Genomic DNA, 511987 nt, shown 5'->3' on the forward strand with positions numbered 1-511987 from the left:
TATAGTACGGTTAACAATTCAGACCATAATGAGACCTAATAATTAATATAATACCAACTATAATTGAGAAAGTGGCTAGAAAAGTGGGATATAAACTTAATCTAAATTAAGTTTATATCTTTTTCCATTCAGTTGGTTATGTGAGCCAACATTTTTTTTACATCTCCAAATTCTATTGTAATATTTCAACTTTTAAGGTGAGAAAATTTATATATGAAAATTTAGTTGTTTGAAAATTTGTCTAATGGTTGCAATAGTCAAACCATAATAACATTGATATACTAAATGGAAAAACATATTGAGATCTAAACATTTTTTGACAATATCCTTAACCCTTTCATGACAAAATTAATTTTTTCTCAAAATATTTAATATTTGTTCTGTATTTTGTTTAAGTAATAGCTGTGAAGTGAAATGTATAAAAGGTGTATCATTGTTGCATCGAGTGTTTTAAAAATATTAAGTGGAACTTATATATCCCATTGATTATTAGGTGGGAGTATTTCATTAACAATTTTGAAAAAAAAAACTGACAGCATAAGAGAGAACACTTAATTTCAGCTGCAACGTTACAAAAAATAATTAATTTTCATGACAAGTTTATTCAAATACAAGGGCTGTACTGCCAATGATGTTTTATGTTGATTTTACTGATGGCAATGGCAGTAACATTTACTTTCTATGAAATTTTTCTAAGCTAGTATGTGCACATAGAGGAAATTTTTATGAAAAGTTTAATTTTTTTGAAGTTTTATGAGAACTCTACCGAGACAGGTGATATAGTATCACAGACTGAAAAAAATAAAGCAAAAATGTCGAACCTAAAAAGAAATTATAAAAAATAAATGGGAAAAATATGTCCCACTGGTCATCTAATAGGTACTTTCTGCAATTAAAATATAAAAGTCCAAGAAACATAACAACTAAATATTAAGAAAGACAATAAATACGGTTATTATCCTTAGCTTGCTTATTTATGAAAAAAAAGTCGTTAAATACACAAAAATCTTCATATTTTCCTAACTCAAAAAACCTACTTTCATTGCGGTGCAGCAGAAACAAAATAACTTTTTATGAAAATAAAAAATTCATTTGTTTAAAGTAATTTTGATAGGTGTATCATTAAAAAAACATTAATATCTTTGAAGTAAAACCTAGTCAATATTTTACTCGTTTAATTGGTAAAACGATGTATATATTTTTGTAGACCATATAAAAACTATAACTGTTAACAAATTAAAAATAAATTCCATATTTTAAAAAAGGTGAAATTTAATAAGTATAAATCTAAATTTTTTTGTTAGTTTCAACAACATCAATTTATCTGATAATTTTACGAAATATAAAATTAATGACAACGATATTGTAGTTTTGCGTTACCATAATTTCTTTCTATGGTTCTAAATCGTAGAAATCTGACAACAATCACTTTAAATGTGTGTTAAAACATATTAATGGTTGTCACGGATGAGTTTATTAACAGTCTGTTAGAAGTAGTTTTTTCAAAAGGTATATGATATCTTTTTATCCACGCTGATTAACATAAATAACTAGATTTACATTCTATAAATATATTTCATTCATTAATACTAGGTTTTTAAATATTTCGTCTTGCATGTTGTGTTTTAGGTTATTTTAACAAATTTTTTTACCGGATTTTAGCAAAACAAAAAGTAACTTATAACTTTCTTATAAATACTCAAATATTAAATTACTATAAAATTATCTTTGTTTTTTTACATCGTTGAACATCGTAATATCTTAAGATTATAAAATGCAACTTATTTATGAATGATAATCATTTTCTGAAAAATTAATGGATAAACTATGAAATCTTACTAATACAATATGTGATTGCCGTTCCTTTTCAATTCAAACACCTGGTTCGCCAAATATTCATAAGGTAATTTTTATTTACTGCCCATAAATTTAAATAAATTGAACTGTCAAGATAAATTAATTATAAACTTTACTGATTAGTATAAATTTCTGTTTAGTTATCCATCCATAATAATTCTCCCTACATCCCTCCTTTCATGACTTTATTTCTCATGAGTATTTTGTCTTTCATATTACATGACCAAGATAAAAGCTTCCTGTTGTTAATTATTTTTTCTGTTTAGCCTCTGGAACCGCTGTAAGGTATTACTTCAAAGGATGGTATGTATGAATGTAAATGAAGTATAGTCTTACATGGTCCCAATCAACAAAGAACACCAATATTCACGATCTAGTATTTAAATTTGTATAAAGTAACTGCCTATAGTAGGATTTGAATGTTAGAACTCTTCAAAATCAGCTGGTTTTCTATGAAGAGTTCACCACTAGACCAACCTGGTTGGTTTCCTGATCTTAACTGTGTCTAAAAGCAAATTAATTGCTGCTCATTTGCCAGTTTTCCTGTAACCCCTACTCTTATCTCCTACTGCAAGGAATTATTCACCCATGCATAGAACTCGTATGGAATTTTATGCTCTGCATTCTGTAGACAAATAGAGTAAAGGTTTAGAATCTCACCAAATCAACTTGCTTCTCAAAAGAAATAACACAGAAAATTGAGAAAATTAATTTTACTATTAATAATGGCTTGTTTGTATTTAAATAAATTATCTAATTTCCACTTGCCAAAAATTTTTATTATATCTGAGCACTTTCGCATATTAATCCATCAAGAACATTTATGTATTATGAATTATAATTATTTTCTTCATAAATTAATATACTAAATGAATTTTTAACGTACAAATATTCTGGATGATTGAGCTAACATTTTTTTTAAAGTAAATGTTAGAATGTTTAAAATAAATATAATATACAAAAAATTAATTAAAAGATTCTGAAAAACACTGGAATCTTAATCAAAAATTCAGTAACAAAAAAAAAAAATGAAGTAACCTACTAGTAAACCTCTGCTAACTACTAGTAACTAATGAAGCTCAATTTTATCTAAAGTATGTTAATGAACAGTGGCATATGTGTTTTGTAGAATCCTTAACTTTACAAACTGACGTTTACGTAGTAAAAAGTGACAGTTCGGGCTTTAATAACACAAGAAAAAATTATTGGACCATTTCCGTTTTATTTTTGTATATAAGGTTATACAGATTCTTTTTGGAAATGCATTGTCATAGAATGATGTGGTCTGTTGATCAGTAAACCTTTTAAGTTTATAATTTTTTTTTTATGCAAGTTTTAATATTTGTACATTGTCCTTACAGTATTAATAAAGTAAAGGCTAAGTTTTATTAAAAGATAAAAGCAATCTATTACGATCTTAATAGATGAATATTAGGTTAGGGTAGGAAGATGTCAATTATGAATTTTTACATTTGCAAATGACAAATTGTAAATCAGCAAATGACATTTGTAAAATGCATTAAGAACAATGCAGTATTTAGATCTTAAATTAAATTACCTTAGTTTAAATTAGTTTAGATTTCATTTTAATGTTTAAAATCACCTATCTTGTATCTTTTTTTTTTTAATTTTAGTGAAATGTTACAACAAATTTAATTTGGTCAATACATTTGTAAGTTTCATTTCTACTTTGTGTTTGTAAAAACCTGACATTATTTGAATTGTAACTTTTTTTAATAAATTTTGTATCTACTGGTAAAACTGCACAGAGATTTGTACAGTAAAGGATAAAATATAAGGCTGTTATGTTTAAATATAGATATTTTATAATTTTAGAGATACAGTAGTTAATTTTTTACTCACTTTTTGAAATTATTTTGCTTTGTTTTTTTTTTTTTTTTTAGGGCACAAAATAATGATTTGAAAATTTGTTTTTAGTTATAAAATAAATCAAATCTGTTGGAAAATGTTTATTAGATTTTTTATCTAAGTTTATAAAATATGAAAATGATTTTCAGGTAAGTCCATATTATTATTATTATTATTATTATTATTGCTTTTACTCCACCAACTTCTGGTGAAGAATTTTTTATCAAATAGGTCCTAGGTTCAAATCTGTCAAGGATGTCACTTTTCATCTGCTAATAAAATTCAATACTCAACAGTGGCTATTCATTCAAAATTATCACACTGGCGGCGGTTGACCTTATCTCACACATTCACTAGGCTATATGTATGAAGTAAGTAAAAATTTATCCTTGCAGTGGTATTCAATAGTACAAAATAAAATATAGAGCAGACATAAAATCAATCTTTTTACAATTTATAATACTGTCAAATTTTTCTGGTAGTTTACTACCAGATGAGTAACTTAAAACCAAAGACTAAACACTGTTGCAATTTGTAATATTTTATGAATTAAATAAAAAAATTAAAATGTAAATTCTGTATTTACATTGGTTTACTTATTTACCATATTTTTATAAATGTTGTTTGAAGTCCTGCTCAGTGATGATCTTTTATGCTTGAGTGAATAGTGAAAGCTACCTGATATCAAATTTTTTTTAAATGTTCCCTTCAGTTTTCAATTGTATGGGTATTTGATTATAAAATGCATTCATCAAATAACTTCGAAGAAAAAGATCACAACCAGACAAATCTGGGGAATGCAGAGGCAACGTTTGTCGATAGTTTGTGGTTTGTTAGTAAAAACTGCATGAACACATGCTAGTAAATCTTTTTATACTGCCCTTTATTTTACAAAAACACTACTTACTAGGGATATTTTTTAAGTAAGGTCTGTTTTTTAATACAAACAAAACTTAGTAGTCAAAAATATTTTTCACTCTTTAACTTTACGCTACTTTTCTACATAGTTACCTTGAACATTTATTGTAGCGCTTTATTAAATTGCTTATACTCACATCATAGAAATCAGCTGCCTGTAAAGCAGTCTACAACCATTATTTTCACTTAATCCGCCAACCACAGAGAAAATCCTTGTTGTAATCCCTCAGCGGTCGGACTGTACAAGTGGTGAATTTGCTCCCTTCCAAAAGATCTGATTAACTCTAAGGCTTTGAGCAGCAGAATATCTATCCCAAAACAGTTGCCATAATCTTTGTATTGTCTATTTGACTTTCACTTGACTGGATATGTTGTCACCATTCCAGTCACATTGACTGCCACTTTGATGCTAGAGTAATATGCTAGATATATGGACGTGTCTCATCTCCTGTGACAGTGTGGTCCCAAAACTATCTCCTTCCATACTGTATCGGGCAAAAATGTTAAAACACTGGCCATTCTTCTTTTTTGATGTTCTTCAGAAAGCAGCCTGAGAACCTATTGCAAGCACAGTTTTTTGAACTGCAAGATTTCAGAAACTATTTTGTATAGCACTGACTTGAGACTTGTGGGAATATCAGTGATAAATGGAATTATCAGTGTGGAAATTTTGCCTCAAGTTTGCATACCAAATTCTATGATTACAGAAGGTCGTTTGATTGCAGTTCATAATGGACATTATCCCACCCATCCTTGAACAGTCATATCCATTTACTCGTTATGCTTTCATTATTTGAATTAGGCTCATAAACCTCACATATCTGGTGACTAATATCCATTCATAACTTGTTCCCTGTCGTCAAAAATCAAATTGGCAGACTGTAACAATCAGTGGGCCGCTCAATTATTAGAAATACTTCAATTTCACAGTGAACTATACAGTGATGCTACAATTGCTGATTGCATTTGCATTTGTGCAATCGTAGCAGGAGCCTGGGGTGCATGCATTTAACATCCACACAAAATTTACATAGCTACAGCCAATTGGACCTTGCTTAAAAAAATTTGCCTCATTTATAGAAACAACCTATATATGTAAGAGGCTGATATGAGGCACAAGAGGTATGGCTCACAAGAAGCACTTTCAAAAAGACATGGCATTCTTAAACATATAAGTATCCTTTGCCGGGATTAATAAAGTGAGGTAGTGAAGCGGGTTTATCACTTACTTCATTTCCTTCATCAAGCTAAATATACATTACGGATCAGTTTTCCACATTTAGAAATGTAACAGATATATTTTTTAATTCAGTGTGGCCATTATATTAAAAATATTGTTTTAGTATGAGGTGGGATGTATGTGTGTTTGTATTTGTTTCAATATGTACTTTCTACAGTTAAGTGATCCCTAGTGCTGTTTGTATATAAATAATATAATATAATATATTATATTGTTTGTATATAATATATTTATGTATAAATCACAAGATTTATATATAAGAATCATTGGAAGCGATTGAAACATACTGTTTGGTATGTGATTATACTAATTTAACCTTGTTTTATTCTCCTTGTTTTGTCCTAAATTGACTTATCCTAAGTTTTAATAGTTATTCACAATAGTTTTAAGACTATTACTACACTTTATCATTTCTGTAGACAAATTATACAGGCAGTGCTCTATAGGATATTTTCATTTCTATAGGCACACTATATACTTGTGGCCATATTATTTTTCCTTTTGTGTATTCTGTGTCTTTAAAACTACTTCTTTTTTCTGTCACCAATTTTACTGTTTCCCTACATTTAATCAGATTTATGATTCCTTTATATAATACAACCCTGCTAACACAGTTGAAAACACGTATTTGATTATAAAGCAGATAGAAGTATGTATTCCCAAAAAAGAGCTGTTATTGGTTATAAAAAAAATTATTCCAATGTTTAGTAGGTATACTCATTTTCATTGCTTATATGTATTTAGTAATAAATTGGAATAGTATATATATGCTAAGATATTTTATATATTATATATATATATATATATATATATAAAAACTAGAATTCTGTGAAGAAGAATTGAGAGAGGAGAGTGGAAGAAGTGTTAGAAGACCAATTGGTTTCAAAAAAAGTATAGGGACAAGGGAAACAATTTTAGGCCTCAGATTAATATTGTAAGGAAGATTAAAGTAAAATAAACCAACATACTTGGCATTTATAGACCTAGAAAAGGCATTTGATAACATAGACTGGAGTAAAATGTTCAGCATTTTATAAAAATTAAGGTTCAAGTACAGAGATAGGATTGCTAACATTTACAGGAACCAAACAGCAACAGTAATAATGGAAGATCATAAGAAAGAAGCCATAATAAGAAAGTGAGTCCAACAAGTTTGTTCCCTATCTCTAATTTTATCTAGTTAGCTAGTTAGTCTAGATCTATTAGATAACATATAACACCAGGTGATCTAAGAAGTCAACATAGTTATTTCTTTATTTAGTGAATGTGAAAGAGTAATGTGACTTCTTTTTTTACACTGAATAAAGAAAATGAATCTTAACAGCAGTCCTTTTTGTCCTTCAACCAGTAAAAATATTACTGATTATTATATCTCAACCCTCAACACATTAAATGAAAATGTAGTCTTAAAAATATGACACATAGTGATACAAAAAAAAAAAAAACCAGCCAGATTCTTAAATTTTATTTTTAAATTATAGCTCCCGGCTGATCCAGCAGTGAACTCATCGTCAAAATTCAGTTAATCATTTGATTTTCGAAGACAAAGGTTCAGAGTTTCAAATCCTATTAAATGGGTAGTTGCTTTTATATGGATTTGAATATTGGACAGTGAATAACGATGTACTTTGTAATGTCTCAAGAATGATCAGCCTGAATCTGTACAATACTACACCTCATTTACATGTCATATGTATGATTTCATCATCTGCATTAGGAAAATAAAAAATTATAACCTGAAAAAGAAAAAATTATTAAAAACCTTATAAAATGTCAGGAAAATAAATTGAATGAAAAACCATTTGGACAATTAAAAGAATTACATAATATATTATTATATAAAATAAATGGTTAAAATAATCATGTAAATTATTAAAAATTGATTAATTTGTAATCGTACTGTCAATATGTATTTATATACTTAAAAATTATGCCAGTAAATATTAATACGTTTAATTCACTGATACATCATGAGATATCAATCATTGTATGCCAATTTCTACTTTTATAAATGTTATACATCAGTTTCTAAATAATTCTATAATTATATGAAAAAAATGGAAGAATTTAAATGAAAATGTCAGCTGGAACTTTGTAAATTTAAAAAGTAGTTATTTAACTATGTTAAATAACTACTTTTACTAAATAGTTATTTAACTATTTTTATAAATATTGTGCCAACTGCTACAATTTCCTGTGTATTTGAGTGTATTTATTTGTGTTGTTGCAAATTTCTAAATTATTTTTGTAATCTGTGATAACTATGTTTACATTGTAGCCAGCCAGGAAAAGATCTGTTAGTTTTAACATTTTTATACTCATTACAATATAGATTACATTCATTACATTTAATTTTTATATTCTACTTAAAATTTATTTCTTCAATATTTTGTAATATAATTATTTGGATTGTAAGCTCTTTAAATTTTTGTCATGAACAAAAACAATTTTTTTGTATATTTGTATTGTAAGAAAAAAATTAAGTGTTGTAGTGCTGCTGCTATTCATTGTGGGTTTTCTATAAACAGTTGTTTCCATATTGTTGACATCTTTGATGTATAACACAGTTGTAATGAAAGCAGGGTGTTTCTAGATTGAGGTCAACTTGCAGGTCTGTAGCTCTGTTATGCAGGGCTGTCTTAACCTTTTCTCCTTTTTTGGGTCCAGTCACTCTTAAAGAAGACCCTCTTTATTGCCCCCTCCTGAGGCACAACACCTCCCCCACTTCTTCTTGGGTCACTGTGTCCCTAATGGTTTTGAGATCAGCGTATGATTTATCACTCGCCCTCACTGTGACAGTTCCAATATACTGGACAGCCAGAGTGGACCTCATGACTCCTGATACCTTTCCGTCTCTAGTTTTAATTTCCACTAGGGAATAAAGATACAAACCGCCTCTTCCTGCCAGGGTTCACTTTCTTGACTAGGGTTCCTAGCCTGCCACTGGGCATCATGATGAAGACCTGTGAAGGCAACTCCACACATACCACGATACCCACTAATAATGCTGCAACATGGAAAAAACTTCTAAGATGTCCACAATGAGATTGTACTCTACAGTGTATGTAGTTTTGATAATCCAGTATGTTTTAGAGGTGATTGTATAAATGTCATCTTAAATGGTAGTTTTAATTTATCATAATTATAAATATCTGTTAGTATTTAGAAATTCAATTACAATTCTTAAATTAGTTGCGTCTTTTATAATTTTAAAATCATTTGTCATTTATGTAAATTTCCATTAGTTCTTTGTATTTATAATTATGTTTTTATACATTTTTTTTTATATTGTGGCTAATTATATTTCTTATTTGACTTTAAGAAATCTAATTTTTCCATCTTATATTCTGTGTCAATTGTTATATTTGAAATTACAGAATTTTCATTGTTATTTATTTAACCCTTTGCACCTGGGTAGCCAGCACTGTTGGCCATTCCTAGTCAGATGTGCTCTTAAGTTGGATTGCCAGCAATGCTGGCCACAACTATTTGTTAGCTTTGCCGCCATGTTGCCATCACCGCTATGTTAAATCGGGTTTTAAAATTTAAAACAAAATATAGTTCCATATAATAAATACAAAATTGTCTTTTCTGTATGATTAGTCTCTTTTTATGTATATATTTCACAGAATATATATCTGCACATTGAATGTTTTGAAAAAAAACTTGCTCATTTTTCTTGCATCTCTATTCTTCTAACATGTCTGATGGTAGGTTTCTTTCAAATTTCTCACTTGCCCCATCAATTGCTTTAAAAGTTCTATTCTGTATTTTCTTTGTCTTACTGCATTAGATAATTTCTTGATAGTCAAATTCATACCTATAGCGCTCAACACTGCTGCACACCACATTTACCACACTAAGGAGTGGAACATAACTGTACATTGGATATTAAACACTGCAAACCTTACAAGCACAAACTTTATTTATATAGTTCAGTTTGCTTTGTTTCTGGAGGAATAAAGTTCCTCCACAAAGTTTCACCACTAAAGACTTTATTACTTCCTTGTATGAAGTAAAGGAAGTATTGTGTTCATGAAAAATTTTGATTTCCAGGTTTCAATGGAAATATCCATTTTGAGTATCCCTGAAAAAGACTAGTTTCGGTGTGACGTCTTTATATATTTATGTATATGTTTGCATCCACGTACATACATATGTATCTAGCACAACTCAAAAATAATTAGCCGTAGGACGTTGAAATTTTGGATTTAGGACTGTTGTAACATATTTTTGTTGTGCATCTCCCCTTTCAATTGCAGTCGACTGATCCAAAAGTATCCAAAAAAGCCCAAAATCCAAAAAACTTGCATTTTGGACTCTACAGTAATAACTCTGGTTCCAGAGTTATAGACAAATAAAATTTTATTGATAAAATATTTGAATCTTAGGGGAAGGCAAATCAGTTCAAATCAGACTTCATCCCCTTTTTTTAACTTTTAATAAGTTATTAACCTCTCATTGTAAAAAGATTTTTACAATGAATAATACATTTTGTAATGAAATAAAATGTTATGTACTTTCCATTGTAAAAAAAAAAATGTGTAAATTTAATAATTTACCATGAAGTCATGATGTTTTGTTCACATCTGATTTTTTAATTTCAAAATAAAGTAATGGTCAGCAGTGGTGTGCGCTGGCCATCTGACCTGAAAGGATTATGGCAGTAAAAATGATTAGCTGTAGATATGGTATTGGCTGCACTGCTGGCCACACAAACTGAGAACATGTAAATGACCCTTCTGATCGCAAAGGGTTAATCTTGTATTTGAAGTCTTGTGTGATTTCTATTATATAAATTTTGGGTTGCATTGTTCATGTTATTATAATTTTATTTATTTTTCCTTTTCATATTCAAATTTCTTTTTTTATAACATATAAGTATTTGTAAGTGTAAAAAGTTAGAATACAAATAAATTAAACAAGCTCATAAAGTTATATTCACTTTGAGTTTGTTTAATTTGTTTGTATAAAAACTTTTTTCATAATTCATCTTTTTGATATTTAGGTGTTATATTTTGTATTAACACTATGTAATTTAACACCATTTGGTAATATGATTTTAAGTTTATTTCAAACGTAATTTATACCATTTGAATACTGTTTTTGCCTGTTTAGCATTTATAATTATTTTCTGAAAATTGAAATATTTTATCATAGTTACCACTGTGTGTTAGTTGATCTTAGTAATATAAACATTTAATAGATCTTCCAAGAGTTAACTATCGCTATTATCCCACATCGTCAGTGTGGATGATGCAGGAGTATCAAGTAAATCGTTTTGAAAAATTAGTTGATTGATCATTTTATGTTTTTATTTGAATTTATAAATGTATTTTTTTACTTTACCTTTTTTATTGTTATTCCTAATCTTTAAAATTCCCAAATTATTTTTATAATCTGTAATATTGTGTTTATGTTGTAGCAGATGGCTGACCATCTGCTACAGATATGAACATAGATCATGGATATCTGTGTTCTTTGGCGGTAGGGTTTCAACTAATTGTCGTCCTGAGACTACAAGACTTATACAAAATATATGTTCATACATATCGTCCTCTGAAATAATACCTTACATTGTTTTTTTTTTTTTTGGAGGCTAAACAGAAAAAAGAGAGATGGTCAGCCATATTAGGCATGCCTTTTTTTCTTGTTTTTCTAGGCATTATGTTAATTTTTTTTGAAAAATAAGTTTATTTTATTAAATAATTTAAAATGTAATTAGGTTTGTTTTTGGCTATTTTATATATATTTTTTTTTAAACGATTAATTTTTTTCTGTTTGTATGAAGATTGTTATTGTGAATACTTTGTTATTGTTGTAATGTTGTGAAATTATTTCGATATTTAGATATATTATAAGAACATATAAGACTAAATATAATATTAAATATTTATAATGTAATGAAACTAGAGGACACCATTTTCATGGAAGAACAGAAAAATATATATTAAATATTATATTGTTATTAAATATTATTCTTCCATGAAAGTGGTGCCCTCCCATTTGATACAAATCAGACCCAGTGCGTTTGCTCTTTCACTAAGATGGAGACCTCTGATCGAAGTCACTTTGCCAGCTTATTAAGGAGACTTAATTAGCACACTCCTTCCTCTATTCCTGTTGACCTCCTCTGTGCTCGTATTGTGGAAGTGGTGGTAGCAGCTAAACATAACCAATCTGCTGAGGTCGACCCACACAGGCAGTGTCCACTGCCTGGTCCACCAACCATCGATCCCCTGCAGCCATTGCCACATTGGACTCAGCCATCAGTATAATTTCTGTTTTTCAAACATACAAATTATACTGATTGTCGCAGAACCTGATTGTCATAGTATAGACAGAACCTTGTACTCATCCTTCTCTCCCACAATGTGCACTATCTCCAGTTCAGTCATTTCATAGTCAGTGTCTTTAATGTGAACCATAATTTTGTTTGTAGTTCCTCTGCGTTTTGTGCTCCTTTTGCTCGAATGCATAATTCTTCCTTGTTACCTCCTCTGAGGGATAGAACTTCTGCCTCTTCCCTCATCAACTGTTTTCATAGTTTTCAACAGGTCAGCATATGTCTTGTCAGCAGCCCTAACCACAATTGTCCTGCTAGAATAGGTCTGCTCTTACTCCTTGTTTTTTTTCTTAGTTCTTCACTCTTCTCTAATTGAGAGCTAGCAGAATTTTCATCAGTAGATCTTCTCTTTCAGCCACTCTCTAGTAAACAGTGAATGTTCTGCTACTTATCCTAAGCGTCATTCCCCCTCATCACAGTATATTCTCTTTTGTCACATCGCCTGGTTTTAACACAAGTCTCAATATCAAATGTTATGTTTCTGCAGTCATATCAAATAATGTTTGTCGCCCTGATTTTTCACTGTTCTATTACTGTAATGCACTGGTTCTGTTATCTATTAAATACACTATTTACACTTTTTAAATATTAGTTTGTCTTATTAATCTTTTACATGTTTTATTTATGTTTAATGTTATTTACATTGTTGTCCATTATTTATAATTTATGAATGTAGATGAACATGACTGATACTGAACATACTACCAGTCAAAAATTCAAATAATATTAACTTCCTTAATATTATAATAAAAATATTGCAAGTAAATAACATTAACAACCTTTGATTTGTAATCTCAAAGTTTTAACAGTATAATTGTAAATATATATATTATTATACAGTGTAGACAGAGAGAAGAAAAAAAAATAGAAATCTACACAATACTGTAGGTTAATAAACAAATTACAAATTTCCGTATCAAATTAACAGTACAAATATAATAGGATCATGTAATTATACATAAATCAATTATATAACCGTAATGTTGTTCTTACAAGATAAAAGTTATAATGCACATATTTCTATAATACGATAATACAAATAAATGTTTAAATTTATGCTTAAATTAAATTGTAATCGCACAATAACAAAATTGTACAGTAATAATTGTATATTAATGAATAACAGTCATAATGCTAATATAAATTTAAGTTTGTTTACAAACCATTGTAAACATATTGTCTTTGCATTATTTATAAGTTGTTAGTAAAATAGGTAAATATGGAATAAGATATCCACAGTTCATTTAAGCTTGTAAGTATAAAGTATACAGTATAAAGTATGAAGGTTTAAGATTAAGTATAAGTTAGTTTAACGTAAAGTATAACACTGTTTACACAGCTGTGTGAAGCCTCTGTCGTTAGTCAATTGACACAACAATGAGAGAACTAAAATAACTAACCCATATTATTTACATTTTATTAATCACATGACATTCAAAACGTTAACATAAGTAAATGTGTACAACTTGATCAATCTATAATCTAATCATTTTAATCAGGTTCAGGATTATTTTATGTTTCATGAATCCAATATGAAGATGTATTCAATGCCTGGTATAATCTTGATGCTATTGATGATGTGTGTAAATACCTATAATATGTGTAATATATGTGTGGAACCTAGTTCACATGAATCTATCAATAAATCATCTTGGTGCTTCAATGCACCCTAATAAATAATCTTGCATCTGCCAAATTCGTACAACTGACAGCTGTGCAGTGCATGGAGCCTCTGTTTCGATTGTTGCCACTCCAGTTTCTATAGGCATATCCTGAAGATTTGACCTATTTGGACTGGTATTCTCAAGTATTTGAATCTTTGATTCAAAGAATTCGAAAAACTCTGCAAAAGTGGGAAACTGTATATTTAATATTCTCCTTTCACTTTTTTGAAGTGTTTAATTTTGAAGTTAAAAATTGAACCACAATAAATTCATAAGTATTAATTGAAATTTGCAATACCTGTAGAGCATTTACATTAGAAGAAAATCTTCATTGATAAATCTGGACACCATGTCCAAAGAATTCTCCCTTTAAAGGATTTAATTAAAAAATTGATTTGACATTATGAAAGGCAATTATATATACTTTAATAGTTGTAATTAAAGTATAATTACTACTACAACTACAATTACAATTACAACTTTTTAATAGTTGTTGCATTCCAACTATTAAAAAGAATTTCATAATTTTATTTTTTTATTAGCAAATTCTTATTAATGGTCGTCAGCACTTCATTCTTCAAAGAAGAATATAAGTAATGCAGTTTTTGTAAATTTGTCAAATCATTTCTGCTATGCACTTTGAATATGCACTTTCCATTGAAATATGTTATACTAACGCTACCAATTTAATAGATTGGCTTTAAATATTGGTATATTAATTGGTGTAACATTTGGTTAATTATTGTGTTTATCTGGTTACTTGATTGGGAGAGAGTTACTGGTTGGGAGAGAGTCCCCCCGTCACCTCCAGTTCTTCTTGGAGCCACTCAGCAACCAGCCGCTCATACAGTTTGCCCAAGACATTCAGCAAACAGATGGGGCGATACGTAGCAACCTCTCCAGGCTGCGCCTTAGGTTTCGGCAAGAGCACCAGCCTGGCGTCCTTCCAACAGCAGGGGAAGTCCCCCCTCTCCAACAGGGTGTTCATCAACTCCAGCACGGCTCCTGGGTGTCTGTCAACCAGGCATTTCACCAGGGCAGCAGCAATCTCACCCGGGCCCGGGCTCTTCTTGATGTTAATCCTGCCCGCGGCCCACCGGATCTCGTCCAGGGAGAATCTCTGCGCATGGCCTCCAGGCACGTCCTCCCAATCCTCCTCCCAGATCGTAAAAACTGCCGCGACCGCCCGTAGGGTCTGAGCCCTCGACAGCCTGGGGAGGCGCCTTCCAAATCTCTTCATGACGATCTGATACGCCCTCCCCCAGGGGTCCGTGTCCAGTTGTTTCAACAAATTCCTCCATCCCTCTCGTTTGGCCAACCTGATCGCTTCTCTGAGGCACTTTTTGGCCGATCGATAGTCTGACTCGAAGAACTCTAGCTCCTCCGGGCCGATCGTCGCCCTTCTCCTTGCCCTTGTCACTCCGCCTCTTCCTCGTGGCCTCCCTTCTAAGGGAAGCGATGTCAGCCGACCACCAGTAGGAGGATGCGGTGGCTCCCCTAGGCAGTCGCGAGGCCTTCTCGCACTCCCTCATCAGCGCAGATGTCACCACTTCAGGGGTAAGAGGATTGGTCACGCCTTCCCCCACCATAGCGCCATCGACTGCCCGCAGAAGTTGACCATCCGTGAGCTTCCACCTTCTGAAAGGGGGCGGGTGGCGGGTGGCGTGGCGTGGCGTGGCCTGTCGTCAGTGACCACAAAAGTGATCGCCATGTGATCACTGCCAAACTCTTCGTCACTGACGGCCCAACTCTCCACCCTGTCGGCAGCATCAGCTGTCACCATCGTGATATCTATCACAGACCCCCCTCCCCTGCCCACGAAGGTCCGGACCGCCGGCTCGTTCAGGACCACCAAATCCAGCGATGCTAGGAGCGCAGCCATTGCATACCCCCTGACCGTCGATCTTGTTCCTCCCAGCTCAGCGCACTCGGCGTTGAAGTCTCCCGCTGCCACCACGGGTTTCCTGGAATTCCGCACTAGCCGCTCCAGCTCTCCGAGCACGTCGTGGAACCTGTCCATCCCGCTATTCGGAGATATGTAGGCCGAGATGAGAAGCCAGTCTGTAAGGTCCACCGCCACCCATCCCGAGCCCACCAAGACGCTTCCTAACGCATATCGTCCCGACACAACGCCGATTGCCGCGTCTCCATCCCTGTCCACCAGCCACTTTCCCGACGCCGTTGTTCTGGCATGCGGTTCCGCGACAAAGGCGAAGTCTATGCCCTGAGCCAGTGAGGTTTGCCAGACAAGGTCCTGCACCGCCGCGCTCCTGTTGGCGTTAAGTTGGATGCACCGCATCACTTTGCGCATACATCGCTCCCCGTCCTGTGTCCAGCCTTCCCACAGTCGAGGCACTTCGCCGGCGCCGTGCAATCTAACCGCCTGTGCCCGACGGCGCCACAGTTAAAACAGTTCTGGGTGCGATCCGCACCCGTACAGTTGGCGGACACATGACCACTCGTCCAACATCTGTAGCAGTGAGCGTCCTGCCTACGCAGATCAACCCGGCAGGACTGCCAGCCCACCAGTAGCCGTCCTGCAGCAACCACCTTCTTAGCCTCGACGTGTGGCAGGATCACAGTTGCAATACGGGAGTTCCCATACGCCGTCCTGACCGACGAGACCCTAGCCGTCGAATCCGTCCCTAGGACCTGCTGGATGGCATAAAGGACCTCTTCTCCACACGCTGTGGCATCCAGGTCTTTGACAGTAACTGCCACCGGCCTGGTGGCCGCGTTCCTCTCCACCAACTTCACAAGAGGTGCCGCCGCTGCAACCTTTTGTGTCAGCACGGGCACAACCTTATCCGCCTCCTTGACACGCACCTGGACCTCTTGACCTCGGCCTTGCCTGACCGAGAGAATGCTCGGGGCGAACTCCCTCCCCACCGACGACTTCACCGTTTGCAGGAGATCTGCATACGAAGCCCCTTCCTGCCGCATGATCACCGTAACCGCCTTCGGACCCTGCGGGGGGCCGTCCTTCCTCGCTGCTCCGCTCCCGAACAAGTGAAGCGACGTTTTGGTGCCCCTTCTGATGGACCAGAACTCCGCCACCTTTCTAACCAAGGTCCCCATGCGATCGTTGGTAGACACCAAAATCACCGGCCGGGTTTCCGCCGTCGTCAGCCTGTCCATCCCCTCTATCAGGCCGTCCACCGCCATTCGCCCTTCGCCAGAGACCAAAAGCACATAGGCAGGTGCGTTACCTTGCACCTCCTCGTCCTCGCCAATGACGTCCACCGACGACACCTCTTTCAGCAAGAGACCAGCCCTCAGCTTCCCCTTTCGAAGCCTAGCGAAAGCTCCCGGAGCCTGGAAGCCAACGTGCTGGGCATACCGCCCCTGCATATCGCCGTCCACATTCACAACATAAACCCTCGGTGTTGCCTCCTCTCCTGCCGGAGGGCCGGCCTTGCCTTCCACCATCGTGAACAGCTCCTTCCCCCACCTCCTGTCGACCACACTTTTCAAACCTTCCACGGAACCCTCACGGAGGACCGCCCTGACGTCAAGGTCCCCTTCCTCGACCGTTTGAGTCCCGAGTGTCGCCGTAATCTTTGGGCGCGAGGCCTCATAGAGTGCCTGTACCACTGCCGCCAGATTCCCCGCCTTGTCTCTGATCCTATACACGCTGTCCTTTATCTCCTTTTTTGTGTTGACGTTGCGCCGTACCAATGCAACAAGATTATTCAGATCCGTCCCGTCAGATACATCGTCTTCACTACTACTAGCCGCCTCAAGCCTCCTCTTAGCCGGGCGCGCTCCCATCTCCTCATGCTCCACGGAGCTGACACCTCGAGCGCCCACCGGAGACTTAATCACCTTCTTGCTCCGTTCCGATGGCAAATCCTCCTCCATTACCCACTCTTGTGACGTGCCCGGACACATCACGAATCCGACCACGTCTACGTGGTAAAAACGCGATTACTAGCCAACTACCCAGCTAACTCCACCTCACGCCGCTAGAAGCGCTGTTGTCACCGTCTCCTGTACTCTGAATGGAGTCGAATTAATCGATATCCTCGAAAAGATTTAGTATAAACAAACTAAAAAAATAAAACTAAATATAAACAAACTAAAATATTCCTGTCTTCTGATTATTATGAGATTGAAATCTACATTCAATGGAACAGAAGTCAAATTCAACTATAATACAATCTGATAATACGTCTTCTAATTACGTCTTCTAAATTACGTTTCAACACAGATACTGAGACTTCCTCTCTCTCCCTCTACATCTCCCTCTCGCTCACCCTCACCATACGTCTACCTCTCCCTCTCCGCCAGTCTCCCTCTACTTCTCCCTCTCCGCCTGTCTCCCTCTCCTTCTCCCTCTCCGCCTGATTCCCTCTCCCTCTCCGCCTGACTCCCTCTCCCTCTCCCTCTCCCTCTCCGCCTGACTCCCTCTCCGCCTGACTCCCTCTCCGCCTGACTCCCTCTCCCTCTCCGCCTGACTCCCTCTCCCTCTCCGCCTGACTCCTCCTCCCTCTCCGCCTGACTCCTCCTCCCTCTCCGCCTGACTCCCTCTCCCTCTCCGCCTGACTCCCTCTCCCTCTCCGCCTGACTCCCTCTCCCTCTCCGCCTGACTCCCTCTCCCTCTCCGCCTGACTCCCTCTACCTCTCCCTCTCCGCCTGACTCCCTCTACCTCTCCCTCTCCGCCTGACTCCCTCTACCTCTCCCTCTCCGCCTGACTCCCTCTACCTCTCCCTCCGCCTGACTCCCTCTACCTCTCCCTCTACCTCTCCCTCTCCCTCTCCGCCTGACTCCCTCTACCTCTCCCTCTCCGCCTGACTCCCTCTACCTCTCCCTCTCCGCCTGACTCCCTCTACCTCTCCCTCTCCGCCTGACTCCCTCTACCTCTCCCTCTCCGCCTGACTCCCTCTACCTCTCCCTCTCCGCCTGACTCCCTCTACCTCTCCCTCTCCGCCTGACTCCCTCTACCCCTCCCTCTCCGCCTGACTCCCTCTACCCCTCCCTCTCCGCCTGACTCCCTCTACCCCTCCCTCTCCGCCTGACTCCCTCTACCTCTCCCTCTCCGCCTGACTCCCTCTACCTCTCCCTCTCCGCCTGACTCCCTCTACCTCTCCCTCTCCGCCTGACTCCCTCTCCCTCTCCGCCTGACTCCCTCTACCTCTCCCTCTCCGCCTGACTCCCTCTACCTCTCCCTCTCCCTCTCCGCCTGACTCCCTCTACCTCTCCCTCTCCCTCTCCGCCTGACTCCCTCTACCTCTCCGCCTGACTCCCTCTACCTCTCCCTCTCCCTCTCCGCCTGACTCCCTCTACCTCTCCCTCTCCCTCTCCGCCTGACTCCCTCTACCTCTCCCTCTCCCTCTCCGCCTGACTCCCTCTCCCTCTCCCTCTCCGCCTGACTCCCTCTCCCTCTCCCTCTCCGCCTGACTCCCTCTCCCTCTCCCTCTCCGCCTGACTCCCTCTCCCTCTCCCTCACCCTCTCCGCCTGACTCCCTCTCCCTCTCCCTCACCCTCTCCGCCTGACTCCCTCTCCCTCTCCCTCACCCTCTCCGCCTGACTCCCTCTCCCTCTCCCTCACCCTCTCCGCCTGACTCCCTCTACCTCTCCCTCACCCTCTCCGCCTGACTCCCTCTACCTCTCCCTCACCCTCTCCATTCAACAAATTGAGTAAAGGTCCGATCTCTCCACCTTTCCATTAGTTGGCTAGATCTGCAGCTAAAGGGTGCTGCAACATGCTCTTTCTCAATCCTGAAAATCCTAGGTTCCTCCAGTCAATCGTAGTGCAGAGCCTCTACGCTCTCTTCAGATGGAGAGGGAAGCGATATCTATATTTTCTAGTTCCTCGCTTGAACCGCTGTCAGTGAGCAACCTCTTGACGTAGCTTCCACTCAGGGAACCTCAGAGGTTTGCTAACAGGTTCCACCAGTTACAAACAAGGGCATATGTATTCCTGCGCACTACATGACTAAATCTCCACCCTTGGCTTCCCCCCCCTTCCTGGAACTGCCTGTAAAACCACTTCATCAAAAGGGGGAACCGCCCACACACAGTCATAACAATCCAACAATGTCGCACACCACACAACTACTGGAAGCAACATATACGCCGACAACACACAAGAACCTGCAGAAAACAGGACACGCTACTCACCCACGCGTTACATACTCGCACAGCCGCCAAGACAGAAAACTTAAGTCACGCCACCATCAGACGCACGAGCAGTGTCTCCGGCCTCATCGCACTCAGGCAACCCCCAAAAGTACGGGGGGAAACCCTCTCAGAGAACCTAGGGATATAAGGCCTTACTGACGCAGCTGAGCCGCTTCCTCCCGCAAAGCAGTTGCGAGGTGTTAACACAATCCGCTTCACCGTCTCCCTCGCGGAAATAGCATACAATAATCTTCGTTTCTTCTCGGCTCCAAACGCCCATCCTACGCATTTCGCGTTCACCCATTGAGCTACGTTTCTCCTCCCAACTAAACATCTGGATGCCTATGCGTTTTGTGCGTGGACTCGTTTTTGGGGGCCTCATGTTGCTGCTGTGTCATTACGCAAAGTTTGTGTGTCGCACCTGAGAGATCTATCGTTTGAATGCAATATCTGTCGTCGGAGTTTCGGCACACAGATGGGAGTCTCTACGCACAAAAGGCATAGGCATCCAGACGTTTATTTGGTGGAGAAACGTAGCTCGATGGCCCCCCAAAAACTCTAGCCACACGTCTGGCACTTGCTCTGCCATGAATTTGTCTGTGATACCGTATCAAGTCCGCAGGCCTTTTGAACCACCCGTTGTGCACATAACTGGCAGCTTCCAGGGAATGCATATTTCGCTTCATCATCCGGATATACGGGTTGATTGGAAGATTAGGCTTGTAATTTAAAAATGGTAGTATTTACCGGCTATTGTTATAGATCCCCTTCTGACAAACCCCAACCGAGTTTCCACTTGAAGCGAAATTTCCAGGAATTTATCTTAAAGCGGAAAATCCGTTGGGAGTCTGTGTTCACCTGGAATAAGAATCCTCTTATTTTCCTGGATGTCTTCGAATCAAATCGGTTCCGTTTCAGCGAAAATTTTAATTTAGGAATGTAAAAGTCGGCAGGGGCTAAATTATGGGGGTTGCGAAAGTACAGGAATTTGGCGAAAAATTAAACGATGACGTGGTGGAGGGAACATATTTTTGTCTCGACAGAAGGCAAGGCTTTTCTTTCGCGCAAACGCTGAAGGACACTTTTATATAGTATATCTGGCTGACTGCTTGCTCCCAAGCGGCAAATTCATGATATACTCGTAGAATCGAAGAAAACCTCTTAATTTGTTTATCATATCCAATTTGTCGCGTTTTTTTTTCAATCGTTGCGAACTTGGACCCTTTCACCCGTAAACCAGGGCTCAGTTTCGTCCCTTTTTTAATCACTTCTTAGGACACTAGTCTGACAACAATTTCAGAATTAACTTCGCAGACACTCGAGGCATTTTCAGATCAATTGACCGAACTTAAGAAACTTAAATTCACTACTTAAGTTATGTCCCCTAATTGTTCGTTTACGGTAAGAGATAACAGATGGTGAAATTTTGTTGATATTTGAAATCAACAAATCTTCCGGACTGACGTTGTGGTCATCTTCCACTGATTCGTGTCATATATTGTATTTGTCAATATATAGACGAGCAGAGGTTATTACGTTCAAAGTACGTTATAACTGCTCAAAGTACGAGTTCAACCTTGAAAATGTTGTGAATAGCGATCAGCTTTTTTATTGCATTATCTTTAAATTAGCTGGTAATTCTTTAAAGGTAAATTATTTAAGGTGAATATATATATATATATATATATATATATATATTACAATATATAATATATATATATATAACAATTTTGTAATGCAAATATTTTTCATATTTATTTAATACCTATTACTAGATTTTTAAATATTTTTTATCGATTTTACCAATCGATAAAACAGAAATTAATAAACGCTGTCTTAATTGCGATCTATATAACTTTACTGTGTAATAAGATTTTTATTTTTAATTATATGTTAAGATTTAAATTAAATTAAAAAAGTGGCCTTGTTTGTTAATATCGACAAGGATAAATTCAATTTTAATTTTTTATAAATTTGTTAACTCTGAAAATTATGGCAAAATTGTTAACCCTGATATCGGTTGGGGGATATTTTAAACTATTTTCATAAAAAAAAAAACGTAGTTTTAAACTCGCGACAAGTGTCGCGTCCGCCATGTCGGTTTTCCCTTTTCCCTGAGCGGAATGTTTGAAATTCTGCAGGGCTGCCAACGTTGGTAATATGTGTTCGCTTTAAATATTATTTTTAATTAATTCAAAGGTTGGTAGCGCTGTTGTGTACCGGTCGGTTTGAATTAAATAAATAAGTGAAAAAAAAAACCGTCTAGGGATCGAACCGAGTTACGGCGGGACGCGATTGACTGACGCCTTGTAAACAAAGGCATCGATTTATTACCGATATCAGTACTGCGGACCGGGAGCGAATTTAAAAAAACCATTAGAGGTGATCCCGGTGTAAACAAGTTGGACGCCGCTTGTAAAGAACACGATATCGCATACGCAACGTACATCATAACGAAAGAAGAGCGGCAGCAGATCGCAAATTAGCAGATAGCGCTTGGGAAAGAGTTAAAGCTAAGGATTCAAGTATCGCGGAAAAGGCTACTGCATTGGCGGTTACAAACGCGATGAAGTTAAAAGCAAAGTTCGGTGGCGGAAGAGTAAGAAGACGGTCAAAAAGGAATAATATAAAACCGTCTTGTTGAAATGATGAAACGAAAAGCGGGGTTTATACCTTAAGCCCTACTCTTTGACCGGATCGGGGATGGGCGGTAAAAAAAAACATCGTCACCGTCGTTGTCTCCAATAAAGGGAATACCAGTGCGACCGCTATCGAATATAGAACTCATGTGGTACGCGAGAAAACTAAATATAGCCGATTTTCGAGAAGTCTTCATGTTGGATGCATTACCCACACAGCCGAAGACCAACGAATCTGCGATAGTTAATCTTGACCGCAGTATCGGTCATGGAACACATTGGTTATGTTATAGAAAACGTGGACGGATGGTGGTTGACTATTTCGATAGTTTCGATAATTTGCGTCCACCTAACGAATTGATGCGTTATTTTCCACTCGATTCTATTATAAATTTCAATTATAACGCCACACAGAGTATAAACAGGTTATCTGTGGACATATGTCTTGAATTTCTCAGTCGTGGTCCGTCGGCCTACAGGTAAACATGTTCTGCATAAGTGGAAATAGGTCGTTATTACACGCTACATTCTTTCCACCATTGGATTTTTCCGATGGCGACTGGGAATTGGCGTTGATAAACCTAACCACATACAACTCGAATCCGAATGTCGAAGAGGGAATCAACAACACACTTACCGTTGTTCCAAAGAAACCTCAAAAACCGATTAAGTTGGCACTAGCGCCCGGATCGTACGAAGTGGATGATTTCGCCAAACGCTTGAGCGGTGAACTCAGACAAAAGCAAAATAGATTTACTTATGCGTCCGAATAACACTACGTTAAAATAATAACTTAAATGCAGTGCTGCGATCGATCTGATTTCAACAGATAGTTTGGCACCGCTGTTGGGGTTCGAGAAAACTAATCTGACGACGAATATATGGCACGAGTCATCAAAGCCGGTTGCCATTAACAACGTGAACACCGTACGGGTCGAATGCAACCTTATACGAGACTCCTATACGAACGGATCAGAAGGACACGAATTAACGCTAAGCGTACCACCTGGTTTCAAAATAATCGAATCGCCGAAGAATATAATTTATCTACCGGTGAATACGAAGAGCTTAGACGAGATAAAAGGTAAGTCAATAAATGGGGCTAATATACAATAGCGGTGGTACTAGTAGCGAAACGACTAAAATTGAGAGGGGAGTGGAAAAAGTGTTAAGACCAATTTGGTTTCAGAAAAAGTATAGGGACAAGGGAAGCAATTTTAGCATTCAGATTAATAGTAGAAGCAAGATAGAGAAAAATAAACTGACATACATGGCATTTATAAGACTCTGAAAAGGTTTTGATAATGTAATAATCAGAGCATAAGAAAAAAGCAGTAATAAAAAAGGGAGTGAGGCAAGGTTGATGTTCCCTTTAAATACAACTAGCAGTTAATTATGTTAACGAACAGTTTAGATCTGGAGTAACACTGCTAAGTGAAAAGATAAGATTCGGTGAAGTGACAAATGAAGAGGTGCTGTAGCAAAGTGATGAAGAAAAAAAGCATAAGAAAGTAAGCGAAAGAAATTTATAGGCCACATCTTAACACATCCTGTAATAGTTATTGGAGGGACAGGTGTATGGGAAAATTTTGCAGGCAGGCAATGTTTGGAAAACAAAACAATATGTAGGGAGTATACTAAAATGAAACGACTGGCACAATGTAGGGAATCTTGGGAGAGCTGCATCAAACCAGTCAAATGATGAACCCAAAAAAAATATGTATATTTGGATGATTGTTTTTCACAAAAGAATTTTCATCAAGTTTATTTCTATTAATAAAAAAATAAACTTATTTCCAAAAAGGATAATTATAACTGTTAAGATTAGTTGGACTAATTTTAAAGCTAAATGAAGTTATTTAAAATTAATTTAGAAACCTAAAATTAAGACTCCTGATGAGATTACCTGTATAGGAGATGCCAACAATATATTTGTTACATCAAAATCTATATAATAATAATTATTATTATTCTGTTTTAGTTGTTTTGTTTTTGAATATGGAACAGATGAAATTTCATCAATCAGTTGTTTTCTGGTTTATGCCAATCAACTAGAAGAAAGAGTAGTATCATCATCATCAAATGTACAGGTACACCAGTTTGAGCAGTCACAGCAATAACTTGTTTTTTAGTACTCCCAGAGAATGATAAACTCAGAATTTGATGTTATACTGTTTTCAGAACAAATGTTTTCCAGCTTCTAGCGCTACCACTAATTATAAATAGAGGTGAACAGTTGTCAATTAATTTCTTTAAAACCTTGAAGAATTATTTTTGTTTTATGTTCATCCACTGTAGCTGCCATTTATTATGGCAGCTACATTTATGACTAAATGAGTTGAAACTTCTTAAAAGGAAGATGAATTAGTAATAATTTAGTAGTAACGCAGTTTGTGTGAAGTACCTTGTGTATAAAATTGGTGGGCTATTTTCTAAGTTTCATTTTAGTCTGATGTTTCATCATCCTTATCATTACAAGCATCTCCCTCTTCATCTTTTTGTAATATACTTTATATTTGCTTCAAGAAATTGTATTGCAAATTCTGCATGATCTAAGTATATTCGTAACATCCTCTGTTATGTTATACACGCCTACCATCACATTAACAAAAATAAATTTATATGAACTATCTCTCATTTGAGCTGGCACACCAGAGAGCAATACCCCTTGTCTATGTGTACGAATAACAACTGAAAGAATTTGGTTTGCAAAATTCTGCCATATGCAGATTTCAATATATATTTTTCTATATAATAAGCCACACCTATAGCAGACCCACAAAACTGTGTACCTATATTGGCCTGCCACATTAAAAACATTTCTTTTTTATAATTATCGTAATTTCAACGCGCTCATATACCTACCACCATTTCTCTTTGCTTGCTTGCTATCTAGAAAGATATCTCGTTCAGAAGAACAATGCTTTAAGAATATCTTCGCCAGTTCATCATTACAGGTCAAAGTGATGCATCGATGCAGTAGACCAAGATTTTTTATCATTGCCATTAAATCTGTGGAATACCTTGTATGGCAGTAGATCTGTGTGCCTTGAATATTTTTCCTGTTACTTATTACTTATATATCTATTACTTATATTATATTTCTCATTGACCATGCCCAACTTTTATTCATCAGCCTTTTTTTAAGCTGTTTCATTTTACCCATTACTGTGTGATGGGAATTTTCATTTTTTCTCTTAAAAACCATTTTTCCCATCTGGAAAAAGGTTCATGTAACTGAGCTCTTCAACATGTGGTTCTAACATAATGCTGATTAGGAGATGTTTTCCACTATAGAATTTAATAGGTATGGAGGTGATCAGTGTGGATGCGATATTGTCATAACTGGGAAGAGTTATACCTAATTGCATTGTTTATCATTATTTGTTGTTGTTCTTTGAAAAGATTGTTGAAAAATTCAGTATTGTTTGGTGTGTTATCGACAGGAAGCTGAGCTAAGTTTATATTCTGTAGTATCTGAACACCTGTTATAAGAATACTGAAAATTTATGATTTTTTAACATGTATCACAATTAATATACATTGCATCAGTTTTTCAACGCATAAAATTTCATCACCATCAATGTATCTCTTTTCTCCAGCTACACCTCTTTTTGGTCCTCGTAAATGAGAATCATAAAGATTGACCAGTTTTCTTCTTAAAAATTGCAATTTAACACAAATGATTGATATTGTCTTCTAAATTTGAAAAGAGATGTTAGAATACATCGTGTTCATCCGGACACGATGTATTTGTTAAACAGACAATGATGTCTGTCTCAATGCTGCGTAACAGTGTAACACTAATGATGTAGCAAATTGAGTTCTACATGATGTATGAAATATTTACAAACTATTTAAATGCTAATAACAAATTTTTGTTTGATTTTTAATATTTCCAGTTGCTGTTTACCTTTGGATATGAATTCAGTGAAATATATGTATGACTTTCTTAACAGTTGAGAACTCATCTTACAAGTTGGCCATGAAAGTAATTAGTTTATGCCCAAAGGAGTAATCAATTACCTTTTCTAAATGGTTCATGTCAATATCCAGCTGGCCGCTCTTCCACCCTGCTCACTCAACGTAATTTAAATCAATGAAGACACCAGCAAACTCAGGCTGCCACATCATTGACATTGTGAAGGAAGATCATCCAAATTTGTTAAATGAAGTAAAGGCAAGAAATGAGTTTATATTTTCAAGCAATTTAATATTTATTATATGGTGCAAAGCAGCATACAATAATTAATTCTTTTGCTTTGCATATTAGAATGTGTGTTTTCGGTTCATTTCACAATGAACTAAAAGCACTCCTCCCATTACTGGGACACTCCTCTCAGTAATGGGAGGAATGTCATAGGCTGTAAAAAAAATATATATATTTATGTTAATATTATTTTTAAGAAATGCCTTCATAATGTTTTTCTCCAAAATTTAACTATTTTATTTTTGTGTTTTGTTTTTTGTGCCACTGTTTTTTTAATTTTCATTTGTTTCTTTTACTTCTTTTACCAATACATAGCATGTTTTTTGTCTTGAAAAATAAAATTTTTATTAATCTCTTTCTCATCTATTCACTTACTCATTTCTGTTTTGCTCGTCTTTTTGATTGTTTATTTTTCTTCTGGGTAACATTTATGCAATAAAATTTAAAAAATGTTATTCATAAAAATTTATTTGGTTTTCACGAGCAGAAGTTGGGCATTACAATTTTTTTAGCTGATAATAGCTTTGGTTTTTTGGCTAAAATAAAACTAATTAAAAACATACTCTAAAATTTACATACTTTAAAAATCTATTAATATGCAAGTATTAAGCAATAATAATGCAAGTATTATTAATATGCAATAATTTAACATTATTCTAGAAAAAATGAATGAAATTCAAAGAAGTGCAGTTTGAGAGAGTTAGTCAGGGATAGTATCACCCCACCGGGTTGGTCTAGTGGTGAACGCGTCTTCCCAAATCAGCTGATTTGGAAGCCGAGAGTTCCAGCGTTCAAGTCCTTGTTAAAACCAGTTATTTTTACACGGATTTGAATACTAGATCATGGATACCGGTGTTCTTTGGTGGTTGGGTTTCAATTAACCACACATCTCAGGAATGGTCGAACTGAGAATGTACAAGACTTACACTTCATTTACACTCATACATATCATCCTCATTCATCCTCTGAAGTATTATCTAAACGGTAGTTACCGGAGGTTAAACAGGAAAAGAGAGAGAGTCAGGGATAGTATCATGGCATATATCATAAATTAGTTTAAATTTAAATTTGACATAAATGGCAAATTTAGATTTGACATAAACAGTTTGCTGAATATGAAGGTTAAAAGAATTTTCTCTAGGTTCATGTTGAATTCTACAAATAATAGTGAAATGAATTAGGACTAAATTGGTTAATTATGTCTGGGTCGAAAATTTAAAATTTTTAATTGGGAAAAGGCAAGATTTTTTGAGTAGCCTGTTCTTTGATTTGAGTTTTGAGAAAATATGTTATATCTGTATTCCTATTTCCTTACATTCTTGCCAGTCTGAAGGTAAAGTAGTAGTATTACAAATCTTGTACATTAATTTTGTATGTCAATTAGCAAATAATTATTAAATTTCATTTACAGGAAAATACGCTCAGCTGGAAAATTATTGAAAAGATCTCTTAAATTCATCTTCATCAAAATTAATTGATTAATTTTGAGCTGTTGAGGTGCAGACATATGTAAAATCATTTGGCTGTTTATGTGTACCTGTCTGAAAATGACTTAACAAGACAAGTAGATATTAGACACTATATTTTTTAATTAATTTAAACTACATATATATAATTTTAATTTAATAAAAATAAAAAGTAACTAAAAAACAGATTTATAATCAAAAATCAATAAACAAAAAAATATAATAAAAAAAAAACAATTTTTCACTACAAAATGAAAAATTAAAATTATAAAATTTTGAGAATCCTGCAGCAGCACTGAATGTGCATTTGGAATACTTAACCTTACAATCCAGACAATTTGGGGTTGTAGATAAGAGAGTAAGTATAACTTGTTCAAATGCTACTAGACAAAATGGTACCCGTTCAGAGGTGGTGAAAATGGTTTTTCAGTTTTCTAGGCCAAGGTAAACTTTCTATGGGAAAAGGTTCTGAATAACACTTGTTTGTATTCTAAGCCATTTGCTTCTAAGCCTTCTAAGCTTCTAAGCAATTTGGGCTATTTTACCAGAAGTGATATATAGACTTGGAAACTATTTTAAATAGTTTTTGCTATTGTATATCGTTAAATATTTAGGGTTAAATAACCCTAGAGTTATAGATATTTATTTGGCAGTTGGAAACTGCCTTAGCAACGGTAGCCATTCTGTTGTTGTTTCTGATTGGTCATTTCTCAGCTTGTTTACGATAAGGTTTGTTTTTGATAGGTTGTTAGATTTGTTTATTTTAGTTCTGTGATTGGTTGTTCAGTTCAGTTTTCTGTTGTTTATATTTTGTGTTTTTGTTAGTTAGGTTATTGTTATTTTTTGTGAGACGAGTAGTTGTGAACCTTGATAAAAATAGCTACTTTGGATATTGAAGGGAATAGTGATGGCTATAAAATTGAAAATCCAATGGATACTATTTTGTCCAGTCAGCAAAAATGTTGTCTAGTCGCAAATAAAAATTTATACTTACCCTAATCTACAACCCCATGCAAAACAGACAACAGCCAACACAATCCAAAGATGTTACGTTCTCTACATATGTACACCTAAACAGCCACCTCCTTCAGATATCCAGCCAAGAGTCAACAGTCGACAGTCAAGTCAACAGTCAAACCTCCTGCAGATATTTCAAAATATATTAATTCAATTTAATAAAAATGCAGCACCATGATCTTAGTCAACAGCCTCGTAATTAAACAGTGTTAAATAAAAAAAATCAAACTATGTGAATTATTAAATGATGTTAAATAAAAAAATGTTTAATTTTGTTAATTTTTTGAACTGTACTAATCATTTGTTTCATGTAATAGTTTTTTTGTTATTGAAGTTAATATGGAATAGATGCAAACATATACTACAAACTTCGGTATGTACATATTAACGCCACTGCAGCTACAGCTTTATTTAAAACCAAAGTAGTCAATCTGATTTTGGTGAAAAATTAACAGTCTCTTTATTAATTTTAATAAATGGTTATTTATATTTATTTATTTTATAAATATAATTTAACCAAACTTAACCTATGCTCGCTAACCTTGACTAATGAACACTGTAATTTTTTGAGTATTTATTTAATAAATTCAGTAATTATTGCAATTATTTATTATTTAAATAATCAAAACACTCCTGTTAATTAGTCAAGGTTAACGAGCGTAGGTTAAGTTTGGTTAAATTATATTTATAAAATAAATATAAATAACCGTAACCATTTATTAAAATTAATAAAGAGACTGTTTTGAATCTACATAAACTCTATATCAGCCCATTTTCCACCGAAATCCGATTGACTACTTGTGAAGTACCCAAACTTCATTACAGTATACATACACACGTGCACATTATATATATATATTTTCCTTTGCAAATAAGAGACACAAATTAATTTTTGTACACTATAAAATTATATCAATAAGTTAACATTGTTAAAATCATAACAATCGATCGTCATAAGCTAACTTGTGAATTTTATATATTTTTATTTTAAATTCTTGTAAGATCAATCCTCCTGAAGGTGGCAGAATAGCCAAAAATGTTTGAGGGAATTCTATTGGTAAGCCAATAATTTTATTTTGTGAATTTTATAAATGTTTATATTTTAATTCTAAATTAAAACATAAACATTTATAAATTATAAATAGCTGAAACATTTGAAGGAATTAACTACCACAAAAAAAGATTCGATTGCCAATAGGCAATGTTAAGTCTACTTGAGAAGTACAATGCATTTTTGTTTTATCCATTTTTTGTTACTGACAATCGATCCAGTGAATTTTTTTTAAAGCAGCAAATATACAATCTTTAGGTCTGTGAAAAGTGTAACAATGAATTGCTCAAAATTTTGAGACAAATCATTAAGAAATTTCCTTAAGGTATGAGTGGGTCGTGAAATGAAGGATATGTGAAATGCATCTGGAACTGTTAGAGTAGGGACAAGATGGGTAGCTCCTTAGCGGAAGGGCATATCAGCTATACAGAAGAGGAAGTGTGTGTTCTACTGAAGTTGAGACCCTTGTAGAAAGCCCCAGAAGTGGGCTAGCTAGAGTGGGCAGAGACTGCTGCCACAACACTCCGAGGTGACTGTATTTTACTTAATGGCAATGACTGGTTGCCTGATTGCCTTAGGGTGTAAAGCAATATCTTGGTAGTGAGACCTAAATTTACATGTGTATTCTTATAAAACAATGAAATTCAACTACTTATTTATGGCTTGTAACCTATGATTTAAAAACAAATTTTTAAATAAGTAGCTCAATATAAATATATGTTAATATTTTAACTTTTTTTTTAAAACTATGTTGGAAATTTGTTAATATGTGCTTTTTGACAAGGGTATTTTTCATGTGTAAACACTTTTAAAAAACAACAAAATTTGTCAATAATTCATCTTATGGATAGTACACCTACTGTCATATGAGTTTTACTGTATTTTTTTTATAATTTACCTAATTATTGACCAATTTTGTTATTCTCTAAAACTGTTAGTGTACTTATCAGTACACTACTGCAAAATAATATAACTAATAACTATACAACAATACAGTAATAACTACTGCAAAATAAATATAGCCATAAATGAATACACATACTTATATGTGTAATTACACACGTCATATTTTAAGTATGTTTAAGTACTATGTTCAAATACACATCTTAGAATTGCATTCTATCCTCTTTGAATACTACTTATTCAGTATATGAAAAATAGAAAAAATCCATTAGACTATCCATCTGATAGTCTATTTCTCAATAGTAATTTTGTTGTCTTAATATTTTTGAAATATACTTGTTATACATTCTCTGTATACTACTAGATCTCCCAACAAATATACATTCATTTTGTAGTAAATTTAACAATTTCAACTCTACTAAAAGAAATAGAGAAAATTAAAGTAAAAGTATAAAATAAAATTGTAACTGGTTGTGATAGCATTGTAGTTAATACATCGCCACTTCTAATCTTCTATTTGTACACAAGATATTTGAAGGTAAAATGAACACTGCCAACAATTTAATGATACTATAACAGAATTATCTCTGAGACAAACATTAGGCTTAAAAGTGTAATAAAACTATTTTATGTTGCTGGGAATAGAATGGAACTGACTGTTTGATTGTAAGTTGCGTCATGAGTAGCTGGAAGATGAGATTGGTTTTTTTAGAAGCTATTGCTTGATAACAAACTTTACGACTGCTGTACCTCTCCTGGAATTACATTTACAATTGCCCAAAAAAACCGTACAAAAGGTTGAATTTAAAACAGTATCTTTCTTTACTAGTTTACACGCTAATTTTATACTGTGATGACTTTGTCATGTTATGACAAAATTACATATCAATTTGTTAAAATATAATTTAAAACTACATTAAGGCAGAAGTTAGTTTCAATTAAAAAATCAAGCCTGAAAGTGATTGACCATCATGAATCCATTTTGACTAGTTTTGATGTTATGTATCAAACATAACTCAAAAACAATTTGCCATAGAATGTTGAATGTTACTGTTGTAACATCTAGTTGTGCACCCGTTTTGATCGCAATTTACTAGACCAAAAGTCTCAAAGAAGCCCAAAATTCAAAAACTTGCATGTACAATGGTTTGTTAATAAGAATAATAAATACTAATATAAACAACATACTGCTTATAGTAGACTATACAATTTATTTTGCAGTTGTTCTGTTTTCTTTCACTAGATGGTAGCAACATATAAAACAACAAACAGACACACCATGTGCTTTTATTGGGAAGATTGTGTTTTTTCTGTATTATGCCATTAAGTCTGCTGCTCCATTTCAGCATTACTAGAATTTATAGTATTGAATTTTCTAAATGGTGGCCAATAATTATGAAAGAAGAGAGAGACAGGAAATGAAACATGCAATAATAAAAATACATTGCAATGTTCAACAGAATTGTGAATAGTAAAATGAGGTCAGAAATATGCTTACAACAAGTATACCAATTGATCTGAGAAAGCGATAATAGTGCAGAAACATTGATTATAAAGAAAAGAAAAAATTGATATCTTGAAATGTGGCTGTTTAGGAAAATGACATCAGCAAGAGGTAAACTACTGACCAGGTCTTTATAATACAAATATAAATGAGAGTATGATTGACAAAACAAAAAAGAAGAGCTAATTAGGGTAGGCCATATCCTAGGACATGACTATTAAAAAAGTAGTAATTGGAGGAAAGATTGTGAATGTGAGAGGAAAAGGAAGAGGAGTGTTGGATGATTTGAAAGGGAGACAAGGATAAATTCAGAACAATCATCGAGAATGCTGTTTCTTGATACCTGTCAAGAAAAAGATATACAGTATGTATAAAAAAAAAATACTGTAAATTTAAATACAATTCAGATACCACTATTGAAAATGAATTAGAACACCAAATTTATGAACATGTTGAATGTGATGCTAGTAAATTGTGTTTTATTTTGTTTTTAATTATTGTAATATTACCTAAAAATTCATCAACAGAATATTATTATTTCTGTTAAAGAAAATATTTTAATTTTATTTTAAATAATTTGGAGAAAGATTTTTCAAATGGTTTGGCAATTTATTAAAAATGGCAATAGCATAATAAAGGTCCTCCTAAGTCAAAATATTCATAGAGCTATATAAAAACAATTCTGTTATGTTTGGTAAAGATGAATTATTTTTTAAGAATTGGTTTCTATTTATTTTAGTAAAGATTAAATTAATGAATATAAACAGAAGTGTAAGTTTACATATTTAATTTTCTAAACGTAGATATACGAGGTGCGACAATAAAATAATGAGATTGATGTGAAAAAAAATGTTGCTTACCGTTTTAGTCATATTTAGTGTTGTCTCCTTCAAATTAGTTGCCCTCTGATTGCACACACTTATTCCAGCGCTTCTGCCATTGATGGTAACATTTCTAGAACTCATCCTCTGTAATATCCTCCAAGACCCTCGTCACAGCTTTTTGGACATCTTGTGTTGTTTGAAAATGGTGTCTCTTGACCGCCATTTTGACTCTTGGAAATAGAAAAAAGTCGCACGGAGCGATATCTGGTGAATAAGGTGGTTGTTGTGGTAGTACTGAAATTTGTTTTGAGGTTAAAAATTGCTGTACTGACAGAGCAGTATGGGATGGTGCATTATCGTGATGCAGAATCCAATTATCAGCGATGTTGGCACGGACACGAAGAACTCGTTTAGATCTCTTTTAGAACTCTTTTTTTGATCTGGGTGATCCCTTTGAGCACCATTCTGAACTTTGGCGTTTTGTCTCTGGATCGTATTGAAAAAACCAACCTTCATCACCAGTGATAACATGACTCAACAAATCTGGATTGATTTCCGTTGACATTTTTCCGTGTTTCTCGCTGTTGTGTGAGATTTTTTTGGACCATTTTTGCACAAATCTTTCTCGTACCAAGATCTTCAGTTAATATTAGACGAACCGTTTCTCGATCGATGTTGAATTCTTCTGCAATCATTTTCACGGATAATCTTCGATCAGATCGTACGATTACACGCACCCTGGTCAAGTTGACATCTGTCCGTGAGGTTGATGGTCGTCCACTGTGGTCTTCATCTTCATCTTCAACATTCGTTATGCCTTCACTAATTTTTCAAAATCCTGCATGTAAATCAACTCAGTAGTTTTATAAAGTTGTGAACCCCATGGTGGTGAGGCCCTCCTCCCTTCTGGAATTAGCCACTAAAACCCCTCCACATCTACAACATAGGAGGCTGGACTTGACTCACCTTTTTTTTTTTTTTTGGCTCACCTTTTACTACAGCACCCCATGTGTTTTGTGTTCATCCTTACCCTCCCATTGTTGACCCGATGCCACCAATCCATTGGAGACCTTTTTCTTTCTTCTGTTTGGCCTCCGGGAATCACCGTCGAGTATTACTTCAGAGGATGGTATAAGTACAAATGAACTGTAGTCTTGTACAGTATCAGGTCGGCCATTCCTGAGATGTGTGGTTAATTGAAACTAACCACCAAAGAGCCGGCCTCCATGGTGTGAGTGGTAGTGTCTTGGCCTTTCATCCAGAGGTCCCAGGTTTGAATCCCGGTCAGGCATGGCACTTTCACACATGCTTCTAATCATTCAGTGGTCCCATAGGTTAAAAAAAAAGTCACCAAAGAACACCGGTATCCGCAACCTAGTATTAATCAAATGCATATAAAAGTAACTAACTGCCTTTACTAGGATTTGAACATTGGAACTTTCAACTTCAAAATCAGCTGATTTGTGAAGATGTGTTCAACACTAAACCAACCTGGTAGGTGCCATTTTTTTAATCTTGACCTTGGGGACGGGGATCAACCCCAAAGGAGATTCAGAGGGAATTATTTACCTCTGGATTTCTTCCACTAAATTTGTTTGGACGATCTTAACCAGCATTGTGATCACTGCATCCCACAATTTTTCGGTCTGCAGCTTAGTTCCAATGATGTTTCCTGGGGTAAGCACGACAAATTCTCTCCTGCATTATTCCCTATGCCGCAAGAACCAATCTCACATGGACACTAGATGTTCCACAACAGTACCTTCCTCCTCGTAAAAATCATATTCTACAGAATGTCTCAGCATCTGTGCACATAGGTATACCTTAAAACACTTTTGATCGGTAAGTAACTGGGTCAACTTGTATTGGAACTCCTGTGTTTTTTGGCACAGCCATCTCTGAAAAATCCAAGATCTGTTTGCAAGTCCATTTTCTTTCCATTGACTGATCCATCTCTCGGCTACCTGTGTGGACAAGCTATGCCTCTGCATTCATCTTGCTCCCTCCCCTCTTCTGAACCAAAAATCCCAGGGTGCAAGTCCAAGCAGTATACTGTGCCTTCATCTGTTATTGTCCTGTACCTGTAGCTACCCGAAGAGAGACAGACCTGTATACCCAGCTAAGAATTCGAAGAACCAATAATTGGGAACATGGGATAAGGAAACGAAGTTGGTCATAATAAAGAATGTTCTAACAATCACAGTAGGTTGACATAACAATCAAGTAGGTTTCATAAATTAGTGGTTACTTCCTATCTGAATTAAAAAAAATATACAGTTTATGTCACTATAGTATTTTCATATGTTTTTTATACTCAATAGTTGTTTTATAAATAGTTAAAAAATAAAAATGAACCAGTTCTTGTTAATAGTATATATTATTGTATTTTTTGTTTTTTAAAATTAATACAAAACAATGCATCTGTCAATAATGAACCAGTCGGTCCACAACTTTGATCTTTAGTTGGTTTACAATTAAATATATTATAACCAATATTACACTGTACTATTTTATTATTTTTATTTATCCATTCATCTGGTGCACTAGCAAATATAAATTCAGATCTATCAAAATCATAATTAACTTGTGTTTGTACATTATCGGTTAACTTTTTTTTAAATGTCTTCATCGAACAAACTTTTCTTATTTCTTTAACTTTTCCAAAGTGTTCTACTTTAATTTTTGGTGTTATTTTTAATGCAGAAACTATTGATGGTGTACATCCAGGATCTAATTCGTCATCACTTTTTCTACCGTCAGCAAAATGTTCACTACATATTCTTGAACTATCTGTTGGCTGCCATAATGAACCATCAGGACTGAAACAGATTAAAGAAAATATTAAGAGCTATTAAAATAATTTTTTTTCATTCTATAGAATGATGTAAAAAGAAAACACTTTAAAATAATAATTTTAAACGTTTTAGCAATGAGGAACTCTAAACAAATCATATTTTTATACTTTACAAGGTTAAATCCAAGAAAAATTAATGCAAAATTGTTTATTATTACTTTAATTTTAATTTACTTCATTATTTCATTGAAATATTAGTATTTTTAACCCATTTATACGCCTTTTAGTTTTTATTTAAAAATGTACAGTTTAAACTGATTAAAGAATGTTTGTTTGCAGTACTTAATATAACAATTTTTTTTTATAAATAACTGTGAAGTCCATGTTAAAGCTCGATTTTCACTAATTTACTTTAGTACATGAGCTTTGATATACTTTAAACATATTTTCATGTATGTACAAATAAATTAAATAAATGTATGTATAAATAAATTAAATGAGTAAAAATCTATATCCTTGCTAGAGATTGATCCTGAAATAAGCTAATCTAGTAATCAGAATGCTAATCACTATACCAACTGAATTCGAAACCTTTTTTTGCAACAAAACTCAAAAATAATCAACTTCTGTAACTATTTCTACTCACTTTTTTGAAACTATTTTCTTTTGGAACTATTTTGCTCACTCTTGGATAATATTTTACAAAGTGATGCAATTTTATATTTAATCTTACACAGTTCAGAGAAACATTGTAAAAACTTATTGGTTTAAATAATTTTAAAAGAAAACATGCTTCTAATTAATGTATACCTGGATAAATTAAACATCGTGACAAATTATAATAGCACTTTTAAAATGATAAATTAATTAGTTTCAAATTGAACAGAAATTTCTTCCAGAAAACATTTTGGAAATAATTATACAGCTTCTTTTTAATGAAATATTCATTAACAATATTTTTTATATTCCCGCTAGGATTATCACAATTGAATTGAGTGTTATTTTCTGCCCTTTCTAGCAGTGTTAGAGTGGCAAAGCTAGGAATAGCAGAAAATAACACCCAAATCAGTAAGTTGTTAACGATACTCATCTTAAAATGGTTAAGAAACCTTTAATATGTATTTAAATAATACATTCAATTTATATTGCGTTTGCTCATTCAATAAGCTATTTTTATCAAATTTGTTTGTTTTTGTGTACTACATGTACAATTTTTGCTTGAAGAAAATGAAAATGAAAAAGCTGATTCTGCTGTGTTTACATTCAATGCAGTTAACAACAGTGCCTTCAACGACTGAAGAAGGAACTACAGAATTAGCTCCAAATGGTCATTTGGAAGAACCATTCATTCTCATGTAACTGAAAATGATGTGTTTAATATTTTTAAATAACAAATTTTTCATTTATAACACATCAAATGAAAAACACTAAGAACTGCATCAAAGACTTAAAATTTTTTTTGGCACATTTCCTTATATTCTGATTACAAGAAATTTTAAAATGTATTATTACTTCTGTTAATTAAAATTCTTATGTCAATCATTATATGTATTTACTAAAAATATTGCATTACAATTTTGTGTTTAAAATATCCAACAAATGTAAAAAAAAATTAAAAGTGTATTAACTAAAATGGTTATTAAAATCAGAATTTTTAAAATAATTATTAACACAATAATTTTAAGTACAGATTAATGAATTTATATAAATAAATTTAAAAAATACTGCCTAAAAATGAGTATAAAATTGAAATTTGGGTGCTTTTAAACTTCGCAGTACAATATAAAGATATATAACCTTAAAAAAAGCATTACTAAGTAAGTAATAAATTCACTGATCCCTACATAACTGGTAGGAGGATCCTTATGGTATAGAATATAACTAAGTGTTCAATATTGAAGAATACTCCAGCACCCCGGAATGAGTGGCTGGGAACTAAATAAAACCATTGTAAGCTTGCGCTACTATAATTGTGATGTTAGGGATGTAATTTGATATAATTTTTTAATTTTTAACATTTATTTTTTTAAAATTTTAAATGTATAATATATAAAAGATAGAGGGGAATTACGTCGGGTGCACAGGATTTAAAAGCCTAGTCTCCCACGGACGGACCCATAAATGGGTTTGAGAACTGCTGGTCCAAAACGGATATGGAACGCTAATCACAAATCCGTCCATAAAATATAATAAAACTTAAAACTTATAACCGACATTAAAATAAACCCTTAAAACACGCCCGATTTCAGAATCATACAGCAGCAAGGGACACTGTCCAGGCTCTGCGATTCGAAGGGAGAATTTGTGATACTCCCACCACATTTGCGTTCCGTTCCGATAAAAGAAAGTGTTTACTTTAAATTTATATAATTCATATTTAAAAAATATAATAATGAAATTTAAACAAAGCTTTATTCTTTATAAGAAATAAAAATTAATTTGTTATTTTATAATATTTACGTATAATATGTAATTTTATGTGATCAATTTGAAAAAAAAAGTGTAATGTAACTGATGTGGGAAATTCGTGAAAGCGTTTTTGCTTATGCAGTAGAATCAGTTAAGTATCATCCTTCTTTATTAATTGTTTTGTACTTAGGTTGATCAAATTAATGTAATTTTTATTAAAAGATTTGACTTCAGAAAAATAATATACATATATATGAACATTAAAAATTTTATAATTATAAATTTAAAAATCACAATAATTTTTCTCAAAAATCAAATCTTCTGTAAACATTCGTGCAAGCTATAGTTACATTTTAACAATAACTAAGAAACATTATATTAGATGACATATTTTTATATTGCTATTGCTTGATTTGAGTATACATATAGATTAAATGAATACAATTGAAAGTTTGATAAAACATTAACAAAATCAACACTACGGAACTTCACAAAATTGAACCTTTCCCTTTCCGAATTTTACTTTTCCCATTTTCAGATTGGCCACATCCCCTTTCCCATTTACCCCTTCTTCCCTATTTTCCTTTTCTGATTTTTCCCTTTCCCCCGCACATAAATTGGTCTATAGCGGACACACATACTGGAAACACTGAAATGGAATCATAAAATAATTAGTATAGCATGTGTTGCTTTACATCCAACATAGTGCTGTATTTTTTTAAAAACATGTTTTTACCTGTCACAGGTGTGACATCTTATAAATAGTAGGTATATAAATATACACGCGGATAGTCGAACGCAACGTTGTTACAAAATTTCAAAGCAATTAGTGAAGAACTTTCGGAGATTTAAGATTTTGAACAAACAAACATTTACGTTTTTATTTATATAGATGAAAAAAAAATTGTCTAACACTGATAATAATGAAAACTAACAATAATAATTGTAAATTTAACAATGATTAAACATTTTTCTTACTCTGAACATTCTCTTATCTTCTTACTGCAAACATTCTTTCTAGTCAAAATGTGATTTTTGGCAGTTAATCTATGAATTTTTTCCTCTGCAATCATCAAATCATTCTTAAATTTTTGGGGAGTTAGTCTATAAGAATGGTCATGATTGGCAACGTGAATACCATCTACAGTATCTGTGAAAAAAAAAATAGTTTAATTATGATCACTCTCTGGATAATTAATTATAAACTTTAAAACAATACATTAGAATAATGACATTTTTTTACAGCAATTGCTTTTTAGTACAACATCTTCAATTATATTTCAATGACACACGGAGAGAATATGCAACTTTACACAAAACAAAACTTTCTGAATTAAACAATAAAATCTTTTAACAGATATTAATTTTAAAATAAGAAATCTTTATTGGTTTATCTTGAACTTAAATTAATTTACTTTGATTATGCAAGTCTTTTAATTTTTAAATGATTAATATAAAAATATATTTAATTAGTTATTTATTTTCTCAGTGTGTGTATATATATATATTTATCACAAATAACAGTTAATAAAAATTCATAAAAATGTATATATGAAATAAAAATACATGGATATATCTATTCAAAATTTTGATGTGTTGAATTGTTGTTACTGATTAAACTAATCATCTGATGACTAAGATTATAAGCTTGGTACTCACAATATATTTGGAATGCTTTCAATAGATTTCAAATTTTAACTTCAAAATGATACAAATAATTGAATTAAAAGAATTACCTATTTGTTTCATGTTCAAAGACTATAGATTATGATATCAAAACGGCCAAAGGTGTAATGGCAAGTCGATATCTATATTTAAGAACTTGTCTGTTGATTTTTCTGATATTCTCAATTGCTGCCAATAACGTTTCTACGTGAGTAAATTATAAACAAATTTAATCATAATATGTTAAAGAAAATAATAAATTAAAACTTTGGATCAACTTACGTTTTACTTCTCTATCAGAAGTTCCTTTAAGATTTTCACTGTTCTTATCTAGTATTTTTCGATAATTTGTATCGGTATCAACAATTTGATTATTCCCGTTAAATATCGTCGGTATGCTGCCTTTCCGGAGACGAAAAAGTTGGTCTCTAAAATCCATACACTCGTCCGAAAAATGTTTTGAGCACAGATGATGATTGGTTAATGGTTTCCAGTTTGAGTCGTAGCCCATATTTCTGACCCAAAGTTGGAGGACTCTCTCATCTGATGGAAATCTATTTCACACAAAGTTTAAATTTGTTAATTATAAATTTAAATATAATATATGACCAAATAAATATATATATATATATCTATATATATATATAAATAATAAAATTAATATGACTAACAATATAAAATTATTACTGGATAAAAATGAAAAAAATATATATATAAAAAATGAATACACTCCATTAAGTCTAGAAATTGAAAATTTATGTAAAAGAATTAACATAACAACTAATCAAATATATTAATAATTACATGATATCATATATAATAATGATGCTAATATTGATAAACAAGGGGTATATAATTTAGGTTGTGAAGAGTGTAACATGATATATTTGTTGGTTGGTATGACCAATCGTAAATTCTCTGCACGCGCAAAAGAACACATGGGTAGTATAAAACAATAAACCAGAAAATTCTAACATTGCTAAACATGTATTAGAAAATGGTCTTGCATACAACACAAATATTTTTGTGAAAATTTTAGACATATCTTATAATACATCTAATTTTAAAAAATATCACATTTAGAGTAATCATAAAAATCTAATTAATGGGCAAACATTTTTTGAAGATGTTAATTTGTTTAAACTCACCCTAAATATAGATATACGGGGATAATAATTCAAATAAAATATCAATCTACAATATGGTTCCCATTAATTTAATTTTATTCCACCAGATTACACTGTAGATATCAATCAGTATACTGATAACCTGTAATCAGTAATGACTGCTTAATATTTTAATTTTCTAACTTTATTTTATATAACACTTTAATCCCTGACAATGGTCTAGGACTGAAAGAACTCGAAAAGTCAAAATTAATTTGCTGGTAAGGTGGATTTACAATTTTTAATTTAATTAATGTATCAGCGGTAACCATGATTGAAAAATTATATATATATATAATTTTTCTTCATAAAGCTCATTAATAACTGAAATTTTTTTTTAAATTGTTTAACCACGTTTTTTTTGGCAACCGATTAATAACAATAAAGTTGATATCAATTTTAACCGAATTGGACAAAAGTTTTAGGACTACTGTATTTATGTAATCAATATTATTTATGAAACACAACCATATGAATTCACAATAATTACCTAAGTATTGAAATACTTGCATTGTTATAACCTCAAATCTTACGTTGTACTTACTTAAAGAAAGATATATTATCCAATTTCGTATCTTTTATTTTACAAAACACACACTTCCGCATGATTTTTAATCACAAATTTATTTTCAATTTACATAAGTATTCACAATCACAACTGAATGTTTTTAATGCAATAATAGATCACTAGATTCAAAATACACAATCTCAACAGTTCAATGGATTGCTTAAAAACAACTGTTAAGGCCACAAAAAATCATATATACGATTCTAAATTGATAGTATTTCAGTATCGATTTATTTGTATCGACAATAGTTGTTTTAAGTTCTGCTACGATATCGAATGAATAAATTGCGGTAGTAAAATTTATTAATTTATTTTATAATTGTTAAATTAATATCAGTGTTACATTTTGTCATGATGTTAAGAACATTTATTCAAATTAATGCTTCTACATCTGTTAAATTTTTGTTTAAAGTATAAATTATTAAAAATATCTGATAATTAACTAGTAATGCATCTAAGATAGAAAATGTAAGTTTTATGTTACTTTAATGTATCTATGTTTTTATACTAGCATTAAAAAATACGGTGAATGTATTAAAGTATTACTTACGTGTTTGTTATTTTTTATGTAATAGATTAGTTTATAAATATTTATTTCTAAATTTTTGCTATAAGTTTTTCTGAATAATTTTAACCAACAACTGAATTTTTAACTATACAGATAACAAAAACAGTAGCAACTGTTATACAAGTTTTTTTAATGTATTTCTTTCCCCCATTCTATTCTGCATTTGTATCAATAATAATTTATTTGTAATTACTTTGAAATCATGATTTAATGTGTTATCTTTAAATTTATTATTAATAAGAAATGTAGCAGATTAATCACTGAAGTTTTGTTAGTTTTTTAAATTACCAATACTTAATTTTTTACTTTAAAAAAAAGTGATTAGTTATTTTTAACAGTTGATGATTAACATTATTCATAGTATGAACCATACAAATAAACTAAATTTTAATTAATCTAAAAGTTTAATTATACAGTTTATAAATTTTTGTGATAAAGTTTTCTGAATGTTAAGTAACAATTGGATTTTTAAGTGATAAAGATGAAAAAAAAGTACAGAGCTCTTTTATATAAAATTTCTGGCAATCTCTTTAATTAATTAATTAATGGGTAAGACAAATTTTAATGATAATGATGATTATGATTAATAGACTAGACTACTTCTTCTTATTCTACGGCACAGGCATCTGTGCCTGTTTTGGTCCTTATAGGCTCAATTAATCCTATGATTATTACTTAATCGCTTCCTCGGTCGATCGATGCACTTCTCTTCCCAATAGGATTATATTTCATAACTTCAGCAGGGATTTTCCCTGATGGCATCCTGCTCACATGATTTCCACTTTTTTTGTAATTTTTAATTCTTCAATTCAAAGATTCTATTCATAGATCTTTCCTAATTTTATAATTTCTTATCCTGTCTAATCTTGTATAAACTTTCACAGCCTTTAAAAGGATGCATCTCTACTGCTTTGATTCTAGTCTCTTTCTTTTTAACCAGAATCCAGGATTCACTTTCATACATTGATACCAGTATTGTCATCGTCTTATAAAATTTTAGTTTTGTCTCTCTCTTACTTTATTTTTTAGGCATCTATATACTATACAGAGTGTTTGTTTTAAAACATAACCCAAGTAAAATACTTTTTAGAAAAGTTAATGCAATAATTTTGGATGAAATGGTTGGTGGTACTACCTATTGTTTTTGTTTTATAATCATCTGATATAATTTTATATTTCTTTTTTGTGAACAGTTAATTATTTTCGGTTATCAGTGTTGGTTTTTTTTTTTTAAGAAATGGTTTTGAACACAGGAAAAAGGATTTTTATTGTGGAATTTGTTTAACAAACTAAATCTTTTGTTTTATACCATGAAGCTTTTCAATTTCCTGCGCAGTCAAAGAAGGAGGTGGAATCAATAACCAATAGTATGGTTTCAGAAAGGGCAGATCTGCAATAGACACGGTGTCTATGGTGCATGGAATGGCAGAAAATATTATGGCGGCTCACCGGAGATTACCCAAAGGCAAGATGTGTGTGCTTTTGACTTTGGATGTATGAAACATGTTTAATTGCGTCAGTGCACTGAGGACACTTGGTGTTCCTCAATGTCTTCTGTGGATTATCTGTACTTATTTAAAAGAAAGAAGGATAATATATGAGCTTCATGATGGAGTGTTGGAACGGAATAAGGGAGTTCCCCAGGGATCAGTTCTTGGGCCAATCCTCTGGAACATAACATATGATGGGGTGTTCCATATTCCCCTTCCTACTGGTGTGACAGTCATTGGTTATGCCAATGACATTGCATTAGTCGTGGAAGCAGCGTTATAATTAATCATAATTTGTGTCATAATTATTAGATCTATTATTGTGAGAAAATTATACTTAATTTGATACTAATTTATAATATTAGAATTAACAATAAATAAAAACAATTCATATTTCATCAAATTAAACGTAAAATGGAGGACATGAAAACAGACAAATAATTACAACAATTTTCTGCCATAACTCGGCTATTTTTTAACCGATTTCCAAAAATAAAATGTCATTTTCTTCAAAGTAAAAGGCCTATTATTGTAATAAGTAACATAAATTTTTATAAAACTAATATTTATGGAAATATAATGGATTGAAAAATAAATATGGCCGTCATTTTGTAATTTGCAAAGATAAAGTCCTTATTTTTTGATCATTTTAAAACTTTAAGACACTTACTAAATATTAATGTGATTCATCTATCCGAACTTGAGATATAAATTTTAATATAAAAGTAACAAAATGACAGACAGGGGGAGTGCAAAGGAGAAATTGCCATTTTTCCTAAGGATATTTTTTGTTTAGTTTTACAAGTAGAATCCAAAAAAGTATACCCACCCCACCATTTTAGAAACACTGTATATTTCATTTTTTGTAGAGGCTTTTCAAAAAAGGACATTTTTTGTGGTCCCGAATCCCATGGTGGTGTGGTTCTCCCTTCTGAACTTACCCACTGAAACCCCTTCCCACCTACAAAATAAGGTGCTGGACTCACCTTACGGTATCATTATAGCAATCCATATGTTTTGTGTCCATCCTTACCCTCCCATTGCTGACTTGATGCCTCAAAAACCATTGACACACACAAACCCTTGAGAGATCAGAGTGCTTGTACCAGGAATAGTAACCGAAAAATTATTGATAAACTATTTTGAATTAAGCACTTCAGATGTGGATAGTGACAGATTACTTTACTTCCAGATAATAATCAGATTAGAGGAGTAAAAACTTTTCCTGATCTTAGAGAGAAGAGATGATAAGAGTAAAACTATTCCTTACCCTTAGGAATGTGTGGCAGATGAATGTACCCGACTGAGCTGTAAAATATTCAACTAAGACCACAGCTGAAAGAGTAACAAAACTCGATACTTACTGGATATCAGTACACCACTTGATCCTCCCTTGATTATCATCTTCCATATTCTTAGATCATACTTTGATTTTTTGTAGTATAAACTGGTGTGTATATTTTCCTGGTATTTAAATAATTTACAATATTATATAGGGTTCCGATTGCTTTGCTTGCTCTGGTATTTAGAATTAATAAAATTTAGATTAAGAACAATTTAGATTCGGAGTAACAGTACAAGGTGAAAAGATAAAGATGCTACGATTTGCTGATGATATAGTAATTCTAGCCAACAATAAAAAGAATTTAGAAGAAACAATGAATGGCATAGATGAAGTCCTACGCAAGAACTATCGCATGCAAATAAACAAGTACAAAACAAAAGTAATGAAATGTATTAGAAATAACAAAGATGGACCAATGAATGTGAAAATAGGAGGAGAAAAGATTATAGAGGTAGAAGAATTTTGTTATTTGGGAAGTAGAATTACTAAAGATGGATGAAGCAGGAGCGATATAAAATGCCGAATAGCACAAGCGAAACAAGCCTTCAGTAAGAAATATAATTTGTTTACATCAAAAATTAATTTAAAAGTCAGGAAAAGATTTTTGAAAGTGTATGTTTGGAGTGTCGCTTTATATGGAAGTGAAACTTGGACGATCGGAGTATCTGAGAAGAAAAGGTTAGAAGCTTTTGAAATGCGGTGCTAAAGGAGAATGTTAAAAATCAGATGGGTGGATAAAGTGACAAATGAAGAGGTATTGCGGCAAATAGATGAAGAAAGAAGCGTTTGGAAAAATATAGTTAAAAGAAGAGACAGACTTATAGGCCACATACTAAGGCATCCTGGAATAGTCGCTTTAATATTGGAAGGACAGGTAGAAGGAAAACATTTTGTAGGCAGGCAACCTTTGGAATATGTAAACAAATTGTTAGGGATGTAGGATGTAGGGGGTATACTGAAATGAAACGAATAGCACTAGATAGGGAATCTTGGAGAGCTGCATCAAACCAGTCAAATGACTGAAGACAAAAAAAAAATTATATTTAGTATCTAATTTGTTAGTTTATTCTATTACAATTTTCGGCAAAGAGATGTGAGCATGATTTCATTATATTTTCAAAGTGATGTTGAGAGATTCATTAACTTTATTTCCATAGTAAGCACAGCTACAGAGGTCTAAAAAAATTTCAATTTAAACAAAAATAAAAATACAACTGTAATACTAATAAATTTGCATTTATTATATCTATTAACATGTTAAATGAAGATATTGTTTCATTTTATCTGTCAAAACCCATTCTCTATCAGTAAAAGTGGGCACATAAAACTAATTTTTACTATAATTAAAAGATTGGAGGTATCTAGTTGAAGAAACGCTGGCGTGCTAGTAATTTGATTATTTCATGAGATGAAGTCTCAAAGTTCAGTAGCTTTTCATGGATATTCTTTAAATTGTAAATAAATAATTATCTATTTACAATAATAACACTACCCAACAAAAATGTTTTTTTGAATGTTTCCTTGACTTCAAGCGTCAAATCTTACTAATTTTGGGTTGAGAAAAACAAATATGACAAAGAAAAATTTTTATTAGCTTTAGTTTCTGTGATATACAATGGATAGAAGTATTTCATTTTAACGGATTAAGAGAAAATGATACATTTGAATTACATAATCCAACAACATAGAAAGTTCATTTGACATTTTTTTAATGACAGTTACATTTTATGAGTTCTTAATTGATGGAAGAACACCTGGCAGTTGGTTGTGTCTGAAGAGAATCGTGTGGTGGCTTCATGAGATCATTGTCTTTTGGTTTCCTCTTGTGAGTTCTGAAGCATCCTTATACACAGACCAGCAGTAATTTGCAAGAATTGCTTCATTCCAACGCCCCTGATATCTTTGTTCCATTACAGAAATATCCTGATGGAATCTTTCTCTGTGTTCATCACTGACAACTCCACAACTAGGAGGGAAAAAGTCCATGTGTGAGTGGAGAAAATGGATTTTAAGGGACATGTTGCTTGCAAGTAGATGGTTTTGGCAGAAGTACTTTCACCAACTGACTGTAGTTTTCATTATTTTGTTGCCTAAAAATCCATGAATGACTCCCTTTAAGGCTTCCGAAGTTTCCGTATTTTTCCCCTTCAAAATTAGGTGAAACAGGATCGTTTACAAGTTTTCAAACTTGTGGCCCAACAAAAATACCTTCCTTAACTTGTGCATCACTTAATGTAGGACATTTTTCTCTTAAGTATTTAAAGGCCTGTCCTTCTCGGTTCATACTTTTGACAAAGGTTTTCATCAAATCTAGCTTTAAATGAAGGGGTGGAAGAAGAACATCTTTTGGGTCCAGGAGAGGCTCGGCAACAACATTTTTCTCGTTAGAGTAAAAATTTCTTGTAAGCCAGTCTGCTTGAATGTGATTTCCTATCCTTAATGTCCCACATACATAAAAAACAGCAGTATTTAGTTTACACCAGTTGCATTCCTAAGATACAGCGATGACTTTTAGATCGCCATAAATTTTCCACTTGTGTTCAGCATATTTAATTTAGTCTAGGAGGATTGCCATGTTTCCATGAGTCTCCTTCATGTGAACTGAATGACCAACAGGAATAGAAGGAAGATGGTTGCTGTTGTGAAGTAATACAGCTTCCAAATTAATGTTGGAGGAATCTATGAATAGCCTCCAGTCAGTTGGATCATGATTCAAATTCAAGCATTTCATCAAGCCATTAACATCGCAACAAACAACATTTTCTTCTTAAAAAAAGAAAGCAGATTCCTATGATGATGTCCGTATTGTGAGACCCTGACGTCACGTTGGAGAAGATTCCATTGCTGTAGTCTTGACCTTAGAAGCTCTGTCTTCTCCTTTAACAAATCAAGGTCTCAAATGAGATCACTCAATTCTGATTGACTCAGTCTGTGCAGTTTATCATCTCTTTCATCAAAATCAGAGTTATGGGATGTGGAAGGCCTTTTGGGTTCTTCTACCACACTGTCTTCATTTTCAACTTCAAGCTCATAATTTTGAGTAGTATATATATATATATATATATATATATATATATATATATATATATATATATATTAGTGTGTGTGTGTGTGTGTAATAGTAGTAGTAAAGTATTAATAGTACCTTAATTTTATGATGATTTAGCTACACAGCTTTACACTTATCACCATAAGTAATCCACTGTCAAGGACCAAAATATATTGACAAGAATAAAACTCTTAAGCACTCTTCATTCTACATTTTGAAGTGAGAATTTTACATCTACATTCTTATTAAAAGAGTAAATGTCAAGTACTTTTTTATAATTAGTAATAGTTATTTTGGCTACTAAATTTCTTCAACAGTTAAAAATCTGTAGCTTGTACTATTCATGTATATTAAAATGATTAAATTAATAAAAATATTCAGAAATTTGTAAAATCCTTTTTCCTTTTAAAAAATCATGTATGAAATTACAGTGGATCAAAAGATTCAACACACTTATTTTTATTTTTTTTAAATCACTTTATTTTCTAAATTATATTTCTCTATTTTGCCAAAGTACCTGAAATACATAGTAATATGGTAATATGTAATTCAGATGCAATTACAATAATGTTTTATTAATATATATAAATAATCCATTGAACCTGTGATAATATTAAAAAAGTCTTTGTAAGTTTCAAATTGATGTAAATTTGTTACGTGCTTATACATTGTAGTTTTTTTTTTTTTTTTTTTTTTATTTAATATTGCCTCATAACTAGATTATAAGCCCAGTAATTTTGGTCTTGTTCATCCGTAAACTAAAATTTCTAAATCCATATATTGTATCTAGGTCTAATAAAAGTTACAGTGAAAAACTATTATTCAATCTAGTGGTGAAGTAATTAAATTTACAAAGCTATACAAAGAAAATTTATTGAAATATATAGTTTCATTTTTGCCTTAGTTCTGTTAATGGTTATCTGGAATTATCACTTGTGCAACATCTGCTAAATGTAAGTTTAATTTTTCAAAATGTTCTGGCGGTACTCTTACTGTCAAAGAATCACTCTGCATAGGTGGTTCTGGTTCTACGCCAGCTTCAACTAATACTTCTGTTGCTTTTTTCTGTATTTCTTTCCAAACAGTACCTGCAATAAAAAAATAATTAATTTACCGAAGCATATATTAAACTCATTTATGTCAGCATCTTGATAATTTCATGCACCCTCCATTACAAAATGATAGTGTTTCAATCATTCATAAATAAATCATTCAGAAAATTTATAGATCCAGATTCCAGTAGGAATTGATATTATTTACATGTTCATAAATGCATCTCGCATCTGAAAAATATCAGGTTACTTAGTGTGCATTAACCTGTTCCCAATAAAAATAAATAAATGACTTTGACTACTGAATTTCATTGTATTTGTAAAATGGCAAGCCTGCTGGGATTCAATCCAGAACCTTCAAGATGAAAGATAGAGAAGCAACCATTCCAACATGGAGTGATAATAATTAAAAAAATAATTATTTTTTAAAATATGTATTTTTTTTATGAGGTTTTTAAGGGCATCGACTACTTTGGTAATTAGCCCCATCCCACTTCAAAAAAAAAAAAAAAGGTTCAAGATTCACAATCTCATGAATCAAAAATGTTCAAAACTTTTACATTTTCCATAACTTCTAATCCAACAAATTACTTCCTAGGCTTTCCTTTCGGCCATCCTTTCTTGCACCGTTTTTCCATCCTGCGAACGGCCTCAACTTCCGACGAAAGAGTGTCTGAGGCCTCAGACATGGCATCGTCTTCTCTTTCTGATGCCAATGACGTTCGCCGGCTTACATCAGGTGATGAAAGCTTCATTGGTGCTGTTAACATCGTTGCAATTGAATCTAAACTAGCAAGCGATGCACTTTCCGCGGCTGATGAGCTGGATTCTATCTCTACTGTAGTGCTGGGTCCAGCTGAAGTAGATGCTCTCACCGAAGCTGTTCTTTGAGCTTTCGGAGGCTCCATTGTTGCAGTTTTTATATCACCTGCGTCTGGTGCTTTTTCAATAATAACTTGCACCTCCATTTCGGTAGACTCGGATTTTCTTGTCGCAATTTCTTTAGGCTTGTGACTAGACGACGGAGTGATTTGTTTCTCTTTGTCAGATAAGTCATGATTTTTAATTTTTACGCTAGTTGGTGGCTTTATGATCGCAGATTTGGCTGGTTTTTTTTAACGGCGCTAGTGCGTCTCTCATGTCAACGGCGTCAGTCCGGGGATGAGCCGTCTCATCTTTACTTTGTTTTCTCTGATGAGTCGACTCAATCTTTGAATCATTGTCGCAAGACTTGGTGCCATCGTGTTAAGCAACTGCTCCACATTAATTTTAGATGTGGAAGGGGTAGCCGCTGCTTCTGCGTAAGAAGTCGATGGCCGTGGTGTACGTTGATTAACAATTTTCTTCGCTTCAGGATAACTGACCTTCTGAAGCGTTTTAACTTCCTGAATGGCTGTTTCTAACTTATATGTAGGGCAGTTCCTTGAACGACAGTTGTGATGCCCTTTACAGTTAACGCAGATTGGAGGGTCTTTACATGGTTCACCCTCATGTGTTTTCTCTCCACATATACATATTTCCTGCGCTTCACATCTAGCTGGTGTGTTTCCGAATCGTTGACACTTAAAACATCTCATCGGCTGCGGAATGAAAGCTCGTATATCAAGCCGATGGATGCCAGCTCGTACCTTTTCAGGAAGGTTCGGCCTGTTAAATGTTAAAACATGCGAGGCCGAAGGAACAACTTCACCATTTTTTCGCATGGTTAGTCTGCGACACTGAGTCACTCGCTGACTCGACATTTCTTGTACAGTTTCTTCTGTACAATTTAGAAGATCGCGCGCGACAAACAACTCCTCTGGATGAGTTAAGTGTGCTATGCGGTTGGACAGAAACCGCAAATTCACCGATCTTCTTCAACGCCTGAACTTTCTGGCTTTGCATGTCGTTGATGGTTTCGACATGCAATCCATTAAAAGTTTTACGAATTTCCTTGACAGGACCACCAGCACAATTAGTAATTTCTCTTGCGATTAAGAGTGGACTAACTTTTAGAAAGTTTCCATTCTCCTTTGTAATAATCTTGGTTTGGGAGCAATGTTTCCTAACGACTTTCTCAATTCCCTACTGATTTTGGCAGCATCACTCTTGATTTTATCTGACTCCTTGCTCTTTTTCCTCTTCGCTTGTGGCGAATCGGAGGTTTCTAAACGAGGGTGTTTACGTGCACCCTCTGCCACGTTAGTTTGTTCAATATTCATGAACGTTTATCCCTTCTGTAGCAAGGCTAGCCGCCGGGGTACACTCCCACTCCAGGAATACTAACCTTGGAGGTCCGATCTGGTACTCCGGTGGAACCGGCATATGTCCTGGCAGAGAGCGGATGCGCAATCTCTGCACTGACTCCAGGCTCCTACTCACCGAAGCTTTCAGAGCTCCCATGCACCGACATACATGGGCACCATTGCTACATGCTTGCCATCGCAGGGGGCATGTGGACAACGGTCTCCGTTACACCTGCAATAACATTGACCCTGGCCGCCACATCGCCAGCTCTAAGTTTGGTATATGTCCACTTCCTAATCAATTAATTGTTCATATCCTGCAGATAGCCGAAACATCCAATCCGTCTGTTGACCTGAAGATGGAGACAGGTCAATAAAGTAATACATCCGAGGAATTTACTCGGAGCCCCGTTAGCCAGCTATAAGTATTGTACATAAGTACAGCTGTTACCGCCCCGGACGTGGAACATAGGTGTTGTGTTCCGGACGTGGGGATTACCTACCTCAGGGCAATATGTATATTATACAAATCTATATCCAAATGTATATTTAAGAACTATCAAATTATAATTTACTAGAAAAAATACGGGCCTATGGCCCACCGCGAAAATGTTTTATTACATAGGATTTTGTTTAATAATTCTGCAAATTGTAACTAATTAACGTTCATGAATTTGGTGTACTAACAACAAAAACTTTTACAACGGAAAGCTTCAAACTCCTAAACATTTTTAGCCGTTTCTTGAGTTGTGATTTTTTAACACTGCTGTAACCACAATATTTTTTTATCCCCAAAACACAAATATAATTTCATCGTTCGTATGAAGAAGTTTTAAATGTTCGAACATATGAATCGTTCAAGTAGAAATTGTTCGAACGAATGAATCATTCGTGAAGTATGAATCGTTCGAACCTTTTATACTTTTTCTGTTATACACCCGGCGCACCACTATTGAACCGCTCTGGGTTGATAGCAGCTAAAATAAAATTGAGCACATACAGCAAATAAACAAACCCACGAACCATCGTTTTTTATGGGATGGGTTGGGAAAAAATAATAGAGAGGAGAATTTATTTAATTTGAAACAGCATTAAAAGAAATTTAAAACATTTATGTTGTAAAAGTTTCGGGTCTTTTTTGTTTTCTTCAAAAATGATTTTTTTACGTTACGTATTACATTTTTTCTTACAAATTAGTAGGGATTTTGTAGATATTATAAAAATATAATTTAACCAAACATAATCTACGCTTGCTTCGTTCACTAACCTATTCTTTTTTTATTTTTACTTGTCAATTTTATTCAAAAATGGTTCTTTCAAATGAGATAGGTCTAATATAAACATTATGCTTATAATTATCAATATAATCTAACCAAACTTAACCTACGGTCGCTTCGCTCTCTAACTTTGACTAGCGAGCGTAGTTTGGTTAGATTATTATTTAATTTTTAAAGTTAATATGTAGGTTAAGTTACTAAACAATAGTTATTATTTTCTTAATAAGTTTAAATATTTATTCTTAAAAAAACCAATGAGGGGGAGAAACAGAAAAGATCCAAATTTTCTCATTTTCGTTCAAATTCTTTCAATCTTTTGTCATTAAATCAAATTAAAAATTTTCACTTTTGGTGACAAAGATCTTTTTGAAGGATAAGCTGAGTACTTTTTTTTGGTGATCTGAAAACTTGATTACTTATTTAGAAGTGTTCTAATTTAGAAGTGAATTTTTTATTTATTTTATTAAATCGTAACCCGCCGGGTTAGTCTAGTGGTTACAACTCATCATCGCAAAATCACTTGATTTTCGAAGTCAAGGGTTCTAAGGTTTGAGTCCTTATAAAGGTAGCTACTTTTATTGTATGATTTGAATACTAGGCTTGGGGATAGCGGTATTCTTTGGTGGTTGGGTTTTAATTAACCGTATGTCTCAGGAGTGGTCAATCTGAGTATTTCAGATTACATGTATATTTGCCTGCACTAACAGTTCACTACATCTTAAACTACGTCAGGCCTGGCAAGCCAATAGTTGCGTTTCCATATACACGTACAACCTGAAAAAAAAATAATCGAGCAGTAGCCAGAAAAATGATCGAAGAAAACAAAACATTAAATAGTAATATTAAATTTTATATACATTCTAACCAGCCAAGAAAAGTTATAAACATTCTACACTCACATTTGTTTGTATATTTTGTACGTACTTACTTAAATCTAATATTGTTGTTTTTATAGAAGAAATACAAAATCTTATACAATATTTATTTTTAAACGTTGTTGGTGCCAAAAAGATATCATGAGTTACATTTAATTTAGTTAATAAATTTTGTGTCAGATTATCATCATTACCCAACTGAAAACAAATTATTCCACACTGAAAATTAAAACAAGAAAAAAATATAAATTTACATATATGTCATTAATTAAATCAAATTAAAATTACTTAAAAATATAAATTTTTGAAATAACAATCAATCAGATTTTATAAATACAACATTTACTATTAAAACATTTAATATATTAAATTAAAGATCAAGTTTTGCAATTTATACATGAAGTGAATTACTTACATAGATTTTTTTTTAATTTGAATATTATATCGTACAAATGTTTTCCATTACTCCTCACACACTCACTTAACCTCATTCTAAAATTTGACATTGCTCGCTCAATCATCATTTGTGGAACGGCTTCAATTTCTCGTTGAATGGCCTCCTTGAGTTCTGCAATCGACCGTGGTCGACTACTGAAGACTTTATGTTTGAGATACCCCCCCCCCCCCCAGAAAAAAATCACAAACAGCCGGATAAGGTGAATGCGCTGGTCAAGCAATGTCGCCAAATCGGGAAATCAAACGTCCAGGAAAGGTTTCTCGCAGAACATCCATTGCGATTTTCGCCGTACGGGCGGTGGCACCAAATTTCATGTCCTTGAAAGTCATTCGGTTTCGGTCGCAGAAATTCACTCAACATGTTTACGTATCGATGATATGTTTCTGTTACTTTGCGATTTAACTCCTCAAAAAAATACGGGCCAATTATGCCGAACTATGAAACCGCACACCACACTGTAACATATTGACTGTGAAAAGGCTTTTCAAGAATTTGCCATGAATTATGCGAAGCCCAATTTCATTTATTTACGAATCCTGACAGATGAAAATGCGCCTCATCACTTAAAAGAATAATGGCATCCTGGTGGACATTTTCGAGGATGACCTCGCAAGCTGCTTTGCGAGACGCCCGATCATTTGCATTAAGTTGCTGGACTAACATCATCTTATACGGATGGAATTTCAGGTCGGCATGAAGAATTAGTCGTAGACTTCGATCAGAAATGGCTAGCGCGTAACAGCTAACCTTACAGCGTTAATGTTTTCAGGCGTTCTCATAGTGCGTTTTCGTCCTGTCGGTTTAATTTTAAAGCAGACGATGTGTTCCTAAAATTCTTCAACCACAATAATATCGTATTCCTACTAGAAACAGACGCTTGTCGATTTAAACTGAAATGTCTGCGAAATAAACGCTGTTACAATAACCGAGTCATTTTTGAAATAGGCTTCAATCACAATCGCTTGTGTTCACCCGACCACGACATACTGGCTACTGAAATAGCATGAATAGATCTGTCGGTGTACAACACTCCCGCCTTTTCATTGACAGTGGTGCCAACATAACAATTACTACAAAATCGTCAAATTTATATGCCGGACCCTGTATTAACTCGCTCTTGGACTATGTATGTTAGATTCATGGTACGGAACCTTTCAGTCGAATCTTGAAGCACTTCTGCTAATCCATTTGCTCTGAAATTTTACATACAACTTTGCTCCTGATGACAACACATTTTACCAACATTTTCATGTCGCTAAGATCCCTTAAGTTGCTAAGTGAAAAAAATACCACCTGAACTTTTATGCAACCTCGTTTACATGCATATTTTTTAGTAAAAGATAACTAAGCATGTTTCATATCTAAAATTTGTGCTCGTAGCGAAATTCTGTATAGTAGCGACCGAAGTTTTTGGAAAATTTATTATTTTTTAACCGGATCCGAATTTTTAGACGAAAATCGAAAATTTCTCGAAAACGGTCGATCCTAGCGCTCTGAAAATTTTTATCAACCCTCCGGGGCCGTTCAGAAATTAGGGAGGGTGTGTCAACATAATATCTCGGCAACCACTCATCCGATTTTCACTATTCAAACGGCGTATCTATCAGCAGGTCGAGCACTAATTGTTTAACGCATCGAGTACACACTCTTGATCGACCGGATCTTGTTTATCCGGAAATTAAATCGTTTAGTTCTATGTTTTGATTGCACTCGCCCACCGTAAAACGTACCGATACGATCGTTTGACGTACCGTCAAATCCATTCTGAAATATCGTCTTAATATTATTATTTATCTTTTAGTGCGTTTAATTTAAGAGTGGTGTTCTAAATATTGTTTAACATATGTTTTTTTAAAAGTTTTTAATATTACATAATTTTTGTTACTGTCGGATATGCTTTTCCCAAATACGTAAATAAAAGTGCGCCTAAAATAATATTGAGGTTAGAAAATCTAATTTATGTATTATTAAGAATAAAATATATCTTCTGATAAATCTGTAAATTTTTCTATGTATTTGGTAGGATTTATATAAATTTAATATGTTTTTGTTCCTGTTACAAAAAATCAATATTATTCCAATAAAAATCAAGACATAAAGAAAGATCACTAAAAAGCTAAATACAGGGTTATCATAAAAGAACGGTGCGGTTTCAGTAATTCATAGGAAAATTGTAGGGAAATCTACTTGTTTTATTGGTATCCCTGAAAGCCTCCAACCCAAAAGTTTATCAGCAGTTGTAACCACAACGTCAGTTCTTGTATTGTTGTTGCGGTGACTTTAGTGAGTTACTATGTTCTCGGATAAAGACAAAGCTAAGTGTATTTTATTGATACCTGAATTAAAATCCGTAATTTTAGTTCAACGTGCGTTTCGACGCGAATTCGGAAGAGATCCACCACACAAAAATAACATTACACGTTGGTTCAAACGATTCGAAGAAACCGGATCGGTTAAGAAATAGAAATCAACCGGCAGACCAAGTGTACCAGACGAAACGGTTGAACTAATTAGACGATCGGCAATTAGAAGTCCTGGGAAGTCCATCCCCCGCCGAAGCGTCGAATTAGGTATTCCAAAATCAACAGTTCACAAAGTTTTACGTAAAAAACTGATATTACACGCTTCCTTTGTTCATAGCATTTACATTTTAGTCGTTGAGATGGAGCCGTGGACGCTAGACCAACGCCTGTACGCGTATGACAGTTTTGTGCGAAATGACGAATCCGTAACTGCTGTTCAGCGAGATTTCCGCCGTCAGTTTAATATCCATCGTAATGCAAGTGTCCCTTCTCGTAACACAATATTGTGACGGGTAAACAACCTTCGAACAAGCTGTTCAATATTGAAGAAAAAACCACCGGGTCCCCGACGAACTGCTAGCACTCCGGAGAACATTGAACGAGTAAGGGAAGCCGTTGTCAGAAGCCCACGCCGCTCTATTCAGAGTCAGCAGCGCTTCAAACGAGCACAAGTACGGTAAGACGAATTCTGCATACAGAACTGCATTTCCATCCTTACAAGATAGCCGTCGTGCAGCAGTTAAACGAGCAAGATTTCACGCAGCGATTACAATGTTGTCGAAAAATGCTTACCGTTTTTGAAGAAAATGAAAATTTGCTATTGTTAATGAGTGACAAAGCCCATTTTCATCTGAATGGCTTCAACAAACAGAATTGACGGTATTGGGCAGAAAGAAACCCATATCAGATTCACGAGAGACCACTTCATCGCCCAAAGGTGACTGTCTGGTGTGCAATAGGAAAGGTCGGTGTTATTGGACCGTATTTTTACGAAGAAAATGACGCTGCCGTAACTGTAACAACTGATCGTTACGTTGCGATGTTGAATACGTTTTTCATCCCTGAGTTACGAAACCGGGAATCAATTTTCAAAATGTGTTATTCCAGCAGGATGGAGTTACAGCGCACACAGCGAGGGCAACGATGGCTGTTCTCCGTAACTTGTTTCCGGGACGGATCGTTTCCAGATTCGGCGACATTCCTTGGCCCCCTAGGTCCCCCGACTTGTGTAGTTGTGATTTTTTTCTGTGGGGGTTTCTGAAATCGCGTGTGTACGGCAATAAACCGCGTACATTGGAGGACCTAAAGATCGCAATTCGTCATCACGTCACCCAGATTGATGTAGACATGCTGCAAAGAATTGAGGCCGGTTACCGTGAAAAGCTACAACAATGTACTGCCCAAAATGAACATCACTTGCCGGACATAATTTTTCGTTCATGGGTAAGTAACAAATGCTTTGATTTAACAAGTGTTTCAGTACCAATAAAAACTTTTTTAAACTAAATATTCAATTTTTTATGATTATTTTAAAAACATCCGGTTCCCGTGAATGACTCTGTATTATTAAAATAAATAAATAATTTAGTATTTTCATTACGCATATTACTGTCTTAAATAATTTTTACTTACCCGAACAATATTGTGTACTTGAAAACGTTTGTCTTCACGTACGAGATTTTCAAAGTGTCTAGCTTTCTCTATATCCTCTCTTATATATTTTTGTAATCCTGAAATGCCGTGCAATCTGAATAAAAACCATAATTTTAACGCTCTAAATCTTCTACTTAACGCGATCGTCCAATGTCTTCTATCAACAAATTTTGTATCCAGATAATGTATATATAATGGATCAACTATCATACCCTTTATTAACTTCATTTGATCGTCGACCCATAATAGCGATGCATCAAATACTGTTAAAAGCCATTTATTTGGGTTCACATTGATTGAATTAACATATTCAATACCTTCCATTAGAGGTCTCATTTCTGGACAAATAAAAGCGTTTCCAGCATACGCAGCATCACAGTGAAACCAAAAATAATCAGGTCGTTTTCTAATAACTGGTCCTAGTAGATTTAATCTATCAAATGCTCCTTGTTTTGTCGAACCAAGTATTGCAGAATAGAAAAATGGTTTTAATCCTTTTTGCTCATCTTCTTCCATCGCCTGAAAAAAAAATGTACATTGAATTTTTAATTTTTTTTAAAATCACAACAGTTAATCATATAATAAATTTTGCCAGAGGTGTTTTTTTTGACAGTAAAGATGATTTATATTTACTTCAAAGACAAAAAAATAACGAACAGTGATGGAGAATTCAGTTATCTCTTATATAAAAGAGAATTTCCTGACTGATTCACTGACTCATAATCAACGTACAACCAAAACTATTAAACTATTATAGGTAGAGACTTGAAATTTTCAGGGTATTTTCGTATCTTTAAATAGGCGTGCACAAAGAAACGATTTGGCGAAATTTAGATTTTGAGGTGTTCAAATCGATAAAAAACTTATTTTCGTGTTAACGGCGCTATCTGTTGGACGTAAAAGCAACATACGCTGTACTAAATATTTTACGATTCCATTGCAATGTTTCCGATATGTATGTCCGCTGTAGACTAAAAAACTACTGAACCTATTTACGCGCGGGAAAGAAGGGAGAAAGGGAAATAGGGAAAAATCGAAAAAGGGAAGAAGGGGAAAACGGGGAAAGGGAAAAGATAAAAAAGAAAAGAGGAAGGAGAAAAGAGAAATTAGGGGAGATAAAGCGGAAAGGGTAGTAAGGGAAAGAGAAACGGGAAGAGAGAACGAAAAGGGCCATGACCCTCTGATCGTGACGGGAAGCGCAAGAAACCATAGAGCACGGACGAAGCCGCGATAGGGATGCTAGATTTGGGATTGTAATAAATTTTTTGTTTATCTTTATTGGCCTTTTGTATTGAACTATTTTAATTCGTTCATAAAATTGATTGGTCTAACAAATATTGTTCAATTTTCTTATCTTCCTTTTTTTGTTTTCCTTTATTTAAGTTTTGGGCAACAATTTATTGTTTATATCGTATATTCCTTCAGCATTTTTCATAAAAAAATTGTATTTATCGTTTTATCAGATTTAATGAAAATCTGTATGGCGATTCAGAAAGTAAGGAACGTTTTGGAATTTTAAAAAAACCAAGTAGAAGAAAAACTTTTTATTATATACATGTGAAAGAGGGACTAAAGTACTACTTTTCAACATAAGCACCATACAAATTCAGGCACTTATCATAGCGGTGGACAAGCTTTGAAATTCCTGTGTTATAGAATTCTGCCGCCTGCGATCTCAACCACTCAGTGATGCATACTTGGAACATTTGTGGTAGCCTAGCTTCTGTGAAACAATTTCAAACAATAAAGTCCGTGAAACTTGTGGGAAACATAGAGAAAGCTTAGTTATTGTGAAACGGCGGTTTTCACGAATCTTTTCGTCAACTTTGGAGACCAGATCGTCAGTCACAATGCTCGGACGTCCACTCTTCTCTTTATCGTGAACGTTTGTTCGGCCATTTTTAAACTGAATGCACCACTTCCTGACAGAACTTTCACTCATTACGTTGTTCCCGTACACATCAAACAGTTCCCGATGAATTTCTATTGGTTTTAAGTTTTTTCCCGACAAAAAAAACGAATCGCAGACCGCACCTCAAAACTGGCGGGATTTTCGATTGCAGCACACATTTCAAATTTGTATATAAAAAACACGGGAAGTGCGGAGATGTTCCCGTTGTCACGGCTGGACGCTGACTGAGGTGCCGAGCACGAGCACAGCAATATATATGAGATTGGCGTGCGCCTGGCGGCGTCAGGTGGAAACGTTCCTTACGTTCTGAATAGCCCTCGTATTATTTATTTATAAAAAAATAAGGTTGCTATTAAAGCATTGCTAGTGAAGCTACATCTATATTGTGGGCGAACTCGCGACGGGGTACGCAAGTATATATATATAAGATTGGTTATTATAGTTAATAAGAATATCTGATTATAATTAAACTGTTATGTTACTAATAAATACATTGTTTTAAACATAGATTTAGGTCTTCGTTGATATTGCATTAAAATAAAGAAGATATTTAGATTTAGAGTTTTAGTATACGACTGATTTTAATTCCAACTTCATAAATAAAAATTTATTAAGAAAATCTGCTTATCAGATACAATAAAAAACAGTATTATAACGGTTTTTTTTTTTCAAAAAGGACGCAACCTAAGATTAAGAAGGTAGAATTCACACATAGGTAAATGTTATTTCTCTCTACATGTCAGTTGGCAATACTGTACTCAAGGTTAGCAGTTTGTAACAGTGAAATATCCTTCTTATGCATTAGTGCTATACCATTATAAATTCATCTCTATCGTGCTATGTCGTTTTCCAAGGACGAACGTGTGTTTATTATTGTGAATTATGGCGCTTATAAATCTTACGAACGAGTAAAAGACAAGTTTCGCATAAAATTTCCCAATTCTTTTGTTCCTAATAAATCGATAATATCGCGTTTGATTAATAAATTTTGTGAGATCGGGAGTATGTATAATCGGAAAAGCACATGTCGACCATCACTGTTGCAGTAAAAGTTTTCGAGGATGAAATTTAGAGTAAATTGAAATTTTGGATCGTGTTCAGCGACGAGGTATGGTTTCACTCGGTTGGCTATATTAACAGCCAAAACTGCTTAATATAAAACAGTGAAAATCCTCACGCGTTTCATGGACAACCATTACACAGACGTAACATTGATATTTGTTGTGCGATCTTCCGGCTTCGTGTAACAGGACTTTATTTTTTGACAGCTCTGTAGATGGTGTGGTTTATCGCAAACTTGATCGAACATTTATTACCGTGTTAGATTTACACGAATGTGAATTTTAGTTCCAGCAGGAAACGCAACGTTTCATTCTGCTAATAAAACGCTGAATATGTTACGGTAGGTGTTTGACCATCGTTTATATCAAAAGGGTTGTGACCTCCAAGATCCCCGGTTCATACACCAGCAGACGTTTTTCTTTACAGGTATTTACGGCAGGTTATCTCTAAAGTAAAGACCGTTTCATTGTAAAATATATATTCTGAAAACTTTAAAAAAATGTTTACTTCTCTTATACTACTTCTGTTTGTAATCGCCACATGAATTAAGACATTTATCGTAGCGATATACCAGTTTCAATATACCCTCGTTGTATTGTTCTCTCACTAGTCCATTTAGCCACTGATTAACAGCGCTTTTAAGTTCATCGTTACCCGTGAATTGCTTACCGCTCAAAACTTTCAATTTCCCTAAAAAATGGTAATCAGAAGAACCTAAGTCTGAACTGTATGGTGGGTAATCGTAAATTTCCCATCCAAATGTTTTCAGTAAATGACGTATCAGACCCGCAACATGGGACGTGCATTATCGTGCAGCAGGATGATTCTGTCGATCAGCCGCCCACATTGTCGATTTTGAATGGCGTGCCGTAAGTTATGTAGTATTTTATAGTAGGCTTCTGCATTTATAGTCGTTCCACGCGGCATGAAATCAATTAGCAGTATGCGAAACCGATCCCAAAAGACTGTGGCCATCAGTTTGCGTCCAAATGTCTGTGGCTTGACCTTTGTTGGTCTGGTTGGTGATTGAGGATAACAACGGTTTCTCTCTTGAGTGTAATACGAAATCCATGTTTTTATCGCCGGTAACAACTGAATTATAGAATTCTATCTATATATCTTCTTTTTCTTAGTAGCGCATCAAAAATTCCAAAGCAGATCTCATTCATATTTTTTTCTGACGTTCTGTTAAGACGTGCAACACCCAACGTGTACAAACCTTTCTGAAGCCTAAATGGTCGTGAACAATGCGACCGACAACTCTTGAAACATCAGGAATAAGAAGGGCCAAGTCGGAAATCGTTGAGCGACGATCTTTTCTGATTTCATCATTGACGGTTTTCAACAAGTCCTCGGTGATTATCGAGGGCCTCCCAGAACTTTCTTCATCGTGCCCATTAATTCTGTTATTTTTTAATCTTTCACACCGTTTTCGGACATTTCTTTTATTCATTACATTATCACCGTGCACAGCAATAGACTGCCTATGAATCAGGTACCTTATCATTTTGTGGTTTAAAAAGCGTATGACCACGTATTTTACAGCCGGCGGCAGCACCGATTTTCCTATTCATTTTACGACATAATAATTCGCACGTAATCAAAGATACTACAACCCGAAAACTTGCAGACAACAATACAGTGTGTACAGTATTACCGTGGCCATGAACGACACAGGTTCGCCAACCGTAAGTAGAGAAATTTCCCAGCAATCTTTACTTTAGAGATATTCCTCGTACAAAGTCTAGCTTTTAAAAAAAATCCTCATAAATTTGACGAATTGAAGGATAACATTGAAAATGAGATTTCAAATATTACTGAGAAAACATTACGAAAAGTAGCTGTAAATGTTATGAGATGTGTATGAACCAGCATCGGGATCACAGGAAATCATTTTGAACATCAATATTTTATTAAAACTAATATTTTCCTGATAATTCAGGTCCTCAAGCAAAGGGGTTGCGTTTTTTGAAACACCCATTATAAAATATAAATTTTGAAGCAGTTCCTATGTAAGCCATTTGAAGACAAACAGATTAAATAAATAAAATTTTATTTAAAATTAGCTGTACCCGCCACGCTTTGCTGTGGCACATTGTGGTTGCATGGATGAGAAATGAGAAATAAAACAAAGCATACGTTTCATAGAAGTTTAATTTTGCAATACTTGTGGATATGCAATATTTTTTGTTTTTCCACTGCCTGCGTAGATATAAAGGCTATCTGGTTTGCCGACTCGGGAACACGCACATACAGTTGTCCATGTGAGAAGCAATCCGCATCTAAATCTAAACCACACAATTCTAAAGATTGACCTTGAGCTTTATTGATTGTGATTGCAAATGCCAATCGAATTGGGAATTGCAAACTTTTAAATTGAAATGGTGTATCGGTCGGGAGCATGGGTATTCGAGGAATGAGAACATCTTCAACTTTAAAAGGCCCCGTTAAAATCGTTGCTAGAATCAATCTAATGAGGAATATTTTCCCAGTTCCTCCTGGCGCATCCAAGAAAAAGGTCCCCCCAACTCCGTCATTTATCATTTGCATTATGCGATCATAAATGCCTTTCTGTTCACGCGTTAATTTGGGAATGTTTGATTGGACATATGACTGAAGATCACCGATGTTGTAACTCTGTTCACGGCGTAAATCCACATCAAAAGCTCGGGTGGGTGCTGGCATTCCCAATTGACTAAGAACTTTATTTGCATTAGCTAAGCATTTGTCTTCAATATTTATCAATGCTTCGTTGTAAATGCCTTCTGTAAATTCAGACAAAAGTGAATATTTAACCTAACAAAGGATTTTTTTGGTCATTATGTTGGGATATTATTTTCTGTGTATTGTGTATTTAGTTACTTCGACTTTTTTTGTTTGCGTTAGTCTTAAGTCTATCTGGGCTATCAGAAAGTTGGGTGTTTTAATTTATTTACTGTAAGTCATCCTTCTTGGTGGCTTTTCTTTTTGGTGATTTTTTTTTTTTTTTTTTATAAAATACAGATGTTTTAGCTGTTAAATATAATTCAAAGAAATTTGTTACTTAATCAGTTGTGATTTTGTTTACATTGGCAATGGCCATACGGGCTCTTTGTGATTGGTCGTTGTGTTCGACAGCGGCCATCTTGCTTTGATCTGATTGGTTTTCCTTTGTGTACATTTCCAAATTAAAAATGTACAAATTAAAAATAGATAGATAGATTTATTAAAAATAGATGAAAACAATCTTTGATGCGGGTTATATATCGTGCAAAAATTTGAGCTCAATCAGTGCAGTACATTTTGAGTTTTTGAAGCATACACAAACGAACGTAACATTTTTATATATATATATAGATTTATAAAAGTAAAATATTTTTTATTGAAATACCTTATCTAACACTTCAGGTTCAAGATATCCCTCATTGTTTACTGGCAAGATTCTTAACTTAACCAAATTTAATTTTGCTGCTTTTTCAACGCAAGAATGAGATTCAGTACTGCAATACGCGACCAGTTTTGGTAATAATTTGACTTTGTCTTCATCTTTAAAATGGAATTCATCTTTTAAGGCTTCTAATGCATTATACCTTGCAGCCAACAATACCACCATAATGGCATCACTAGCTGAACCCTGTAATCATAAATAAATAAATTAAAAACATTGTACAATAAAACTTGTTAATTCGATATTTTATGTTTTGAATTCAAAAACAGGTTACAGCTTAATTCAGATGTCCTCTACTTATGATACATTGTTAAATAAAATTTTATATGATGAGATATCTGATTCTACGAGAAAGATAAATAAAAAGAAAGAAAATTCCTTCCAGCACGCCGGCAAGCGGAGGTAGATTTCACCAGGGCAAAATAGGGGTAAGCGAACTCGGATTGTAGAAGCTCATATCAAACATTACTTTCCTTGTTTTATGGACACAATGTTTTCTCATTAGACTATAAGCTATTGCTAAATTTATCAAGACTTTCTTATGTTTTTTCCTGAATTGCTTGATAACACCTACTAAAGGATTTGTGGGAGATTCTAGGTTTGTCTCTTTGTATTCATAAAAAAAGACAGTGTTTTCAGAAATTTTTATTTAAAAACATGTATAAGTGTAACAACAGTGATGTTGACAAGATGAACTTTCTGTTGGGAAGACTTTTCAAGCTCACATTGAATAGTGCACTTTGCCCGTGTCCTAAGGTATTTCTGCTGGTTTACCTTGACCTGCAGAAGACGAGCCCCCCTCTGACGACTGGGGCTGGAATTGTCTTTATCTTCATCCTCACGTACCCTTACCCCAAATATTGACTCATACGTTTGGAGTTTTTTCACTATTGGTAACTTTTCTTTTTATGTCTAGCTATATTTACACACTTTCACATTAAGCAAAGATAAGACACAGAAAAATCACACTTCTTGGCAATAAAATATGTCACTTGCAAAAATTAAAATATACACTGTACTAAGTCACAGCAGTTTAAATACGTTCACTTCAAATTCACTCAATACGACAATGGTTTCATATGTAAACAAGTTTCACATGTTTAGACTATGGGAAGCCTCTTCTTACAATTCCAACAATATATATATATATATATATATATATATATATATATATATATATGATATAACCGATGCTTGACTGTGCATGGCGCACAGTCACGCATCAGTTAGGTCCACAAAGATATGGCATCCTTGTGGATTGCATATGTTATGCAGCTTTGCGTCTAAATTTGAATTGCCAAGAAGTGGCGTTTTGTAGCTAAAATTAATAGGGGATACTGGTCCAGAAAATGTTTCTGGGCCTTTTCAAGGCCATGATTAAAGTTTTCTATGAAATAAAAGAGCCAAAAAAAAATGAATATAATAGAATAGTTGGAAGCAGGATAATAATCTAATTCTACACTTTGTCACATTCAAGAATATGGTACACGGTTTTTAATCACAACTACGCAGAATTAAAAAAAAACCTACCTTCCATCAGCATGCCGGGGTCAACACTGCGGGAACAACAGTGCTCTCTCTCTTCTTTGCAGTCTCGCGTGCAGCTTCCTATGTGCGCATGTGCACAACAGCCAAACACCACGCTGATAGAACTATGAAGCGCACAGTTCCATACAAAGATTTTTGTATTGTTTTCATAAACTGGGAGATGGCTACTGACATTAAGCTTAAATATTATATATTATACAAATATAAAGAAAGTATTAAAGAAAAAAGGACTCACGTTAAATGTTATTGATAATATCAATTGGAAATAAGGGGTGCTGCAGTTTTACAGTGCCTATACACGAGCCACCACTGTTGTCAAGAAACATTCGGGCAATGATAAAGAGATGTTATGATTGGAAGTTGTTACTTCTATGAAATATCAATATACTTCATTGTTTTACCACATGAAACCAACAATCATTTTTAATTCAATTTTTGTTTAATCGTTTATATATTTTTTTTCTGGTGCTGAGACAGTTTTTATCTTAATTCTTTAATCTTTTTATTATGCGAAAAGGACCTCTTTACACTCTTTCAGGACTTAACAAATTTTATTTGAGTTCATGTAAATTTTTTTGTTTGCTTTGTAATATTAATTTTAAGTGAGTTTCTAGTGACAGGTTAGGTGTTATATTGATTGTAAAATTTAATTTTTTAATATTTAGTTTTTGTCTAATTTAACTGTTTTTTTTTTGTTTTTTTTATTTATTAGAATTTTCTAACACGGAAGTGTTTTTCACTGTACAAAAAAAAAAAAAAATAGGCTTAAATACGATGATTCATGAGAGAAAAAAGCTAAGTAAGAAATTTATAATTTATTTATTTAGCATATGACACCAAAACACAACAGCAATTACAGTCAAAAATTACAAAGATTTAAAAAATTAATATAAGCTACTGATTCTGGAGTCGTCATCAGGAAATCTTCAGGATTCCCTTCATAAGCTGTCCTAGGGAAAACTTCTGTGATGTGTTTAACAGTTAGATTTTCACTACACTCACAAAGGGGCATCAGTGTTTTACCCCATTTATACAGGAAATAAGGCCACTACCATGGTGAGTTCGTATTCTGCTTAGCGTTGACCATGATGTACGTGGCAAGTCAAAACCTGGTGGCCTTTGAGTAATACATGGGATTGGGTTATTCTGCTTTGTGGTCCATTCTTGATGCCAGGCATCAAGAATTTATAACTTGATGAAAAAAACATTAAATTTTAATACCTTATTAAATCTTATTCTTCTCTCTTTTTCTGTTTAGCTTCCAGAACCACCATAAGGTACTACTTCAGAGGATGGGTATGTATGAATGTCTTGTACTGTCTCAGGTCAACCATTCCTGAGATGTGTGGTTAATTGAAACCCAACCACCAAAGAACATCGGTATCCATGATCTAGTATTCAGATCCGAGTAAAAGTAACTGCCTTTACTAGGATTTGAACTTTAGTACTTAACTTCAAAATCAGCTGATTTGCGATTATGAGTTCACTAGTAGATCAGCCTGTTGGGTTAAATTGTATATGTCTTAATTTATTTTTAATAACTATAGTAATTTTTTTATTGTAGAAAATTATATACATACAGAAATAGCTTCCCATATTTTTTCTTGTTTACTGTAATGTATATATTTAATAATTAATTTCATTGTTGAGTTTATTCAAATTATCCTCGTACTGACGAGATGGAATTTTGCTGTAGATACCATGGCACTCACAATATTTTTTAATGTATGCCCTTTTTTAATGTTTCTAGTTCTTCTTTTCAATATCGAGCCCATTTCCTCAAAGATTTATCTCATGTTTTTATTGCGTAGATAGAAAATAACAGATCATTATGAGAAATGTTTATTTCACATTTAACTGTTGTGGTTTTTTAACACACTTTAACAACATAAGCACAATCCATATTGTACCATTGTAACTGAATGGTAAAACAACAGCTATAATGATTTCTTCATTCTCTCCTATCAACAATGATAAACTATATGCAGTGTTGCCAAATTACCCAGTTTACTGTTACAAAATTTATTTGTTTAACAATTAAAATGTAATTTAGCTTTAGTTTGTTTTTTTCAGAATAGTTGTTGAGAGTTTCTCTTAAGTAATGAATACTAATTAAAAATATTTTAAAATGATAATTTAAAATAAAAATTTTAAGATATAACTCTACCTCTAAAGCACCACTGCCGTTTTTTGATGTACATAGAAACTTTTCTGGTAATCCAAAAGCTTTAGCTATAAAAAAAAAAGAAAAACTTACGTATAATATTGGAAAAATTAGGTACCACAATAGGTATCGCAATTTTATGGTAACTAAAAAAGAAAATAGGAAACGTAATAGTAACAGTCTGTTTTGGGCTTAGTATAGCTGGATATACTGTATTCAGCTTTCTATAACATGAAAGTAATCAAAAATGAGAAATTCACCATGAAAATATTTGTAGAAGCAAGGTATGTTTATCATGCCAATATATCTGTTCTTAGAATATTATCAAAATTTACAGCAAATAAAATGTATTTAAATATTTATAATGTTATACCATATCCCACATTTATGATAAGTATTTTTAAATACAAAAAAGAACACTTAATTCAGTTTTTATTTAGAAAAATGAGGAAAACATATAGATAAAAATGGTCTAAAGAACAAGTTTTTATATCACAGTTCAAATACTGGAAACAAAAATCTCAGATTTTCAAAATGTTACAAATTTAATTGAATATTCATTCATTTGGTAATACAGTAGATTAAGATATTTTGTTTTTAATTTACTTTAATTAAGATTGAGATAATGTGAATTGGGGTAATTAAGATTGGGATGTAAGATATGTGGTACATCTCAAAGAGCCTCTCTTGTACAAATGTCAACCTCACCTTCATGTGTGGTAACATGGATAACTGCAGGGCGCACACTGTTTTCACAGACATGTCTATAGCGACTGAGGAGTCACTGGTATAAGTGATCACCCTTTTACCAAGTGCCAACAACCTCTCAGGAAGGTGGATGAGCGGATCAAAGGCAGGGTACTCTATCATCCTGGGAGTGAGAAATTGTTCATGAAGATGAAAGAACCAAATGGTCAATGCCGTTAGTATCCAGAGGGCAACAGGACACTACTGCATTAAAATCTCATGGGGAATCCATAGTAGCTCATGGCCTTACAGAAAAAGTATTCGGAAGTAAAGTAAAAAGGATCCAAAGGTAAAAATTATCCCCCTTAGTCAGATCTCTGGGAGGGGATACAGTAGGGTTTGTAGAAATTAAAACAAGAATATCAAGAAGTAAGCAGGCATTTAATAAGAAGGTAACACTGCTTTGTGGAAAGTTAAATTTAGCGTTAAGGAAGTGATTAATGAAATGTTTTATTCAGAATGTGATGCTCTATGGAGCTGAAACATGGACAATTAGAAATGAAGACAGAAAACTAATTGGGGCTTTTGAGATGTGGGTGTGGTGCAGAATAATAAATGTCAGATGGCAAGACCATGTAACAAATGAAGAAGTATTAAAGAGAATTAGAGAGAATAGTAAACTGCTACATGTGATTGAATATAGGAAAAGGAACTGATTAGAATATTGTATGAGAAGAAGGTGTTTATTAGTGGATGCGATAAAAGACTTGGTGAATGGAAGAAAAGTAAAAGGACAAAAGAAATTTCAAATGATGAATGGGATTAAGGAAAAGGGAAAATATATTGAAAAAAAGAAGTTAGCAAAGGACAGAACAAGGTGGAATGACAGGACCTGCCCTACAGGCAGAGTACTATGAATGAATGAGGTAAAGTAATTAACCCATAATTCTCTTGAACATTTCAAGTCTTTCAGAAACAGCTTTTAAATTATAAATGGGTGGCAGTACTTTTGATTCACCTGTATAAGTTTCTTTATAATTTATATAACTATCTCTACATAAAATATTGACTTTTAAAATATTTTAATAATAAAATCTAAATGAATAAAGATTAAATTAATAAGTAAATGTAATTAAAAAACCTATACAGCAGAGCCGTTATAGCCGTTTCTGTGCTTATAGCCATACATCTACTCCCCAACCCAAGCACCTTGCTGTAACTGCTCGGTTATACTCGTATCTAAAATTCTAATTTTATTACTCCAAACTCATTTTTTTTTCTATCGTTTTATTTCATGCACCAAAAAAGATGATACATAGAAAGAAACTGCTCAAACTACTTTTAACAAAGCTATTTCTTGTTTTAGCATAATGGATATAGAAGTGGTAAAACTAATTCATTTCAGATTTAATACAATGATTAGAATTAACCCTGATTGATAAATTAAAATAATAAATCCACTGGGTGGCCTTTACTTTGAAACCAATTAAGAATTCATGCAAAGGACAAATAACTTACTTGGTACCATAGTGACGGATTTCTTCAGTAAGGATCTACAACATCTTGTCACGGTGTTTATAGTTATTGCATTTAAACAAATGTGTGTACCTTATAAATATAAGGTAAATAAATATTATTGTGATTAGGATTTTAATGATATTAAAATAATTATACAAATTAACTATACTTTAAATAAATTTATATAAATAAAAAACGCTTTCACATTATGGGATTTAAAATACCTGTAGACAATATCACAAGTCATAACAACAAAATTCTACATTAATTCTTTATTGTACTTACCTATCCAATCCATCATAATAACTTCTAATTCAGAACATGCAGGGCAAGATGCCCATGCAAATCCAACGCATGCAATTCCATCTGATAACATATCCCCAATTATACTCGAATATGAATCTCCGGATGACAAATATGAAAAAAAGTGTGGATGAAGCCAGTGAACCATCTGTGAAAAAAGTAAATACAAAATTAATGAATGGAGATGTTACATTAATACAAGTTGTTCTTGCAGAGTTTTGATTATCTGGTCTTAATAAACCAAAAAAGATGAATAATTCTTTAAAATATCAATTCTAATTTACAATAGAACCAAACAGTAAAAGTACATCAGGTTAATTACTTGAAATAAATAAAAATTGACAAATGGATGTTTATTTCAATTTATAATATTTTTTTTTTTTTTTTGTCTTCAGTCATTTGACTGGTTTGATGCAGCTCTCCAAGATTCCCTATCTAGTGCTAGTCGTTTCATTTCAGTATACCCTCTACATCCTACATCCCCAACAATTTGTTTTATATACTCCAAACATGGCCTGCCTACACAATTTTTCCCTTCTACCTGTCCTTCCAATATTAAAGCGACTATTCCAGGATGCCTTAGTATGTGGCCTATAAGTCTGTCTCTTCTTTTAACTATATTTTTCCAAATGCTTCTTTCTTCATCTATTTGCCGCAATACCTCTTCATTTGTCACTTTATCCACCCATCTGATTTTTAACATTCTCCTATAGCACCACATTTCAAAAGCTTCTAATCTTTTCTTCTCAGATACTCCGATCGTCCAAGTTTCACTTCCATATAAAGCGACACTCCAAACATACACTTTCAAAAATCTTTTCCTGACATTTAAATTAATTTTTGATGTAAACAAATTATATTTCTTACTGAAGGCTCGTTTAGCTTGTGCTATTCAGCATTTTATATCGCTCTTGCTTCGTCCATCTTTAGTAATTTTACTTCCCAAATAACAAAATTCTTCTACCTCCATAATCTTTTCTCCTCCTATTTTCACATTCAGCGGTCCATCTTTGTTATTTCTACTACATTTCATTACTTTTGTTTTGTTCTTGTTTATTTTCATGCGATAGTTCTTGCATAGGACTTCATCTATGCCGTTCATTGTTTCTTCTAAATCCTTTTTACTCTCGGCTAGAATTACTATATCATCAGCAAATCGTAGCATCTTTATCTTTTCACCTTGTACTGTTACTCCGAATCTAAATTGTTCTTTAACATCATTAACTGCTAGTTCCATGTAAAGATTAAAAAGTAACGGAGATAGGGAACATCCTTGTCGGACTCCCTTTCTTATTAGGGCTTCTTTCTTATGTTCTTCAATTGTTATTGTTGCTGTTTGGTTCCTGTACATGTTAGCAATTGTTCTTCTATCTCTGTATTTGAACCCTAATTTTTTTTAAAATGCTGAACATTTTATTCCAGTCTACGTTATCGAAAGCCTTTTCTAGGTCTATAAACGCCAAGTATGTTGGTTTGTTTTTCTTTAATCTTCCTTCTACTATTAATCTGAGGCCTAAAATTGCTTCCCTTGTCCCTATACTTTTCCTGAAACCAAATTGGTCTTCTCCTAACACTTCTTCCACTCTCCTCTCAATTCTTCTGTATAAAATTCTAGTTAAGATTTTTGATGCATGACTAGTTAAACTAATTGTTCTGTATTCTTCACATTTTTCTGCCCCTGCTTTCTTTGGTATCATAACTATAACACTTTTTTTGAAGTCTGATGGAAATTCCCCATTTTCATAATATTATAATATTATTCATTTTATAATATATTCATTTTATAATATTAAAAAAAAAGTAATTGAAAACAAAACATGAAAAAAACAAAAATTAATAAATTAAAATTTTTTAAAAATTTGATGTGGACACTACATGACTTCCTTGTATGCCTATTAAATTACATATACACATTTTTTGCTGCACTTTATTTAAATTTATTTCATTTGAAAGTGAAATACAATCCTCCAATTTTTTTAATAAAATGGACAGTTATACAATTACTAAAATATTAGTTTTTATTAACATCAAATATTTATACAATTATCAATTCAACAATTTACCTGAAATATTAGGTTAGGATAAAAGTCCCTTTATTACTCATATTACTAGATCAGTATTATTCATATCTTTGTGGGTTACTGATTAACAAAAGTTTTAAATTTCTGGTGTGTCATATAAACAAAAGTTAATAATAATTAAACTATTCCATTTAGTGAACTCGTGTGTACTGGTTACAAATGTTAATTTTGACATAACGTTGTAAAATATTTAATTTTTATTATCGAATTATTTGAAATAATCATACAGGTAAAAGAAAGATAATATGAAGAAATATATCTCAAAAAAACAACAAGAAGATGAATATGAAGTAGAAGAAATCGTTAATACCAAGGAATGAATAAAAAGAGAGGATGATGAATATAAAGATAGAGAAAATTTAAAAAATAGAGAACGTATACACAAATTAAGATCAGAAGAATTATATCAAACCATAGACTGATTAAATGACTGGCAACAAAAAACAAATAAATGAAATGGTCAGCTCCAACGTAAGGGTATTGTCTGACTATATCAGAGGAGTAATGAACTAAAAGATAATAATTTTTTACAAGTTATTAAAGATTGGGCATGTGTACCTCAGTGTATATATTGCTCTTGTGAGGGTCTATTTTTCAATCACTCTGTAATTAACTTTAGTGTAGATAAAATTAAACAGAAATTCCAGAATAATTAAATACAAATTAAACTAGGAAATCCAAAAATAATACTATCCTAAATCATAATTTTCAATTAATATTAAATAACAATCAGATGTTTCACCAACTCTATTAAATATTCACATGAACCATCTGTCAAAACTAATTGTGTAAAAAAAAACAATTGAATGACACAAAAATGAAAATTCCTTGTTTTTTCCATTTGATATCAAAGTCATGTCGTTATAATAAAATTCATTATAATTCACTATTATTTAAATTAAAAATTTAACTTTTTCATTCAAGTAACATTATTTGAGATCTCAAAAAAAAAAACGCAAAATCTGGTTTCTTTTTGATCATTAGTGAAGCTGTTATAGGTCCCATCTTGTTGTGCTTATGATTCTTTAATTTTTTATAAATAATAAGGTACACTATATCGATGCATTGTAATACAAATTTAGCAATTTTATTTTACTTTTATTTATCTGTATTCTTAAATAAGTCTGTGTATGATTTTTTAGCTTGAGTTGAAACCTAAGTTTGTTGTCTTTTATAATGGTTATCATAAATATTTATTTAGTTGCTTTTGAATAGTTTGATCCATTTGTAAAACTCTGTATGATTTATACAAATTTTACTGTATTTGTTATACATCCAGGAATATGTTTCAGATAGTTTGGATGGTCCACAGCTGAGTTTAATTTGTGTGTGTGTGTGTGTGTGTATGTGTATGTGTGTGGTTATGTTTTATTAGTTCAAGATAAATTAATATGAAATTGACAATTGAAATGCATATATTGTAATTAAAAATTTCATTTTTGTGTTATTCAATTGTATTTTTTTAAATTTCTTTTGCAATTTTTTAATTACTTTTTAAGTTTAGTTATATTATTTATTTATTTTACTGATCTCAAAATTCCTTAAAATAAATGTTTAAATGATCGTACCATTCACTTAATTGTATAATGTAATTTCTGTGCGATTCTAAATGTACATTGCAGGTTAAAGCCAACTTCCCCTCCAATTCTGTACATGTGAAAAATTTTGGTTTTGTGGTTTATATAATCAATTAATATAACTACAATATATTTGATATTTAATTTATTTCTATACTGATATTGAGAATAATATTGTTCAAAAACACAAGTTTTTTATCGTTTATTGTTTGTGGGAAAAGTAGGATACTGTTATCCTTCCAAATTCCATGTAAGATTTCCTAATTTTCACCTTCTGACCCATCAAAATTTACATAGTTGAACATAAAATTTTAAAATGGTGTGTATAGTGCAGGTAATCCATAATCAGATATCCCTTAAATTTAGTTAAACTTTATAAGATAAACAAATTGTTATAGAACATTAATAAAGAGCCATAAAAGTTCTACCAAAAAAAAAAAAAAACTTTAATTAGGCTATAAAAACACAGAATAAGTTTACAAAAGATTAATTATAAAGTATTCAAATTTAAGTTTAGACTAACCTTACGGGTTAGTCTAGTTGTTAAATTCATCATCACAATATCAGCTGATTTTCAAAGCCAATAATTCCAAGGTCTGAGTTCTAGTAAAGACAGTCGCTTTTATATGGATTTGAATGCTAGACTGTGGATATGGTGTTCTATGGTGATTGGGTTTCAATTAACCACACATCTCAGGAGTGGTTGGCCACAGTCTGTTCAAGACTACATATTTAACGGTTCATTTACACTTATACATCAAACTGTGCACAGATGTCCTGACATCTCTGCAGAGTACTATTGACATCATATCACTGTCCTGTTACTCTGTAACCTGATTGGTATACATAAACAAATAAAGTATTATCGGACAAGATTACTTCATACGCTTCAATAAAATGATTTTGGCAGAAAGGTAGAATTTAAGAATCAGTGCTAAACAAATCCTCTTTTGTTTAGCTCAGTGATATGGTCTGATGAATAATATTTAAAATTAAATAATCAAGTAAACTATTATGGATTTTGGTCTGAAAGAAATTCTCGTGTAATTATAGAGAAACTCTAGAAATTGTGCAATCAAAACAGTTTGAGTTAAATATTGTTTATTTAGTAGTTGTGGTTTTGTATGTATTATTTATTGAAGATTACATTGTATGCAAACCATAAATGAATACAAGATATATATATATATATATACGTATTTATTTTTTAAATACAAATAATAAATTAACATATTGATAATTGTGCTAATTAAATTTAATATAGAAATGGAAACCACCAAAACACAGTAAATAGATAAGTTAAACTTATCATATTATTTCTAAGACTCTATTTTTGCGGATCCCATATCTTCAGTTTGTATTTAATTCTATAATTGCATTAAAATATTTTTTATAGTTTGTGAATTTTGAAATTGTTACTGTTTTATCAATTTTGAAATTTATTATTGATGAATATTTGCAAATTCTGCTGTCCATTTCTGGAATGTATCTTGATTTTTATTTATTTCTCTTTTAACGAATCGGTGAGTGCTTTGTTATATCCATTTGTGTCTAGATGTTTTATAGTATTAAATTCTTATTTGATTTTTAGATGATATGTGTTTGTTGAATCTGTGGTGATTCAATAGATTTAAAAGCAGATAATTTACTTGAGGCTAAGTCAATTTTGTATTGAGAAATAGAGTTTCTTTCACTTGATTTTCTGTATATTTAGAAAGTGTGTGTGTTTCTTTTTGGTGATTGTGAGATCAAGAATAGTAGGAATGCTTTAGATATTGTCCATTTGCCATTATTTAATCCCCATTAATTTATATTTATTTAAAAATTTAAGATTTATATTAAAAAAAAAAAAAAAAATTAAAATGTACTTTTTTAGAGCAGAAAATGGAACGGAACGCAAGGGTAGCAGGAATTTTATTAACTCCTGACTAATCGCAGAGCCTGGACAGATGTCCCGTGCTGCTGTATCTTTCTTTTATCGGCTGGGTCATTATTTATTTAGTGGTGGTTATAGATTATAGCAGATTAAGAATTGACAATTCTGAAATTTGAAGTTACAGAAGTATACGAAAATTAGATACGATGATAAAAATTTATGAAATGCTTGAAGATAAATTAGAGCAGAAGTTATAAAAGTTTTATTAAAAAACAATACTTGGAACCCCGTTAGCCAGCTATATGTAATGTACGTGAGTACAGCTGTTGCCGCCCTGGACGTGGAACGTAGATGTTGTGTTCCGGACGTGGGGATTATCTACCTCAGGGCTTTACTGTTATTAATGGCCTTACTAATAGAGCCATTAACTACTCTACTACTATGAAAAACACAGTAATAAATTCTGAAGAGCCATTAGAAGAAAAAAATTCCATTATTTTGAAAATGAATAATGGAATTAACTTATATAAAACAGTTTTATTTTTATATTCTTGTTAAGATATCTTTAAAAATGTTTTATTCAACAATTTTGTGAACTAGTTACTTTGATAAAAAAAAAAAAATTATGATAAATTATATTGATACAATAAAGACTTATTTAGAGAAGAAAAGTAAAGAAGAACCACATAAAACCAGTAAAATAACACATAATAAAAAGATTTCTAATGAAAATTTAATTATAAAACTGTAATTAATTACCCCTTCCATCACTTTGGTATCAAAATCTTTCATAATATCCTCAAATTTTTCTGGATTCATAGGTGCTTCAGATGGTAATAATGGTCTGAGATAATGTGGCTTTATATCTGGTGGTGTCACTTTTTTATTAGAAACAGTATTTCTGTACTCCACCATGTAATCAATAATTTGTTTACCAAATCTCTTAAATTCTTCTTCGTCCATTCTGAAAAGCAATAAGCAAAATTAAATAATAATAAAAATATGATTGTTACTCTCTATTAAAATCTTTATTGTACATAACTGTGAAATAAAAAAAATAAAAATTTCAGTCAATAAGTATACAGTAATATTCTATTAAATTTCAAAACTGTTGTTCCATTTTGAATGATTTTTTTACTTTTGTACGAGGACATTCAATAATTGAAGAGACAAATTAATGTAGAAAAAAATTTGTATTTTTACAAAATGAGAATTTTACTACTCCCAATGATGAACTAGTTTTTTTATACCTGATGCAAAGAAGTTTTTGTCTTGTTCTTTGAGCCACTTTCCCAGAAATTCTTTGATCTCCTGGTTGTTCCTGAACGGTTTTCCATGTAATGCCTCCTTGAGTGGACCAGATAAATGAAAAACTGAAGGAACCAAATCTGGATTGTACAGAGGATGTCATAGTATCTCCCAACCCATTTTTCCAATTGTTTCTTGGATCAGTTGGTCAATATCTATCATTTTATTTAAATATAATCCTTTTTTGTTTATTTAATTCAATAATTCTAACTATAACGCATACACATACCGTATGGTGGTACTAACGGTGATGGTCAGCACTAACTAAACTAATGTATTTTCACAATTTACGTAGAACAAGTTTTGCTTTTACAGTTGGCAGACTGGTGTAGGTTAATGTACCAGGTGCTGAGCCAACCAGGCGATTGAGTTTGAGACCCAGTCAGACTAAGTTACTTTTTTACACTTTAATTCTACTGCTCACCTGTGATGTCACAACATAGCAGACAAATACAACAGGATTTTTTGGGTGGGGAGTGCGATTATGCAAACATTTTTATTGTAAATATTGTTAAAAAGTTTGCCTAAGGAAACTATGACCTTTATTAGGTGAAATCTCGAGACACTGAAGTTGTTCTTGCTCTACAGCCTCAACTTGTAAGTTGAAAATTTAATGGCATCAATGCCCCCATATATAGAAGTAATTGACCAAGTTTGGTCAAAATAGGTTCAGTAGTTCTGGAGATATAAAATGATTTAGATGCCAGCACTGAACACACACACGCATGCGTGTGTACAATAATAAATGGAAAATCTTCATCTCTTTTTTGGGTTCCTTCGGTATTAAAATTTCAAGATCCAGTGAAAGCTGCATATGCTCAAATTGGATCGATTACAATACTTTCCCTTCTAGAACTGTAGCTCTGCATTATTGCATTATTAACTGTAATTATAAAATCTATTAACAGTCTTTATTAGATCATTATTGTCATTATTTCATCTATTAACTGCAAAGCACAAAACATAATTAATTTTTTATAAGCGAAAAAAAAAAATGTATGTACAGCAATAAAAATGTTTTGAAGGCCAATCAGAAGCAAATGACATGGGAAACTGCTTCTGCATGACACTACTTGGTACCCCATTCTTCAGATCACACAAAGGCTTTAGTTAAGCAGTTCAAGCAAGAAGTTTTGAACACCAGCTGCACTTTGCACCTTCCATCTTTTATTAAGATTAAATCCATTTTAAAAATCTATTCTTAACATCTTTTAAGTAGTATTTTGTAAATTTACAGAATTAAATTTGATAAAAACAACATTCTAAATGAACAGATATGATGTTGATTGAATATACTTTTTGATTACATATTCAAAAGATTTTCAACACATGTCATTAACAATAATATTGTTGGAAACTTAGAACTTGAAGTTCTAATAACACTGGTCAACATGATTTTTGTCTCACGAGTACCAATAGGTGTACTTAATGCAGTTTTTTAAACTATTTTCAAATATGTATTTGGAATTTCTCCACCACCCACAGTTTTAAAAATTTTTTTTTTTAAATATTTTAAAACGTTTTTTCGTTCATTTGTCCATTGTCTAGCAAAACCTGCTAGAGCATTGTAAATATGACGGAACCATATGAGCTAACTCAAAGGGTAGCGTTGCTACTATTGTGCAGGTTCAGACATGTGTAGACATGTACAAATGTGATCTAGTGTAGCACACATTCATCAGAACGAGCCAGTTGTGAGATTGTAGCGAACCAGTAAACAAGTCATTGTGAGTGCTTTGTGTGTCTGAATTATTGTGTATTACATATTTACAACTTTATTTCTTTTAATTAGTCGTTAGTTACAAAAGGCCTAGAGAGTTGTTTTAATCATCCTAACAATTTTTGTTATGTGTGTGGTGAAGGGGCGCTCAAGTCCCAAAGGTGAAACCTTAATCCAATAGTAAAAAAGTGTTATGAACTTTATTTTTAGTGTAAAGTCGGGGGCCAAACAAGGGCCTGCGCCTCACATATCTGTTGTTTATCTTGTTCTAGGTTCTAGGATTTGGAGGGAATCCAAAGATCACTCTTCTGACTGTTATTTCTGCCTAACAAACATGAAAGGAATTACGTCACAATCAAAACGTACAGTGGTGTACTGTAACTTGCACTCTGCAATGAGACCAGTTCCACACTGAATAATTGCCCATACCAAAGCCTCCAGAACATGCGACATTAAATGAAGAGAGCTCAGAGTCTGATAGAAGTAAGAAAGTAAAAAAAAACAGATTCTGAAGATATAAATTTTTAACAAAGTAATTCATTTGAGTATCATTTACTAATTCAAGAAAATCTTAATGATCTCATATGAGACTTGAAGTTATCCAAAAAAACAGTCTGAAATGCTTGCTTCCCAGCTAAAAGGATGGAATCTTCTTCAAAAAAATACTAAGATATGACTTATTGTAATTGTCATTCTGAATTTAGGGACTATTTATCTGAAGAAAATGGCTTAGTGGTTTGTAATGACATTTTTTCTGTTATGGAGACACTTTGTAATGAACATAACCCAACAGAACGGCGATTGTTCATTGATTCCTCCAAAGTTAGTTTAAAAGTTGTGCTTCTGTATAATGGCAATAAATTCCTATCACCTGTAGCTCACTGTGCTAGCATGAAAGAAATATATGAAAACTTTAAATTCATGTTGGAAAAGCTTCAGTGTGCTGCAATGTATGAATGGAATATTTGTGGTGATTTGAAGATAATTGCACTTATTCTTGGTCTGCAGCTTGGTTACACAAAGTACTGTTGTTTTTTGTGTGAATGGGATAGTAGGGACAGAAAATACCGTTTCATTAGAAAAGAATGGTCAAAACACGAATCATTCATTTCTGAACAGAAAAATGTGAAACATGACCCATTTTGTAATCCTAAAATTGAGTATCTACCTTCGTAACATATCAAACCAGGATTAATGAAGAATTCTGTCAAGGCCATGGACAATACTCCTGGTTTGATGTACTTAAAACAGAAGTTTCCTAAAATTAGTGATGCAAAAATTAAAGAAGGAATATTTGTGGGTCTACAAATACGATCACTAATGCATGATGAAAAGTTTGAGGAACTATTGAATCCACTGGAGAAAGCAGCTTGGCAAACATTCAAAAATGTTACTCAGAGTTTTTTGGGAATTCAAAAGGCGGAAAATTACTGTGATGTTGTGTCAATGTTCTTATAAAAATTTGGGTTGTAATATGTCCTTAAAAGTACACTTCCTGCACTCGCACCTAGATTTCTACCCAGAAAATCTTTGTGCAGCAAGTGATGAGCATGGGGAATACTTTCATCAGGAGATTTCAGCTAGAAAAGAGGTATCAAGGTAAATGGAATCCTAATATGCTGGCCGATTATTGTTGGACCATCATGAGGGATGTTCTACAGGTGAAATATAGCAGAAAATAATCAATTCTTACTTTCTAGGCGAGTCAAATATTTGAATATTGTGTAGTTTAGAATGCAGAAAGTATAAAAGTGTTTGAAATTATAAATGCTTGTCTCTCAGAAACCTTGCACGATGAGGAAAAACCAATTTTTTTTTTGTCTTCAGTCATTTGACTAGTTTGATGCAGCTCTTCAAGATTCCCTATCTAGCGCTAGTCGTTTCATTTCGGTATAACCCCTACATCCTACATCCCTAACAATTTGTTTTACATAACGTGGCCTGCCTACACAATTTTTTCCTTCTACCTGCCCCTCCAATATTAAAGCGACTATTCTAGGATGCCTTAATATGTGGCCTATAAGTCTGTCTCTTCGTTTTGCTATATTTTTCCAAATGCTTCTTTCTTCATCAATTTGCCATAACACCTCTTCATTTGCCACTTTATCCACCCATCTGATTTTTAACATTCTCCTATAGCACCACATTTCAAAAGCTACTAATCTTTTCTTCTCAGATACTCCGACCGTCCAAGTTTCACTTCCATATAAAATGACACTCCAAACATATACTTTGAAAAGTCTTTTCCTGACATTTAAATTAATTTTTGATGTAAACAAATTATATTTCTGACTGAAGTCTTGTTTCGTCTGTGCTATTTGGCGTTTTATGTCGCTCCTGATTCGTCCATTAAAAAACAAAAATATGAAAAACCAATATCATATTTGAATTAAGGAAAAAAAATACTATCAGAATCACATATGTTTCTTCCTGAAACAAAAAAAAAATATTTTTTGTTCCCTAGTGTAACTATCCTGAAAAAAATGAATTAATTTGAAACTAAGCTATTTATAATTTATTATACTACTGCCCAAAAAGGTGTTTTTTGGGTATATATAAATTTGTTCCACCCTAGCAGCTCAACGGCCAAATCGATTTAGATGTATGACCCCACGTTGGAATCCTTATGTTACAGGGAGTGTCATATAATATATAAATATCTATATTTAATTGTATCTCAAAGGCCACAAAAAATCTTATGTATGATTCTAAATTGGTAGTCAATAGTATTTTCAGTTTCAATTTATTTGTATCGAAAATAGTTGTAAAATAGTCATGTTTTGAGTTCTGCTATGATATTAAATGAATGAATTACAATAGTAAAATTTATTTTATAATTATTACATTAATATCAGCGTTACATTTTGTCATAATGTTAAGAATATTTATGTAAATTAATTTGAATGCTTCTATACCTCGTAAATTTTTGTTTAAAGTATAAATTTATTAGTTATTAAAAATATATGATAGTAAATAAGTAATGCATTTAATTAAAGATAAAAAATGTAAGTTTTATGTTACCTTAATGTATGTATGTTTTTATATTAACATTAATAAATACAATGAATATATTAAAATATGACTTACGTGTTATTTATTATTTTTTTATCTAATTATTTAGTTTATAAATATATATTTATAAATTTTTGCTATCAGTTTTTCTGAATGTTAAGTAACCACTGAGTTTTTAAGTATACAGATGATAACAAATACAGCAGCACTCTTATATAATCTTTTTAAATTAATTAATAGGTAAGAATTTTTTTATTCCCCTCATTTATTCTGCATTTGTATCAATTATATAATCATTTATTTATAATTACTTTGAAAGCATGATTTAATGTTTTATTCTATCTTCAATAAGAAACGCAGTAGATTAATGAAGTTTTTTTAGTTTTTTAAATTACCAATATTTAATTAATTTTTTATTTAAAAAAAAAAAGTGATTACATATTTTTAACAGTTAATGATTCATAGGATGAATTATACAAATCAATTTTAATTAATGTAAAAGTTTAATTATACATTTTATAAAAACATTAATAAATTTTTGCAATAGATTTTTCCAAATGTTAAGGAACAATTGCAATTTTAAGTAATAGAGATGAAAAACAAATATAGAGCTCTTTTATATAAAAGTTCTAGCAATCTCTTTAATTAATTGATAGTAAGACAATTTTTAATGATAATGATAATTATGATTAACAGAACTAACAAAACTACTTTTTCTTCTTATTCCATGGCATAGGTGTCTGTATCTGTTCTGGCCCTTACAGGCTCAGTTCATCCTATGATTACTCAATCACTTCCTCGGTCGACCTACGTACTTCACTTCACAATAGGGTTATATATCATAACGTCAGCAGGGATTTTCCCTGATGGTATCCTCTCCATATGATCGTTCCACTTTTTCTTGTAATTTTTAATTCTCCAATTCAAAGATTCTACTTGCAGATCTTTAATTTTTTTTTTTTTTGTCTTCAGTCATTTGACTAGTTTGATGCAGCTCTCCAAGATTCCCTATCTAGTGTTAGTCATTTCATTTCAGTATACCCTCTACATCCTACATCCCTAACAATTTGTTTTACATATTCCAAACGTGGCCTGCCTACACAATTTTTTCCTTCTACCTGTCCTTCCAATATTAAAGCGACTATTCCAGGATGCCTTAGTATGTGGCCTATAAGTCTGTTTCTTCTTTTAACTGTATTTTTCCAAATGCTTCTTTCTTCATTTATTTGCCGCAATACCTCTTCATTCGACACTTTATCCACCCATCTGATTTTTAACATTCTCCTATAGCACCACATTTCAAAGCTTCTAATCTTTTCTTCTCAGATACTCCGATCATCCAAGTTTCACTTCCATATAAAGCAACGCTCCAAACATATACTTTCAAAAATCTTTTCCTGACATTTAAATTAATTTTTGATGTAAACAAATTATATTTCTTACTGAAGGCTCGTTTCGCTTGTGCTATTCGGCATTTTATATCGCTCCTGCTTCGTCCATCTTTAGTAATTCTACTTCCCAAATAACAAAATTCTTCTACCTCCATAATCTTTTCTCCTCCTATTTTCACATTCAGTGGTCCATCTTTGTTATTTCTACTACATTTCATTACTTTTGTTTTCTTCTTGTTTATTTTCATGCGATAGTTTTTGCGTAGGACTTCATCTATGCCGTTCATTGTTTCTTCTAAATCCTTTTTACTCTCGGCTAGAATTACTATATCATCAGCAAATCGTAGCATCTTTATCTTTTCACCTTGTACTGTTACTCCGAATCTAAATTGTTCTTTAGCATCATTAACTGCTAGTTCCATGTAAAGATTAAAAAGTAACGGAGATAGGGAACATCCTTTTCGGACTCCCTTTCTTATTAAGGCTTCTTTCTTATGTTCTTCAATTATTACTGTTTCTGTTTGGTTCCTGTACATGTTAGCAATTGTTCTTCTATCTCTGTATTTGAACCCTAATTTTTTTAAAATGCTGAACATTTTATTCCAGTCTACGTTATCGAATGCCTTTTCTAGGTCTATAAACGCCAAGTATGTCGGTTTGTTTTTCTTTAATCTTCCTTCTACTATTAATCTGAGGCCTAAAATTGCTTCCCTTGTCCCTATACTTTTCCTGAAACCAAATTGGTCTTCTCCTAACACTTCTTCCACTCTCCTCTCAATTCTTCTGTATAGAATTCTAGTTAAGATTTTTGATGCATGACTAGTTAAACTAATTGTTCTGTATTCTTCACATTTATCTGCCCCTGCTTTCTTTGGTATCATGACTATAACACTATTTTTGAAGTCTGACGGAAATTCCCCTTTTTCATAAATATTACACACCAGTTTGTATAATCTATCAATCGCTTCCTCACCTGCACTGCGCAGTAATTCTACAGGTATTCCATCTATTCCAACAGCCTTTCTGCCATTTAAATCTTTTAATGCTCCCTTAAATTCAGATCTCAGTATTGTTTCTCCCATTTCATCCTCCTCAACTTCCTCTTCTTCCTCTATAACACCATTTTCTAAATCATTTCCTCCGTGTAACTCTTCAATATATTCCACCCATCTATCGACTTTACCTTTCGTATTTTATATTGGTGTACCATCTTTGTTTAACACATTATTAGATTTTAATTTATGTACCCCAAAATTTTCCTTAACTTTCCTGTATGCTCCGTCTATTTTACCAATGTTCATTTCTCTTTCCACTTCTGAATACTTTTCTTTAATCCACTCTTCTTTCGCCAGTTTGCACTTCCTGTTTATAGCATTTCTTAATTGCCGATAGTTCCTTTTACTTTCTTCATCACTAGCATTCTTATATTTTCTATGTTCATCCATCAGCTGCAATATATCGTCTGAAACCCAAGGTTTTCTGCCAGTTCTCTTTATTTCGCCTAAGTTTACTTCTGCTGATTTAAGAATTTCTTTTTTAACATTCTCCCATTCTTCTTCTACATTTTCTACCTTATCTTTTTTACTCAGACCTCTTGCGATGTCCTCCTCAAAAATCTTCTTTACCTCCTCTTCCTCAAGATTCTCTAAATTCCACCGACTCATCTGACACCTTTTCTTCAGGTTTTTAAACCCCAATCTACATTTCATTATCACCAAATTATGGTCGCTATCAATGTCTGCTCCAGGGTAAGTTTTGCAGTCAACGAGTTGATTTCTAAATCTTTGCTTAACCATGATATAATCTATCTGATACCTTGCAGTATCGCCTGGTTTTTTCCAAGTGTATATTCTTCTATTATGATTTTTAAATTGGGTGTTGGCAATTACTAAATTATACTTCGTGCAAAACTCTATAAGTCGGTCCCCTCTTTCATTCCTTTTGCCCAGCCCGTATTCACCCACTATATTTCCTTCCTTGCCTTTTCCAATGCTTGCATTCCAATTTCCAACTATTATTAAATTTTCATCTCCTTTTACGTGTTTAATTGCTTCATCAATCTCTTCGTATGCACACTCTACCTCATCATCATCATGGGCGCTTGTAGGCATATAGACGTTAACAATCGTTGTCGGTTTTGGTTTTGATTATTCTTTAATAATCTTATAATTTCTTATCCTGTCTAATCTTGTATAATAAACTTTCACAGCTTTTAAAAAAGTGCATCTCTGTTGTTTGGATTCGAATTTTTCCTTTTTAACCAGAACCCAGGTTCGCTTTCATATATTGAGTGAAAGAAATAAAAACGGCCAAAAAATTATCAGATGCATTACGGTACGCAAGCGTACTGCCGGGTTAATTATCTGCAATAACTCGATTGTTTCTCAACGGATTTTTACAAATAAGGTATCATTTTGTTCAAAATAAAATACTTAATAAATAAAAATTTTATCAAACAAATTATATTGAAGATTAAATCATTAAGTTGGCCGCCATTTTGAAAATTTTCAAGGTGACGTTTTAACAATTTTTTATTTTGTAGAATAAGATGCTAATCTTAGATTGGTCATATCAAATTAAAGTATGTTTACTCTTAGAAATAATTTTTTGGTTGAAAATCACAAAATGGCGTTCCAGAAAGTAGACAAAACAAAATATAGCTTACGTCGATATGAACTTTTTTGATAATTTTGGTGTCCTGATTCGGGATCCCAATCCCGTAGAGGTAAGACGTTACCAGTTGCCACACCACCCCCTCCGTTCCAAGTCCTGAGAAGCTTTACCGGAGGTCGTCTTTAGACCCTCTGATTACATCTCACAATCAGCCATCTTAATGCCACCGGTGTAAATACCTCGGCAGACATTTACATCAGTAAAATACATATCAAATTTCCCCTTCACGTAGGCCTCAAATGGGCAGATCAAGACTTGATGTACTCGACATCGCAATCATGAAGGCGACAACAACTCCGGTCATAATTGAAACAATAGAAGACCACAGCTCGGATCACTCTCCTGTCTTATTGAAATTGGGCCAAGCAGGGGGCGGCCTAGACCCCTCGATTATCCCCCGAATGTCAGTGAATTGGAAAAGGTTGTATGAAACTCTCCAACAGGATTACAGACCAGCGCATCCTGAACTCCTGATCACACCGGAGGAAATCGACTATACGTTCGAAGCGTCACATCGTCAATGACCGAGGGTCTGTCAAACAGCTCTACGGAAAAGATGACGAGGCCTGTCCGTAATAATCTCTCACCTCACGTCTCTGATCCTATAGCAGAAAGGCGCCGACTGAGGAGGTGATACCGAATCACCCGATGATAAAAGGGCTTTTTATATTCAAAAGGACAGAGTGAAACAGCTGCTGGCACAACATCGAGAGGATTCATGGAATGAATACCTCGCCATGGTCTCAAACGACCACTCCTCGGTATTCAGGCTAAACAAAAAACTAAGAGAAGAAAGAAGCCCCACCACTTGGTTGTGGGGCGTTGCCCCACAACCAAGTGGTGGGGCTTCTCTAAGAGTAAACATACTTTAATTTGATATGACCAATCTAAGATTAGGATCTTATTCTACAAAATAGAAAATTGTTAAAACGTCACCTTGAAAATTTTCAAAATGGCGGCCAACTTAATGATTTAATCTTCAATATAATTTAATAATTTGTTTAATAAAATTTTTATTTATTAAAAAATTTATTAAGTATTTTATTTTGAACAAAATGATACCTTATTTTCAAATATCCGTTGAGAAACAATCAGATAATTAACCCGGCAGTACGCTTGCGTACCGTAATGCATCTGATAATTTTTTGCCCGTTTTTATTTCTTTCACTCAATATATGAAAGCGAACCTGGGTTCTGGTTAAATTCCGGTGATTTCACCGACACCCTGGAGAACCAATTTACTCCAAATCTCCGCCCCCCAGAATGACGACTACACAACCGAGGTGGAGTCCTTCCTCGTAGATAATTTAGCACAGGCAAAGGTGGTATGCCAACCCAAACCTGAGAAAAGTCTGCTGTTTCCCCAGAATTACAGTAAAAACCTCTCAAAGGACACCGTTTTGGAACAGTAGAAAACATTTTAAAAAATGTTCCATCTGAAGGACATTCTGGTTTCTGAGTTCCAACACTGCTATGAAGAATAGGAAAACCGTTTGATGCATTGCGTGGTTCCCGAGGAAACTATTTCGAAGGTGATAGAGTCTATGTATAATTGGATTGTAAATAAAATTTCTCTGAACCGGTCTCATTGCTTTATTTACAGACCTCGTATTCATACATGAAAGAACTACTTTAAAATGTTTGAACCGTAAATCATGATAAAAACGTTTTACAAAATATCGTATCGCTTATTAATTGACTATGTAACAAAATACACGACAGACGCCAAAAGAACCGGTACGGAGAGGCAGAACCACAGAACTGAACTTTACATATATGGAAAAGGAAAAGAGAAACAAAATAAAAATTTTGTTTTTCAGTCATGATACTGTAAACACAAAAATTTTCTGTTCTCAAAAATCGGATAGTGTTTGTTTGAATTTCATATTATTTTAATGTTAATTAAATAATCAAAACTCATAATTAAAATTGTTGTATTTATTTCATTTCATAAACTGAAGTAGTTTAAATAAATAAAAACATCAGTATTAACAAATATACAGTACTGTTCATAATGGGCTGCCTATGAGGTGACTTTCAATCCGTAGATCATCTTTGTTTCTTTTTTTTTTTATCTGTCTTCAGTCATTTGACTGGTTTGATGCAGCTCTCCAAGATTCCCTATCTAGTGCTAGTAGTTTCATTTCAGTATACCCTCTACATCCTACATCCCTAATAATTTGTTTTACATATTCCAAACGTGGCCTGCCTACACAATTTTTCCCTTCTACCTGTCCTTCCAATATTAAAGCGACTATTCCAGGATGCCTTAGTATGTGGCCTATAAGTCTGTCTCTTCTTTTAACTATATTTTTCCAAATGCTTCTTTCTTCATTTATTTGCCGCAATACCTCTTCATTTGTCACTTTATCCACCCATCTGATTTTTAACATTCTCCTATAGCACCGCATTTCAAAAGCTTATAATCTTTTCTTCTCAGATACTCCGATCATCCAAGTTTAACTTCCATATAAAGCAACGCTCCAAACATATACTTTCAAAAATCTTTTCCTGACATTTAAATTAATTTTTGATGTAAACAAATTATATTTCTTACTGAAGGCTCGTTTCGCTTGTGCTATTCGGCATTTTATATCGCTCCCGCTTCGTCCATCTTTTGTAATTCTAATTCCTAAATAACAAAATTCTTCTACCTCCATAATCTTTTCTCCTCCTATTTTCACATTCAGTGGTCCATCTTTGTTATTTCTACTACATTTCATTACTTTTGTTTTGTTCTTGTTTATTTTCATGCGATAGTTCTTGCGTAGAACTTCATCTATGCCGTTCATTGTTTCTTCTAAATCCTTTTTACTCTCGGCTAGAATTACTATATCATCAGCAAATCGTAGCATCTTTATATTTTCACCTTGTACTGTTACTCCGAATTTTATAATTTGGTTTTTATAACTTTGTTTCTAATTTTATAATTTATATTATGTAATCCTCTGATGGAATCAGTTGTTTTTTATTAGATGAATGATATTACTTTAAGAACAATTTCAAAGCGACTCTTTAACTTTAATATATTTATGAAGAAGAAAAAACAAGTTAGTTGTAAAAAAATTAATTAAATGTTCCTATTTGGTTAAAATGTTACAAACTCCTGCGTGATGCTTTTCATTATTTTTTATCTCTTTTTTATGATGAGCTAAACCTTCAAGTGTTGATTCGATCAACACTTAAGAGTGGTCTGTGATTCGGCCGATGTTAGGACTCTTTATTTCTTATTAGATAGGATCATAATCAGAAACCTACGACTGAAGAGCTTTTCAGGTTATACTTTTACTCATAATCTCTACTAAAGTACAACAATATTAATGCAGTAATATTATATTTTGAAATAGTCGATTGTGATAACATATATATTTTAACATCGTCAAAAAAGACAAAATAAATCATTTTAATAAAAAAAAATTAGTTTATTTTACAGAAATGAATTTTTTTTTAAATATTTGACGATGTTTGTTTTTTTTCTTTTTTCAGCACCGATATGGAGACAAACCACTGATTATGACCAAACTAAAAATAGAGAAGAACAAAATACGACAAGGCTTACTGAGGCTAAATCAATACAGGCAAGGACAAAAACCCAAACAAGACTAAGCGACGTAGTCGCAGGGGGTTTTCTATCGGTAATAGTAGTGACCATAAGACCCCAACTCCACCTATTTTGATAAATAGCATGTTAGGCAAGTACAGGTAAGGACCTGTCCCTTAAACCCACGATCAGGGATCTGTCGCTGTCACGATCAGGGAGATGTCACCTCTCTCTGATCGTGACTCCATCCCTGATCCTTAATCTACCTATTTTCAACCCCGAATTTTCAAAATAAAATCCTACCCCCTTAGGTTTGGATCTAATTCAGTGAAATAGTACAATCTGTATAAAAAGCTGAAAGGGTTTATGTTAGGATGTTATTCAGTGAGATAGTACAGAGTGATTCAAAGAAACGGAAAATTTTGAAAGTTGTGTTGGTAGCCGTGAGCGATTGGTACCTCTTGATAAGTGGCGCCAGCCTCTCTAACCTAACCTGCCAGTTGTCATGGATCCTTGGAGTGGTGCGCAACGTGCATTTGGTAACAAAGCGTTTTACAAAAACAATGACAGTGTGGAGGGAGCGCGTAGAGAATTTCGCCGTCATTTTAATCTGGGACGGCACGACCGTGTTCCATCAGCACGTGCAATTAAAACACGGATATCTAATTTTGAGGAAACCGGTTCGGCAATGAAAAAGAAACCTCCAGGCCGTGAGCGAACCGTCCGTACACCACAGAACGTTCAAGCTTTACAAGATGCTGTCACACGAAGTCCACATCGGTCAATTCGTCGTCTCTCAGCATCTTTACGATCGCATAGTTCAAGTGTTCGAAGAATGTTAGTGAAGAACCTGCAATTCCATCCGTACAAGTTGCAGATCGTCCAGGAACTGAAACCGAACGATGCAGTTGTGCGAGCACAATTCTGTAATGTAATGCTTCAGAAGATAAACGATAACGAAGAGTTTTTTCACGAACCGTGGATGTCAGACGAAGCGCATTTCCACCTCAGTGGATTTGTTAACAAGCAAAATTTCAGATACCGGGCACAAGAAAATCCTACGCGGCTACACCAGCGTCCGTTGCACAGCCAGAAAGTGACCGTGTGGTGCGCTATGTCATCTTACACTGTTATAGGCCCTTATTTTTTTGAGGATGACAACGGTCTTGCGATTACACTGACATCGGCTCGTTACGTAGCCGTGCTTGAAACTTTTGTTGTGGAACAACAAAAGAGATTTCCACCGATTCTTAACACAGCCTGGTTTCAACAAGACGGAGCAACGTCACATACTGCACGAATATCGATGGCAGCTGTACACCGATTGTTTGGATAACGTGTCATTTCACGAAACGGTGACATTAGATGGCCTCCCAGATCGCCTGATCTCTCAGCTTGCGATTACTTTTTGCGGGGTCACCTTAAAAGCAAAGTGTTCCACAGTAGACCTGCTGCAACGGAAGAACTGAAGGCAAAGATCCGAGAAGCAATTGCGGAAATTCCAGTTGAGATGTTACGTCAAACCACGAACAATTTAACGAAGAGACTTCGTGAGTATTTACGTAGAACAGGTCACCTGCAAGATGTCATCTTTAAAAAATAAAATAAAATGTACGTATCCTAAAATGGCAACATTTGTACAATTACACGAAATAAAATTCATTTTATAAAAAAAAATTTCTTTAACTTATTTAATTTCCCGTTTCTTTGAATCACTCTGTATAATCTATATAAAAATCCGATAGCTACAAGGGTTTAGGTCAAGTTCGTTAAAATATAATTTAAGTTTTGTTTACGGCTGAGAGGTTTTAATCTGTGAAAGCCCGAAACTGCCGACTTGTACAGGCAAGCGGCGGCTGGTAAAGGTTTCCCCTCGTCATACGCTAAACAAAAAAAAAAAATCTAGTTGTAAGAATGGGAGACAGGTTTTAATCAGTGAGAGCACTTACCTTATATATCTTTGACTTGGGCTGTTCAGAAAGTTCTCGACCCAACACAGATGTGGTGCAAGTATGACAAAATTACTATTTGTCAAGTATGATTCTTTAGATGGTATACTATGAAGTATCAGATGCATACGTTTAGTTACACTTTTGTAAAACTAGAGTAAAACAAAAAAATTTGACATTTTCCAGAAAATATATAATTGTATTAAATGATCACCGACTCAATGTACGTGACGGTGTCCACTACTGTTAGGCACATGAGCTTGTTGATATCGCAAACATTTCAACAGATGTGTCCACTACACTTACACACCTTTCTGCTCTACGGGTGCTGCATTTGTTAATAGCTGACAAAAAACATCTCAAAGCTATTATAAATGTATTTAAATGCAATTCCGCTGAGACAGTAGATGAAACATAGATTTACCATTACACGTCAGAGACCAAAAAGTGGTGGTGTGTGAAATTCTGCCAAAGAAAGCAAAAATGGTTCAATCTGCAAAAAAAAATCAAGGCTATCCTTTTTCTGTTATTTAAAATTCATTCTGATGGTATATAGTTGTTTCGGTATTTTCAAGCACAGCAGAATTTCAAAAATGCTAATTATTATTAATACGTGTATTTCAAGAATTTGTAAACATATTACTGGACCTTTTTTTCAGAAAATTTATCTTTAATTTTGTAAATTAAGTGCTGCTAAAGTTTCTTTTACAGAATAATAATAAGAGATTTTGAAGTTACTGATAAATATTCTATTAATGAAAGATTTATTGATTAAATTTGTTGTACAGTAATAGCATTTATGACTTAAGTATTGAGAAAGGAATTTCATCAGTAGTAACTGAATCTTTATTTTTATATTCAAAGTCCATGTTTTAATTACTTTTTTGAACAATTTACAATTTCATAACTCTTAAAAAATTAAAATAAAATGTCTTAATTCAAATTTGAAATATTTATACTAGTATATAAAAAGGAGTGGAGCATCAGGGGGTGGTACCGGAGGACCCATGACACGCTGAGTTTTGAGTTAACGCAATTCCTGGCGGGTCATGGGGGGATTCAGGTCTTATTTGTATAGATTCGGTATATATGTATAGTAGCTTGTCCTGTTTTCTACTGGTTCTTGTGTGTTGTTGTTGTCGGTATATATATTTGACGAGCTGTATATGTTGCTTCCAGTAGTATTGTTTGTGCGGTGTGTGACATTATTGGATTGTTATGACTGTGTGTATGTGTGTGTGGGCGATTCCCCCTTCTTCTGATGAAATGTTTTTATAAGCAGTCCCAGGAAGGGGGAAGCCATGGGTGTGGAGGTTTAGTCGGTAGTGCGCAGGTATACATATGCCCTTGGTTATAACTGGCGGAACATTTTAGCGAGCCCGACACTGCTTAGGCGTCCGTAAATGGGGTTCCTCCACATCTTCAGATGTTTTGGATATAAAACGTGTGACAGCAAATTTTGTTCCAAAATTTTTGAATTTCGAACAAAAACAGTGGCGAATAGAAGTTGCTCAGGAGTCGCTAAATAAAGTCAACAACGATGCAGAACTACTGAAACGTGTCATAACAGGTGATGAAACATGGGTTTACGGATATTATGTCGAAACTAAGGCTCAATCGTCCCAGTGGAGGCATTCTGGACCACCAAGTCGGAGAAAAGCTGGACAAGTACGGTCAAATGTATAGGTTATGCTCACCTGTTCTTCGATTTCAACGGCATAGTGCATCATGAGTTCTTGCCACAAGGTCAAACTATCAATAAGGAGTATTACTTACAAGTTGAACGCCGCTTGCGTGAAGCAACCCGAAAAAACGCCCGGATTTGTGGCGAAACAATTCATTGCTTTTTACCACGATAATGTGCCTGTTCATACTTCATTTCTTGTTCGTCAATTTTTAGCCCAAAACAACACTGTAATAATACCACAGCTGCCATATTCGCAAGAAATGGTCCCGTGTGACTTTTTTCTATTTCCAAAAATAAAGAGAACCTTAAAGGGCCGTCGTTTTACAAGCATAGATAAGATTAAAAGTGAATCACTTAACAAGCTAAATACTATTCCTAAGATCGAGTTCAAGAAGTGTTTAGGGGATCGGAAAAAGCGCTGGTATATGTGTATAATATCTAAAATCGCCGATCGTACCAGAACACGTGTTATCCTCTTGAGCTAAAAATATACAAATACTTTTCAGACATGTTTACCAATACAACAACGAAGAAATCCTGAAAATCGGACTATATGAGGGTTATCATTTTTCAAGGTCCGATCGGTCGCGAAATAAAAACCCGCGCAAAAATCGGATGGACCTTTGCGCATATGTGTTGCGCGGCGTCTCTAGTATGGCCTTCAATCACGCCGCGTCACTTCGTTTAGTTCTGAACACGCAGCTAGCACGTAAACATATCTACAACAATAGCATCTCCCGCCAAGTGTGAAGTGTGTGCGGTAATTCGATTTCTTCAGGCTGAGGGGTGTAATGCAGCTAAATTTCATCGACGAATAAGTAATGTGTGCGGTGAAACTTCAATGAGTTGACACCAAAGTGCGACAATGGTGCAGGAACTTTAAAGCAGGACGTACAGATGTTCATGATGCAGGCGGTCAGGGAAGGAAACGAGTGTCAACCGAGGTAATTCGAGAAAATCGTCGGTTCGCAATTTCTGTATTGAGTGATTCGTTTCCTGAAATTTCAAGGTCAGCTCTCTACACCATTGTGAGTGAGAGACTTCAGTACCGCAAACTGTGTGCGAGATGGGTTCCCAAGATGCTGTCCGACCATCACAAAACAATGAGAATGGACGCCTCCCTAACGTTTCTCGCAAGGTATGAGATACGGGTCCATTTCGAAACTGAAGAAACAAAAGAACAATCCAAACAGTGGATGCATTGTCATTCTCCCAGTAAGCCAAAGAAGTTCAACCGAACCTTCAACAGAAAGTGTATGGCTACTGGGTTCTGGAACCGGAATGGAGTTCTCTTGGTGGAATTCATAGAACTTGGCACGACCATCACTGCAGCCTCATACTGCGTGACTCTTCAACGTCTACGAAGGGCATTTCAATATAAGCGGAAGGGAATGTTGTCATCAGGCATTGTCTTTCTCCATGACAATGCTCGGCCGCACACTGCAGCTGTAACAAAGAAGCTCCTGCAGCGTTTTCGTCGGGAAGTGTTTGATCACCCACTATACAGCCCGGATTGGCTCCTTCCGATTTTCACCTCTTTGCTCACATGAAACGCTGGCTAGGAGGACAACATTATGGTACAGACATCGAGCTGCAGACCAGCGTAGAAACATGTCTGAAAACACTGGCGGCTCCGTTCTATGACGAGGGTATTGGAAAGTTGGTACCACGCTACGACAAATGTCTAAATCGGAGTGGCGACTATATAGAGAAATAGCGTAACTATATAAGTACTTGTTCAAATAAATTTTTTTTTATTTTCACTGTGGTCTTAATTTCGTGACCGATCAGACCTTGAAAAAAATAACCCTTGTACAATCCGCGAAATTTCAAAATTCTCGTTACTTTTTGAACACAACTCGTATACATGTAAAATCCTCACTTCAAAATGTAGAATTAGAATTCTTAAGAGTACTGTTCTTGAGTCTTTTTTATTGTGTATTTTGAAGAGGATAACATTAATGTAGAAGAATGAATAAAATTCTTTCCAAAAAACAAAAATTCTTTTTTTTGAACACACCTCGTATTCTTATTAAAAGATTAAATATCAAGTACTTTTTTATAATTAGTAATATTTTTTTGCTAGTCATTTTTGTTTCAACAGTTAAACATTTGTAGCTTGTTCTATTCATGTGTATTAAAATTATTAAAATATAAAATCATTCAAAATATCTAATTCAAATGCAAATTACAGTAATTTTTTGTCTCTCTCTCTCTCTCACTCTCTCTCTCTCTCTCTCTCTCTCTCTCTCTCTCTCTCTCTCTCTCTCTCTCTCTCTCTCTCTCTCTCTCTCTCTCTCTCTCTCTCTCTGTGTGTGTGTGTGTGCGTGTGTGCGCGTTTGTGTGTGTGTGTGTGTGTGTGTGTGTGTGTGTGTGTGTGTGTGTGTGTGTGTGTGTGTGTGTGTGTGTGTGTGTGTGTGTGTGTGTGTGTGTGTGTGTGTGTGTGTGTGTGTGTGTGTGTGTGTGTGTGTGTGTGTGTGTGTGTGTGTGTGTGTGAAATAGTAGTAGTAAAGTACCTTAATTTTATGATGATTTAGCTACACAGCTTTACACTTATCACCATAAGTAATCCACTGTCAAGGACCAAAATATATTGACAAGAATAAAACTCTTAAGCATTCTTCATTGTACATTTTGAAGTGAGGATTTTACATCTACATTCTTATTAAAAGAGTAAATGTCAAGTACTTTTTTATAATTAGTAATAGATATTTTGGCTACTAAATTTCTTCAACAGTTAAAAATCTGTAGCTTGTACTATTCATGTATATTAAAATGATTAAAATAATAAAAATATTCAGAAATTTGTGAAATCCTTTTTCCTTTTAAAAAATCATGTATGAAATTACAGTGGATCAAAAGATTCAACACACTTATTTTTATTTTTTTTAAATCACTTTATTTTCTAAATTATATTTTTCTCTTTTGCCAAAGTACCTAAAATACATAGTAATATGGTAATATGTAATTCAGATGCAATTACAATAATGTTTTATTAATATATATAAAAAATCCATTGAACCTGTGATAATATTAAAAAAGTCTTTGTAAGTTTCAAATTGATGTAAATTTGTTACGTGCTTATACATTGTAGTTTTTTTTTTTTTTTTTTTTTTTATTTAATATTGCCTCATAACTAGATTATAAGCCCAGTAATTTTGGTCTTGTTCATCCGTAAACTAAAATTTCTAAATCCATATATTGTATCTAGTTCTAATAAAAGTTACAGTGAAAAACTATTATTCAATCTAGTGGTGAAGTAATTAAATTTACAAAGCTATAGAAAGAAAATTTATTGAAATATATAGTTTCATTTTTGCCTTAGTTCTGTTAATGGTTATCTGGAATTATCACTTGTGCAACATCTGCTAAATGTAAATTTAATTTTTCAAAATGCTCTGGCGGTACTCTTACTGTCAAAGAATGACGATGCATACGTCGGTTTGGTGTTGAGGCATTTTCATTTACTATTTCTGTTGCTTTTTGCTGTATTTCTTGCCAAACAACATCTGCAATAAAAAAAATAATTAATTTACCCGTACACATAATAAACTCATTTATGTCAACATCTTGATAATTTACTGCCACCCACCATTGTAAAATGGTAGTGTTCCTATCTTTCATAAATAAATCGTTCATAAAATTTATAGATCCAGATTCCGTTCATAAATACAACTCGAATCAGAAAAATATAACATGATCTTGTGCATTAACCTGTTCTCAATAAAAAAAATAATAAATAAATAAATGACTTTGACTACTGACTATTGTAAAATGTCAAGTCTGACTGGGATTCAATCCAGAAACTTCTATATGAAAGGTAAAAAAGCAACCATTCCGCCATGGAGTAGTAATAATTAAAAAAATAGTAGATAAGAATTATTTTTAAAAATATGTATATTATACAAATCTATATCCAAATGAAAATGTAAGAACTATCAAATTATAATTTACTAGGAAAAATACGGGCCTATGGCCCACCGCGAAAATGTTTCATTACAATGATTTTGTTACTAAATAACGTTCATGAATTTAGTATACTAACAACAACAACAAAAAGCTTGAAAATCCTGAACATTTCTTGCTGTTTCTTGAGTTTTGATTTTTTAGCATAGTTGTAATCCCCAATATGTTTTTTATCCCCAAAATACAAATATAATTTTAGATAAATCGTTTGTGTGAAGAAGGATTAAATGTTCGAACATATGAATCGTTCAAATATAAATTGTTCGAACGAATGAATCATTCGTGAAGTATAAAACGATTATACTTCTTCTCTTCTCCACTCGGCGCACCACTATTGGTCCGCTCTGGGCTGATAGCAGCTAAAATAAAATTGTGAGCATATACAACAAATAAACAAACCTATGCTATCTTTTTTTTATGGAATGGGTTGGGAAAAAAGAATAAAGAGAATTAATTTAATTTGGAACAGTTAAAAAAAATTAAAAACATTTATATTGTAAAAGTTTCGGATCTTTTTTGTTTTCCACTAAAATGGTTTTTTACGTTAAGTATCATATTTTTTCTTCCAAATTAGTAAGGATTTTCTAGATATTTCTAAAGAAATTAAAAATATAACCTTAACCTTTGCTTGCTTCGCTCGCTAACCTATTTTTTTAATATTTTTAATCGTCAATTTTATTAAAACATCGGTGTACCAAATGAGAGAGGTTCAATATAAGCATTATGCTTATAATTATAAATATAATCTTAACCTAATATAATATAAACTTAACCTACGGTCGCTTCGCTCGCTAACCTTAACTAATGAGCGTAATTTGGATAGTTTATTATCTAATTTTTAATGTTAATATTTAGGTAGGTTACAAAAAAATAATTATTATTTTCTTAATGAGTTTAAATCGTTATTCATAAAAAACCATTTTGGGGGAGAGAAACAGAAAAGACCCAAATTTTCTCATTTTAATTCAAATTCTTTCATTCTTAAGTCATTAAATCAAATTTAAAATTTTCATTTTTGGTGTCAAAGATCTTTTTGAAGGATAAGCTGTGTATTTTTTTTGGGTGGTCTGAAAACTTAATTACTTATTTAGAAGTGTTCTAATTTAGAAGTGAATTTTTTATTTATTTTATTAAATCGTAACCCGCCGGGTTAGTCTAGTGGTTAAACTCATCATCGTAAAATCAGTTGATTTTCAAAGTCGAGAGTGCTAAGGTTTGAGTCCTTAAAAAGACGGTTACTTTTATATGGATTTGAATACTAGGCTTGAGGATACCGTTTTTCTTTGATGGTTGGGTTTCAATTAACCACATGTCTTAGGAGTGATCAATCTGAGTTCATTTCAGATTACATGTTAACCGGTGTACGTTTACACTAACAGTTCACTACATCTGCAATTACGTCAGGCCTGGCAAGCCGGTAGTTGCGTTTGCCTATACACACACACACACACGCGCGCGCGCGCGCGCACACACACACATACACCCAGATCCGGTAGTAGCTGGAAAACTGTTTATAGAAAACAAAACATTACATAGTAATATTACATTTTATATACATTGTTACCATCCAAGAAAAGTTATAAACACTCACATTTATTTATTTGTGTATTTGTACGTACTTACCCAACTCTAACTTTGTTAATTTTTTATAACAAATACAAAATCTTATTACAAATCTATTATTATTTAACGTTGCTGGTACCATAAACATATTATGAGTTTCATTTAATTTATGTAATAATTGTTCTGTTAGTTCTGTATTATTATAAAATCGAAAACAAATTAATCCACACTGAAAATTAAAATAAGAAAAAATATAAATTTACATACATGTCATTATTTAAATCAGATTAATTTATAATTATTTAAAAATATAATTTTTTGAAATAACAATCAATCAATTTTTATAAATAGAACATTCTTAATAATATTGTGTAAAACATTTTCGTCAACAAAAATAGTTAAAATTGAAAATAGTTTTTAAAAGTTTATAATCTATATATATATAAAAATGAATGTTTGTTTGTCCCGTATGCGTTCTTATATCATTCATTCGATTGCGATGAAACTTTAGTGAGTTGTGCGCACGCCCACAAAGTTACTAAATTAGTTTGAACCCATTAGATGGCGCTCGGATCGAGATATTTCGAAAAATATTATTTATGGTCCGATTTAGCTCATATTCAGAATATGTTACATGGAAAGAAATACCTCTGGAAAAAATGGATCTGCTAGATGGCGCTGGGGTTGAGATATTTAGTAAAATTCTATTTATGGTTGGATTTGGCTGATATTGAGAAACGTGAAAAGAAATATTTTTATGAAAAATAGACCCACTAGTGGCGATAGGGTTGAGATATTTAGTAAAATTCTATTTATGTACCGATTTGGCTCATATTCAAAATTTTATATTAGTTACGTGAAAAGAAATATTTTTGCAAAAACTATACCCGGTAGGTGGGGCCGGTGTCGAGATATTTACGAAACAAATATACAGACACAGGTTCTTCTTCTATATATATATATATATTTTTATATATATATATATATATATATTTTTTTTTTCTATATATATATATATATATAAGGCAGTTTTCGTATGTGTGTCCACTATAAACTAAAAAACTACTGGACCGATTTACGCACGGGTTTTTGCAAAACTGTCCGCGTTGTCCGGAGAAGGTTTAAAACTACCTAAATTTTCGATCTGACCAGTAAAAAGAAAGTTACAGGTATTTGAACCTACTACTGTTTTTAGAGAGTAGTTTGAATTAAATTTGATAGGTAGCGCTGTTTTTGACAATTATATTTATTTACATTCTGACTTTCATAAAGCAAAAGGTTTAAATTTTGTGAAGTTCCGTAATGTTCAGTTTTTTAATGTTCTATCAAACCATCAAGTTTGTTCATTTAATCTTGTCGCCAAATACCTTCGGCGGCACGTGGCACTTATTAAGCTTATGGTAGCCCTGAAAAGAACCGTGTTTTGTCGTCGATTGGCTTCGACATCTCATTGTAGTCATTAACCTTTTGGTAGTCCTGAGAAGGGTTGTCGTCCAATGGTTTTGACGGCTCGTAATTCATAACCTTGTGGTGGCCCTGAAAAACGCCGTTTTTTGCTTTAGCTTTGAGAAGAGCTGTTAGGTCCGAAAGCTGGTCTCCCGCGTAGTCGGGGAGTTGCGGCTCGTCCATTGAAGTCAGACCGGGCTTTCCCTCAGCGGCAGTTGGGTCCCCACTACAGCGTGGCAGTGATGGTTCCCAGAGCCCCGCAATGTCGGTCGTCCTTCGCCGGCGCGGCTAGGCGGTTCTCCCCGAGCGATCCCACGCTGGGCCGGCTCCTGCTGCTGAGTCCGCCGGCCAGGGCGATTGAAGCCCGACGAGCTGGAGCTTGAGCGGGAAGGTAGCGTCCGGGTCCAGCGGCTCTCTCGGCGGGTCGGCCAGACCTCCTGCTTCGTCGGGGATATTGGCATCCGCCGGGAGATCCTACGTTGAGGCGGCCAGCGAACTTCTGTCTTCTTTCATCTTCTTCTTGGTCTTCTCCAGGTGGTGGTCGACGATGAATTGAAAATTCAGGAATGGAATGGAATGCAAAGTTGGCAGGAGTCCATTACTCCCTACTTTATCGCAGAGCCTGGACAGAGTCCCTTGCTGCTGGATCTTTCTAATCGGGCTTGTTTTTTTTTTTTAAAGGTTATTTTTAATCTCGGATCTAATTTTCCAATTTTTGTCTATTATTATTTTAGTGAATTTAAGACGGATTTAATTGCATTCCAATCCGTTGTTGAACCAGCGTTATCAAACCCATTGCATGGGCCGACCGCGGAAGGCTAGGCTTATAAAGCCTGTCCTCCCGACGTAATTCCCCTTCAGACCGTCCACTGAAGTCCTTTCGGTGCTAACTCTTTAATAGGCTAGCAGGAATACGCCACAACGGGACACTAGCTAAAAAGGAGGGAGCAATGCGTCCCCTTTTCCGGAGGGGTCGCAATTGCTGGGTTATTTGGTCTGATTGTAAGTTTGAATTAGGAGAGGTTGTTAAGAAGCTCTTCATCCGCTTCTGGTATGGCTGCCCTTCAGGACGCATCTCTGCTGGGCTCTGTTCCGGACTCCAGTCCGTGATGTTGAGACGAGTGGCTGGTCTTCCTTCTTCTTCATCTTCTCCCTCTTCTTCTCCCGAAGACCTCTTCGTTCTTCTTTGGCCTGCACTTTCCAAGAATTGGTAGTAACCGAAGTTACATACCGTTAACCTTGTAATTCCCGAAGCCCCGAAGGGCTGAACGGGGGAAAGTGCAGGTTTCTTCGCTCTTCTGTGCTGTCAGTGGCTGCTGGGCAGGTGGCTGCTGGGCTTGAAAATTCACTCTCGTGCACGCTCTTTTATTGGAGTCTGAGAGTGGCGGGGCCGCAGCGCCGCTATGGTGGGAGAACTGCGCGGTGGTAATGATGCTTGTATCAGCGCATCCGTATACTGTGCGCCAGCTCACATTGAGTTGCTACAGTGTTCGTCCGCCGATATTAAAATAGACATATATGTGGTAACGATCTATATATATATATATATATATATATATATATATTTTCAAATCCAGCAACAGGGAAGCATTTCCGGATCCGCTAGTATTAAATAATTTTTGTTGCTGTCAATATTTTCCCCAAATACCTAAATAAAAGTGTACCTAAAATAATATTGGGACTAAAAAATTTAATTTCTATATTATTAAGAATAAAATATTTCTTCTGATAAATATGTAAAGTTTGCTATGTATTAGGTAGAATTTTTATATATGTTAATAAGTTTGTTCCTGCCGCAAAAAATTAATATTATACCAGTAATTCAAGACATAAACAAAGATCACTAAAAAGCTAAATATAAAGTAAATATAAAAAATACAATCAAATTTTATTATTGGTTATTGATCTCACTAACATAAATAAATCACTTCTACCAACATAAAATACCTTAATAATTATTAAGCTAAACAATTATTGCCAAAAGAGATGTTGGATCATTTCATGCGCCATTCAGTATAATGAAATCGTAATAAATATTTTCTTAATTTAAATAAAACAATTTTGATCTTCCATTTCCTTTAATTTCCACTATAATACTTATCTAAAATACTTTAATTTTACATTGATTTTTGAGATTGCTGGAGGGATGGAGATTAATTGAGGGTTAAACGCGATCACGTTTGCTATTTTTGATAAAAGTAATCCTCTATAAATCCATTGTTAATATAAAGGACAATGATGAGGCTGTATTATGGATTTATTGTTCAATTAAATTAGAACTTATCTCATTCATTATATTACAAATGGGTATTTCAAAAAGAATGCAACCCTAAGATTAAGAAGGTCACATACAGGTAAATCTAAATCTCCCTACAAGTGAGTTGGCAACACTGTACTCAAGGTTATCAGCTTGTAACAGTTAAAATAACCTTTCCTATGCACAAGTGCTACACCAGTATAAATTCTTCTCTATTGTGATAATTATGTCGTTTTCCATGTGTTTATTATTGAGACTTATTGCGCCTATAAATCTTACGAACGAATGAAAGACAAGTTTCGAATAAAATTTCTCAAATCTTCAGTTTCTAATAAGTCGACAATATCGAATTCGATTAATAAATTTCGTAAGACCGGGAGTTTATACGATCAGAAAAGCACACGTCACTATTAACAGTTGAAGTTCTGGAGGATGTGAAAGAAAATTTGTCTTGCTCAAATAGAAAATCACTCGGAAAGTGATTTTAACAAGCCGGAATTTCACTATTTATAGCTTTCAAGGCAATTCAAAAATTATAATCACACGTTTAACGTATCGGTATCGTTAAAGAACTGAAAGAAGTAGAACACGGAAAACGTTTACAGTATTGTCGTCGATTTCAATCTCTTGATGACAACGGTATTGACATTTTGGATCGTGTTTATTGAGTGACAAGGCACGAATTCACTCTATGGCTACATTAACAGCTAAAATTACTTAATATGAAGCAATGCAAATCCTTACGCATTTCATGAACGACCATTTCACGTTGTAAAATTGGTGTTTGGTATGCGATTTTCCGGCGTTATACAGAGTTATCATAAAAGAATGGTGCGGTTTTGAACATGGTTTAAATTAAAATAGAATTACTTACAGTTTATGTTTTTTATTTTTCAAATTTGTCGTCTCAAACATTTTTTTTACATAATTAATAAATTTCAATATGTGCGCCCTTAGTCGCTCGACAAATGTTCAAATGATACTCAACTTCTCTCCAAACATTAGTTAACATTTCCTCGTTAATATTGTCATTGCTTCATTATTGCTGTTTTTTAAGTCGCGAATTTTTTGTGTATAAACAACGCTTTTGATGTACCACCACAAGAAAAAATCGCAAGGTGTCAGGTCTGGACTCCTTGGAAGCCAAAGTACGGGTCCTTGCAGGCCTATCCATCAATCTCCAAATTTTTCGTTCAAAGCGTCCGTGACCGATGCATTGAAGTGCGGGGGAGCACCATCTTGTTGGAAATGAATTCGATGAATGTTTTCGAGTTCATCCGGCTGAGGAAAGCAATAATCGGTTAACATGTCAAGATACACAACTCCAGTAATTGTTTTTTCTTTTTCCTGTTTAGCCTCCGGTAACTACCGTTTAGATAATTCTTCAGAGGATGATATGTATGAGTGTAGATGAAGTGTAGTCTTGTACATTCTCAGTTCGACCGTACCTGAGATGTGTGGTTAATTGAAACCCAACCACCAAAGAACACCGGTACAGGCTAAACAGGAAAAAGAAGAAGTAATTGTTTTTTCAGCAAAGAAGGAAGGCCCTATTACACGATTTTTCATCACACCACACCAAACATTAACTTTAGGCGAATCACGTTGTTTCTCAATAATTGGGTGTGGGTTTTCAGAGCCTCATATTTGTGAATTGTGTCTGTTAACGCATCCATTCACATGGAATGTAGCTTCGTCTGTAAAAATTATATCGTCTAAAAATGATTCGTTTTCACTTATTCTGTCCGACATTTCAACAGCGAAATCGTAACGTTTTACACCATCATCGGGTTTCAATTCCTGCAGTATCTGGATTTTATAAACGTGTAATTTCAGTTTTTTACGTAAAACTTTGTGAACTGTTGATTTTGGAATACCTAATTCGATGCTTCAACGGGGGATGGACTTCCCAGGACTTCTAATTGCCGATGGTCTAATTAGTTCAATCGTTTCGTCTGGTACACTTGGTCTGCCGGTTGATTTCTGTTTCTTGTACATTTTATGTAAGAGATCCAGTTTCTTCGATTTGTTTGAACCGACTTGTTATGTTATTTTTGTGTAGCGGATCTCTTCCGAATTCACGTCGAAACGCACGTTGAACTAAAATTGCTGATTTTTTTAATTCAGGTATCAATAAAATACACTTAGCTTTGTCTTTATCCGAGAACATAGCAATTCACTAAACTCACCGCAACAACAATACAAGAACTGACGTTGTGGTTACAACTGCTGATAAACAAACTTTTGGGTTGGAGGCTTTCAGGGATACCAATATAACATTTAGAAATTTCCCTACAATCTTCCTATGAATTACTGAAATCGCACCGTTCTTTTATGATAATCCTGTACTATAGATTAACTAATCTGTAGACGGTATAGTTTATCGCAACTTAATCGAACAATTTATTGCTATGGTAGATTTACACGAACGTGAATGTCGGTTCTAATAAAATAAAGCAACGTGTCATACTGCTAATTTTTTCCCCTTACTCCTCTACGCCGGAGCCTAAATTTAGAATAGAATAGCGTAGGGGGTGTTCTTTGTACTCTAACAGCCCTTTTCACCTACCGGCATGGGAAGTCGGTCTGCCGGTCGGATCTTTATTTTATATTATATTAGTAAGCCATTAGCAACCCATTAAAGTACCCCATTTCCTGTTAAGTTCCTACATGAGACTATCCAGTTGTCATTTTAGAGCCGGCAGAATAACCAAATCCCATGTACTACACAATAAGCTGCCGGGTTTTGACTTGCCACGTAAGACATGGTCAACGCTAAACAGAATACGAACTCAGCACGGTAGGTGCGCCTATTTCCTGTATAAATGGGCTGCCATCGACGCCCCTTTGCGAGTGTGGTGAAAATCAAATTGTTAAACATATCACAGAAGTTTTCCCTAGGACAGCTTATGAAGGGAATCCTGAAGATTCCCTGATAGCAACTACAGAATCAGTAGCATATATTAATTTGTTAAATCTTTGTTTTGTAATTTTTTACTGTAATTGGTGTTGTGTTTTGGTGCCATACGCTAAATAAATAAATATACAGCCGGCCTCGGTGGCGCGAGTGATAGCATCTCGGCCTTTCATCCGGAGGTCCTGGGTTCGAACCAGTCAGGCATGGCATTTTTCACACACGCTAAAAAACACTCATCTCATCCTCTTCGAAAAGAATTGCTTAACTGCGGACCCGGAGGTTAAACAAAAAAAAAAATTGTCAATAAAAATAACTACCACAAGGGAGTCCCCGATCCATCATCATACTGCTAAATTTTTTTTTTTTTATTTCTTTCCCTACATCCCTGGGCCGGACATCCAATTAAGTATACTCGGCCCAGAGACGTGTCTTTTGACTCTAAGGCGGTCTTCCCGCCCACCGGTTTTACACCCGGCACGGCAGGTCAACCGCCCCGGTACTAGATCTTTTCTTGCCTGCCTCTAATTCCCGCCGACGAGGGCAAAGCCCGGCTATGCCGTTCCCCACCCCCGCCGACAGAAACCGGGTCTCGGTCTTTATACCATTTGCCTCAAACCAGCGTGACCAGCACAAGGAGCGCGCGAACCCCCAAAACCAGCCACGCCGGCCGGGTCTAGGTCTTTTAATTTTATCCCCGCGAAATCTCCCCGGAGTCCCCGTCCCCTCTCCGAAACCTGAACGCCAGGGCATACAGGCTCTCAGAGACGGGGCTGTCCACCTATCCCTATTAACGATTGAACCTAACGATTCCTTCGTCGCGCCTCCTCTTCCTTAGTGTGAAAAACCGTACCGGCGAAATTGTTAAAAACGTTCCAGTTCTGCTCCCTCCTTAGCGACCACTCTACTATGTTATTCGCGTTCAGGTTATTGACTGCTATGAATTGTCTGTATTGTGCCCATCTTTGGCATTCGAACATCGTATGCTCTGGGTTGTCCACCTCCTGGCAGTAGTCGCAGTTGGGTGTGTCTCTCTTGCCGAATCTTTTTAAATAGTAACCAAAACATCCATGACCCGACATCATCTGTGTTATGTAAAAGTTCACCTCGCCATGTTGGCGATCCAGCCATGCGTCCAAATCACTTATTAACCTTCTGCTCCAGGCCGCAGCGTTAGTCTGTGCCCATACTTCCTTCCACCACTGTCGGGTCATCGCCTCGGTCTCAGCTCTACTACATTCTTCCGCTCTCGCTTTCCTGCTCTTGATCTGAAGTTCTATCGGCGGGACCGACGCAAGCACACATATAGCTTCATATGACAGAGTACGATACCCTGCCACCACTCCCAACAATGCCGTTCTGTGCATTCTTCGCAGTTTATGCTTGTTTCTTTGTATCCTGATTGTATCAGCCCAAACCGGCGCCGCGTATAACGCCGCAGACACCGCCGCCGACGCAATCAGTTTCCGTTTGGAGGCCCTCGGTACTGTGTGTTCCACGAATAATCTCCTGATGGCTTTTATGGTGAGCCCTACTTTTTTGCACACATTTTCTGTATGCCCACCAAATTTGAGACTTTTATCTATTGTCACCCCTAGGTATTTTGTATCCTTGACCTCAGTTATAACCTCTCCACGGATCACGACCCGAACGCCGCGCAGTCTTCTCCTACCCGTGAAGAGGATACACTTGCTTTTTGCCGGGGACACCTCCATGTTGTTGTTTATTAGCCGGTTGTCTATGAGTTGGAGGGAGCGATTTGCTTTATCCTCTGCATCACCAATTTCCTTATCTTCCACCAATAGTGCAATGTCGTCAGCGTAAGTGACTACGCTGACTCCTTCCGGATAAGGCAACCGGAGCAACCGGTCGTAAAAGATGTTCCATGGCAAGGGGCCTAACACAGACCCCTGCGGAACTCCACCGAAGACCGGAAATCTCACCACCCCCTCCAAAGTGCGGACCTCCGTCCATCTATCAGACAGGTAGCAGCAGTCAACCTGATTTAGCAAGTGGTCACTAACATTCATTTCTCTGAGCGCCGCTATCATACTGCTAATTAAAGGCTGAATATGTTACGAGGGAATTTTGGACATCGTTTGATATCTAAAAGGGTTGTGATCCCTAGATCTTATACCAGCAGAACTTTAGGGATAATTAAAAAGTGTAGTTATTAAAAACATTCCTCATACACTTGACGAATTGAAGGTTAACATTAAAAGTGAGATTTCAAACATTACGAAAAGTGCCTGCAAATGTTATGAAACTTATACAAACCTGCATCAGAGTCACAGGAAATCATTTTGAACATCTACTGTAAAATTATTAAAGGTAATTTGAATATTTTTGTGTAAGTATTTTATTAACATTAATAATTTCGTAATAAATTCACCACGTCAAACAAAGGGGTTGCAACCTTTTTGAAACACTTGCTACTTTTAAATTATTAACAATTTTAAAATAACTAATTTTATTAAAACAGTGCCGCATTCTATTTTTTCCGTGTTTCTCAAGCAAAAATATTTCTTCTAGTTTTTCTGCTTTAATAAAAAAAAATTGTACTTACAGAAAGTGAATTATATTATTAAAATAAATAAATAATTTAATATTTTCATTATGCATATTACTGATTTAAATAATTTTTACTTACACGAACATTGTTGCATATTTGAAAACGGTCATCTGTACGTACGAGAGATTCAAAGTATTTAGCATTTTCTATATCCTCTCTTATATGTTGTTGTAGTCCTGAAATACCGTACATTCTTAATAAAAACCATAATTTTAACGCTCTAAATCTTCTACTTAACGCGATCGTCCAATGCCTTCTATCAACAAAATTTGTATCCTGAAAATGTATATATAATGGATCAACTATCATACCCTTTATTAACTTCATTTGATCGTCGACCCAAAGTAATGATGCATCAAATACTGTTAAAAGCCATTTATTTGGGTTCACATTGAATGAATTAACATATTCAATACCTTCCATTAGATATCTCATTTCTGGACAAATAAAAGCGTTTCCAGCATACGCAGCATCACAGTGAAACCAAAAATAATCAGGTCGTTTTCTAATAACTGGTGCTAGTAGATTTAATTTATCAAATGCTACTTGTTTTGTCGAACCAAGTATTGCAGAATAGAAAAATGGTTTTAATCCTTTTTGCTCATCTTCTTCCATCGCCTGAAAAAAAAATTTATATTGAATTTTTTTTTTTTTTTTTAAATCACAACAGTTAATTTTACGATAAATTTTACCATAGGTAAATTTTTATTTGATACCAACCGTGATTTATATTTATTTTTAAAGACAAAAAAATAACCAGATAGTAATGGAGAATTCAATTATTTCCTGTCATTTACTGAGCTTAAAATTTTACATAACCCGCTGGAGAAGATAGTTAATGCTAAATACAAAAGATAAACTGTGTACAATCTTTAGAAAAGATTAATTTTATATTTAGATGGGAATTTGAATTATTACACTTTTTATAAAAAAGGATGGTGCGTGGGTTTGTTTGTCGTTTATGCTCACTTTTTTATTTTAGCTGCTATTGGCGCAGAGCGTAACAATAGAGTGCCAGGCGCACCGGCCGTACGCCAGTGATAGGCCGAGTGACTGCGCACAGCGACTCTCTGTCAACTACCGCTAGAAGCAGTCCGTTGTCAAGTAATCTACAGATTATTTAATTTAATTTCTAAGCTTAGATTATTTTTATTTATATTTTACATTTGTATTTTCATTTACTTATTACTATTTATTAATTTTATTAATAAAAGAAAGGGATTATTAGTTAATATTTAGCAGCAAAAAAAAGATTCTTCATTATGCGGACACGCAACTGACCGGCGCATCACGTGATCATCTCTGCGCCAATAGCAACAGCTGAACCGGCAAGTAACAATTTCACACAAACACACACAAGACTATTTTTTTCCTGTTTAGCCTCGAGAATCACCGTATGGTATTACTTCAGGGGCTGAATAAGGGTGATATGTAAATGAAGTGTGTTTTCAGGTCGACCGTTCCCGAGATGTATGATTAATTGAAACCCAACCACCAAAGAACACCGGTATCCACGATCTAGTATTCAGATCCGTATAAAAATAACTGGGTTTACTAGGATTTGAACCTTAGAACTCTAGACTTCGAAATCAGCTGATTTGTGATGACGAGTTCATCACTAGACCAAGACATACAAGACAAATTTCCCGGTGGTTGACCTCTTTATATTTTCACAAATCTTTAGATGGTGTGGTTTGTTGCAAACTTGATCAAACATTTATTGCCATGTTAGATTTACACGAATTTGAATGTTTGTTCCAGCAGGAAACGCAACGTGTTATACTAGTAATGAAACTCAGGATATGTTACGGAAGACTTTGGCCATAGTATCATATGAAATGGTTGTGGACTCCGAGATCCCCGAATTTTAAACCGGCAGACGTTTTTCTTTAGAGGTATTTACAAAATGTAGTTTTAAAAAAAAAATTCCTCAAATACTTAACGAATTGAAAGTGAGATTTCGAACATTACGAAAAGTAGTTGCAAATGTTATGAAACGTGTACAAACCTGCTTCGGGATCACAGGAAATCTTTTTTAAGATCAGTATTTTATTAATATTAATTTTGTGATAATTCACGTCGTCAAACAAAGACGTCGCGTCATTTTTGAAATACCCGTTTTAAATTATTAATTTTGAAGCATTCTATATAAGTTATTTGAAGATAAACAGCTTAAATAAATAAAAAAGTTTACTTACAAAAAAATAAAAGTAAAATATTTTTTAATTTTTTAATTTAAATACCTTATCTAACACTTCAGGATCAAGGTATCCCTCATCGGTGACTGGCAAAATTCTTATAGGGACCAAGTTTAACATTGCTGCTTTTTCAACGCTAGAATGAGCTTCAGCACTGCAATACGCAACCAGTTTTGGTAATAATGTAGCCTTATCTTCTTCACTAACATTAAATTCTTTTTTTAAGGCTTCTAATGCATTATATCTTGCTGCCAACATCGCAACCATAATGCAATCACTAGCTGAACCCTGTAATCGTAAATAAATAAATTAAAAACATATTCTGCAATAAAACTTGTTAATTAAATTTTTACTTCTCTGTGCGAAGAAAAGGAAATATTGTGATCGCGAAAAATTTCGGTTTTTCAGATTTCAACGGAAATATCCATTTTTACCATCCCTGGATCCATTTTGACTAGTTTCGGAATGACGTCTGTACGTACGTATGTATGTGTCAAGGGGTTTGAACTAAAGTTGAGTTCAGTAAGGGAAACTAGGGCTAAATTTCGTTGTTGCGATCAACATATTTGATAGTATGTTGTGTTGATTTGCCCCGATTTTCACGAAATTGGCTCGTAATAAGTAGAACTAGGAACGGGATTCGTGCTTCCTTAAACTCGGTTAGCTAGTTCAGAGGGATACGATGTAGGACATTCAAGATGTCCAGACGAGACCTACAGCGAAGGCAGAAGCTGAGTTAATAAATCACCGATGTAAATGTCTACCGAGGCATTTACTTCGGTGGCATCCCAACGAGACCAGAGTTATTACCATAAGATGTAAAAAGCAGAGGGCGATAGACGGCTCCCGTTAAAGCCCAACAGGTCTAGGAACGGCGGGGGTGATGTGGCGTCCAGAACGTCACTAGGCGGGTGTCTTCCCCTACGAGGTTGGGATGTATGTACATTGCATAACTAAAAAACGATTAGCAGTAGGATGTTGTAATTTTGGATTTATCGCTATTATAACATCTAGTTGTGCATTTCCCTTTTTGATTGCAATCGACTGGACCAAAAGTGACCAAAAAAGTCCAACATCCAAAAAGATTTGGATTTTGAACTTTTCCTTAACTTCAGTAATACGCCCTCACTGAGAGCTTTTCAACGATATATCGTAAGTTGTACTTATTTTCATTGGTTCCAGAGTTATAGCCAAATGAAATTTTAATTAATGAAATATTTGGATCTTAGAAGGGGAAGGCACATTGATTCGGATCAGATTTCATCTCATTTTCTTTTTTTAACTTTTTTTTTTCTATCTTTTTTAGGTAGATTTCATAAGAAAGCTACCTATTGTAATGGGTACCATGATTCGAATTCCGGAAAATTTCCACATATCTTCACGTTTCATATCCCCCAGACCCCAAAACCACCGTCAGTTCATAAGTTTATATATATATTTCACTTTCTTGTGGACACGATAACTGCCGTAATTTTGCGTCAATCCGTTTTCATATAGATACATAAAATATAACTACCCAAAATCTCGGTTGAGTTCGTTAATGGGAAAAATTGAAACATGCTGGTGGAAATCGATGGATTTTTCGAAAAAAAAAATATCGCTATAATTTTCTTATTATGTAAATTATCGAATTTGCTTAAAGTTCCTACTATTCTTTAGATAAGAGCCTAAATCTTATCTAATTAAAGTTTTTGGATATCACCCACCATTGGCCCAGGGGATGGAAAGAATGGGGTTTTGAAGACAAAAAAATCATACCTCCCTTAATAGGCTTAATATTGAATAGGTTTAAAGTGGTTGTTAGTCCTCTAAACATTACAAAGTATAGTAAAATATCTAATACAAATAGTCTGAGAAAATATCACTCATTTCAAAGAAATTTGATTTACCTTCGAGTCTAGTGATTTTTAAATAATTATTTCATTAACCTTAAGAAATATCTAGTGATTCCTCGTACTGACGTGATAGAACTTTGCTGTAGTAACCTTAACTCTTACAATATTATTTGATGTATGCACGCTTTTAATATTTACAGTTCTTCTTCTCAACATTGAGTCCATTTCCTCAAAGATTTTTCACATATGTTTACTGCATATATATATAAAAGACACCAAATCATTATGAGAAATGTTTATTTCAGATTTAACTGTTGCTGGTTTCATTGTTTTTAAGCACAACATATGCGGAGTTATAAAAGAACTATCTTCCACCAGCATGCCAGGGTCAACACTGCGGGAACAACAATGCTCTCTCTTCTTCACAGTCTCACGTTGTGCACATGTGTGCATGTGCGCAACAGCCAAACGCCATGCTGATGGAACTATGAAGCGCACAGTTCCATACAAAGATTTTTGTATTGTTTTCATAAACTGGGAGATGGCTACTGACATTAAGCTTAAAAATGATATATTGTACAAGTATAAAGAAAGTATTAAAGAAAAAAGGACTCTTGTTAAATGTTATCGATAATATCAAGTGGAAATAAGGGGTGCTCCAGTTCCACAATGCCTATACACGAGCCACCCCTGTTGTCAAGAAACATTCGGGCAATGATAAGGAGATTTTATGATTGAGAGATGTTACTTCTATGAAATACTTCATTGTTTTACCACCTGAAACCAACAATCATTTTTAATTCAATTTTTGTTCAGTCGTTTATATATATTTTTTCTGGTGCTGAGACCATTTTTATCTTAATTCTTTAATCTTTTTGTTATGCGAAAAGGACCTCTTTACACTCCTTCAGGACTTAATAAATTTTATTTGAGTTTATGTAAAATTTTTTGTTTGCTTTTGTAATATTAATTTTGAGTGAGTTTCTAGTGACAGGTTAGGTGTGATATTGATTGTAAAATTTAGTTTTTTAATATTTAGTTTTGGTCCAATTTAGTTGCTTTTTTTTGTTTTTTTTTGTTTTTTTTTTATTAGAATTTTCTAACACGTAAGTGTTTTTCAGTGTCCAAAAAAAAATAAAATAGGTGTAAATACGATGATTCATGAGAGAAAAAAGCTGAGTAAGAAATTTATAATTTACCACTGATACTGAATGGTAAAACAACAGCTATAAGATAATGAATTCCCCATTCTTCTCTATCATCAATGATAGACTATATGCAGTGTTGCTAAATTACCCAGTTTACTGTTGCAAAAGTTATTTATTTAACAAATAAAATGGAATGTAGATTTAGTTTTTTTTTTTAAGTTGTTGAGAGTTTCTCTTAAGCAATCAATACTAAATAAAAAATATTTAAAAAAAATAATTTAAAATAAAAATTTGAAGATATAACTCTACCTGTAAAGCACCACTGCCCTTATTTGATGTAGATAGAAACTTTGCTGGTAATCCAAAAGCTTTAGCTATAAAAAAAGAGAAAAACTTACGTATAATATTGGAAAAATTAGACATCACAAAGCAATTTTATGGTAACTAAAAGAGGAAATAGGAAACCTTGTAGCAACTATCTGTTTTGGGCTTACTATAGCTGGATAAACTGTATTCAACTTAGTATAGCATGAACTAAGTATCTAAAATGAGGAATCCACCATGAAAACATTTGTAGAAGCAAGGTATGTTTATCCTGGACTACTCTTGATGACTGACTGGGGACCCTCTGAGTTCATGTATAATAAAAAAATGACCGAGACCCGGCTGGATCCCTCCCTAGGAAGGGGGTATGGTGAGAGGCAGGCATATAAAAGACCCAGTCCCAGCCTACTGGGTGAACAACCCCTGCGGGGAACAGCATAGCCAGGTCCCATGGAGTCTTGGTTAGATGCAAAGGGAACCTCTGAGGGTGTGCAATGCATTAGCTGGTCCACCCTCCTAGGTATGGGGAAAAAAGAAGAAAAGGTATGTTTATCTCGCCAATATATTTGTTCTTAGAAAATAATCAATATTTACAGCAAATAAAATTTATTTTATAACATTTATAATATTATACCATATGCCATATTTATCATAAGTATTCTTAAATAAAAAAAGAACAATTCACATGGTTTTTATTTAGAAAAATGAGAAAAACATGTAGATTAATATTTTGTGGTTATGAAGAGAAATGAAAATGTCTTAAGAATAAGTTTTTTATGATATCACAGTTCAAATACTGGAGATGTAAATTTCAAATTTTCAAAACATTAAAAATTCAGTTGAATATTCATTCACTTGGAGATACAGAGAATTGGGATACTTTGTTTTTAATTTACTTTAATTAAGGTTGGATAACGTGAAATGGGGTAATTAAGATTGGGGTATAGCCCCTCACATAAAAATTTCAACCTCACCTTCACGTATGGCAACATGGATGACTGCACAGCAAACGCTGTTTTCACAGATGAGGCTATAGCGACTGAGGAGTCACTGGTATAAGTGATCACCTTTCTACAAAGTGCCAACAATCTCTCAGGAAGGTGGATGAACGAGTCGAAGGCAGAGTACTCTATCATCCTGGGAGTGAGAAATTGCTCTTTAAGGCAAAAGAACCATGGTGAACGCCATTAGGATGCAGAAGGCAAAACGAAACCACTCCATTAAAATTTTGTGGAGAATCCTTACCAGTTTATGGCATGATATGGACCTTACTGAAAAAGTATCCGAAAGTAAAGTAAAAAGAATCCAAATTTAAAAAGTATCCCCTTAGTCAGATCTTGAAGAGCGATACAGTAGGGTTTGTAGAAATTAAAACAAGAATATCAAGAAGTAAGCAGGTATTTAATAAGAAGGCATGACTTTTTTTTTTTTTTTGTTCCCCTACTCTCCCCGACCGGATATCCATTTAAGTATACTCAGTCGGGGAGAGTGTCCTTTTAAGGACACTCAGGACACTAAGGACACTCTTTTTATCCTCTAAGGGAGTGTCCCCCGCCCACCAGTTGTACACCCGGCACGGCAGGTTAGCTCCCTCGGTCTCAGATCTTTAATTTTATTTTATTCGCCTGCCTCTAATCCCCCGCCTCGGAGACGGGGTATGGCTACGCCACCTCCCATCCCCTCAGCAGGGAACCGGGTCTCGGTCATTATGTATTTGCCTCTAATCAGCGGTACCACCCCCACTAAGCGCCGAGGCACCCCCAGGAGCGGCACCGCCAACCGAGACTCGGTCTTTTATTTGTCCCACACTCCCCGGAGTTCCCCCCCTTCTCAGGAACCTGCACACCACGGCGTACGGGCCCTCCACGGAGGGACTGTCCTCCCTACCCTAATTTCATAAACCCCTTCTTCTGTCCTCTTCTTCCTTGGTGCGTAAGATTTCCCCGGCAAACCTACAGAACCAATCCCAGTTATCGTCACTATAGACCATCCAATTTAAGAGGTTTTCAGGTGTAAGTCCGTTGTCTGAAATTTCTCTTCTATTTGGAGCCCATCTTGGGCATACAAACACAGTGTGTTCCGCATCATCAGTCTCTGGGCAGTACACACATTGTGGGGTAGGTCTTTTTCCAATTCTAAACAGATAATGGGCGAACGAGCCATGCCCCATCAACAGTTGTGTCGTATAAAAATCTACATTACCTATTCTATTACTAGTCCACATATTTATGTTGGGGATTAGTCGCCTGGTCCAATCCCCTACTCTAGAGTGTGTCCATGTATCCTGCCACTCTTGATCAATTAGCCGTTCAATCTCATCTTTGGACATACCCCTATATCTAAATGTTCTTTGTTTAATTTGTAAATCAATGGGTAGAACCTTCGTTAGTATACACAGCGCATCGTATGACACTGTTCTGTATCCCGTGGCTACACGCAGTAAAGCAAGCCTGTGTACTCTTTTTAATTTTGTTTTGTTTCTCTGAATATTCATTGTATCTCCCCATATCGGGGCCGCATATAAAATTGCTGACGTGGTAGCCGCAGTTATCAGTCTCCTTATTACCATTTTCGGTGTACCATGGTTCTGGAAAAGAGTCCTCAATGCCTTAATCAAAGGGGTGACCTTGTTACAAATCATCTCTACGTGTTTGCTAAATCTTAGGCTTTTATCCAAAAGAACCCCTAAATACTTTGCTTCTTTGACCTCCTTAATTCTCTCTCCTCTAATGTTTATATTGAGGTTTCTAATAGGTCTTCTACCTGAAAACACCAAACAACAGGATTTGTTAGGGGATATCTGTAGCATGCTTCCTACCAGCCATTCATCAATTATTCGTAATGCCTGATTTGCTTTATCCTCTAGGTTATTAACTTCTCTGTCTTCTACTAGGATAGCAATGTCATCAGCATATCCAACAACCAAAACCCCCTCGGGATAATCTAATCTAAAAATTTTGTCATAAAAAATATTCCACAGTATAGGCCCAAGGACTGATCCTTGTGGAACTCCTCCAAATATCTCAAATGTGGATTTTCCTTCTAACGTTTTAACCTCAATGAATCTATGGTAAAGGTATTGATTAATCTGGTTGACTAGATAATCACTTATATTCATGGCTTGTAATGCTGCGATAATGGCTCTCCAAGGAACAGATCCAAAAGCATTTTTTATATCCAACATTATAATAAGTGGGATTTTCCTAGTTCTCCACGTGCCGTTTCTACTATTTAATGCCCAGGTCTTAACTTTGTCGATCGCGTTTATCGTAGACCGGCCTTTTCTAAAACCATATTGCTCCGCATGTAAACAACCTTTTTCCTCGATTTCTTCTCTGAGTCGGGTTTCTAGTAATCTTTCGACTACCTTACCCATGTTATTTATTAGTGTGATTGGTCTGTATCCTACTTGTTCTTGATTTGGTCCTATTTTAGGAATGAAAACAGTTCTGGCTTCTTTCCAACAATTGGGGAAGTTACGGTTTTGTAAGCCATAACTTGCAACATCCACTAATTCCCAGGGTAAGATCCTGGCAAGGTCTTTAATGATGGCGGCAGGTATGCCATCCGGTCCTGGACTTTTTTTATTTTTTAATTTCATGATGGCTTCCAAAACCTCCTTTTGAGTGAACCTGCCAGCCTGACACTCAATTACCTCTCTATTGAGATCTTCTATTCTGGGAAATAGCAATTTAACCTGTCGTGCCGACATTTCAGCACTCAATGTCGGCACATATCTTCCCAGGCTTTTGGTCACTATCCTAAATGCCTTTCCCCAGGGGTCTTCGTTAAGCTCTTCACACAAGTCCAGCCATTTCTTTTTTTTAGCTTGTTTGATAAGGAAGTTAAGTATTTTCCTAGCTCCTAGAAGGCATGACTGCTTTGTGAAAAGTTAATCTTAGGGTTAAGGAAGTGATTAATGAAATTTTTTATTCGGAATGTGATGCTCTATGGAGCTGAAACATGGACGATTAGAAATGACTTTTGAGATGTGGGTGTGGTGCAGAAAGATAATTGTCAGATGGCAAGATCATGTAACAAATGAAGAAGTATTAAAGAGAATTAGAGAGAACAGTAAAATGCTAAATGTGATTTTGAATTAGGAAAAGGAACTGATTAGAATATTATATGAGAAGAAGGTGTTTATTAATTGATGCGATAAAAGACTTGGTGAATGGAAGAAAAGTAAAAGGACGAAAGAAATTTCAAATGATGGATGGGATTAAAAGGGAAAATATATTAAAAAAAGAAGTTAGCAAAGGACAGAACAAGGTGGAATGACAAAGTCGAGTGGAAGCTTGTGTTGCGGTCTGACGTATTGTTGTGCGCTCTGTCTTATACTGTTTTTTTTTTTCGGATTAACGGTTTTATATCTGATTTTTGGAATTGGGAATCGACGGTGGAAAATTTTCGGAAGTGTTTTAATATAATTTGGTGATTTTTGGTTGCGGACTGACCTTTTTATTGAATTTTTTTATCTGAGTAGCCTTATTGCTATTGGCAATAAGGTTCATAGTTGACTGCTGGTCGCAGTGGTTAGTGTGAGTTAGTAGTGGTGTACCTTGAGTTGTTTTCAATTCGGGTGTAGCTTATCTGTAGTGGATGGCATAGACAATTGTAACTGGCATCGACTGATAATATTGTTTATTATTATTCAAGTTATAAACTTTTGATATTGGAATTAATTTAATTAATTTCGGTTGTTATTATCTCTTGATAAGATAGACTGCTGTAGCTTAGTTTATCAAGCTGTCATTTATATATATATATATATATATTTTTTTTATTTTTTTTTTTTTTTGGGGGGTATCAACGGATGCGGAATTGTCCCCTAAGTACAATTTCGAGACATGCGACGTCATAGCTCCCTCCCATCTGAGGATACAGCCTCACAAGGGGCTGGACCCTCGAAGGGAGCAACTGGAAGGAGAGAGAGTGGCACAGTGGACACTGAAGGTATGGATACTACGGTGAGCAACCAGGAAAAGAATAAATGGAGGGAAACCGAGGGCAGAGTAACCAAAAGACCTAGAGCGGGTTCTTCGGAGGAGGAAGAAACCCCTCCTACTCTTGAGGAAATTACCTACAAATTAGGTAATGCAATCACACAACTGAGACACATGACTGGCAAGGGGAGTCAAACTGCAATCAAAGCCCATGAAAGGGAACTTAAAGAAATATATGAAGACTTACAAAGACTGTGTGAAGAGAAAGCGGAGACATGTAATCAGACCACTCAGACTGAAGGTCATTATAACAGCGAGATGTTGGATATTTTGGATGTTGATCTATCAGACGAGCAATTGATAGAGAGACTGCCCTCCAGATGGTCAAGGTGGGTGATGAACAGGATCACTCAGGTTAACGCAGCAAAACCTGGAGAGGGTAGTTGTCACTTTGTAGACTTGAATGGCATAAGACCAAACAGCATATATGCAGGAGCAACGCCTGGTGCAATGTTTCTTCAGGAATCAACGATACTCGAAGACAGTAAGGTCACAACTAATGGTACAAGATACACAGTCATCTATGACTCCAGTTGTGGGGATAAGGAAATGGCATCACACGTACTTAAGGCACTAAGAAGAGTAGTGGGTACCTCTGAGTCATCAGTTTTCGTGATACCAAATGGCCCTCCAGGCATTTTGATTAGGAAAATAGTAATATATATTTTAAGGAAGGGGAAGACCTTACCAAGGATGGTCCTCCCCAATCCAAGTGACAATGCGAGACCAAGATCCAGATCGGCGTCTGTAAGGCGAGGAACCCCACCGGTCGCCGAGAGTAAAACCATTGTTGTACAAGGACAAGGGAAAACATAGGCTGATCTATTAAAAACTATGAAAGAAAAAGTTAAAGTAGAGGAGGCTGGAGAAATTCTTTCTATAAGAAAGGGTAGAGATGAACAGCTAGAAGTTAGGGTAAGTGGAGTACAGAAGGCAGAGGAGTTTTCTGCAATGCTGAAGGATAGAGCAGGGGATCTTCAGGTCGATATACGTAACAAGTGAGACCGTAGAACAGTTGTACACATTAAGGACATGCTTGGAGATACTACGGAAGGTGAGCTAAAAGAGGCAATTGAGAAGGTCCTAGGAACGGGTGAGAGATTTCAAATAACATCTATGAGAGACGCATACGGTAGTACCAAAAATGCTATAGTAATTACTACTCAACGCAGCGCAACAAAGTTAATAACAGCAAGACTGAGAGTAGGCTGGGTTTGCTGTAGGGCATGTATCCGCATCGAAAACGAAAAATGTTACCGGTGCTGGAGCATGGGGCACGGTAGAAGAGAATGCAGGGGCCCCGACCGCACCAACTTATGTTTCAACTGTGGTAATACGGGGCATTTCATCAAAGACTGTAGGCAAGCAATGAAATGTCTCTATTGCAGAAGTACAGAACACAGAACCGGGAGTGTGAGCTGCAATAAACATAATGATTAAAATATTATTAAGTAATAATAATAGAAGCCTACTATCAGGAGACCTGACGCTGGAAATAGCCACAAGATACAATGTCGACTTTCTGGTGTCTACGGAGCCTAATGTGTATTCGGCTGCCAGAGGTCAATGGATACCCTACAGGAATGGGGCTGTGGCCATCAGAAGAATACTTGATAGAGTGGATTATAACTTGTACAGCAGAGAAGACGGAATAATAGCTATTGAATTAAGTGACACGATTATTGTGGGTACATACATCAGCCCCAATTGCACTAAAACCAGATATTTATCCTACAGCAGATCATGACCAGATCGCGGAAAAGAGTGGTAGTGCTTGGAGATTTTAATTGTAAAACTACTGTAGCGGGTGCCAATTCTACAAATGCTAGAGGTAGAATTCTCGAGGACGTGTTGGAGGTTACGGGTGCGTGCTGTATAAATGATGGGGCTCCTACATACAGTGCAAGAGGTCACCAATCAACAATAGACCTGGTAATTGTGGATAGTAGGTTTAGAGCAGATACCGTCGAGTTTGCTGTCCTTACCGAAGAAACTGGTAGTGATCACAAGGCCGTATTGGTTAACATCAGAGATTGTCCAAGGCGGGTAAGGCAGGATAATATTATCTCTAGATTAACGGATTTCCAGATACACCGGGTGTCAAATAATGCGGCAAATAGGATTAGTAACTGTGAAAACATAGAACCGGAGAAATTTCAAGAAATAATCAAAGAGGAAATTACTAACATACCGCAATCCAGTAATAGATATCATCCGGTGTACTGGTGGACCAGAGAAATCGAAGACCAAAGGAAAATCATGCAGCGTCACAAAAGAACTGCTCAGAGGTTGCGAGCAAGGAATAGTAACGATGAAGAAAGTCGACGTGCTGCCCAAGACTATAGACAGGCCAGGAAAAAGCTTAACTTTCGCATTAAGCAATCTAAGAGGAATAAATGGCAAGAGCTCTGTAACGAACTTGACACTGACCCTTGGGGGAAAGCTTTTAAGGTAATTACCAAAAAGCTAGGTAGACAGGTGCCAACGTTGAGTAAGGAGGAAGCGGAACGACAAGTTAGGTTCTTTTCCCTAGACCTGAAAATCTCGAAAAATATGCGCATTCTCTGGAAAAATATGCGCAGTGGCAGTCATCGCAGGGGTGCCTCCCATCGAGCTGCGGGCCACACAGCTGGTCTCCACATACGAAGGAACGCCGAAGGTGGAAGCCGGGAGGCAGCTGATGGTCAACTGGCAGGAGATGTGGAGAACGGCTACGGCTGGGGCATGGACCAGGAGACTGATCCCGGACTTGGGACCGTGGGTCAGGCGGAGGCATGGGGAGGTAGATTACTTCCTCACGCAGTTCCTGTCTGGACACGGGGAGTTCGGGGTCTACCTACATCGGTTCAAGAGAAGACGGACATCGAGGTGCTTCTATTGCGGTCAGGATGACACGCCGGAGCACACCTTTTACGAGTGCGAAAGGTGGGCTGTGGTCCGGCGTAGGCATGGCACAGATGGCCTCACTCCAGAAACAACTGTTTCTGAAAGGGAAGAGAGAATGGGATGCGGTACAGAGCATGGTGGCTAGCATCCTGAAGACGAAGGAGGTACATGGAAGAGAGTGGGGAGAAGACTTCTAGGCGCGGGTAAGCAGCAATGTCCCTAGCAAGTATACTGTGTGTTTCTTCTACTATATATATTATTTTTGTGTTGTATTGTATTGTGAATTCATTGTCTCCATTGTCACTGTGGTTGGTACTCTACGGCCGGCTCGAGATGACAAGCACGATCGCTTCGACCGTGTGCAGGAGGGCCACGGCTAGAGGTGACATCGCCGAAGAGACAACATGAAGTGGGTTTCATTTATTATGTATTTTCCTTGTATTGTATGATTGTGGTATTATTTTATTTTATTGATTGTGTTCCTTCTAACGGTTACGAGGGCACTCACAGCGAACGTGCCCGCGGATTGCGGAAGGAGGAATAAGTTCAGACGCCAACGTGATGGGCTGCAACTGAAGGTAGGGTTCTTCGCTATTGTCCTGATTGTGTTTTATTTATCTTATTTTATGTCATTATATTGAGTTGTTTTGTGTTATGCTGCCGGTTGAGGAGTGCAATCGCAGCCAACGTGATAGTGGTGGCTGACTGCGACGAGAGCTGACGCAGCAGCGGGAAGTTACTGTGTTTACTGAATTTTATTTTATTGTAGTGTGTATTTCATTTCTTTTGTTTATGTTTTTGTGTTTATATTGCTGGCGGGATGGCATACACGATCACTGCGACCGTGTGGACCATGGAAGGCCACGACCAGCGGTGACGAAGCCGAAGAATGAGACGGATGGGAAGAATAGACTTTTATTAATTATGTATTCTGTATGGGTGTGTTACTAGGCTTAACTGCGTTTTCCTGATGGCGGCTAAGTGGTGGTGTGAGTGTGTTTTATTACTTGTGTTGTGTCCTGCGGATGGGTGAAAAAAAAAATAAATAAATAAAATAAAATACAGGGGGCGAATCGTGGTCGCCGTGCAGGGCCAGGGAGGCAGCCTGGATGCAGAGGACGCTTTGGCTCCTTCATATGCAAGAATGAAGGTCAGTTGGGGTGCTCCGATGATGCATTTGGGACCCTCAGGTATGAGAGGGGGACGCGGCGGTTTGCCGGCTTCGCGCAATGCGTAGCCGGCAACCTAGTGTAGGGACGGGAAGGGTAGCCTCTAAGTGGAGGGATGTAGTGGTCGTCCAGAAGGGAGGGCTGCTGCATCTTGATGAAACTGAGAGGACCCCGATGGGACGCCAAAGAAAAGGCAATACAGGGGGGCAGTCGACTGCCACAACACTCCGACATTCCTGCGCATAGCCTAACGGCGGAGGCCGGGGATGTTGGGGGTGTTAAAGAAAAAAAAAAAAAAAAGACCTGAAAATCTGAATAGGGAAACAATTGTTTGTGAAGGTGGCAGATTCACAGAATAAGAGGTAATGGAGGCCATTAAAAAGTTGAAAAACCGGAAAAGTCCAGGGCCGGATTGCATACCTGCGGCCATCATCAAGACTATAGCAGGAATAATACCCTGGGAAATTGTGTATCTGGCTAGTTATGGTCTACAAAACTGTAATTTTCCTGGCTGCTTTACAGCAGCCAGGATGGTTTTTATACCCAAGGCGGGGGTAAATAATGGATATAGGCCGATTACTCTTATTAATAATATGGGAAAGGTGGTTGACAGGCTGATAGAAGGCAGGCTTAGGGCAGAGCTTGAGGAAAAGGGCTGTAAACATCCACAACAATATGGATTCAGAAAAGGCCGATCTACCATAAATGCCTTAGAGAAAGTTAAAAATTGGGCTTTAAATAGCGGGTGCGGTACCTGGAGGACCAGGAAAATCCCCCTAGTGATAATGCTGGACATTAGGAACGCGTTCGGATCAGTACCCTGGTCATCTATAATTGATGCATTGCATGAGATGCGAACAAGCGAATATCTAATAAATCAAGTTAATCACTATCTACATCAAAGGTTTCTTGAGATCAAAACTTTGGAAGGTAAGGCAGTTTTCCAGATGTTTGGTGGCGTTCCTCAAGGTTCTGTGCTGGGCCCAACCTTGTGGAACATTTTTTTTGACGCAGTCTTCAGACTGAATTATCCTGAAGGAGTTACTGCAATTGGCTATGCTGATGACATAGCAATCCTCGTTGAGGATAGGGATGTAGATAACTTAGAACGCAAAGCCAATCTGGCATTAGGAATTATAGATGAATGGTTACAAAGAAGCCAACTACAGATAGCCCCAGGGAAGTCCAGTTGTATTGCCCTTTCCGGCAGAAGACCTATTAGAGGTATAAATTTGAATATCAGAGGAGAGCCAATTATGCAAGTCAATGAGGCAAAATATCTGGGAGTCATACTCGATAAAAATTTGAGATTTAGCAGACACATCGATATGATATGTAGTAGGGTCACTCCAATGGTCAAAGCTCTGAGAGGACTCTTCCAGAACCATGGAACACCAAAAATAGAAACTAGGAAATTAATAACTGCTGCAACAACATCAATGATATTATACGCGGCCACGGTTTGGGGACATACAATTAGTATTAAACGGAATAAAGGAAAATTGAGAAGCGCACATAGACTTGCACTGTTGAGGGTGGCCGCTAGTTACAGAACGGTGTCCTATGACGCGCTTTGCGTAATAACAGAGGTTCTACCAATAGACCTGCAGATTAAAAGCAGGATGCTTAGATATGAGGGACTACCACAAGACGAGATAGCGGCTCAATTGGAGCAAGAATGGCAGTTGGAATGGTCACGCTCAAGAGTCGGGGATTGGACTAGATGACTAATCCCTGATATAGGTAGGTGGTATGGAAGTAGACGCGGAAACGTTGACTTCTATATGACACAGTTATTATTGGGGCATGGATCTTTCGGGCAGTACCTAGCCAGAATTGGAAAAAGGGACACACCACAATGTGTTTATTGTGAGGAAACAGATAATGTGGAGCACACTATATTTGTATGTCCTAGATGGGCTGAAAACAGGAGGGTAATTATAACAAATCGATTAACACCGGATAATCTAATTAATTGGATGGTACAAAATCAAGAGAACTGGGACTGGTTCAGAAGGTTTGCTGGAGAGATCCTGAGAACTAAGGAAGAAGAGGGCGGTAGACTGTGATTAAGTTAAGTAGGGAAGGGTGGACAGTCTCTCCGTGGAGGGCCCGTATGCCCTGGTATGCGGGTTCCTGCGAAGGGGGAGAACTCCAGGGCAGATGGGAATAAAAGAAAAGACCGAGTCCCGGCCGGCGGTGTGTCTCCCTGCGGGCGTCTAGGCTCTTTGTGGGTGGGTACCGTCGGTTAGAGGCATAGGCGTAAAGACCGAGACCCGGTTCCCTGCGGAGGGGCTGGGGGACGGCATCGCCGGACCTTGGACCTAACGCGGGGAATTAGAGGCAGGCAAAAAATAAAACAAAAGATCCAAGACCGGCGGGGCCAACCTGCCGTGCCGGATGTAAAGCCAGTGGGTGGGGGACGCCCCCTTTGAGTAGAAGGACACTCTCTCCGACTGAGTATACTTAAATGGATATCCGGTCAGGGATAGTAGGGAAAAAATAAATAAATAAATAAAAAAGGTGGAATGACAGGACCTGCTCTAAAGGCAGAACACTATGAATGAATGAATGTGGTAAATTAATTGAACCATAATTCTCTTGAACATTTCAAGTCTTTCAGAAATAGCTTTTAAATTATAAAGGGGTGGCAATACTTTTGATTCACCTGCATAAGTTTCTTTATAATTTATATAACTATTCTTCTATAAAATATTGACTGTTATGATAATATTTTAATATTAAAATCTAACTGAATACAGATTAAATTAACAAATAAAGGAAATTAAGAAAAGTTGTATCTATGAACAGCAGAGCCGTTCTAGTAAGGTATTTTTTCTTTTACTTCTAGCCATACATATACGCCCGAACATAAGCACCTTGCTGTAACTGCTCGGCTACACTCATATCTAAAATTCTTATTTTATTACTTTAAACTCGTATTTTTTTTTTTTTTTATTTCATTCACTAGTGAAGAAGGTCAATGTCTCAAAACAAAAACTGCTGAAATTACTTTTAACAAAACTATTTCTTTTTTTAGCATAATAAACATAGAAGTGGTAAAACTATATTCATTTCAGATTTAATAGAATGATTAGAATTAATTCATCTTAACCCTGATTGATAAATTAAAATAATAAATCCACTGGGAGGCCTTCACTTTGAAACCAATTAAGAATTCATGCATTGAACAAATAACTTACTCGGTACCATAGTGACAGACTTCTTCAGCAAGGATCTACAACATCTTGTCATGGCGCTTATAGTTATGGCATCTAAACAAATATGTCTACCTAAATATAAGGTAAACGTCTATAAATACGTCTATATATGGTCTATAAACATCTATATATAAGGTAATACATCTATAAATATAAGGTATATCACAAATTAATGTAGATTAGGATTTTTTAAAGTCATTAAAATAATTATACACATTAACTATTCTTTAAATAAATTTATATAAATAAAAAACACTTTCAGATTATGGAATTTAAAATACCTGTAGACAATATCACAAGTCATAACAACAAAATTCTACATTAATTCTTTATTGTACTTACCTATCCAATCCATCATAATAATTTCTAATTCAGAACATGCAGGGGCAGATGCCCAAGAAAATCCAATGCATGTAAGCATATCTGATAACATATTCCCAATTAAAGTCGGATATGAATCTCCGGCTGGAAAATATGAAAAAAAGCGTGGATGATCCCAGTGAACCATCTGTGAAAAAAGTAAATACAAAATTAATGAATGGAGATATTACATTAATACAAGTTATTGCAGAGTTTTGATTATCTGGTCTTAATAAACAAAAAAAAATAAATAATTCTTTAAAACACTGATTCTAATTTATAATAGAACAGGACAGGAAATGTACATCCTGTTAATTACTTTAAATAAATAAAAATTTACAAACAGATTTTTTTTTTCAATTCTTAATATTAAAAAATTAATTGAAAATAAATATAAAAACAAACATGAAGAAAACAAAAATAAATAAAATAAGATTTAAAAAAACACACAATGCATTACAAAAAACATCTTAACACTATCGATAAAATAAAATAAACTACAGCTAACTGTTTACTGTCCAAATTTTTTTTTTCTTGATGATATCACCACATAAGCTTGAAGCTTGTACATGGGATATGGAAATTGAATTTCATAGTGTATGAAAAATTCCATGCGTGACCGGTATTTGAACCTGGAACCACTGGATGAAAGGCTGATATGCTACCACTCCACCACGGAGGTCAACTACTTTATTACTTAAACTGTCCAGTTAATGATACCATATCTTGTTTCACTCTTCTTTTACAAATTTGAATAAGATAAAGTTAGTTATTTCATTTCTGAGGAGTCAAAGAGAAAAAAAAAAAAGTCTGTTGAGTTGTAGCACAAATCTCCATCCTTATTTTTCAACAATTTTATATGTTGATACTGCAGTATATAGATAAGCATTATCCTAAAGTAGAAGCATCCTTTTCTTTTAAAACTGTGATTTTTTTATCATTATTGTAGTCATTACTTTATTTTCAATTATACCTTTATAATACCTGCTAACAACAGTATATATCATACCAAAAAATCACAGAGAATTGGGCTTAAAAGTATCCAAAAAAGATAGCTAATATTAATTCACCACTTGTTGATTAATTAAATTTCTCCTGACTGAAAAAATTCTCGATTTTCCGTTAGATATTAGAGTCACATCGTTATAATAAAATTCATTATAATTCACTATTATTTAAATTAAAAATTAAACTTTTTCATTCAAGTAACAATATTTGAGTTCTCAAAAAAAAAACAACGTAAAATCTGGTTTCTTTTTGATCATTAGTGAACCTGTTATGGGGCCCATTTAGTTGTGTTCATGATTGTTCAACTTTTTATAAATAATAAGGTAAACTACATTGACGCAGTTTAATACAAATTTAGCAATTCTTTTGACTTTTGTTTATCAGTTTTTTTAAATAAGTCTATGTATGATTTTTTTGCTTGAGTTAAGACCTAAGTTTGTTGTCTTCCATATTAGTTATCAGAAATATTTATTTAGTTGCTTTTGAACTGTTTGATCCACTTGTAAAAATCTGTGTGATTTATAAAAATTTTACTGCTTTGGTTATACTGAGTTATTCAAAGAAACGGGAAATTTTGAAAGTTGTGTAGGTAGCCGTGGGTTATTGGTACCACTTGTTAAGTGGCGCCAGCCTCTCTAACCTAACCTGCCATTTAGTTGTCATGGATCCTTGGAGTGGTGCGCAACGTGCATTTGCTATCAAAGCGTTTTACAAAAACAATGACAGTGTGGAGGGAGCGCGTAAAGAATTTCGCCGTCATTTTAATCTGGGACGGCACGACCGTGTTCCATCAGCACATGCAATTAAAACATGGATATCTAATTTTGAGGAAACCGGTTCGGCGATGAAAAAGAAACCTCCAGGCCGTGAGCAAACCGTCCGTACACCACAGAACATTCAAGCTTTACAAGATGCTGTCACACGAAGTCCACATCTGTCAATCCGTCGTCTCTCAGCATCTTTACAATCGCATAGTTCAAGTGTTCGAAGAATGTTAGTGAAGAACTTGCAATTCCATCCGTACAAGTTGCAGATCGTCCAGGAACTGAAACCGAACGATGCAGTTGTGCGAGAACAATTCTGTAATGTAATGCTTCAGAAGATAAACGATAACGAAGAGTTTGTTCACGAACCATGGATGTCAGACGAAGCGCATTTCCACCTCAGTGGATTTGTTAACAAGCAAAATTTCAGATACCGGGCACAAGAAAATCCTACGCGGCTACACCAGCGTCCGTTGCACAGCCAGAAAGTGACCGTGTGATGTGCTATGTCATCTTACGCTGTTATAGGCCCTTATTTTTTTGGGTATGACAACGGTCTTGCGATTACAGTGACGTCGGCTCGTTACGTAGCCGTGCTTGAAACCTTTGTTGTGGAACAACAAAAGAAATTTCCACCGATTCTTAACACAGCCTGGTTTCAACAAGACGGAGCAACGTCACATATTGTACGAATATCGATGGCAGCTGTACACCGATTGTTTGGACGTGTCATTTCACGAAACGGTGATATTAGATGGCCTCCCAGATCGCCTGATCTCTCAGCTTGCGATTACTTTTTGCGGGGTCACCTTAAAAGCAAAGTGTTCCACAGTAGACCGCCTACAACGGAAGAACTGAAGGCAAAGATCCGAGAAGCAATTGCGGAAATTCCAGTCGAGATGTTACGTCAAACCGTGAACAATTTAACGAAGAGACTTCGTGAGTGTTTACGTAGAAGAGGAGGTCACCTGGAAGATGTCATCTTTAAAAAATATACTAAATTGTATGTATCCTAAAATGGCAACATTTGTACAATTACATGAAATAAAATTCATTTTCTAAAAAAAAATGTTCATTAACGTTATTTAATTTTTTAAATTTCCTGTTTCTTTGAATCACACTTTATATCCAAGAATATATTTCATGTAGTTTGGATGGTCCACAGTTGAATTTAATTTTTATATAGATTACATGGATTCTGTATAGTGATTACAAGTGTTTGGTTTTTGTTAATTAATTTAGATTTTTTATACTATTACTTGTGTGTGTGCGTACGCACACATGCATGTGTGTGTTTTAATTTTTATTCGTTCAAAATAAATTAATATATACTATGAAATTGACAATTGAAATGCATATATTGTAATTAAAATTTTCATTTTTGTGTTATTCAATTGTTTTTTTCTTTTACAATTTTTTAAGTACTTTTTAAGATTAGTTATATTATTTACTTTAATGACTTCAAAATTCGTTAAAAAAAATATTTAAGTAATCATACCATCCACTTAAACGTGTGATGTAATTTCTGTACAATTCTAAATGTACACGCCAGTTTAAAAGCCAACTTCCCCTCCAATTCTGTACATGTGAAAAATTTTGGTATTCCGGTTGATAATAATCATTAATATAAAACCACAATACATTTTCTATTTAATTTACTTCTTTACCGATAATGAGAATAATATTGTTCAAAAACACAAAACAAGAACAAGTTTTTATCTTTTATTGTTTATGGGAAAAACAGGATACTATTATTCTTCCATGAAAAATTCAATGCTTTTCTAATTTTCATCTTCTGACCCATCAAGATTTGCATAGTTGAACATAAAATTTTAAAATGGTGTTTATGTTGCAGATAATCCATAATCAGATATCCCATAATTTTAGTTAAACTTTAGAAAATAAACAAATGGTTACAGAACATTAATAAAGGGCTCTGAAAAGTTTACCAGAAAGACTTTGATTAAAATAAATAATAAGCTTACAAAAGATTGTAAAGAAATTTAAGTTTAGCCTAACCTGTCAGGTTAGTCTCGTGGTTAAACTCACCTTCACAAAATCAGCTGATTTTCAAATCCGAGAGTTCTAAGGTTCAAGACCTAGTAAGTACAATTGCTTTTATATGGATTTAAATGCTAGACTGTGGATACTAGTTTTCTTTGGTGATTTGGTTTCAATTAACTACACATCTCAGGAGTGGTCGGCCTGATTCTGTTAAAGACTACACATTTAGCGGTACATTTATACTTTCATGTCAGACTGTGCACAGATGCCTTGGCATCTGAATATTGTTCACATCATGTCATTGTCCTGTTATTCTATAACCTGGTATACGTAAATAAATAAATAAAGTGTTATTGGACAAGATTACTTCATACGCATCATTAAAATGATTTTGGCATAAAGATGGAATTTAATAATCAGTGTGAAGTAAATCCTCATTTGTTTAGCTCAGCGATATGGTCTGATGAATAATATTTAAAATTAAATAATCAAGTAAACTATTATGGATTTTGGTCTGAAAGAAATTCTCATGTATAGAGAAACTCTAGAAATTGTGCAATCAAAACAGTTTGAGTTAAATATTGTTTATTTAGTAGTTGTGGTTTTGTATGTATTATTTATTGAAGATTACATTGTATGCAAACCATAAATGAATACAAGATATATATATATATATATATATATATATATATATATATACACGTATTTATTTTTTAAATTCAAATAATAAATTAACATATTGATAATTGTGCTAATTAAATTTAATATAGAAATGAAAACCACCAAAACACAGTAAATAGATAAGTTAAACTTATATTATTTCTAAGACTCTATTTTTGCGGATCCCATATCTTCAGTTTGTATTTAATTCTATAATTAACCACACATCTCAGGAGTGGTTGGCCACAGTCTGTTCAAGACTACATATTTAACGGTACATTTACACTTATACATCAAACTGTGCACAGATGTCCTGACATCTCTGCAGAGTACTATTGACATCATATCACTGTCCTGTTACTCTGTAACCTGATTGGTATACATAAACAAATAAAGTATTATCGGACAAGATTACTTCATACGCTTCAATAAAATGATTTTGGCAGAAAGGTAGAATTTAATAATCAGTGTGAAGTAAATCCTCATTTGTTTAGCTCAGCGATATGGTCTGATGAATAATATTTAAAATTAAATAATCAAGTAAACTATTATGGATTTTGGTCTGAAAGAAATTCTCGTGTAATTATAGAGAAACTCTAGAAATTGTGCAATCAAAACAGTTTGAGTTAAATATTGTTTATTTAGTAGTTGTGGTTTTGTATGTATTATTTATTGAAGATTACATTGTATGCAAGCCATAAATGAATACAAGATATATATATATTTATTTTTTAAATTCAAATAATAAATTAACATATTGATAATTGTGCTAATTAAATTTAATATAGAAATGGAAACCACCAAAACACAGTAAATAGATAAGTTAAACTTATCATATTATTTCTAAGACTCTATTTTTGCGGATCCCATATCTTCAGTTTGTATTTAATTCTATAATTGCATTAAAATATTTTTTATAGTTTGTGAATTTTGAAATTGTTACTGTTTTATCAATTTTGAAATTTATTATTGATGAATATTTGCAAATTCTGCTGTCCATTTCTGGAATATATCTTGATTTTTATTTATTTCTCTTTTAACGAATCGGTGAGTGTGTTGTTATATCCATTTGTGTCTAGATATTTTATAGTATTAAATTCTTATTTGATTTTTAGATGATATGAGTTTGTTGAATCTGTGGTGGTTCAATAGATTTAAAAGCAGATAATTTACTTGAGGCTAAGTCAATTTTGTATTGAGAAATAGAGTTTCTTTCACTTGATTTTCTGTATATTTAGAAAGTGTGTGTGTTTCTTTTTGGTGATTGTGAGGTCAAGAATAGTAGGAATGCTTTAGGTATTGGCCATTTACCATAATTTAATCCCCATTAATTATATTTGTTTAAAAATTTAAGATTTATATTAAAAAAAAAAAATTGAAATGTATTTTTTGACAGCAGAAAATGGAATGGAAAGCAAGGATAGGAGGAGTTTTATTACCTCCCTACTAATCGCAGAGCCCGGACAGATGTCCCGTTTTGCTGTATCTTTCTTTTATTGGCTGGGTCATTATTTATTTAGCGGCGGTTATAGATTACAGTAGATTAAGAATTGACAATACTGAAATTTGACATTACAGAAGTATACAAATATTAGATATGATGATAAAAATTTATGAAATGCTTTAAGATAAATGAGAGCAGAAGTTATAAAAGTTTTATTAAAAAAAAAATACTAAATGTTTCATAAGTAAGTATTACTGTCAAAATACATATTTACTGTTATTAATGGCCTTACTAATAGGGCCATTAACAATTCTACTGCCCTGAGGTAGATAATCCCCACGTCCGGAACACAACATTTACGTTTCACGTCCAGGGCGGCAACAGCTGTACTCACGTACATTGCATATAGCTGGCTAACGGGGTTCCGAGTATTGTTTCTCGGATATACTTTTCTCGGCCGATTTTCATCCGCAGGCCGAATTAGAGGACTGGATTTCGCGGCCACCTGCAGATACGAAATTTTCACTGATTATGGAAATGGATTGATACTGCCTTTAGAGCTGGCGATGTGGCGGCCACGGTCGAAGTTATTTGCAGGTGTAACGGAGACCTTTCGTTGTCCACATGCCCCCCGCGATGGCAAGCATGTAGTTAAGGTGCCCATGTTGTTCGGGGCATGGGAGCCCTGAAAGCCTCGGTGTGTAAGGGCCTGGAGTCAGTGCAGAGACTGCGCATCCGCTCTCTGCCAGGACATATGCCGGTTCCACCGGAGTACCGGAACGGACCTCCAGGGTTGGTAGCCCTGGAGTGGGGGTGTACCCCGGCGGCTAGCCTTACTACAGAAGGGATTAATTGTTCATGGAAACTGAACAACTAAACGTGGCAGAGGGTTCACGTAAACACCCTCGTCTAGAACCGGCCGTTTCGCCTGAGGCGAAACGCCGAAAGAGTGCGGAAACTAGAAGGATTGAAATTGAGGCTAGAAAAAGCTTGCGGAAAGCTTTTTTCAAGAGCAGCATTCCAAAACCAAAGTATTTAGTTATCACTAAGGAAGAAGGTAATTTCTCGAAGGTCCTTTCCTCATCGCTCGAGAAATAAACAAATGTGCTGGAGGCCCTGTTAAGGAAATAAGAAAAACTTTCACGGGACTTCATGTAGAGACTGTAAATGATATACAGTCTTAGAAGATCCTAGGACTGAAGAAAATAGGAGATCTGGCTGTACGTGTTGATCCCCATGGCACACTCAACACCTCAAGAGGTGTTGTGGTCTGTCGGGATCTTTTAAATTGTTCGGAGCAAGAGATTGTAGAGGAACTGGCAGCACAAGGAGTAATAGAGTGCCGTCGATTGAACATGAGAAGGAACGGTGAGGTCTTACCCTCAGTTTCTCATGTCCTCACTTTCAACCGGCCTACTTTGCCGGAAATGATAAGAGCAGGGATTCATCGTTTGGATGTGCGGGCATTTGTCCCACAGCCAATGAGATGTTTTAAGTGCCAACGCTTTGGCCACACCGCTCTTAGATGTGAAAGACCGCAAATCTGTGTGTGCGGTGAAGAGGTGCATGAGGGAGAGCCGTGTAAAGAGCCTCCTACATGTATCAACTGCAAAAGAAGCATATTCTTGTAGATCAAGGAATTGTCCTGTCTACAAAGATGAAGTAGCTGTGCAGGAAGTAAAAACCCTGCAAAAAATCAGCTACTTCGATGCTAAGAAGATTGTTAATGCCCGCAGGCCTAGAGCAACGACAACCTATGCTCAGGCTGCAGCTGCTGTTCCTGTTCCTGCTCCAGTTGCTGTCGATGAAGGCCAACTCATCAGTAAACTTGCTCCGACCTTGGCTAATATGATTGAAAGAATTATTAACAATAAAATGAAACCTTTCAACAGTAAAGAGCCTATAAAGCCAAAGATATTAGTACAGCCTCCTGAAGATAAAACACAGAAAGTTGCTCTTGTTCTGAAGAAAACGGACGCCAAAGCAGAATGCCAAGTCCGTCGTCTCAGTGAGATTCTTGATGACAAGAAAAAGGTGATACCTACAGTGACTGTTATGGAGGCTCCAAAGCCTCCTGCAACTGAGTTGGCCTCTAAACCCCAGAGGCCACAAAAAATCACACAGGGGGGGCGAGTGTCCCCCCTCCCTCAGGCGGTGACCGGTGCTATCCCCGTGTCGGGGAGCGGCCAGGTTACAGCCTCTCAATCGGCGCCTGTAACCGGCGCCGATCCATGCCCGTCGTCGTCGGCGGCTTCGGTGGTCACCGATTAGGAGACCGGAAGCTACACCGGCGACGACGTTCTCCGCGAACATGATGCCGTTCGCAATATGGAGAAGAAGAGAAAAAAAGGATGGCCGAAAGGAAAACCTAGGTCATAATTTAATTTAAAATTAGCGAGTCGATAGTACAGTGGAACATCGATGGATGTTTTTCAAACATCCATGAGCTCCAACGCTTGGTACATGATGTAGACCCGATCTGTATATGTCTGCAAGAAACGCATTTCCGCCGAAATGAAAATTTTAAATTAAAAGGATTCGATATATTTCGGCGTGATCAACCGCCAAATGTAAGAGTTAGAGGTGGAGTAGCTATATTAACATCTACTAGAGCTACCACCGAAGCGGTTGTTCTAAACACAAACTTACAAGGGGTCGCCGTTAGAATGAAGCGTCCGCTTCAGATCACTGTCTTGCCCAATTTTGATTGGAACAAGGATGACATAGAAAGACTAATTTCTGAGCTTCCCCCACCTGTTTTACTAGTGGGTGACTTTAACGCTCATAATTCTCTTTGGGGATCGGATTGAGTAGATCCCCGTGGAAGAGAACTGGAAGGGTTCCTGATGAATTCAGAACTTATTATTTTAAACGACGGATCAGGAACCTTTTTCAATGCCAGAGACGGATCGACGTCCTGTATAGATCTTGCACTTATAAGCGAATCGATAGCACCGAGGTACAGCTTCCATGTCATAGACGATCTGCATGGAAGCGATCATTTCCCGGTGCAAATTGTAACTGATGTTACAAGATAAACATATCCCATCTCTAAAAGATGGTTATTTGATAAGGCAGACTGGACGAGCTTCACAGCTAGAACGATACTCCCAGAAACAACTGGAGTTATCGGAGAAAATGTCGACACCACAACAAATGCAATAATTGAGTCGCATCGAGATATATTCCCAAAACATCTGGGAAACTTACAAAGAAACCCGTTCCATGATGGAACGATGAAATAAGTGAAGCTATAAAAAGAAAGAAAAGGGCGTATAACGCCTTTAAGAAGCGTCCTAGCATAAAACATCTTGTTGCCTTTAAGAAATACAGGGCGTATGCAAAACGTCTTATGATAGAGTCGAAAAAACGATCCTGGCAGCATTACGTGTCATCCATCGACAAAACTACTACTGCATTAGATGTTTGGAGGAAAGTGAAGGCGATTTGTGGGCGTAATGATTTTGCTCCCATAACTAGCCTTCAAGATGAAGATGAAATAAAAGACACTCCATATGAAATTGCAGAGCTGTTATCCAATCACTTCGAAAAGGCCAGCAGAACGGCACACTACGAAGAAGATTTTCGTACTAAAAAAGAACAACTTGAAGGTCTACTAAACTTCAGAACTGAGTTTAATTACTCATATAATGTACCTTTTAAAATGGAAGAATTCGCGAAAGCGTTGGAAAAAGCAGGTAACACAGCTGCTGGTCCGGATGAAATCCATTATAATATGATCAGGCAGCTGAATACCATTGCAAAGCGTAGATTATTAGAACTTTATAATAAAATATGGCGGGACGGAACGTACCCGCAGCAGTGGAAAAAAGCTCATGTTGTCCCAGTACCAAAGAAAAAGAAAAATTTAACAGACCCCAATAGCTATCGTCCTATTTCTTTGACGTGTGCTATGGGAAAAATACTGGAAAAAATGATTAATAATCGACTCGTCTGGGTTTTGGAAAAAGAAGACCTGATATCACCGTATCAAGCAGGTTTTCGGCAATACCATTCTACCACTGATCAAATGATCAGCTTAGAGGACGTTATATATAACAGCTTCATTACAAGGAAACATTGTGTCGGAGTCTTGTTTGATCTTCAGAAGGCTTTCGATATGACTTGGCGTCATGGTATAATGCTCCAGATACATGAATGGGGCATTCGTGGCAACCTGCCAGTCTTACTGAGCAACTATATGAATGACCGTACTTTCCAAGTACGAGTCAGTAGCGAATATTCATCTGTAAGAAATTTGGAAAATGACATACCACAAGGTTCGCCGTTGAGCGGTACCTTGTTTACAATTGCCATTAATAAATTGATATTAGCCATTCCAGTAGAAATCAGCAAAAGCGTCTATGTTGATGATCTGGCAGTTATGTATGCCAGCAACAAGACTGCTATGGTGAGGTACAAATTGCAACGAGCGATGAATGCTCTAAATGAAGTTGCAAGGAATAACGGATTCCAATTCTCACCAGAAAAAACGTGCTGTGTACACTTTTGTAGGAAGAGAATTCCTCATCAAAGTCCTGCGTTGACAATTGATGATAATCCAATACAATATAAAGACAGCGTAAGATATTTAGGACTAGTATTGGATAAATCCCTTACATGGGGATTACATATACAGGACTTGAGTGATAGATGCAAAAGAGCCCTAAACATTATAAAATGTTTGTCGAACTTAAATTGGGGCTCAGACAAAGAGACATTATTGAGATTGTATAAAGCATTGGTTCAATCTAAACTAGACTACGGATGTATCGTATATTCATCCGCTAGAAAGTCGCATTTAAAAAAGTTAGACGTAGTTCATAATAGCGGAATAAGATATGCAACCGGTGCTTTCCGCACAAGTCCGGCGGCTAGTCTGATGTCTGAAGCCGGAATAATGCCACTACATTATAGAAGAGAGATCCTTTTGTTAAGATATGCAGCAAATGTATGGGCTTTTCTTGCTCATATAAATAATAAATTGTTTACGAATCATCCTATGGCTGCAGTATATGAACATCGTGCTACCTATAACAGACCAGCCGGAATTAGGTACCACGAATTAAGAAATAAATATGAAATTGCCATTCCAGATACATTGGCAATTTCTACTAGAGAAATACCGCCATGGCTCTTGCCTGCGGTAAATACAAGTTTGGATCTCTCTGAAGGAGAAATAAAAAAGAAACCAGCAGTGATTATCCAGCAGGAATTATTGGCAACCGTCAGTAGCTACGAAGAACATATTAGAATTTATACTGACGGTTCTAAAACCGAACATGGTGTTGGATGCTCAATATATGTAAATGAAGAAGCCCACTTTTGGAAACTGCCAGATGTGGCCAGTGTCTACACGGCAGAACTCACTGCAATTCAGCAAGCTCTTCGCTACACTGAACACTATTGCGAAGAGAGAGTGCTAATATGTTCCGATTCATTAAGTACACTTGTCGCAATTCGGAACAAGAACATTAAGGATGTCCTAATTGCAAACATCCTGTCCATTTTATACAGCGATGCGTATTTCTATGGACTCCGGGGCATGCTGGTATTACAGGTAATGAAATCACAGACGAAGCTGCCAGAAAGGCAACAGTCTGCGATGATTTAGATGCATTTCCTGTAAGAGTGGCAGATGTTAAAAACCGTCCAACAAACATAGTAAGAAACAAGTGGAACGCTGAATGGAGGAGTTTAAATACAAAATTAAACTCAGTAAATACTTCTCCTTATAAATGGAAAAGCTACTTTAAGTTGACTCGCCGGGAACAAGTAGCTGTGACCAGACTTAGAATCGGTTACATGCGATTGACAAATTTATATTTGTTAACCGGCGAAGTGAGACCAATGTGCGGTGTTTGTAATAAAACACTGACAATCAAGCATCTAATAGAAGAGTGTACCATATATGAGGACCTCAGAAAGAGGTTCTGTCTTACAAATAATATTAGTGCTGATCTGGATAATGGAAATGAAGAAAATATAGTTGCATTTCTACACACCAGTGGACTTCTTAAAAGTCTATAAAATGAAAGTTTAAAGCTGTGGTAAAAGATACTCTAAGCGGTAGTTTATATATATATATATATATATATATATATATATATATATATATATATATAAAGAAAGAAAGAAATGGTATTGATAAGTTTAATTTTAATTTCATGGTCTTTTGAGAACCTTATCTCAAATTTTAATATCGGGGACCTTTACACCCCGTAAGTGTTTGTGATTGTCCTTGTCTTTTATGTCTTAAATGTTTTGTGTAGTTTGTGCTTTTAAATAAAATGTAAGGGCCCTTTACACCCTTACATATGACGATCCAGATGGTGATAATAGTTTCTTTTAAAGATTGTGACGAGGGCTAATGACCTTAGCAGTCGATGCCCATAAAAATTCAGGAAAAAAAAACAATTCTACTACTATGAAAAACACAGTAATAAATTCTGAAGGGCCTTTAGAAGAAAAAAATTCCATTAATTTTTTCAAAATTAATAGTGGAATTAACTTATATAAAACAGAGTTTTATTTTTATATGCTTGTTAAGGTATCTTTAAAAATGTTTTATTCAACAATTTTGTGAACTAGTTACTTTGATAAAAAAAAAATTGTGATAAATTAATTATATTGATACAATAAAGACTTATTTAGAGAAGAAAAGTAAAGAAGAACCACATAAAACCAGTAAAATAACACATAATAAAAAAATGTCTAATTTAAATTTAAAAATGTAATTAATTACCCCTTTCATCACTTTGGTATCATAATCTTTCATAATATCCTCAAATGTTTCTGGATTCATAGGTGCTTCAGATGGCAATAATGGTCGAAGGTAATTTGGCTCAACATCTGGTGTCACTTTTCTAGTAGCAACAGTATTTCTGTAATTCACAATGTAATCAATAATTTCTTTACCACGTATCTTAAATTCTTCTCCCTCCATTCTGAAAAGCAAAAACAAAATTAAAAATTATAAAAAAACGAATGGTTGTTACTCTATAATCAAATCTTTACTGTACGTAATTGTGAAATAAAAGAAATGAAAAGTTCTGTCGATAAATTTACAGTAATGTTCAATTAAATTTCAAAACTGTTGTTCCAGTATGAATGATTTTTTTCAGTTTTGAAAACAGTTTTATGTTTAAATTTTTCAATATACTTCATAATTAAAAAAGCAATATAACTTTAATAAACATAATATTTTAAAGAATCACTTTTAAGTAGCAAAGTAAAGCATAGATCTTGCAAAAAGTATTTTAACGGTAAAGTTTATTTATTCATTTATGAATACAAGGCATCTAATTATGTATCACATTAGCTGTTAATAAATGCAAACAGCATTCAGTTAAATTCAACTTAATACTGTCTAACTTAAGTGATCTGAGCGCCTTTTCATTCAATCAAACTTTGGTATTAATATGCTCTGTTCTCTTTAAACCATTCAATGTGTAGAATGTTACTGCCTGTTTAATTATAGCTGTTGTGAGGCAAGGATATAATGTACATCTTAACAGTAAAATAACACTTAAACAATATAAATTTAAGACTTTAAAAAATAAATTAATGATCTAGTTTTAATTGTAATAAAATATAAATTCAAACTGTTATCTTTGTTGAATATGAATTTTTAAAGGTAAATATACTGTTCATTTTTTATGTTGAACAATGATTTATCAAAAAAGCTGACAACTCAGTTGTAGGACTATCCTGTTATGCATAATTGATGACAAAGATGTAAAATTTATTCATTCCAAATTAAAAGAATCTGACAAATCTGAACATCTTTTGTCTTTTATAATCAAAGAGCAGTATCGTGTTGTGCATTACACTATATCACGCTTTAATAACATTATCAATTCAATAAAGAATTATTTGAGGGCAACATGAAAAAAATTTCCCAAGTGGCAGAACATATCCACAATGTAGAAGACAAAATTAAACATGATTAATTATTTGAGGAACTTACAGCTGAATTACAATACTTAATTTTGAATCGAATACTATAGATTTATTAATTCTGTTTTTTTTTTTTGCAAAAAATGGTCTTTTACACCCAAGTATTATGTCCCCTACTCAATTAAACAATATTCTAAAATCGATAGTTTATAAAATACCCAAAGGATTACAATTGTCAGTTGTAGTTCGATGTTGCTATTGTTATTTCTGGCTTAGACATACAACTTAATTTAGAATATATATAATTTTATTTAAATATAATACTTTTGTTTATTTAATTCAATGATTCTAACTAAAAGATGAAATCCATTTTAAAAATATGTTCTTAACACCTTTTGAGCAGTATTAAATACGGAATTATTAAATTTGATAAAAACAACATTTTTTAATGAACAGATATGACGTTTAGTGGATATACTTTTTAATTAGATATTCAAAAGAATTCCTAAACATCTTTTTAAACATGTGTCATTAAAAAAGATATTAATGGAAATTCAAATGAAGTTCTAGTAATTAGTCCTGAAAAAAATGAATTAACTTGAAACTAAATTTATTATATGACTGCCCAAAAAGGAGTGTAATGTTTTGGATTTATGACCTTGCGTTGTAATCCTTATGTTACGGGGAGTGTTATAGTATATATAATATATGTCATAGATACGTTTAAGTATGTTTAATTGTATCTAAAAGGCCGCAAAAAATTATATATACAATTCTAAATCGATAATCGATAGTATTTTCAGTATAGATATTTGTATAAAAAAATAGTTGTGTTTTAAAATCTGTTGTGATACTGAATGAATGAATTACGGTAGTAAAATTTATTAATTTATTTTATAATTATTACAGTAGTATCAATGTTACATTTTGTCATGATGTTAAGAACATTTATTCAAATTAATTTAAATGCTTCTGTATCTCTTAAATTTCTGTTTAAAATATAAATTTATTAGTTATTAAATATACCCTGATAGTAAATTAGTAATGCATCTAATTAAAGATAGAAAATGTAAGTCTTATGTTACCTTACTGTATGTAAGTTTTTATATTAACATTAATAAATACAATGAATGTATTAAAATATGACTTACGTGTTATTTATTGTTTTTTATCTAACTATTTAGTTTATAAATATATATTTATAAATTTTTGCTATCAGTTTTTCTGAATGTTAAGTAACCACTGAATTTTTAAGTACACACATGATAACAAACACAGCAGCACTCTTATATAATTTTTTAAAAAATTTTTTTAATTAATTAATAGGTAAGAATTTTTTATTCCCTTCATCTATTCTGCATTTGTATCAATTATATAATCATTTATTTGTAATTACTTTGAAAGCATGATTTTATGTTTTATTGTTGTATTCTATCTTCAATAAGAAATGTAGCAGATTAATCAATGAAGTTTTTTAAACTACTGATACTTAATTAATTTTTTATTTACAAAAAAAAGTGATTACTTATTTTTAGCAGTTAATGATTAAAATTATCCATAGTATGAATCATACAAATGAACTATATTAATCTAAAATTTTAATTGTACAATTTATAATTTTTTTTGTATTTTAAGCAACAATTCCATTTTTAAGTGATTTAAAAATTTATAGCAATCTCTTTAATTAATTAATAGAAAAGACAATTTTTAGTAATAATGATGATAGAATAGATGATGATTAATAGAATAGACTAGACTACTTCTTCTTATTATTCTATCTATGCCTGTTCTGGTCATTATACCCTCAATTCATCCGATGGTCACTTAGTCGCTTCCTTGTATACTACAACCTATATACTTCTCTTCCCAGTAGGATTAGATTTCACAATTACAGCAGGAATTTTCCTTGATAGCATCCTATCCACATGATTTTTTCACTTTTTCTTGTAATTTTTAATTCTCCAGTTCAAAGATTCTATTCTCAGATCTTTCCTAATTTTATAATTTCATATCCTGCCTAATCTTGTATAAACTTTCACAGCCTTTAAAAAGGTGTGTCTGTGCTGATTGTATTCTAGTCTCTTCCTTTTTAACTAGTACCCAAGATTCACTTCCATACATTTACACCAGTACTGTCATCATCTTAGAAAATTTTAATTTTTCATTTCTTACCTTATTTTTTAGACTTCTATATATTGTACTGGGTGTTTGTTTTTAAACAGAACCCAAGCAAAATACTTTTTAAACAACCTCTTATGAAGAGGTTGTCGGCAACACCTATTGTTTTTGTTTTATAATCATCTGATATTTTTTTTATTTATTTTTTTGTGAACAGTTAATTATTTTTGGTTTCAGTACTTAATGATGAAACATTGTAGGATGTTAGGGTAAGCATTTTAAACTCATATAACAAATCATTACAAAAACTAGTGCAACAAAAAGGAATATCTCTGTATAGTGCCTTTAAACTACCTGGCTACTTAAAGCCATACTGAATTCTTGTATCACATAAATTACACGCAGTTGATAATGCTACTAGGCTGAACTACTGTTAATTGTTTAATCATTTTGTTCGGGTGAGCATTAAAGTGTTGAATAATAAATTTTTTGCAGATGAGGCTTGGTTTAATTTGGGTGATTACATTACCAGTCAGAATGATTGCTACCGGTGCTCTAACAATTCTCATATCATCTATTCATGACCTCTAGACCCACAAAGAATCAGTGTATAGTGTGCAGTTTTCAAGTGATGTATAATTGGCCCCATATTCTTTGAAAACACTCTTAATGCAGACCTCTACCTAGAAATTATAACACAGTTTATTGTAAATATAGAATTAAATGAAAGAGATTCGTGGTTTCAACAAGATGAGACCACATGTCTCACGCTAAGAGCAACAATGGATCTTTTGAAAAATTTCTTTGGTAAATAGTAATATCAAGTGGCTCCATGTCAATGTCACCATATCATTCTCCTACAGATTTTTTTCTCTGTGGATATCTAAAGGATTATGTGTTCAAAGGATTACTTATTCAAAAATAATCCGCATACCATTGAAGAACTGAAAGCCAACATAATTCAAAAATTAAATGAAGTGGAAGAGGTACATTTTAAAAGGTTGCAATGAATATGAAAAAGAGGGTATAAAGGCTTGCATTGATGAAAATGGCAGACAGTTTCAATATTTGTTATAAAATATTTGATCTCAATATCGTTTTACACAAATAATTATAATATTTAACTAATTGTTTATATATATCACATTATTTTTCTTTATATTAAATTGCTTTTATTTGGGTTGTGTTTTAAGACAAAACACAGTACAATACAATGCTTAAAACTTGCTTACTTTATGATATACATAAAGGTATACATACATCCTAAGTATTTGAAAGCAGTAACCTGTTCCAACATTGAATTTTCTATCAAAATTTTTGATCTCACCTGCCATTTCCCTCAAAATGCTACAATTTTTGATTTTGTAGTAGATATACATAGATTATATTTGCGACATATTTGTTTTCCAAATTAATGATGGAGGATTGCAGGTTATTTTATGTTTCCTCAACAAGGATTTGATCATCCGTGAATAGAGGTGTATTTATCAATGATTAATTTCTATCTCTTCTGAGTCTGCTTTTTTGAATTACTATTTTTGAAGCTTCATATAATAAACTTTTAATAACTTCTATTAAATGTTATGGCAGATTACTTGTAAATGTTAATATGATTTATAGTTTATAAGATATTTATTTCTTTTAAATTATTTATTTCATAATCTAATTTCAAAGAGCTTATGAAACCACCAAACCTAAATAATATATTCAGTCAATCACAATTTATTTTGTTTTTAATCAAATTAAAGTGTTTGTAATTTTCATAATATTAAGTGTTTTGTGGTCTTTATGAACAATATTAAATTTACACACTAAATTTGAAAAAAAATTTTTATCTTATACAAATGAGAAAGTTCATGCAGTCATGCATTAGTGATTCTCCACTTCCTAAATACCTTTCTTTTCTTTTTCCTGTTTAGCCTCCAGTAATTACCATTCAGATAATACTTCAGAGGATGAATGAGGATGATATGTATGAGTGTAAATGAAGTATAGTCTTGTACAGTCTCAATTTGACAATTCCTGAGATGACCCAACCACCAAAGAACATCGGTATTCACGATCTAGTATTCAAACCCGTGTAAAAATAACTGAATTTACTAGGACTCGAACGCTGGAACTCTCGACTTACAAATCAGCTGATTTGGGAAGACAAGTTCACCACTAGACCAACCTGGTCCTAGATAGCTGAAATTATCTAGACAGCTGAAATTCCAGCTGTATGAATGTAAATGAAGTGCAGTCTTGTACAGTCTCAGGTCGACCATTCCTGAGATGTATGGTTAATTGAAACCTAACCATAAAACAGCACTGGTATCCACAATCTAGTATTCAAATCTGTATAAAAGTAACTACTTTTACTCGAATTTGAACCTTAGAACACTCGACTTTGAAATCAACTGATTTGTGATGACGAGTTAACCACTAGACCAGACCTTTTGGTGGGCTTTTGAAAGCAACACCAAATTAAAAACAATTCCAATAATTATCTGTTGGATTGTTATTGGTTATAGATAAAATGATCAAGTTACTAATTAAAATTCATAGCCGTTTCAAGAATAACCAACAACCAACATCAAGCTTAAATAAAATACCTAGACAGCTGAAATTTAACAGTCATGGATTTATGACAACATTAATATGAAGACATAAACATAAATTATCTTTATTATTAAGTATTGTTTTAATTGTATAAAAAAAAAACAATGCAATAATAACATAGTTCTCAAGGTCAGTGAAGCATGCAAGCCCCACTGCCTTTTAAAGTGTAACCAATTCTAAGCCTAACCATGGAACATCATAATTTCTTCATATTGTAATCATCAACTACTTACTTTTCAATATATTCACTTTATACTACTGTTTATGGATCAGTAGTAAGAAATTAATAAATCTTCATGGATAACAGCTGCATTCTTTCTTTTTATATTTCTACTAAAGCCTAAACATAAAAAAATCGTTTTTGATTTATATATTTCAACATAATTATTCTAAATATACAAATAAAAATAAAATGAACCACAATATAAAAGTAATTAAATCACTTAATTATTTCATACTGCAAAATCAAAACTTACCATCTGAATTTAAATGTACGTGCAGGGAAAACTGACTTTTAACACATTAATAGAGAAGAAATAAAACTGTAGTTTTTAAAATTGGTTTACAATAAATCCATCTTTTGTTTTACCAATAATCCTGACTACTGTTTTCAGTATTTTAAATGTTTTTGCTATGCAACAATTTTAGATTATGCCCAATAAATAATTCATAATTTAGATGTGATAAAAATTGGCATAATTAACAGTAAGATCAGTTATCAATGAACTTATTTTGTCTATAGGATCAAAATGAATTAGTATGAGACTTAGATCCTACTTTTTTTTTATCATGCAGTTAGTTTCATGTCTTAGGCATTTTTTGAAAGATGTGTCATTTTTATGGGTTGCATATATTTTGATTAGTATATAAAAATAAAACTAAATAATTTTAAGTTAATAAACTTCAAAAAAATTAATTAATTAATAAAATTTTGAATAAAAGTAAGAAAAATTTTTCAAATTTTTATTATTTTGAATTTAATGTGAAATTAAAAATTAGTAATTGTTGGTATATCTGTGTTGCACATACCCACCTGAGATTCAAGAGTTACCAATCAACGTTGCTTTATATAGAAAATATATGTTTATACAATAAAGATTTCTATACATTAAAATATTTGTACAATGTATCCCATCATTCAGTACTTTATGAATGAAATAATATCTCCAGAAGGGCTAAATATTAACTGCATTTTGATGGGTTTTACACATTGATTTATTTCAACGTAATAAGAAAAATACTTCTCATTTTTCCCTAGAAAGCTTGACATTGGTTGTTGGGTATTCTTGAAAACGGCTAAGCATTTTAATTAGTAACTCGATCAGATTATCTACAACCAATAACAATCCAACAGATAATTATTGGAATTGTTTTTAATTTGGTGTTGCTTTCAAAAGCCCACCAAAGGGTCTGATCTAGTGGTTAACTCGTCATCACAAATCAGTTGATTTCAAAGTTGAGTGTTCTAAGGTTCAAATTCGAGTAAAAGTAGTTACTTTTATACAAATTTGAATACTATATTGTGGATACCAGTGCTGTTTCATGGTTGGGTTTCAATTAACTATACATCTCAGGAATGGTCGACCTGACACTGTACAAGACTACACTTCATTTACATTCATACATATATCATCCTCTGAAGTAATACCTTATGGTGGTTCCAGAGGCTTAAACAGAAAAAGAAGTAAGGTAATGTTGCTTTCAAAATATTAAAATTTTTAGAATTGGAAATTTATTATTGTTTACATAACCAAATTATTTTGTAATGTATGGTTTTTTTGTTATAATAAATTTTTGTTGTGAATAAAATCTCTAGTCTTAAAACAGGGAGTATTAAAACAATTATAATTCAATAAATACAAAGAATATTCGCACTGAATAACAACAACTTTAAAGTCAATTCAAAAAGGCATTTTTATGTGTTGTATTTTTTTGTAGAGACTTTTCAAAAAAGGAAATTTTTTAGTGGTTCTGCGGCTCTCCAATCTGGATCTACCTACTAAAACTCCTCTCCCCAACTGCAACATAGGGTGCTGGGCTCACCTTATGTTATTATTATAACACCCCATATGTTTTGTGTCCATCCTTACCCTCCCATTGCAGGGGTGATGCCTTGAATCCATTTGGACTGCCATTTTTTTTAATCTCGACCTTGGGGATGGGGACTGACCCCCAAGGAAGACTGATTGGGAATTATTCATCTCTGGATTGTGGACACTGCATCCCACAATTGTTCAGTCTGCAGCGTAGTCCTAATGATGTTTCCTGGGGTAAGCATGATGAATTCTCTCCTGCATTATACCCTAAGCTGTAGCAACCAATCTCACATGAAACTGTATGTTCTATAGTATTATCCTTCTCATAATAATCACTTTCTACAGAATGTCTCAGCATCTGTGTACATAAGTATGCCTTAAAACACCTTTGACTGATAAGGAACTGGGTCAACTTGTATTCAAATTTCTGAGTTATAATATTTCTGTCACTATAGTATTTTGATATGTTTTTTATACTTGTAATGTATATATAAATAGGTAAAGAAAAGAAATGAACCAGTATTTGTTAATGATATATATTATTGTATTTTCTGTTTTTTTAAATTAACACGAAACAATGCATCTGTCAATAATGAGCCAGTCGGTCCACAACTTTGATCTTTAGTTGGTTTACAATTAAATATATTATAACCGATATTACACTGTATTATTTTACTATTTTTATTTATCCATTCATCTGATGCACTGGCAAATATAAATTCAGATCTATCAAAATCAAAATTAACTTGTGTTTGTATATCATCAGTTAACTTTTTTTTAAATGTCTTTATCGAATAAACTTTTCTTATTTTTTTCATTTGTTTAACTTTTTCAAAGTCTTCTACTTTAATTTTTGGTGTTATTTTTAAGGCAGGAAATATTGATGGTATATATCCAGGATCTAATACTTTATCACTTTTTCTACCACCGGCAAAATGTTCACTACATATTCTTGAACTAGCCGTAGGCTGCCATAATGAACCATCAGGACTGAAACATATTAAAGCAAATATTAAGCTATTACAATAAACTTTATTCATTCTACAGAATGATGTAACAAGAAAACAATTTAAAATTATTAAATGATCAATTTCCATAATACTGTTATGTTTTAGCAATCAGAACAGATCATATTTTTATATTTTACAAGGCTACATCCAGGAAAAATTAATGTAAAATTGTTTATGATTACTTTAATCTTATTTTACTTCTTTATTTCATTGAAATATTAGAATCTTTAACCCATTTATGCCTTTTATTTTTCATTTAAAAATTTTCAGTTAAAATTGATTATAAAAAGTTTGTTTACAATGCTTAATGTAAAATTTTTTTTATAAATAACTGTGGATTCCATTTTAAAGCCCAGATTTTCGCTAATTTACTTTAGTATATGAGCTTTGATGTACTTTAAACATATTCTCATGTATATACAGATGAATTAAATGGTAGTTGAGTAAAAATCTATATCCTTGCTAGGGATTGATCCTGAAATAAACTAATCTAGTAATTAGAATGCTAATCACTATACCAACTGAAATCCAAACCTTTTTTTGCAACAAAACTCAAAAATAATCAACTCTTAAAAACTATTTCCACTCACAACTATTTTTGGTACTTATGTATTATAATGGCGCCACTATGGTTGGAAGGTTACATACTACACTTCTGTAGTTAGTTATTTCTTAGATGGCGCCACTTAAACACTAAATTGAAATAAATAAATATAATTATAAATATAATCTAACCAAACTCAACCTACACTTAAGCGAGCATAAGTTAAGTTTGGTTAGATTACATTTATAATTTTATTAACATCATGTTCTTTAGCACATTTTTATCCTCTTGGACAAATACCCTTTTGCTGCAAAAAGCTGACAGTTTCCTCTTCACATTGTGCAAGATCCCAAATTCTAAGTGCACACATTTTACTTATAAGATCACCATTAACTTTAACAAATAATTTTAATTTATAGTCTTGCACTGGTTATAACCCCAATGATGGTGGTGCCATTATAATACACACGTACCCTACTTTTCTTTTGTAATTATTTTACTCACCCTTGGATAGTATTTTACAAAGTGATGCAATTTTATACAGTTCAGAGAAAGACTGTAAAAAAATTAGTGGTTTAAATAAATTTAAAAGAAATCATGCTTCTAATTAATGTATACATGGATTAGCGAATCCATGAACATCGTGACAAATTATAATAGCACTTTTAAAATTATAAATTAATTAGTTTCAAATTAAACAGAAATTTCTTCCAGAAAAAATTTTGGAAATAGATATGCACTTCTTTTTCAATGGAATATTTACTGCTATTATTAATGGTTTTTACAATATTTTATATTCCCGCTAGGATTATCACAATTGATTGAATGTTATTTCCTGCCCTTTCTAGCAATGTTAGAGTGGCAAAGCTAGGAATGGCAGAAAATAACACACAAATCAGTTAGTTGTTAATGATACTCATCTTAAAAAGATTAAGAAACCTTTAATATGTATTTAAATAATACATTCAATTTATATTGCGTCTGCTCATTCAATAAGCTATTTTTATAAAATTTATGTTTGTTTTTGGGTACTACATGTACAATTTTTCTTGAAGAAAATGCCTTTGTATGAGTTGTCTTACAAAAGCTGATTCTGCTGTTGTGTTTACATTCAATGCAATTAACAACAGTACCATCAATAAGTTGACTAAAGAAGGAACTACCGAATTAGCTCCAAATGGTCATTTGGAAGAACTATTTTCATGTAACTGAAAATGATGTGTTTAATATTTTTCTTTTTTTTTTAAATGAGAAATTTTAATTTAAATAACACATCAAATTAAACATCTAATAAAAACACAATGAAAGTACTGCATCAAATACTTAGAACTCTTTTGAAAGCATATTTCCATATTCTGATAAAACAATTTAAAAGGTATTAGTTATTTCTGTCAATTAGCATTCTTATGTCAATAGTATGTAAGTGTCTACTAAAAATATTGTATTAAAATTTTGGTATTAAAATGTTCAAAAAGTGTGAAAAAAATTTAAAGTGTACTAAACTATAATGATTACCAAAATTAGAATTTTTAAAAGGATTTTAAAATAATTATTAACTACAACAATTTTAAATACGATAAAATACAGTTTAATTAATTTACAAAAATAAATTTAAAAAATACTGCCTAAAAATGAATATAAAATTGAAATTTGGGTGCTTTTAAACTTGGCGGTACATATAACGATACATAACCTTTAAAAAATGTTACCATGTAATAAATCGTACTGAACAGAAAAAATTCCCTTCTTGTCTTTAAATCATAATTATAAAAATGATTCAAATGATAAAACTTACTTTTTCCTATTTACAGCAATTATCCATTTTTGTTTTCTCTCTTCTTCGTAATACTTTCCAGGGAAAGAGTAAAATTTTATGTTCAAATTCCCAGCACATTTCTTTTCAGAGTTTGTACAATTTGATACACAACATCCACGATTGGATCTTCTTTTTTCCATTGTCAATAATACAAAAATATAATAAAATATTGTAGTATAACGTATATTTATCAATTAAAATTATACTTAAAAATAATTTTATCCACTGAGCTTACTTTATACCAACTTTCTTAAGACAACAATTCCTGTAGCGCTAGCAGTTACTACGATCACGTTTACTAACATAGAATGTAAACGTTAGGAATCGATATTTGTTTTCATATTTCAGAACTTTAATATTTGTAAATCATGTCTCAAAAACTTAAATAATTATAATTAAATTTATAATAAAATATTAGCCAGAATGTATCTTATGAATTACAAAAATTAACAAAATATTTGGGATAGGTATAATAATCGTTCCATTTTTCATGATATATATAAATATATACATATATTATACATATGTATATTTAGTAAATAATAAATCGTCGTTCGGCTACTCTATTTGATCGACCTTTTTGGTCGATAATGTCATTTTGAAGTTTAAAAACACGTTATTTGCTACGGTTCTCTAGGTTAAAAATTTTGCTTTAAAGATATTTTATGAAATATTGTGTTATTAGTTCGGTAATTTTAGTGGTTCCTGTTTTTTACTGATTATTTTTATTTATTGGTAAGTTTATTTATTATAACAAATTACTATTGAAATTTTCTAACCTAGATTTTTTAAAATTCTTTATTTTCGTTAATCTACATTTATCATTTACTTTATTATAATTAATTGATGTTCACAACATTAATTAATTAATGTTCACAAATTTATATTATTATTTTGTATAATTGATGTTAAATTTATTGATATTATATTTGGATTTTTAGGTTAGACCTTACCTGTTCAGAAATTATTCATAAGTTGGATTTCAGCAAACGTTTGTTAAGATATTAATAAAGTAATTTTTAATAAAATTTTGTACATTTTTGTGATTTTTCTTGTTGCAAATATTCATTTTAAAAAATACAATAAAATCAGCACAACTTTGTTAGTTTTATAATGCAGGGGAGTAAAAATTACTATTATTTTTTAAAGAAATTAAGAAAAAAATAAAGTTTTTAAAGACAATATGTTCTTATAGACAAAATATATACAAATATCAAAATAAAGATTTTGATATTTGTGTATCAAAATCGTCGTTTTGTTATTTTTATAATAAATAATAACAAATTTGTATAAATAAAAAAGTAACACAATACTTACGAATTTATTTTCAGCATAATTATGATAGACTTATCGATTACTCATATAAATATTTCTAAAATAAATAACCAGTTAATAGAATTCAAATTTAAAATAATTATGTTACATTGCAAACTTAATTAAAATCAAAATATAATATTGATAGCTGATATGAATATTCACTTAAATCAAAATGGTAATTTAACTTATGAATACTCCTCTTTGATGGAAATGTAAATGGTCTCAGGTTTTATGTAAATAAATCTGCTAGACCGAGTAATAATTCAAATATATGTATACATATATTTTCTTATAAAAATGTTTATCCAGATTCTGTAAGTATAGGTGTTCAATTTTTAAAATTAATGTAATTGGTCATTGCTCTGATTTACAAATTGGCCTTTCCAGGTCTAGTGTGTGAAAAAGTATTGTCTTATAAAAAAAAATATTTATTAACAACTTAAAAAATGAATATAATCTACATGTAATCAGGATTCAATTATAGAATAGTTAAGTACAACGGGAGATTATAGAAGTTAAGTATAAAGGGGCAAGAAAAACAAATTAATTGATGAATCATTTGATTTGACATTTAGCAGTATGCTGAACCATAACATGTATCATAATAAAAGTAAAAATTTATTTATAATTTGAATTTATGTTTTTTTCTAAAATATTTAATTCTTTTATTTTTTCAGTATTGAAAAATTTTGTTTTAATATCTACTTAAACTTTACTATATTTTTATACATTTTGATTTTAATTAAGTTAGAAATTTGTGTGTTTTGGACTTTATTCATATCGTTTTACTCAGAATAAAATTCTCTACAAGTTTTGTTTAAAACTTTTATGTGTTTTTATTATCCATTCAACAAAGCTATTTAATGAAATAATGTGAAATTCAGTTCTGGGACCTGTTTTTTTTCTCTTCAGGTTAGATTCAATATAAAACCATTTAATTGATCCCTTAATTTGGGTCCTAAGAATTACAATCTGACTTAATTTTACTGAAGGCATACAGAACAGGGAAAAATCTTTTGCCAACTGATAGTCGCTAACAGAGTTTCCAAATCTATATTTATATCAATTTTCTTTGTTATTTTCATCAGTAGAACATGTCCTAAGTGTTTGTTACATTCTTTATGAATCACTGTATAACTGATCATCGTACAATTTTGTAATTTTTGAATCTGTGATTTTTTTCAGTTATCATTTATTTTTTTCAGCTATTTTAGGAATTAATTTTTTATAAAAATTACTAATTTCAGTATTGTCCCTCTCCGCTGTACTTTTATCTGTCCCAACACTACATTTGATACCACAGATAGAATATTCCACATCTGCGTTACAATTTCTAAATTTTGATGAGGAATAGTTATTCTTTTCAGTATTTACTAATTTACATTGATTGGCTTTTGAAACATACAATTATCAGAATAAAATATATTTTAGAGATGTTTTAATTCTTTTTTTGATGAATCTTTTATAAATGGCAAAGTTAATTAAATTTAGTCAAAATTGTTATCTCTGAACTACATTAATATAAACATTTGAAATTTGATGGCTTCTATATGTGTGATATATTTATATTATAAAATGTTTTTTTTTTTTTAAATCTGCTGAGAGGGTGGGGATTTCTCAATAAAAATATCTTATTTATTCATTATTTTTGTAATACAAACAGCTAATACTTTTGAAAAAAATTCTTAAAAACCATCTTCTTCCTCAAATATTTCAACCATATGGATTTCAGGCTGAGCCGGATTTTTCTAATTGTAATTATACCGGTGTTCTTCAGTGGTTGGGTTTCAATTAACCACATATCTCAGGAATGGTTAACTTGAGACTATACAAGACTAGACCTCATTTAAATTCATACATTCATTCATCCTCTGAAGTAATACCTTACGGTGGTTCCAGAGGCTAAACAAAAAAATCTATTGTGGACATCACATGACTTCCTTGTACGCCTATTAAATTACATATACAGATTTTTTTTAAATGAAAAGTACATAAAATTTTATTTTATTAATAACTTCTGATATTTTTTCATATTTTTTTTTTATTCAATTATTTATCGTAAAAAAAATTTTTACTATCGGTGGTTAATAATTATTAATAAATCAATATATTTAAATTAAAGAAAAGGTAGATGGAGTCTGATTTGAACCGATGTGCCTTCTCCTGTAAGATCCAATTATTTTATTAATTAAAATTTTATTTGGCTATAATTCTGGAACCAATGAAAATAAGTACCACTTATGATATATCGTTGAAAAGTTCTCAATGAGAGCTTATTACTGAAGTTAAGAAAAAGTCAAAACTCAAATATTTTAGATTTTGGGTTTTTTTGGATACTTTTGGTCCAGTTGATTGTAATCAAAAGGGGAGATTCACAACTAGATGTTACAACAGTCCTAAATCCAAAATGTTAACATCCTACAGCTAATTGTTTTTGAATTATACGAGATACATATGTACATATATACATACATACGTACGTACGTATGTACGACGTCGCACTGAAACTAGTCAAAATGAATATTTCTCTTGAAATCTGAAAACCAAATTTTTTGTGATCACAATACTTATGTACAAGGAAGTAAAAAGAAAGAATGAATATTTTAAAGAGGAGAAGTTAATAATTAGAATAAATTTTAATTGTTATGCATATATATATATATATATATATACATTAATTTAACACCTTGAAATTTGATAACTTGGTTTCTGTATATTATTAGAGATTAACAGAAATACATTTTTTTATTAAAAATGATTTTTTTTATTTTTTTTATAAATTTGGGTTGATTACCTCCATTAAGTTGGAACACTAATATAACTCTTGTTTTTATTAATTTATTTAAGGAAATTGGAAACTATTAAAGATTAATAAAATTATTTAACTAACCAGCCAGGGGTTAGTTTTAGTGGTTAAACTTGTGTTCAGAAAATCAGCTGATTTTTGAAGTCGAGAATTCTAAGGTTCAAATTCTTGTAAAGACGGTTGCTTTTATATAGACGGTAGACTGTGTTGATCAGTGTTCTTTGGTGGTTGGGTTTCAATAAACCACTTGTCGTAGGTGTGGACGACCTTAGTCTGTTCCAGATTACATGTTTACCAGTATATATTTACTCATACATTGCACAACACTTACAGCTACATCAAGTGTGGCAAGCCGGTAACTGTAATTCCATTTGCCTACATACATGCACCCGGATTTGACAGTAGTTGGAAAACTGGTTGGAGAAATTTATGTGTATATAAAATTATTTAAACAAGTAATTTGACAACCTTTATTTTATTACTTTTTTTTTTACAAATTGATTTTTATAAAAGTTTTATATAAAATTACAAATGACTTAATAAATTTATAAATATTTAATTAAACATACGTATTACAATAAATAAATAAATATGCAAATAACATAAATAAATGAACTAATTATACATAAAACTTACTTGGATAATTAAAGGAACATTATTTTGCCTTTTTATATATTCATTAAAAAAATGATTATTTTTAAAAATATTCTGTTTGGCTATATCTATATGAATAACTATATTACTATGAAAGTAATTCATAGTTTTATTATTATTTTATTTTTTAATACCGATAATGTGAGCTATTGAATATAATTTCATATATTATTAATATTGTTTAAATGCATTATAATAGTGTCAGTTCATTCGTGTAACTGCAGCCAGACGAGAAAATCAGGGAATATCTTTCAGTCGCATCTTTGTCAGGAGTGAGAAAACCTATTCCTGTTTTAAGATAAAAAAAAAACCAATAGGTTTTTAAGTAGGTATAAATTCTATTTGAATAAATCGACAAATTTATGTACACATTTACATTTGTAGGGAGTGAAAAATATTTTAATTTTTATGAATCCATCCATTTTATTTATGTTACTGAAAATGAATCATCATTTTAACAAAATGCTTCAAGAGGAATCTAAAATATTATTGTATAAATAATAAATTATTGTAAAAATAAAAAAAAGAAATCTTTAACAGTTTTATAATAAATTTTTAACTTTAAAATTAACATTTTAATGTCGAGTTGGTATAGATTTGTTTAATAATATTTTCATGCAGTTTTTGTTTTGAAGAGATTAATATATTCAAGTTCTACCAGGGATATTTACAATCTTATATATAATACTGGAAAAATAAAAACAAAATTTATAATATTATATTAAAAAAATAAAATAAAAAACCTTGGTTTAATTTAACTTTAAAATACATTTCAGGATACCCTATTTTTAATAACAGTTTAAAAATAAGGAACAAAATAACACTATAAAAGATATTTTCGTTAAAAAATAACTATTCTGCCGATCTCCATGGCAGAGTGGTGACATCTCGGCCTTTCATTCAAGTGTCCCAGCTAGGGATGGCATTTTCCATATGCTATTAAATTTCATTTACATATTTCCTCATACAAAAGCTTCTCCATAATCTTCTGTGGTGAATTAATTCATCAAGCAAAAAAAAAATCGTTTTTATATTGAAAAGCTTCTGTTGGCATTGAGGTCTTTTACTTCTTTATTTTATTAAAAAGGAAAAATAAAATTTAATTATATGTTTTTCCTCTTGTATTATCTATTAATAGCAGTATTAGACAAGGAAGGTTTCTTTGAAGTATGATGGATTATAATGTGTGCAGAAAATGAAGTCGTCTGAACATCAATATTAATTAATATTTATAAATTACGTAAATAAAGATTAACAGTTTAGTTTTTCAGTACTTGCTTATAAAATATTCCTTGAACATATAGGTTTATACAAATCTTTCTCTCCAGTTGGAAAAATTTTTATATACATAAAAATTTATATGGAATTTTTTTCATTTTAACTTCTATTTCGAAACTGGTTAAACAATTTTAAGATTATTAATTTAATAATAACCTGTCTGTTCTTAAATTGGTGTTTGATTTCTGGCAGAAAAATGATTCTTTTTTCACATTATATAATTATGCCAGGCCTTTTTTGGGACCAGTATTTTATTGTTTGTAACTGATTGAAATGATTCACAATCTTACAACGTATTTGGGTGTGATAAGCACACCCCTTTGTCTGTTATTTAAAGAAAGGTATTTTTTTAAAAACTGAATATCCTATTCTTTTTATGAGAAATTAAAAAAAAAATCACATCGTAATTATATGACCTTGTAAATTATTTTTTTTTAATTTCTGATATTAAAATGGAATTCTGTTGTTATTTACAAATACTGTCATTTGAAAAGTTAAAATTGGTGTTTATTTATTCGTGTTACAGACAGTGAACTGTTTATTTATACTCACTTCATATGTAAAATTAGAAGAAGAATTATATGTATATTAATAAACTATGTAACTGAAACATATTACATTTAACTAGAAAAGATTTAAAAACGCTTTATATTCGGTTGTAATTTCAATAAATAAATTTGAAAAGCATATTATTAAACAAAAGAAATATAAAATAATTATTTAAAAGTACAAATATTAATGTATTATATTTCTTAGATGTAGTAAACTTATAAATGAATGTTTATAGAAATAAATTTTAATCAGCACTACTATTAACTGGATGTATTGTGTTTTTCTAAATCTGTCTGTATTTACTCTTTTAAGACTTATTCGTAATATTTGTTACTGTTAATAATATTACTATACAGTTACTTTAATTTATAATTTTAATTAAATCAGTTAATGTAACTTGAAGAAAATAATGGTCGTGAGTTATTAAAATTACAAAAAAGATTGAAGTTATTAAATTAACACATTATGAAGATCTTATAAAAAAAAATATTACAGGTGTTTATTAAAATGTCAGAACCTTTACTATTTCAGATTAAATGATATCTGAAGATAAAAAAAATCTGTTTTTTTTTTTTTTTAATTAATCCTTTGTAATGACAAATTGAAAAAAGTTTTATAACATAATGGATTTTTTTAAAACTTAATTAAAAATGTTTACAATCATTTTTTTTTTACTGGCATAGTGTGATCTTTTACTGCATGTATATAAGTACAATATGTATTGTTAATTTTAATAAAATTACAGTTTATATCTAGAAGTACGTTGGTTTGATGGGCTTTTTAAATTTTTTGTTGTCAAATTAGAAGATGCGATCTGAAGAAATTAATTTATAAATTACAAGGGCATTGTGTTTGGTGATTGTTAATTTTTTATTCGAAAAAACTTGTAATTAATTAAAATGTAATTTAAGTGAGAAACAATGTAATTGACTGATTATAAGTAAGGAGATTAAGTACTTCTCTTTTTTTATTTATGATTAATGTGCAGAATTAATCTATTGCATTTTGTTTTTTTTTTTTAATGTAACGTACACATTTGTATAATCATGTTTTTGTGTGTATTTTAATTAATTTACACATTCCTACTTATTTGAAAACAGATTAGCTCACTTTATTCTGGTTAAACAGGATTCTTCTGTCATGTTATAAATATTGCCTAAAGTAACATTTATATAATTAAAAGCAAAAAATTTCTGTTCTACTACACTAAGTTTCGAGACGCTACAACTATTGAGATTATTCTAACGTCAAATCACACAATAAAATTATATTTATAATTAATTACATTAACTTAATTCTCTAAATGTCAATAAATAAATAAATAATGTATATATAGTCAAAATAAAGGAAAAGATTAACCAGTTTTTATTTTATATTCATCCAGTATGAAAAATAAGTTAAGTTATCTACCATCATTTATGTTCTATAAACTATATACTAATTAATTTAAACAAAGATTCAGTTGTAGTGTACAAACATGATTTGTACACTACAATTGAGGTTTTGTTTTATTGTTTTAATTATATGATGTTAACAGTTTTTCGCTGATATACTTAAGAATATTTTCACTAGTAAGAATACTGATAAATATAGATTCAAGAACTTCAATCTATATAATTTAAACTGTAACATTAAACTTTGAAAACATAATTTTAATAAACGAATATAAATCTCAGTTAAAATTACATTCTCCATTCAGTTAGTTACATTTACTGTACACAATTCAACATTTGTAATGGTCTATAGTGATGACAGGCTTTCACTTTCACCGATAATCTAGTACAATTTTAAACTGGTTTAATTAAATACCTTATTCAAACTTTAAAATGTAAATTTATATTAAATCTAGTATGATAAAACTGTTGTATTTATATTGTAATGAAAATAATATCTTAAATTTATAAATTATTAACTGTAAATATATATATATATACTCTTATCACATAATAACATAACCTCTATATTTCATCAGGAAATTAAATTTAATAAATTCTAATATTACTTCATGTTTAAAAAATGTTTAATTTTTCAGTTGGTTCAGGATTTGTTAGCAGCAGTCTATCTTCCTAAAATGTATTTAATTTACTGCACTTTTTTACACCTGCAAAATTGACAGAAATGTTTTAAATAATATAAACATATATTTTTGACAATGTACTTCATTACTGTATTATAAATTTTTATGAATAAAATAGAAAACATTTCTTCTCAATTCGATGAAAATATTGCTTAAAAAAGTAACAAAATCAACAAAAGGAACAGAACGCAAGGGTATCTGGGAGATATTTTATCCCTCTATTAATCGCAGAGCCTGGATATCAGTCTCTTGCTAGTAGGTCTTTTTAGTTATCAGCCGGGTATTTAATTTTTAATGGCGATTATATTTTTGTTTTTATTTTAAGATGGGTGGAGTAAGGGATTGTGTTTCGGTTCTTTGTATATCAGATTTTGTAACTTCTTTTTACTTGTAGTATTCTGTGGGAGATTAGAAAGTTATTTCCATCTTTTCCTCTGATGCGATTCCTCTTCTAGTAGGAATGCACCTTATAGGGTTTTTGGAGGATGCAATGCACTTCCTTCACGGATGGAATCACATGTGTGTAAAGTGAAGTGTACTATTTTTCTTAAAATCTAATATAATTTAATGGATCATAATTCAACATAGCTGTACTGGTAATTAATTGGATGTGTCTGGAATGTCTTACGAATCAAAATTTTTTATTTCTTTTGAATAATATTACATTTTTTTAATAAGTTAAATATCAAATAAAACGGTTTCATAAAAAATCTTTTTTACATGTTTTTTATATTATTAAGGAGATTTCCCTTGCACTTTTTTTTTATTTTTATAAAAAAATATTTTATTTAATTTTGTTCAAAATTTATTAATGTAGTAAAATCACAACTGTAATATTGGATTTTACTGTTGTTTTGAGTTTACTTTAAATAAAATTTATTGATTTCTTTTATAGTTTAAAATTTTCTGTTTTATAGTTTCAAATTAGTACTGGTATATTAGGAGTTTTATTGATTTTATATTTTTTCTTTGAAATAGTGTTATTAGTTTACTTTTTGTTATCAAATGTTTATTAAAACAACTTTTGCTATTACAAATTGCAGTAATAAAGCCACTAATAGAGGTATACAGATTTGTAAAAACATTTTTCTTTTTTAATCCAGAAGATGACAATACTAATATAAATCAAACGATGAATTATTGAGGTTGTATTATTTTAAAAATAAATAAATAAATAAAAGTAATAATTAATTATAAACCCTTAACTTTTTCTTTTTAATAAATAAAATAAATTACTACAGTTAAATCTAAAATTACTTTAAAAATAGGAACATATATACACATGCATGTAAATAAATTACATATAAATTTTAAAAAAATTAACTTTAAAATAACTAATCGTAAAAAATAATTGTGTAAAAATGTTTTTGTTTTCTATATTTTAAACTTTTTTTTTTTGATAATAATTTTATTCTTCTTGTTTGCCATCAGTTTTCTGTTGACAATTTTCTACATTGGTACTTGCAAATACATCATCGAAAACATTGTGTTCTTCTTCTCCATCTTCTATTATAAGTATCGGTGTTGCACCATCATATAAACTTGATGAACGTTTTTCATACACTTCTTTCGATATACTTCTTGTAAAACTGAGACGACGATGTTGTAAACTTCTTCGTTTTTTGTTGTCTTCCATACTTATCTTTTCTGGTAGTAATGACAATAACTTAGAAGCATTATCTTGTATAACATCCCAGGCATAATCTATGCATAAAAAAAAATATATTAATTATAAAAAAAAGTATTTGTTTCAACTAATATATTAAATGAGAGATCATTTTATAAGCATGTGCTAATAAACAAAATATTTTTTCAGCTTTCTTTCTTGTAGAATAGGGGGTACTTTAGATAGAGTTCATTCAGGAAAATGTTTTAAATATGTACAAAAACCTGATAACTATTATATAAACAGAATACAAAAAGATAAACTGTCAAACAAAGGTATAATATATCTCTGTTGCTGTTTTTCGGTTCTTCCAAAAGAAACAAAAAGGAATTATGGAGGAAACATAAGGAAATAACAACGCGAGGAAAGGGAAAAATTATGTTTTGATAATATGCGATGGGAAAAAGAGCATTTGAGATGGTGAAAGGATTATTAACTGCAAAAAAATACTAGTAGCTTTAAAAAAGGGATTTGCTGAATACTGTGTGTAAAGCATTCTGGTGTATGGATGGGAGACACAGGTAGTAAAAAAGAAGAAAAATATTCTGAAATTTTTGAGATGCGGCTATGGAGGAGAGCAGAGAAAATAAGATGGAATGAGAAATGTGGATGTATTAAGAAGAATAGGAGTGGAAAGGAAGTTTTGAAAACAATAAGGAAGACGAAGGCATCATGGATAGGACACATTTTGAGAAGAGACTGTATACAGCTTAGGATACTTGAAGGGAAAATAGATGGTAAACGAGGAAAGGATAGAAGAACGACAGGAATGACAATAGAGATAAGAAAGAAAAGAAGTTATTGACAAATGAAAAGAGAAACTCAGAATCGAGAAAAGTGGAAAAAACTGTCCAGTTGAAACCTTTCCCAATATAGATCTACCAAAAAGAAAAAGAAGAGGCACGCAGATGAAAGGTAAAAATGAGTAATGAATTTGCAACAGTATTAATTTGATTATAATTCAAGAATTTTTCTTTTTCTCTTAAAAACATTAAAAGATAAAAACTGCATTTAGGATTTAGGCAAATGAAAAAATTTTGTATAAAGTAGATTTTATTATTTTTTATTCTCTCTGTTTAATAAATGTTATATGGCATCAACTGCTTTGATCATTAACAACTAATAAATGCATATGCATCCATTGGAAATGTATCAGTTATTGTTTAACTTAAATAATCTGTGAAAATTTGTTTCTGCCTTTAGTTACTGGATTTAATAATCCTTATTATGTATTGTTTCATCAAAAAACATGCAGCAGTTTGTGTAATGAGCCAGATCATAGTGGCCACTGTTTCACCTGTGGTGAGGCCGGTCATCTACAGAAGGACTGCCGGCAAGAGGAGAGGCTCAGTGTCCTTCCTGTCGGTTACATGGACATGAACCGTGGGTAGGGGATGCAAGGCTTCACCTGTGACATGAAGATGTGGTACCTGCTCAGTGGTGATAGGTGTCTGAGGGGCTCAGTGTCATCCAGGAGGGGTGGGAAGCTTCAGCGTCCCACCATCAATGATTGGATAGAGACTCCTTCACAGCGCCTCTGTGGGAGGGAATGTAAGACCGTATTGCCTGCCAGTGAGGGATCCTCTTGGGGGGTTCCCCATTAGTAGCAGGGCATTAAGACTGGAGACCCGGTGAGGGAACCCCTTTGGGGGGTCCTCTCATTAGAGGTGTGGCATGTACTGTAAGACTGAGTCCTGGCTACCTGGGCAGCCGATGTAGTGTTCTGCCGAGGTTGTTAGAGGCGAAGGCACTGCCTGAAGCTCAGTAATGCTTAAATGCTTGTTCGGACAACGGGGGGCGGGATAAATGAAGGCGAAAAAAAAAACATGCAGCCAAACTCTTATTATATACAAACAGTTTTTATATTAGATAATGCTATCATAGTCAATCTTTTTTTTTTGCATAATTTACAGTTAATTCAGTGATAAATCAAAATTTTTTTACTTACTCATATCATCTTCTGTTGCTTTTTCATGATTTACACAAAATCTTATTACATATTTATTATCCTTTATTTTTGCTGGTACCATATGTAGTTTACCACTTGCATTAATATTTGCTAATAAGTCTTGTGTTAATACATTTTCACCTTTCAATCGAAAGCAGACCAAACCACACTGAAAATTAAAAGAATGGAATTTATAATTAAAAAATATATTGTGTTACAGTTTGAAAATAAGTAAGTCAAAAAGAAAATTAATGATAGCGAAATGTTAGTAGGATAATTGGGAATTAATTATTCATAAATTCGTACAATAGTATGACAAAATTATGAAAGTTTTTGATTTAAGTCGGATGAAGTAATGCTATTATCAAAAGTAGATAAAAGGAAAACCTTATATTAAAAAAAGCAAAATTAGTTTGTTAGTAATATATATAAATAAAAAATTAAAGAAAAATATTTGTTTTAAGCTTTTCTGAAAAACAGAAAAGAGAATAATATAGGAAATGTAGCTTACAAGAAAATGTTGAAGATTAGTTAGGTTAATAATATTAAAAGTGTAGTCATAAAAAAAAGTAAGATAATGGAAAAAATGTATTTTCTTATTCATTTGTTATTTTATTTCTTATTTTTAATGTGTATGTTGCAATCTGTTCAACAATTGAACAGTCAGTAATCCCCTCCCACGGCCCAAGATGAAGATGATTTGTATGACATGTAAACGAAATATAGACTTGTACAAACTCAGGCTGACCATTCCTGAAATGTGTGGTTAATTGAACCCCAACCACCTAAGTACAGCTGCATCCACCGTGTAGTATTCATATCCGTATAAAAGTAACTAACTTTTACGAGGATTTGAACCTCAGAACTTTTGATTTCGAAATTTACCTGTTAAACAAGTGATTTGGGAAAGTTTACCACTAGATCAGCTCAATGGGCTAAAGAGAAAAATTTTGTCATACTATGTTAGTAAGTTATGTAATAAACAGTTAATTAAATTGATGATACAGTTGTGTGGAAAGTAAAAACTAGAGAAAGACAAAGAATGAGATATATGTTCTTTATATTTTAAGTAATAACAGGTTCTTCGCTCTGTTAAGTTACTGATGGCAACAATTATTTTTAATGCAAAGAAAAAATACCATGACTGATTAGGATGTGAAGTTTCTCATGAAAGTTAGATACACTTGCTTTCTGCCATTGAGGTTGGTGTTATATAAAATATATAATCAAGGATGTAGGATGTAGCAATATATTAAAGGTAAAAGATTTACCCACTAAGAAAGAATTATGATTCAAGGAAAGAAACCAAAAACTTAAAACAAGAATTGGAAAATATTTAAAAAAAATATGAATAGCATTTTATTTTTAAAATGTTATAACATTTCATAACATTTTCCAGGTATATCAGATTAATGATTTATTTATTAATTTTTGAAGTTATGTGGTTAACAGTTTTTAAAAAATCCAATCTGTGTGTTTAGATTTTTGTTTATTGTTTTTTTAAGTTTATATAATTGTAATTTCATCTATTTTACATTGGACAGACAGGATGTACATACATCCCCAGATGTAAGGAATGTATACAGTGATTACACATGACGGAATCAAATTTGAACAATTTTGAGCTGTGTAAAATTTATAAATATAGATAATTTGATAAAAACTATATATTAAGTAAATAAAGACAGCTTAGATCGAATATATCATTTCATTACAAAATTTATGAGCGCATTTAATAAGACTACATATGTCTTTGAAGATGCTGTTAATTACCTGTGTAAATTGCTATAGAAGAAAAAGTTACAATATTTTGTAAGTTAATTATTTAATATTTTGTAATTCTAAAGTATTGTCATTTTTTTTCATTCTATCCAACAAATAATTTAAAATATTTAAGTAACTAGTTTAAATGACTTAACAGTTTCTTTGCACAACAGGAATGGATGATTATTATTATTATTATTAGTTTTAGTTACTTTATTTATTTTAAATAAATTAAGTGCTATTTACGTGTTTTATCCCTTTGTACAAGTCGTGATAAATATTTTGTCATGTTTGTTTGTTAATTAGTACATATATGTTTTGTTTAAATAAGTCTTAAATGTTTATTTTCAGGACTTATTAAATTTTATTTTATGCAAATTAAACCATAAAAAATCTTGAGTAATATTCATGCTTATTATTTTCTTTATAGATAATTTCCAATGTACAGTTTATCCAAATATTTTTTTTTTTTTAATAGTAAAGATTATTCTGATGTTAAAACTAATAATTAAATTTTTTAATGGTATATTTGTATTATTCATTTTATTTCTTACAATTTTTTTAATTATATGTAAATTATTTTACCGTTATATAATCTATAGGTTGTGGTTGTACTGTTATCCTAAAATGCTAGTCATAATTTGAAATCAGAGTGATTTCAGATCTATATAAATTTGTTTTTTTATTAATTTCATCGGATCGGTGGAGTAAATTCAGAATTTATTTCTGCCGTTTGTATGTTAAATACGAATATGGTACTTTTTGACATTTCAAATTGATAAACAACTCCATTTTATAAGATAATGAACCTCTTCTTCAAAAAGCCTTTTGGTGATAATTGTTAGCAAGTTTTTCAATGGAATATCAAGTAATATTACTAACTATTTTTACAGAAACTACTATTAAAGTTTCTGCTTTAAAATGATTAGAAAACCTTTTAAGTAAATAATTAAATAGTTCATTTGATATAGATTGAGTTTATTGTATAATAAATTGGTTTTATCAAATTCTGTGTGCTTGTAAATCTCATTATTTTATTGTGTTGCGTTGTTAGTTCTTATGTTATATGAAATTACAGTATGACCCTGCTACAATATGGTCGTTCGGAGAAAACGTATAGAATATTACTTTACAAGTTATAAGTCGTTGTTAGTTTGAAGATAAGTGATAAACAAAAAACAAAAATCCCAATTGAGTTAATATTATAACTATTAAAATATTATCGAATGTTTCAGTTAAAATTGAGAATATTTAGTAATAAAATAAAATGTAGAAAAATAAAAATACTGAGTATAAAATAAAGTACCGAGTACATATTTACAGTACTTAAATTTTTGCATCTGGATTTCATTTTAAAATATTTTTTTCTGTATAATAAACTACTCTATTATACAGTCTTTTAAGCATTCTCCTCTATAAACTAATTAGAAAATACAGTACTGTAGTGACTGATTTGAATTCAAAATACTGTAAAATAATTTACAGTATTACTCTATTAGAACACATTACTACATTAACACAAGGCATATGATGTGTTGTGTTAATGTTGTAATGTAATGTACTAATGTGTGTTTACGTTAATGTACTGCTCCATTTACATCATCATATATCCGTGTGTTAGCCTAGTGTGCAATGTTCATTAAACAGAAGATAATAACCTCTCCTCTCGATGGTTATTTCTGCAAGGAACTCCGTAGTGATAAGAGTGTTTTATGTATATTGTATACACAATACTGTATTTGTATGTGCAATTTTATGAAAAAGTAAATATGATTTTCATAATAAAAAAAAATTAATTTATTAACTATTAATTAAAGTATTTAAATTAATAAAATAGTATTTACTTACTCGAACTATATTAAGTACTTCAAAACGATCATCTTCACGAACGAGAGATTCAAAATATTTTGCTTGTTTTATATGATTTCTTATATATTCTTGTAATCCACAGATACCATATAACCTGAACACAAACCATAATTTTAACGCACGAAATCTTCTACTTAATGGTATATGCCAATGTCTTCTATCAATAAAACCGCATTGTTCATATTCGTGTTTTAAATATAATGGGTCGACTATTAAACCGGACGTCAATTTTATTCGATCATCTACCCATAATGCTGCTGCATCGAAAACTGTTAATAACCATTTGTTTGGATTCGTATTAAATGAATTAGCATATTCGATACCGTTCATTAATGGTCTCATTTCAGGACAAATGAATGAACTACCAGCATATGCACCATCCACATGTAACCAAAAATAATCTGGTCGTTTTCTACAAACTGGGCCTAATTCTGTTAAATTATCAAATGCTGTTTGACTTGTTGATCCTAATATCGATGAATAAAAAAATGGTTTAAGTCCTTTCGCTTCGTCTTCTGCCATTGCCTGAAAAAGATTATTATTTTTTTATTAATCTTTGATTTATTTGTTAATATATTATTTGAAATGTCTATTCTTAAATAAAGATATTAGATCATTGTATATGTATGTATTAAATAGAAATAGAAATTTGTGGAAGAAAAGTAAACAGATTTTTTTTCTTTCTAAAACTCAGTTCTGTAATCAAAAGATTATAACTCTTTAATTTAATTTCTTTGAGAAGCTACACATTGTCAGAGATTGTGTTTTTACTTGCAGTGCTATAACTCCTTGAGTAGGGTCATTTTATCTAGTCTTTGTCATATGGTTTTGGATATTATGAAAAGTTTCAAAATGTTGATCTTCCTGGTGAATTTCCAGGATAAAAAAGAAATCAAAGATTCAGATCAAGAGATTAGGACATAGAACTTTGTGTTTCGTCTTTCTTTGTTAATAACCTCGTTGACTCATAATGCTGTGTGTTTAGGAGTTTTGCTATGGTGCAGCATCAGTTGCCTTCAAATGTTTTACGACATACAAAGAATTTTCTTTTCGTTTTGAAAAAAAAAATTATTAAATGGCATAATTTCTTCCATTTAAATCTTTAATCCCTAATTTAATTATTTTTTATTTTTGTTTTTGTGGGTGAAAAACGCTTTTGCGTTGTCATCGCTCAGACACAATATATGTGTTGTAATAAATAAAAATGTGCAATAACTTTGCATTCATACTGCAATTGGCATGAACAGCTGAAACTCACTACAGTAATTCAAATATTTGAATGTAAATGGATGGCCCTAAGAAATTGTAAAACATGAGGTAACAATATTTCATTATCCCCTAGAGTAGTTTGCATGTTAGCCCCTAGGTTAAACTTTTAATGTAATGCCGTATAACAATCTACAATCTACAAGAATGTGTTGCTCTGGTAGTTTGGCAGTCACAGCGAGCACAAAGGGTTGCATCCGTTTACGTCATTGCATATCAATGAGTGAGCCTAGTGTGCCCTATTCGTAAACGGCAGATAATAACTTCCTCTCGATGGTTATTTCTGCATGAGGAACTTTATGCTGATACACTGTTTTTAATCGGGCAAAGTTTATTGTTCATGGTAGGATCCCATTCATTTTGCCACTCATCGTGAATTACCCTCTTCAGGAAACAGACAAGATATTTTTAGTGAGATTTTAATATTTATAAAATAAAATACCTTTTCTAATGTTTCTGGTGAAACACTTCCATCATCAGTTACATCCAATGTTTGTAATTTAACAAGACATAACTTTGCTGCTTTTTCAACGCAAGAATGTGATTCTTTACTACAATATGCTACTAATAATGGTAGCAATTCTGCTTTTCTTTCGTCTTCAACGTTATATTCTTTTTTTAATGCTTCTAATGCATTGTGTCTTGCAGCTAATAATACAACCATTACAATATCGCTTGCTGATCCCTGGAAACATATAAAATAGTATATAAATTTATAATTGTTTAAAACAAAGGTGGTAAAAATGTGAAAAAAAATAAGGGTAATGAGGAATTAAGAGAACACAATGTTATCAGAAGTGGTCGAATTTTGTTATTATAAATAGCAAAATTATAAAATATGAAGTATTTTTACCTTTTTTCATCCCTTTATTGTGATTTTTTTTCATGCATATACAGTTTGTTATTATGAAATATTGATTGTAGAATTAGAAAGAGATTTTTGAAAAAATCCTTTTAAAGTAGAATGCTTCTTGATAGTGAAACATGTAATGTATGAAAAAGGAAAAAAATAGAGGCAGTTGAAATATAATATAAAAAAAAAATATATATATTATTAATGGGGAGGGATCGAAAAGGTTTACGTACTAGGTTTTTGGGCCAGTAGAAAGTTATTCAGGTTAGGTTAGAGTGATGATGAAGAAGATATAAAATAGTTCATTAGTGATGTAGAATATTGTAAATCAATCAGTTGAAGCTAAAAGATTTGTATAGATCAGAAAGAAATGAAGAAAATCATCAAATCATTCAACTGATATAATTCAAAATAAAAGAGAAATTAAATTTCAAATTTTGTCACGAATTGAATGTAGCTCTTTGAATGTTATATTAAAGAAATTAATGAATTCTGTGATCTAGGAAGTAAATTTCATAAAGAAGAATAAATTAGACTTAGAGAAAGGATGTAAAAGGTGTATTATTCCGTAAATATAATAATAATAATAATAATAGATTGAAAAAGTGAATAAAAATAAAAATGATTAGGAATTGTTAAAACAAGAAATTACTGGTTATAGTGATCTAAAGATTAATATTTATTTTTAATGTAAAGTATTGTTAAAAATGAAGAAATCTTAATAATGACTTTACCTGTATGACACCTCCTCCTTTATCTGTTGACAAAAATTTCTGTGGTAATCCCAGAGCTTTTGCTAAAACAAAAAAAAAAAAAAATTAAAATAATAATAATTGTAATTAATTTACTCACTTTTAATATTTAACTATATATTATTATGTTAATATTAGATAAAATTAGGTGCAGTTTTGATGTTAAAAGACAAGGATGCACTGGTATCCCATCAGGTTGGTCTAGTGGTGAACTCATTGCAAATCAACCGATTTTGAAGTTGAAGTTCTAAGGTTCAAATCCTAGTAAAGGCAGTTAATACAGATTTGAATTCTAGATTTTGGATACCGGTGTTCTTTGGTGGTTGAGTTTCAATTAACCACACATCTCAGGAATGGTCTACTTCAGACTGTACAAGACTACACTTAATTTACATTCAAACATATCATCCTCTGAAGTAATACCTTATGGTGGGTTCCAGAGGCTAAACAGAAAAAAAAGAGAGAGAGAGTGATTGAGGGTGCACTGGTGCTGAAATGCCATTCCGGTACTGCTTTTGAGAGAAATAAAAAATTATCCTGCCACATAAATGTTTCTTAAACTTAGTCTGACGTACGTTTTATTTTAACAAAGTATTCATTATTATCATATATCTTAATGAAAGATATTATCACTTCCTTAAATGGTGTGCTATAAAGGACAGTGTTGTAAATAATAAAAATTAGATCACATGAAAACGGTTCTTGTTTTTGGATATTCTAGGCAAGTGGTGGCAAAATAAAGTCACTAAAAATGTTGTTCATGAAAAAAGTTAAGCATATGATTTAAAAAATTAGGTTTTGCTTTGTGTTGTGTAAATTTCAAAATAAATTTGTATTTTTGGAAAATTTACAAGTGCATCCCTGATTAAAGGTAGATAACATAGTTAAGTATAAGTGGTTTAAAAGAGCGGAGAAAGTGAAAGTTGCTTTTTTTTAAAGCAATAATGATTCACAGCCATTTTGTGTGATAAACGTAGTAAACTTACTGGACTGAATATCAATTGTATGGTAATATAAAGCAGTATATTTGAGAATGGCAACAGAAAACTCTCTTCTTGTTTGACACATGATGCTTGTTCTTAAGAATGATCGTTCTGTTTGTAAGAAATGATTTTCGCCATTTCAGGATACCAATAGTAATCATCAGTTGAGAAAGGCAACAGAAAACTCTCTTCTTGTTTGACACATGATGCTTGTTCTTAAGAATGATCGTTCTGTTTGTAAGAAATGATTTTCGCCATTTGAGGATACCAATAGTAATCATCAGTGTGTCACTGGTATGAAGTTTTAAAAAAAAAGCAGTGTCAGTATTAAAAAAAAAAAAGTTATAAAAAAAGGTTTAAAATAATAAATAATATTTAAAAAAAGGTTATTGTAATGTCTTTAATATTAACAAGTAGTATTTGCGTTTTGAGTCGGTTAGTGGTAGAGCATTAAGAACGAGATACAACAAACTGGCTATCCAGTTTGAGTAATGGTTAACATGTTCTTCATCACAGATATTTTTATAAATTGAATTTCTAAATCTAAAAATAAATTTCGTTGTTTTGTTTTATTTTAATTTAATTACATATATTTAAATTTTATTTCTTTTATTTATTAATAATGAAAAATAATAGTTCTTAACAATAAATTTATTTAATTTTATAGGAATATTTAATTAATGATTTGTTTTTACATTATAGTTTCTATAATAGAATTAAAAATTATATTTATTTATTAATTTATTATTATTATTGATTTTTTTTTTGTTGAAGTTTTTATTTTTATAATTATTTTATATTAATTAATGTAGGTGTATTTCACTATCTGATGTTTAATTTAATGATGGTACTCTTTCTAGTAATTTATTAAACATGTTTCTTATTTTATGCAATGAAGATAATTATTTTAATAGATAATATAAATATATGTTGTATATAATAAGATATTATTAAATAAAATGTAATTATTATTTGTTGACTAGTAATTTAATTTATAAAGTAATGTTTAAATAATGTTGTATAATAATTTTAATTTGTTCTTTTAGTTCATGTGTTTGCCACTAGATGGAGTAAAGCCAGTTATCATTAATTATTATTTGGTAAAATGATGCAATATGAATGTAATTTAAAAATACTTTTATGTCTACAAAAACACACACACACACACACACACACACAAGCTTGGTATTTACTTTCTATTTAGTTTACTGTGAAATATATAATTCTTACTTTATTTTTTATCTAATTAAAATTACTTAATTTTTTTTTTGCTTTTTATCATATATTTTTAATTTTAAGTTTGTATTTTTTGGGTGGGATTGGCTGCTTTAGTGTTAACTATTAATAAATGCCAACAGTATATAGAGAATATACGTCAACCTTCCATTCATTTGGATGGTTCTGGGTTCAAATCTCAAGTTACACAAAGCATTTTTTAATGCTACATTTGTGCTGTTATCATATTCGTTTTATAAAGGTTTAAATGTGTATAGTAAATTTCATCCAATATTCTCTCGCTTTAAAGTAATCAATGGTAAATATTTTATTAAGTCTGATTTCACGCCTCACGTTCAATTTACAGGATGTTGTTACATGAAATGTTTCATGTGTTATTAAGAAATAACAAGGTGTAAGATAATTCAGTTTATCTTTTTATCCAAAATATGTTTCTTTTGTTTTTCCCCTATTCTTTATCCATTTATTTTATTATTTTTTTGTGATGTTATATTTGCAAAAAAAAAAAGTTATTTTTTTAATTCATCTACTTTTTTTATTGATTTATATTTTTTGTTTATATATACATGTATTTTGTAACAGTTTTTGATGATGATGTGTTTGACACAGGAAAGTGGTGTTTTCGGGTTGCGGTAAATGACCTTATACTGTAAACTAAAGGGGCTAAATAATAAGAATATTTTTTTTCTTTACTTACCATACCAGTCCATTACAATAATTTCTAATTCTGTACATGACGGTCCGGATGCCCATGAAAAACCAATACAGTTAATCATATCAGATAACATATCTCCTATAATACTTGGGTATGAATTTCCAGCTGGAAAATATGCATGGAACCTTGGATGATTCCATTGTACCATCTGTAAAAGTAAAATAATAATAATTATAAATAGAAAAAAAGTTTGTTATTAATCAGAAAAATAAAAATATTTTATATTAAATTTTGATTTAATATTTACTAACTGTGAAAAAACGTTTTCAGGTTTTTTATTATCTTCTTGTAGTCGAGTATTTATAGCTATAAAGGACATCTCCCACTTTCCAATCAGCAAATCTTCTATCCTGCCAACTTTCCTCCAAGTTCCTACTCTCCATTGCCTCCATCACTCCAGACATTCACTCCTTTGTAGGTCATCCACATTTCCTCCTCTCTCCTGGAGTCCATTCCAACATCCTCCTACGCCATCTATACTATTTTCTTATTTATTTCAGATAATATACATTATCTGAAAATGCCCATATCATTATAATCGTGTTCTCTCCAAAACAAAAATCACTGTACTGGTTACCCCCGATTTTTCTTCTTATCTCGTCATTGCTTATGTATGCATTGTAGAACCTCCACGACTCCTGTGCAGCACATGCATCTCTACAACAACCTGCCCCATCTCTTTATAATGCCCCAAGCTTGTCTGTACGATAAAATTCTCTCAATAACGTTCTTGTACAACCTATACTTAATTGCTTTTCATATCCCTTCAGAATACCGCAAAGAATTGCACGTCTGGATAGTCATCCGTATCAAAGCTATACAATGATTTATGTCTTTTCTGCTATTTTGATCCTGTGATAATATAGAGCCAAGGTACTTACAAGTTCTCACATGCCTCAATGATACTTCGTCTTACTAAAATAATAACTCTACTTTTATTATTATTATTAAACAAACCCTATCATAAATAATAAACCCTACTTTTATTATTATTATTTTTATTAAATTAAAATTTAAGAAAAAAGCGTTCATTGTCTCCATCCCAAAAATGAATCTTTTTCATTACAAGTGATCCTATACTTGTCTTTTCCATTAAATGTCATTGTAAGTAAAAGGAATTGTACGTAGTTTATCTTGATCCTTTAATTATTTTATTTATAAACATCTTTAAAAAAAAAAGAAGCTGTGATAGATGGTTGAAGACAATAAATTTTTGTAGGAAAAAACCTTTTTTTTTTTGTAGGAAAACTATGCATTATTCACGTATTTTTGCTCGCTAGAGAGGAAATATATATTTATATATTTTTTAACAGTTTATCAATCACTGTATTGACTAATATAATTTAAGTAATTATAATATTAAAACCACAGTATACATTGTATTAAGAACATTTACCAACTGAACGGTTTCGAAGTATTCACTTCATGATTAGCATTGTAAAATTATAAATCGCACATAAATTAAATCAGTATATCATGTTTTGTCAATTAAGATTAAAAAACTTCTTTATATACCATGGTATGTAGCTCTTTGAGCAATTCTTATTAAAATATTTGATAGATTATGATAACAGTTCTACCAATTTATATAATCAACTATCATATTCTGTTTGTTTATTCATTAAGTTTATATTTACTTTTATATCTACGATGTAATATCTTTCTACTACATTAATTTTTTCTATTATTTTTATGTATTTCCATTACCTTCTAATTATTATATGAATCTGTAATTGTATGCTTATTTTTTTTATAAGGTGGTCGGTTATATTGAAAATTTTTTATTTCCTCTTTTGTCATTATTAAAGTGTTCTGAAAACCTCGTAATGAAAAATCTGGTGGTTTTTCTTATACATATAATATGATATTATTAATTGCATTTAGTTTTATATATAATGCGAAGTTCAAATGTTATTTTGAAAAATATACTTTGTAGGTTTACCTTGTTTATAAGAAATATTTTATTTATTTCTTTGAAACATATTCATTGGTTAATAAATTTAATATTATAATTAATTAAATTGTGCGTGTGTATATATATATAATTCATATAAGTTAGCTGTTGATAATTATTAAAAAATACATTTTTTTTTTAGAATTTGTAGTACTTTACATTGAACATAGTAATTGGAAGGGATAAGGTAATTGAAACTTCTTTTTATTCCTGGTATCCTGACTTCCATGTAGGGGGTCTGATTTTCATCCACCCTAAAACTTTTGATTTTGAATCCCAGTTAGGTTTACAATTTTTAAAAAGGAGCTGCAAAAAATCACTCATTTAACTGTGGTTAGGTTTGTATAAATATCTTTAATATGTTTGAATTAATGACATATTGTTACTTTATAGTAAAACCATGTTTTTATTATAAATAGTTGTTTAAAAATTATCGATTGCTTTGATTTTAGTTTCGATTTCATTATTTATTAATTTTTTTTTTTTAATCTTTATTCTCTCTTCCTCTTTATCATCTCCCCCTTACACTCTACACTGTATGTCTGCACATGAAATAAAATAAATATTATATTTTACTTACCCCTTTTAATATTTTAGATTCAAAATCTTCCATAACATCTTCAAATTTTTCTGGTGTCATTGGCGCTTCAGTCGGTAATAACGGTTGAAGGTAACCTGGTTTAACATCTGGTGTTACTCTTCTTTTACCTATATTATTCTGGTAATCGACCATATAATCGATTAACTCTTTACCACGTATTCTAAATTCTTCTCCGTCCATTATTTTAGGCTGGAAAAAACAATTCATTGTAATTAATATCAGATTATTGTTGTTAAAAACTTTGTGTGTGTAAAAAAAAGGATTTATACAAAAAAAAAATTGAAAATTAATAATTTTGTATATTTGTTAGTAATAAAAATTTTTACTCTTTAATTTTATTCAGATTTTAAGGGTTTACAATGTGGTTAGTAAGTTGAAAACCCCCTTTTTTAATTTTTCTCGATTCATGAAGTTGAAATTTTTGTGCATATTATAATAAGAAAAAAATATATAATAGTACATTATGCATATTTCAACTGAGGGATAGGAGGTGTACAAATGAAGTATGGCTCTACATAGTTACAATTTTTTGATGTGTTTGAAATTTTTTTCCCCGTATTGAATCAATTTTTTTTTTATAAATTGAAGATGGACATGTTATATGTAATTTTAATGTAAAATTTTACGACAATAATTTCTCTCTTACTTAACAGTTTGCCAAAAATATTATATTAATTTTTAGAATTAACGTTTAAATTAAGATGAAATTTTAATTCAAGTTTTTCATATTATAAATATTGTTTTCAGTTTGTAATTTGAAAAAAGTGTTTAAAAATTAAAATATTTAAAAAACTGGGTAATTCGTAAATGTAATAAAGAATAAAAAAAAAATTAAAATACATAATTCTAAAACTACATGTGATTAACTAACTGGTAGGTGGCGCAGCGGTTGGCGAGTACTGGGTTTGGTTGGGTTGGGTTATCTTAGGTTAGATTGGCTCTTTCTTTTTTTTCCTGTTTAGCCAACGGTAACTACTGTTTAGATAATTTTTCAGAAGATGAATGAGGATGATATGTATGAGTGTAAATGAAGTGTAGTCTTTTACATTCTCAGTTCCACCATTCCTGAGATGTGTGGTTAATTGAAACCCAACCACCAAAGAACACCGGTATCCAGGATCTAGTATTCAAATCCGTGTAAAAATAACTGGCTTTACTAGGACTTGAACGCTGTAACTCTCGACTTCCAAGGTTAGATTGGCTCGGTCTTGTGGAACCTTGCTTTTGAAGGGCTGTTGCGTCTTAAATTTGATGGAGACGTCGAACCGGTTACCTATGCCGACGACTTGGCCCTACTGGTCGCCAGCTATATTGAAGCATAGGTTGAAGATACGGTGAATGCCGCTGTGCAAAAAGTGAGTAAGTGGCTACATTTGAGTGGTCTTAGTTTGGCTAAGACCTCTAAGAGGACTATGGGTTATATGCTTTCCGGTAGGCAGGCCTGGGGAAACGTGGAGAAACTAGAATACCGAAAACAAAATCCCGTGATTGGGACCTCGATCGTGTGTAACCGTGCGTGTGTTTAGTTAGGGAGGGCAGCCTCGATCGGGAGAGAACGGTTCCTCGAGGTGGCCCGTTCTTGATGAGAGATCGGGGATCCCTTGTGGTAGTTTTTTGTATAATGACAACTGGATAGCCTCATATAGGAACACTGCTAAAAAACTGTACAGGAAGTGGGGTACTCTAATGGGTTGCTTACTAATATAATATAAAATAAAGATCCGACCGGCAGCCCGACTTGCCATGCCGGTAGGTGGGAAGGGCTGTTAGAGTAGAAAGGACACCCTCTACGCTGTTGTATGCTTAAATGCGGGTCCGGCGCGTAGTGGAGTAAGGGGGGGTTAAAAAACAGTTAGATTTTTCGGCCTTTCATCCGGAGGGGCCGGGTTCGAATCCCAGTCAGGTATGGCATTTACACACACGCTACAAATCATTCATCTCATACTCTGAAGCAATACCTAATATTGGTTTCGGAGGTTAAAAAAAAGGTTGCCGGCCTCCGTGACGCGAATGGTAGCGTCTCGGCTTTTCGTCCGGAGGTCCCAGGTTGGAATCCCGGTCAGGTATGGCATTTACACACACGCTACAAATCATTCATCTCATCTTCTGAAGCAATACCTAACGGTTATCCCGAAGTTAAGTTAGATTAGGTTGGATTTGGATTGCGTCATCTGAATTTTATCGGTACATGTTGTTTAATAATAATATTTAAGCATACTCAATTATAAACAAGTTCTTATATTAATCTCTTATTCATTAAATATTATTATTCATATTCATTAAAATGAATTTTACCGGGAAAATGAAGAAAAATAATAAAATTAATTAAATAATAATTTTTTTAATTTATATCGCGTCTTATTAAAGTCTGATTAAAAAACACGATTTGGTTGTAAAGTCATCTGGGATTTTTTTATCCACATTTTAAAAAAGCCCTTGAATTTTTCATTTTTTACAAACTATAAACGTTTTTATACGCATTTTTTTTTTAAAGAAGCTTTGAAAAGTATTTTTTTTTTTTTAATTTCAACTTTTGAATTCGTTTTTCAGATTAAATGAGTAGTAAAGTTATTTGTGGTGGTATGGTAGCGTCTCAGTCTTTCATTTATAAGTCCCTGATTCGAATCCCGGTAAGGAATAACATTTTTCATTCGCTATATAATTTCCATTTTTATATTCTCACGTAAAAGTTTCGCAAGCTTCTGTGATGAATTACTTTATCACGAAAAAAAATTGGTACAAAAAGAAAGTCGAAATTTAAAGAAGAATGAAATTTTCTATTTTATTATTTTATTTTTTTTTTATAAAACAGCTTTATTATTATTTTTTTAATTTACTTAAAATTTGTTTCAATTTAAATATCATAGAAATTTTATTAAATAAACATATTTATGTAACACGCCGTTTGAAAATGATGATTACAACTTTTTGATCCCAATAAATCTTAATAAAGACTAAAGAAATAAATTTTTGGCAACTAAAAGGATATATATATATATATATATATATATATAAAACAGATAAAAGAAAACTTGTATATATATGTCTGTATATATATCTATATATATATATATATATATCTATATATATATATATATATATATATCTATATATATATATATATATATAAAACAGATAAAAGAAAACTTGTAATGATAAAGGAGGATGAATAATTGAATAGAACGAAATTTAAGAATGATAATTTATAACGCAAAGGTTTTTTGGAGGAAGTAAGAATATCAGAAGGAAGAAAGAACATCAGTGCAAAAAAATAAATAATCGTATAAAAAATATCTCCAAATTTCCAAGAACCAGAACTTTTGATTATGTATTATAGGAGACCGTAAGAATATAATCCATACCCATATTCGGCTGAATACATAACAATGTTATAAAAAAATCAACATTCATCTCAATGTTTTCATAGAAAAGAAGCAAAAATTTATCTTTTTCCTATAAAAACTATTCCCAAATAATTCTACTTATTTGGGAAGTAGAATTACTAAAGATGGACGAAGCAGGAGCGATATAAAATGCCGAATAGCACAAGCGAAACGAGCCTTTAGTAAGAAATATAATTTGTTTACATCAAAAATTAATTTAAATGTCAAGAAAAGATTTTTGAAAGTATTTGTTTGGAGTGTCGCTTTATATGGAAGTGAAACTTGGACGATCGGAGTATCTGAGAAGAAAAGATTAGAAGCTTTTGAAATGCGGTGCTATAGGAGAATGTTAAAAATCAGATGGGTGGATAAAGTGACAAATGAAGAGGTATTGCGGCAGATAGATGAAGAAAGAAGCATTTGGAAAAATATAGTTAAAAGAAGAGACAGACTTATAGGCCACATACTAAGGCATCCTGGAATAGTCGCTTTAATATTGGAAGGACAGGTAGAAGGAAAACATTCTGTAGGCAGACCACGTTTGGAATATGTAAAACAAATTGTTAGGGATGTAGGATGTGGAGGGTATACTGAAATGAAACGACTAGCACTAGATAGGGAATCTTGGAGAGCTGCATCAAACCAGTCAAATGACTGAAGACAAAAAAAAAATAAAAACTATTTCGTGAATTAAATTTTTAGCGATATATTTTGTCGTAATTTACCTATGGATATCCAAAATCAAGAACCATTTTCATGCGCTCTGATTTTTATAATTTATATTTTTTATCGGCTCATTGGTTAACATGTAAAAAAAAAAATTCCTTTCGACACCGGAAGATGGAGGTAGATTTCACCAGATCAGATGGAGGTGCTAAATAGGGGATAAAAAAGATTTCCACTTTAAAGTTAAGAAAAAACTTCAAATTTCGATAATGGTTGCATGTGAAAAAAAAGTTTCACATGTTTAGCATACGACAAACCCCATCTTCTTAAAATTCCAGCAATATTTGGGTCATCCCGTACTATAAGGGTTGGTCATATCAAAAATTGTTTCAGACGAAATTTTTAGGTAATGTTTAGAGGATATTTGATACTGTGGCTTTTAAGGGAGGTATGATTTTTTTTGTCTTCGAAACCCCATTTTTTTCATCTTCTGATATCAAAAAATGTTACTTAGTAAGTTTTAGACCCTTATCCAAAGAATATCCTTATCCAAAAAAATATTTAATAAGAAAGTCATAGCGATATTTTATTTTTTCGAAAAAATCTCCCCATTTCCACCTCCCCATAATCCGATTTTTCCTATTAACGAACTCGATCGAGATTTTGGGTCGTTATATTTTATGTATCAATTTGATTGTGATTGGCGCAAAATTACGGCAGTTATCGTGTCCACAAGAAAGTGAAATATATATTTTTAAACTCTTGAACTGACGGTGGTTTTGGGGGTCTAGAGAATTTGAAACTGAAGATATGTGGAAATTTTCCGGAAATCGAATCATGATATCCATTAAGTAATAGGTAGCTTTCTTTTGAAACCTAAAAGTGATTTGAAGGTTAGGAATCAAACCAAACAGTTTTAATATCCACAAAAACATTTAATTTGTGTTACACAAATTTTATTTTTCTGTTTAGCCTACGGAACCACCGTAGGGTATTGCTTCATAGGATGAATGAGGATGATATGTATGAATGCAAATTAAGTGTAACGCTTGTATTGTTTCAGGTCGATCATTCCTTAGATGTTTTGTTAATTGAACGCTAACCGTCAAAGTACACCGGTATCCACGATCTAGTATTCAAATCCGTATAAAAGTAACTGCTTTTACTAAGATTTGAATCTTAGTCCTATCGACTTGCAAATCAGCTTATTTGCGACGACCTGTTTACCATTTGAATAAACCGGCATGTCGTTACACGAATTCGTTACTGATAATTTATAGGAGGCTTGCGTGGCGCGAGCGGTAGTGTCTCGGTCTTTCATCCGGTGGCCCTGGGTTCGAATCCCGGGTCAGGCTAGGCATTTTCATACACGCTACAAATCATTCATCTTATCATCTGAAGCAATACCTAACGGTCGTCCCGGAGGTTAAATAAAAAGATCATTTTTGGACATGATAATATATTTTAATAAGAGATTTGATGATAGCAATGAATAGGAGAATGTTAAAAATCAGATGGGTGGATAAAGTGACAAATGAAGAGGTATTGCGGCAAATAGATGAAGAAAGAAGCATTTGGAAAAATATAGTTAAAAGAAGAGGCAGACTTATAGGCCACATACTAAGGCATCCTGGAATAGTCGCTTTAATATTGGAAGGACAGGTAGAAGGGGAAAATTGTGTAGGCAGGCCACGTTTGAAATATGTAAAACAAATTGTTAGGGATGTAGGATGTAGAGGGTATACTGAAATGAAACGACTAGCACTAGATAGGGAATCTTGGAGAGCTGCATCAAACCAGTCAAATGACTGAAGAAAAAAAAAAGGTAGCAATGATTATTTATTATCAAAATAAAATCTTGGCCAGATTTTTATATTAAAAAATAGATTCATTGTGAAAGGACAGTTTGTTATTTCATCCAAAAAGTAGTACATCCCTGAAGAATACCAGAGAAAATAAACTAAAAAAAAAAAAATGGATAAGAGGAAATAATGATGTTTGCGTTTGCCCCCTTCCCACCTTATTGGGGCTGCTTCAAAATTAAAAAAACGAAATAGTAAACTATAAAGAAGTATCTTAGAATAGATGCATTATTCATGCGAAGAATTTATCTAAGGATATAATATTTTATAATTTATAAATGATAATAATTTTTGTATGTTTGTATAAATTTAATAATTTAAGAAAATACTTACCGAAATAATTGTATTAGAAAAAAATTTCTTTTCATTTATTGTTGGTGTCGTCGGTTTGATTGTATAGCTAACCGTAATTATATTATCATTTTCACATGGATTTGTATTAACATAATTTTTAATTTTATTATTATTATTATTATTTTTGTTTGTAATATTACTGTTGTTATTATTATTATTATTATGTTTACTAATAAAAATATTTAATATTATCTTTTTAATGTTTATAAAAATATTAATTATTAAATATATTAACTTCATTTCGTTGCGTTTTATTATATATATATTTTTTAAATTTATTTATAAATTTAAAAAATAAAAAAATAAAATAAAATAAAAATATTTGTTATCATATATATATATATATATATAATTTTTCTTTAAATATAATTAATAAAAAAGACGTAATTAAAACACTACACTTCACTTATAATTTTTTTTATATAATTATAAATTATGTTTTTCATCTTAATATTTTATTGTAAAAAAAACGTTATGTCCGCGTATAATTAATATTAGAAAAATTATAACGCACTTTAATATGAATCTTGATTCACGGTAATAATAAAATGGGTTAAAGTATTATGTCGAAGTACTAAAGCACATCTGTTCTAATACTGCTTTTAAAATGTGTTAATTGAAATTGTATTGTTTTACGATCTATTGCGCATGCGTGTTATACATATCTATGTAATATCTACGTCATTATATATATATATATATATATTTATAAATGTGTGGGTGTGTGTACTTTTATATATATATATATAAAATGAATATAATTTCATACGTCTTTATTACGTGTTTTATTATAGATTTCATGGACTTAAAGTGGGAGGTAAATGATTTGTTTATATTTGTCTGCACTCTTTCTTTTTTTCAACCAAGTTCCGTTAATTACTTTCTTCGTCTTAATTTTATATACATAAATATATATAATTTTTTTTAACTTAAGTTTTAGCGAAAATTATAGTGTTTTCTGTAAAACTGAGTAATAAATCCGATGTAAAAAATAATTTTATATTCCCTGGTCCTCTCCCATAAATTTACAATAAAATTTTATTAACCTATTTGGTTTTATAAATAAAAATCTATATTTAAATAAGGTGAAATGATATTAAAAGTAATAAAAAAATTGTGTAAAGTAGAATAATTATAAGATTAAAAAAATTAAAATTTGTATAAAAAAATCAGGGAGGCAATGATTTGTATAACTTGATCAGGCGTAACGTAAACGGGAAAATATATATATATAAAAATGAATGTTTGTCTGTTCTGTATGTCTCTTTTGCCTACCTAAACCGTTCATCCGATAGCGATGAAATTTTAGGGAATGGTTGGACGCATATCAGGAAAGGGTTTTGAATTTGTTTGGATCCGCTAGGTGACGTTGGCGTCGAGATATTTCGAAAAATTGTATTTATGGTCCGATTTACCTCATATTCAGAGTACGTATTACTTACATGGAAAGAATTATCTCTGAAAAAAATGAACCCGCTAGATGGCGCTGGAGTTGAGATATTTAGAAAAATTATATTTATGGACCGATTTGGTTCATATTCAGAATATGAATATTAGTTACGTGAAAAGAAATATTTTTGCAAAACTATACCCGGTAGGTGGGGCCGGTGTCGAGATATTTACGAAACAAACAAACAAATATACAACAGACTTTTTTATTCTATATATATATATATATATATATATATAAAAGGCATGTTCGTATATATGTCCGCTAAAGACAAAAAAAAACTAATGAACCAATTTACGCGCGGGAAAAAGGGGAAAATGGAAAACGGGGAAAAGTTGAAAAGGGAAAAACAGGAAAGAGTTTTTATTAAAAACTGGGAGAGGGGTGAGGGAGAAGTTGGAAAGGGAAAAGGGGAAGGAGAATAAGTGAAAATTTGTGAAGTTCCGTAATGTTCAGTTTTTAATTTTTTTATCAATTTACACAATTTTCAATTGTGTTCATTTAAACTAGAGAGAGAGAGAGAGAGAGAGAGAGAGAGAGAGAGAGAGAGAGAGAGAGATAATATTGAAAACTAGCAGACCCGGCAATGCTTTGCTATTGTTAGATTTGAGTATATATATATATATATATATATAAATGAACACAATTGAAAGTTTAATAAAACATTAACATTACGGAATTTCACAAAATTTAACCTTTCCCTTTCCCTCTTTACCTTTTTCCCACTTTCTTCTTCCCATTTTCATTTTATCACATTCCCTTTTCCTCTTCCCCAGTTCATCATTATCTTTCTCCATTTTCCCCTTTTCATCACTTTTCCCTTTCCCCATTTCCCTAATTATTTCCTTCACCCCTTCATCTTTCCTCCTTTCCCGTTTTCTTTTTTATCGTTTCCCCTTTCCATTTCCTTTTCCAGTTTTTCCTTTTCCCCGTCTTTCTTTTTTCAATTTCCCTCTTCTTCCCTTTTTCCCTTTTACCTTTACGGATTTTTCCCTTTTTCCTATTTTTCCTTTCTCCCTTTTTCCCCGCGTGTGAATCGGTCCAGTAGTTTTTTAGTCTATAGCGGACACACATATCGGAAACATTGAAATGGAATCGTTAAAATATTAGTATAGCGTGTGTTGCTTTTACGTCCAACAGCGCTGTTAAAAAAAAAAAAAAAAAATGTTTTTTACCTGTCACAGGTGTTAAATCCTAAGTATTTAAATAGTAAGTATATAAAAACACGCGCGTATTCTAATGCAACGTTGTGTCAAAATTTCAAAGCAATCGATGAAGAACTTTGGGAGATTTAAGATTATGAATAAACGAGCATTTTTATTTGTGTAGATGTATTTGTTGGTAGATCTAAAGCTTTTTCAGTTTTAATATTTTATTTCCAATTACCGCTTCATTTATTTCTGTTCTTCTTATAATCTCTCTTAGATACGTAAAGTGGTCGGTGGTAAATAAAGAAATCTTTCCTTATTTAGTTGCATTTATTTATTTAAAAAAAATATATATATATATTTTACATATTAAATAATGATAAATAAGTGTAAACATTGAAAAAGGAAATTTTTTAAAATATACTTTTAATTTAAAAAAATTTTTTTTAAAAAATTGAGTGGATTTTAACTGAATTATTTTTTTGAATTTTTAGAAAAAAATCAACGCCCAGATTAACGTGATTTAGATAGTTCATTCAGGTATAATAATTTTATTTTATACTTAAAAGTTAAAGCGTTATTAATTTGAAAAAAAATGTTTTTTTTTTTGGAATTGCTTAAAGTTGCTTAATTTAATTTTATTCCTCTTAAATTTTCAATAAGTAAAATGTTAGATTTGTTACGAAATATTACATCATTTAGTGTTATTTTGTTTCCCCCTTATAAAGAAAATACTTTCATTTCATACGATTTGTGTTAACACTCTGGAAATAATTTATATTATTCAATTAATTTCACGTCAGAGCAGATTAAAATATACGTCAGTAAATTTTATATTTTTAAATTCATATATTCTTAGATTTCTCGCCTATTTTATTAACATTATCATCTCTTGCATTATAATGGGTGAGCAATATATTTTCAACTATTTTTAAATTAATTATACATTATATATACGTACTACTTAAATAGGATGATTCATAAAGAATGTAGCATACTTTCAGGATATTCTACTGATGAAAATAAAAGAGAAATTTCATTTTAACAAAGATTCAATAATGTTTTGTTAGTGTTTGTCGGCTGGCAAAAGATTTCGCCCTGATTTTTACCCCTTCGGTATAATTAAGCCAGACTAATTTTTGGGACTACAATTAAGGAATACATTTTTAATGGTTTAATTTTGTTTGTTTATTTTTTTTAAATATTTTATTATTCTGTTTTGTAATATTGAAAATTTTGTTTCGTTTAATACCTTAGTTAAAATCTTCCACATTTTGATAAGTTTTATTTTTAATAAAATGTTAGGGTAATGGAGTAATCTATAAATTCAGACCGGTGAATTTTCCATGACTTTAAATCCCTCTAGAGGGCCTCCCGATATTTCAATTGAAATTTCCTGAAAGACGTCCGTAATGTTTTATATGAAGAACCCGAATTAGGTCTCAAAATCCGGAAGACGAATATTTTGGATTCACGCGGACTGAATAAATTACTCTGTATAAACTTCGAAATTCTTAATATTTAATTCTATTTTTTACTTCAAAAAAAGTGTTATAGTCATGATACCAAAGAAAGCAGGGGCAGATAAATGTGAAGAATACAGAACAAGTAGTTTAACTAGTCATGCATCAAAAATCTGAACTAGAATTCTATACAGAAGAATTGAGAGGAGAGTGGAAGAAGTGTTAGGAGAAGATCAATTTGGTTTCAGGAAAAGTATAGGGACAAGGGAAGCAATTTTAGGCCTCAGATTAATAGTAGAAGGAAGATTGAAGAAAAACAAACCGACATACTTGGCGTTTATAGACCTAGAAAAGGCATTCGATAACGTAGACTGGAATAAAATGTTCAGCATTTTAAAAAAATTAGGGTTCAAATACAGAGAGATAGAAGAGCAATTGCTAACATGTACAGGAACCAAACAGCAACAGTAACAATTGAAGAACATAAGAAAGGGAGTCCGACAAGGGTGTTCCCTGTCTCCATTACTTTTTAATCTTTACATGGAACTAGCAGGTAATGATGTTAAAGAACAATTTAGATTCGGAGTAACAGTACAAGGTGAAAAGATAAAGATGCTACGATTTGCTGATGATATAGTAATTCTAGCCGAGAGTAAAAAGGATTAAGAAGAAACAATGAACGGCATAGATGAAGTCCTACGCAAGAACTATCGCATGAAAATAAACAAGAACAAAACAAAAGTAATGAAATGTAGTAGAAATAACAAAGATGGACCACTGAATGTGAAAATAGGAGGAGAAAAGATTATTGAGGTAGAAGAATTTTGTTATTTGGGAAGTAGAATTACTAAAGATGGACGAAGCTGGAGCGATATAAAATGCCGAATAGCACAAGCGAAACGAGCCTTCAGTAAGAAATATAATTTGTTTACATCAAAAATTAATTTAAATGTCAGGAAAAGATTTTTGAAAGTATATGTTTGGAGTGTCGCTTTATATGGAAGAGAAACTTGGACGATCGGAGTATCTGAGAAGAAAAGATTAGAAACTTTTGAAATGCGGTGCTATAGGAGAATGTTAAAAATCAGATGGGTGGATAAAGTGACAAATGAAGAGGTATTGCGGCAAATAGATGAAGAAAGAAGCATTTGGAAAAATATAGTTAAAAGAAGAGACAGACTTATAGGCCATATATCAAGGCATCCTGGAATAGTCGCTTTAATATTGGAAGGACAGGTAGAAGGTAAAAATTGTGTAGGCAGGCCACGTTTAGGAATATGTAAAACAAATTGTTAGGAATGTAGGATGTAGAGGGTATACTGAAATGAAACGACTAGCACTAGGTAGGGAATCTTGGAGAGCTGCATCAAACCAGTCAAATGACTGAAGACAAAAAAAAAAAAAAAAAATTTTTTTTGCTATTTTACTCATCAAATTCTCTACGAGTTAAAGTTATTTTACGACAAACGTAAAATATTAAGATTTTCGACCTTAATCTGCTGTCTTTTACCCAAAATATCTCCAAAAAGTTCAAAGACCTTTTTTTCTTCAATTTTTCACCTCAGGTTTCATATAAAACCACTAAATTTTACCCTTAATTTCGGTTCCAAGAACTGACTTAATTTTACCGATACTCGTTTTCAAACCTATGTTTATATATGAACTTTTTTTTATGAAATATATACAAATAATTTGATAATAAAATTGAATTGAAATAATCGAATTTTTATTCTCATTGAAAATGAGAAACCTGTATCTGTAAAAAAAAATTAAGAAAAGTAATGAATATAATTGATATTAAGAGATTATCTCTGAGCAGATATTAAAGGTTTTCTGAGATATAGAAATTTGTAAATTGCAATTTAACATAGAATAATAATTGACTTAATTAAATTCAAGAGCAGTCTATCAAATGATAATCAATTTAAGATTATTATCCGAGTTTATAAATCAATGTGCCAGTCGATTTGACTGGTTAAGAATTCACAGTTGTAAAACCAATATAGTTACAAATTGAAATAGGTGACTTATTGTTTAATTTTTTATTTTTTAGAAAAACAATGCTTTTATTTTATATTTTTTAGTTTCTTAATAACTGAATCGCCTGGGTGCGCTGAGGTTGTGGGCACTCCGTTGGTGACCCGTGAAGTAAGTATATTATACTGTTCGATTATCTTAACCCACCGGGTTGGTCTAGTGGTGAACGCGTCTTCCCAAATCAACTGATTTGGAAGTCGAGAGTTCCAGCGTTCAAGTCCTAGTAAAGCCAGTTATTTTTACACGGATTTGAATACTAGATCGTGGATACCGGTGTTCTTTGGGGGTTGGGTTTCAATTAACCACACATCTCAGTAATGGTCGAACTGAGAATGTACAAGACTACACTTCATTTACACTCATACATATCATCCTCATTCATCCTCTGAAGTATTGTCTGAACGGTAGTTACCGGAGGCTAAACAGGAAAAAAGAAAGAGTTTTCGATTATCTGTTAGATGTTTGTTTATGTGATTGACATTGATGTGATGTATGGAATGTGCGGCGTGAGGTATGTTTTCTCAGTGATGATTAGATATTGTGGAATCTGTGGTGAGATTTAAGTCTGATGTTTGGTATCTTGCGGGTATGAGGTCTGTGTATGTTAACTGTGATGTCTGAATGTGTGAGGGTGTATTCCTCCCTTCCTGAAGTAATGCACAGCAGCTGTATCAGGAAGGGTGGGTAGCGTGGGTTGGAGGTTTAGTCGGTAGTGCGCAGGAATACATACGCATTTAATAACATCTTGCGGAATCTGTTAGCGAGCCCGACACTGTCCAGGCGCCCGTAAATGGGGTTCCTCTACCTCTTTTAAAAAAAAAAAGTTTGTTAATAACTAATTATTTAGCCAGGAACGTTCCTGTGTTTTTTATCCTCATTCATGGCTGTGAAAATAATACTGATAAATAGCAATTAAAGCCTGAAAAGTTCTTTTTCCACCAACGTTTCCCTTTTTCTTAATATAGAAGCTCTGATACTCCCCTCATACCGACACCTCCAGGGGGGTAGGACCTCTCGATCTATGGCTACCTTTCCTGGATAACATGATTGTATCCTGAAAATTTGAAAGCAAATGGTCGGTTAGTTCTCGCGTGATACTCAGATACCATCTTCATACCACCCTCCTTTATTTCGAAAACTTTTCAAGTTCGGTGCAGAATGCTAATTGATGTCATCAAGTCATTTTTGGTCTTGTTTAAATGTAACATTTTTCTCTATTTCGTATTAGCGTTACGCGCGTTCACACACATAAACATACCCACACGATTTTTTTATAATATACTAGTAGCATAGATTATCAGAACTGTTAACATATTACAGATTTTAAAACTTTTTTTGCACGGTAAAGCAGTTAGTTACTTTTAAAAATAGACAATATTTTTTTATTGCAGGATGTTTAATCAGTTATAAAGGATCTATATATAATATTATTTATTCAGTTGTTTATATTGCTTGTATAATTATAATCGTATATATACAGCGTAAGAATAATGGATCTTTAATGACATAAAACATCCGGGTTTTTTGTGTTTTTCTTCTTCATGTGTTACATATATATTTCTATTTAAAACAGACTTGTAAATTTAATGGCTTATTTATTTATGAATAATAAAAATAATTAGATATTGTGTTTTTGATAAATTAATGCAATTGTTTTAATATGTATGTGTACTTTTTTTTTTATTTCGTACTTCTCCCCTTTTGGGTTAATTTTTTTAAATGATTCTTTTTCTTGATAATTGATTAGAGGAAAAAGAATTAATCAAAATTTAATTTAAATGTAAGTTTTTTCAGTAGTAAAACTGAGGGTTTTTTGGTATAAATTACTCGTTAGGGATTTATTTTAAACATCTTTCATTAGAAAAAAAGTAATTTTATATATATATATATTCTCATTACTCTTTAATCTTTACATAGAACTAGCAGTTAATGATGTTAAAGAACAATTTAGATCCGGAGTAACAGTACAAGGTGAAAAGCTAAAGATGCTACGATTTGCTGATGATATAGTAATTCTAACAAAGAGTAAAAAGGATTTAAAAGGAACAATGAATGGTATGGATGAAGTCCTACGTAAGAACTACCTCATGAAAATATAAAAGAACAAAACGAAAGTAATGAAATTTATTAGAAATAACGAAGATGTATTACTGAATGTGAAAATAGGAAGACAAAAGATTACGGAGGTAGAAGAATTTTGTATTTGGGAAGTAGAATTACTAAAGATGGACGAAGCAGGAGCGATATAAAATACCGAATAGCACAGGCAAAACGAGCCTTCAATTAGAAATATAATTTGTTTACAACAAAAATTAATTTAAATGTCAGGAAAAGATTTTTGAAAGTATATGTTTGGAGCATCGCTTTATATGGAAGTGAAACTTGGACAATCGGAGTATCTGAGAAGAAAAGATTAGAAGTTTTTGAAATGTGGTGCTATTGGAGAATGTTAAAAATCAGACGGGTGGGTAAAGTGACAAAGGAAAGAGGTGTTGCGGCGAATAGATGAAGAAAGAAGCATTTCGAAAAATATAGTTAGAAGAAGAGACAGATTTATAGGCTACATACTAAGGCATCCTGGAATAGTCGCTTTAATATTGGAGGGACAGATAGAAGGGAAAAATTGTACAGGCAGGCAACGTTTGGAATATGTAAAACAAATTGTTAGGGATGTAAGATGTAAGGGGTATACCGAAATGAAACGACTGGTACTAGATGGATAATCTTGAACAGCTGCATCAAACCAGTCAAATGACTGAAGACGAAAAAAAAAGTAAAAATACCAAGCGAAACTGAGATTTGTACCCAATACTCAAATTAAATATGGTGCTACCATTTTGTTACAGATTTACTTACAGAATGTAGTATTTATATTATTATATAACAAACGGGTTTACTTTCCCGACAAATTAAAGGGGAACGTATTATGATTTTGTCAAAAAAGTGGTATCAGGTTTTTTGCAAATCTTTACATTTTAGGGTCCAATCAGGTCATCCAGATAAAAAATAAAAATAAATAAAAAATATATATATCAGGATTGACGAATAGACTTTTTTCCTCAAATTTAGCCCAAATTTTTGGGGGGTATTGATCTTGTTAGTTTTTTAAAAAAATTCTTTAAGGGGATGGAATATCGTAAAAAAAATTCGATTTTCTGTAGAGGCATTTTAGAAAAAACTTTATTACAGTAAATTTGTTACCTATACAATACATAAATAAATAATTCGAACCTTTTTTTCTTTTCAAAAAATCAATCCCCAATTCTTAAAATTGACATTTTTTATGCTTTTTTCTCTTCGGTTTAAATATTTTTCAAAATTTTTTTTGAAATTTATACTTCTATGTAGGGCTATCAAGAAATAATTTTTTTTTTTTTTAGTCATAGACCCGGATTTCAAATTTAGAAATATTTTTTAAGATTTTTTTTTCTTAGCATTTATTAAATGGGATGTTAGATTTAGAAAAAAACCTTTATCTTAGCAAATTTGTTAAGCTTAATCGTTACATGAATATTTTTAGAAACTTTTGTTTTTAATTTATTCCCCACCTAATATATATATATATATATATTTTTTTTTTTTGGTTGGGGGGGTCTAATTGAAAGTCATGCAATATTTTACCAAATTTTTTAATGCTAGTAATTTGTAAAAAGAAGAAGAAAAAAATAAAATACTAATCTTTATACTAAATCACGCTGTGAAAATTATTTTTATATATTATTATTAATGATATATCTCTTTGAATTTTAAAATTCAAAAGGTCATAATTTGATGTAGTACAGGATGTTATTTTATATTATATTTAGTTTGATATAAAAAAAAGAAGAAATTAACTATTGTTTGAAATGTGATGTTGATTATCTTGCTATTAGATTTAATATTAAGAATATACATTTAATTGGCACGTATATTATTTACTTACTATAAGGAAAATATATCTTAATGTAATCATATATTTTTTTAATTTTATTTATAATAGGTAGAAAAAAGAATACATTTCCGATTCGCGTTATGCTTAAATTATGTTTAAATTATTTATGTTTAAATTATTTAATGGATAAAATAGTAGTTTTGTTCTTACGAAATATAAAAATTAAAACAAAATTTTATTTGTTAATCTTCTCTTTATAATTTAGTAAAATGTACTGTTTTTATTTATTTACTCCTGATAATTTTACCTTTTTAACATCCCTCAATAATAACAACCTACACTTTAATGATGGCATTAGTTATTTAATTTAAAAATTATAAATTTCACGAAATTAAAAATAAATTGTTTTACATTTCATTTCATCAACGTCATTTTATTTATAATATTGTTTTTTTACTATGTTCTTGCTTCGAACGGGTAGATTATATTATTATTAAAGATTGACATTAAGAAATATTATATATATATATATATATATAATAGGTAGTCTAAAAAATATTGAATCTTTTACGCACGAGATAACGTTAGCATATTCTGACAAAAATCGAGGAAGATCGGTGGGTACATCGCCAATGACCTAAACATCCAAACAGTGTTAAACCATTTACAGAAAATTGGCTACAAAAAGAAGCTCGACATTTGTATGTCACATGATGTGATTCAGAAAAATTTACTCGATCGAATTTCTATCTGCGAATCTCTACTGAAACGTAATGAAATCCAACAATTTCTGTAACGGTTGTTCACGAGTGATGAAAACTGGTTAACTTACGACAACAACGTGCGAAAAAGATAGTGGTCGAAGCAAGGAAAAGCCCACGTTAACGCTCAGGAAGGTTATGCTGCTGTGCGTTTGGTGGGACTGGAAGGGCATCACTAGCTGCTACCGCCAGGCAGAACTATAGACATATAGATAAATTTACGATACGAACGATAATTTAATAAATTTTATTTTATATCTTGACGACCTGAATGTGAAAATAGGAGGAGAAAAGATTATGGAGGTAGAAGAATTTTGTTATTTGGGAAGTAAAATGACTAAAGATGGACGAAGCAGGAGCGATATAAAATGCCGAATAGCACAAGCTAAACGAGCCTTCAGTAAGAAATATAATTTGTTTACATCAAAAATGAATTTAAATGTCAGGAAAAGATTTTTGAAAGTGTATGTTTGGAGTGTCGCTTTATATGGAAGTGAAACTTGGACGATCGGAGTATCTGAGAAGAAAAGATTAGAAGCTTTTGAAATGTGGTGCTATAGGAGAATGTTAAAAATCAGATGGGTGGATAAAGTGACAAATGAAGAGGTATTGTGGCAAATAGATGAAGAAAGTGGCATTTGGAAAAATATAGTTAAAAGAAGAGACAGACTTATAGGCCACATACTAAGGCATCCTGGAATAGTCGCTTTAATATTGGAAGGACAGGTAGAAGGGAAAAATTGTGTAGGCATGCCACGTTTGGAGTATGTAAAACAAATTGTTGGGGATGTAGGATGTAGAGGGTATACTGAAATGAAACGACTAGCACTATATAGGGAATCTTGGAGAGCTGCATCAAACCAGTCAAATGACTGAAGACAAAAAAAAAAAGAAAAAAATCTTGACGACCAACTATTATGAACGTAACAATTTTAATTTAAATACAATTATACATTTGAATTTGAATTAATATCTTTTGGGAAATCCCTGATGATGGAGTAACGGCTCCGAAACTATTCGGATATATACTTATATATATCCGAAGGTGCCAGATGCTTAGTAAATTAAATGTAGTAGATTATTTATCCGGAGGGGGGGGGAGGGGAATTAAAGAGAGATTTTTATTAGGGTCATGACAATTAACATCTTTACGGTTAATTTTTTGTAATTTTTTTATATACTTGTTAAAAAAGGGTTGAAAAGTAGAAAACTATAATATATCTATAAATATATTCTAATTATCACTTAGGAATTTATTTAAGATAATTTTTTTGTGTTTACTTTTTTGAAATATTTATGCAATTACGAATAGTATGTACAAGAATTCCGTTATGTCGTAAAGTAGGTTAGACTAAATACTAAATGAAGAACTGTGACTAATGATTTGTTGTTTAAAATAACTTTTGAAATCATTCAAATATAAATATTTATTGATGAATTTTGGTCTACTTTGGTTTATTAGCTTTCTATATTTAAATAAAAAATTTTGTTCTGTAAATAGATATATAATGTTTATTATTATTATCTTATTTATAAGCTTTTCTCATCCTAATTTATATATATATATTACAGTAAGTATCGTTTACAGTGACATCGGAAATAGTGACCAAAAACTTGTCTCTTAATTGGTTTGGTATGCTATTAATACATAAATACAGCATTTCAACATTTTTTTAAAAAAAATTAGGGTTCAAATATAGAGTTAGAAGAACGATTGCTAACATTTACAGGAACCAAACAGCAACAGTAATAATTAAAGAACATAAGAAAGAAGCCGTAATAAGAAAGAGAGTTCGACAATGATGTTCCCTATCCCCGTTACTTTTTAATCTTTACATAGAACTAGCAGTTAATGATGTTAAAAAACAATTTAGATTCGTAGTAACAGTACAAGGTGAAAAGATAAAGATGCTACGATTTGCTGATGATATAGTAATTCTAACTGAGAATAAAAAGGATTTAGAAGGAATAATGAACAGGATGGATGAAGTCCTACGCAAGAACTACCTCATGAAAATAAACAAGAACAAAACGAAAGTAATGAAATTTATTAGAAATAACAAAGATGGACCACTGTATGTAAAAATAGGAAGAGAAAAGATTATTGAGGTAGAAGAATTTTGTTATTTGGAAAGTAGAATTACTAATGATGGACGAAGCAGGAGCGATATAAAATGCCAAATAGCACAGGCGAAACGAGCCTTTTGTCAGAAATATTGTTTGTATACATCAAAAATTAATTTAAACGTCAGGAAAAGTATATGTTTGGAGCGTAGCTTTATCTGGAAGTGAAACTTGTACGATCGGAGTACCTGAGAAGAAAAAATTTAGAAGCTTTTGAAATGTGGTGCTATTGGAAAATGTTAAAAAATCAGATGGGTGGATAAAGTGACAAATGAAGAGGTGTTGCGACAAATAGATGAAGGAAGAGGCGTTTGGAAAAATATAGTTAGAAGAAGAGACAGACTTATAGGCTACATATTAAGGCATCCTGGAATAGTCGCTTTAATATTATTGAAGGGACACGTAGAAGAGAAAAATTGTGTGTAGGCAGGCTACGTTTGGAATATGTAAAACAAATTGTTAGGGATGTAGGATGTAGGGGGTATACCGAAATGAAACGACTAACACTAGATACGGAATCTTAGAGAGCTCCATAAAACCAGTCAAATGACTGAAGACATATATATATAAATATGTTGTATTTAAAATTATTATTATAAAAAAAAAAAAATTAATTTTAACTTACCTTTAACGTATTATATCACAGCAAATTTTATTTATTATTTTTTTACGTGTAATATTATTTTTTGAAAAACACTATTTTTTATTTAAAAAAATACACTTTCACTTTATTTATTTTATAAAAAAATAAATAAATAAACTTAGCGACACTATATTACAATAATTATTGTATAAAATATTTAAATAATTACTATATTTTAACTCCACGTGTCAGTAGACTAGACAGTATATGGCTGCTAATAAGATCTTAACTAACTACGACTCGCAAGCTTACTGATTCTTTCATACTCTGTCACTATGTTTATATATATACAGAGTATGTTGATAGTTGAGGTTGTGAATTAGTTGTAAGTAACATGCAAGTCGGAATCTTGTCATATTTCTTAGACTTCTAAAGTTTAAAGAACTATTAAGAAATTATTATTATTATTATTATATATAACAGGTACTACTATTCTTTTTGGTTTTCCCCGGGTTTTTATTATTACTATTATTATTTTTATTTTTATTTTTAATTCATTAAGTGTGTATATACTATAATGTTTACACCCATTTTACGTCAGTTATCCCCCACTACTGGGCTATTCCTTATTGACTAATATCGTTCGTTCCTCGTTGATTTCTTTAACCTCCTCTAATATTGTATTTATTCAATCTTTCTACGTATATAATAATAGTAATTTACCCGTCTTAAAAACAATTATCACAATTTTTTTTTCCCGTGGAAATCCTTTTATTTTATATTATAATACGAAATAAAAAAATATTATCTCTAGAATGATGTAACTAAATATATTTTTACTTTTACACCTACAACGATATATGTTGGGTATAACAGATATAGTTATAACGGGAAAGTACAGGTGATTCAAAAAGGACATCACAAATTTAAAAACGTTAAAACATTTATTTAGATAATTTACAGATACGGTTGAAGATTTCATTTCATAGAAAAAACATATCAAGTTTTTCATCCGACATTCATTTTGATTCGATTTATGTTTTCCATTTTTAATGTGATATAGATCCAATCTGAAGTCGATTTTTAATTCCAGAAAATCGGGCGTTATTATTGTAGTAGTTATTGTTTTAATTCGAAATCTTAGCTCAACAAGATCAGTAGACCTAGGTAGCTATACAATTGGATCACCACCAATCCACCGATCTGGGTATCAATAAAATTATGACCTTTTAAGTGTTAGTATGGTAATACCTCATCTTGGGTAATGATGTCCATCTTGTTCATCATCGTCTATCTGAGGAATTAGAGAATTTTGAAGCATATAATAATAATAAACGATACTATATACGGTTGGACCTCCCCGCAGACGCACAAAAAGTCTCTGCGTCTGCGGGGAATTCCAATCGAACACATGATGTTCGATTGCCCAGCTTTTGGGTGAGGGCAGAACTCAGGTTACCCTGGAACTTAGAGGTCAAGGAGAAAATTAGCTACTCACAAGCGGCGAGTCAACGTGGTAAGAGCCGCATTGTCGGACCGTTTGGGAGTTTCTTGATGCGGTTGTTTTGTTGAACCGATATCAGTCAAGGGAAAAGACTCCTACCGCGTTGCTGTAGGAAGATAACCTAGAGATATGGCTGCTACCAGCCAGATTAAGGCTCCAAGTGGTTTAATGGTGGATAGGTACTTGCTGGTATTCAGCGGCCTAGACGTGGCAGCGAATTGCTGTCTTTGACAATATAAATTAATTATTGGTAGTTATATATATGTTTTAGTTGTTGACGAGGCGCGCCTACAAATTTTAGTGATATATGACAAGTGGGCGGTGGGACACGCAAGCGAGTGATGTATGGTACCACGCTTTAAGTTATCTCTAGGAGCTAGTTAGGACACTGGTCGCTAAACAGTTTCGAGGCTTAGTTGCCGTTTGTGGCACAGGACATTCGGTCTTATGCTTTAGGGCGACCTAATGGGGTGGTGGCGAGAGAAATGCCAAGCAAAGCAAACCAAACCAAACCATTTACGGTTGACTCTTGGAAGAAGAACGGGCCGTAGAGTCTTTGTTCCCTTAGGGCATAAAAAACATTGACCTGAGGGTTATTATGAATGTACTCTCTCTTTTTTCTGTTTAGCCTCCGGAATCACGGTAAGGTATTACTTCAGATGATGATATGTATGAATGTAAATGAAATGTAGGATTGTACAGTACCAGGTCCAACATACCTGAGATATGTGGTTATTTGAAACCCAACCACCAAAGAACACCGGTATCCAAGATCTAGTATTCAAATCCGTATAAACGTAACTGCCTTTAATAGGATTTCAATATTACACCTCTCGACTTTGAAATCAGCTGATTTACGATGACGAGGTAACCACTAGACCCGGTGGTGTATTATTACGAATGTACTGCTAAGTTTTATAAGGGTTTTTGTTACCTTTTATTCAGTGGTGAACGCGTCTTCCCAAATCATCTGATATGGAAGTCGAGAGTTTCAGCGTTCAAGTCCTAGTAAAATCAGTTATTTTTACACGGATTTGAATACTAGATCGTGGATACCGGTGTTCTTCGGTGGTTGGGTTTCAATTAACCATACATCTCAGGAATGGTCGAACTGAGACTGTACAAGACTACACTTATACATATCGTCCTCATTCATCTTCTGAAGTATTATCTAAACTGTAATTACCGGAGGTTAAACAGGAAAAAGAAAGAGTACCCTATATTCAGTAGTAATGGGTGTTCATTTTGCCAATGATGTGAAACCTTGACTCATCACTAAAAATATCATCTAAAAATGTATCGTTATCTGCAGTTAAATTCATCATTTCTACACAAAACTGCAGCCGAGCAAATTTTTCGTCTATCTAGCGGTCGCGTGTGGAATTCCAGTCTTACGTGACGCACGTCGATTTGCTTTTTTCGGACTGCACGCAAAGCTTTCCCTTAGTTGTTCCACAGCAGCTTTAGGGACGCGTGGGCGTCCTGGTGATTTTTTATGTTTAACAGAACAACTTGTCTCAACGAAGATTTGGTCGCAAGAATAAAGTGTGTGTCTATTAGGACGCATCGTACTCTACGAAAGTTACGTTGAAGTTCTGACTGCATACCGTGAAATCAATACTCACGGCGAGCAGCAGTAAATGTATCCATTTTTAACAGTACTAGCGGCCGGATTCGGTACTAATGTACTACGTGAGTCATAATTTGATGTGTTTGATACGAAAAATGAGATCTCAACCGAATCTTTTATTTTGATAAAGAAAGTTATTTAAATAAATTTTTATGTGCTTTTAAAATTGTTAAGTCCTTTTTGAATCATCCTGAACATAGATGTCAAAAAAAAATTAAAGAAATTATTCTTATTTTTAAGTTTTGTGCTTTAAGAAAATATTGGAAAAAAATTTAACAAAAAAAAGTAGAATTAAATAAATTGTTTGCTAAAATAATTTTTTATTCCAATGTCCAGATAAAACCTATTTTTTGTCAGACGGAAGGAAAGTTTGTACTTATGTTGGCCAGTATTTAGTCTTATAACTCTAAACCCGCGTTGATTGATTTTCTTCAAGTCTGGTAGACTGGTATACTTTCGCGGGGAAAACATATTTAAAAGTTCTGAAAAAATGGAGTAATGGGTGGGGGTGTTTTAGCAGAAATCAAATTTTGAATCTTTACTGGGGCATTTTAAACAATTTTTTTTTTTTTTTATCAAGAGCACATATTAGCAAAGTTTTTATATAATATTCATCCGCTCTCCAAACAAAGATGTATATTTTTTTTAGATATATCTTTTTTCAAAAATAAAAAATTATGGAATCTTTTTGAATCAATATTTTTTTAAAATCATTACACCTTCACATCACTATAAAAATTGTTTGCTCATCTCATTCCAGTGATCTGTGTTTAACAAATATATTTTTTTAAGTAAAAAAAAAAAAGAAGAAAAAGCGTACAAGGAATTCATATGGTGTCCACATCACATTTCGTCTCGGTTTTTTTTTTTATACTCGACAATTTTTCACTCGACAAATTTAGGTGTTTCTAAAATTTTTTATACTTTATGATTCCCGCTTTAAAAAAAATAAATTGTAAGGCAAATAATATGAATGAGCTGTTTATTTATTAAATTCTACAGTCGTTACAAGGTGTTTGTAAAAAAATATCGATAATTATTTAAAATATTTATATTTTATAACGTTCAAAGTTTATTTTTAGTTTTTTTTGTCGATTGACTTAAGGAACAGTCTGTACACGCGATAGTTCTGGCGATTTATTTTATTAAGAAACGGGTTTAGGTAAGATGTCATTAACAAAGGTATTATAGTGTATGAGATCAGCCTGTGAAGTAGTACTGTAAATTACAATTTATTACTTGGTACGTGAATTAATGAAAGTAAAAAGTTTTTTAATATATTTTTTCCTCATTGTGATTGTTAAAAACAGGTTAAAGACCTTTTGGTCCAAATCACGTATTTAATTCTTACATTTTCGTATTATACTGATTTCAGGTAAATTTAGTTTAATATAATAACCTTATACATTTAATTTTATAGCCAACGGTACATTAGAGGGTGATGTAGATAACTTCTTTATTTTTCTGTTTAACCTCCGGAACCACCGTAAGGTATTACTTCAGAGGATGATATGTATGAATGTAAATGAAGTATAGTATTGTACAGTCTCAGGTCGATCATTCCTGAGATGTGTAATTAATTGAAACCCAACCACCAAAGAACACCGGTATCCACGATGTAGCATTCAAATCCGTATAAAATAACAGCCAGGAAAAGAGATGTAGCTAAACTATATATACTATACTGCTTATCGGAATAAATTACTAGGGTTATTTTTTTCAAGGTCCGATAGGTCGTGAAATAAAATCCCACACAAAAATCGGATGAACCTTTGCGCATATGTGTTGCGCAGCGTCTCTAGTATGGCATTCAATCACGCCGCGTCACCTCGTTTAGTTCTGAACACGCAGTTAGCACGTAAACATGTCTACAACAATAGCATCTCCCGCCAAGTGTGAAGTGCGTGCGGTAATTCGATTTCTTCAGGCTGAGGGGTGTAATGCGGCTGAAATTCAACGACGAATAAGTAATGTGTACGGTGAAACTTCAATAAGTGACAGCAAAGTGCGACAATGGTGCAGGAACTTTAAAGCAGGACGTACAGATGTTTATGATCCAAGCGGTCAGGGAAGGAAGCGAGTGTCAACCGATGATCTCGTTGAGCGAGTGGATGAGGCGATTCGAGAAAATCGTCGGTTCACAATTTCTGTATTGAGTGATTAGTTTCCTGAAATTTAAAGGTCAGCTCTCTACAACATTGAGTGAGAGACTTCAGTACCGCAAACTGTGTGCGAGATGGGTTCCCAAGATGCTGTCCGACCATCACAAAACAATGAGAATGGACGCCTCCCTAACGTTTCTCCAGCGCTACCACAATAAAGAAGAAGATTTTTTGAACAAAATTGTCACAGTGGATGAGACACGGGTCCATTTCGAAACTGAAGAAACAAAACAACAATCCAAACAGTGGATGGATTTTCATTCTCCCAGTAAACCAAAGATGTTCAAGCGAACCTTCTCCAACAGAAAGTGTATGGCTACTGTGTTCTGGGACCGGAATGGAGTTTTCTTGGTGGAATTGTTCTCCTACCGCTGGCTAGGAGGACAACAGTTTGGCACAGACATCGAGCTGTAGACCAGCGTAGCATGGCTGAAAACAAAGGCGGCTCCGTTCTATGACTAGGATATTGGAACGTTTGTACTACGCTACGACAAATGTTTAAATTGGAGTGGCGACCTCGTAAGGAAATAGCGTAACTATGTAAGTACTTGTACTTACAAATAAAAAATTTTTTATTTTCACTGTGGCTTTAATTTCGTGACCGATCCGGACCTTGAAAAAAAATAACCGTCGTATATAAATTTTTTTCAGATATAAAATCGAATTTTAAGTTACAATTTTTACTCGATTTCATCCATATGACGAGTGAAAATGTTTTTAACTGTTACATAATTTTGTTTTTTCTCTTCTGTAGCTTGACTGATCCAACCATTTACAACAAACTTTTGGTTAGTAACAAATCTTCGATCTGGAAGTAACATAGGCTATCTTAAATTTTCTTATCTAAAGAGGGGCGCTACAATGGGGGACACAAAATTTAAAAATTACCTATTTTCTAAGTTTAATTATTGTACTCCATAAATCAAGATGTCCCGGACGAGTCCTACAGCGAAGACAAAAGCTGAGTTTAAGAATCATCGATGTAAATGTCTAGTGAGGCATTTGCATCGGTGGCATCCCAACGAGGCCTGGATTATTACTGTGAAATGTAAAAACGTAGAGTACGGAAGACGTTTCCCGTTAAAACCCATCAGACTATGAACGAACGGGTGGGGGGGAGCGACCGGAAGTGCGTCATAAGGCGGGTGTGTTCCCCTACGGGGTTGGGATGTACTCCTTAAGATTAAAAAAGAAACGCTTTGCTTCTTGTGATTTTTTCGAAAAATTTATCGTTGTTGAGATATAACCAAAAATATACTCAGCAAATGTATATAGGAATGCATCGCGGTGTATCTTGCTAGTATACGTTGCATTTTATGGTTGTTATTAATGATAGAGTATCTAATCACCAGATAGGAGTATTTTAATAGATAAATCACGTCAGAACTTGTTCTGCGCGCGATATCTCTACTACCATTATATGACAAGTCATAATCTGTAACCCTACCCACCTCTCGTTAAAAAAAAATGGATTAATTTAAAGTAATAATTACACGCACGCATTATAATTCAAATTTTTATTTAAATATCACGTTTCTAAAAAAAAATCCCGGTATCGTATATAGATGACTACTATATTAAATAGTAAAGTTATGGAAAAAACCAAAAAGGCTCTAAATAAAATATTAAAAAATAAATAAAAAATACTAATAATTAGACATATCTACCTAGAATTTACCAAAAAAACGAACAAAAGTGTTTAGATTTTTCTTTCTGTTCTTAAAGGCATTTTTTTTTCAGGATCTGCAATATAAAATTTAATATTACTTCTATATTTTATGGTGTTGTCGGTTGGCTGTGTAAACTATATGAGGTGGTGACTTTAATGGTCACCACTTTGTTAAAATTAACAGGCACCCGAATAAAGTGTAGAAACAATATTAAATTTCACATCTCATACTAACTAACTGTATTAAGAATTTTTTCATTGATTTGCTTAGCATTTCTCCCGCCACCACAACCCCATTCGGTCGCCCTGAACCACAAAACAGTTTAACCACAAAACAGCTACTGAACCACAAAACAGTTTAGCGACCAGTATCCAATCAGCTTCTAGAGCTAACCTAAAAGCGTGAGCGGAATAAGCGTGGTACTATACACTACTCGCTTGCGTGTCCCACCGCCCACTTGTCATATATCACTAAAATGGGTAGGCGCACCCCGTCAACTACTAAGACATATATGACTATCAATAATTATATTATTTCGTCAAAGACAGCAATTCGCTGCTACGCCTAGGCCGCTAAATGCCAGCAAGAATAGGTCCGTTAAAGCGCTAGGAGCCTTAATATGGCTGATAGCCAGTTATATTTCTTGGTTATGTTCCTACAGTAACGCGGTAGTAGTCATTTCCCGTAGGTAAACTACTGAAGTCGGTTGAACAAAGCAACCGCTTCAAGGAGAACTCGGTCCGACAATGCGGCTATCGCCACTTGAGAGTGGCCAATTTTCCCCTTGACATAAGTTTCAGGGTGGCGTGAGTTCTGCCCCCCCCCCCCCCCCCAAGAGCTGGGCAATCGAATATCGTGTTTCGTTCGACTGGACCTCCCCGCAGACGCACAGCTCATCAGCTGTATTCAGACTTGTCCGGATGAGGCCTGCAGTAAACGCAAAAGCTGAGTTAATATAAATCCCTGATGTAAATGTCTACAGAGGCATTTACATTAGTGACATTCCAACGAGATCTCGTTTATTATTATGAGATGTAAAAAGTTATATTATATTAAAAGATGTAAAAAAGAGGGTGAAAAATGATTCCCGTTAAAGCCCGTCAGGGTTTGTAACGGGGGGAGGTGGCAACCGGAAGGGTTACAAGGCGAGTGTGTCTTCCCTTACAGGGTGGGATGTATTCACACTTGTGTCCGGAGTATAGGGCCATTGATGATGTGCGCCATGTGTTATATGTCTGCCCCAGGTTCGAAGCCTAACGTACCAAAGTAGCTAGAGATCTTGCGAGGATCAATTCTGGTTTCGGGTTAATTGAAAAACTGAAAAGAAATGGAAAATAGTTGCTGGCTTCCTTAGTTCTTAGCCCTTGGATAGATGACTGAGTGGTCTGATCCTGTTATAGATAGATTAACAATTCGGATGGCTACGGGCCCTTCTGGGTGCTTTCTTCGCCAAGATAATCCCGGTTAGCTGAGATATTCGCTATTTGTACAAGGAAGTATTGTAATCGAAAAAGATTTTGGTTTTCAGATTTCAAAGAAATATCCATTTTGATCATCCCTGAATCCATTTTGACTAGTTCCACGTGACATGTGTTCGTAGTATCTCGCATAAGTCAAAAATGATTAGCCGTACGATGTTCAAATTTTGGATTTAGGACTGTTGTTGTGCAACTCCCCTTTTGATTGCAATCGACTGAATAAAAAGTGTCCAAAAAAGGCCAAAATCAAAAAAAAAATGGATTTTGAACTTTTTTTTTCGTAAATGCAATATTAAGCCCTCATTGCGAGCTTTTCAATGATGTATCATAAGTGTTACTTATTTTCATTGGTTCCAGAGTTATAGCGAAATCAAATTTTAATTAATGAAATATTTGGATCCGACACGGGGAAGGCACATTGGATTGAATCCGACTTCATCTCTTTTTTTTTAATTTAAATATATTGATTTATTAATTATTATTAACCTCTGAATGTAAAAAAAAATTACGATAAATAATTTAATAATAACAATAAAAAAAGAAAATATGAAAAAATATCAGAAGTTATTAATGAAATAAAATTTTATGTACTTTTCATTTTAAAAATATGTGTATATGTAATTTAATAGGCGTACATGGAAGTTATGTGGTGTCCATATCAGATTTTTTTTTTAAGTCTTGTTTCATAACTTTTAATTTAACATTTCTGAATTGTGCCCCATTTGGAGTTGAGGTTAAGGCAGCTTTACATAAAAAGAATAAATCGTTTCGAGGTAGAAGCATGTACACAATACTCTAAACTTAATTTAAAAAAAAATTCACGCACAAAAAAATTTAAAATCTTAAGTTAAAATATTAAAAGAATTTTCTTGATTTTTTTTTTTTTTTTTTTTTTTAATACTCATTTCTATAATGTGAAATTCCTACCAATATTGAAAATAAATATTTATTCTTAAACGTTACATTGGCTTTTTGAAGTTGGATTTGTTAAAACATTTTTTGTACGTACGAATTACATGGGAACATGGAAAAAAAATCGCTGACTCGTAATCAAAATTTGTAACGTAACGCAAGACGCTAAGCATACATATATGAAAGAGAAAAAGGCGTGGAGTGAGAATATATATACGCATATATGAGTGTATAGTATATTATATAGTAGCAGAGGATGGGAGGTGGGAGAAAAACTGCCTGTGATTCACAATACTTTCCCCTCTCTATCGCTCATAATAAAAAAAAATTATTGTTTAAATTCAGTGTAAGTGTAACATATTAATATAATAATTTTTTATTGAATTTGGTTAACATATGTGAAGATTTTCAACACCTAATGTATATGCATTAAAAAATCATTAACCTAGAAAATATTATCGGTAAAGATTCCTATTTATTGTTAAAAAATTACTTTATATGAAATATTTTAGTCCTGCAATTCTGTGGAGGTGAATTTTGCTCGTGCCAGTATCTCGAGAACGGTGGCCACTAGACGCATGCGACTTTCGTTCCGGGGGATCACGAAGCACCCTTGAAATTAAGCCTTCAAAATCGCGTTAAAAATGCCCTAGGTCGCACTGTTTTTGAGATACGCCCTTTTTTTATTTAACGAAAGATATGTCTGAGAAATCCCGTTTCTTATGTAGAATATAAATAAAATAACATCAGTTGTCAATAATTAGTTACCACAACTATAAAAAATTGAAAATCCAGAACACCCGTTTTCTCTGTAAGTAATGATGACTGACTGATGCAGAACATCATTATAAATTTACAGCATTATCTGAGTTGCTGTTATATTATATAAACCTATATAATAACCTAATAATTTTAAAGTTTGAATCGTAAATATTGATCATTGCATATATTAAATAATAATCATTGATATACATACATATCGCTGAAAGTAATGATGACCTACATCATCATCATCATAAATTTAAAATTAATCCTGCTGTTTGGGGTTAAAACATATGTTTTACTATGAATTTTTCATTAAATCAACTATTTCAACACGAAAAGACACATTCATCATTGAAAGTAGCCGTTCTTTAATGTATTCGAATAAACCCGTGAAAAAAGACGTGGAGGTTCAACAGCCAATTTCTTTGTTGTAATTTTGGGGGTATCTCAAATCCGTGTTTTACTACGTATTTTGCAGTAAATCCACTGTTTCAGCGTGAAAATTTAACTACAAACATGGGATAATCGTGGAAAACACACGTTCATATTGTGCGTCAAATTTTTTCTAGGGGTCAAAGGTTAACCCACCGGGTTAGTCTAGTGGTTAACGCGTCTTCCCAAATCAGCTGATTTTGAAGTCGAGAGTTACACCGTTCAATTCCTAGTAAAGCCAGTTATTTTTACACGGATTTGAATACTAGATCGTGGATACCGGTGTTCTTTGGTGGTTGGGTTTCAATCAACCACACATGTCAGGAATGGTCGAACTGAGAATGTACAAGACTACTCATACATATCATCCTCTGAAGAATTATCTAACGGTAGTTACCGGAGGCTAAACAGGAAAAAGAAAGAAAGGGGTCAAAGGTTAAAGTGGCTATTGAATGTAAACATTATATGCTACTTATAATATATATTAATTTGAAATGATTGCGATCCCATACAAGTTTTCACTTCGGCCGTGTGGTCTTAAGCACACATATTTTTTTTTTTTAATAAAATTCTTACTTTCGTCACTGTTTCAAAATAAAAAATAAAAATATTTTGTAGCTCGTTCCCTTTCCTGCTAAACATATTTTTATTTATTTATTTATTTTTTGTAATTATATTTAATTGAATTAATTATCTAATTATTTTTTTCTATGAAATATATTTGTTCTATGAAGTGTTGTTGTATAAAATGCGGTAGTTAATGAATGATAATGTAGTTTAGACGGAAAGGTGGAAGTTTGACCTGAAGGGTGAAGGGTCTATCGATAATGTTAATGCTTTCTTGGTATTTTTATTGGTAAAAATAAAACTACCAATAGAATTCTTTTCATTATTCACACACGTATTCATGTTGGCATACGTATATAAGGGAGTGATTCACGAAAATTTTGTTCCATTTAATACCCGGTTAAAATCTACCATTATTTAGTTATTGTTTTTTAATAACTTCGAAACTTTTACATTTGTTTTTAATTTCTAAGGGCTGTATTCATATAAGTTTACTCAAAATCAAATCCTTTACAAGTTTTGTTTAAAACTTTTGTGTATATTATCCATTTAATAAAGTTATTTTACGCCAAAAATAAAATTCCATAAGTATAATATTACATTATATACAAGTCATGAATGGGTAAATGTGCTAATTAGTATATATATAAAAAAAAGATGCTAACATCAAAATAGATATATAATATAATATATATTATTGTCGAATGGCTACGACGGCACGTAATTCATACCCATACGGTGGTCCGGAAAAGGGCCGTTTTTGTTATTAGCTCTGAGAAGAGCTGTTGAGTCCGGTAGCTGGTCTCCGGCGAAGTCGGGGAGTTACTGCTAGTCCATTGAAGTCCGACCGGGCTTCCCCCCTTCGGCAGTTGGGTTCCCACTATAGCGTGGCAGTGGTGGCCCCCAGAGCCCCGCAGTGTCGGCTCGGCGTCGGTCGTCTTTCGCCGGCGCGGCTGAGGCGGTTCTTCCCGAGCGATCCCACGCTGGGCCGGCTACTACTGCTGAGCATTGCGAGCTCCCATACGTGTGTGTGTGTGTGTGTATGTGTGTGTGTGTGTGTGTGTATGTTTATATAATTATATATATATATATATATATATATATATATATATACACACATAGTGTCCCATATAAAACGCAACCCATCAATCACTCATCCATGAAATTTCAAAAGTCAAGCTTACTCCCCTACTCGTTATTGAAATGGACTCGTCCAACATCTGAACATCGCGGCGACGCAGTAGAACACTACCGATAGTAACAACAATGCAATCATAACGTTCAGTGTATTGTTAGAGACAAGATGGTGTTTTCGCTAGATGAACGTGTTTTCATTGTCGAGTCGTACTTTAGTAAGAAGTCAGCGGTTGCAGTGCAAGATTTATTTCGCCATAAGTACCCGGATAAACCAGCTCCTAACAAAACATCAGTATTAAGGTTAGTCGCAAAATTTAGAGACCGGTTCTGTTAATAACAAGGAACATAAAAGATCTGCGTCAGTGTTGAATACAGATACAATCGCTGAAATCAAAGACCGATTACTCGCCTTGCCAAATAAATCGATCAGACGTTTGTCTGCTGAAATTAATTTGTCTAAATCGACTGTTCACCGGGCGACCAAAAGATTACAATTACGACCTTATCGCGTTCAAACGGTTCATCGACTTCTTGAGCCCGACAAAGAAAAACGGCTACAATATTGTCAACGGTTCCGTCGATTTCTGCGTGAAAGAATTAATGTTATCGATTCGTTATTTTTCACAGATGAAGCACGGTGTTTCATTCGGATGGCTACGTAAACAGCCAAAACAGTAGAATTTGGAGCGCTGAAAATCCCCACGTTTATCACGAAAAACAATTACACCCGCAGAAGTTGGGCGTGAGGTGCGCGATATCGCGGAAGAAAATAACCGGTCCTATTTTTTTCGAGTACACCATTAATGCAGAACGATATCAGGATATTTTATTTCGGTTCATCGCACTCTTGGAAGAGGAAGACGGACACTGCCGGCTACAACATGACGGTGCGACATCGCACTACGCAGGTTCAACTTCTGATTTCGTCGAGGAATTCTTCGGTAATCGTGTTATCGGTCGAGGCTTGTGGCCACCAAGATCTCCAGATTTGACTGCGGCGGATTTTTTTTTACGGGGTTACCTCAAAGAAAAAGCCTACGGCAACAAACCACGAACACTTGAACCATTGAAAGTCAATATTAAACAAGCTGTATTAAATATCCAGCTACAAACTTTGAAAAAAGTTGCAAAAAACGCTGAAAAAAGAATTGAAGCTTGAATTCAAGAAGATGGCGGGCATTTCCAACATTTACTCTAAATGTAAGGTAATGGATGGTAATAATAAAAATTACATTTACATTTACACATGCCTTTTTATTAGTTCAATACCTACCAATATAAGGTTGGGTTGCGTTTTATATGGGACACCTTGTATATATATATATATATATATATGAACAGAATTGAAAGTTTGATAAAACATTAAAATGAAATTTACGGAACTTCAAAAAATTTACTTTTCCGTTTTACCCTTTCTTCCCTTTCCCCCTTTTAATTTCCCCCGTTTTACCCTATTTCCCCCCTTATTTGACTTTCCCCTTTCTTTTTTCTCCTTTCCATTTTTTACTTCTTCCCTTTTACCTTTTTCGATTTTTCCCTATTTCCCTTTTCCGATTTTTCCCTCTCTCTATTTATCCCCGCGCGTAAATCGGTCCGGTCATGTTTTAATCTATAGCGGACACACATATCGGAAACACTGAAATGGAAATCGTAAAATATTAAGTATAGCGTGTGTTGCTTTTATGTCCAACAGATAGCGCTGTTTTTCACAAAAGAGGCATGTTTTTACCTATCATAGGTGTAACATCTTAGGTATATAAATATTAGATATATAAAAACACGCGCGTATTTGAATTTAACATTGTTTCAAAATTTCAAAGCAGTCGGTGAAGAACTTTCGGAGATTTAAGATTTTGAACAAACGAATATTTACATTTTTATTTACATAGATAGGGGAAAAATAATTTTACATGAAAAAAGTTATCTAAACGTTTCTTTCGGAGGAGGTAATTTATGATGAAGATTTATTGTAAATATTATCATTATATATATTTAAATAAACTAAATTTTTTTAAAAATTCTAAAAATCGGTATATTTTAACACACTTTTGAAAAAGAAGGTTATGTATTCGACCCGTATATATTTTTTAAAATTAATTCGCGCATTACTTTTTTCCTATTAATCCGAATCAATTAAATCTTGTTGCAATCGACGCAGCTGCTTTTCGCGGTGGTAAAATGATGTTGTAAAAAGTTTTTAGACGCAAAAAAACAGTCAGAAAATTTACAAAAAAAATTTTTTGGCCTTCCATTGAGTAGGTAGGACATCCCAACCCCGTGTGGGAAGACGCTCGCCTAGTGACGTTCCGGTCGCCACACCCCCCCCCCCCAACCGTTCCTTGCCTTGATGGGCTTTAAGGGGAACTAGGTAGGGACAGTTGGAATTCTGATATTCTGTATGTATGCGTTACGTTAAATGATATTGTATGATCTTCTGGCCGGCTTCTGTGGTGCGAGTAGTAGCGTCTCGGCCTTTCATCCGAGGTCCCGGGTTTGAATCCCGGTCAGGCATGGCATTTTTACACGTTACTTGTCATTTATCTCATCCTCTGAAGCAATACCCGGAGGTTAAAAGAAAAAAAAAAACAAAAAACATATAGCCTTCTGTCGCGCAGGATAACGAAACCGTTAACAAAATCATAAAAAAAAAATCGGGATATCTCGTCTTAAACCTTTCAGACACTATATAATATGCAGCATCGGTAGGGACAGTAGAATTTTATACGTATTTCACTTTAAATGTTCTTGTTATCAGTTCAGTTTTTTCTTAAATAATTATTTTTTTTGCTTCCCCAACTCCAAGGATCACTTTCCAAGAATTTTTTTTTTTGGTGATTTCTCGACGTTTACTGTGTTAAATACAGGTTCAAAGAAACGGGAAATTTTGAAAGTTGAGTTGGTAGCCGTGCGCGATTGGTACCACTTGATAAGTGGCGCCAGCCTCTCTAACCTAACCTGCCATTTAATTGTCATGGATCCTTGGAGTGGTGCGCAACGTGCATTTGCTATCAAAGCGTTTTACAAAAACAATGACAGTGTGGAGGGAGCACAATTCTGTAATGTAATACTTCAAAAGAAAAATCATAACGAAGAGTTTGTTCACGAACTGTGGTCAGACGAAGCGCATTTCCACCTCAGTGGATTTGTTAACAAGCAAAATTTCAGATACCGGGCACAAGAAAATCCTACGCAACTACACCTGCGTCCGTTGCACAGCCCGAAAGTGACCGTGTGGTGTGCTATGTCATCTTACGGTTGCGATTACAGTGACGTCGGCTCGTTACGCAGTCGTGCTTGAAACCTTTGTTGTGGAACAACAAAAGAGATTTCCACCGATTCTTAACACAGCCTGGTTTCAACAAGACGGAGCAACGTCACATACTGCACGAATATCGATGGCAGCTGTACGCCGATTGTTTGTACAACGTGTCATTTCACGAAACGGTGACATTAGATGGCCTCCCAGATCGCCTGATCTCTCAGCTTGCGATTACTTTTTGCGGGGTCACCTTAAAAGCAAAGTGTTCCACAGTAGATCTGCTACAACGGAAGAACTGAAGGCAAAGATCCGAGAAGCAATTGCGGAAATTCCAGTCGAGATGTTACGTCAAACCATGAACAATTTAACGAAGAGACTTCGTGAGTGTTTACGTAGAATAGGAGGTCACCTGGAAGATGTCATCTTTAAAAAATAAACTAAAATGTACGTATCCTAAAATGGCAACGTTTGTACAATTACATGAAATAAAATTCATTAAAGAATGTCCAACCAATAAAACGTTTCCTGAGATTCCTTTTTTTTGGGGTGGGTGTTACGATGAAATTTTTTTTAATATTATTAAATGTTAAAAATTTAAATAAACCCAAAACGTTTTAACAAATTAAAAAAAAAATCGATATCTTTAAACTTTGATCGTTTCCTTCATCCTTAATATTGCCTTCAAAAAATTTTTTTGAGGTCGCTATTACTATACCTAGAAAGAAACCCAAAAATTTGCAGTAAATATAATCATAGATTTTTTTCGATGTTTCAGAAATTGGGAATTTTATGAAAAAATTTAAAAAAAATGTTAAGATAAGCATACATCTGAGCTTAATATAAAATAGGGTGGTTTTGTTTGCAAAATTTTGGAAAAATTAGTCGGTAAAATTATTTACTCCATCCCCTAAATTGTACCAACAAATTGCCTTATATACAGGAGTCTCTGTATAAAATTTCATCAAAATGGTTTTATCCAGTCAAAAATTATTAAGTTTTAAACACGCCAACGCGTATAAATATGTACGAACGATCATTATCCCTATTTTTGGGGATTCCTAGGTCATGAAACGTCGAAAAATGCAAAGAAAAATTCATCCATACCATACTTTCCTTCTTGCAACAAAGCTGTCGGAAGCTATCATGTCAGGAATGTAAAAGGATCGACGAAAATTCTGCCTTACGTATATTTATAAAAATATTAATACAAATAGCCGAGAAATTTGTAATTCTAATTGTCTCTCCCGTAATTTTAAAAAAAGCTCCAGTCAATGATTTCTTAACGTTTTTCCTTTACTAATTGTTTTCGTATTTACATCAGAATGAAAAATTCTTTTATTTTGCACGTGTTTCATTTTTTTATATGAATGACGTCTACAGTTCTTTTAAAATCTTTTTGCATATTGTTATGTTATTGTTCAAGTATTTAATGTAACGCAAACACATTGCTACAAATAAACGTGCAGCAAGACACGTTCAATTTATATATAGTTTTTTTTTTATGTATTAATTTGGGTCATGTTACATATTAGATTATGTTAAACTCTGCACGTCGCTTATTTTTTTACAATGTAACCTGAAGGATTTAATTATTAACTAATCTTACTAATGTTTTTAATTATAATTTCCGTTAATTATTAATTTAAAAAAAAAAAAATATTATTTGTATCTATAAAGCAACGTGTCCTCAATGAATGATTCATCAACGCCTTACAAAAGAACTACTGAAGATAAATTGATGTAAATTTATAAACATGTTCTTCTGACGGTGTAAATACACAGTAAGAAAGGATTTTTTAAAATTACAAATTTAAAAGATTAAAAAATGGAGTAACTATTTTTTAAAAAAAAACTTTTGTAACAAATAAATATATCAACGTAATTTTTGGTATGCTTAATTTTCATGTTAATATTTTTTTTTAAATTCAAGATTTTTCGAGATTCGATCGTGAAAATGAAAAAAAAGGCAAAAAAAATCTTCAACAATGATTGTAAATTATCCTTATTTCCGACTACATACGAAACAAGATATTCACTAGATTGGGGCTTGCAAAAAATACTCTTCAAATCTATATATTTATAAAAATGAATGTTTGTCTGTCTGTATGTCTTTTATGCCTTCCTAAACCGTTCATCCGATAGCGTTGAAACTTTAGGGAATGGTTAAACGCATACCAGGGAAGGTTTATGAATTAGTTTGGATCCGCTAGGTGGCGCTGGTGTCAAGATATTTCAAAAAATTGTATTTATGGTCCGATTTGCTTCATATTCAGAATACATGTTATGTTACTTACATGGAAAGAATTATATCTGCAAAAAATGAACCCGTTAGATGGCGCTGGGGTTGAGATATTTAGAAAAATTATATTTATGGACAGATTTGGTTCGTATTCAGAATATGAATATTAGTTACGTGAAAAGAAATATTTTTGCAAAAACTATACCCGATAGATGGGGCCGGTGTCGAAATATTTACGAAACAAACAAACAAATATACAAACAGACTTTTTTATTCTATATATATGTATATATATATATATATATATATATATATATATATAAGGCATTTTCGTATGTGTCCGCTAAGGACCAAAAAACTAATGAACCGATTTACGCGCTTGGAAAAGAGGGAAAGGGAAAAATCGAAAAAGGCAAAAGGGAATAAGCGGAAAATGGAAAAAGGGGGAAAAGTAAATGGAAAGAGAAAGGAGAACGGGAAATAATGGAAAGAGAAATGGAGGAATGAAAAGGAAAGGGGAGGAAATGGGAAAAGGGAAAGGGAATATGGTAAAAATGAAATAGGAAAAGGAAAGGGGGAAAAGAAAGGGGAAGGGGAAAAGGGAAAGGTTAAATTTTATGAAGTTCTGTAATGTTAATTTTGTTAATGTTTATCTAATTTTCAATTCTGTTCATTTAATCTGTATATATATATATACTCAAACCTAGCAATAGCGAAGCATATCTTGCTTCAGAGAAAAACGGGGAAAAGGTGGAAAGAGAAATGGGGAAAACGGGAAAGGGTAAAAAGGAAACTGGGAGAGGGGCGAGGGAGAAGTTGGAAAGGGAAAAGGGGAAGGAGAATAAGTGAAAGGTAAAAGTTGGGAAGTTCAGTTTTTTAATTTTTTTATCAAATTTTCAATATTGTTCATTTAATCTCTCTCTCTCTCTCTTACTCCCCCCTATTTCCCCTCCATATATATATATATATATATATATATATATATATATATATATATATATATATATATATAGAAGTAGCTAAGTAGCAAACCATTGCCGGGTCTGCTAGTAATATCTAAAAACTATTTTCGGATTTTTTTTCAATTTTTGTTTTTTAAGGAGTCTGATGATGTATGGCATGGAACTCAACCAAGAACACTATTACTGTACGTACGACGTGACTGGTTTCGGCGTACGTATTTATGAACAAATTATTTACAATTATTTTTCATAAATAAGTATAACTAAAAGTTATGAATAATTAATAATTATTTAAATGATAAAATTATAAACAAAAAGCCGTCAATTTAATTCACGTTCAAGTCGTCATTTTTTTATTAGAAGTTGAATTTTAAATACGCGCGTGGCTCGACTGTGTGAACTCGAGCAAGCGATCGGCTCATTTCGGTCGAGTTCGTGGATCCTCACCGTCCTATCTCTTGACACAAGTCAATAGTAGCAGCTCAGAAATCGGCTGAGTAGTTTCTTTACATTTAGCGTTTAAAAAAATCCGGTTTTGTTAAAAAATGAAAATTTCACCTGAAGTTTGTCGACGGATGATTTCTTACGATATTAGTAAGGGCCTTACTCAACAATAATACTTCGAATCCGTTAGTTCAACTTTTGGTAATGAATCACCATAAGAAAATCGTTTTGCAGAATTTTGTCGTGGTCGTGTTTCCGTCAACGATGAATTTCGTGATGGTCGATCAAAATCGTTTGTTCCAAAAAAACATCGATGGTGTTCACAATACGATCGAAGAGGATTAGCATATATTCTTAAGCATATGGTATTACATTCGATTCTGTATAAACATTTACCTGTGAAAAAGATGTGTTACCTAAGGATTTCACATAATTTGACTGAAATTCAAAAAGAGTCTCGTTTCAATCGGTGTAAAGACAGGCTCAAAAAATTGGACCGAGGAAATACAACATCGTAACAGAAGATAAAACTGGATATATTCGTACGAGCCGGAAATTAATCAACAATCAATTGTTTGGATGTTCAAAGATGAACCGAATCCATCAAAAGTAGTTCATTCGCCAAGCATTTTCGAGAAAATTATTGCTTGTTTCTTCGTATATACTGGACATATAGCAATCATCATTTCAGAGGATCGAAAAACAGTTAATGCTGAACGGTTTTATCAGCAATCATCAATTAAATCTGGAAAAAACCACCTAAAAACGTCGCGTTATTCTTCATCATGACAATGCCAAATATTACATAGCACATCAAGGAATTGATTATTTGCTGTAGAAAAACATTGAATTAATGTCTCATTACCCTTCTTTTTCCTGTTTAGCCTCCGGTAACTATCGTTTAGATAATTCTTCAGAGGATGATATGTATGAGTGTAAATGAAGTGTAGTCTTGTACATTCTCAGTTCGACCATTCCTGAGACGTGTGGTTAATTGAAACCCAACCATCAAAGAACACCGGCATCCACGATCTAGTATTCAAATCCGTATAAAAAGTAAGTGCCTTTACTAGGACTTGAACGCTGCAACTCTCGACTTTCCAAATCAGCTGATTTGGGAAGACGCGTTAACCACTAGACCAATCCGGTGGGTTAATGTCTCATTACCCGTATTCATCGGATCTAACCCTTATCGATTTCATTTTGTTCCCGAGTTTCAAACAAAATATACGGGACAACAATTTTCATCATCTCAAGAAACTGTTGAATCTTTCCAAAACTTTATTTTTGTGGTACAATTTCAGAGTGGAAAAAATGTTTCGAGAATTGGTTCGTACAATTGTAAAAGTGTATAAATCTTAACGGCGAATATTTTGAGAAACGATTTGTACCAAAAAACTTAATAGGCGGCCCTCGTATTATGAATTTAATTTATATTGTTTTTAAACCTGTTTATATTGTATGTACGCGTGCGCTGGTGCGTGAGTCGTAAACATTTATATTTGTTTGCGTGTTTTCTGTATGATATACTTTAATGTATTTTTAATTTTTATAGCAAGCTGAGAACGGGTTATTCCAACTCAGCGGGTAGTTATTATTACATTTGTTCATCCATTAATAATTTTGTTTATTTTCAAAATAAATAATAATAAAATATCTCATCTGGAACTTCCGTTGCATGTTTTTTTTCTTTTTCTTTCTGTTTTAATTCTTTATTTATAAAATAATACAAATTGTGGTCATTAGATTTTTTTAATGAGCTAATACCGGAGATTAAAATGTTCATTTTTTTCCAAAATATTTCTTATTTATTTTACGATTTTCATAATGTTTGTTATTTTTGCTATTCTTAGTGTAGAATAAGTGACGATGCTACGAAAAGCAGAAAAAAACACTTGTGCTATTTTGCTTTATTTCATTAAAAATAGACCATAAAAATCCGGCAATGAATTAAATAACTTTCTCGGTTATTCAGGTCAAGTTTAAAATATAAAATGTAAAAACTTTCTGTCGTAACCCCAGATATGTGTTCTTGAAAAATGAAAAAAAAAATTGTTTCATTTTGGGTGCTTCCATACTCAATCGAGTGAAATTAATTTTTTAGAAAATAATTCCTAAATAGTGATTTTTAAAAAAAATTATATACAACCATTATTCTAAATAAAATTATAATTTTCTAGGAAAGGGTGAAAATTTTGGATTAATTTTCATGAAATACTTTTAATCAAAAAATTAAAATTTTTACATTTTAAATATGATATAGGTTACTTAAGAGATTAGTTTAAATTTAAAAAAGTTTATTTAAAAACAATATATTTTTGGTTATCACAGACCGTTGGAATGGGATGCACAAAAAATGTAGACGAAAAAAACACCCATTAACTACTTCTCTAAAGCAAGATATGCTTCGCTATTGATAGATTTGAGTATATATATAGATTAAATGAACACAATTGAAAGTTTGATAAACATTAACAAAATGAACATTTCCCATTTCCCCTTCCCTTTTTCCCCCTTTTCCTTTTGCCTCTTTTCCTTGTCCCCATTTCCTTTTACCATTTTCATTGTACCATATTCCCTTTTCCCATTTCCTCCCCTTTCCTTTCCATTATTTCCATTTTCCCCTTCCTCTTTCCCCTTTTCTTTTTATCCTTTCTCTTTCCATTTCCATTTCCTTTTCCCTTTTTTCTTTTTTCCATTTCCCCCTTCTTCCCTTTTACCTTTTTCGATTTTTCCCTTTCTCCCTTTTTCCCCGCGCGTAAATCGGTCCAGTAGTTTTTTAGTGTATAGCGGACACACATATCTGAAGTGGAATCGTAAAATATTTACTATAGCGTGTGTTGCTTTTACGTCCGATAGATAGCGCTGTTTTTTAAAAAAAAAATCAAGTTTTTACCTGTCACAGGTGACATCTTCGGTATATAAATAGCAGGTATATAAAAACACGCGCGTATTCTAATGCAACGATGTGTCAAAATTTCAAAGCAATCATTGTAGAACTTTCGGAGATTTAAGATTTTGAACAAACGTACATGTACATTTTTATATATATATATATATATATATATATATATATACAGGGTCATTCACGGGAACCGGATGTTTTTGAAGTGGATTGTACTCCTCGGGCGTTCGTGGTCGGAGGGGCACGTGGCTGGTGTCTTTCCTTTGTTCATAGCATTTACATTTTAGTCGTTGAGATGGAGCCGTGGACGCTAGACCAAACCTGTACGCGTATGACAGTTTTGTGCGAAATGACGAATCCGTAACTGCTGTTCAGCCAGATTTCCGCAGTCAGTTTAATATCCATCGTAATGCAAGTGTCCCTTCTCGTAACACAATAATGCGACGGGTAAACAACCTTCGAACAAGCGGCTCAATATTGAAGAAAAAACCACCGGGTCCCCGACGAACTGCTAGCACTCCGGAGAACATTGAACGAGTAAGGGAAGCCGTTGTCAGAAGCCCACGCCGCTCTATTCAGAGGCATTCAGCAGCGGTTCAAATGAGCACAAGTACGGTAAGACGAATTCTGTATACAGACCTGCATTTCCATCCTTACAAGATAGCTCTCGTGCAGCAGTTAAACGAGCAAGATTTCACGCAGCGATTACAATTTTGTCGACAAATGCTTACCGTTTTTGAAGAAAATGAAAATTTGTTATTGTTAATGAGTGACGAAGCCCGTTTTCATCTGAATGGATTCGTCAACAAACAGAATTGCCGGTATCGGGCAGAAAGAAACCCACATCAACTTCACGAGAGACCATTCATAGCCCAAAGGTGACTGTCTGGTGTGCAATAGCAAAGGTCGGTGTTATTGGACCATATTTCTTTGAAGTTACGCTCCCGTAACTGTAACAGCTGATCGTTACGTTGCGATGTTGAATACGTTTTTCATCCCTGAGTTACGAAACCAGGGAATCGATTTTCAAAATGTGTTATTCCAGCAGGATGGAGCTACAGCGCACACAGCGAGGGCAACGACGGCTGTTCTCCGTAACTTGTTTTCGGGACGGATCGTTTCCAGATTCGGCGACATTCCTTGGCCCCCTCGGGCCCCCGACTTGAGTAGTTGTGATTTTTTTCTGTGGGGGTTTCTGAAATCGCGTGTGTACGGTAATAAACCGCGTACATTGGAGGACCTAAAGATCGCAATTCGTCATCACGTCACCCAGATTGATGTAGACATGCTGCAAAGAATTGAGGCCGGTTACCGTGAAAGGCTACAACAATGTATTGCCCAAAATGGACATCACTTGCCGGACATAATTTTTCGTTCATGAGTAAGTAAACAAATGCTTTGATTTAACAAGTGTTTCAGTACCAATAAAATTTTTTTAAAGTAAATATTCAATTTTTTATGATTATTTTAAAACATCCGGTTCCCGTGAATGACCCTGTATAAAGTCATTTTTTGGGGAAGGGGTGAATATTAAATAAAATATTTTTGTAATTCGTGATCTCACTAAAAAAAAAATCAAAAAAAAATATTTTGGCTAACGTGCCCCAGTAAATAAACGAAATCTTCGGCCAAAACGTCTCCACCCCATTTCCAATTTTTGCAAAAATTTTACACTTTCTTTCTCCACCACGAATATAGTACTAGTCTACCGAACGAAAATCGTTCTTCGAAGTCCAAAAGTTGTAAAGAGTAAATATAACCTAACATACATAACGTGTATACGCAGGAACTTCCATTTGACAAAAATATTTTTTTTGGACTTTGCAGCATTGGAATAAACATTTATTTTTCCGTAGATTATATAATTTATTTAGTTTTTTTTTTTTTTAATTTAATTTATGTGGATTAACGTAAATTAGTTCACTAAATTGCTGCTGGTTTTCAACTGATACTAAGCTTTGAGTAATTGTGGTGTAAAGGTTGGGTTAGATAAATACGTGTGTGTTGTATTACCAATAAATGTACTATTCATATTACAAACATTAGTCAGTTTTTTTTTGTTTTTTATTAAAAACCTTATGTATAACAAGACTAGTAGTTACAATTACAGGCAGCTTTAGTAAAAATTACTAATAAAAAGTTTTAGTAAAATTAGATTACTAATAGCAATGTACTTTCTTTTTTTAATAATAAAACATGGCATTTGTTCCAACAAGTATCTGACTTTTTCGGTTAATTTTTTTAAATTATTGTTTAATAATATTGGGCTTTTTGTTTCACTGAAAAACTTTTATGGCCTATATTAACATTTCTTTATATAACACTTTCCTCCATACTGTACCTAGCATTTTCCCATTTTGGAGTTCCATTCCATTTATTAATAAAAAAAAAAAAAAAAAAAAAAACATTTTTCTAAAAAAGAAATATAAATAACAATAATAATACGATAGAAAATTTTGAGAATAAAAAATAAAAGTCATAAATGAATGCGCATTTCGTTCATTAAATAATCATCATCATTCTTGGTAGAGAACTATGAAATTAAAAAAAAAAAACTTCTTTCTTACGTTTAATTCATAAGTTCAAAGATTATGTATAAGAATGTGTTTTTGTTGAACTTTTTTTTAGCGTGTAAAAAATGTTTTGAGAGTTAAACTGAAAACCTTGCACAATAATGGATAGTTTTATTTATGAAATAAAATTAAAAAAACTGACTTGAAAACGATTTAATTTCAAAATAAATAGAAGCTATTGTGCATGCTATACCAGTTGAAAAATAGCACCTGTTTACAGATATTATTTTGTATTTGCTATTTTATCTTAATTATTTTTTCGTTCATTTTCTTTGGATAATAAAATAATTGTAATAATAAAGATGTAGTGAAAAAAATAAAATTATTACCTTGTTTATTTTGTTATCTTCAACACCTTAAATTAGCACTGTTTATTTTCACTTATGTTTACGTACATTTTGTATTTTTTTTTTGTTTTTGTTTTGTTACGTCACTTTAGTAATTTTGAACAGCTGTGTATTTTTAACTTACAGCATTTTGTAAATAAAACACTATATTAAATGTGTATAAATAAACAGAAATAGATGCTGTTCGAATTGATCACCTGTTGAATTATCAGCTTGATTTATGTATTTTATGTCGTCTATTTATTACTCTTAATTATATATATTTTTTTTCCCATCGAATTAAGAGAATTTTTTTGTTTTATAATTTTTACCAATTATAATGTTTAAAAATAATTAAAATAAATATTTAATAAAATAAACAATATCTGATAGGTTTTGTTAAATAATGTTATCATTTTTGGTAGAGTTTATTTCAATTACAAATTAGAAGATTAATTTGATTTTTGCTACCATAATAGTACTTAATTAGTACCATCATCTCTGTTGTAAATCCACAGTATATAAAAAAAAAATCTAATATGTGAGCTAAAAAATAATAAGGCTAAAATTTCAGTTCCTTCTATTTTTAATAAACAATTTTGTGTAAAATATATATACATATATATATATATATAGACATTTGTTTTAAATATACCGGGTGATTCAAAAAGGATTTTACAACTTAAAAAACCATATAACAGTTTATTTAGATAACTTACAGATTTCGATCTCATTTCATTACAAAACATATCAAGTTTTGACTCAAGTAGTTCATTAGTACGGAATTCGGTCACCAGTGTTTTTTTTAACCTCCGGGACCACTGTTATTCATTGCAGCGTGGGTGAAATATGATGCCATTCCTGACCGGGATTCGAACTCGGGACTTTCGGATGAAAATAATGTTGTTAAAAATAGATATGTTTACTGGTGCGGAACGTGCTCGCTTTGTGTTTTGGTCTTAAGATTTGTAGGGAGTCAACGTAAGTTTCATAGAAAGTACGGTAGAGAGCGTCGTAGTTGTCATAAAATTTACTATTGGCCGCAAATCTTTGATGAGACATCACCAGGACGTCCATGCGTCCCTTAAACTACTGTGGAACAACTCACAGAAAGGTTTGCACGTAGTTCAAAGAAATCAATTCGATGTGCTTCACGTGAAACTGGCATTCCATAAACGACTGTTTGGAGCGTATTATGTAAAGGATTACACTTGAAGCCGTACAAACTAACCGTGGTTAGTTTGAACGCGTCTTCCCAAATCAGCTGATTTGGAAGTCGAGAGTTCCAGCGTTCAAGTCCTAGAAAAGTCAATTATTTTTACACGGATTTGAATACTAGATCGTGGATACCGGTGTTCATTGGTGGTTTAGTTTCAATTAACCATACATCTCAGTAATGATCGAATTGAGACTGTACAAGACTACATTTCATTTACACTCGTACATATCATCCTCTGAAGTATTATCTGAACGGTAATTACAGGCTAAACAGGAAAAAAATCAGTCAAAAAAATAAAATAAAATAAAAAAGATTATATCAGGCAACCTTTGAGACAACTAAATTTAATCCTTAATTACGGTCCAAGAATTACTGTTTTTCTTAATTTTACGAAAGGCGCAGAAATGAAGACAAAATCTTATTTCCTTAGCCTACACTCACTAACGAGGCGTTCTCGAACCAATGTTTATAAAATAATATTCTTCTTTATTTTCAACTTTTTCCTGTTTAGCCTCCGGTAATTACCGTTCAAATAATACTTCAGAGGATGATATGTTTGAGTGTAAATTAAGTGTAGTCTTGTACAGTCTCAGTTCGACCATTACTGAGATGTGTGGTTAATTGAAACCCAATCACCAAAGAACAACGGTATCCATGATCTAGTATTCAAATCCATGTAAAAATAACTGATTTTACTAAGACTTGAACGCTGGAACTCTCGACTTCCAAATCAGCTGATTTTAGAAGACGAGTTAACCACTAGACCAACCCCGATGGGTACCTTTAATGTACTATTGTGGCTATATTCACCAGGAAAGTAAAAATAATTTAGTTTTTATACTTAAACTAAATGAAATACTAACTTGTATTAATCTAAAGTACAACAAACAAATCAATGGCGTGAAAAAATGTTTGTGTATATATATATATATATATATATAAAAAACATCTTTTACTTTTGATAACGTCACAGGAAACGTGATTTCTATTTGATCAAACACTTAATTGATGCATATTCGCGTGTATTATACGTACGTACATTCATTCAGGTGTTAGTGTAACGTTGTTTGTGTATATATATATATATTAATAAGATACGCAATATATATTTCGCATAGTATATTTACTAAAGTTGAAATATTATTGCGTCATGTTTCTTTTATATACTGGCCTATGTATATTTGTTCTATGGTAATAATTTACATTGATCCTTTTATGAACTCTTTTATGTATAGTATACTATTCATTCTTTTCTCTTTTTTAATTTGACGTAAGATACTTTATCTATATAGGTATATAAATATAAATGACGTATATCTTCTCTTTTTTATTAGATTACAATGTGCTTCTTTATTTTTATATTTTATATATATATATATATAAAATCCGTGGCGCGAGTGGTAGCGTCTCGGTCTTTCATCCGGAGGTCCAGGGTTTCAATCCCGGTCAGGCATGGAATTTTTTGACACGCCACAAATCATTCATCTCATCCTCTGAATCAATACCTAACGGTGGTCCCGTAGGTTAAACAAGAAAGAGAAAAAAAAGATTATATATACAGGATGTACTTTAAAGGTGAGGCCAAATTCTAGGAAGTGATTCTACTTAACATACTGAAGAAAAAAAGTTCCAAAGAACATATAGGTCCGTAAACATATTTTTTTTATCTGTTCGCCATTTTGTTTTTTTTTTTAATTAATTTTTCAAGAACGGTTGGATGTAACACAATAAAATTTTGTACTCAATTTTAAAGTAACATTTATTAATAGAAAAATAAAATAACGATACCTTTCGTTGACAAATTTCAAAATGGCGGTCGTTTCAATTTTTCAATCTTAAATATCTTAGGAATTATTAGATTTATCTAATTCTGTTGTATTATAAAATCATAAAGCATTCTTTTTTTAACAAAATGATACCTTAGTCGTAAAAATCCGACGACAAATAACAGAGTTATCGCAAAACGTAGACCTAAACTGATTTGCTGGCCATCTTGTTTTGTTTTTCATTATCGTGACTCACTTGATAGCTAAATCAAATTTTCTGATTAAAACTGCTAAAATAAACAATTTTAATCAGAAATCAAGATAGATAATAAAAAACCAATATTAGTCTGGACAAGTTGCACGCGTTGTGTGTGTGTGTGTGTGTGTGTGTGTGTGTGTGTGTGTGTGTGTGTGTGTGTGTGTGTGTGTGTCTCTCTCACTCTCACACACACACATATTTGGCTCAAATATTTTTATATATAGGATCGTATTAATTATTTTCAAAATTCATTAAAGGGTGGGAATATCACGAAAAAACTAATTTCGATTTTTTCAGAGGGATTTTAGAGAAAGCTTAAAGCAAATTTGTTACCTACGATGAATATATAAATAACCAGATTTTTTTTTTTAAATAATCATCTCATAAAATTGAATATATTTCTTTTATTCTTTTGCTGTAACTTCCTTAGGTTTAAATATTTCTCAAACGTTTTTGGACAGGTTATTCTTTATATATATAGAGCCCAAGAAATGTCAAAAAATGTCTTCAGTGTTTATTCAGTGTTCAAGTATTTTGATCGCGAAAAATTTCGGTTTTTTAGATTTCAAGGGAAATATCCATTTTGATCATTCCTGAATCCATTTTGACTAATTTCGGTGTGACGTCTGTACGTATGTATGTTATCTAGGATAACTGAAAAACAATTAGCAATACAATGATAAAAGTTTGTATTTAGGACTGTTGTAATAGCTAGTTATGCACCTCCTCTTTTGAGCAATTGACTGGACCAAAAGTGTCCAAAAGAGCCCAAAATTTAAAATATTTGGATTTTGGACTTTTTCATAACTGCAGTAATAAGCCCTCATTGAGAGCTTTTCAACGATATATCATAAGTGGTACTTATTTTCATTGGTTCCAGAGTTATAGCCAAATAAAATTTTAATTAATGAAATATTTGGATCTTACAAGGGGAAGGTACATCGGTTTGAATCAGACTTCATATAAATATATTGTTCTTTTTTTAAATTTAAATATATTGATTTATTAATAATTATTAACCTTTAATTGTAAAAAAGTTTTACAATAAATAATAATTCAATAATAATTTTTAAAAAATTTTATGAACTTTTCATTTTAATTCAAAACTTTTTAGAGGTTAATAATTATTATTAATCATATATTAAAAAAAAAATATATAAATATGTATAAGTCGGATTTGAACAGATGTATGCATGCTTACGAATCCAACACCTTCTCATTTACCCCAGTAACTATTTGAGCGACTTGAAACAAAATTACTATATAAACTAATATAAAATTCTGATATGGACACCACAGAAAAATGTGATGCCATGTGGTATCCACCAAATGTAATTGTGTTTCTGTCTGCTTTATTAAAGAATTGGAGAATCGTATTTCACTTTCAAATGAAATAAGTTTAAATGAAGTGCAGCAAAAAATGTGTATATATAATTTAATAGGCGTACAAGGACGCGTTCACTACTAGACCAACCCGGTGGTTAATGGCTGGTCTTACGCGGGCAATTCTTCACGCAGTCTTTCAAGAATTTCTCAGTAAACATATTGATTTTACATTCTGTTCTGTAGGAAAAAACTCCTTATGGACTATACCATTGAATCCCAAAGTGGTCCAGGTGGACCCCTAGGGGTCCACGGGAGACTTGACGGGGGTCTACGTTGGCGTGACAAAATAATGGGGATTCACAATTCGTAAGCGGGGGTCCACGAAAATTCATCTTGTTTCGATAGTGAAGAACTAAAATGTTGGCTTGACTTTGTGTATCAATCTAGACAGAAAATGTTGTGAGAAACTCAGCGACTGTAACTTACAATTACAAGGGGACAGTCTCAATTTAATAAAAACAAAGGGTGTAATTTCAGCTTTTCTTGGAAAATTGAAATTTATGAAGCAAAATATTAGTCGGCGCGTATTTTCCCAGTTTTCAAACTTGTCACAGGTAGAATGCCTTGATGAGGATATTCATACATACGTTCAACATTTAATTGCCCTGCATGATGGCTTCAAAATCAGATTTGAAGATATTCTGACGATGGAAATACCACCACCATGGATCATAAATCCATTTGATGAACCGGAAGTGGAGAATGTGATATTACAAGAGGAGCTACTCGAGCTTAGCACTAATGAGGAGCTGAATGTGAAATTTAAAAGAGGGTATCAAACATTTTGGCTGCAGGCAGAAATACCAGAAAAATATCCTGGACTGTGGGGAATTGCGAAAAAAGTTTTAGTGTCGCTACAAACCTTTTATAAAAAAAAAAAAAGGAGCAGATTCAATATCACAGAACGGGGAGATTTTCGCTTATTCCTAACAAAACTAAAGCCTAATATTGATAATTTGCTGTCAATCCATCAAGTACATCCCTCCCATTAAAATTGTAACTATTTTGTGATTGTCATTGTAGAAGTTACATTACATTATTAATGTTTAATTTTAATTATATTACGACAATTTTATTATATTACATTGCAATATGATAATAATAATAATAATTAATAGCGTAATGATTACATATTTGAATAAATACAACACAAAAAAATATAATATTTTTCTTTTGCTTTTTACCACTCTGAATGGGAAGTTTTCTAAATAAAATTAGTGAGAATCGATTGCTTTCTTGTGCTGTGAGTAGATGTCAAAAATGTAAAGTCGGATGGAAGCATTTTTTTTGATCGGCCAACTTTACTTTCTTGACATCCATTCACAGCACAGTTAATAAAAAATTAACCGATCAATTCTCACTTTTTTTTCGGAAGCTGTTAGTTCGTGGAACTCAGCCGTAACGCAAATTTTCATAGTTAGATCTAATCTTCACATTTTCCGTCGACTGGAAATATGGTAAAAATGTAGCTGCAGGGGGTCCACCGGAACCAGCAAAATTTTGAAAGTGGTCTATGAGAAGAATAAGTTTGGGAACCTCTGGACTATACCATTAATATCGAAGAAACAAATTAGCATGGTTTTGATTTTTAATTTGCTTATTTTTGCTTTTCTGGGAGGTGGTAAGTTTGAAGTGTGTCATTCCTTGCTCTGACGTTTTGTTTCTGGGTCGTACATAAATATCCAAGATTTATCATCTTTTTATCACGTTTTTTTAGAAAATCATAATCAGTTTTAATTCACCCCCTAGAAGAACGTGGAACACGTCTACCCTGTTGTTTTTCTGTTCAAAAGTAAGGTTTTTGGGTTCAATTTTGCACAAACTTTTTTTTTTGTCCATTTCGGTTATCAAAATTTGATAGACTGTGGTATCGTACAAATTCAATTGTTCTGCAATCATTCTGACAATCGCCGGTCGTACCTTGTAAAATTTTTGATTCGTCCAACATTGTCGTCACCTTTTGACGTTAACGGTTTTCCAGAGCGTGAATCATCCACAACTGATTCCCGGTCATCTGAAAATGCTTTAAACCACCTAAAAACTTGGGCTTGTAATAGAGCATCATCTCCATACACCCTTTTCAATTTTTAAAAAATTTCAGTAGAATTCTCAACGAATTTAACACAAAAAACTTGATTGTACAACGGCTTATATTACTCATTTTTTTAACGGATAACAAAAATTCGTTTCACGAAAATTTTTTTTAAGTCTCACGTGGCAACAATAGACTAAAAATATTAATACCTAATTAAATCAGCTGTTCATGTAACTATTTACTAGAATCTTTACAGTGTTGCCACTTTGGCTGCCAAAAATCTAGTCTCATTAATTTATTTACAGACCTCGTAGACAGAAAATCTTATTATTCTTTCTGTACTTAATAAACATTATTCTTAAAATATGGTGTAGGCCAAAGAAGAACGAAGACATCATCTGAAGAAAAAAAAAAAGAAGAAATAAGACCCACTACGCGACCCGCCGTCACGGACTGGAGTCCGGAAAAATAGCCCAGCAGAGAAACAACGTGAAGGGCAGCCACCGAAGAAGTAGATGAAGATCTTTTTCTCTCTCCGTACCTTAAAAAATTTCAATACGTATAATTAATTAAAAATTAAATCAGCAATTGCGACTCTCTCCGGAGAAGGGGGCGCATTGCTCCCTCCAAGCAATTAAGCCCCCGTTGTGGCGTATTCCTGCTAGTCTATGAAGCGTTAGTACCGAAAGGACTTCAGTGGACGGTCTGAAGGGGAATTACGTCGGGAGTACAGGTTTTAAAAGCTTAGTTTCCCGCGGTCGGACCCAGAAATGGGTTTGAGAACGCTGGTCTAAACGGATATGGAATGCTATTCACAAATCCGTCCATAAAAAATAACAAAAACTTAAAACTTAGACCCGACATTAAAATAAACCCTTAAAACACGCCCGATTAACAGAATCATACTGCAGCAAGGGACACTGTCCAAACTCTGCGATTCGAAGGGAGAATTTATGAAACTCCCGCCACTTTTGCATTCCGTTTCGTTCCGTTAAAATAGGCGGTTAAACCGCCTTAATTGGACCGATTACAATACTTTCCCTTCTATTGCTACAGAGGTCCGTGGCAAAGTAATAGTATAAATTAATTATATTAGATGATACTATAATTTTATGAGTAATTTATATTTTAATCTTGTCTGAAGATACAAACAGAAGCGTTAAATAAAAAGAGAAGTTGTATAAAGTTTGTAAAGAGAGAATGAGCGGAGAAGGTAAAGCGTAGTAGAGAGAGGTTATAAATTATTAACAAAATAATAAATCTTTTCTTTTATTGAGTAATACTATCGGGAATTTCGTGCTGTTAATTAAAATAAGTTATTATTAATGACTTCTTATAATTAGTAGGATGGTTAAATAAATAATTGCTAACATCTGTTAAACACGTGGAAAATCTAGTAACAAAAAAAATAATTAAAAATAATAATATGGAAGAATTTGTCGTCACTTTAGTGATCTATGATGGGTTATAAAATGAAGAATTTCTTTTCATCAGTTGCGTGGTTAATATTATTGTTTATTAGTTACTTCTTAAATTAATATAAATTTACATAATTCGCCTACATTAACGATGACTAATTTTAATACTTTTAACTAGTGTGAATAAATAATATATATATCGTAACGTCATTTAGGTTAAATAGTTTGTAGTAGTTAACGAATAGTTTTTGCTTATTAAGTATTATCGATGACGTTTTGCCATTAAGAAATAACGAAGTTATATCTGGAACCCGCCTCTTCATAATCATTGGTATACTGTTTCTTTTAACTATTATTTCATTGCCGTTTCATTAATTGATTTGTATGTAATATTCGTCACGAAATAAAAATCTTTTGTATAATGATTTGTATCTTACGAACAACGTAATGGAAAATATTAAGTTTTTCATCATAAATGTTCCTTTTATTATAATAATTTATTTAAAGAAAACTTTTAGGAATTACGGGAAATTTTATATAAAAGGTAATACACATTTTCACCAATTTTTCTTAATAATCCATTTTTTACTTGGTATTAATTAATTAATTAACCAGCATCCTCGTCGCGTCATGGGATATTTGGCATTCTAGGAGCTTTGCACCGTTCATCCCCTGGGTTAATTAACGTCATGGATGTGAAAATAATAATGGTAAAAAAATTAAAGTTTGTTCAATTTTTAAAGAACTAACAGACCCGACAATGCTTCGCTATTTTTATATTTTTATTATATATATATATATATATATATATATATATATATATATATATATAGAGAGAGAGAGAGAGAGAGAGAAAGAGGTTATCTCTAAAATAAAGACCGTTTCATTGTAAAAAACTGTATACTGAAAACTTTATAAATATTTTTTATTTCTCTTTAAACTACATACCTTATACTACTTTTCTATATAAACACCACATAAATTAAGACATTTATCGTAACGATACACCGGCTTCAATATACCCTCTCTCTCTTTTTCCTGTTTAGCCTCCGGTAACTACCGTTTAGATAATACTTCAGAGGATGATATGTACGAGTGTAAATGAAGTGTAGTCTTGTACATTCTCAGTTCGACCATTCCTGATATGTGTGGTTAATTGAAACCCAACCACCAAAGAACACCAGTATCCACGATCTAGTATTCAAATCCATGTAAAAATAACTGGCTTTACTAGGACTTGAACGCTGGAACTCTCGGCTTCCAAATCAACTGATTTGGGAAGACGCGTTCACCACTAGACCAACCCGATGGGTAACTTCAATATACTCTGGTCGTATTCTTCTCCCGTTAGTCCATTTAGCCACTTTTTACAGCATTTATAAGTTCATCGTCACCCACTAATCGCTTACCACTCAAACATTCTTTCAATTTCCCAAACAAATGGTAATCAGGAGCTAAGTCCGGACAATATGGTGGGTGATCGTAAATTTCCCATCCAAATGTTCTAAGTAAATCACGTGTGGGACTCGCAACATGTGGATGTGCATTATCATGGAGCAGGACGACGCTGTTCGTCAGCTGTCCAAGTCGCCGATCTTGAATGGCGCGCCGTAACTTACGTAGAGTTTTGCAGTAGGCTTCTGTATTTATAGTCGTTCCGCGCGGTATGAAATCAATCAGCAGTATGCCAAACCGATCCCAAAAGACTTTGGCCATCAGTTTGCGTCCAAATAGGTACGGCTTGATCTTTGTCGGTCTGGTTTGTGAGTCAGGATGACGCCATTCATTTGACTGCCGTTTTCTCTTTGGCGAATAATACAAGATCCATGTTTCATCGTCTGTAACAATTGAATTAAGGAAATCATCACCTTTTTCTGTGTAGGGCATCGAAAATTCCAAAGCAGATTTTTTTGTGACGTTTCGTTAAGACGTGCGTCACCCATCGTGCACAAACCTTTCTGAAGCCTAAATGTTCTTGAACAATGCGACCGACACAGCTCTTGAAATATCAGGAAAAAGAAGGGCCAAGTCGGAAATCGTTGAGCGACGACCTTTTCTGATTTCATCATCGACGCGTTTCAACATGTCATCGGTGATCCTGTACATTAATTCTGTTATTTCTGAACCTTTCACACCATTTTCGGATGTTTCTTTCATTCATTACAGTATCAGCGTACACAGCAATCAACTTGCGTATGAATATCAGCCCGCTTAACGTTAAGATGGTTTAACAAACGTATGACTCCACGTATTTCACTTTCGGCGGCAACATCGATTGTGTTATTCATTTTATAACGTAATAATTCACACGTAATCAAAGATACTACAACGCGACAACTTACAGACAACAATGTAGTGTGTACATTACTAGCGTGACCATGAAGGATACAGGTTTGCCAACTTTAAGCAGAAATTTCCCAGCGGTCTTTACTTTTGAAATATCCATCGTAGATTAAATGAGCATAATTGAAAGTCTGATCAAACATTAATAAACTGAACATTACGGAACTTCACAAAATTTAACCTTTCACTTAATAAAAGTCAGAATTTAAATAAATCCAATCGGAAAAACAACAGCACTATCTATCGGAATTATTTCAAACCATTCTCTAAACACAGTTGTCGATGAAAAATAACTTTTTAACAAAAAGAGATATGGCTGCAAAATCATCACAATTAATACTGAACATTAAGAAATTTACAAAACATTACAGAACTTCACAAAATTTAAAATTTCACTTAATAAAAGTCAGAATATAAATAAATCCAATTGTCAAAACAACAGCACCATCTATCGGATTTAATTCAAACTGCTCTCTTAACACAATAGTCGATTCAAAATACCCATAATTTTCTTTTTGCTGGTCAGATCGAAGATTTCAATAGTTTTAAACCTTCTACGGACAACGTGAATCATTTTGGAAAAACCCCCGCGTTAATCGGTCCAGCAGTTTTTTAGAACATAGCAGACACACATACGAACATTGCCTTCTATATATATATATATATATAAAGACTGTTTGTATATTTGTTTGTTTCGTAAGTATCTCGACACCGGCGCCACCTAAGGGTTCAGTTTTTGCAAAAATTTTTCTTTTCACGTAACTAATATTCATATTCTGAATATGAGTCAAATCAGACCAAAAATACAATTCTTTTTAAATATCTCATCCCCAGCGCCATCTAGCGGGTTCATTTAGTATTTCTCGACATTTCTGACCCAATAAAAGCAAAAGAAAAAATTGGGGGAGTAATTTTCATACTTACAAATGAAATTTGGTACAGATACGCCGTGGATATGGGGAAATTTGTTACTAAACGTTTGGGGTTACTAACATCTTGAGGGTGAGATAGGTAGTTTTTTGGGGTCAATTTCCTCAACATTTTACAAACATAACCTCATTTTTTAAGCATAGTGGATGCGTACATTCTTATATTAACATTTTTTTTTTTTAAATGTTGATCCCCAAAATTTCTCCCTTCCCCAGAAATGTAAAAAACTATCTTGTTATTTATTAAATATTTTTACTGATTTTTTTTTTGTCTTCCTAAGCATAGTTGTAGTGGAAGTACCAAAAAAAAAAAAAAAAATAGTTTGAACCACTATATATTGGGTGTGGCCGAACAAAGTTTAAAAATACGGATTTTTTCTATTATTTAACTTTTTTTTTTTTTTGTTTAGTTAAACCTAATAAGATTTCATTATAATTCACTCCTCACCACTAAAAAAGAAATTTCCGATAACTTTTTATTGGTTGTACCTTTTTTTTAACATAGTAAACGTAGAAAAGCCAAAAAAACATTCTTGGAGGTGATTTTGGAGGTGGGGGACAGAAAAAATACTGATATCTTTAGTTAAACATTTTTTTTTCGTTTATTTAAACACTAGCAGACCCGACAATGCTTCGCTATTGCTAGATTATATGAATATATATATATATATATATGAACACAATTGAAAGTTTGATAAAACATTAACAAAATGAACATTACAGAACTTCAGAAAATTAAACTTTCCCTTATTCCCTTTACCCTTTCTTTTTCCCATTTTAATTTTTACTATATCCTCTTTCCCCATTTAATTTTATCCCATTTCCCCTTTTCCTCCCCGTTTCCCTTTCCTTCCCTCGTTTTTCTTTCCGTTATTTCCATTTCCCTTTTCCTCTTTTCCTTATTTCTATATTATATTTTCTTCTTTCCTCTTTCCATTTCTGTTTCCCCGTTTACCCCGTTTCTTCTTTTTTTCTATTTTCCACTTCTCCTTTTACCTTCTTCCCGTTTACCTTTTTCCCTTTTCCCCCGCGCGTAAACCGGTCAAGTAGTTTTTTAGTCTATAGCGGACACATCGGAAACATTGAAATGGAATCGTAAAATATTTAGTATAGCGTGTGTTGCTTTTACGTCCAACTTATACATTTTTTAAAAAAGCATGTTTTTGCCTGTCACAGTTGTGACATCTTAGGTATATAAAAACACGAGCGTATTTGAATGTAACGTTGTGTCAAAATTTCAAAGCAATAAGTGAAGAACTTTTGGAGATTTAAGATTTTGAACAAACGTACATTTACATTTTTATTTATATAGATATAATTTTTAAATTTAGCATGTACAGGAACCAAACAGCAACAGTAATAATTGAAGAACATAAGAAAGAAGCCGTAATAAGAAATGGAGTCCGACAAGGATGTTCCCTATCTCCGTTACTTTTTAATCTTTACATGGAACTAGCAGTTAATGATGTTAAAGAACAATTTAGATTCGGATTAACAGTACAAGGTGAAAAGATAAAGATGCTACGATTTGCTGATGATATAGTAATTCTAGCCGAGAGTAAAAAGGATTTAGAAGAAACAATGAACGGCATAGATGAAGTCCTACCCAAGAACTATCGCGTGAAATTAAACAATAACAAAACAAAAGTAATGAAATGTAGTAGAAATAACAAAGATGGACCACTGAATAGGAGGAGAAAAGATTATGGAGGTAGAAGAATTTTCTTATTTGGGAAGTAGAATCACTAAAGATGGACGAAGCAGGAACGATATAAAATGCCGAATAGCACAAGCGAAACGAACCTTCAGTAAGAAATATAATTTGTTTACATAAAAAATTAATTTAAATGTCAGGAAAAGATTTTTGAAAATATATGTTAGGAGTGTCGCTTTATATGGAAGTGAAACTTGGACGATCGGCGTATCTGAGAAGAAAAGATTAGAAGCTTTTGAAATGCGGTGCTATAGAAGAATGTTAAAAATCAGATGGGTGGATAAAGTGACAAATGAAGAGGTATTGCGGCAAATAGATGAAGAAAGAAGCATTTGGAAAAATATAGTAAAATAAGAGACAGACTTATAGGCCATATATTAAGGCATCCTGGAATAGTCGCTTTAATATTGGAAGGACAGGTAGAAGGAAAAAATTGTGTTGGCAGGCAACGTTTGGAATATGTAAAACAAATTGTTAGGGATGTAGGATGTAGAGGGTATACTGAAATGAAACGACTAGCACTAGATAGGAAATCTTGGAGAGCTGCATCAAACCAGTCAAATGACTGAAGACAAAAAAATAAATAAATAATTTTTCAATAAAATTTCATCAGAAATTATACCCCCACCACAAAAAAAAAACTTTGGTAAATTTTTTTTATACATCTATTTTGTCTTTCTTTAAGAATAAAATACAATGCCAGGACAGTATTAAAACTTTGACGTTTTTTATCAATAATATATACTAACATAATTAGTTAAAAACGTTTTTTTTTAAATAAAAAATAAAAAAACTAATGCTTTTGTTTTTAGTAAACTGAATTAGTGTATGTATAATGAAAGTGTATGCATAAAGGAAGTGTTATTTAAAAAGAAAAAAAATCTCTTTTAAAGATATTTGCTACATGGACTCCCGCACGTAATTACTTGTATAATACGTGTTTGAAAATATTAATTGCTGTTTCTTTATATAGAAAACTATATCTAAGCATTTTTTTTGCAAAATTTATCGTATATCAGTTCTAGTACTTCGAAACATTTAATTAGATTACATTTTTCTTTTACAAATATCTTATTTTTTTATGCAAAGTAATCTTTTTTTTATTTTTTTTTTTATTTTCTTGCTCAGCTTAACAAATATTCTAAATTTTTTTTTATTTTTTATTTTTTTTTAATAATTATTTTTATTATAATAGTTATTATTTGCAACAACTGGAAAATCTTTCTTTCAAGAATTTCTACATAAGGCGAAAACAGATTTTGAATTACTTTGTTATTATTTTATTTAATACTAGCTTTTACCCGCGGTTTCGCTAGCGCGGTGAACCTTTAAACAAAATATGCGAGCAACTATGCCATGTCGATCAGTGGCTTTTTGCCCGAGCATTAGCTCTTTAGTTACATCCTGCCTGCCGTGTTCGTACATAGCGAAAGCGTCTTGAGGTATTCATGCAGATAACGGGGACTGTTCACAAAAGTAGAAGGCAGAATAACCATCTTGCTTATGTCGTTAGGTCTAATATTACCATCTGCGCTAATCGCATCTTGTAGATGAATGTAGTTTTCAGCTCGTAATTTCGTCTGGTTTTTTTTTGTCTTCAGTCATTTGACTGGTTTGATGCAGTTCTCCAAGATTCCCTATCTAGTGCTAGTCGTTTCATTTCAGTATACCCTCTACATCCTACATCCCTAACAATTTGTTTTACATATTCCAAACGTGGCCTGCCTACAAAATTTTTCCCTTCTACCTGTCCTTCCAATATTAAAGCGACTATTCCAGGATGCCTTAGTATGTGGCCTATAAGTCTGTCTCTTCTTTTAACTATATTTTTCCAAATGCTTCTTTCTTCATCTATTTGCCGCAATACCTATTTAAATGTCACTTTATCCACCCATTTGATTTTTAACATTCTCCTATAGGACCAGATTTCAAAAGCTTCTAATCTTTTCTTCTCAGATACTCCGATCGTCCAAGTTTCACTTCCATATAAAGCGACACTCCAAACATACACTTTCAAAAATCTTTTCCTGACATATAAATTAATTTTTGATGTAAACAAATTATATTTCTTACTGAAGGCTTGTTTAGCTTGTGCTATTCGGCATTTTATATCGCTCCTGCTTCGTCCATCTTTAGTAATTCTACTTCCCAAATAACAAAATTCTTCTACCTCCATAATCTTTTCTCTTCCTATTCAGTGGTCCATCTTTGTTATTTCTACTACATTTCATTACTTTTGTTTTGTTATTGTTTAATTTCACGCGATAGTTCTTGGGTAGGACTTCATCTATGCCGTTCATTGTTTCTTCTAAATCCTTTTTACTCTCGGCTAGAATTACTATATCATCAGCAAATCGTAGCATCTTTATCTTTTCACCTTGTACTGTTAATCCGAATCTAAATTGTTCTTTAACATCATTAACTGCTAGTTCCATGTAAAGATTAAAAAGTAACGGAGATAGGGAACATCCTTGTCGGACTCTCATTCTTATTACGGCTTCTTTCTTATGTTCTTCAATTATTACTGTTGCTGTTTGGTTCCTGTACATGTTAGCAATTGTTCTTCTATCTCTGTATTTGAACCCTAATTTTTTTAAAATGCTGAACATTTTATTCCAGTCTACGTTATCGAATGCCTTTTCTAGGTCTATAAACGCCAAGTATGTTGGTTTGTTTTTCTTTAATCTTCCTTCTACTATTAATCTGAGGCCTAAAATTGCTTCCCTTGTCCCTATACTTTTCCTGAAACCAAATTGGTCTTCTCCTAACACTTCCTCCACTCGTCTGGTTTATAAAAATGTAACGAAGGCTTTCGCTCTCTGCTTTAATATACATATGTACCAAGAATTGATGAAAGAGTTGCCTTAACCGCGAAAGAAGATTGTCGTGCTATCGAAGCGTCATGTGATACGCATAAAAATCCATGCAGGAAACTTTTTTATTGGGAACTGGCTGTCTTGTTGTTGGATTAATGACTGGAATATTGAAATGATATCCTGGCTCACCTTTACTGAAAATTAACGGGTACTGCAAAGCATCATAAAATTTATGAGTTTCGGGTTCCCGTTTCAGCGTATTATCATGACCTATTTTATCCAATTTCCAAGCTCAAATTACATAAAAAACCAGAAACTTTATTCCGTAATTTCAGTCCCAAAAATTACAGTTGTGTTTCTTTTTATTAGAATAGCTGAAATCCGGACGAAATCTTTCACTAGCCGTTACTCGTAAACGAAGTGTTTCCAGTTCTATGTATATATGAAGTTTTTTTCATTATCCCTTGTCAAACACGTCCTAAATGTTACTCCGTTTCTTCGTGGACGTTCTGTATAAAGTATACGTAATGAGTATATCATAGGTACAATATGTTAAATAAAAAATCTGATGGCATCACATGATTTCCTTGTACGCCTATTAAATTACATATACATATTTTTATAAAATGAAAAGAATATAAATTTTTTTTCATTAATAACGACTGATTATTTTTTTTATTGTTATTTTTGAATTATTATTTATCGTAAAAGTTTTTTACAGTGAGAGGTTAATTATATTATTAACGTAAAATATATGTTAATAGTAATTAATAACAGTTCATGTAATCCATTTTACCATTACGAAACGGAATGGAACGCAAAAGTGGTGGGAGTTTCACAAATTCTCCCTTCGAATCGCAGAGTTTGGACAGTGTCCCTTGCTGCTGTATGATTCTGTTAATCGGGCGTGTTTCAAGGGTTTATTTTAATTTCGGATCTAAGTTTCAAGTTTTCATATGTTTTATGGACGAATTTCTGAATAGCATTCCATATCCGTTTAGACCAGCGTTCTCAAACCCATTTCTGGGTCCGACCGCGGGAAACTAAGCTTTTAAAACCTGTACTCCCGACGTAATTCCCCTTCAGACCGTCCACTGAAGTCCTTTCGGTACTAACGCTTCATAGACTAGCAGGAATACGCCACAACGGGGGCTTAATTGCTTGGAGGGAGCAATGCGCCCCCTTCTCCGGAGAGAGTCGCAATTTCTGATTTAATTTTTAATTAATTATACGTATTGAAATTTTTTAAGGTACGGAGAGAGAAAAAGATCTTCATCTACTTCTTACATGAAGAAGTAGATATATATGGTCGCGTAGTGGGTCTTCTTTCATCTTTTTCTTTTTCAGATGACCTCTTCGTTGTTCTTTGGCCTTCACTTTCCAAGGCTCGACAGTAATCGAAATTACCATCACGTTGATTCTATAGATATTTCGGCTTACTTGGAAGCCATCATCATCTTTAACTTGCAAGTCAAAGTTTAAAATTTAAAAGCAGTCATAACTATCCCGGTCCTACTAGTATACTAAAAGTAGTAATAGCATTATACTAATAGAACCGGGACAGTTATGACTGTTTTAAAATTTTAACTATGATTTTTAAACATTGACTTTAATGCATTAATTTTAACTCCTGATGATGACTTCCAAGTAAGCCGAAAGATCTAGAGAACGTATTAACGTGCTGGTAAGATGGATTACATTTATGTTAATCTATTTAAATAAATATATTTAAATTTAAAAAAATATATATATATAAAAAAAGGAGATGAAGTCCGATTCGAACCGATGTACTTCCCCTTCTAAGATACAAAAATATTTAATTAATAAAAATTTTATTTGGCTATAACTCTGGAACCAATGATGAAAATAAGTACCACTTATGATAGATATATTGTTGAAAAGCTATCAATTAGAACTTATTACTGCATTTAAGAAAAACTCCAAAATCCAATTTTTTTTTGTATTTTGAACTTTTTTTGTTCCAGTCGATATTGCATTCAAAAGAGAAGGTGCACAACTAGATCTAAATCTAACATTTCAACATCCTATGACTATGAGTTATGAGAGATACATACGTACGTACTGATGTCGCGCCGAAACTAGTCAAAATGGATTCAAGGATGGTCAAAATGAATATTAACGTTGAAATCTGAAAACCTAAATTTTTCGCGATCACAATACTTTAAACAAGGAAGTAAAAAATAACGGAAAGTCGGTCCTTTTGCGTAGGACTACACAAGATTTTTTTTTTTCGTAATTTGAAATACGGTTTTTTCCAACTTGTAATAGAAAATAACTAATAATTGGAAAAATTCCGGGTAATTAATATTTATCGATATAACAGTTTTTTTCTTTCAATTTTTTAATCGCTTCATGTAATACAAAGAACAATTAAAATGCATCTGATAACCGTTTATCGATGCATCATTAGTAATGATATGATTATTAAAATCCCCCACTTACATCCGTTATTAGTCAATCTAATCACGTTTAACCCTGCATAAACGATCTATAACTGTATATAAAAAAATTAAAATGGGCGTAACCAAAAATAAACTATTTAAAGAATTTCTAACAGGCTAAATACATTATAAAAAAAAAAAATTCGGTATAACCAATTAAGTATTATAACTTACAAGTTGGTTATAAATAGTAAGATTAAAAATGTTTGTCCTTGATACAATTAGCTTATGGTTTTGTTAAAATGTAACAATGTAAGGTTAGAAAATATTACGTTATACTAAACATACCTTTCTATATATATATATATATTATTAAATATAGGTCATTTAATATGGTAATATTATAATTATTATAACAATCAATTATAATTTATTTTTATTTTCATATTAAAAAATAATAAAATATGATTTATAATTCAGCCAATTTAATCGTGCAATGTCTTAACAGATAGATAGATTTATTTATGTATATGTTCGTGTTGTAATAAATTACTAAAGTGGGGAACTTCTATTGTTTTTCCAATTACGTATTAAATTCTTTTCGCTGTTAAAAACTAATGATTATTATTAATAATAATAATAATTTAACGATTACTTGGATATTAACTTTTTTTTTTTTTTTACTTCACACTTATTTAAAAATAAAACAAAAAGAAGGAAAATTTACAATAAAGAAATAAACCAGGCATCATTTTGTTCTTAATCTACGTGATAATATAAATAAAATATTTATTCAAGGATTATGTTACAATATAATATTAATATTTTACATTTAGTTTCACCCAGAAAAAAGAAAGTAAAATATATATATTTTAGATAATAAATAATTTAATTCATTTACGGATACAACTGGGGCAGCCCAATCACGAAAAAGATTATATATATATATATATATATATATTTATATATACAGTATACATACTCATAATAGCATCTTAAGTTCCAGGAATACATTTAAAATAATTGTAAGTATACATTTAGCTTACTGTGTATTAAATTTAGTAAAATCCGTTCTACAATTAAATTAATACAGCAAAAATTTAAATAAAATAAAAAATAAAATTATAAACTAATTTATTTTGGAACTTAGACAAAAAAAAATAGTTTTACTGTTTTGAACGTACAGTATAACTTTTCACGAAATAAACAAATTATGTTTAAAAACTGAATAAACCGTGAAAGAGATGTATCTAAAGCGTAGCCATTAACAGGCAAATTTAATATTGTATCTAATATATAGAGTTAATTGTATCAAAATTGGAAGGGGGAACCACATATTCACTTAATAAACAAACTTTAGCCGTAAAACAGGAAAATTAAAAATTTTATGTAAGATGTATCTAAAGCGTAGCCTTTATATGCTTATTTAAAATTGTATGTAACGTATGGAATTAATTGCAACAAGATTAGAAGGGAGAACGATATGTTCATTAAATAAATAAAGTGTAGTTGTAAACAGGCAAATTTGAAATTGTATGTGAGATGTATCTAAAGCGTAGCCGTTAATAGACTTATTTAAAATTAATGTAATGTAACGTATGAAGACAATTGTATCGAGATTGGATGGGGAAACCACATCCAATCTCGAGCTAAGCTTTATATAAAGCTTAGTTCGAAATAAATAAAGCTTAGCCGTAAACCAGGCAGATTTAAAATTTTATGTGATATGTATTAAAAGCGTAGCCTTTACGAGGCTTATTTAAAATTGAATGTAACGTATGGAATTAATTGCAACAAGATTAGAAGGGAGAACGATATGTTCATTAAATAAATAAAGTGTAGTTGTAAACAGGCAAATTTGAAATTGTATGTGAGATGTATCTAAAGCGTAGCCGTTAATAGACTTATTTAAAATTAATGTAATGTAACGTATGAAGACAATTGTATCGAGATTGGATGGGGAAACCACATCCAATCTCGAGCTAAGCTTTATATAAAGCTTAGCTCGAAATAAATAAAGCTTAGCCGTAAACCAGGCAGATTTAAAATTTTATGTGATATGTATTAAAAGCGTAGCCTTTACGAGGCTTATTTAAAATTGAATGTAACGTATGGAATTAATTGCAACAAGATTAGAAGGGAGAACGATATGTTCATTAAATAAATAAAGTGTAGTTGTAAACAGGCAAATTTGAAATTGTATGTGAGATGTATCTAAAGCGTAGCCGTTAATAGACTTATTTAAAATTAATGTAATGTAACGTATGAAGACAATTGTATCGAGATTGGATGGGGAAACCACATCCAATCTCGAGCTAAGCTTTATATAAAGCTTAGCTCGAAATAAATAAAGCTTAGCCGTAAACCAGGCAGATTTAAAATTTTATGTGATATGTATTAAAAGCGTAGCCTTTACGAGGCTTATTTAAAATTGTATGTAACGTATGGAATTAATTGCAACAAGATTAGAAGGGAGAACGATATGTTCATTAAATAAATAAAGTGTAGTTGTAAACAGGTAAATTTGAAATTGTATTTGAGATGTATCTAAAGCGTAGCCGTTAATAGACATATTTAACATTTTATATGATGTATGGTGTTAATTGTAAGATTGGAAGGGGAAACCATATGTTCACGTAATGAACAAAGTGTAGCCGTAAAACAGGTAAATTTAAAGTTGTATGTTAGATGTATTTAAAGTATAGCCTTTAATGAGCAAATTTAAAATTATATGTAACGTATGGAGTTAATTGTATTAAGTTTCCCCTTCCAAACTTATATATGAGATGTATCTAAAGCGTAGCCTTTAACAGGCATATTTATAATTGTATGCGACGTCAGGGTTAATCGTATCAAGATTGTAAGGAGAAACAATATGTTCACTTTGTGAACAAAGCTAACTGTAAAAAAGGCAATTTACAATACAGGGTTATCATAAAAGAATGGTGCGGTTTTGAACATGGTTTAAATTAAAACAGAATTGCTTACAGTTTATGTTTTTAATTTTTCAAATTTGTCGTCTCAAACATTTTTTTTACATAATTAATAAATTTCAATATGTGTGCCCTTAGTCGGTCAATAAATGTCCAAACGATACTCAACTTCTCTCCAAACATTAGTTAACATTTCTTCGTTAATGGTTGTCATTAATCCTGTTTTTTAAGTGGTTTAGATCGCGAATTTTTTTTTTATAAACAACGCTTTTGTTGTACCCCCACAAGAAAAAATCGCAAGGTGTCAGGTCTGCACTCCTTGGAGGCCAAAGTACGGGTCCTTGCCGGCCTATCCATCGATCTCCAAATTTTTCGTTCAAAGCGTCCGTGACCAACGCATTCAAGTGCGGGGAGCACCATCTTGTTTGAAATGAAGTCGATGAATGTTTTCGGGTTCATCCGGCTGAGGAATGCAATAATCGGTTAACATGTCAAGATACACGACTCCATTAATTGTTTTTTCAGCAAATAAGAAAGGCCCTATTACACGATTTAAACTTTAAAATCTAAACACAAACACACGAATCACGGCGCTATTACGTCTAAGTCGTGAGCTACATTGCATGGAAATGAACGAGAGCGCCAGTTTTGGCCGATCTGCTCTGTGCCCCCCTCTTTGTCAACCCGCTCACCAGTAAATCAAACTCAAAGTCGTATCGGAGAGCTGACCATGTAAGTTATAAAGTGGCATCGCATTTACGTTTCTGACACTAATATTTAAGGAGTTATTAAGGCAGAACGGTACAGACAGTTTCGTTACGCTACAAATTTCTATTCGGGTATCCATATGTTTCGGTATGATCTTAAAGACGTTTCACATGAAAACTATTTCCAATTTTTGAAGTTCTATATGCTTACAGCGTGGGTGGAGCAAAGACGGAGATCCCCGTGTAATACAGAAAATTCTATACCTAGTAAGATTAGTTTCCTATTAGATTTCCCAACTGTCTTATCTAAGGTAAAAAAATAATTTAAAAGATAAATACGTATATCTTATCCAATTTCAGATCGATATTAAGAAAAAAAATAGAAAAATAAATTTCTTATTATTGATCTCGTAATTTTTAATTAAATCCACCGACAAAGTAACAATACTAATAATAAAAATAATATTGTGTTAATTGATTTTTTTTGTCTTAAGTCATTTGACTGGTTTGGTGCAGCTCTCCAAGATTATCCATCTAGTACCAGTCGTTTCATTTCGGTATACCCCTTACATCTTACATCCTCAACAATTTGTTTTTCATGTCAACACAATTTTTTCCTTCTTCCTGTCTATTCAATATCAACTATTCCAGGATGCCTTAATATGTGGTCTATAAGTCTCTTCTGTTAACTATATTTTTCCAAGTGCTTCTTTCTTCATCGATTTTCCGCAACACCTCTTCATTTGTCACTTTATTCATCTATATGATTTTTAACATTCTCCTATAGTACCACATTTCAAAAGCTTCTAATCTTTTCTACTCAGATACTCCGATCGTCCAAGTTTCACTTCCATATAAAGCGACGCTCCAAACATACACTTTCAACAATCTTTTTCTGACATTTAAATTAATTTTTGATGTAAACAAATTATATTTCTGACTGAAGGCTCGTTTCGCTTGTGCTATTCGGCATTTTATATCGTTCCTGCTTCTTCCATCTTTAGTAATTCTACTTCCCAAATAACAAAATTCTTCTACTTTCATAATCTTTTCTCTTCTTATTTTTATATTTAGTTGTTCATCTTCATTATTTCTACTACATTTCATTATTTTCGTTTTGTTCTTGTTTATTTTCATGCGATAGTTCTTGCGTAGGACTTCATCTATGCCGTTCATTGTTTCTTGTAAATCCTTTTTACTCTCAGCTAGAATTACTATATTATCAGCAAATCGTAGCATCTTTAACTTTTCAGCTTGTACTGTTACTCCGGATCTAAATTGTTCATTTTTTAATATAAATGTGGAAAAAATATTAATTTTGGTTATGGTTATTCAATAAAAATTATTTATTTTATCATAAAGATACAAATAAAACTTAAATAATTGAATTGAATGATTTATGTGACTTAAAAAAGTTTTTTTCAAAAATTAGTTGCACAACTTAACCAGTAAAGCCGGTAAAGTTACGCAATTCATTACTAATTTTTTTTTTTACGTCCAGTTTCGTTCATTGAAAGTTAATTTTGTCAGTTGTATATTACAACTAATCATTCATTGGAAGCAGAAATCTAGTTCATTGAAAATTTGACATTAACTGTTTTTATTTAAAATATGTATTATGCAAATGAATGATTAACTATTGAAACAGGTTGGTCAATAACCTTCGGTCACAGTAATTTCTTCGTCCTTTTTACTCATATTTCTAATTGACAATTAATTATTTTTAACCTTCTCTCCTTCTTCTAGATTTTTAATGTCTTATCTTTCCCTCCTCGTTCTTATGTTTTTATTTTAAATATTAATTTCTTCCTATTGATTAGAACAGTTCCTTTATGTGTTATTAAATATTTAATTCAATCATGTCCTTTAAAAAATTAATGATTTATTAATAAACTATTGTAAATTTTTATTAATTTTTTCATGGAATTCTATTATTACTTTTACTATTATTTATATAGACCAGATTACAAACTAACAATAGTTATATTGTATATTTTACTGATCGAATATTTTCGTTTATGCATGTACATGTCAACTTTCAAGGCGTTTTGTCACGTATTTATTTAATATTTATACATAGACACACTCTCTTTCATTCAATATTTACTTAATATTTATATTTACATCCTTATTCGTGTACTTTCAGTGTAATTATTTAGATAATTTTATGACGTATTTTTACGTCATGTTTCATTACCGTTATCTTTTCATTTTTTTTTTTTTTTTTAGTTGAAGTATATTTTTAGAATCAGTTGAAGTGATTCATATATATGTATATATATATATATCTTAATTCTAGGAAAAATTAATTGACAATTTTTTTCTTCGACATTTTTACATATTACTTATTTTTTGGATAATTTTAAATTTGGTTTATTTTTATTTGTGTTTTAATGATGATGATTTTTTGTAATGATTTCTTTGAATTTATTTTGATAATATTTAAGAAACATAATTCTTGGTATCTCTCTGAAATTATCAAATTTAAAAAAAAAATATTTCTCTTTACTTTAGATTATCGTATTTGAAAAATGATATGGGAACGGTTTTCGTGGAACATATTATAATAAAATCCTTTAGGAATGATTTTTAGTATTTTTAAAACTTGAATTAACTTTTAAAAAAATATATTTGTGCTTAAGACCGTATGGCTGAAGTGAAAACTTGTATGGGATCGCAATAGTTTCTAATTAATATATATTACAAGTAGCAAATAATGTTTACATTCAATAGCCACTGTAAACTTTGACCTGGATCTACGAGTCAACTGGAGGACTCGTAGTGAGTGGAAAACAGTTGCTGACTTCCTTCGCTTCCTCGCCCTGAGCAGGACCGCCGAAGGAATTTAGTAGGTGTTAGGAACCTGGGTGGCTAGGTACCGCCTGGGCAGTTGACTGGCCGAAGGTAGGCGCTTAGGCAGCGTGCCTCGGTTAGATGTATTGGTGGTATGCATTGAATCAGGCTGTCGGCCGTTGTCGGCGGGCGGGATTATTCTTGCCCGGCGGGTGCGGTCGCGCTCCGACGAGGGCATTTTGAGCTAAAGTTACTGTCGGCGGGGCTTCTCTGGGTGCTGCTCAGGTGGTACGTAAGGGAGTCTCGGCGGCAATTGCGAAAGATGGTGAATGTCACGCGGGACTCCGCGATGGCGCTGTACGGGAGTAGGCGTTTATTCTCCTCTCCCGGGCAGACCGGAACGGAGTCAGATAGAAACTCATTAGAGTATTAAGCGGGGTTCTTAAGGGAACTAGGTCTAAATTTCGATGTTAAACTTTAGTGGGAAGTTTATTGTTGAGGTTGATAGTGCGGATCTGAGACATTCAGAAAGTGGCTCATTATAGTAGGATCAAGGCGCGGGGTCTTCTTTCCGCGGTTAGGTTTCTAGCTTAGTTCTTGAAGGTGACGTGGTAGCTGCAGGTGTCCGTTGTCTTCATTCTGAAGGCATAAACTTGTAAATCTATCTCGGGGTGAACTTTTACCGATGTAGATGTCCCTTGGGGCATCTGCATCGGTGGCATCTCTGCGGGGCCTAAACTGTAAGCTGTGGTGTGCATCAGTTTGAGGGCGAGAATAAGTCCTCCGTTAAAGCCACTGCTGGCTAGGAACGGAGGGGGTGGTGTAGCGACCGGACACGCTACGAGGTGGGTTCTTCTCCCCTCGAGGGGGAATCGAGATGTAAACTTTGACCCCTAGAACCAATTTGATGCACAATTTGAACGTATGTTTTCCACGATTATCCCCTTCTTTGTAGTTAAATTTTCACGCTGAAAGAGAGGATTTACTGCATAATACGTAGTAAAACACGGGTTTGAATGCCCCCTAAATTACAACAAAGAAATTTGCTATTGAACCTCCACGTCTCTTTTCACGGGTTTATTCTAATACATTAAAGAACGGCTAAACTTTCAATGATGAATGTGACTTCATATGTTGAAACAGATGATTTATTGAAAAATTCATAGTAAAACATATGTTTTAACTGCAAACAGCAGGAATAATTTTAAATTTATGATGACGATGTAAGTCATCATTACTTTCAGCGATGTGTGTGTATATCATTGATCATTATTTAATATATGCAATGATCATTATTTATGATTCAAACTTCAAAATTATTGTCGGTTTTTATAATCTAACAGCTACTCAGATGTCGCTGTAACTTTATAATGATGTTCTGCATCAGTCAATCATCATTAATTTCAGCGAAAGCGGGTGTTGTGGTTTTAACATTTTTTATAGTTGTGATAGGTAATTAATGATGACAGCTGATGTTATTTTATTTATATTTTACATAAGAAACGGGATTTCTCAGACATATCTTTCGTTAAATAAAAAAAAAGCGTATCTCAAAAACAGTGCGTCCTAGGGCATTTTTAACGCGATTTTGAAGGCTTAATTTCAAGGGTGCTTCGTGATCCCCCGGAACGATAGGTCCTAGTCCCATGCGTCTACCGGCCACCGTTCTCAAGACTCTTGCGCGAGCGTAATTCACCCCCACAGAATTGCAGGACCAAAATATCTCATATGAAGTAATTTTTTAACAATCAACTGCAATCTTTACCGACAATATTTCCTAGGTTAATGATTTTTTAATGCATATAGATAAGGTGTTGAAAATCTTCACATATGTTATCCAAACTCAATAAAAAATTATTATATTAATATGTTACACTTACACTGAATTTAAACAATTATTTATTTTTTATTATTATGAGCGATACAGAGGGAGAATTATTGTGAATCACCGGCAGTTTTTTCTTCCACCTCCCATCCGCTGCTACTACTTATTATACTATACACTCATATGTGCGTATATATATTCTCGCTCTATGCCTTTTTCTCTTATATATATATATATATATATTAAAACTTTTTCTCTTATATATATATATATATATATATATAAGAGAAAAAAAAAAAATATATATATATATATATACAAGGTGTCCCATATAAAACGCAACCCAACCTTATATTGGTAGGTATTGAAATAATAAAAAGGCATGTGTAAATGTAAGTGTAATTTTTATTATTACCATCCATTACCTTACATTTAGAGTAAATGTTCGAAGTGGCCGCCATCTTCTTGAATACAAGCTTCAATTCTTTTTACAGCGTTTCTTGCAACTTTATTCAAAGTTTGTGGCTGGATATTTAATACAGCTTGTTCAATATTGACTTTCAATCGTTCAAGTGTTCGTGGCTTGTTGCTGTAGGCTTTTTCTTTGAGGTAACCCCGTAGAAAAAAATCCGCCGCAGTCAAATATGGAGATCTTGGTGGCCACCAGCCTAGACCGATAACACGATTACCAAAGAATTCCTCGACGAAATCAGAAGTCGAACCTACGTAGTGCGATGTCGCACCGTCATGTTGTAACCGGCAGTGTCTGTCTTCCTCTTCCAAGAGTGCGATGAACTGAAATAAAATATCCTGATATCGTTCTGCATTGATGGTGTACTCGAAAAAAAATAGGACCGATTATTTTCTTCCACGATATCGCGCACTACACGCCCAACTTCTGCGGGTGTAATTGTTTTTCGTGATAAACGTGGGGATTTTTTCAGCGCTCCAAATTCTACTGTTTTGGCTGTTTACGTAGCCATCCAAATGAAACTGTGCTTCATCTGTGAAAAATAACGAATCCATAACATTAATTCCCTCACGGAGAAATCGACGGAACCGTTAACAATATTGTAGCCGTTTTTCTTTGTCGAGCTTAAGAAGTCGATGAACCGTTTGAATGCGATAAGGTCGTAATTGTAATCGTTTGGTCGCCCGATGAACAGTTGATTTAGACAAATTAATTTCAGCAGACAAACTTCTGATCGATTTATTTGGCGAGGCGAGTAATCGGTCTTTGATTTCAGCGACTGTATCCGTATTCAACACCGACGCAGATCTTTTGTGTTCCTTGTTATTAACAGAACCGGTCTCTTTAAATTTTGCGACTAACCTTAATACTGATGTTTTGTTAGGAGCCGGTTTATCCGGGTACCTATGGCGAAACAGATCTTGCACTGCGACCACTGATTTCGTACTGAAGTACGACTCGACAATGAAAACACGTTCATCTAGCGAAAACACCATCTTGTCTGTAGCAATACACTGAACGTTATGATTGCGTTGTTGTTACTATCGGTAGTGTTCTACTGTGTCGCCGCGATCTTCAGATGTTGGACGAGTCCATTTCAGTAACGAGTAGGGGAGTAAGCTTGACTTTTGAAATTTCATGGATGAGTGATTGATAGGTTGCGTTTTATATGGGACACTCTGTATATATATAAATTTATATATATATATATACATATATACAATATATACATATAGACAACTGTACTCGTACGTACAGTTGTCACGCTGAAACTAGTCAAAATGGATTCAGGGATGATCAAAATAGATATTTCCGTTGAAATTTTAAAACAAAGATTATTCGCGATCAGAATACTTTCTTTACTTCGTACAAGGAAGTAAAAATGCCACCTTTTTTTTATTTTTTTTACTGGATTTTCGAATTTAGTTTTATAAAAACTATTTACTATACAATAAATATAGAAACATATTTATTCTATATGTACTATTTCAGATACGTCGGCTGTAAAAAAAGTGATGTAATATTGTCGTTGTTTCCGTCATATATGAATTTTACCATTCATTATTTTTATATTTAGTCTTTACCGGATCTTGAAAAGCCACATGCAAATTTTAACCTTGCCGATAGCACCTTATAATTATCCAATAGTATTTGTTTTACTCTCTATTACTTCTCCAAATTAACATTTCGACCAAAACTGTTGTTGGAACAAACGTTTCAAATCAGTTATATTTTTACGTTTAGTTTATATTTTTTTGTTACAATTAATATTTAAAAAAAAAAAAATCTTGATTCCGGTGGCGGCAAAGTTTAAACAAAATTCGCAGTAACTTTTTTTTTATTTATATTCACAATAAATACTCGTAGTATGTAATATGAAAAACCTTCGCTTTAATAAATTCTCCGTATCAATTTATCATTTAAGAATAGGTTTGACCTTAGAAGAAAAATATAAAAAAATGTTTTTTTTTAGTTTTTTTAAAATTCCGACCGGTAATATGATTACTTTTCAAAATGTTACTGTAAAAAAAAAATAAGTGAAGTATTTCCTGTTAACAATGTCATTTTTTTTTTTTTTTTTACTTTTAAGGCCGCAAAGGACCACTTTAGTCAGAATAATTCAAGTTTTTTGTGGAGATTTTTTTGGCCTTTAATTTCTTAGCTTTTACTTTCTCCCAATATTTAGTCATTATTAATGATCTCCCGTTACGATCCTGTTTTCTGAATAAACCATTTTTGTATAATTAAAAGTTCTTACTTTAAAGCTGGTATTCGGATCTTTAATAGCAAATATTACTTTTTCGGATTTATTAAGTAAATCTTCGTAAATCAAATTTAATTCTTGCATGTCTTCTTTAATTTCTTTGATCCATAATGGCGGATTTTTTAAAGACCAAAATCGATCGGTAATCCTATCCTGCGGTAATCTTAACAAATGTGCCCAGAAAGAAATTCGCTTATTTTTCATAGTATCGATTAAGGAATCCAAGTTTTCGTACAGAAATTTTTATTAGGCAATAATCTGTACTGATTTTCGTGTTTATATTTTTTGTTTATGCAGGTTCTAAGAATCCTGCCTTCAACTTTAAGCAAAGGTTCAGTCCTATTTTTCTAAATAAAGTCTCGCTCGCGTAAGTAATTACCAGTTTAAACACAGTTTTGTAATATCTAATTTTAGTGTTAATCGATAGCGATTTTTTGTTGTAAGTATTTTTGGTTACTTGTAGCACTTTAAATGATTTATTAAGTCTTTCGATCCAATTTTGTTTTTCGTTACAATTACAAGTAATGATCTCTCCAAGATATTTAAATTTTTCTACAAGTTCTACTTTGTTTCCGTTAATATTCACAGAATTAATAACTAAAGGATCTATAGCCATCATTTTAGTCTTTTCGTAAGAAATTTTAAGTCCAATTTTATTCGCAAGTTCTTCTATACTTGTTATTTGTATTCGGGCTTCTGCGATACTATTAGCTAATAAAGCTAAGTCGTCGGCAAATCCAAGGGAATTTAAATTTAAGTTATCTCTTTTGTATCCTATGTGAATATTTTTTGGATTAATTTTAAACCGTTCGCGCATCAGAAATTCTAGCGCACAATTAAATAATAAATGCGAAAGTCCGTCGCCTTGCCTCAGTCCGGATTTTATTTCAAAATGTTCGGAAAATTCGCCACGAAACTTCACTTTAGATTTTGTATTTGTCGATGTTAAACCGATCATATTTACCAATTTAGGATTCGTTCCGAGATTTCTCAGAATTTTTAACATCGAAGGCCAATGTATGCAATCGTACGCTTTTTTGAAATCAATAAAAGAAATAATCATCTGTTTTTGCTTTCTATTATAAATATAAGTAATTTCAAAGTAATAATTTGATTTGGACAATGTTATGTATAATATATACTTTAAATTTTTTACATATTTTTTTATTTTTTCTAATTTCTAAATGTGAAAATTTTTTATAACAATTTTATCAAATAAAACATTATACAGAGTATTTCTCTAAAATGGCGGGTTAGCTATACTTTTTCGGATTCTGCTTGTAAAACTAAATAAAAAATATCCTTAGGAAAAATGGCAATTTCTCCTTCGTTCTCCCACTGTCCAGCATTTTTAATATTTTTATATTAAAATTTATATCTCAGGTTCGAATAAACGAATCACAATAATATTTGGTAAGTATTTGGTAAATATCTTCGCAAATTACAATATAACGGCCATGTTTATTTTTTTAATCTCTTATACCTTCATAAATATTATTTTTATCAAAATATATGTTTTTACTGAAATATTAAGCCTTTTATTTTGAACAAAATGACATTTTATTTTTTTTAAATCTATTAACAAATAGCCGAGTTGTGGGAGAAAATTGATATTGTTATATTCATGTCCTTCACTTTATGTGAAGGACATAAATATAATTGTTCGATTAAATATTAATTTTTTTTTATTTATTGTTAATTCTATCACTGTAATTTATTATCAAATTAAGTAATAATTTTTCCACGTTAATTGACCTAATAATTATAATACAAAATTATAACATCAATTTTCTCTCGTAAAATAAAAATATTTGCTGGTAATTCTAGCTGAGAGTAAAAAGGATTTAGAAGAAAGAATGAACGGTATGGATGAAGTCCTACGCAAGAACTATCGCATGAAAATAAACAAGAACTAAACAAAAGTAATGAAATGTAGTAGAAATAACAAAGATGGACTACTGAATGTGAAAGTAGGAGGACAAAAGGTTATGGAGTTAGAAGAATTTTGTTATTTGGGAAGTAGAATTACTAAAGATGGACATAGCATGAGCGATATAAAATGCCGAACAACACAGGCGAAACGAGGTTTGAGTCAGAAATATAATTTATATACATCAAAAATTATTTTAAACGTCAGGAAAAAATTTTTGAAATTGTATGTTTGGAGTGTCGCTTTATATGGAAGTGTATGTTTGGAGTGTCGCTTTATATGGAAGTGAAACTTGGACGAGCGGAGTATCTGAGAAGAAAAGGTTAGAAGCTTTTGAAATGCGGTGCTATAGGAGAATGTTAAAAATCAGAGAGGTGGATAAAGGAACAATTGAAGAGGTGTTGCAGCAAATTGATGAAGAAAGAAGCACTTGGAAAAATATAGTTAAAAGAAGAGACTTATAGACCACATATTAAGGCATCCTTAAATAGTCGCTTTAATATTGAAGAGACAGGTAGAAGAAAAAAATTGTGTTGACATGTAAAACAAATTGTTATTGATGTAAGATGTAAGAAGTATACCGAAATGAAACGACTGGTACTAGATGGATAATCTAGGAGAGCTGCACCAAACCAGTCAAATGACTTAAGACAAAAAAAATCAATTAACACAATATCATTTTTATTGTTAGTATTGTTACTTTGTAGGTGGATTTAATTAAAAATTACGAGATCAATAATAAGAAATTTATTTTTCTATTTTTTCTTAATATCGATCCGAAATTGAATAAGATATACATATTTATCTTTAAAATTATTTTTTTACCTTAGATAAGACAGTGGGGAAATCTAATAAGAAACTAAACTTACTAGGTATAGAATTTTTTTTTTTTTTACTAGGTATAGAAATTTTTAAGCATCTTAGGTGTGACCCAATTATTTTTAAAAATTGCTTTAGTTAGTTTTTACTTCTTGTCTTTATTACTTTTAGTTAATTAACTTGATGTTCATGTTTATGCAAGAAACTTATAAAATTTTGTTGTTTTTTTTTTTTTGTACTTTGCACTGCAATTTACTGAGACAATTTATCACAAAAAGTAGCCTAATTTTAAATGTAAATGTGAAGAATATAGTACAATTAGCGTAACTACTCATGCATCAAATATCTTAACTAGAATTCTGTACAGAAGAATTGAGAGGAGAGTGGAAGATGTGCTAGGAGAAGACCAGTTTGGTTTCAAAAGAAAAACTAACAAACATACTTGGCATTTATAGACCTAGAAAAATCATTCGATAATGTACACTGGAATAAAATTTTCAGCATTTTAAAACAATTAGGATTCAAATGCAGAGATAAGAGAACAATTGCTAACATTTACAGGAACTAAACCGCAACAGTAATAATTGAAGAAAATAAGAAAGAAGCCGTAATAAGAAAGGGAGTCTGACAAGGATGTTCCCTATCGCCGTTACTTTTTAATCTTTACGTAGAACTAGCAGTTAATGATGGTAGAGAACAATTTAGATCTGGAGTAACAACACAAGGTGAAAAGATAAAGATGCTACGATTTGCTGATGATATAGTAATTCTAGCCGAAAGTAAAAAGGATTTAGAAGAAACAATAAACGGCATGGATGAAGTCCTACGCAAGAACTACCTCATAAAAATAAACAAGAACAAAACGAAAATAATGAAATGTAGTAGAAATAATGAAGATGGTCTACTGAATGTGAAAATAGGAAGAGAAAAGATTTCGGAGGTAAAAGAATTTTGTTATTTGGGAAGAATTACTAGAAGAAATTTTAATTTTTAGTACAGATGATTTAGTACAGATTTTTAGTACAGTCTCAGGTCGACCAGAAATGGTCGACCTGACATTGTACAAGACTACACGACACTTAAAACTCATACATATCCTCATTCATCCATTGAAGTAATACCTGACGTTAATTCCCGGCAAAACAGGAAAAAGGAAAGGGAAAAGTCGACCATTCCTAGATCTGTGGTGGTTAATTGAAACCCTACCTCCCAAAGAACCCCGTTATCCACGGTCTAGTTTTCAAATCCGTATAAAAGTAACTGCCTTTACTAGGATTTGAACCTTAGAACTCTCGACGTCGAAATCAGCTGATTTGCGATTACAAGTTTCTGACTAGACCAACCCGGTGGGTTACAGTTCTGAAACCTGTTTTATCCTATCTCCTAACCAAAATTACATACGAAACCACCAACTTTACTCCTTAATTTGGGTTCAGAAAATTACAGTAGGGCTTCTTTTCTTAGAAGAGCTGAAATCGGGACGAAATCACTAGCCGTAACTGGAAAACAAAGCATTTCCAGATCTATATGTTTATATGAACTTTTTTGATTATTTTATCCAGTAGAACATGTCCTGAAAGTTTCTTCGTGGGACATTCTGTATATTTTTTACCTTTCTTTTTCCTGTTTTGTCTCCGGTAACTACCGTTTAGATAATACTTCAGAGGATGTATGAGGATGATATGTATGAGTATAAATGAAGTGTAGTCTTGTACATTCTCAGTTCGACCGTTCCTGAGATGTGTGGGTATGTTTGTTACCTACAATGCATTTAAAAATACGATGCTCAGCTGATAAATTTTCCACATATATGCGTAGTATGGGAATGAAATAAAAAAATGAATAAAAAGTACATCTTAGCTGCAAAATGCAGTATTTATTTATCAGTCCTTTAAACTGATAACTTTTCCCAATGTCTGACAAGTTTTTGCATTCCGTCACTGAAAAATTATGGCTGTCTTTCTCGGATCCAAGTGGCCACAACTTCCTTCACCTCATCGTCTGTGGTGTAATGATTACCTTTCAGATCCCTGTTATGATGAAGGAAGAAGTATAAGTCGCAAGGAGCGAAATCCGGCGAGTATGGCGGATGCGGAATAGACTCAAATTTCAGCTTGTGGAGAGCGATCAGAGAGTTTTCGCGGTACCCATCGTGACAGATTTTACGGTAACCAGTTGCTCGATAATATGGCCTACTCGTCCTTTAGATATGTCTAACTGAATAGCGATACGTTCCTAGATAATTTGCCGATCACTTTGAAGCAAATCATCCATCTGCTTTCGATGTTTCTCGTCAGTCACAGAAACTAGTTGTCCGCTGCGAGATGGGTCCTCATTTGTCGCTTTACCAGTTTCACATTCGCGAAATTTCAACGTTCATATATTCACACAATACTCCTGTCATCGGTTTTACTACTGTAAAACGCTGAAAAATAATCGTAGGATTCACATTTTCTGCTGTTGAAAATTCGATCACTGCGCGCTGTTTTATCCGTGTTGACTTATGGCCGTACTCGGCTCCATTTTACTTACTACTGAAAACAAACCGGTAACCGGATTTCAACGCATTATCGCAGATTTGTAGAGGGGGATTATAGCTGTCATGTGCTGCCACATCCAAGTCGATAGTACCTTTTGTATCCGTGTAGCACGCTAGTGTACAAATTTTGTCAGTCGAGCCCCGTAATCCAAAAATCTTTTCTTTTTTATCAAAAAACCAATCCCTACCTTAAAAAATGCAATATATAGAGCTATCAATAAATGTATATAATGTTTTTAAATTATAGACCCCTAACTTAAAATGCAGAAAAGTATATTGTATCACTTGACTGGCGTAACCGGGAATGTCATGCTGGGTTTTGTATTTTAACTGTTTGCATGTAGTTAATTACGCTATAATATTTCTATTTTTTTTTTTTTTTTTATAACTTCTCGTGTTTTTATTAATTATACTTTTTTTTACTCTTTTCTGTGGTTATAAGTTAATTTTTAATAATTATAATCTTATTTTTTATTATTTGTTTTACGTTATTGAAATATAGTGGATTTTTTTTACATCCGGTTAAGTTAGAACGTCGATGCAAATAGTAAATAGTTAACACCTGTACTAACAAGTTTTATATATATGAATTAATTTGTTCTTTTAGTAGTTTCTCTCTCTCTCTCTCTGTGTGTGTGTGTGTGTGTGTATGTGCGCACGCGCGTGCACGCGCACGCTTTTTCTAATAACCTCAACCATACTGAGTTAATTCTTTTTTTTATATCTTTTTTTTTCTTAATTTACTTAACATTAACGTTATAAGTTTTGTTTATTTTGGTTTATGATTTGTGCGCGAGTGTATGCTTTGCTTAAATATTAATACATTTCAGTCGTCTACTTAAATTCATTTCATTGTATAGAAAGTATATTTATTGTAAGGAAGAATTAAGTTATAATAAAAATATAAACGCGTATGATTTTTTTTTTCTGTGAGATATATATATATATACACAAGAGCTATTCAGAAAGTAAGGAACGTTTTGGAATTTTAAAAAAACCAAGTACAAGAAAAACTTTTTATTATATACACGTAAAAGAGGGATTAAAATACTACTTTTCAACATAATCACCATACAAATTCAAGCACTTAAAATTCCTGTGTCATAGAATTCTGCCGCCTGTGATCTCAACCACTCAGTGACGCACCCACCTTGCACAAAATTTGTGGTAGCCTAGCTTCTATGAAACAAATTCAAACAATAAAGTCTGTGAAACTTGTGGGAAACATAGAGAAAGCTCAGTTATTGTGAAACGGCGGTTTTCACCAATCTTTTTCGTGAAAACCGCCGTTTTGTTTTCATCCATTTTTTTGTAAATTTTCTTTCTTAGTTATCTCATTTTTTTCCTGTTCATCTGAGCATATTTATTTTTATTTTTTCTTTCGTTTCATCACCCTTTTGTTTATTATTTATTTGTTTTAGTTTGACCTTCATCTCTTTTCCGTTTTTTAAATTTCTTTTTTTTTTGTCTTCAGTCATTTGATTGGTGTGATGCAGCTGTTCAAGATTATCCATCTAGTACCAGTCGTTTCATTTCAGTATACCCCTTACATCTTACATCCCTAACAATTTGTTTTACATATTCCAAACGTTGCCTGCCAACACAATTTTTTCCTTCTACCTGTCCCTCCAATATTAAAGTGACTATTCTAGGATGCCTTAATATGTGGGCTATAAGTCTGTCTCTTCTTTTAACGATATTTTTCCAAACGCCTCTTTCTTCATCTATTTTTTGCAACACCTTTTTATTTGTCACTTTATCCACCCATCTGATTTTTAACATTCTGCTATAGCACCACATTTCAAAAGCTTCTAATCTTTTCTTCTCAGGTACTCCGATCGTCCAAGTTTCACTTCCATATAAAGCTATGCTCCAAACATATACTTTCAAAAATCTTTTCCTGATCTAAATTAATTTTTGATGTATACAAATAATATTTCTGACTCAAACCTCGTTTCGCCTGGGCTGTTCGGCATTTTATATCGCTCTTGCTTCATCCATCTTTATTAATTCTACTTCCCAAATAACAAAATTCTTCTACCTCCATAATATTTCTCCTCCTATTTTCACATTCAGTGGTCCATCTTTGTTATTTCTACTACATTGCATTACATTTCTTTTGTTCCTGTTTATTTTCATGCGGTAGATGTTGTGTAGGACTTCATCCATGCCGTTCATTGTTTCTTCTAAATCCTTTTTACTTTCGGCTAGAATTACTATATCATCAGCAAATCGTAGCATCTTTATCTTTTCGCCTTGTACTGTTACTCCTAATCTAAATTGTTCTTTAACATCCTTAACGGCTAGTTCCATGTAAAGATTAAAAAGTAATGGGGATAGGGAACATCCTTGTCGGACTCCCTTTCTTATTACGGCTTCTTTCTTATGTTCTTCAGTTATTACTGTTGCTATTTGGTTCCTGTAAATGTTAGCAATTGTTTTTCTATCTTTGTATTTGAACCCTAATTTTTTTAAAATGCTGAACATTTTATTCCAGTCTACGTTATCGAATGCCTTTTCTAGGTCTATAAATGTCAAGTATGTTGGTTTTTTCTTTAATATTCCTTCTACTATTATCTGAGGCCTAAAATTGCTTCCCTTGTCCCTGTACTTTTCCTGAAACCAAATTGGTCTTCTCCTAACACTTCTTCCACTCTTCTCTCAATTCTTCTGTATAAAATTCTTGTTAAGATTTTTGATGCATGACTAGTTAAACTAATTGTTCTGTATTCTTCATATTTATCTGCTCCTGCTTTCTTAATCGTCTTTTTCAATTCTTTTTCGTCCTTTTTTGTTTCTCCTGTTTATTTTTTTCTTTATTCTTTTTCATATATTTATTCTTATATCTTCACCTGTTACTTCTACTTAATAAAAACGTAAAATTAAAAAAAATATATAAATAAATATGATATATCCAGCTAAATTTTTAATTATCTTAATATGAGACTTCTCAATTTGGTATCAACTAATATGGAATTAGGATTTTTTAATCTTTTTTTTATGTGTTAATAATTTTTAAGTATATAAAAGGAACCGGATTTCGTTATTAGACTAACGTCATATTATATTAATGTATTCATTACTTACAGCTCATGAGGTTTCCTTAATTATATCATTAAAAAATGTATGAACTTCTTAATATAACAAAATTTATATACATCAATAAATTCTACGTAATGTAATATTCTTTTTTGCTGAATCATACTTTGAAGAATTTATTAGCATAAGGGAGTTAGTCTGAAATTCTCTGTTGAATAGATTAAAAAAAAAAAAAAAAAAAAAAAAAAACTAAAACAACGAGACAATGAATCGGGTTGTGACGTCATAGGTAAAATTATAAGAGCTGAAATATAAAGGTGGTCATTGTATTGTATATAATATAAAAGGATGGTTTTTGTGTATAGTTCTTTTCTGAATAACTTACTATGAGTTGCACTTATGAAATAATAGTTAAAAAGTCTTCGGTAATGTGATTTATACAAAAGGCATCGGAGTGCCGTGGTATTACGAATTGTGAATTATCCTATCATGTAGGTATTTTAAATTATGACAGTCGGACTGTACAACAGTATGGTAGAAGTATTTGTTGTTATTCCAAGAAAGAAAAAAAAAACGAAAATTTAATGACTGATCTCATTACTTATGTGCATATATATATATATATATATATATATATATATATATATATATATATATATATACACACACACACACACACAACCAGAGTGATTACACATAGATAGCTTTGTTTTTTTTTAATTGAGCATTAAATTAAAAAAAAAATGAAGAGATTCTTCATGAAATTAAATATAAAATTGCAGTAAAGTATTTTTCAGGTGGACGTTTCTGTTTTGTTTTTAATAAAAGTCGAAATTCTTAAACTTTTTTCATGGTTAGTTAACGTTAATAGATTTTTTTCAGAATGAAATTCTCAACAAATTTTGTTGTAAAATTTTATTTTCTATACTGCTAATTTAACAAAGTTATCATACATATATCAATTCCAAAAAAAAAAAATTATATTTTCCAACACCAATTTTTTATTTCATACAATCATTTTTTTGAAAAATTACTAGGAATACAGTTTTGTTACCTATTTTATTCAAATTTTCACTTTTGATACCATCGAATTTATTCCATAATTTATGTTCAAAAAATTTTTCTATAGTATGACATCTCATTCTTAGAGTATAAATAAACTCGAAAGTTTTCTAAACAGAGCATTTCTGGACCAATGTTTATACGATTATATTTATTTAATTTTTACTTATACAATATTTCTTGAATTTTTTTACATATCTTCGTGAAGCATTAGCTATATATGTACATATATATATTAGAGTGGTCCAAATAGGGCAAAATTTTTGTCGAAAAACGTGCACCCCCTGATTTAAAAGTACTCTTAAAAACAAAATTTTTGACGCGTTCATGAACCCTTTCCGTTCGAAAAAAGTCATTCATTCTCCACTCCACTTGAATTTTAAAGGGGATTTAACATGGGTTTTAGGTTATTTTCAAGTCGTTACGATATAGCGTTTGCATGTTTCATCACAAAACTTCAAAAATAACGTATATAAGGGTTTTTGGGGTCGGAGAACACGAATTTGAAGTAAAAAAACTCATTTTGGCACATTGTAACTGTCAAAATCGCTGTCAATCAATTGACAACTAGCGTTTTTATGTAGAAAAATCAATGTTAGACATTACAAACAACGTTAATTAGGGTTTTTGGGGTCGGAGAACACAAATTTGAAGTGAAAAAATTGTTTTGACACATTAAAACTGTTGAAGTCGTTGTCAATTAAAAAAAATCTGAAGGATAGATTCAAAAAGATCAACTCTCATTTTATTTAAAAAATTTTATATTCATGTATATAATTATTCAAATAATGTTGTTAAAATTTTATGATTTCCATTTCTATTATTATATTACATTACATATGTAATGTAATTATATACATTTGGATGTTTTTTGCGATGATCATTTACAATTTGTAGTATATATTGCAATTGACTTTCATCTCTAGTGAATTTACATCTAAATTCTTTCACCATCTTAACCGTTCTTTCTGAGCAGTCATTGACCACCTTTAGATTTTTAACACGATTCAAAGCAGCCAAATAATCTTCGTTTTCGCACCACTTACATGGATCAATTTCTAGAAAGCTAGTCGCAAGTTCGAATCGTTTAAAAAAATTCAAGGACTCCGTGTTGACAAAAAAGTCGATTTCTTTGTTTAACAATTCGTTAACATTTTTAGTTTCGTAGCGTTTCGTTAGTTTGTGAGCAGGTTCGTTATCATAATCACAATCATCATCTGTCGCAGATAATAAATTTTCGTAAGTTTCACCCGAAATTGCTAGTTTTTCAACCATTTTCAGTTTTAATTCGGTCGAGATGTCTTCATGAAAAAGAGCTAGCGTACCTAGCCAAAATGAGTTTTTTCACTTCAAATTCGTGTTCTCCGACCCCAAAAATCCTAATTAACGTTGTTTGTAATGTCAAACATTGATTTTCCTTCATAAGAACGCTAGTTGTCAATTGATTGACAGCAATTTTGACAGTTACAATGTGTCAAAATAAGTTTTTGACTTCAAATTCGTGTTCTCCGACCCCAAAAACACTTGTATACGTTATTTTTGAAGTTTTGTGATGAAACATGCAAGCGCTATATCGTAACAACTTGAAAATAACCTAAAACCCATGTTAAATCCCCTTTAAAATTCAAGTGGAGAGGGGGATGACTTTTTTCGAACGGAAAGGGTTCATCAACGCGTCAAACATTTTGTTTTTGAGAGTACTTTTAAAACAGGGGGTGCACGTTTTTCGACAAAAATTTTGCCCTATTTGGACCACTCTAATATATATAAGAAAATGTCGTGAGTGATTCATAATCAACGTCCAGCAATAACTACTGATGATAAATTGATGAAAATTTGAAGACCTGTTCTTTCTTATGTATAACTACACATCAAGAAAGGGGTTTTTGATATTCCGACTTTAAAGGGTTAAAATGAGTAACAATGAAATATACTATTTTTTGAAACTTTAGATAACAAATGAAGAAATAAACTTGATTTTTTGTTGTGTGTAATCCACATGTGATTATCTAAAAATCAATTTATTTTCTACTTTTTAGTGTTCATAAGTTTATAATTTACAGCTCCGCTCGCACACAGGTTTGAACATATTTAGCGAAAGATTGGATCAGTACGTTTTACATTGGGTGAGTGCAATCAAAACATAGGGTTAAACGGTTTAATTTCCAAATAACCGAGATCCGGTTGATCAAAAGTTTTCTCGATGCATTAACAATTAGCGCTCGACCTGCTGATATATACGCCTATTGAATTGTAAAAATCGGACTAGCAGTTGTCAAGATATTACGGTGGCACTCCATCACATCCCCTCCCCAATTTCCGAACGGCGCCCTGGGGGCACTTGAAAATATTATCAACCGACGAGTACCACTGGGTTCTGATCAGGTAACCCTGGAGAGGAGGTTGAAAAATATATTCAGAGCGCTAGGACCGACCCTTTTTGAGATTTTTGCGATTTTCACCCAAAAAATTTGGATCCGGTTAAAAAGTAATCAATTTTCCCAAAATTCTCTATATATATATTGATATACATCTATATACGTGATATCGATGTATAATATTACAGAGTTATCATAAAAGAATGGTGAGGTTTTGAACATGGTTTAAATTAAAAGAGAATTACTTACAGTTTATGTTTTTTATTTTTCGAATTTGTCATCTCATACATTTTTTTACATAATTAATAAATTTCAATATGTGCGCCCTTAGTCGCTCAACAAATGTCCAAACGAGACTCAACTTCTCTCCAAACATTAGTTAACATTTCTTCGTTAATGGTTGTCATTAATCCTGTTTTTTAAGTGGTTTTAGGTCGCGAATTTTTTTTGTATAAACAACGCTTTTGTTGTACCCCCACAAGAAAAAATCGCAAGGTGTCAGGTCTGGACTCCTTGGAGGCGAAAGTGTGGGTCCTTGCCGGCCTATCCATCGATCTCCAAATTTTTCGTTCAAAGCGTCCGTGACCAATGCATTGAAGTGCGGGGAAGCACCATCTTGCTGGAATGAAGTGGATGAATGTTTTCGAGTTCATCCGGCTGAGGAAAGCAATAATCCGTTAACAAGTCAAGATACACAACTCCATTAATTGTTTTTTCAGCAAAGAAGAAAGGCCCTATTACACGATTTTTCATCGCACCACACCAGACATTAACTTTAGGCGAATCGCGTTGTTTCTCAATAATTGCGTATGGGTTTTCAGAGCCCCGTATTCGTGAATTCTGTCTGTTAACACATCCATTCACGTGGAATGTAGCTTCGTCTGTACAAATTATATCATCTAAAAATGATTCGTTTTCACTTATTCTGTCCGACATTTCAACGGCGAAATTGTAACGTTTTACACCATCATCGGGTTTCAATTCCTGCAGTATCTGGATTGTATAAGCGTGTAATTTCAGTTTTTTACCTAAAACTTTGTGAACTGTTGATTTTGGAATACCTAATTCGACGCTTCGACGGGTGTGGACTTCCCAGGACTTCTAATTGCCGATGGTCTAATTAGTTCAACCGTTTCGTCCGGTACACTTGGTCTTCCGGTTGATTTCTGTTTCTTAACCGATCCGGTTTCTTCGAATCGTTTGAACCGACGTGTTATGTTATTTTTGTGTGGTGAATCTCTTCCGAATTCACGTCGAAACGCACGTTGAACTAAAATTACGGATTTTAATTCGGCCATCAATAAAACACACTTTGCTTTGTCTTTATCCGAGAAGATAGTAATTCGCTAAACTTGCCGCAACAGCAATACAAGAACTGACGTTGTGATTACAACTGCTGATAAACAAACTTTTGGGTTTGGCGGCTTTCAGGGATATCAATATAACATCTAGAAATTTCCCTACAATCTTCCTATGAATTACTGAAACCGCACCATTCTTGTATGATAACTCTGTATAACGCGTATATACCTGACCACCACGAGACATGTACTAGCAAATCGGGATTTTCCGCTAGTGATCGGTAGATTCCGGTGCTAAGCTACGGGGGATGCACACAAAAACATAAATACAAATGTCGTTTAGTAGGGTAGGATTATATTCAATTTTATTTTAAAGGGTTTCCGAATCGGAAATCTAATATATATTTATCACAATTATCAGTAATTTTTAATTATTTATTTATTTGTTTTATAGATTGAATTTGTTCTCTTAAGACGTCACTTTCTTTCGCTTAATATTTGGTAAGTATTTTATACAGTATTACAATTTTATTTATTACAGTTACACATAGTATAAATATAATGGAATATCTACATGTAATGTAGATAATACATTTTTATGTTATTATTGTATTACAGTGCAACAGATCGATCTGTAACAATACGACAAAGTCAAAAGTTTAAAGTTGTATTCTCTACACATTATAACAGTATACAAATATATATATATATATATATATATATATATAGGGTGTACCACAAAGAAATGAAGAAATACAAATATATATATATATATAGGGTGTACCACAAAGAAATGCAGAAACTTTCAAAACATGTTCTACCGGTGAAAACACAGAAACAAAATCCATATAGGTCTGGAAACTCTCTGTTTTCGAGTTACGGTTAGAGAAAGATTTTACCCAGATTTCAGCTCTTCTAATAAGAAGCCCTATTATAATTTTTGGTACCCAAATTAAGCGTAAAGTTGGTGGTTTCTTATGTAATTTGAGCTGGGAAATAAGATAAAATAGGTCTTAGAACCGTAACTCCAGTAGTTTTTAAGATATCCAATTTAAAACACAAAATTCTATGTCAAAAACATTTTTTTTTTTTTTAGATTTGCAGTACAATATGTTTGATAAATAAGTAATAAATGCGGAAGATTTAGTAATAAAATTTGTAGAGAGTTTAATTCGAAGAATATTTGTGTAAATCCAGCCAATAAAAACTTATAACAATCGTTTTTTTATTGAAGTAAAATAGGCAGAAAATTATATTATTCTTTCTGAACCTAATAGGCATTATTCTTATTATAGGAAAAAAAATAATAAAATACATGAAATGATAATTTGTAACAGAATAACAAACCTTAGTTACAGTACTCCTACTGGCCTCCGTTTCGCGAGTGGTACCGTCTTGGCCTTTCACCCTCAGGTCCCGTCGAATTCCAGTCAGGCATGACATTTTCACACACGCTAAAAATCATTCATTTCATCCATTAAAGCAATACTTAACTGTGATCCCGGAGGTTAAAAAAAAGTTACAGTACTCCTGTTTATTTAATTCAATGATTCTAACTAAAGCGGCCGCGCATGCCGTATTTAATTCGCGCGATCGTTGCGGTACTAGCGGCTACGGTCGGCACTAACTAAACTAACGTAATCTCACAACTTAAATAGAAACAGTTTACGTGTATAGTCGGCTGACTGGTGTAGCCGCGAGGCTTAACGCACCTCGTACCGAGTCAGCCGGGTCATCGAGTTCGAGACTCAGCCAGACCGAATTACTTTTTTACACTTTAAATGTAATTCTACCACTCGCTCACCTGCGACATCACAATGTAGCAGTAGTTTAGGGCATTTGTAGGGGTGGGAGTGCGATTTTATAAAAATTTTTTTACAAGTATTGTTATTTTTTAATCGTTAACAAATGTGTTTAAGAAAAATATGACCTTAATTAGGTGAACTCTTGGGTTACTTTACTGTACAGCCTCACCCCCTTGACCTTTTAAGTTGAAAATTTTATGACATCAATGCCCCATATATAGAAAGAAGTAATCTGATCAAGTTTGGTCAAAATAGGTTCAATAGTTTTGGAGATATAAGGTGATTAAGAGGCCAACTTTTAATCTTTTCTTCTCAGATACTCCGATCGTCCAAGTTTCACTTCCATATAAAGCGACACTCCAAACATACACTTTCAAAAATCTTTTCCTGACATTTAAATTAATTTTTGATGTAAACAAATTATATTTCTTACTGAAGGCTCGTTTAGCTTGTGCTATTCGGCATTTTATATCACTCCTGCTTCGTCCATCTTTAGTAATTTTACTTCCCAAATAACAAAATTCTTCTACCACCATAATCTTTTCTCCTCCTATTTTCACATTCAGCGGTCCATCTTTGTTATTTCTACTACATTTCATTACTTTTGTTTTGTTCTTGTTTATTTTCATGCGATAGTTCTTGCGTAGGACTTCATCTATGCCGTTGATTGTTTCTTCTAAATCCTTTTTACTCTCGGCTAGAATTACTATATCATCAGCAAATTGTAGCATCTTTATCTTTTCACCTTGTACTGTTACTCCGAATCTAAATTGTTCTTTAACATCATTAACTGCTAGTTCCATGTAAAGATTAAAAAGTAACGGAGATAGGGAACATCCTTGTCGGATTCCCTTTCTTATTAGGGCTTCTTTCTTATGTTCTTCAATTGTTATTGTTGCTGTTTGGTTCCTGTACATGTTAGCAATTGTTCTTCTATCTCTGTATTTGAACCCTAATTTTTTTAAAATGCTGAACATTTTATTCCAGTCTACGTTATCGAAAGCCTTTTCTAGGTCTATAAACGCCAAGTATGTTGGTTTGTTTTTCTTTAATCTTCCTTTTACTATTAATCTGAGGCCTAAAATTGCTTCCCTTGTCCCTATACTTTTCCTGAAACCAAATTGGTCTTCTCCTAACACTTCTTCCACTCTCCTCTCAATTCTTCTGTATAAAATTCTAGTTAAGATTTTTGATGCATGACTAGTTAAACTAATTGTTCTGTATTCTTCACATTTATCTGCCCCTGCTTTCTTTGGTATCATAACTATAACACTTTTTTTGAAGGCTGATGGAAATTCCCCATTTTCATAAATATTACACACCAGTTTGTATAATCTATCAATCGCTTCCTCACCTGCACTGCGCAGTAATTCTACAGGTAAATCATCATACCAATTTAAATCATACCAATAAATCATACCAATTTAAATCATCATACCAATAAAACACCTGTTGATCAGAAAAACGACAATTTTGTCCTACAATTCAATTTACTCAAAGTCCTCTTGATTTATTTAAAAATCAAGAAACGGATTCATAAATTTAATAATCCTCTATTGAAAACAACATACCCTATCACTCTCTGCTCTAGTTCGCTTTTGAGAAGGAAGTCAATGCCTACACCTTCCCACACCGCAATTCCATCACAGAGGTCTCCACACATCCTAACAGTGAATATCTCAGCTAGCCGGGACTCGATGCCAAAACGCCTATCATGGGCGAAGTAAGCACCCGGGCGGGCTTCTAGCCACCCGAGTTGTTATCCCGATATCGTGGTCCGGTGATCGTAACTGCATCATAATTTGGATCTTCGAAAAAAAATGTTCAATAATTCTTACTGAGGTCACGCTACACCAAAGGGTGCAGTTAACAGAATGTAAATTCATGTTGGTGTACAGTTTGTGGGTTTTTCGATGTACCAAATTCTATAAATTTGCCTGTTGGCAAACAAACCGTTTTCAATGAAGATACACATCATCAGATATGATGAGATTGTGAATAAATTCGTGTTCTTCCCTCACAAAGTTTTGAAATTGTATTGCATAGTCAAATGTTTTGCTGATAATCGACAGGTTTTATTGCTGAAGAAGTTGAATTTTATATGGTAAAAAAAAACAGACCGTGTAAAATGCCCGCATAACAAGGGCGTACTTGTTACGCTGGGTTGAACGGATCGTCTTCAAGTTGACGTTGTTGGTGCCTCCTTAATACTTTCTTGCACGCGTACATTGTTTGAATATGTCCTGGATGAACGCGGTTTACCAACTAGTGAAAGATCACGTATAGCACCCTACTGTCAAAAACGTCAAACAAGATGACGAATTATTGTTTCAGAAGGATCCAAATTTCTTACCCTGAAATGACAGTATTTTCGTTAAGGGTTAATTATTGAATGATCATTTTCAAAATAGAATTCAGTTTGTGGTTTGTTGCCCGGTTGTAAATTTCTCCATCAAAATTTCCCTACTAGCGACTATAATTTCTGATAAAAAAGATAAAGGAAAAAATGATAAAATATTAGATAATTAAACCACGTTGTAACTTACGAGTTAATATAATATTGATGATTATAACTATCACATCTGTTTTTACTTTCTTGTACGAAGTAAAGAAAATATTGTGATCGCGAAAAATTTCGGTTTTCAAATTTCAACGGAAACATCCATTTTGATTATCCCAGAATCCATTTTAACTACTTTCGGCGTGATATCTTTACGTACGAATGTACCTCGCATAACTCAAAAGCGATTAAGTGTAGAATGTTGAAATTTTGGATTTAGAACTGTTGTAATATCTTGTTGTTCACCTCTCCTTTTCATTGCAATCGAGTGAACCAAAAGTGTCCAAAAAAGCCCAAAATCCAAAAAAAACATGTGGATTTTAGACTTTTTCTTAAATGCAGTAAATAAGCTCTTTTCTTTCTTTTTCCTGTATAGCCTCCGGTAACTACCGTTTAGATAATTCTTCAGAGGATGATATGTATGAGTGTAAATGAAGTGTAGTCTTGTACATTCTCAGTTCGACCATTTCTGAGTTGTGTGGTTAATTGAAACCCAACCACCAAAGAACACCGGTATCCACGATCTAGTATTCAAATCCATGTTAAAATAACTGGCTTTACTAGGACTTGAACGCTGTAACTCTCGACTTCCAAATCAGCTGATTTGGGAAGACGCGTTAACCACTAGACCAACCCGGTGGGTAGTAATAAGCTCTAAAAGAGAACTTTTCAACGATATATCATAAGTGGTGTTTATTTTCATTGATTCAAGAGTTATAGCCAAATAAAATGTTAATTAAATATTTTGTTTTTACAAGGGGAAGGCACATCAATTCGAATTAGACTTTATTTCCTTTTTTTTAACTTTTTTTTTAAATTTAAATATATTGATTTATTAATAATTACTAACCTATGATAGTAGAAAAAAATTACAATAATAACAATAAAAAAAAGAAATATGAAAAAATCAGAAGTTATTAGTGAAATAAAAAATATATTTTTTTAACAACATTTTTCAGCATATCCTGATACCCGACTTGTAACGATATTGATCATTGATCACCACACCCCTCCCGTCATTACCACTGATGGGCTTTTCCGACGATCGTCTTTTAGATCCTCTAAGCTTGATAATACAACACAGTCATCAGTTTGGTCTCTCTTAAGATGCCACCAATGTAAATGTCTCAGAAGACATTTACATCAGTGTATTTACGCAACTTCGTATTGTTTATATACTTTTAATAATTTGTATATGTAATTTAATAGGCATACAAGGAAACCCACCGGGTTGTCCTAGTAGTGAACGCGTCTTCGAAAATAAGTTGATTTGGAAGTCGAGAGTTCCAGCGTTCAAGTCCTAGTAAAGGCAGTTATTTTTATACGGATTTGAATACTAGATCGTGGATACCGGTGTTCTTCGGGGGTTGGGTTTCAATTAACCACACATCTCAGAAATGGTCGATCTGAGAATGTACAAGACTACACTTCATTATTTACATATCATCCTTTGAAGTATTATCTCAACGGTAATTACGGAGGCTAAACAGGAAAAAGATGACGTCACGTCGAAACTAGTTAAAATGGATATTTCAGTTGAAATATGAAAACTGAAAAGTTTCATGATAACAATAATTCCTTTACTTCGTACAAGGAAGTCATGTGGTATCCACTTAGATTTCTTGTAATCAAATTTCAAAATTTATCGAATTTTTTCTTTAGTTTTGATAATCTTTCTAAAAATGTCAACTTTTCAAAACAGGCAAATTTTAACAAATTACAGTTATCCAATCCTAAAGCCATCTACTGGATGAAAACAAAAAAAAAAACTATTCCCGCAATAAATAAAAAAAAAATACTGAATTGATCACCTGTTGAATTATCAGCTTGATTTATGTATTTTATGTCGTCTATTTACTACTCTTAATTATATATTTTTTTTTTCCCATCGAATTAAGAGAATTTTTTTTGTTTTATAATTTTTACCAATAATAATGTTTAAAAATAATTAAAATAAATATTTAATAAAATAAACAATATCTGATAGGTTTTGTTAAATAATGTTATCATTTTTGGTAGAGTTTATTTCAATTACAAATTAGAAGAATAATTTGATTTTTGCTACCATAATAGTACTTAATTAGTACCATCATCTCTGTTGTAAATCCACATTATATAAAAAAAAAATCTAATATGTGAGCTAAAAAATAATAAGGCTAAAATTTCAGTTCCTTCTATTTTTAATAAACAATTTTGTGTAAAATATATATATATATATATATATATATATATATATATATAGACATTTGTTTTAAATATACCGGGTGATTCAAAAAGGATTTTACAACTTTAAAAACCATATAACAGTTTATTTAGATAACTTACAGATTTCGATCTCATTTCATTACAAAACATATCAAGTTTTGACTCAAGTAGTTCATTAGTACGGAATTCGGTCACCAGTGTTTTTTTTAACCTCCGGGACCACTGTTATTCATTGCAGCGTGGGTGAAATATGATGCCATTCCTGACCGGGATTCGAATTCGGGACTTTCGGATGAAAATAATGTTGTTAAAAATAGATATGTTTACTGGTGCGGAACGTGCTCGCTTTGTGTTTTGGTCTTAAGATTTGTAGTTAGTCAACATAATTTTCATAGAAAGTACGGTAGAGAGCGTCGTAGTTGTCATACAATTTACTATTGGCCGCAAATCTTTGATGAGACATCACCAGGACGTCCATGCGTCCCTGAAACTACTGTGGAACAACTCACAGAAAGGTTTGCACGTAGTTCAAAGAAATCAATTCGATGTGCTTCACGTGAAACTGGCATTCCATAAACGACTGTTTGGAGCGTATTACGTAAAGGATTACACTTGAAGCCGTGGATTACACTAACCGTGGTTAGTTTGAACGCGTCTTCCCAAATCACCTGATTTGGAAGTCGAGAGTTCCAGCGTTCAAGTCCTAGTAAAGTCAATTATTACACGGATTTGAATACTAGATCGTGGATACCAGTGTTCTTTGGTATTTGGGTTTCAATTAACTAAACATTTCATAAATTTTTGACCCAAGACTGTACAAGACTACATTTCACTTATACTCACACATATCATTCTCTGAAGTAATACCTGAAGGTAATTCCCGGACGCTAAACAGGAAAAAGAAAGGCGTACAAGGAAGTCATCTAGTGTCCACATCAAATTTATTTTTTAATGCTGTCCAGACAAATAAAAAGATACTTTTTTTCCTTTGATCCTACTAAGAAAAAGTTAGGGAAAATTATTTTTACTATACCTGGAATAACACTTATCATTCTTGATTCTTGATATGAAATCAAGAATACATATATATATATATATATATATATATATATATATATATATATATATGTATAATGGTTGTATTATATTGCATTGTTATTTCTGATTGAATGTAATTTTTATTTATCTACCGGTTTTCTTATAAATTGATTTTCATAGAAAAGTTTTTTTACACATTTTCTATTGGGTGTTTTACTTGCAGAATTTTATCTACTGGAGGAAAAGTTTGATAAGAAAGAATTTTTTTTAAACTGTAATACTTTTTTTCTTTTTTGTTTACTTTTAAGCCCGCTTTAGTCAGAATAATTCAAGTCTTTTTTGTCAATCTTTTGGCCTTTAAGTTCTCAGCTTTTACTTTCTTCTTATATTTAGTCATTCTTAATGATTTTGTTTTACGATCCTCTTCTGAATAAACCCTTTTTGTATAATTAAAAGTTCTTACTTAAAATTGGTATTCGGATCTTTAATAACAAATTATAATTTTTCGGATTTATCAAGTAAATCTTCGTAAGTCAAATTTAATTCTTGCATGTCTTCTTTAATTTCTTTGATCCATAATGGCGGATTTTTTAAAGACCAAAATCGATCGGTAATCCTATCCTGCGGTAATCTTAACAAATGTGCGCAGAAAGAAATTCGCTTCTTTTTCATAGTATCGATTAAGGAATCCAAGTTTTCGTACTGAAATTTATTAGGCAATAATCTTTACTGATTTTCGTGTTTATATTTTATGGTTATGCAGGTTCTAAGAATCCTGCGTTTATCTTTAAGCAAAGGTTCAGTCCTATTTTTCTGATTTAATCTAAATAAAGTCTCGCTCGCGTAAGTAATTACCGGTTTAACCACAGTTTTGTAATATCTAATTTTAGTGTTAATCGAGAGCGATTTTTTGTTGTACGTATTGTTAGTTAGTAGTAGCACTTTAAATAATTTATTAAGTCTTTCGATCCAATTTTGTTTTTCGTTACGATTACAAGTAATGATCTCTCCAAGATATTTAAATTTTTCTACAAGTTCTACTTTGTTTCCATTAATATTCACAGAATTAATAACTAAAGGATCTATAGCCATCATTTTAGTCTTTTCGTAAGAAATTTTAAGTCCAATTTTATTCGCAAGTTCTTCTATACTTGTTACTTGTATTCTGGCTTCTGCGATACTATTAGCTAATAAAGCTAAGTCGTCGGCAAATCCTAGGCAATTTAAATTTAAGTTATCTCTTTTGTATCCTATGTCAATTTTTTTTTCGATGAATTTTAAACCGTTCGCGCATCAGAAATTCTAGTGCACAATTAAATAATAAAGGCGAAAGTTCAACTTTAAGCAAAGGTTCAGTCCTGTTTTTCTTATTTAATCTAAATAAAATCTCGCTGGCGGAAGTAATTACAGGTTTAACCATAGTTTTGTAATGTCTAATTTTAGTGTTAATTATGAACGATTTTTTGTTGTAAGTAGTTTTGGTTATTTGTAGCACTTTTTATATGGTAGCTTAAACATTGTTTATTATCTATTTTTGTATTTCTATTGTCTATTATATAGTATATTTAACATTCTAAATTAATAACGCATTTTGATAATAGAAATGTATTGTCTTATCTTTTTTGATATCAGTTTCGTTTTGTTAAATATTACATTTTTGTTTTATTTATATTACAGATATTTTTTTTTTTTGAGCGGAAGAAATGATATCTGCGAGATTCTTACTGTACGGTTTGCAATTTCATTGTAATTTTTTTTTGTTGATATCACTGCGTTTTGTTAGATTATTCTTTTATTTATTTTTATTAGTTACTGATTTTTGTCTTATGGATTTTTTATTAAAATTCATTGCCTTAGAACAAAAATTGAATTTTTACAGCCAGTTTTTTTTTTATAGTCATATCGTTCACTTCATATCATATTTTTCCTTTTTTAATAAAACTAGTATAACCTTTACGAATCTTAAGTCCGTGATGTAATATTACACTAGTTACTTTGTAAGTGTAACCCTCTATTTTTATCGTTAAATTCAATTTCACTAAACGAATTTATTTCTGTATTATTTATTCCTTTTTTAATAAATCTCTTGTAAACTAATACTTTTATTTATTTATTTATTTTTTAAAGAAGTGATGGGAATTAAAAAAACTGTTTCATCTTCAGTATTTTCACTATTAAAACAAGCTGTAGTATTTAAATTTTATTATTTCAAGTATATTATCAAGTTTTTGTACGCTATATAGTACTATCAAGTACTGCTATCTAGCGGCGTGATTTGTAAGGGTACATTAAAAAAATGAATAAAATGACATACTCGAGTCCCCTGCGGTTCAACAAATGGAAAAAAAAAGTCTAACAAAATTCGAGGTATTTTTTTAAAGTATTCTTTATTACTAATTTAATTGAACTGAAATACAGTGTTATCATAAAAAAATCGGGCGGTTTGGAACATGATTTAAATTAAAACAGAATTACTTGCAGTTTATGTTTTTTTATTTTTCAAATTTGTCGTCTCAAACATTTTTTTACATAATTAATAAATTTCAATATGTGCGCTCTTAGTCGCTCGACAAATGTCCAAACGATACTCAACTTCTCTCCAAACATCAGTTAACATTTCTTCGTTAATGGTTGTCATTGCTTCATTAATCCTGTTTTTTACGCGATTTAGGTTGCGAATTATTTGTGTATAAACAACGCTTTTGATGTATCCCAACAAGAAAAAAACGCAAGGTGTCAGGTCTGGACTCCTTGGAGGCGAAAGTGTGGGTCCTTGCCGGCCTATCCATCGATCTCCAAATTTTTCGTTCAAAGCGTCCGTGACCGATGCATTGAAGTGCGAGGGAGCACCATCATGATGGAAATGAAGTGGATGAATGTATTCGAGTTCATTCGGCTGAGGAAAGCAATAATCGGTTAACATGTCAAGATACACAACTCCATTAATTGTTTTTTCAGCAAAGAAGAAAGACTCTATCACACGATTTTTCATCGCACCACACCAAACATTAACTTTAGGCTAATCGCGTTGTTTCTCGATAATTGCGTACGGGTTTTCAGAGCCCCGTATTCGTGAATTGTGTCTGTTAACACATCCATTCATATGGAATGTAGCTTCGTCTGTAAAAATTATATCGTCTAAAAACTATTCGTTTTCACTTATTCTGTACGACATTTCAACAGCGAAATTGTAACGTTTTACACCATCATCGGGTTTCAATTCCTGCAATATCTGGATTTTATAAGCGTGTAATTTCAGTTTTTTACCTAAAACTTTGTGAACTGTTGATTTTGGAATACCTAATTCGACGCTTCGACTGGGGATGGACTTCCCAGGACTTCTAATTGCCGATTAGTTCAACCGTTTCGTCTGGTACACTTGGTCTGCCCGTTGATTTCTGTTTCTTAACCGATCCGGTTTCTTCGAATCGTTTGAACCGACGTGTTATGTTATTTTTGTGCGGCGGATCTCTTCCGAATTCACGTCGAAACTAAAATTACGGATTTTAATTCGGCCATCAATAAAAACACACTTTGCTTTGTCTTTATCCTAGAACATAGTAACTCGCTAAACTCACCGCAACAACAATACAAGAACTGACGTTGTGATTACCACTGCTGATAAACAAACTTTTGGGTTTGGCGGCTTTCAGGGATATCAATATAACATCTAGAAAATTCTCTACAATCTTCCTATGAATTACTGAAACCGCACCATTCTTTTATGATAACCCTGTATAATGTTTTCTCGCTAATTTTTTTTTCTCCATTTTAATTTCACTGTAGGCTAGGTCATGTTCAGAACTGTAAACGTAGTTCGTTGACTTCGTCGCCTCTTACCGACGAAGTTTTAACACACACCCTGATTGGTAATGTTAGGAAAGTATTTTTTTTTTATTTATTGCGGGAATAGTTTTTTTTTTGTTTTCTTCCAGTAGATGGCTTTAGGATTGCATAACTGTAATTTGTTAAAATTTGCCTGTTTTGAAAAGTTGACATTTTTAGAAAGATTATCATTATATTAGTTTATTTGTTTAAAATTTTAGTAGGTCATTGATGAACAAAACTAAAGAAAAAATTCGATAAATTTTGAAATTTGTTTACAAGAAATCTAACTTGGATACCATATGACTTCCTTTTACGAAGTAAAGGAAATATTGTTATCATGAAACTTTTCAGTTCATATTTCAACTGAAATATCCATTTTAACTAGTTTCGACGTGACGTCATCTTTTTCCTGTTTAGCCTCCGTAATTACCGTTGAGATAATACTTCAAAGGATGATATGTAAATAATGAAGTGTAGTCTTGTACATTCTCAGATCGACCATTTCTGAGATGTGTGGTTAATTGAAACCCAACCACCAAAGAACACCGGTATCCACGATCTAGTATTCAAATCCGTGTAAAAATAACTGACTTTACTAAGACTTGAACGCTGATTTGGGAAGACGCGTTTACCACTAGACCAACCCAGTGAGTCACGGCGTGACGTCTGTACGTACGTATGTATATATGTATGTATGTGGGGCTGTTCCGTTCAGGAGGAATGGGATGCTCCAGCGTCCCACCTTCAATAATTGAATGAGGACTTCTGGGGTCTTTAGGTGGGGAAAAGAAAGACCGAGACCCGGTTTGGGTCCCCGGTAGGAGACCCCGGATTAGAGGCTGGCGCTTATTAAAATACCGAGACCCAGCCACTGGAGGATGCTGTCAGGAACGGCAAACGCCGTTCCTGACAGCATCCTGGCATGGCCCCTGGGAGGCCATGCCAGTATGTTGTAACATTTTGGATTCAGTACTGTTGTAACATTTAGTTGTACACCTCTCATTTTAATTGCAATTAAAATTTTAATTAGTGAAATATTTTGATCTTAAAGGGAAGTCACAGCGATTCGAACTTTTTTTAAAAATTTCTTCTTAACTTTCCTTTTTTGTAATTTAAATATATTGATTTCATAATTATTAACCCGTGATTGTAAAAACTGTTTTACAATAAATAATAATTCAATGATAAAAAAAAATGAACAAAATTATTACTGAAATAATTTTAAATATTTTTTAAAATGTGTATATGTAATAGATTTGGTAAAACTTCTGATTATTTAATATTAATTGAAAATTATAATTTAGAATCGTATTATTTTTGGATTTTCTAGTTTAATTTTATTTAATTATCCTGGAATTTCTGTTTAATTTTATTTACGTTAAAGTTAACTACAGAGTGACTTTTCTTTCTTTTTCCTGTTTAGCCTCCGGTAACTACTGTTTAGATAATACTTCAGAGGATGAATGACGATGATATGTATGAGTGTGAATGAAGTGTAGTCTTGTACATTCTCATTCGACCATTCCTGAGATGTGTGGTTAATTGAAACCCAACCACCAAAGAACACCGGTATACACGATCTAGTATTGAAGTCCGTGTAAAAATAGCTGGTTTTATTAGGAGTTGAACGCTGGAACTCTCGACTTCCAAATCAGCTGAATTGGAAAGACGCGTTCACCACTAGACCAACCCGGTGGGTGTAACTACAGAGTGACTGAAAAATAGACCCTCACAACAACATATATCCTGAGGCGTACATGCCCGGTGATACATTGAAAAAAATTCTTATCTTTTAGTTCATTACTCCTCTGATATTGTCGGACAATATTCTCCCTAAGTCAAAGTTGATTATCATTTGATTTATTTATTTTTTTTTTTTGTTGTTGCCAATCGTTTAATCGCTCTTTGGTTTGATATAATTCTTCTGATCTTAATTTCTGTATACGTTTTCTATTTTTCAAATTTCCTCTCTTTATATTCATCATCCTCTTTTAATCTTTTTATTATTTCGTGGGTCTTACAGTTTTCTTCCTCTTTATATTAATCATTTTCTCTTAATTTTTTTATTCTTCCCTTGTTCTTATCATTGTTTTCTTCTTCATACTCATCTTCTTGTCGTTTTTTTTTTAAATATATTTCTTCATATTATCTTTGTTTTTCTGTATGATTGTTTCTTTTTCATTTTTGATTATTAACCAAATAATCCAATAATAAAAACTGAATATTTTACACAGGTAGGTCGAAATTAGCATTTGTAACCAACATATAGGAGTTCGTTAAACGGAATAGTTTCATTATTATTAACTTTTCTTTATGCGACACACCATAAATCTAAAACTTTTCTTAATCAGCAATTCACGAAGATGCGATACTGATCTAGTAATACGAGTAATAAAGGGACTTTTACTTTATCCTAATATTTTATGTTGAATTAATAATTAATTGTATAAATATTTGATTTTAATAAAAACTAATATTTCAACAATTGTGTAACTGCCCATTTTATTAAAGAATTGGAGGATCGTATCTCACTTTCAAATGAAATAAGTTTATGTACCACCTTTGGCTGTTGTTCTTCTTAGCTAAGACTTCGAATTAACGCCGCAGAAGCAGAGGTAACGCTCGAATTTCTGGCTGCAGTCTGAAATGAATTTGACTTCAGGTGGGATGTACGTCGCATTACAAATGAAAGCCATATTGTATTTTTTATTTATTTTTGTCTTCAGTCATTTGACTGGTTTGATGCAGCTCTTCAAGATTCCCTATCTAGTGCTAGTCGTTTCATTTCAGTATACCCTCTACATCCTACATCCCTAACAATTTGTTTTACATATTCCAAAACGTGGCCTGCCTACACAATTTTTCCCTTCTACCTGTCCTTCCAATATTAAAGCGACTATTCCAGAATGCCTTAGTATGTGGCCTATAAGTCTGTCACTTCTTTTAACTATATTTTTCCAAATGCTTCTTTCTTCATCTATTTGCCGCAATACCTCTTCATTTGTCACTTTTTATCCACCCATCTGATTTTTAACATTCTCCTATAGCACCGCATTTCAAAAGCTTTTAATCTTTTCTTCTCAGATACTCCGATCGTCCAAGTTTCACTTCCATATAAAGCGACACTCCAAACATACACTTTCAAAAATCTTTTCCTGACATTTAAATTAATTTTTAATGTAAACAAATTATATTTCTTACTGAAGGCTCGTTTAGCTTGTGCTATTCGGCATTTTATATCGCTCCTGCTGCGTCCATCTTTACTAATTCTACTTCCCAAATAACAAAATTCTTCTACCTCCATAATCTTTTCTCCTCCTATTCAGTGGTCCATCTTTGTTATTTCTACTACATTTCATTACTTTTGTTTTGTTCTTGTTTATTTTCATGCGATAGTTCTTGCGTAGGACTTCATCTATGCCGTTCATTGTTTCTTCTAAATCCTTTTTACTCTCGGCTAGAATTACTATATCATCAGCAAATCGTAGCATCTTTATTTTTTCACCTTGTACTGTTACTCCGAATCTAAATTGTTCTTTAACATCATTAACTGCTAGTTCCATGTAAAGATTAAAAAGTAACGGAGACAGGGAACACCCTTGTCGGACTCCCTTTCTTATTACGGCTTCTTTCTTATGTTCTTCAATTGTTACTGTTGCTGTTTGGTTCCTGTACATGTTAGCAATTGTTCTTCTATCTCTGTATTTCAACCCTAATTTTTTTTAAATGCTGAACATATTATTCCAGTCTACGTTATCGAATGCCTTTTCTAGGTCTATAAACGCCAAGTATGTTGGTTTGTTTTTCTTTAATCTTCCTTCTACTATTAATCTGAGGCCTAAAATTGCTTCCCTTGTCCCTATACTTTTCCTGAAACCAAATTGGTCTTCTCCTAACACTTCCTCCACTCTCCTCTCAATTCTTCTGTATGAAAGCCATATCGAACCAAAGTGAATTATGGGTGACAAATTTGATGTATTTTTCTATGAAATGAGACCTGAACTGGATCTTTAAGCTATTAAAATAAATTTTTATTGGTTTTTAAATTTATGTAGTGCTTTTTGAATAAGCTAGTATAGTTAAAGACAGTCTTAACAGGTTAATAAAGATATTGCACTAGTTTACACATTAGGCTTTCCAAATCCAGTGCATGTCCCACTGGGTTGGTCTAGTGGTGAACACGTCTTCCCAAATCAGCAAGATTTGGTAGTCGAGAGTTCCAGCCTTCAAGTAGTCAGTTATTTTTACACGGATTTGAATACTAGATGGTGGATACCGGTGTTCTTCGGGGGTTGGGTTTCAATTAACCACACATCTCAGGAATGGTCGTACTGGGACTGTACAAAACTTCATTAACACTGATACATATCATCCTCATTCATCCTCTGAACGGTAATTACCAAAGGCTAAACAGAAAAAGAAAGACGTACCAACAAACTTTAAAAAATTCCCTTAAAACCATTATATTCCCATTAAAACCACTGGTTTATTCACATACAACAGTTTCATTTTTTTATAAACTACCGAAAGGTTATATTTCATTTGTAATCACCTTTTTTTTTGTGTTTAACCTCTTTGTCCACCGTTAGGTATTGCTTCAGAGGATGAGATGAACGAATTGTAGCTTCTGTGAAAATGCCATGTGTAACTGGGATTCGAACCCGGGATTTCAAGATGAAAGGCCGAGGCGCTACCACTCGCGCCACAGATCGTGGGATTTGTAATCACCTGTATTTTCCTTTTCTTTTGAATCAACCTGTATACACCTATTATTGTACTCTCTTCACTAGTAAATTCCTTCCTATTTCGTAAATAAATAGTATTTATTTAAACAAAACAAACAAAATATTACAGTCATTTTGTGTATTAAAAATTCTATGAAATTTATTTTTAATATTTTCCAGCGATGAATTACGTATTAGACTAGACTTAAGTGAAAAATAAATAAATATTATTCAGTTTTAATTATGTAGTACGTATTAATTTAGACATTTATCATTTTGAAGGTCGTTAAATTAGTATTTAACAGATTCAGCGCATATCCTAGCATAGTATTGTTTATCTACGGCACGAACTATACTCTAACCATGTAATTATTAGTGTAATACCAAAGCATTATCATAAAATATCGATATATCGATTCAAGAATTCGATATTTGCATAATTTAACGTTTGTGATTTATATTTATATATAATCGTAATAATTGCTATTATTACTTAAACATCTTTAAATTATCTTCTTTTTTTTTGTCAGGAGTTTTAAATTTAAAAAGTATTATTCTGTCATTAAAATTTATTCTATTTTTTTTTTTTGTAAACCTATATATATATATATATGTATGTATGTATGTATAAAAATTCGTATATATTATACAAAAGTTCCTTTGTGTACGGCTTCAAAAACTCAAAATATTCTGCACCGATTGAGCTCAAATTTTAGCACGATATATAACCCGTATCAAAGATTTTTTTCATCTATTTTTAATAAATCTATCTATCTATTTTTAATTTGTACAGTTTTTTTAATAAATAAGAGGCTAATGAATCAGATGTAAATGATAAACAAAGGAAAACCAATCAGATCAATGCAAGATGGTCGCTGTCAAACACATCGACCAATCACAAAGAGCCCGTATGGCCGTTGCCAATGTAAACTAAATCACAACTGATTAAGTAACAAATTTCTTTGAATTATATTTAACAGCTAAAACATCTGTATTTTATTTTAAAAACACCAAAACAAAAAGAAAAGCCACCAATAAAGATGACTTACAGTAAATAAATTAAAGCACCCAACTTTCTAGCTAACGACAACCGCAGTCACATGTGAAACAATAGCTGTTCCCAATTAGTTTATTAACAAAAAAAAAAAAAAAAAAAACGTATCCACTTGCATCTGATTCAGATTATTACAAAATCTGAATTAAATATTTACTTTAATCGAGGTACTCTTGTGTGATCGTGTCGTGATTGAGCTGCGCCTTTCACCAAGCTCTGAATTTATTAGAAAACGACCAACAGTGGGATATATGTATTAATGACGCGTACAACACTGCACATCCAAACCAAATTCGCGCATTATTCGCAATTATATTGACCGCTTGCTTCCCTTCATCACCCACAGAGTTATGGGAAAGATATCGATCGAATATGGCTGAGGATATTTTGCATAGAGTACGCCTAGAAAATACCAATATGACCGTGGAATTTACAGAAGGCATTTATAACGAAGCATTGATAAATATCGAAGACAAGTGCTTAGCTATAGTCGATCGGGAATGCCAGCACCCACCCGAGCTGCGATCGCTTCATTTGATGTGGATTTACGCCGTGAACAGAGTTACAACATCGGTGATCTTCAGTCATATGTCGGATCAAAAATTCCCAAATTAACGCGTGAACAGAAAGGCATTTATGATCGTATAATGCAAATGATAAATGACGGAGTTGGGGGACCTTCTTCTTGGATGCGCCAGGAGGAACTGGGAAAACATTTCTCAATGGGAAGACATTCATTCTAGCAACGGTTCGATCAAAACATGACAGTTATCCTGTTGCGGAATATTAATCAGCCAAAACTCTGCAACGGCACGCGACTTGGAGTTAAGAAATTGATGAATAACGTAGTGGAAGCAACGATTTTAACGGGGCCTTTCAAAGGTGCAAATGTCCTCATTCCTCGAATACCTATAATCCGGACCGATACACAATTTTAATTTAAAAGATTACAATTCCCAATTCGATTAGCATTTGCAATCACAATCGATAAAGCTCAAGGTCAGTCTTTAGAATTGTGTGGTTTAGATTTAGATGCGGATTGCTTCTCACATGGGCAACTGTATGTTCCCGAGTCGGCAAACCAGATAGCCTTTATATCTACGCAGACAGTGGAAAAACAAAAATATTGAATATCCACAAGTATTGCGAAATTAAACTTCTATGAAACGTATGCTTTGTTTTGTTTCTCATTTCTCATCCATGCAACCACAATGTGCCACAGCGAAGCGTGGCGGGTAGAGCTAGTATATATATATATATATATATATACATTTCAAATTCATTTAATGTATACATATTCTGGTTTTTTTTAAACCATCGATAAACATTTTTGACGTGACACATCTTTAAAATCACCGAAACATACGGGTACTAGAACAGAAATTTGTAGCGTAACGAAAAGGTCTACATCGTCCTGCCTTAATAACTTCCTAACTATTATTCTCGAGACATAAATGCGGTGTCATTTTATAAGTAACATGGTCAGCTCGTCGATACGATTTTGAGTTTGCCTCAAAGTAGATTCTGATCGAAAAATACACTGTTTTATCTTCGTATAAAATAACTTTGTTAAATTGATAAGATATTTAAAAAAAACTTTAGAGAATTCCACTGTGAATAAAATAGTATGAATAAAGCCCACAGAAACTTAAGATAAATGTAAGAATTTCGAAGTTTATTAAAAACGAAACAAAGATGAAGTCCTACGCTAGAACTACCCCATGAAAATAAACAAGAACAAAACGAAAGTAATGAAATGTAGTAGAAATAATGAAGATGGACCACTTAATCACTGTATCACTGTATGTGAAAATAGGAAGAGAAAGGATTATGGAGGTAGAAGAATTTTGTTATTTGGCAAGTAGAATTACTAAAGATGGACAAAGCAGGAGCGATATAAAATGCCGAATAGCACAGCCGAAACGAGCCTTTAGTCAGAAATATAATTTGTATACATGAAAAATGACTTTAAACTTCAGGAAAAGATTTTTGAAAGTATATGTTTGGAGTGTCGCTTTATATGGAAGTGAAACTTGGATGATCGGAGTACATGAGAAGAAAAGATTAGAAACTTTTGAAATGTGGTGCTATAGGAGAATATTAAAAATCAGTTGGGTGGATAAAGTGACAAACGAAAAGGTGTTGCGGTAAATCGATGAAGAAAGAAGCATTCGGAAAAATATAATTAAAAGAAGAGACAGACTTATATGCCACATATTAAGGCATCTTAGAATAGTCGGTATAATATTAGAGGGTCAGGTAAAAGGCAAAATTGTGTAGGCAGGCAACGTTTGAAATATCTAAAACAAATTGTTAGGGATGTGAAATGTAGGGGATATACCGAAATGAAACGACTAGCACTAGATACGGAATCTTGAAGAGCTGCATCAAACCAGTCAAATTACTGTAGACAAAAAAAAAACAACAAAAAACTAAGATTTGAACGCTGGACCTCTCGACTTTGAAATCAGCTGATTTGCGAAGACGCGTTCATCACTAGACTACCAACACTGGTGGTCTAGTTCCAATTCAGCGTCATAAAAACCACGTTTCTAACTTGCCCCGCTCGAATCTTTTCGATATTAAATTTAGCGTAACTCAAGAACGACTCAACCAATCTGTATCAAATTTTTACATGCACAACTTCATATACCTTACTACAGCGTATTTAATTTTCAATAAAATTGATTTAGTAGTTCTGTAAATTCATGAGCCACAAGTTTATATATATAATATATATATATTTTTTTTTTGTCTCCAGTCATTTGACTGGTTTGATGCAGCTCTCCAAGATTCCCTATCTAGTGCTAGTCGTTTCATTTCAGTATACCCTCTACATCCTACATCCCCAACAATTTGTTTTACATACTCCAAACGTGGCCTGCCTACACAATTTTTCCCTTCTACCTGTCCTTCCAATATTAAAGCGACTATTCCAGGATGCCTTAGTATGTGGCCTATAAGTCTGTCTCTTCTTTTAACTATATTTTTCCAAATGCTTCTTTCTTCATCTATTTGCCGCAATACCTCTTCATTTGTCACTTTATCCACCCATCTGATTTTTAACATTCTCCTATAGCACCACATTTCAAAAGCTTCTAATCTTTTCTTCTCAGATACTCCGATCGTCCAAGTTTCACTTCCATATAAAGCGACACTCCAAACATACACTTTCAAAAATCTTTTCCTGACATTTAAATTAATTTTTGATGTAAACAAATTATATTTCTTACTGAAGGCTCGTTTAGCTTGTGCTATTCGGCATTTTATATCGCTCCTGCTTCGTCCATCTTTAGTAATTTTACTTCCCAAATAACAAAATTCTTCTACCTCCATAATCTTTTCTCTTCCTATTTTCACATTCAGCGGTCCATCTTTGTTATTTCTACTACATTTCATTACTTTTGTTTTGTTCTTGTTTATTTTCATGCGATAGTTCTTGCGTAGGATTTCATCTATGCCGTTCATTGTTTCTTCTAAATCCTTTTTACTCTCGGCTAGAATTACTATATCATCAGCAAATCGTAGCATCTTTATCTTTTCACCTTGTACTGTTACTCCGAATCTAAATTGTTCTTTAATATCATTAACTGCTAGTTCCATGTAAAGATTAAAAAGTAACGGAGATAGGGAACATCCTTGTCGGACTCCCTTTCTTATTAGGGCTTCTTTCTTATATTCTTCAATTGTTATTGTTGCTGTTTGGTTCCTGTACATGTTAGCAATTGTTCTTCTATCTCTGTATTTGAACCCTAATTTTTTTTAAAATGCTGAACATTTTATTCCAGTCTACGTTATCGAAAGCCTTTTCTAGGTCTATAAACGCCAAGTATGTTGGTTTGTTTTTCTTTAATCTTCCTTCTACTATTAATCTGAGGCCTAAAATTGCTTCCCTTGTCCCTATACTTTTCCTGAAACCAAATTGGTCTTCTCCTAACACTTCTTCCACTCTCCTCTCAATTCTTCTGTATAAAATTCTAGTTAAGATTTTTGATGCATCACTAGTTAAACTAATTGTTCTGTATTCTTCACATTTATCTGCCCCTGCTTTCTTTGATATCATAACTATAACATTTTTTTTGAAAGTGTATATATATATATATATATATATATATATATATATATATATATATATATATATATATATACAGGCAACCACTATTTAAATGAATAGTATTTTTTCTTTTACTCCTCTTACCTTAAAATGTAAAGAAAATTCATTTTCACCCCGTATCATTTTTATCATGCGATCGAAAATAATACCGTACCTTTCTTGGAATCGGTAAAAAAAACTACGACTTTTAATACTGAAAAAAAACCTCCAATATGGTTAATACAAAAGATGTAATGTGAATTTTTAGTTGAAAAATTGTAGTATCAAGGAAAATATGATTATATATGAATTAACTATGGATTTTTCCTTGACGATATCTTCTTTATATAATCTCTCGTTTGGTTATACAGCTTGTGGAATATCAATTTAATAATTTATCAACTGTATATCAATACGTGATGTAACATCTGTGTTCTTTTCTCCCTCTCTCATTCTCTCACCTCTAAAAAGAAAAAAATTACATAAAAAATTAGTAATAACATGTTAAATCAGTGTAATTTTTTTCTTAATATTATACTTTTTATATAAATGTAATAACATTTTCATGATTTTGTGAGGTGTATGACGTAGGTAGTATTTATTTAAAATTATATATTATTATTGTAGAATATTTAAGTTATTTCTTGTATAATAATACTCTTTAAAAAAAAAATTTCATTTGGAAAATCCTTAGTCTATAATTTTATAATCATAGATAATTTGATTTTTCTTCTCATTTAAAACTACTACTGTAATTTACCGAAATAAAGTTTCTTTCCTTATTTTAATTTTTTTTTTTTTATAATTATTTTAAAATTTCATTATTCATCCTGTTATAAAAAATATAATTAATTTTAAATTAACTTGGTCATTAACAGTAGAAAAAACAAACTCTCTCACATTATGTGTGACCGGATTTCTCGTTTTAGTTAACCTTGAAAAAGTACCCAAAAACCAAGTTTTTTGCTTCTAACTTTGGTTCCTGTTGACCGATTCGCTTGAAAATTTATAGGGCTGTATTCCCAATTGGTTTACATCATATTACCAAGTTTTATAAAAATCGGTTAAAAATTGGGGTCAGTACAACGAAAAAGAGCTGAAGATTTACCAAAAACTTCGTTTCATTGGATTTAACTGCGGTTCCTATGGACCGATTTTCTTGAAAATCAAAAGGGCTGTATTCCCAATAGGTTTACATCACCTTATCAAGTTTCATCTAAATCGGTTAAAAATTGAGGTCAGTAGAACGAAAAAGAGCTGAAAATTTACCCCAAAACCTCGTTTCTTTGGCCCTAACTCTGGTTCCTATGAACCGATTCGTTTGAAAATCAATAGGGCTGTATTCCCAATAGGTTTACATCATCTTATCAACTTTCATCAAAATCGGTTAAAAACTGGGCTCATTACAACGAAAAAGAGCTGAAAATTTACCCAAAAACCTCGTTTCTTTGGCTCTAACACCGGTTCCGAAAGACGATTGTTAAACGGATCTGTTACCTTTACAAAAAGGGTTTGTTTTACTCCCCTTTTTGGATTCCGTCCATTATTAGGTAGATTCCATAAGAAAGCCACCTATTATAATGTGTACAATGATTCGACTTCCGGAAAATCTCGACATATCTTCGCGTTTCACATCCCCCAGACCCCAAAACCACCGTCAGTTCAAAAGTTATATATAATCACAATCTTGTGGACACGATAACTGCCGTTATTTTGCACCAATCACTTTCAAATTGATGCATATAATATAACGATCCAAAATCTTGGTAGAGTTTGTTAATGAGCAAAATCGGACCATGGGGGTGGAAATGGAGGGTCTTTTTCGAAAAAAAAATATCGTTATAACTTTCTTATTAAGTAAAATATCGAATTCGTTTTAAAGTTTCTACTACTCTTTAGATAAGGGCCTAAAACTTATCTAAGTAAAGTTTTTTGATATCACCAACCATTGGCCCAAGGGGTGAAAAAAATGGGGTTTCGAACACAAAAATCATACCTCCCTTATTAGGCACAGTATCGAATCGGTTTAAAGTGATCGTTAGTCCTCTAAACATTACCTAAACAATTTTTGACCAACACTTACGGCAAGGGATGACCAAAATGTTGCTGGAATTGTAAGAAGATGGGGCTTGTCGTATACTAAACATATGAAACTTTTTTTTTTCACATACAACCATTGTCGTATTGAGTAAATTTAAAGTTTATCTTAACTTTAAAGTGAAAATCTTTTTTATCCCCAACTTAGCACCGGTGAAATCTACCTCTGTCTTTCGGCGTGCCGAAAGGGATTTTTTTATATTTTCTACTACTTTCTTCTTAATTGGTAGGAATCGTTTCTCAGGTCCTTTATACCAGTTTTGTTACAATAAATAAGGAAACCCTAATTTTAGTGAATGGTATTTTCTTTTTGTATACCTCGGTAACGTAAAAGAAATTCAATTTCACCCTTCCAATCTTACCTTGTGTCCGAAGTAAATACCGTACTTTTCTTTGAAAGGTTGATAAAGATTTTTTTTTAATTCAATAACATTAAAATTTATTACGATACATGTTTTTTTTTTGTTTTTTTTTTCTTAATATGCCGATGAAGAAATAACTAAATAATAAATATATATATTTTTTTTTACTTTTAAGGCCGCATAGGACCACTTTAGTCAGAATAATTCAAGTGTTTTTTCCTGATCTTTTGACCTTTAAGTTCTTAGCTATTACTTTCTCCCAATATTTAATCATTCTTAATGATCTTCCGAATCCTCTTCTGAATAAACCCTTTTTGTATAATTAATAGTTCTTACTTTAAAGTCGGTATTCGGATCTTTAATAACAAATTTTAATTTTTCGGATTTATTAAGTAAATCTTCGTAATTCTTCAAATTTAATTCTTGCATGTCTTCTTTAATTTCTTTGATCTATAATGGCGGATTTTTTAAAGACCAAAATCGATCGATAATTCTCTTAGTAGCCCTATCCTTAATAAGTGTGCACAGAAATAAATTAGTTTCTTTTACGTAGTATCGATTAAGGATTCCAAGTTTTCGAACAGAAATTTATTAGGCAATAATCTGTACTGATTTTCGTGTTTATTATTTTTTGTTTATGCAGGTTCTAAGAATCCTGCGTTCAACTTTAAATAAAGGTTCAATCCTATTTTTCTGATTTAATCTAGATAAAGTCTCGCTAGCGTAAGTAATTACTGGTTTAACCACAGTTTTGTGGTTAACATATATATATATATATATATATATATATATATATATATATATATATATTATTTATGAATAATCATAAAAATATGTTGTTTTTTTTTTTTTTAAATAAATCGCATAACTTGACTGGCGACAAAAAATTGATTCTGGGTTTTGTTTTTTTTATTTGTAGTAAGATGGGTATTGTTCTTTTTAACTTCTTTAGTTATTATAAATTACTTCACTACTTTTATTTATTAATTCTTTTCATCTCGTTGCGTAGACGTATGGAGTATATACTGTTCTTACTGACATTCTATCGAAATCAACCAAGTGTAAAGGTTGTATTGTATTAGAACAGAAGAGGAAAACATCGGGCGTGAGTATATGTTTTTAAATGTACGTAATATATATTTATATTAGACCGCTTTTGGTTTAACATGTGTGTGTGTGTGTGCGCGTATGTTGGTGTATGGTAGTTGTAGAATATAGGGTTTTTTTCAAGCATTTAAATAAACTAGCTATGTTGTGTAAAATTATCTTCTCAGTGAACAGGATCTTTCATTCTCTCTCGCTTTCTCACTTCCTCACTCCTCCCACAAACATTAATCTATTCTCCCTCCATTTTTACCAATCCATCCCCTCCGTTTCTTTAACTCATACTACCATTCTTTCTTCATATATATAGAGCCATAATATTTTTTTTTTTTTAATGTTCTTTCTTTTTATTATGAATAAATGCTTTGTAAAATGAAGTTTGACGTTGGCATATATCTCTCCTTTATGTATTACCGTCAGTAATTTTTTTTTTTTTTTTTTTTTTACTAGTGTTTGCTTTTAGGCTATTATATTATTTTATATAGTTAGTTAGGAACCTATTGTTTCTTTCTTAGAATCTATAATTATTATATCGACAGAATGATCCATACACAAATATCTCTCCTTTTTTTTTTTATATCGTCGCGTATTCATAGTTATTCCCTTTTCTTTTTCTTTCTATCATTTATTTTTTTATACTATATTTATACAATATGAGTTTAATGGGAAATTATCGATTTTATTTATTAATTAAAAATTTCCCAATTGTTTTGTTTTTTTTTATAATTCCTTATAAGAATAGAATTATCATCTCTTATATAAAAAAGAATATCCTGACTGATTCACTGACTCATAATCAACGTACAACCAAAACTATTATAGGTAGAGACTTGGAATTTTCAGGGTACCTTCGTATCTTTAAGTAAGCGTGCACTAGGAAAGGATTTTGCGAAATTTTGATTTTAAGGGATTCAAATCGATAAAAACTAAATTTTGTCTTAACGACGCTATCTGTTTGGACGTAAAAGCAACATACGAAGTACTAAATATTTTACGATTCCATCGCAGTGTTTCCGGTATGTGTGTCCGCTATACACTAAAAAAACTACTGGACCGATTTACGCGCGGGAAAAAGGGAGAAAGGGAAAAATCTAAAAAGGTAAAAGGGGAATACTGGGAAAAGGAAATCGAAAGAGAAAAGAGGAAGGGAAAGAGGGAAATGGGGGAAGAGGTATTAAATAAATTTAATTAAAATTTTATAAAGTAATATTAAATTAAAATAGAATTAAAAAATTACAATATATAAGACAAACAATTGAAGTGTCATGAAAAAAATTGGTTGAATTTAAAAGCGTAGGTAAAGCATTGAAATGAAGTAATTCATTACATCTGTCAAATAAGTAATATTAATACATCGAGTGCGCGCGCAGAGCGACAGAATGAGTGTGTGAGTGCTCCAGAAGAATGCCGTTAAATTTTACAGCTGTATTTCTTTGTTTAAAATAATGAAAACAAGTTCATAATAAACCTGTGTCCGTAAAAGGCTTTGTTTTTAAATTAGGAATAACAAAGAATTTTACCAAGATTTCTGCTTAGCGTCAAAATGAACCTATACTGAAATTCATCGAAAACCGGGGAAGAAGGGAGAAAGGGAAAAATCGGAAAAGGGAAATAGGGAAAAATTGAAAAAATGGGAAAAGGAAATTGGAAAGGGAAAAGAGAACAAGATGGAAGCGGAAAGGAAAATGGTAGAATAGGAAGGGGAAAGGGAAATAAGAGAAAACGGGAAGGGAGAGCGAAGCGAGCCATGCATGACCTTCTGATCATGACGGGAAGCGCAAGTAACCATAGAACACGAGCGAAGCCGCGATGGCGATGTTAGATTTGGGATTATTATAAATTTTTTGTTTATCTTTATTGAACTATTTTAATTCGTTCATAAAATGGATTGGTCTAACAAATATTGTTCAATTTTCTTATCTTCCTTTTTCTGTTTTCCTTTATTTAAGTTGTGGGCAAGAATTCATTGTTTATCGTATATTCCTTCAATATGTTTCATAGATTTGTTTTAACTTCATACAAGTTTTAATTATAAAATAATTGGACCAAATTCCATCATTCATAAATTAGAACAGTAAAATTTCTTATCTTTATAGCTATGTATACTCATAGATCTTCTAACGTTATTGATATTTTTTTGAAAAGTTTAGTTGATTATCTACAAAGCTGGTAATCAGAATATTATATTGATCATCATATATCATCATCATATATTAATTCAAATTAATCAAAATGATAATTTTGATTAATTTGAATCAAAATGATAATTTAACAAATTTTACATCACTATGATGTAAATCTAAAACGATCTTAGGTCATATATAAATAAACCAACTAGAATGACTAAAAAATTCAAGTTCAGGAGTAAACGACATTTTTTTTATAAAAATGTAAATCTTGGTTCTCAAAGTATTTTTTTTTGTCTTCAGTTATTTGACTGGTTTGATGCAGCTCTCCAAGATTCCCTATCTAAAAAGTGTAGTAAAAGTATAGTATCTGTATTCTATTTTTAAAACTAATGTTACTAATCATTATTGCACTAGTTTACACATTAGGTTTTCCAAGTCCAGTGCATGTCTCACCAGATTGGTCTAGTGGTGAACACGTCTTCCCAAATCAGCAAGATTTGTTAGTCGAGAGTACCTGCATTCAAGTCGTAGTAAAGTCAGTTACTTTTACACAGATTTGAATATTAGATAATGGATACCGGTGTTCTTTGGTGGTTGGGTTTCAATTAGCACCACACATCTCAGGAATGGTCGAACTGAGACTGTACAAGGCTACATTTCATTTACACTTATACATATCCTCTGAACGGTAATTACCAGAGGCTAAACAGGAAAAAGAAAAATATACCAACAAAAACTTTAAAAAATTTCCCTTAAAACCACTTTTGATTCCCTGTAAAACCACTGGTGTATTTACATACACCAGTTTAATTTTTTTATAAGCTACCGAAAGTTTATATTTCATTTGTAATCGCTTTTTTTGTGTTTAACCTATTTGTCCACCGTTAGGTATTGCTTCAGACGATGAGATTAACGATTTGTAGCGTCTGTGAAAATGCCATGAATAACTGGGATTCAAACCCGGGATTTCCAGATGAAATTTGACGAGATGCAACTACTCGCGCCACGAAGCCTGGCATTTGTAATCACCTGTATTTCCCTTTTCTTTTGAATCATCCTGTATACACCTATTACTGTACTCTCTTCACTAGTAAATTCCTTCCTATTTCTTAAACGACAATAACCAAGTTTGTTTTGGTTAATTCGAGTACACAAAAAGCTTCCTCTAATGCAGTAGCAGCCATCTTGCCAGACCGGTAACATAACATATCAATCAGTTAGTGACATTAGTAGCAGAACAGATGTATCAACATAGTTCCACCGGGTTGGGCTAATGGTGAACAACGTATCTCCCAAATCAGCTGATGTGGAACTCGAGAGTTCCAGCGGTCAAATAAAGTCAGTTATTTTTACACGGATTTGAATACTAGATGGTGGATACCAGTGTTCTTTGGTGGTTGGGTTTCAATTAACCACATCTCAGGAATGGTCGAACTGAGAATGTACAAGACTACACTTCATTTACACTCATACATATCATCCTCTGAAGTATTATCTGAACGTTAATTACTGGAGGTTAAACAGGAAAAAGTAAGGTTCAGTGCGTGTAAAATCATTGCATACAAAAAAATATTTATTAACAACTTAAAAAATAAAAATTTGACATATGTAACTAAGTTTGACGATGAGTTTTTGATTTTTGATTCTTCAGATTCTGTGTTTTTTAATAAGTTATTATCTAACCGTATAAAAACTGCAACAGTAAAATATCCTTATAAAATAAATACATAAGAAAACACAATGCTTAGAATTCTTAGAAATCAACCTTTTATTACAGTATTAAAAGCAGAATATAGTTTGTATAAATTAATAAGGAAAGCAAATTAGAATATTCCAAACTTAAATCTTAATGTGTAAGAGAAATAATAATAAAAACTTGGATTGATTAAATGAGATGATCGATATAAAATGTGATCCAGGTACTGACCTTGAAACTTTAAACAAACATTTTTTGCAGATATGGAAGAGCTATGCTGAAACGTTATTAAAGAGAATTCTAATATCTATAAATAATATAATCATAGGGATTCAAATATAAATTATGAGATATCTTTCGTTATATGTCCCACTAATACAAATGAAATAATTTAGACAATTTTCTAAAAAACAATTTATCTCCTGGGGTTGATAATATAAATAATATTTGTTTAAAGAACTATTCACAGCAATGCCCTTACCATTAACAATAAATGTTTCAAAGTAGGTGATTTTTCAGTTGATCTTAAAATAGCTAATATAATGACTATATTTAAATTTGGTTACAAATTGATGCCTGAAAATTACCTTTGTATAAGTTTACTAAGCATTCTATCCAAAGTATAATAAAACATCTAGTAATAAAGTGCATAAATAAATACAAATCAATTTGGATATCCAAAAGAAATAAGTATTGAGGATGCTATAATTGAGTTTGTGAAAATTGTAACAAATAATTTTAAATGTGGTAAAAAGACTTTCGCTATTTCTTTCGATTCACCATATACATTCGATACCAGTATCCATTTTAAGCTTCTAATATGATGGAAAATATGGGTTTCTGTGACATACTATTAAAACTATTCAGTAGCTGTTTAATTGATAGGTCAAAGATCCATACCCTAAAAAAAAACCTAATAAAAAATGTCTAACCCAGTTTGGTTTAACTCAAGGCCCTGTTCTTTCACCAGTACCATTTTTAATCTATATAAGTTACCGTCTTAAATCCAAATTTGATTAATTGTAATATTTTACCTATTGCTGACAAAACCTATTTTTTTTTCTGGGCAAAAAAACCCTTCCACATTATAATCAACGAACACAATATATTAGTTTTAATAAAGATATATCACATTACATATCTCAACGTAATAAAAGAACCATCTGCTTTATGGCAATTGGCATGAATAGCCGAAACTCACTACAGTAATGCAAGTATTTGAGTGTAAATGGATAGCTCTAAGAAACCGTAAAACATAACATAACATTTCATTATCCCTTAGAATAGTTCACATGTTAGACTCTAGGTTAAGTTTTTGATGCAATGCCACGTAACAGATACAATCCACAAAGATGTGGTGCACTGTTAGTTGGTAGTCACAGTGAACACAAAGGAGTACATCTGTTTGCGTCATCAAATACCCATGAGTGATCATAATATGACCTATTTGTAAACGGCAGATAATGACCTCCTCTTGATGGTGATTTCTCCATGAGAAGCTTCACGGTGAAACAGTGTTCTTAATTGAGCAAAGTTTATTGTTCATCGTATTATCCCATTCATCATGATCTACCCTCTTCAGGAAATACAAGATCATTAGAACAAATGCGATTTGTAAAAGTACGCTGAAAACAAACCTCTTTCCGCACTATTTGATATTGCCTCATTGCCTGATATTTCTATATGGCTGGAGATACATCAGAAGCTCACTGTTGTGTATTACATTTAGTCGTTCGTTAAATAAAACACAAACAAGAGGGTGTCTGGAGTACACATCAGTAATACATCTTTTCTTTTTCCTGTTTAGCCTCCGGTAACTACCGTTTAGATAATTCTTCAGAGGATGAATGAGGATGATATGTATGAGTGTAAATGAAGTGTAGTCTTGTACATTCTCAGTTCGACCATTCCTGAGATGTGTGGTTAATTGAAACCCAACCACCAAAGAACACCGGTATCCACGATCTAGTATTCAAATCCATGTAAAAATAACTGGCTTTACTAGGACTTGAACGCTGTAACTCTCGACTTCCAAATCAGCTGATTCGGGAAGACGCATTAACCACTAGACCAACCCGGTGGTTATCAGTAAATACACCTGGGGAGTACCTGTAACACACTCATGGAATCCGAGCAGACAAGTACATGTTGAAATGCTGGGCTAATTATATTTAAGCCCTTATTAATAGCAAACTGTTCTGCAACAAAAATACTGGAGATGCTGTAGAGGACAAACATCTATTATCTGTTGCCTATCACAAAAGCAAAACCAACAGAATTAATGGTTTTAGAGCCATCTGTGTAAACTGTAACATCAGGATTCCTGCTATTTATAATATTACGGAATTTATTTCGCAAAATAACCGGATTTGTGTTTGTATTACACTGACAAAGATCAAAGCAGTTATAAATGAGAGAAGGTTCCCAAGGGGATTAATAATATGGAGTAACAGTAAGGACAGTAGATAATTGTATATTTAGAGCTGAGAAAAGGCAGCGAGCTCTGATCCCTAATGGAGCAAGCAATAAATCTCGACTGTTCCTGGTATCAAATCAGATGTTGGTTACAGAACACTGCATCAAAGTTTGGATGATTTCATTGGACTTTAATACAAGTCAGTGCAGATCATATGATTCAATCTATTCGAAAGGGATGGCTCACCACTTTCCATCAGTAGAATTACCACAGGACTTGAATGAAATGCAACTGTAATATTTTCTGGCTCCTCCTGGAACAATGTAATGCATTATGTCAAAATTCAGATTATGATCGTGAAATCTTGGCTTCACCATTCTCATCCTTAACTCAAACCGTAAACTGTAAACAAAATTAAACCTTAAAATCCTTAACTCTTAATGTATTTCTTATCAATCATGAGTCAACCATCATCATCTATCACAAATTATTACTGTAATATATAAATATACTCAGTAATTGAACTAGAGTTATCATAGACTATTTAACTGATGCAAAACCTGCTAATCTTCATTTTTAGAAGAGTAAAAAAAGTTATACTTTGGTAGTTTTTGTTGACTCACATTTTAAATGGAACTCCTAAGTAATGTGTGTCAGGATTTAAAATAAATTCATATTTAAATTTTGCAAAATAAGTTTATATAAAAATGCTTTATTCTGCTTTTTTCCAATCAATTTTTCAGTACAGGATTAGAGCTTGGGAGAGAGCCATTGAAACACATTTTAATAAAATATTTGTGTTTCAAAAGGGTATAATAAAAACAATCCTGGGTAGGCCAAGATTATTCTAGTAATAAGATGCTCTAGGAGTTAAATTTATCAGAAATTTTTATATATATAGAATTTATATTCTATACATATAAAAATCAATGTTTGTTTGTCTGTCTATTCCAACTTAACTCGAGATCTACCGGACAGATTTATCAAAAATTTTGCACACCTACACTTTGAAGCCTTGCGGTGAACATAGGCTAATTTTATTGGACCTCCGACATAACGAAATTTAAAACACTTTATTTCTTCCTTAAAGCTTATTTAATTTTCAAAATGACTTTGATTTTCAAAAAAATTTAATTTTTAGCTAACATTTTTTTTAACATTGTATTGATTAATTTTGAAAAGGGCTGAAGTTTTAACGTACAGTTATTCCTAAGTTTCAATTGATTTAGCGCTTATGCATATGTAATTTTTACGATTCATTCATTTACAATTTTTTACAGCTGTTTAACAACATAAATAAATAGCCGCTTTTGTTTATCATGTGTGTGTTACTAATTTAAAGTGTGTAAAGTATTTAACTGCAATCTTTTAAATTCTGTCATCTTTTTTCTAAACATAATACCACGCGTAAAAGACATTCTTCAATCGGGAGAAATACAAAAAAAGCACGTATGATGAAAACTGTTCGTGCAGCAGAGACTGAAGACGAAAAACAGTCAAGATTGGAAAGCGACCTAATACACACAGCCCAATCCCGTTCGATTGAAACAACTGAGCAACGGGAAATGCGTTTAGGTTTGGGGGCGCAGCCCCCATGTCGGTAAATTAAAAAATAAAGGATTTTCTGTTATCAGATAACGTATCTAAATTGCAACGTATCTAAATTGCATGAAATTTTTTCTAAAAACATTAAGCTCTTAACTGGGAGTAAAGTTGATAACCTCAAAAATTTTTCAGTTGAAAAAATAACTTTGTAAACCTGGAAAACCAAAGCACCGAGCGAAGCGAGGCCTGGCTGGGAGGTCCGGCGAAGCCGGCCCGAGCGGCTGGTATTATATAATAAACAAAATATACACAGTAGTAATACTATAATAAATTTATTTTCTCATTAATAGTTCATTATTTATAATTAGACATTTTTTTATATATGTGTTTCTTGAAAACATTTTAATCATATAATTTTAATTATGTATATCGCCTGCAAAAAAAAATATTGTAAAAGAGTGTTTCTTTCTTTATTGTTACTGAAGAGATAAATAAAACAACTTCTTCCTTTTTTTGTCGTTAATAAAATATCGTTTGAAGAATTTGTTTTTTTAATTTATTTTTATTGTTACATGTGGCAGAGAATATCTTGGAATCTTGAACATTTAATTTTTTTAAATCATTAATATTTAGTTGTTCTCGTAGCTTATCTATATATTCACTTTCTTGTATATAAAATGTATCTTTGAAATCATTTTCGCGTGGGATTATTTTCTCCATTCTGGTTTCATCTTTAAATTTATTTTTAAAAACAAGACTTTCAATATTTAGATAAGACATCGATCTGGATTTACGCAAAGTAAAGAATTTACATACTGGTTTATGTATAGCTGATCGTCGTCGAATTGAACTAATTGTCATACATCTTTTATTATTTCGATCGAGTTTAAAATACGGTGATGCTGCAAAATTAAAGATGGCCAAATTTTGTATTCTACGTTTCATTTCAAGATAGTAATCATCATTTTGTGGATTATTGTCCGGTTTCTTTTTTCCTTTACTTTTTGATTTCGTCTTTTTAATCTCAATTGATTTTTCAATTTCATCAATACTTTTCATCTTTAATTCATTATAAGTTGTCATTTGTTCTTTAATTTGTTTCACTTGATTTTCAAAATAAACTTCAATTCTCATTTTTAATTTATTCTCTTTCTGCTGTAATAAATTCCATTCGTTGACAGCTTTTTTATAAATTTTGTGTAGTTCTTCGAATTCCACTTCGCTTTTTTTATACTTTTTTATAGTTTCATCAAGTTTTTCCTGAAGTGAGTGTTGATTTTGTTTAAGAATTTGATTTTCTTTTCTGACAGCATTTCGCTCATCTATAACTTCTAAAAAATAAAATGCCAAATTGTATAAGCTTGTCTGTTTATTTAGTTCATTGATTTTTGCTTTATCTTGTAGAATTATTTGTTGTAATTCACTCGTTCTGGTTTTATGATACAACAACTTAGATTTTAAATCGGTAATCGTTTGTGCACATCGTGTATGCGACACGGTATTTGTGATACCGGCAATCTTTTTTGATAATTTTAAATTACTTTCGTTTAATTTTGATGTGAGATATTTAATAATCTCCTCTTGTTGTTGTTTCTTTTTATTAAGTGTCTCTACGTTGTCTCCTAAAGAGCAATTCTTTTTGTAGAGTTCATAAATAATATATCTATTTCCATACTGAAAATATATCAATTCTTGAATGTTCGATTTTAGTTTTTCCTTCACTAATATTTCAAGTTCATAATTGTACGAAATATCTGTATATTTTTTTTTTAAATCATTAATAATTGAATCAAATTTATTTCTAAGATCAAAAATGAATTTTGGAAACTCTCCTTCCAATTTTGGATTCTCTGTATGTATTTTCTTGCAATTAAAACAAGATAGAAACATTAGTAAATGTTTTTATTTTTACAAAAATTTTATTGACAATGTCTTTTTGTATAATATGTTTATATCAAAATTAAGAATTCAATCAAATTATTGATTATTCAAGTGAATCTTTCCAGTATGTATAGTTAACTAATAAAATTCAAACTTAAAATAATTATGTTGCACAGCAACAACATTTTAAATTATTAAAAATAAATAAATAAATTTGGAAAACTATTAGTTGATAAAGATTCGACCCACCAGGTTGATCTAGTGGTAAAATTGTCATCGCAAATCAGCTGATTTTGAAGTCGAGAGTTCTAAGATTCAAATCCTAGTAAAGGCAGTTACTTTTATACAGATTTGAATACTTGATCGTGGGTACCGGTAATCTTAGGTGGTTGGTTTTCAATAACCACACTTCTCATATACGGTTGACCTGAGATTGTACAAGACTACATTTCGTTTACATTCATACGTATAACCTTTATTCATCCTCTAAAATAAAAAACCTTACGGTGTTTCAGGCTAAACTGAAAAAAGAAAAAAATTCATAAAAATCATACACTTCATAAAAGCTAGTTTAGTATTCTTTAAAAAAATTCAAACTTGCTTTTAGTTCTATAACCTACAAAATAATTGAGAGTTTTGATTCGTAGATAAAAATACAATTTTAATTTCATAAGTGTATTCCACTGTATACAGTAGCAGTTAATCAGTTCACTAAAGATTTTTTTTAATTTATATTTATTAATTCTCATGTTTAGTAATTTTATAATATTCCTCAACGTAATTTTAAAGCTTTGTACAACACTGGCTACAGAGGCAAATTAAAGAGTTCCATTCCTTGGTTAAAAAAAAAAATCCATTGGTTCCTGTTCAGACTGGCTATAGATAGTCACAATTTTAACAAATAACTATTGCACCTGATATTAATATAACGAAAGTATTTATTACTGATGAGTAATACGTATTACGACAAATACTTAAATAGAGAATAATAATGAATTGGCCCATAAACATTTGAATTTCTTGTCTTTTTAACCTCACTGAGTCACTGTTCTTCATCAACTAACCAGTATTGTTGTGTACTAAATTTCACTTCCACTCCATCACAGCTGACTGAATTAAATGAATTTTTATTTTTAACAGATCAAATCAAATCTTACTAAATTGGAAAATGTTTTCTAGTAAAATCCTATTCAGTGATCTTTCACCAAAATTCAGCTGGATTCAACAGCTATTAAAATGAAATCGATTGGATTCAGTAGCTTTTTTCCACAGGGCTACAAATTTTAAAATACGTATCTATAAATATGAAAAATAAATAATTATTCTTGCTGGTAATATATATATATATATATATGGGTGTGCGAATATTCGAAGTTTTCGAATAATTTTTTTATCTAGTAGAGTATTTTATAAACTAATAGAAAAGAGTATTTAAAAATATTTTTACTGAGAAATATTTTAAGACTTGTATATTCTTTTTCCTTAATTATTTTTGTGAATAAGATTGAAATAATTTCTCAAATATTGTACCGCTGATATGTTAAATAAATTAAAAATTAATATAATCCACCTTACCAACACGTTGATAAATTCTACAGATCTTTTTCTATAGAACTAAGAGGAGAGTGGAGGAAGTGTTAGGAGAAGACCAATTTGGTTTCAGGAAAGGTATAAGGACAAGGGAAGCAATTTTAGGCCTCAGATTAATAGTAGAAGGAAGATTAAAGAAAAACAAACCGACATACTTGGCGTTTATAGACCTAGAAAAGGCTTTCGATAACGTAGACTGGAATAAAATGTTCAGCATTTTAAAAAATTAGGGTTCAAATACAGAGATAGAAGAACAATTGCTAACATGTACAGGAACCAAACAGCAACAGTAGCAATTGAAGAACATAAGAAAGAAGCCCTAATAAGAAAGGGAATCCGACAAGGATGTTCCCTATCTCCGTTACTTTTTAATCTTTACAAGGAACTAGCAGTTAATGATGTTAAAGAACAATTTAGATTCGGAGTAACAGTACAAGGTGAAAAGATAAAGATGCTACGATTTGCTGATGATATAGTAATTCTAGCCGAGAGTAAAAAGGATTTAGAAGAAACAGTGAACGGCATAGATGAAGTCCTACGCAAGAACTATCGCATGAAAATAAACAAGAACAAAACAAAAGTAATGAAATGTAGTAGAAATAACAAAGATGGACCACTGAATGTGAAAATAGGAGGAGAAAAGATTATGGAGGTAGAAGAATTTTGTTATTTGGGAAGTAGAATTACTAAAGATGGACGAAGCAGGAGCGATATAAAATGCCGAATAGCACAAGCTAAACGAGCCTTCAGTAAGAAATATAAGTTGTTTACATCAAAAATTAATTTAAATGTCAGGAAAAAATTTTTGAAAGTGTATGTTTGGAGTGTCGCTTTATATGGAGGTGAAACTTGGACAATCGGAGTATCTGAGAAGTTAGAAGCTTTTGAAATGTGGTGCTATAGGAGAATGTTAAAAATCAGGTGGGTGGATAAAGTGACAAATGAAGAGGTATTGCGGCAAGTAGATGAAGAAGGAAGCATTTGGAAAAATATAGTTAAAAGAAGAGACAAACTTATAGGCCACATACTAAGGCATCCTGGAATAGTCGCTTTAGTATTGGAAGGACAGGTAAAAGGAAAAAATTGTGTAGGCAGGCCACGTTTGGAATATGTAAAACAAATTGTTAGGGATGTAGGATGTAGAGGGTATACTGAAATGAAACGACTAGCACTAGATAGGGAATCTTGGAGAGCTGCATCAAACCAGTCAAATGACTGAAGACAAAAAAAAATAGATCTTTCGGCCACTTGGAAGTCATCATCAGGAGTTAAAATTAATACATTAAAGTCAGAGTTTAAGAATCATAGTTACAATTTAAAAATAATCATAACTGTCCGGGTCATACTGGTGTATTCAAACCGGGACAATAGGACCTTTCTTTTCCTGTTTAGCCTCTGGTAATTACCTTTCAGATAATACTTCAGAGGATGATATGTATGAGTGTAGTCTTGTCTCAGTTCGACCATTCCTGAGATGTGTGGTTAATTGAAATCCAACCACCAAAGAACACCGGTATCCACGATCTAGTATTCAAATCCATGTAAAAATAACTGACTTTACTAGGACTTGAACGGTGGAACTCTCGACTTCAAAACAGCTGATTTGGGAAGACGCGTTCACCACTAGACCAACCCGGTCGGTTATACTAGTAGAACCGGGACAGTCATGACTGTTTTCTAATTTTAACTATGATTTTTAAACTTTAATTCATTAATTTTAATTTCTGATGATAGCTTACAAGTAGCCGAAAGATCTAAGAATTTATCAACGTGTTGGTAAGGTGGATTATATTCATTTTTAATTTATTTAAGATTAAAATACTTCTATTGTGAAATATATTTCCACGTCAAATTGAGATTAATTTTGTATTTATATTATTAGAGAATTCACCGTTTTTTGAATTTCCAAATTTGTAAAATCATGCCTACCTCCGTGGCGCGAATGGTAGCGTCCCGGCCTTTAATCCGGAGGTCCTGTGTTTGAATCTTGATCAAGCATGGCATTTTCACACGTTAAAAAATTGCCATTTCATATCATCCTGTGAAACATTACGTAACGATGGTCCCGGAGGTTAAAAAAAAATTCATAATTGAATCGTTTATTTTAGTAACCCGCTACGTTCCATGAGAATATCATTGAAAATACGTTTTTTTTTTTATTTTTTAAATAAACGATTAAGTTATGAAGTATTTTGAAGGTTGTTTGAAAAAATATCGTTAGATTTCATCTATATCATGGTTGTTTTTAGAGTCAGGGAAAAATTCTAAAAAAAAAAAATTGTCAGTAAAAATCAGAGAAAATCAATTTCAAAATTTTGATAGAAATTTATATGATTACTCGTACAAAAAAGGTCGCTCATTTCGAACATCTTTTGTAAATATGTGGTAATTATGTAAAATTTTTTCTAATTTAATTAATTCTTTTAATTTTTCATTTTTTTCGTAAAATGTTACGTGTTCCAATTTTGTTTAATTCTGTGACATTTCCGTTTTAATTACTTCACTCTGTATAAAACGGACAATTAATAATGTGGGATTTATTAAATAAATTAAAAGATTAGCATAGAATAGAAATGATTGGAGAATTGCATCAACCAGTTAAAATTAATTGATACTTTTTTAAAAAAGATACTAAAATATGAATTATAGTAGTATATATTTTTTGTATCTATACTATCCGACCCGTCCATCTCGATTACCGCCCCCCCCCCGCCCCGGCAACAACTTGAGAAGATCCCACCTCGTAGCGTGTCCGGTTGCTACACCACCCCCCTCCGTTCCTAGCCAGTAGTGGCTTTAACGGAGGATCCGACCCGTCCAGTAGAACCTGGACCCTCAGGACACAGGCGAACGCCGGAGCCAACACAGGAGCTCCTCTAGGATGACGGGGCCTACCCCACGGCCGCAGAGCTCGCCTCGCTCGCCATTCTCGTGTTGCAACCGGACAGCACCTTGGACATCCTTAGAGCTCGCTTCGGTCGCCATTCTCATCTACCCAGAGGACTCCGCCCTCTAGACGCCATCACTAAACATTATCCTCATGATTTTGAGAATAATAATGATAAAAAACAATTAAACTATTCAGGCTTTATAGAAACCTGAAAAAGAAATTAAATTACAAAATACAGAATAATAACAGCTCTCTTTCTTATGTTTAGCCTTCGGAACCATCTTTAAGGTATTACTTCAGAAGATGATATGTATAATTGTAAAATGTACAATCTAAGTCAACCATTCCTGTGATGGGTAGTTAATTGAAATTTAACTACCAAAGAACACCGTTATCCACGATCTAGTATTCAAATCCGTATAAAAGTAACTGTGTTTTTTTTAGGATTTAAACCTTAGAACTCTCCACTTCGAAATCAGCTGATTTACAATGACGAGTTCACCATTAGACCAACCCGGTGAGTTAACCATAATACGTAGTAGCTTCTTTCTTTTTCCTGTTTAGCCTCCGGTAACTACCGTTTAGATAATACTTCAGAGGATGATATGTATGAGTGTAAATGAAGTGTAGTCTTGTACATCCTCAGTTCGACCATTCCTGAGAAGTGTGGTTAATTGAAACCCAACCACCAAAGAACACCGGTATCCACGATCTAGTATTCAAATCCGTGTAAAAATAACTGGCTTTACTAGGACTTGAACGCTGTAACTCTCGACTTCCAAATACGTAGTAGCTATGGTAACTAAAGTACACTATTTGTTTGATGACGTAAAATTCATAACATATTTCTTTACCATGGTGACAGAAATAAAATAATGAAGTAGAAGGATTAATTTTTTTTTTTCGTAATTTTTCTTTAATTTACCTCTTCACCATTCTAATTATTGGTGGGGGGTGAAAAAATAATTAATATTTTTAATATTTTAACTATCATGTGAATTAGGTCCTCGATATTTGGCTTAAAAGTTCCATGGTATAATAGGAATGTATCCTGAAAATTTGAAAACAATCGATCGGTTGGTTTTTCAAGATGAAATTTATGTAAAAACTTTCTCAATTATGCCAAAAAGCATGAGTAAAAATTTGGTTGCGATTTTGTTTATCCCGAATAAATACCCTCATCTTCTTTATATAATAGTATATATATATATATATATATAGTGGCAGTGATTGGGAGGGGGGGAAAGAGAGAGAGGGTGTGAGAAAGAGATTAAATATTAGCATAGAAACGCTGTACGGAGTGAAGAAACAAGTTTTTTTCATTCTTTACCGTTGAGAACAATAGAATAGCAGTAAGGGCTAAAGAAGTACATTAATTTAAAAGACAAATATAACGTACATCAGTGAAGGTCAGTCATAAATTATGTGTGATGCTTCTTTTTTTATGTACATTCCTAATTTATATTCGTCGGTTTGATTTTTATTATTATTATTATTATTTTTAAAATGTTTTAAGTTTTTCTTTTTGTTTTTTTTTTTTTATTTCATTTAGTTAATTATTATTTAACTATTTTGCTGTACAAATATTTTAAGTTAATAGTTTTATTACACAATGTTTTTTTTTCTTTTCTCTTGAATTCTTTAGGATCGTGGTTATCTGTGTACATAAGTCCAGTACATATGTATATACGCAAATTTAAATTTGACATAAAATACCTTGTGTCAAATAGTATATACCATTTGCGTGTCATATGGTATATACCGTATGACACAAAATTACAAAATCAATTTTCTGCCTTAACTCGGCTATTTGTTAACAGATTTTAAAAAATGAAATGTAATTTTCTTCAAAATAAAAGGCTTAATATTTTAGTAAGTAACATAAATTTTGATAAAACTAATATTTATGGAGATATAACGGATTGAAAAATAAACATGGCCGCCATTTTGTACGAAAGTATTTAAGCCCTGATTTTTTACTAAGTGTAAAACTTTATTACCAAGTTGCTTAACAAATATTAATTTGATTCGTCTATCCGAACTTGAGATATAAATTTTTATATAAAAATAACAAAATGGCGGACAGTGGGAGTACGAAAGAAAAATTGCCATTTTTCCTAGGATATTTTTTGTTTAATTTTACAAGTAGAATCCGAAAAAGTATAGCCAGTCCACAATTTTAGAAACACTTTGTGTATATATACATATACATACAGGGCCTCTTGTGTGTGTGTGTGTGCGCGCGCGCGCGCGCACACACACACACACACAAGAGGCTTATTTTAAAACGAAAGATCCCTTTTTAAACAAATCAAAATGAAATATGAACAAATTTAATTACTTTTAAAAGCTACATATATTTACTAATTTTCCGCGTAACTGCCTTCAAATTCAACTCATTTTTCATTGTATTTCACTAACTTTTGCATTCCATCTTCAAAAAATTCCGTCGCCAGTGATTTAAACCAACCAGTAACACCAAACTTTAAATTTGGTTCCGGAGACTAAACAGAAAAAAAATAATAACCCTGAAGTAAAAGGATACATATATATACCGGGTGTCCCATTTAAAACACAACCCAACCTTATATTGGTAGGTATTGAAATAATAAAAAGGCATGTGTAAATGTAAATGTAAATGTAATTTTAATTATTACCATCGATTACCTTACATTTAGAGTAAATGTTGGAAGTGGCCGCCATCTTCTTGAATACAATCTTCAATTCTTTTTACAGCGTTTTTTGCAACTTTTTTCAAAGTTTGTGGCTGGATATTTAATACAGCTTGTTCAATATTGACTTTCAATCGTTCAAGTGTTTGTGGTTTGTTGCTGTAGGCTTTTTCTTTGAGGTAACCCCGTAGAAAAAAATCCGCCGCAGTCAAATCTGAAGATCTTGGTGGCCACAAGCTTCGACCGATAACACGATTACCAAAGAATTCCTCGACGAAATCAGAAGTTGAACCTGCGTAGTACGATGTCGCACCGTCATGTTGTAGCCGGCAGGGTCTGTCTTCCTCTTCCAAGAGTGCGATGAACCGAAATAAAATATCCTGATATCGTTCTGCATTAATGGTGTACTCGAAAAAAATAGGACCGATTATTTTCTTTCGCGATATCGCGCACCACACGCCCGACTTCTGCGGGTGTAATTGTTTTTCGTGATAATCGTGGGGATTTTCAGCGCTCCAAATTCGACTGTTTTGGCTGTTTACGTAGCCATCCAAATGAAACCGAATTCCCTCACGCAGAAATCGACGGAACCGTTGACAATATTGTAGCCGTTTTTCTTTGTCGGGCTCAAGAAGTTGATGAACCGTTTGAATGCGATAAGGTCGTAATTGTAATCGTTTGGTCGCCCGATGAAAGGTTGATTTAGACAAATTAATTTCAGCAGACAAACGTCTGATCGATTTATTTGGCGAGGGGAGTAATCGGTCTTTGATTTCAGCGACTGTATCTGTATTCAACACTGACGCAGATCTTTTGTGTTCCTTGTTATTAACAGAACCGGTCTCTCAAAATTTTGCAACTAACCTTAATACTGATGTTTTGTTAGGAGCTGGTTTATCCGGGTACTTATGGCGAAACAAATCTTGCGCTGCAACCGCTGATTTCGTACTGAAGTACGACTCGACAATGAAAACATGTTCATCTAGCGAAAACACCATCTTGTCTGTAGCAATACACTGAACGTTATGATTGCGTTGTTGTTACTATCGGTAGTGTTCTACTGCGTCGCCGCGATGTTCAGATGTTGGACGAGTCCATTTCAGTAACGAGTAGGGGAGTAAGCTTGACTTTTGAAATTTCATGGATGAGTGATTGATAGGTTGCGTTTTATATGGGACACTCTGTATATATATATATTTGTTGTTTATATTCTAATGTTGACATATTAGAAAATAGAATTATTAATGAGTGTTCTAGTCTAAAGTAATAAAAAATATTATTATATTTGCTATTTAAAAATTAAAGAAATAAAACATTTCATTTAATAGAACGTAATAATATTAAAAATGCCTATCTATAAAAACAAAATTTATAAAATAAATACGAACAATACACGTGTAATGACACGCTTATAATAAATTATGATATAAAAAACAAGTTTAAATTTAATATTATATTATAATACAATACGAATAGGATAGGGCAGCTTACACTTTAATATCAACGCATCACTTTATATTTAAATGACTTAAAAATAATGACGTGATATTTAATAATTAAAGGTCCAATGTTTACTCCAGTTTAAACGATGTCATGGTTTTTAAATGGATTTTTACTCAAAATCAGTAAAAGATTTGTAATAATTCAAAATAAATTATTATTTTTATTTTTATGTAAAATATCTATTTTTCAAAACGAATGAATTATCCAGTTTTAAGGGGTAGTAAATGGGTAAAACCCTCCAAATTACGAAATAGTTTTTTCATTATATTTTTGGATTATTTTGGGTCGATTTCAAAAGAAATCTATCTTTAATGGTAGCTCCCCCAGACCCCAAAACCACCGTCAGCTCAAAAGTTTATATATGCATCTTTTTTTTTCTTCTTGTGAACACGATTACTACCGTAATTTTGCGCCACTCACTTTAAAATTTTTCTTTAAAAATAACTCTTCCGAAAATCTCGGTAGAGTTTGTTAACGGCCAAAATCGGACAATCGGAATGGAAATTGGGAGGGGGGCTTTTCGAAAAAACAAGATATCGCTAAAACATTCTTATCAAGTAAAATATCGAATTCGTTTAAAGTTCCTACTATTCTTTAGATAAGAGTCTAAAACTTGTTTCAGTAAAGTTTTTTTGATATCACCAACCATTGGCTCAGGGGGTAGAAAAAATGAGGTTTGAAGACAAAAAACATCAAACCTTCCCGTAATAGGCACTGTATCTAATCGGTTTAAAGTGGTCGTTAATTCACTAAACATTACCTAAAACTTTTGTCTGAAACAATTTTTGATATGACCAACCCTTACCGGAAGGGATGAAAATGTTCCTGGAATGGTAAGAAGACGGAGCTTGTCGTATGCTAAACTTGTGAAACTTTGTTCACATGCAGCCGTTGCCGTAATTAGTAAATTTGAAGTTTTTCTTAAGTTTAATGTTGAAATCTTTATTATCCCTTACTTAGCACCGGTGAAATGTACCTCCGCCTTCCGGCATGCCAAAACGTATGTCTATTGAACAGTCATTAAGCCTGGAACGTATTTTTGTGCACAAATTACCTGCAGTTAAAAATGCTCTTTTTGCATCCGTTCTGCTTAACCAAGTCTGATTGTTTGTAAATATCATAATTCTTAGGTAAAGTATCCATAGCCTACTGGGCTGGTGTAGTGGTTAACTTGTCATCGTAAATCAGCTGATTTCGAAGTCGAGAGTTCTAAGGTTCAACTCCTAGTAAAGGCAGTTACTTTTATTAGAGATTTGAATACTAGATCACGGATACTGGTGTTCTTTGTTGGTTATGTTTCAATTAACAACACACCTCAGGAAGGTTGACCTTCTTTCTTTTTCCTGTTTAGCCTCCGGCAACTACCGTTTAGATAATTCTTCATAGGATGAATGAGGATGATATGTATAAGTGTAAATGAAGTGTAGTCTTGTACATTCTCAGTTCGACCATTCCTGAGATGTGTGGTTAATTGAAACGCAACCACCAAAGAACACCGGTATCCACGATCTAGCATTCAAATCCATGTAAAAATAACTGGCTTTACTAGGACTTGAACGCTGTAACTCTCAGCTTCCAAATCAGCTGATTTGGGAAGACGGGCTCACCACTAGACCAACCCGGTGGGTTAGGAGTGATTGACTGGGACTGTACAAGATTACATTTCATTTACATTCACACATATCATCCTCAGAAGTAGTACCTTACAGTGATTCTGGAGGCTAAATTAAAAAAAAATATTACAAAAATTTTTTAAGTTTTTTTAAAAACTTACTTTATACTTATAAGTCTTATTAATCAAATTATTCTCATACATTGCATGAGTTTAATTAGTAAGTTAATTTGCGTTTAAATCTCCGCATAGCCATTTTGAAGATTTTTTAATTTTTGACACCTACACTCTTAATTTACCCCTGTACGGGTGGATGTTTGCAAAAGTAATTTTGGAATGCTGTTTTTGTCACCTGACCTTAGTAAATGTGTAAAATTTCATCAATCGGCAACGTCAAAAAGTATATCAAATTAAGGATGCAAGATTTGAGAACAAACATGAAAAAAAAAATTGAAAATTGAAGAAACATTGTTAGTTAAAATAAAAGTAGTAAAATGAAAGACACCTTTTATCAGACACCTTATAAATATTGCGGTTTTCCATTCTTCCGGAAATTCCTCTTTGTGCCATATTTTTACCATTTCTTTGTGGAAATTAATAAATTCCTTATAAATTTTACTTTTGACTTACGACATACAATAAACAATCAACACTACCTATTGTCTTCAGCAAATGTTTCAGTGTGTTCTCTCCAAGATGAAACCAGACGCGGTTGTATACACTGATGGATCGAAACAAAACGATACAGTTCCCTGTGCATTTGTTGTCAATGAAAGAACTTATATGTTTGGTCTACCCGGTATTACGAGTGTGTTTACCGCTGAACTATATGCTGTAAATAAGGCTCTAAACATCATTAACCCTAAATATAGAAAAATTCTTATTTGCAGTGACTCGTGTAGTGCTCTTCAAGTCTTAAAAAACTTTTATTCCAAACATCCTATCGTCATTGATATTTATAACGCAATCGCCGAGTTGAATAATCGCAACACAGAAGTAAGTTTTTGCTGAGTCCCTAGTCACGTAGGGGTAATGAACATGCAGATTCCGCTGCCAAAGAAGCATGTAACCAGCCTCCTTTCACCACCCGAGTTGCTACTTCTGATTTTATTAACTATGTAAAACAATCACTAAGAGCAAGGTGGCAAGGTGGCTGACTGGACGACTACCGTAGATAATAAACTACGTCAGATTAAAGATTCTGTGTTACCATGGGACTCCTCATACAGAAAACCCCGGCGTGAGGAAGTAGTTCTCTGTCGATTGCGGATAGGACACACCAGTACTTGTTGACAAGAGGACAAGCACCTCTATGCGCACGATGCAACTGCCGTGTGTGCGCCACATACTCGTGGACTGCATATGTTATGCGGCATTGCGTCGTAAATTTAAACTACCCAGAAACATCTTATGTAATGATAAAGAGGTTTTAAACCGGATGTTTCTGTTTTTGCGTAGTATAGGGTTAATATAAAAAATTTAATAACATAACATAAAAATTTAATTACTTTAGTCCTATGTATTGTTTTTGTTATCCGAGTAGCGAGCCTTTTACATTCCCTATCGGAATTTGTCAAATTTTATATATATATATATTCATATTTTTTTTTTATGTTTTACAAATTCGTCTGTGATATTAGTTGTAAGTTTTATTTATTTTTAATATGTTAGTTTTTAACGTAGTTTTAAGTTACATGTTAGTGTTTTTGTTATCCGAGAGTGGGCCTTTTACACCCATTCCGGATTTTGTTTCCTGTGATTGTAGTTTTATGTTTTAATTTTATCTAACAACTTTAATTACTTTTATTTATTTATTTTCCGGGCAATGATAACGTTCAACCGTTTTTCGCCCTAAAAAAAAAAAAAAATTTCTTTGTGGAGATTTCTGTGTATTTTTTCTGGCGCGTTCTTCCATAATTCTACAGTCAGGAAATTTTCTCCACTTGCTTTGTTGTTTTTAATTTGCCTCAGAGCTATCTTTACTTCTGCTAATGTTGGTGGAACGATGTTTTAATCTGGGTTTTTGTGTTTATTTCCAGTTTACCTAAAAACTGGAAAAGATTGAAAGACAGATTCTACGACGATGCATCGGGAAAAACATTATAAAAGACGGGATTTGGAGAATTATTCCAAATAAAGAGATTTACAAACGATCATCCCGATAACTAATAAATTTAGAAAGAAGAGTCCTTTCTAGGACATATTTTCAAAATGGAAGAGACCAAACTTATCAGACGGATAATTGAACTTTTCTGGAACAAGAAAAGCAGACCGAACTGGTTATACGAAGTACAGAAAGACATGGAGGAATTAGACATAACCCGTGAAAACCTAAAAACGAAAACCGGAAACTGTGAGAAATTAAAAAATAAAGAAACAAGATTCCTATCAAAACCCAAGAAACCAATAAGCCGGGTGTACTCTGAACAAGAAAGGGCAAGAAGATCTGAAACCCTTAGAAATTACTGGCAATAAAGAAAAGCTGAAAAACAACAAATCAGCAAGAAAAGAAAGAACTTGCCAAAAAAAAAATGAACTTAAGTGATCCATTATGGTCTTAAAAGTAAAAAAAAACTTCAACGCTGATTAGTCCTACTGCATATGATGTTTTATATGTATCATAACTGTAGAAGATTATGATAGATAATGTATAATAAATTCGTGGAAAAAGTCATGTATACAGGATATAACATGTTTAATCTTTTTTTTTTCTAAATATTTTTATATGAATGAAAGATGTAATATTATGCTGATATAGCATTATTATTCATGACATTATAAATTGTAACATACGAATATATTGCATAGTTATAAATTTAGATTTGTACAATTGAATCTTCTGTAGTGTACGTCTTGTGTGTACGTCTATTTGTTCTTTGATATGTGTAATTGAATAGAATATACGTTTTTAATAGTGGATTTAGATTGAATTACCTTTTATCAGACACTTCTTTTTATGTACCTTCATCTTTTATCTTTTTTTTCCCTTTTAACACCCTTTTCTCTCTCTCCCTCCCCCCCTCTCTCTCTCCCGCCCCCTCCCTCCTTCCTTCTCTCTCCCTCTCTCTCTATTTCTCACTATTTATTTTTTTCTCTTTATTTGCATTCTTTTTTATATCTATGTCAGCTATTTAGATATATTCTCTTTATATATACAATTTTTTTTTTTTTTTCAGCTTGCCAATGCATGATATTCTTTTCTTATTGATATGTATATACTCATTTTTAACTTTTCTTTTTTCTTACCCTCTTACTAGCTGATTCTTTAGTCTTGAATTAACTGATAAATATATTTTGCATCAGAGTAGAAAATAATATGTTAAATAATAACATAGACAATGCAGAATTTTTTATTATATATTAATATCGGTAGTCAGAATATTAAGGCTGGAAATAACTGAGGAAATAATTATTAGGTAATACTTGATGTTTATCATTAGAACCTGTTTTCAAACTACACATTAATTTTTCGATAAAAACCAATTTTTGTTATGACATATATATTTAAGCTGGTTAATTTTTTTGCAAACATGGTCGTAATATGTATTTTACATCTGGTTATCCGGTTCTCCTACATCTAAAAGATACCTCTTATATAAAAGAGAATGTCCTGACTGATTCACTGACTCATAATCAACGTAAAACCAAAACTATTATAGGTAGAGACTTGAAATTTTCAGGATACCTTCGTATCTTTAAGTAGGCGTGCAATAAGAAAGGATTTTGCGAAATTTTGATTTTAAGGGGTTCAAATCGATAAAAAACTATATTTCGTGTTAACAGCGCTATCTGTTGGACGTAAAAGCAACATACGCTATACTAAATATTTTACGATTCCATTGCAATGTTTCCGATATGTGTGTCCGCTGTAGACTAAAAAACTACTGGACCGATGTAAAGAAGTGAGAAAGGGAAAAATCGAAAAAGGGAAATAGGGAAAAAACGAAAAAGGGAATAAGGGGAAAATAAAAATAATAAAAAAGGGGAAACCGGGAAAAAGGAAATGGAAAGGAAAAGGGGAAAAAGAAGAAAGATAATGGGGAAAGATAAATGGAAAAGAGGAAGGGGTAGAGGAAAGGGAAACGGTAGAAAACGGGAAGGAAGAGCGAAGCGAGCCATGACCCTTTGATAGTGACGGGAAGCGCAAGTAACCATAGAGCACGGGCGAAGCCGCGATGGGGATGCTAGATTTGGGATTGTAACAAATTTTTTGTTTATCTTTATTGGACTTTTATATTGAACTATTTCATTCATTCATAAAATGGAATGGTCTAACAAATATATACAGGATTTAATGAAAATTTAAATATAATATTGTTGATTAAATATTTTGTATTTATAAAAAAATAAGTTTGCTAATAAAAAAGTAGTACGAGTGAAGCTACATCTACATTGTGGGCGACGGAGTATGCTAGTTTTAATATATAGGATTGTTTTGCATCAACCTTTGGAAAGGAAAGAGGATTGTCAAATCGGTCTATAGGTAGCTATATCAAGTGTACAATAACTAATTCTTCAGGCATCCTGCATGGATTTAAGAACTCCCAATCTTCATCCCCAACAATTGAAAATTTTGGGAAAAAAGAGTGAAGGTTCAGGAAAAATAACCGGTAGAAATTTAGGACTATATATGATAGTCATTAAGCAATTAAAGAGATAAATTTCTATGCAGCTGAAATGTTGTATTTATTTAATCAGTGTGACATTTTTTTCACTTTTCGACATAACCTCAAACAATATTGATACACTTTTCCCATCTCTGAACCAGATTATTTATCTCTGCTGTAAAGAAATTTTTATTTTGATGTCAGAGTCAATTTAGAATCTTTTCTTTGACATCTTCATTGCTATTAAACATCTTACTATGTAACGCCTCCTTGAATGAACCAAACTAGTGGAAGTCCAATTGAGCCAAGTCAGGACTGTATGGCGAGTGAGGTAGTATTTCCCACTGCAATTCATTGATGGTTTCTTCAATTACCTGAGCTACATGAGGCAGAATGATTTTTTTGTACTGAGATTCAGGGTGTTTTTCCAATATTTCTGGTTTCATTGGTTTCATGTCATAGTAGTATAAACTGTTTATTGTTCACTGATCTATAAAATCCGGACTTTTTGCATCCCAAAAGATTGCTATCATGATTTTTCCTGCTGATGGTTGAATTTGGAGTTTTTCCTAGACAGGTTAACTCATATCCTTCCTTAACATGCTCTGTATTTTTTTATTCTGGTTCATAATATGGAATCCATTTATCATCACAGGTTGAAGTACTGTGCAAAAAAGTATATATCTTCCTGCTGTTGTTTCAACTCTGTACATGTCCAAAGTCTTGTTTCTGTATTATTTTTGAACCCATCTTGCACTTTTTTTTACAGTATTGAAGCTTATCATTATAATGTAATGAACTGTGCAAACACTTACTTGTAATTCTTCAGAGGATGAATGAGGATGATATGTATGAGTATAAATGAAGTGTAGTCTTGTACCGTTCCTGAGATGTGTGGTTAATTGAAACCCAACCACCAAAGAACACCGGTATCCACGATCTAGTATTCAAATCCATGTAAAAATAACTGGCTTTACTAGGACTTGAACGCTGGAACTCTCGACTTCCAAATCAGCTGATTTGGGAAGACGCGTTAACCACTAGACCAACCCGGTGGGTTTGTAATTCTTCATCTGCAATCTGTTATCCTGTCTTCTTGGATAACATAATGTATGTGAGGTTCAAGTGCTGCAGTTGGATCTTCAACTGGACATCGAGAACATTGCTTGTCAGTCACTGAAGTTTAACAATCTTTAAATTTTTTTCTCATGTGTAAAGATTTGTACATTTCGTGCAATTTTTTTTCTTATTGTTTGGTCATGTAAGAGTAAATTTTAACCGATTTTCACCTTCAGAAAACATAAAATTGATTATTGCACACTGTTCAACTAATTTTCAAACTTAAAGAGTACTTGCCATTGTCAAATGAGATTTTCAGATTACAAAAAAAAATTTTACTCAGTCGACAGCTATTTATGTCAAATTTTTGAATATCTCTCTATATATATAGCGCCAATAAGGGATTGCAGTTCAAGATAAGCAATTGCACCAGAGAAAAGAGCAAGGCCATTTCTGGCACCAGGTAACCAATTCTATTCGCAATTACTCAGGCGTTGAAAATTTGCGAAGATAGAAGCACCTCACATTACTGATTGTAATTCTATGTCGATTAATTTAAAATATACGTTCTGAAAAGGTTGATTTCCCTTTGGAAATTAAAGAACCACCAAACAATTGTCCATCCACTAAGATATTAGCTACCCAGATTTTTATTGAAGATCTGGCTACCTTTTATATTTATAAAAGATTATCCCTATTTGTCATTTCTCAAAAAATTTGTTTATTTTAATCTTCTAGCACGTCATCTGATATGTACATCATTAAATATGTTGAATTATTTATCAAGATTTTGTTTTTATTATGATATAAAAATTTATTAAAATTTTATTTTTTTTAATAATTAATTTTATAAAATTCTGCTGTTAACTAATTTTTCATAATTTTTTCACCTACATAATTAATATACTACTACAGATGAGCCGTAATTTTTGTGTGATCAATCTTGAATGACTAGTGTGATTTCTCAATCAGAATTTAATTAAGCCTTAATTAATTAATTAAATTCTAATTGATTTTCATTAATCTTCTCTAATATAAAATGTTTTAATAGTAATTATTATAATTATTTATTAAGGATTATAATAAAAAAATTGAAGATTAATAGATTTAAGGAAATATAATTAGAAACAGTTTTTATAGATAACATTTTTCAATATTTTTAATTTTTAGTTTCTTTTCTATTTATTAATAAAGAATTGTTTTATCTTCTAGATAAAGATTCTTTGGTGGTTAAGTTTCAATTAATCACACATCTTAGGAATAGTCAACCTTTCTCTTTTTCTGTTTACCTTCTGGAACCACAGTAAGGTATTACTTCAGAGGATGATATGTGTGAATGTAAATGAATGAAGTCTTGTACAGTCTTAGGTCGACCGTTCCTGAGATGTGTGGTCAGTTGAAACCAACTGCCAAAAAATACCAGTATCCATGATCTAGTATTCAAAACCATATAAAAGTAACGAACCTTAGAACTTTCAACTTTGAAATCAGCTGATTTACGATGACGGGTTCACCACTAAGAATAGTTGACCTGAGACCGTACAAGACTATACTTCATTTACATTCATACACATCATCATCTGATGTGAGATCTTATGGTGGTTTTGGAGCACAAACAGAAAAAAAGAGAGAGATAAAGTTGTCTAATTCAATTTTTAGTAATATATGGCTATATTCTTGTTTTTGTAATGAATAGATATAATGCACTCTTTTACAAGAGAAAATGACTTTAATTTGTTGCTTTATATTACCTTTTTTTTTTTCTTATGATCATAATGTAACCTGAAGTGTAAAAATTTCCTTCTATGTGAGTAATGATGTTCATTATACAATTAGTCCTTTATGAATAGCGTAGTCATTTGGAATGTTCATTATTATCTGCACTCTGGTGTGATTGACTCATTGATATACAAAAATACATTTGGCTAAATAAAGTAAGCAGTGGGAAACCATTCTATGCCTTAATTTTTTTTAGTATGCCTAATATGAACCCACCGGGTTGGTCTAGTGATGAACGCGTCTTCCCAAATCAGCTGATCTGGAAGTTGAGAGTTCCAGCGTTCAAGTCCTAGTAAAGCCAGTTATTTTTACACGGATTTGAATACTAGATCGTGGATACCGGTGTTCTATGGTGGTTGGGTTTCAATTATCTCAGGATTGGTCGAACTGAGAATGTACAAGACTACACTTCATTTACACTTATACATATCATCCTCATTTATCCTCTGAAGTATTATCTAAACGGTAGTTACCGGAGGCTAAACAGGAAAAACAAAGTATGCCTAATATGGGATTTTATTATTCTTAGGGGTCATTATGCTGTTTTTAATAATGATTGATAGCTCATAATAAATCTTATACAACCATTTAGTTAATATTTAATATAAGACAATATCATGTTCTTTATTTATTTAATATATTAGAAGGTCTACTAGATTTGTCTGATAAGGCATATCAGCAATTTTAGGTTTGTTCTGCAGCCAATGGATATGAAATTAGCCCCAAAAATCGATCCACAGGTAAATGTTTCTTAACAGATACTGAGGATATACTGGTTCTCTGACATTTTCACCATGTAGAACATAGTTAAGTCAGATATGTACCTGCTATACAAATAATGAGAAGGAAGAATAACAAAAAAGAATCGATAATGGAGAAGAATGAATGTTTGTTGAAACAAAGTATTTATTGTCTTGCCAAAGATTGCTATTTCAGTGTAAGTCATCTTTTTCCTTTTAAAGATTATAGATATCTTCAAACTGATATATTTTTTGAAACAATTTTTTTTTCATTTAAATTTTTGTTTTAAATAATATAAATAATAATTGAATAATCTATAAAAAAATTATTTTTAAGTATTTCAAACAAGATATATTACCATTGAATCCAAACGATTCCAAATCAGTAGTATTTATTATAATATTAAATGATGAAAGGATATATGATTCAGTTCATTTCATAAATTATACTTTTTGAATTATAATTATGTTTATTATTCTACTGAATTATTTGTCAGTTTTTCTTGTGTCCTATTTTAAATTTAATAGGTATAAGATATTACTAAGTCATTTTTACTCGGTTAATTTGACAGTTAATAACATGTTTCTACCTTAAGTAATATTTATACAAGTATATTATATATGTCATCATCCATTTGCTTTGTTTGATGAACTTTCACGAATTTGTTTGTTGCGCTATTTACATTAAAGTTCTATCTGGGCAAGTCATGATATGTGGGCTAGTTCTATGAAAATTTTAAAATGGAAGTTATTAGAAAATAGATTCTTAAATTAAAATCTGATTAATTATTTCAGGATATAAGGATACAATACATGTGCATTAATTGCGACATTTTTTTTTTGGTTAATTAAACACCAAAGTTTATAGTTTATAATATATATTTTTTTTTTATTTATATATTTTTTCATAGAATTTTATTCATTATAAACAATAATGTAAGCTCATTAAATTATTTATTATCTTGCACAAACATGTTATAGTAAATGATATTATATACATATATCTACCATCAAAACCTCTACAGTTACTATTACCCCAAGAAAAAGATATGTCAACCCTTAGATATTTTCTACTCGTAAAAAGTGTATTTTAATCTTGTTATTCAGCTTTTTTCATGAAATATAGTCAATTACACGTCTTGTATACAACAAGTCGGTTCCGTCCAAAAACTATACTCTTTAATTGACTGTAAAATGAATACACTAGTAGTTGGTGTAAATATTCCAGATAAAGTATAAAAAAGATGTTAATTTTTAAATCCAGCAACCCCTTCTCTGATTCTGTAATCAATTTAGGTTGGAAATACTTGAGAAAAATCATATATTTCATCGTACCATTAGTTCTACATGATGTTCCTTTCAAGATTCTCACGTTCCATTAAACTGCATTTTATGGAACATAAAAAGTATGGAGTTTTTTTTGATTTGGTAGGCTTTGACATTTATGAAGTAGTTAAGAAATTGTGAAACATAGAAACATTGAAATTGACAGTTTTTGCTAGTTTTTATGATTGAAATACCTTGAAAGGTTGTGTCTGTAATCCTTAAATAATAATAAAATGATATGTTTATGCGAAGTACAAATATCTAAAGGTAAAATGGTAAACTGTTTTGGTATATCATGTTTTATGATAAATACTGTTTTAATTATGTTGGTTCTGAAGTTCAAATCCTAGTGGGGGTTAGTTGCTTTTGTTCTGATTTGTATACGGGACAGTGGGTGCTGGTGTGCTTTGGTGATTGGGGTTCAGTTTATTACGTTGCTTGGATGTGGTCATTCTGGGTCTGTGCAGGGCTGCACCTTGTTTACATTTCATACATATAATTCCATCTCATTGGACCTTGAGGGGGGGGGGGGGTTTCCTTATTATTCACTCATTGAATAGATTGCAACGTACACATTAGGAAAATAAAATTTTAGAAAAAATGTTGATATTTTATGGGAGATTTACTTTAAATTTCAATATATATATATGTATATATAACCACATACACATTTAATGATTAAAAAAATGGTATGGAAATTGTAAAAAGAATTTTAAAAAAAGGAATTTTAATTTTTACGTTTATGAGTGTAGTAAATAAAAACTGTTTTTGCTTATATTAAAGATGTCCTAGATAGATATTTTTTTGAAGAATTAACTGAAAGAAACAGTAGAGGGAAGGAAATTTGAGAAAATAATAAAGTTTGTGAATAACACATTTTGTTAAACTTATGTGCAAACAAATGTTTTCTAAATTTTTAGTAAAATCCTTCCAGACAATCGTTTTGGAGTTCTTATTCAGATTGTATGGAATAAAGAGATATTTTGGAAGAATATTACTTAAATTTAAAAAAAAAAAATATTTATTTCTTAAAATATAAATTAGTAAGTAGATTATACAAAATTAGAAAATGATTATGTAAACAAAAGGAAGATACAAGGTAAACAATAATAGAAGAATATGAATAAAAACAAAACTGAAGATCAGTTAGTTCTTCAGATCAGTTTATTTTCAGTTAGTTTTTTTACTTTAGATCCTAATTTCTCCCACAGCTGAAGATATATGACATTTTCCATTACATATTTCATGCTGATTTTGATGAACAGTTACTTTTTGATCGCAGTTTTATTTATACACCTCCTATTTGATAAAGATATTAATTCATTAAAGCCAGTACATAAGTTTGCTATTATTACAAGAATCAAGTAAGAAATTGAATCTTAGAATAGATATACAATCAAAATTATCACTCCATTGATGAACCTTAGTAAAGAACTATGTGTGATGCTATTGAGAGAGTCAGAGAAATTACTGATATAATTCTTATTGTATCTGTTCAAGAAAAAGGGAGACAAATCAACATATAAAGCATCTGCCTCTTTGGTACAAATATTGATGGTTTATCATCTTTTTTAACATCTAGAACTTGGTTACTGTAATTTTTTATATTATTAAGTGTATTAATTATATGATTTCATGTGCATATCGATTTAATTTTTTTTTTGGGGGGGGGCGCTTCATTTATTTTTAAAAAGTCTCTAAAATTTGTTTCGTAAAAAAATTAAAGTCTGTAGAATAGGATATTTTACCATTGATTTTTTGAAAAGTTTAATCACATGTGTGGTAGCGTTTATCATTTCTTGAGGTAATGCGCATTTTCTTGAGGTTTGCGCTCAACTTATATTTATGTACAATACCATTTCTGTTAATTCAGAATTTAATATTTTTAATTTTCTGGTTTGGGTCATTTTCTATAAATTTATAACAGTTTTTAAGGAAGATATAACTAATCAAAATATTAAAAGCTAAATGGAATTGATTTTCTATATATTATATGTCAATAAAATTTTAACTGCCATTTTTCAGAGTAGATTGATTTAGAGTAAGAATAAAACAAATTGTAAATCATTCTTTAGATTTTGTTTTATTATTTAATAAAGAATTTAAATTAAAAAAAGCTTAACTTTTGTCATTTAATAAAAAGACAATTTACTTTTAATTAAGCTACAATTCCAACAAGTCTGGAATATCTTATTTCCATTGCAGCATTTATAGTTATAAAAAAATATTATTTCTGAATTTTATTGATTATAATATTAAAGTTATAAAGATATTTATCATCCTTTACAATTCTAAAACCTTACATTTCTTCATTGTGTACTTCAATCTTTTTTTTTTTTTTTACAGAAAATTGGTTGATATTCAATCACATTATCATAGAATATATAAATGTAAACTTAATATCAATTGATAGAAATAGAATTGTAAATTTTTTTTTTACATTTAAAAAAGGAAGATTACATATTTAATTAGAGTCGTTCAATTATTTCGTAAAATAACAGATTGCATCCTTTTTATAGTATCATGCATTTCACATTGATTTTTACTGTTTATTTTTAATAAACTTCTACCTGAATCAAAATTCTGTTTAGTTTTATAATATAAAAGGGTAAGATAAGCTTCACAAGAGCATACCTTAGTCCAAGTACTTGTACTTTTTGAGTGACCAAAGCAAAGTCCTTCCTTCCTTCCTTTTTTAATTTTACTTCCTGGCATTTCTTTTACGTTTAACATAATTATAGTCAGATTTTCATACTTTTATGATATTTTATAGTAATGCTTCATACTACCTGACAGAATAACATATATATATAATAATTTTTTATAAATTATTAATTTTAAAATGATAGCTGAACTTCTCTGTCATTTACATCATATTATTTTTAAAATAACTTAATGAGTGATTTTATTATAAGATTTTAAAATCGGTCTTCAATATAGAGAATTAGTAAATAATTATTAGAAGAAAAACATCGACTGTTAGTTCTCAATTATGGAGTCACCACCTGGTAGATTGTTATTTGTATTTACTACTAACATTGTTATATATGTTTTAGATACACAGTAAGTGTAAAAAATTGAAAAATATAAAAGTTATTTAAAATAAATATCACACACATGTACAGTGGAAACATTTCTTTGATAGTGATTTATCTATGATAATAGAAAATTTAATTTTTTACTTAAAAGAATTTGTTATAAATTTCAATTCGTTAAATTAAGAATGAAATGAGCTAGATTTACTGTTCTTAGAACTATTTATCATTTTTAATTTTTGATTAGCAGTACGTTTCATTTAGTTGTGCAACTGACTTGCACAATCTGTTTATTTATTCCATAAATTCTTTTCTCCTAGAGTTTTACAAGAAAAAATATTTAAATTACAATTTATAACATTAACAAAATTTCATTCCTTTTATTAAGTTTAACTGAAACGAAATTAAACCAAATGAATTATTACATTACCAAAATTAACGTAAGAAAACAAAGAGAAGGAAGCGTGGAGTAATTAGATGAATATACAATTGTAAAATACTTGTGAAATTACATATCTCTAAGGTAAACTTTATTGTTTCATTTTAGTAAGAACACTGTATCTTTTTTTTTTTCATTTTACTGAACATAATAGATTTTATAATTGTTATTTAAAAGCAGTACTGTAATAAAAATATATTATTTCTAAATTTTATGTCGTTTAATAAAACGAATTGTAATTAAATAAAAATTTATTAATACAGATTAGTAATATTCAATACAAAATTTATTCATTAGAGTTATTCCGTAAAGAATAAATTACATTCATAAGAATTACACTAAAATAGAATTAGGATGTAATGATTAAAACTGATATAATTGTTTTTGTTTGGTACATTTACAAAGATAGTACCAGAAAAACGTTACTGTTACAGATGCACTCATTCTGTGTTGTAATGATATGATGCATTCTTTAAATTTTTCAGAACTTGGAATACAGAAAAATGTAGTATTTTTGTGCAGGTATGTGTATATGTATGATTTGTTGTTATAGGAAATTCTCATCTTTTGTTCTTCACGCATTAAATTATTGGAGGGACAGGTAGAAGGAAAAAATTGTGTAGGCAGGCCACGTTTGGAATATGTAAAACAAATTATTAGGGATGTAGGATGTAGGGGGTATACCAAAATTAAACGACTAGCACTAGATAGGGAATCTTGGAGAGCTGCATCAAACCAGTCAAATGACTGAAGACAAAAAAAAAACCATTAAACTAGTTTTGTGCCCTTCAACATACTGCATTATATATTTTCATTTTTCTTTTTCATATACAATATGTTCAGAAAATCTCTATGCAGTATGGCTAGAATTATGTGGTCCATTCTGTTCATTTGGTGTTAGGTTGCAGTGGTGGCTTACATATAGGCACTGTTGAACTGTAGCACTCCGTATTTCCACTTGATATTATCGATAACGTTTAATATAATAAGACCTTTTTTCTGTAATTCTTTCTTTATACTTGTACAATATATAATCCTTAAGCTTAATGTCAGAAGTCATCCCCCGGTTTATGAAAAAGATACAGAAATCTTTGTACAGAACTGTGTGCTTCACAGTTCCAGCAGCGTGGTGCTTGACTGTTGTGCACATGTGCACATAGGAAGCTGTACATGAGGTTGCAAGGGAGGCAGAGCACTGTTGCTCCCGCAGTACCGACCCTGACTTGCTGGTGGAAGGTAGTTTTTTTTTTTTTTTACTCCATGTGTGTATGGAATGTTCCTTATTCGTTCCCTTTTCTAGTTTAGTCGGTGGAAGGAATATGAAAGCAATTTAGTTGTATATTCAGTAGTGATCAGAAGATGGCGGAAAGCAAGTCCTCTTTGATTGCTAAATCTGTGCAAAAACACGCTGGAAGGGCAAAAGAGAAGGTAATTAGTAAAAACGAATTATGTATTTGTTTCAGTGTACATAGAAATTTAAATTAAGCACCATTGGACTATAGTGTTTTTAAGCGGACATTTTATTAAGTTATTATCCAATAATATTAAAAAATATTATCTGTATTGACATTTTATTATTTATTCAATTAAGCCATATACGGTTTTTAAGTGCAATGCCCTTAAAAATCGTGTACTATATTCTTGAATGTGATAAAGTATAGAATTAGATTATTATCCTGCTTCCAGCTATTATATGTAATTCATTTTTTTTCAGTTCTTTTATTTAACAGAAAACTTTAACTGTGGACTTGAAAAGGCCCAGAAAAAAACATTTTCTGGAGCAGCACACCCACTAATTTTAGATATGAGCCGCCACTGTTTAGTTGGTTGACCTGTCGGTTAATTATAAGAGCAAGATATTGAACTTGCTACCACACATAAAGCTGTAAGAAAGAAACTGAAACTTTTCCGTTACAAATAATGTGCTTTCAATAACTGAAACCTACAGATCATGCCAGAAGACTGGATTATTGTCAATGATTTAAACATTTTATTGACCAAAATTATATAAGTATCCTTAACATTACTTTTTACAGATGAAGGAAGCATGGTCTCATTTGGGAAGGTTTATTTATTCACAAAATACACAACTGTGATTGACAATTAATCCTCCCCTCTAAATTACACAAATAATCTTTACACGAAGCGAAAATTAGAGTTTAGATTGGTGTGAATAGAATGCGCATTTTGGATCCAATCTTTTTGAAAATACAGTTAATAGTGATCATTATTGTGCTGTTTTACCAAAACTTCATTAGTGATTTAACAAAAGTGGAAATCAATCATGGTTGGTTCAAACAAGATGGCCCCACAGTGCACACAGCTATCAGATCAATTACTTTTTATGAAATATCTTTCTGACTTCCCCAGATTACTTTTTGTGGGGGGCAGCGAAATGAGCAATGTATCACAACAGATCACGCATGATTGATGAACTAAAAACCACAATAACGGCATATGTACGGAACATTCTAGTACATAAGCGGATTAAAGTGTTCGAAAATAAATTGAAACCTGTACAATGTTGTATTGATGTTGGAAGAGGTCATGTTCAATACCTTTTAAACTATTCCAGTTAGCATTTCTATAAAATATTAAAATAAAAATTAAGAAAGTTTCATCACTACACTTCCATAATTCCTGTGTACAGCAACTTTCCAAACATTCTGTATTATAATGTTTCTCTTTCTCTACCGTTTTATTGATGATTCATAGAATCTTATACTTTCACCCAGCCTTTTTCTTTTTATAAGATTCTACAGCATACTTCTGTTTTTTTCAAGGTTTTTTACTCTTATGAAATTATCTGATTTTAAAAATTCTCCTGAAACAACGTATTTAAAAGCATATAGCTTTGTTTTTTCTATCTTATTTATTATCCATGTTTCGATATCAAATTACAATTCAAAAAATATATATATATTTTAATTTCTTTATTAGGTAATACGTAGCGTTATGTGTTAACAATAATTCAATACAAAAGAATGTGATTAATCAAAGTTCTAATGTTCATCCGTTTCAGATTAACTAGGTTTTTCTTTTCGGTTATTAAAATGCATATAACAAAACTATATTTCTTAATGAAAATGCTTATAACTAATAAAAATTGAATGACGATAGCGTTATTAGACTGTCTTTTTTTCTAGCACTAAATAAATTAAGTTTTTATCCTTGGAATGTAAGAGTTTTTCTCAGATAATGCAAACTCAAGTTAAGTTATACGTTATTTTATAATATGTTTGATTTATGTTTTTTTTTTTATAGTTTTATTCATCATGTACGTACATTTATTTAATTATTTTTTTGAATTTAAATTGCTACCTTGATTATTTCATTAACAGCTTCCAATATTGATGCTAATCTTTTTTTTTCATTGTCATTTAATATACACATTTTATTAATTAGTAAAGTAATTCTACCTAGTTTTTATGTACAGTTTTACACATTTTTTTTTTTGTAAAAAAAATCATTTTAGGTTACTTTGAGTTTAGATGAATAGAATATAAAATATTTGAAGAATATTGTCAAAACAGATTTTCAGACTCCAACCTCTCGGATAACTTTAAATTCTTTATGCATCACTTTACTAATACTTTAATCTTTCAATCTATGTATATTAGTTCTATATCTATGTATATATATATATATATATATATACATAACTTAAAATAAAATTGTAATTCATAAAACCAAGACTTTTAGCAAATATATGATGTAAAAGCCCTTGTACATCATTATAAACAAACCGTTATCAGTGCAGTAAAATTATTATTAAAATTAACTATTTCTGGGAGAATTATCTGATCCTTTTCCCATCAAAACTGGCATGAGATAAGGAGATGGACTTTCTCTACTACTTTTTAACTGTGCTCTTGAAAAGGTTCTAGATTTTTGATAAAAATTTTGACAAAATTAGTGGAATAAGACTGGCAACTAAACGACTAAAGATTAATTGTTTAGCTTTCTCTGATGATATGGCATTATTAGCTAAAAATTGGAAATAAGCTGAACAAAGAATTAGAAAAACAAGCTGCTAAAATGGGATTAAAAATCGCTTTTGAGAAAACAAAAATTTTGACTAATAATAAAAACTGCCCGAATTTCCTTAGTATAAAAAATAGAAAAAGTGGATAATTTCAAATATCTCAGAGAATGTATCAGTTGGAATTTTTTAAATAAAAATCATTAACAGTTAGAGCTAATAAAATGGAATTAGCTTTCCAGCTAATGAAAAACACACATAACAAACAGTGTTTTTCATGGAACTCGAAATTTAAACACTATAAAACTGTGATAAAGCTGAAATAATTCTATTCGGTATAAACCCTAAGACTGTGTAACAAAAATCTATTAGAAAATCTAAGAAAAAAGAAAGGAAAATTATAATAAAAATTTTAGGTCCTAAATTTTAAAATAATCTGATAAAATTAATTCCAAATAACAAACTTAATAAAATTGAAAAGTTGTCAGACACAATAAGGAAATGATGAATTGCATTTTATAACCATTTATTTATAATGAATAACAGTAGATTGACTAAACAAATTTTTTTGATTACTTCCAAAATAAATTTAAAAAAAACTAAAGGTAAATGGTTCACACAAGTTCAAGAATACCTAAAAGAACCAAACAAATTATAAGATAAAGAAAATTTTAAAGAGAATATTAAAAGATGAAAATAAAAAGTTTCAAGAAGTGCCAAAACCAAGAACATCAGAATTGAAATCTGAAGAATGAAAGAAAGAAATATCAGAAAGAATGAAGTAAAAAAAGTAAAAGGTTTCAAGAAGCACAAAAACGCAAGAACATCAGAACTGAAATTTGAAGAATTAAAGAAAGAGATATCAGAAAGAATGAAGTAAAAAAAGAAAATAAAACTGTTAGGTTTAGGAATTCATGAAAGAGTTTATTCCTTTTTTTGTAAATTTACTTATATATATATATATATATATATATATATATATATATATATATATATATATATATATGTTATAACCACCAGATATAGTCAGAATAAAAAGGTAAGAACCCTTACCTTACTGTAGTGCTTTCAAAGTATTACTTCATCTTCAGCTGTCAAATAAATAAAATACACATAATTAAAATAAAATTAAATGTAAATTTTCCTTTAATTTTAAGTAAATTTTTAATTTTAATTTAATTATATGCAATTTATTTATTTAGTTGACTGCTGAAGATGGAATAACACAAAAAACGCTTCAATTGGGTAAGTGTTCGTATTTTTTTTTATTCTGACTGTTTCCGATGGTTATAATAATAATTGTTTTAAATTATTTTATTTGATACAGTGTTAAATATGTTTGGAAAAAATATATATGTATATTAGCTTAAATATACTCTCACACTGTTTTATAGATTATTAATAAGTGATCCATCTATTAGAGTAGTAAAATTGAAAATTTTAATTGAGATTAAGATCTCTTTCGTTTCTAGATCATCTTCAGTCTTGATTTTTTTTAATTGATTGATCACCATGTAATTTTCAATATAATTTCCATTCTACATCAAATTATTTAGATTTTAAATATTAGTTACTTATGTGTCTTTGCCAGACTTATATCTATTATTAATATTATTTCACGTAATCTTTTCCCTCTACAAAATCGACTCACGTGACCCCCATTTCTGTCACGTGATCCATAATAATGATTTTCTTTTTTGTAGGTTATGTAACTGCGTCACATAATGAATTAAGTGGTATATAAAAATAATAAATTCTATAATAAAAATTTAACATTTTTGTATTTATTTTGAATGTTTAATATTGATCATAAAATTTTGAAATATTTTAAGATAATAATAATAATAAAAATTTTAATTCAGACATTAAATTAATTATAAAGTGATTTATGGACAAGACAGTTAATTTAAATTGTTATGTTTTTAAGAGAAATTTTGAAACTGTTGTTGTATGTACTTATTTTAAATTCCTAAGCCTATAGATTATTCAGATAATGAATATTATATCTGCATACATATAAATTAGTATATTATTCTGATACATAAATACATATATATATATATATATACACACATATTTGTTGCATGAAAATATTTTTATTAATTCAAAAAATTGTTCTTTTATCTTATAATTTATATATTTCTTATTAACTTTTTTAAAATACCATAATTAGAATAAGAGTAATCTAATTCTTGAATTACAAAGAAGTTTTAATCAAATTAAACGTTTCTAAAACTAATTTGGATTAAATAATAGAAAAATAAAAATATTTTTCATGCGTTTTACAAAGAATAGAACATAAAATGTGTTCAAAAAGTATTCATCTTTATTTATGTATTTTTCTTATAACGTTGTTGAAATTAAGAGGCTGCACATATCACAGAGCTGTAATTAACCGTGTTTTACATATGAATTTTTTTCCTCGACAGTAAAATCAGTCGTTTGTTTACAGGTTTTATAATAAGAATAAAAAAAATACCAATATTCTATCTTTAAATACTTTTAGAACAGATCTACAAAAGAATTTATCAGTAGATAGATAAATTAAGGAAAACATTAAAAGCAGACGGTCAAAAGCTAGGAAAGTTTTTCAGCAGGAAAATAGATATATACTATTATTAAACATACATCTAGGAATCGAAGAGATATTTTTTAAAAATATTTATTTAAATATATTGATTTTTCGTGATTACATTTAGACGATAGGAAAAGCAAAAAAAAAAAAAATAAATAATTTAACAATACATTTATATACAATATAGCTTCAAAAACCTTCCAGAATTGATGTCTAAAGTTTGTAACAGAATTTATTAGTTTATAATTTTCATGACATTACAACATGCATAGATGTTATTTTTATTTCCTTTTATCGCAATAACATAGAATCTGCGTAGTGTAAATACAACATATATAATTTATGATAACATTTAAAATCATATTGTTAATATGTCAATACAGATATAATAAATACAATTATAATTTTTTTTTCTTAAGAAATCAGAATCAGGGAAAATATAATAAAACAAAGAAAATTTTTCACGTTTAAAAATGTTATAAGCATATTTATAGAGATCATGTTAGTTTTGACAAGTTTTTTTTTCATAAGGCATCCTTTTTTCTTTGAAAATTAACCAATTAAATAAAATGTTATTTATATTTAAAGTAATATTAATAAAATCATTTAGTAAATAGTATCAATCTTCTATTAAAGATTTTCACATCTGTCAAGTTTATCAATACATTATTCCAAAAATGTTATTTTCATATCAGAAAAACTGAATAATATTGAAAAATGATGTAATCAACATATCATGTATTATTATATACCTATAATCACACTTAGATATGACTGATTAATACAGTTTCTTGTACACTCTTATTGACAGAATATGATTTGTTCAAATGAAAATTGAATCTACGAATATATTTCTAGAAATGATAATGTTCGGGAAAGAAAAGGAAATATTGTATTGATTTTTTTTTTTTTTTTAATTATACAGTTTCATACATTTTTTTTTGTCTTCAGTCATTTGACTGGTTTGATGCAGCTCTCCAAGATTCCCTATCTAGTGCTAGTCGTTTCATTTCAGTATACCCCCTACATCCTATATCCCTAACAATTTGTTTTACATATTCCAAACGTGGCCTGCTTACATAATTTTTTCCTTCTACCTGTTTTTCCAATATTAAAGCGACTATTCCAGGATGCCTTAATATATGGCCTATAAGTCTGTCTCTTCTTTTAGCTATATTTTTCCAAATGCTTCTTTCTTCATCTATTTGCCGCAACACCTCTTCATTTGTCAATTTATCCACCCTTCTGATTTTTAACATTCTCCTATAGCACCGCATTTCAAAAGCTTCTAATCTTTTCTTCTCAGATACTCCGATTGTCCAAGCTTCACTTCCATATAAAGCGACACACCAAACATATACTTTCAAAAATTTTTTCCTGACGTTTAAATTAATTTTTGATGTAAACAAATTATATTTCTGACTGAAGGCTCGTTTCGCTTGTGCTATTCGGCATTTTATATCGCTCCTACTTCATCCATCTTTAGTAATTCTACTTCCCAAATAACAAAATTCTTCTACCTCCATAATCTTTTCTCCTCCTATTTTCACATTCAGTGGTCCATCTTTGTTATTTCTAATACATTTCATTACTTTTGTTTTGTTTATTTTCATGCGATAGTTCTTGCGTAGGACTTCATCTATGCCGTTCATTGTTTCTTCTAAATCCTTTTTACTCTCGGCTAGAATTACTATATCATCAGCAAATCGTAGCATCTTTATCTTTTCACCTTGTACTGTTACTCCGAATCTAAATTGTTGTTTAACATCATTAACTGCTAGTTCCACGTAAAGATTAAAAAGTAACAGGGATAGGGAACATCCTTGTCGGACTCCCTTTCTTATTACGGCTTCTTTCTTATGTTCTTCAATTATTACTGTTGCTGTTTGGTTTCTTTCATACATTATGAATTTAAAGCCATTGTAAATATTGATTTATATAATAATCCAGATGTTTTGGACAATGTTTTTTGTTCATTTAGGTAAACGGGTATCTGTCATCCCTAATTTATATACAAATTTACATACAAATATCTGTTATCACTTATAACCTTGGATCATCTGATTTAAATTGATGTGTTGAATTAAAATCAATCGAACCAGTTGAGCATCAAACTATCTTAACTGTTTAGAAAAGCAATTGTTAATCATTAAAAAAAAAGAAATAAATGAAATTTTCATAAATATTCTTTGCAAAAATGATAAAATTTTGTTGTAATCTATCCTTGAATCAGATAGTTGTTATGAATATTGTAAAACTTTATAAAAATTAAATGGAAGTTATTTTTCTTTGACTTGTTAAAGTCAAATAAAAATGTATTAACATGTTTAGGGATAACAGATACTTGTTTACCTAAATGAACAAAAAATGTTGTCCAAGACATCTGGATTATTGGATTATTATAAAAATCAATATTTACAGTGGCCGTAAATTCAAAATGTATGAAAAAGTGTAATTTAAAAAAAAAAATTAAATACAATATATATTCATATATATGATTCTCATTCATCTTCTGAAGTAATAACTTATGGTGCTTCCGTAGGCTAAACAGACCCTCTTTGGAAATTAATACTGTAGTTTCTTGTAAATTAAAAGCAACTGTTTTTTTTGCAAAGTTTTTTGCAAACAGTTTGCAACTGTTTCTTTTTTTTTTTTTTAATAACCATTGATCAAAATCAGCTCTGAAAGATCAGTTTTTAATCATTTTCTGGTCCTGGGCAATACAGTAACTATCCTGATTAGAAACAATTCCCTATATGGGTTAATCATTCCTTTCCTTTTACTTATCCTTTATTCCTTATTACTTGGATAAGTATAGTGAGTCAGCCGCATTAGTTCCATGTAATATGTGTACCAGAATTATGGCTCATACATTCAATATGCCAGAATAATGGCACATTCTGGTGATAATTTCTTTATTGAATTTAGTAAAGTAAAAACTGTATATGCTTCTTTCTGTTTCTGTTTAGTCTCTGGAATTATGGTAATGTATTACTTTAAACGATGAATAACGATGATATGTATGAATGTAAATGAAATGTAGTTTTGTTTGGTCTCAGGTCAACCATTCCTGAGATGTGTGGTTAATTGAAACCCAACCATCAAAGAACATTGGTATCCATGATCTAGTATTCAAATCTGTATAAAAGTAACTGTCTTTACTAGGATTTGAACCTTAGAACTCTCAACTTCAAAATCAGCTGATTTGCGATAAGTTCACCACTAGACCAGCCCAGTGGGTTACCTTATATGCTTGTGGAATTGTCAAAGGGCTCTGTTGTACAAAATGTCATACCACTAGTTGAGATATCTACTGGGCATTTCTAGGTCATCAATAAATTCATATTCCTAATCAATCACACTGAAGTACTCCTCATTAATAAAATGAAATACTTAAACAAGGTTTGGAAAAATAGATTGCAGGATTATTTTATATAATTTAGGAATAGTGGCGAAAGTATTTTAGTTACAAAAGAAAAATACTTTGAAGAAAAAATTAATTATTTTTTTATTTATTGTTACACATAAATTAAACATATTCTGTTAAGTTTTTGAAGCTATTTTTTAATTACATTCACATGTATATAACAAGCTGATGGTTTTCAATGGGTATTTAGTTTTATTGTTATTATTATAATAAACAATTAACTTTTTTTCATGATTTTCTTTAATAATTACTGCTCATTAGATTTTGAAGATGAGTGTTGTGTACCAATTTTTCTTTGAAGTACTGGTGATCGTCTTGGTGATTTACTATTTGATGTATCTTGTGAATCTGGTGATAAAGATGGTGATACCGATGACCTTGAACCACAATTACTTTCTCTTCTTGTATTTAATCTTACCATCGTATCCAAATGTCTAAATCTATACAGACAATAAATAAAAATACAATTGTAATATATGTTTGTAGCAAAATTCATTATTTTAATTTATTAAGTTATAAATCATTTAGGGGAATAAATTAATTTTAGACTATCTTTATTCTGTTTTTATTCTGTATGTAGTAACATACATTTTTTTTGTTTAATGATTGGTTTTTTGTTTTACATTATCTGTAATATCTTGCTTGAATTGTTTTGTTTTTTTTTGCAAGATTAGATATTTTAAATATGTTGTTAGATAACCTATAAGATAAAGTTTGCTATATATTTATTTGTAATATAATTTTTTGAAGCTGAAATAAATTTTTTAATTAAAATCTTACAAGAAAAAAATTAATAATATTTTTAACAAATAATTTTTTTAAGCTGGTACCGACATAAAAAATGTTTAATTGAAGGAAATGGAAAAAAAATTGTTTGCTTGATGAATTAATTCATTAATTCAGATCCTGTAAGCTTTGAAGCTTGTACATAGAAATATAAAAATGGAATTTTGAAGCATATAAAATATCCCATTCCTGACCAGGATTTGAACCAGGTTCTCCCAGATGAAAGGTCAAGAAATTACCACTCTGCCATGAATATTGGCAAATTTTAAAATTATTTTTAACTACTGTTTGAAATAATTTTATTTTCTTTAAAAAATTGTTATTTTTATCTTTTTTAATCTTATTTTATTTACATTAATTAGTCCATAAATGTTGTCCTATGTTCATATAAGTACACCTGTAACTTGTCACATGTGTGTATCATCCAAAGATTATATGTTGTTAATTAGAACTCAACAAAAGAATGATGATTACTTCTTTATCAAGAAGGAGGTACAGTTTCTGGGAAGCCAATTCAAATATGTACAATGTATAACTTTGGTTGCCCTTAAACTATCAACCTTCATACATGCTGAAAAGGTAGCTTTTATCATTTATATTATTTCAATATACAAGGTAAAACAATCATGTAATGAGACTGATGGGATAAAAATTTGTACGTATGTTTTTAGTCAGTTGTAGTATAATCTCTTTCAAAGTAGTTCCCTTCTGTTTGCACACACTTACCCCAATGCTTATTCCACTGTGGGTAACATTTCTGGAATGTTGTCAAAGACCGTTGTCTTGAAAAGGGTCTGTCTTTCTGTTCTTTGTTTGAAAATGGTGTCCCTTGACCATTGACCACCAGTTTGACTCTTGGATATAAAAAATAGTCACTCGTGATGAGATCTGGTGAATAAGGTGGCTGTGATAGTAATGAAATGCGTTTTGAGGTTAAAAACTGCTGTACAGACAATGCAGCATAAGATGGCGCATAATCGTGATGAAGAATCCAACTTATACCAATGTTTGAACGGACATAGAGGATGTGTTTTCGAAGTCTTTGTAGAAATATTGATTAACTGTTTGATCAGAAGGCATCCATTCTTTAAGAACAATGCCTTTGAAATTGAAAAAGCATGCAAACTTGCATTTCACTTTTGACTTTGACATGAGAGATTTTTCTGGTCTGGATGATTCCTTTGAACACCATTGTGAATTTTGACGTTTTGTCTCTGGATCACACTGGAAGAACTATCATCAATAATGATAACACGATTCAATAACATTGATTTGATTTGTACTTGGTCAGATGCCACATTTTTCCATGTATCCCACTGTACCTCTGTGAGATTTTTCAGGAACATTTTCGCACCCCCAGATTTTCTGTTATTATTTAATCTGATCATGCAATTTCATGCACCCTGGCTCGACATAGGTGTGTTTTGTTTTAGAGTTCATTTCCTAGTAGTACACCGATAGAAATATCACATGTGATATTCGCATTGGTGGCATCCTGATTGAGGCAAGAACGAGACTGAGAGATGCTTTTTGCCCAGGTTCTGAAGATGACTTCCGGTAAAGCCCATAAAGGCTTGGTACAAAGAGGGTGGCATGGCAACCAAAACTGCCGGATGTAGAGTGTCTTCCCCTACGGGATCAGGATTTGTTGACGTCTGTCCGTGAGGTTGCTGATTGTTCACTTGCGGTCATCTTTAAGCTTACTGTAGGTTATCATTCCATTCTCACCAAGTTTAACCAAATAGAAATGGCATACCGTTGCACAATATTTCACGATTCCATTTCTGTGACGAGAGACCAAAACACGTGTTCACTTATTACACCACTACTCAAGACTGAGAGATTGTACAGATGTAGCAGGAAGATCAAGATCAGATATGGAGTGTCTATGAAGTTTGCAGGGTTGCCATATTTACTCAAAAAAAATCAGTCTTATTAATTTAATTTTCCACCTTGTATATTTTTATTTGAAGTATATATTTACAAAAACACAAGACAAATGAACAAAGATTCACAAGACACAAAAAGAAATAATTAAAATAATTTTCTTTTTGATAAAAAATAAAAAATGAAGTACAAAGAAAAGTTGTTATAAATGTGCTGTGAAGAAATTATTGAATGTGGAATTTTTACTTCAACTAAATTTTTTAGACTTTTCATATAAAAATATTTAAGCTTCAGGCTATGTATACAACAGTAAGCAATGGTAGTGAACACTAAAAAATAAAAATAAATCATCTCATATATCTCAGGTATGTAATTTCTCTTTATAAAAATCTTACATTTATGAAGTCTATAAAACTTGTAAAATGATCATCAGAGGAATTTTGTATAAAAAATTTAAAAAAACCATCAAAATTTTTGTCCATTTGATGAAAAGTAAGACTTAAACGTATATAAATGTTGAATTCTGTGGCAGTAAGTTCATTCAGAACATTCTAGGTTCGAATCCTGGTAAGGCTTGGGATTTTCTCGCACTGTAAAATTATTTTTTTTATTTAATTACATTAAATAAATTTTTAACAAAAAATAAAAAAATTGGGTATAAAAAGCATGTTTGTTTTATACCAAAAGCATGTTTGCTTTATGTTTAAGCATGTTTGTTTTTTTCCAGAGAGAGAATGAAAAAATAGTTTATTTTTTAAAAATATATGTAGGTTAAATTTTATAAATAAGTATTAATTTAATTTTATAATATACTGCTGGTATTTTACCTTACGGGAACTTTACTTGCTCCTGTATCATCATTTTGGAATAGGAATGCAAGTGGCCAGCTGATCCAAGATGCTCTGTTAAAATAAAACAAAGATAATCAATAAACAATGTTTGTATAATTTTTTTTAAATAAAAATAATACATTATCATTGAGAAAGAGTGCAATAATTTTATTTCATAACTTCATAAAATATAATATTGGAGTAGTTTCAGTTTAAAAGTGTATCAATAAAATTTAATTTATTTATTTCGTTTTATTCAAAATACTATAAAAAAATAATAAACCTTTATTCTGATTGAAACATAAGTATACATTATAAAGATCTTATCAATATAAAAACAAAAAACTGATGTGTTTAAAGTTCATATTACTTTTTTAAATACAAATACATAAAATAATAAAAGATAATTACATTCATTATAAAATATTATTACAAATAATTCACTGTTCAGAAGTAACTATTGAAAATTACATGTTGTTCAACAGGAATTTTTTCGCATTTTTTTTAATTAATATTATTTTAAAATTTATCAATAGGATGATAATTCTGTTAATCTAAAAGAAAATTTTTTAATTGTATTTTAAATAAATTGATGGGAAGATTTTTCAAATGGTTTGACAGTTTATAAAAAATGGTATGGAAGTTTAATAAGGCCCTTACTTGTAAACCAAAGTATTGCATTGAAATTAAACAAAAACAGTTTCATTGTCTTGTTTGGTAAGGTGGACATTATAAGTTTTAAGAATAAGTGACACCTTGTTTCAGTGCCCTGAATGGGAGGAACATGGGTTCATTCAGAGATAGAGATTCCTGGCTTGACACCAGCATCCTTACTGACTCACATAATTGCCTCTGCAGCTTGTTAGGATGCGTTCAGTCTCTTCTCCTGGACAGTGCTTTGAGCTAAGGATGATGAGGAGCAGAGAAGGAGTTTCTAGCGGGAGGCATTAGACAGCCTCAGCTGTGAGGACTGGTACGCCTTGGGGTGCCAGCTCCGATGATCAGTTGGGGACTCTGTACGTGACTGTACCGCTATGACAGTTCCCTGTTGTGATGAAGATCTTCAGAACTTGACATCTAATAGGGGGGAGTTAAGACGAGTATCCCTATGGGGTATCCTCTTGGGAACCCCTCATTTGAGGCATAAGGTACAGGCAAGACCGAGACCCAGCCTACTGTGAGGGAATAAAGGTTGCAACATTACTGTATCCGGAGTCTCCTCACTGAGGATTAGAGATTGGCTTAATAAAACAGATCCAACCGGATCTTTATTGTGCAAAGTCACTGCCTTTCAGCCCATATTGCCCAGTCCAAAATGTTTTTTACCTACATCACAAAAAGCATGATAAACATCTCTACCTCTTAACCGACTGAATTCTTGTTTAATCTTTACATAGAACTAGCAGTTAATGATGTTAGAGAACAATTTAGATCTGGAGTAACAACACAAGGTAAAAAGAATTTTAAATAAACTTTAAAAATTAATGAAATAATAAATAATAAAAAAAAGACATGAGTTGCGCAGCTATGGGGTTGGTAAAGGCTGCAAAAAATAAAATATGATGCTAGTGTCATTTAATCTACAAAATACATACATTAGTCAGGAAATTTTTACTAAATTGGTCAGTAAAAGTCAGAAAAAATGAATCTTAAAATTTGGCAGGAACCCTGTATGAACTTAAGGATATGTTAGAATACTTAATTTTTTATATATCGGTTTACACAATTCATACCTACGGGTGTCAGAAAATGAACTGACAGTCCATTTTTGTAGATTAAAAACTCATTCTGGGGAGCCCTAAGAGATGACATGATATTTTTTAAGAGAATATTTGTGGGCATTATAAATATTATATAATAATTTCAAGCTTAGCGTTTTATTGAGCCATTTTTGACCAAAACAGTGATTTTGTTCCAAACGAAATCAATTTGATCAGTCCACAAGATCATGTCATATAATAAAACAACCAGAAATTTCACTTAACAGAAACAGAAATACTATCGTTCTAATTAATGAGAATCCTATCTAGGGTAATCAGCAGTGTTACATATAGAAACACATTGTGAAGATTTGATCAATATTTAAACCAAAGATTGTATCCAGTAAATAATTTTGTTAAGTACTGTCATAAAAATTCAATTCGTTTCATATTATTATCTTTAGATGTAGATACAATTGTGTCATCTATGAAAATGCTTACAATAAATGACTCATGATTTTGAGGGAAGTAATTAATAATCAGTAAAAAAAGCAACAGACAAAGAACTAATAGGTATTAGTTTTGAATCTGATAAATAGACACCTAAAATAAAAATGTAATTATCAACGAAACAGCAGTTATTTTCTTTTAACTATGAATTATGTACTCTATGTACCAGTAAAAATAACGAAACCTATTTCCCTGTATTATTTATTTAATTTTTCTACCAGATATTGAATTCTATTACAAATTTATTATACTTACATTGGTGTATGTATTTCAACTCCATTGTCAATATTACTGCTATCACTGTCTTCATCACTTGTATCGTCATGACTTGAATTAACATGGCTGCCATGACGGCGAGCACCTGGTAATGCTTTTGCTATCTTTGGATTATATATTTTTGGATCACTGACCATCCTAACAAAAAATGATCTTTTGTATGCCAAATTTTCCTTACGTTTGCGATCTAACAAATCAAATACTTCATCTGCATTTTCCTGAAATACATAATAAAAAATGGGAAAAATTAGTTTTGTTCTCATATTTTATATTTTACCTTATATTCTATTTCTGTTTTCACCCATATATATACATACATTTAGTATTTATAAACCACCAGATACATTATTTAAAAAAAAGAATACTCGTTTGATTATCTGTAGTAGTTTTTGAGATACAATTTTTTTAAATTGCTGCAACCTTTTTTTGATGACCTGTTATATCTAAGGACTCAAATCAAGTATTTATATTTTTTATTTATGCTTCAGCATTGATTAAAAAGTAATAAAGCTACTACTGCCTTCAATTAAAAATTCTATTTTAGATTTTGTAATTCTTTTCTACCAATCATTAACAATTGTTTAAGCTAAAATATAAAATTTGAAAGTACTGGAGCTATTGGAGTTGCTCTGCAATCAAGTAGGCCAAGAACTAGTTACAATTTAGAAAATAAATAACTGTGGAGATATTAAAAAAGAGCCCTCAAATTCTAACCAGAAAGGTTTCCGTTTGATTGGAAATATCCAAAACAAGTTTACAAAAGATTCTGAAGGAATTGAAGTTTTAACTAAGAATAAGATTACTTCCTGCACTTAATGAAGATAATTTTGACAAAAGGATGGAAGTGTTTGAGAATTTATATAATTGTGAAGCAAATTCTCAATTTTCTAGCATACTGATGTGGTGATAAAGCATCAATGTCCTAGAAGACCATCATTGCTGTATTTGTTAGACTTAGCAAAAATCTTATATAATTATAGAGAAGAAACAATTTACCTGGAATTCATTTTTGATGTGGAATCACAAGAAAGTAGCATTGCAATCTTATTTCTTCTCCAGGAATGTAATTCATGTACATATTTTGAGATTTTATAATTCCCAAGTTATTAAATAATACTGTTTAACATCAGCTATTTCTAAGTTTGGCAGCAAAAAACGAGAACATCCTTATTATGCTCTTCAAGTTAGAAATTACCTTAATCAAACTTAAAAACTTTGAATATAGAGAAATCAAAGAAAAATTGTATGGCTATTACATTCATGTGATGCCTTTCAATTTTTCAGTTTAAGAAATCGTCTTAAAGATTTGAGAAAAGAATATTATTAAATTCAAATATCCTGAACTACCTCATGTTTTCAATTGAAAATTTGGTTGATTTTATTCAGGGCAAAGTTGTATTGGAAACAAATTGGTAATTAATTATTAAATCCTTTTTATGGATTTTTTTTTATTAATTGTTTTGTTAATAAGTTATTTTGGGAATTGGACTTTTAGCTCATTTGGTGTATTATTATATAATTTTTTAATTTAACATTATTTTAATCAAATTAATGAAAATTTTGATACATAAAGAAATGTAGCAGTGTGGTATATTTTTGTACAGCTGTTTTCAGAATTTTTAAAACGTCAAAGTAAAACTATCACTGCTCTGATGTTTGTTTGCTATATTGGTAAAAAATTATTACAGATTTAAGCTATTTTGCTAACTTCTAATGGAAGTCTGCTTAAACAATTTATTTCACTTCGAAAGTTCCTATTCTACATAATTCTAAAACGAATAACATTTGTTCCCAAATAATTCTTTAATTTCTGTAGAAAAATAGATGTTTTTTGCAGTATTTATTTAAGCTGGAAAATTTAAAATAAATTGGTACCGCTTCTTGGTAAAATTGTCATCATCTCAGATATTGTAGAAGAGATGTGTACCCACATCTGGAATAGTCTTCTTGAGGATTTTTTTTGTCTCATACCATGGTTTCTGTGAGAGTAATTCTTTCTTACCACTCAACTATTTTTCGTATATTTTATCTCTTCCTCCCATTATCAGTTTTTTGTGGTTAAAATCTGAGTTTATTAACTTCTTCTTTGTTAAATGTGCTAAAACCATATAGGGTTAATGCATAGTTTGTGTTCTTTGGTAAGTGGGATTGTGGACCCACATGAGGCTAATGATGCATAATAAGCCTACTGGTTAAATTCCTTTAAGATAACGCTGGGCTGCCGAATCTTCTTCTAAATTACAAATGTAATGAAAAAGAATACATTATTATGCTAGGAAGTGGGTGATGTGTTCGAAATGACAATTTTAACAGCTTCAAACTTTTTAAACTTGATGATAAATGTGTATGTTTTAATCATAGTTAATTAAGAAAATTTTTTTTGGAATATTTTTCATTCAATTTCTGTTTCTAATAATATATTTTTTTTTAATTAAAAAATTTAATGTAATGTGCCCGAAAAGTGTTGGAAAAATTAAATATTATTTTTAAACTAATAAAATTAGGTACTATTTTGTTTGTTAAAAAAATAAATAAAGGAAAAGAGGAAAAATTAATAAAAAAGAATAAATAAACTTTTCTAGTAATTAACTTTCATTTTTTTTTTTTAAATATTACTTTTGGTAATAATTTTGTATTGGGGAATAATAATTTTTTTTCTTCAGCTTGATATTTGGTTACATTTCTGAAAGTTTGTCATAATTTTCTACGAAGATTTCTTTTATTTTATTTTTTCTCTTATACTCTCTTTTTCTGTTTAGCCTCCAGAACCACGGTAAAGTATTACTTCAGAGGATGACTGAGGATAATATGTATGAATGTAAATGAAGTGTGGTCTTGTACAGTCTCAGGTTGACCATTCCTTAGATGCGTGGTTAATTGTAACCCAACCACCAAAGAACATCGATATCCATGATCTAGTATTCAAATCCATATAAAAGTAACTGCCTTCACTAGGATTTGAACCTTTGAACTCTCTCTCTCTCTCTCTCTTTGTATACTAGCAGCTACTCGAAGCTGCTAGTATACAAAGCAGTTCAGTTTGTAGGTTTTTTATATCTTATATGTTTTTCTATAAAAAAATTAAAAAGTAAAAAAATATTCATCAAAATTAGTGCAGTAATACTTGATGAAAGAAGGAATTTATATTTTTCATAAAATAATAAATATTTTCTTAATTTAAAAAAAAAATATGTTTGTTCTCAGTTTTTTTATATCCTATCTCTGATAGTTTTATTTACTAATTGGGATTTTTAAAATTTGTATTACTAGAAGAATATTCACAAATTATTGCGTTACTCCCTCAGAAGTACATTTACAGATGAGGACTGAATTTATCCATAAGTTAAAAGTTTTTTGCACCATTACATATTTATAAAATTATTATACAATTTTTTCATTAGCTTTTTGTACTCATTTGATTTTATCATTTGAAAAAGTTTTGGACATACTGTTTATTTTTTAAATTTAAATATATTTTTATCAATTTTTAAATATTGATTATAAATTCAATATTTTATCGTCAAAGTGATATATTTAAATAATGACCAGTAAATGTTTATTATAAGAAGTTATGGATTGAAATATAAAAGCAAAGTAGAATTTAAATGTTAAATTTACTTGCGTGTAAGTTCAGAAGTTAACGGATCTGTTCTTCTTCTCTCATTGATCAAAAGAAAACATTACTGTATAAGAAAAAAAAACATAAAAAGAAAATTAAGTAAAGTAACAGAAAAAATAAAAAATAAAAGGCAATAAAAAAAAAAAGGATATTTTATGAAACTGAAATTTTGGTGTAAAAGTTTTTCAGGATATGCTGTTATCTTGATATTTTGTACTTAATGTAAAATTTAAGTTTATTAATTCGTATTTATTTGTTTTGTCTGTAAAGATTTTTTTTATGATTGGTACAGCATTTTTAAGAAATCTCAAGGTCACATATGTATAGTCAATATGTATTTATAATTCTTTTATAAATTTTCATATTATATACAAAGTGTTTTGTGTAAAATGTCATCAAATGATGTTTCTACACATTAGACTGAATAAAAATAGTCCAATAAACATATAAGTGTTAGGAGAAGACCAATTTGGTTTCAGGAAAAGTATAGGGACAAGGGAAGCAATTTTAGGCCTCAGATTAATAGTAGAAGGAAGATTAAAGAAAAACAAACCAACATACTTGGCGTTTATAGACCTAGAAAAGGCATTCGATAACGTAGACTGGAATAAAATGTTCAGCATTTTAAGAAAATTAGGGTTCAAATATAGAGATAGAAGAACAATTGCTAACATGTACAGGAACCAAACAGCAACAGTAACAATTGAAGAACATAAGAAAGAAGCCGTAATAAGAAAGGGAGTCCGACAAGGATGTTCACTATCTCCGTTACTTTTTAATCTTTACATGGAACTAGCAGTTAATGATGTTAAAGAACAATTTAGATTCGGAGTAACAGTACAAGGTGAAAAGATAAAGATGCTTCGATTTGCTGATGATATAGTAATTCTAGCCGAGAGTAAAAAGGATTTAGAAGAAACAATGAACGGCATAGATGAAGTCCTACGCAAGAACTATCGCATGAAAATAAACAAGAACAAAACAAAAGTAATGAAATGTAGTAGAAATAACAAAGATGGTCCATCTTTGTTATTTCTACTACATTTCACATTTACAATTCTACAATTTTCACATTGGAACTGAATGTGAAAATAAGAGGAGAAAAGATTATGGAGGTAGAAGAATTTTGTTATTTGGGAAGTAGAATTACTAAAGATGGACGAAGCAGGAGCGATATAAAATGCCGAATAGCACAAGCGAAACGAGCCTTCAGTCAGAAATATAATTTGTTTACATCAAAAATTAATTTAAACGTCAGGAAAAAATTTTTGAAAGTATATGTTTGGTGTGTCGCTTTATATGGAAGTGAAGCTTGGACAATCGGAGTATCTGAGAAGAAAAGATTAGAAGCTTTTGAAATGCGGTGCTATAGGAGAATGTTAGAAATCAGATGGGTGGATAAAGCGACAAATTAAGAGGTATTGCGGCAAATAGATGAAGAAAGAAGCATTTGGAAAAATATAGTTAAAAGAAGAGACAGACTTATAGGCCACATACTAAGGCATCCTGGAATAGTCGCTTTAGTATTGGAAGGACAGGTAAAAGGAAAAAATTGTGTAGGCAGGCCACGTTTGAAATATGTAAAACAAATTGTTAGGGATGTAGGATGTAGAGGGTATACTGAAATGAAACGACTAGCACTAGATAGGGAATCTTGGAGAGCTGCATGAAACCAGTCAAATGACTGAGGACAAAAAAAAAACATAGATCGTCAAATTGCTGTATATTTTCTGTCTGTTTTCTTTTTTTAAAGGTTATATGATAACTTCTCTGAGAAAAATATTGAATTTAAATTTTGTATAGAATTTTTTTTTATATGTTTGTATATAACCTCTTTAAACAATTATATCAAAAAAATATATAAAAATTCCAGTTTTTCAAAATGGTGGTTATTTAAATTTTTTTGTGCTAAATATTTTTTTAAAAAACTTGTTCACAAAAAATTTAAAGAAGGTTTTTACAACCCATTCCCAGAAATAACAAACGTACTATGCCAGGGGTAGATAAAGGATGAAGCAAGAAAAAATAAAGAAATCCTTTCATTCACGACCTGTTGTTTATCGAATTTATGAAATTAAATAAACAAAGTTTAAATAACTTTGTCCTCGACCTGAGTTTTGTTTCATAGGTCCTGTATTCAAAACAATTATATTATCATCCAGAAGTGACACTGAGAATGGTTTATTAAACCGAGTTACTCCCAAAAATATTATAGCCATGATCAAGAATAACAATATCCCATGTTAGATTTTAAAAAAAGAAATAAAATGATTTTTTTTATCTGTGAGCGAAGCCTATCAAAATTCAGGTGATATTCAACCCTACAAGGGATGTCATTATTCTGTACATGACAGTTGACTGTTTAAAAACCATCATTACTTTCAGATAAACAAGCTGTAACAAATAAACCAAAAATGTTTGCTTAGGGATAAATATATTTAAATTTTAAATATATGGACATTTATACATGGTATTTCCTGAATAATAATTAGGCCAATTAAATAAATATTGAGGATTGATTAAGAAATTATGATTTTATATTACAAATCAGCATGTAAAATTCTGCAATTATTGAGCTTTTAACAAAATGATTGTTCATCATTATCTTACCTAAATCAGAATTTATGTAATATTCTAGATAAAAAGATAGATTGAAAACAGTTCTTTTTTTCTATATTCATTAAACATTTTTTTTCTTCAGCTTGATATTTGGTTACATTTCTGAAAGTTTGTCGTAATTTTGTACGAAGATTTCTTTTATTTTATTTTTCTCTTATACTCTCTTTTTCTGTTTAGCCTCCAGAACCACAGTAAGGTATTACTTCAGAGGATGAATGAGGATAATATGTATGAATGTAAATGAAATATGGTCTTGAACAGTCTCAGGTTGACCATTCCTTAGATGTGTGGTTAATTGTAATCCAACCACCAAAGAACATCGATATCCATGATCTAGTATTCAAATCCATATAAAAGTAACCCCCTTCACTAGGATTTGAACCTTTGAACTCTCTCTCTCTCTCTCTCTCTCTCTCTCTCTCTTTGTATACTAGCAGCTACTCGAAGCTTTGCACACATATTTTATGTGTAGCTTGAACCCATTACCATTCATTTGTTTGATCTTCAGACTTGGCATCTCTGAATGCTGCTTGAAGTTCAGTTTGTAAATTTTTTTATAGCTTATATGTTTCTCTATAGAAAAATGTAAAAATTAAAAAAAGATTCTTCAAAAGTATGATCCTTCATTCACACTTGATGAATGAAGGAATTTATATGTTTCATAAAATAATAAATATTTTCTTCATTTTTCAAAAAATTTATGTTTGTTCTCAGGTTTTTTATATCCTATATGCTTCTCTTTAAAAAAAAAAGAAAGAAAATTTAAAAAAGATTATTTATGAGATTCTTAAAATCGGTAGTTTTTGTATGTTTGAGTAACAGACAAACAAACTTGCAGATTTATGTTTGCGTTAGTATGATTATGATGGTCTATCCCAAAGGTAATTTCGGATTTGTTAAAAATTCACCTGGATATTCCATAATATCAAATGGAAATCTATAATATTTTCATAAATGTAATTTATTTAATAAAAATCCTTTGTATAAAAAAATTTTAAGAAGTAATAATCCAGTTAATCGTTCATCAAAGTAAATATTTTTTTACGAATTGTATTACTGATAAAGTTTATCGTAATATTTATTTGATGTGTGATATATATTAGTTTTAATTAGCTTAAATGTAGTATTTTATTTTGTTATTTATCTTGAAATTATGCTCCCATAAAAGAATTGTCTTTAAAGCTTAAGGGAAATCACTTTATGTATTAATATTATATCTCTTGTGTATGGCATTATATGTAGAATTAAACTGAAATAAATTTGTAGAATTATTTACTCCCAAGCACGTACAATTTTATATTTAGCAAGTTAGTAATTTAATTTTATTAGAACAAGTATTGGTTTCTCCATAAATTGTATACATTTACCAGACTAGAAATTCTGTTCTTATGTTTTAAATGTAAACGTTAGATCGTAAAATGTAAAAATAACATTATTTTCCAAGTATTAGATAAATAATTTTAAACAAAATTAAACAGATACTGCTAGAAAATACGGTTTATGTTTACCAAAAGATTTATTGATTAGAAAATAGGTTTATATCATGCTATTTTGACTTATTGGTATGAGTAGAACACTTTGATATTACTAAATGATTTTTTTTTATTGTTCATTTGATTGGTTTGATGGTATTCTCCATTATTTACTGTTCTGTGGAAATTTCTTGACTTTAACATAATTATGACATGCTGCATACTTAGCTATCTCTTTCATAAATTCTAGTCGTTATATTTTTCTACAGTTTTTACTTTCTATTTATTTCTCTGTTATCAAATTAATTAATTCTGGATGTTTTAATATATAGCTTAACAACTTAATGTTTTTATAAGATTTTGCCACGTAAAAACTTCTTTTTATATTTTACCAACCATGTAATTTTCAACATGTAATAACACCAGATTTCAAATGCCCTTTACGTTATTTTTTTTTATTCAAAAAGGCCAACTTAGGACCATGCAAATAATACTTCTTTCTAGCTTCTTTTCTCTTTTTCCATACATTTCTTCTTTTTTTTTTTAATGGCTTCGTTTTTGCTCCTCTGCCCATTTTTCTCCCACAAGAAATTTTAAATTATAAATTATTCTTCAGAAGTTATCTCTATTGCAATAGTCCTCTTCTTCAAGCGTATTCTTTAGAGGTCTTCTTCTATATGTTTCAGGTAATTTGGTTTGCTTTTCATGTTCCACAGTTTATCAAAGATTTATTTATTTAATCTGTTTAGGTCCTTACTGATCACTTACCCCAAGAAATTTAGCTTTCTTTTCCTTATCGCTGTTTTTAGGTCTTCTTGATTTTGGTAGATCTCCTTGTTAGATCTTAGTCTTTATCCTTCCTCTGTTATCTTTGGACTATGGATTTTCCTTATTAAGTTTCTGTCAATCTTGAACAATTTTTTGATGTTGGTTAGGTATAATGTTTTTCAATGCCATATAAATTTACTTCGAATACCTTTATTCTTTTCATTTTTGTTTTTTTTTTTTTTTTTTACTATTTTCAATTTTTTCCATCATAAAGCATTACTATATTAATATATTATATTTTCACTTGTTTGGTCCATTCAAGAAGGCATTACACGGTAAGAAGTTTAATGGCAATGAGAACATCAAAGAAAATGTGCTTAATTGATTCTGACATCAAGACAAAAATTTCTTTGTAGCAAGCATAAATAAGCAAATTCAGAAATGGAACAAGAATAATATTGCAGCAGATTATAATGAAAATTGAAAACAATTTCACATCGATTAAATGAACCGTTTTAGCTCCAGAGCAATTTGTGTCTTTAATTATTGAATGACCCTTGTATTTAACAGAATTTTTTCTTTAGCTTTGTTTTTCTTATCAGCCAATCTATAGTTTTAGAATAGATCTACATCTTATTTATATTTAGTCACAGAGAGAAAGTAAGAGAGATTAGTTTATTACGTTGCTAAATCTAGAAATAATTATAGCAATCAAGATTAAATTATAATAATTTGTTATTTTATATATAAATAAATAAATAATAACACTGCAATAATAATTAAAACTGAAAATAAAGTGATGAAAATAACTGTAATAATAGAGAATAATCAAATGTTGAATGATATTAATTATATTCGTATATGTACCTTTATATAAATTTTATTCTATTTTTAATGTGTTTTTATTCATTATGGTATAATAATATCAAAATAATACTAAGAGAAGGGTGAGATAAACTTAAAATAAAATACGTAAACAAAGTTGTTGTTAAACTTGTAGTTTCACAGTAAATATTTATAAAGTTATTTATACCAACCGTTTCTTTTTCTATATTCAGTGATTCTAACAGATCTGTTGCAAATTCGGTTATAACGTCCCAAGCTCTTTCTGTAACAGAAAAAATACTAACTATTACTCAATACGATGTAATAATATTTAAAATACTAAATTTTTTTTTAAATGCTTTCAACAATTGGAGGAGGTTCTTGATTCAATTTTTATGAATTTTTTAAAAATATATTTTGTAGCCCTGTATTCCCAGAATTGATCGCTTTAGATTATCCTTTTTTTTTTATTTTATAGAGGAGGTTGCTCAGGTGTTCAACATTTTTTTTTAATATGAAAAGATTACATTGTGTGTGTAGGTATTTTCAAAATATTATCCTTTTTTTTATCATCAATATTAAGCACTGATAATACTTAGATTATTATTACATAATAGTTTATAGTTTAAAATTTTTTCATGTAAAAATGTAACATAGGGATGTATTTTCTATGCCGTATTGAAAATTTTACAATAAAAATTAGTACATATTCTTGAATTCCGAAGAGTATTAGAGTAGCTCATTGGTATTTTCCTTACATTGTTTTTCTGGATTATTAGTCTTGTTTTATTCAAAATTCTATAAAAAAAATATTATATGTTCCTACATTCCAAAAAACCTTGGTTAATATTTAGTAGGAGTCTCTTTTAATCCTGTTAAACCAATTATTAATTTTAAATAAATTTAAAAAAAATAATTTTTCAATGTTTTAGAAATAAATAAATAAATTTATTTTTTATTCTAATCGGTATGTAATAATTATATAATAGTTCATATCTGAATAAAATAAATTATAAATATAAAACTAAATTATAAAATTTTGAAAGTATATGTTTGCAATGTCGCTTTATATGGAACTGAAACTTGGACGATCGGAGTATCTGAGAAGAAAAGATTAGAAGCTTTTGAAATGTGGTGCTATAGGAGAATGTTAAAAATTAGATGGGTGGTTAAAGTGACAAATGAAGAGGTATTGCGGCAAATAGATGAAGAAAGAAGTATTTGGAAAAATATAGTTAAAAGAAGAGACAGACTTATAGGCCACATACTAAGACATCTTGGAATAGTCGCTTTAATATTGGAAGGACAGGTAGAAGGAAAAAATTGTGTAGGCAGGCCACGTTTGGAATATGTAAAACAAATTGTTAGGGATGTAGGATGTAGGGGGTATACCGAAATGAAACGACTAGCACTAGGTAGTGAATCTTGGAGAGCTGCATCAAACTAGTCAAATGGCTGAAGATCAAAAAAAAAAAAAAAAAAAAAAAATTAACGAAATGTTTGGTTCTTACAAGGGAAAGGCACATCGGTTTGAATTCGACTTCATCTCCCCTTTTTTTAACTTTTTTTGTTTTTAATTTAAATATTATATTGGTTTATTAATAATTATTAACCATTGATTGTAAAAAAAAATAAAAAATATCAGAAGTTATTAATGAAATAAAATTTTATGTGCTTTTCATTTTAGAAGAATTCCTTTTGCCATGCCAGAAGGCGGAGGTAGATTTCACCGGTGCTAAGTAGGGGATAAAAAAGATTTCCACCTTAAAGTTACTTCACATTTACTCAATATGACAATGGTTGCATGTAAAAAAAGTTTTACATGTTTAGCATACAACCCCAACCCACCGGGTTGGTCTAGTGGTGAACGCGTCTTCCCAAATCAGCTGATTTGGAAGTCGAGAGTTCCAGCGTTCAAGTCCTAGTAAAGCCAGTTATTTTTACACGGTCTTGAATACTAGATCGTGGATACCGGTGTTCTTTAGTGGTTGGGTTTCAATTAATCACACATCTCAGAAATAGTCGAACTGAGAATGTACAAGACTACACTTCATTTACAGTCATACATATCATCCTCATTCATCCTCTGAAGTATTAATCTGAACGGGGAGGCTAAACAGGAAAAACAAATGCTTACAACCCTTTTTTCAGACAAAATTTTAGGTAATATTTAATGGACTAACAATCATTTTAAACCAATTTGATACTTCGCTTGTTAAGGGAGGTATGATTTTTTTTGTCTTCGAAACCCCATTTTTCCCAACTCCTGGGCCAATGGTTGGTGACATCAAAAACTTTACTTAGATGAATTTTAGGTCCTTATCCAAAATGTCTTTGTTTTACAAAAGGTTTTTACAAAATGTCTTTGGTGAACAAATCATTTCGAGGGATTTTTGGCCTGCACATTTGCCTGATCTGACTCCACCAGATTACTTTCTATAGGGGCCAGTGAAACGAGCAGTGTTATCGCAACAGACCATGCACGATTGAACTACAGTAACATCATACATACTAGACCTTCCTCTATATAAGCTGGTAAAAGTGTTTGAAAACAAACTGAAACATGTGCAGTATTGTATTGTTATTGGAAGAGATCATTTTCAACACCTTTTATAAATTATTACAGTTATTGTAATACCTATAAACTAAGGAAATAAAAATAAGTTTTGTTATTAACTTCCATAAATTCCAATGCACAGCAACTTTTGCAAACATACTGGAGATTAAATTTTGGAAAACTAAGAGAGCATACTGTTCAAAGTCATTACTGTACTGTCAAAAAAAGGTATGAGTTAATTTTTCAACAATTAAAATATATCGCAAGTATTTATTTTTATTTAAGGTCCAAACTAAACGGTATGCTGCATCTCATACAACCTGATACAGACTATATGGTTCACCTTATAGAGTAACATAATTATCCATTTAAATAGATAACTCTGTTCTGTTATTATTTTAAACTAGTAAGTTATACAAAAATTCTCTACTGTAACTGTAAAGCAGTATGTATTATTAATCATTATTCTACGTGTTACATATAAATCAAATTGTTATTTAAGTTAATATTATTTATTTGTTATTCTTGTTATAAATACAGTTAATGCCAAATTATCTAAATTCTTAGAATTTCACCCTACATCATTCTTATTTATTTATATTTCACTTAGTCATGGTTAAACTGTAAATTTTATTAAAATGTTTATTTACTTTCTATTTACGTTGGTTGATTATATTGGATGTTTATTTTTCAATATTTATCTATGGTTGTGTGGTTGTATATTTACATATATATATATATATATTTATTAGAATTAAATACAATGCATTACAGTTCTCATACGATAATGTTTATATTTGCACATCTGTACTTACATGCACCATACGTTTGTATGGTGCATGTATAAGAGTGTTTTTTGTTATACCTAAATGTTTGATTAGTTTAAAAATACGTATTACTATGCATTATCAGTTCTTAGAATTAAGCAAGCTTATACAGAAAATCGTACTATATTTGTACCTCCACATAACACTCTTAAATATGTGGTAGATGTACACATCTGTGTTGCATACCTTCTCACCACGATCAGTCATCAGTCATCAGTTATCAATACTTTTGTTAAACAAAAGAGAAAAAAAAGCGGTTATTCTTGTAACTATTACGTACCTAATTATTTGATAAAAGTAAAATCTTTCATTATATAATATTTATATTGTAATAGATTAATTAGATCAAATTATAATGAATGAAATTATTTATCCTTTCATTTTTAATCATATTTTAAAATATTGTTTCAAAAGAGAATGAGAACTAATAAGTTTGTAAGAGTAAAAAGTATAGCAATATGGTGACCTTTTTACTGAAAAAATGTCAGTAAAAAGACTATGTAATGTCAGACTATGTAAATTTAACGATATTACTTTCAGTTGCATAGCTGGATTGGGAGTTGAAAATGAATTTTGTTTACCTTTTGAGGTATGTGGAGTACAAAAAAAGATGTGTGTGTGTGTGTATATATATATACACATATATATGTGTATCTCCAGTGTGAGGGTGTGTCCGGTGTATGTGTATGAGGGTATACTGAAATGAAACGACTAGCACTGGATAGGGAATCTTGGAGAGCTGCATCAAACCACTCAAATGACTGAAGACAAAAAAAAAATGTGTGTGTGTGTGTGTGTGTGTGTGTATAGGCCTGTAATATATATTATATTATATATTTATTCTTTTTTAAATCAATTCTTGTAAGAATCATACTTCTCTGTACTATGTACTATGTACATTATAACTGTACTATGTACAATTATATTTATTTTATTAGTTCAACCATAGTACAGAAAAAATAAAGTAGGATGACTTATATTCCACTATATATACAGGAGCACTTTCGCAATTTACTCGCATCAGAAGCTGCATTATATATTCGTCTCAAATTACATTACAACTTAATAAAATATAATAACATATCATGCATTTATTTATTTTATTTAAAATTAAAACAAATTTAAAAATATAATATTAATATGTAATAACTTTTCATATTTTTAAATTTTGTTTTAATTGTTAATTTAACTGAATAAAAGTTTAAAATGAAAAATAAAAATATTAAAGATTTTAAATAAAATAAATAAATGCATGATATGTTATTATATTTTGTGAAGTTTGTAATGTAATTTGAGATGAATATATAATGCAGCTGATGATGCGAATAAATTGTGAAAGCGCTTCTGCATATGTAGTGAAATAAAGTAACTCATCCTACTTTATTTTTTCTGTACTTTGGTTGATCTAATAAAAAAAAAATATATATATAAGCCTATGTGCAGAATTTTGTGGCTCAAAAATCTCCATTATTACTAGATCACGTTCATTGAAATTTTATATTCTCTAGTTGTGTATCTGAAATTATGCATGTGAAAATTTTATGAAGATTGGTTGATTCTTTCATAAGTTACACTCAATTTAAGTTTGAAAAAATTTGAGCAGGGTAACGTAGAAGTGTGTTTCGTTATGATGCTGCAATTTGGAATGTTGACATTTCTGTATCTTTCTTTTTTTATTTAGCCCCTGGAACGACCGTAAAGTATTACTTCATAAGAAGAACCATTGATATTTATGAATGCGAATTATGTGTATACTTGTACAGTCTCAGGTCGACCACTCCTGAGATGTTTGGTTAATTGACACCCAACCACCAAAGAACACCGGTATCCACAATCTAGTATTCAAATCCATATACAACTAACTGTCTTTACTAGGATTTGAACCTTAGAACTCACGACTTTGAAATCAGCTGATTATTTGCAATGATGAGTTTACCACTAGCCGGTGGGCTTTCTCTCAAAAATAAATCAATCATAAATCATTTTACATATACTGTTAATCAGATTTTTTTATTTTAATTTGATTGTATTTTATTCTTTATAGAAAATTTATATATACGTACCTACATCGTCACTCGTAGCATTTTGTGCTACAGCACAAAATCGGATGACATATTTATCATTTACTGATGCGGGTACCATGTGCATTTTACCAGATCCATTTATGTTACTTAACAATTTTTCGTTCAATTTATCTGTTCCTTTTAAACGGAAACAAACCAATCCTAGCTGTAAAAAATAACACAAATTTAATTATAAGCTCAGTAACTTTTAAAAATTATGTTACATAATTAAATTGAAAAAATCACGTGTTTAAATGTCACTGGTTTTTTTAAGAGAAAAATTCTAATTTAAAGAATGTTAATTTTGAATCTTAAGTAATTAAAACTTTTAAAAGATATGTTAAAAACCAGAGCTTAGAAGAATCTAAAAAAAACTTTTTTTCAATTCTTCCTTTAATTTTAAGTTTATACTTGTAAATGTTAGCACCAAATTAAAAATATTTCTTTTTTTTTTATGGCTCTACAGTCCTTTCTTTCTTTTTCCTGTTTAACCTCCAGTAATTACCGTTAAGATAATACTTCAGAGGATGATATGTATGAGTGTAAATGAAGTGTAGTCTTGTACTGCCTCAGTTCGACCATTCCTGAGATGTGTGATTAACTGAACCCAACCACAAAGAACACCGGTATCCATGATCTAGTATTCAAATCTGTGTAAAAATAACTGACTTTACTAGGACTTGAACGCTGGAGCTCTCGACTTCCAAATCAGTTGATTTGGGAAGACATGTTCACCACTAGACCAACCCGGTGGGTTGGTCTATAATCCAAAGTGGACCTTTGTCTCCTCTACAACTTATCTCTAATATATGTCAACTCTCTCCAGTTTACAACACCCTTACTCCTCAAGGCTTCCATAACATTCTTCAGAAATCAAGTTCTGGGTCTACTTCTTGTTACCCTAAATTCTGCATCCAAGATTTGACTCCATTGTCGATATTCTGTAATTTTTTTTTAAATAACCCAACCATTCTCCAGATTTTTATGAATATTAGAAGTTTTTTTTTTTTCAACGTAGTTTTTATTTCTTCATTATATCCTAATCTTTAGGTTTCATCCACATTGATAGGACCATACATTCAAAGACTAACAACAGTTTTATGTCTGCTGCATTTAGCATCCATGCCTTGTTCTCATTATTTAACAAGAGTCCAGTTAATGTTTTATACATCTTCATTTTAATATTATGGGAAACCATTTTATATTTTAAACACTGCATATTTACGAAATATGCTTTTTTACCCAGCATTATTTGTTTTTTTTTATTATTTTATTTTTGGGACACTTACTGTCTTGGGTGAGTTCTGTACCAAAATATAGAATTTAATATCCACTCAAAGATATGGTAATTAACTTGAATTTCACCATTCCGTTGACCCATCTCTGTTCCTGTCATCCTCATACACTAATGTTTCCCTTGTTCACCTCCACACCCAGGTGGGATTTTCCTCATCCTCCACCATATCGTTATATAATATCAGACTGCGAATCCACCATTCATCAATACTACTACCGAAGCACATACTTTTTTTTTTACCCTTTCTAGCATCATTTACGTTGCCTGTAAAATTTTTCAACACACCTGATCCTTACTAACAATAGTGTACTGAGTCATTTTGGTGTTCAGATCCAAGCCATAGTTCTCACATACCATAAAAATTCATTTTAAGAATATTTGTACATCCTCTCGAGTCTTTGCCAGTAATACATTAGCATATGAAAAGTTGTTAACTGGAACACCATTGACCTTTAAATCTTAATTTCGCTCTGTCAAGGTTTTTTTGAGTATATGTTCTTAAAGTATTAAAAACTAATGGTGACAAAATACAATTCTTCTTCACCCCTTTTCTTACATCCATAACTGAGTTAGACCAACATTGACTCAAACACAAGCTGTTTGATGCCATTTGAGATTAGCTATAAAGCGTTGATCTTTTTCGTCAATTCCTGAAGATTTTGGAATCTGAATTATCTAATTATACCTAACCCTGTCAAATACTTTCTCATATTCGATGAATAGTAGGAATGTTATCATGTTTACATCTCTGCATTCACTTTAGAAAGGAAAATGGGTGGATGCTGAGAAAGTATAATCTACCCTCAGACGAACTGCAATATGAGAAAAACAGTCCCTCTAAAAGAACTTAAAGTCCTCCAGTTAATAAGCAACTAGCCTGCCAATAATCACTAATAGATCATTTTTACCCAAATGCTACTGATTGATCACTTTCCATTGATTTAATAATAAAATTTTACAAAGATTTTTTACAGGAATAAAAAGATTTATCCAATAACAGATGCAAGGTTTCTTAAAGAAACGAACCTTACAATTTTTGAGAATATGAGAACTATGCAGCTGAAATGTAAACCATTCAATCTACCCAATGGATGTATGCAGTTAATATACTTATAGATTAAAGAGTAATAATTACCTTGACATCATTACACACTTCAAATCTTGGATCCTTTCGTACCAATTGTTCAAATTGTTTTGCCAATCTACAATGATGTCTTATATATTCTTGTAATCCAGATATACCATATTTTCTCATAACAAACCATATTTTTAATGATCTGAACCTTCTGCTTAATGGTACACCCCAATGTCTGTAATCTATAGTAGAATCTGAGTAACCATGTTGTAGATATAAAGGATCAACAACCTATTAAAAAAATAAGAGATAAGAAGAAAAATACGGACAAAGTATTGCTTGACTTTTCCAGCTATGCTAGTCAAGTCATATAATACCTTGAACAGCATTTATTGCACTATATTATTATATGTAGTTATTTTAAATACGTTAATAATTATTTTCATATTATATTATCTACATATATAAAAATGAATGTTTGTGTGTCTGTATGTCTCTTATGCCTTCCTAAACCGTTCATCTGATTGCGATGAAACTTTAGTGAGTTGTTGTGGGCACACCTGCGAAGGTTTCTGAATTAGTTTGGACCCGCTAGGTGGCGCCTGGCGTCGAGATATTTTGAAAAATTGTATTTATGGTCAGATTTGCCTCGTATTCAGAATACATGTTACTTACATGGAAAGAATTATCTCTGCAAAAAATGAACCCGCTAGATGGCGCTGGGGTTAAGGTATTTAGAAAAATTATATTTGTGGATCGATTTGGTTCATATTCAGAATATGAATATTAGTTACGTGAAAAGAAATATTTTTGCAAAAACTATACCTGCTAGGCGGGGCCGGTGTCGAGATATTTACGAAACAAACAAACAAATATACAAACAGACATTTTTATTCTACATATGATGGGTTGCGTTTTATATGAGACACCCTGTATATATATATATATATATATATATATAAAAGACATGTTCGTCTGTGTGTTCGCTAAAGACCAAAAAACTAATGGATCGATTTACACGCAGGCAAAAGGGAAAAATGGAAAATGGGAAAAAGGTGGAAAGAGAGAAGGGGAAAGGGTAAAAAGGATACTGGGAGAAGGGTGAAAGGGAGAACTTGGAAAGGTAAAAGGGGAAGGAGAATAAGTGAAAGGTAAAATTTGTGAAGTTCAGTTTTTTAATTTTTTTATCAAATTTTAAATTGTGTTCATTTATATTCTCTCTCTCTCCCACTTTTTGGCAATAGCGAAGCATTATTATATCTATCTCTATCTTTATCTCTATCTCTCTCTTTCTTGCACATACACACACACACACACACACACATGTTCATTTTGTAATGAATTTATTGAATTTTGTTCCAAACAAAAGTAAATTAATAACTGAATAAGACAGTTAAAGTAAAGCTCAAAATGAAATTGCCAATCGTAATATTAATTGTGTGAAAGTTTAGCTAGTACCAAAAATAATGGTACTGTAATAGTATAACCACTGTTTCCAGGAACATCACCAGCTGATTTATGACTGTTGAGGAGCTGTACTTACTGTCTCCTCATATGTTTTTTATATTCTTCAAATTTTTCTTTGTAAAATAATGTGTCTGAGAGGAAACTAATTTAAAATATGTTTTTAAACGTCCAGTGTGAAATTAAGTATTTCATTGTATAGTGAGAATAACAAAGGTCTACAATAGTAGGAGAGTGGTATCATAGATAAATAATAGATTTAATGAATGAGCAAAATGTGAAGTATCTGACAATTTTTTTATCCTGTTGCTACAGACCAATGTGGATCTTTGCCTCTTCAACAGTTTGCCTCTGTTCCTTTCTTCTCTCAATCACCGCCTTCTATTCCTTGACTCTCATTGATTTTAAGTCCTCAGCACCTCATCCAAGTAACACTGCCTTAATCTTCACATATTCCATGTTGCTGCATTCATAATGTATTTCTGCCTCCAAAATGTTTTTTCCATGTTCCTGAATATCATAAAATCCAGTCCTTATCCAAGGGTCCCTGTTTATTCCTGAGCTGTAAATTTTTTACAGCATTAACATGATACCTAACCCCCAACTTGGAGGATGAGAGTTTTTCTGTCAGGGATTTCCTTCCCCTAGCCAATATGGACCCATTTTTAAGAACCAGTTACTCGCTCTCACTCTTACTTATAAAAATAGGATTTGCTGATTTTATCTTGTTTCTTAAGTGCTTTAAAGAATATTTAATGTCTTATTGGTATTAATGATGACTTGAAGACACCCATCCAGTGCCATTTACCCTTCTCAGCCCCAATATTCGTAGGCTGCTACTCTCCAACCCACTTCAGATATTATGAAACTATCGGGTTGCAGAAGGACACAGTTTTACATGTTACTCAAGACTAAGTATCTGCTAAGAAATAAAATGTAATTGGTGACTAGCATCAGGAATGGTAGGAAAATTACATGTTCAGTCAGCAGAAGCAGTGATTTGATAATAGCAATTAACCTTAAACCAAATTTCTCCTTTACTCCTTGCTAATAAAGATAGTACTCACTACTTAAGAAAAATGTTGTACATACATCGATCCCCCTACTAACTAAGAACATTACTGAAAAATCAGAAAATTTACTTCGTTTGATCAAAAATATATATTAAAAAATAAAATGAATACTTTACACTTACCAAAGCAGATGTTAATCTTATACGATCTCTAACCCACATAGTTGAACAATCATAATTTACTAACAACCATTTATTTAGATTAGTATTGAAGGAGTCTGCTAAATGTATACCATTTAATAACGGTTTCAATTCAGGACATATAAATGCATTTCCAGCATACGCACCATCAACATGTAACCATACTGCTGGAAATTTTTTACAGACTTGTCCAATTTCTAATAAATTATCAAATGAACAGCAGGATGTTGTACCTAATGTTGTTGATACAAAAAATGGTATTAAACCCATTGCTTCATCTTCTTCCATTGCCTAAAATGAAAGAAAAGATTGAATTACTAGCTGATCAATGTAAAAGCTAATATAAAATTCACTCCTTAATGATCGACTTATTGAAAATTACTTTCTCCTCTTTATTAATCTCTGCTACTTTTATTTGTCATTAATTTTTATATAAAAATCTCATCTAGTAGGCTTCAGTGCTTGAATGTTTAATGTATTAGAAGGATGAGCAAAAATAAATTCTTATATACTGAAAAAATATCTATTTCAAAAATAAAATAATAGTTTTGTTTAAACTCAGAACTTCTAAACTTATTGTACATAGATAAATTAGGAGTAAAAGCCCAGGCTTATCCAGTAACTACTTCAACCAGTAGTTTTGCTTTTTTGACAACCTCTAGAAAAGTCCTTGGACAGTTCTATCAAAAGGTAACCTCCCGACTAAAATCCAACGTAAATCTGGCTGCCCTTCTGGTTATTAGGTGACAATATGACATCTCATTTGGAACTAGTATGGTTGACTTCAACTTTCGATGGCATTTGTTTAAGGAAGAAAGAATAATAGATAGAACTGTCTCTGATAGGACCTGATTGGGTAGTTGCAATCTTGTATAAATGTATGAAAAGATGGTAATTTATTACTTTAATTTTTTTTTTTTTTTATTGTTTTATTTCTTCTAAACTAAGGATGATTTAAAAACTCCAGGTTACAGATGTATGTATCATAAAAAAGTAGTACAAAAAAAATTTATTTGTATTTTCCTTAAATCTGTAAAGAAAATATAAAAATATATACAAGGTGTGGGTATTAAATAATGAAACTAATGCTACTACAGAAGAACTGCGCATGTGTCAAATTTGTATGATCGACAGCTGTGTAGCGTGAAGTCTTCTCTTTCAGTTGTTGCCATTCCAGTTTCTGTAGACATATTAGAATGGTCATGGTCTTCATTTGGATAAATGTTTTTTTTATTTTGCTGAAAAAATGATAAGTGTTTTATTAGAGCAAATAATTGTCGTGAAATTTCATGTGAAACTTGGAAAAACCACTACTGAAATTTATCTTTCATTAAAAAAACTATATAGCAATGAATGTTTATCATGTGCGCAGGTTTTTTGAGTGGTTTAAATGTTTCCAAGATGGCCGACAAGACGTTGAAGATGATATTCTTGATGATTCTTGATGAGTCTTGTTTTTTTTATATTCATGGGATTGTGTATCTTCACTGGGTTCTTGAAGGTCAAACTATTAATCAACATTACTACTTTGAGGTAATTGTTCAACTTTGTGAAAAAATAAGAAAAAATCGACATGAATTGTGGAAGAACAAGTCACAGGTTCTTCATCAGGACAACGCACTGGCTCACACTGCATTGTCTGTCAAGACGTTTTTAGTCAATTGTAACATCCTAACATTAGACCATCTGCTTTATTCACCTGACCTGGCACTATGTAACTATTATCTGTTCTCCACAGTCAAATCTGCATTAAAAGGTACAAGATTTCAGACCATTGAAGCTGTGAAAGAAAAAGCAGCTTATGTCATGAAAGAGCTCACAGAATAAGAATTCTAGCATTGTTTCGAACAATGGAAAATGCGCATGGAGCATTTTAGGGATAGAGAAGGGATGTATATTGAAGGGGATAATAACTAAATATGTATAAATTTAAAATAAAATATTTTACAGCATTAGTTATTTAATAGCCACACCTTGTACATTCATTATAATTAATATTTTTAATATACGTATTGCTAAATAATTTTATAACTATATTACCTGTCTGAGTGTAGCGCCTCGTAAACTGCATTTTTCATCTGGTTCTAAAATGCGTAATTTTACAAATGATATCATAGCAGCTTTCTCGACACAACTGTGTGCTTCTTTACTACAGTATGCCATCAATTTCGATAGCAGTATACCCTCTTCAACGAATGGATGTTGTTGTTTTAATCTTTTAATTGCCTGCGCTCTAGCGGCCAACATTGTAACTAACACACATTCGCTAGCAGATGTCTGTAATATATATATATATATATATATATAATTTATAATATACACAATTATCTTTTTAAAATGTTTAAAAATGGTTTGAATGTAATATCCCTTTTATTTTATTGGTTATTTATCATTGTATTAAATTAATAACTAGATAGGGGGTAATAAATAAAAATTGTTAGTTGGTAAACATATTTTAATCTTTAGATCATGTTCAATCTTAGTTTTTAATATAGTATTTATTGTAGTGTTTCATGGCTCATATTCTGAGAATTACTAGGTTATGATTTAGAGTATAAAATTATTATTGACAATACAATAGTTTAAATCGCTGGTTACTGAGTGGTTATTGTATGTTTGTAAGTCCCTGTAGCAGAAACAATAAGATATCCATCCCTAGAATTGGTTATTGTATCTGTAGAGATACAAGGAAATGAGATACAAAGAAGTGAACAATATTAGCAGCAACCCCAGAATTTTCTATCATTCCATCATGAAGTGATATAATATTAATAATAAATTGAAAAAAAAATTACAATCACTTGATAAAGAATGTAAAATTGATTGTGTTAGGTAGTAGGTAAGCACTTTCCGAATAACCAAATAGCAAAATATTGATTGTATTCAGGAGTATTAAAAGGTATAATTCATAGAAAACCTGCATAAAATCGACATCTAACTGATCTTTCATGTAAATTAGAAGATACTGGAATTCCTATAAATTGGGTTGGACTAAATAATTTAATGTAGTTTATACCTTATAAAATTATATCTAATGCGCAAATATACTGGGAAGCTAAGAGACTAATGATTTATCATAGTGTTCTGCCATTAGGACAGGTCCTGTCATGGCTACTGCTCTCCACTTTTTCCTATCCTTTGCTAACCTGTTTGTTTCCATATACTTTCCGTTTTCCATAATCCCATCCATCATTTTAAATCTCTCCTTTCTCTTCCTTTCTTTCCATTCACCAAGCCCTGCATTGCATCCAGTAATGATTGTATATGAAATTTATGAAAATTAAATAAATGAATGAATAAAATAAATAAGTCATGATGAACAGTAAATCATTCACACAAAAGTCAATTGGTATTAAAATCAAAAAGATAAATCTCACTATAATTTAAAGAACTAGGAGAAATTTTTTTTGTTGTTGAAAACTTGTGCATGGGATTTCCATTTCCATATGGAAATGGAATTTTATAGCATATGAAAAATGTCATGCCTGACCGGGATTTGAAACCTCTAGATATATAGGTCGAGACACTACCATTCTACCAAGGAGTTTATAAGCAGAACAAGAATAGATAAAGTGTCGATTGAAAATAGAATATTGTAACTGGAGAACCTTAGATTTATCACGAAAAACACCTACAGTTAGAAGAATCTTTCAAAAATTTTAAAATTAAGACATAAAACTGTAGTAAGACCAGTAATCTTATATGGCATTGAAACATTACACCTAACCTATCTCAAAAAATAGCTCAAGATCGAAAAAAGCTTATTAAGAAAAATCCATGGTCTAAAGTAACAAGGGAAGGATATAAACTAAAATCTTAGAAGAAAATTTACTAAATTCAAAACCTAGAAACAACAATAAGGAAAAGAAGGTTAAATTTTTTGAGGCATATGGACCCAAACAGTATGGACCCAAACAAATCATTGACAAGCTGAGGAACATAAAAATCAATTCAAATTACCTGAAACTGATACAAGAGGACCTCCAAAGGATAGGCGTATGAAGAGAAGAGTTATGATAGAGATAACATCCGAAGAGTAATTTGCAGTATAAAAGTTATCTGGCAGAAAAAAAAGAATAAGAAGAAAGTGGATAGGTGAGCATAAACTAAACCAAAAAACTGAAAAAAATTGGAAGAATAGAAAAAACCTAGATAGAACTCATATTTGCATTGTCTTACTTGGCTTTTTTTAATTAAAAAAACGAATTTATTATCGTTTTCATAAAATATTTGACAGATTCTCATTTTTTGTTTAAATTTAATCATTAATTATTTTAAATTAATATTTTTTTAACTATTATGGTCTTCTATAATGTTAATAGTACATTATTCTAATGTAATGTACTTTTTTAGTTAAAGACAATAAAAATATAACCAGTTTAGGTGAACGATAAAATATATAAATGGTCTGTTACATCACTTTTTTGCATTTAATATTATTTTACTTTTTACATCAATAATATAAATAAATAAATAAATTTTTATTTTTAACAAAACATAGAAATACAACATATAAATTATATCAATATAAATATAAAAACATATTAAAGTTAAAAAAATAGATGTGTTTAAAAGCCATATCAATTATTGAAATATAAACACATGAAATAATGTTAACGTAAATACATTAAATGTAAAAAATTATTATAAAATAATTAACAATTCAAAAACTGCTATTGAAAATTATTTATAGCATGTATTTCTATATACTTTGAACGGGATACAGATAAATTGGTTTTTTTAATTGTAATTTAAAAATTCTTCTTAAATAAATTTAATTGTATTTTAAATAAACTGGTGTTAACATTTTTCAAATAGTTCAGTCGGTAACTTATTAAAAAAAGACAGTGGAAGCATAAGATGCTTTTTTAAAAGCTGAAGAATTGTGATGAGTCATACCAAAGTGTAACTAAAAATCAAGACTGAAGAAATAAAGATCAAAGATCATCTCTTGATTGGTGTACCTCTTTTATTATTACTCTACTAGCCAGCCCAATTTGCCAGAACCTGGACCCTCAAGGCCCAGGTCAGCCCAGGCAAACCCCCAGAGCCAACTCAAGGGCTCCTTAAAGCCACAGAGCCTACTCCATGTCCACAGAGCTTGCTTCACTCACCATTCCCAAGTTGCCAGGGGGACTGGTGCCTTGGACACCTGCAGAGCTTGCTCTAGTCGCCATTCCCATCTACCCAGAGGGCTCCACCCCCTGGACCCCTGCCCTGTCATTACCCTGTGATAATAATACTGATAAATAATTATTATAGCATTCAGGCTTTATAGAAACCAGAAAAAAAACTAAATTACAAAAGATATAATAATAGTAACTTCTTTCTTTCTTTTCCTGTTTAGCCTCCGGTAACTACCGTTCAGATAATACTTCAGAGGATGAATGAAAATGATATTGTATGAGTGTAAATGAAGTGTAGTCTTGTACATTCTCAGTTCGACCATTCCTGAGATGTGTAGTTAATTGAAACCCAACCACCAAAGAACACCGGTATCCACGATCTAGTATTCAAGTCCGTGTAAAAATAGCTGGCTTTACTAGGACTTGAACGCTGGAACTCTCGACTTCCAAATCAGCTGATTTGGGAAGACGCGTTCACCACTAGACCAACCCGGTGGGTCAAATAATAATAGTAACTGTGGTAACTAAAGTACACACACCTTTGACAATGAAAAATTCATAACTTATTTCTTTGCCGCGGTGGCAGAAATATAATAATGAAGTAAAAGGATTAATCTATTTTTTCCTTAATGAATATTTTTAATGTCATAACCTAGGGTCTTGGTCAATAACTTTAAAACCTTCCCTGGGATAATGTGAATATATTCTGTAAATTTGAAACTAATCAGTCAGTTGGTTCTTGGATGATACAGTAATAGACAAACTTTCTATATACATTTATTTCCAACTAATATGATCTTTTAGATCGAGAGTGTACCTGATACATGCAAAAGTTAATCTTCAATCTACTAATACACTTTGAATTTTGATAATCAGATGATTGTTTGCAGAGATATTATGAGAGCACTCCATTTTACCTCCTAAAACAGCGCCTCAGGGACAGCCTGTTAGTAACCAATTGGTGGTAATGATTGGTCTAGCCTCCTATGAGGTGCTCCCATATTTCACCAATCTAAATAAATAAGCAACCCTTTTTCATTAGCTGAAGAATTATGTTGTTACATGAAAACAGTTTTGTTGTGTGATTTAATAGAGATGGAAGATTATTCTTTTTAGCAAAGATTACACATACATAAATATAAACAAATGGATTAATTATTTTTTTTTAATTTTCTAATTATCAAACTACATGATTCTTAATTATAGATTTCAAACAGTGATCTGACTGCTAATTTTTATGTCTTGAAAATTCATTCTGACTTTTTGAGGGAGCTCCAAAAAATGATGCTATACAAGATGAGATTATACGTAATCATAATAAATATTTAATCATTATTTGAAGTATTTCAAAGTAACACAATGTGGTTTGATTTTTTTACAAACATAATTTATTTGTTTTCTAATAAAACCCCTAGAAATTTCATGTTATGGATAACAGAAATACTGTTGTAATCATTAATTGGAATTCTATCTACTTGATTAATAACATTACGTCTATCTGAGAAGCTGAATACAATGATTTTATTTATCCATACTTAAAGAGTTAGATCATTACAATCCATCCATTGGAATAATATTTTGTATTAATGTAAAATTTTTAAGCCTATTTTAATGATTATCTGTAATTGTAGTTACAGTTGTGTCATCTGCAAAGAGAATAACAATGAATGAGTGAACAGTAAAAAGTATATTCACTCCATAAACAAGTGAAGCTGCTCATAGGTCCTGGTTAAAAAAAATATTTTTTAATATTTATTGATAATGCACCTAGTAAAATTTAACTTGCATGATATTCAGTAATGATGTTTTAACTTTCAAATTTTAGTATGTAATTTCTTGAGTTTTTTTCAGATGTGGCAAAACCATCAAGTAGTTAGGGATTCAATTCTCCATTTTAACAAGAAAAGGGTTATTTCTCAAACAGAAACTATGAAGTTTTTTTCATTTTATTATAATATTTAGTCAAACCATATGAATTTCTTACAAAATTGATAGAGGATATCAATTAACAGTCATAAAAATGGATATTTTGTAGGTGATAAATTTAAGAAAATGTATCACTGGATACTATTTTTAAAAAAAGAAAATTCTTTTAATATACAGAATGCTTAGAAGTTCCCATCTTATATGGTGACCACATTTCAAATTGTACTTTGTACTTGGGATTTACAACAAAAATAAATTTTCTTTAAAAATTATTTGTAATTTTTTTTAATTATCATAAGTCTTTGTTAACCTAATGGGTTAGTCTATTGGTTAAACTCATCATCATAAAATCAGCTAATTTTTGAAATCAAGAGTTCTAAAGTTCGAGACCTTGTAAAGGGAGCTGTTTTTATATGGATTTGAATGCTAGACTGTGGATACCAATTTTCTTTGGTGGTTGGGTTTCAATTAACCACTCATCTCCAGAGTGGTATCCCAACCCCATAGGGAAAGACAGCCGCCATATGATGCTTCTGGTCGCCACCCTGCCCCTGTTCATAGCCCTGATGTGCTTTAAAGGGAGTCATCTTTCGCCCTCTAACTTTTAATGTCTTATAATGCCTCAGTATGCATTTACATCGTAATTTATAAACTCAGCTCTTGTCTTTGCTGTAGGCTTCATCCAGACATCTTGAATGTCCTACATCATTGCCCTCTGAACTAGCTAACCGAATGCACGGAAGCAAAAACCCTGTGCCTAGGTCTACATTTAATAAAGTCAATTTGTGTGTAAATGTCTCATAAATTTGAGGCAGTTCAATAATAACATACCACCAAAAATGTTATTCGCAATATCAAAATTTATTCCTAGTTCATTTAACCCAACTTCAGTTCATACCCCTGACTTGGTTTCATTATGGACTCCGGTGTGGTCTACCAAGGAGAGGCAAACAGACCGCCTACTCCCACTCAGCTCCATCGCAGATCTCGCATGACATTTACTTTCACTTACTACCATCATCGAGATGCTGTTACACCTCACGGCTGCATGGGAATCCATGTCCTCAGCAGGTCAGTTGCCATCCCACCGACAGTGATGCCTGCTCATTCAAAAACTACCCTCATTAAAATACGCTACACCTCACGGCTGCATGATCATCCATACCCTCTGCACTGCAGTCGTTCTGCCGACAGCTAACATTTCAACGATAATCACCATTACTTTTACTGAGTAACCGTGGCTCAATGCCAACACGTCTACCTCCGGCCAATCAACTGTCGAGGCGGTTCCTAGCCATCCGGGGTGCTACGCTACTTAAACCCCTTCAGTCATTCTGCTCAGAGTGAGGAAGTGGAGGAAGCCAGCCACGATACTCCATTCGCTGTGAATCTTCCAGTTGACTCGCAGATCGAGAAAGGAATTTACTTTCTCAAGCTCCCTAACAACTCTGGGACATTCAGCCTCGTACCAGGGACATACATAAAGGTCATGGTCCACAGTGTTGTCTACCCTACAGTCCGGGCACAAGCCTGAATCAGTTAAACCAAACCTAGCCAAACTGTTCCTAAAAGCACCATGTTCTGAAAGGAATTGAGTTGTGCACCAATTGGAGGAGACCCACATAACTGCTTGCAACTCCCTAATATTTGGAAATATACCATGCGTGTGTCGATCAGTAGAAGAATCATTCAACCTAAATTGCTAACAGTCAAAACTCAGGAGTTGTCAGCCTGAGTCTCTTCCAGATTACATGTTTACCAGTATATTTACACTTATACTGCACTACAATTGCAGCTACATCAGGCCTGGCAAGCCGTACACACACCTAGACCTGGCAGTAGCTGGAAAACTGGTTGCAAAAATATATATATATATATATATATATATATATATATACAGTTTTTGGTATAGTTTTTAATGTGAAGTATAACCTGTATTGATCTAATTCATTTTTATTGTCTAATTTCTTTTAACTAAATATTTTATTTGTTTCAGAAATTTTTTGGACTGACGTTATCTGGCTTTTAAATATCAACAAATAATAAGAACAGTATAGCAGAATTGCTTCATTATAGCAGAATTAACATCAAGTAACATGTAAGACTCGTTTTGTTTAATTCATTATTAAAATAATTCTTATAAATTGTCAGTTTTTTTTTTTCAAATATATATGCCACAAATTCAATATTAGATACTATTTTATTTCTCATTTACTTTATAAATATAAAAAATATATGTAAATTCTTATATTAATATTTCTTTTTTTTACCAAAAATTGTTTTACATTTTTTCAACTTCAATCATTATCTTGTAAGATTTTAGTACAGAAAAATTGAAAATTACATCAATTAATTGACATAATTGATTGATTATTTGTGTATTTATTACATATAATTAATAATTGTTATTTGTAAGATTAAAGAAAAACAAACCAACATACTATAGGCATTTATAGACCTAGAAAAAGCATTCGATAATGTAGACTGGAATTAAATGTTCAGCATTTTAAAAAAATTAGGGTTCAAATACGGAGATAGAAGAACAATCGCTAACATTTACAGGAACCAAACAGAAGCAGTAATAATTAAAGAACATAAGAAAGAAGCTGTAATAATAAAGGGAGTCCGACAAGGATGTTCCCTATCCCCGTTACTTTTTAATCTTTACATGGAACTAGCAGTTAATGATGTTAAAGAACAATTTAGATCTGGAGTAACAGTACGAGGTGAAAAGATAAAGATGCTACAATTTGCTGATGATATAGTAATTCTAGCCGAGAATAAAAAGGATTTAGAAGAAACAATGAATGGCGTGGATGAAGTCCTACGCAAGAACTACCGCATGAAAATAAACAAGAACAAAATGAAAGTAATGAAATGTAGTAGAAATAACAAAGATGGACCACTGAATGTGAAAATAGGAGGAGAAAAGATTATGGAGGTAGAAGAATTTTGTTATTTGAGAAGTAGAATTACTAAAGATGGACGAAGCAGGAGCGATATAAGATGCCGAATAGCACAGGCGAAATGAGCCTTCAGTCAGAAATATAATTTGTTTACATCAAAAATTAATTTAAACATCAGGAAAAAATTTTTGAAATTATATTTTTGGTCTGTCGCTTTGTATGGAAGTGAAACTTGAACAATCGGAGTATCTGAGAAGAAAAGATTAGAAGCTTTTGAAATGCGGTGCTGCAGGAGAATGTTAAAAATCAGATGGGTGGATAAAGTGACAAATGAAGAGGTGTTGCAGCAAATAGATGAAGAAAGAAGCATTTGGAAAATATAGTTAAAAGAAGAGACAGACTTATAGGCCACATATTAAGGCATCCTGGAATAGTCGCTTTAATATTGGAAGGACAGGTAGAAGGAAATAATTGTGTAGGCAGGCCACGTTTGGAATATGTAAAACAAATTGTTAGGGATGTAGGATGTAGTGGGTATACCGAAATGAAACGACTAGCACTAGATAGGGAATCTTGGAGAGCTGCTTCAAACCAGTCAAATGACTGAAGACAAAAAAAAAATTTGTAGTATAATCATTTAGTAATAAACATATCACCTGTATAACGCCGCCACCTTTGCTTCCTTCTGCAAATGCGAGAAATTCATTCGGTAGCCCAATAGCTTTACCTAAAAAAACCAATGCAATTTCTTTAAATAATATTTTTAATTAATGTTTATTGAAAAAGAGTTAATACTAAAATATATAAAAACCTAGGAGACTTAAAAGTTTTAAGTTAAATCTTATCTTAAGTCTTATCAAATCTGTCTGAAACAGTCTTGCTTTTCAAATCGCACTTCTTACTAATTCTTATTGTATTGCATTAAAATTTTATAATTTCTTGAAGTACTTTTACTCTTAAGTTTAATTTTTAGAAATAATTAAGAGATTCATAAAGTGAGGTCTGGTGAGTAGGGCAGTTAATAAATCTAAAAAGATTTAAATAACAATCTAATGTTTAAATTGTGTTCGATTAATAGGTTTGTTATCATATAGAATTGTTAATCTTTTGTGTAAACTGCATCCTTAAAATGCCATGAAACTTTGAGATGTTCTCTTCATTAATTCTGTGCACTAATGAAATAGTCAATAATAAATTATTCCTTGGGCATGTATCTCACATTGTCATCATATGAGATTTGTTTCATCTTCTTTTCAGTCATTTACGTTGTAAAATCTTCCATTTTAAGGAAGAACCCTTAGTTCTTAAGTAATAATCATAAAATTTTAATACATCAAATGTTTTAGAACTTTTTTTAATTATTTTATACTCATTTAATTAACGTACTATCAACTGAATCTTGGTCACTGAAGATAATTTAATACAGATTTGGTTGTGACAAATTTCTTACCTAGATTAACTGTAAGAATCCACCAATCATCTGAGAATAATCATGAAATATCTCACAAATTAAAAATAAATGATTTTATAGATTCACGTGTACGTACAACTTTCATTTTATTTTTACTTTTACTAGTTATAAATCTAATAAAATATTAGTCACAGATCTTCACAAATTTTATACTTGAAATTGACTTTTATACAACTAGATTCTGTCTAGATTTCTGTAATTTTATAAATGTGTATTTTCAAGATTCATTAAATTTATGTAATTAATAAATGCAATGTGCATATAAAACAAACAAAAAAATGTAATAAAATGTACTGCTATCAAAGGGATTTGTCACTGCCATCTCTTTGATGGTAGTGCATTTTATTACATCAAAGAGATTTGTTAAACATTCAAGATATGATCGTTTAAAACAAATATGCTGCTGGTAATAAAATCAAATTGATAAACTGCTTGTTGTTTTTTGTTTTTTTTATATCATTCAACAGTTATGAAACAAATTTAATTACGTTTTTTCAAGCTTTTTTTTTGCATTAAATTATGTCTTATTTACTGGTTTATATGAAAATTTACATAATTCTATATCATTCATAGTTTAAAAAAAATAAATGCTGGATAATGTCTGAACAGTTTCTGATAACTGGGAATTTTTGGCTTGCAAGTATAGTAATGTTGGTAACAGTAATAGAAAATGTAATCACTCCGGAAGAAATTTAGGCAGCCATCATTAAATTTGTAGTAAACAGAGATGTTTTTTATACAATTTCAGAGTTTTTTTATCGTTGAGGCTTACTTAAAATTGCTATCTTACATAGATTATTGGGTTTTTTTGGTGGGGGAATTCATTAATTTGTTACTGTTGGGGCTCTTGCTTCACAGGTTCTTTTTTCTATTCTTGACTTTAATTCATGGAGTTTTTACTTAAGGAGATTTTGAAAGTTTTTATGTTTTAATTTATTTTTGAAGTGTTTTATTTAAATAATCCCTTTCTCTGGGTGTATGCTTTATAAATTTAGAACAAGATCCAGAAGTGTATTTTCACCATTTTAGAAGAAATACACAAGGTTTCATCCAAGTACATAAATTTTTTTTTTCTAAAATCGATCCTTTCAGGAATCATATTCCTCTACACTATAAAATTATATTAATCTGATCAATCCAAGTACAGAAGTAATAAAGTAAAATAAAATAGGATGACACCTATGTTATTCCATAATCCAAGCAAGAGCACTTTCACGAGTACCTCACATCATCAGTTGCTCTATATCTTTTTCAATTTGAAACCAACGATTTGAAAAATGATATAAAGCAACTGATGATGCGAGGTACTCGGGAAAGTGCTCTTGCTTGGATTATGAAATAAGATAGCTGTCATTCTGTTTTATTAATTCTGTACTTGGGTTGATCGGATTAATATATATATTGAAGTACATTAATGTACATTGTGGAAACTTTTATTTAACATTATTATTAGGATTTCCAAAATTTATTTATAAAAAACATAAGTTTGTAAAGAAGCCAGAAACATCAGATGATAGATGAATGTTGTGATCAATTGAGTTACCCATTTTTCAAATAGGTGATATGTAAATAACCATCATAATAGTACCTAACCACAACCTGTAAATAGCATCCTAAAATAATATACTGAAGACTACCCAATAACTTGGTAGTAACTTATACTGTTATAAGTTGTTACTTGGTAGTAACTTGTTCTGTTACATTTATAACTTGTACTATTAGTAACTTATACCGCTACTATCATTTTAATTAGTGGCAGCAAGAGTTTAAAAAGAGAAAGTTTTAACGATTGCTTTTTCCTTCACACTTTTACTTCCTTGTACGAAGTAAAGGAAGTATTTTAATTGCGAAAAATTTAAGTTATCAGATTTCCATGTTAATTTTGACCATCCCTGAATCCGTTTTGACTAGTTTTGGCGTGACATCCATATGTTTGCATGTATGTATGTATCTGACATAACTCAAAAACAATTAGCCGTAGGATGTTGAAATTTTGGAGTTAGGACTCTTGTAACATCTAGTTGTGCACCTGCCCTTTTGATTGCAATCGACAACCAAAAGTGTCCAAAAAAGCCCAAAATCCAAAAAAATTTGGTAATTTGTACTTTTTCTTAACTGCAATATTAAACCCTCATTGAGAGCTTTTCAATGATATATATCAAGTGCTAATTATTTTCATTCGTTCCAGAGTTGTAGTCAAATAAAATTTTAATTAATGAAATATTTGGTATCTTAGGGGAAGACACATTGGTTTGAATCAGACTTCATCTCCTTTTTTTAATTTTTTTTTTTTAATTTAAATATATTGATTTGTTAATAAATTTTTATTGTAAAAAAAAATTTACGCTGAATAGTTATTCAATAATAACAAAAAAAAAAGAAAATATGAAAAAACATCAGAAGTTTTTAATGAAATAAAATTTTATTTACTTTTCATTTTAAAATATGTGTAAATGTAATTTAATAGACATACAAGGATGTCATGTATTCTTCACATCAGATTTTTTCCAGGTAGGAATATTTAAATATTCTATGATCCTGGGGAAAATGGTTAACTATCAGATCAAAATCAGTAATTTTTTCCTTCATATTCCATGTTCCTTCTTTTAATCCTTTCTTTCCTGGATAAATGCTACAGGAATTATATTACTTGTCAACAAGACTTTATCTGTGACACCATTCTAATTTCTTAGCAGCCAACAGGACAATTATTTCTTTAGGGCTTAATGGGGTAATTTTACTCTATATATATATGGCATTGCATGAGAATACTTTTCTCCTATCCAAGGAGTTATGTTAAAGCCAAGCTAGTGTCTCGGATAACTGCGTAATAAATTCAGGTAGGCTATTCCTCTAACCAAATATGTTTCAGTTATTGTAAAACTGTATTGTTTTAAGGTCATGTAAAGCAGTTTATCAACTTGCCTCGGACACATAAAATATATTTATTTGTAAAATCGTGTATTTGTACATTACCCAACCAATCCAGTACAATTGTTTCTAACTCAGTACAAGCAGGACTTGCAGCCTGAAAAAAGACAACAATTTATTATACATTTTAAAATGTAGGTAGCTGTTTTATTTTTAAAGTGAAAAGGTTAGTTATATTGATTTATGATTTAAATATTTAAAATTTATGCAAAAATTGAATCTCATAAAAAAATAAAATAAAATTGAAAAATAGGCACAGTAAAGTTACTAGAAATTGTTTAGGAAAATTTATTGTTTTCAGAAATACAGAATATCCTAAAAGTTGTACCATGCAGAATTGTAACTGTGAATTTAATTATTATTTTTATTAATTTACACGAGTGCAAAATTGTCTTATATGTTTGGTATCACTGTTGAATGCCCACAACATAAGCAGTAATCTTTTTGCGAAGAAACAACAGAGCAAAATAATGTTATCTTACAGTGTTGGTAGAAAACAAATAAAATGAGTGAAGAAATGTTTCAGTTATTTGAAAAATCTAGCTAAGTTTTACATGACTTTTCTGGCTATGTCAGTTGAGTCATGCAACACATATTACATCTCAAAATTTTTCTAAAGTTGGGGGCCCCCTAAATCAAAGAGACTATTTTGATGATTCTAATATCCTTTAAAATTAGTATTAAAGAAATTTAAATTAGTTCCCAAAAGTTTTTTATTTTTTAAATTAGGGGTTCCCGCATTAAAGTGTAATTTTTGTGTTTTTTATGCTTACAAAAGTAAGTTTTGTCATTGATAATTCTGAATTGAAAAAAAAATTGATTTTTTGATCTCTCTTGCTCTAGAGGAAGTAATTATGTAAAAGTATGTTAAAAAAAGTGTTCCCAAAGTAGTACTAAATTAAAAAAAAAATTATTTAGAAATATTAAAAAAATAAAAAGGTATAGCCATAGTATTAAATAAATTTGAATGTAATTTTTTTTAGGAAGGGGTGAAAATTATTTTTTTTTTTTTTTTTTTTTAAATATACTCGACATTTGGGGATAACAAAATATCAATACTTTCACATATTAAACACATTGGGTTATAAATATTGAGCTTTTAAAAAATTCAAAAAATGACTTTTTGTTACCACAGAATTTTTATTTTTATTTAAAGACCCATTTATATAGAAAATATTCATGTAAAAATTTCCTATAAACAACTTTTCTGTAGCAAGAAATAGCTAAAAAATTTAAAAAATTGAAGTTATTTTTTGGGGATGGGGGTGATTAATAAAAATATATTTGGGCAATTTATTATCATGATAAAAAGGACTTTAACTTTTCAAAGAAAAGGTTTTTGATAAAATATTCCAATAATTTTTTTTAATTTTTTTGGTTCAAAACACCCTCCTCTTTTTTCCAATTTCTGCAAAAATGTAATATATAATAAATCCTTTTCAGAATAGCAACTTCCGTATTTGAAGAAAATTAGTATAAGGAGTCCAGAGTTGTTAAGCTTCAAACAGGCCAATATACATAGTACGTACATAAAAAATTACATATAAAAATGATTATTTTGGACTTAAGGATAACTTTTTTAAAAAAATTATTTTTTGCAATCTGTTGCAAAAAGTTAGGATTTTTTTTGTGAAAATTTTTCTCTAGAACGTCCCCTTGAAAACAATTTAAAAAAAAGGATGATTTTTTGATTAATTTTTGAAATCGATTACTACACTTTCCCTTTAGTACATTAGTTGCAAAAGTAAAATCAAATTTTCTCATATCACAGTGAGATCTCTTATTACTTAAACAAAAGATTTGAAATGTTTGATTCATCAAGGTGCGGAGATCTCAACTTGGCTTAACAGTTTGAGCAGTAGAAAATATAACAGTTGTTATAACGCAACCAATAAAAACTGAAAATTGTACGAACATCATCTGGCCAAGTTTGATGCTTTTTATCCAATAATGGTCCATTATGTTCTGAAATAATTAAAATTAAAAGAATGATCACTTGGATAAATTTCAGTCGTATTGAAAATAACTGTTAATTTTTTTTTTTTTTTTTAATTTTCAAATTAAAATTTATAATCTATTTAAATCAGACCATATTTTTCAGGATGAATTGATTATCTGAATAATCGAAGATAGTTTCAAATTGAATTGTCTAAGTAGGGTTTTATTAAAATGGTTAAATTTCAAATTTTCATGAAACAATACAATTAGATTTAAATTTTTGTAATTTATATTGGTAGATATTTATACTGTTGGCAAGGATCATTTTGATGAAATCATAAATGAAGAATGAGGATGTAGTCTATCCTTTTGTCTAGCCGTGCTTATGTACATAGTAGGAGCAGTACAGTAATAAGAAAAGTTTTGAGAATGGTATAACTTTCAAAGGAGGGAAATTGAAATTTTAGGATTCACTGACTTTTGGCAGAAACTTAACAGAGTAACAAAACTTAACATGAATGGTATAAGTTTGTTCCTAAGAATGAAATTTACGTTTAATACAAATAAGACTGAAGTAAATATAATGAAATCCTAACTAAAGGAAAATAATGAGAGATTAAACATTAAGAATGGAAAATTAGAAAAAAAAATTTATTTCAGTAATAAAATTATGAAGGATAAATGAAATAATTTAGACTCAAAAGCAGATTGTCACAAACAATGAAAGAGTTTTTCCAGAAAATAAATCTACTAGGATCAAATGTAGAATTAAGAATTAGAAAAAAGTGTAGAATGTAGTGCTTTATAGCTGTGAAATACGAACAATAAGAAAAACAGAAAGGAAAATGCCCTTAGAGATGTGGTATTACAAAATTCATTCATACTGTTCTGCCATTAGGATAGGTCCTGTCACAGCTGCTATCCTTTGCTAACCTCTTTGTTTTCGCATATTTTCCGTATTTGATAATCCCATCCATCATTTGAAATCTCTTCTTTTCCTTCCTTTCACCAAGCCTTCCATCGATTCGCTCCTTGATTTATGATTTCATTAGGGAGAAATCAATATTTTCCATCTACTATATGCTTTTTTTTTTAGTTAATAATTGTTCTTAGAATTTTTTTCCACTTTCTGAAATTCTTCTGTTCTGTTTTTGCTTCTAAAATTGAATAATGTTTCACAAGCAAAGGTTTATTTCTGGTCGTGTTACTGTGTTGTAGTATCTAATTTTTGTCTTTATTGAGAAGGACTTCTTTTTGTATGTGGACCATGTTAGTTTCTGTGAAAGTCGGCATTTATTTATTTTATCTTGGATTGTTGGTTTTACATTTATGTTTCTTGGTATTATTTCTCCGAAGCATTTAAAATTGTCTGTGGTTTTTATTACTGTTGTTAAGGGTGATGTGATTCAGTTTATTCTTGTTATAATTAAAAGTCTCTTTTAATTAAGTAAAATAAAATAAGTATTATAATTGTTTCTTAAAAGCCTAAGGGATTTGTGAGTTTGTTACCATGAGAACTTCTTATTGCATCAAAGATGAACTCTAAGGTACCTTAGCGTGAAATTACCACTTCAAAGAAACTATAATAATTTATAGAGACACGATGCTGGTTTAACTTCTTTATTTTTCGACGAGCTGTGACCGAGTAATCTACTTCTTTAAAAATTAATGAATTATTTTACTTGCATTATTTATTTATTTTAAACTGCAGAACATATTTATTCACGACTTAGTAATCTATTTGTTCAATTCAAAATTTAAACGATACAATATTTAATTCTATATTCTAATTTAATCGAAAGAAAAAGTGCAGGGCACAGACTCTTTAATCATTCTATTAAAATATGTGTTTGTGAAAATAAATATTACTTAACTTTAAATCCTTTACATTCATTTAGAGTACTGGCAATCGGTACAATGCATTAGCCACACAATTAAAAGTGTGGCAAAATTTGTACAATTTTTTCTGGAACTATATGTAAAATCTATGATTGATAAAATTAATAGCATTTTATTGAGTGAAAGAAAAGCATGGCATATGAGTTATAAATAAGAGAAGAGTAGCCATAGATGTGATTGGCCAAAAACGTTTCTTACTATATAAGGCAAGTATAGTTCAAGATGGGATATGTAATAATCAGTTCAGTTAAACCAAGTCTTATTATAAATAATTTCCCACTTTCCCTAGTAAGCCATACATAGAAAGTTATATTATTCTTAAAGATTACTATGCAATTTTTAGGATCGAATTTTAACTTATTTCAGGTTGCGTATAAAATGTTTAATGATAAAAATGTTTAATAATTTACTTACCCATGAAAATCCAATGCATCCTATTATATCAGACAGCATATCACCTAATATTGATGGATATGAATTTCCGGATGGAAAATATGCATGAAAACGTGGATGTTGCCAGTGAGTCACCTGTACAGTAAAGATTATATATATTAGTGAAATTTTTAAATAACATTAAAAAACAAAAATTATAGATAATAATATATGTATGTGTTAGCAAATCAACTGCAAGTTGGGCTTTCTATACAACCATCAGATCAATAATAGAATCCCTAGATAAGTCAATAAGTACAGGTTTCCTTCATTAAGACATAAATATAATTCATATGACATGTCCTTTATATATTAGCCCTAAGGTAAGAATGTAGGGCTTTCGATATCCACCTGAAACTTTCAGAACACTCTGGGGAAGTAGGGATTAATGGATGTGTAATGGAAAGGATTATCCATTCACAAAGAAAGCATTGAATGAAACAAACCCTTTAATTGAAATTCATCAAAATCCTCTTTCCTTATAATGGATGTCAATGTAGCCTAAATATGTTGATCGACATTTACCAAAGATGCAAACACCTCACTACTGACTCTTAAAGGATTTTGAAATGGTTCATTCAAATATTTATATGTAATCGAGTGGATTTCTTCCAGATATTAAAAAGCCATCAAAGAATTAGTTCAGGGGACTTTCTTAAGAAAAATTCTCATCCATCCTGAGAATTGTATGTTATATAGAAATGTGCACCTGAACTGCATTCTATTCACCTAGATAGTGATTTAAGAAAATATATGCGTATGTCCTTTACTCTTTATAAGAATTTGTTATAAACAAGGTATTATTTTTATTTTCATCATAAATGAAAATTTCTTATAATAAATATAAAAATTTGAGTTATGTAAAATATGAAAAACTCTATGCTTGATTGGAATTCAAATGCTGAATTTATTTGATGAAAAATAAAAGAGAATTATTCTATCATAGAAAAGTGTTAGCTCAGTAATCCATTTATTAATTTATTATAAATAAAATCTATTACGGTAATGTCATTTTCAGAAACTCGCATAGCCTCAGAATTGATCATTGGTAAAAACATTTTAGTGGGAGTTAATAGCGTCAAATACTTGGAGAGTGTGTAGTTGATAATTAAGTTAAGATGATGAGTAGTACAGTGAAGGAAAGAATTCATATTTGGAATAAAACATACTTTGTCAACTTATGAATAGTTAAAAGCAAAAAAAAAAAGAAAGGCAAAGTTGTAAATATACAAAACTAATAAAACCAGAAGCTACTTATAGATCTAAGACAAGAGATATTATGGTGAATTTATGGTACTTTCGAAGAGAATGGAGTATAGAGAATCCATAAAAATGAGGAGCAAGAAAAATCGACAGGAAGGATATAATATGATCTGTGTAGGTTTGAGACTGCAGTGGTTGAAAGATATAACGAAGATGAATGTTGAGGCAGTATCCAAAAAGATATTTATTACAGAAATGTATACTGTAAAAAAGGGAAGAAAGTCAAGACTGAGATGTATGGATGATGATGAGTTCATGGATTTGAGGGTGATGAAGAAGACAAAATAGGAGAAGATGGTGAAGGGTATAAAGAGGTACCCACCTCTTTATACCCTTCACCATCTTCTCCTATTTTGTATACTCTGAGGTATACTCTTTATACTCTGAGGTAAAAAATCAATTTTTTACCTCAGGCTATAAGGCTTAGACGAAAAAGAAGAAGATTATTTTTGTATCTAATTTGAGTTTTAAGTAGTAATAAAGAAGTGAACAGGAATTTTTGTTACGTGAAAGTGTAATGAAGTTAATGAATGATCTTCTCCCATTAAGATTAATAATTTAATTTTCAGACCAATACTAGTTTATTAACAGAAATAATATTATGATACCCAATTGTTTGTTGCCCATTTAATCAATTTTTCACATAAAAATTCAGAAAATCTAAAAATAAATAATTTTTAAGGAAATTTTGTTAAGATGTTATATTATTTTTGTGTGGAAGAACAAGAGAAATTGTATTATATTAAAAACTGTATCTATTTTATTTCCTACATGAAAAGTAACTCTGGTCTCAGTAGTAAATATTCACCTCTTTATTTTTGTAGAGGGAAATTGGTCTTGAGCAAGATAGTAAACTAGCCCAATCTACTCTGATCATACTTCCTCCTTTCTCAATATTCACCATTTTACTCTATCCCTTAGTGGTTCTTTGGGTGTTTATCTGATCCTACTACGTTTTCCTTGCTGAGGATCAGCATATTTAAAAGCATCTTTGCTCTTCGGTGCATCTTTAGTAAGGGAAGGCTGTTGAGTTCCAACTCAGAAACTCTGTTTCCCATTTAATGATTACAAATGGGCATGATGACTGAAGTTGTATATTAGATGAAGCAAGTCCTCAATATCCCAGGAAAAAAGATGAATTTCATTATTAGATGAAATGAATATTACTTTTGCTCGTTGCTAATTAAAGCCTTAATGAACCTTTGATGTAGATATAATCAAGTTGATTACTGTTAATATTTATGATTTTAAAATATAATTTATCTCATGTGATAAAATTCTCCTTTTAAGTTTCTAGATTATTAAAATTCATAAATAAAATGAATATATTATAACGGTTTAAAAAATGTAATGTAATATTCTGCAGTAAAAATCATATGAAATGTAAAATTAGATTTATTTGAATAAATCATAGAAATTCAGAATTATTTAATAATTTTGAACTGTCGACTCGCTTTCAAATCACATGTTAAAATTAAAAAAAAACAAAAAACATCTCAGCGCATTTGGGCAAGATGAAATTTATAAGCATATTAAATTTGATGAAAGCAATATTATCAACAATAAATAATACATAACATGTACACATAAGTATACATAATAAAAATGTTGAGGGAAATTTTATTTTTTCCATCTATGGTAGTGGTACCACTTATTTTACAGTGGTGGGGGAAGGTATTGATGTAAAGTTATTGTGGTAGGGGAAACCAGTATATATTTGCTTGATGGTTGAATTGTGCTTCATTCTATTTACAAAGCTTTATATATCTATGTTGCAAATTTTTATTTATTTAATTAAAAAATTAATCATTTCATGGTTTCTTATACGGTAAGATAAATTTATTATTTGAAAAAAGATTCTCGGTAATGTAATAACCTTTTTTGTAATTGTATTTTATGTAGTAAATAATTACTTTAAAAATATTAGTTTTTGGATCCTTTTCTGTAGAAACCCATCATAATGCTAAGTATGCATAAAAATTATAGATATTTTTATAATATTCTTATCTTACTGCTGTATTTGTTTTCAAATCATTATTTAATATTTTATTCCATAATTTATATATTTTAAAATAGTTATATTATTATTTTAACATTTAAATCCATAAGGATTAATTATAAATACCTTTGGATTTAATATTAACCAAAATACTGATAAAAAAGAAAGCAATTGGGTATTATGTAAAATTTACAGCTTTATATACTTCTACTAATGTATAGGCTTTCTATAACATTTATTACATCCAGAGTACATTTATGTTACATGTATGTGAGTTTAACGGAAAAGAAAATTGTATTCAGTTCACTTACCCCTGGCATAATTTTGTTATTGACATCAGCCATAATATTTTCCCATGATTCTGGGTGAAACGGTGCTTCATCAGGTAGCAATGGCCGCAGATATCCTGGTTCCACATTTGGTGTTACTCTTCTGGAACCTAACGTCTCCATATATTCACACATATAATCGACCATTTCTTTGCCGCGTATTCGAAATTCATCTGTATCCATTATTTAATTTCTGAAACATAATTTTATAAAAAATTAAAATTTATTATTGTGTTGAGTTTTGCTATGTAATCCTAATTTTAATCTACAATTAATATCGGTTCTTAATATTATTGGGTGAAAAAAATTATCATTTTGAATATTATTATTATGCTTTTACGGCCAACATGGGACCACTTAAGTCAATTTTAGTTAGATCTTTTCTGAGAAAAGCGTGTTATTTTACTCTTCCGAGCTGCCCAGTATTTCTTCAGATCTTGCTTTCTTTTCTTCATCTGTAAACACCCTCTTCATTGTATTTTGTCATTTGTCTGTCTTTTGTTTAAGTCTAATGTTTTTGTGTTTTAGCTTTGTAATTTTTCCAGTTTTATTCTGTAGGTCAGTCAGGGAAATTCCCAATTCTTTCATATCTTCTCTAATTTATTTGTTCCATCCTACTTCTAGCTTTTGGAACCAGAGCTTTTCATTCATATTTCTTGACAGTCTTGTTTCCAATGTTCTTATGAGATGACCAAAGAAAGAGATTCTTTTTTTCCGCATAGTATCAGTAACAGGCTCTATTTCTCGATACACCACCTCATTTAGCACAATCCACCATCGGCCTTCTTTTTGGTGTTTTTTATTGATACACGTTCTGACAATTCTCCTCTCTATTTTCAGAATTTTATCAATTTGGTTTTCTGAGTGATTTTGAAAAGGGTCTCGCTTCCGTAGGTGACTTCTGGCTGAACTACAGTTTTATAATGTCTCGAAAGGCATTTTTTGTTATATGTTGACCAAGTTAATTTTTGGGATTTAATCATTTTATTTGTCCTGTTTTGAATATATATATATATATATATGTGTGTGTGTGTGTGTGTGTGCGTTTGTTTTTTTTTTAAGGGATTTTTCAAATGGATTGCACCAATGTACTTTATTTGAATGTAAAACTTTTTTTTTAAATGTTACCTTTGTCTGAGCTAGCGTTTACTATTTGGTAAAGTTCTTCAAAGATTACCGCTGGGACTGCACAATTGTTGTGGTCTTGATGTCTGAACTTTTTTTTTATTCATTATTGTCTATGATGTGTTGGAAAAATGTGTATGTTGTGTTTGCTCATTTTGAATGTTGATGCTCATTTTGAAAACATGTGTTTATATGTTTTGAGTGTGTCAGATGTGCCCAATTTGCATTATTTATTGTTTATATTTAAATTTTTATATTATTATTATTATATTATTGTTGATATTTCAGAATGTCTGACTCATTTCAATGAGGTGATTTATGAAAATGGACTCGGTGATGCAATGAAGTGCATTTATAATTTTTTTATATTTTTGCAAAACGTTAGGTCCTGTTTGTCCTATATAGAATTTTGTTGTGGTATTTGGAATCAAAAATAGTAGGTTTGTATAAATCCCCCAGATAAAACAAATTTACATAATTGTTTTTATAAGTTTTTTTTTTTTTGTCTAACAATGTGAATTTAGTTTTTCAAATATAGCATTATTGGTAAAATAACTATTACACATAGCAGTTTAAGAATAGCTAGTGTGTAATCTGAATTTGTTTTATTAACAATTAATGCAAGTGCAACATAATAGATTGCTTTTTTATATTTCTGGGCATTTTTTTTAATTTAAGTAATTTTTTATTGTTTTTTTTTTTTTTATGTTTTTTCTTCAGAAATTGGTATAAGAGTTTGTTTATTAATTTTTCGTTGCATACTTTGCCTGCCACTAAATATTTTATTCTATAAAGTTAGTTCTGTTTGGGAAAGAGGGATTTTTATTTAGTCTTTTTATCATGGTTTTAAAAGCTGGAAGTTTGATTGTATGGAATGATTAAAAGATCCGTATCACTTGTACATATATGGTTTTCTGTTGATTTTGAACGTATGTCCATGTTTATGTTTTGTGATTGTGATTTTTTGTCTTTTTCATATTTATCAGTGAAAGATATTTTTGTGAATTTTATTTTTTACTGTGAGTTGTAATTATTTTTTACAAACCTTTTATTTTAACAAGTAATATTTGCTCAAACATCAACACAATATAAAAATCTTGCACATATAAACAACACAAACTAAGCACACTTTAGTATTACTCCCTATGACATCACAATACTTACTGAAGTACTTTGTGCCACTAAAAGAGTTTAACACAAACTCGTGTTACCCATGAAAATCCAATGCATCCTATTATATCAGACAGCATATCACCTAATATTGATGGATATGAATTTCCGGATGGAAAATATGCATGAAAACGTTGAGACTCGCTAGTTTTAACTTGTTAAAATTAGCTCATACTTTTGAGGTTTTTTTTAGAAACATTAAATATAATTAATTCAAACTTTGAATATTTTTTGTATATATTTTGAAATCCATCAAAATACAATTTAGGATATTACAATATAAGTCAGTGTCCCAAAAGATTTATGTTATGGAATTTCTTTTACAGTTATGGAACTGATTTTCTGTGCATAAAATCAAAATCATGCAAATTGAAATTATTTCATCCATAAGCATATTTAGTTGTTGGGATTAATTGGTTCTATGACTATGATCCAAGGAATTTGGAGACATTAATTTGTCATAAACATGTCGTAATTAATTCAAAATTGAATAAAATAATTAAAAAAATTTTTAAATGCGTAACTAATTATACTGATAATAAAAATTATATTTATTATACATGTTATGACGGACAATATTTGAAAAAAAAAGAAAAGAAATGCATTAAATACAAATAAAACACAATTCATTAATCCAAACAATTTGTTTATTTGTATGTAAAATGATTCCCTTTTGTTTATTATCTATCTTAGTGCTTTTTATGATTTTCATTAATTTCAGATTCACAGTTAATGGTATAACACAATTATTTTTTGTTGCATTATGTATACAGAAAGGTTGATTTAAAAACGTAACTGCCTGAATTGTGTTAGAATTGTCAATATCTGAATGCTTGTTTCTGATTAACTAGTCTCAAGTTTAATTCCTGCTATACATAATTGCATGTCTGAGAACATAACTGAATAAAATGTAAAAAAAAAAAAACTACTGGAAACAATTTACTGATCATTAAGTTTGACTCAGACTTCAAAAGTTAAATAACTTAAAATTTAAAAAGACTGTTGAAAAAATTATTATTTTTTTTTTAATTTATTCATTTCGGCTTTATTTTTATTTTAGATATTGATAGACTAACAAAATCACTCTCTATTTAATAAAAAATAAATAAAACTGTTCACAAGAATCAGAAGAAAAGGAATGTGGTATCTTGAGAAAAATAAATACTGAAAAAAATATAATGCAATTGAGAGGATAAGCTAACTACTTGGAGTTCAGAAATATAAATTATTTTTTCGCCTAGGTTTTCTAAAACTAAGTTTTACATAGATAATCTGTACATGAAATAGTATTTAAGAAAAGGACGTATGTAAAAATATTTGATTTATAAAATTAACTGATGTAGAATTTTTAAGAAGTTGGTATACAAATTATTTATTTTATATTTTTTGCTTTAATTAATTACTTTTATAAACAGTTTGATTTTTATCAAACCATTTACATAAAATCATATGATCCCCACCTGATGATGTTTAATAGTTCTTGAAACATATTGTAAAATATAAAATATTGAAGTAATAAAATTAATTTAATAATGTTATTGTTAATTTAAATTTAGTGCTGTACTTTGTGAACAGCACTAATTTTTTACCTTTCAGGTAGGTAGAGTTCAGTTTCTTCATTCTTAGAAAGTCATTCAGTCTCCTTTAAGATTTAGCTAGATGTATTTGTTTGGAGTTTATGTTAATTATATACTGACGGGAATGTTGCGTTTGGTATTTGCATTAGTGGCATCCTAGCTGAGGTTTGATTGAAAGATGTCATTGCCAAGTTACTGAAGATGACCTCCAATAAAGCCTATAAGGGCTGGGTACGGAGGAGGTGGCATGACGACAGAAACCGTTACATGGAGGATGTCTTATCCTATGGTGTCAAAGTGTACTTTGTGAATCTATAAACAGTTAATTTTAAATTTTGTTTTAAAAAAAAATTGATTTCGTACTTGAATATAAATCAATTTGATAAAAACACTTCTTTAAGTTATATAGGACCTGTACACATTTAGGAAAATATTATATATATATATATATTTATTTTACCTGAAATTTAAGTTTTTTATGTTTAATTGTGATACTAATTTGCAATAATAGTCACTTTACAGACAGTTTGTTGTCACACTAAATATTACTAGCAAGTTTAATGTGTAGATTGTTTTCTTTATGCACTGCATGAAGTAAATGAATAGTTTTTTATTATACGTATATACTGAGGCTTCACTTTAGTTTACATTTTGTTTATTTTTTTATCATCATTTATTTGTTATAGAATCAATCATCTTGTCATTTTATATCATAAATAGGTAATTAACTGAACCTGCTTTAATTTTTAGTATCTTTAATATATAGATAATTACTTCAGGTTATATAAAGAGATATAATTTATAATTATCTAAAGATAAGATGAGTCGTGTGTAAGTAGGGGAATCTGTTACAAAAAGGGTGGGGGACAAATATTGTTATCTAGGATGTGTAGATCAGTTAATTTCTTAGTATGCAAGAGAATTTTGTATTATGTGTGTATGAATGTTTACCTGAGGTAGCTTAGAGAATTCTAAGTGAAACGTAGTGTATTTAATTTATAAGTTTGTATAGTTGATTGGTTAACCCAAGAGATTAATAAAAATAATATTTTAAAATAAAATATGTCTTATATTTAATTCTATCCAGTCAAAAGGAAAATAAACTTAAATGAATTACATTTAAGTTAATATTCATATATATATATATATATATATATATATGAATATGCGTATATACATATATGTATATGTCCGTGTATGTGTTTGTGTATTATATGTATTTTTTAATTACTACATGACCAGCTGTTTTATTAGTTATTAGATGGTTTAGCAAGTTATTACAACATGGCACTAAAATATTACTGTTTTATTTAAATTTTTTTTTAATCTCATTCCTTTGTTAAGATTTTCTCAGAGATCTTTGCTTCATCAGAATGTATATATATTTGTATACAGAACGATAACAAAGTATGGCAGCAATCTTCGACAACTTTTCAACATTTCATTCATAGTGTTCTGCCATTAGGACAGTCCTGTCATGGCTGCTGCGCCCTTTCACCTTGTTCTATCCTTTGCTAACCTCCTTGTTTTAGCAGATTTTCCCTTTTTCATAATTCCGTCCATGATTTGAAATCTCCTTCCATTCACTGAGCCTTTTATCGCATCCACTAATAAACACCTTCTCCTTGTACTATGTCCTAGCCAGTCCTTTTCATATATTAAATCATGTTTAGCATTTTCCTGCCCTCTCCGATTCATCTTAATACTAATTCATTTGTTATATGATCTTGCCATCTGATTATTTATCATTGTATGCTACACCCACATCTCAAAAACCTTAATTCCTATTTCTGTCTGATTTTATCATCGTCCACGTTTTAGCTCCATAGAGCATCACACTCCAAGTAAAACATTTCATTAATTTCTTCCTTAACGCTAAGTTTAACTTTCCGCTTAGCAGTTTTCTCTTCTTGTTAAATTTCTGCTTACTTCTTGATATTCTTATTTTAATTTTTACTCTGCAAGTCAGGTCATCAGTTATAAAGCTCCGTAAGTACTGAAATTCCTTCACCTGCTCTAAAATTTCATTTCCTATCTTAATCGCCGTCATCTTCTCCAGTGCCATACATTTTGTCTTCTTTTTGTTCATCCTCATATTCTGACTTTTGCAACTTCATTTAAGTTATCCGTTCAAGAGTTAAACATAGAAAAATAAAATTTAACAAACTGTTCTGATAAAAATGATCTATTATTTTGGTATTGTACAACTATATCCTAAGTACCGACAACTAAAAAATTTTAAGTGGAAAGGATGTAAATGTGATATAATATTATGGGCTTATCAAAACAATGTTTTCCATAGTTAGTTTCAAAAGTAGTCCGAACAATCTATTAAACAACTGATCAACAGTAATTCACCAATAAAATAAAATGCTATAAATTTCTGTACTAAAAATTATATATTTTTCAGTATGAGACCAGTATTTTGGGTGTACTATAAGCCACTATTGAAATTAGCTGTGAAAAAAATTAAATGGTTACCAGTTTGTTCAGGTTGTCATAGTCTGAAGTTTTTTACATCAACATTTATGTTTTTCAATGCCCTTTAAAATAATGTGTCATAACTGTACCCATTACATTTAAAATTTTTAGTTGTTCTTCTCTTGGGGATTCTTTGGGTGTAGATTCTTTCAAGGCATTTGCTAAATTTCATTTTTCTATCTTTAATTATTTAATTCGTTTAAAAGTTAACATAATTTGTTAACAGTCATTATATATTTATATATAAATACACAAAGTGATTAAAAACGTAATTCAAAATAGAAATTTATTATCTTTCCTATCTCAGTTGTGAAATTAAAATAAAAATTCTGCTGCTATTCATTTTTTGTTAGTAGGAAATGCACGTATTGTTTTGGTATACCATATTTTAAGTATGTAAATTTTTTTTTAATTTTAGTTAGATTTATCTAGCAAAACTATCTTGTTCAAATATTTTTTAATTCATTTTTTTAATAATTAGCTTTCTTTTCTGTTTTTCATAACTACACAGAATTTTTAACAGTTTTTCTACTCCCATTGTATTCTAAAAAAATACCTTTTTTATAAATATTAGAAATCAAATTTGTTGTAATTAAATATACTGCCAAAGCAATAGTTTAATTATGTGCCAACAGATTGTAATAGCAGAATATAACTAATCTGGTCAAACCAAAGAAACTGTACAGGTAGGCAAGGAGCAATCTCTTTGCCACCTCAACTGCCCTTTTATTTAATGCATGTTTCTTGATAATGTGTTTGGTATCATGCAACATTATATTTTTTCTTACAAATTGTTTTAACATTACAATTAATTTTTCTTCTCTTTTCTTTTTTTTATAGATCATCATCGCAAGTGATTTTTATTCTTTAAAGATAAAGTTAATAAAGACGAAACAAAAATGGCTAAGACAAGTTCACAAACAAAAGCACCTCGTAAACAAGGTATTAATACAGCTGGACACAGTATGAATCCAAATAGATCAAGAGAAGGATTAAAAGGTGTCGCTAAAGTACGTACAAGATCAACTATAAATCGTCTTCAGATGTACCGTAATTTTAAACCTAAACGCGATCGAACTGGTAAAATAATACATCCAGCTCCATTTCAAGGTAGATTACCATCTGGTTCTATGGCGAGAGTTGAACCCAATCGTAAATGGTTTGAAAATTCTAGAGTTATCGGTCAGAACGCTTTGCAAAAATTTCAAGATGAATTAGGTCAAGCTATGAAAAATCCATATGATATCGTAATGAGAATGACAAAATTACCGATAACATTGCTTAATGAAACGGCTAAACATCAAAGAATGCATATTTTAGAAACTGAGACGTTTGAAAATACATTCGGTACAAAAAAAACAAGAAAGCGGCCAAATTTAAAAGTACGTGATGAAAATCACTTATCTGAAGTTGCAAAAGAAGTTGAAGAATTATATAATGAAGAAAAAGATTTGGATAAAGTTCGAGAAGATACTGGTGAAAAACGTGCTGCTAGAGATTGGATCATGTCTGCCGGACAAAGTAAACGTATATGGAATGAATTATACAAAGTTGTTGATTCTTCAGATGTTATTATAATGGTATTAGATGCGAGAGATCCGCAAGGTACAAGATCTAAACATATCGAAGAATTTTTAAAAAAAGAGAAGCCGCATAAGCATTTGGTTTTTTTATTGAATAAAGTTGATTTAATACCAACATGGGTGACACAACGTTGGGTTGCAATATTAAGTAAAGAATATCCTACTGTGGCATTTCATGCTTCATTAAAACATCCTTTTGGTAAAGGAGCTGTTATTAATTTATTAAGACAATTTGCTAAACTTCATACTGATAGAAAACAAATAAGTGTTGGTTTTGTTGGCTACCCAAACGTTGGTAAAAGTTCAGTTATTAATACATTAAGGTCGAAAAAAGTATGTAAAGTTGCACCTATTGCTGGAGAAACAAAGGTTTGGCAATATATTACATTAATGAAACGTATATATCTAATTGATTGTCCTGGTGTCGTTTATAATACAGCTGAAAATGAAACCGATACTGAAAAAGTTTTAAAAGGTGTTGTACGTGTCGAATTAGTCCCATATCCAGAACAGTACATACCAGCAGTTTTAGATAAAGTTAAGCATGAACATATGTCAAGAACTTATAAAATTGACAATTGGGAAGATTGTGATGATTTTTTGAAAAAATATGCCATTAAAACTGGTAAATTATTAAAAGGCGGTGAACCAGATTTATCTATTGTTTCCAGAATGGTATTAAATGATTGGCAACGTGGTCGTTTACCGTTTTATACAGCTCCATCAGGATTTGAAGTACCAAACTCAAAAACTGATATGAGTTCAAATGATAATAATAATGAGAATAATACTGATGATAAAAAAGAAATTAATTATGAAAATGATAATATTTTATCAAAAATAAATAAAGAAGAAAAAGAAGTAGAATTATCGACTGAAAACACAACAGTTAAAAAATTACCACCGAATTTTACATTGACGCAAGATTTTAGAAAAATACGTGTTATACCAGAATTTCCTGGTGAAGAGAATCTGTTAGATACATCCGTATTAGATAAAGAAGAAGAAGTAAGGAAAATTAAGAAAGAAGAAAGAAAACGCAAAGCATTGGAAGAAGAAGAATCATCATCTGATACGTTTAGTGAAGATGAAGAAAGTAATGATAATGAAAATAATAAAAATACACCTGAAGATGATAATATTAATAAGAAACCACAAATACAAATGACTAGTAAACAAAGAAGAGCATTGTTACGTAAAATGAAACGTAAGAAAACTGGGAGTGATTTTTATGAAGTTACAAACGTTAAAAATAGAAACAGAGATAGAAAAGTACCGAAACCTAATAAAAATGTTCGCAAATAAAATTATTTTGTAATTGAAATTGTTTAATATTTGTTATTTTATTATTGCGTTTCTGTATGAATTAAATTAATTAAACAATGTGTTTATTATTTTTTTTTAACTTTTAGAAAATTGATGCCCATCCTGACTCCCAAAGGGGGTGACACCCGCCTTATGATGATTCCAGTTGCCACACCACCTCGTCTGTTCCTAGCTCTGATGACCTTTGCCAAAGGTCGTCACCTGATGTCACATCACAGTAATCAGTTTGGCCTTTGTCAGGATGCCACCCGTTGTAAATGCCTCAGCAGACATTTCCATCAGTGTATTTACATAACTTACTATTGCCTTTGTATGGCTTCTTCCACCCACAACCACCTACTATAACTTACAACCCTCAACAATCAAATTAACTAATTCACAGAAGCGTAATCCCTACACCTTCCTCTAACACCGAAGGTTTTACATAAAACCTCTTCCTATATCTAACTTCATTTAGACTATGCACTCTTACTTGACTGAGTTTTTTAAACTCCAAAAATACTATGCTCCTACTAACAAAACAAATGTTGATCGCAACAACAACAATTTTTTTTGTCCTACAATTCAATTTACTCTATATTATTCAAAAATGAGATATTGAATTTTTTGTAATGCTTTAAGTTCTGGGGCCAACTAGTTTATCTAGACCAAAAAAAAACATATATATGTTATACTGCTTTTGGCCTTATTTCTCAGGATTGACCAAACCTATTTTCTACAAATTTGGCTCAAATATTTGTAGTTACGGGCAACGGTCATATTATTTTTTTTTCAAAATTCGTTAGGGTGTTACAATGCATGCATAATTAATTAAAAAAAGAATTTTTTCAAAAAATCAACTCCCTTATCAATTATAATTGAAATATACGGTTTTTTGATCTATCGTCCTTTGGTTTAAATATTTTTGGAAAATTTTTTGTTTCATTTATAGAGCTGTCAAGATATGCATACAATTTTTTTTAAATTATGGACCTAAAATAATAAAAAATTTTCTTTTTCTTATTTCAGCTTTTACTTTTAAGGGGATTTTAGATATATAGAAAACTTCACTTAAGCATGCAAGCTTAGCTATACATGAGTATTTTTAGAAGAATGTTTCTTATAATTTTTCCCTAACTCTAATTTTGTTCTTTGGCTCTAACTCTTTTAATTTTTATTATTAACTAGCAGATTTGGCAATGCTTCAATATTGCTAGATTTGAGTATATATATATATATATATATATATATATATATATATATAGATTAAATGAACACAATTGAAAGTTTGATGAAACATTAAAAACTGAATATTACGGAACGTCCCTTTTCGGTTTACGGTTTATCCCTTTTTCTCCCATTTCCTTTTCCCCCTATTTCCTCTTTTCATTTCTCTCTCTTTTTTGGTAAAGTGTAGGAGATGTGAGAAATGTCAACAGTAGGAAGGTGGACCTTTCACATTCTCCCAAACATAAGAAGATGGGTTTGTCGGGAGCATGGGGAAACTAATTTTTGGTTGACCCAACTCCTGAAGGCCATGGTGGGTTCAACAGTTATCTGTTTCACCAGAAGAAGAGAAGCGCACCAACGTGTTCTTACTGTGAGTGAGGATACAGTAGGACATGCCTTCTTTGAGTGCGGAAGGTGGATGAACGAGAGAGTCCGATGCTGTGCGTGCAGAAGTTGGTCAAATGGATGTAGACAATCTACTAGAATTGATGCTGACCAACTTCTTGAGGGTCAGTTGCCACGTTAGCAGAAAGCAGATGTCCGAAGAACATCATTAAGGATAATCGTCAGCAGTGTGGATGGTGATGGGACAGTCTGGGTAAGGAGGTAGTTGGGAGCCTCTCGGGGTCATCACTGCCGCTGACATGTCCAGGACTCACCAACCCAACTCAAGAAGACCTGCAGTTAGCCCGTGAGTTATGCCATGGCAGGTATATCTCGCTGCTGTACAAAAGGGGGAGGTGTTTTTAGTGGGTCCCCGGACTATGCAGGGAAACCTCACACACCCAGTAGTGCGAGCTGCTGGGCATCTGGTTGCCCAGCGTGTACTCAACCTCCTTTCACCACCCAAGTTACTACCTTTGATTTTATCAATCGTATAAAACAATCACTGAGAGCAAGGTGGCAAAGTGACTGGGTGACTACCGTCGATAATAAAATCCGACGGATTAAAGATTCACCTCTTGCAGAAAATCTCGTCGTGAGGAAGCGGTCCTCTGCAGGTTACGGTTAGGACATACGAGGATCACATACGAATACCTAATGTCAGGAGAAGCCCAACCCCTATGCACACGATGCAACTGCTGCATAACTGTCCACCACATTCTCGTGGACTGCATATGTTATGCGGCGTTGCGGCGTCAGTTTAATCTACCTAGAAACGTCTGTGATGTCTTGTGCAATAATAACAGAATTTTGGACCGGATGTTTCTCTTTTTGCAAAAAATTTAATATTATCATTTATATTTTTATGCTAGAAGATTTTTTTTAATAATTTTTAACTTTTACTTTCAATTTTGGATTTTTTGGTTCTATGTATTTAATTTTACTATCCGGGGAGGGGACCTTTTGCACAACCCATCGGAATTAGGTAAGTTTTATACAGTTTTTTATTCGATTATTTTAACGACTTCATCTGAGGTATTAGTTTTGAGTTTTATTTTGTCTTCTTGGCTTGTTTTAATGATATGATTAATATTACATTTACACCTTATAAACTTTATTATTTTGGAGTTATTTTACCCTTTTATTAATAAAATTCCAGGCGATGGTAACGCCCAGGTGTCACCCACAAACAACAAAAAAAAATTTGTAAATATGTAGAGGAGTAACTTAAATATATAGGTAACAATACATTTTTTCTCCTTTTTTTATATATCATCCAATCAGAAGTCAATATTGAAGTAATCTATATAATTAAAAATGAGATAGAGGAAGAGAAAAGTATGAGAAATAAAAAAAGAAGGCTGAATATTTAAGCAAAAAATAATAATAAATAGAAGCAAAAAAGAAATTATAAAAACGAGACTTATGGTGTGGGTTGGTTTTAGTACTCATGCTTTGAATGAACCTTTCTTTATCTCTCTCACACTGATGAGTTATGTATGAATTTCTCTCTCTCATTCTATTGTATATTCGTACTTTTTCTTAAATGGTAGCTATTGTGCAAGTAAAAACTGATCTCCCTTTTTTATCTTCATTTATCATCATCTATATCTATACTTTTTCTTCACTTTCCTCTTACTTTCTTTATCAGTCTTTCTTAAAAAACTTAACTCGTCTACTACAACTCCCTATTGATGCTTTAAATAGAGCGTACTTTTCATTGTAATGATGTGAACTGCATGGTGGTTAAGTATAGAAATTGAAGAGGATAGAGATGGAAAATTTTAACACCATTCTCTCTCCTTAACCCACACTCCACCCACCTAAGCGCTAGTCGGGGGATAAATCTTACTTTCTCATAATCAAATTCTCTTTTCTAAAAATTCTTTTTCTAATATTTAATCAAACATCTTTAAATATATTAATCATTAATAAAAAATATTAAAAGTAAAAATCATTTTCATGACAGATCAATTAACTGGAGTTATGTAGATAATAAAATTAATTTTTAAATTTATATTAAACATGTCATTACCAGAATACTACTGGCAGTTCTACCATTATACCGTCTCTGCTATTACTACCAGACTTATTAAATATCAACGATGTACGTAATAAGTGCCATTTACCACTACCAACATAACAAAACGAAAAACCCAACAATAAAAACACGTTAAATCTCATTCACCAGCTTTTCCTTACTTCGTTAACTTTTTCTTTTTTAAAGTGGAATATCATTTATACTCTTAATTAACTTTTTTCATTTATTTATTAAATTCATACCCTTTTAACAGACAAACCCTTGTAATTTCAATTAATTTTCCATTACACAACACATAAAAGAAAATATTTTTATTTTCTTCCTACTAAATTTTAACCCATTGTATGTATAATTGTGAAAGAGATAATTAAAAAATATTATAAAGAAATTAATTTTGATTTAAATTATTTTTTTTTTTTGTCTTCAGTCATTTGACTGGTTTGATGCAGCTCTCCAAGATTCCCTATATAGTGCTAGTCGTTTCATTTCAGTATACCCTCTACATCCTACATCCCTAACAATTTGTTTTACATATTCCAAACGTGGCCTGCCTACACAATTTTTCCCTTCTACCTGTCCTTCCAATATTAAAGCGACTATTCCAGGATGCCTTAGTATGTGGCCTATAAGTCTGTCTCTTCTTTTAACTATATTTTTCCAAATGCTTCTTTCTTCATCTATTTGCCGCAATACCTCTTCATTTGTCACTTTATCCACCCATCTGATTTTTAACATTCTCCTATAGCACCACATTTCAAAAGCTTCTAATCTAAAGCTTCTAATTTAAATTATAAAATTTTTATTTTATTATTTAATTAGACATCAGTTATTAGACTCATACAAATGCCCCATGAAGGAAAAGAAAAACTTTCAGGATAACTTTTTCAGAAAGGGAAACTTTCTACCGGTGAAAATAATGAAAAAACTTCATAAAAAACATAGGTCTGGAAACGCTTTGTTTTTGAGTTGTGGCTAACAAAAGATTTCACCCACATTTCAGGTTTTCTAATAAAAAGAACCCCTACTGTAATTTTTGGGACCCAAATTAAGGAGTAAAGTTGATGGTTTCTTAGGTAATTTGAGCTGGGGAATTTATAAAGTAGGTCCCAGAACTGTAACTCCAGTAGTTTTTAAGGAATCCAACGTAAAATACAAATTCAGTGTCGAAAAAAAAGTTTTTTTTAATATTTATATTACAATAGCTTTGTTAAATTACTAATAAATTTGAAAGATTTAATAACAAAATACTGACTAAACGTTATTATAATTACATAAATTAAAAATATTATAAATTTTACCTTTAATAAATAAAAAAACACAGATATGTCATATAAAAAAAGACTTTCCATCTTAAACATATCTTTATCTACATTTAATAATGTTAATAAATAATTAAAACTGTTAAAATATCTTAGAAAATAAGAGAGATACAGTTCTGGGACCTTTTTTTTCGATTTCCCAGCTCAAAAACCATAAGAAACAATTGAATTTTCCCCTTAATTGACCTTCCCAGAATTTCAGAAAGCCTTAATTTACCCGGAGGAACTGAAACTCGGGCGAAATCTTTTAACCTGTATAACTCGCTAACGAAGAGTTTTCAGATCTATGTTTATATGAGCTGTTTTCTTATTTTTAGCCTCTAGAATGAGTTGTCAAAGTATTGCTCTATACTCCTGAATCACTCTGTATATCCCAAAATATGAAAAAATCAATAAGTCAGTAAATTAAATATCTGGGAGAAATAATCTAAAATCCAATTCAATGGTTTTGATAAAAAAAATCCAATCAAATCAAAGAAAACTGGAATTGGCTACTATCTAACAAAAGTATCTACGTAAAAAAAACCTCTCAATAAAGCCAAAATTAGACATTAAAAATATGGTAATCAAATCAGAAATCAACCAGGCCTGAAATATTCAATTTGGAATCAGGTAAAATAAATGGAAGAGAAAAAAGAAACGAAAATCTTGAGAAAACTTTAGTACCAATAAAAATAGGTGAAAACTGAAAAGTAATAAAGACTTTTAGAAATATGAAACTGAGATATTCCGCCAGAAAAAGTAGAACTAAATTCTTTAGCCACCTTTTGAGACTGAATGATAACTGGCACACAAAACAGATCTTCAACCACATTTATAACAAATAGAACGGAAATCAATGGATCTTAGTGGTTCAAAAAGAATTAAGATCAATGAAAACATACTGGAAAGAAAAATGAATGCACAGTATTGGTTCAGGTCCTCAGTTGGCCAAGTTTAAAAAAACAAAAAATTATGTTTATAAGAACCTTTTTAATTCCATATGTCTCAAATCTGTTATCAGATTGCATTTTTATTATCACTTTTAACAAATTAAAATAATTTTAATTTATTACTGATACCTTTCTTCCTCATTAATTTTTTTTTTCACGTTATGAAATAGTTCAAATTGTGAAAGTAGAAAAGAAATATCTTGAAAAAAGACATTTATTGAAATAATTGAAAATATTTAAATTTATATCTTCTGAATAGAAGCAATGTGTGTAATGAATTGTTTTTTTGTTGTTTTTTTTTGTAGAAGAGGTACAATAGTTTGTTACTTTATGGTATCCTAGTCATATTAAAGTTTCTGATGAATTTAAAGCAACTGAAACATAAAAATCTCTAATCAGAGTTGATTTCTGTGAGAGTAATGATGTTAGTTATATCATAAAGGTATTGCTTGAAGAACTGAACAATTCAATGGACTGGTTTCAACAGTATGTTTAGATTAGTGAAGAGAAGGTAATGTGAAACTTTTCACGTTATAAAATAGTTCAAATTGTGAAAGTAGAAAGGAAAAATCTTGAAAAAAGAGTTATTGAAATAATCGAAAATATTTAAATTTATTTCTTCTGAATAGAAGCTATGAGTGTAATGAATTGTGTTTTTTTTTTGTAGAAGAGGTACAATAGTTTGTTACTTTATGGTATCCTAGTCATATAAAAGTTTCTAATGCATTTAAAGCAACTGAAACATAAAAATCTCTAATCAGAGTTGATTTCTGTGAGAGTAATGATGTTAATTATATCATAAATGTATTGCTTGAAGAACTGAACAATTCGATGGACTGGTTTCAACAGTATGTTTCGATTAATGAACAAGGTAATATGAAACCATTTTATTGCAAACTATTATTATTAAGCCTGGCATAGGATGCTTATTGCTTTAGGAATGGTTATGTCAGTTACAGGAGTCGCTTTTATTTTATATCAAATTGTAAAAAAATTTATTGGGTATGGTTCTAATGTAAATACAAATAAATTTATAATCTCAAAAGAAATGGCTTTACTGATATTTCAAATCTGTTTATTAACGACCAGAAATAATTATTTAAATGTAAAAGTATATGTATGGGAAAAAATATATCAAAGTTTACGTAAAAATATAATATTTTCTTTTTATTATTATTAATCACTCTTTGTAAATGGTAAAGGTTAGAAAATATATGTGGGTGGAATATAAACCACTCTAATACTTACATAGATATTTCTTTCTATTTAACTTTTGTTTACTGACTTCTTCTTTATAATCTTTTATTATTACTGAGATTTTTATTTTTAATCTATAAGAATGAACGTAGGAAGTAAAAACAAATGAACGTACAGCAAAAAGAAAATCTCAATAAAAAAAGAAAATGTGTGTATTTCAATTTAAAAGATTACTTTTTAAACAAAAAAAAAAACCTAAGAAATATCTTTTTACATTGAAACGAAAAATTCTATATAAATATTCACAGCATACAAATTTATAGAACATATTAATATTATTTTTATATTTTTAGAATCATTTGATTCAATTTGATGTTATTCTTTATTTTGTGTTTTTTATATTCTAATTTTCATATTAATGTCTACCAATCAATTAATTTATTCCTTTTCAAAATTCTATAAAAAATTCATTATTTTATTTGTCTTTAGATCTTCTAATATCATACTATATCAACCGACCTTATATTCAACATCCTCTTGTGAGACTGCATTGCAAAAGTTTTTTTCATTTTTCCTCTTACTATTGTGGATGTTTCACTGCCATAAAATATTATTTTCCATAAAAATACATTTAGGAATTTCTTTTTAATTAATTTTTTCTATATGAAATCTTTTCTTGCTTAAACCAGTTTACCTTAGTTCACCTATAATTTGTAATTTTAAATAAAAAAAATCCCTTTCAGCATGTCGGAAGGTAGATTTCACCAGTTCTAAGTACAGTATAAAACAGATTTCCACCTTAAAGTTAAGAAAAACTTTAAATTTACTCAATATGACAATGGTTACATGTGAAAAAAGTTTCTCATATTTAGCATACGACAAGCCCCCATCTTTTCATAATTCCAGCAACATTTTGGGGGAATCTCTTGCTGTAAGGGTTGGTTATATCAAAAATTGTTTCAGACAAAAGTTTTAGGTAATGTTTAGAGGACTAATGACCACTTTAAAAGGAATTGATCTATTAAGGGAGGTATGATTTTTTTTGTCTTAGAAACCCAATTTTTTCCATCCCCTGAGCCATTGTTTGGTGATACCCAAAAATTTTACTTAGATAAGTTTTAGGTCCTTATCTAAAGAATAGTAGGAACTTTAAATGAATTCGATATTTTACTTAGTAAGAAAGTTATAGCGATATATTTTTTTTCTCTTCGAATAGCCCTATTAGAGGGCACGCTTAATCAACTTTTTAGCTCATGCTTCTTTCATTTTTCTAGAGTGGTGTTCTTTGTCTTCTTGAGTCCATTTTCTCTTGAGTTTTTTCCTCTCCTGAAACTCTAATTCCTGTTTTGTTTTTCTGAATGTTACTCTGTCTTTTAAAATGTCTGAGTCTACTGAATCGTTTACTAGGTCTATTTCTTTAAGCCAGGTTATCTTGTTCTTGTTACTGTTTAGTAGGGTGAAGATCTGTTTTGTTAGTCTGGTGTTCTCCATTCTGTATATGTGCCATAGAATTGCAGTCTTCTTCTCCTGATTACATCTGTTATTTTTTCTATTTTGGAATATAGCTCTTGGCTTGATCTTTGTTTATAATCTAGTCCTGTATTGTTTTTTGGGACCAATATTTTCCATAAGATTCTTCTCTCTATGTCCTGTACTTTATGTAGTTTCTGCCGCATATAGTACTTTTGGTCTAACTACCGTTTAGTAGTGTCTTAGTTTGGTATTCCAGGAAAGGGATTTCTTGTTGTAGGTATTCTTCATGATATTGTATGCTTTTTCTATTTTGATTAATTTGTTTTCTAGAGTTATTTTTTCACTATTGTTCTGCGTTATCCATTCTCCTAGGTATTTAAAACTGTCAGTTCCAGAACTGACAGTTGTAAAATAAACAGAAATAAAATAGCCAGCTATTTTATTTCTGTTTATTTTAAGATGTTGTGGCACGTTCTTGATGTTTGTAATAGCGATATTTTGTTATTTCTGTTTTGGTCATCCTTTGCTGTAAGGGTTGGTCATATCAAAAGTTGTTTCAGACAAAGGTTTTAGGTAATGTTTAGAGGATAAACAACCACTTTAAACCGATTCGATACTGTTCCTATTAAGGAAGGTATGATTTTTTTTTCTTTGTACTCCATTTTTTCCATCCCCTTGGTCAATGGTTGGTGATACCAAAAAAATTTACTTTGATAAGTTTTAGGCCCTTATCCAAAGAATATAATAACTTTAAACGAATCAGATATTCTACTTAGTAAGAAAGTTACTAAGTACACATTCATCAGTAATGAGCACCTTCCCACGGTGCACTGCAGCGTGGAATTTTTCTAATAAATCCCGGCAGGATACAGCGGGACCTTCCATGTCTGCATCTGACAATTCATCGATGAACATCGAACGAAATGGCCTAACTTTGAAGTCCTTTTCCATAAGTCTTGCATTGTCGTCCGCGGTATACGAAGTTCAGCTGACCGTTTGTTCAATGGAAATTGCAATAGCAGCATACGTTTCTAACCGCGTTTCGTCCACTCTGAGGCCTGTCTTTAACACTGCTTAATTCAAACGCACGTTTTTCCCAAGCTAGCATTGTTGGTTTTCGTGGTGGCGGTTTATTTAAGTGTTGCCGAAACACATCAATAATTACCATAATTCTTTGATTCGTACATTGTTGTTCATGAACCCATACACTTGTCACGAACTTTCTTTTCTGTTTAACCTCCGGAACCAGAGGAAGATATGCATGAATGTAAATGAAGTGCAGTCTTGTACAATCTAAGGTCGACCATTTTGTCACTAACCGCTCCTCAACGCTGTAACTGCTCGTGTCAGCCATTTTAACACTCTGGTTTGCTCAGAATGTGTGACGTTGTAAAAAACTGTTGCCAATCGACCCCAAAGAAAATACCATACGTTCTAAAACACATATCCTAACTCATATTTTTCGTTAACTTAAGAAGTACAGTGATTTCCCAGCCACGCTGTACGTACGTTTGTCTGAACAATATTCTGTCGACCTCTGTAGTGTAATACTTTTAAACAACGCCTTTTATTCTTAAGGTTTCAGATTCGAATCCCAGATATCCCAGAAAAATGACTTTAGATAACTGAGCATTAGACTGTTATTTATTACTTTGTGAATAAATAGATAAATACAAAATTTTTTGATAATACAAAAAGATAGTTTCTTCAGAGTGACTTTTTAGTCCTGTTATCAAATTGTTAATGTCTGGTAATGTTTTTCTAAGAAAGGGAAATTTTGTTTTGTGACACGAAGTTGGTAGCGCTACTCAACCGGTATAGATACGGCAGTGTGAGTTGATTTTACTTGAGCTGTGTAAACTTTTATGCCGTTTCCGGTCGTGTTACGAACAGAATGTCTTTTACTATAGAACAACGAGTTTTCATTCTTGAACAATATTTTGCTATAAAATCGTTCGCGAGTGTAAAAGAATCATTTCAAATTAAATTTGTTGGTGTTCCTCCGCCAGAAAAAAATGTCAATTTCTAGGCTAGCAAACCGATTTCGAGAGACAGGTAGTGTTTGCGACAGAAAACGTAGAGGTCGACCAACTCGCTTGACAGATGACGTTTTAGAGAATGTGAAAACAAGATTGCTCAATTCTGCACGGAAAAGTTTACGAAAACTTTCCAAGCAATTTGGTTTGTCATATTCGAGTGTTCAGAAAGCTGCTAAAAAATTGAAATTGTATCCGTATCGCGTACGATTAGTCCAAGAGCTTCAGCCTCCAGATTTAAACAAGCGATTGCAATATTGCCGTTTTTTTAGGTCTCTCGTAAACGATAACGGAATCGAATTTTTAAACAGTGTTCTTTAGTGATGAAGCTTGGATCCGTCAAAACTGTCGAATTTGGGCGGTTGAAAATCCTAACGATTTAGGATTTTCAACAAATCTTTGCATCCTGAAAAAATTGGTGTGTGATGTGCGATATCTCGTCATCCTATAGTCGGACCCATATTCTTCGAAGACAGTAAATGGTGAAGTATACAGGAATGTTGTGCGCCAATTTGTGTCCCTCCTGGAACCTCAAGAACGGTATTGCTGGTTTCAGCAAGACGGTGCTACATACCACACGTCTCGAGAAACCGTGGATTTTCTGCAAGAGTTCTTTGATGATCGAATAATAAGAAAGGGCTTATGGCCTCCAAGGTCCCCAGACCTCCTGACTACTTTTTGTGGAGCTATATTAAGTCCAAGGCCTTCAAAAACAATCCTCACACTATTGATGAACTTAAAGTCAATATTACAGACTTAATGACGAATATTTTCGATGCAACTCTTAAAAAGGTTTCTGCTAATGTGCTGAAAAGAGTCCGTGCGTGTATAACCGCAAGAGGTGGGCATTTTGAGAATATTCTTTAACAATTATGTAAGTAATAGCTTTTTATTAATCTCTTTTGTAAGTAACAAATACATTTTTTTATTCCACCTAAATTTCCCTTTCTTAAATTACATTTAAATTTGGGTAACAGGACTAAAAAATCACTCTGTACTTAAAAATTAGCACTCTAGCTGGATTATTACAAGACTATACCTGTTTAATCTCTAATAGACTAGTGTTTTCCATTCGCTAGTGTGTATATATATATATATATATCATATAAAGTCAGCGTGTTCAGAATTATGTATTGTTTATTAGGAAGACCTACATAGCTAGGTTAATAAACTCCAGTCATGAGTATGGAGTATTAAATTGAACCGCGTTAACCAATATTACTACTTTGTATACAAGTCTCGTTGTATCTTTACCAATAATTTTGAAAATTAATAATCAGTTTCATAATAAAGGTATATAAAATCTAGAAAAAATAATTTTCTGTTAAATTATAACATTTTACCTTGTTTCTTATATTTTTCTTTAAAAATTCCTTCTCCCAAAAAAAATAAAGAATACTCTATTTTTCAATCTAATTCAAATTCAAGCCTGCGTAAAATTTTCATAATATATCTGTAATATTAAATAATTTTTTTTTTTTTTTTTACTTTTTAACCTAATTCGAGACCAATTGCGTAATTAGCCTAATTTCGGATCAGTGGAATTTTAGTTTTCAGTTTTTTTTTACGAGAGTTATTTTTTTTAAGGTCCGATCGGTCGCGAAATAAAAAACCAGCGCAAAAATCGGATGAACCTTTGCGCATGTGTTGCGCAGCGTCTCTAGTATGGCATTCAATCACGCCGCGTCACTTCGTTTAGTTCTAAACACGCAGCTAGCTCGTAAATATGTCTACAACAATAGCATCTCCCGCCAAGTGTGAAGTGCGTGCGGTAATTCGATTTCTTCAGGGTGAGGGGTGTAATGCAGTTAAAATTCATCGACGAATAAGTAATGTGTACGGTGAAACTTCAATGAGTTACAGCAAAGTGCGACAATGGTGCAGGAACTTTAAAACAGGACGTACAGATGTTCATGATGCAGGCGGTCAGGGAAGGAAGCGAGTTTCAACCGATGATCTCGTTGAGCGAGTGCATGAGGTAATTCGAGAAAATCGTCGGTTCACAATTTCTGTATTGAGTGATTCGTTTCCTGAAATTTCAAGGTCAGCTCTCTACACAATTGTGAATGAGAGACTTCAGTACCGCAAACTGTGTGCGAGATGGGTTCCCAAGATGATGTCCGACCGTCACAAAACAATGAGAATGGACGCCTACCTAACGTTTCTCCAGCGCTACCACAATGAAGGAGAAGATTTTTGAATAAAATTGTACAGGGGACGAGACATGGGTCCATTTCGAAACTGAAGGAGCAAAAGAACAATCCAAACAGTGGATGAATTCTCATTCTCCCAGTAAAGAAAAGAAGTTCAAGCGAACCTTCTCCAACAGAAAGTGTGTGGCTATTGTGTTCTGGGACCGAAATGGAGTTCTCTTGGTGGAATTCATGGAACGTGGTACGACCATCATTGCAGCATCATACTGCGTGACTCTTCAGCGTCTACGAAGGGCAATTCAGAATAAACGGAGAGGAATGTTGTCATCAGGCATTTTCTTTCTGGATGACAATCCTCGGCCGCACACTGCAGCTGTAACAAAAAAGCTCCTGCAGCGTTTCCGTTGGGAAGTGTTTGATCACCCACCATACAGCCCGGATTTGGTTCCGTCCGATTTTCACCTGTTTGCTCACATGAAACGGAGGACAACATTTTGACACAGACTTCGAGCTGCAGACCAGCGTAGAAACACGGCTGAAAACACAGGCGGCTCCGTTCTATGACGTGGGTATTGGAAAGTTGGTACCACGCTACGACAAATGTCTAAATCGGAGTGGCGACTATGTAGAGAAATAGCGTAACTATGTAAGTACTTGATATAAATAAAACTTTTTTTAATTTTCACTTTGGTTTTAATTTCGTGACCAATCGGACCTTGAAAAAAAAATAACCCTCGTATATGTACGCAATAAAGAAATATTATTTTAAAATATACTTTATTGTGAGAAACCGTATATTAATTCTCTTACACAATTATTAATGTATGAAATACTGTTCTTTAATGACCATTATTTAATATTCATTTTTCTGTGGCTGTTTATAACGTTTGAATTACGCGGCTGGAACCTGTATCACAATGATACAGGTTCCAGCCGCGTAATCAACCAATCAAAAGCCACTATTTTCAACCATTGACCAATAAGAAGCTATTATGTTTAATCTATCAGTTCTTTTTTTACACGACTGCCCAAAAAGGAGTGTAATGTATTTAGAGTGTATATATGTTCGTTCCACCGTAACATCTCAACGGCTGAACCGATTTAGATGTATGACCACGTGTTCGAATCCTTGTGCTTTTCCGGGAGTGTTATAGACTATATAAACAAACAAAAAATAAAAATAAAAAATATATATATATATATATATATATATATATATAAGTGATACAAAAGAAAAAGGAAATAATCTGGAAACTGATCATACAGATTTTTTTTAACCTCCGGATCTATCGTTAGGCACTGCTTCAGAGGATGAAATGAAAGATTTGTAGAGTGTGTGAAAATGCCATGCCTGGTCGGGATTCGAACCCAGGACTTCCGGATGAAAGGCCGAGACGCTACCACTCACGCAACGGAGGCTGGCGATCCTAGAGCTTGAAATAAGGAAAGGATTACACATATATCAGAAACGCTTTGTTATTGAGTTACGACTATGTATGTATATAATATACAGAGTTATCATAAAAGAATGGTGCGGTTTCAGTAATTCATAGGAAGATTGTAGGGAAATTTCTAGATGTTATATTGGTATCCCTGAAAGCCTCCAACCGAAACGTTTGTATATCAACAGTTGTAACCACAAAGTGACTTCTTTTATTGTTGTTGCGATGAGTTTAGCCAGTTACTATGTTCTCGGATAAAAACAAAGCAAAGTGTGTTTTATTGATGGCCGAATTAAAATCCGTAATTTTAGTTCAACGTGCGTTTCGACGTGAATTCGGAAGAGATCCACCACACACAAATAACATAACACGTTTGTTCAAACGATTCGAAGAAACCGGATCGGTTAAGAAACAGAAATCAACCGGCAGACCAAGCGTACCAGACGAAACGGTTGAACTAATTAGACGATCGGCAATTAGAAATCCTGGGAAGTCCATCCCCCGTCGAAGTGTCGAATTAGGTATTCCAAAATCAACAGTTCACAAGGTTTACATAACAAATTTAAATTAAACGCTTATAAAATCCAGATACTGCAGGAATTGAAACCCGATGATGGTGTTAAACGTTACAATTTCGCTGTTGAAATGTCGGACAGAATAAGTGAAAACGAATCATTTTTAGACGATATAATTTTTACAGACGAAGCTAAATTCCATGTGAATTGATGCGTTAACAGACACAATTCACGAATATGGGGCTCTGAAAACCCACACGCAATTATCGAGAAACAACGCGATTCGCCTAAAGTTAATGTTTTGTGTGGTGTGATGAAAAATCGTGTAATAGGGCCTTTCTTCTTTGCTGAAAAAACAATTAATGGAGTTGTGTATCTTGACGTGTTAACCGATTATCGCTTTCCTCAGCCGGATGAACTCGAAAACATTCATCGACTTCATTTCCAACAAGATGGTGCTCCCCCGCACTTCAATGCATCGGTCACGGACGCTTTCAACGAAAAATTTGGAGATCGCTGGATAGGCCGACAAGGATCGGTACTTTGATCTCCAAGGAGTCCAGACACCTTGCGATTTTTTCTTGTGGGGGTACATCAAAAGCGTTGTTTATACACAAAAAAATTCGCGACGTAAACCGCTTAAAAACAGGATTAATGAAGCGATGACAACTATTAACGAAGAAATGTTAACTAATGTTTGGAGAGAAGTCGAGTATCGTTTGGACATTTGTAGAGCGACTAAGGGCGCACATATTGAAATTTAAAAAAATGTTTGAGACGACAAATTTGAAAAATAAAAAACATAAGCTGTAAGTAAATCTGTTTTAATTTAAACCATGTTCAAAACCGCACCATTCTTTTATGATAACCCTGTATATTAGTTACGTGAAAATAAATATTTTCACTAAAAATGGACCGGCTATGTGGCGGTGGGATAGAGATATTTCGAAAAATTGTATTTATGGTTCGTTTTGGCAATTATTCAGAATATATATTAGTTACGTGAAAATAAATATTTTTACGAAAAACGGAAGAAGAGAAAAGGTTTTAGACCTGAAAAATTGAATAAAATAGATCCCAGAACCGTATCTGCAGTAGATTTTGAGATATCTGGGGGTAAAAACCAATATATTTGGGCAAAAATCCCTATTGTTTTTATATATATATATTTAACGTAAAATAACTGTTAAATATATATTACACATAACATTTTTAAATGAAACATGTAGAGAATTTAATTTTAAACCTAATGGTGTAAGATAAGTTTAATAAACAAAGAAAATTTCGAATTGTGTTTAGAAACATTACATTATTAAATTTATCAGAAAAGTACTTAATTAATTCAAACAAAAACTAAATTCTTTGTTGGTGATGTGAAAAATGTATAAAAACAAAATTTTCTGTTAAAAAACTGGAAATTACACAATTGTAAAATAAAAATTACTTAGATAATAATTTTTTTTTATTAATGACAGAAATACAATAAATTATTTGAAATGTTATTAAGTTTAATTGTTGATAATAAAATAACAGCTGATCAACAATACACAATACTGTATTAGTGTTAAAATCATACTGTTAGGTACATTAAGCATATCGGGTAACTGTACTGTCATAATCGAAGGTTTTCAGTGAATTTTAGCATGAACGTGATCGGTTTTCCATTGAAATAATACTGTATTTATTTACAACAGAGGAATACGCTGATGTGGTATTCAATTCGGCTATAATGATAATGCTACATCTGCTGCAATAGAATATTAAATAAGTTTTCTAAATAAAATTTGAATTTTTTTAATTTTGCTTTGTTTTAATAAACTTATTTTACACCATTTTGTGTAGAATTATATTCTCTACAAGTTTTGTTTAAAGGTTTTATGTGTTTATTACCCTTTTAACAAAGTAATTTTACGTCAAGCATAAAAAACAATGGCTATTAACCCTATTTAATGGTTTTTACACCAGATTTTTTAAATATTATTGCAAATAAAGTTCTGAGATCTATTTTATTCGATTTTTCAGGTCAAAAACTATTAAAAAAATCACTAATTCTTTCCCTTATATACATCCTAAAAATTTCAATACGACCTCATTTCACCAAGGTAGCTGAAATCCGAGTGAAATATTCCATTAGCCATAACTCGTAAAAGAATTATTTTAGAACATATGTTTATATGAACTTTTTCCATTATTTTCACGAGTAGAATAGATGATGAAGATCCCAGGAGGACTTCGTGATACACTCTGTATATAAAAAAGTATTTTAACTCATCAGCGCACAGCTCAAACCGTGTAACCTACATAAGTTATTTTGTAGGTACATTGTTTATATAACATTGGCAACTCACTAAGGAAGTATATTGGAAAACTTTGTCCATAAGGCATTAGGAAGGTGGGCAATGTTTTACAAAAATTCTGTATCTCAAAAAAATCAAAGATGTTATAATCGTTAAAATGTTCCCTACTGCCGTTACTTTTTAATCTTTACATAGAACTAGCATGTTAAAGAACAATTTAGATCCGGAGTAACAGTACAAGGTGAAAAGATAAAGATGTTACAATTTGCTGATGATGTAGTAATTGTAACTCAGAGTAAAAATGATTTAGAAGGAACAATGAACGGCATGGATGAAGTCCTATGCAAGAACTACCACATTAAAATAAACAAGAACAAAACGAAAGTAATGAAATGTAGTAGAAATAATGAAGATGGACCACTGAATGTGAAAATAGGAGAAAAGATTATGGAGGTAGAAGAATTTTATTATTTGGGAAGTAAAATTACTAAAGATGGACGAAGCAGGAGCGATATAAAATGCCGAATAGCACAAGCTAAACGAGCCTTCAGTAAGAAATATAATTTGTTAACACCAAAAATTAATTTAAACATCAGGAAAACATTTTTGAAAGTTTTGTGTTTGGCGCATAGCTTTATATGGAAGTGAAATTTGGACGATTGGAGTACCTGAGAAGAAAAGAAATTTTGAAATGTGGTGCTATAGAAAATTGTTAAAAATCAGATGGGTGGATAAAGTGACAAATGAAGAGGTATTGCGATAAATTGATGAAGAAAGAAGAATTTAGAAAAATATAGTTAAAAGAAGAGACAGACTTATAGGCCACATATTAAGGCATCCTGGAATAGTCGCTTTAATATTGGAAGGACAGGTAGAAGGAAAAAATTGTACAGGTAAGCAACGTTTGGAATATCTAAAACAAATTTTTAGGGATGTAGAATGTAGAAGATATATCGAAATGAAACGACTAACACTAGTTAGGGAATCTTGCGAGAGCTACATCAAACCAGTCAAATGACTGAAGACAATAAAATATATACTGGTATACTAATTTTTTTTAGCCAGTATTAAATTTTAATTAAAAAACACTTCTAGTGTAAAATTTCACCAAACAAACCCTCCGGTACACAATTTAAAAAAATAAGAAAACAGAAGATTGAAAATATTAAGAAAAATTATATCTCCGATTGGTATTTTTCTAAAAAAATCATCTACACGTCTAATTCAAACCAGCTTAACAACTGAATTAAAGCTGCTTTCTACAAGTAATCATGTTTCATATAAAATTGAAACAGAAGAAAAAAGTACAATTGAACATCAAAACCAGGAAATCGAGAAGTAATGATGCTAAATTATAAAATATTAATAATAATAAAAAAATAATAGATTATAATGATTCCACAACATGTTACTTAACTATAATAACATACAAATACAGCTAAAGAAAGAGTAGCTTTAGCCTGAATTAGGACCCAGATAAGTAAGAGGATTGAAGATCACCCAGCTAGGAATCAGAATGCCATACAAAAAACCTGAGACTCAAGCGAAAAAAGTGACCTTGAAGGTGACGGGGCGAAGGACAGCCCCCTGTGGAGCCGTCATGCGTCTGCACTTGTGCGGATGGGCGACGGTGATGAAGTACAGGAACTCTGGACTCCTGGACCCTAAAGGCACCTCCTGGGCCCGTGCAATGCTTAAACTGCAGGACCGACCTTGGAGGAGGAGAAACGGTGAGATAGGAGTTTTAGTCAGTAGAGTGCGGGTACATTTAGGCTCTTAATAACATCTAGCCGAACCTGTGCGAGTCCGGCACTCCTCCATTTATCGGGGGATGCGTAAATGGTATTTCTAAGACTCATCTATAATTTATTTTATAATAAAACAAAGACAAAAAACAATATGTGCGCCCTTAGTCGCTCGACAAATGTCCAAACGATACTCAACTTCTCTTCAAACGTTAGTTAACATTTCTTCGTTAATGGTTGTCATCGCTTCATTAATCCTGCTTTTTAAGCGGTTTAGCTCGCGAATTTTTTGTGTATAAACAACGCTTTTTATGTACCCCCACAAGAAAAAATCGCAAGGTGTCAGGTCTGGACTCCTTGGAGTCCAAAGTATGGGTCTTTGCCGGCCTATCCATCGATCTCCAAATTTTTCGTTCAAAGCGTCCGTGACCGATGCATTGAAGTGCGGGGGAGCACCATCTTGTTGGAAATGAAGTCGATGAATGTTTTCGGGTTCATCCGGCTGAGGAAAGCAATAATCGGTTAACATGTCAAGATACACAACTCCATTAATTGTTTTTTTCAGCAAAGAAGAAAGGCCCTATTACACGATTTTTCATTACACCACACCAAACATTAACTTTAGACGAATTGCGTTGTTTCTCAATAATTGCGTGTGGGTTTTCAGAGCCCAATATTCGTGAATTGTGTCTGTTAACGCATCCATTCACACGGAATGTAGCTTTGTCTGTAAAAATTATATCATCTAAAAAATGATTCGTTTTCACTTATTCTGTCCGACATTTTAACAGCGAAATTGTAACGTTTAACACCATCATCGGGTTTCAATTCCTGCAGTATCTGGATTTTATAAGCGTTTAATTTAAATTTTTTATGTAAACCTTGTGAACTGTTGATTTTGGAATACCTAATTCGACACTTCGACGGGGGATGGACTTCCCAGGATTTCTAATTGCCGATCGTCTAATTAGTTCAACCGTTTCGTCTGGTACGCTTGGTCTGCCGGTTGATTTCTGTTTCTTAACAGATCCAGTTTCTTCGAATCGTTTGAACAAACGTGTTATGTTATTTTTGTGTGGTGGATCTCTTCCGAATTCACGTCGAAACGCACGTTGAACTAAATTACGGAATTTAATTCAGCCATCAATAAAAAACACTTTGCTTTGTCTTTATCCGAGAACATAGTAACTCACTAAACTCATCGCAGCAATACAAGAACTGACTTTGTGGTTACAACTGCTGATATACAGACTTTTGGGTTGGAGGCTTTCAGGGATACCAATATAACATATAGAAATTTCCCTACAATCTTCCTATGAATTACTGAAACCGCACCATTCTTTTATGATAACTCTGTACATTATTATATATACAGACAACTCATTTTGATGAAGTTAATAGTATTTAATACATTGCACTTAGTAAAATTTAACTTGTTACAATAAATTTTTTATTTTTTTTGGACATTATTGGGTTACGGGGAGGCGCAAGTTAGACATTTTCCAGAGGCGCTTCATACCCTCATTACGGCACTGTGTGGCACATCCTACGAAAAGAAAATCTTAATACTTTCCGCCTCCAGAAAGTTCATAGTTTGCGGCCAACAGATTACCCCCAACGGTTAAACTTGTATCATTGGCTTCTTGACAAGCTGATAAAATAATTCAATTGTCTTTACTGATGAAGCAAATTTTACAAGAAACGTAGTCTTCAATTCTAAAAAATAATCATTTATGGAGGGATAAATCATATTTTATTAGTTTCCAACAAAGATTTCCCATTAATTTTTGGTGTAGCATTATTTATGATAAAATTCTGGGGCCGTTTATTTTCAAAGAAAACCTTACAGAAAACCTTACATTTCTTAAAAAAATAATTTACCGGCTTTTTTGAAGGATGTACCTTTACAAACTAGATTGCAAATGATTTTCCAGCACTATGGTACAACATTAGATTTTTCTTTAGTAGTTAGAAATCACTTGAATGCTAATTTCTTAAACTGGATTGGACGTGGTGGACCAATCGATTAACTACCTTTTCTTTTCCTGTTTAGCCTCCGGGAACTACCGTTTAGATAATATTTCAGAGGATGATATGTATGAGTGTAAATGAAGTGTAGTCTTGTACAGTCTCAGTTCGACCATTACTGAGGTTTGTGGTTAACTGAAAACCCAACCACCAAAGAGCACCGGTATCCACGATCTAGTATTCAAATCCGTGTAAAAATAACTGGCTTTACTAGGACTTGAACGCTGGAACTCTTGATTTCCAAAACAGCTGATTTGGGAAGACGCGTTAACTACTAGACCAACCCGGTGGGTTAATCGATTAACTATCACCGTCACTTGAGTTAACACCACAGATTACATCATTTGGGACCATATGAAAACGATAGTAACCGACAAAAAGTTAAAACTAAAAAATAGTTACTCATTAAAATATGAAATGCTATTGAATTTGTACGAATCGATCCTGAGATGAGACGTAAAGTCACTAGAAATATTTTACATCGGACAGAGTGCTGTGTACATTGTAAAGGGAAAATTTCAAACAATTACTGTTACCATTTGAGGTTTGTTATTCTGTTACTATTTTCCATTTCATATACTTTTTTTTTGTTTTGCGATATTAAGAATAATGTTTATTAAATACAGAAAGAGTAATACAATTTTTTGTCTATTTTTGTCTGTTTTGGTACAATAAAAAAACCTATTTTTAAACGTTTTTATTTACTTTTTATTGGCTATATTTACATTAATTTTTTCAGAATTAAATTCTTTACAAGTTTTGTGACTAAATATTTCATATTTATTAGTCATTTAACAAAGCTATTTTACTACATGATTTTCGACACTGAATTTTGTGTTTTACGTCGAATATCTAAAAAAACTACTGGAGTTACAGTTTTGGGGCCTGTTTTATCCTATTTTCTTGCTCAAATTACACAAGAAACCACCAACTTTATTCCTTAATTTCGGTCCCAAAAATAACAGTAGACTTCTTTTTATTAGAAGAGCTAAAATTCGGGTGAAATTTTTCGCTAACCGTAACTTTAAAACAAAGCGTTTCCAGACCTATATTTATATGAACTTTTTTCATTATTTTCACCAGTAGAACATATCCTGATAGTTTCACCGTTTCTTCGTGGTACAATCTGTATAAGGGGCAATTTTTTTTCGTTTGTCCCCGCCGTTTACATAAAAAACTACTGAACCAATCATTACGAAATTTTAACTATAGCTTTCTTATGACCCCCCAGAATGTTACAACAGTTCAACCTCACCAATTTTACTGCTATATAAATCCTCCCTATATTACAAACATGTAAGAAAAATATTTAAACACAAAAATTGCAATAACTCAGACCTAATCGAACTACTGGGACAGGCAAACGCCTAAAACACTCGATCACATCTAACGAGGCCTCACCCAAAATTTCTTCTAAACTGTGAATCGTGATACGAGCAAAAATTGGTGCTTCCAATATTATAACATGGTAATAAAAATGCTGAAATGCTAACCGCGACGTGGTCAGGAGTCAGAACCCCTTAGTCATAAAGAAAATCTCATGTGGACACCACATGACTTCCTTGTACGCCTATTAAATTATTAAGGCGTACGACACGGTGATTAATAATACATTTGCCCCTTGTATAGCTTATTATTTCGGAGTTATATTACCCTTTTAATAATACCTACCGGGCGATGATAACGCCCAAGCATTTTTCGCCCACAAACAACCAAAAAAAAAAAAAACATTAAATTATAAGAACACATTTTTTAAAATCAAAAGTGCATACAATTTTATTTCATTAATAACTTCTGATATTTTTCTCTTTTTTATTGTTATTATTGAATTTATTTTTTTTATTTTTTTTTTTACCATCATAGGTTAATAATTATTAATAAATCCTTATACTTAAATTTTAAAAAAAAACTTGAAAAAATATATGTATATATGAATTCGGATTCTAATCGATGTGCCTTCCTCTTGTAAGATCTAAATATTTGATTAATTAAAATTTTATTTGTCTGTAATTCCGGAACCAATGAAAATAAGTACATGTTATTATATACCGTTCAAAAGCTCTCAATGAGAGCTTATTACTGCAGTTAAGAAAAAATCCAAAATCCAAAAATAAATTTTAGATTTTGAGCTTTTTTGAACACTTCTACTTTAATCGATTGAAATCAAAATGGAAGGTGCACAAATAGATGTTACAACAGTTCTAAATCTAAAATTTCAACATCCTAGGAGTAATAGTTTTTGAATAATACGAGATACATACGTGCAGACGTCACGCCGAAACTAGTCAAAATGAATTCAGGGATACCGTTGAAATCTGGAAACCGAAATTTCTCGCGATCGTAATACTTTCTTTTACTTCGTACAAGGAAGTAAAAATTAATAAATAAATAAAAAATGTGGCAAATTAATTAAAGGAGCTTTCTTATTGATTATGATAATTACTAAAGTAAGACTTAAGCATCAACATTCCCAAATTTCAAATAAAAAATTGTCGCGTGTTCGCGGCTCGAACAGAATATTGAGAGATTGACAATTGAAAATGTTTATATAATTACAATTTATTAGTTTAAAAACGTAGTTAAAATAAGAAAAATCAATAATAATAATGAATATAGTAATAATAATAATAATAATAAACGACAATAATGAAACAAATAATAAAAATAGTAATCACAATCTCAGTACAATAATAATATAGGGGTTTCTTACTCGGTAAAAAAAAATCTTATTTATAAAACATTGATCCCTTCCAAAAAAAAATAATAATTTAAAAGAGAATTGTTAAAAAACATTGTAAAAATAGTGATTTTTTTACTAATGAAAAATCTGCTTGTCATTTTAGGTCCTAATGTAATAAAGGTTCCGTGTTACTTTAATTTTAATAGCCCTTTAAGTTATGAAAAAATACAACAAAAAAAAATTAAAAGAGTTACAACAAAAAAGAAAAACAAAATAACCCACCGGGTTGGTATAGTGGTAAACTCGTTGTCGTAAATCAACTAATTTCGAAGTTGAAATTCTCATGTTCAAATCCTAATAATGATATAGTTACTTCTATTCGGATTTGAATATTAGATACTGAATACCGGGTGTTCTTTGGTGGTTGGGTTTCAATTAACCACACGTCTCAGAAGTAGTTGACCTGAGTTTGTTCAAGATTATAAATTTACCGGTACAGTTACATTACACTGACAATTCGCTAATCATTTTAATTGTTATTACGACTATAAATAAAAGTATTAAAAGAAAAATACATAATATTATACAATAAATAATTAAAATATAAAACCCACTTACCAACAATCTTCTAATGCGTCCTAGCGCTTTCGGAAATGAATTCCATCTACAGGAACTTAATTTTTTTTTTCTTTTATTAACTAAAACTTTGTCGTCATGAGTAGAATTGATAGGTAAAACGTATAAAGGTGGTCGTCATGTGTTAAAATTACATCGAGTTAACGTCAAAGTGACGTTAAGTGACGCAATCTTCACTAACTTAATGTCCATGACGACCACCTTTATACATTTTACACACTTTACATAACAATTCTACTCATGACAACAAAGTTTTAGTTAATTAAAAAAAAAAAATTAAGTTCCTGTAGATGGAATTCATTTCCGAAAGCGCTAGAACATATTAAAATATTATTGGTGAGTGAGTTTCATATTTTAATTATTTATTGTATAATCATACCAACGGGCCATGTTTGATAAAATTATTATAAAATATAATAGTAATGAACTGTAGTAGAAATAACAAAGATGGTCCATCTTTGTTATTTAATTTTAATTTAAATTAAAACTAATCAGCTACAAAAATTATCATTTCAATTTTTTAAATATACTTTAAACTATAATTATTAATTGATGTTAAAGAACAATTTAGATTCGGAGTAACAGTACAAGGTGAAAAGATAAAGATGCTACGATTTGCTGATGATATAGTAATTCTAGCTGAGGGTAAAAAGGATTTAGAAGAAACAATGAACGGCATAGATGAAGTCCTACGCAAGAACTATCGCATGAAAATAAACAAGAACAAAATAAAAGTAATGAAATGTAGTAGAAATAACAAAGATGGACCACTGAATGTGAAAATAGGAGGAGAAAAGATTATTGAGGTAGAAGAATTTTGTTATTTGGGAAGTAGAATTACTAAAGATGGACGAAGCAGGAGCGATATAAAATGCCGAATAGCACAAGCTAAACGAGCCTTCAGTAAGAAATATAATTTGTTTACATCAAAAATTAATTTAAATGTCAGGAAAAGATTTTTGAAAGTATACATTTGGAGCGTCGCTTTATATGGAAGTGAAACTTGGACGATCGGAGTATCTGAGAAGAAAAGATTAGAAGCTTTTGAAATGTGGGGCTATAGGAGAATGTTAAAAATCAGATGGGTGGTTAAAGTGACAAATGAAGAGGTATTGCGGCAAATAGATGAAGAAAGAAGCATTTGGAAAAATATAGTTAAAAGAAGAGACAGACTTATAGGCCACATACTAAGGCATCCTGGAATAGTCGCTTTAATATTGGAAGGACAGGTAGAAGGAAAAAATTGTGTAGGCAGTCCACGTTTGGAATACGTAAAACAAATTGTTAGGGATGTAGGATGTAGAGGGTATACTGAAATGAGACGACTAGCACTAAATAGGGAATCTTGGAGAGCTGCATCAAACCAGTCAAATGACAGAAGACAAAAAAAATAATAATAATATTATTTTTTTTTTAAAGGTGGGAGATAAATCTTACAAAAACTTTTTTAAAAATATTAATAAATTTGCTTAAATAAAATTTTCTCTAAATCTAACGATGCCATATTCAATAAAAGCTAAAATAAGAAAAGTTAAATTTTGAAAAAAACGTTTTTACATTTTAAATCCGGGTCTTAGTCGTAAAAATTAAAATTTTTGTGGGGTTGATTTATGAAATTTTTTTTTTTTTATTATTAGATATATGTATAATATTATTTTAAATTTTTTCTGTAATAAAGTTTTCTCTAAAATGCCTCAATAAAATCAAAATTATTTTTTTTTCGCTAATCCCTATACTCTTAACAAATTTTGAAAAAATATACGATCAATACCCAATATATATAGCAATATTTCAGCCAAATTTGAAGATATCGTTTTAGTCAATCCTATGATATAAGACCAAAAGCAGTGCGATATATGTACATAAAATATGTTTTTATTTGGTTTACATGAACCCTAAAATATAAAGATTTGAAAAAAAAAACATTTTTGGACATGAATAGCATACTTTCACCTTTAATATAGCTATTCTAGTTATATTAGCTGGAAAAGTAAAATGAATTTTTTACGAAAAATTACGTCATTTTCTAAACAATTTTTTTTTTTTAAATACCTGATATTTCAAAATCCTATTTATGTGAACTGTAAATGTAAATTTTATAGCATGTTATTTATTAAAAAGCAATTTAAAAAAAAAATGACTACCTGAAAAATGATTTTTTAAAATTACTATAAACTTTAATTAAGTAAAAAATTTAATTAAACCTGCATAAATGAAAAAGTCTACAAACAAATCGACCCGATTCTTAGTTCAATAAAAAAAACGAAGGAATTATCATTTTTTTGCCGTACTAAAAATACCTGAAAATCGAATTCTATAACAACTGGTCATAAAGAATTATTAACAAAATAAACCTGTAGAAAATATTTTTGAAAAATTCAAAGAGATGTTCAAGAAATTGACTTGAAGGTTGACGACGCCTGTGATTAAATGAAAATTAAATATACGCAATTCAAAACAATAGATTCAACGTTAAAAAATTATAAAGGCATAACAAAGTGGTGGTCAGGAAACAACGATCCGATAGAATGAAGAAATACTGGGAAAATCGAAAGGCCAAACTAATACAGAAATTCAAGAGGAACTCATATATGGATGACTAAAGTGGTCCAATGTGGCCTCAAAAACAAAAAAATTAATTAAATCTAATTCAATAATGGGGATTAAATATATAATAAAAAAAAAAGATTAAAATTGTCTAACGGTTTTTAAATTTTAATTGAACATCGATCGGTATAAATAAACTTTAGAATGTGATAATTTGTTTTAAAAAAATAATTAATTGTTTAATTTTTACATACCTGTTTTGAATAAATGCTGATACAGTTAACTGCTTAATTTAATTTAAAATAATTTTTATTAAAATTAATATATATATATAGATTTTTTTTAGGCGATATAAAATTAAAAATCTATTGTTAAATAATTATGTGTATACATATACATATATATATATATATTTATTTATTCAGTACATATTAAAAATTTATATAATATTATTAGTAATACCTTGTGTTACTCCTTTTTACTTAACACTAAGAAATAAGCCCGAGAGGAAGTTTTAGCTGGTTTGCAAACTGCCTGTGCGATGTTCGGAACAGAATGAAGTGAGGTGGTGACTCTCAACGCGTTTAATTCACTTCTCACTTCTCGCCTCACTAAATTTCTCTTTACTCTTTATCTTCTCCTCCCTCCAATTCTAACACTCTCATATTCTCTCATTCTCTATATAACCATCCTCTTTTTCAATCTTTCACGCAAAAACCATTTTTATTTAAAACTTTTTTATTATTAGTATATACTAAATTTCTATAAATAAAACATTAAAATTTGTAAAAAAAATTGAAATTTTTAAATTTCTATAATTTAAACATTTTTTTTTTAACTAAATTTATATAAATACAAGGTGACCCGGCAATGCTTCGCTATTGCTAGATTTCAGTATATATATATATACAGAGTCATTCACGGGAACCGGATGTTTTTAAAATAATCAATAGTAAATATTCAATTTTTTAAGAAAAAATTGAATATTTACTTTAAAAAAGTTTTATTGGTACTGAAACACTTGTTAAATCAAAGCATTTGTTACTTACTCATGAACAAAAAATTATGTCCGGCAAGTGATGTCCATTTTGGTCAATACATTGTTGTAGCCTTTCACGGTAACTGGCCTCAATTCTTTGCAGCATGTCTACATCAATCTGGGTGACGTGATGATGAATTGCGATCTTAGGTCCTCCAATGTACGCGGTTTATTGCCGTACACACCCGATTTCAGAAACCCCCACAGAAAAAGAATGACGAAGCCATTCAGATGAAAATGGGCTTCGTCACTCATTAACGATAACAAATTTTCATTTTCTTCAAAAACGGTAAGCATTTGTCGACAAAATTGTAATCGCTGCGTGAAATCTTGCTCGTTTAACTGCTGCACGACGGCTATATTGTAAGGATGGAAATGCAGGTCTGTAATCAGAATTCGTCTTACCGTACTTGTGCTCATTTGAAGCGCTGCTGAATGCCTCTGAATAGAGCGGCGTGGGATTCTGACAATGGACCCAGTGGTTTTTTCTTCAATATTGAACCGCTTGTTCGAAGGTTGTTTACCCATAATATTGTGTTACGAGAAGGGACACTTGCATTACGATGGATATTAAACTGACGGCGGAAATCTCGCCGAACAGCAGTTACGGATTCGTCATTTCGCACGAAACTGTCATACGCGTACAGGCGTTGGTCTAGCGTCCACGGCTCCATCACAACGACTAAAATGTAAATGCTATGAACAAAGAAAACGTCAGACACCATCCACGTGCCCCTCCCGCCACGAACTCCCGAGTACAACCCACTTCAAAAACATCCGGTTCCCATGAATGACCCTGTATATATTGACTCTGTGTGAGTATATATATATATATATATATATATATATATATATATATATAGATTAAATTAACACAATTGAAAGTTTGATAAAACATTAAAAAACTGAAAATTACGGGACTTCACAAAATTTAACCATTTACCTTTATCCTTTTTCCCCATTTCCCTTTTTCCCTATTTCTCTGTTTCCCTGTTCCCTATTTCTTTCCCAATTTCCCCCTCTCACTTTCTCTTTTTTAATTTTTCCTTTCTTCCCTTTCCCCTTTTCCATTCCGTCTTTACTCTTTCCCCGATTTTCTTTTTCCTGTTTTCCCGCCAGTAAATCGGTCCAGTAATTTATTTAATTTACAGGGGACACACATACGAACATTGCTTTATATATATATATATATATATATATATACACGTAGAAGAAGAAAGTCTTTATGTATATTTGTTTTTTTGTTTCGTAAATTCTCGACACCGGTGGCACCTAGAGGGTATAGTTTTTGCAAAAATTTTTCTTTTCACGTAACTAATATAATTTCTGAATATCAAATCGGACCGTATATACAATTTTTTGAAATATCTCGACCCCAGTGCCACCTAGCGTGTTCAATTAATTCAGAAACTTCGCGAACGTGCCTACAAAAACTCACCAAATTTCATCGAAATCGAATGAATGGCATAGGAACGCATACGGGACAAACAAGCATTCATTTATATATATATATATATTTATATATATATATATATATATATATATTTGTACTGAATTATTCGCTTAATCAATTATTATATATACTTGTAAAGAATCTGAAAGGTTATAAAAATTTATATTGAACGCAGCTAATCTTACAAGTAACCTCGGAACTCTCGAAATATATATTTGTATATAAATCAGTATGACGTGTGTTTTTTTAAAACGTGTTGTGTCATTAAAATCTAATAACTATTAAAAAAAAAAATATATATATATAATTAATATTAAGTTTATTAATTCCGATTAAAATGTAATCAAATTACTGTTTTAAAATAACACAGTATGGGTAATTAAACATTTTAATATTTTCGTAGGCAGGTGATGTAATCTTTTATAATAAATGTATCATACGTTTTCACTATAAATAAAAAAAAAAATTTTTTAACCCACCGGGTTAGTCTAAAATTAACTCGTCGTTAATTGTTTAACAGCTGATTTTCGAAATCGAAAATTCTGTAGTTCAAATCCTAATAAAATGAATTTGAATATTAAACCGAGGTACATTGGTGGTTGGGGTTTAATTAAGCACACATCTCAGGAATGATGGGTCTGATTATTTACGAGACTACACCTTATTTATATGCCATACGTATATCATCCTCATTTCATTGGGTTTTGGAGGAGGGGTTGCTTATTGTTCACTAGTTTGGAACGTCCAACAGATTGGAACGTACACATTAACTTAAAAAAAAAAAAAAAAAACTGACGCAACAGTTGTAGAACTTTCACAGTTCTACAACTGTGGGTTTTCTGTTGAACGGCTTACACACAGAAAAATATATATCATTTTATTTAAATATAAAATTTTTTCGTTTAATTCAATAATTCCAACTAAAACTTATATGCATACAGTATTTAATTCTCGCGAGTGTGGCGGTACTAGCGGAAATGGACGGTACTAACTAAACTAATTTAATTTCACAACTTACATAGAACAAATTTTGCTTTTACGGTTGGAAAACTGGTATAGCTGTGAGGCTTAACGCGCCAGATACTGAGTCGACCAGGTGATCAAGTTTGAGACCTAGCTAGATTGAGTTACTTTTTTACAGTTTAAATATTATTCATTTATTTAATTCTACCGCTCACCTGTTACGTCACTACATATCAGACGAACCCACCGGGTTGGTCTAGTGGTAAACGCGTCTTTCCAAATCAGCTGATTTGGAAGTCGAGAGTTCCAGCATTCAAGTCCTAGTAAAGTCAGTTATTTTTACACGGATTTGAATACTAGATCGGTGGATACCGGTGTTCTTTGGTGGTTGGGTTTCTACTAAACACACATCTCAGGAATGGTCGAATGAAGACTGCACTTCATTTACCCTCATACATATCATCCTCATTCATCCTCTGAAGTATTATCTGAGCGGTACCAGAGGCTAATGAGAAAAAAAAGAGACTATCAAGTTTCTTCACCTCATGCAAAAAAAAACAGTAGTGTTCCGCCGTATCCTGAAAATTGGTTCAATCGTTCTTGAGTTATGCTCAATTTAAGGTCGACGACAGACAACATAATCCTCAATTTGAGGTATTTTTTTTCGATCGCATGTTGAGACTGGGGGTTGAAAATGAACCCACCGGGTTGTTCTAGTGGTGAACGCGTCTTCCCAAATCAGCTGATTTGGAATTCGAGAGTTCCAGCGTTCAAGTCCTAGTAAAGTCAGTTATTTTTACACGGATTTGAATACTAGATCGTGGATACCGGTGTTCTTTGGTGGTTGGGTTTCAATTAACTACACATCTCGGGAATAGTCGAACTGAGAACGTACAAGACTACACTTCATTTACACTCATACATATATCATACTCTGAAGTATTATCTGAACGGTAATTACCGGAGGCTAAACAGGAAAAAAGAAAGAAGAAAGGGGTTGAAAATGAATTTTCTTTACGTTTTGAGATATCAGGATTATGAAAATACCATAAATTTATAGAATCTTTTAGTTCGAAAATCTAAAAAATAACATACTAAACGAAATTTATTCGATTTGGGATTACATATTCAGTCAAATAACCATATAGTGCGAGCGAAGCCGCAACGCGGATACTAGTCTATATACATATAAGCAAAATCTACTCAAGTTAAATTGATAAAAATTTGTATACACGTTCTTCTGTAAATGCAGATTAATAAAGGAATTTCTTTTTAAATTCTAAGTTTAAAGGATCAAAATGGTTAACATTAATTTTATTATTTCTGAATTCCTGTGTAATAAATGAAGATATCAACTTGATTTTTAGTGTGTAATCTTCATGTGAATATCTAAAAACCAATTTCTAGATTTTTTTTTTAAATTCGACCTTGAACGGGGTGAAGAAAGGTGAAAAATTCCGAACGGTAATTCCAAAATTCCCCATTTCTAAATATACTAAACAAGATATTCACTCGATTTGGGTTTCCAGAAAATACTTTTCAGATAAATATCTAAAAACCATTTTGTGGTTTTTTGAATTTTAATATTTTAAAAAGTAAAAACACAAATTTTTTTTACATGTTTGTCATTTTTTGCTACTGCTATTGAATCTGTTATTTATGAGATTTGTTAATATTTTTATAGTAATTTATGTTTGTAATTCTGATTATATATTTCGCGAGAAAAGCCGCTACGGGAAATGTAAAAACTAATTAGTGGGTCCTGTACTGACCAAACTGTTACTCTGAAGAATTTACGATACATTGATAGTGTTTATAAATTGAAGAGGCTTTAATTTTTATTTATCATTAATATTCTCATAAGCATGAGTTTGATGAACACGGGGGTCAAGGGGATAGAGCCCCCTGGCTAGACAGGTGACTGGCAAACATCCCCTGATCGCGGCAAGAAACGTAAGAAACTATAAAGCACGAGAGAAGTCATGACAGGGATAATAATATGTACTATACTGTGCAAATTAATTTGCGTAAAATATAATTTGATTGGTATGAGTGTAGCATTGATTTAACTTTAAAATCATTCGCTTTCTGAGGCATTCACAGTCACGGACGGTGCTGCCAAATCTGGATTAAACGCGGGGTTCGCGCTTCCGCATTTTCGGTCAGTTGGTTTGAGGGAATCATGTTAGGTTGGATGTGAAGATGCCTACGTGAAGGCGAAATTTGATTTGTATTTTATTGATGCAAATGTCTGCCGAGGCATTTACATCGGTGGTATCTCGACCGAGGCCTGATGACTGGCTGATGACTGTGAGATGTAATCAGTTAGAGAATCTAAAGACGACCTACGGTAAAGCCCCTTAGGGCTCGGAATGGGGTGGTGTGGCGACCGGTAATGTCACAAGGTGGGTGTCTTCCTCCTATGGGCTTTGGATTTGTAAATTAATTGGGGAAAAAATAAAAAAATTATATTTTTTCCAAAAACTATGTTTTTATTCATTCTGTGCCTTTATATACACTGATAAATACATTTATTAGTATGAAATATGTCTTCCTTTAGCAGAAGTGACCTCTTGGAAATGTTTTAGTATTGACTCTATTAGATTAGTACACATATTCTTAACTTGATCATCATGTAACCACACTTTTATAACATTAGTTATGTGTTCTTTTGTTGTACAGTCCATTTTACCTAAACATCTCTTCAAAATATTCTACAAGTTCTCAATGGGATTTAAGTCTAGTAAATTTCCAGGCCAATCAAGCGCATTAATTTGATTTTCACCATGAAAGTCTTGATCGATTTTGAATTATGACAAGGGACCAATTCATGTCGAAATGTCCCGTCAAAAGTCTGACGAAAAAATCCTTCGTCATAGTATTTCTATGTACTTGGTTGAATTCATCATACCTTGAACAGGAACTAAGCTTCTAGTGCCATTTGTCATGAAAAATCCCAAAACATCTATTTCATAGGGTGTTTTACAATTTGTTGGACAAGCTCAGGTCTCAAAGATTCACTGTCACCTAATTTCACGACATTTGCTTTGTAACCATGCACAAATAAATGAGTTTCATCACTAAAAATTACTTTCTTCCAGTCGTTGGCAGTCCATGATTTATATTTTTGGGCCGTGCTAAATGTTTTTTCTTCATTTTAGGAGTTAAAAATTGTTTTTTCATTGTCTTCTTGCCTTCTGCCCAGCTTCTAGAAGTCTACAGCATACAGTTGAACTACTAACTTCAAAACCAATTGCCAATAAATCTCTTTTAAGGTTTCAGCTAGTTTTCCTAGGATTAATTTTACTATTTCTTATTAGAATTTTATCAGTTCTTGAAGTAGTTTTCTGTTTGCACCCACATTTTCCTCTCTTTTTTTGGAGATGATGGATCCAGGTATTTTGAATGTTGTCAGAATTTTTCGATACACTTGGATTAACCTAGACTAACTGCAGAAGCGATATCTCTCTCACTGTCATAAAAATGTGATTTTTAAGAGCAATAATTTTTCCTCCAAGTAATATCCATTTTTTTAAATACTGCAGCAACAAATGTTACACAGAATGCAAAAACTAACATCCACCTGTCACACTCAAAGACTTACAACCGAAGCTAAGGTGACTAGTTCCACTTTAAAACCAGTCAAACTACTTTCTTATTGTCAAGGTCAAACAGTCACACCACCTCTAGGCAGATAAAACTGGTTTAAGGCAGTTTCAGACACAAATGACAATCGTATAACAATTCAATTTAAAGAAAACAATTAGCTTCTCCCAATTAATTTGTATAGTATAGTCTCTCTCTCTCCCCCCCTCTCCCTCCCTCTCACTAACCCCCCTCTCCCCCCTCTCCTCACTCTCTCTCTCGCTCTCTCTCTCTCTCTCTCTCTCTCTCCCTCTCCCTCTCCCTCTCCCTCTCTCTCTCTCTCTCTCTCTCTCTCTCTCTCTCTCTCTCTCTCTCTCTCTCTCTCTCTCTCTCTCTCTCTCTCTCTCTCTCTCTCTCTCTCTCTCTCTCTCTCTCTCTCTCTCTCTCTCTCTCTCTCTCTCTCTGTCTGTCTGTGTGTGTGTGTGTGTGTGTGTGTGTGTGTGTGTGTGTGTGTGTGTGTGTGTGTGTGTGTGTGTGTGTGTGTGTGTGTGTGTGTGTGTGTGTGTGTGTGTGTGTGTGTGTGTGTGTGTGATTATATATAGAAAAGGAGAGTGAAACCTTTTGAATGCAAAAGAATGTAAAAACTTAAACATATAATTTGTATTCAGTTCAGTAATTAATTAAATTACACCAGTAATGGATAAGTGTGTAACTCTTCGGTGATTAAAAAAAAACTGCTTACCTGGATGGATAAAGGGAAACCATTGTAAAATATTAATTGGACCAGCATAGAAAATTGTAAAGTTTATTAAGTAAAGGAAACAAAGAAAATAGTAAAATATATATTAATTAATAAAAATAGTATATAATTGCCTTTGAAACAATAAAAAATAATGTAAAGATCTCTAATAATTAGAATCAATGATAATAATTTGTTGGCTTTCAACAGAAGAGGATACATTTATTTATCATCAGGGGTGAACTCATAAATTTTCCAGTACTGGAAATTTGATTTTATATTATAGCAGACCACAAGAATATGGTTCACGGCCACAGCGACTGGCTAAACGGCAATCTTATGAAACATCCACACATTCATTTCATTGTTTACATTGATAAGAACTAAGATTTATCTTTTTCATGTAACATTTTTAACTTTTTTTCATGAATTAGATTTTTAACAACTTATTTTGACGCTATTTGCCTACAGATATCCAAAAGCAATGACTATTTTTGTGCAACTGATTTTTCATAATTAGATTATATTTTCATCCGCTCATAGTTAACATACCAATAGAAATAAAAGTGAAGTGAGAGTTAGGAATCAAACGAAACATTTTAATACCCACAAAAAATTTAATACATGAATATTAATTACACGAATTCATCACATAACATTTAAGGATGTAATATGATAACAATGAATACTTAATGAAAAATAAAACATAGGCCAAACTTTTAATTTAAAGTCTGGCCTATGTTTTATTTTTTACTTAATTTAAACAAATTTTACATGAAAGGATAATTTTTTATTTTTTCCAAAATACAGTACTGGAATGCAGCGTTCCGCCACACTGTACTCGTGTTTGCCACTTTACACTATCTCCAAATCTTTCTTATGGCTTTGTTGTGTAAAATACATGAGATACAAGATGTATTAATTAAAGGTTTGCTTGACTAAAAGCAAATTTATTGAAAAAATATATATATGACCAATTTATGCGGTAATTAGAGTGAAAGTCTCGCTTGCAAAGCTGACTTATTTCTTGTATTTGAGTTAGTGAAGAAGAGACATCACTTCATTTCCCCACATTTAACTTAATAAACTTGGCATGGAATGCTTGTTGTGTTGAGAATGGTTATATGTCTTCTGGATATAACTTTTTCTTACATCAAGTTGTCTATAACTTTTATAGTAATAGAAAATAATATATATATATATATATATGGGAAGATATAAAAAAAATAAAATAAAACTAAAGTTTTTAAACAAAAAACCAAACAACATTTTATAGATTTTAGGACTTTTTTATATTTCCTTCATAGTATTTTCAGTTATTCTTATAAGTAACCTAAGTTACTAATAGTGGCACAAGTGGTAGCGTCTTGGCCTTTCATCTGTAGGTCCTGGGTTCGAATCCAGACATGGCATTTTTGTGCACTATAAAATCGTCATTTAATTTCATCCTCTGAAGCAATACCTAATGGTGGTGCCGGAGGCTACAAAATAATCTAATGGTGCTGTTCTTACTTTGGCTTCAGCTAATTTATTACTGATGATTTTTTTTCAAGGACGAGTTAATATGTAGTCCTTCATTACGTATGGAAAGAATATTAGAGTTTTCATTGTTGGTGTATTTAGTATTGCCTATTTATGAGATGGTTGGACGATTTTAAATCTGTGTATCTACAAAGTACTTTTCAAGAATTCATTAGATCTTTGTTTAGCAAATAAAATAAGTTGAAAAAATAATAAAAATAGAAAGTTATTAACAAATATTTTTTTGAGCACATTGTTATTTCAAATAAAAAATACTGCAAAAGATGGGAATATTTATTATTAATTTTTTAAATTAATATTATTTAAAAACTCATCAAAAGAGTAGGTTTGGTTTTTATGGAAAAAATCTTGTAATTTTATTTTAAATTAATTGATGGTAAGATATTTTAAATGAGTTGATAATTTATTAAAAATGTCCACAGAAGAATAATTAGGACTCTTTTCATATGATTGTACACCAGAGTATTGTACTGAAGTACATTAAGATATTTCTGTAATCTGATTTTATATATATATATTATTTTTATTTGTTTATTAATTATTTATCTACGTGATTAATTTTTTAAAACACCGACTAATGATCTTAAAAATGACCAATTTTTGGGTTTTGAAAACTTGTTAGTTTTTTTTTTACTGGAACCCTTAAGAGACAAAATTGTACATCATATGGTAATATACATAGATGTAATTAATATTATTTAATGTTAAGGATTTTATCATTTGATTAAGATTTCCTCAAAGCAAATAGTACGATTTAATTTTTTTTCAGACTATATGAATTTGATTGTTCCGCAAGAATTTATCTAATCGCACAAAAAAATTTTACAATCAACAAAAATTATTAATATCATCATTAATGAAAGTACTACGTGTATAAGAAATGGCTTTGGACTTAGTATTGATTTATGTTGAATACGTCCTGAGACATAAAAAGGAGGAAGGGGTGCTTAGTGGACCCCCTAGATGGTTAGGAAGGTGGTATGAATAGGAGGTTGCTCTGAATTTGTCCAGAACATACCCCAGATTGAAGTAATGAGAAAGCAGTCCCGGCCTGGGAAAACACAGATGAAAGTGGGAGTTTTATAGGTAAGAATCCCAAACAGCCAGGTGATACCACATGCCTGAGGCCTTTGGAAAGTTTTTCCCTCTTCACAAAAAAAAAATTTGTATATAATAATACTTCTGTTTAAGAATTATTATGCATCCGTTTTATGTGTATTTACAGTTAGATAAATATAATGGAATATTCTAGTGGTTAAACTTGTCATTGTAAAATCAGCTGATCTTCGTGGTTGAGAGTTCTAAGGTTTGAGTCCTTCTAAGGGTAGTTGCTTTTATATGGATTTGAATACTAGACTGTGGATACCAGTGTTATTTGATGGTTGGGTTTCAATTAACTACATTGGGAAGGCAATGGCAAACCACCCGTCACCCGTAAATCCTGCCAGGAAAATTCCAAGGAATTGGGATCACTAGTCGTGTTTCGGACACGACTAAATTTATTATTTTACCTGAATTTTTACCTATTTAACCACTACTACTGAAAATTAATGTTTGTTTATAAAGATTTAATCCTCATAATAAAAGCAGAAACTAAAGATAAGAGAAAGAGATGGGTGGTTTGAAAGGATTATCTATCGTCAGAGGAATCACGACTAAGAGAAAAAACAACCCCACATTGAGTAAAATTAAAGATCTGACTTCATTTCCTTAGGGAATTGCAGTACTTTTACTTTAATAAAACAAATATATTACTGATCAACAAATTTTAAAAGGAAAAAAAAAATTACTTTTCCTTCAAAAAATTAAAAATAACTCATACAAGAAATTAAATGAGAATGGGTTTTTAAAACGACAATTTTGATCATCCTTAGAAGTTAGTTTACTAGATTAAAATATGCATGAATTTAATACCTACTTACTGAAATCAAAACACTATTTTTTGAATCGTGGATAAATGACTTTTTTTTTCTTTTTTTTTTAACCTCCAGATCCACCGTTAGGCATTCTTCAGAGGATGAGAGGAATGATTTGTAGCGTGTGTGAAAATGCCATGCCTGACCGGGATTCGAACCTGGGACATGGATAATGACTTATCTCTATAGAAAATATTAAAAAGCAATTAATTTTTAAAAAATGATTACATAATATTTTTACAAAAAATTACTGTAAATCAATAGGAAATATTCATACATAAATATATATAGTTCATAATATTTTAAAGGCAGTTGTAAAACTTACATCATATAAAATTAAATGATGTTCCCATATGGTGGTATATGATGAAGAATATGGTTTTATATAACCATGATGTGTCTCTCTCTCTCTCTCTCTCTCTCTCTCTCTCTCTCTCTCTCTCTCTCTCTCTCTCTGTTTGTGTGTGTGTGTGTGGTGGTGTGTGTGGTGGTGTGTGTGGTGGTGTGTGTGTGTGTGTGTGTGTGTGTGTGTGTGTGTGTGTGTGTGTGTGTGTGTGTGTGTGTGTGTGTGTGTATGTGTATAAAGTAAGTGGGAGAAGAAGCTAGCGAGAGAGATAAATAAAATAGAAATTTTATGATACAAACATGCTTAGACTAATAATAGCATGATTACGATCATATATGATGTCACAGGATCCATTTTACTCCAGTAACATAAACCAGCTAGGAGGGGGTGAAGACAGAACACAAGTGGTGAGAAATTTTACGTAAACCCTATCCTATTCTCTTTGTCTCTATCACTATTTCACTATAGAATTTAACATTAGGGTTGAGGAATTTAAAATTAAATGAAAAAAACGTTATTGTTGTGTGATGAACAATGAGAGAAATTCACCCTGAATTATATATAAAGTTTTATAGTGCTTCATTAAAGTAGATAGTTACTAACGACCTTGTTAACTTTCTTAAATTATATTTGTTATGTAAGGTCATTTACTTTTTTTCAACTATTCATAAATTCCTAAAAAATAAAAAATTAAATAAAATCTGATTTTTAATATTATGATGTTGGTTACACTTTTGAATATATTTATTGAGAAAGAAAAAAAATTGGATAAAATGATAGGTGAAAAAATTCCAGATCTTGCCAGGCATTGAGTAAGAGACCACCTAATCTTAAAGCTAATATGCTAACCAATAAATTAAGGTCAGTTGCTTCTTTGCAATTATTCATAAATTCCCATAAAAATAAAAAAATTAAATAATATTTTATTTTTAATATTATGGTATTGGTCACATTTTTGAGTATAATTTATTAAGAAAAAACTGGATAAAATGGTAGATGAAAAAATTCCAGATCTTGGCAGGAATTGAATCAAAGACTACTTGATCTTAAAGCCAGCTTGCTAACCAATAAATTGATTGGCTAACCACTACCAACTTCGGTAATTTTTAGTGATTTATAAATAATCAGATAATCATTCACTCATGCTACACCTACTGATAATCCTATAATAGATTAATGTGTCAAAAAGGTAGATGACCTTGTTAAAAATAAGTAAAATTTTATTAAAAAAAAAAAATTGTTAAATTCCTTCTGGTGAAACTTTTATTTTTCCTGTTTAGCCTCTAGGAATTACCGTTCAGGTATTACTTCAGAGGATGATTGAAGATGATGTGTATAAGTGTAACCTTGTACAGTCTCAGTTCAACCATCCTGAGATATATGGTTAATTGAAACCCAACAACCCAAGAACACCGGTATCCATGATCTAGTATTCAAAATCGTTATAAAAGTAGCTAACTGCCTTAACTAGGATTTGAACATTGGAACTCTCGACTTCCAAATCAGCTGATTTGAAAAGATATGTTCACCATTAGACCAAACCGGTGGGTTCTCGTGGTGAAACCTAGAAAAACTTATAAAACGAACATAATTATAAAATAAAATGTAAGATCAGGAGTGATATTTATAAATATATATACATAACCAATGTTATCACAGCAGTTTCACAGCTTTATGGTTGGTCTCTACAGACTCATGGAGACCTCTTTTTCTCTTTCTATTATCTATCTATATACATATATGTATGCCTTGCTGTGCATTGCATATTGCAATTGCACACTGTGCATTTTTTAAATGCCTATAACTACAGACAGTGCCGTCGACTGAGAAATACATGCTGTAATTTGTTTCTTAAATACAAGAGGTACAAAGCAGCTTAAATTAATTGACAAATTACTGAAGTGCATGACGATAACGCTATGTCTGATAAAATTGTGAGAAAATGGGCTTGTTTGTGGAAAATGTTGTAACAGCCGTTTAACAGTAATTATCTTTTCAGGCGGCAGGTTTCTATGAAGCTGATCACACAATACAGTAAATGCCTTAATTTAAGCAAAAATTATGTAGAATTGTAGATTAAGATCCATGCTTTCAGAATCTCATATTTATTCAGAGTCTAGCTAAGAGATATTTTTCATTTGGATACTGTTATAACACATAATACCAAATATTGGAAAGAATGTTTGTTTATTTTCTTTTTAAGGGATTGGGAGAATTGGATAATCAAGAAGAAAAACACTTTAGCCACTATATTTTTATTGTTACAACTTGGACATATATTTTAATTAGAAAGTTTAAAAAAAATGAAAAAAATGATAGGTTAATGAATATTATAATTACTTGTCAGGAATCAAACCATAAACTAGTTGATAGAGAAATTAATAAACTAACCACTATATCAACTTCCCAGCTTATTTTGATTTATTTTTCCATCTTCAGATGAGAAATAATGTTTTGTCTGGGTCAGTTGAAAGGTTCCCATCTCTTCAGGTCACACAAAGGATGTACTACCTCTATAGAACTGACCTACTCAGTATGAACCTAGCAGGATCGGTCCTACAACCACAGTACCCAAAATAGAAAAAAAGGAATTAAGAATAAAGATAAGTAATGGATGATCCATCCTCAGAGAAATCACACCTCAGGAAAAACCTACCTCACTTAGATTAAAACTTAATTTTTTGTAGCTAAAATCTCTTATGAAACTGCAGTACTTTTACACAGGTGGAATCAATATATTACTGAACAATATACTTAATTAGCCAGTCTATACACTCTATAAGAAAAATAAGTTTTCCTTCGAAAATTACATATACCTGATAATAGAACGGGCTTTATAAATGGGCAATCTTGCCCATCCTCAGAACTACATATGGTTTGTGATAGTATCCAGCTGAATTATAAAACATTTTACCAGATCTCTCCTGGCAATTAATATTTGTTTAATCGTTTTTTTTTTTTTTTTTTTACATTTTGAAGCAAAACAAATGTTGTATTTTAGTTGGATATACAAAATTATCTAATTTAGTAGAATTGTTTTCCTATTCCAGGTTAAGATACCTTGATTTCCTGAAGAATAATTATTACAAAAAGGCTTGAGAAGGCCTTCGAAACTAAACTCTAAGTTGTGTGTACCATATCACTCTTGATTTACCTATCCTGCATTTTTCCTAACCTTGATCCCATTTTCATTTTTTATGGGTTTGTCACAGCTCCCGTTTAGGTCATATTGAGAGTATTCTAATAAACTTCATGAGCCGAATGATGAATATTTTTTAAGTTTTCTCACGCCAGCTTTTGTTTTACTCTTCATATTTTTCAGACTGCTAAACACCTTTCAACCGCACTCTCTCTTTCCAAATTCTCTTCTGTCTTACTCTTGTTCTGTCCCATGATTTTTTAACCTTTCCTAAACAAATAATTTCTTTAGACAATACTTCCTCTTTCTGTTTATTCATATATCTAAACAAATTGTTATAAAATAAATGTATTTTATAACAATCTGTTTACACGTTATATATTAACTGATTATATATTTATCTTGATTTATTTTTAAAGCTTCTACTATAAGCACCGGTTTTCAAGGTTGCAATGGTACCGGAACGTAGTTCAGGTACTGATTTTTAGGGGAAATAAAAAATTGTTCTTTCACATAAAATTTGTTTTATTTTAACATTAAGTATACATTGTAATCATATAGGGTATTTCTTAATTAATAATTTCTTAAATGGTGTGTGACATTGCTACTTCCTAAACATATGATTCAATACCGTGCAACTTTTATGAGTCAGTGACCTGTTTAAATCTAGCAGGCAGACCATCATATCTAAAATCCCGGAATGTAGACGATATTCGAACCAGACCATCAAAAATTAATCACTTTGAAGGTTATGTCGTTGCTAATCGATTTGCTAAGTTTATGTAACTTTATAAACAAGTTATTGTTTTCAAATCTTTATTTATTTTTTCTAGGACTTGGTTAACTTCCTGATGCCATCCGATTTGTGTGGACGTATCAACAACGAATAAAACATTTTATACTCAGATATTTCAACAATTAAATGTTAAGTTGTTCAAATGTTCATGTATAAAATTTTTTGGGTAGGTATTAAAACTGTTTGATTTAATTTCTAACCCTTATTTCATTTTTATTTTTTATAGATATATTGTTAAAATATTACGGACCGATAAAAAATACAACCTAAATTATAAAAGTCAGACCCCACGAAAATGCTCCTTGTAAAATTAAAAAAAAAATCAATAAAAAGTCGTTAAAAATCTAATTCACGAAAAAAGTCAAACATTTAATATGAAAAAGATAAGTTTTGTTTCTTTTCTATGTAGACATCGAAATCAGTATGCATTTTACATAATATTGTCATGTAGCCACACGACTGTGGATTATATCATATTGCGACTGCTATAATACAAAATCAATCGTCAATACTAAAACATTTACACTTGCCCCCGTGCTGATTATAAGTTAATTAAATCATTTGTTAATCACTACATTTTAATTAAGGAGTTATTTAGATTCTGATATATATTTCTTCTCAAGCATAATTATATAATAAAATTTTTAATGATTGCTACTTGTTGAACTACAAGGAAATCGTTCTTACTGATTTTTATTTTTTTTATAAACAATAAAACTGAAAGGCCACAAGGGAATAAATAAATTAAAGCATGTTACTCTTTCTTTTCCAATAGAAAAACTAATCTTTCAGATGTTTTCTTTTCTTATTTACTTCACCAATTTGTAATTTTATTTCGCCAAAGAGATTTATCCAAATTAAGAAATGTTAGAAATAAGAAATACATACACCTAAATAATTGTGCTTACGTAATATTCTTTATAACTCGATACTGATTTTATTTATTAGTTAAAGTTACTAATCCTGCTGAAAAATGAATCACGTTATCTATTCTGTGACTAAATTTATTTGTTGTATTGGTATTTGTTATTGTGTTGTAATTATTTTACATAATGATGCTTATAATTTTTTTTTTAACGTAGGCTTTAAAAATTTATCTTATTTAAAACAGCTGGCATGACCAAAGGGTTTCATTGGTGATATAAATTATAATATGCTATTCTTATTTTCTGATGTGTACATTGCGATCTGTTCAACTAGTGAACAGTAAGCTACCATCCCATGCCCAATGAATCAGGATAATGTGTATGACATGTAAATGAGGTGTAGTCTTGTATAGACTAAGGCCGACCATTCCTGATATGTATGGTTAATTGAACTCCCAACCATCAAAGTAAACCATTATAATATTAAAATTCGTATGAAAGTATCAATTTTTACTAGGATTTGAACCTCACATCTTCGACTTCGAAAATCAGCTGTTAAAAAGTATGATATGCGACGATTTACCATTAGTGAACTCTAGTTTAGGTTAGTCTAGTGTGTGTGCGCACGCGTGTGTTAAGGAAATAAAAACAGGCTAAAATTGCAGTACGGTGCGCAAGCGTGCTGCCGGGTTAATTGTGTGTAATAACTCGATAATTTATCAACGGAATTTTACAAATGAGAAGTCATTTGATTAAAATAAAATCTTTAAATTTCTAAATAAAATCCTTAATAAATTCTAAGTAAAAATTTTATCAAACAATTAATTACAAAGATATTGAAGATTAAAAAATAGATTTAAAAAGATAGCCGGTATTTCAAAATTTTTGAAGTTGAAGTTTTCAAATTTTTTTTTATTTTGTAAATAAGACACTAGTTTTAGATTTGCCAACTTTAATTAAAATAGGTTTACCCGTTCCTGAAAAATAATTATTTTGTTGAAAATCACAAAATGGTGACCAGAAGGAAAACAAAACAGAACTTACGTCAATATGAACTTTTTTGTTCATTGTGATGTCCTTAATCGGTACCTGAAGTTCAGGGAATATGTCACAGAACACTGTGTATCTGTTAATCACTATATATACATATTTTGTACATAAACAATAACTTCAGCATTCTATGTAAATAATTACCAGGTATTCCTTTTACACCTCCCACAAAAGTGGTGAAGTTGGATTAAGTATAAACTTTAAATCTGAAGAAAAAAACAGTAAAAACTATCTTTTTAACCAATCATAAAAGGGTGAAATAGGATAAATGTGGATTCTCTAATTAATCACACTCAAAAATCAAGTTATGTATAACATTAATAGTGATGTAAGCACTTTTAATTAAATCTATCTGTTAGTTACAATATCATTTCATTTATTACATGTTACAAGACATTACAACTGTTATAATAATCACTGATTTACTTGAATAGTGTGAAAGAGCTCTGGAATTTGATTTGTGGGATATTTAAATTATAATTTAAGATGTCAATGCATGATTACACTGATAAACAAAAAAAAAAATTTAATATTTCTCTAAGTGCGATACCATTTCTTGAATTGCTTTTTTGCATACATTACAGATCTAGATAGAATTTTTCTATCACCCTTAGTTTTAAATAAATTATGTTTCAAAAAAAATTAAGGGAAAATACAGTTAAAACCTGTAAAATGTATAATTTTGCATGGCCATACCTATGTTAGAATGATTTTGCTGATGCTTTTCTTTTATAAATATCATCAGGCACATCTCGAATTAATGTCCAACAGTAATCAGCTAGCATATTGGTATTTCATTTCCTTTTACAGCGGCTTTCCATCATTGAAATGTCCTGGTGGAAATGGGTTCACCGTGTTAGTCACTTACATCTCCAAAGGTTGTACGGGAAAAAATACAGATGTGAGTGGAAGAAATGTATTTTCAAATACATATTACATTCCATTGCTATATATGAAGTAAGAAGTTGATTAACAATATCGTGGTAATTGTCTGATTTTTATTTGCTGAGAAAACTTTTGCAAATGTCTTTAAATGAAACCCAAGTTTCACTTTTTACATTATTTAACATTGACTTAAATAAATCATCTTTGATCAACTTTCTTATTTGAGGACCAACAAATATTTTTGTATTTTTTTTTTTTTTTAAGTAAATTCCAACCTTGCAGTCTTGATTCTAACTGATTTTTTGATAAATTTAAATCCCTAACCGAGTCATTTAATTCACCTTGTAATATAAGATGTGGCTTATTGGAAGATAATTCAAAATCATTGTTGTGTTCTTCAGTACTGCCTGATTCATACATTCACAGGTGGCTCAAGAACTGGAATAATTTCACTGTAAGGTACAGGCCTGATTGCAGATTGCAATGAAGGATATTTTACAGTACGTTTAGATTTTTTAGTAATTCCAGACACATTTGTTAAACAAAAGTAACAATCTGTTACATGATCCTTTCGTTCACGCCAAGCCATAGGTACAGCAAATGACAAAGCCTTCCATGTACCTTTCAGCCATCCTCTTAATATACAGAAAAAATTAGTGCATAATATATGAGGAGCCCATGTCTTATCCTGATCAACAATTTACACTGAAAGTACAAATGATATGCTGTTTTAATTAAGCATGTAATATTTTTTCTACTTGATTTTACGGTAAACTCAGCACATTCATAACAAAAGGCATTCACATCATTTACACAATTTCGAGGCATTATGACACTGTACTGTTAACAACCTTAAGACAGTAGTAAGACTGAACAAAATTTATTCATTCCTAAATCCAGTGCTTAATACAAACAACCAGCTGTATTTTCAGCTACATATTTTGACCCGCACAGACATGGATATGATGTCATAATATGTGACTATGATTTGATTTAATTCTTTGTCTAGTATTGTTTATTTATAGCTTACAAATTATGTTAACAAAGTTAAACAATAAAAAATAAGCTAACAAAATACAATATAGGAGCTTAAAATGCTAACTGTATGTTAAAAAATGAAAAAACCATTAATTAAAATTTAAAAATTTTAAAAAACTGGGGGGGGTGAATGAAAGATTCTGAGTTCATATTAATTTTCAGCATAAAAAAACAGATTAAAGTCATATGTCGCATGTCAGGAAACAAAAATTATGTTTATCAGTGTTGTATTTAATAGTTTCAACAGATATATATTAGGTAGCAATAAAATTTAATAGAAAAACGATTAAAGTCTGCTTAACATGTGAAAATTTTATTAATAATTGTTGCAATTAACATATGGAAATAATAAAATAATAATTAAAAATTAAATTAATATACCAATTAATTACTATTTAATTGCCGTAAAATAAAACACTTTTATTAAAATATCTTTTTTATTAGTTTTCATGATTAATAAAATTAATATCTTAGAATATGGTTTATGAAATATTTTTGTAGTAAATTAACTATAATTTATTATAAAAATTAATACTATTATATTATAAAAATAAAGAAAAATTTTTTTACTATATTTTTATTTATTTAATAAATTGACCAATGCGGGGTTCTACTTTAATTTGATCTTTTGGCATTTTGTCTGTTTTATGTGTTTATGGATGTTATGACAAAATGTGTTTTCAAATTTTTATAAAATTTTGAAGTACATTTCCTTGTTATTAAGTAGAAAAATACTCGTGTAACAATTTTTCCAATTAAAAATGGTAGCTAATTTTTACTTGAACAAAAGGATGATGAGATGGTTTGGAAGCGAAGTTTTCTTCCATCTCCAACATATCATCTTCCTTCCATTCCTTAAAGGGGCTATTTCTGACATCACCCATTATTTGTAATCTGTCTCTCATTAGTTATACTTGACATTTTACTCCACCTTTAAACTTTACATCTGTGAGATCACTCTTCTACTATTGTACAGCATTGTACCTTTCTCAGTAGATTATTAAACTTATATTCTTATGTTAGCCTTTGTTGAATTTATTTTTTACCATTTTCTCCTTAGACACTTTATTTAAAAAAAAAAAATTAATTAATAACAAAAAAAATATGGGTATATGATATTAATAATTCTTTTTTAGGAAATCTCAGGAATGGTCGGACTGAGACTGTACAAGACTATACTTTATTTACAGATATCCTCATTCATCCTCTGAAGCAACCTTACAGTGGTTCTGCAGGGTAAATGTAAAAAGAGAGAGAGAGAGAGAGACTAAAAAGAGAGTCATCTGTCACTAACGTCCACTATTTCTGGAAACAGTACATATAACATTGCTGATGTAGAAGCAAGGGTGCACTCATAAGTTTTCCATTATCAGAACGTTTGATTTTATATTATAGCAGACTGCAAGAATATGGTCCAAAGCCAAAAGCGACTGACTATATGACAATGTTATGAAAAATGCACATTCATTTCAATGTCTACATTGAAAAGAAGCAAAACTTAACTTTTTCATATCAAATGATTGAATTTTTTTTAAATTAAATATTTAGTGAATAATTTTCTAGCTGTATACCTACAGATATCCAAAAGCAAGATCTTTTTTCATGTGGTATGATTTTTATAATTTAGGTTATATTTTTTATCAGCTTAAATTAAAAAAAAAAATATATATGAAAAGACAATCTTTTATTTCTCCCAAAAAACCAGAACCCATTCTGATGCCAGAATGCACACCTGTGCAGTAGATTATTTTTGGCATTGATTAAAAATTAATTATTATCCACATCTCTTATTTTTACTTTCTCGGTTTGTGATATAACTGTATAAGGGAAAGTATTGTACTCTGTCCAATTTGGGCATATGTTGTTTTTACCAGATCTTGATGTTTTGACACTTAAGAAACCCAAAAAACTGGATGGAAATTTTCCAGATATTTGTATATATGTGTATATGTTTGGTGTCTCACACCTTATATCTCCAAAACTTTCTTTTTCTGTTTAGCCTCTGGAACTACCATACGGTATTACTTCAGATGATGATATGCATGAATGTAAATGAAATCTCTAGTCTTATACAGTTTCAGTTTGACCATTCCTGAGATGTGTAGTTAATTGAAATTCAATCACCAAAGAACACTGGAATCCACGATCTAGTATTCAAATCTAGATAAAAATAACTGGCTTTACTAATAAGATTTGAACCGTAGAACTTTCAACTTCAAAATCAGCTGTTTTGTGATGACGGAGTTCACCACTAGACCAATCTGGTGGATTATATCTCCAAAACTACTGGACCGATTTTGACCAAACTTGGTCAGATACAAGGCTTTGATGCCATTAATTTTTCAACTTAAAAGGTCAAGTGGATGAGACTAGAGCAAGGTCACTGTCAGTATCTAAAGATTTCGCCTAATTTTTCTTAGACACATTTGTTAACAATTAAAAAATATTTGTAAAAAAAGTTTTTTTCAAAATCACCCCCCACCACAAGTGGCTAAGTGGGTTACTCCATCAGTAGTACCTACTGTCACCACAAGGAGAACTAGTGTAGCACTGATGTTCAGCTGTTGTAGAAAAATAATATATTTAAATAAAATTATGAATATTTTAAATTAAGTTGTGTGTGTATACATCAGAAGTTACATAGCTTATTTAGATTACTTACATAGCTTACATCGATGTCTGTGTAAGCCATGTGACATCCTACAATTGTGTAGTCAGATTTTTTTATTTGATATTTCAATTTTCACTTTTTAACTCAATTTAATTATAGGACTCGTTTGTTAATTCAATGTAAAGTAATCAACACCTAGTGTATACAGAAATACTAGTAATAATTTACAATAATTCATTACCACTTACCACGATTTTTAATTTTATAATATTTGTTACTTTCATATTTTTATACAAATTATTTTTTAAAAATACTACAGATATGTTTGATTGTTATTAAAACACTGTTAGTACCGCTTTCATTTAGAATTACACTGTTTTTAGTTATAGTATTGTATATAATCTACACATAAAATGTTTTTTCTTCATAAGATTTACTTCCAACATTATACTTTGATCGATATGATTATGTATTGACAAATTTGGACTCCTTATCCTTGATTTTTAGAGGATTCCTTATCTTTAAATTTTTTTAAAACTTAATACATTAACGATGAACCATACATTTCAAATACCTTACTGGAATTTGAACATAGAAACTTCCAGATAAAAATAAAAAAAGACTACCACTCTACCATAGGAAATGATGAACTGAATTTTTTGTTTTTGTTACATTAAATTGTATTTTAAATAATTTTTAACCAGCAAATTGGAAATCAATTTTGAAAGGTATTCTCAAACAAAAATAAAACTTTTTTAGTAAAGATACTAAATTCCATTTATATTTCATAAAGATTTTTACTAATAATTATAGCAAAACACTTTCAACCTATCTCCTTAAACAAAAACAAGAATTAATTCCTTAACAAAAACAAAACATATGCAGTTGAATATATCTGTTTATAACTTTAAAAATTAGACTTTAATTTCTGAAAATTATGTTTAACATTTTTATTTTGTCTAAATATAAATTTATATATAAAATTGAGCTCAAATTTTAGCACGATATATAACCCGCATCAAAGATTGTTTTTATCTATTTTTCGCATCAGTCACATACCCGCGACCGCGAGAAAACACTTTTTTTTAACGGTTGGTTGTGTACCAGTGACCGCGCCATCTGCTAGAAGCGAGGGGATCACTCGCCATACTAGTTAACGACAACCGCAGTCACATGTGAAACAATACCTGTTCCCAATTACATTGTTTATTAACAAAAAAAAACGTATCCACTTGCATCTGATTGAGATTATTATACAATCTGAATTAAATATTCACTTTAATCGAGGTACTTTTGTATGATCGTGTCGTGATTGAGCTGCGCCTTTCACCAAGCTCTGAATTTATTAGAAAACGACCAACAGCGGGATATATGTATTAATGACGCGTGCAACACTGCACATCCAAACCAAATTCGCGCATTATTCGCAATTATATTGACCGCTTGCTTCCCTTCATCTCCCACAGAGTTATGTGAAAGATATCGATCGCATATGGCTGAGGATATTTTGCATAGAGTACGCCTAGAAAATACCAATATGACCGTGGAATTTACAGAAGGCATTTACAACGAAGCATTGATAAATATTGAAGATATTTATCAAGTGCTTAGCTATTGCAAATAAAGTTCTTAGTCAATTGGGAATGCCAGCACCCATCCGAGCTGCGATTGCTTCATTTGATGTGGATTTACGCCGTGAACAGAGTTACAACATCGGTGATCTTCAGTCATATGACCGATCAAACATTCCCAAATTAACGCGTGAACAGAAAGGCATTTATGATCGCATAATGCAAATGATAAATGACAGAGTTGGGGGGGGGGGGGGCTTCTTCTTGGATGCGCCAGGAGGAACTGGGAAAACATTGCTCATTAGATTGATTCTAGCAACGGTTCGATAAAAAAATGACAATTATCCTGTTGCTGAATATTAATCCGCCAAAACTCTGCAACGGCACGCGACTTGCAGTTAAGAAATTGATGAATAACGTAGTGGAAGCAACGATTTTAACGGGGCCTTTCAAAGGTGAAGATGTCCTCATTTCTTGAATACCCATAATCCCGACCGATACTCCATTTTAATTTAAAAGATTGCAATTCCCAATTCGATTGGCATTTGCAATTACAATCGATAAAGCTCAAGGTCAATCTTTAGAATTGTGTGGTTTAGATTTAGATGCGGATTGCTTCTCACACGGGCAACTGTATGTTGCGTGTTCCCGAGTCTGCAAACCAAATAGCCTTTATATCTACGCAGACAGTGGAAAAACAAAAAATATTGTATATCCACAAGTATTGCAAAATTAAACTTCTATGAAACGTATGCTTTGTTTTGTTTCTCATTTCTCATCCATGCAACCACAATGTGCCACAGCGAAGCGTGGCGGGTAGAGCTAGTTCTCATATAAAAATGCAATTATATGTAATACAAAATTATATTGTACTAGCAGACCCGGCAATGCTTCGCTATTACTATAAATAAATAAATATATATATATATATATATATATATATATATATATATATATATATATATATATATATATATATAGAGAGAGAGAGAGAGTGAGAGAGAGAGAGAAAGAGAAGGAACGAGAGAGTTTAAATGAACAAATTGAAAATTTGATAAAAAAATTAAAAAATTGAACTTCACAAATTTTACCTTTCACTTATTATCCTTTCCCTTTTCCCTTTCCAACTTCAAAGGAAACTGGAAGAGGGGAAAGGGTCCCCTCTTCCAGTTTCCTTTTTCCCGTTTTCCCCTTTTCTCTTTCCACCTTTTTCCATTTGCCCGCGCGTAAATCGGTCCATTAGTTTTTTGGTCTTTAGCGGACATACATACGAACATGCCTTTTATATATATATATATATATATATATACAGAATAAAAAAGTCTGTTTGTATATTTGTTTCGTAAATATCTCGACACCGGCCCCACCTAGCAGGTATAGTTTTTGCAAAAATATTTTTTTTCACGTAACTAACATTCATATTCTGAATATGAACCAAATCGGTCCTTAAATATAATTTTTCTAAATATCTCAACCCCAGCGTCATCTAGCGGGTTCAGTTTTTTGCAGAGATAATTCTTTCCATGTAAGTAACATGTATTCTGAATATGAGGTAAATCGACCATAAATACAATTTTTCGAAATATCTCGACGCCAACGTCACCTAGCGGATCCAAACAAATTCAGAAACCTTACCTGGCATGCGTCCAACCATTCCCCAAAGTTTCATTGCTATCGGATGAATGGTTTAGGAACGCATAAGAGACATACAGACAGACAAACATTCATTTTTATATATAATTATATTACATTTTGGAGCTGTTTGAAGAATCAGTTTTCTAGATATATAAATGAAAAACAAATTTTAATTCTAACATTTCTACACATCTAAATACTGATATACAAAGCCTAAATTATCTTTTTAATTACTATTTAATAAATTTTAATTTCAAAAAGAGCTTGTGAGAACGATGGGCTAACCATCCAAAAACATTAAACATTCGTTAGATTACAAAAAAAAAAAGTAGTATAAATAATTTTTTTAATAATTTCATGTTTTATATATATATTTTTTCTTTTTATATCAGGAAAGAATGAAGAAAAAATATAAAAATAATAAGAATTGAAGAGAGAAAGAAAAATGGGGTGAATTGAGTTGGTATAAGGAAGATGTGTGAAGAAGGATATAAGTGAACGACTCTGGTGTAGTGACGTTAGTGATGGTTAAGTAATGGGGTTGTTATAGTGGGAGTGTAGGAAAAGAGCACAGTGTATAAGAGTGGGGGAAGTTATAAGAGTAGGAGAGTAATAGGGTGGTGGGAGGGAAGCAGAAGCGAGACAATGAAATGAGAGAACATGTTGGACCGTATGGAATGTTCCAAAGAGTGAAATATTTGAAGTATATACCCGTTTTCCCTTATTCATTCCATTCATCTCAACCAGCCCTCACTATGAATTCAGTGTATAAGTCACCAGCATAGTATAGTCATCTCATATTTTAGTCATCATTCCAGTTAGAACCACTGCCCTCTTGATCTTAGATGATGATGATGCCAGAACAACCATCATCTTCCATGAAGAGAATGATGATATTGATAACGTATTGTGTAAATGAATTTTCTGGTAGAAAGAATTTTATCACTATTTACCGCCACAAACCCCATTACTAGTTTTATGTACGAGTATATCTGGCTTAAATATTAATAAATGTAGGTCAAAGGTTACTGGGTCATATTATATGTATAAAATTCATAAAATTCAGCCTCATTGTAAACGATAATCTTATACTGAAAATTAATTTAAATTAATATATTTTCATTAAAGGAATTTTCTCATTAACTTCTAAACTGTTTGAAAATAGTTATATAAATCCATTCTTAAACTTTTGAAATTAAATCCAACCAATACAAGTATTTAAAAGAGCAATTAATTAATATTTAAATAAAAAGTAAGATTATTAATTAATAAAGCCCATTATTGAATCTGGAGCCGTTTATAAATTATTAGTACATTAGCCTTGGTCCTGATGGTAAACTATCCTGATCAGTTAAACATCCTTTCTTATAATCTACTCCTTTTACTTACTTATCCATGATCATCCTTCCATCATTAATTCAATAGGTGAAAATCTAGCCCACCAAGTTGGTCTAGTGGTTAGCTCGTCATCAGAAATCACCTGATTTCAAAGTTGTGAGTTCTAATGTTCAAATCCTAGTAAAGACAGTTACTTTTATATGGATTTGAATACTAGTTCGTGGATGCCAGTGTTCTTTAGTGGTTGGGTTTCAATTAACCACACATCTCGGGATGCGTTGACCTGAGATTGTACAAAACTACACTTCATTCATATTCATACATATCATCTTAATTCATCCTCTAAAGTAATACCTTGTGATGGTTCCGGAGGCTAAACAGAAAAAAAAGAGAGGTGAATATCTAATTGTGCTATGTTCTCTATTCTGAGGATTTCAAAGCCTAAACAGTATATACATCCTTTAAAAATAGTACGGACCAACTGTGAGCCGACTCAGAAACCTTGTTTCCTTTATATGAAGGTTATTTTTTTTTTCAAGGTCCGATCGGTTACAAAATAAAAACCCACACAAAAATTGGATGAACCTTTGCGCATATGTGTTGCGCAGCGTCTCTAGTTTGGCCTCTTCAATCATGCCGCATCACTTCATTTAGTTCTGAACACGCAGCTAGCACGTAAACATGTCTACAACAATAGCATCTCCTGCCAAGTGTAAAGTGTGTGTGGTAATTTGATTTCTTCAGGCTGAGGGTGTAATGCAGCTGAAATTCATCGAAGAATAAGTAATGTGTACGTTGAAACTTCAATGAGTGACAGCAAAGTGCGACAATTGTGTAGGAACTTTAAAGCAGGACGTACAGATGTTCATGATGTAGATGGTCAGGGAAGGAAGCGAGTGTCAACCGATGATCTCGTTGAGCGAGTGGATGAGGTGATTCGAGAAAATCGTCTGTTCACAATTTCTGTATTGAGTGATTCGTTTCCTGAAATTTAAAGGTCAGCTCTCTACACCATTGTGAGAGAGAATCTTCTGTACCGCAAACTGTGTGCGAGATGGGTTCCCAAGATCCTTGGGAACACAGACTGTTCCATTCTATGACGAGGGTATTGGAAAGTTGGTACCACGCTATGACAAATGTCTAAATCGGACTGGCAACAATGTAGAGAAATAGCGTAACTATGCCAGTACCTGTTACAAATAAAAATTTTTTATTTTCACTGTGGTTTTGATTTCGTGACCGATCGGACCTTTAAAAAAAAATAACCCTAGTAATAAGAATAATGGCTGAAGAGATTATTGGGTAACATTAGGCCTCCTTGCCAAGAGGCTTGAGGCAATGGAAATTTGAATCTAAAGAGGATAAGCTGAGTGGATAGAAAAAGTAATGAAGTTTTAAAAGAAGTGAATCAAAACAGACTGTTTTTAAACTTAATTGAACAAAAAATGGGAAGCATTGATTGGTCATATATTACAGCATAATCAATTCTTAATAGGTATATCTGAAGGAAAAGCTATAAGAATTTGACAAAACCAAAAAAGACATCCTAGAGCTGTATTCTCCAATAACATGAAAAGGGAAAAAGATTTCATGTTGTACAACATTTTGAAAATAGAACTGATAAAGAGAAAGAGTTATAACTACTTAATAAGACATTATCTTTAGATGTTGATTGATTTGATTGGTTTTATACTAACCCATTTTCAATCAAAATATCTCTCCTAGCAATATACCTTGCCATTCATTATTTATTTAATTTCATTTTAGGTTTCTGCCAAAAGAACAAATCAGTAGCAAATCTAACACATTTATTTTCTCATCTTTTTTAGTTAATTCTCTCTCAAAATTCCTTAATCCTTGTATTGTTTCTTTTACATAAAGTTGTAAAGCAGCAGAGACTAATTACATCCTTCTCTCAGTAGTTCCTGAATCAATAACTCTCTTTTTTCATATTTTATTCTTATAATTATTAATTGATTTTTTGTGCAGATTGTAAATAATTCTACTTTATTTTTTATTTAAATCCAAATTTTGTTAAAATTTTAAACATTTTTATTCTATTCTAGATAACATGAAAATAAAACACTTATACTTAAGTTTATTAAAAGATGTAACTTTAATTATAAATAACACACACTTGATAAAAAATTGTTTTCTATAAAAATTATACTACAGTAAAATTTTCTATTAAATAATAAATACCTCATTTATCTTAAAAACAGTTTACCCAATTTTTAATAAAAGGCAGTAGTATTTTTTCCTAAATATCATTTGTTGAAACCATTTATACAAAAAGTAATTTATTTAACAATTCAAAATAACGATAAAATATCCTCTTTGTTTAAGTTTTGCATATAACCAATAATTGAATTATCTAGATAAATTTACGCTAAAAAAAATTATATAAATTTAATAAAAAGTATTGGTAAAAATTATTCATTTTGGCTGTGTGGTTCTTGAGTTTAAGGTAATAAATATATTTATTACCTTACGTATAAATATATTTTTAAAACATTTATTATTAAGAATATATAATATATGACTATTTCATTAAGAATGAATACTTTATGGTAAATTTAATACACATATAAACAAAATTTCTCATACATTAAATAAATAGACTTGGTAAAATATATAAATTGAACACATCTATTTAATTTTATGTTTTATGAAACAAAATAACTGGAACTATGGAACAAAACAAAATATTTAATCATGTGTAAATTGGTTAGCAAATCTGAAGCAAACAACTGGAATGATATTTATTGACTACTCGTTCACTAATTCTACAAATCAGAAATTTTGTCATAGACTTAATTATAATGCATATGTTATAGAATTCATCACTTACATAGAATAACTATTACTAGGTATAAGTTTGTAGTTTTTATTCTAAATAAATAAATTAATAATGCCTATATTTTATTTATGTCAATAGTTATTATTTATTTATGTATTATATAATTATCCCATGTTTCCTACAGTTTTTCTTTTTCTTCTTGTCGTTTCATTTTCTATAAATATTTGTCCATTTATTGTCTGCAGAATTATAAACTTATTCCTGTGAATTTTTTTAGATAATAATCTTTCTTCAGCCTGTCTCCCATCATTATTTTTAATTTAGATTAATTTTTTTTTAATAATTAAAAGCTTTTATTTAACATGCTTTAGGAATAATCACATCTTGCAATTGCTATATCTTTTAATCTATCATATGAAAATCAATGAAATTTGGTACACGTATGTAACTTCGATGACAATACAGCACTACGGTGTCAGAATTTTGTATGATCCACCCACATGCCCCCACGCGCTACTCCTACGCTAAATGTATGCATTTAGTTGAAAATTTTCATTTCTCATGAACTATCGTATGAAAATGATTGAAATTTGGTACACGTATGTAACTTCGATCTGTAAAAATAAATATTTTTACTTTTTTTTAGTCTTAAAAAGAAATACAAAAAAATTACAAAAATATATTTGATTACATATAAAAAATTATTTTTTAAAAAAGCTTTGATTTAACTAATATTAATATTAACATTAATAAAAAAAGGAAACAAATTAGAAAAACCCTCTGAAAAGTAAACAATAAGAATTAAATCAAATTCAGAATTTTAAACAAAAAAATATCATATATTAACAAATATAAAAATGCACTGAAAAGTAAAAAATAAATTATAAAAATATCTAATAAATAACCAATAAATAAATGTAATAATTATTAAATTTTAAAATTAAAAGTAATGAAAATATTTAGTTAAATAAAAGCGTAGCGCAGTTTTTATAACAGTGTTTTCGAATAAGTATTTATAAACATTTGCTGTATTTTAAAATATATATTTTTTTTTAATGAGGTTGTTTATTATATGTATATACTTTATTTATCTGTAATAAAATAACTCAAGTTTTAATTCTTTGATGGTACAAATTTGCACCGAGATGACCTTTAAGGGTTAATAAGATTAAAAATAAAAATTAAATTTTTAAATCTTTCACAAAGTTATTACATTTTGACGGTAATCTGAAAAATGATTAATTATTATCATTATTATAATTGTAATCGTAATTATGAATTCATTAAATAAAAATTCATAATTAATTAAAATGAAACTTTTAGCGGAAAGAGTGCATTCAATTTGGCTTAAATTACAAGCAGAATTCGAAGATGAACTTCAACTATATGAGAACACGTACAAAGAAAGCAAGTGGCTGCATTTTCCCACCCACCGGGTTGGTCTAGTGGTGAACGCGTCTTCCCAAATCAGCTGATTTGGAAGCCAAGAGTTCCAGCGTTCAAGACCTAGTAAAGCCAGTTATTTTTACATGGATTTGAATGCTAGATTGTGGATACCGGTGTTCTTTGGTGGTTGGGTTTCAATTAACCACACATCTCAGGATTGGTTGAACTGAGAATGTACAAGACTACACTTCATTTACACTCATACATATCATCCTCATTCATCCTCTGAAGTATTATCTAAATGATAGTTACCAGAGGCTAAACAGGAAAAAGAAAGGGTGCATTTTCCCAGATTGTTACTTGTAGCTAGTCAGTCTCAACTGGAGAGGTTCCAGCAGACCTTTCCGCCTCCTTGTATCATTATTGAAAATGAAAATGAAGATTAATTGTTGTAAAAATAAATCTTGTGTTGTTTTAAATAAATTATAAAAACTGCACCACGCTTTTATTTAACTAAATATTTCATTACTTTTAATTTTAAAATTTAATAATTATTACATTTATTTATTTTTTATTTATTAGATATTTTTATAATTTATTTTTTACTTTTCAGTGCATTTTTATATTTGTTAATATACTATATTTTTTTGTTTAAAATTCTCAATTTGATTTAATTCTTATTTTTTAATTTTTAGAGAGTTTTTCTAATTTGTTTCCTTTTTTTATTAATGTTAATATTAATATTAGTTAAATAAAAGCTTTTTTAAAAAATAATTTTTTATATGTAATCAAATATATTTTTGTAATTTTTTTTGTTTTTTTTATTCACTTATAACATAAAGTTAAAGGTTACATGTATGAAATATTAAACAATAATTTTGTAGTATGAGAAAAGTACTATGTTTAGTAAGGATTCAAACTAGAACCTTCTAAATAAAGACTACAATGGTTTGATCATTAAAACTAAATGGTTAATGGGTATCCATTTCTGCTCTTGGATTTGAGTCATTATTTGATTTAAGAATTTTTTCCTAACCTTTATATACCATACTTAAAAAGTTAATTCTCTCATATCATATATCTGATTAAATTACTACAGTCCTCTTTTATGAATGATTTTAACCATTTTTAATTTTTACAGAATTAATTGTAAAATGCTAAATCTTCTCATGTTTATTTGATTAAGACAAAGTCAAAATTATTTTTCCTATTTTTAATTTCTGTATTGAAGCATTTTAAATAAATTGTTTATTTTCATCAATACGTAATAAATTATGTTGATGACATCAGTAATGAGATAGGTCTGCTACTCTATAGATAAAAAAATTTGTCTGGATGGATCAAGGGAAATCATAGTAAAAGATTGATCTGAAAATCATTTCAAAATGCATAATTGATAATAAAAATGAAAAACAGACGTGATGAGAGTCATTAATTAATTGTAATAATAACAGCCACAACAACAATATTAATTTATTTTTCTGAAAATTTACATGATAAAATTAAAATAAAATGAAAACAAAAATAAAAACAAATTCCTTTTAAAAAACAAAACTTTTAGTACAATTCAATAATCTTGACCAAGGCCATCACCCAGGTTGGGAGTTTATCAATAAATTATCATATTGCTATCCATCTCCACCCACAGACATAATCAAGCATTGATAACTAAATTAAATAATAGTTATATTAAATTTTTGCAGTATAAATTGAAATTATTTTAATAATATAGAATAAATTTTCAACTGCATTTTCATACAAAAATATAATATAATAAAAAAAGATAGTTGTGCAATGTGACAGGGAAAAAATTCCTTTATATCCTTCTATATACCTCCACTTATTTTGCCTTTGGATCAAATGACACACAGATACACAAATACAAGGGATCTAAACGCAAAACTTGACATTTACCTTTTACAGCATTTTCTTCAAACTAAATAAAACTGCCTAAACAAACAGTTTTTGGTTTGGCAAGATAAGATTTTTTCTATTAGTTCTTCAGGACAAATTTTTATTTTTTAACATGAAATAAATGTAATATTCAATGTAAATTGGTAGTTATTTTGGTTTAAAATTTGAAAATGTCGAAGTATCCATATTTTATTTTTATTTTTCTGTTTAATTACCAGAACCACCACAAGATATTATTTCAGAGGATAAATGAGGATGATATGTATGAATGTGAGTGAAGTGAAGTCTTGTACAGTATCACGTCAACCCTTTTTGAGATGTGTGATTAATTGAAATCCACTACCAAAGAACACTAGTATCCACGATCTAGTATTCAAATCCATATAAATCAGCTACATTATAGAAATGTCTTAATTAGTATCTAACACTGTGTAAGAGATAAGGAAAATAAAATACTACTGAATGTTATTTTGAAGATGTTTTGTTTTACATTCTAATAAAAAAAAATTACAAATAAATACATTTGTTACAAAAAACTCAATAAATTAAACACGAAGGTCATTATTCATCTCTTGATGTTCGCAGACTGGATCAAAATCTTCTGTTCTACAAGCTGTCATTGAGGTTAAATAATGAATATGAATAAAATGGAAGATCGGCTATCTCAGACCATAATGGTCCATAGTTTTTTCACAGCATCTTATTTACATCATTTAGTTTTTACTGTTTTATTTTCACTCCCTTTTGTAATGTCAATGGATAATATCGGCTATTTTGTTTCATCAGAGATAATACTTTGCCAATATCTGATTTATAGAATGGCTCTCCTCTAACAAGAACTTTGAAACCTTGTGAAATTATTTTAAGTGTTATTATGATTCTTGAGAATTTACTTATTTAAAAATGCCAGTTGAACAGAACTTTCAGGATATTAGTAGTCTCAGTTTTCCTGTCACATATTTGAAACTCAGAAATATTAATCACAGTACCACAATGACTGAAATTTTTTTTTTCACCGATTTTGGCCTTATATCTCAGGATCGATCAAATCGATTTTGTTCAAATTTAGAATCAAATCGTTTTTGAAACTGCTCATTACACGATGAGATTACAGATGAACATGAGATAAATATTAAAAATTAAAAAACACGATTGCAAAAAAGAACATTGCTTTTTAATATATGAAAATTAAAGAGCGTGCGAATTACAATTTTGTATTTAGCACAATTTATTTATTTTACACACACACACACACACATTTGTAAAGCTTATGACACTCCCGGTAACATAAGGATTCCGACGTGGGGTCATATACCTAAATCGGTTCAGCCATTGAGCTGCTATGGTAGACAAACACACTACACTCTTTTTGGGCAGTCATGTAAAAATAGATCACGTTCGACAATAATGTGCGGTAAAACTCATGATAAAATCAAGCCAAAGCTTCCACATGAACCGATTTGTGCAAATCGGTTGATAAAGAACTGAGATATGGCTAAAATTGTTAAAATGGATCGCAAAAATGATGCAGTTTGACAGTTTTGTGCCTGTTCAGTAATTGATAATAATATAAATTATTGATTATTTTTAATACAGTTAGTGAAAGAAGGGAAACGTGGCACAAAATTCTCAGACCGTGTAATTTTTGCTATCCACTTCAACAATTTTAGCCATATCTCAATTGTTTATCAACTGATTTGAAAAACATCAGGTTGGATTATATTGGTTTTTTGTTGAACTACATTATCTATTAGGTCAAAAACACAGTCTCCTGGCAAGTAATTATATGCTGTTACGGGGAGCTTGTTCTATTGAATTGTCATTAGTAGGAACATCATAAGCAAGCCTCTTTTGGCACATTATAATCAGGGTTGAATTTTTGTTCTAGCCCCCACATCCATTGGAGACCAGTTGAAATGTATCTATTCCGGGGATATTCTGAATTTTGTAATCTGTGATAAACTGATATTTCTCAAGAACCTTTTGGACAATTGAGTTCTGAGCATGTATAACAGAAAATATTTTCTTTGGCCAGGTCCTCTTGTCTTTGTTGGCCTCTGTGGCGCAAGTGGTAGCGACTTGGCCTTTCATCCGGGGGTCCTGGGTTCGAATCCCGGTCAGGCATGGCATTTTTCACACACGCTACAAAACATTCATCTCATCTTCTGCGGAATAAATTGCTTGAGTGCGGACCCGGAGGTAAAACAAACCAAAAAAAAAGTCCTCTTGTCTTCAAAAAAGATAACACCCTTGTTTTCAAAAAAGCAAGGGTAAAATTATACATGTAAATTTGTCTTGAATAGTATATAGCTTGTTCAAGTATCTTTGGTAGTGGCATGTTTTTTTTGATAATCGAAACTAAATTTCATAACATTAGAACTTTTTGGTCACTCAAGATTTAAAAAAAGTGTTTTGCACATAATTTATTTAAACAAAGTTGTATCATATGTTCTGATTTTTTGTCATGGACTTCAGTGTGTTTAAATGCCTTCATCCATAATTAAAGAATAAATTTATTAATAATAATTAATTCACTTGTTAAAATAGTAGCTAAGAGGACACCTGGATTCATTAATATTAACAAGAACAAAAATCATATGCTAATATTGAAACTGAACTAAAATGGGATTATCTGATTGATCAGTTTAAGAATCCACTTTTGCTCCTCACTGAAGGTAGGAAATGTCCAGCTTTGCATCTAATGCAGACATTCATACACTTAAATCAATACAAAATGTCAAGTTTTTCTGTAAAACAGGTTTAATATTTGGTACAAACCTTTTTAATTGTAATCATCCACTCTTATGTCCAGTTTTGCATCTAGACCCCTCAAAAAAAAAAAAAAAAAAATATATATATATATATATATTTATGCACCTAACCTTTTTTATTTCTATTTTTCCTATTTAGCCTCCAGTAATTACCTTTCAGATAATACTTCAGAGGATGATATGTATGAGTGTAAATGAAGTGTAGTCTTGTACAGTCTCAGTTCGACCATTCCTGAGATGTGTGGTTAATTGAAACCCAACCACCAAAGAACACCGGTGTCCACGATCTAGTATTCAAATCCATGTAAAAATAACTGACTTTACTAGGACTTCATCACTGGAACTCTTGACTTCCAAATCAGCTGATTTGTGAAGACTCATTCACCATCAGATCAACCCGGTGGGTTATCCACCTAATCTGTTACCTGTATCATATAACTCCTACATAACTTGATGATATATAACATATAGAAGTTTTTCATATACTAAGTTTTTAAAAATTAATTTCTTGTACCATATTTTTCCCTGGACTTAATGCATTGCGATCACACATAGTATGAACAAATCACAATTAATTGTGGGTTAATAATGATGTATCACTATGAAGTGGGATATACATCCCAATTTCTTTTATTTAGGAACTGTATCACCAAATATTTTCTCAAATATTCTCCATTAAAGTATTCCCTTCATATTTAAATTAGAAATCTACATCTCCCAAAGCATGAAACATTTCCCTAACATTGCACTTGAAACATATATATCTAATTTATTTCCTGTTTGGTTAAAATTAAGTGGTAACAAAAATCCACTAGCCTTAAAAATACCTTTAAAAACATGTTTTTGTTACTGTCATTTACATAATTCTTGATTGCTTATCAGTACTCAATATAGAATATTCTAAATAAAATTGTGTTCTGTTACATTTCTTTCTTTTTTCAGTGATGGTACTGCTATTCTCACTTTAACAATTTTTTTTTATGGGAAATGTGTATTCCAATATCTTCAAAATGTTTAAAGTTAATCTTCAACGTTAATAAAAACAATGTATTGCATTTAAAAAATTTGATTTGATTTATCATTTCAAAAGGCTATAATTTATTTATATTTTTCCTAATGTGTACATTGCAATTTGCTCAACAAGTGAGCAATAAGCAACTCTCCCGGCCGTGAGATGAAAATTTAATATAACTGGTTTTTCAATTTTAAGATGTGGGCAGTTGATTTTTTTAAAAAAATTTTTTGATTATTTATTTGTGTATTGTAGGTAATAAATTTTTCTCTAAAATGCCTCTGAAGAAAATTGAAATTAGTTTTTTCACAATATCCCCCACCTCCTTAACAAATCTTGAAAAAATAATACGATCAATGCCACAAATATAGAAATATATGAGCCAAATTTGAAGAAAATCAGTTCAGTTAGTTTTTTACTAGGATTTAAACCTGAGATCCTTTGCCTTTGAAAATCAGTTATTAAATAAGTGATTTGCAATGATGAGTTTTACAACTTGACAGGCTTAGTGGGCTATTCCAAAATTCTATAATTTAAAATAATGTTTTATTTTTGATCATCACGTATATAAATAAAGGCAAAAATATTTATCATGATTGTCTTCTAAACATTCTAAAAATATTAACAAATTTTTAATTTTGGTACTTTTTGGTAGGAAGAACATTTAAAGTTTATACTTATTAAAATTTCAACATATGTTTTGTTCAATGTGGTAAAAACTCAAACGTAATTAAGTCACGTATCACTTTCATCATTTGACTGTTGAATTGTGTTTAGGATACAAGCCAGTAAAGAACTGTTTATCCCGAACTTCTTTCTGATTTAAATAAAATTTAAAATATGTAATTATATTAAAATTATGGAATTACTAATAGTTATATTAATAATCTTTATAATGGTAGTTTAATTAAAACCAGGTAGTAAGTACATTTCACTGAGAATTAATGAACAAGTAAAAATACTACTAATGTAGCGCGTTCAGTATATTTCTGCCAAAAAAAAACGGTCACAATTATTTTTTAACTGTGCATAAGGTAAAATTTATTTAGTTCCCCATTTTTAGATTTACTCTTCCATTACGTTCTTCTAAGCAATTCATGTACAGTTCAATTTAAGCAGCAGCGTGAACTCACCTGAGACTGTACGTGACAATACATGTCATCCTTTGAAGTAATACCTTACGGTGGTTCCGGAGGCTAAACAGAAAAAGAAAGTAGGAAGCAGTCTAAATTCATCTAATTTACAAGTACTAGAATATATTTAGTAAACGGTATCTCATTAAAAAAAAAAAACTCAGTGTTTTAATTTTATGGTATAACCGTTTTGATTTTCTTTACGTTGGCATTCCTGTAGATTTTTAACGTTGAAGTTGGATTGGATGTTTGTAAGGTTAAGTGCTGTAAGAGTTGTTGGGGGTCTAGGGTTTCATATTTAGTTTTTATGTTAATCTTCTGCAGTTATGGCTGATAAATTATTTGAATGTTTATCTTCTCAACTTCCTCGTATTAGAATACCGACAGATAATGATAAAATATATAAAGATGAATGCGTATATTCTTTTGATTCTCCGGTAAGTGTGTTGGTTTTCTTTATTGAGAAGGTAATCTTAGGTTATTATGCGGTAAATTTTGCCATCTCATTTGTATTGCACATATTAAATATAGTTATTTTTGTTTTCATTTATGTATACTTTTGATTTTATTCGTATATACATATATTGTTGTATAATGATTTAAAACGAATTGTTTTATTAATAATAACAACGCTGCTAATGTTTACACCATTTGTAATTAATTGTATTAGTGTTTTCTTTCATCGGTATTCCTTAATTTAACATCTGTTGTAGTTACAAAAGTATTTTTCATGTAAAATTCGATTGTATTAATATTTTGTTAGATTTAAAAAAAAGTATTTTATTTTTGAAAACCAACCAACCTTGTATTAAATGTAAAATATAGGAAGCAGTTTAAAAGTTTTCCATTTGATTATTTCATAATCTTATTGATTAAATTAAAGTTTCAACTGATAGTATTTTTTATCAGAATAGGTATAATTAATGTTTAAAACTAATACACACAGGTATCAAACAATTAACAGGACACTATTATACTGACAGAAATTTAAACTTTATTGTTTACATATCATCATCATCATCATGTTTTTAATCTTTTATTAAAGAAATCACAATATGTTTTTATTCATTATGTGATTAGTGGTTTTTATAGCTTTATTACATCATTTGAACGTGGTGTTTTTTTTGCAATTTTAAACACTTGGTTGATGAAACATCTAGTGTTTATTGAGAGTTCCAGGATCAATTATTTGTTTGGGCTTAATGTCCTTTTTTCATTATTTATTGCCTTGAACAGTACAAATTTTTTTTTTGTGATTCTATTCCAATAAAAGTAAGTTGTTACTTATGATATCAAATTTTAAAACTGCTCTGATGATGTTACAAAACAAATTTGGATTCATGTTAAAATATTCTTCTTTTAAAATTAACAAGTACTAAGATTTTACAGATAAAAACTCTTGGTCTGTGCCTTGCTACATTTACAGGAGAATGTGATCCCGCATTTATTATTCAGTCACATGTACAACAGTTGCAAAAACATAGATGGGAAGGATCATTTAACATTTTTTTGCATTCCCATTCAGATTGTTTAATCAAATGATTCACTCTAGACAAAGGAAAGTTGATGTATTTTAACAATATGATTTCATTCATTTGTCTTATAATTATAATAATCTTTCTCTTGTTCCTTTACTCTGGTATTATCAGTGTTGGACATTGTAGGTTAGATGTCCTTGAAAGTAATCAACAAAAAAAAACAGTTACAAAGGTTGATTAAAATTATTGAAATAAAAAATAATTACAAATCAAACTCTGACTTACAGATTTAATTTTTAACATTACGAATTAGCTTATATATAATTTTAAGAATTATTATAATAGCAAACAATTTATTTTGAACAGAGGGAATTATGTTTTTCAGCCAAATTTTCAGTAACTTGTTTGAGGTAAAGTTCCACCACAATTTATAAGTTCTTGTATTTTTGTAATTTATCTTTTATTAGTTCTTTGTAAATTTATCTATTCCAATGGATATGAATCTAAGAAAGTATACAGTAAATGGTTGCCCTTTCCCAGGGCATGTGCATGATTTGATAACAAATGGTCAATGATATTAATGTGTTTGGATTCTATTAATGATATTTTAAAGAAGTTATTTTATACCAAAGAATAAAAGAGATTTTGAATGGAAGAAGAAACCCCAATATTGCTTAGTAATAAGGAAAAGTAAAATTAATCTTAGTCTGATGTTGACCTGAATAAGTACGGTAAAAGATGGGATGAAAGTTTTTATTATCATAATTTTTCAAAAATTGTTGGCAGTAAGAAGGATTGTTGGTAAACAAGAAAATTACTGATTGAGGAGAGTATGGGAGTAGACTTTACCACATAACACAAATGCTATTTAGAAGTGAAAGAATGTAATTTTCTCAAAATTTGTTACAATTGGAGAGAATACTCCATACAAATAAAGTAGCAAATGAGAACCACACAACAGCTATACGTAACTATATAAAACATGTGGGATTAGTTTATTCATATATTGCTAAGGCCACATTTGCCTGGAGAAGGAAGAACAAGAAAAGAAATCAATAAAAAAATATTTGGTATTCCCAGTTATTTAGAAAATTTGAAGACTTAACTAACAGAATCTCATACTATGCTACATATCCATAAACTTTACAGTTGTTAAAAAACAACAAAATTTAAGTGCTTCATCGTTTAAGGAATGCTATCATTATCCTTTTAAAAATTGATGAATCATAATGCAAATCAGACCCAGGAAATGCTACACAAAGGTAGACTTAATTACATGATAAATTTTCTGCTTTGAAATGACCAAATGAAAAGAAAAATTGTTCTCTTTTGCTGCAGTATTGAAGAGAATAAATAAATTAATCAAGAATAAGGGGTCATATAAATTATTAAATTCATAGATGTTTCATCATTATAAATATTTACTAGTAAAAATAAATTTTTCTGAAAAAAAAATTAGTAGTGTTCAGATTAATTGCTTGTAGTTGCAAGTTTAAGAATATTCCTATTAATTAATAATGGTTTATATTTATTTCAATAATTTGGTCTTTATTGCACCTATTATTGATAATACTATGTATTTTTTTAATGCTATGGCATTTACTGTAAAAGTGATGACTGCTGTATGTGATTTATTGACCTTAATCTGCAGGATTTTTTTTTTTTTATGCAAGAGAAAGTCGTTCAGATTACATTAATTAGTTTTTTGGTGGGGGGCAGAAATGTTTTTACTGATTGAAAGTAATCTTTCATTTAACAGTGCCAACAATTTCTTAACAGTATTTCATGAATATTGTAAATAACTTTTTAATAAATCTTTATGCGTGTACTACTTAAATATTTGTGTCTGCAAGAAATTCTGTTAGTTGAACCTACATAAAATAGGTAAAATGAAATAAAGTTTTCCTTCACAAAACAAGGAAAAACAGAAATATCTTCAATTATAGCTTAACAGTAAAAGTAATGATCGAGTTCTGAGATAATTTTAAAAAGAAGCAGAATTTTTTACTTTGATAAAGGTGAAAACATCCACAGATTTAGTATTATTATGAGGCTATAAAACACTCAAATAATCTCCTTGCCTAAATGAAGTAGTTTTTCCAACACCATTTTCTTTCCAGTTTTATTAATTTTCTAAAATTATTTTTATTAATACATACTGTCATGGACTCATCGCTGATTTTGATGAAACTTGGAATGAACCTTATTTAGGACCTAATTAAAATTATTTGTCAGAAATACCTTTCACCTGACTTACATCGCTCGTAAGTTACACAATATTCTCACCAAAAGTTTCATAATCAGTAGTGTATAGCGTCATGTATACATTATTTTTGGATTAAGTAATTTGGGTGTATCACCAGCTTGAGTGCTCAGTGATAAGAGTGAGTAACTGGACCGAAGGTCCAATCATATCTGAGAGGTATCTGTTGAGAGCCAGACTAAGAATGATTCCTGAAAGAGGGCAGCAGCTCTTTCAATAGTTGTTAAGGGTAACTTATATATTTAATTGCCCTTAAATAAATATAGTTACTTAATTGCCATATCAACATCACTCAATCTTCTGAGTACTGCACAACTGAAAGCAATGGAAAATTACAGCTGTTTTTTTTTTTCCAAGAAAATGTATCTGTCTGCATTTTCATGTAACAAAGAACAAAGATGGAAGCACCTTCCTTGGTAAAATATTCCGAAGGTAAACTAGTACACCGTTTGGATCCGGGTTAGAACTACTAATACTAAGGTAGGGGTCATCAGAAAATTAAAAAAAGTAGCATTCTACGAGTTGGAGCGTGGAATGTTAGAAGTCTAAAAAAAGTTGGTAGGTTAGAAAATCTTTATTTAGTTATTTTAGTTATTTATTATTATTATTTATTTATTTAGTTAGAAAATAGGTTAGAAAGTATTTAAAATAGTATTTCAAAAAGTTTAGCAATAGAATCATTGTAATTAGGATAAAATCAAAACCTAAGCCGACAATAATTTTTATCTATATGCCTACTACATGTGCCCATGATCAGATTAGGTAGAATGTATATATGAAGAAATTGATGATGCAATTAAACAAAGGGGATGGAAATTTAATAATAGTTGGTGATTGGAATGCAAGCATTGGAAAAGGCAGGGAAGGAATTATTTTGGGTGAATACGGGCTGGGCAAAAGGAATGAAAGAGGGGACTGACTTATTGAGTTTTGTACGAAGTATAATTTAGTAATTGCCAACACCCAGTTTAAAAATCATAATAGAAGAATAAACACATGGAAAATATCTGTTGATACTGCACGGTATCAGATAGATAATTTCATGGTTAGACAAAGATTTAGAAATCGACGACTGCAAAACATATCCTAAAGCAGATATTGACAGTGACCATAATTTAGTGTTAATGAAATGTAAATTGGGATTTAAAAACCTGAAGAATAGGTCTCAGATGAATCAATGGAATTTAGAGAAGCTTGAAGAGAACTGGTAGAAAACCTTGATATTAGAGGATATATTTCAGCTGATGGATGTACGTACAAAGAATAAGAATGCTAGTGATGAAGAAGGTAAAAGGAACTATCGACAGTTAAGAAATACTATAAATAGGAAGTGAAAATTAGCAAAAGAAGAGTGTATTAAAGAAAAGTGTTCAGAAGTGGAAAGAGAAATGATCATTGTAAAATAATCATTGGTAAAATAGACGGAGCATACAGAAAAGTTAAGGAGAATTTTGTGGTACGTAAATTAAAATCTAATGTGTTAAAAAAAAAATAGTACATCAATTTATAATACTTAAGAAAAGGTTGATAGGTGGGTGGAATATATTGAAGAGCTATATGGAGGAATTGAATTCTGGTGTTGTAGAGGAAGAAGAAGAAGTCAAAGAAGATGATAAGGGAGATACAATACTAAGATTTGAATTTAATAGAGCATTAAAAGATTTGAATGGCAGAAAGGCTTCTGGAATAGAAAATACCTGCAGAATTTCTTTCCAATGCAGGTGAGGAAGCATTAGATAGATTATACAAACTGGTAAATAATATTTATGAAAAACGGAAAGTTCTGTCAGACTTCAAAAAGAGTGTTATTGTCATTAATCCCAAACAAAGCAGGAGCAGATAAATGTAAAGAATACAGAACAGTTAGCTTAACTGTTCATGTTTTAAAAATCTTAACTAGAATTCTGAACAGAAGAATTGAGAAGAGAGTGAAAGAAGTGTTAGGAGAAGACCAATTCACTTTCAGGAAAAGTATCGGGACAAGGGAAGCAATTTTAGTGCTCAGATTAATAGTAGAAGGAAGATTAAAGGAAAACAAACCAACATACTTGACATTTATAGACTTAGAAAAGGCATTCGATAACGTAGACTGGAATAAAATGTTTAGATTTTAAAAAATTTAGGGTTCAAGTGTAGAGATGGAAGAACAATTGCTAACATTTACAGGAACCAAACTGCAACAGTAATAATCGAAGATGATAAGAAACAGCCCGTAATAAAAAAAGGGAGTCTGACAAGGATGTTCCCTGTCTCTGTTATTTCTTAATCTTTACATAGAACTAGCAGTTAATGATATTAAAGAACAATTTAGATCTGGAATAACAGTGCAAGGTGAAAAAATAAAGATGCTACGATTTGCTGATTATATAATTCTAGCTGGGAGTAAAAAAGATCTAGAAGAAATATTGAATGGCATGGATGAACTACTGCATAAAAAAAAAACAAAAAACAAAATGAAAGTAATGAACTGTGGTAGAATAATGTTGATGGACTGCTGAATATAAAAATAGGACGAGAAAACGCTATGGAGGTAGAAGAATTTTTTTATTTGGGAAGTAGAATTAGTAAAGATGGAAGAAACAGTAGCGATAATATAAAATGCCAAATAGCACAGGTGAAACAAGCTTTCAGTTAGAAATATAAATTGTTTACATCAAAAATTAATTTAAACGCCAGGAAAACATTTTTGAAAGTATGTGTTTGAGCATAGCTTTATATGGAAGTGAAAGTTGGACGATCGGTGTACCTGAGAAGTAAAAATTAGAAGCTTTTGAAATGTGGTGCTGTAGGAGAATGTTAAAATTCATGGTGGGTAAAGTGACAAATGAAGAGATGTTACGGCAAATTGATGAAGAAAGAAGCATTTGCAAAAAAAACATATTTAAAAGAAGAGACAGACTTATAGGCCAGATATTAAGGCATACTGGAATAGTTGCTTTGATATGTTGGAGGGACAGATAGAGGAAAAATTGTGCAGGCAGGCGAAGTTTGGAATATGTTACACAAATTTTTGGGGATGTAGGATGTAGGGGTTATACCGAAATGAAACGACTGGCACTAGATAGGGAATCTTGGTGAGCTGCATCAAACCATTCAAATGACTGAAAATAGAAAAAAAAGAAGTAACTTGGTTTCAGTAAAATTGAGTTAAGAATTAGATTTATTTTACTTAAGACTAAATGTTGATTTTGGTAAATCTCCAGTATACATCTTTAAGTGAAATTTAAATTAGTTTAGGTGGGTTAGTTTATAAGTAATATATCAATTTGATTGAAACTTACAGTCATTTATCAAGAAGTCATTTTTTTTTTGAAGTCACAATTCAAGATTTTTGCTCAATAAACTTGAGCAAATCTAACCATATTCTAAACTAAATTTACCTGAAACCAAATTAGTTAAAACTAATGTATATTACATGTGTATAATGCAAAAAAAAATGAAATTTTTGATGGGGTTACTGTGCAACTTAGAAGGAACATAACTCAAATGAATGGCATTTCCGAAGAATGATTTCAGTTGTAATGAATAACTTAGTCCCTAAATTAGGTATATTTACTATTTTCCAAATTGCATCACAGTTATAAGTGAATCCGTTACTTTACATAATCTATTTTTAAAAGATTTTCAGGTGAATTCTGAAATGTATAGTTTTTATTAAATTAATTACTTTGTTTTGATATGATATATTCCACCTAACTCTGATATTCTGCTAGGATATATATATATATATATATATATATATATATATATATAATTTTTTTTTTGGCTTGATAATATCACGACATAAGCTTAAAGCTTATATGTGATATATGGAAATGGAATTTTGTAGCATGAGAAAAATACTATGCCTGCCCAGGATTTGAACCCAGGACCTTCGAATGAAAGGTCGAGATGCTACCACTCTGCCACAGATTTTGCTGTAAATAAATGAACAGTAGTTTATGTGTACTTTGAAAGTATTTTATAGAAGCAGTTTTGTCAAACAGAATTTTAATTATGTTAAAAGAATTCTTACAATGAATGGTTACAGATAGATTTGTTTAGTGTTACAGGTAGATTTTCGTAATATTTCCCTTGAGTGATAAGGATCTGTAATAAATTTTTCATTAATATAAGACAGACTTTTAACATAATGAAAAATTGTTAGGGATCAATTTTTAATTTTTGAGTAAACAAATTGGTGGCTTAATAAAGAGAAAAAAAAATTAGTTTTGTTTAGTAAAAAATGTTGTCGTTAATTTTCAATTACGGTTATTTTTTCTTAAAAATATTATTTCATGTTGTTACTGTTATTATTTAAGTGTAACAGAAAATATTTCTGTTACAGAAAGGCCATTACTTAAGAAATTTTACTTAAAATTCCCTTTTTATATTTTAAAATTCAAACCGCATCTCATCCTACAGACTACTTATTTTTACTAACAACGTTATTATTTTTATAATCCTCATAAAGACTAAAAATATTAAAATTTTTTACAACTCTGTGTCATTTCCTTTGTTTAATTAGCATGTAATATTTGCTTATATATAAGTTTTTTTCATGTTTGGTTTGATTAAAATAATTAATTACCGCTATTATTATGACTTATAAATTTTTAAATTGGTTTATTTATGTAGAATTAAGAAATATGATAATTTTTAATCGAGATCTGATTACTTAATTGCGTAGTCTTTAATATTCATTTTGAATCTTTGTCAATTAACTGTTATAAAAGAAAACTCGCATAATAATATCTTATATTGCTAAGTAATTGTATTATCTTTTTCCTGTGCAATACAGTCTTTAAACGAATAAGTAATTTGATTTAATATAAAACACATTGTAAAAACAAACAATATTTATTATTAATTTTTACTTATTTGTTTTATTTGTTCATTAAAATGTTATATTAATTTAAGCAGAAGGAAAATGCATTTGCTGTTGTTTGTAAAACTGGTTTTTTTTTAATGGAAAGTTTCCTTTGGTTCTGACAAAATATTTTTTGTAGAATATTTTGTTACTATTATTCTCTTCCATTTTTGGTTATTCAAAATAGATATATTATATCTGTTGATACCTCAGTAGTGTATCTGATACCTGAAAGTCAAATAATCACTTGTTGCCAACTACCTTTTAGCAATAAAAGTTGAAAATTTGAAAGATTATAGAACACCTAAGAAAAAGTCATTTTATCTCAATTATTATTGAAAGAATAATGCAAAGTAAGAAATTTTATTACAAATCCCAAAATGTATTTCTTAAATAATTATGTTTCTGTTGCAAATGTTAACCTTGTGGAGATGAGCTCCCAAAACTAAAAATTTTAGCTGTTTAAAAGAAAGAAAAACATAAAATTAGTCTTTCCTTCTTGGGAATTCAAGGGTTAAATAACTATTAGTGATATTTTAAGTTATGTGTTGGTTGGCGTAATCAAATAATGTGTTTGATATGACAGAAACAAGATTCATTTCTAAAAAAAGTATTCTCAAGAATTTGATTGGAGATTATTTTTGGACCAACTGAAGGATATGTTTTCTGTTTTATAATAACCCTGATATCTGAAGTGGCTGTTTGATAAAGTCGTGTCTCCTAATCTCAATTAAAAAAAGTCCATGAAAGTATAACCAAAATTAACTCAAACCAATGATTTTTTCTTTGTTCACCATGATTTACTGTTTTGCAAATTCATCTTTTCATTATAATTCACTGATTGATGCCATCATACCTTAGATGTTTTACATTTCTCTTGGTTTTAACTAAATAAATGTGATAATGTATTAAGCACAAGTTAACGTAATTGTTTTGTTTGTGATAAAATGCTTTAAATATGCCTATTTTGTTGAGAAAAATATTTTTTATAATTTTATTTATTTATTTTTTTTTGTTTAAAGGAAACTGAAACTGGCCTTTACATCTGTTTGAATACATTCTTTGGTTTGGGACGAGATCATGTTGAACGTCATTTTCAAAAAACCGGAAATGCTGTTTACTTACATATTCGTAGAGAAAGGATTGATGTATGTATAAATGAATATCTAATGTTTTGTTGATAGTGAGTTTTTTTTATAGATTTTAATCTAATATATTTTAATATATAAATAGAAAAGTTTGTCTGTTTGTTTACAACAGCATCATGTGAGCACCTACTGACCAATGGCTTTTGAACTTGCAGGATATATTTATGTTATCTATAGCTTAAAACCAGGGAAGGTTCTAAGTTATAGATTTAGGCCCTAACCTCCTTGGGGATTAAGATATTCAAGATATTCATTAAAGGAACAAAGATTAATCCTTTTACTTCATGATATTTCTGTTACCAAGTCAACAGAGCCCCTCCAGTTTTCACTTAAGCTACTTTTTTTGACGAAACTAAATTAACCATAAGAGTAGATGCTTCAAATGGCTGGTTTCCACTTGGAGAGTCTGTTTCGCACATGGGCAACTATGTGGTTTGTTTCAAAGTCTCATTGAAACAGTTTATATATATGTACATTCCAGAGAGAGCAGCTGAAAATATTGTATACAAGTTTGTACTTTAGGTTACATTGTTCGTAAAGTATTCCATAAAAGAAAGTTAAAAACATAAGACAAAATACAGTCACCTCTTCATGAAATGTTGTGTTGATTAAACTGTTTCTCTTAAAAGAAATTACAATACATTGGTAGTGTTTATAAAATTCAACAGGCTTTAATTGTTATTTATCAGTATTATTCAAACAAGTATGAGAATAATGAACACAGTGGAGGTGCGTGCTTGCTAGGGCATGGCCCCCTGGCGATATGTATATATATATATATATATATATATATATATATATATATATATGGGGTGTTCCAGGACGTATTCCCCAAACTAAATCAGGTACTGATTTAGTACACTAAAATGAACCAAAAAAAATTCATATCGACAGAAGTCCTATTCTGCTCTTTGTTTTCCTTCTGGATGCCACTTTGTGATTTTCAATAAAAAAATTATTTCTCAAAAAAGTGGTAAACCTGCTTTAATTAAATTTGGCATATCTAAGGCTAGTGTCTTATTCTACAAATTAAAAATTTTCAAAATGGCATCTTAATTAATTTTTTCCTGTTTTTATTTCCTCTACTAAATATAATAAAAATTATTAATAATAAATTAATAAAGATCAGCTTGCATTATGGTGTGCAAGCGTACTGCCAGGCTGGGAGAAGAGAAGATCCTGGGTGCACGTACTGTGGGGAACTGGATGACGCCGAGCACACCATCTTTGACTAACAGATGGACCGAGCTAAGGTTTAATGCGGCGCTTACAGAATTGGAACCAACCAATATAGTAGAAGTTAGCTAGCGAAGAGAATTGGGGAAGAGTTGCTGACTTTTTTAAAAAGGGTTATCTCCAAAAAGAATGAAGATGAGCGACGGATGGGCTATTAGTTGCAGTTAGGTTTGGGTGGATAGCCCCAGTGGGGAGGGTCGGCATGCCTAGGTGTGTCGGCCCCAATAAGCCGCTGGGAACTCCAAGGGTATGAGATAGGGTTAAGGAAAATAAGTGATTTAGGAAAAGACCCAGCACCACACCATGACACACGAGGTATGGTGTGGTGTCTAAACTTGGACAAAAATCAATGATTACTCTCTCAAAAGAGCTACACCGGTAGGCCGACCTGCCATGCTGGTATATAGTCGACAGGTGGGGAGACCTATTAGAATTAAAAGACACTCCCCTATGCGGCGCAATACCACCAAGTCGGTCCGGCCCAGGGAGTTGAGAGAAAAAAAAAATTGTCTGCAGTAACTTGATTGTTTGTCAATGGATTTTTATAAATGAGGTATCATTTTGTCAAAATAAAATGCTTAATAAATTTTTTAATAAGTAAAAATTTGATCAAACAAATAATTACAAAGATATTGAAAATTAAAAATTAAAATGGTCATTGCGATTTTGAAATTTTTTAAGGTGACATTACAAAATTTTTTAATTTGTAGAATAAGATGATTGTCTTAAATTTGCCTAAATTAATTAAAGTAGGTTTACCTGTTTAAACATTTTCTCAGAAAAAATATTTCCTGAGAAATATAATATTTTTTTTGTATAAAACCACAAAATGGTGTCCAGAAGGAAAATAAAGCAAAATAGTACCTTTGTTGATATGAACTTTTTTCTCATTTTGGTGTCCTGAGTCAGTACCTGAAGTTCAGGGAATACATCCAGGAACAACTCTGTGTGTATATATATAAATATAAAATATTACATCATTCTAGCAGCAGAATTTGCATATTTGTCTATAATAACTTCAATAACGTTATAAAACATTTACATTTCCGACAAATCCAAAATTCACAAATTATAAAACCAGTTTATTTTAATGTAATTATAAAATTAAATTCCAACTGAAGATGCAGGATCTTGCGAAAACTGATTCTTGGAAATAATATAAGTTATCTGTTTACTGTTTTGGTGGTATAAATTTTATTTAAAATTATATATGCAGAGGGGTCCAAAAAAATGTACTCACTGTTTGCCAGTCCATATCTCATGTGACAAATTTGACTTGATGTGACAATTTTTGGCACTGAGAGAGGGTTATGGTATGTGCTCAAAATGATCACCAAAAGCTTCTATACAACACCCATAGTGCCGAACTGCACACCGAACTACGGCTGTTAATGTATCTGGCATAATGGCAGCACATGACTACGATTTTTTCACATAGCTCGTCGATTGTTGCTGGTTTTTATCAATACACATCATTCTTGACGGTCCGCCAGAGGTAGAAGTCCAGAGGTCTCAAATCATGTTTCAACATTCAGGAGCCCAGAAGACGCAATTGTGGCGGTTTACAGTACCGTTAAATTTGAATTGCGTCTGGTCAGTCCACACAAACTTCGCTGCAAATTCCTCATCCTTGCCATCAATGTGCTGAAACCATTCACAGTACTCTCTATCCTTTGATCTGGGTCGTCCTCATTCTTTGCGTTTTGTAGTCTTGGAGCTGACAAATCTTTTGATATCAAACGATGGCAAAAAAATTCCCTTAACATATCCAATGTTTCATTAGCAGTATGACACGTTGGCATTATCCTAGTATTCTACTAAGTCTAACATGGTAATAAACTGTTTGATTAAGTTGTGATAAACCACACCAGATACAGATTTGTCAAAAAATAAAGTTCCTATTACACAATGCTGGGAGATCACACGCCAAACACCATGTTTATGTGTGTAATTGTTGTTCATGAAATGCATGAGGATATTCAGCGCTCCATATTTGGTAGTTTTGGCTGTTAATATAATCATCCAATCAAAACTGTGCCTCATCGCTGAAATAAACATGATCCAAAATGTCAATACTGTTGTCATCAACAATAGAACAAAACCGATGACAATACTGTAAATTTTTCTGTGGTCTACTTCTTTCATTTTATGAACAACACTAATATGGTAAACATATGATTGTAATTTTTTAGTAGCCCTGAAAGCTGTAGATAGTGAAAGCCCAGCCTACGAAGAGAACTTTCTGAGCGATTTTCTGGGTGAGCGAGTCAAATGTTTTTTTCACATCTTCCAAAATTTCTACTGTTAACAGTAATGGTCGACCTGTGCTTTTCCGATCATGTATACTACCAGGCTCACAAAAATTTTTAATCAAACGTGGTATTGTCGACTTATTTCGAACTGAAGAATTTGGAAATTTTATCCGAAACTTGCCTTTCACTCGTTCGTAAGATTTATATGTGCAGTAAGTCTCAATAATAAACTCATGTTTGTCCTTGGAAAAAGACATAGTTAACACAATAGAAACAAATTTATACTGGTATAGCACTAGTGCATAAGAAGGACTTTTAACTGTTACAAGCTGCTAACCTTGAGTACAATGTTGCCAACTGACATATAGGGAGAAATAAGATTTACCTATGTAACTTTACCTTCTTAACCTTAGGGCTGCGTCCTTTTTGAGACACCTGTTACAATATTAATGGCCTAAATTTAATATTTAGTGCCAGGTCTAGTATTACGAGGTGTGATAAAAAAATACGGTGAATGAATTTTTATAGCGGCAACTGCTGACGCTACATCCATATGCTGTATTTTGTCCAATAGCGTGATCAACTGAGACAGGCAGGGACAAGTTATAACACGTTCGAGCTTGCCAGTCAGCTGCTAGAGGTTGTGTTTATCGTGTCTGTCGCACAACATGAATTTTGAACAACGCATTAACATTAAGTTTTGTTTTAAGTTGGAAAAGAGTGCCAAAGAAGCTCACGAAATGTTAGAATCGGTTTACGGCGATAATTGTGGTAACCTTGAAGACTGTGTACAAGTGGTATGACCGATTTAAAAACGGAAATTAGTCTGTTGAAGACAAGCAGCGTGCGGGACGTCCAGTAACCTCAAAAACAGTTGAAAATGTGCAAAAAGTGGAAACAATGGTTCGTTCAAACAGGCGAATGGCTATTTGAGAGCTATCAGAAGACCTTAACATCTTGTACGGATCCATTCAAAGCATTTTAACTAATGAATTGCAAATGAGACGAGCGAGTGCAAAATTTGTTCCCAGACTTTTGAGTGATAAACAGAAGGAAAATCGTGTGTTAATTTGCACGGAGTTGAAGGGTCGTCTTCATGCAGATCTGGACTTCATGGCCAAAATTGTAACTGAAGATGAAATTTGGGTCTATGGCTATGACCCTGAGACCAAAATGCAGAGTTCCCAATGGAAAACCAGTTCATCTCCTCACCCTAAAAAGGCACGTCAGTCAAAATCCAACATCAAGGTCATGCTCGTTGTTTTTTTCGATAGTGAGGGCATAGTGCGATCAGAGTTCATTCCAAGGGGAACAACTGTAAACTCTGAATTTTATAAGGGTGTACTGCAACGTTTGCGAAATGACGTATGAAGAAAGCGACCAGAAAAATGGACCAATGGCTTCCATCTTCGCCACAACGCGCCGTGTCACACCTCGCTTCTCATACGCGAGTTTTTGGCCGAAAAAGTGTTCCTGTCTGTCCACATCCGCCATACTCACTGGATTTAGCACCATGCGACTTTTGGCTCTTCCCAAAAAAATTAAAACTGTGCTTAAAGGAAAACGTTTGGACACCATTGCTGACATTGAGAGGGCCACAACCGAGCAGCTGAAAGCCCTTCCGAAAGACGCCTTCTAGAAATGCCTCCAGTCATGGAGTCAACATTGGGATAAGTGCATTGCTAGCCAAGGACAGTACTTTGAAGGAGATTACATCGAATTCTATGTAACTTTATTACTTTTTTAATAAAATATTATTCACCGTATTTTTTTATCACACCTTGTACATTTAAAAGTTCTACATTCAAAGCATTTAAATAAAAAAAAAATGGCTGACAGAAAATTTAAGATAATTTCCTGGCATTGGTTATTTATTCTTATATTGTGGAAAAATAATGATAATGAAAATAAAATTAAAAAAAATTTTTTTAATTCAAAAAAGCAATATTTTAAAATGTTGATAGGCTTTTCACCCAATATTGCTCCCAAAGTATTTTTTTGAGGTCATGTACACTTCTGCTATGCCTAGGAAGACAAAGAAAACATTTAGTTAAAAAATATACAGATAAAAGATAACTATTTTGATTTTATGAAGGGGTAATTTTGGAGAAAATTAAAAAAAAAATAGTAAGATAAGCATACATGCATGCATGTACTGAGAGCTTAATATAAAGTGGGGTTATTTTTTCAAAATTTTGATAAAATTGTCCTTGAAAACTATCTACCCCATCCCCTGGAGATATTGACCCCAAAAGTTTACCAATCAATTGTTCCATATCCACAGGTTTCTGAACAAAATTTGTTTATCCATGCAAATGTTATTAGGCTTCAAATACTCCAACACACACACCACATACACATCCATAAGTGTGAACATTACCCTCCACTTCTTTTGTTTTTTTAGGGTCTCTGAGTACCCCAAAGTTTTTACTAATTACCATAGTTTCCTTCTTGGAGCATAGCTGTAGAGCTATGATGCCAGGAAAGTAAAAACAATGGATGCTCTGGTATTTTTTTTTGAACTGACTTTGTGGTAGTCGTAATGTTTAAGAATTAATATTTAAGAGTAATATTGAAATATTGACTACAGTTTTAACTACAATAAATTAAATTTTTTTTTCTTTACAGATTAGCAATAAAATGCCCGGGGATGGTCCAGAAAAAAAGGTGACAAGATTGGCTATTGGTGTTGAGGGTGGTTTTGATGCAGATATCGATAAGAAAAAATTTGAGATAAAAGAAACGATGAGTATTGTTATACTGCCAGACTTTTTAACATGCCCTTGGCCATCCACTGATTTACCTGATAAGGTATGCATACACTTTTATTTATTGGTTTTATTTATTTTTTTGTGTTTATCTATTAATTACTGAAGTAAAAAAAAAAGTTATTATAACTTTTGCGATTGAATTAACTTCATTTCATTTCTAATTTTTTTTGGATGATTAATTTATCATATTAGATTTGAACCTTGTGTTTGGGAATATGAAATGGACAATTTTCAACGTTTGAGAAATGCCATATCTGACTGGATTTGAACTTGAGACCCCCACATGAAAGATCGAGATGTTACTACTCCTACAGAGATCCTACAGAGATCTCCTATGGAGATCACTTCATTTATTGATTACTGAATTTGAATTTGTCTTCTTTCATTTCCATTCATATTTACATATATGTTATTTATTAAAAATTCTTTTTTATTTTTAGTGTATTTTATTTACTAAGTGCTACAATAAGTTTAAAAGAGTTAGAATTTCTTTTAAATAACGCTGGCTAAGAAATTCATACGATTTTGTGGATTTTATGAAATCTAATTATAATTTTCTTTTTTAATCAATGTGCATATATTTTAACCCGTTAACGCCGGAATTAATTTTTTGTAACACTTCTTTTTTATTATTGTAAATATCATGTTATTTTCATTACAGAAATGGTCTTATTATTTATATAATAAGTATATATTATTTATTGAAGCTGTATGTAAAAATTAGGGCAAAAATTTAGCGGGTGCAGTTTGGCATTGCTAGGTGCTTATACTAGCGGGCGGAGGTCTTTCCCCAGACCAGTACGGCTTCGTTCGGGGAAGATCGACCGTCGACGCCGTCCGACGGGTGCTAGAGTGGGCCAGAGTTCAGTCGGCAGGCACGTGGCGACGAAGGAAAATCCCATTGATCATTCTCCTAGACATCAGGAATGCATTTAACAGCGTGCCATGGGGAGTGATCATGGGAATACTCTGGGAGAGAGGGATCAGCGGCTACTTGCTCGCCGTAATAAATGACTATCTGCATGAGAGATCTCTGCGGGTACGCACAGAGGAAGGAGAAGATGACTTCAACATGTTTGGAGGCGTTCCGCAGGGGTCGGTGCTTGGGCCTCTTCTTTGGAACATCGCGTACGACGGCCTTCTGCGGGAAGAACTCCCGGAAGGATGCCAGTCGGTCGCGTACGCAGATGACCTCGCGCTGATGGTGTCGGGACGGACGGAGGAGGAGGTAGAAGATAAGGCAAACTTGGCGGTGGCAGTCGTCAGCAGATGGCTGGGGGAGAGAGGACTACGACTGGCACCGCACAAGACGGCAGCTGTCCCGATCACCGGCAGAAGAAGACTGAGAGGAATGTCCTTCATGGTAGACGACGTACGGGTCCACACGTCCGGTTGCGCTAAGTACCTGGGCGTGTGGATTGACAAGAATGGGCTGTCTAACACCCACCTCAGAGAGGTCACTAAGAGGGCCGAGAAGATACAAGACGCTCTACAAAAACTAATGGGCAACAAGAGCGGACCACGGGCGAGCAAGCGACGGCTGATCCTTTCAGTGGTTTCCTCCGTCTTGCTGTACGCGGTCCCGGCCTGGAAGGACGCACTTTCGAGAAAGAAGAACGTACGGATGCTAGCCTCCCTTACCAGAAGAGCGGCGATTCGCATAACATCGGCGTACCGCACCGTATCTGGATGCGCAGTGGCAGTCATCGCAGGGGTGCCTCCCATCGAGCTGCGGGCCACGCAGCTGGTCTCCACATACGAAGGAACGCCGAAGGCGGAAGCCGGGAGGCAGCTGATGGTCAACTGGCAGGAGATGTGGAGAACGGCTACGGCTGGGGCATGGACCAGGAGACTGATCCCGGACTTGGGACCGTGGGTCAGGCGGAGGCATGGGGAGGTAGATTACTTCCTCACGCAGTTCCTGTCTGGACACGGGGAGTTCGGGGTCTACCTACATCGGTTCAAGAGAAGACGGACACCGAGGTGCTTCTACTGCGGTCAGGATGACACGCCGGAGCACACCTTTTACGAGTGCGAAAGGTGGGCTGTGGTCCGGCGTAGGCATGGCACAGATGGCCTCACTCCAGAAACAACTGTAGCTCACATGCTGAAAGGGAAGAGAGAATGGGATGCGGTACAGAGCATGGTGGCTAGCACCCTGAAGACGAAGGAGGTACATGGAAGAGAGTGGGGAGAAGACTTCTAGGCGCGGGTAAGCAGCAATGTCCCTAGCAAGTATACTGTGTGTTTCTTCTACTATATATATTATTTTTGTGTTGTATGGTATTGTGAATTCATTGTCTCCATTGTCACTGTGGTTGGTACTCTACGGCCGGCTCGAGATGACAAGCACGATCGCTTCGACCGTGTGCAGGAGGGCCACGGCTAGAGGTGACATCGCCGAAGAGACAACATGAAGTGGGTTTCATTTATTATGTATTTTCCTTGTATTGTATGATTGTGGTATTATTTTATTTTATTGATTGTGTTCCTTCTAACGGTTACGAGGGCACTCACAGCGAACGTGCCCGCGGATTGCGGAAGGAGGAATAAGTTCAGACGCCAACGTGATGGGCTGCAACTGAAGGGAGGAAAAATAAATAAATAAATAAAATACAGGGGGCGAATCGTGGTCGCCGTGCAGGGCCAGGGAGGCAGCCTGGATGCAGAGGACGCTTTGGCTCCTTCATATGCAAGAATGAAGGTCAGTTGGGGTGCTCCGATGATGCATTTGGGACCCTCAGGTGTGAGAGGGGGACGCGGCGGTTTGCCGGCTTCGCGCAATGCGTAGCCGGCAACCTAGTGTAGGGACGGGCAGGGTAGCCTCTAAGTGGAGGGATGTAGTGGTCGTCCAGAAGGGAGGGCTGCTGCATCCTGATGAAACTGAGAGGACCCCGATGGGACGCTAAAGAAAAGGCAAGACAGGGGGGCAGTCGACTGCCACGACACTCCGACATTCCTGCGCATAGCCTAACGGCGGAGGCCGGGGATGTTGGGGGTGTTTAAGAAAAAAAAAAAAAAAAAAAAAAAAAAAAGGGTGCTTATACTAACCCACCGGGTTGGTCTAGTGGTTAACGCGTCTTCCCAAATCAGCTGATTTGGAAGTCGAGAGTTAGAGCGTTCAAGTCCTAGTAAAGCCAGTTATTTTTACACGGACTTGAATACTAGATCGTGGATACCGGTGTTCTTTGGTGGTTGGGTTTCAATTAACCACACATCTCAGGAATTGTCGAACTGAGAATGTACAAGACTACACTTCATTTACACTCATACATATCATCCTCATTCATCCTCTGAAGTATTATCTAAACGGTAGTTACCGGAGGCTAAACAGGAAAAAAGAAAAGGTGCTTATACTGCCTTGCTGGGCACAAGCAGCAGTTGCCATATAGCATCGCTAGGCATTCTCATTGTCTTCATTTAGAATCAAGTATAAAGCTTTCACGTGTGGAATTTTTATTCATTATTATCATACTTTTTTTTTTACATAATTTTCTGCAAACATCTTTTTTAAAAGATGTACAAAATGGTGAAATTTCCACATTATGTCATTCACCGCAAAGTCTATCTTATTTATAGTGAATAAACCGATTTATTGACAGAAACTGATCTCTTCTCATTGACCCTGTACACAAGTTCATTTCTCATATCAGAACTTGTTTCACAGTACCGATGTTTTCCTGGCAATACATTGTTGCCAGACACAATTAGTGTATCTCAAGAAATACTTTTATTTCTTCTTTGGTAATGAAACGATTTGGTTATTTGTGAAAAGGGCGTAATGGTTAGTGTTAGTTACTGATACACTTAAGATGTCATTATCAAAAACTAATTCAAAAATATCACATGGAAACATTTCACGATATTTCGTATAATTACTTTGTGGAAAAACTTTGTTGTACCTCGATATGTCATTATTTGTCCATGTTCTTGAAACAATTTTTTTTTTTTGTCTTTTACTTGGTGGTGCTTAAGGCTTAACTAGGAAGACAGGATGTTGAAGGAATACTTCCATCATTATTATGACTTGAACAAGAAGGGTTATCTGAATCATTACTATTCTGTTGACTAACAGAATATTCAAGTACAAAGCCAATAGACTCATTGGTTCCGCGAATCAGAAAAAAATACTTTGGCTCTATCAAGTAGCTGATGTTTGCTCAAGTTATTTATCAGTCGACTATCGCCTTCATCATTTGAATGTACCGCAGGATCAAGTGATTCAACAGGAGGAATACAAATTTGCAAATTCTTTTAGCATCATCAATATTTCATTTACGTTCAGAACCCTGAAAACCACAAATTTGCAAATCAGTTTTACACAAACTGTTAAAAAAAAAAAAATAATAAAACAGTTATTTTGTGAATAATCTAGAAAAGATTTTCTCAGATATTTTTAAATTGTGATATGGTAGAGATATTAAAAAAGCCACTTTACAAGGTTTATTGCTGTAGTATTTTTCTTTGTGTTATTAGATACAATAGCTATGATAGCCATATCTAATTATTATTCTTGTCTATGACAATCAAAACACATGAAATAAATTTCTATTAAAAAAAAACTAAAAAAATCAACATTGGCTAAATTAGCAGTGTATGTAGTTAATGACCGTTTGGCACGCGTAACGTTTAATTACAGTTAAAAAAATAACTATCTGGATTATTGCAGAACTAAAACGTCATATGATATTTTGGATCATTAAGCAAAGGTAATATATTTGGCAGAAACAAATTATAAGACATGACAAAGAAATTTCATTACTTACCTTGATGGATTTTCATTTTAACTGGTGTACTACACGAAGTCACCAATATAAAACATACAGTCACACTAACTGGCATATTCAAAATAGTAGCAGTTGTACCCACTGTCACCAACCTTACAAAGCATTAAAATTGTGTTTTACTAACAGCTCCTTCAAAATTAAGGCTCATAGGGGACAAAGAATTGCTGGTGCTGTTTGGTATCCCTAGGTGTTAACGGGTTTGGCCATTCCTAACCACACATCTCAGGAATGATCGAACTGAGAATGTACAAGACTAAACTTCATTTACACTCATATATATCATCCTCATTCATCCTCTGAAGAATTATTTAAACGGTAGTTACCAGAGGCTAAACAGGAAAAAGAAAGAAAAGGTGTTAACGGGTTAATGTATGCTTGTATGAGAGTTGTTAACATGCATATTTGATTACGTGTAATAAATTTATTATAAAATATATAAACAAATTTTGTAAAAGAGAAAATTAATATTCATACTATTATTATGCTAACTGTTGTTACTATTATGATTTTTTTTTAAGTTCTATGTGAAACTATACTGAAATATTAGCTCTACAATTAAGGTACATTAAATAACTGGTTGCGGAAAAGTTTCTGAGTATTTTAATGCAAAAGTAAAACAAGATTTTTTTATTTTTCAAATGAAGTTTATTTAATCAAATTTATGCTGGTTTGATCAACCATTTTTGAGGTAAAATCATTAATCATTCCTTTATTTTGCAGATATAAAACTATGAAAATGATTTTTACAGGCCCCTTTTGAAGTCATCTTTATATCATCAAGACTATTCTGTAGAGACCAAAAAAAATAATACTCTGAACTTAAAAGGTCAGGGCTGGACTATACATAGTGGATGGATCAAATTTTCCTAGTAAAGTTCTACACAAGTCATCAAAAATATGCGAGGGTTTTGGCACTGTTGTGATTGAAGTCAACACCTTTCCTATCGAAATAATTTTGGTTCTTTATCTTGTTTGCTTGGCGTAATATTTTCAATTGTTGATAGAGATTAGAATCAATCGTTTGACCAGCAGCAGCAGCAGCAACAGCTCATAGTGAACAATTCCTTTCTGATCTCAGTATATTCGTAGTATCAGTTTTCTTGACACCATTACTAGTTTTGTCGCTCTTTACACAGCTTCACCTTGTTTTGTCCAAGATCTTTTTCATACATTTCTATCATACGTGATCTATTATTTTTCATCGCCCTTAATGAGATGCTTCAAAAAATGGTTCAGTATCATTCGGTTTTAGAATGATTTGCAGATGGAAATTCAGTCGATAAAATTTTTCATTATTAAATCATGTAGTACCCATAAATCAATCTTTTTTTGTAATAAGCGTTTTTTAAATGGTGTAAAACTTTTGTGGCCAGAGATTAGTTTATTATTGATATCAGTATTGCTAATGTGTTGATCTTGATTTTTTTCATGATTTCATCGACTTTTTCAGTAATAGGTGACAGATGTATCATTGATTTCAAAATTTCTAGGTTAAAAATGCGTAACCAAATTTCTGTTACAAGTAATGATAATGCATCGTATTCTTTAACATCATAATTTTTCAAAAACCTCAGAAAGTATATGTTAATATTTTATTTACGGATTATCCTAATGTTTTATGGTTTTTACTCATTTTGGTTTTAATTGAAACTTGTTGATTTCCTCTCGTGATGTAGATTTATATGCAAATTGGCTACCTTTATTTTCTCTTGCTGTTATGTAATTTTCATTCTTTTTAAGCGCATTTCATTTAATATTATAAAAATTAAACATATTATTTAAAAATTTTGTTTTTAGTTGATATCAGTGGTGAGAGGGGTTCTATTAGCTGAATCTGCTTCTAAAATTGCTGAAAAAGAAGCATTGACTGGAACGTGGGATGGAGAAGTTAGGATTGTTACCAAGTAAGTTAGAAAATGCACTTATTTATTTATATCATGTGTTTTTTTAAGTTACGTGTACTGTGAAAGCAAATAAATTACAATTGAATGTTGTTGACAGTTATTTGGAACATTGATTATATTTAAGTTTTTTGTTGGATCTTATCAGTATGTAGTATTATTTATTCATATTGTATGGTAATGCAATAGATAATTTGTCTAGAAAAAAGATTCCCTCTGTTTCAGCAAATTTCGTACTGAATCTTGAATTCGTTTCATATTATTAATTTTTATCTGTATTTTCAATACTGAACGTAATCATAACGCAAAATTCTGTTAAAAAATAGTATTGGATCAAGTAATAAAATTTCAATTTTTCTCTCAATCTCGTGCACGCACGCTTTTTTTTTTTTCAATAAGACATGAAATAAAATTTATACATTAAAAAATTAGGATCTGTCATAAAATTCACATCTGTTCATTTTGATACCACCTTGTTTTATTTGTACTATTATTAATAAAACAAAATTTATTCCTTGAATTTATAAACAGACATAGTATAAATAAACAGTGTCTTATCTATGTTTCACAGATGAAGTGACAGTTGAAGTAATAAATAATTTGAATATTATTTGAAGTAGTTTTTATTATTATTGTTATTTAATGTTCCATTTCTTTTCTGTATGTTCTTTTATTTATTATTTATTACTAGTACTTTATGATGACTAGCTAAACGTTTACAAGACAGCAATGGATGATGACCTGTGGTGGTTTTATATGCTTGTGAGATTTGGGTTTTGAGATATAAATATATTATTATATATATTTGCAAACAGCAGAGATATCTTTCTTGCAAAATGTTTATGGGTATACATCAGGGTGAGTTAGAAATTATGAAAAAGTACTCAAAGGATTGGTTTTTATTATTATTTTTTTTTTTTTTTAAGAAAAATTTCAGTTATTAAATAAAATTGCAGATGTCAGTGACAGAAAGGGAATAAAATGAAATCTTCCTTGATTTTTTTTTACCATTATTAATTATGAAATGATTTATTTTACTGGTAAAAATGCAGCCTGAATAGTAGAATAATGTTCTATTATATTGTCGCATAGTACAGAATGTTCAGAAAGTGATGCTACTTTATGAAAGAATGTTTCCTTCTTTTGTTGCAAGTTAAATTGAGGAAAAATGGGTTAACAATGCAGCAGAGAATATTCATTGTCTCCCAATATATTAGATGTGCCAGTTAGGCCAGATCCAGAATTCATTCACAGAAAATTACGGTGTAGATGCACCAAACAAGTCCTCCATCAAGCGGCTGTATGGCAAGTTCCAAGAGATTGGAATATGGTAGATGTAGCCAAAAGCGATTGACCAAAAGTCCTAACACCAGAAACATTGATTGATGTGTAAGCTGCATTACAATATGTCTTTAAGAACTTGCAATTTTATATTCAATTATGTGAATCGTATAATGGAGGCTGTTTTCAGTAACTATTATAACTTGCTCATTTTCCCATAAGGTTGCGTCACTTTTTGAACATCCTCTGTAGTATGATGTAGTGGTAGCAGAAAGGTGATAGTATAACTTAAGGTTCCTTGATCGACAAAAAACAGAGACTGAAAGTAGAATCAGATGACAAATACAAAGAAGGTTTTAATTTTTGCATATGATTTTAAATTTCATTTTCATTTCTTTTCAGACATGCTGATTCATTACTTCAATTAGATAACGGTAAAAAAATACCTCCAAATGGTTGGAAATGTGAAAAGTGTGATTTAGATAATAACTTATGGTTAAATTTAACAGATGGTTCAATATTATGTGGTAGACAATTTTTTGATGGTTCTGGTGGTAATGATCATGCTGTAAAACATTACTCAGCTACCGGTTATCCGCTTGCAGTTAAATTGGGCACTATTACAAAGGAGGGTAAAGCTGATGTTTTTAGTTATGATGAAGATGATATGGTTGAGGATCCAAATTTAGCTAAACATTTAGCGCATTTTGGGATTAATGTAACTCAAATGGAAAAAGTAAGTGTGAATTGTATTTTAAACCTCGTTGTAGCTTTGCCCATGCTATATGGTTTCTTATGTTTCCCGTAGTGGTCAATCTTTTTGTTTTATGTTTATTAGTCAAACAGCCAGGTGCTGATGCAACCAGTCACACACAGTAATGGTGGCACTGGCTATAGTGGTTGAGCCACAGTGCCATTTACCTTTGACCCCTTAAAAAAATTCTGAATTAAAAAAACCTGAAAATGATTTTTAAATATTTATCTTAAGAGTATTTGCAAGCCCAAATCTACTGAATATCTTGTTTACTATAGTCTGGTTCGTAAAAATTTACAATCACTGTTCAATAATTAATTTAACTTCATCTCTTTTCAAGGCCAAATTTTAAAAATCTGGAAATTGATTTATTGAATTGAAGATTACACTCGCCAAAAATCAAATTGATTTCTTGATTTGTTACAGAGAAATTAAAAAAATAACAGGGTTTCAAAAAAAATTCAAAAAATAATTTTAACTCTTCAAACTCCAAATGAAACTCAAAAAACCTAGAAATTGATTCTTAGATGTTGATAATCAATCAGCAATTCTCCACTATTACATTTTATATATATATATATTAAGACATTTTTTGAAATGAAATATATCCAAAAAACCTTCACAATTATCCCAAGAAACATAGGTAATAATAATTCAGTTACGAAAGATCAGGTAGTTTTTTCCCCTAACAAAAAAAAAACCCCTCTTTCTCTTTATATAGTAGTATAGATACAGATTACTTTATTTAATGTAAATTTAATTCTGTTATTATGCAATATTATTCATTCAATTTTTTCAAATCATTCAGTTCAAATCCTGTTCACAATTTATTAATTGAGTTCATTAAAGTTTTTGCTTCAGCTGGCAAACATCCATTACTACTACTACTACTACTACACACATACACACATATATATAGATATGTACTTTTTTTTTAAGTGAAATATCTAACCGTCTCAGTTATGTCAAGAAACATCTAAAAATTTAGTAGCGATAGATCGGCTAGTTTTTTCTTTAATTTATCCTGAACAAAAAACCTTCCTCTTTATGTCATAGTATAGATAAAAGGTAATATAATTGGTAGATACCAATCAGTCTATTTTTATTTTACATTTTGTTCTAGAATTTGTGTAATTTGTCTGTTTTTATCCAACATTTAATAATATGTTAAATATTTTAATCGTGAAATATAATTATCGCCGGCTAATGCCCAGTTAGAGCCCTAGAAATGATACAGTCTATTTTTTTTGTCCTAAATAAGAAATCTGACAGAAGAAAAAATGATAGGCCTGACCAGGATTTGAACCAAAGACCTTTTGTATGAAAAGATAAAAGTTCTATCCAATCTGCTTAATAGGCCATCGTACATTAAAATTTAGTACTGATTATTTAGTTATTAATTACTGTTAGATCTTTACAGTAATAAAACAGTTAATTTCATAACAAGTGAATGTTATATATGTCTGTAGTTTTTTACTTATTTTATAGGAAAAAAAATATTTTCTGAAGAAGCAGAGGTTTCTGCTCAAGTTCTATAAAATATATATATATATGCTAAAGAAAAAGAATTTGCTCAAATGTATTTTGTTTATTTCAATTTATGCCAAGTTATTTAGATTTGTAATCTGGGCTTATGTAATTACATGGAGAAAGAAATTAGCGTAGCAATTTACAAGATTGAAATCACAACATTGTTTGGTATTTCTGTTCTTGAAATATTTATTTTTGGATCCCTTACACCTTCTTACAAAAGAAACACTTTTTTATCATTTACTTTGGTCAGAAAATAATGAGATAAAAAATTAAACCTGCTTCTCTTTTGAAAAACACTTTAATTTAAAATCTCAGTATAACGGTCAAAAATAACATTTAAAATAACTGTTTTGGAATTTTTTCTTTCTTGTCTCTTTAAAGAGACATGAAATTATTTTAGTGAAAAATTTCAAGCTTTGAAAAGTAAAAGTGGAAATAAAGCAAGTAGATATGGTTGTTTACAACATTCACAAAACTTTATTGAAATTTCAAATGGAAGTTCCTTCTCTTATATTACAAAAAAAATATATATATATATATATATATGTATATATATATATATATATATATACACACTAAGTACTGTTATTTGTGATTTGCTCACTGTGAATAATTTTTAATGAGAGATGATAAATTATTTTTTCAATTTTGACCCCTAGTTCACTTACTGTTGTATAATAAGGTGTGATCCTGTACTCAGGAAATTTATATCCAAAGTAACCATAGCCAGTTAAAAGATTTCCCAATTATAGAGCTTAAAATTAAGTACAGAGCTTCTTAAGTTGAAGTACATAGCTTGGATTTCATGTAATGAGCGTGCTGATATTGCAGCAAAGGAGGCTTGTTTCCAGCTTTCTTTTACCAGTCGTGTCAATTTGGACAATCTTGTCTGTTTCCTGAAAAAGGTGGTTCATGATGAGTGGCAGAGTGAACAGAATGCTACCATGAAATATACCCAATTATGAACACTGTGTCACTGTGGAGTTCCTCTTGTAGAAATAACCGTCGAGAGGAGGTTATTATCTGCTGTTTGTTAATAGGGCATACTAGGCTCACTCATGAATATCTGATGACTCAAATTGATGAACTAGTTTGTGCTCACAGCAACTGTCAACTAACAACAGTGCACCACATTCTTGTGGATTGTATCTGCTGTGTGGGATTGCGTCACAAGTTTAAACTAGAGGCTAATATGCAAACTGTTCTAGGGGATAATAACATGTTGTGTTTTACACTTTCTTAAGACCATCTGCTTATATTCAGATACATAAATTATTGCAGTGTGTTCCAACTACTCTTGCCATTTGCTGTAAAGCAGGTGGTAACTTTATTACTTTAATTGAGGTATATAATGCGATATCTTTTTATGTTCTTATTTCGCTTTAGCATGCATTACAGGCTTTTTACTTTGATTTTTAGTTTTTAATTCTTCATTTTTTTAATATTTATTTTTTACAACAAATATGTCGTGTTTGGGTTATGATAACACAAAAGTGTTTTTTGCCCAGAAAAAGCAAAGTAAAAAATACAGTAGTTTTATGATCTTTTCAGAGAGTTTTTATTTCTAATTTATATATGTATACATTATATTACAGTTACTTATGTTTTTTATATGTTTTTTTAATGATTTATATGTATATAAATTTTTGCAGACAGATAAATCTATGGTAGAATTAGAATTAGATTTGAATCAAAGGGTTGGTGAATGGGCAGCTCTTCAAGAAAATGCTAGCCAATTAAAACCTATTTACGGTCCAGGTTATACGGGCATGGTCAATCTTGGTAACTCTTGTTATTTAAACAGTATAATGCAAGTTGTTTTCACAATACCACATTTCATTAGACGGTAAGTTTTTTAATGGATTTATTAATTTAAATGTGCATAAATAACATTTAAATTTACTCACATTTATTTGAGAATATACATAAAAGATACGTGAGCATATGTGTATGGTGTTTGCTTGTCTTGTTTTTTTTATTGTTTATTTTTACTTTCCTTTCTAGCAGTGTATCCAGCTGTAGCTACAACATGAAAGTAACGGGTGTTTCAAAAAAGGATTCAACCCTAAAATTAAGAAGGTAGAAGTCACGCATAGGTAAATTTTATTTCTCTTTTAATGTCAGTTGGCAACTGAAATGAGGGTGATCATAAATTTCTCTTCCAAATGTTCTCAGTAAATCACGTGTCGGACCCGTAACATGTGGACATGCATTATCCTGCAGCAGGATGTTGCTGAGATTTTGAATGGTGTGCTGTAACTCACATAGAGTTTCACAGTAGGCTTCTGTGTTTATTGTCATTCCACCTGGTATGAAATCAATCAGCAGTATGCCAAACCAATCCCAAAAGACTTTGGCCATTAGTTTGCATCTGAATGGCTGTGGCTTGACCTTTGTCAATCTAGTTGGTGATTGAGGATGACTCCATTCACTTGACTGCCGTTTTCTCGTGGTGTGTAATACGAAATCCATGTTTCATCGCTGTCAATGATTGAATTAAGGAACTCATCGTCTTTTTCTGCAAAGTACATCAAAAATTACAAAGCAGATCCCATTCGGATTTTTTTATGATGTTCCATTAAGACATGTAGCACCCAACGTGCATAAACCATTCGAAAGCCTCAGGCTTTCGAAACAGCTCTTGAAACATCAGGAAAAATAAAGGGGAGTCGGAAATCGTTAAGCGATGATCTTTTCTGATTTCATCATCAACATGTTTCAACAAGTTCTCTGTGCTTATCAAGGGCCTCCCCAAATTTTCTTCATCATTCACATAAATTCTGTTATTTCTAAACCTTTCACACCATTTTTGGACGTTTCTTTCATTCATTACATTATCACAGCGACCAACTGACTATGAATTTCAGCCAGCTTAATGTTTTGATAGTTTAAAAAACATATGTCGGCGGCAACACCGATTTTTTAAATTCATCTTATAATGTAATGACTCGCATGTAATCAGAGATCACTACAACAGTACAACTTACAGATAACAATGCAGTGTATATTACTAGCATGGTCATGAATGACACAGGTTCACCAATCTTAAAGAGAGAAATTTCCCAGCAGTATTTACTTTTGAGATATCCCTCGTACTTTCTGTATAGGAATTTTTTTGTAGTTTTATCAAATACCAGCGCTACTGATTTTTTTAAATACTCAATTTATTTTTTGTTAACAATATAGGAATGCTATTTAAAGATTAAATGTTTTGAACAAAAAGGATAAGATAAGAATAAGTTTCCTTATCACAATGATGTAAATTCAACTCTGTATTTCTATGTAATATATTGCAGCCATATTACTACAGAATCAGTTCTGTATGTTTTTAGTGAAAGTAGTTTAATTTCACTACCAACATTTAACGATAAATATTTGGTATATGCCGACTATTAAACACAATGCCATTGAGTTCCTGTCACTGCATGGCATTCTACTGGAGACCAGGACATGTCACAACGGATACGCTCTGCTCTTTACAAAACTGATGGCGTTGTAACAAACAACACACTTTCTGGTCGAAAGTTGATATGTGGCTGAAAAATTCAAATCTCAGCTTCATAACAATCATATATTTGCTATGTAGTTGGGCGTTTGAACTGCCAAGTGCTGCTCGATGTCACTGTGAACTGAGTATGGGTTAAAATACATTAGTCAACTGGAATAATTTCATTAGAGATTTTCAACTGTATTGAAGAGCACAGGCAAGGTAAAATTGGGAGAATATAGTGGCCTTTGTAATCAAAAAGATGTTGTTCTGAAGACACAAAAATCATGCTGGACGCTTTTACCCACAACAATTGTCAGTAACGTTTGTCATGTCGGTGGAATTTGTCGATTAGTGTTTCGTTGTGAAAATTGCTGACATCAATTCAACCCCTGCTGAATGCTATCAAAGACAACATTCATTATCAGACTGTTCTATGCGAATTCCATACAGATGCACTAGAAATGGAAATGTTCTGCCACTATATTGTGAATCACAGGACCACTTCATTGATTCTCACAGTGGTGCTCAAACTCAAACCATTGATTGCTTATGTGGGTTGCTGAAATGGGAGAATAAAAAGCACAGCCGACCACATTGTCAGGTCTCACATAGAATCCTACTTCGTCGAATTCATATGGTAATCATAGGGGACGAGAACCCGTACCAGAAAAAATATTATATGGATGTGCATCCAGCACTGTTGTAACAGTCAATCTGTAAATTTTCCATGATCTTTAAGTTGATATAAAGCAGTAACATGTAACTTAACAAAGAGATTCATTAAGAAGAGCCACCAATTTCATGGGAACAAGTGGTGGTGCTGGTATTTAGTAAAAGTATAGTTCTTTTAATATCTGTCTTTTTATTAGTTTTTAATTTAAAAAAATATGATTTTATTTAGAGAATATTAATTTTATGTTAAAACTTTTGGTATGATTAATAATTGAAAAAGTTATCAAGATTAATAAAATTCACCAAATTTGGGGGAAAATGAAGTATTTAAAACTATAATTTGTAATGATTCTTTTCTAGATAGATTTATTTCCTTTTTTCTAGATTAATTCAAATGAAATGGAATTGTTTTTTTTTTGTTAGTGTTTGTATGGAATATGTGGAGTTATTAAAAAAAAAATCAAATCCCACACCGTCTCTTAAAGGTGGAAAAAGCAAAGGGACAATAATTTACAAAGCCAAGATTCCATGATTCATCAATCTCCTTGCTTTATCAACCTTGAACAGAAAGATGGCAAATGAGTGTGTAACAAAATTATAGATTGTTGATAGCTACTGCATATTTGTTGTATTTCTACAACTTTTTTTGTTTAAATAGTCGGTCAAAAATCAATCTTGAAATTATTGTTGTATTTGCCTTTGCCGAATTAAAGTGGAAAAGAACTTTAAATCAGAAAGGCAGGCAGCATATGGTAGTATCACTTATGTGACTTTCTTTAAGGTATTCTTATTGTGAAATTGGACTTTTACCATAATTTTTTACTAATGCTTTACATGTGACAATTTTAACAAAAGTTTGCTTTTATTTTCAGATTTGTTGAAGAAGCTCCAGCCATATTTGATTCAAATAATAATGATCCAGCTAATGATTTTAATACTCAAATGTTGGTAGTGTGTTGTTATTATATTATAATTATTATGGTTGCGTATATTTTGTTATGTTTAAGTTTTATAATAGACTCTACTTCATGTTAACGTATTACTTAGACATTAATTAAAGAGAAGGCCATTTTGAACTATAATAATTTTTTTTTTATTTGATGAAGGTTTGCCTGACTGACTTTTCTTTGAACTGTAAAAACGTTTTGTACTTATTAAGGGCCATTCAGAAATTATAAGGATTTTTCAAAGATTTCCTATTCTCAGTTCTTATGTTAACATTATTATAAAAATAGAATTAAAAAATTATGAAAAAAAAAAATTCCGGTTTCCAACTGCTTATTATTTAATATAATTTAATTTTAAATAGATATTTTTGTTTTTTAATAAAAAAATCATTCTAAGTTTATTCGGTACTTACGTATTAACGCTACCGCAGCTATAACTTTATCTAAAAACAAAGTAGTCAATCGGATTTCGGTGGAAAATGAACAGTATTAATTTTAATAAATAGTTATTTATATATATTTATTTTATAAATATAATTTAACCAAACTTAACCTACGCTCGCTTCGCTCGTTAACCTTGACTAATTAACACCGTAATTTTTTGAGTATTTATTTAATAAATTCAGTAATTATTGCAATTATTTATTATTTAAGTAATCAAAACACTCCTGTTAATTAGTCAAGGTTAGCGAGCGTAGGTTAAGTTTGGTTAAATTATATTTATAAAATAAATAAATATAAATAACCATTTATTAAAATTAATAAAGAGATTGTTTTGAATCTGTGTTAAACTCTATATCGGCTATTTTCCACTGAAATCCGATTGACTACTTTGTTTTTAAATAAAGCTGTAGCTGCGGTGGCGTTAATACGTAAGTACCGTTTATTCTTTAGTTTTTTGAACTAAATCATGCAACAGTAAAAGTTAATTATTTTTCCATCTACTAATTGTGTTCTTTTAATCTAGTAATTCGTTTATTCTCTTCAGCTACTATAGGAGTAGGAAAATAAACAACAGTTAATTTCTGTTCCCTCCCCTTTTTTTTTATAACGCTAAATTAATTTTATAACATGTGAGAAAGGCAAAGCCTGTCCAGGATTCAAATGCAAAAACTTTGTGGATTTATATCCACAAAGTAACATCTGATGGTCTTTGCAAACTAAGGCAAAGATGTTACCATCAACTGCCAGGGAGGTCGACAGAAAATTCAGTATAAAAAAAATTAAATATTAATTATATTATTTAATTTTGTCCAGTTACATTGAAATTTGTGTTATAAATTATTCAGTTAATGTATGAAAGTGTAATCTTAAGCTTTTTATAATGTACCCTTCATTTTTCTTAGTTAACTAGCATAATAAAAAACTTTTGTAAGCTAATTACATATTATTTTAAGTAAAATACAAGGGACGTTCAGTAATTAATGGGACAAATTGATGTAGAGAAAAAATTATTTATTCAATGACAATGAAACTTCCCACATTGTAGAAGTCTACCTTGCTGTTTGAATCGCTTTGTACTATGTACAGTTTTTTTGACCGCTTTGTTGTTGTTGAACATCTTGCCATGTAAAAATTCTTTAAGTGGACTGAACAAATGAAAAGGAGACAGGGCAAGATCTGTTAGGAGGATGTGATAACACCTCCCAGCCCAACTTCTCGAGCATTTCTGCCATTCTCTGAGTGATGTGGCGGCACATGTTGTCATACAAGAGAATCTCACCTTTTGAGAGAGTGCCCTGACATTTTCACCTTATCACGGGTCTTACTTTCTGAGGGAGCATGTTAGAATTCTCATGTTCATAGTATGTTGTCCTAAACAGTCTCTAAAAATTGAGTTTTGCAAGTCCCAGAATACCATAAACATCACCTTACCAGCTTACACGTGAGTTTTGAATATTTTTTTTTGGTGGGTGAATCCAGATGTTTCCATTCAAGACTTTGCCATTTGGTTTCAGGCTCGAAATGGTGTATCCATGTTTCACCACAAGAAACCTTCTGCTTCAGATAGTTCTTTAAGCTCGGAACAAATACGAATCTGATTGTCTTTGTGGGCATAAGTTAACGGATCCCATCTTGGACACGGTTTTGCAATAATTCAGCATGTCATGAATGACTGAATGTGTGGTTCCAACACTAATATTACATGTACTAGCAATTTGGGAAATTTGACTCCCTTGAGTTCATGAATAAGATCATTTATGCGATTTTACAATATGGTAGTCAAAACTTCAACTGGTCTTCGAGAGCAATGGAGATCAGTCACACTTGTTCTGCCCAAATTAAACTGTTTCAACCACTTATACATGTAACTGCTGTTAAACAATTTTCATCACACTTTCAACATTCTTGAGTAAATATTTGCTGGTTTCACACCTTCTGATAGCAAAAATCACTAAACGCTGCTCTTCTGGCATACATGTTTCAAGCTAACATTCTGAAATCAACAAAAGAAGTTATGTTTAGGTTATGTTAATTATGATCAAACAGCTGGTGTTTAAATGTGTTTTCAAGGTTGCCAGTTTGACCTTCAAAATTTTTCATTATCATTGAATCAAACAGTTTCATTGTTGTTGAACTTTTCTTTTTCTACATCAATTTGTCATGTTAATTATTGACTGCCCCTCATAACATAACCATAGTTTAAAAATTGAGGTGTCCAGGCTGTCTTATACAATGTTAAATATTTTCTATGTAACAATACCCTAACACAAAATTAGTACTTGATTATGGAACTACACGAGAACCTCAGAATGAAACTTAGAAGAGACTAAGATTCATCTCCTAGATGAATCTTGTTTACGCCAAATAAAATAATTCATACATTAACTTTTTCAATAAAAGATATATTTTATTAAACACTAATCACATTGTTATATTGAATGCAGTCAGCTGCTTTAGTAGGTCAACAAAATACAGATTAATATGTTCTGTAGTTTGCATAACGATTGAAAATTTGTTTCAGTGTTCTTCTAAAACCCTGCTTCTTGTGCCATTGTTTAATTAAATAGTTAGTTTCACAGTTAGAATTTTTATTAATAATCAAATGAGATATTACAGCTAATTATTTATTCTGTAATTGGCCAGCTGCTTTTCATCTCTTTTTTTGAAAGTTGGTAATTGTAGGCATTTTTTTTTCTAAAGTATGCACATTTCATTCATAATAATCCTAAATAAAGTACTAGTCTCATAACTCATCCGCTTTACTTCAGTGGTTTATTGATAATTTTACCCTGTGCTGATTTTGTATTACATATTTGTTTCATCCTGCTGTTTATTAAACTCATATTTTATCTCATGATTTTTTTCTGAACAAATTAGTAAATATTAGACCTGTTTATACACTTATATTTTGAAATTTTATTATACTATTATTTTTTTTTAAAAGTCTATTGCATTATTTTAAATCTACTTAAACCTTTGTTTTAAATTTGGGATAAAACTAGTCCCATTTTCTGTTCATGTAGAATCAGCCCAATTCCAAATTGGAAATTTTGAAGCCCTACAACATTAATACAGCTTGTTTTATCTGTTAATTTTTCTGTTACCTGAATATTCTTAATTGATTTAAAATAAACTGTTGATTTATTATTAATTTTTTTTAATATTATCTTTTTAATTAAACTTCCTTTTTCAGGGCCAAACTTGGTACTGGTCTTCTGTCTGGTAAATATTCAAGAAAGCCACCGGAAGGATCTGAAGATGTTTATCCTAAAGGTATATCTCCATTAATGTTTAAAACACTTATTGGTAAAGGACATGCTGATTTTTCTACTAAAAGACAACAAGATGCTCAGGAGTTTTTTCTTCATTTTATTACTATATTACAGGTAGGTGTTTTATATTTGTGTACTGTTTGTGTAGATGTAAAAGACAATGGATAATGCTGTAGTATCTTTATACAGTAAGTCTAAATTTTATAAGCGTAGTCTGGTGTTTTTACTAGCCTCTGGGTACGTGTAGGAAGAATAATCGTCACTTAAGACAATGTTAAGTCAATAATCGATTTCACGTGTGTTTTTCTTTTTAGTGCTGCAATACTACAGTTCCCTTACCCCTTCCAACCACATCTAAATTACCTTTTACTACCTGTGTGAAAACTAAGCATACAAAACTTAGGTCTAAGTACATAAATCAAAATGTTCGTGTGAATAATTTGTATGTACTAATTTTCAAGTAAAAACTCGGGAACCACTAGCCCAGTCCACTGTACCTGTGGAATTGAAGTGAAGTATTTATTTTGTTTATTTATAAATGTAGTAAGATTTTTTTAATATTAATATTTACTTATAGAAATGATAACAAAAACATCCATTTTCAGTAGTTTCTTTAACATGGTTCCCATAGGCAGGAGATATAAACTTAGGAAAAATTACAAAAAATTCAGAGAATTACATCTTTGTGACCGAATTAAGTTTAATAATGTTAGTTATTAATAAAGTATTTTTTAACTAATGACAAAATTTATTTGATATACTTTCCCAGCAACCCAGGAAAGTGGCAACCCCAGCACATTGCAACTACATGCATTAAGCAGCCATTAACATGTCCTGTTCTTACTTTCATTTTATAATTATTATTTTGTATTAAAGGAGGAATATTTAAAATTGCTGTTAACCTTTTCACAGGTGAAATTTTAACTAAAAGTTACCATTGAGAAATTTAAAGGTTGTTAACTGTTTTCTTGGAATTTCTTTCAAACCATCATGAATTTTTTTTTTGTATTTTAGGTAAGTAATTGCATTTAAATGGCATAAAAAAAGACTGTGTTTAATGACCAGTGGTTAGATATAAACTTACACCCAGAATTCAGTCGATTGAGAAAAGGTAGAAATATAAATAATGCTTTTTGTGATGTGTATAAAAAACATTTTGGACTGGGCAATATGGTCTGAAAGGCAATGACTTCGCACAATGAAGGAAAGCAGCATAGTGAAATAATAAGTTAAGAAATTCTCACTGAAAACATTTTTATTTCTTACTGGTACTTCAACTCAGTAGACTAAAACTTAGATCAACTGTTGTGAGAACAGTGTAATGGTTGAACGGTCAATGGTTGTAATACATCTGTGTGTTCTTTGCCTGGATCTTCTGATCAGAGTAATAGCATTTCAGCAGTACATACATTTAAATCCTCGACTTCATTTACACAAAATGAAAACACAATTACTTATTTTGGTTTTAAAGACGACGTTCCTAAGGTAAATATTATGTGGGTTCTCAGTGTTGTACAAAATAAGTTATCCTAAGTTCTTGTGAAAATATTGATCCAACTTTTAAAATTATGTTTCCTGATAGTTGTATAGCGTCAAAATTCCAGCTTGGATCTACTAAATGCTCTTACGCCTTGCACCTACTTTGATGGCGTTCTGGAAATATGTTAGAATAATAATGACAAAATATTTTTCAAGTAAAATGTTAATAACGCTTGTTTTCTGTACAAAATGAGGTGTTCTGTTCTAGTTTTCTTATCTCTATTTTAGTCACAGTGATTTTTGTTTTCCTTTAAGTTGTGATCGTACATTATTCTTTGTTAAATTGAAATCTGTGTTTCTTAGCATTTTTATGCAAACCAAGATATTAAATATTTTTTATTTATTTTGTAAAATATATAGACTAGTTTTTGTGAAAATATTTTATGCAATCTTAGGTGCAAGCCAATTATTTCTAAAAATTGCTTTAGTTAGTAGTTATTTCTTATTTATGTTACTTTTACTTACCATGATGTTCATCTTTATGAAAAAAAATTATTAATGTTTTTTTTTACTTTGCAATATAATTTACTGAAACAATTTATCACAAAAATATCCTAATTTTAAATGTATATTGTAAGAAAATCATTAAAAAATAAACTTTAAAAATGAATATAATAATAAATATAAACAAAAAGGCATGAGTTTGGCAGCTATGATGATAGTGGAAGCTGCAAAAAAATAAAATATGTATTAGAGTGGTCCAAATAGGGCAAAATTTTTGTCGAAAAACGTGCACCCCCTGATTTAAAAGTACTCTCAAAAACAAAATTTTTGACGCGTTGATGAACCCTTTCCGTTTGAAAAAAGTCATCCCCCACTCCACTTGAATTTTAAAGGGGATTTAACATGGGTTTTAGGTTATTTTCAAGTCGTTACAATATAGCGCTTGCATGTTTCATCACAAAACTTCAAAAATAACGTATATAAGGGTTTTTGGGGTCGGAGAACACGAATTTGAAGTCAAAAACTTATTTTGACACATTGTAACTGTCAAAATCGCTGTCAATCAATTGACAACTAGTGTTTTTATGTATAAAAATCAATGGTAGACATTACAAATAACGTTAATAAGGGTTTTCGAGGTCGGAGAACACGAATTTTAAGTTAAAAACTTATTTTGACAAGTTAAAACTGTCAAAATCGCTGCCAATTAATTGACAACTAGCTTTTTTATGTAGAAAAATCAATGTTAGACATTACAAAACAACGTTAATTAGGGTTTTGGGGATCGGAGAACACGAATTTGAAGTGAAAAAATTCTTTTGACACATTAAAACTGTTGAAGTCATTGTCAATTAAAAAAAATCTGAAGGATAGATTCAAAAAGATCAACTCTCATTTTATTTTAAAAATTTTATATTCTGTTTATAATTATTCAAATAATGTTGTTGAAATTTTATGATTTCTATTTCTATTATTATATTAATTACATATGTAATGTAATTATATACATTTGGATGTTTTTTGCGATGAACATTTACAATTTGTAGTATATATTGCATTGACTTTCATCTCTAGTGAATTTACATCTAAATTCTTTCACCAACTTAACCGTTCTTTCTGAGCAGTCATTGACGACCTTTAGATTTTTAACACAATTCAAAGCAGCCAAATAATCTTCGTTTTCGCTCCACTTACATGGATCAATTTCTAGAAAGCTAGTCGCAAGTTCGAATCGTTTAAAAAAATTCAAGGACTCTGTGTTGGCAAAAACGTTGATTTCTTTGTTTAACAATTCATTAACATTTTTAGTTTCGTAGCGTTTCGTGTGAGCAGGTTCGTTATCATAATCACAATCATCATCTGTTGCAGATGATAAATTTTCATAAGTTTCACCCGAAATTGCTAGTTTTTCAACCATTTTCAGTTTTAATTCAGTTGAGATGTCTTCATCAAAAAGAGCTAGCTTAGCTAGCCAAAATGAGTTTTTTTACTTCAAATTCATGTTCTCCGACCCCAAAAACCCTAATTAACGTTGTTTGTAATGTCTAACATTGATTTTCCTTTATAAGAACACTAGTTGTCAATTGATTGACAGCGATTTTGACAGTTACAATGTGTAAAAATAAGTTTTTGACTTCAAATTCGTGTTCTCCGACCCCAAAAACCCTTATATACGTTATTTTTGAAGTTTTGTGATGAAACATGCTAGCGCTATATCGTCACGACTTGAAAGTAACTTAAAACCCATGTTAATAAATCCCCTTTAGAATTCAAGTGGAGTGGGGGATGACTTTTTTCAAACGGAAAGGGTTCATCAACGCGTCAAAAATTTTGTTTTTGAGAGTACTTTTAAATCAGGGGGTGCACGTTTTTCGACAAAAATTTTGCCCTATTTGGACAACATTATGAGAGTCAGGAAATTTTTACTAAATTGGTCAGTAAAATTCAGGAAAAACTAATCTTAAAATTCAGTAGGAAATTCTGTTTTAATTAAGTTACCAACTGTAAAAATACAATAAAAAGAAATTGTATATAAAAGCTGGCAACTCTGACCGCTGAGAGCTTTGCTTTTGGCAGACTGGTTCGTAGATTGAGAATTATTAATAAGCCCTTAGCTTTAATAATTCAGCAGCCAATGTGTATCAAAATAAATAATATATTTTGATTTATTATAATTTTTTTTAAATTATTTTATTTGAAGGATTGGTATATACTGGATTTTTTCTCTGCCGATAAAAATTTATGAACCGTCTAAGAGATGTTGAATTATAAATAAAAAAAATTATTCTACTACTTAAATAAAATTTTAAGATACAGGATCTATGGTTACAGTATCTTCTTATCCCCCTGATTAACTATAATTGAAATTAAACAGCGTGACTTATCTTTAAAAGTCATTGTACAAAATTTCATTAAAATTGTTCCATCCAATCTGAAGATGTCAAGCAAAACAATAACTGATGGAAAAAAAAAAAACATAAAAATTAAAATTATTATTCTCTACCCTGAATGAATTACTTGAGTAGATAACCGGAGCGGTATACTAATAATGTAATGGAATCTTCTAATTAGTACAAAAATATGACTTCAAATCTAGAAGAAAAAAAAAATGTTTTTACCCGCTTGATCAATTGATATCAAATAGAGATGGCATCAGTGTCTTAAAATACACCAAGAACCAAACTGCTCCATCAAGTTTGCAAATATTAGAAGAAAAAAAAGGTCAACCTGTATATGTTGTAAAGCCTTACATACGCAACCCTACTTAAATTTGTCAATGTTAAAATTGTGATTTTTGGTTAGAGGAGTTTATGAAATGTCAAGATCTGAAAATGGTCTTGACATGCAAAATTTATAACTATAGTGATAAACAAATTAATCCGAACACAGTATTTTTATCAGAAAATTTTATTTTTAAAAAATAAAATGTTTAATAGTCAAACTTATTCAAATTTAATAGTTTGTGTCCTTTGTTTTTGATTATCTCATTAATCCGATTTGGCATTTATTCGACTAAGGTAGAACAATGATTTTTGATTTCTTCATCTTGAAACCAAACTCGTATCATTGAACTAATAAGGCCAGTTTTTGTGCTACAATTCATTTTCCCAAGTCTTCTTTTTAGTACGGCCTGCAAATTTTCAATGGGTTTCAGGCAGGGGAGTTCCCTGGTCATAAGAGTGCTCAAATGTTTCGGTTTTTGAAGAACTCTTTTGCTTTCTTTGACATGTAACATGGTGCAAGGTCCCGTTGGGAAATGAGTTCTGGGTTCTTCTACATAAGTGGGACTATTTTTCTTCGACATATGTTAATGTATTGGTCCGATTTCATCATCCCATCCACAGGAATAAGTGCTCCTGGCCCTTCATGTGTAAAACATCCCCAAAACTTCTTTTTCGTTGGGTGTTGGGAGCATGTTGCATGTGTACTGCCGTAGTAGTCTTCTCATCTGTTGATTTACAAATGTAGGCTACTCTTTTCCCTTGGACAAAGAAATGAGTCTCATCTGAAAAAATAACTTTTTTACATCTCAATAGTCCATTCTTTATGTTCCTTTGCCCATTGAAGTCTTTTTATCTTCATAACCTGTGTCGGTAATTGCTTCTTTTTAGGTTTCCAAGCAATCCTTCCTACTGCCAACAATTTTCTATTAACTGTCTTATGAGAAACATTAGACGCACTGGCTCTTAAGGTCAACAGTTTATAGTCATGAATTAATTTTGCTTTTTCTTATTAGTAATTGATCCTGTGTAGGCGTGGTTTTCTTTTTCTGTCCACATTTTCCTCTTCTCTTTGGAGAGATGGAACCTGTTTCCCTAAATCTTTTCACGATTTCATTTACAGTACCTCTCTTTTTTGCTGTTTAGCCTCCGGTAACTACCGTTTGGATAATTCTTCAGAGGATGAATGAGGATGATAAGTATAAATGTAGTCTCATACATTCTCAGTTCGACCATTCCCGAGATGTGTGGTTAATTGAAACCCAACCACCAAAGAACACCGATATCCACGATCTAGTATTCAAATCTGTGTAAAAATAACTGGCTTTACTAGGACTTGAATGCTGGAACTCTCGACTTCCAAATCAGCTGATTTGGGAAGACGCGTTCACCACTAGACCAAGCCGGTGGGTTTCATTTACAGTACCTAAACCCAACCCCACACTACACTCACTGGCAACCTGTCATTTGTGTGTGTTGTGACAAAGCAACAATTTTTGACCACTTCTGTGAGATATCCATTGTATTAACTAGAAATGAATAACAAACTTATAACAGAAACTCACAAGGTCACAAAAACTAATTAACAATGAATTATAAAAGCACAAAAATCACTAATTCTGTTTGTATATAAACCAACAACATAACCTGAAACACCAACAGTAAGCAGTCTGCCACAGAATGAAAATTTCTTACAACAGAAAAAAGATTCCCTTTATTTGGATTAATTTGTTGGCTATTGTAAATAGGTGGGAAAGTAAAAATGAAAGGATTCTTGTTTGAATTTTAAAGTAGCACTGCTTTTAAGCATGTTTTTAACAAATCTATGAATAATCGCCAATTGTCTGCATTATAAGCAATACAGAGAGAAGCCCTGTATATGACAACAGGAACACAGCAGATCTTCATAGTGAAATATTTCATCATGTCTTTATTTCTGTTTCTAAAATATGAAATTTAATATGTACTACCACACAAAAGTTTAAACACCAGTGGTTTTAGCTGCACTGAAAGATTGAGTATTTTCAAAGAGAAATAGATTATTCTAGGAAGCTTATTCTGCAATTGGTCGCACTTTTAGCTATATCAGGTATGATTTATCTAAAAGATAACAGATCTTTTCTATTATGCATAAAAAAATGACTTAGGAGATGTTTAAATTTAGATAACTCAAGAACATGACATGGTAGAGCATTCTTGATTACATTTTCTGTTTTAGCATAAAAAAATACTTTATGAAACACTCATTAGTGTATCCGTATTGAAAATCGTGTAGACCAGTGTTATTAATGTAGTAATATTTTAAAAAAGGGAGAGATTGAGGAAAATTTTATGCCAGGTAGGCATTAAGGTTAGGTGTAGAAGTGATCAGATTGTTAAATATTGTTATTACCGCATTAGTAGTTTACAATTAAAAATCAGAACTAAAAATTGAGCTTAATCTCAGTTATTTAATTGCTCTTTTATATTTAATTATATTGATATTGATTAATAATAAATAAAATACGGTTGATATTACATTAAATTTTTTTTATTGCAGAGAAACAGCAGGCATATTCAAGATCCGTCAGATGCATTTAAATTTCAAGTCGAAGATAGGTTTGAATGTAGTGGGAGTCATAAAGTTAAATATACATATAGAACTGAATATTGTTTACCATTACCAATACCACTAGAAGCAGCAATAAATAAAAATGAAGTCGCTAATTGGGAAGCTAAAAAAGCTGAGGCTGAAGCTAAAGGACAAAGAGTGTAAGTTTGTTTTTTTTATTTTATTTTTTTTACCCTATGATCTGCTTCATTCTTCTTGAATTTTTTTTTTGCCCTTCCCAAAATGAAAGACAACTGTCTTTATTTTAGTATTGCCCATATTATTTGGATTGTAAACATTACAAATTTGCGTGTAAATTTCAGCCACTGAATTTTTTTTCGCCATCAAAAATAAAATTTTCATACTTCACACTTGGCAGGATTATGAATTGTAACGTACATTATAAATTGATGAATATAAACAACTAATAACAGAATGACTAAACTATTGTTGCTAAAAGCTGACCATTAATTTAATTAACTGAACTACACAAACGCCATCTGTTTACATCTTGTATTAGGTGGAGAAATTAAATAAGGATCATACTTTAAAAACGTGCCTCATAATTTTTTTTTTTTTTTTTAAGTATGTCTTACGGGTTGCTCAGACTACTTTCTTTTAATCAAATTCTGATTTTTTACATCAGCTATGTTAAATTTTGATAAAACTACAGGGTGATTTTTTAGTCCTGTTACCCAATTGTTAATGTCTGATAATTTTTTTCTAAGAAAGGGAAATTTTGTTTTGTGACATGATGTTGGTAGCGCTACTCAACCGGTATAGATACAGCAGTGTGAGTTGATTCTTCTTTAGCTGTGTACACTCTTGTGCCGTTTCCGGTCGTGTTACGAACAGAATGTCTTTTACCATAGAACAACGAGTTTTCATTCTTGAACAATATTTTGCTACGAAATTGTATGAGAGTGTAAAAGAATCATTTCAAATTAAATTTGTTGGTTTTCATCCGCCACAAAAAATGTCAATTTCTAGGCTAGCAAACCGATTTCGAGAGACAGGTAGTGTTTGAGACACAAAACGTAGCGGTTGACCGACTCGCTTGACAGATGACGTTTTAGAGAATGTGAAAACAAGATTGCTCAATTCTCCACGGAAAAGTTTACGAAAACTTTTCACGCAAGTCGGTTTGTCATATTCAAGTGTTCAGAAAGCCGCTAAAAAATTGAAATTGTATCCGTGTCGCGTACGATTAGTCTAAGAGCTTCAGCCTCCAGATTTAAACAAGTGATTGCAAAATTGCTGTTGGTTTAGATCGCGCATAAATGATAATGAAATTTTTAAACACAGTGTTCTTTAGCGATGAAGCTTGGATCCATCTTGATGGTTATGTGAACAGTCAAGACTGTTAAATTTGGGCGGTTGAAAATCCTTACGCTTTACAAGACAAATCTTTGCATACTGAAAAAATTGGTATGTGGTGTGCAATATCTCATCATCGTATAGTCGGACCCACAGTAAATAGTGAAGTATACAGGAATATTGTGCACCAATTTGTGTCCCTCCTGGAACCTCAAGAATGGTATTGCTGGTTTCAGCAAGACGGCGCTACATGCCCCACGTCTCAAGAAACCGTGGATTTTCTCCAAGAGTTCTTTGATGATCCAATAGTGAGCAAGGGCTTATGGCCTCCAAGGTCCCCAGACCTCACATCTCCTGACCACTTTTTGTGGGGCTATATGAAATCTGAGGCCTTCAAAAACAATCCTCACACTATTGATGAACTTAAAGTCAATATTACAGACTTAATGACGAATATTTCCAATGCAACTCTTAAAAAGGTTTCTCCTAATATACTGAAAAAGAGTCCGTGTGTGTATAACTGCAAGGGGTGGGCATTTTGAGCATATTCTTTAACAATTATGTAAGTAGTAGCTTTTTATTAAATCTCTTTTGTAACTAACAAATACATTTTTTTATTCCACCTAAATTTCCCTTTCTTAAATTACATTTAAAATTGGGTAACAGGATTAAAAAATCACTCTGTGTAATCTGACTAATGAAGAGACATCTGTTGTAGTTTTAAATTCACAAAAATCTGTAATGTACAAAAAAAAATGTAATTTTATAAAGAATTTGTTTAAATATCAGTTGGGAAGAAATGGGTTTTTAACCCATCTCTTCCCAAAAAAACAATTTCTAAAATTTTCATGATTTTTTTTTTCCTTTTATTTTCATCTTTACTACCTTCATCCTTTTTGTCAGGCCTGCAAGCTGGTAACGGTAATTGCATTTCCGTATACTCACATACTCAGACCCTGCAGTAGCTGGAAAACTGGTTGGAGAAAACATATATATAGTTATTTATTTTATTAGATCAATCTAAGTACAGAATAAATAAATAAAGTAGGGTGACTTCTTAAGTCATAAGTTGTATAAAAAATTTAATGATGATATTTTTACTACAATATTATATTTTTTGTATACTGAAGAACACATTTTTGGAAGTATTCCAATTCATCAATTTTTTTTTCACAAAATATACTAAATCTTTTAAATTACATTTTAAAATTTAAACTAATATGTTGAATATTTCAGTAAAACCATTTTAAAACTTTTTGATAAACTAACGATGAATACCCTTGAAAATGCTTTGTTTATTATAAAATTAAATAAATATCATTGAGGTAAAAAATTGTTCCTTAAATTTTTACTCTTAGGTGTATTTATTCATAAATTTGATATTATCAAATAAGTTCAAAAGCATTGATTATGAAATGTTCAACAAAATCTTGTTTGTTTTTTTGTTTTGTTTTAGAGATTTAAATTTAGTGGTCAGACCCAGAATCAAATTGTTTTCATGCCTTGAAGTATTTTCACAAGTTGAAAATGTTGAACAATTTTATAGTACTGCATTAAATGCTAAAACGACAGCACACAAGTAAGTTTTAGGTTTAGTTTTATGGATTAATTAGTGTTTTAGTATGTCCTAAACTCACTACCGGTTATAATTTGAATATTCATCCAGCTGTTATGTCAATCTTGTAAAAAATTAAGTTAAAAGAATTGTCTGACCTTTTTTTTTATCAAACCTTGTAATTTACAAATAATAAAGTATACTTTTAGAAGTACAGTGGGAGATATTGTAGATATTAAAAAAAAATTCAAGATTTTGACCTAAAGAAGTAAAAATGTATTTCAATAATCTTAGAGAGATAAATTTTTATGAATTTTTAATTTGATTAAATGAGTAAATTTGGTTCAATTGAAAATTAACTAATATGAACATTGCATATACTGTTATACATCACCAGTACAGGATAGTCTTATTGAACCAGGGTGACAGGCTAGAAACTCTAGCCAATTAAAATCAGTTATTAACATCTGCAATGAAGAAAAAATATTTCTTTATAGGTATTCTTTGGCTAGAAATTACAAATGTTAGAGTTATAATAACCAGAAGAAGGTAATATTCAGTGATGAATCACATGTTTTTAGTCTTAATGGCTCAGAACAACTGTTGTTATATATGAACCAGTTAGAGCCTGATATCTTTAGGAGATTGTCCGAGTACTTTCAGAAAGATATTTTGGAATTATTTTGCATTTGATGAGCCGGGAAGCTTAATGCCAGTGGAAGGAGATAGAAACTATAAAAAACCAAATTGTTCTTTTATATGTGACTTTAAAAAATAACAAGTGATACCTCGATCAACCAGACTGCCATGTCTGCCATGACAACCAAACACACGATCAGTACAAACGTCATTTTGACACGGACAAAATTTTACCAAATCGTCTTTCTTGCATAAAATGAGATTGACGAAAAATTGCTCGGTCTTTTTAGCATAAAACTGAACCTGACAGAAAATCGTCAAGTGGTCTTCAAAGGGGTTAATAAAAGCACATATTTAAAAGATGTTTTCTGTTTTTACAATTATTTGTATGCTACTGTACACACATGTATTATAATATAATCTGAAATACAATACGTCAATGAATTTTCAGCATATAACATACTGTCATTGCACAGCAAAGAATGTGTTAATACGACCTTTGCTAAACCAAGGGTTCATAAAAGAAATTAAAGGCTCCTATTCAACTGACATCCATGAAGTGAGAGCTTTTTATTTGGTTATTTTTCTCCTTTTCATTTAGAAGGTTCTAGGTTTAAATCCTTGTAAGAGTGACGTGACATCTTTTGTATTCAGAATTCATCTGTCATCATAAAAAAGTTAGTATGGCTACTAGCCTGTTGTTGCTTATATAAAAGTAAGATAAAATTGAAGATATATAAAATGTTGAGATGTAAAGTCTGTTCTATTCAACAGTTGTATCCTAGAATGTTATTCTAGGATACAACTGGTGAATAGAACTTTTCAAACATATACATATACAACGTACAAGCATACATATACATATACATGTAAGTATATGTATACTTTTTATACATATACAAGTTTGAATATACATTCAAACTTTTATTTTGAACGTATAAAATTTATGTTAAGGAAATTTTATTTGAGTATTACTTTATTTATTATTCTAGTTTTATATTTAGTGGTTGTTGTTTTATTGATTTTTTTTTTTTAATAGGACAACAAGATTAGCCTCGTTTCCAGATTACTTAATGTTACATTTAAAGAAATTTACACTAAGAGAAGATTGGGTACCAGTTAAATTAGACGTATCAGTCGAAATGCCAGATATGATAGATTTAGCATCATTAAGAGCAGGTGGGCCGCAACCGGGTGAAGAAAATTTACCAGAACTGCAAGGATCACCGCCACCGTTACACCTTGATTCAAACATTTTATCAACGTTAGTGGATATGGGTTTTCCGGTTGAAGCAGCAAAGAAAGCTGTTTATTTTACAGAATCGAGTGGTATTGAACAAGCTACAAATTGGGTTATGGAACATATAGGAGATTCTGATTTCCTAGAACCATTTGTACCACCTGGAGTCGGTAAACTTAATACTGCTTCTGATCAAGGTGATTGAATTAGTTTTTTTTTTTTTTTTTTACTATTAGTTGTTTTATAAATTTAAATCTAAACCATTAAAGTACAGGAATAGTTAATACTATACAAGGATTTTCATCCTAATTTCTGTTTAATTCCTCATTATCCTTCCTCCTTTCTGTGATATTTCATTCCCTTTTTCTTTTCTTATTTATTTTAAAAAGTAAATAAGTTATTGTTTTTAGCATTTCTTGTAATTCAAGTTTTTGCCAAAAAATATGATGACAATGAATCTTAACATTCCTTGGATAGTTATTCCTTTCCAAATTTTCCTTCATTTGCATTTCTTCGTTTACCTACAAGTTGAAAAGAATTTGGAACAGATTGTATCCTTGACTCTTTTTTCTTTTCTGAAACAGCTTCCTTTTCTCCACCTTCTTTTCTATAACTGCTGATTCTTGTACAAATTATAAATAACTTTCTCTCCCGATATTTAAATTTGAATTTTCTTAAAATATTAAACATTTTTATTTTACTTTAAATTATTAAATTCTTTTTCCCATTGTATGTATTCATGTAATGGCTTTATTATTTTTTAACCTTTTCAGATCATGTAGCCTTGAAACTGGTTATGTACGGCATCAGTTTTAAAACGCTGTTACAAAATCATTTTATATGGCATCTAAGTCTGTTATTTTTTTTTATATTCACAAAAAAATCAGTTTTATTACACAATTTGAACGACGTTTATACGATGTAAAATGTTTTATTTAGACTAGAAAGAATATGACCATTTTTTCTCAGAAATGTGCTTGTGTGTGTGTGTGTGACCTGTGTATTATAATTGCTATGAGGATTATGGATTTATATATTATTTACAAAAATAGCTTATCTTACTAGCAACATATCGATGTATTGAAACATGTATTAAATTATGATATATGGCACACAAAAAAAAAGAAGGAATTTGTGGTCATAAATACGTCACTTTTACTTGAGGTCTATAAATATCTTTTCTGACAAATGATATCGGTAAACATGTAACACATATCGATTCGTAATGAATAACAGTATACAGTAAAAATGGTTTTTTGTCAATCTGAATAGCCTTTTGAGTGGTGGGGATTTTTATAAAACGTAATTTTCTGAATCCACTTTCACTTATACTAACATATGTTACTAATCTGTGATTTATGACACAAGTTTTTCATCATATTTTGCCCAATTTTGAACCGATTTGCTTGAAAGTATTATTTTTTAAATCAGCAAACTATGTTTCATAAACACAAAGCAAAAAAAAAAAATGTTTGCTAATAAAAAACGCGGTAGAAATGCGCAAAAAAATTCTGAAATTAAATTATCATAATTTTTGTACTGTTTCAATTTTTTTTGTTACAGGCATAAAAAATATCCCATCGTAACGGTTTTTTTTTGTCAGAATCTGTTAAATCTCTTGTAACATACTGTAATTTTTTGAAATTTTTTTCACAAGAGGGTAGCATAAGACTATGAAGGGAGGCAATCAGATACCAGCATATTTTCACAGAGCGCTAATCAACCGCGGATCATTGTGATGGGAAAAGGTTAAGCTGTCTTTAATCTGAGGGTCTGATTGGTCTCTCATATACCAATGCTCTTTCTGAAAGTGAACTGGTTATCTATTATGGGGATGTTGTGTATATAGTCCTAGGGCATAAGCACAAGAAAAATATCCTTTTGTAGGCTCTCTCAACCCAACAGGGTGTTTCTGATAAAGCTGAGATTTTAAATATTCTGTTGAATGATTTATAGTCAGATGATGTTACGACTAATGAAACTTCATATCATCTGCGAGTCTGAGAGGAAGTTGCTGCTTTTCGCTCTGATGTTTCATCTGCGGAAGTTACAGAGACAGGTACATCAGTTACAGAGACAGGTAATTTGCAGTTCTGGTAGGAATAAAGCCGCCCCAGGTTTTGATGGAATCACAGTGGAACTCCTTGTTTGTTCTGTTGGAATTTGTGTTGGTACTTTGATTAGAATTTTTAATTGGATCTTCTTTGCTGGTTAATTGCCTGTTTGCTGGAAAAAAGTTGTTCTAAGATTGTTTAAAGGTGGTGACAAGGAGCCCACTGTGAGCTCCTCCTACAGACCTTTAACACTTCTGCCAGTTATTGGAAAGTTACTGAGAAGGTATAGTATGGTTTTTGCCCAGGCAGGAGCATAGAAGATTCTATTCTTAAGATTATGAATATTGCTTCTTCTGGTGAGTCTAAGTATGGTACATCTTAGGTTATCTTTTTGTACATATTAGGGGCTTTTAATAATTTCTGGTGGCCCTCTACCCTGTTTCAACTGAAGCATGATTGTATGCAGAATGAGTTTAATGTGTTATATATTATTTCAGCAATTGAGACATTGTTCTTCAAGATAATATCTTAGAAGCAGGAAAAATGCTATCTAAAGGTTGTCCACAGGGTAGTTTTTGAGGATCCGTGCTCTGGTTTGTTAAATTCAGTTCTTTGATCCAGTACCTAGTGGATGCTACATAATTGCATATACATACAGATGATGGGCTTTTTCTGGTTAAAGGAAATTTGAGGAATGAGATTGAATTCAGGGCACCTCTAGCTTGCAAGATACTCCAGTTTTGGAGTTTGAAACATAAGATGGTGTTTAGGCGAGAGAAAACAACAATGGTGTTGCTCAAGGGCAGATCGACAATCTCATGTATCTATATCAGGTCATCGGATTAGGTATGTCCTGCTGCAGAAGTATCTACCTGTTATCGTTGATGAGAATCTTCGATTCAAGGAGCACTTGCAATATACTGTCAAAAAGACTCATAGTATTTTTCCTGATGTGAGAAGTATGCAGGTAAGTTTCGTATATTTCCCCCAATCAACATATCAAATAATTTCTTTCTGGACATGGTGCTTTTTGAGATAGATTGGCCAAATTTGGTTTGATTAATTCAGGGTTGTATCTGGAGTGTAAGGTCATTGATGATGTACACCATGTCTGCACCAGGTACAAAGCTGAACGTACGAAAGTAGCTAGGCAGCTTGCAAAGATCAGTTGTGATTTTCATTTGCAAGTTAATTGGAAAACCGAAAGGAGTAGATCATAGTTGCTGGCTTCCGTAGATTCTTAACCATGCAAAGGATGGATGAAGGGATCTGATGAAGTTATGTATAGATAGCATAGCTCCCTCTATGAATCATAAGACCTTGCCAATGGTGAGAAAGCTTGTGTGCTCATTGATACAGAGTAGCTGGACTGAAGGTGCAACCATGTCGGAGAGGTGTCTGTTTAGAGCCAGACTAAGGAATGATTCCTGAAAGAGGGCAGCATCTCTTTCAGTAGTTGTTAAGGGCGTAGGTCAGGAGGACTTGAACGGCCATATCAACATTACTCAATCTTCTGAGTACTGCTTAACTGAAAGGAATGGAAAACTACAGCTGTTTTTTTTTCCAAGAAAATGTAGCTCCCTGTATTTCCATGAAACAAAGATGGAGGCGCCTTCCTTGATAAAATATTCCGGAGGTAAACTGGTCCCTGTTTGGATCTCCAGGTGGGGACTACTACGGAAGGGGTCACCAGAAAATTAAAAAATAACATTCCGAGTCAGAGTGTAGAATGTTAGAAGTTGGTAGGTTAGAAAACTTAGATGTGGTAGGAATTAGCAAGGTTTGGTGGGAAGAGGAAAATGACTTTTGGTCAGGTGATTTTAGAATAATTAACTTGGCTTCAAATGAGAAACGAGACATTTCATTCTTTAATTTGAAGTTTATGAATATATCACTATTTTGATTGTCAGCACTAAGATTCAAATAAATCTGAGAAAATGTTGAGCTGAACCTTGTTCTGGAGGCTGATCTCTAAAAATTTGGAAGTAATGTGAGCTTTGAAAGGGAGTGTGAGCTGCGAAGATGATTGTTGAACACACAGACTTGATTGTAAATTCAATTCACATTTGTAAATGTGAAAAAAGTTTGTACAATTAATGCTAAAACACGTCTATGAAGCATAAATCAAACCAATTACACATTTGTAGAATTTGGTAGAAAGACATGAAAGTGAAACAAATTTTTAGATAAACAGTAACAGGAGATCAATCGTAGGTTTTTGAGTGTAATCCCAAGAAAAAATACTAATGCAAAGTGAAGATTGGTATAAAAAAAGATTTTGCAGAAAGCATGCATAAGCAGATCTTGGGTGAAAACAGACTTATTTTTTATTTATTTTTATTATTATTATTTTAAAGTTATTGAGGCATTGTACACAAATAATTTTTGCCTCTAGAACAGACACACATTTTACAAAGATATCTTCAAAAATGGATCTAGTGATTGTGAAAATTTATTGCAGAAGTCAGAGCTTCACATGAGATTATTGCTACACTTTCAATTTGAGAATTTCTGTTGATATTTCCACATTCTCCGAACAATCTAGTTCTAGTTACGTGTAATTTTACCTCTTCTTAAACTGAAAATGTAGTTGAAGGGTCATTATTTTGGGGCTGCAAAAAATTTACCCAAAAATGTGACCAATGAGCTAAGAGCACTTAAACGATCCATTACTGTTACAATCAGTAGAAAGAATAGTAGAACCATTGTGCAATTTCTCCAGAGGTTGTATGAGGGCTATTCAGAAAGTTCTTGTCTGACAAAAAACACTTGATTATTCAGAATTTTTAAAAAAAATTAAGTCATCTTGCAATTTGATACATTTAGACCAATCGCCCCGAACTTTTTAATACCCCAATACAATGTGATTCGTCCAACTCTGCAAAATAAGTGATTATTTCAGCAAGCCATTTCTTCAGGTGTGGAAAGAATATGTAATTACTGGAAATCAAAATCATGTGTGCCAGCAAGTACAGTACATATGGAAGCCAACTTCAAAGCATAGCTTGTGTAATTCAGCTGCAACAACCTCAGACATATATGCACGTGTTTTATCATGGTAAAAGAGCATTTCCTTTTTGACCAGATGAGGACGCTTATCCAGAATAGTATTCTTCAATCATCGATCTGTTAGTGAAGTATAATTTTCCTCGGTGATGGTCCTGTCTTTTCCAAGTAGTATCATGAGAATTCCAGAGGGTGATGATAACGTGAAAGCATTTTTCATCCTCTAAAAGAAGAAAAAAAAGAATGAGAATCCCAGAAAAACCATAGTCATGACTCTTCCTGCAGAACAATATTTTGCTTTCTTTGGTTCAATTTCATCCGCTCCCACGTACTGTTTGATCTCTGGCTTGTAACGGTGAACCCACATTTCACACACTGTTATAAAACTTCAAATAAACTCAGTGGAATTGCATTGAAGTAAGTTTTAGAATTTTTTGTTGACTTTTAACAAACATGGCCCCCATCAAACGTAAAGCTTTTTCATATCCAAAACATTGTTAAAATGTAGTGGATACAGTTTATCAAGATGTTTGTGATTTCAACAAGCTGACTTATCTTCAGTCTTCATTCATTTAATATAACACTCTGGATTTTTGTAATGATTTTGTCGATCTTAGTGGTTTTTTTAATGGTTGCATTCTAAAACCCAAGCATTCATCATCTTGAATAATCTAAATTCAGCAGCCCACTATTTTAATGTTGAAAATGAAGGGGGTAATATTCCTTTAAAGTGGAATCTAATTCTTTTTGTGTCTCCATCAGTGGAGGATAAACCTTTCAAAATAAGTGTTTTATAACAGCTAGACCTTTAATTTTATCCATTATTCAGAAAATTTAAAACATTTACTCAATCACCAAAAACAAGCGTACATCTGAAATTTCACAGCATTCCATCTAAAGGATTATAGAGGTCTGTTCAAAAAATATGTAGACTAACGTCATCAGACAAAATGTACTTAATTTAGAAGTTACTTGTCTGGGTCCCCTTCAAAGTACTCTCCTCCCCGATGCACACACTTCGGTGTGGAAACTGTGTTTCCACTTTTGGAAACAGTCTTGGAACGCTTCTTTTGTGATGTTCTTCAGAACCTTCATCGCATTTGCCTCAATCATCTCCTTCCTTTTAAAGGTCTTTCAAGTTTGAACAAGATGAAGTCACAAGGAACGATGACCTCGTTCCTACCCGACCTCGTCCCAACACGACTCCCCTGACCGGTGAGTTGGGTAGGGGGGGGGGGGGAAGAACAGTGGTCGAGTATTTGGCCAAAAACTTACGAGTTCTGACAGCTGAATGGGCTGGAGCGTTGTCGTGATGAAAAAACCAGTCACCATTCTTGTAAAATGATCTCGAAATCTCGTAAATCCAACTGATATCCCACATTATTCAGCAAGCTCTGTGATGGTCAGACATCGATTTACCCAAACCAGGGTGTTGGTTTTGTCTACGTGTGAGTCATCAGTTGACGTAGAAGGACGTCCAGGACACTCATTGTCTTCAATCGACTGACGACCATCTTTAAAATGTCCATGCCACTTAAAACATGTCGCACTCCTCATAGCAACATCGCTGTAAGCCGTCTTGAGCATATCAAAATTTTCACTCGCAGATTTTCAGAGTTTAACACAAAATTTCACAGCAACTATTTGCTCGTTCAAGTCACTCATTCTAAAATCGCCAAACAAAAAACAATTCACAAACAGTTACATAGCTAAGCAATCAATAATGATATTTGCAATCAGAAAACTGCGTTGTAGTCAGCTGATCTGTACGAACATGGCGACCCCAAGCGGATTTGACTGGAACCAATTAGACTCGATATGTCTACGTATTTCTTGAACAGACCTTGTTTTTCTCAAATAACATATTCATTTGGTGATACTTGTGTATCTTATGTGAGACCAAACTTTCTGAATGATCATAATATTTTGAAGAAGATAATTTATAATTTCAAGTGAGCCGGTTACACATTTAAATAAAATATTATTACACTTACTGTTGGTATAAACCTCTTTATTTTTATGTAGAACTCGTACAAATTGCGAAAATTGTTATATCTTTTTTCTTTTTTTGTTTCAGCACCATTTATTCCTAACGAGGGAGCTGTTTTTATGTTAACTGGTATGGGTTTTACTAGAGCACAAGCTGAAAAAGCTTTAAAAGCAACTGATAATAATGTTGAACGTGCAGCTGATTGGATATTTAGTCATGCTTCTGAATTAGATGATCAGGCTGAAGAGGTAAACAATCCTCAATCTAACAATCAAACGTCAGTCCCTGTCTTCTGTGATGGTTCTTCACGTAAGTATTTTTTATAATAAGTCTGTTTAATTGGAAATTTTTACATACAGTTTCGGTTTTCATCTTTATATTTATAATGTAATTATATTTGGACTACTCAGCTGAGTATGGAAAAATTATTGATGAAATGTTAGCCTTCTTGTAATCATCATATGAATAACTCATGCTCATGATTTAATCCTTTAGTTACAACATATATTACTTTCTATATTATTTGTTTTCTGTATTTTAATATCGTTCTGAAGTGTTATTTCTTTCTTATACATTGTTATTTCCCTGTATATAAAAAAAATATCAAATTGTCTTAAGAATTTTGGAGGAATCTCCTTCATATGTAATATTGTATATAAAATTCTAGTAATAGGTCAGAAAATTAAATCAAGCATTGATAATTCAACTAGAGATAAGATTTAAAACTGGTAAATCAGTTCTAAATCATGTAATTTTCATACAACTGTTTTGTGTAAAATACTGGAAACTTGAAAAGAATATTCATAATCTTGTTTATAGATTATGTGAGTTCTTATAGCAATATCAACAAAGTGTATTATAGTACAGTAACAGAGTACATAACTAATGGGGAAGTATGTGTAATGGAGTAATGCTGTAGAGAATGTTACAGGAGAACTTTCAAATTATTTTTAGATTATTGGCTATAAAACAGAGTTGCACTGCCACACATATTATTCAATATTGTATTAAACTAATAAGGTAGATGGACAGGAAAGACTAAACAAACGTTGAATAGGTACTTATAGTAGTTAGCATACCGGCAACTTTAATTTCCTTCTATTATTAATCTGAGGCCTAAAATTGCTTCCCTTGTTCCTAGTTAAGATTTTTTATGCATGACTAGTTAAACTAATTGTTCTGTATTCTTCACATTTATCTGCCCCTGCTTTCTTTGGTATCATGACTATAACACTTTTTTTGAAGTCTGACGGAAATTCCCCTTTTTCATAAATATTACACACCAGTTTGTATAATCTATCAATCGCTTCCTCACCTGCACTGCGCAGTAATTCTACAGGTATTCCGTCTATTCCAGGAGCCTTTCTGCCATTTAATGTTCTCTTAAATTCAGATCTCAGTATTGTTTCTCCCATTTCATCCTCCTCAACTTCCTCTTCTTCCTCTATAACACCATTTTCTAATTCATTTCCTCCGTATAACTCTTCAATATATTCCACCCATCTATCTACTTTACCTTTCGTATTATATATCGGTGTACCATCTTTGTTTAACACATTATTAGATTTTAATTTATGTACCCCAAAATTTTCCTTAACTTTCCTGTATGCTCCGTCTATTTTACCAATGTTCATTTCTCTTTCCGCTTCTGAACACTTTTCTTTAATCCACTCTTCTTTCGCCAGTTTGCACTTCCTGCAAACTGGCACTTCCTGTTTATAGCATTTCTTAATTGCCGATAGTTCCTTTTACTTTCTTCATCACTAGCATCCTTATATTTTCTATGTTCATCCATCAGCTGCAATATATCGTCTGAAACCCATGGTTTTCTACCAGTTCTCTTTAATAGCACACGTTATTTAATAGCACATTTTAAGAAACTAAAATTACATTTTTTGCTTTGTAATGCATACAATATAATTTTTATTAGCATTAATTATAAATTTATTTTGTTTGTTTAACAGGTTATAAACTTGTTGCATTTATATCGCATATGGGTACATCGACAATGGTTGGACATTATGTATGTCATATTTTAAAAGATAACCAATGGATTATATTTAACGATGAAAAAGTTTCATTATCAGAAAATCCACCCAAAGATCTTGGTTATTTATATTTGTATGAAAGAGAAAAGGTTTAATAATAATTAATGAAAAGAACAATTAAAATGAAAAAATTAATAATTGAATGAAATTTATTTCTGTTTAATTATGTATATATGTATGTGTGTCTACAGTGTTTTTTTTCTTTTTGTTTTTACTAACATCTAAGTATTTTTAGAATAATATATTTTGTTCAGCATTAATTATTCAAAACTTTATATCAGAATATTTATATATTAGAAATCGCCAACATCGCCTAATGTATTACATTGCTATTTTAATCGCTACATTATGGTCAGACATCTGTGGTTCTTTTAGATTTTTTTTTACAGACATACATTTTTAATAATATTTGTAATCCTCGTGTCTTAATAGAAATTAATAATTGTAATTATAAAGAAAATAAGAATATATATATACATCATTATTATTTATTATTAGTAAAATTACCCTCTTAAAATATTTTTGTTTATTTCTTCGTATTTATTACCTAAAGGGTAATTATAAAAAATTAAAAAAAGTTGTTTTGTATAAAAAAAAAATTTTCAAATTGTATTTTTTAACCCTTTTGTGCCTTTAGTATAATATAGTGCAAATACCCAAGCCATTCTGTATATAATATACCATACCTTAAATATTTAAAAGCAATCTGTAATAATGAAAAACATAAAAATCATAGAAAGAATTTATTTTATAACTTGTTACATTTACAGTTTTACATTATATTTACCTTTAATCGGCATACAATTTTGCTAATTTATAAATTTTTTGGAGTTATTTGTATAACACATTGTTAAAATCTCGTTTATCTACATTACACATTGGTGGTGACATCACTGGTATCCTTATATTACTTTCGTTTTGAAGTCAATCACTTTCAAGAGCAGTGAGTAAAAATGAGCTGCCTCCTAATTTATCTACCTATTTTTTACGGTAGATATTCCAGAGACATTACAGTGAGCTTGTAAATATATAAGGGAAAAAATTGCAGTGGAGAATATATACACATTTTTTCCCCCCAACAAATAGAGGTAAATTAATTTTTTGTTTTAACATTAACCAGATGTTTTTTCTGACTGTAATAATGTTAATTTTACAACCAGTTGTGGTGAACAGAAAAAAGGTGTCATTTGTAAGCCTGATTGACGGTTAGATATCTGGTTTTCTTAAAATGACTTTTAACAGGAACATGTCTATTAGCCTGGTTCTCTATAGTCATTAACTGTTTTTTTTTTTTTTTGAAAAATAGTTTAAATATTTATGATGACAAAAAAAGGCTCTTTAAGACTCCCTGTAATAATCACACATTGGCTACTTTGAAATCGCTGAGTTCCATGATAAATTATGATTTTTTTTTTGTCGGTCATTATGAAACATTAAATATTGCATAACTTACTTTTTGATGAATTTTTTTTGTACTGATCATATATTTTGTGTTGTGATTTAATATTTACATTATTTTAAGTAGCAATAAATTTAATTTGTATTTTTAATTTTTAGCTATTAATTATCGAGTTAATATTTTTATTGCTAAGCATTAAATTTTGACTTGATTAAAAACCAGTTTTCTAGTCAAATTGATTTTTTTCTTTTGCTTATAATTAAACTAAAAATGAAATTTGTTTGATATGAAATGATGTCATGTCTGTTATATGGATTTATTTTTTGAGGGATATTCAAAAAATAATATACATTCACAATTTACGATGATTGTTTTATTTCACATATAAAGGTCAATTGTAAAAATTAAATTTGTATATGAGTAATATATGGATCTGCATATCCTGAAATTAAGTTCTGTTGTTAAATATTTCTGCTGCATATAAGATCACAATTTTGCACATGTGTGCTCAGTCGCCTTACATGTTAAAAAAGGATTGATGCCTTACGTGAATGTCCAATGAATGTCCATTCATTTCTTTTCAGTGTTAGTTTATAATGTTAAAAAATTGAAATACCCACCACATGTGAAATTTGGTATGTGATGTATTTCTGAAATGTAAGAAACATTTAACTGGTTGCAATTCACTTTGAATATAAAATGTTAACGAGAAGATTCTGCAAGTGATTCTGTAGTATGGAGATGAATGCATTATTTAATGAAGGCCTAGTAGCCTACATTATGATGAACAGAGCGGTTGATTATCAAAGATTTGATGCATGCAATTATGATTAAGATTAAAAAGAAAATGTGATTAAATATTACATTTCTTTCTTTTATCTTCTAAAAACTTCATCATTTGCTTCTACTTGAAATTGTTTCTGAGAAATTGAATTATCAGAAATTGTGTGTCTAAGATGCTTATGGAAAATGAACTGGCCTGGCAGTGCATTGGAAATTTTGATTCAGTACAGAGAATAAGGTAAACATCTTGAGCTGTATGATTACTGGGCGTTAGACATTGTGTTGCACATAACTCTTAAAACAAAATGACAGTCATGGAATAGCAACACACTTTGTCGCTCAGAAAGATAGAATGCAAGCCATTATTTTCCATCCAGAAAATCATGTACATAATGTTTTGGGCAAAAAAAAACTTTTGACTTTTTGTCTCAAAGTTGCACAAACAATAGTGATTGATGATGATTGTGGAACACTGAAAAAAAAAATTGCATTTTTGATTACAACGAAGGACATGACTTGCTTACCCAGAGGATTTATTGATTCTTGTCAACGCTTATACACACAATGCAATGTTTCCTTAAGACCTTCAGCTGGGAACAGTTCGATCATCCACCGTACAGCTTCAACCTTCCACCAGCTGACAATTATCCTGTTACCTTAAAACTTTCCTTGTTCCCTGAAAGTTGCATGACTGTGACGAGGTCAACAAGTTATCTAATTTCTTCCATCAGCTATGATGGAGGGAAACGACTTCTCATGCCATGATATAAGTGCCTTAACAACGGTAGGAAATATGAACAAAAATAAAAAAAGATTTGTACTTCGAAGAGCAATAAAAATTTTAGGTAAAAATGTTCTTGATATTTTCTAACAACCCTTCGAAACTTACTTTCTGGATATCCTCTTGTACCTTTTTTCCACTTTCTTAATAATCACTGGAATTAGGTAAGCATTTGTCTTAAAAAAAGTTAATAAATTAACCAAATACCTCTTTGTAGAGATTTCCATTCAATTCCCGTAATAATTTTTTGACTATTTCTTCATCGTTAACAATATTCATTCCTCCAATATGTTCCTTTAATTTAAGAAATAAATGAAAATCAGAAAAAGAGTTCAGGTTTGTACGGTAAATGAGAGGCATTCTGTGGTTAGAATTATTCTACGTTAAAGTCTGGCTAGATGCTTGCTTTTTTGTGCCTTGAAAAAATTTCTTAGAGTTTTCTTATAATGTTCATAAAAGTCATCATAACTGCCATGAAACTTCATTAGTGCCACATTGTTGATCAGACTGATTTGCAGCTAAGCAGTAAGGTTACTGCTAAACATTTCTAAATGAAGACATTCCTGAAAACTATGACATATTATAAGTATAGTTCTACTAATGTTTCATGAAATCCACAAGGTTTTATTTGATTAAAAAAAATTATGGAATTCAACTTTTCTTGGATATAAACTAATGGGGATACAGTCATTTAATATGTCGTAGTTAAAACTCTCCTTGAGAATGGCACAAGGTTATTTTATAAAAAGTAATCGTATTTTTCTCCATTTAAAGCAGAGGTTCCCAAACTTATTTTTCTCATAGACCACTTTCAAAATTTTGCTGGTTCCGGTGGACTCCCTGCAGCTACATTTCTACCATATTTCCAGTCGACAGAAAATGTGAAGATTAGATCTAACTATGAAAATTTGCGTTACGGCTGAGTTCCACGAACTAACAGCTTCCGAAAAAAAAGTGAGAATTGATTGGTTAATTTTTGATTGACTGCTGTGAGTGGATGTGAAAAAAGTAAAGTTGGCCAATCAAACAAAAGGCTTCCATCCAACTTTACATTTTTGAAATCTACTCACAGCACAAGAAAGCAATCAATTCTCACTTATTTTATTTAGAAAACTTCCCATTCAGAGTGGTAAAAAGCAAAAGAAAAATAGTATATTTTTTGTGTTGCATTTATTCAAATATGTAATCATTACACTATTAATTAATTATTATTGTTATCATATTGCAATGTAATATAATAAAATTGTCGTAATATAATTAAAATTAAACATTAATAACGTAATGTAACTTCTACAATGACAATCACAATATAGTTACAATTTTAATGGGAGGGATGTACTTGATGGATTGACAGCAAATTATCAATATTAGGCTTCAGTTTTGTTAGGAATAAGCGCAAATCTCCCCGTTCTGTGATATTGAATGTGCTCCTTTTTTTTTTGATCAAAGGTTTGTAACGACACTAAAACTTTTTTCGACAAGATATGATGAGGGAAACTCTATCAAAAGCTTTCTTGCAATTCCCCACAGTCCAAGATATTTTTCTGGTATTTCTGCCTG

General features: G+C 31.8%; 9 protein-coding genes and 2 long non-coding RNA genes across 24 annotated transcripts; 5 read left to right on the forward strand and 6 right to left on the reverse strand.

Moving 5' to 3' along the window:
* Positions 1-1441: 1441 nt before the first annotated feature.
* Positions 1442-7856, forward strand: LOC142333952 (uncharacterized). Its single transcript, XR_012758752.1, has 3 exons — positions 1442-1903; positions 3762-3875; positions 7366-7856. It is a non-coding gene; the product is annotated as an uncharacterized LOC142333952 (long non-coding RNA).
* Positions 7857-24632: 16776 nt separating this feature from the next.
* Positions 24633-29571, forward strand: LOC142333794 (uncharacterized). The gene is made up of 3 exons (XR_012758697.1): positions 24633-24747; positions 26560-26837; positions 28279-29571. It is a non-coding gene; the product is annotated as an uncharacterized LOC142333794 (long non-coding RNA).
* Positions 29572-35990: 6419 nt separating this feature from the next.
* LOC142333842 (uncharacterized) lies at positions 35991-42417 on the reverse strand. Its single transcript, XM_075381398.1, has 4 exons — positions 42211-42417; positions 40783-41054; positions 39814-39985; positions 35991-36451 (listed from the first exon to the last, which is right to left on the reverse strand). The coding sequence occupies exons 1-4, from the start codon at positions 42270-42272 to the stop codon at positions 36010-36012; spliced, it is 948 nt and encodes a 315-aa protein (XP_075237513.1). The 5' UTR covers positions 42273-42417; the 3' UTR covers positions 35991-36009.
* A 110-nt stretch (positions 42418-42527) lies between these two features.
* On the forward strand, positions 42528-82615 carry LOC142333843 (uncharacterized). 5 transcript variants are annotated; one of them, XM_075381399.1, is made up of 4 exons: positions 42528-42702; positions 65199-65357; positions 67736-67773; positions 79984-82615. In XM_075381399.1, the coding sequence occupies exon 4, from the start codon at positions 80384-80386 to the stop codon at positions 80885-80887; it is 504 nt and encodes a 167-aa protein (XP_075237514.1). In that variant the 5' UTR covers positions 42528-42702; positions 65199-65357; positions 67736-67773; positions 79984-80383; the 3' UTR covers positions 80888-82615. The 5 variants fall into 5 exon arrangements, with proteins under 5 accessions (XP_075237514.1, XP_075237515.1, XP_075237517.1 ...); XM_075381400.1 differs by lacking the exon at positions 67736-67773; XM_075381402.1 differs by lacking the exon at positions 65199-65357.
* Positions 49596-77646, reverse strand: LOC142334057 (tyrosine decarboxylase-like). Its single transcript, XM_075381724.1, has 7 exons — positions 77443-77646; positions 71132-71297; positions 68645-68709; positions 64873-65115; positions 58508-59047; positions 54217-54334; positions 49596-49774 (listed from the first exon to the last, which is right to left on the reverse strand). The coding sequence occupies exons 1-7, from the start codon at positions 77644-77646 to the stop codon at positions 49596-49598; spliced, it is 1515 nt and encodes a 504-aa protein (XP_075237839.1).
* A 14380-nt stretch (positions 82616-96995) lies between the features above and the next one.
* LOC142333861 (tyrosine decarboxylase-like) lies at positions 96996-126938 on the reverse strand. Its single transcript, XM_075381425.1, has 6 exons — positions 126812-126938; positions 114173-114237; positions 110926-111168; positions 108761-109300; positions 99554-99722; positions 96996-97473 (listed from the first exon to the last, which is right to left on the reverse strand). Exons 1-6 carry the CDS (start codon positions 126900-126902, stop codon positions 97295-97297), a joined length of 1287 nt encoding a protein of 428 aa, XP_075237540.1. The 5' UTR covers positions 126903-126938; the 3' UTR covers positions 96996-97294.
* A 20964-nt stretch (positions 126939-147902) lies between these two features.
* LOC142334058 (uncharacterized) lies at positions 147903-151028 on the reverse strand. Its single transcript, XM_075381725.1, has 2 exons — positions 150713-151028; positions 147903-148353 (listed from the first exon to the last, which is right to left on the reverse strand). Exons 1-2 carry the CDS (start codon positions 150871-150873, stop codon positions 147903-147905), a joined length of 612 nt encoding a protein of 203 aa, XP_075237840.1. The 5' UTR covers positions 150874-151028.
* Positions 151029-151316: 288 nt separating this feature from the next.
* Ns2 (nucleostemin 2) lies at positions 151317-387141 on the forward strand. 9 transcript variants are annotated; one of them, XM_075381650.1, is made up of 6 exons: positions 151317-151468; positions 262494-262540; positions 286815-286930; positions 364649-364750; positions 371404-371481; positions 385014-387141. In XM_075381650.1, the coding sequence occupies exon 6, from the start codon at positions 385073-385075 to the stop codon at positions 387059-387061; it is 1989 nt and encodes a 662-aa protein (XP_075237765.1). In that variant the 5' UTR covers positions 151317-151468; positions 262494-262540; positions 286815-286930; positions 364649-364750; positions 371404-371481; positions 385014-385072; the 3' UTR covers positions 387062-387141. The 9 variants fall into 9 exon arrangements, with proteins under 9 accessions (XP_075237765.1, XP_075237764.1, XP_075237767.1 ...); XM_075381649.1 differs by having other exon boundaries at positions 286815-286910; XM_075381652.1 differs by lacking the exon at positions 286815-286930 and adding an exon at positions 325013-325055.
* LOC142333989 (aromatic-L-amino-acid decarboxylase-like) lies at positions 155348-195060 on the reverse strand. Of its 2 annotated transcripts, none has more exons than XM_075381653.1 (8): positions 194769-195060; positions 175004-175213; positions 172452-172617; positions 169518-169579; positions 168373-168615; positions 166644-167189; positions 163032-163200; positions 155348-161121 (listed from the first exon to the last, which is right to left on the reverse strand). In XM_075381653.1, exons 2-8 carry the CDS (start codon positions 175202-175204, stop codon positions 160826-160828), a joined length of 1683 nt encoding a protein of 560 aa, XP_075237768.1. In that variant the 5' UTR covers positions 175205-175213; positions 194769-195060; the 3' UTR covers positions 155348-160825. The 2 variants fall into 2 exon arrangements, with proteins under 2 accessions (XP_075237768.1, XP_075237769.1); XM_075381654.1 differs by lacking the exon at positions 194769-195060 and adding an exon at positions 181269-181429.
* On the reverse strand, positions 329990-414257 carry Tdc2 (Tyrosine decarboxylase 2). The gene is made up of 13 exons (XM_075381655.1): positions 414179-414257; positions 377803-378013; positions 374212-374325; positions 370006-370057; positions 366215-366285; positions 357641-357877; positions 355583-355891; positions 352984-353214; positions 350552-350717; positions 345317-345387; positions 335781-336019; positions 333313-333387; positions 329990-330252 (listed from the first exon to the last, which is right to left on the reverse strand). Exons 2-13 carry the CDS (start codon positions 378001-378003, stop codon positions 330060-330062), a joined length of 1959 nt encoding a protein of 652 aa, XP_075237770.1. The 5' UTR covers positions 378004-378013; positions 414179-414257; the 3' UTR covers positions 329990-330059.
* Positions 414258-451460: 37203 nt separating this feature from the next.
* On the forward strand, positions 451461-507945 carry Usp5 (ubiquitin specific protease 5). Its single transcript, XM_075380847.1, has 13 exons — positions 451461-451681; positions 460857-460982; positions 467099-467281; positions 473826-473932; positions 475613-475946; positions 479150-479343; positions 482532-482603; positions 486244-486436; positions 493565-493776; positions 496389-496511; positions 498166-498563; positions 505504-505725; positions 507381-507945. The coding sequence occupies exons 1-13, from the start codon at positions 451571-451573 to the stop codon at positions 507557-507559; spliced, it is 2454 nt and encodes an 817-aa protein (XP_075236962.1). The 5' UTR covers positions 451461-451570; the 3' UTR covers positions 507560-507945.
* Positions 507946-511987: the final 4042 nt, after the last annotated feature.

The sequence above is a fragment of the Lycorma delicatula genome, chromosome 13 (assembly GCF_047948215.1).
Source record: "Lycorma delicatula isolate Av1 chromosome 13, ASM4794821v1, whole genome shotgun sequence".
Lineage (NCBI taxonomy): Eukaryota > Metazoa > Arthropoda > Insecta > Hemiptera > Fulgoridae > Lycorma > Lycorma delicatula.

Excerpts from the sequence above, each read along its gene's own strand:
- Usp5 (XM_075380847.1), top strand. The coding sequence starts at position 451,571 with ATGGCTGATAAATTATTTGAATGTTTATCTTCTCAACTTCCTCGTATT. Across the intron at positions 451,682-460,856 it reads TATATTCTTTTGATTCTCCG|GAAACTGAAACTGGCCTTTA; the intron begins GTAAGTGTGTTG and ends TTTTGTTTAAAG. Across the intron at positions 482,604-486,243 it reads AATGATTTTAATACTCAAAT|GGCCAAACTTGGTACTGGTC; the intron begins GTTGGTAGTGTG and ends TTCCTTTTTCAG.
- LOC142333843 (XM_075381399.1), top strand. The coding sequence starts at position 80,384 with ATGACTTATTGTAATTGTCATTCTGAATTTAGGGACTATTTATCTGAA.
- LOC142334057 (XM_075381724.1), bottom strand. The coding sequence starts at position 77,646 with ATGGACGAAGAAGAATTTAAGAGATTTGGTAAACAAATTATTGATTAC. Across the intron at positions 65,116-68,644 it reads ACGGCAGTGGTGCTTTAGAG|GGTTCAGCTAGTGATGCCAT; the intron begins GTAGAGTTATAT and ends TTATGATTACAG. Across the intron at positions 59,048-64,872 it reads AACCTGAAGTGTTAGATAAG|GCGATGGAAGAAGATGAGCA; the intron begins GTATTTCAATAA and ends TTTTTTTTTCAG.
- LOC142333861 (XM_075381425.1), bottom strand. The coding sequence starts at position 126,902 with ATGTTATCAGATATGCTTACATGCATTGGATTTTCTTGGGCATCTGCC. Across the intron at positions 109,301-110,925 it reads ATCCTGAAGTGTTAGATAAG|GCGATGGAAGAAGATGAGCA; the intron begins GTATTTAAATTA and ends TTTTTTTTTCAG. Across the intron at positions 99,723-108,760 it reads AAATATGCAACAATGTTCGT|TGTGGATTAATTTGTTTTCG; the intron begins GTAAGTAAAAAT and ends TTTAATTTTCAG.
- Ns2 (XM_075381650.1), top strand. The coding sequence starts at position 385,073 with ATGGCTAAGACAAGTTCACAAACAAAAGCACCTCGTAAACAAGGTATT.
- LOC142334058 (XM_075381725.1), bottom strand. The coding sequence starts at position 150,873 with ATGGAAAAAAGAAGATCCAATCGTGGATGTTGTGTATCAAATTGTACA. Across the intron at positions 148,354-150,712 it reads ATTGCTGTAAATAGGAAAAA|TCCTGATGGTTCATTATGGC; the intron begins GTAAGTTTTATC and ends AATATGTTTCAG.
- LOC142333842 (XM_075381398.1), bottom strand. The coding sequence starts at position 42,272 with ATGCGGAAGTGTGTGTTTTGTAAAATAAAAGATACGAAATTGGATAAT. Across the intron at positions 39,986-40,782 it reads TTCTGATAGAGAAGTAAAAC|ATACTGTAGATGGTATTCAC; the intron begins GTAAGTTGATCC and ends TTTTTTTCACAG. Across the intron at positions 36,452-39,813 it reads AAGATAAGAGAATGTTCAGA|TCCTGATGGTTCATTATGGC; the intron begins GTAAGAAAAATG and ends AATCTGTTTCAG.
- LOC142333989 (XM_075381653.1), bottom strand. The coding sequence starts at position 175,204 with ATGGACGGAGAAGAATTTAGAATACGTGGTAAAGAGTTAATCGATTAT. Across the intron at positions 172,618-175,003 it reads AATCTAAAATATTAAAAGGG|ATGGTACAATGGAATCATCC; the intron begins GTAAGTAAAATA and ends TTACTTTTACAG. Across the intron at positions 169,580-172,451 it reads TATTGTAATGGACTGGTATG|CAAAAGCTCTGGGATTACCA; the intron begins GTAAGTAAAGAA and ends TTTTTGTTTTAG.
- Tdc2 (XM_075381655.1), bottom strand. The coding sequence starts at position 378,003 with ATGGATACAGATGAATTTCGAATACGCGGCAAAGAAATGGTCGATTAT. Across the intron at positions 374,326-377,802 it reads ATAACAAAATTATGCCAGGG|GTGACTCACTGGCAACATCC; the intron begins GTAAGTGAACTG and ends TTTACTGTACAG. Across the intron at positions 370,058-374,211 it reads GATGCATTGGATTTTCATGG|GCTGCAAGTCCTGCTTGTAC; the intron begins GTAAGTAAATTA and ends GTCTTTTTTCAG.